Source organism: Tachyglossus aculeatus, chromosome 6 (genome assembly GCF_015852505.1).
Source record: "Tachyglossus aculeatus isolate mTacAcu1 chromosome 6, mTacAcu1.pri, whole genome shotgun sequence".
NCBI lineage: Eukaryota > Metazoa > Chordata > Mammalia > Monotremata > Tachyglossidae > Tachyglossus > Tachyglossus aculeatus.
The window spans coordinates 29,517,476-30,094,191 of record NC_052071.1 but is presented as its reverse complement, the minus strand read 5'-3'; the positions used below and the strand labels follow the sequence as shown (position 1 = coordinate 30,094,191).

General features: G+C 42.1%; 6 protein-coding genes, 1 non-coding gene and 1 pseudogene across 16 annotated transcripts in view; 4 read left to right on the top strand and 4 right to left on the bottom strand.

Moving 5' to 3' along the window:
• The window catches only part of FGF13 (fibroblast growth factor 13), a 359,287-nt gene extending 238,556 nt beyond the window's left edge, over nucleotides 1-120,731 (bottom strand). The window contains exons 1-2 of one of the 5 annotated variants that reach the window (XM_038748477.1): nucleotides 120,651-120,731; nucleotides 118,392-118,597 (exon numbers count right to left, since the gene is read on the bottom strand). In XM_038748477.1, coding sequence (XP_038604405.1) covers nucleotides 118,392-118,440 — 49 coding nt within the window. In that variant the 5' untranslated portion in view covers nucleotides 118,441-118,597; nucleotides 120,651-120,731. Of the gene's footprint in view, nucleotides 1-118,391; nucleotides 118,632-118,906; nucleotides 118,989-120,505; nucleotides 120,601-120,650 lie in introns of those variants that run through there. The other 4 variants (XM_038748475.1, XM_038748480.1, XM_038748476.1 and 1 more) reach the window with 4 other exon arrangements.
• A 27,277-nt stretch (nucleotides 120,732-148,008) lies between these two features.
• Nucleotides 148,009-148,139, top strand: LOC119930250 (annotated as a pseudogene).
• A 66,421-nt stretch (nucleotides 148,140-214,560) lies between these two features.
• Nucleotides 214,561-214,699, bottom strand: LOC119930181. Its single transcript, XR_005451669.1, has one exon. It is a non-coding gene; the product is annotated as a small nucleolar RNA SNORA7 (small nucleolar RNA).
• Nucleotides 214,700-253,740: 39,041 nt separating this feature from the next.
• F9 (coagulation factor IX) lies at nucleotides 253,741-290,724 on the top strand. The gene is made up of 8 exons (XM_038748467.1): nucleotides 253,741-253,842; nucleotides 256,096-256,259; nucleotides 256,475-256,499; nucleotides 261,373-261,486; nucleotides 265,518-265,646; nucleotides 270,087-270,334; nucleotides 284,585-284,699; nucleotides 289,460-290,724. The coding sequence occupies exons 1-8, from the start codon at nucleotides 253,770-253,772 to the stop codon at nucleotides 290,005-290,007; spliced, it is 1,416 nt and encodes a 471-aa protein (XP_038604395.1). The 5' UTR covers nucleotides 253,741-253,769; the 3' UTR covers nucleotides 290,008-290,724.
• Nucleotides 290,725-292,754: 2,030 nt separating this feature from the next.
• MCF2 (MCF.2 cell line derived transforming sequence) lies at nucleotides 292,755-378,351 on the bottom strand. 6 transcript variants are annotated; one of them, XM_038748644.1, is made up of 32 exons: nucleotides 378,163-378,198; nucleotides 376,870-376,926; nucleotides 371,842-372,034; nucleotides 360,337-360,403; nucleotides 358,940-359,054; nucleotides 356,084-356,174; nucleotides 337,739-337,858; nucleotides 336,745-336,861; nucleotides 335,627-335,776; nucleotides 334,713-334,837; nucleotides 334,274-334,388; nucleotides 333,431-333,550; nucleotides 331,610-331,801; nucleotides 330,578-330,769; nucleotides 329,048-329,219; nucleotides 326,968-327,056; nucleotides 324,276-324,364; nucleotides 321,921-321,987; nucleotides 321,051-321,166; nucleotides 320,889-320,958; nucleotides 318,338-318,430; nucleotides 317,503-317,595; nucleotides 316,512-316,637; nucleotides 315,853-316,074; nucleotides 308,274-308,366; nucleotides 306,228-306,306; nucleotides 306,032-306,092; nucleotides 304,055-304,161; nucleotides 303,244-303,356; nucleotides 302,222-302,334; nucleotides 299,016-299,116; nucleotides 292,755-294,567 (listed from the first exon to the last, which is right to left on the bottom strand). In XM_038748644.1, exons 4-32 carry the CDS (start codon nucleotides 360,359-360,361, stop codon nucleotides 294,527-294,529), a joined length of 3,207 nt encoding a protein of 1,068 aa, XP_038604572.1. In that variant the 5' UTR covers nucleotides 360,362-360,403; nucleotides 371,842-372,034; nucleotides 376,870-376,926; nucleotides 378,163-378,198; the 3' UTR covers nucleotides 292,755-294,526. The 6 variants fall into 6 exon arrangements, with proteins under 6 accessions (XP_038604572.1, XP_038604574.1, XP_038604569.1 ...); XM_038748646.1 differs by lacking the exon at nucleotides 376,870-376,926 and having other exon boundaries at nucleotides 378,163-378,351; XM_038748641.1 differs by lacking the exons at nucleotides 371,842-372,034; nucleotides 376,870-376,926; nucleotides 378,163-378,198 and having other exon boundaries at nucleotides 360,337-360,412.
• A 1,721-nt stretch (nucleotides 378,352-380,072) lies between these two features.
• On the top strand, nucleotides 380,073-410,704 carry LOC119929464 (A-kinase anchor protein 17B-like). Its single transcript, XM_038747602.1, has 6 exons — nucleotides 380,073-380,125; nucleotides 400,320-400,408; nucleotides 400,573-401,358; nucleotides 403,658-403,788; nucleotides 405,261-405,495; nucleotides 407,389-410,704. The coding sequence occupies exons 3-6, from the start codon at nucleotides 400,588-400,590 to the stop codon at nucleotides 409,117-409,119; spliced, it is 2,868 nt and encodes a 955-aa protein (XP_038603530.1). The 5' UTR covers nucleotides 380,073-380,125; nucleotides 400,320-400,408; nucleotides 400,573-400,587; the 3' UTR covers nucleotides 409,120-410,704.
• Nucleotides 410,705-415,627: 4,923 nt separating this feature from the next.
• On the bottom strand, nucleotides 415,628-429,388 carry PGRMC1 (progesterone receptor membrane component 1). The gene is made up of 3 exons (XM_038747680.1): nucleotides 428,879-429,388; nucleotides 419,852-420,007; nucleotides 415,628-418,213 (listed from the first exon to the last, which is right to left on the bottom strand). Exons 1-3 carry the CDS (start codon nucleotides 429,189-429,191, stop codon nucleotides 418,110-418,112), a joined length of 573 nt encoding a protein of 190 aa, XP_038603608.1. The 5' UTR covers nucleotides 429,192-429,388; the 3' UTR covers nucleotides 415,628-418,109.
• A 15,629-nt stretch (nucleotides 429,389-445,017) lies between these two features.
• On the top strand, nucleotides 445,018-576,430 carry LOC119929538 (acrosomal protein KIAA1210-like). Its single transcript, XM_038747711.1, has 14 exons — nucleotides 445,018-445,022; nucleotides 446,309-446,493; nucleotides 446,632-446,848; nucleotides 532,474-532,550; nucleotides 539,787-539,955; nucleotides 548,300-548,429; nucleotides 551,987-552,145; nucleotides 556,159-556,224; nucleotides 560,268-560,468; nucleotides 561,848-561,950; nucleotides 564,753-566,291; nucleotides 570,738-570,889; nucleotides 571,997-572,102; nucleotides 574,255-576,430. Exons 1-14 carry the CDS (start codon nucleotides 445,018-445,020, stop codon nucleotides 574,431-574,433), a joined length of 3,288 nt encoding a protein of 1,095 aa, XP_038603639.1. The 3' UTR covers nucleotides 574,434-576,430.
• Nucleotides 576,431-576,716: the final 286 nt, after the last annotated feature.

The following is a 576,716-nucleotide window of genomic DNA, read 5'->3' as shown; positions in this document are numbered from 1 at the left end:
ATCATTGACTGATTGAAATAAGGGGGAAGAAAAACAAGAGGAAGAGAAAAAAGGAGAAAAAGGATCTGAGAAAAATCCCAAAATAAATTAAGAAATTATTTGTCAACTTTATATGATAAATTTAGCTTGCTGGATAACTTCATTCAAAAGTGTTCGTTCCTTTAGCTCTCTTTTCCCTCAAATTTTCAGTCAGTTGCCTACCAACAAATTTTCTCCTCCACATCCTTTCTTTGTTTCTTAGGTAATGCCTGACATTTTTTCTCCATAAAGCATTTTGAAATAGAATGCTGTTCCAGTTCTCTTGCAGGTTGAATCCAATTGCTCCCTGGTAGTGAGTTAGCCGCTTCGAGAAAAACATAAGCTTCTTCAGGATCTTACTGCTGCAATTCATTAAATTACACTCAGCAATCAATTAACTGTATTTATTGAGCACTTTACTTGGGAGCACTTGGGAGAGTACAATAATAATAATAATAATGTTGGCATTTGTTAAGTGCTTACTATGTACAAAGCACTGTTCTAAACTCTGGAGAGGATACAAGGTTATCAGGTTGTCCCACGTGGGGCTCACAGTCTTCATTCCCATTTTACAGATGAGGGAACTGAGGCCAGAGAAGTTAAGTGACTTGCCCAAAGTCACACAGCTGACAAGCGGCGGAGCCAGAATTAGAACCCATAACCTCTGACTCCCAAGCCCGGGCTCTTTCCACTGAGCCATGCTGCTTCCCTGAATAAAACAGAGTTGGTAGGCATTCCCAGAAGAGTTCATGATCTACCAACCTGCCTAATTTTCTACTAGAAATGGGTCCAAGAATTTCTCTAACATATATTGTATATAAAGCTTCCTCTCCTTCTTAGTGAAACATTTGCTTTGGAGGATGATAGATTTTTCTATCTATTCATATTATTAGCAAGAGTGTTATTTATTTTTCTTTGAAAGCAACTTAAATATCATGAATACTATGTTCATTAGTAGCAATTACAGAGTAAATTTTAGGTTGGAAGTTGTTATGGCAGCACTCCAGGTAACAAGCTGGAATTTCAGACAAGAGATAAAACATGATATATAGCTCTTTGGACTGGCTGCTCTTTCACCACCTTTGAGATGGTAGAAAAAGTGACAATGAAGATACATGAAGAAAACAATCCCCTACTACTTTCAGGCAGAGCTCTGAAATGCTCCTTTAATGTTCTCTCTTTAAGGTAAGAGGCAGTCATCTGTCAAGAACTATTTTTCATCATAAACTGAAGTGCCCATGGAATAAACTTCTACTAGCTTAAATGTGCTAAATCACCATCCCCAAGGATAAAGGGAGAAAAGAAAACCTACAAGCCAGATTGGTTTACTTACTGCAGCTGTTTATCAAAACACTTTATAGGAAATCATCTGCATAGTGAATTCTAAATTCCTTCCTTTTCCAATTCAAATTGCAGATGCAAAGGGCATAGAAAAGCCCACGCATTCACGGGGCTTCTTTTAGACTACGTTGACAGCTCTGCCTTGAACCCCCAAAGTGTGTGTCATTAACTTTAAAAGTCGCCTATAGAAAACAATATTGAAAAAGCTTTACTAGAACAACTCTATGCAAGAGATCTTCATCTAAACTATTCTTTGTCAGAATGGAATTAGAATGCCTATGGTATCAGAACTATATTTTTGTAAGAAGGAGGACTTCTATCTAGATGAAAAAAAACACCCCACCGTTTCAGAATAGAAAATGTCACTTTTCTAGTAATTAGGCCCAACTTTCTCTTACACAGCTAAAGCATCATGGAGCCAAGAATAAACAAGTCACTAAACATAAGCCTAGATTACAGGTGCAACTCTCCAAAACCTGCTTCTGAGTAAGAGCATTGCATGCACAAGTCAATGTTGTTTACTAAGAGTTTGCCCCCAATAAAAAGCATCTTATGTCACTTCGAATAGAGAGAAGTGTGTAGGTAAAGGCAAAAGATTAAGTACCTATGCTACTGAATGGAAAATAATTTGAACTTGGTGCAATGCACTGTATTAAGTGCTTGGGGAAGTACAAAAAAAAATTGGACCATGCTCCATTCCCACTGGAGGTAATGGGAACAAACATAAAATAATCCACAAATAGAGCAGTCAAAATAAATGGAATGTACAATTGAATGAAAGATCACAAAAGTGTGGCGAATGAGTATAAATAAAATCATTAATGCTAGAGATTGCCAATGGGCTTCTCTGACCTAGGGTGCTGGAAATTAATCCGGGGTGGCTTGGTGGAAGAGATGGGGTTTTAGTAGGGCTTTAAATATGAGAGGAAGTTGAAGTCTTTAGGATTTGGAAGGGAGTCCCAAGAAGATCTGGACAGCAAAGGACAATAGTGAAAAAGAAAGATGATTTATTTCCACTTTGGGGAACTTAGCCATTATAGCTGATAGCTTTTCCATGTTCCCCTATGTATGTGACAAGATATCTAGATGTTGCTTTATCAGCCACCCAGAAAACATAGCCAACAAGCTCAAGACTGCAAAGACCTCTAGCCGGTGAGATTTTAGTGGGTCACTCACTTTAGACTTCAAGCTATAGTCTAAGCAGCATGTCTAGTGGGTCTGGAAGTCAGAAGGGCCTAGGGTCTAGTCCTGGGCCTGCAACTTGTCTGCTGTGTGACCTTGGACAGATCACTTCATTTCCCTGTGACTCAGTTACTTCACCTGTAAAATGGGGATTAAGACTGTGAGCCTCATGTGAGACATGGGCTGCGTCCTACCTGATTAACTTGTATCTATCCCAGTGGTTAGTACACTGCCTGGAACATAGTAAGAGCTTAACAAATACCATTAAAAAAAAGTAGTCCAAGCTACAGTCTTTTAGGAAGAGGGCTGAAAAACGGAATTACTCTTATCGTGGAAAAATCTCATTTTTTTCTTTTTTCCCAGATTAGGTCAAATGGTGAGGCTGTATCTCTTGACTATGTTCTCTTAAACCTAAATGTCCTCAGGAAAAGAGAAAGCATAAAGTGTGGCAAGAACCCCAGATTAATGCTTTATTCAGAAAAAGCCCCTCCCAATCACTCTAATACCATCTCATAGTTTGGAGCTATTAAAGTTGAACCAGTTCACTGAACCAGTTAAAAGGAAAAAATATCCTGTCTGGAATGGCTTTTTTATGTTTCATATTTATTTTATCATCATTACTATACTCCTAATCTGCAATTAGAGGCAAGACTCAATGTTGTTTTATCTTCATAACATTTCCACCCTGTTGGTTGCCTTTTGCTTATGCTACTCTCAGTGTGCTGCTAGCCTGTGAGCAAAATGTGCTTGCTTATCTCATGGCCTTGAAACTGCTTGTTTTTACACATAAATATCTACTTCAGTGAGTAATTGTAACAGACTTAGTACTATTTAGGGGAAGCTAAGAAAGGTATTCCTCTGAGTGGTCTGACAGCTAGTGAATTTACCTCCACTATACTGGTTATCACACATAAATCATTCAAATGTGGGTGAGAAACGGCCTTGAAGCAGTGTTGACTAGTGGAAAGAGCATGGGTCTGGGAATCAGAGGGTACCTGAGTTCTAATTTTAGCTCTGACATTTGTCTGTTGTGTGGCCTTGAGAAAGTCATTTAACTTTTCTGTGCCTCAGTTCCCTTATCTGTAAAATGGGGATAAAATCATAATAAAATGGGGATTAAATCATAATCCGTCTTAGACTGTGAGCCCCACATGGGACAGAGACCATGTCCAACCTATTTTGTACCTCCCCCAGTGGTTAGTACAGTGCTTGGCACATAGTAAGTGCTTAACAGGTATCGTTAAAAAAATTGTAATTGGTTTTGCAGTTAACTGGGATGAGGCATTACCTATACTACATCTTATTCAAACTGTAAAAGCAGTTGCCTAGAAGCCTAGAGCACAGTTCTGGGAGTCAAAGGGCCTCGGTTCTAATCCAGGTTCTGCCAATTGTCTGCTGTGTGACCTTAGGCAAGTCACTTAACTTATCTGTGCCTTAGTTACCTCATCTGTAAAATGGGAATTAACAGTGTGAGCTCCATTTGAGACATGGACTGTGTCCAATCTGATTAGTTTGTACCTACCCCAGCACTTAGTGAAGTGCCTGGCACATAGTACGCACTTAAGTACTATTAAAAAAAGAAAGAAGAAATTGAATTGAGAGTAAAAGAAGATAAAAGATTCTGAAACCATGGCCCCATCTTTCAAACATATATATCCCTTTGGAGAAATACTGGTACATTTTGAATAAGCAGTTCTCCTCTAGCATAAGGACTGTGTTCTTATGCAACTTCACATTAACGGAAAACCCACGCTGCAGTTAGCATTCATTCATTTCAAAGCCCTGCACATACACACATGCATGCAAACAGTTTTTTCAATAATGCAGCAGTCTGAGTCAAAATAGGCTCACTTAGTTTGCAAGAACATTCTTGAATTTCCTACCCACTTTCTAGTCATAAACATTTATTTGAAACAGACATAAGGCAGAAGTGTATATGTAAGTTGGGGACATGTAGTGCTTTTCCCATGCTCACTAGAAAATAAACAAATCTTCACTTGTAATTCACTTTGGTGGCTTATAAACTTCACTTAGTTTTATGATTAAATTACTGGCCTATTTAATTTCAGTAAACCAATAGATAAAAAAACCCACAATGGTTTTTTTTATATACTCTATACTATGGAGTACCTATATCTATAGTAATCTGTACTGCTATAACAAACCCATTTTAAAATTGATGTCACAAAGAATTTTTGCTGTTTAGTCTAACAAATAATGGTCAACTAATGTCTGTATCAGCAATCTTTTTTAAAAAAATTTTCCCCTGGAAACAATGTGAATGCTAAAGCAATTAATAAACTATATTCATTCATGCAGTTGACTTTTGTTCAGGTGTTTACTATTCATCCTCCTCATTTTTAGTTCTGATAGTATCAGATCCCTAAATAGTGTCAGCAATATACAGATTCAAGCAGAGTATTACTGACTATGATCACAACTTTTCTGTGAGGTAGGGAGGGATAGATACTAGGGATAGATACTATCTCCAAACCTCACAACAAGTAATTGAGGCACAAAGAGGGTAAAATCAATTAGCGAGCCTGTGGGAAAGAGAGGTTTAGAACACAGATCTCTTAGCCTAACTTAGCAAACTAGTGGCAATTGCTAAAGTTCCACAGTTGAACTTTTTGCACCAGTCATCTAAAGAGAGTAAACATCCTAAACTCGATCCTATTTGCCAAGGGAGAGCATTGAAGAGAGGGCTGTCTTGTGGCAACTGGTAAGTTTTGAGGCCCAATTTCCCAAGATATGTCTAAAGAAGCATTTCCCAGTGGTCCTGTGCCAGTAACAGTGACGGATCCCCTTGAATTGTATGGGTTCCATTCTCTAGTTCAGCCATCAGATAACACATTGGTGCCATACAGAAAGTCCTTTTATTATTTAAAAATTGGTCACGCAGGGCAAGATTAACAGAGGGAGGAAGTCTCCAGATTCAAATCTACTGTCTTTTTTGTGGGCAAGATGTTCTGACATCCAAACAGAGGTTTTACCTGCTAGACCCCCACTCCTGGGAGTCAGAGGGAGGAGAAGTGATCTGAAGTGTTTAGGGAAGATGTAACCAAAAATTGCAATATGTGACTGTTTTCAGATAGTGATGGGGAAGCAGCATGGCCTAGGAGGCAGAGGATCTGGGTTCCAATTCCAGTCTGACCCTTGCCTGTTTTGTGACCTTGGGCAAGTCACTTAACTTCTAAGTGTCTCAGTTTCCTCATTTTAAAAATGAGGATTTAATACCTGTTCTTCCTCCCATATAGACTATGAGTCCCATATGGGTCAGAGCCCGTGTCTGATCCAATTTGGTGTCTAACCCAGTGCTTAGTACAGTGCTTGGCATATAGTAATGAATACCACAATTACTATTATGGTATTTCAGCTTTGGTTATCAAAGGTGGTAAAATCTCATATATCTCCTCCTGTCAATGGACTGTAAGGGGACAACAGATTAGTGAAATGGAAAGTTATGAAACTACCAAAACTTTCATTCCTGATTTAATTAGCCCCTCCAAATATTTCTATTCTATGGTAGGATTCCAAAAATAATATCAAAGTAAATATTAACATTATCACACCACCAAAAATAAAAATACACTACCTGTAAGATGTTACTCTTTCCAGGAATTCCAATATTCTTTAAAAGTTCATTTTAGCCTACTTTTATACAAATTTTAAGGCCATTACCACCCTAGTGAAAAATCCTGCAAAGAAACAGTAACATTACTCTCAGAAATAAAAAGTTTTTACACTTGATTGAGAAATAATTCAATTTATACACCCACTTGCAAATTGCTATTTTTTACACTATTTGTTGTGATATTATTATTTTCAAATTTAATGAGCCTCTATGTCGCATCAAACCATTTACTGACATTAAATATATCAGTTATTAGTAAAATCAGTTATATGACAAATTATTAGATATTCTGAATGCATATAATGGTTGTACAGAGTACTTTGCTATAAAACTACCAATTTTTTATTCCCCTAAAAACATACTTTTGAAGAGTCATTTGGTTTAAAATCATACCCAGTATGCTTTAGGAGGATTGTAAATTAGGCAATTCAATCTAATGGAGAATTTACCTATTTTGTACAGCTCTTAATATGTTACAAAATGTCTTCCATAATCCCAGTATTTCACTTAGAAGAGGCTTATGTCAAACTCAAAAGGAAGATTGATTAGGCCACAGAGAACATTAGTGTGCCTTTTTTTAATTTAACAGTAGTTAACCTGTTTTGCATTTAATTTTACTTTATTCTAGAAGTACTGGGAGATTAAAGCTTGTGTTTGAAGCCATCAAAAAGATTTTGAAATCATTTCTGCTTCAATAAGAAAGTGCCAGGAGGCAATGAAGACCTACTGCATAGCCCCACCTGCTGCTGAAAAGGATTTATTTATAGAAGCCGAGATAAAGGTCAGTTAGCTGTGACCTTTTATTAGGTAATGTGACCAATGTGTGAAGTCCTGGACAAAATTTGGTGGGTTTTGTTTGTTGTTAGAAAGGTAGTGCAAATTTAAAAAACCCTGAAAAATCAGAATAGAAAGACCCCTTTATTCCATCAAAATAGGAGCTGACGAGATTGGAATAGTTCACCAAAACTTGTGGCATTTAAGGGATTGAGTACTTACCTCACTTTGCAAAATGGTGAATGAGTATGTGTGGCCAAATAAAATGGACCAAATCCTGCCCTAAAATCTGAATATAGCATTCCAACCCAAACCAAAGTCTACATGGAAAATTGTGGGCTAGGAGGGTTGCTAAGAATGAATGAAACGGCACATCCCAGAGTTACAGACAGATCGCCAACTGGAAAAATACAAAACAAGGAGAAGATGCCAATTACCAATATCAACAGTGTTTACTGAGTCACTGTACTATGTTTCCGGGTGGAACATTTAAGACGTAAATGACATGTCCCCAGCTTAAAATTTTAATGTTTTTTTTTCCAGCCAATTAAAAAACCTAATACAGGTTGTATTGTATTAAACCTTAAAATATTCATAGTATACAGATAGAGCAATGTTTCCCTAATAGATTAATTCATCTGCAAGATGAGACTACAGTTTCTGAATTTTTAGTCTTATTTTACTTTGAGAAGGTTAATTCATTAAGAAAAATGTCCACGTTAATTTGCTCACAACATATCCAAGGTTACCTACTTGAGCAGAAGCTTCAAAAGGATGATTAGGAAACCAACGAAAGATTACTGTAGCTCCAAATGCTGCAAGTCACAAACACAAATGTAAGGCTCCCATGTATGTCCATGTGTGTGTACACATTAGTGGTGAGGACTTTGAAGCTTCTATTGGCCTTATCGGCTGCACTCGCATCTCTGAGTAAACTTTGCCATAAATCAGTCATTCCATTACTTTGAAAATACCTTGGGTCAGTATCAGCTAATAAGTCACCTCTGACCTGAGGTAGTGGACAGAGTATGGGCCTGGGAGTCAGAAGGTCATGTGTTCAATTCCCTGCTCCATTGCTTGCTTGCTGTGTGGCCTTGGGCACGTCACTTAACTTTTCATTAATTCATTCAATCATATTTATTGAGCACTTACTGTGTGCAGAGCACTGTACTAAGCACTTGGGAAGTACAAGTTGGCAACATATAGAGACGGTCCCTACCCAACAGTGGGCTCACAGTCTAGAAGGGGGAGATAGACAACAAAACATATTAACAAAATAAAATAAATAGAATAAATATGTACAAGTAAAATAAATAGAGTAATAAATATGTACAAACATATATACATATATACAAGTGCTGTGGGGAGGGGAAGGAGGCAAGGTGGGGGATGGGGAGGGGGAGGAGGGGAAGAGGAAGGAGGGGGCTCAGTCTGGGAAGGCCTCCTGGAGGAGGTGAGCTCTCAGCAGGGCTTTGAAGGGACGAAGAGAGCTAGCTTGGCGGATGTGTGGAGGGAGGGCATTCCAGGCCAGGGGGAGGATGTGGGCCGGGGGTCAACGACGGGACAGGCGAGAACGAGGCACAGTGAGGAGATTAGCGGCAGAGGAGCGGAGGGTGCAGGCTGGGCTGTAGAAGGAGAGAAGGGAGGTGAGGTAGGAGGGGGTGAGGTGATGGAGAGCCTTGAAGCCGAGAGTGAGGAGTTTTTGCCTGATGCGTAGGTTGATTGGTAGCCACTGGAAATTTTTGAGGAGGGGAGTAACATACCCAGAGCGTTTCTGCACAAAGATGATCCGGGCAGTGGCGTGAAGTATAGATTGAAGTGGGGAGAGACAGGTGGATGGGCGATCAGAGAGGAGGCTGATGCAGTAATCCAGTCGGGATAGGATGAGGATGAGGCAACTTCTCTGTGCCTCAGTTACCTCATCTGTAAAATGGGGATTAAGACTGTGAACCCCATGCAGGACAGGGACTGTGTCCAACCCGATTTGTTTGTATCCACTCCAGTGCTTAGTATAGTGCCTGGCACATTAGTAAGCACTAAACAAATACTATAATTATTTATGTATTTGCTTATACCCACCCGCAGGAATTTTGTGTAAATAAATACTTTGACCTTCACACCTAATTATTTATTTTTATGCCTGCCTCATCCATTAAAGTGTTAGTTCCCTGTGGGCAGAGAACAAGTCCCTCATTTCTATTGTACTTTCCCATGTACTGTGCATTTCATCCAGCAGTGCTCATTAAATACCATTCCTACTATTAATCACTTGGAAAAAAACACTTTCTTGAGTTCCACCCTAGGAAATCATTCTTGGCTAAGAATCCAGTGAAAAATTAAAAGTAGAACTGCTGGGAAAATAAGTGACCCCAAAGTTGCATCAGTGTTGTCCCATTTCTTATTTTTATAGCCTACTTTAAATTACTTGAAACTTATGATACTTATTCAGCCTGGCAAATAGTGTCCTAAATGATTAAGCGCACAGTAACTCTATCCACATTTTCATTTCTACTCCCTCCTATTTTATCCACTCTTATAGGATAACAGCTTCCCATCATTATCATCTAGAAGAGGACTAGATTACCCATTCCAGTTGCATTCAGAATTCTTCCCCAGTTTTTCAAGAGTATTAAATAGTATTCAGTAGTTGCTTGGTAAAAGTATAATCAAAGCAAGACAGAGCCACTGCTCTCAAGGAGCTGCCAACCGAATGGGCAAAACAGACCAACATAAGTTTTATACAGAGTGTGGTAACAGAGGGAAAATATGAATACTACTAATAATCTCCTCCAAGACCCTTCTGTAACTAAACCTTCATCTCCCTGAAACACCCACACTCTCTCCCTCCACCCCCCAACACTTTCGGTTCATCTATGCACTTGATACTTACACCACCCTTAATAAATCATATAAATCAATAAAATGTTTATAGTTAATATCAATCACGACCCCCTCCTTGAAAAAAACCTAAAATTACCAAGTATCCACAGATGCCACTTGTATTAGCTGAAGGTCATTTGTAAAAGAAATTCAACCTCAGGGACTTGAATTCAGTGGTCATAGATGACTAAATGTGCTTCAAACCTCAGTAAAATGAAGCTCTTTTCAGCCGGCCATTTGGAGTTGTTTTCAAGGGTGATAATCTCCGAGTCACTCTTGTGGGTGTGTGAGTAATTTGAGAGAAGCCCAAAATAATTAACAAGTGGCTATCAAAGTACATGGCCAAATTTTAGTAATTTGATTACTACGGGGAAAGTTTGACTCCCAAGATAATGTTTAAATCATCAGTGGAGCAACAACAGCAGGAATGAAAATGTACTGAGTGCCCACTGAGCATATAGCTCCATATTAGGTGTTATGGAGAATTTTTGGAATACAAACTCTTTGGTCTCTGACCTCAAGGAATTACAATTTAGGGGTCAGAAGATGCTTAGGAAGGATGCTTTTATCAACCACTGCAGCTCCTCTTTCGCTACCTGCCGTAACTGGGGGTGCAACCCACTCTCTCAGGAGCAAAAGGAAGGAAGAAGTCACCAGACATTAGGTTGGCCCTGTCTGCTTGGGAACCACTGTTTCACAGAGGAAATTAATCTTTTTTAAAAGACAAAACAAAAAAATCGGTTATATTTTGTTCAATTCAGTCCATTTTCCTTCCCTTTGTGTCTTTCCTTTCCTCTTTTGGACTGTAAGTCCCTATAGAGTGTGCCTGAATCGATGCCAATATATTCCTTCCAGAGTTAACTTGAGTGGTTTTTTTTTACATTTTAGCTGCCTAGTAAACATTACTGATGCATTTTATATATTGAGGGTATTGTAACTTCCCCAACTTTGAGCTGAAGAGGAAGTCCTGAATGATGATGAGGGGATGCCTAGGGTTGGTCTTCTCAGAAGGGTGCTTAACTAGAACCCACCTAAACACAAAAGGATGAAGTTTGGCAAACATTGACACCGAATCATTTTCAGGAAAAAGTTTTCAATTCCATTTTTGGGTTTGTTACAGTTCCCAAGAAATTGCGCATCTCCCTAATTTAAGTTCCAAAGAATAAATGGGTTCTGAGTTATGACAATGTTTTGCAAAAATGTCAGAGCTTCTGTTCCTTTAATACAGATGCCTCTCTTCTTGTCGCCACACTTAGGACAGCTTGTCACAGGTGGCAAATGAAGTCATGAAGTAGTAAAAAAAAAATGGAAACAACTCACTCAGCCATGGTAGAGCTGAGCCCAGGTAATTACAATAATTTCTTCATGCATATAGCAAACTGTTCCCACAGGAAGGAGATCCAACAAGGACAAGCCTCCAATTACAAATGTGCAAAAGTTTTTACATCTGCATAAGCAGGGAGGCCTTGGTAATTATTTTTTTAAGTATACTTTCAAATGACTCATCAGTGAGGGTAAAACAATAGCTTCAAGAGAATGAAGATTTAGTTGGTTAAAGAGACAAAAAATAGGCCCAAGGCACCTATCAGCAAAGAGCACTACCCAACTTCATTTATGCTACCTGCTGGCAACATTTTCTTTTCAGAATAATCTATTTTTACCCTTGGGTTAAAAAGAAAAATTAATTTGAGATTATCTTCCATTTGGAGGGTATTAGTAGTTAATAAATTCAATTTTTCTGGTTATTAATTCAATTGTGCTTTTCAACTGTGCCTCTGCGATTTCTCTGTGTTTGCTTCTTAATCTTCCTTTATTTAGGTTGATATTCCTATTGGTCAAGGATTATAGAGCTGTGTTCTCCCAAGTGCCTATGTCACTGCCTGATTTTCAGTGCTTAAGGAAGTAAGCAAAGAAGCCACTTTAATCACTGGGGAAAATAGAATGTGTAATAGCTAAAGTGGTTTGTAGAGTATGCTGAAACTCAGCAAACATTCTTGGCCTAGTATGTAAACTTGCTGTTTCAAATTAATTGATCCACAGTATTTGCTGAGCACCTACTGGGGACTTGTCCTAAGCACTGTGGACAATTGGAGAGTTCCCTACAGAAGACATAATCCCTGCACTCAAGGAGTTTGTAAACAGTGGTATTCATTAAGTTCCTTCTAAGTGCTAAACAGTGTATTGAAGCACTTGGGGGAATGCAACAGAAGCCCTGACCTCGAGGGTCAAATAATCTAAGGCATTTCAGAGAACCCTTTCAGAGTTTGAGAAACAGCGTGGCCTAGTGGATAGAGCGTGGGCCTGAAAGTCAGAAGGACTTGTATTCTAATCCTGACTTTGCCACTTTTCTGCTGTGTGACTTTGGGCAAGTCACTAAACTTCTCTGTGCCTCAGTTTCCTCATTTGTAAAATTGGGATTAAAACTGTGAGCTCTTGTGGGACATGGACTGTGTCCAACGTGATTACCTCATACCTACCTGGCATATAATAAGCGCTTAAACGAATACCATAAAAAAAGAACTCCAAGGATCATTCAAACAACATTCCGGGAAAGGTGGCCTGGCTCGTGGAGAGAGGGCAGGGAAGTTCTTCATGGCACTGTCCGGTTTTCAGCTAGCTTTTCACCAGCTAGTGATAAGGAATTGGATATTTTTATTTATTATTTTTTTTAAGTCACAATTCTTCTTTTTCTGTAGCTCCAGCTACTGTGTTCTGTGGCTTGGATGTAGATCTAGGACTTATAAGGACCTAGAAGGCAAAGGCCTGGATCTAGAATCAGTGAGAATCTGTCTAAGATTACATAAAATCAGCATCCTTGTACCAAATTGGATATGCAATATCACATTACACACTCTGCCCGATGGACTACATGTGACAACACATGCACCGCCTTGTCTGGTTATTATTAAGGGCCGTCAGCAACCACCTTAGGAAGAGAGAAATTCAGGATACAACTAGGCATTACCAAACATTCAGAACTGAATATAAAAGATGTCTCATTTAATTACAGAAAGAGAGGGAAGCTAAAATATATCACAACCAAATTTCATCACATCCTTGAGTACACTCCTTTAAACACACAAATCAATACTTCTTCAAAGTTCCTTAAATAAACAAAGCTTAAGAGGATATACTCACACACAGGACATGGCGACAGGCAGAATTTTTCTCTAGACTATCATCACTGATGCATCAATAACATTTACAGATCAGCTCACGAGTGTTGGGCACTGTACTAAGCACTTAATAGAGTACAATAATGCTCAACAACATGGCAGGCAGGGAAAGAAAATAGAAACTCCCTCTGGTGAATACATAAAGCTCTGCTCAGTTTGACTGGGCCCACCCTCAGCCCAACAGCACATGTACATATCCATAATTTATTTTAATATCTGATTCCCCCTCTGGACTGTTCACTCCTTGTGGGCAAGGAGTGTGTCTACCAACTCCATTACATTATCCTCTCCTAAGCATTTAGCACAATGCTCTGCACATAGTAAGTACTCAATAAATGTGATTGATTGGATCTTATTCCCAGGATTATTCTAGGAAGTGAAGATTTTCCCTCCAGGAAAATTGAGTTTCCAGTCAGGATTCCCACTTCCTCTCAGCCCCTCCACCTCTAATAGAAGGTTACATTTTCATAAAACCAATCCCTGCTTAAACAATCTTTCCTTTTGGAAAAAGATGTACTCTTTCAAAATATCATAGAGCCATATTATATGTATTCTAACGCACTTTGGCACTTAGGAAAGTACATAATCTGGGACCTACTGTCTTCTAGAATTAATTCACCTCAATAAATCATGTCATTTCTATACTCTAATAGAAAGACAATTATTTAAAAACAATCAGTGGTGTTTATAGAGCTCTTATTATATGTAGTTCACTGTACTAAGTGCTTGGGAAAGTACAAATCAACATAATACACTTAAATCACTACAATTATATTATCACAGAAAGTGTTACAGAAATTACTCCATGCATGAGAGGCTGAGAAAGGTTTCTCTTTTATTTTTGACCACTTCAAAAAGTTTATAAACAAGATTCTGTCAATAAAAATAAAGAATTGAACACTATGTGTTTTACAAACCAAGGAAAATTCATTGTTCCTAAGTTTATTGGAACTTAAAGGCTATTAGACTAATCTAAATCACTTGAATAGGCTGTATAACTGAAAGGTTGAGTTTCACTTCTTCATATATAATTAACCACAGTGCTGTCACATAGCTGTCCCCAGACTCCGGAGTTGTGGGCATTTACTCCACAATCTCCGTAGCAGAAATGAATGAGGGTATGCTAGGTATACATACTTGATTTCCTATCATACTTAGGTACAAATGCTAGGAAATCAGATATATATGCCTTCAAAATGCTACAAGCCCCCTTTTTTAAAAGTTCATGTGTGTATCTGAATGGGCTGGATAGATAAACTTCTGACTTATCACTATCCTCTCCCCATCTCCCCATCCATTAAATGCACAGAAATGAGAAGAACAAAATATGAATCAGGCCATTAGTCTAGAGAACGCAATACTCTGTCTCCAACAGGGACCCTAAAGGAAATTTGGAGGAAGAATCCAATCATTGTCATCTTTAACATTACTTCTCATGATTTGGCTGCACCTAGTAACCCTTTAACTTCTCTCTTGAATTAACTTCTAGAAGCAGGAAACCTTCCTAACCTTCCTCCAAACTTTCCAAATAGTATGCCTGAGCTGTCTAAATCATGAGAGCTGAGTTTATGGATAAAGGTGATTTATGGATAAACATAATCAACTATCACCGAGTGCTTCATCAGGTCCTAATGAGTGCTATGGGGTCTTGGATAATGTGACGATGAAGTCAGTTCCTGAGACGTTAACAGTCTTGGGGAATGTAAGACGAGGTGCACAGACAGTTTACAGGAAAAAAATGCCCAGATAAAGTACATAAACAACTCTATTTTTAGTACTTTCCCAAGTGTTTAGTACAGTACCCTGTACACAGTAAGCACTCAATAATTGAGCACTCACCCCATTCCATCCTAGGCAACATTGTAGGTCAAGGACCATGATCCTAAAATGAAAAGTTCTATATGCCTGGGACATAAGCTTAGCAAAAAACTTGAAGAGTTCAATAATTCTTTAGAGGATCGTAATTATTTTAAAATTGCAATTGGTAGAAGATAAAAGATGGCACTGGATTAGCCTTTTGAAAGTAATTGCTTAGATTTAGCTGTGGCAAGTGATACTAGTGAGATTTGGGAGCAGTCAGAAATCAGAAGATTTAGCTCAAGCTGAGAATATTTCAGAGTTGTGAATGAAATTTCTCCAGTCAAGCTCTTGATGCTATGAACTGCCTTAGAAGTTTGTGCTCCTCTTTTTGTTGAATGTGATCACAAAGAGATTAGTCAACATGAAGGTGCCCCCAAATATTCAAACAGTGGTTTAAAATCATCATAAACCTCACTGGAGCCTTTAATTTCTAGCTGCCAGGTTATCTCATCATAAGTAACAAACAGCATGTGCCAGCCTACATATTAGGAAGAAAACCTGGGTGTGGAAGCATTCATCATAATTCTCTAATCTGATTCACTGTAGTTGCCATGATATCGCCCATGCATGGCCTTGAAATGAAAATTCAAAAGCCAAATGAGAATTGCAGTATTTCAATAAATAAATGAGAGCCTCAAGTAACACCACGGTATCATATAGTTAGGGAGCATTAGAAGTCCAGGACATAGCTCACAGTAGAAGCAACGGCAGTGGGGGCAAGCAGATTGGGTAATGGTGCAGTAAATACTGAAAGGTCACCACTACTATTTCCTCTTCACTTACACCCACGAATAATCACTAGTTTCTGGTAACTGCCAGCACTGATAAAGTTTTTTCTGCCTAGTGGAAAACACATTTGTTCATGTTTCTGTATCATGCATTCACCAGATTATTAAATGACGGCCTGTTAATGAGAGCTCTGTGCACCAGATCTCCATAATTAAAAATAATTCTGAATTCCTAAGGAACATTGTCCCTGAAAATAATTTTAAAATGTTTTAACCAGATTTATTACTCTCCCACCCAGATTTAGTGTTTAGGGTATACAAAAGGCAGCCTTTGAAAAGACATTCTCCATCTGCAAATCAGGTTTCCCTATAATCCTCCTAATTCAACTTTTGTACCCGACACTGTATATACCTCCCACATCCTTTTTGTTTTTAGTAAAGCTGTCATGTTAGGCCTTTGTGTAACATATCAGAATTTTGGTCAACAGATTCTATTAACAACTAATTTTCAGCTACTTTTTTCAGGGGCAAATATATAGAGATAAGATTATTTTGGGATCCTCATTTCTCAGTATCACTCTTCTAAAAGGTTTAGTTTGAAGTCCAAAAGAGTGACATACATTCATGCAAATATAAGCAAAATCATCCAGTGGCAAATCTCTCCTATACCTTCCACTGTTTCTGGTGGTTATGCACACTAAAATGACCAGTCAAATTCTACTTTACTGAAAATCATTCAATATATTTGCTAGACAAAGTTGATATTCCCCTTATGTACTTTGATCACTTATGAGAAAGGAGCCGACTTTATTGCAATGTTTATTCTAGTGAATTACAATGCTTCCTACCCAAAACACATGGTTATAGCAAAGATTATAGGAAGAGATCAAAGGGAAGCCAATCAGCATGGGAGGACCAGGTCCCAGTGCTGGTAAAACTTGCTGAAAGATTCACCCAGCTCCCAAGCCTATTGTCTGCTATAGTTCTACTTTCCTCAGAAACCAGTGTCAGACCATTAAAAGAGAAATATAAAAGAATTGACTGAAAGGGAAACAGGTACTTGATCACTGCTGGAAAAAGCACAAACTCCTAGTCACTAAAAGAGAAAAGGAAAATTCAGCAATGGACATAATGTTTGGGAGTTGTATAGATTTGTAGACCCTATTGTGAAGTGCAACTTTTCTCCAGTTGAGATATCAAAAGCATAACGGAGTGAATTAAAAACAGTGGTTATTTCAGGAAGGCTAAATCTAACATAGTGATATGGCTATGACTATATAGATTTAAAAAAATCATTTTCTCCCAAGCTGACATTTTAAAATTTTGTATTTTGAAGATCAACTCCATATTAACTTCTAGGAGCTATGAATAAACAATTTTCTAGTTTCTGAACTGGATTCTACTGGAAAAAAGATCTAAAGACTCGATTCACTAAATACATAGTTCCTACTCATTAATACAAAGAATCCTGTGACTTCATGATGTTGGACACATTTGCTCCCTATTTCTAGACCAAAAAATGTAAATTCCCCTGTTGTTGCCAACTTTGCCCGAAGAACCCATTTGTCAAAATTTTCTTCATTACTCTTCCAGCCATGCCATTTTCCATACCTACTTATCTCACCCTTTTTTAAACCTGCTTGCCACCATCATGCAGGTCCTTGAAGCCATCCTGGATCTGTACCAGAGAAGGCTAGCCATACCTAAGCAGTCAGAACCAGAATCAGCTGCTTATGTTGCAGATGTTGATAAGTTCAACTTCTAACAGGTAAAATGCACCCAAATATTGGGACCAGAAACCCTATGAAGTTACAGTATCTAATGGCCTTGAGCCAGATGAATTGAGCATGCTGATGCTCTGACAGAGAAGATGTTGGAGTTTGCCTGAGTGTCAACAAGAACTACAGAAGCATAATAAATATTTTATGAAAACCAAAAGGAATGGTATCCATCCTATCCCATTTGCTTTTTGTAAAATATTTATTGACTTGCAAGTAGATTTTTAAGAAGTCAAAGTTTTAAAAGATCTTGTAAAGTTGTATAAAATGTCCAAAGCTGAAACATTAATATATATTACTTAAAAATTGATTAATATTTTACAGGAAACAAAATTAAATGTCATTTGAATAACACACTGAATGGTTAGACTCCAATATTTTGCTATTCAAATCAAGGTAATTACAAATTAACACAATTTTCAAGTCTTAACTGGAGTATTTGAAACTAATTCAATATGTTTAAGTTTCAGTTTTATAAGTTTTGTACATTTTTAAGTAAATTCTAGGAACTCAACTTATCAACGTGTCTAATTTGAAATGGGCTGACTTCTAGAAGTAGTCTAGCTAAGGAATGTAAGACATGGAAGAAAGCTTTATATAATTCATTAGAATTATTGTTACATCCAAGCTGAATGCTGATACTGTATTTAAATATGAAATAAGATTTAATGAAAAGAAAAGCAGAAAGAAAAGGCAGAAATAATGCACTCAAAGATAAAATAGAAAACTGAATCAAGTTAGTCAATGTTTCCCTGGGAGACTAACACAAAGAGCAAGAGGACTTTGGTCACCAAACTTCTAGGGCTTCAGACCAGCCACAGAGCTATTGTAATGTCCAACCTAATATCTAATTTCTTTCATATAGTGGAGAAGCAGCATGGCCTCATGGCAAGAGCACTGGCCTGGGAGTCCAGAGATGTGGGTTCTAATCCTGCCAATTGCCTGCTGTGTGACTTTGTGGAAGTCACTTAATTTCTCTGCACAACTTCCTCATCTGTAAGACAAGGTTTGAATACCTGTTTTCCCTCATGATCCCTGTGAGGGACAGGGACCATGTCCAGTCTGTTCATATTTTATCTACCCCAGTACCTAGTAAAGTGCTTGGCACATAGGTGGCCCTTAACAAATGTCATGATTATGCAGCAGTCATATAATTTCAATTCAGTAATGCCTGTCGAATAAGGAGACAGTGTTGGGATGATGGGTGACAGCAGCGGTAGATAAAAACAGCCTCTCCCTTGAGCAGAAGCTTCAGGAAAATTGCAATAGCAGGAAACAGACAATTTTCAAAAAATGTATACCAGGCAACACAAATAGGAATTCAAATATCAAGTATAATTTATACATGAATTCTGTTTGGAAGTGATTGTCAGTTGTGGTTTGGTCTTTTCAGCAATTCCCACATGAAACATCTTAATCTCAAATCAGCAGCAGAGTTTTTAAACACACACACAAGTGTGCATATGCTTTACTTTGTAAAATTTTGAGGTTGAAAGGTTGGCTAGTGATGCCTGAATGTACCATCAGTGGATGAGATGAAATACATGACCCACATTAAAATGTTGATCAAATATCAAAAACCCCTGGAAAGGAAAAAAGATGGGCATACAGGTAGGGAACTTTACTAGGGATTGACAAATGTGGAAGCCCAAAAGACCTAACGCCCCTCACTACATGTCAAATTTTCCTCATAGGGTGACTCATGCATTGTAGAGAATTGAGCTCATTAATGCTAACTTCCAACCCAAACCTGCCTTCCCCATCACTGTAAATGGCACCACCATCCTTCCTGTCTCATAAACTCATAACCTCAGCATTATTCTTGACTCTTCTTTCTCATTCTACCTATACATTCAATTCATCACTATATCCTGGTGGTTCGACCATCACAATATCTCTAAAATCCACCCTTTCCTTTCCATCCAAACTACCACAAAGTTGATCCAAGCATTTATCCAATCCTGCCTTAATTACTGTATCAGCCTCCTTGATGACCTTCCTGCCTCCTGTCTTTCTCCATTCCAGTCCACACTTCACTTCGCTGCCCAGATCATTTTTCTACTGAAACATTCAGGCCATTCCTCCAGAACCTCCAGTGGTTGTCCATCCTCCTCCACATACTCCTTACCAACAGCTTTAAAGTGCACAATCACCTTGCCCCATCCTACCTCACCTTGCTACTCTCCTACTACAACCCAACTGGCACACTTTTCTCCTCTGATGCTAGCCTTCTCACTGTACTTTGATCTCATTTATCTTTCCACCAACCTCCCACCCACTTCCTGCCTCTGGCCTGGAATGCTCTCCCTCTTCCTATCCCACAGACAATTACTCTCCCCAACTTCAAAGCCTTATTGAGGGCACATCTCCTCCAAAAGGTCTTCCCTGACTAGGCCCTCCTTTCCTCTTCTCCCTCACCCTTTTGCATCACCTTGACTTGCTCCCTTTATTCATTCCCCCTCCCAGCCCCACAGCACTTATAATAAAAATAATATTATTTGTTAAGCACTTCCTACATGCTAGGCATTGAACTAAGTGCTGCGTGGATACAAGCAAATGGGGTCAGGCCCAGTCCCTGTCCCATGTGGGACTCACAGTCTCAATCCTCATTTTAGAGATGAGGTAACTGAGCACAGAGAAGTGACTTGCCCAAGGTCACACAGCAGACAAGTGGTGGAGCTGGGATTAAAACCCATGACCTTCCGACTACCAGGCCCGTACTCTATCCATTATGCCATGCTGCTTCTCTATGTACACATTTGTAATTTTATTTATTTCTATTAATGTCTGTCTCCATCACTGGCCTGTAAGCTCAATGAGGGCAGGAAATGTGTCTTTTATATTTTACTCTCCCAAGTGCTTAGTACAGTGCTCTGCATGCAGTAAGAGCTCGATAAATATGATTGACTAATATATTCCAAAGGTCCACTGACTTCTTCCTTGCATTATTTTCAAAAGAGATGAAAATGAGTACCCATCCTTAGAGTAACCTGATAACATAAATAACAGGGAAGGCTAAAGTGAATCTGGCAAGTCATAGTCATTCATTCCTTCAATTATATTTACTGAGTGCTTACTGTGTGTGTAGAGCATTATACTAAGCACTTAGGAGAGTACAATATAACAATAACAGACACATTCGCTCCCCATAACGAGTTTACAGTTAATGTAACTACTTCTAACTTGCTGAGTGGCTGGCACACATTTGCTGTATTATTCCATAACAGGGGCACTGCAGTGTGTTGCTGTTTCAGCCCATGTGAGCCACACTCACGCCCCACCGGTTCCATCTCTCATTTACTGCTGCCACTCCCCCCCCCCCCCCCGCCCCCACCGCCCCCTCCACCCTTCAGAAATGCCTGCTCTCTGCCACTCGCTATAATAATAATAATAATAGTAATAATAATAATAATAATAATGGCATTTATTAAGCACTTACTTTGTGCAAAGCACTTTTCTAAGTGCTGGGGAGGTTACAAGGTGATCAGGTTGTCTCACAGGGGGCTCACAGTCTTCATATATGATGATGATGATATTTGCTATCATCATTTGTTTATGGGAAGCAGCATGGCTCAGTGGAAAGAGCCTGGGCTTGGGAGTCAGAGGTCATGGGTTCTAATCCTGGCTCCGCAGCTTTTCAGCTGTGTGACTTTGGGCAAGTCATAACTTCTCTGTGCCTCGGTTACCTCATCTGTAAAATGGGGATTAAGACTGTGAGCCCCCCCGTGGGACAGCCTGATTACCTTGTATCCTCCCCAGAGCTTAGAACACTGCTTTGCACATAGTAAGCACTTAACAAATGCCATCATTATTATTATTATTATTATTATCATTATTAAGCACATATTGTGTCAAGCACTAAGTGCTGGGTTAGATACAAGGTTATCAGGTTGGACACAGTCCCTGTCACCCATGGTACTCACAGTCTTAATCCCCATTTTACAGATAACTGAGGCACAGAGAAGTGACTTGCTGTCCCAAGGTGACCTATGCGGACTCCGGGGGAGGGTGGAGATTGGATAAACTGAGGCCGGAAGCTGGAATGGCCCAGGAGCAAAGGTGATAAATACTTGCGGCCTCTGACCTCCCGTGCAGCGGATCAAGACTTGCAAAAGCCAGCTGTGGGTCACCTCTTCCCAGAGCATGAAAAGCCTGCTCTGCCTGCACCAAGCTCTAATATCATTACGTAATAATAATAATAATGATGACATTTATTAGGTGCTTACTATGTGCAAAGCACTGTTCTAAGCGCTGGGGAGGTTACAAGGTGATCAGGTTGTCCCATGGGGGGCTCACTGTCTTAAGCCCCATTTTACAGATAAGGTAACAGGCACAGAGAAGTTAAGTGACTTGCCCAAAGGCACACCACTGACAATTAGCGGAGGCAGAGTTTGAACACATGACCTCTGACTCCAAAGCCCGTGCTCTTTCCATTGGGCCACGCTGCTTCTCAATCATATTCCTCCCGAAAGGGAAGTTCAATTCGCCGCATCCAAAATAATCAAATAATTCAATTCACCTCACAGAATAAGTTTTGTGTAAAACGCCAGCTTTCTGTCCCGGATCTCTCTCGCCACTCCAATTCCCGAAAGAACCCGTCCCCGGGCAACGGGTTACACTTGCCCAGGGTCACACGGCAGGAAAGGGGCGGAGCCAATCAATCAATCAATCAATCGTATTTATTGAGCGCTTACTATGTGCAGAGCACTGTACTAAGCGCTTGGGAAGTACAAATTGGCATCACATAGAGACAGTCCCTACCCAACAGTGGGCTCACAGTCTAAAAGGGGGAGACAGAGAACAGAACCAAACATACCAACAAAATAAAATAAGTAGGATAGAAATGTACAAGTAAAATAAATAAATAAATAGATAAATAGAGTAATAAATATGTACAACCATATATACATATATACAGGTGCTGTGGGGAAGGGAAGGAGGTAAGACGGGAGGATGGAGAGGGGGACGAGGGGGAGAGGAAAGAAGGGGCTCAGTCTGGGAAGGCCTCCTGGAGGAGGTGAGCTCTCAGCAGGGCCTTGAAGGGAGGAAGAGAGCTAGCTTGGCGGATGGGCAGAGGGAGGGCATTCCAGGCCCGGGGGATGACGTGGGCCGGTGGTCGATGGCGGGACAGGCGAGAGCGAGGTACAGTGAGGAGATTAGTGGTGGAGGAGCGGAGGGTGCGGGCTGGGCAGTAGAAGGAGAGAAGGGAGAAGGAGCCAGTATTAGAACCCAGGTCCTTCCAACTCGAGACCCGTGTTCTATCCATTACACCACACTGCTTCTCATCTCCCCACCCCCAGAACACCTGCTCACCATTAATTATAATGCTGGTATTTGTTAAGCACTTACTATGTGCCAAGCAGCACTTACTATGTTCCAAGTCCTGCTAAACTCTTCTGATCTGAAACTCCCATCAGAGAAGCAGTGTAGCTCAGTGGAAAGAGCACAGGCTTGGGAGTCAGAGGTCATGGGTTCTAATCCCAGCTCCGCCACATAATAATAACAATAATAATAATAATAATGGCATTTAAGAGCTTACTGTGTGCAAAACACTGTTCTAAGCCCTGGGGAGGTTACAAGGCGATCAGGATATCCCACAGGGGGCTCACAGTCTTAATCCCCGTTTTACAGATGAGGTAATTGAGGTCCAGAGAAGTCAAGTGACTTGCCCAAAGTCACACAGCTGACAATTGGCAGAGCCGGATTTGAACCCATGACCTCTGACTCCAAAGCCCGGGCTCTTTCCATTGAGCCATGCTGCTTCTCTGGCTTGTCAGCTGTTTGACTTCGGGCAGGTCACTTCACTTATCTTGGCCTCAGTTTCCTCATCTGTAAAATGGGGATTAAGACTGCGAGCCCCTTGTGGGACAACCTGATTACCTTATATCCCCTCCTAGGATTTAGGACAGTATTTTACACATAGTAAGCGCTTAACAAATGCCATCATTATTATTATTTGGTTTGCAGCTCTTCAGTTCATGGGGCTTGGCCACCCAGGGCATAGTCTCATTTTCTCTCTCATCAACCAGCCCAAGCCCTTTTGCAAGTTGTTCATTTTTCATTCACTAATTCAGTTGTATTTACTTAGCGATTACTGTGTGCAAAGCACGGTACAAAGTGCTTGGGAGAGTACAATAAAACAGTAAACAGACATTTCTTGCCCACAGGAATCTTAAAATCTAGATGGGGATTCAATACCTGTTTGGCTCTAAAATGGGGATTCAATTACCTGCTTTCCTTAATAATAATAATAATGTTGGTATTTGTTAAGCCCTTACTATGTACCAAGCACTGCTCTAAGCGCTGGGGTAGATACAGGATAATTGGGTTGTCCCACGTAGGACTCACAGTCTCAATCACCATTTTACAGATAAGGTAACTGAGGCACCGAGAAATTCAGTGACTTGCCCAAAGTCACACAGCTGACAAGTGGTGGAGGCAGGATTAGAACCCATGACCTCTGACTCCTAAGCCCGGGCTTTTCCCACTAAGCCATGCTGCTTCCTTCCCCTATAGACTGTGAGCTCCATCTGGACAATTGCTATATAGGGAGAGCACAGTGCTCTACATAACGTAAGCACTTCTAGACAGCTAGACAGGTTGATCTAACTCTACTGGATAGAGTAGGGGCCTGGGAGTCAGAAGGACCTGGGTTCTAATCCTGATTCTGCCATTTGTCTGCTGTGTGACCTTGGATAAATCACTTCACTATAAAATGGGGATTAAGACTATGAGCACCATAGGGGCATGAACTGTGTCCAAACTGATTAGTTTGCATTTACCCCAGTGCTTAGTACAGCGCTTAACAAATCCCATACCATATATCCCAATGGCTTATTCAAGGTTTTCACATTTGATAAGCCATTCCTTGAGTGTGTTTGGCTCAGAATCACCTGAACTTAAAAACGAAGGGAATGATTAGTTTGTACACAGTAACAGCGTGGCTCAGTGGAAAGAGCATGGGCTTGGGAGTCAGAGGTCATAGGTTCTAATTCCGACTCCACCACATTCATTCATTCATTGTCATATTTATTGAGCGCTTACTGTATGCAGAGCACTGTACTAAGCGCTTGGGAAGTACAAGTTGGCAACATACAGATATGGTCCCTACCCAACAACGGGCTCACAGTCTAGAAGATTTGGGAAGAAGGAGATCACTAGTGACCTTTGATCCTTTTGATTTAGTTGATTTGTCTTCTAGACCGTGAGCCCACTGTTGGGTAGGGACCCTCTCTATATGTTGCCAACTTGTACTTCCCAAGTGCTTAGTACAGTGCTCTGCACACAGTAAGTGCTCAATGAATACGATAGAATTGAATGAATGAATTTCCTTTTATCCCATTATTCACAATGTGAACTTGGTGAAATGACAGAAAATTATTTTCTCAGAAAATCATTTTCTGTCTCAAACCTGCGAAGATCTTCCAAGTCAGAGGTGCTAACGAATTGCATCTGTTAAATCCTCGTATTTAGCTAGCACCCATATGTTGGAATTGGACTGGGACACAGACATTTGGAAGCTTGGTTTGTCCAACTTCGCACATGGCTCAGGGCACTTGATATTTAATAAGGTACAGCTTGTTGGGGGGTGAAATTTTAGAAGAGAAGCACTGCGGCCTCGTGAATACAGTATGGGTCTGGGAGTCAGAAGGACCTGGGTTCTAATCCAACCTGGGCAAGTTACTTAATTTATTTTACTTAACTTTTCTGTACCTCAGTTACCTCATCTGTAAAATGGGTATTGACTGGGAGCCCCTCATGGCACATGGACTGGATCCAACTTGATTGGCTTGTATCTACCCCAAAGTACAGTGCCTAGAACATAGTAAATGCTTTGGACAAAAAGATACAACATTGGATTTAGCTTGGAGGGGATGGTGTGTAAATTTCGGATGTGGGGAGAGTGGGGCCAGGAAAGGCCAAAGAACCCCCAAATCTCTTCCTCCCTTGGCTCTGTCCCCTCCCTCAGCTCACAGTCCCTGAACGAAGCTGGACCCTTGAAACTGAGTGGAGAAATTCGGTGCTCTCAGGCTATCAATAGGCAATCAACAATCAACATAGAAAAGAATGTTGACTGTACGTGGGAATGAGGAAACTGATACTTAACAGATAAGCTCCTGTTTGTAAGGAATTGTTACATTGTCCATTGTTACATTGCCCAGGAATTTGTTACCAAAGCAAGTTGCGGCAAGGTGCATTCATTCATTCAATCGATTTACTGAGCGCTTACTGTGTGCAGAGTACTATAATAAGCGCTTGGGAAGTACAAATCCGCAACATATAGAGAAGGTCCCTACCCAACAATGGGCTCACAGTCTAGTCTGTGCAAAGTGACAGAGCACAGGATTTGGGTTTCAGAGTACATATGGATTTAATCCCTGTTCTGCCAGTTGCCTGTTGTGTGACCTTAGACAGGTCACTAAACTTTTCTGTGCCTCTATGTGACCTTGGGCAAGTCACTTCACTTCTCTGAGCCTCAGTTCCCTCATCTGTAAAATGGGGATCAAGACTTTGAGCCCCACATGGAACAACCTGATCACCTTGTATCCCCCCAGCGCTTAGAACAGTGCTTCGCACATAGTAAGTGCTTAAATGCCTTCATTATTATTATTATTATTATTTAAGAATGTGACAAAGAGAAGGCATAAATTCTCTAAAAAATAAGATCTCTGTGCAAAAGCAAATGTTTCAGCTACTAATAATATTAATCTTGACTGAAAACACATTTAGGGTGTTAAAAGTCCTGAAAACTATTTTAACTTAGGTATAATTTCAAAGATGGGATCAGTTAAAAAACAAATCCATTACTACAATATGCACACAACAGATTGTAATTGGACAGTTCACAGAAAGCAACACAGTACTAATAGTGATCAAATCCAGCAACTCTCAAACTCAAAGTATTAGCTGTAATAAATTATCTTAATTTAAATGAACCGCTTTTTATCTATCATAAGAGTTTAAGCTTTCAAACCACATTAGCGTCTACATTTCATTTGCTATTCATTTCATATTGCTTCAACAAGAGGTTTCATGAACAAAGTACCTGACCTTCCAAATGATCCTACCCGAAATCTAATACCTAATAAAAACTGAAGCCTGTACCAGATTGATAAAGGATGCTGTTCATTTGAAAAGACAGTAATAAAATATTTCTTTGATGCCTCTGAAATCAGCTTTGTCACCATATGTTTTCATCTGAACATAAACAGACCAAAAAATTAGTTTTTTACTCCCACTGCAGTAATGGCTTTGTATAATATTGATCTTTCTCATACCAATAAGACATTTATCCCAATTCTCCCCTTCAAGTTATCTAGGACACAAAAGCACATTCTTGGGAGCTGTCGAGAAAAGACCAACCTCCTTCAAGTCAAGGTGGAAACTCCTCTTGCCATGCTCTGCTTCCGTCCCACTCCCCAACTAGATAGGATGACAACTAGGAGAACTGACAGGGTGGAGGTTGATGAAAAAGGTGACTTCATCTAGCTGAATTGGGGAATTGTAAACACCTTGTTACAGCCCCACCCTCCATACAACTATAGACAGGGAATGTGTCTACCAACTCTGTAATATTGTACTTTCCCAAGCACTTAGTACAGCATTCCCAGTAAGCACTCAATAAATACCATTGATTAATGCTGACATTTCTAAAGACAAAGCTGTGAAAAGTGTGGGGCAGAGTGCATACATATTTTGATCCCACCATTTGGGTTTCCTCCCTGCTAACTGGGAAACAGCATGGCGTACTGGGAAGAATGTGGGAATCAGAAGACCTGGGTTCTACTCCCAGTTTTGCCAGTTGCTTGCTGTGTGACCTTTACAGATTAGGGAGCTAAAGCACAGAGAAGTTAAGGTCACACAGCAGACAAGTGGGATTTGAACCCAGGTCCTTCTCATTCCCAGGCCCATGATCTACCCACTAGTCCATGCTGCTTCTCATTAGGTCACCCTGTTTCTCTTAACTGGGGAAAATGCAAGTACACAGAACAAAGTTTTAAAGATGTTGTTGACCATAGTGTTAAAGAACATGATGCTACAGCCAGCTGTTATGAGGCAAGCGAAGGAAGGCATTAGCTTTATATATGTGATCAGGAGAAGGGTTGATTTCCCCAGGCGGAAGCTCTGTGAAGAGACTGAAACCAAGAGGCAGATTTAAAATGCAATTGATTCTGAAAGGCAAGCCTAGCAGAACAACAGGGGATTATCTTTAGAAGCTTCCCAGACACTGAATGTAGACAAAAGCTCAGTTCCTGCTATATATCTTAAAGGAGATTTGTTTGCCAGATTTGCAAAAATCAACCAAGGAATGATTCTATCACCTTCTAAACTGCCCACCTACTGTACAGCAGTGCCCCTTCACTCTCCTTGGGAAATATTTGTCTGAGGTTTATCTCTACCCAACTGCTCCTTGGAGGTTTTGGACATCCAACAAAAATCCTGCTGAGCTGGTGACATCACCTGCTTGAATGACTCTGGACGCCCAAAGCAAGCTCTATTTTGGTCGTGGAGTATGCTCAAGAGAAGGGCAGAGAAAGCATTTCAAGGATGTTCTCACATATGCTTGATGAAATACAAGCCAGATAGATACCCCTCTTGGGACACTACCGCTTGGGTCAGTTGGATAAGGGATCTGCTACCAGGAATGCAGGGGTTGGAAAGGCAAGATCAACGAGAGGCAGAAAAATGGACTTGGGGAAGCAGCAGGATTCAGAGTGAATGAAAACTAGAAGGAACATCTATTCCATCAAGATGTATGTATTCTAGATAAAATCAAATCTGCTAATTTCCCAACAAAATCATTCTCCAAAGAATCGATTAATTTCACTGAAGGCACTATCCTTGATAAATGACAGACTGAAGGGAGAGGAAAGGCATTCTAGAGAGCACTTTATTATTCACTTTGCTTTCATCCTAAATTATCCTGACGTAGAGAAGCATTTTCCTATTTGATAAAGTCTTATTTAAGTCTTTTCCAAGTTTGAGATCATTGGAAAATAATTATGCCATTTCACCTATACAGTTTCTCCAAACCAACATTCAATGCTATTTATATTTTATGCAGAGTGACATGTACATTACTAGTCCATAACTATGGTTTTAAAAAAAAGAACAGAAAGAAGCCAAATATTAATTGAAGTAAATATATTTCACCCTGAACCGTTGTGATCTCATCATAACTCTAAAATTAATTTAGGTAAATATACTTCACCTTGAACTGTTCTGATCTCAGCATAGCTCTGATATTAATTTAGGTAAATATACTTCAACCTGAACTGTTCTGATTTCACCAGTATTCTTAAAAGAATCCACAGAGAAACCAGGACCACCAAGGATCTAAATCACAAGACTCTGAATAGCCTAGTATACCCAGTTTGCCTATTATGCAAGGGTTGTATTCTTGCAAAAGCAGGATTAAGGAAAAATTGGTGAGTGGGTGAACACAGCTGTACTGAAGTGATCATAGGAGACGGACTATGATCCTGACCTTCAGCGCTTATTCCCTTGTCTTGCCATTTGATTTTGAGTATGGCCCATAAATAACCGTGCTGGAACTGCCGTAGGAGAGAAGCAGCGTGGCTAAGAGAAGCAGCGTGGCTCAGTGGAAAGAGCACGGGCTTGGGAGTCACAGGTCATGGGTTCGAATCCCGCCTCCCCCACATGTCTGCTGTGTGACCTTGGGCAAGTCACTTCACTTCTCTGTGCCTCAGTTCCCTCATCTGTAAAATGGGGATTAAGACTGTGAGCCCCACATGGGACAACCTCATCTCCTTGTATTCCCCCCAGCCCTTAGAACAGTGCCTTGCACATAGTGAGCGCTTAACAAATACCAACATTATTATTATTATGTGAAGCCTGATACATATATGAAAGCATATATGTGGAAAGCATGAGAACGTGAGAAGCACCTGAGTGGTCAGTCCACTGACCCACCTGTCCCAAATAGTAGCCACAAAAGAAACTGGAGGTTTTGCAATGATTGCCTTACTCTGACCTCCGTACTCTTTCGGGGTGCAATGGTTAATTTCTCTCTAGACTGTAGACTTCTTGTGGACAGGGAATATATCTGCCAACTCTTTTGTATTGTACTCTCCCAAGTGCTTAGTACAGTGCTCTGCACATAGGGAGCACTCAGTAAATGCCATTGTTTGATTGATGGATGGCACCAGGGTTTAGCTCAGGCTTCTTGGGGCCAAATTTCAAGATCTGTGTTCAAGGCATAGGAATCACACTTCCCCCCTTCAAAGACCTACTGAAAGCTCACCTCCTCCAGGGGGCCTTCCCAGATTAAGCCCCCCTTTTCCTCTGCTTCCCCCCATTGCCCTGACTCGCTCCCTTTGCTCTCTCTCCCTCCCCCTCACAGCACTTGTGTATATATGTACATATTTATAATTCTATTCATTTATTTTAATGATGTGTATATATCTATAATTCTGTTTATTTATATTGATGCCTGCTTACTTGTTTTGATGCCTGTATCCCCCATTTTAGACTGTGAGCCTGTTGTAGGCACAGACAGTCTCTGTTGCTGAATTGTACTTTCAAGCACTTTGTACAGTGTTCTGTACACAGTAAGTGCTCAATAAATATGATTGAATGAATGAATGAATATCCACCGGAGAGGCCAATGAGGACAACTAACCCCAAACTATTTCTCCAGTAATCTCTAACAGGAGTTTCTTTCTCATAGGCCAGTTTCACTTCCAATGAGAGGTCTGGGTCCACCCCCTTCTCCACCCCCCACCTTGGCTGGAATAGAAGAATTCTAGCTCCTTATCTACTCCCTGCATTCTCATGTGCTATGGCCAGCAGGGAAAAGATTGAGAGGCATTTTTCTACACCCCAGTCCCTAGCTCAGAACAAAGAAAAAACTGATCCTTGTTAACATTCGTAAGTCATCCCTCAACATCCCATCCTAGACCTCCTATCTATGATTCTATCCAAATCATTCTGGAGCCTCAAATAGTCCTAATGGACCCCTCTTCCAAAAATATATCTATGTTCTTCCTGAATCCTTTTAAATTTTCTGCCTACATGGGCTTCTAGTGGAAGTGATACATTACAAACTTTGCTGCTCTAGAAACTGTCAGCCATTCTCCCAAAATGAATAGCTTGTAGTTGTGAGCACTATGTGATCTCCATGCTGGAGGGTAAAATGCATGAGGGAGAACAGTCTGTGACTATAAAGTCCACATCATAATGGTGTCTTACAATGAAGTCTTAGAAGTCCTAAATACAGTATAGTAAAAACAATCTGTTCCAGTGATTTTTAGCAGTAATACATAAAACTTTTCAAATGCAAATGATTCTTCGCATTGAAATAATTAGACTATAGAGTCAATAGTTAATCACAGCTCTGAGTTTGATTTACTCCCTAGTCAGCAAATGAAAGAGAAAAAAGACCTCTCAGCTGTTCCAATTGTCTGGTAATCAGTCATTAGTATTCTATATTGTGTGTTTTGTTTTCAAAAACCTCTAGAGTGACTTGGCCATTAAAGAATAATCTCATCAGACACTTGCTCTTTACTAGAGGGTTAAAATTCCAATTCCAATGATTCTGAACCTCAGAGGTGTGCCAGAATCCACCAGCTGCTCTTCGGTAGACATGACCTGAATGCACATGAAGAAGCAAAGAAAAAAGTCTTCAGGTTGGAATAGTATCACAATCTACTGTTAACTTTTTGGTTTTTTTCCTGCCCTAGAAGGGAAAAAAAATTTATTCATCCTGCAAATATATCATCAAAATAGTTCTACTCTCTGCTACTCATCAGCATTCACTAATAAGGGGCAGTGAAGGGATGGTATTCAACAGCTGGTGTATCTGATTGAAGTTTGCACATCTGATAAGAGGAACCCATGTCACCAAAGGGAAGGCTGCCTTCAAGCCAGATCATTTCTCTCTCAACTGGAAAAACAGAATATAAAATGTTTCCAGTCAGTTCAGCAGCAGGAGAAGCATCTTTTGAGTGCTTACTGTGTGCAGCAAACTCTTTAAAGAGCTTGGAAATATGCCATTTAATGGAAGTAAAAGACAGCCCCTGCCCTCTCAAGCACTTAGGATAGTGCTCTTCAAACAGTAAGCATGAAATAAATACAATTGAGTGACCTCAAGGAACAGTTGTTTTATGGCAAAAGCTAATTGTGAAATTTTAAAATAAAATCAGAGCTGAGAGAATGACAGGCAGTTTGGAACCAGGAATATGAGAAAAGAATAAGGAAGTATTTCTCCTTGGTCAACCATATGGCTAATTTGGCAATATCCCAAAAGTTTCCTAGAAGCGCTATTTGATTCAAAGTTGTTAGCAAATTAGTATTAATTTAATTACATTTCTCTTTCCCCATAGTAGGAAAGGTGAGGGATAGAGAAAGTGAATATTAGGCTAATGTATTTTCCTGGAGGGGAGAAACACTTGGTAGCCAAGGGAAAATGCATGTTCCCTACCAGGAAAGAGAGAATAAAGCTCATTAGCTAATCATTTCCTGGTGTTGATATCAAAGCAAGGGAGGCCAAGGTAGCTTCCTTCAGCCCTTCAAAACAGGACAGAAAGTGGAACAGGGTGTTGGAATAAACCTAATGCTTATTCATTCATTCAATCGTATTTATTGAGCGCTTACTGTGTGCAGAGCACTGTACTAAGTGCATGGGAAGTACAAGTCAGCAATATACAGAGACGGTCCCTACCCAACAACGGGCTCACAGTCTAGAAGGGGGAGACAGACAACGAAACAAAACATGTAGACAGATGTCAAAATCATCAGAACAAATAGAATTAAAGCTATAGATACATCATTAACAAAATGAATAGTAAATATGTACAAGTAAAATAGAGTAATAAATCTGTACAAATATATATACAAGTGCTGTGGGGAGGGGAAGGAGGTAGGGTCGGGGGAGGAGGGCTCAGTCTGGGAAGGCCTCCTGGAGGAGGTGAGCTCTCAGTAGGGCTTTGAAGGGAGGAAGAGAGCTAGCTTGGCGGATGTGTGGAGGGAGGGAATTCCAGGTCGGGGGAAGGACTGGGGCCAGGGGTTGTCAGCGGGACAGGCAAGAACAAGGCACAGTGAGGAGGTTAGTGGCAGAGGAGCAGAAGGTGCGGGCTGGGCTGTAGGAGAGAAGGGAAGTGAGGTAGGAAGAGGCAAGGTGGTGGAGAGCCTTGAAGCCGAGAGTGAGGAGTTTTTGCTTGATTTGTAGGTTGACAGGCAGCCACTGGAGATTTTTGAGGAGGGGAGTAACATGCCCAGAGCATTTCTGTACAAAGATAATCGGGGCAGCAGAGTGAAGTATAGACTGAAGTGGGGAGAGACAGGAGGATGGGAGATCAGGGAGGAGGCTGATGCAGTAATCTAGTCGGGATAGGATGAGAGATTATATAAATGCCTATGATACTGACTCATGTCTTCTTATACATCTTCTCTCAAACAAATTGTTCCGGCAACTTGGGATGCTTTAGGTTACATTACACTATGTGGATGTTTCCAATACCAAGCCACACTTTAAATAACTAGAGGAAAATAAGTGACTATCTCATAGTTACATATGGTGTTTAAGTCTCTGAAAAATGATTACCTGGATCAGTTTCCAGAGACTGAAATGATTGAATTCTATTGGGACTTTCCAAAATGGCACCTGAAAACAGGATGAATCTCTCAATTGTGATCCCAGGGCAAATCACATAGTTTGTGTTGGCCAGGTTTCATATCAAAAAAGAAATTAAGGAACCATGAGGCTGCAAGGCACTCTCAAAGATCTCCTAATATAAAGATAATAACATTTGCTAAGTGCTTCTTATGAGTCAAAGTCTGTACTAAGGGTGGGGTAGATACAAAATAATCAAATCAGAAACAATTCCTGTCCCACATGGGGCTCCCAGCCTAAGTAGGATGGAGAACAGGAATTGAATCCCCATTTTGAAGATGTGGAAACTGAGGCACAGAGATGTTAAGTGACTTGCCCAAGGCCACAGAACAAGCATGTGGCAGAGCTGGGATTAGAACGCAGGTCCCCTGTCTCCCAGGTCCATGTTCTTTCTACTAGGTAACACTACTTTGTACAGATTTTTGCCTCCAGGCCAGGGGTGCCAACTCCCTGGGATCAAATAATTTGCCAACCCCCTAAGACCAGTGCTGTCCCACAGAGCTTTTTAGGGTAAGCAGGTGCTGTCCCAAAGAGCTGGATGATGATCCAAAGTGGAACCAAACACTTAGCTCCAACTTTAGCTACTGTCATGATCTGCAGACAGCCTGACAGGCTTTCTTTCATGCCAAGTTTGGCCCAGAATCCAGTGAGAGTTCTGAAGATTGAGCTGGAGACTGACCCAGACATCCTAGTGGGGGATGGAGTGATGATATCCCACCCCTCAAGAAGCCACTTGAGCCTGGTTTGTAGCATTGGAACAGCCATCCTTGTCACCCCTGCCCATGTGGCAACAACCTTTGCTGAAATGATCTATTCTGATGATTTTTCACTTGGCTAGAGAAGGTTAGTGTGGGCAGAGATGGCATAGAAGCAAAGAGTGAGGACCTTCTCCCCTCCCTCTGTTTTCCCCTCCTCCATTTATCACCTCTCCCTGTTACCATCTATTCCATTTCCTCCTTTTGTTGTTCCCCCTCCTTCTCCTGTCCTGGCCCCTCTCTTACCCCATTTCTTCTCTGTTTCTCTCTCCACCTCAAACAACTAGATTTCTGATCCCTTTAACCCTGCACCTGAGCTGGCCTAATCCCACAGTCTAGCTGGGGCTGCAGAGGTGAGCGAGGGGCTCTGGACCAAGAATGGGAGCATACTTCCCAAGCACTAGGACAGTACTCTGCACACAGCACTTAAAAAATGACTGAATGAATGAATGAATCTTCCATCCCTGGTCTGACCCAGGAGCTTGGTAGAGGCTCTAGGATTGAACAGGGCTCCTTTTATTCCTGTTGAGCTCCTTTTATTCCTGTTGAACTCCTCTTTCGTCAGCCCAATTCCAATTTCAGTGGGAGATCCTGGAGTGGACCTCCTTTCCTCTCCAGGAAAGTTCCTCAGTTCCTCTGGGAGGCTTCCAAACCTTACTGAGCTTTGGCGCCGCCCAAGGGCATCTATTCAATCCCCTGCCAGTCTCTGGACTGGGCCAGAAGTATCCTTTCTCTCTCCCAAAAAAGCTTTGGGAATAACCAGGGGCTTTTAATCCCCCACTAGAGGGCAGGGAGGCTTTTTCTCTAGGAAATTATGCCCTCTGAACACCATTTTTCCTTGAAGTCTTACCCCCAAAGCTCCATTCCAAGTCTGTCCCTGCCCCTAAATGAGGTGACACCTCTGGTCCAAGACAGACTGCCTCTAAGCTATTTAAAAAAAGCCTATAAGGATGGGGTGGTTAAGATTAAAAGAAGAATTGGATTGCTCCCTAGACTGAATTTGGGGCCACCTTGTTATATATCAATGTCAGGATCAATTTATTTAATTATAAGGATCAGGGGAAGGCATGGACTTGGAAATTCCACCTCATGTTCTGTTTATACGGTTGTATAGGCTCCAGTGAGCAGCACCCACAAAAGAGGATTTAATTCAGAAGATAAATAAGAGCAACAAAACAGAATATTACACAGGTGGTTCACAAGGTAATTACCCATAGCTCTTGAACGATTTTCAGACTGGTTAAAAACATCCACCTAGAAATCAGTCCTAATCAGTTCATCATGTTATCTCTAGGGGTAGCTGTTAGGGAGATTTCTGAAAACCCTAGCTTAGACTGAAAGTATCAATCAATTGTATTTAATGAGCACATACTGTGCCCAGGGCACTGTCCTAAGTGTTTGGGAGAGTACACTACAACGGTTTTTAGACACATTCCCTGCCCACAACAATTTTACCCACTAATGATGCTCAAAACCCAGTTCCTCTAGACTAATGATGATGGTATTTGTTAAGCACTTACTAATCTTCATTTGCCCTAGATCTGACCTGGAGAGAGAAATAATTTCCTGCATGCAATGGATCAGGCTTTAGGTCAGGAATCAAAACCCCCTACCTTAGGCCCAGGTCCCATTGAAAGAGTTCCTTCCTACACACCAAACAGAGCTCATCTCTACCGCCGGCACCACCATCACCCTTTTTTTTAAGGTATGTGTTAAGTGCTTACTATGTGCCAGACATTGTACTAAGCACTGAGGTAAATACAGGATAATTGGGTTGGACATAGTCCCTGTTCCACATAGGGGCTCACAGTCTTAATACTTATTTTACAGATGAGATAACTGAGGCAGAGAGAAGTGAAGTGGCTTACCCAAGGCCAAGCAGCAAAGTGGAGGAGCCGGGATTAGAACCCAGGTAGGACATGCTGTTTGCTTCTATGGTGGGGGTAGCAGGGACACTTTTCACCTTATTGGCCAAAAGCCAATTGCTCCCCAGACTATTCTAAACATCCTGGAAAGAAAGCAGAATGGTACATTGGGGTCCAGAGAAGTTTTTTTCCAAGATAGAGGAGACACATGCATGGGGCTATGTAAAAAGAAACATAGAGGATTTGAGTTAAAAAAGCCTCATATCAGAAATTTCCTATGTAAATTCTGAAAGGTGGTAAGGTGTTAGCATTGATTACAAAATATAACTTTAAAAGTCGTTTGCCAAAAATAAATGAAAGGCTAACAAAAATATTCTCAATAGAGCAAGAAGTCCCAGTAACAGTCTAACATTTCAAAAAACAACTCACAACTGTTTCCAAAACTGCATTGCAGGAAACTAGTAGCCTGAAAAAATTTACAAAGAACACACTCTTCTGCCTCAAATATCTCTGAAACATCTCCCTCGTAAAGACTGATTTCTAGAAGGGCCACATCCTTACAATTTTAAATATTCAAAAACTTGTTTGTAGCCAAATAACGATGTGTATCTGTAGGAACGAGTGCAAGTTTGAATTAGTACAAGCTCACTCTTCTTCAAGATTAAGGTTTTGGTACCTGGCTGCAGGCAAAACTTTAGCAAAGCTCAGCACAGAACAAGAGACAGAAATGTTTGTTTCGTTAAGCTATCATGCCATGAGATGCATTTGCTTGTTTTTTCCTCACTTCTCTAGACAAGTGATGAAATTGTCTGTTTTGTCAGTTGGGACCTTGACTCCTAAGGTAATTTCCACCATGATTTTCAGGGACGAGCTTCCAATCAATCAATCAATCAATCAATCGTATTTATTGAGCGCTTACTATGTGCAGAGCACTGTACTAAGCGCTTGGGAAGTACAAATTGGCATCACATAGAGACAGTCCCTACCCAACAGTGGGCTCACAGTCTAAAAGGGGGAGACAGAGAACAGAACCAAACATACCAACAAAATAAAATAAGTAGGATAGAAATGTACAAGTAAAATAAATAAATAAATAGATAGAGTAATAAATATGTACAACCATATATACATATATACAGGTGCTGTGGGGAAGGGAAGGAGGTAAGACGGGGGGATGGAGAGGGGGACGAGGGGGAGAGGAAAGAAGGGGCTCAGTCTGGGAAGGCCTCCTGGAGGAGGTGAGCTCTCAGCAGGGCCTTGAAGGGAGGAAGAGAGCTAGCTTGGCGGATGGGCAGAGGGAGGGCATTCCAGGCCCGGGGGATGACGTGGGCCGGGGGTCGATGGCGGGACAGGCGAGAGCGAGGTACAGTGAGGAGATTAGTGGTGGAGGAGCGGAGGGTGCGGGCTGGGCAGTAGAAGGAGAGAAGGGAGGTGAGGTAGGAGGGGGCGAGGTGATGGAGAGCCTTGAAGCCCAGGGTGAGGAGTTTCTGCCTGATGCGCAGATTGATCGGTAGCCATTGGAGGTTTTTGAGGAGGGGAGTAATATGTCCAGAGCGTTTCTGGACAAAGATAATCCGGGCAGCAGCATGAAGTATGGATTGAAGTGGAGAGAGACACGAGGATGGGAGATCAGAGAGAAGGCTAGTGCAGTAGTCCAGACGGGATAGGATGAGAGCTTGAATTAGCAGGGTAGCGGTTTGGATGGAGAGGAAAGGGCGGATCTTGGCAATGTTGCGGAGCTGAGACCGGCAGGTTTTGGTGACGGCTTGGATGTGAGGGGTGAATGAGAGAGCGGAGTCGAGGATGACACCAAGGTTGCGGGCTTGTGAGACGGGAAGGATGGTAGTGCCGTCAACAGAGATGGGAAAGTCAGGGAGAGGACAAGGTTTGGGAGGGAAGACAAGGAGCTCAGTCTTCGACATGTTGAGCTTTAGGTGGCGGGCGGACATCCAGATGGAGATGTCCTGAAGGCAGGAGGAGATGCAGTCTTCCAGTCACAGGGGAAATGGCCTCAACAGTTGTGGTCAGAAGCAGGGAACGTTGCAGCTGCAATGGAGCAGTGGGGATAGCTTCTCCATGATATCAGTGTTGGCAGCTGAAAGGAGGGGAGACAAACAGCACAGCTCCCCCCAAAACCCACCCATCCCTCCTTCCTCTTCCCAACAGACCACCACTCTACCAACCTGCAAAGCCCTACTAAAATCACATCCCCTCCAAGAGGCCTTCCCCGACTAAATCCTCATTTCCCCTATTCCCTCTACATTCTGCATCACCTAGGATCTGCCCCCTCTAAGCATTTGATCTTCAACCCACACTCAGCCTCACAACACTTATTAACTTGTCCATAATTTATTTCAATGTCTGCCATTTGACTAAAGGCAAAAATGAAAATCAACTGAGCTGTATTCTGCAAGACTTTGATGCACAAAGAGAAGCAGCATGGCCTGATGGATACAGCATGGGCCTGGGAGTCAGAATAACCTGGATTCTAATCCTGGCTCTGGTATTTGTCTGCTGTGAGACCCTGGGCAAGTTACTTAGCTTCTCTGTGCCTCAGGTATCTCAGGTGTAAAACAGGGATTAAGACGGTGAGCCCCATGTGGGACATGAATTATGTCCAACCTGATTAGCTTCTATCTACCCCAGTGTTTAGTACAGTGCCTGGCACATAGTCAGTGCTTAATAAATAACATGAAAAAGCCCCCAAAACTGGAATATATTTTCATAGCATCAGCATTTCAATCTTCCACAATTCCATGATAGTGCATGAGATGACACTTTGAAAGTTGCTTCTAGGTCTGTCACATGATTTTCATGATGAGCTATTTGGGTTGCCCTAATGTCCCCAGAAGAGCTTTTTAACTATTTGCCTTTGACTCATGGGAATTAGTGTACTGAACTGGTTTGTAGAATGAAAAAGCCTGAATGGATCTTCCCAATACACATAGGTGTCACAGAAAAATAATTATTTTCCACATTTGTAGCTGATTTCTTCCCTGATTTATGAGACACACCAAATTCCACCCAAAGACACACAGGATGCCATGTGTTTTAGTCATCACTCTGCCTTTCTTGAAAATATAACATACACAAGATTTTACTAGCATGCATTTTTAACATCCACTTTCAAGGGCACCCACATCTTTGATGGTGCAGCCCTAATCTTTGGCAGCTCTAGATTGGAGGCTGACAATTATATACCCTTCAACACCAAAACAACAAATAGTTTTAAGTAAGATTAAAACTGGAAAGTACAAGAGAAACTAAACAGAGTAGGCTTCACTTGAGTCCCCTGAGAAAAACTGCCATGACAAATATTTATCAAAAGAGATTTTTACAAAAATAGACAGAAATGGAAGAAATTGAAAATTCAACACAACTCAGCCAATTTCCCTTTCAAGTTACAGCCTGTCACATTTATTCTTTGCCTATTTTGATTAACATTTTATTCTTGATGCCTAGCACTGATGCATCTTAAACAGTTATAAAAAGGACAATAAACTCAGTTAATCTTTCACAAGATATGTTTGTTGCCTACGTTTTCATTTTGCAGTAACTTCTAACATGAAATAAAAGAGTACAAATATATTTATTCAAAATTATATCTGCAAACTCTGCATCAAATTTGCATGCCATATATTCAGCTTTCCAAAGCACTTTTATATTAATTATGTCATTGTCATCACAACAGTCTGTGAAGTTCGGAGAGGTGGATATTGTCATTCTCATTTTTCAACTGAGAAAGCTGACGCTGAGGGATGTTAAGAGACTTTATCAAATATTACACAGCAGGTTAGCAGCAGAACATGGACTAAAATTCATGTTTCCTGGCTCCAGTTCCATGCTCTTCCTCCTAGATCCTGCTGTCTCTAAACAATTGATGGTATTTATTGAGAGCTTACTGTGTGCAGAGCACTGTATTAAAAGCTTGGGAGAGTACAACAGAGTTGGTAGATATGTTCCCTGTCCACAACAAGGGATAGAATAATATAGAGGATAATATACTAAAGCAAACATTACCTCATGAAAGAGTTGATTGTCAGAAATCTTTCACTCTATCCTAACACAAAGACCAACTATGTAAATTATTCTGGCATTCAATGTTAAAGTTCCCTCCCTCTAGACAAATAAAATATCAATAAAAAATGGAATAAAGTAAATATTTTATATTCCTAGTTTTACTGTTACTCTTCCTAAACAATTTTCTTGCTTGAAATATTTCTGCATAGCTGAACCAAACAAGAGCAAGAACTGTCGTAGGAGGATCCCTGTCTTTTACAAAGACGCACAGAACTATACTTTGCAAGAATTGCGAAGCAGCCTGAAAACAAAAGCACACTACTTTTATCTAAACCCAAACTTCGGTGTGCAGAGCTGGTTCTACTGCAAGCCTGAACGCTGCTGAACCAAAGACCCAAGCCAACTTTTCAGTACAGCAAAACCCAAGCTCGGTCCCGAAATTGTCGAGAGTCAGAGTAAGAAAAAGAACATACTGCAGAAGACATGCTGACTAGATCCACAGAACAGTCTCTGGAAAGGTAGAGGGAAGAAAAGATAGGGGGAAGGAGGAAAAAAGAAAGAGGGAGAAGAGGAAGAGGGTGATTTAAGGATCCAGACTACTTCACGGTGCAATAGTTCAGTAACAAAAACTACCCTCCCCAGACTCAGCTAAGGATTTCTTATTGCTTGATTGTGCTATATTTTAAGGCAGCCCAACAAATCTCTTATTGGAGTATGTTGCATTTCAAAACAACCCACTAAATCTCATGCCGAGAACAGTTAGTGCTGCCTTACCCAAAAGGCAAAGGATCTGATTTCCCACATTTCCCAGCAGTCACTGGGCATTCTAGGAGGAGCTTGTTTCTTCTGTCAGCTTTAATTTATACCAACTTGTGGGAGTGGAGGCAGACCTTTAAAAGGGGCTGCACAGCCTTCTGAAATTTCTTGTCCTTCTTGTTCTCAGTCAATGAATCAATTGTACTTATTAAGCACTTACTATGTGCAGAGCACCATACTAGTTGGTACCTATTTATCACCCAAACAATATTTATAGGATGATTAGTAATATCAATGAGGAGCTGGGTTTTAGGATTTAAAATCTTTTAGCCTTCCCTCCAAATTCCAAGTAAATAGTCTCCCAGTAAACTATTATGGCTTGCAAATAGTGTCCCTGAGAATTACCTCAAAATGTTATCGAATAATTTTTGGAGATTTCAAAAGGCCTGCCTAGAGTTCCAATTTAAATCTTGGCCTGGTACTTGTCTTTACACTCCTGTTCCTTTTGCATGTTTTGAGGGGCATGGGCTATTTCTTTGGGTGTGAAATGTCTTAACAAGGTAGTCCAAATATCATGTTTTTTTTGATGGGACCCATGATGGACATTCCCCTGATCCAAGCCCCCCTGAAAGCTGGTCTCAGGAGACCCCTTTATCACCCACCCTAAAAGTACTTCTGAGCATTCCTCTATATCTAAGGCACTTCAGCCATGTTACCCTAAGGCAGATGAATTCTGTTCAGAATATCTAAAGGTACAGTTCACTACTGTCAGTCACTATTTTGACTTCCTTCTGAGACAAGGGTGAGGTAAGAAATTAAATGTGCTTCCATTTATGAAAATTGACTGTCTCTCTTTCCAAAGATAAATAGGGTAGCCAAGTCAGTACTGAGAAGAGATTCTGAAGGCAAAACTGCCACATATCTTTAGCTCCTCTCTTTGGCTGTCAAGATAGATCACAAAATCTGGCTTCATTATGCCAAAGGCTACTACAAATTTAGCACACATTACACATATCTGTTGCAACTCTTCCACTGTGATCCTTATTTAAAGTGGTATATGATTGTATTGGAAAAATATTTGCTCCTATGTAAGTTTTTTAGACCTTATAAAATGTGCTGTCACTTATAATCTAACTCAAGATGGTACTTTTACATAACTCCTCACTCTTCTAAACAAATCAAGCACATTAATATATAAAGATGTGAGCAACATTATTTTAAAGGACTAATTCAATGTATTATATAATTTCGGTTCTCTGTTAAACTATAGACTTGAGAGCAAATCTAAAAAAATTGCAAGTAATTGCAATCTAATATCTTGGAACTCAGTAGCCTTTGGGCTTTGCAGAGATATTTCAGTTTCTGAAGTTTTGAGATTTTTAAAAATAGGACAAAGACCAATATCCTAGTCTTCTATATGCACAAGTATAACCTAATTCTTACTTTGCATTTGACAAAAAAATGATGTTTCTAATTATCACACATGAATCAAGGAAGGTTTTTATACATGTTTTACAGAAAAATTAAAAACTACATTATTTTTGGTAAAGACATAAAATGGCTGTGCTAATTTAATATGAAAGGTCATTCATAACCAATATTCTCGAAAGATTAGAAAGTCCTTTTAACACACTGAATAATATGCTGGAGGCCTCTGATTCATTTTTCTATAACCTTATTGAAAGTGACATGAAAGTAAAGAAAAGTGCATGTGCCAGAGAGTAAGAGAGAGAGAGATAGGATAGGGGGATGATTCAAAAAACAAAACAAAACAGAAACAGAAAAATCAAGAAGAAACTCAACTGAAGCCCATCACATAACTAGGTCCTTTCATTTTTCTCTTATGGATTTATTAATAACTGTGATATTTGTTAAGCACTTACTATGTGCCAGTCACTGCACTAAGTACTGGGGTAGACAAGATAATTCAGGTCAGACACAGACCCTATTCTACACAGATCACACAGACTAAGTAGGTGGGAGAACAGGTATGGAATCCCCATCAATCAATCAATAGCATTTATTTAACGCAATGTGCAGAGCACTGTAATGAATGCTTGGGAGCATACATTACAATATAATTAACAAACACTTTTCCTTTCCATAATGACCTTACAGTTTAGAGGATAAACATATATTCTATTTAGCAGTCAGGGAAATAGAGGCACAGGGAAGTTAAGAGATTTGCCCAAGTTCACACAGCAGACAATTGGCAGATCAGGGATTAGAAACCAGGTCCTCTGAGTTTAGCCCATTTTCTTATTCTCTCTTTTCTTATGCTTTTTTCTTCACCCTTATAGGGGTGAGCATCTTGAGGGCTAGGAACAACTTCTACTGTTCCATCAATGTCCACATATTCTTCCCAGTGCCAAATACTGTGCATTGCATATTGTGGGTATCTAACAAGTGCCATTACTGATTAAGGGAGGAGAGTGTCATCCCAACATCAGGAAGGTTATGGTAGTTTGGACCAAAATCAGCTTTGCCTGAGGACAATTCCCTCCCAGCACTAGAGTACTAAGAATAGACTTGTAATTTGGCTGAATTTATCCTGTTCTCTTCTATTCTTTTATGTCTGTCTTTCTTATCTAGATTGTGAGCCAAGCACCCAGTGGACCATAGACTATGTCTGAACTCATAACCTTATGTATTTCTCCAGTATCTGGCTGGTAAAACACTTCACACAGGGCAAGCACTAAAAAGCATCATTATTTCTTATCCACACTTCTCCCAGTAGAGCTCATAATCTTTTTCCCCCTAAACAAAAACTGCTTGTTGTGCATAGCTCAACTCAACTGCTGACCTCTTGCTTATACCTCGCCTCATAATACTCTATTACTCCCCCATCTTTAATTCATAAAAGTGTCTCTCTCTCTCTCTCTAAAGTTAAAGCTTCTTGAGGGCAGGGATCCTGTTTTCTAACTCTTTTATACACTTCCAAGTGTTTAGTTCAGCATTCTACACATAGTAAGCACTCAAATGCTATCAGTCGATTAATTTTTTATCATCACTAAGATAACAATATTCACCAGAAAAGAAACCCTAGTCTATTAAATAACATTCAACCAGGATGCTGAGTTTTGACACTGGAACTGACATGATAAAAAATGAGTTGCCATTGTGATTGTTTGACTATCCTGGATTCTGATGGGGAACTGGATTAGGCAATCAATGCAAACTTTCATTTTTCTGAATGCTAACGAAACCACACAAAAATTACATGCTTGGAATCTTTAACAGTTTTCTTTCAGACAGCAAACACTTTTTTTAGTACCTTCAGCAAAACAAGTGATTAAAAAAAATCACTGTAATATGGGATGTACAAATCTTATACAACAAACTGAGAACCATTACCTGGATATTAGATTACATCGTCATCCCTGGGTCACTAGACTCATTTCACCAGCATTCACTGGTTCACTAGTCCCAGTATTACATTGGGATGTTAGCTGCAGCAAGGAATTCTCCATTCCCTACAGGAGACTAGCACTTGGAAAAATACACCACAAATCACCTGAGCACCATTCAATGGCAACTGCTCAATGCCTAATGTATCACTGACTTGGAGTTTTTGAGTGTCACTCTACCTACCTCTAGAACACTGAGTCTTCAACTCAGCCATCCTTTGTAAACACCCAGTTGATCTAAAACATACTTGAAGTTTAATGCTATCTCTGAACTGTTTATGTCTCAACTCTTTTTTGACTGGTTAGCATACATAAGGCCTTTTTATGTCCATTCAGTGCTATAATCCCACAGCCTTGAGTCCACTAACAGTGAAGACTTAATTGTATAAAGAATAAAACATGCAATTATTTATTCAAATGTTTTATTCTTCCAGTTGCATTACCCCTGGATTGACTTTCTCATTCACCCCTCACATCCAAGCCATCACCAAAACCTGTCGGTCTCACCTCCGCAACATTGCCAAGATCCACCCTTTCCTCTCCATCCAAACCGCTACCCTGCTCATTCAAGCTCTCATCCTATCCCATCTGGACTACTGTATCAGCCTCCTCTCCGATCTCCCATCCTCCTGTCTCTCCCCACTTCAAGCCATACTTCACGCCGCTACCCGGATTGTCTTTGTCCAGAAATGCTCTGGGCATGTTACTCCCCTCCTCAAAAATCTCCAGTGGCTACCAATCAACCTATGCATCAGGCAGAAACTCCTCACCCTCGGCTTCAATGCTCTCCATCACCTTGCCCCCTCCTACCTCACCTCCCTTCTCTCCTTCTACAGCCCAGCCCGCACCCTCCGCTCCTCTGCCGCTAATCTCCTCACCGTGCCTCGTTCTTGCCTGTCCCGCAATCGACCCCTGGCCCACGTCATCCCCCTGGCCTGGAATGCCCTCCCTCCGCACATCCGCCAAGCTAGCTCTCTTCCTCCCTTCAAGGCCCTACTGAGAGCTCACCTCCTCCAGGAGTCCTTCCCAGACTGAGCCCCCTCCTTCCTCTCCCCCTTCTCCCCCTCTTCATCCCCCCTGCCTTACCTCCTTCCCTTCCCCACAGCACCTGTATATATGTATATATGTTTGTACGTACTTATTACTATATTTATTTATTTATTTTACTTGTACATATTCTATTTATTGTATTTTGTTAATATGTTTTGTTTTGTTCTCTGTCTCCCCCTTCTAGACTGTGAGTGCACTGTTGGGTAGGGACCGTCTCTATATGTTGCCAACTTGTACTTCCCAAGTGCTTAGTACAGTGCTCTGAACACAGTAAGCACTCAATAAATACGATTGAATGAATGAATGAATGAATGTCAATATATCTTATGGATTATAAATTTAGAGTGAGAACTCTTCATATCATTTTAATTTTCCTTGTACAGAACATAATAAGAGGATGCTGATGTTGATAATTGATGAGTGAGTAGGTTTTGGTACAAATTCCCCATCTTTGAGTTTGAGAAGTTTGGAAAAATTATGATCAGCCAAGATCTATTTCTATAGAATAAATTCCCATGTATCACAAATATAAATTAACAGCCTTCAGAACTCCATTCTAATCAAGTGAATACCCTCCCTCAAAGAGAAAACTTAGCAGTGTCTCAGATTGTTTCACTGTTCCTTATGTTTTCCTTTATAATCAAATTTTGGCTTCCAGTTATCTCACTTCAACTCTCAAGAGGCAAATTCCATTATTTCAAAGGAGCAGACCATGTAGAATTTTCAGATCTCTATATTCAACAAAATATTTGTTGAATGAAATAGAAATCATGTTTCACAGTTGAAAAATTTCATGTGTATTTTCAGACTTAGTAAGGCCAAAACCAATTTGCTCTTTATAAACTTCAGCTGATATTTACATTCCAATTTTGTGAGATGTGTGGTTCCTCTTCTCCAAAGCTCAAAGGAAAAATCTCTGCTTTCTATTAAGATTACATCAAAGTGGAACAAAATTCTAATCTTCCAGAAGCCATTTCTTTACTTATCAAATCAATTCAATCAAATATGAAAAATTTAATATAAGGCACTGACTTTTCCCTTGTGTGGAAATTGACCAGATATTCCCATTTTGGCAGGATAATGTCCATCACATGCCCTCCTGAATAAATCAATCAATAGTATTTATTGAGACTTACTGTGTGCAGAGCAATGTATTAAGAGCTTGGGGAGTACACTACAACACTTTAACGTATATTCACATGACAAAATGACAAAAATAAATTACTAAATTTCAAATAAGCCATCACAAAAACAGACACAAAGAAATTTGATTTACAACTCAGCAATTCAGGTGAGTTTCCTTTATATTGAAGTATATTAGATCCATCCAAGAACCCAAACACACCACTGTCAGATCCCGGGTAATGCTCCATTCACCTCTGAGCTGAGGAAGCCAATAGCATTTACAGTCTATCAGCCACATCATCTTCAGTACCATACAGATGACAATCTGATCTTGCTCAAGTGAACTCTAAAGCATCAGAAGATTTTACTGTTGTGTGAGCAGAAAATGGTACAAAAATGATGGCTAGTTATAAACTGAATTACCTTTGTCAACAGATCAAGTGTCAACAAAACAGTGAAAATCTGAGTTATAACAAATCACCCTAATGACATTTCTAAATACAACTTAGTTCAGCAGTCGATTTGACTTTTCACAAGACCTGCATTCTTTATGGCTCTTTTGACTGTCTACAGTTCAGCACATCATCAAAAGTACGATGGAAGTGTTAGCACCCTCTGATGACTCCACGTGATCATCAGGTAACCCCGACCTCTCTGTGTCTTTTTATTCTTCTGCTCGATGCCCAAACTACCACTCTAAAGTCCCTTTAAGCTCCCTGAGGAGCAGGATCATCTCTACCAACTCTGTTGCACTCTCCCAAACACTTATTACAATGTGCTGTACAGATTGAGTGCTCAATAATTGATATCCCAAATTGTTTCACGTGGACAAGGTGATTCTGGGAAGGGGAGGAATTCGAGGGGCCAGAGGGGGATAGTGAAGATGGCGGAAGGAGATTCAGAAGTGCAGGGGTTGTGGAGGCATATGGGAGCTGCAGAGAAGTGGGAAAACTACTCTAAAAGCCAAAGTGAGGGGAAGGGAATAAGGGTAAAGTTTAAAGAGGGTCGTCTAGGAGAATTCAGATAGCATCATCAAGAAGGGTGGGCATGTCCATTTTACCTCCTGTCAAGCAAAAGTTATTGTTAAACCTCCTGGTACAATATAAATACAATAGCGTAGCTATCTCAATGTAGCTATTTCGGCTTCAAGGCTCTGCATCACCTCGCCTGCTCCTACCTCACCTCCCTTCTCTCCTTCTACAGCCCAGCCTGCACCCTCCTCTCCACTGCCGCTAATCTCCTCACCGTGCCACGTTCTCGCCTGTCCCGCCGTCGACCCCCAGCCCACATCATCCCCCTGGCCTGGAATGCCCTCCCTCCCCACATCCACCAAGCTAGCTCTCTTCCTCCTTTCAAGGTCCTACTGAGAGCTCACCTCCTCCAGGAGGCCTTCCCAGACTGAGCCCCCTCCTTCCTCTCCCCCTCCCACCCATCGCCCCCGCCTTACCTCCTTCCCTTCCCCACAGCACCTGTATATATGTATATATGTTTGTACGTATTTATTACTCTATTTATTATTTTACTTGTACATATTTATTCTATTTATTTTATTTTGTTAATATGTTTTGTTTTGTCCTCTGTCTCCCCCTTCTAGACTGTGAGCCCACTGTTGGGTAGGGACCGTCTCTATAGGTTGCCAACTTGTAATTCCCAAGTGCTTAGTACAGTGCTCTGCACACAGTAAACGCTCAATAAATACGACAATGAATCTCACATCTTCTACCCTCTCTGAATTGCACCTAAAGAGTTTCCAGTACTCTACCAGTCTCAACTACAGGACAAAGAGTCAAGCAGAAGCATACCCATTCCATTCCTAGCTTGGGCAGTGGCTAGCAAGTGGAAGGCAATCTGCTATGTCAAAACCTAACTCTGCTGGGCAGTTGCGGCATGGGAGAGAGTCGACGGTGGAGATTTGGGTTTACTAGGCAGGAGACAATGGTAAACCACTTCCATATTTTTCCCAAGAATTCTCTATGGATACACTACCATACTGATGGCAGATGGAGGTGGGGCATTCTGGGAAAGATGTGACCACGGAGTCGCTATGGGTTGGAAACAACTGAACAACATAAGACAAGATCTCACATCTACAATTGACTGAATTACCCAATTCTGGGTAATTTTGGTGAAAGTATTGTTTTGGCTCCTTGTTCAAGGACCTATCTCCCATTTTAAAAAATTGTTTCTATGAAAACATTTTCTGGAAACTCTTGTGTCATATGAAGACAACTTGTATTTCCATCAGTTGTATTTATTGAGTGCTGACTGTGTACAGAGCACTGTACTAAGTGCTTGGGAGAGCACAACACAACAACAGACACTGCCCCACAACTGTTACTATTCCATAGCTCACATGTTGTATGAAGCGTCATCACCTAGCTATCTGGCAAACTGGGGGATTTATTATGGTGCATACTCGAAAGTCAAACATTCTAATTAATTAAGAGTCTGAAAATGTCCTGGACATTCCTTTCAAGAAGCCTAAACAGACTCACAAAATTAAGGGAGCTGCTCTAAAAGAGGCTGCTGAAATGAGATCACAGTAAATGCTACAGTCAGAAGAAATGTGTCGAAGACCCCATGACAAAACGCCTAGAACAACAGAGAAGCAGCATGTGGCCTAGGGAAAAGATCAGGGGCCTTGGAGGCCGATGACCTGGGTTCTCATCCTGCTCCGCCACTTGTCTGCTGTGTGACCTTGGGCAACTCACTTCACTTCTCTGTGCCTCAGTTACTTCATTTGGAAAATGGAGATGAAGACTGTGAGGTCCATGTGGGACATTTGCTGTGTCCAACCTGATTAGCTTGTATCTACCCCTGTGCTAAGTACGGTGCCTGGCACATAGTAAGCACTTAACAAATACCATAAAAAATAATAATAAGGCATAGCAATGGACTGTCTTAACACAGGAGCAGAAGACAGATCAGCTTGACCTACAGGATTCAGAAATGGGGTGATTTTTGAAGCAGAGGCTAGGGGAAGATCAGGATATCAAGAGAAACAGCCACTGCCCACAGGCACCCAAATGCAATCCTTAACATGAAAATTATCTGGACAAGATATCCTGTCCTACATTGGTCCAATTATAAACACAATAATAATAATTAGGATATTTGTTAAGTACTTACTGTATACCAAGCACCGTACTAAGAGATCATCAGATCCCACGTGGGACTCATAGTCTATGTAGGAGGGAGATCGGGACTGAATCCCCATTTTGCAGTTGAGCCCCAGAGAAGGTTAGCAACTCACCGAAAGTCACACAGCAGACAAGTGGCAGAGCCGGGATGTGAACCCAGGTCCTCTGACTCCCAAGCCCACGCTCTTTTGAATAAGCTGCACAATGCTTCCCTTACCATTCAAAGTGACCAATAAATCTACCATCTCCTGGTGAGACCATTTTTAAATGAGAAGAACAGTTGCACATACACACCCATGCATATACATGTGCACCGATCCTTGTGGAATAACAGTTACCAGAATCCAGCTCTGAGCATTACAGTAAAAAATAGTCCCTGACGTTACACATCACTATTTAATAGAGCTAAGTATTTTAATATTTCTATTAGTATTCCTTCAACAGAAGTGCTTGCAATCTCTTTGTGAGGACATAGATCAAAGTATTTGAAATAATAGTATTCAAACCAGTACTCTTAGACGATTAAGATAAGTCTGAAATGCAAGGAAAAACTTATACAGTAATATGTCTTGAAGTGACAAGGAAACAAATGATCTCATTAAACCACTCCATAAAATATGAAGAGACCATATCTACACAATTACACGTAACTATGTTGGAATGAATAGAGCAAATAAATCGTGGTAAATGATGTGTCTTTGGAAAAACGGCATACCCCATGACAAAACTGGGGAATGTTCCTTTAAAATACAACTGTCTCAAGGTTTCCCTATTCCCCGAGTTCTACATGCAGTTGGGTTCCATTCCCTCACCAGCCCCAGACATGGAGAGTAGTATTTCAAACAGTGCTGAGCCCATAGTAAGTGCTAAACAAATACCCGAATCACTACCTTACCATAATACTGTAACTCCATAATCAATGCAATAATCAATCAGAAAGAGAATTTGGGAAGAGCAAATAGAGTGAGTAGCTGGTGAAGAAAGCCAGCATACAAAATGAAGAAAGCTGGTGGACAATTCTGAAGCCAACAATTAGGAGTTTCTGCTTGAGGCCAAAGCAATCCAGTAGAGATTTTTGGGTGAGAGATGACACCAAATAATGTTTTAGGGACGTGAACTGTAAGCTCACTGTGGGCAGGGAATGTATCTACTGTTGCATTGTACTTTCCCAAGTACTTAGTACAGTGCTCTGCACACAGTAAGCACCCAACAAATGATGATGATGATGATGAACTGGGCAACAGCGATTTGTGTAGGAGGAAACGGAGAGAGGCTATTGATTGGAAGAACATTGAGTCTGGTGCAGGATTCTAACTGTGATCTGTTTGAATAAGAACAGTGGTTGTTGGGTGGAGAAGAGGCAAATGGAGGAAATTCTGTGAGCCATGAAGGTTAGCTTATCCATGAGGTGGCAGGTACACTTTCTTCTGCACAGAATAAATAATACATTATCATTGCACTGACTAAATACTTAGTACTTGCTAAACACCGGAGTGCATACAAGATAATCAGATAGACCCAAACTGCATCCCTTACAGGGCTGACTATCTTATCCCCATTTTATAGTTGAGGAAACAAAGTCCAACAGAGGTTAAGAGACTCACCCAAAGACAAACAATAGATCAACGGCAGAGTTGGGACTAACATTTCTGACTCCTGACTTTCTGACCCTCACTTTTGTATCCAGAAAATGGACCCACATTACAGTCTACGAATATGAGAGAAAAAGCATTTTAAATTATTTTGCCTTAGCACAGACAAGGACAGCAGCACTATCTCCCAGGCTGAATGTAGCTGAAACCGTGCAGAGACACAATGCAAATTTAACACTCCGTCTTCTAATGTCGTGACTAAATTTCACTATAGTTCTGTTTAGTGTAAAAGGGATTTTCCAGTATATTACTTCATTGTTACAGGCTAGCAATTTCCTCAATCAAGTAAGTGCACCACACTACCTTCAGTTTAAGAAAGAACATTAATAGTCATTAATAGTTTGAAGCAGGTTTGATAAAACACCATGGAGCCTCAAATTTAGCACTATCATTGGCTCCAGCTATTGAAATTGCATTTCCCTAAATGTTAGCTCTATGCTGCTTTTTAGTTTTTAAAAAAATCAATATTGGGGTGACAAGGGCATTATTCTCCACAATGTCCTCAGATAGGCATTCTAATTCTAGGGTAATGAACTGAAAATGAGCATAACCTTCATTACAGCGGAGTTATAATCCTATGTAATCCTCTCTAGGGTAGCTGTAATATTCTCTTAGATAAACCCTAATAGAAAATAAATCTTTTTATTCCATTCCACGAAGCAGGAAACCAAAAGACTTGTACAGATCAGTAGAGAACTGGCTGTATTTGTGTTTTCTTAGAAAAGCTTTATTTAAAATAATTTCAGTTTTCTGTTGTCCAAGGATCTTCTGACATACCAGAAACACTTACTGTGTTTTCTATGATCTCTGATTAGCCTGATTTCAAAATTATGCTTCTGTTGTGTTCAAGTCCTTATTGGGTTACTATCCCCTCCTGACTTTCATTATTAAAAAGCATCCACCTTTATCTTCCAAATCATGATTAAAATGGTTGATGACTTTTCTGCCTCCAATCTTTGAGAATAAGGCTTTCTTGGCCATCACTGACACCACTGGTGTCAGCTCACACTACCCGATCATTGCCAAAGTTGGAGAGTGTTAGTCTTATTTCTTATTCCCATCGCTGGCTAGTCAACTCTTCAGGATAATTCTGAGTCTTTCCAATAAATGGCACTTGTTGTTCAGTGTCATGCCAATGTAGCAGCAGCTGGCCTTTTCTGGGGAAAGTTTCTCCTTAGTTTGCTTAGTTATCTATTTTTGCAGATGGTGCTTATATTTTGTTGACAGAGCTGCTTTACATATTTCAGCTGTGCCTCACACAGCTGTCATTGGTTTTCTGAATCCTGAGGCAATCCTTTCGATCTTTGTGATTACTACTGTTGGATAAGTAAACTCTGAAAGAGAAAGTTGCTCTCAGTCATCTTTGTCTGGGACAGCCTAGTTTGCATTTACTTGACTTCCAAGACTTGAAAAATTTGATCAGCCCTGAATAAATATGGTAAAATGGTTGAAATAGCTACCCTAGTAACTGATAAAATTGTTGTGGGCAGCAAACAGGTCTATTGACTCTGTAGACTCTCCCAAGTGCTTAATGCTGTGGCACAGTGGCAAGAGCCTGGGCTTGGGAGTCAGAGGTTGTGGGTTCTAATCCTGACTCCTCCAATTGTCAGCTGTGTGACCTTGGGCAAGTCACTTCAATTCTCTGGGCCTCAGTTCCCTCATTGGTAAAATGGGGATTAAGACTGTGATCCCCATGTGGTACAACCTGATTACCTTGTATCTAACCCAGCACTTAGAACAGTGCTTGACAAATGGTAGGCACTTAACAAATACCACCATTATTATTATTATTAAACATGATTGATTGATGAGGCTTGATTCATGAGTCTTTTCTGTAAAATGGAGAATAAGGTATCTGCTCCTCTAACCTCTTAGATAATGATGCCTGTTGGAGATGGAGATTGTCTAAATAACTTGCAGCAGCTATCAATACCTAGCACGGGACTTGGCGCCCAATAAACACCATGCCTAAAATTAAACAAGAATATTCTAGCATCATGAATTAGTAAGTGCTTAATAACTGCCATCATTATTATTACATCTAATTCATAACAACAAAACTATTACCAGCCTGTTAGGGGTAGAGCACTAAATTACTGAAATGACAGCAGGCAGGCCCAGTAATGTTATTTTTCTTCCTCTGTCTTGTTTGATTAATTGTTTATTTGTGGCTCTGCCACTTGTCTGCTGTGTGACCTTAGGCAATTCACTTCACTTCTCTGTTCCACGGTTATTTCATCTGTAAAATGGGAACTAAGACTGTGAGCCCCACTTGGGACAGGGACTGTGTCCAACCTGATTACCTTGTATCTACCCCAGTGCTTAGAACAGTGCCTGGCACATAGCAACCACTTAAATACCCCCACAAAAAACTGTTTACAAATATTGGATGCATTTTGTTTAGCTACAGCTAGAGATATCCTCTTGTTTCATAGATCATCCTTTACACATGTGAAATGGACATTATAAAAGTAAATTATTTTAAATAATTAATAAAAATAAATTATTTTTAATAATTATATAAATCTCCAGTGGCTGCCTGTCAACCTATGCATCAAGCAAAAACTCCTCACTCTCAGCTTCAAGGCTCTCCATCACCTCACCCTCTCCTACCTCACCTCCCTTCTTTCCTTCTACAGCCCAGCCCGCACCCTTCGCTCTTCTGCTGTTAACCTCCTCACTGTACCTCGTTTTCACCTGTCCCACCCTCGACCCCCCGGCCCACGTCCTTCCCCTGGCCTGGAATGCCCTCCCTCCACACATCCGCCAAGCTAGCCCTCTTCCTCTCTTCAAAGCCCTACTGAGAGCTCACCTCCCCCAAGAGGCCTTCCCAGACTAAGCCCCCTTTTTCCTCTCCTCCTCCCCATCCCCACCTCCCTACCTCCTTCCCCTCCCCACAGCACTTGTATATGTATTTGTACAGATTTATTACTCTATTTTACTTGTACATACTTACTATTCTATTTATTTTGTTAATGATGTGCATATAGCTTTAATTCTATTTGTTTTGATGAGTTTGACACCTGTCTACATGTTTTGTTTTGTTGTCTGTCTCCCCCTTCTAGACTGTGAGCCCATTTTTGGGTAGGGACCGTCTTTATATGTTGCCAACTTGTACTTCCCAAGTGCTTAGTACAGTGCTCTGCACACAGTAAGCGCTCAGTAAATATGACTGAATGCATGAATTATAAATTCCTACTTTAACATGCAAGTATTTGGAAAACAGATCAACTGCCTTTTACTCTGTGGTGTAGTCTCAAATGCTAATACTGGTCTGCATGCTGTACTGAAAAATATAGAGCCATCCTTCAGTGCAAAGACACTGGTGAGTTTGTAACCTTGAACGTGAGTGTTGTCGAGCAAGGTGCTCTTGCTGTGTCCGCAATGATGATCTGGTGTGCCTTGTCTGGCTCCCTGCCACTCAGTGTTAGATAGCCCAAGCTTGTGTCAGTCATTCATATTTATTTATTGCTCACTGGGTACAGAGCACTGTAATGAGCACTTGGAAGCATACAATACAGCAATGTAACAGACACATTCCCAGCTCCCAAAGAGCTTACAGTCCAGAGGGGGAGATAGTCATTAATATAAATAAATTACAAATATGTTCATAAGTGCTGTGATGCTGGGAGGGGCGAGTGAATAAAAGGAGCAAGTCAGAGTAATGTGAGTTCAAGAAAAGAAAAAGAGGGTTTAGTCAGGAAAGGCCTCTTGGAGGAAATGTGTCCTCAATAAAGCTTTGAAGGGGGAAAAGAAATTATCTGTTGGATATGAGGGAGGGAGGAGTTCCTATCCTTGAATTGCTTTTACCCTAGTGGTCATGGTTTGTGCTGAGCAATCCAATTTTCTCAACCCATCACCCTGTACTCCATGGCAGAAAAAAAAAAGTAAGACAGCTGGCAGGAATAACAGGTGTTGTCTGTGGGCTTCTTGGCTCTTTTGTATCCAGATCCATTCCCAGACAACAGGAGAGTGGCAAACATTTGCTTTAGAGGCGAAGGGTCATCAAGCTGTCACTAATAGCTCTGGGCAAATACAGGAGGCTGGAGATTAAGACTACTTTACTGCAAATTCAACACTGGAGTGATATCATTCTGAACATGGGAGGTCTCTTCAGGAGACAGTGCATTCATTCTGGTTTTGCTCAGTGCCGCACTGACAACTGAAGCTCGTTCACGAAAAATGGGGTCATCCTTTAGGAGGCAACTTTTGCTTCTCATATCATCCAGAACGTTAATCCAAGAGCCAGCTTTTACTCTGCACCTAGCAGGGGCTCATTCTTTCTAATCTTTTCTGTTTAATATGTAATGGCACTATATTACACTTCACCAGGTGAATAGGTCCCAAATTTGGGGAGGAAGGCAATTTTTAGGGCACCTTTTTTAAAAAATAGTATTTGTTAAGCACCTACTATGTGCCAGGCACTGTACTAAGCACTGGGGTAAATACAAGATAATCGGATTGGACAGAAACCTTATCCCATATAGAAGTCTCAGTCTTAATCCTCATTTTGCAGATGAGGTACAAAGTGAAGTGTCCCTCAGGTCATATAGCAGACAAGTGGCAGAGCTGCAATTAGAACCCAGGTCATCTGATTCCCAGGCCTGGGCTTTTTCCATAAGCCATGCTGCTTTTCTTTTTCTAGCCCTTCTCCATTTCAGTGTTCTGAAAAAGGTTTTTTTCTTACACTTGAGATGTCACTGAGCAGTTCTACAATGTTTTCATGACCTAGACAGAAGTGTTTTACATCACTAACAGCCTGGACTCTGGCCAATGCAAAGCAAATATGACTGTTCAGAGAACATTTTTCGAAGTTCCTTGAGTTATTCCATAAAGGTATCACTGACTGAATCAGTTATTCTTCAGATTTTAGGTGTGGACTTCCAGCTTCCTGCATCCCAGACCTCAAACAAAATCCAAGAGCTTTTGAGCAAAGCTTAAAAAGTGGAAAGGTTCAGACAGAGGATGAAAAAACTACAAACAGGGCATTCTGTGTCATTAGTATTCTCAGCTTTACGGCCTTTTCTAAAATATGTCTCATTTGTTCCCATCTGAAAGATTAATCACTCCTTTGAATCCTCAAATTCAAAATGAAAAATTAACATCAGTTATTTTGTGGATTTTAAGCATTAAGAGTCTCTGAATGTTCACAAAAACTTAATCTTCATCTTTCAAGTTCTGAGATTCAAAAGGGGTTTGGGGGTGACTTTCTGCCGCATGAAGGAAATGCTGAAAATTTCCTAAAAGTACTTTTGGAAGTTTTGTGAGATACCCTACTCCTTATCAAATTTCTCCTGAATGGTTTCTGAATCCCACAGTTGTGATTTTTTTTTAATCAGCTTTCTATCAAAAAGTTTTTAATGGAGTGGGTTTAGAAAGCTATTTAAATTCCTTTTAATCACACTTGCAAAAAGAGCCCTTCTAAGATTCAGATTGACTCATCTAACCTCTAGAATCTCTACCCAAAAGAGAGCTTGCTCATAGCACACCTGACTCACTAGTATTAATATAGTGGTTTGTATTCTACTGGGCTTTTATTAGAGAATAAAAAAATTAAATGCTCAGGGGATGACTGGGACAGAAGACTTGCTTTCTTCACTGATTCGGCTTAGTCAGACCCAGATCACTCTATGTATTTAGGATTAAAGAACTACCAAAAATCCTAGGTCTTGAGCTACATGTCAATCATTCCATGGTATTTATTGGAGTTTATGGAATGCAGACCATTGTACTAAGTGCTTGAGAGAGAATCATACAATAACTTTCACAGACACGACCCCTGCCTTTAAGGAACTTAAATCCTATCCCTAACTCCTAATCCTGTCCCGACTGGATTACTGCATCAGCCTCCTCTCTGATCTCCCTTCCTCCTGTCTCTCCCCACTTCAGTCTATACTTCACGCTGCTGCCCGGATCATCTTTGAGCAGAAACGCTCTGGCCATGTTACTCCCCTCCTCAAAAATCTCCAGTGCCTACCAGTCAACCTATGCATCAGGCAAAAACTCCTCACTCTCAGCTTCAAGGCTCTCCATCACCTCGCCCCCTCCTACATCACCTCCCTTCTCTCCTTCTACAGCCCAGCCCGCACCCTCCGCTTCTCTGCCACTAACCTCCTCACTGTGCCTCATTCTCACCTGTCCCGCCGTTGACCCCCGGCCCACATCCTCCCCCTGGCCTGGAATGCCCTCCCTCCAAACATCCCCCAAGCTAGCTCTGTTCCTCCCTTCAAAGCCCTACTAAGAGCTCACCTCCTCCAGGAGGCCTTCCCAGACTGAGCCCCCTCTTTCCTCTCCCCCTCCCCATGCCCCCACCCTACCTCCTTCCCCTCCCCACAGCACCTGTATATATGTTTGTACAGATTTATTACTCTACTTTACTTGCACATATTTACTCCTCTATTTATTTTGTTAATGATGTGCATCTAGCTTTACTTCTATTTATTCTGATGACTTGACACCTGTCCACATGTTTTGTTTTGTTGTCTGTCTCACCCCTCTAGACTGTGAGCCCGTTGTTGGGTAGGGACCATCTCTATATGTTGCCAACTTGTACTTCCCAAGCACTTAGTACAATGCTCTGCACACAGTAAGCGCTCAGTAAATATGATTGAATGAATGAATGAAGGAACTTAGCCTGTACAAGTGTTTGTAAGCACAGAGCCTACATCTAATCTGCACTTCCTCAGAGAAGAATAGGGTGACTTTAAAATCTTACATGACCACCCATCCCTTCATGTGTCTGCATGCAAAACCTGTGAAATTTGAAAGCAGGACAAGCCCCCTTGTTTTCATCAACAGTGGTATTTATGGAGTACAGAACAGTATACTAAGGGCTCGGGAATTTTCAACAGAGTTAGTAAACGTAATCCCTGACCTCAAGGATTTGACAATCTGATAAGCACATTTATGTATATATCTGCAATTTATTTATGTATATTAATGTTTGTCTCCCCCTCTAGACTGTGAGCTCGTTGTGGGCAGATAATTTGTCTGTTTAATGTTATATTGTACTCTCTCAGGTGCTTAATATAGTGCTTTGCACACAGTAAGTGCTCAACAAATACTACTGAATGAATGAATCTAATAGAGAAGTTACTAATCTTTCATTTTCATCTACAGACAGTGAGTACCTTAAAGATGATGGCCAGGGGTTTCTACTTGATGAGGAGAGGAATGGACAATGTTGGAGGTTTTTGAGGAGTGGGGAGAGGTGTGGAGAATGATACTGTAGAAAAACCATCTGGGCACCAGTGTGAAGTACAGACTGGAGAGATGAAATATTGGAGGTCAATGAGGAGGGGATATACACATTTTTATATCCAAGTGCATATTAAGCTATGGTATTTATTGAGAGCTTACTGCGTGCAGAGCACCGTATGCTTACTTAGGTACTTCATACTGATATAGCACTGCTATTACCTGCTATATTCTTATTCCACCTCCTATTCCATTTAGCACTAAAGTCATTTGTGTGATGGGAAAGTCAAGGGTTTGGGTTAGATGGTACAGAATTCTGTTTTGGATGTATTAAGTTTGAGAGGTCTGCAGGACATCCAAGTAGAGATGTCCACAAGGCAGGAGGAGTTAGCAAAGTTGCAACAAAGGAAAGAGATCAGGGCTGGAGATATAGATTTGGAAATCATCCTCCTACAGATGGTAATTGAAGCCATGGGAGCGATTGGGTTCTCCAAGGGAGTAGGTGTTGATGGAGAATAGAAGGGGACCCAAAATTGAGCCTTGAGGAACTCACACATTTAGCAGGTGGGAGGCATAGGAGGAACTGGTGAAAGAGACTGAAAAGCTACCAGAGTTAAGAGAAGGAGAGGGCAGTGTCAGTTAAGTCAAAGTTGGGTAATGTTTCCAGGAGAAAGGGGTGGAAGGCCACTGAGAGGTCAAGGATGATTGGAGGGAATAGAGGTCATTCATTCAATCATATTTATTGAACGCTTACTGTGTGCGGAGCACTGTACTAGCGCTTGGGGAGTACAAGTCAGCAACATATAGAGATGGTACGTACCCAACAACGGGCTCACAGTCTAGAAGATTTGGAAAGAAGGAGATCACTAGTGACCTTTGATCCCTTTGATTTTTTATTTGATTTGATTTTGATTTCCTTTGATCCCATTATTCACAATGTGAACCTGGTGATATGACTGGGAAAATCATTTTCTGTCTCCTCAAACCTGCGACGATCTTCCAAGTCATAGGTGCTAACATACTGCATCTGTTAAATCCTCATATGTGGCTAGGACTGGTATGCTGGAATTGGATTGGGACACAGACATTTGTAAGCTTGGTTTGACCAACTTCGCACGTGGATCAAGGTGCTTGATATTTAATAAGGTAAAGCTTGTTGGGTGGTCAAATTTTAGGAGAGAAGCAGTGCTGCCCAGTGAATAGAATATGGGTCTGGGAGTCAGAAGGACCTGGGTTCTGATCCCACCTGGGCCAGTTACTTTACTTATTTTACTTAACTTTTCTGAACCTCAGTTACCTCATCTGTAAAATGGGGATTGACTGGGAGCCCCTCATGGCACATGGACTGGATCCAACTTGATTGGCTTGTATCTACCCCAAAGCTTAGAACAGTGCTTAGAACATAGTAAATGCTTAACTAATACCACCTAAAAAAAAGTGGGGACAAATCGTTACAAAATTGGATTTAGCTTGGAGGGGATGGCATGTAAGTTTGATATGTGGGGAGAGTGGGGCCAGGAAAGGCCAAAGAACCCCAAACCCTCCCTGGGCTTTGTCCCTTCCCTCACCTCACAGTACCTGAACTAAGCTGGACCCTTGAAGCAGAGTGGAGAAATTCGGTGCTCTCAGGCTATCAATAGGCAATCAACAATCAACATAGAGAAAAATGTTGACTGCAAGTGTGAATGAGGAAACTGATACTTAACAGATAAGCTCCTGTTTGTAAGGAATTGTTACATTGTCCATTGTTACATTGCCCAGGAATTTGTTACCAAAGCAAGTTGCAGCAAGGTGCATTCATTCATTCAATCGTATTTATTGAGTGCTTACTGTGTGCAGAACACTGTAATAAGCGCTTGGGAAGTACAAATCGGCAACATATAGAGAAGGTCCCTACCCAACAATGGGCTCACAGTCTAGTCTGTGCAGTTACAGAGCACGGGATTGGGGTTTCAGAGGGCCTATGGATTTAATCTCTGTTCTGCCAGTTGCGTGACCTTGGGCGGGTCACTAAACTTCACTGTGCCTCAGTTTCATTATCTGTAAAATGGGGATTCAGTACCAGTTCTCCCTCCTACTTAGACAGTGAGGCCCATGTGGGACAGGGACCGTGTCTGACCTGATTAATTTGTATCTATCCCAGCACTTACAGCTTGATGTCTAGTGAGTGCTTAACAAATAACTACAAGGTTTTTTTTTCAGGCCAATGTGAGATTCAAATGGGTTCGATTAAATTAATAAGTGAGAAGTTCATAATAGATTTCAGAGTGGATTTGAGAAGCGTTAAAAAACTGTATTCATGGTGGATTTTTTATTGAGTTATGAAAGGAATAAAATTAGAGATGATCGTTGGGAGATTTTAACCACTAAGACAGACATTGAGGAGGGCAGTCAATCAATCAGTGGTATGTATCCAGCACTTTCTGTGTGAAGAGCCCTGTTCTAAGGGCTTGGGAGAGTACAGTGGAGTTGAAGTCCCCTTTTAGACTGTGAGCCCACTGTTGGGTAGGGACTGTCTCTATATGTTGCCAATTTGTACTTCCCAAGTGCTTAGTACAGTGCTCTGCACATAGTAAGCGCTCAATAAATACGATTGATGATGATGATGATGATGATGGTAGGCAGGGTCCCTGCCCACAAGGAGCTTACAGTCTAGAGAGGGAGACTGACATTAACATAAATAAATGAACAATATATAACATAGATATGTACATAAGTGCTGTGAGGATGAAGGTCGGGAGAACAATGAGGGTCAAAAAATGGCCATATGACAGGCAATGCCCAAGCAGTTACCCCGCAGCAATGGCAGAGCCCCGGCCCAGTCATTCTCAGAAAAGCAGAGCAGCCTAGAGGATAGAACATGGGCCTGGACGTCAGAAGGACCTGGGTTGTAATCCCAGCTCTGCCACTTGACTGCTGTGTGACCTTGGGCAAGTCACTTCACTTCTCTGTGCCTCAGTTACCTCATCTGGAAAATGGGAATTAAGACCGGGAACCCCACGTGGGACATGGACTGTTTCCAACCTGATTATCTTGTATCTACCCCAGCATTTAGAACAGTGCCTGGCACATAGTAAATGCTTAACAAATACTATTTTTAAAAAATGGTGGCTAACCTTGGTGCGCTAAGCACAGGTCCCATTAGCCGCGAGTCTCTCCTTGCTTCTAACCATTCATCTACTTTCTAGAGCAAGAGTTAAGTGACAAATGCTTGTTGGGGGCCAACAGTATCACAGTACTATAAGGAGATAAAACTGAGCTGCCCAGAACCACTTCAAAAAAACATTCCCCTTTAATTCTGTGTATTAAAAAAGAGGAATAAGCACATTACAATTTTACTGACAGGATGTCACTGTTTAGGGAGTATAGGTAGGTTGGTAGGTTTCTGCTGTTCTGTCCTTCAAACCAATGAGACAAAGGTTTAAAAACAATTTGTCCGGTACGTTATAGTTAAGAGAGAGGAAAATCTAACATGTCATGCCTGGAAAAAATTCCATCAGGACTGCTGTCAGGAGAGTGAGCATCCTCCTGCCGCTGAAACAGATTTCTGATGAAAGGGAAGCGGCAGTGAGGCCTAGTGGATAGTGCACTAGGGAGCCAGATGACATGGGTTCTAATCCTGGTTGTGCCACTTATTTGCTGTGTGACCTTGGGTATGTCACTTCACTTATCTGTGCCTCAGTTACATCATCTGTAAAATGGGGATTAAGACTGTGAGCCCTATGTGGGACAGGGACTGTGTCAATCCAATTACCTTGTATCTACCCCAGCACTTAATACAGTGTCTGACACATAGTAAGCTCTTAGCAAATACCATTATTACTGTATTATATATAATAATCAGACACATGTACATGAGGGCTATGGAGGGTGTAAAGCTACAGATGAGTAAAGGGGCAACATAATTTAGGGTGCTGGAAAATTAATGTGGATGGCTTGTTGAAGGTGGAATTTAAGAAGTGATTTGAACGTGAGGAGAAAAAATTACAGAAACGACTTAAGCTTGGGAGGAAGGACATGGGGAGTGAGTTTGGGTCTGCGGAGAAATGGGGCCAGGAAAAGCCAAAAAATCCCAAATCTCTTCCTCCCTGGGCTCTATCCCCTCCTTCAGCTCACAGTCCCTAAGCAAAGCTGGGGCCTCGGAGCAGAAAGTGGGGAAATCCAGGACTCTCAGGCCATCAGTGGGCGATCAAAAGGCTCCCCAGAAGAAAAGAAAGTTGACTGCAGGTGTGAATGAAGCAACTGATACTTAATAAACTCCACCAAAATGGGGTGGGGGTGGGGGGCAGGAATTCATTGTTAAAGGAGTTTCAGGGTTATAAGAATATGGTCTTATATATGCATAAAGATATACCCTAAAGTTTTCTTGAAATCCTGGAAAACAAAAAAATACTTTAGCCTGTTTAGGTGACAGAGTATTTAAAAGGGTTTTGTGACCCTAGCTTCCAGTATCCTAGGCCCATTCTCAAAGATGGTGCCACAGAGTAGGTTGAACAAGATTAGATCTACCACATAGTCCTGTTTGACCACAGTGGAGATGCAAAAAGGGTCAGAAAGGGCACATCTAATGTCATTAAATAGATGACTGATAGCTCGTTGTGAACAGGGAATGGATCTGCCAGCTCTGTTGTACTGTACTCTTGCAAGCACATAGTACAGTGCACTGTACACAGTAAGCATTCAAGAAATACCATTCATTGACATTGATAGAAAGAACAAAAAGGTACCAAACTGGTTGGAAAGAGTGGCTGTAGATTCCAACAGTGCTTAACTTCCAAAGAGAGAATAGATTACACATTGAATAATATCTGCATCAGTGTTGAAGATTGTATTACTTTTTCTATGAAATATTGAAATATACCCTGAGCTATTAAGCATTTGGCTGCTTCTTCATTACAGACTTTGTTTCTTTAGGACAAAATTGAGATAGGCCAGTAGAGTTCAGCCAATTTGTCTTTTAATATCTTTTATTGACTCATTAATGACAAACTCATTTTAACATCCTGCCCCAGAACCTAATGTCCATTTGTTTGCAATGTAAACGAGGCTTCCCTAAAATTCCCATGGTTTCCGAATCCTCAAAAAATCACAAAGGCCTGTTGGGTGCACTGCCAACCAATTACTTCTCGGGGGAAGTAGGGGAGTTGGGGGGAGAAACACAATGTGGGAAGTTTCAGTGGTGAACATTCATTCATTCAATCGTATTTATTTAGTGCTTACTGTGTGCAAAGCATTGTACTAAGCGCTTGGGAAGGTATGATATTAACAATAAACAGATACATTTCTGCCGACAATAAGCTCACAGTCTAGAGAACATGAGGGACTATTCAAAGACCACCGTGCACTTGTTGTGGGCAGGGAATGTAGCTGTCAACTCTGTTATTTTTTACTCCATCAAGCTCTCAGTACAGTGCTCTGCACACAGTAGGGGCTCATCTCAAACATCCCAATCAAATGACCAGAAACATTACTTAACTCTCTCACAACGATAACAAACACCACTTCCTCTTCCCCCATGTTGATAATACTGCTACTACTACTAATAATAATGGTATTTATTAAACCTTGAGGAAGTCACAACTTCTATGCCTCAGTTACCTCATTTGTAAACTGGAGATTAAGGCTATGAGCCTCGTGTGGGACAGGGACTGTGTCCAACCTGATTAGTTTGTATCTACCCCAGCCTTTAGCACAGTGCCTGGAACATAGTAAGCATTTACCAGATGCCATTTAAAAAACACTAACTATGTGTCCAATACCATACTAAACGCTGATGTAGATACAAGATGATCACATCCCACAAGGGGCTCACAGTCCAAATAGGAAGGAGAATGGTATTGCATCCCCATTTTACAGATGAGGGAACTGAAGTATAAAGAAGTGATTTGCCCAAGATGACACAGCAGACAAGTGGCGGAGCCGGGATTATAATCACGTCCTCTAACTCTCAGGACCATGTTCTTTCCACTAAGCCTTGCTGGTTTTGCAAAGACACTTATGCCCATGGCAGTCCATTTCCACCACCTTCATCCAGCTCCAGACCCTCCCCTAACAAGTCCCCGTCACCCCCTTTAAGGCCAATGACCAGCACCCTCCAGGACGGAGGCAAGAGGCAGGATTAAAGCCCAAATCCTCTGACTCCCAGCACTGTGCCCTGCTGTGCTGCTTAGTATGAAGCTAACAATTGAACTAACTTCTCCCTTCACAATGAAAGATGTGGTTCTCTTTATCCTCTTAGTGAACACTATATGCCTCGTTTTCATCTGGTAACTTTGCTACTTTCTAATTTTGGTATTTGGATAACATGAGAAGCAGCATGGCCTAATGGAAAGAGCACAGACCTGAGAGTCAGAGAACAAGAGTCGCATCTTGGCTCCGCCACTTGTCAGCTGTGTGACCTTGGGCAAATCACTTTAATTCTTTAGACTGTAAACTCATTTTTAGACTATAAACTCATTATGAACAGGGAATGTGTCCTCTAATTCTGCTGAATTGTGCTCTCCCAAGTGTGTATTACAGTGCTCTGAACATATTAAGCACTCAATAAGTACTGTTGATTGATTGATTCTTTGTGCCTCAGTTACCTCATCTGTAAAATGGGGATTAAGACTGTGAGCCCTATGTATGGCAGAGACTGTCCAACCTTAACTTGTATCTACCTCAGTGCCTAGTACAGTGTCTGGCACATAATAAGCACTTAAAAACCATTTAAAAAACAAAACACCCACATGCATCAAAAAAGTCAAATCTTTACGGCAGAGAAGAGATCCACAGAATTATCAGAAAGAAATGCTGTGATCTAAAGCATCTAGACTGCAACTCCTTGTGGGCAGGGATCATGGCCACCAACTCTGTTCTATTGTACTCTCCCAAATGCTCAGCACATTGCTGTACACACAATGAATGCTCAAATACCATGGATTGACTGATATGTGAACTAAAGTAATGGATTGGAGAGAGTAGAACTCTTGTTCTAGATTTTCCCCCTTGGAAAGGTATGATAAGGTATCTAAGTCAGATTCCTTCATATTCACATTATTTGCATATTTGATGGAGCCTGTTATGTTGTTTCTTGTTGCTGCTAATCCAAGGATGAAGATTAATTGCTGTTGTGACCATTGCCAAAATATTTCATTTCTGCAAGCTGTGCTTCCAAGATTAAGAGTGAAACATGACTGTCATTCCATCTGTAAGGAACACCCTCAGATAAGTTAGGTATTTGCAATACCCAAAAGTAACTGGAGACATTGGATGGCTCCCAACTGATCTGTCCTCACTAGCGTGCTTTCAGTCTCTTGCACACTACCAATGAAACAGAAATGTGAAATTAATTTTCTCATGTTTATAAAGGAGTCATAAATATTCACATACAGTCTGGAAAATTGACTACAAGATGATCATTGGCCTTTAATGGACAAATCAATACAAACATGTATTGCCTTTATCACAACTTATGTTCTTCCCTTTCATATTAAACCATTTACCATGAAGTTTTAATTATGAATGTTCAAATACACAACTGTCTAATAGAGTGCGTTATTCTACTACAGTATCTGAACTTTTCATCTTCCCTCCTAAACCCTCCTCTCCCCCAACTTGCCCATTTCTATTGATGATGCCACCATCCTTCTAGTTCTAGAGACCCAGTCTTGGCATCGTCCTTAAAACCTCACTGTCTTTAGCCCAGGTTCAGTTATTTTAACCCATCAGCCCCAACAACACTTGGGGATTTTTTACCACTCTCAACAGTTTACACTTAATTGTGTATTCAATTATTCTTATATTTCATCCTGGTATACGCAATCCACTCCCTATCTGATTTGAGCCTTTTTACTACTTCCAACATTTGTAAGTATATTGTAGGTCCAACTCCCCATTAGATTGCCAACTCCTTTCAGGCGGAAAGGTGCCTTTTGCCCTTGAACTTTCCCAGGCTCTGAGTACGGTGTGTTGCAGTCAGCAGATGCTCAATTAATGCCATCACTACTATTATTATTATTATGGTACTGGTTAAGCGCTTTCTACGTGCCACACACTAAACTAAGACGGGTAGATACAAGATAGTCAAGTCAGGGACAAGGACTGATTGTCCTTGTCCCATATGGGGCTCCCAGACTATATTCCAACTATAAGTGACATATAGTGACTATTCAAGGGAGTAAACTAGATTGAAAGGTCCAGATGCTGAGCCACTTTTCATGGCTCTGACTTCTGGGGTGACTTGGAGGACTTGGGACAAAAGGCCAGGTATTCAATCATTGGAAGGTTTTATATGATTTGGAAAGTCTCATCTTCAATAACAGGACGACTGATTAATTTTACCTGCCACCTCTCCAAGAGTCCTTCCTTGTAGTCTGTGATGAGATTGGAGCCATCTTCATTTTTCCAAGGTGCTGGGAAATTCCACAATGTTTAGAAGTTCTTGGCTTTGTGGAAATCTATATATCTTGGGATTTCTTCTAGACTGTAAGCTCTTCAGACTGTAAGCTCATTGTGAGCAGGAAATGTGTCTATTCACTGTTACATTGTACTCTCCTAAGTGCTTAGAACAGTGCTTTGCACACCGTAGGAGCTTAATAAATGCGATTGGATTGAATGAAAGTTTGACATCCCACCACCTGCACACTTGTTCATTACTTTGAATGGCACCTATCTGAGCCCTGGGGTGTTTTTGATTGGCATATGTACATAAAAATATATATCCTTTTTTGCTTGTCTACCCCAGTGCTTAGTAAAGTGCCTGGTATATATGTAAAATCCATTTACATCACAACACTTCCATTTCAAAACAGTTGCAAAGCTACTTAAAATTTTACACTGATGTGGGCTACAAATGTACAATTTCTAGAAACTAAAGGAATGAAGGAGCCTCCACTTCAAATGGCCAAAAGATTACAATAGACTTTCTAAACTAGAAAAGGCAGTGATATTTTGTTATTGCAACTAAAAATTGTGTAAGTTCATAAAGTAAATAGTTTCACATGCAATTTTCTTACTACTTCAGAACCTTTATATCTTTAACTCTTCAAAGAGTCTTCAAATCTTAAAACCTTTGCCAATTTGAATGAGGATTATCTCTTGCTCTCCCTGAGTTGATGTCAACTATGGCATCCCTAGATGTCCAAATTACACTTCAGGAGAGAAATTTTTCAGTTGTGGGCCCATTTCCCTGGGATACCTGGCCTTGTAGATGCTGAACTCACTCATTTTTCAGATTCAATGCAACCAATCTTTTTAAACTTGCCTTCGTTCAAGGTGTGGTAATATGACACACTGCCACTTTTCGCTTCCAATTTCAATTTTTATTGTGGTTAATTTAAATATTGGAATTAATGATTTACTGAACTTGCATCACGAGACTTTGAGGACAGTGAACCATTTTAAAGTGTAATAAAAATTATGGGTCCAATTCCAAATGCCCCGATTAAAATCCATGCAAAATATTTTACACCTACCCTCTAAAGCAAGGGTGATGGCTGGGCTCCACACTCAGTAAAACTATTGTTTAAACTTAAATTTCTTAAATTGATGGTGCTGCACCTTGTTGTAAAGTGTTTACTTTCCTTATAACGTTTTATTTGCCATGGCAGCCTAATCATGAGAAGTCACTCAAAAAGTAAGGGCATCTATATAGCAGAATCGCCACAGATGCAAATCAGTCACTGGTATTTGAGGATTTACTCTGTGCAGAGTGCTGTACAAAAAGCATTTGGGAGAGTCTAATACAGAATCTAGCAGCATGGCCTAGCAGAAAGAGCACTGGCCTGGGTTCACTTAACTTGTCTGTTCCTCTGTTTGCTCATCTGTTAAATGGGGATTCAATTCCCATTCTCTCTCCTATGTAGACTGTGAGCCCCATATGGGATGGGGACTGTGTCCAACCTGATTATCTTTTATCTTTCTCAGTGTTTAGCACACAGGAAATGCTTAATAGAACAACAGTGGCAGCATGGAAGACATTAAAATACATTACAATTAAGGGAAACAATTGAATATAAGAATATGTTCATAAGTGTTACAAAGTAACAGGCAAGACAAATCATTGATTTGTTGTGGCTTAGTGTTATATGCGCCTGGGAGTCAGAAGAACCTGGGTTCTAATTCCAGCTCTGCCACTTATGTGTGTGCTGTGACGTCACATGACTTTTCTGTGCCTCAGTTTTTTCATCTGTAAATTGGGGATTAATACTGTGATCCCCAAGAGGGATATGGACTGTGTCCAACTTGGTTACCTACTATCTACCCCAGCACTTAGTACAGTGCCTGGCACATAGTAAGAGCTTAAAAAAATAGCATTAAAATAGTTATCTAGCATTGTAAGCCAGTACCAGGTGTAGAAAACTAGCATCTTGAACAGTCTCAGGATCTCAAATGTAACTTTAAAGGGTCAGTTACAGTCCAGAAGAGGAGTGACTCCATGTCTTGGATTTCATCAATCACTTTACTTTCAAAAGCTCAAGTGTATGTGAATTCTGAAATTCTTGAAAAATGAAAACATAATTATCTTCAGTCCAAAGGAAAGGAAACTGACTGAGAGATAGGCCTAGCAATAGTAATAAAAATGAATTCATTTTAATCATTAGGAACATAATTTCAAGAAGCTTTGATGTTAGTCATCCTTATGGCTTTTCTTTCAGGTAAGTCTATAGGCATGGGATATTCAGTTTAACAAGTAAGGAAAATAAAACTGAATTGAAAGATAAAGATCTCCAGACCACAGGAATCAGTCAAATACCCACTGTAAAATTTCCAAATAACTGAAAGCCTTACAGGTACTCTAATTATTACCTGAATCTTGCTGCATGAGAATCAAGGTAGCGTGGCTCAGTGGAAAGAGCACGGGCTTTAGAGTCAGAGGTCATGGGTTCAAATCCCAGCTCTGCCAATTGTCAGCTGTGTGACTTTGGGCAAGTCACTTAACTTCTCTGTGCCTCAGTTCCCTCATCTGCAAAATGGGGATGAAGACTGTGAGCCCCCCATGGGACAACCTGATCACCTTGTAACCTCCCCAGCAGTTATAACAGTGCTTTGCACATAGTAAGCGCTTAATGCCATCATTATTATTATTATTATTATTATTATTAAGGTAAACATACCAATAGTTTTGTAATTGTAGTGCTTCGTATTTTAGTCAAAAACATTAAATAACAAAGTAGCCCCTGTGGTCTATGGTTCTCTCTTCAACACGTATTTTTTTGAAATAAATTTCCTGGTAGATGATTCCTTGTTTCTTCCGTATGAATCAGCCACTGAATTATGCCATGTTAACATGATTAACAACTGCATCAAATAGAAACTCCTTCCGGAGGGCTTTCAAGCATTCAATCAGCTCACCCCCTCCTCCCTTATCTCACAAATCTCCTACTATAGCCCAGCCTGCACACTTCCTTCCTCTAGAGCCAACTTGTTCACTGGGTCTCTATCTCATCTATCTCACCACCAGCCCCTTTCCCATGTCCTCTCTCTAACCTGGAACTCCCTCTGCTTCCATGTACACCAAACCATCACTCTCCCCACCTTCAAAGCCTTACTAAGGTCACATCTCCTCCATCATTATGATTTCACTAAAGTCCTGTGTATGAGGCCACAAATTTGGTATCTAAGCAGTGCTATTTAGGAAGTACTGCTCATTTTCATTAACAAGCTAGGAGATACACTTTACTGTTTTTATATGTGTATAGCGGGGAAGAGGCCATAGTCTAAGTGAAGAAAGTACCTCGGTTTTTCCATCTTCATTACCAACCCTCCTCATGTCGCAAGAATTTTGATCAGATCTGGATAATAAGCACTGTGGCCTACAGGATAAAGCACAAGCCTGGGAGTCAGAGGCCTCAGGTTCTAATCCCGGTTCTGCCACTTGTCTGTGTGACCTTGGGCAAATCAGTTCACTTCTATGCCAACACTTAGTGCAATGCCTAGCACACGGTAAGCAATTAAATACCTTTAAAAACAAAACTAAGAAGACCTATCAAAAATTCCTACCTTGATTCAAGGATTTATTGTTGCAATCTAGCCCAAAAGTCACGAGTTCCTCTGAACTCCCCACACAAAAGGAAAACAGGTGGCCTCCGAGCTACATGTAGATTTCAGTCTAATCTAGATTTGAAACAGTGAGGCCAGGGTGGTGGTGGAATGGGTTACCTTGCTCTTGGCCTAGAGTTATTACATCATGTCCTTATGTGGTGTTTCCATTCACAAGGGAGTAAGCAGCATACATTGCTGATGTGCTCAGGGACCCAGAGACAGTATTCTGCACACCCTAAGCACCCAATAAATATCACTGATTGATTGACTGTGTGCTGCTGGCGGAGACGCAACTGCTTCTCTCGCTGCCTGTGACAATCCCTCAATGAGTTTCAAGTACTGCTTAGGGGAGTTGTGGAGCAGGTAACAGCATAACCAGCTGCCTTCAAGGTAGCAATGCTTCACTTAAACAGTCACACAATTACCTGAAATGGAGAAGGGGAGGGTTTTCCCCCCTTCTCTTAGGGATTCTAAGAGGGCCTGGATGTGAAAAGGAGGGGGGAGGGATAGAGGGAGGGAAGGAGGGAGGAAGAAAGAGAGGGAGGGAGGGAGGGAGAGAGGGAGGGAGAAAGAGGGAGGGAGAAAGAGAGAGGGAGAAAGAGAGAGGGAGGGAGAAAGAGAGAGGGAGGGAGAAAGATGGTGAGAGAGAAAGGGGGAGGGAGGGAGGGAGAGAGAGGGAGGGAGAAAGAGCAGGAGGTAGGGAGGGAGCGAGAGAGGAAGAGGGAGGAGAGGAAGGGAAGAAGGAAAAAAAGAATGGAGGAAGAGAGAGAGGTAGGTAGGAAGAGAGGGGAGAAGGGGGAGAAGAGAGAGAGAGACTATGTCTGATATATTGTACTCTACCAAGTGTTTAGTACAGTGCTCCACACACAGGAAGCACTCAAATGTGATTAACTGATTGACAGACAGTGTTTTCCCCTCCAAGGTCCTAAGAAGGCCTGCCTGTGCCTTCTAGTGATGCAGACAGGGAGGGCTAAACCATGATTAGTTTTCCTCAATTAACTGCTCAGCATTTCTTTAAGGATTTTTTTCCTAGCTCCTGAAAAAAATGCTTTATTTTGTACATTTCTGCATTGATCTATAAATTTGATCACTAAATCAAAATTGTACTACTCAGAATAAAAACACTTGAAATTGGTTCATCTGGGGAGAGTTCTGACAGAGCAGACAGTGGATCCCTGGTTTAGGAGTGGTGAAGTATGTCTGGAGGAAAGCGAGTGCAGGAAAAGCCCAGAGGGGCACTTTGTCCAGGAAGCAATGTTCTCCTTATGTACCTGAGGGGACCAGGGTTCTTATCTTACGGTGCTTGGGCCTAGTCAAGGCAAGCAATGGTCCACATTAAGCCCTGTGGTAGAGTGTCCACATAAATTGCTCTGAAGCACACACAAGGTGCAGTTCTTTACTGGTGTTCCTGTAAATCTGACTCCAGCATGCGACTTTGGGCAAGTCATTTAACTTCTCTGTGCCTCGGTTGCCTCATCTGTAAAGTGGGGAACAAGCAAGACTGGTGAGCCCCATGTGGGACAAGGATGGTGCCCAACCTGATTAGCTTGTATCTACCACAGTCCTTAGTACAGTACTGGGTACATAGTGAGAGAGAGAGAGAGAGAGAGAGAGAGAGAGAGAGAGAGAGAAAGGAGAAAAGGGCTTGAATGCATATTTTGACTACTTTCAGTTTAATGGACAAGGCTAAAACAGGTTCAATACGTCAGTAACATTTTATAGGAAGGAAAATTATTAGACTTAAATTTGGCATTCCTAGGTGAAATGATTAATTCTTCAGCTCTTCATGGAGAGCAATATACTATTGCAGAGAAATTAAGTTGTAATTTTGTATTAAAACCACCTTATTAGTTGGAATATACTATTCTTTAATCATTACAAATTGTAATGGAAAAAAAAGAAAAGAACAGGCACAAAATCATGGAAAGTACCGCAAAAGAAAAGTATCAAATTACCTCTATAAAAACTTAACTTTGAGATTGCTCACTGTGGGCAGGAAATGTGTTAGTTTATTATTATATTGTACTCTCCCAAGTGCTTTGTACAGTACTCTACACACTGTAAGCACTCAAATATGATTTAATGAATGAGAGGTTTTAATCAAATCAAAAGTATTTATTGAGCACCTACATGCAGAGCACTGTACTAAGCATTTGTGGAAGTTCAATAGAATTAGTAGGCATGATCCCTGCCCTCAAGGATCTTATGATCCTCCAGGGAAGGCAGACATTAAAATAAACCACAGGAAGGACTAATTGATAGAGTAAAAAGTTCCCACTGAAGTACTATAATGAGAAGCCTCTGAATACCCAAAAACTTGGGTGATTTTTGTTAAGGTGGTTGTTGGTGTTGGGGAGGGGAGATAGAGGAAGGGAAAATGACAGATTAAATGGGGAAGGCCTCTCAGAGGAGATGTGATTTCAAAAGGGTTTTGAAGATCAGGAGAGGGGTTTTGCATTTATTTTGGTTTGGGTTTATTTAATTTCCAAAGTATACAGTTTACATGGTTATATTTATGATAAATTGTCTTATGAGAAAATATTTTCTAAAGATCCTAGTAGTCATTTGAAGTCTCCTATTGCTATTATAGTACAACAGAGACTGAAGTCCCTCAACACCCACTGAACTTGAATAATTCATGGCTTTACAATCTTCATAAAAAAATACAAAGTGACTTAATCATGAAGAATTCATATACTTCCCTTCAAGAAAATATAAAACTCATGAAAAACTAGTGATCTCATTCAAACCTTCAGGTCCTAGGTTCCAAATGGAAGAGGGCTAGAATGCTAATAGAAATTCAGTCACAGATAAGCCAATATTTTTTTCCCCAAGGACTACTGATGTGATAAAAAAAACTTTACCAAGAAATTCTAAATATGAGTATGTTTTCAGCTTGTCACTACATTTCCTAATTTGTTACACAACATGTTTCATCAAATTTTTCACTTTCTTTTAATACACTGTAAACTCTATTACTCTTCCCAGCACTTAGTACAGTGCTCTGCACATAGTAAGCACTCAAATAGGATTGATTGATTTTCACAATGAATTATTAAAGCCAAATATAACCTTTGATCTTTGGCTATTTTTAAAATCTTAAGATGTAATATGTAGAACGCACAAACACCAAAGCTAACCTCAATTAAAAATTTACAACTTCCAAAATAGACTTCAGTTCATATTGTGGTATCATGATGAATTTCTTTAATCTATTTTTCTCACATAATTCACTTTCCTCTTCATTAGTACTTTATTTCAGAATGAAAATATGAAAAATTACCAAAAACTATTTTGGTAATTAATATAAAAAAAATTCTGAAACAATTATATTACAGAATTGCCTGTTGAGCAATTTTATTTCAAAAACGTATTTTCAAGATTCTTGAATAGGACATGACAGCTGAAAACTTGAAAGCCAAATTCTTTTAATGATATCTCAATAGAATAATCTTAAAGTCAACCCAGATGAGTATCTAACCACTAAAGTTACCAAGGTATCAAAAACTAGATAGTGTCTTATTGCACATTTTCCTTTGTTAGCAGAAACATGTATAACCTTTATGGGCAAGAAAAGACTTGAGTTAAAGTATTTAAGAAATATTAAAAGATGACTAATTTTGGATTTTCTAAGAGACCAGTTAGAGTCATTGGTAAGAATGGTACTGATGTAGAAAATAACATTCTGAAATTAAATAGCTCATTCCACAGACCCATCATCATTCTGATTTTTTATCTGGCAACCCTCTTTAATTAACCTTTAAACTAGAAAGTAAAAAAAAAAAATCAACGCAGAACCTCTGCCTCCAAAAACTGGAGATGAACTGCCAGCTTGAAGACTAAAATGAGCAATAACCATAATCAACTATTTACCTACTGACTCATGCTTTGTTTAAAGCATCACATTAGAGAGCACCCTATCCTGCTGTCCTTTGTTTTGGAAGATTATATCACAGATAATGAGATTCTGTCCAAAAGGGCCAACACACTCATCCACTTTGAGTGCCTGCAAAAACATTTCTTTGTGGCGCTGATGTGAATTGTATTTTCAGGTCAAAAGAGGAAGAACACTACCCTGCTTTCCTGCCATGGTGCATAAAGCCAACCTTGCCTTTTCTGTGGTACATACCCAAACCTGCTCCTTAGTTCCTTTGACTTTCATGTCCACTCTCCCGGCACCCTCCCCAATATAACATACATTTAAACTTTAACAACTTCATCACTGCTAAGTTCTATCAGAGACCATAATACCACAGCTGTCTTCCACATCACCCTCACTGCCCTGGCCCCATCCATAGCTTGTCATTTCTATCTTTGAGGGCTGAAAATTCAGGAGGTCCGGGCCAGATGTGGGTATGATGGTAGGAAGGCAGGCAGCATCGGAGAAGAAGGGTTAGTGAGGGTGATCACAGCAGCCCACTCCACCCCATTTCCGCCTCTTGACCAACCATCACATCCACTTCTCCTGCTTCCCAATTTACATCCCATGGAAAGGATCGACCAGGCGATGTGGGTGGCAACAGCAGGGAGGTCCCCAATTTAACCAGCAATATTGGAACTGTTAACAGATGAGGAAATGGAGGAACTGGGGAAGATCAGTCACATTTATTGAGCACTTACTGTAAGCAGAGCACTGTACTAAAGGCTTGGGAGAGTAAACAGAGTTAGTAGACCCATTCCCCACCCACGGTGAGCCTTGTCCCAATGCTGGTGAGCTATTGAATTCCAGGACCTCAAAGTTGGTAACTGTATCTTAACATGACATTGAGTAAGGTTCATGGGCCACATGAGTACAGTTAAGTATTATCTGGGAAATTATTGACTAATGGCTTCATCATGGTCCCTTGCTTTCAGGGAGCTCACAATCTAAGGGGGTTAACAAGCAATTAGGAAAAGAGAACAATTAAAAGTAATAGAGTTAAGCATTAAAATAAATCATGCTGACAGGTCTTTTATGGAGTTTGTATTTACATTTCTCAATGTGTGCTTCTACAGGTTTATTTAGTTTGGTTGCTTTGCAACACCTTAGTGGACCAGAACTTGTCTTTGTGTGGCATTAATTCAATCAATGGTTTTGGCTGAGTGCTTCTTGTGTGCAGAGCACTATACTAAGTACTTGAGAAAGTACAACAGAGTTGATGCCATATAGAAGGACCTGGGTTCTAATTCTGGACAATGCAACTTGCCTGCTATGTGACTTTGGACAAAAATTTCTCTATAAAATGAGGACACAATCCCTTGTCTCCCTCCTACTTAGACTGAATCCTGTATGGCACAGGAACTGTGTCTGACCTGGTTATCTCATATCTAACTCTGCTCTCTCATTCACCCCCAACATCCAATCCGTCACCAAAACCTGCCAGTCCCACCTCCATAACATCGCCAAGAACCGCCTTTTCCTCTCCATCCAAACCGCTACCTTGCTGGTTCAATCTCTCATCCTATCCCGACTGGATTACTGCATCAGCCTCCTTTCTGATCTCCCATCCTCTTGTCTCTCCCTGCTTCAGTCTACACTTCACTCTGCTGCCCAGATTATCTTTGTACAGAAACGCTCTGGCCATGTCACTCCCGTCCTCAAAAAATCTCCAGTGGTTGCCTGTCAACTTATGAATCAAGCAAAAATTCCTCACTCTCGGCTTCAAGGCTTTCCATCCACCACCTCGCCCCCTCCTACCTCACCTCCCTTCTCTCCTTCTACAGCCCAGCCTGCACCCTCCACTCCTCTGCCACTAACCTCCTCACTGGGCCTTGTTCATTCATTCATTCAATCATATTTATTGAGCACTTACTGTGTGTAGAGCACTGTACTAAATGCTTGGGAAGTACTAGTTGGCAACATATAGAGACGGTCCCTACCCAACAGCGGGTTCACAATCTAGAAGGGGGAGACAGACAACAAAACAAAACATATTAACAAAATAAAATAAATAGAATAAATATGTACAAGTAAAATAGAGTAATAAATATGTACAAACATATATACAGGTGCTGTGGGTAGGGGAAGGAGGTAAGGTGGGGGGGATGGGAAGGTGGAAGAGGGGGAGAGGAAGGAGGGGGCTCAGTCTGGGAAGGCCTTCTGGAGGAGGTGAGCTCTCAGTAGGGTTTTGAAGGGAGGAAGAGAGCTAGCTTGGCGGATGTGCAGAGGGAGGGCATTCCAGGCCAGGGGGAGGACGTGGGCTAGAGGTTGACAGCGGGACAGGCGGGAATGAGGCACGGTGAGGAGGTTAGTGGCAGAGGAGCAGAGGGTGTGGGCTGGGCTGTAGAAGGAAAGAAGGGAGGTGAGGTAGGAGGGGGTAAGGTGATGGAGAGCCTTGAAGCCAAGAGTGAGGAGTTTTTGCCTGATGCATAGGTTGATTGGTAGCCACTGGAGATTTTTGAGGAGGGGAGTAACATGCTCACAGTGTTTCTGCACAAAGGTGATCCGGGCAGCATCGTGAAGTATAGATTGAAGTGGGGAGAGACAGGAGGATGGGAGATCAGAGAGGAGGCTGATGCAGTAATCCAGTCGGGATAGGATGAGAGATTGAACCAGCAGGGTAGCAGTTTGGATGGAGAAGAAAGGGCGGATCTTGGTGATGTTGCGGAGGTAGGACCAGAAGGTTTTGGTGATGTATTGGATGTGCGGGGTGAACAAGAGAGCAGAGTTGAGGATGACACCAAGATTGCGGCCTCGTGAGACGGGAAGGATGGCAGTGTCGTCAACAGTGATGGGAAAGTCAGGGAGAGGGCAGGGTTTGGGAGGGAAGATAAGGAGTTCAGTCTTGGACATACTGAGTTTTAGATGGTGGGCAGACATTCAGATGGAGATGTCTTGAAGGCAGGAGACATGAGCCTGAAGGGAGAGAGAGAGAGCAGGGGCAGAGATGTAGATTTGGGTGTCACCAGTGTAGAGATGATAGTTGAAGCCGTGGGAGTGAATGAGTTCACCTAGGGAGTGAGTGTAGATAGGGAACAGAAGGGGACCAAGAACTGACCCTTGAGGAACCCCTACAGTAAGGGGATGGGAAGGGAAGAAGAAGGCTGCAAAAGAAACTGAGAATGAACGGCTGGAGAGATAAGAGGAGAACCAGGAGAGGACAGAGTCTGTGAAGCCAAGGTTGGATAGCATGTTGAGGAGAAGGGGTCCCGCCGTCGACCCCGGCCCACGTCCTTCCCCCAGTCTGGAATGCCCTCCCTCCACACATCCACCAAACTAGCTCTCTTCCTCCCTTCAAAGCCCTACTGAGAGCTCACCTCATCCAAGAGGCTGTCCCAGACTGAGCCCCCTTTTTCCTCTCCTCCTTCCCTCCCCATTGTCTCCCTCCTTGCCCCCTATCCCCTTCCCCTCAGCACTTGTATACATTTGTACATATTTATTACTCTATTTTACTTGTACATATTTACTATTTACATATTTACTACTCAATTTATTTTATTAATGATGTGCATATAGCTATAATTCTATTTATTCTGACGGTTTTGACACCTACTTGTTTTGTTTTGTTGTCTGTCTCCCCCCCTTCTAGACTGTGAGCCCGTTGTTGGGTAGGGACCATCTCTATATGTTGCCGACTTGTACTTCCCAAGCACTTAGTACAGTGCTTTGCACACAGTAAGTGCTCAACAAATGCCACAATGAATGAATAACCCAGGGCTTGGCCCATAGTAAGTACTTAAATACTACAATTAAGATAATTATTGTCCTTCAGAAATGTTTATAGTAGGTTATATTTGCAAAAAAAAAATGGTTTTGGGTGCCAAGGTACTATTCCTTACATCAGTTCCCTTAAAAAATGAAATGTGCTTTTGTGAACATGAAAGTATAAGGCACTTGGGTCTTCATCAGTGCAGAATTATGGGCTACATGGATGTGCCTTCAGTAGAGATGCATAAATCAAAACCTTGAGGGATGTTTTCAGCCAGACACACTAAGGCCAAGGGTTTTAGAGCAAGTACAGAGGCGAAACTGCTTACTGTGCCTGTGAAATGAATTATTAGAACTGTGAAATTGGGCCATGCTCTATAATCATGTATTTGTTCCTTGAGCATGTAGTTAATACAAAATTGATACCCAAAAACATTGTAAGGTCTGAGAAAACACAACTGCTGAAGACGTTTACCTTGAGTCTTCAGCTTCAGTGGCTGGTATTTTTGCTCAGAAATAGCTATTCCATTTCTCATTGCTGCTAGTCATATTGATCTATCTGATGATCTTTTTACCAGCAGCTCATAGATATATGGCATTTGAAATTCAGCTTCATTGCTTCTTCAAAATGTTTTCTTTTGTCCTACCTGCTTGCTGTTGTCCTAATTCTGCTCCCCATTTGGCTGACCTATTTCAGCTCACTAAGATCAGTCCAAAAGAGTTGTAGACTGAATTTCGTTACTGGTGATGGCCTTGACAATTAGGCTACCCTAAAAAAAATTGCTCAGATGTGTCAGAGAGGCTCAATTTGGCCTGAAGCTTGACTTCATTCATTCAGTTATATTTATTGTGTGCTTATTGTGTGCAGAGCACTGGACTAAGCACTTGGGAGAGTAAAATACGACAGACACATTCCCTGCCCAAAAGGTTACTGTCTAGAAGTGGAGAGACAGATATTAACATAAATAATACGTAAGTGCTATTGGGCTGGGATGGGGGATGAACAAAGGGAGCAAGTCAGGGTGGGACAGAGGGGAGTGGGAGAAGAGGAAAGGGGGGCTTAGTCAGGGAAGGCCTCTTGGAGGAGATGTGGGCCTCCTGGAAATGTGATTTCTCATTGGTTCGTATTTTGTGCGTGCTCTAGTGCTGCTGAGGCTACATGGCCTCTAACACGTTTTTCTGTTATTCTCTGAGAGCCGAGTTATCAGCCTATAGAAATCCCCATCTCATGGTCTCTTAGTAGTTGATGTTGGTAGTTGGTTGAGTTTAAGGGGAAAAAAAGGTCCAAAGAGCATTAGAAATGCATTTTTCTTCTGCTACATCCTTATGAAAAGTTATGCAAAGTCAGATGCAAACTTCCCTCATCTGGAGTGTTCTTACAACATGTCTGAAACAGCAAAGTTAGGTGTGATTTTGCTTAATAGCTACTACAGTCACTCTGGATTTCTGATGTGGTTCCACTTCAGCAGGCAAAACTAAAATACTTGTGTGAACTGTCATACCAAAAATAAATTCCCACGTCACTGAATAAAATGACAGCCATTAAACCCAACTGTCAATATAGAAGTTGTCTTCCTAATGTGGGCATAGTGACAGTAATTGATACCTGGCAGGGGGTTGCACTCAAACCAACTTTTTACACAGAAGTTGAAAACAAACTTGGGTTGTTCTGCTAGTTTCCTTGAACTCATACTGAAAAAATGTAGTATTCGTTAAGCAATTACTATGTGCCAGACACTGTTCTAAGCACTGGGGTAGATACAAGGTAATTTGGTTGGAAATAGTACCTGTCTCATATGGGGCTCAGAGTCTTAATCCCCATTTTACAGAGGAGGGAACTGAAGCACAGAGAAGTTAACTGTCTTGCCCAAGGTCACACAGCTGACAAGTGGCAGAGTTGGGATTAGAAACCTACAGGAACCCCAAAATGAGGACGGTCTATCATCCTAACTAAATCCCACTGCTTAGGAAGCAGCATAGCCTAATGGATAAAACACTGGATTGTGAGTTAGAAGACTCAGATTCAAATTTGGACTATGCTATTTGCCTGTTATGTGACCTTGGGCAAGTCACCTATTTTCTCTGTGCCTCATTTTCCTCATATGTAAAATAAGGAATAAATAAATACCTCTTCCTACTCAAAGCTAGACTGCGAGTCTTATGTGAGACAAGCGCTGGGTTTGATGTAGATATCCTGTATCTACCCCAAAAGTCAGTGCTTAACCAGCATCATCATCATCGTCAAGGGTATTTATTGAACATTTGCTCTGTGCAGAGCACTATACTAAGCACTTGAGAGAGTACAATGCAGCAGAGTTGGTACATACATTCCCTGCCCACAGTGAGCTTATAGTCTAGAGGGAGCTTTCAGTCTAGTTGTCTACCACAGTTAGTAGTAGTAGTAGGAATAGTAGTAGTAGTACAAATGGGCCAGGGGGCTGGGCTACATAATAATAATAATAATGGTATTTATTAAGTGCTTACTATGTGCAAAGCACTGTTCTAAGCACTGGGGAGGTTACAGGGTGATCAGGTTGTCCCACGGGGGACTCACAGTCTTAATCCCCATTTTACAGATGAAGTAACTGAGGCACAGAGAAGTTAAGTGACTTGCCCAAAGTCACACAGCTGACAGTTGGCGGAGCTGGAATTTGAACCCATGACCTCTGACTCCAAAGCCCGTGCTCTTTCCACCGAGCCACACTGCTTCTCGAGCTCCTAGGATTGATACTTTTTTCTATGGTTAGTGCTTACTATTTGCCAAACACCGCCCTAAGCGCTGGGGTAGGTAGAAGATAATCATCTTGGACACAGTCCACATCCCATATGAAGCTTAAAGTCTTATTCCCCATTTTCAGATGAGGAAACTGAGGCACAGAAAAGTTAAGTGAATTGCCCAAAGTCATACAGCAGACAAGCGGTGGAGCTGGAATTAGAACACAGGTCCTTCTGACTCGCAGGCCCGTGCTCTATCAACTAGGCAACACTATTTCTCACTGATTCCAGGTTCTCACTGCCCTGTGAGGAATTATGATTGACTGCTTATTGATGCATTGTTTCATCATTAAGATTTTTTCATTTTTATTTCCAGAGATAATTATGTGCCTTTTAGTGTTTCTTGGCAGCAGTTCTGATCAGATTTTTGAGTGGATATTATTCACTAAAAAGTATCCTGAACCTGATAGAGTACCATAGATAAATCATTTCAGTCCCACAAAAGTAGCAATATTTCAAATTTAAAATCAAGTCTAAAGAAGGCATATCAAAAATAAACATGAGGCTTTGATCTGCAGCTCTAACACTGAGTACTAATTTATAGTTAATGCATCATTGCCAAGAAAACATAATAACCATCTACACTACTGAACTACAGCCAAGCACTTTTTACCTAAAACAATAATCAGCAGATGTAATTACCACATGGTATTGATGACCAAATTGTGCATGAATTTAGGACAAACTGGGCATATTTCTATATTTATGCGTATGCTTGCATTCACACATATAAAAAGAATACATAAATTTGTGCTCATCACCCTCCCAACTTATTTGGGAAATTGCTTTTTATTCCCCATCCAAGCAAAGTACAAAAAGAAGAACAATTATCCTAAAAGTCAGGAAAGGAGAGATTAGGGATTTGAATCATCCATTTTGACAGTGCTGAATTCAAGAAGAAATCATTCAGCTCTATTTTACTTCGCAGACAGAGACAAACAAACAATTCCCAAAGTACGTCTGAAAAGTAATAGTTATTATTAACCAGAGTAGAGTGACATCTTGGGATTCATTGTCTGACATAGGGCCGTTAGCAGCTAGCCAAAGCTGGATTATTTGATGTCCTAGAGGGGCAGAAGTAGGCCAGTCAAAACAAGCCAAGTGAATCATGATGAGAAGACAGAATCTTTGAAGGTGGAAGGCCACACAATGACAGATTTCCCTTAGAAACATTTTAGAACCTCACACTTTATCTTTCCAATGAATTACCCAATCTAATTTCTATGGCATCTTTGCTCCCTCTCTCCTGCCCACAAATCCCAGAAACATTTACATTTAGCACCAGAAAGCTTTCTGGTACTAAATTTAACAAATGAGCTGGGTGATTCCTAATAGGGGGGAAAAAAAGGGACATTTTGGTTAATAAAATGATCTTATCAAAAACCTTCCCCATCCACCTTTATCACTGAAATCAATGAAAAACCAACAGTGAGAAAGACAGACAGAAATGTTCTAGGATTTTCTCTGGCATTTATGCTTTGAGAGAAGGCATTCGGCAAGTTTGTCAACTTGCCTTGAATCTGAATCATTAAGCGACAAAAAATAACTTCTCCTGTGGTTCTTTAGAGTTGGTTTTCCAGTGAACATTTCCATTTTTATATCAGCAAATCCTTTACCAATCAATGGTATTTTTTGAGTGCATATTGTGTGCACTGCACTGTACTACATGCTTGGGAAAGTACAATGCAACAGAGTTGGTAGACACAATTCCTGCCTACAAAGAGCTTAGAATTGACAAAAGGAAACCCACATTAAAATAAATTACAGATATGCAAAATATTGTGGGGTGAATATCAAATGCTTAGTAAAAACTCCATTTGTGAGGGTTACCAGGGGCCTGGGCCTAACACCATTCTGTGCAGGATGCCCAAGACTTGGGTCTCTCTGCCCCTGAGGCCCACACCCCCCTAGACCCATACACAGGGTTGTAGGCTGCCATGTCCAGTGGCCTCTTAGACCCGGGCTTTAGCTCCTCGTTAATGACTTGTGTTACTAAGAGGAAGATAGCCCCATAAAGCTGACATGATAAGCCTTTTACCATGGTGGGGTTTCTGCAAAGCAGACCAGGTGAAGACTCAGAAAACAAATTAGGGAAAGAGCATCATGTGAGGTACAGACATGTCTGAGCTGATTATCTACCCCACTAAGCATAGTGCTTAGCACATAGTGAGCTCAAGTGCCACAATTATTATTATTATTATTAATTCCACAGAGATAAATTTGATCTTAAATGGCAATTACCCAATAACCAATATCACTGATTTTTTTGTATTTTTATGGAAATGACAAGTCATTCTCTGATTATTCCAAAACTATATCTACTTCTCCGCAGGCTTCCTTTCTAAGCAGAGAAGAAGCCTGACCAAATAGTGAAGAGAAAAGAGCTTCCTTTTGAGGAAGCTCGGTGAACATTAGGGAAATAAAAATAACAGCACAACTAGATTTTTTGGTATTCTCACATCTCTGCAGAGGCAGGTTAGTTTTGGAATTATTCATATTAGAACTGATCATAAATTTCTCCCATCTGATCCAGATACAATGCTGACATTATCACCTGCGATTTTTGGCAAGAAAAAAATTCATCTGCTTTCCAATTACTGAAATAGTTTGGGTGATATTTCACTTTTTAGCCATTCAAAATAAATCAATTAAGAATGAAAACACTTTGGTATTTAGGAAGCTCCAAATATTTCATTTCCTATGTTGCATTTTGTTTTCCACTTCTCAACCACTGGGTCAAAACTAAACTAAACAAGTCCAAAGTAGGAAAATTCCTTCTTTTTCATACATTTAAAAATAGTTTTAGAAGACTTCCTGCTCTGTGCTTAATGGTACTGTAATCATGTTATCAATAAGCAATCATTTATTGAGTGCCACCTCTGGGCAGAGCACTGTATTAAGCACTTGAGCAAGTACAATATAACAGACTTGGTAGAGATGATCCCTGTCCACAATGTGCTTACAAGGCCTAGAGGAAATAATCAGGTCAAATACTGTCTCTGTCCCACCTGGGGCTCACAGTCTAGGGAAGAGGAAGAAGCAAATTTAGCATCTTGAAAAACTTTTCACTGCAGCCAAAATCTCTCAACAGTTGCCAGAGCCCAAATATTCTGAAGATGATCTGTCCTAAAGACCGCAAAGACATGTTGATGTTTTTCTCCTGATGGTCATTTCCCTTGCACCTGAGGTGCAGCCGAGATCATTTTGCTCTCCCAATTTAGTCTGATGCCACACTAATTTTTTGATGCGATGGTTAGTAAGACGCTTGACACCATCCCCTCCCACCAAACTCCCATCACTTTGCTCTACAGGAGGCTCACAACCTAAGAGGGAAAGAGAACAAATATTTTACCGAAGCAACTGAGGCACAGAGAAGTTAAATTAGTTGCCCAAGATCACAGAGTAGCAAGTGGCAGAGCTGGTACTAAAATCCAGCTTACTTAACTCCCAGTCCCACGATCTTTCCCAGTAGGCCACATTGCTTCCCACTTACACCTATGATATTGTCTGACACTGTCAACAATGTATGTTGAATCCATGCCATTATTATCAGAAGATAAAATCCAGGATTGACTAATGGCACTCCAAATGAGAAGATCAGGTATTCAGGCCCAATGAGGATAAGATAGGAAAAGTCAAGTAGGAAGGTGTGAATATCACCAACAAAAATGAGCCTTAAACTTCAAGTCCTCCTTTTCTAAAAGTATTTAAGCAGAGAAGTCTAAAATCAATCAATGGTATTTATTGAGTGCTTACTGTGTGCAGAGCACTGTAGAAGGCACTTGGGAGAACACAATACAGAGCTGGTAGATACCTTCCTGCCCATAATGACATGGTGATGCTCCAACTTCAGTGACTGCATAAGGATAAGAGAGACCAGATAGTAATCTGGTCAGTAATTAGTCAGTAGACTAATCCACAAATTTAGCTACCATTTAGTGCGCAAGAAGATGTAAACTAGAAAGCCAGGTGTGTTACTTTTAAGTAGAAGATGACCAAGAAATTCTATGCCAGCTGGATTTGCTTAGATTTTAAAATAGATGTGCTCACCAAATGTTTGATGAACCTTTGTCAGCCTCATCTCAAAGACACAATTAACATGTGGATACTATAGTCTGCTAAATGAAGTTATTACACAACCATGATAAAGACAAATAGTAATTCTGCAATTGACCACAAACTGTTAAAGGGTCCTCAAAATGTAATTAGGACTTAACATTGAATGTATTGCTTTGTTTCAATATAAAATGCACCTTGCACAAGAATTGTGGATACTATTATCCATTGAGTCAGATTCTCCCTATGCCTAAAGCATTTCCTCATGTCTTCTTGAAAACCATATTAACTCTTTCCAACCATCAAGCTATCATTTAGCATTTTGAAGCATTCATTTTCTAAATGTTAAGTCTTAGACATTTTAATGATCTCTAATAAAGGGCAGAGGGAGGGAAGGAAAGACAAGAAGAATTCTAACTAACCCTCTTTCAATTCAAGGCAAAACCTTCTGGGTATCCAGACCCCACTGAGCTCATCAAAAGATTCAGGGTATGAGGGCCAAAAGTGAGACTTTAGATGGTTCAAAACCAGTTCTGATGGATTTTCAGACTATAATGAGTTATTGGGGGGGACAAAGTGAGGAGCTCAAGATAGATTCTAAACCCTCTATACCCAGGTTTACAGCTTGATAGCAGCCATCACACTGTTCTTGTAAGCACTCCTGGGTACTACTGAGAGACAGAATACTCAGCTCTTTAGAGCCATTGTGACCCTGCTTACGTTATTACATTTTTGGGAAGCAGTGTGGCCTAGTGGAAAGAGCATGGGCCTGGAGTCAGAAGACCTGGGTTCTAATTCCGGCTCTGCATTTGCTTGCTGTGCAATCCTGGGCAAGTCACAACTTCTCTGGGCCTCAGTTTCCTCATCTGTAAAATGCAAGTTCAGTACCAGTTCCCCTCCTACTTCTGCTGTGAGCCTGGGGTTCACAGTGGAAATATCAGTGGAGATTCAGGGCAATTATTTTCCTTCAGTATACAATTATCTCAGGCCTCCTTGAATTTAAAGTGAGAAATAGTGTTCAGTCATCCAGTTTTACATGAAAAACATTCTTTTGGGAAGGCAAGTGGCATGGTAAGCAGGGGGAGGTTAAGCCATATTTTCAAGATTATAAAAAAAATTTCTCTAAGTGGGTGGTGATTAATCCATTTTCATTTCTCAGTATCTCTGCTTTGGTGGTCCAAAACAAGGACATTTCCTCAAATTACAATGATTCTTTGTATGCATGTTTTCATTTTATTCACAAATAATAGAAACATGAAACAAAGTCCTTATAACTGGCATCGTTGCCTAAAAATCTGTAACTTTGGCAGACTCAGAAAGTGAATTTCTTTTTTTGTAGTGGAAAGATGTAAGCCCAATTATCCCTGTAACGATCTATGCTGAAAACGGTAAAAGAAAGCATCTCATTAAGATCACTGAAAAAAAAATTCTACAAGAATATATGAAGTTTGTGAAAACAAGGCTCTTCAGTGTTTTAGAAAGCAGAATGATTCAGGACCAAATAAATCAATATAAGATGCAATGATTCTCCATGATCAATATTGTTATCAGAATACTAAGAAAAAAAGTTATCAAACCTGTCATTAAGAAACACATGCTTTACTCCAATGGTTTTAAAAGCTGAATTTTTTGACTGGTGGGTTTACTCTCATGATGATAGTTCTAAAATAAAAGAGTTGCAGTATTCAATAGCAGGTTAACAGGTTTTGTAGAATTGAATGAATTACATCAGAAATAGAAACAATAATGTCACTGTATTTGAATTGGATGACAAAAAAAAAACAGAAGCAAACTTTTAGGAACCAAGAAAGAGCTTACACATGAAAATAGATGAGCATGTGAGTATATAGTTTCAAACAATGTCCATTGACTAAAATAACAGCTAAATCTACCTTGGCCTAGTGGAAAGATCTGACTGGGAAGGTTGAGTTTAACAATCCCATCAGCCTCCAAATGCATTTTTTTGTTTATCACCTAATTTGCACTGGGGCGACTACAGTGCAATAGAGTTGACAGGTATGACCCCTGCCCAGAGTTTACAGACTAAAGGGGAGACAGACATTAAAATAAATTACAAAATAAGGAAAATGAGAGAGTATAGGTACATACCTCCATCTTGCATGTCTTGCTGCCAACCCCTGGCCCATGCCCTATCTCTGCCCTGGAATGCCTCCCTCTTCAAATCTGCCAATCACTCTTCCCCCATTCAAAGCCCTACCAAAGGCACACCTCCTCCAAGAGGACTTCCCAGACAAAGCCCCACTTTTCCTCAGCTCCCCCCCCCTTCCGTGTCACCACGACTTGCTCCCTTTGTTCGTCTCCGTCACCCGACCCCAAAGCACTCATGTATATATGTATAATTCTATAATTTTATTTATGTTGATGTCTGTTTACTTGTATTGATGTCTTTCTCCCCACCCATCCCCTGCCCCTGCTAGACTGTGAGCCCATTTTGGACAGGGATTGTCTCTCTCTACTGCGGTATTGTACTTCCCATGTGCTTAATACTGTGCTTTGCACCATTACTATTATTTCTTGATCCAAGAGTCAAATTCAATAAACCAGTACTGATGTTTTCTTCTGGAAGCACCGCCATCTTAAAGCCTACCAGGTTAGGGTGGTCTTTCATCTGATTTTATACAGAACTCAATGGTTTTCAGCTACTCTGTCCCTTCCTCGTACAGATTTGGTAACTGAAGCATTCATGTCCTATAGTTTATATTATGCAGGTGTCTATTTTAAGAATGCGTCTACCAATCCTGTTAAATTGAACTTGCCCAAGATTTAGTAGAGAGCACTGCACCAAATACTCAATAAATACAATTGATTGCTTAAAGGATCTTGCCGAGTTCTGTGGTTTGGAAGCGTTCATTCATTCAATCGTATTTGAGTGCTTACTGTGTGCAGGTTGTCACATTAATCTTTATAAAGTATTTACCGATGTTGTTCCAGTAGAAAGAGCACCACCCTGAGAATCAGGAGGCCTGGATTCTAGTCCTAGCACTGAAGTTGGGGAATGCCTGCTGGACACGTTACCATCAGTGTTGAAGAAGTGTTCTATGAAGCAAACAAGCCCAAAAAGAAATCAAGGGCAACAACTGACTCGCTATGGCTGCAGGACCACAATTAACTGCTGGGTTATGGGACTCCAGAGCTGCTTTCACTTTGGCTAGAAATGAGTCCGGCTCATAAAAGACAGTTTGTGCCCTTTGCAAGGTGCGGCACTCCCGCCCACCTACTTGCTCGTTGCATTGTGCCTCAGCTGAAACATGATGGCCAGGGATTTAGAAGAGCCCGGGCTTAGGAGTCAGAGATCGTGGGTTCTAATCCTGGCTCCACCGCTTGTCAGCTGTGTGACTTTGGGCAAGTTACTTAACTTCTCTGTGCCTCAGTTACCTCATCTGTAAAATGGGGATGAAGACTGTGAGCCTTACGGGGGACAACCTGATTACCTTGTATCTACCCCAGCGCTTAGAATAGTGCTTGGCACATAATAAGTGCTTAACAAATACCAACATTATTATTTAGAAATTGCAAATGGCACTAGCACTGTGCTCAGTGCTTTCACATACTGGTTCTTGGTCCTGGAGCCACCAACCCAATGATGGTGGTCAAAATCATCTATCAAAATTAAACTAAAATTTAAAATAAAGCCACATAACTTTATTTTTAAAATTAAAGTCTGAAACATAACACAATGAAATTCCCATTTCAAATGCAAAAAAGGCTACTTAATAAATGTGCACTAATTCATTTTTTTTTCTTCTTTATGGTTTAATTTAGCAAAATAAAATCATTTTTCCCCAACAGCGCACAGGACTTTCAATTTTAAACATTTAGAACAACTGAAGTAACAAAAACATAGTTGCCACTAAAATGCAATTCTGAATGGATTTGACCTTTTGTGATGTCAGTCTGTGTGGGTGAATGATGTTTCTACAAAACCTTTTTATTTCCCCATGGGTTTTTCCCCTCATATCTTTTCTTCCTTCTATTCTTTCCTTCCCCTTTCATTTTTTGGATATTTGTACTTAGGATATTTAAAACAGCATTAATGTATTGAAAGCAACCATAACAAAATCTAAATATGTTCAAATGTGATTCATTAGTGTAGTGTAAAAGATTATGGAAATAAAAGTTGTTAGCCCATGTGGGTTTATCCTCAAAGGAAGGAATTCTAGGTATTGTTTCTTGAGAATCACACTTCCACAATTCAGTGTCTTTCACCTTGATAGAAATTTGCCAGTATAAAAGTAAAACACATTACAATTGAAAATGCTGAGTCTGAGGAAAAAAATTGAAAATGAAAAACAGTGAAATCTGGAAAGTGGTAAGAATATTAGTTCTGGTACCTAGGTCCAGTTTCCCATTCAGTAAATTATATTTTCAATTAACAAAATGCCCTGTAATTTTAAATTAGCAATTTCTCAAAGCATAGTTGGGTAGTGTTACCTTGTGAATACTGACAGTTGTGGTAAAAATTGTGGGGAAATACTTCTTTAACATAGGGTAAAATGCTAGTTCCACACCCTTACTTACACTGTGAATTTCCCACTGAAAAGGATTTGCCTATGTGGAAAAGATCTAAGGTGACAGAGAAATTTATTCATACTCAAGACATTTTATAAGGCAGTTTGTCAAACTTCTAAATGAAAAAAATGATAGAAATACACATTAGATATTGTTATTTTGATTAAATGTCAATTACTTTTGACAGGGCCACTTTACAGGGCTCAGAGATTGTAAATTAGTCCCTCAATAAAATGTAGAAATCACTGTAGCCACTTTACAGGGCTCAGAGATTGTAAATTAGCCCCTCAATAAAATGTAGAAATCACTGTAGCCATGCTAAATCCCAAGTATTAGACTATTGCCTGATGTGTGCCAAGCTCATACTACTAAGTACTGTACTAAGTATTCAATTAAAATGAGTATCCACAGTTCAAAAATTAGAATCTATTTTCTTCATGTTCAGGTGAATATATTTAACAATAAAGTATATAAATGCATACTATTTCATTTAGACCCCTTATGAGTTGAGCTATTGTTTTTTCATAATAATTCAATCAGGTTAACGAGCCAGTAAATCCAGTCAAGTACACTGTAAATGAAATTTTGACAATAATAATAATAATAATAATGATAAATAGCCCCCCCCTCGAAAAAATAATACAAATTAATCAGGTTGGACATGGGTCCTGTCCCAAATGGGGCACCTAATCTAAACAGAAAGGAAGAGAGACATTGTCTCTCCATTTTACAGATGAATAAACTGAGGCACAGACTAGTTAAGTGACTTGCCCAAAGTCACAAGACAGGCAAGTGGTAAAGCAGGGTATAGAACCCAGGTCCTCTGACTCCCAGATCACACTGCTACTAGCAATACAATCAAATTTGTCAGAAAGCAACGTAAAAAACTTTCAAGAGCTCAAAATGCTTCAAACTCATGGAGAATGAAAACAACCTCAAAGAGCTTTGTGGAAAATGCTATTTGATGTCCAAATTCTGAAACAGAACTTCCAAATTTCCAATAAATTAGGAACTAAAGTCCCAGATTATTTCTATTTCTACGTTTGCACTAGAATCAAATACCCAGCTAAAAACCAAAATAAAATAATGCCATCAATTATTCTTACTTAACACCAGTGACCAAAATGCTGGTTCTTCTGGCTTCCTAATTTGACATATAGTTCATTTGATAATGTTCTGTGGTAATATAACATTCCCTTATTTCTCTTGAGCCATAGTTGCTATTTTAGAATAAATCACCCCTTCAATTACTATTTAACTATATAAAAAAAATGTATTTCCAGTCAATTTTGCTATTAGCCACCACTTTAAAAATGGGTACATCCCCTGCTAGACTGTAAGATCCTTGAGGACAAGGTCATGAGCCCGCTGTGGGTAGGGATTTTCTCTTTGTTGCAGAATTGTACTTTCCAAGCGCTTAGTGCAGTGTTCTGCACACAGGAAGTCCTCAATAAATGCAATTCAATGAATGAATAGCACTCTCCCAAGTGACTAATGCAGTACTATGCACATACTGCATGCTCAATAAATACTACTGATTGATTTGGCTTGCATTTATTTATTGCTTCTTGACTAGCTCTACCTGTCTTGCTTCCAAAAAAAGAAACTAAATAAAAACCCATATAAATGTGCTGATTGGATTTCTCGGAACTCAAACCAGGTCATTCCAGTTTTTCTTAAATAGATATAAATTTATGTCGGTCATTAAACTTAATAGACATCTCAGGGGCACTCTCTCCATAATGATCTCTATATTGATGAGAGATAGACACCAGACAAAAAGTGCATTTAATAGCATGCAGTCAAATCCATTCTGTTTGTATACAGCAAAAGAAAGAAACAATCATCATGGCACAGAATGTGGTAATATCATATTCTTCTTAATAAAAGCATAATGGCTGAGAAGCAATACAAAAATTAAAATTAGCATGTTGCAAATATCTGACCTCAAGACTATAAATAAAATAGAATACTAAACTAAAATGAGTATCTACAGTTCAAACATTAGAATATATTTTCTTCATGTTCAAAATAATATATTTTAAAATAAAGTTTATAAATGTGTACTATTTCATTTAGCCCACTTGTGAGGTAAGCTATTGATTTTTCATAATAATTCAGACTGACAAGTCAGTAAATCCTGGCAAGTACTTTCTAAACAGAGCTCAAGAAATTATGTCAATAAAAATAACCTAATCAAGAAATAGCCCCCCCCCCCCCCCCCCCCCCCCCCCGCCAAAATCATGGTAAAATTTTGGGCCCTACACTCAAAAGATCTATTTGTTTAGAAAATACAAAAATCAATTGCAAACTGAATTCTGCTTTGGAATCTCTTTCCAAGAGATTTTACCACCAGTGAAACTATTTTTTCATATATAATGTAAATGTAACAGATGTTCTCTGTTTTATCTCACATTAGGCAACATATGCACATAACAACTGAAAATTAGTATAATCAATTCTGAATGCTGATGGGAGGTATCAAAAATTTAGAAGGCGGACCCATTCAATATTCCCTGGTATTTTTTCTAAAACGTGTTCATTCTATGAACAGGGAACGTGACTTCTAATTCTGTTATACTGTACTCTACCTAGCGTTTAGTACAGTTCTCTGCACATAGAAAGCACTCAGTGAATGAATGATTGATTTCAATATATTAAGTAGAGCCAAAGGTTCCCTTATTTGATATAATGCAGTGCTCTGCACAAGGTAAATGGTCAATAAATATCACTGATTGATATATTCATTCATTCAATCGTATTTATTGAGCGCTTACTGTGTGCAGAGCACTGTACTAAGCGCTTGGGAAATCCAAGTTGGCAACATATAGAGATGGTCCCTACCCAACAGTGGGCTCACAGTCTAGAAGGAGAAGACAGGGAACAAAACAAAACATATTAACAAAATAAAATAAATAGAATAAATATGTACAAAATAGACTAATTCGTAAAGTTAAAAGTTGACCCTGACTTTTATCTATATGCATAACACAATGGGAGTCACCTCCTTACCCTGTCCTGTTTCTTCCATTATCTTGTTCCAGACCCAGGACACCCCTTGCAACCACAGTAAATATCAATCATATTTATTGAGTGCCTACTGTTTGCTGAGCACTGTACTAAGCACTCTGCTTCCTGACTGGGAGGGGAGGAGAAGGTGGGAAGAGCATCCCCTCTAATTATTCCTTGCATCCCTCAAATGTTCCTGGCCCTTGAGAGAGCTTCCTGAAAGGGAGGGGGAGATTGCCATGGCTGCTGGTAAGGCTAGAATCTTAGGTTCACTAGCAACTAAAACTTTTGGATTAAAAAAAAGAAAAAGTCTAGCATCAATTTTTAAGGAAGCAGATGACCTTTTAACAATGACTGAGGAAGACTGATAGAAAGGGGAGTTCAAAGGTGTGTAAGATTTTTCAGGTCTTAGCCTGCATTTTGGTCTTATCCTGCGTTTTGCATTCTCCTTTTCTCAAGCAAATTCTCTCCAAGAAAAGGAAAGGTTGTTGTTTGCCTTAAAAAAAACAAAAACACAACAGATTTTTCTCTAATGCTGAAAATCCTCCACCCCAGCCAGAAGAACAAGCTTCTACCTCTGTGAAGACTAATAATAATTTTATAATTCCCTATTGAATGTTGTGATGCTATGCTTTGAATTAATAGAGAATAAATAATAGTTCTGAAATGTTTGATGTGAGAGAATGGTGCAGCTAAAGGAATTCTCCAGAGGCTCTGGAACAGATTCTAATTTATAGCATGTAAGTTTATGGGAAAGCATACCCCGTGGTACAGCAGTCCATAATATATCCACATTTTCAAGGACTATATTGAAGCCACAGTGTGGGATATGCCATATTTCCCCTGCCCATTCATGACCTATTCTCTTCCAAGGTGACACAGGGAGTCAGAAATAAAGGAGCAAAGAGAACTCAAATTTTCAGCCTTCAATCCAGAGTCATCAGACCAAGCAGCCTTAATTACCATCATTACCCTGGGCTATGATTTTTAAATGTATATAACAAAATTTTTAATTTTAAAATATATTCAACATTAATAAAATCTGTGCAAATTATAAGACAGCTTGCTGAGTAGGTCAAACAAAAGAATCACATGAAAAAGTCCGACAGGAGTACAGGATAATGGTTTTCTTCACAAAAATAATTTTCTATGAGTGGTTAAAATTTGAATGATCCTGTGAAAGAAAAATAATGAATTACAATTTTTCTTTTGTGATTATGACAGTGCTTTGACATAACCCGATTCATTTTTTTCCCAATGCTAAGGGTATGTACTGTTTTGATCGTTTCCTTTGTAACTACTGTATTCAATCAATTTTCTAGGCTAAATGCAAAATAGACAAATATAACATTATGCAAAATCAGTTTTAGAAGCGTGATTAGAAAGTGGAAACTAGGAAGTAGCTACTTTCTTTCCCCTAACCCTTTCTTTTCTCTCTCTCAGTCGTTTGACAGAATTACATGCATTCTCCCAAAGTGCTGAACTTATTCTTAGTTGTTTTTCCCCCCCAGAGCTATATTTATTCAAAAACAATCCTAGCTCAGTGTTTATTTTATGCACCTGAAACAGATTAACTCCAGAGCCCAAATCATTTCATTAATACAGGCACTCAAGTGAATTAACTCTTTCAGAGAACAGTTACTGTACCAAATTAGGGAAGTGCCAAAGAAAATAGGATAAAGGTGAGAAGACAAGCAAAAGAAAAACGAAATGGGAGGAGAGAACAGAAAAGGGAAAAAATGCTAAGTATTAACCACTAAACCTAAAGCTTGCTTAATAAAAAGCAAAAAATCTGTTCAAGGAATACACTAGTGAATGAACTAGTTGGTTCCTCGTAGCCCAATAGTCTATGCAACTCCAAAAAAACTAAAATTACTCTTAGGTGGCAGACTCTCAGTTAACAAGAGTCTAAAGTGACTAAAAATGAAATGGACAGGGTGGTTATAATAATAATAATAATTATGGCATATGTTAAGTGCTTACTCGATGCCAGGCACTATGCTAAGCACTGGGGTGGCTACAAGCAAATCAGGTTGGACACAGTACCTGTCTCATGTGGGGCTCAAAGTCTCAATCCTCATTTTACAGATCAATCAATCAATCATATTTATTGAGCACTTACTGTGTGCAGAGCACTGTACTAAGCGCTTTGGAAGTACAAACTGGCAACATATAGAGACGGTCCCTACCCAACAGTGGGCTCACAGTTTAGAAGGGGGAGACAGAGAACAAAACAAAACATATTAACAAAATAAAATAAATGTAACTGAAGCACAGAGAAATAAAGTGACTTGCCCAAGGCCACACAAGTAGGTAGACAAGTAGGGGAGCCGGGAAGATTTTCAAGATTCTATCTGGTCTCTCAAAATACTCCAGGTAGAATCCATAACAGTCCTTCCTTCGGGCAGGAGGGGAATTCTGCAACCACAGTCCCAACAACAATGGTGGTGGTAGAATGGTAGCAGAGGAGGAGGGGGAGGAGGTGGACGAGGAGGAGGATGACAAGAATGAAGCTTGTTACCCAAAATTATCTTTCTCCTGCTTTTCATCAAGAGCAACCATCATCAGGGCTGCCACTGTTAATGCCACTCAAGGGCCTTGCATGATGAGAGTTTCTGGCATGTCCAGAATTGCTCATTTTAAGCTATACCACAAAATTCCCTGACTAAACTGAAGTAGTACAGTATGACAATTAATCTATGGTAAGATCTGTGTAATTTCAAAACACCCAGAGTTCCTGTTGTACATGGGTGAGGGAATTGCCAAGAAGAAAAGAGGAAAACTACATTTCTCAGAAGTCAGAGTAACTGATTTACCACATTTCACCCCCATAAAGGGGCTAAATACTGTTGATTGATTGATAAGGTGCTGTCCTGGATGGAGCCAAGCTCTCAAAATTCTCTTGGAAAGTTGTGCAGGAAGCCTTTGGTCTCTTTTCTCTATGACCCTGGGACTGTTGGCTTTCTTTGTGAGAGAGTCTCTTGTTCTGGTGTATAGCATCTATTTGAATTTCCACTTGCCTTTTTTTCCCCATTGTATCTCTGACTAAAATATTATGAGCAGACATGTTTAATCACAGTTTCCTTTGAAGAGGAGGACGCAGGCAGAAGTCCAATCTGGATTCTGGCCAGATTTCCCATCTCTTTCACTTCTTTTGAATTCTTGGACTGATGAAGGGCTACTTCACAATAAAAAATACTTACTATCTACCATATACAGGACACTGTACCATGCAAGAGAATTGGTAGACATGATCAATACCCTAAAGGAGTTTAACATAGCAGATTTTGCTGCTTTCGCTTCTCATTCTGTATACTATATTAAAATGGCACCAGCTGCTTCAATCAAGGGAGTTTAAAACATGCTTGGCTCTAGGTTGGGCCAGAACAACCATGGTGGAATAATTGCTGCTTCAGCTTGGCTAGACTGTAAGCTCATTGTTAATAGGGACTGTGTCTGTCTGGTGTTGTACTGTACTCTCCCAAGTGCTTAGTTCAGTGTTCCGCATACAGTAAGCGCTCAATAAATACAAGTGACTGCCTGCCTTGGTGTGGAGGTGGAGGCCACCTCTGGTTCAACTAGTCTATGCAGGATGGGCCACCACTTCTGCTGGGTGGCAACAGCAGAGAAAAAGAGCCATAGCTACCTTTTCTGTCTGTGCAGGGGAGGCAGCAGCTCTGCCTTGTGCTTTGGCTCAATTTGCCCATCTTAGACCACACCACTAGGCACGCTACTTCTACCACCATCACCACCACTGCCCTTCTCCCACACGCCTAGGGAGGAATAGCAGAGGCAGGTCTCAGGAACACACCTAAGATAGCACAGTTGAGCTGGAGCTACCACCTTCTGCTGTCACCCCTACTCGGAAACAGCCTCAGCTTCAGTCGTCCATCCCAGATGGGGCACTAATGCCAGCACCTCCACTCCACTAGCCACCTCAACAGCTACTGCAAATCAACTGGCCTATTCTGGTCACTGAGGCTGCAGCCACTGAGGAGGTGACTTTGCAAGTGGAAAAGATGGTGGTAACAGAGGAGAGGTAATTACTACTACCCATGTCCCATCTCCCAATCTCCTCCTTCCCCCATACCTTCTCTCCATCCCACTTGCTTGTAGAGGAAAAGGGTGATATAGAGGTTATTGCAACAACTTTCACAGTCCCTAAGACTTGAATTTATAGATCACATAAAATATGGTAGAATCAAGATGGGGAAAAGTTCCCATTTTCTTCTCTTTTGCTTTCACCTCTCCTGCTGTTTTTGATTTTCTATTTTTTATATTCTCTCTTTATACAATGCCTATTTTCTTCATCCTTCCCTCATCTTCTTTGTTTTTCCAAGTAACAGTCTTTTTATTTTCTATTTTTCATCCTTCCCTGATCCCATTTTCTCCTGTGCTAGTAACATAATTACCTACATGTTGGAGCTAGATTTTTCCAGGATTTATGGTTTCAGAAATAGAATATTTGCTTAGAGTTTTTGCATACATCTCTTAAAATTGAAATTTTAGGGGAGAAGCAAAAGAAAATTGCATCAGAATCTCCTATTCTAGAGTCTATTTCAAGTCAGACATCTCTTGCATACAAACTCAACTTCAAATTGATCTTATTACCCACTAGAAATTTGTTCATGGATAAAGCTTTTCTGATCATGAAGTATATTTCACATTTTGCCTCACTGCCACAGTCTTGCAAATTTTTATTACAAATGAGTTTCCATCCATATCCAGGTACTGATAAGCACTTAATCACTAGCTTCAGCAAATAATAAATATAAGAACACTTTTTGAAAAAAAACATACTTCTGAATGGGAACTTTTCATAGCTAAAGTCACACCATTACCACTGACTTTAAACTTCTGTTCAAACACCCTCAAATAATTTAAACATCCTAAAAACACAGATGTCAAGAGCCTATACCATTAATGGTACCCAAATAAATTTTTATGCTTCTACAAATGTTATGCCTATCAAAGCTACAAGTAGAATACAGCCAACATGTATTCTCAGAGATGTGATTTTCTGTCATTAGCACTATTTCAGAGATTTAAATAACGATCAAGTTAAAAAGAGCTAAAAATAAAGTTAAGCTTGCACTAAGGAATCCAGAAACTCAACCAAACATTCATACTGCACATACACAGATAAAAGCTAACACAAAATTCTGTTACCTGGATAATTCATTGACTAGTGATACAAAAAAAAAGTAGAAAACAGTCAAGAATACCAGCACATTCTCTGTGAATTATATGTACTGCTACTCTTCCAAGTGCTTAGAACAGTGCTCTGCACTGAGAAAATGTTCATTAATAATAACAATGACATTTTGTTAAATGCTTACTACTAGTAAAATAATAATGATGATGGCATTTATTAAGTGCTTACTATGTGCAAAGCACTGTTCTAAGCACTGGGCAGGATACAAGGTGATCAGGTTGTCCCATGTGGGGCTCAGTCTTCATTAGAAGTGGCTCAGTGGAAAGAGCACAGGCTTGGGAATCAGAGGTCATGGGTTCAAATCCCAGCTCTGCCACTTGTCAGCTTTGTGACTTTGGGCAAGTCATTTAACTTCTCTGTGCCTCAGTTACCTCATCTGTAAAATGGGGATGAAGACTGTGAGCCCCAAGTGGGGCAACCTGATCATCTTGCATCCTCCCAGCATTTAGAACAGTGCTTTGCACATAGTAAGCACTTAACGAATTCCATTATTATTATCACCATTTTACAAATGAGGTCATTGAGGCACAGAGAAGTGAAGTGACTTACCCAAAGTCACACAGCTGACAATTGGCAGAGCCGGGATTTGAACCCATGACCTCTGACTCCCAAGCCCGTGCTCTTTCCATTGAGCCATGTCAGATACCACTGGCAGTGTGAAAACAGCATGGTATGAGGATCCAGACCAAACAAAGGTCTAGAGAACTGTAGAGCTAACCCACTGTCTCTCTGGCTGAGAGAGCTTATCCTTGACTCATCATTCTCATTCAGCCTACATACTCAATCTGTCACCATATCCTGTTGGTTCTACCTTCACATTGCTAAAATTCAAACTGCTACCATACAGATCCAAGACTTTGTCATATCCCTCCTTTGACTATTACATCAGCCTCCTCACTGACCTCATGCCTCTCTTCATTCCAGACTTCACTGTCTGCCTGATCATCTTATTTTAAAAAATGCTCAGTCTATGTCTCCCCATGCCTCGAGAACTTCCATTGGTTGCCCACCCACTACTGCAAACACTTTACCATAGGCTTCAAAGTCCTCAACCAACTCACCCCTCCTACCTTACCTTGCTGATTTTCTACGGCAACCCAGGCTGCACATGTCACTGCTCTAAAGCCAACCTACCCATTGTACCTCAGTCTCATCTATCTCACCACCATTTCCTTGCCCACATCCTCCCTCTGGCCTGGAACTCCCTCCCAATTCCTATCCTAGAGACCACCACTCTCCCACCTTCAAACCCTACTAAAATCACATTCTAAGAGGCTTTCCCCAACTAAGCTACCATTTCCCCTACTCCCACTTCCTTCTTCATCACTTATGTACTTGGACATATACCCTTTAAACACTCGATACTTACCTTACTCTCAGCCCCATAGCACTTACGTACATATCCCTAAATTATTTTAATGTCAGTCTCCCTCTCTAACCTATAAGCTTCCTGTGGGCAGGGAACAGGTCTAACCAATTCTGTTGTATAATCTACTCTTACAAGTGTTTAACACAATGCTCTGCACACAGTAAGCATTCAATACCATTGATTGATTGATTGAGCTGGATCCCATACAGATGCCCCACCAACTACTTGAGCAAATCCATCAGTATAATTTATAAGCTCGACTAAACATTAAGTGTTTAATACATATCTAAGTTTTAATAGACACTTCATAGATATAGAGAGACAAGTAGGCAAATAATAATTATGGTATTTGTTAAGTGCTTACTATGTGCCAGGCACTGCTGGGGTAAATATAAGATAATTGGGTCGGATACTGTCCCTGTCCCACTTAGGACTCACAGTCAAAAAAACAGCACCAAATGTTGCAAATATCAAATGTGACAACACAAAGGATTGCTTTTTTTATGTATACAATGTGGCCAGGACTGTAGGTTACACATTGACCTTTGGAACTGGTCACACACACTCAAAGGTGAATTTCATTGTCAGAGGCAAATTCTTTGAGTAATAATAATAATACTAATGATGATGGTATTTGTTAAGTGCTTACTACATGCCAAGCACTGTTCTAAGCTCTGGGATAGATACAGGGTAATCAGGTTGGCCCACTGGGGCTCACAGTCTTAGTCCCCATTTACAGATGAGGTAACTGAGGCATGGTGAAGTTAAGGGACTTACCCATGGTCACAGAGCAGACAGGTGGCAGAGCCAGGATTAGAACCCACGTCCTCTGACTCCTAAGCCCGTGCTCTTTACACTAAGCCATGCTGGGTAGAAAGGACAATTCTAATATGTAAAAAAAAGACATAAATTGTTTTATATGGCTTAAATGTATATGATTTGGGCAATAGGATTTCCAATTATAATCCTACAATCCTATACCATTTCTACAATCCTATACCATTTAACAATAATGGCATTTATTAAATGCTTACTATGTGTTAAGTACTGGGGAAGACAGAAGTTGAGATAGGACACAGTTCCTGTCCAATATAGGGTTCACAATCTATTGTGTCTATCAATTATCATTTTGTATTCTCACAAGCCCTTATTACAGTGTTCTGCACAGAAAGAATGTAATTTATTGAGGTATCATGTCCCCATTTTATAGATGAGGACCTTGAGGTTCAGAGAGGTTTATTGACTTGCCCAAGGTTACACATAGGTCAAATTCTCAAATCAGGTCTCCTAAAACTCTCAGTCTCTTGCTTTTTCCACTAGACCAAAATATCACTATGTGTTATCCTGGCCCCACATGTATTGAAAGCCCATGTTATGGCAGAACTGATTGTAGTGACAGCTTGGCAGATCTGAGGCAGAAAAAGAATTTGTTGTGCCCTCTCAGTTTCCTATGGTGTTATATCCTTCAACCTAGCCTTATGGTTAAAAATCAAGGACAGAGTTGAAAAGAATTCCTAAAATATATCAATGCCAGCTCCAAGCCATGTGAAGTGATGGTCTCATTTGATCAAAGGAGTCTGACCTATCTATGTTGGGAGGAAATCCTTTCAAAGCTATATTTTATAAAAAAAGAAAGAAGGAAAGTGTGGGGAGAGGGGGAGAGAGAGAGAGAACGATTGCATTTGTGAGTACTCACCTCAGAATCATTTTCATGTCTTTAATTCTAAGACAATCACTGACATCATAATTCCACTCCTCTCAAACTCAGTCTGTCCTTAGACTTCGTCTCTTACTGTAAACTCCTTGTGGGCAAGGAACCTGTCTACCAAATCTATTAGATTGGTCAGTCAATCTCCCTCTGCAACCTCCAAAGAGTACAAAATCCCCTCAGCTGTGTTCTTTCACTTGTCCTGAGCTAGATAGCTGTACATTTTCCCACTTCCTTCATGAGTCACTTCCAGTCCTGAAGTTAGACAAAAAAAATGAATTAGAATCATTTATGTGTCATTTCAATTGAGGAAATGAGGCAGTGGAATGATTATGCACCAGTATAGATTTAGCCCCGCCTACCCTGCTGCCCACGGCAATGCAAAGTCAAGCAGTCCCAGGTAACATAAGGCTTCAGGATCTCCCAAGGAGGAGGAGGGTGGCATCCTGTTTCCACTTACCCACTTTCAGAATGGACACTGCCTCTCTAGACCTTCCTTTAAAAGCAATTCTGCTTTCCTCAGACTCCCACCCACCACATCCTCTACATCCTATGAGTCCTTTTATTCCATTACTTTTCATTTTTATTCTTCAGTAACTAGACTATAATAATCAAATCACAACAAAAACAATTTTTAAAAAATTTACATGTTTACCTTCCAGACAGTCAAGTAGGTATAATATTTTTCTTCCTTTAACCTAAATGAAATGTTTTCATAAATAGGATCATGTTGTAAAAATACTGTCATAATAAATCATCTAAAATAAGAGGATGAAACTATAAATAAAAACTAGAGAGGGGAAACATATACTTGATATGCCCAGAAAGATTAGCATATGGTGAATAAGATTACTACTCTTTCTCAGCAAGAGGATATTCAAATGGTTCAATGTTGCACCAAGTGTATAGCAATGGTGCTGTGTTGGTTGTAGTGTAGGAAACTACAGGGGTTGTGGAGACAGGGGGAAGTGAGGAAAGATTATCGTCCATCATCAGCCAAAGAAATGTGGTTCCATCAGCAGAACCTGTGTGGCCCAGTGGAAAGAGCACAGCCCAGAATCAGAGGACCTAGGTTCTAACCACATTTCTGCCACTTTCTTGCTGTGTGACCTTAAGCAAATTACTTAACTTCTCCTTGCCTCAATTACCTCATCTGTGTGAATTCACTAGGTGGCAGAATGAACTGGTGGTGGTCTTGACCGCCTGCTCTGGTATCCGAACAAGAGGCAGTGACCCCAAACCCTATCACACCAGTTAAGCCAGGCAGGGGGCCACTCATGCCACACAGGTGCCGTGAGCAACGATGGCAGCAGTGAATGGACTACAGGCAGGGCAGGTAAGCAGCAGGGAGAGAACAAGAACAGCATGCATACCGGGCACCAATTTGATTTATCACGGTTTCCATGGGCACTGGAGAAGAAGATTCACCTCGCCTTACTCCCAGGCATGCCGGGTCCAGAGCCACTGAGTAGAGGTGACACAGAAGGTGTGGGTGGGCATGACCAAAATGGCAGACATGGCGCTTTGGCAATTCTGGCACCCACTCACCCAACTCTCCAAATGAGGGGGAAAAAAAAGAACAAACCCAAACACACAACTTTGTTGTCTACCTCTTCTCTTTCCCCTCAGCTCTTTTTTTCCCCTCTCCTCCCTTTTCCTTCTTCTCCTCTTTTCCTCTCCCTCCCTCAAAAGTCCCATTAGAAAATGGCTGTTCAGGACATTAACTTTAAATTCTTCTACTCTCATAAGTACACTTCCACAGTGAAGTAGACTATGCTAATTTGTCTAAGTTGAACGTTGTGGCTTTTGGAACGTCAACTGTTCAAAAGTTCCATTGTGTTTGGTCCCTCTACCCAAAGGTTGCCGGTTGCCAACCCCTGATATAGTTATTTGTGAAAGCAATGTGGTAAATGGTGCTCTAAGGAACTGTACACTGGAAGAATGGAGCAGATGGTGAGCAGCACTGGAATCTCAAATGAATTTGCTAAATATTTGAAGGAAAGGGTAACCATGACAAGAAACTTTAAAGAACACAAATGAATCAGTGCTTTCTCAAGACAAAGAAAATGAAATGTGAAGCAGCATGGCTTGGTGGATAGAGTACGGGCCTGGGAGTCAGAAGGACCTGGGTTCTAATCCCAGCTCCACCATTTATCTGCTGGGTGACCTTGGGCAAGTTGCTTCATTTCTCTGTGCCTCAGTTACCTCATCTGTAAAATGGGGATTAGCATTGTGAGCCCTATGTGGGACAGGGATATGTCCAATCTGATTAGCTTTTATCTATCCCAGTGTTTGGCACATAATACTTAAATATCATAAAAACTTAAAATGTGCAAATCAGGACAATAGTCAGGCAATGGCTCAATCAGCTACTTGAGAGCAGGGATCATGCCTATCAGTGCTTTGCACACAGTAAGCCCTTCAATGAATGCCTCTGAATGATTTTTTATTAATGTTGAACATTGGGTAAAATTACCCAATATCAGGGAAACAGACATTTCAAGCTATAATGCTGGCAATTTTTTTTCTAAAAGTATGCTGCAGTTATAACTTATGGAAAACTAATGCTCCATTGATGAAAGATTCTCTAGGGTGTAAATTGATAAAGCCTTTCAAAAGAGAGCCCTCAAAAAGCTCCCCTAATTATCTGCCTCTGTTCTATGGCCTCAGTATGTGAAAAAGGGAAATCTGAGGATTCTCATGCAGATGAAGGGAAGGACTGAAGTAGTTGGTAAAGCACAGGATAGACAGTAGGTTACAGAAAAATCAAAGATGAGCCAGTCAGAATGGAATGGCCACAGATTATGTAATTTCTTCTATCCTTATTTTAGTCCCTCTTTGGCCCTGCAGTTATATTCCCTTTAACTTTCTATAACTTTGAATGATATTTTTCTCATTCAGAGAAATGGTTCTTTCATCGTTTCAAGAGACAGACTATTACTCATCTCCTGCAGCAAAAAGTGATGAGTGTCCATTCCTACTCATACATGTTTTTATTCAGTCAGATTTCTTCCTGTGAGCAGAAGGAGGAGAAAAAGCATAAGAGTGAAAAACTAAAGGATTGGGGCTTAGATATGTCTATTCACACAATACAGTTTAAATCCTCTTTGGAACTATAAGCTCCTCAAAGGTAGAGACTCTGTCTTCTACATTTATTATAGTCTCCCCGGCCCTTTCACACAATGCCATGTACAATGGTCAATTCTATTTAGTTACTGGACTAAGATACCCACCTGCAGAAGCACATACTGTTTCGAGAATGGATGCTACTCTGTCTGTTCCACTATGATTTTCTTCTCCTTCCTCCATCCCTGTTTCCCCAATTCCCAGTGTTTTAAATAGTTTTTGTTACCTTCTTGGATCAAGTGGGTGGAAACTGACAAGAGAGTCATGAACAAAGATAAGCAAATGTGAGAACGAGAACCAGTGAAGAAAGGCAGTGAAGTGAGTGGTGGATAAGAGACTGGGAATGGGAAGAAGTGTCAGCAAGGTGTCAGAGAGGACTAAACAGTCCATTTGATAGGAGCTCAAACCTAGGTCTTGCTTTCTAAACAGCCAATGGGATTTTCCCAGGGAAGTCATCTCCAATCTTGACTGGAGTTGGAGCTGCATTTCCACATGACCTGTCATGTCACACTGCCTCACCTCCTGCCTACCCAGCAAACTTTGCCCCACCACCAGAGTCACTGGGCACTTCAAAGACAATAGGAAGATCAATGAAGGACCCTTGGGAAATGTACTCACATCAGGAATCAGGCTATCTCAAGCAGCTCAGAATCGATTGAAGGCATCCAACCAATCATGCATTGAGAAAATGCCAATTGGGCACTTAATACTGCTACAGCTAATGATGTGTATAAGTCACTTTATTTCTCTTTAGACACATTATAGAAATCTGAATTTTCTGGGATGGCAAATCTTTTCACAAATGAAGATCTCTTGGGGAAAAAAAAGCCTCTTCCATATGCTCATATCTAACGAGAGCCCAATTTCAGATAACAGGGAAACAGAGGAAAAAAATGTAAGCAAAGAGCCTGTAAGATATGCTTATTCTTTATATATCAGTCTGTCAGCCTACCTAAATAAGGCAATTGGTATGTGGTATGGCCCAGTAATGAGTCAGATACTCTAAAATTCCATGTAGAGGTACACCTGTCCGGACGAACAAAGCTGCCTCTGGGGTTTGCAAGCTCACCAATGCATGGACAAGCCTCTTTGATTTTGTTTTATGGCAAGGTTCTAACACGGTCTAAGCCCAGCTACCTCTGATGGACAAAGCTCTTGAGATGCACCAGTGAACGCTAATATTAATCCTCCTCCACAATGGAGTAAGAGTTTGAGGAGGGGGAAAAAAAGTCAATTCCTCACACTAAGTCACTCATATGGCATTCACTTCTTCAAAACAGAGAAGGATGTTTTGATTCAAATGAAATCAGATCTGGCAGCAACAATGCTCATATTCCTTAGATTAGGGCCCAGGTTATTTTATCTACAAAGGCCAAAATTCAAAAAACAGCATTCGCATTTAAGGAAATATTTTCTTTTCAGATTGTGAACTTAGGTCATTTAAGTTTTACAGAGATTAAAACTTGGTTTATGCAAATGCTATGAACAAAAAAAAAATCCACATTTTTAAGGATTCAGCTGAACTGACTGTGTGACTTTAAAACACAATTAGAGACTGCACCTGAAAAGCTGCCTGCACACTTACTCTAGGTCTTCATTAATAAAATGATATTTATTAATCACCTTCTGAGTGCAAAAAGTTACACTTAACCCTAGAGAAGAGTAAAATAAAGGATAAGTAAGTCCCTTGCCTTCAGTGGGGCTAAAATCTAGAAGAGGTGCTGGGGGGTTGTTCAGACACACGAGGAAGATTTAAAAGACAAATAACGTATGAATACAAAAACAAAAACAAATACTAAATGAACCCCAGTGACTGAATTTCTCCATGCTTCAGTTTCCACGTGAACAGACTAGAGATTCAAAACCCCTTCTCCCTCCCCTTTGGTCTATGAGCCCCATGTAGGGCAGGGTCCTGGATGGGAGGAGGGGGGAAAGAGATGACAGGTACCCTGGTGTTCTAAGAGCCAAAGCCACATGCTGCTGCAGCTTCAGTCTCTCCTGACCCTGCTTTAACAAGGGAGTGAATAAAATTTCAAGAGCTGAGCATTGGAGCCAGAAATCCAATTGGGGATTCCATGAACCAGGTGACAGCTAGGTCTCCAATTTATTTTTCCCACCAGGCCTGTTGTTTTCTACCAGAAAAATCATTTAAGAAAAACTCTGCTCTAGCCACAGCTCTACTTGATGCTCAGAGGATGGGAAGGGTTTAATATTGTTCAACAGAATGAAACTGTGATTATGTGGCTTCAAAGTAATATTTTTATTATTATAATTTGGGAGTCTGATTTCTTTCTGGTCAACATAGTGAAAGCCTTGGAGAATTCTGGAATTCCAAAATTGTTTTCCCAAAGCAGCTCTAAATGGTATTTCAGAGTTAACAGCACATCTTATTTTAGGTTCCCATTTTGATTTAATAGACCCCTTCTTTTCAAAACTATCAAGATGGCTTTTTGAAATACTTTTCCTATAACAGGTCTTTATTTTAAGTTATTTGGGTGTTTTGCTGTAGAAATAAAGCATACCACAATTGGCCAAATCCTACCACTATTATTTATTTCCATTTAGGTAGGAGATCATTTTTAACCACCAGCAATAAAAGCCAATTATTGGGGGTGAGTTTCTGGATAACATTTCAGATCTATGAAGTCAGTGAAGCTGAGGGGAAGGAAAACTGTAGCCAAATCCATTAGCATAATACCTCCTTACTGTTTATAATGCACTTTCCTTTGAAAGTAGTCAAAAGTGTTTCATTGACATTATCTCACTAATCCTCACCACACAATCAGATAGCTCAAGGTTAAGATTTAACATCTACATTTTACAGATGAAGAAGCCAATGCTTAATACTGGCTGTGTCATACATGTAGTGAAAGCATCTCAGTGGCAGAATTAGAACTAAATTGCAATTTATGAGTCCTGGCCATTAGACTGTGTGCTCTCTCTCCCTCTGGTTTAATGTCCCCTTTTTCTAAGATGTCAGTTTAAGATACTTTCTAAATTATAAGAATGATTTTTCTGGGCTGCGTTTAGGAAGAAAAGGCAAATTATACAAAGAGGAGATGAGGACCAATTAGCCAAGAGAGCAGGACTGAGTCGAGGCATCATTGAATACCACCTTGGGTGGGCGGGGGGGGGGGGGGGTGGGGGGGGGGAAGGCAGTAAGGTAGTGCAGAGATTTGAAAAAAAACCTAACATCTTAAATCATGCAAAATTCACAAATATTCATATGGAGAAAAGAAAACACTCGAAGTCTCAGCATCTGAAAGAACATCACCAGACAAGGATTTGTCTAAAATATAGCTTTAACTTGGATCCAAGAAAACCTTTAGAGCCTTTCTAGTTCTTTGTTCCTATTACTTTTTTTAACCTCTTAGCTTAACTAATACAACCTTATTTCCTGAAAACACAATCCAGCATATTCAAAATATTATGGACACCACATTGTCTTAGTCTTCTTTAGTAGAGAGTAGATTATTGTCTACTATTACTATATTTTATATTTCTTTCATATTACAAATATCCAACACTACTTGCAAAATTAGAATTTTGCTCTCACCTTCATCACCCAGAATTCAAGAGTCAAATCCGCTATTCAGTTTTTAAGAGGGGCAGAAATCCATGATCCTGACTACATTGGTATGGCCCAAGTCCAATTATGTTTCTGCAGCTGCAAACTGAGCTAATCCCAAACTGGAAGTGGGATGGAGTTGTAAGTAAGACTGGTATATTTATGGCTGTGCTAATGTTGGCTTTGACTGCACAGCTCAATTTCTAGTGATCTTAGATTGGGTTAAAGTGACCAGGTTTACTTAAATCAGGCTAGTAAGACCAAGTGCCTAAGTATCAATAGATACTGTTGTTAGAGGGCAGTCACAGTTTGGGCATTAAAACCTCAATTGAATGCAAATTCCTTCATCTGAAATGAAGAAATGCAACCTTTCAGGACACTTGTCTGCAGATTAGTGTGTCGGTGTGAAAAGAGGCAAGCATATCTTCTGGAAAATGTTCGTGGGGGGGGGGGGGGCAAACCCACAAATTAAATTAGTCATGGCAGTTACTGTAAAATATCCTAAGAATACTAATGATACCCAGCCACAAAAATCCCAGATCCATCTAGAATCCTGTAAGTGGAAGTTTGGGTGGATTTATTGCATAATTAGATCTTGCAAGTTAAAGTTATGGATCCCTCAGATAGGCTAAATGCCTATTAATAAATGGTGGAAGGATTCTGATTCCTTCCCACCCCTTGTAAACTGGAATACGGAAAGAGAAAGCCAATTAAATAAAGAATGCTAGCAGTGCAATCAGGAATTTTAAATAAACTTCATATGTACTTCAAGATTAAGAAAACCAAGTAAATTTAACAAATTCACAACTTCAAATACCTAGCACTAAATTCCTTAAGAAAATGAAGGCAGAGAGCCCCTAATACATAATTGCAGTAATTATACCATATGAAAGGCAACAGAGCAAGCTGAGGCACCCCAGGAAAGAACAACATTTAGGCAGAATTTCCCCCAAGGTCAAAATCCTGTCCCTCCATCACTTCTTGAAGTGTCAAATATGCAATTTACACTTAGTAAGGTGAGGAAAATAAGGTGAACATAAGGTGAAAATAAGCACAAAATAAGGTGAGGAAGCTCATTGTCTCCCACCTAAGTTTGTCAGGTCACCAGAGTGAGCACGGTACTCAAAATTTTTCAAGACATTCAGCTTCTGACTCAGGTTGGTAGACAGTGGGCTTAGACTGTGCTTCCACTTGGTGCCTACTTTTCTTGAAGATGTGTTCTCTCCCTCATGGGTCAGATATTTGATTTTGTTTGGTTTATGAAACAGTATAAGAAATATATTTCTTTATTGTTTCTGTCAGGATTTCATAGGCTCTTCGCATAGAAATCAGGTCACCCTCTGTCAAGAATATGTGCACTGTAGAAATGTAATCCCTCTCACTTCTCCCTTTCCCATAGCCAGTTTTAGGGGCAGGCAAAATGGGCAGTGCCTGAGGCTGCCAGTTTGAAGGGGCCACTGTTTCCAGGAGCCCCAAGGCTTCTTCCGACAGAGCCTCTGCAATGTCTCTCTCTCTCTCCCCGGCCCAAACTGTGTATATGATTGAAAGTCCAGGTTGAGGTGGCATTGTGGCCCCAGGGGGAACCAGAGAGGAACAGTTGGAAAAGCAGAGCAACTCATCCATTTCAGTATTCCACTCCTTAAAGGCTCAATAAAAACGGTTTATTGATTAAACAGTCCCCTTCTTGGACCGAAGTCAGGGGATTCAGAAAGATCAAGGTTTGGGAATACTGGCACAGTAGGAAGTTCTGCTCACTGGCCAGCTCTCTTCTCCCCAGACCATCAGGTGCCAGCTTGCCTGTAGCCACAATAAGTGCCCGCTCCAGCCCTGCTCTCTCAAACCCCAAATTGTCACTTGACTGCTGTGTGACCTTGGGCAAGTCACTTCACTTCTATCTCAGTTTCCTCATCTGCAAAACAAGGCTCAATACCTGCTCTCTTTTCTACTTAGACTGTGAGGGACAGGGACCATGTCAGAACTGATTATCTTGTATCTAGCCCAGCACTTAGAACTGTGCTTGATAATAATTATTATTGTACTTGTTAAGTACTTACTATGTGAAAAGCACTGCTTTAAGCATTGGGGTAGATACAAGTGAATCAGGTTGGGCACAGTAAATCCGGTTGGGCACAGTCCCTGTTCCACATGGGGCTCACAGTTTAAGTAGGAGGGAGTAGGATTTAATCTTCATTTTTACAGATTGGGTAACTAAGGCACAGAGAAGTAAAGTGACCTGCCCAAGGTCACTCAGCAGGCATGTGGCAGAGCTGAGATTAGAACCCAGGTCTTCTGACTCCCAAGCCTGTGCTCTTTCCACTAGGCTATGCTGCTTTTAAATGCTTGACACATAACCACCATTTAACATGCCACAATTATTAAATTGGAGTTTTGAGAATTGTTTTCCCCTAAACCCCCTTCCAGATTTTTCAGATCCATTTTTGACTATCCCTGCCTCCACATGCATGGTAGTTTGCAAGGTCATCTTCAGTTTTCCACTCATTCCTAGTCACTTCGTTCCAACTCAGCTGGTCTGTCACTGCTCATCCCCCCAAAAAAGCTCTGCCAGAGAGAACACATTGCCTTGAGTGGGCTGGGCTCTCTAACATTCCAATTTCTGAAAAGCTAAAAGTGGATTAACATACACCAGAATAGAAAGAAAAATATTTTGGTTGGCAAACTACGAGTTCGGGTCCAATTTGAAATATATGTGGGCTTTTAATGTCTTTAATGGGTTGGTTTTAGGTTCAGTTGTGATTTCTTTGGAAGAAGGTATTTCACTGAAAGAAATATGGTGAAAATAGCTGATAAATGGTAACGCTTTTGGAGACCATCTCTGACTGTGATCATGTAGCTAATGTGCCACTCACTATAGCTGTTTAGTGGGTAGCTTAAACAAGTTAATTGTGTCAGCACCTCAACTTTGTCTCAGCACTTTCTGCAATGCCCCTCAAACAAATGCACGTGACAGGGATTAGGGCTCTCTGTTGTTAATTATCCTAAAATACTTATGTCTCATATCTCAGAGCCATTTTAAAAAGAAAGAGAGGCCAGCTGGTTTCATTATGCCTCCCCTGAAGTTATTGCCTGTCTTCCTTCTACATACACTTTGTTGAGAGACCAGGTTATCAATACCTGGTCTGCCATGAAATGTAGCTGAACTAAAATGAAAATTGTTCAGACTTAGAATTGGGCTCCTCTTCGATCTAGCTAAGAGGAACTTTGTTAATGCTTGGCATTGAGTGGTTCCTAACCAAGTTTCACCTTCAGGGTCACATCTTTTCAGCATTTGTTTTTTAAGTAGGATTTACATCATAAGCTTTATAGCACCCTCAGGCCTACGATGAACAACATGTCTGCCAGATAAACGACAGCTAAGTGAAAGGCATTTTTCATCAAATTTTGCAAAGCCAAGCTCTGATCTGCAGCTGTTTGCAAACTGAATACAGTTTTTGATAAGTACAATCCCCAACTATTTTGTTTCAGCAGATCCTTTCATATAGTGAGTCTCAGAAATAACAGAAAAACAATAACAACAAAAAAGATAGAGCTCTTGGAAGAACTAATGTACAGTGCAAACACAAAGAGAAAAGAAAAAAATACACATATATAAAACCAAAGGAAAAATAAGCAGGTCAAAACTCTGTACTTTCAAATAATGGTGGCTGAAAGATAGTTTAGAGGGAAGTCATCTTTAGGCAAAATAAAGCAAAATAATAATAATGGCATCTATTAAGCACTTACTATGTGCAAAGCACTGTTCTAAGCACTGGGGTGGTTACAAGGTGATCAGGTTGTCCCACGGGAAGCTCACAGTCTTCATCCCCATTTTACAAATGAGGGAACTGAGGCACAGAGAAGTTAAGTGACTTACCCAAAGTCACACAGTTGACAATTGGCGGAGCCGGGATTTGAACCCATGAACTCTGACTCCAAAGCCCGTGCTCCTTCCACTGAGCCACACTGCTGTGGTGTTTACTTCATCTCTTAGCAAAAAAATGCTTTAAGAATTCTGTTTACTCATCTACAATTACAGATATGGAAAAATCTGACTGCATTGCTTGACTATGTAAAGAAACTAAGCTCATGTTTGAAATTAAACTCACCTAAATTCATGAAATAGACACTTCATTTTTAATTGGAGCTATTAAACTTAAGTTCTCTGTGACACAGATAAGCACTACATGATACCCAACTTTAAGAACTATAATTAATATGCTTGTTCAAGGAGTGTGTCTGTTAGCATGATATATTTTTGGAAATATTATCTAACTGAAAGCAGCATAGTTTTTTTAAAAAAATAAACCTCATGCTCTTATGTTTCCATTTAAAACAACTTATATAACCAGTTAGCAAAAGACTCCTCCTTGAGGCTAAATTTTTTTTAATGAAAAAAAAATCCTGAGGTTGGTTCTAAAAACAAATTGATTGGGTCAACAAGGACTAAATAATGGACATGCATACCCTTCACTGAATGTACTCTAGCCCTAAGGAACTTCATTATATTTGAGAAGAAACTGATATATGTGTTGACACGTATTATAGAGGAGTGCTATAGAAGAAGAGAAAGAGACAAAGAGATGGAGAAAAAGGGAGGAAAGACAGATAGGTAGGATATGAATGAATGAGAGTATGAACTAGAATGGGAACCAGGTACTGAACTTGGACAATGGGCTTAGGAAATCACTGAAGTTCTACTTAGAAGTGCCCAATCTATAATAGCGTATAAACAGTGTATAAACCGCTTCTGAAAGCAGTCCTGCAGAGGAATCAGATTATACCAAGCTCTACACTAACAAACTTCAAAGCCCCTTTAACTTCAAATGTAGCCTCATGAAGAATACTTTGCAGTGGCCCAATCCACCGAATCCAGACAAATGAGTTTTGGAGACCCTTTCACATTAGGAAACTCTTATAATTTCTAAACCAAAAGGGAATGAAAGGGGGTATCAAAACCCTGTCTCTAATACTGAGAGGCAAGTTTTAATCCTCCACAACACAAGGTGAATTTTGGTTTGTCCCAATACTGCTCAGAGAAGCAGTTATCACCCCATGTGAGGAGGCAGTGTGGCTTAGTGGAAAGACCACAGGCCTGGGAGTCAGAGAACCTGAGTTCTAATTCCAGCTCTTCTGCTTGCCTGCTGTGGACAAGTCACTGAATATCTCTGGGCCTCAGTTTCTTCATCTGTAAAACTGGAATTCAAAACCTATTCTTCCTCCTACTTGGGCTGAGAGACCCTTGTGGGAAAGGGACTGCGTCCAATCTGATTAACTTGTATCTAGCCCAGTACTTGGCACATAGTAAGTGCTTAACAAATACACTAATAATAATAATATCTGTACTAGAAAGCTGATTAGACTCTGTGGCCTGGAGCTTTTAAAGTTGGTGATCATCAGTAAATAATTTGCACTGTAAATCAAAAATAAGCCTCCTCCAACATCCCCAAGCCCTAGTGGCATACCAAATGTCCTAAGGTACAGTGACAAAAATGTCTCATCTAGAGCAGTCTTTGGGGCAAATAAGCACTTTATTCAAACTGTTTCAAGACAGCCCCAGAAGAGTGAACTGCACCAAAGAAGTAAAACCCTGCTCACCCCATACTTGAGTCTGCACATGTCAACAGAAAACTCCTGGCCAACAGCATCCAAACCTGTTGCCAAATAAAATAAAATCATTAAGTACACCTTTAATCTGCTCTGGGGAAGTAGAGAAGGATGAGGTGAAGAAGAGGAAGAGTGATAAATGGCCATTGACATCATCTCTTTTCCATAATTAAACTACCCTAAAAAAATTGAGGCCCATGGAAGCATTAGTTCATGAAAGATGCTTCACAATAATCTTCAATATGACGTAATTAGGATTTGGCTTCTATCTGTTGAAATACTGATAGTTCATTAAAACTCATACCTGATTCTTAATTCATAATATTAAATGTAATATGCCACTTTTCAATAATTAAGGTGGGCACAGTTCCAATCTTAATCCCCACTCTAAACACTATGAATATTGTTGCTTTAAAAGAAAACTTGGCAAGGAACATTTGAGCCTGGGATTTATACAATGATCGCTGGAATGCAATACTTAATCATATTTACCAAATTAATATTACCTATTGAGAGCATAAGGCAAGACAAAGATCTATGCAGAAAACGTATCTTGAAATTGTCTCTTCGACTGGGCATTCAGACTGGGTTTACCCAAAAGCCAAAAAATGGTTTGGAGAGGATTTTAGGACTACAATTAGGTCTTATTTCTTAGCCATTTCTGTCTTATCAAAGACTTCAAAGCACCAGGCTGCTGTCTTCTATACTGTTGAGGTATTTTCCATTAAAAAAAAAAACCCAAACAAAAAAAGGCCTTCCTAATGACCCAGTTTTTGACTAGATTATGAAACAGGTCTTAAAATCCTGCCAACACCCATGAAGAAGTACAATTCAGATGGAGAATCTTGGGCCAAACAAGAATTTTTCAGGAAATCACTTGCCTTATGTAGACACAACCTTAGTACAGTGCTTTGCACACAATACACACTCAATGAATATGACTGAATGAACCTAAATCAGCCTCAACAAGGATTCTGAAAGTGCTGGGAAGTCCAACACATTTCAAGTGAGGAAGGTGAGCTATGCTAAATAAACCCCAGGGAACATAAGAATGAAGTCTACTTTACAAATCGGGAGTGGAAAAACAAACAAAAAACACCCCACCACATTCAAGGTTTTGAAAGGATGTTTGAAAGTCCTTTGGGAAGTGAGCTCTGTAGATGTGTTTACTTTGTACTTAACAAAAACATCACATGATTGATTTTGTGTGTATACAATTTTTCTTCAGATGTTTTAATATTGTATTTCTTTTAAATGTTTAATCTATGAAATATCTTTCAAGTTTTACAACATCAAAAGCAATGGGATCTCTAAAAGTCTTATTGAACTTCTACTTGCAGAACATACACAGTACTACATGTGCTATTTGAATAGTCTCCCTGTGTTAAGTGGAGTGTGAAACATAAGGCACAGTTGTCACATCCTAACGACTACTGCATCAATGTTCTCACAGACTTCCCTGCCTCCAGTCTCTCCAGTCCAAATTTCACTCTGCAACCGGGATAATTTTTTCTAAAACGTCATTTTTTGCCCATCTCCATGCTCCTCAAAAATTTTTAATGGCTGCCTATTCCTCTCCACATCAAGCATGAGCTCCTTACCACTACTTTTAAGGCACTCAATCAAATCTTTTTCCCCTACTTGCCCTCACTCGACACCCATCATTCCCCAACTCACAAGTTTTACTCCTCTCAAATGAACCTACTCTGCCTCCTTCTCTCTCTCTCTCTCTCTCACCATCAATTTCCTTTTAACACTTTACTTCATATCTGAATTTCCCTTCTCCATAATAACCAGCAAACCTGGCCCAACTCTTAGCCCATTTTCAACTCTTCATCTCAGTGTACTGTTCACTTTTGGCATAAGACCCAAACCCACTCTATTCTCACTCTAGGTTGGATGACCGAACCCTACATTCACATTTGTTCCATCTAGTCATAGCTTCCTTACCTCTAGTTACAGCTTCTCTACATATATTTTTACTCAAAGAGGCCATATAGAAATAATTACAAAAAAGTAAGCAGTTTAGGGTCTGTCCTTCAATCAACAAGTATTTCGTGAGCCACCATTAGACACATTGGGCACTTTTCTGGGCCCAAGGGTAATGCTAAAAACTGGACATTCCACTGCCTTAAGGGAGCTTCGAAATAGGGGAGAGAAGACAATGAATAAAGTTATGTTCTTATTTAAAATAACAAGAATGTGTCAAGAGAAGTGAATGGGTTTTAGATTTTTCAGGCTGGTTGGAGACAGGGTGGGATTAACTGGAGAAAATTCCTCTCCATGTATCGGAAATGTTTGTAACTGATTTACATAGTGGTGCTCTGCATTTAGAGCAATTCCACAGAGATGTGGGAGAAAGAAGCAAGTTGTGCAACCACCTCACTAATGCTAATCATTTATGGAGTGCCAGCAGCACTTCAAAAGCAATCCAAAAGAGAGGAGGCGATTCTTACCCAGTTGGCTTACAACGAATCGTTTCTGTAAAAAAGAAACATGATAAATGAAGTGTTAAACACCAAGAAAACAACACTTTCAGTAAAACCACACCAGCCCAAACTGGGCAAGTCTCCCACAGCGCCTAATGTTTCAGAAGCTTTCATTCTCTGAGCAATTTCATCCCCAGAAGTTTTTCTTTGTCAGAGCTACAAAGGATCGCCAAGCTCATGACTTCCTATAAGTCAGGTGCAAGTAAACACCTGCTTCCAGAGTAAATTCACAGGAAGTCAGCGAAACTATTGCAAACCACAGGGTCATCACTACCACATGGTATGTGGATCTGATACCTTGATATGCCTATTCAGTAACCACTAGAGCCATTTTCTTGTGAATGACAGAAAAGCAGTATTTGTTACCCAGTTTGGGTCCCCCAACAACAAGTGCCCAACTTCTTGGAATATGGAAGAATTGCCAGTCAGGCACTCAATACATTGCTCTATGATAGCAACAACCAATTAACTCATAAACCTGCTTGGCGATGAACTGCTCGTCTGAGAAACATCAGAATAAATATTTTGTTTCCTGGGAATTGTCAGGCCATTTCATTTTTATTCAAAAAGAAAATATTGACTGATCTTCTGTTTTCTGGCTTGTCATTTTTTTTCTTAAACAATGAATACAATTTTCTGTAAAGCACAAAGTTTTAGCTCAAGTGAGCCACTAAAACCTCACAGGACAAGGTATAGAGTAGGCCCAGTCCAAATTAACTATTTAAGCATACATTGAGTTTTTTGTGGGGGGTTGAGGCTTAGTTTTTTCCTCTTCAGGAGTTAACTCCATGAGGAGTTCACATCTGCCAGTTTTAAGATTCATGCATAACATAAATACCTAAACAGAGTTTGCTAAAAAAAAAAAAAAAACAACCTCAGTGTCTCAAATGCAGACTATATCCATTTAGTCAACTGTCATCATTAATCACAGGCAAAAAAATTCAACTATTTAATAAAATTTCATTCAACTGGACATGCAGTTGTCCACATTTCCTTGAAGAAAATACATTTTTCACATAAATTTCCTTTTACCTTTGCTTGAAAAGTTCATAGAATTGTATCAATTGATGCATTAGACAATATCAAACTTACCACATTTTTGTGGACTTTGTAGTGCTCTATTAGGATCTAATCTACTATAACAGTAGAATATAGATCATTTTTATAATACAGTACTTAGTTGTTCAAGAAATCAGGGCTATTTTCAGGGTTACTAATAAAACACAATTAATTTGAGTGGCATGATGTTTCGGTTTTAAGCGTTGGGTGAATATGACCTCACATGCCCTTTACCATTTGGAATAAGTATTTGCTTTCTGTCATCAGCTGGCAGTCTTTAGCCTTATACATTATTAGTAGTAAACTAACTACTTAAAGTATCTTTGTACAATCTAGTTGCCATCCAAATTTCTAATTACAGAATATTTATTGTAAGTATTGCTTTCCAAATTATAAAGTGATGATTCAAAGAAAGAAAATGATATATGAATAGCAAAAATCTCCCTATTTGTTTACAGAAACCTGGTGTGCCAAGTCTCGATTTACCAAACCATTCTGGAAAATAGCATATTTCAGACAATGATTTTTTTAAAAAACGTAGTCTGGAGACTTAATGGAAAGCTAAAATGTGACAAAACAAGGTGCAAGACAGAAACTAGGAAATGATTACTTGAAAAAATTTACAATGTAGCCATTCTCAAAGTAAAATTCCCTGGTTTTAGTCAACTTTTACTAGTTTTCCCTCTTGGCATTCATTGGAAAATAAAACCTTCACTATTCCTAGAGCCATTAATACACAGACACATATTAAGAAACACCATATACTCATGAAGAATGTGAATTCAAAGTGTAGTTCATGCTCACAAGCACCTAAACTTTCCAAAGTTTGATTTGCTCCAAGCTTGGAAATCCCAACCAGCAACAAGCTTTAGTACGGCTGCAGGTCTTTTCGACCTGCAGTTTGCAAGGATTTAACCGCAGGAAAACAGTCTTGTCGCTGGCCGGTGTGTAGATTGTTTTGCTTATCCTGTCCCGTGTGGGAAAGGAGCAACTCTATTTAGAAACAGGGACCAAGTCTCCGGGGCCTAAGACTTTGACAAGTCTTTGACAAGTTTTCAAGTAAGGAGTGAGGGCGTGCTGGGACCCCTGGGGGCGGTGGGGGGGGGGGGGGGAGAAAAAAAGAGACAGGCATGACTGAGGGAGGGACAAGAAGCAGCCTCAACCCCGCAGCAAGGCGGAGCAAGCATGCCCAGGGAGAACCCAGAAGCCCCCCAACCCCGCAGACGGCACCCCTACTTCTGTGTTTCGCGGATCCATGTACCTGCAGCCCCTAAACCGGGATGCTAATCTATTTGCAACTCCTCCCCGTCCCCCCACCTCCGTCTCCATGGCAATTGTTACCCGGTTTACACCCAGCGGCCAAACCCAGTCCCCTGCCTGGTAACAGCAGGGTGGGGGGCTGCAGGCAGAACCCCTCCTCTGGTTCCCTCCCACTTCGACCCTCCAGATCCCAGCCCGAAGCTCCAGCTACCCGCCCCCCAGCAGCCGGGGGGCACAGGCCGGGCCCCGAGGCCCCCTCCCCTCTAACCCTCTCCTGGGCTCCGGGGTCGGTCAGAGCCCCCCGCCCCCATCTCCGCAGCACTGCCCGGTGCCCAGGCCGCGCACGGGACTTGGAGGGGCAGAGAGAGGCCTTTGTTCTCCCCCAGGGCGTCCGAGGGGGGCTCAGAGCATCCTGTGCCAGGCAAAAGGGAGCTGGCAGGGGGCGCGGGGAGGATGATTACTTTTTCCACTCCAAGCGTGGGACCGAATAACCTCCCCACAACAATGGGCGAAGGCGGCAGTGTAGAGGAAGGAGGGGGAACGCCACCTTGGGTTTGCTTCTTTGTTTTCATTTAGGGTAGGGGGGTGTTCTGGATGGTGTTCCTGGAATCAAGCAATTCTCTGAGTGTGTCACCAACAGTACATTTGTTGAAACGCAAGCGTACATACACACACACACGCACGCACACACCCCCCCCACACCCCCCACACCCCATCTCAATTCTCTGCGCTCCGGAGCTGCAGTATCCATTCCCCGCATTACTGACAATGAGAGTCCGGACAGAGGGGGAACAGAGCGAGTAGCGTGGGGAGGAGACGGCTCGATGGGGGACAAAAAGGGAAAAAAAAGTGTTTAAGACTTAAGACCCCCCCCCAAAATAAAAATCAACAAGAGGTTCTGGATGCTCATTTCCCCTTTCCCTTGCCCACTTAAGGTCACCCCCGGAGGGGAAGAGGAAGCCTGGAGTGGGGAAGGAGGAGGAGGAGACTTCCACGGACTTACCCTTTGAAGCATCTTTCTCTTCTTTGGTCTTGATCACCTTTCCACTCATAGATCCCAGTTTGATTGTAAAATTTCCCCCAGGAGACTGAAGCCCTCGTAGATCCGGCCGGACTCAGAGTCTTTAGGAAGGCAAATCCTGGCAGCAGAAATTACTCTCTCTTTCACTCCAGTGAGGAATCCGCTTTCCCCACCACCACCGCCGCTGCCTACACAAGAGAAGGGAGGAAAGGAAAAAGGGTGAAGGAGAAGCAGCAAGATCTTGGGCTTCCGCAGGAGGGATCCTCTCGCCTTCCTAAAGAAGTGAGAGGGACTAAACCGGTTTTCCCTCCCTCTGGCGTGGACACTTCCCCCTCCCACCTCGTGCCAGATGAAGGCGAAAAAGCGCAACTCCATAAAACAATGCGCCCACTCCCCCACCTCCTCGGAGCCTGGGGCTGGACGCGAAGAGTGGATTTATCGAGCTATTTTTTTTTTTTTGGCGAATTGGAGGATGGTTTCCCCTGCTTTCCTCTTACCTGTCCTCCTAAATAACGAGGCAGAAACCCCAAAGAACAAAAAAACATTTAAAAATCATCAGCAGCCTGGGATGGGGAATGTTTGAATCATAATAATAAGCGCTTAGTACAGTGCTCTGCACACAGTAAGCGCTCAATACGATTGAATGAATAATGATGGCATTTGTTAAGTGCTTACTGTGTGCCAAGCACTGTTTGAACATGTGCTGAGCAACGTGTGATCGTGTCACCCTGCAGGAGAGCCTTGATTTCTCGCCCCGCCGGGAAGTGGGAGCCAATGCGGGTGGGGAGGAAAGAGAAAGAGTTCATGACAAGATGGATAGCATATTAGGATTGGATAACAAGCCATGAGTGCCAGCTGCCATCCGGGTAGGGGCAGTCCCTGACGCCGGTGTCCCTTACCTGTGTTCTCTCCCTCCACCCAAATCCCGTCCTTCGATCCCCTTCTCCGCCTCGCAATCAGCTGCGAAGCCAGAGGAAGCGGCGCATTATATAGAAACAGAAAGGGGCGGGGGGATGAGAAGGAGGGCGACCCAACCCGGGTAATAATACTAATGATGGTATTTATTAAGCGCTTACTAAGTGCCAGGCACCGTCCTAAGCGTTGGGGGTGGATCCAAGCAAATCCAGTTAGGGACAGTCCCCGTCGTCTCACGGGCTCACGGTCTCCACCTCCTTTTTACAGATGAGGACCAGAGAAGTGAATTGACTTGCCCATGGTCACACAGCAGACCCGTGGCAGAGTCGGGATTAGAACCCATGACCTTCTGATTCCCAGGCCCGTACTCTAGAAAGCAGGTCCTCTGCAAGGGGGGAGGGGGGTCAGACGTCAGGCGGAGGATGGAAATAATAACAACAATAATAATGTTGGTACTTGTTCAGCGCTTACTATGTGCCGGGCACTGTTCTAAGCGCTGGGGTAGATACAAGGGAAGCAGGTTGTCCCACGTGGGGCTCACAGTCTTCATCCCCATTTTACAGATGAGGTTACTGAGGCCTAGAGAAGTTAAGTGACTTGCCCAAGGTCACACAGCTGGCAAGTGGCAGAGCTGAGATTCGAACCCATGACGTCTGACTCCCAAGCCCGGGCTCTTTCCACTAAGCTACGCTACTCTCTTAGCCCTAAGAGACCCGAGAAAGGCGAGGGAAGGGGACAGGGCTGGGGGGCTAGGGGAGGGAGGGGTCTGGTCGCCCTCCAGAGCCCTCGCCCTCCTCCCTACAGTCCTCACCCCAAGCCCACAGGGCACCTGCGTCCCATCCTCCCCAACCCAGCCCACGTTGGGGGCAAAGAACACCATCACCCCCCCACACACACACCACCACCACCAGCCCCTCTCCCCAACCGCCAGGTCTTGCGGCTGCAGGGTTGTGCGAGCACATTGTAATCGACACGTTGTGGCTTCTGCTAGCAACAGCTTTACCCCGGGCGCCCCTGGCACCACATTCAACGAGCCCCCGGAGCCTTAGCTCAGAAAGCTCCAAGTTGAAATGCCTTTTGCCAGCCAAATTCCCCCGGGGAGGAGTTGGGAAAGAGGCAGGGGTCTGTCCTAGTGAGGGACAGGCGAGATCCGCAGCTCCCCGGAGCCCGGGGAATATTACGGTCCTTATCCTTTCTTCCCTTCCGCTGCTGCCGCTCGTCGCTTCCTCCCCGCCTTTTTCCTGCTACCTTTCTTCCTCAAAATGCCGTCAGGGAAAATCGACTTGAGGGGGGCAACCGGCCCGGGACGGTGAAGGAGGATATCACCTTGCCAGGGATTCCGGTCCGGAAACGAAAAGCCGTTATCCGCCCTGGGGAAGTCGGATCCGAGCGTCGCGGGGGGCTACGCTCGTGACCGAGCAGAGAGGGAACGGAAAGGAGGAGGAATCTGGCCATAAAGGTTCAATAATCATTAAAGGGGGTGGGAGGCGAGAAAAGGAGGCGAAAAAGAAAAAAGAGGCCCCAAGCTAGCCGTGCAGAAAGAAGAACGATATGGGGAGGCCGGGGCCTGTTCCCGAGCTACTCGGGGGGCTCCTCTGGGAGATGCAGGATTCTTTGAATTGGGATTGCATGCCAGGGTCCAACCAGCGGAGCGCTTATCACCAGGCCCTGGACAACTGAGGTGATCAGTGGAGACATAACCGCCTCTCCACCCAGGAAACCAGTGTCCCCTGCTCTCGCTAATTCGGTTTGGTTAATGACATCAAGTGGGCGAAGAAACCTTAGAGACGGATTAGTCCTACCGAATACCAGGCAGTAACTTAATTAGACAAGCCTGCTGCAGTTAGCAGGACGAGAAGAAGCAGCTGCCTCCGTCGACAGGGTTAAAGGTCGACAGGCCACTAAACTCAATTTGAAGCCTCTTTCCACAGCCTGGAGGAACTCTGCGTCCGGGTGTCTTGCAAACAATATATAATAATCTGGTTGATGATAAAATGAAATTACGCTGTCCCAATCCTTATTCATTAATGAATATCAGTGCCCTTGGGAAAGAAAAAAACATTTCTCTAAGAGAGTTGGCATGTAACAGGTAGAGAACAGGATGGCGATTGGACGAGGGAGGGAGGAAGAAATCGGGAAAGAACAATTTTAGAAACTTTGTTGCTAAACCAGGACAACTAGCCTTTTCATTAGTGGGCTTGGATCAAATGATGAACAGTTTCTGCAGCTATTCAAAAGCTTCAAGCACCAAATAGGAACCTCTCACCCCTAAATCTACCAGACTACACTGCTTTCTCCCCTCTAAAGCTAGGCAGAAAAACCTGCTGATCACACATTACACAAAAAAGTTGTCCCTTTCACCTCAAAACAGGATAATCAATCTATTTTGTCTTCATACTCAAAGTAGAATAGTCTAGCAGAGAGAAAACTGACCTTTGTCTATGTCAGATTATGTCTAACTGAGGCTTCTTCATCCTCTTGTATTAGAGGCCCTGACCACTTTCCTATACTTGGAAAGATGGGGCAATAAAATGTCTAATCCCACTACCTCCAAGAGCCCCAATTCTGTCTTCTAGATCTGCCTTTCCTCATTTGCACTTGACCCATCCCCCCCCCCCCGCCATCTGAGGTCCTGCCTTTTCCCTTTTTGATTAAGGCACCTCTCAACACTAGCCCTTTAAATCGGCTGTGTGACAGTGGAGCTAGTTCTGCAGGAAAGAAGTATATTCATGTGGCAGCCATTCAACTTAACGGTATGCTGACGTTTTTCCTCAATTGAAAAGCAGAGGGTTTCGGTACAAGCACTGCCTCTGCAACCTGTTACCAACACCGAGTCACCGTGTCAGTGGGGAGACGCTGTTCACCCTGGTTTAGTCGTGGGGGAAACCGATAAATCCCCGGAACATTGGGCATTTAACCAAAGTTGCAACTGTTACAGGAGCCCCACGAAACCGCTACATTGAAAGTTGGAATCAAAGTTTGTCCTAAACTCCGGGGTATTACAAGGATGATACTCTATAGAAAATAGTGGGTGTATCTGCCTCCTAAGCAGGAAAGCATAGAAGTAAACAAGTGTGAAAGGTTATTTTCTCAGTGAAAACTTTTAGCCAGCTTGCAATTAGGCTTGGAGGAGCAGAGAGGAAAACAGTCAGATCAACACTCATCCTGTTAACATTGTTTGGAGCTGGAGCAGCAAACTCTTGGCCCACTCTGCTGCTCTTCAGGTGTGGTAGATCATTATACATGGCACACTGGCAGGTGTGTTTGCTTACACTTTAGATACCTGAACAATTTTGTGCAGTTGAAAACCTTCAAGAGGAGAAGTAGTCTCATTTACTCCAGGCTGGGCATCCACACTCACCCCCTACCAGAGCCAGTTCGGGAAGCTGAGCTATTTCAAGGAAACTGACCCCAAGGGATCTCTGATTTGGGCCCGAATTGACCCATTTTCGTTCACCCCTTCCCCAAATTAAGATGCACACACTTCCCATGCCCCAAGAAAAAACTGGCAAACAGCACAATGCAAACAGACAACAGATGGCCTAGTGGATACAGCACAGACCTGGGAGTCAGAAAGTCATGGGTTCTAGTCTCGGCTATGCCATTTCTCTGCTGTGGGACTTTGGCCAAGTCACTTCACTTCTCTGTGCCTCAGTAACCTGATCTGTAAAATGGGGATCGAGACTGTGAGCCCTATGTGGGACAGGGACTGTGTCCAATCCAGTTTGCTTGTATCCACCCCAGAGCTTAGTACAGTGCCTAGCACATAGTAAGCACTTAAATGCCACAATTAAACTGCATTCCTGGCCAAGGGCTAGGTAAGAGTCCCTGAAGAAACCTATTGAAGAGGGCAGAGGCTAAATGGTTAACTGTTGGATTTAACTGTCGTGGGGGGCAGGGTGGATCTTGAAGTTTGCATTAGCGTTTCTCATCAGCAGCATTAGATCTCGGATGGCAGTGAGGAGAGGGAAGGGTTCTCCGAGTGTTTCTAAGATTTAGGGGTGTGGGAACCAAGGGATTTGGTTTGTATAGGCTGCTTCCTTCTGTTCTGAGAAACGCAGACCCAACTCTGGCCACTGGTAGAGAAACCTGGTGGGTAAATTGTAAAACTGCTCACCACTCCCATAAGGTTTCAAAACGAGTCTGGCTTTACCTACCTTATGCTGGAGACGTACTGTAACTCTGGGAGTAACAAAAAGATCACACCATGGGCCGAAATCATAAAAGGAATCAAGACTTTAAGTGCCAGTGGTCACAGGCAGCCATGGGAAGGAGACTCCTTGATTACGTCCTCATCACATGTCTTTTAGGTTTGCAGGTTTCTGTGGCTGGGAGCAAACAAAACAAAACAAAAAAATGGACCCCAAACTCCTCAAATTCTCCAAAGGCTAGGGGTGAAAACAGTATCTGTAGCAATCACCAGGTTCCCTGGGCTCAAGGCAGCTCAAGTCTGTGTGAGCTGAAAAGTGGTAAGTCACAGGGTCTACATTGCAGCTATTTTTAGTGAAACTGAATTCCTTCCCAAGTTCTTCTACTTTCCAAGTTGCTCTAAGTGCAGACCAGCTGGGGCAGATCATTTTACTGGATCAAGACTGTCAAGGCAAGGAGGCCTAAATGGGGAGGTGGGAGTCCAAGGGAAGGTTACTGGGGTTGGTTTGTTCTGGCTTTGTGCCTGACTTCCGCAAGGTGTGGGATAGTGGTCTTTGCAATACAGTTGAAATGCAATAGCAGGGAGGTGATATGGCCAACAGGTGTTGGGCGGGCCGCGGGCCCCACCCATCCCCATAGTCCTCCCTCAGACCAGTGGAGACAGTGGGCTTGGCTGGGTCTGACCTTGGCACCACTGTGTATGCCTGCATTCTCTTAGCTACAAGGGTCACTCGGGCAAGATTTCAGCATCAAAGAGAAAGTGTCATCATCCAGGATCTGAGCCGGTCCAAAGTGAGAATGGGGAGGATAAGTGTCAAGTGAATCCTCAGCTGCCACTCATTTCTCTTTTTAGAAGTTTTGTTAGTTGGAGATGCTGGGGACAACCACCCAGCAAAGACTTATTTTTGTTTCTGATTTTGACTAGAGAGGGAGGTTTGAATCAGTGGGTTGTCTTGGCCAAACGCTAAGAATCTTCCCCGGATTAATTCAAAATCATTTTCTCAGAAATAACCTTAGGCCAGGGCTTGAAACCACCCCAGAAATTTTGCAAAGGCAATTCCGGTGAACCCCACCATCCCTAGTTCTCCTAGTTGGAGCAGTTTAGAAAAGCAGGCTCCTGATCCCCTTTGTTTCCAGTCACCCCAAGTCTTGGGTTTGTAATGGTTGCACTTTGCACTAAATTCGAAATTTATAGGTAAATTTGTAAAAATGCACATGCCTGTATTGCAAATGTTACAATCTTTCAAGATCTATATGATGATGGTATTTGTTAAGCACTTACTATGTGCAAAGCACTGTTCTAAGCGCTGAGGGGAATACAAGTTGATCAGGTTGTCCTACTTGGGGCTCACAGTCCTAAACAAATGCCATCATTATTAATCTCCATTTTACAGATGAAGTAACAGGCACAGAGAAGTTAAGTGATTTGCCCAAAGTCATACAGCTGACAAGTGGCAGAGCCAGGATTAGAACCCATGACCTCTGACTCCCAAGCCCATGCTCTTTCCACTGAGTGATGCTACTACTACTTGAAAAATGATGTTTAATTTCAAATTAACAGTTGAAATTTAAGCAAGGTAGAATTCACCCTTAAGATCTAATGAGTATCTTATGGACACCAAGGTGTATGGAAGTATAAAATGAGTTGGAATTCAGATTTCAAAGAAAATCCCACTTTGATCTGACATTCCACAGTACCGTTTATGTTCTATACTGAAAACAAATCACTGTGGTGACATTTCCTAAAATATGAGCTGTCAGTTCATTCCCCTTTGAGTTAAAGGAGAATTATATTTCAAAATATTACCCTCTTTTGGGTAGAGAATTCAGAAGAGGCTGAACTTCTGAAAAATGTCTAACTTCACAGGGCTAGCTGTTTCAGATCTGAAATTGAATTTTGAAAAAAAAAACCTTTCGAAGTAGATTGTATGTATTTTTAGAGTCATGCTCATTTTTTAATTTTAATATTGACTGGCCACTCAGGTTTCAGATACCTACAAAGTTGCAGAAAACTGAGAGACTGGATGAACTCTGGAGTGTCAGACTACACAACTATGCAAACTCAACTAGACATAACACCACAGCTCCTAAATATAAGGTTTAAAGTTCACATATTGCAACAGTTTAAATTTGCAGCTTTAAAACTATAATGTAATGTTGTATTGGCATGTAATTTTATTCAATTTTCTGAATGATGAACCTTGACCTGACTAGCTGTTACCTTCCCTGAATAAATACCTGGACAGTTATTAGATCTCTTTAGTTCTTGGGTCTCTGTTCTTAATGCAAAATAACTGTCATAAAAATGTGTGGAATTCTCCTATGAAAAGTACCCCATTATTATTCAACTACATAGACAAACCAATGTTCTCCAATAATGTGGAACTAAGATCTACAGTAAGCACAACTCCAACCTGAAATGCACCAAAACAGCAGCTGAGCTAGTCTTTCAAATTGAAGTTGCCCCCTCCTACCTCACCTCCCTTCTCTCCTTCTACAGCCCAGCCCGCACCCTCCGCTCCTCTGCCACTAATCTCCTCACCGTGCCTCGTTCTCGCCTGTCCCGCCATCGACCCCTGGCCCACGTCATCCCCCTGGCCTGGAATGCCCTCCCTCCCAACATCCACCAAGCTAGCTCTCTTCATCCCTTCAAGGCCCTATTGAGAGCTCACCTCCTCCAGGAGGCCTTCCCAAACTGAGCCCCTTCCTTCCTCTCCCCCTCGTCCCCCTCTCCATCCTCCCCGTCTTACCTCCTTCCCTTCCCCACAGCACCTGTATATATGTATATATGTTTGTACATATTTATTACTCTATTTTACTTGTACATATCTATTCTATTTATTTTATTTTGTTAATATGTTTGGTTTTGTTCTCTGTCTCCCCCTTCTAGACTGTGAGCCCACTGTTGGGTAGGGACTGTCTCTATATGTTGCCAACTTGTACTTCCCAAGCACTTAATACAGTGCTCTGAACACAGTAAGCGTTCAATAAATATGATTGATTGATTGATTGATAGGATCAAAAGTCAACCACCCTAGGGAGCTGCATCCTCCTCTCTTCCTGAACAGGAGCATTGCCTGAAGTTCCTGTGTCCTACTGATAGTTCTATTTTTTCCTCTAATGGAAAAGGATACACTAAACATAATCCTGCAAGTGCAATGTTGCCATTTCTAATGCAGATACTCCAAGTCTCTCCTTCCTATCTCAGGTCGTGAATCAGTACTGATGGAGTTTCTGTACTTCGAGTTGAAAAACTGCAAAAAATTAAATGATTGAGTCTCACCAAATCTTGTCAGATCTTTGTCTATAACATTTGCAAAATCTGCCCCTTCCTCTTAACATCCAGCCACCACACTAGTCCAGGTACATGTCATATTCCAGTCTTTCCCCTCTCCAGACCCTACTTCACTCTCCTGTCCAGATCATTTATCTGAAATGTTATTCTACAAACCTCCCTTGACTCCTCATAAGCCTCCAGTAGTGGTTCATCCCTCTCAGCATCAAACTCCTGACCACCAGCTTCATCATACTTAATAAGGTCCCTTTTATTTATCCATTCTCTTCTCCCACTACACTCCTCTTTTGCATATTCTCTCTCAGGCCAATTTACTGTGCTTCATTCCCATCTTTCCTGCCACTGATCACTTCACATCCTCCCCTTTCGAATTTGACAGACTACAGTTATTTCTATCTTCAAAGCCCTCCTGAAATTTCATCTGCACATAGTGAGTGTTCAGTAAGTATTACTGATTGATTGAGGCCTTGCCTGATTAATTTTTCATTTTCCAATGAATGCTCTAAACTGTGAGCTCATTGTGAGCAGGGAACGGATCTACCCACAATGTTGTATTGTACTCTCCCAAGCACTTAATACAGGGTTGTGCATATGGTAAGCATTCAAATACCACTGATTGATTAATATCCTCCAAACTGCCACTTCAAAGCTTTGGCACCACCTATTTGTTACTCATACCAAACTCTCCCACCATAACACTTAGGGGCACATTTCTCTATACTCTTTCTTTCTCACATCTGTAATTTGATGGTCTTGTCTGCTAGATTTTTTTAATGGTATTTGCTAAGCACTTACTCTGTGCCAGGCACTGTACTAAGCGCTGGGGTAAATACAAGCTAATCAGGTTGAACACAGTTCAAGTCCCACATGGGGCTGTAGTCTTCACCACCATTTTACAGATTGAGGGAACTGAGGCACAGAGAAAGTTAAGTGACTTGCCCAAGGTCACAGAGCAGACAAGTGGCAGAGCTGAGATTAAAACTCAGGTCCTTTTTTTTATAATAGCATTTATTAAGCACTTACTATGTGCAAAGCACTGTTCTAAGCTCTGGGGAGGTTACAAGGTAATCAGGTTGTCCCAAGTGGGGCTCACAGTCTTCATCCCCATTTTACAGATGAGGTCACTGAGGCACAGAGAAGTGAAGTGACTTGCCCAAAGTCACACAGCTGACAATTGGCAGAGCTGGCATTTGAACCCATGACCTCTGACTCCAAAGCCCGGGCTCTTTTCCATTGAGCCACGATGCTTCTCACTTCTCACAGAAGGGAGTCCTTCTGACTCCCAAGTCTATGTTCTATCCATTTGACCCTACTGCTTCTTGTAGAAAAACTCCTTGAGGGCAGGAGTCTTGTCTACTTTTATTGTACTCTCTCAAATAATAATAACTTTGATATTTGTTAAGTGCTTACTATGTGCAAAGCACTATACTAAGCTTTGGGCAAGCATTTAGTGCAGTGCTCTCCACGTGGTATACTATAATTACCATCAACTAATTCTATTTTCCTTTCAATGCCTTTTCTGTAATTAGTGAAATTTAATTCATTATAATTTTTATAGCATTTCATGCATTAAGTTAGTTGTTACAACTTTCTTGGGAGGTAAATAGGTAAGGGATTCATGGGTAAGTAGGTCTCAGTCCCTCCTCAAAAATGAGAAACAGCAATTTAACCAGGTCATACATCAAGCAGGAATAAAATGCAAATCTTCTGACCCTTATATTTTCCATGCAGTTTCTCTGTGTCAAATCGGCAATTGCAGCATCCCATTGCTTATGTAACTAAATTCAAGGTGTTATTTTGGACTTAAGACCTATAGAAGAATAATTGCTTGAACAGGGAGTAAATAATCACAAATATTGGCACTATGGTGAGTTATTTCCAGTTCACCTAATGCTAAACACATACTTCCCTTTAACTTTTCCATCTTCCAGGCTCCAGGTTAGGTGACATTCATTCAGTCGTATATATTGAATGCTTACTGTGTGCAGAGCACTGTACTGGAAGTTTAAGTAGGGAAGAGACACCTGTAAATAAAAGTAAGTTCTTGCTGCTCTTGGAAGAAGAATGAGAGAAAGAGCTAGTCCAGTCTGGGGCCTCCAGATTGTCAGAAGCACCCATAAGCTTCAGTAAGTCATCAGTGATGCTCACAAGTGAAGCTAAGGGAGAGTGGTAGCAAAAGGAACCTGTTTATCTCCACACTTTGGTGTCAGAAAAATTGATCCCAGTTGATGGAGACACACTTCTTCCATTCCCACACACCACTTTTTGACCAATCACTTGATTCACCTCCACACTGAAAATTCACTGACAGTTCTACAAGGGAAGCTAGAGGAGAACTGTTGTAGAACATTACTTAGCCTAGCATATAGTTCCCCCCAAAGAACTTTGGTAATTCTGTCTTTCAACTGCTTAATAGATCACTTTCTCTAGGATTGAATTTTCCATTTACACTTGCTTCTATTCTCTATCTTTTCTTGATTCCCATCCCTACCATGTCTCCATTGCTTTCTTTTTCTTCACATTAAATTGTAGGTGTTCTAAGTTTGTAGGTCTCCAATGGGCCCTTGACCACATTGGAGAAAAGTTACTTTAATACATTTAAAAAAAATAAATGATGAAAACTAATAGAGTGTACGTTATATGTAATAAGGCCAAGATTTTCAGGAAAATAGTGGTATTTGTGAAGCACTTCCTATGTGCCCAGCACTGTGCTAAATACTGGGGTAGATACAAGATAATACAATGGAACACAGTTCATGTTTCACATAAGGCTCAGTCTATGAGATCAGAATTGTCCCCCATTGGGCTGTTTCTGCCACTGGCTCGTGGGTACATTTCCTGAGTTTGAGAGGGCTCAGGGAGGAATTCAAGAGAGATCTCAGGCTCCTCCTCTTTCTTCAATGTTTGCCTTTCTTGCAAATGCCAGAAATCCCCCTCATAGAGTGGAGACTCCACATCAGTGTTGTGCAACAAGGTTGCATTTAAGTTCTCAACACACTAAGAAAGTATACAACATAATGTTTAATGCCATTTATTGATGCCCAAATAATCTTAATTATGACAAAACATGTGAAGTACATTATTATGTAGCTATCTCCAAACAAGAAGGGATGGCCCCATCCTATGGTAGCCTCTGCTGAAATGGGGATAAACTACAGGAAGAGGTCATAATATGGAGTGAGTGAGCAAGCAGAAGAGTGAGAGGTGATCTTTAACCAAGTGCAAAGTAATGGACCAAGGGAAAAGTCATCTGAACTACACCTATACTCTGATGCTCTGAGCTGTCAGCCATGCATCGGGAAAGTTAGCTTGAAATGATTGTTGGCTAATTCTTCAAATCATCTAGCCAACTGGCAACCAGCAGCCAAAAAGATCAACAGTTCTGGCATCACTGGGGAAGTATAGAAAATAAAAGATGTATTTTGCCACTCTATTTAGCCAAGAACCTCTGCCTCGAATTCAGCAGGCAGACCACGCTCCTTTATAAGAAGGACATAATAGAAATGGAGATGAAAGAGAGAATATGAACTAAAATTATCAGGGAAATAAGACAGCTTTCAGATGGGGATGAATTTTTGCGGTTAGGAATCTCTAGTGAACAAAGATGAAGAATGATAGAAAGCTTACCATTTGCAGGGAACACCATAATATTGCTCATCAAATCCCATTAAGCCAAGGTGAGAGAGTCCTTATTGAAGTTTGCAATTGTACATTAGAAAAGAATAAAAGAAATATTTCTTCAGAATGAGTAATAAGCAAATAGAATTAGTTCCCACTTGAAGGGGTACACCCAAAAAATACCTTTAAGGTGCAGATGGGGTTGGATAAATTCCTGGGTGAGTAGTCTGTAATAGGTTATTAAAAGAATGGTCAAGGATGGAGAGAGGGGAGGTTAATAATGTTAGATGGTGCATCCCTAATCATTAGAATGGATTTCAGGGAAACAATCAGATGCCTCCCCCAAGCACTGTGGTCCTACCTCAGAAACAAAATGGTCAGACCAACCGCCTGGCTCAGTCATAGTACTTCTCCCTGTATTTATATGTAGATTGGATGGAACTGTTCTGAGCCCTTACATTCATTCAATCGTATTTATTGAAGGCTTACTGTGTGCAGAGCACTGTACTAAGCGCTTGGGAAGTCCAAGTCAGCAACATATAGCGACAATGGGGGAGACAGACAACAAAAGTAGACAGGTGTCAAAACCGTCAGAATAAATGGAATTATAGCTATATGCAGGAATGGAATTATAGCTACATTACAGGTTCCTACTATGAGAAGCAGCATGTTCTAGTGGATAGAGTACGATCTTGGGAGTCAGAAAGACCTGGGTCCTAATCCTGGCTCTGCCACTTATCTGCTGTGTGACCTTGAGCAAGTTACTTAACTACTCTGTGCCTCAATTACCTCATCTGTAAAGTAGAATTGATTTTGAGGCCCGTATGGGATGTTGGAAACAGTGGTTTGTTTGTATTTACTCCAGCACTTAGTACAGTGCCTGGTACATAGTAAGTGCTTAAATACCAAAAAAAAAATGGATGTTAGGATGTTATCCTACTATATGCATATTCATGGGGACACTAAGTGAACAGCTATATGCAAGGCCAACAAAAGAAAAATACTAGAATACTTAGAAGCACAGTATCACACTACCCACATGACTGGGGCATATGGAAGCTGCTGTTGTACTACAATCAGAAATCAAACATTCCAATTAAGCAAAAATGAGGGCGAGACTATATGAGCCTGAAACCAAACTGTAAACAACCAATCTTGCGAAAAGTGGCCGTGAATGTTAACCAGGAGATAGGGTATCCAAATTCACATTCACCCCACTCCAATAGTTATAATTATTTCACCCCAGATCTGTATAAAGGATAAAATTTCTATGTTTAAGTCCTAGTGGCATTTTAGATTATTCTTGCATTTAATTGAACTTCCTACCCACCTGTGACATTCTGCTCCTGCATCAAAAGTTTCACACTGGTTGGAACTGTTTTGCTACTTTAGAAATGATGGAGCAAACCACACAACCTACCAATCATTATGACCAGATAACCAGAATAAACAAAGGGCAAAGACATTCGCATTTAACAAATGGCTTTGCTTTTAAAAACCAGCTGACTGCCACTAGGGATGATTAGAGTGATTGATTTTTTCTACACATTCAATAACATTGAAATTCACTTGTTCATAGGGCTGGGGGAAAGCAACCAACTGGCAGTTAGCATGTGAAGAAAAGCCTGAACAATTCCTTGTTCCAAGAATTTTTGTAAGCTGTATCAACAGACTATTGTTCAGAACACAGCCTTGGAGAATGATACATTGACGTAGTATGTAGACAGGACAATACACAACACCAGATTATTATCATCACAGTCAAAAGTATTCTTTCAGCTCAGTCTAGGCAGAGAAGATAAATGTAGAATCAAAATTTAATCTTTAACATCTAGAAAGTGTCAATAGGCAAGGTTCCTTAAGGAAACCCAGTGATTCCCCCTTCTGCTTCCCTGCTTGCTCCGCTGACATTCTGATCCTGTGGATGGTGAGGCTTACCCACTGTGATGTCAGGTGATTTATATAGATGTAGTTGCTACTCTGAGGCTCAGGTTTTATACTTGATCTTCCATAGGAAATAGTTTTGCCTACCCACAGGTCAGGTTCTTTACAAGTCCACAGTATCATTGAAATATTAAGCATCCATACAAGAAAAATTGCAGAGTTGAGAGAGACACTTAAGGGAATTTTGCTGGATGGTTTCAATTTTGCTCAAGTGGCTGGCGGGATTATCAGAGGCAAGAGTAGGGGATGGGTCTGGAGACTAGAAGAAAGTTAAAGGTCTGGAATAATTGCTGGGCTAATGGTCATGGGAGTTAAGGGAGGAAAAGTAATGGCAGAGTTATAACAAGTGAGGGTGAATTTAAAGAGGCGGAAGTTAGGTGGATGCCAGGATTTCCGCCAGCCTTGTTCTTAAACATGAGCACAAGATCCAAAAAGGTATCCTGAGAGGGAGAAATCAAGATTGGCAGAGAGGTAGTGGGGGTTAGGAAATTAACTACATGATGAGGGCAGTATTGAGGGAGTGGGTTACAAAATTATTAAATGAAGTCCTGGATATTCGTGGCCTTGTACTGGAAGGAGTTAATAAAAAAATAAAAAAGGACTCACACCAAACAACTTATGACCTAGGAGCAGCAATATTCATTTTTGTGTGTGCGGACAAGCATAGGGAATAGATGTTAATTTAGCACATGTAATCCGACCCCTTTCTTTTCTTTTTTCTTGGTGCTTTGTCCCAGTTCTTGATGGTCAATCATATTTATTGAGCACTTACCACATGCAGAGCACCATACTGCTCGCTTGCAGTGAAAGAATCTTGGACAGAGAAGCTCTGAGGTGGTAACAGGTTTGCACTAGGCACCCACCAAAGCAACCACTGCAGATTGTCCCCATCCCTTGACCCCCGAGCCTCTCTGGCCACGATCTCTCTGTTCTTCCAGCACAATGGTCCAGCCAAGACACCATCCTGGGGCAAAGGAGGCTCAGAGCCAGTCAGAGCTCTGCACAATCCCTCCCAAGCCTCGCACGCTTCCAAGGCAGCTGTGGCGAATGAATGTAGTTCCATCTCTGCCATTCAGGATGGATGTGCCATGCATTCCTCTTGCTGTGCAGACTACACCCTACTATGTCTACCAAGCCCAGCTGCCTAGCAGACTTTGAGCACCATCTCTCACTCAATTACCACAAAGTGAGGCAACAACCCAGAGAGCAAAATCTGGTCACTGGAGAACAAAATCTTGGTTTGCAAAGATGCCACTACAGATGGTGAGAGTGTCTGTGTAGGTGCAAGTGTGACTAAAAAGAAGCATGACCACTCTCCTTCTTTGTGTGTATGTAATGTGCACTGGTGGAAACAGCACGGGCCTGAGAGTCAGAGGACCTGGGTTCTAATCCTGACTCAATTTCTTTCCTATGAGACCTTGGGTAAGTCACTTAACTTCCCTGTACTTCAGTTCCCTCATCTGTAAAATGGGGATTCACTACCTGTTCTTCCTACTTTGACTGTGAGCACCAAGTGGGACCTAATTATCTTGTATCAGCCCCAGCACTTAGTACAATGCTTGGCATATAGTAAGCACCTAAATACCACAATTATTGTTATCTGCTGTGTGACCTTGGCCAAGTCACTTAACTTCTCTGTGCCTCAGTTTCTTCATATGTAAAATGGGGATTAACATTTACTCTCTCCTAGTCTATAAGCCCCAAGTGGGACAAGGATAGTGCTAATATGGTTATCTTGTATCTACCCAAACACTTAGTTCAATGCTTGGCACATAGTAAGGACTAAACAAGTATGATATTATTTCTTGCTGCATTTGTTCCATAAAGGGCCTGTTTCCACGCTTGCCTCTCAGCTCACAGCTCCTCACAAAACCTTTGCTTTAGGAGAGCCCCTTCTACCCTAGAAGGCTAGAGAAGTAGCGTGGTTCAGTGGAAAGAGCACGGGCTTTGGAGTCATAGGTCATGGGTTCAAATCCCGGCTCCGCCAACTGTCAGCCGTGTGACTTTGGGCAAGTCACTTAACTTCTCTGTGCTTCAGTTATGTCATCTGTAAAATGGGGATTAAAACTGTGAGCCCCCAGTGGGACAACCTGATCACCTTGTAACCGCTCCAGTACTTAGAACAGTGCTTTTCACATAGTAAGTGCTTAACAAATACCATTATTATTATTATTACCCTGATTACTGCCTACCAGAATGGACTGTACTTCAGTGATCTTTCAACAGCCCATTGCTGTGGTACATCATTTGAGAGAGTTCTCCATTCTGTCATTAAACAGCTTGTTCTGCTTTGCTGGCTGGAATGTATCTATCCCCTTTCAGTTTGCCATTACAGCATCTGCTTAACTGTCTTGCCCAGACCAGCAAACCTGGGTTGCTGTGAGATTTGCTTCATGCTGATGAGCTGATTGGATTCCACTGTTCATCCTGGCCTGTCATTTGATGTTGCAGGTGGTTTGTAAGTATCAGTAATGAAACTGCTTAAAAAGTTGCTGTGCCTTCTGTAACAAGCCAAGATCTCAGAGCCATATAAGAAGGCTAGACATCCCTGTCCCAAAAACTATACCACCCTTTTAACTTTCTATGGTAATTGTTAAGCATTTATTACGTGCCACACACTGTACTAAGTGCTGGGGTAGTTACAATCTAGTCAGGTTGGACGCATTCCATGTCCTACATGGGGCTCACAGTCTTAATCCCCATTTTACAAATGATGTAACTGAAGCACAGAATCAAGTGACTTGTCCAAGGTCACATGGCAAACAAGTGGCAGAGTCAGGATTAGAACCATGGTCCTTCTGATCCCCAGGTCTGTGATCTATCCCCTAGGCCACACTGTTTCTCAGCAGAATTTCCTAGGAAATTTAATGCTCCACTGCTGCCACATTCTGGGAGTTGCCCAAAATCATGCTGGCCCTTTTTTTTAAAATTCTGTTTTCTATGCCGTTACTACCTGGACATAGCTGAGTAGGTAGCAGAATTCAGTGGTAGCATTAAGTGCTGTGTTGTCAATGAAAATCAAACCCTTACTTAAAAAACAGTGTTGTAAGCTTTCTTCCCACAAGAAAAACCAAATATTTATTTTTTTGAAGTGTTAGAATCTTCTTTCCCCACAAAAAGCAGGTAGCTATCTTGAAACAGTTAAAGTACCTTCCAAATTTGAGCAATTTATTCCACCAGTGAAATGAGACATTTCATTCAAGTATCTTGAAAACTGTGGTTTAAAGGTGCAAAATACTTATCTTATTTTTATCACATCCTCTCAGTTTACAATAATGAACATGAAACAAACTGTGTTAACATATGAGATACTTGGCTTTGTTTCCTTGGCCCAAACTCTTCATCAAAATTCCATTCTTTATATCTGGAACACTTGAGAAATTTAAAACATTACTCGAAGATTTTCAGTAAGCCATTAACATTCAAAAAGATCAAAACAATTACAATTTTATGTCTGTTTAGGATCAGTAGTAATTACTGAGTGCACTGAACTAAGCAATAGAGTTGGTAGATACATTCCCTGTCCACAGGGAGTCCAGAGAGGAAAGCAGGTATTAATAGAAATATATTATAGAGGTGTACACAGGTTACTGTGGGGCTGAAGGTGGGATGAGTATTAAGTGCTTAAAGGGCACAGCTCCAGATGCATAGGTTATGCAGAAGGGAGAGGGAGTATGGGAAAACAAGGAGGCCTCAGAGAAGATGTGAATTTATTAAGGTTTTAAAGATGGGGGAGCAGTGGTGGCCTACCATATTTGGAGGGGGAAGGTATTCCAGGTCAGAGGGAGGGTGCGGACAAAGGGAAAGTGGCAAGAGATGAGATCGAGGTTATAGGGAGTAGGTTGGTGTTAGAGGAGCAAAGCTTGCTGACCGGGCTTGTAGTAGGAAGTCACCGAGGTAAGGTAGGAGAGGGTGAGTTGATTGAGTGCTTTAAAGCTGATGGCAAGGAGTTTATGCTTATCATGGAGATACATGAGTGACCACCGGAGGTTCTTGAGGAATGGGGAAACACAGACTGAAAGGATTTTTGGAAAAATGAACCAGGCTCAGTGAAGTATGAACTGAAGTGGGAGAGAGAGAAAGAGGCAAAGAGGTCAGCGAGGAGGCTGATGTAGTAGTCACATGGGATATAACAAGTGCTCGTATCAGCAAAGCAGCAATTTGGCTGGAGAAGAAAGGTGGATTTTAACGATGATGTGAAGGTAGAATTGAAGGGATTAGGTGACAGATTAAATATGTGGGTTGAATGGAAGAGATTAGTCAAGGATAATGCCATGGTCACATGCTTGTGAGATGGGAAGGACGTTGGAGTGGTCTACACAGTGATGGAAAAGATGGGGGAGAACAGGGTTGGGTGGGAAGATAAGTACTTCTGTTTTGGACATCAATCATGTTTATTGAGGTCTTACTATGTGCAGAACACTGTACTAAGCAATTGGTAGAGTACAACAGACATATTCCCTGCCCAAAATGAGTTTACAGTTTAGAGGGGGAGATAGACATTAATATAAATCAATTACACACATGTACATAAGTGCTGTAGGGTTGGTGGGGGCAGTGAATAAAGGGAGCGGGAAAAGAGAAAATGGGGTCAGTCAGGGAAGGACTCCTGGAGGAGATGTGCCTTCAATACTACTTTGAAAGTAGGGAGAGTAATTGCCTGTTGAATATAAAAAGGGAGAGCATGCCAGGCCAGAGGCAGGATGTGGGTGGGAGGTCAGCAGTAAGATAGATGAGATTGAGGAAAAGTTAAGTAGGTTGGCATTAGAGGAATGAAGTGTGTGGGCTGGATTGCAGTGAGAGAGTAGCAAGGTGAGGTAGGAGGGGGCAAGGTGGTTGAGTGCTTTAAAGTCGATGGTAAGGAGTATTTGTTTTGGACATGTTAAATTTGAGGTGTTGGCAAGATATCCAAGTAGAGATGTCCTGAAGGCAGGAGAAACGGTTAGACCGCAGAGGAGTGAGGTAGATTTGGGAATCAGCCTCATAAAAATGGTAGTTGAAGCCATGGGAGTGAATGAGTTTTCCAAGGAAGTGGGTGTATGTGGAGACTAGAAGGAGATCCAGAACTGAGCCATGAGGGACTCCCACAGTTGGAATTGGAGGTAGAGGAGCAGCCTGTGAGAGAGGGAGAGAAGGAGCATCCAAGGAGAGGCTGTGAAGAGGACTGTGTCAGTGAACTCCAGCTTGGACAATATTTCAAGATGGAAGTGGGCTACAATGTCATTGGCAGTGGAGATCTAATTCTGAGTTCTAATGCTCTTAATATTTACATAAGAATAGGCATATGAAAGGTTCTTGAACAATCTCTTATTTTAAGACTATCCATTCATCCCAAACTTTCAATATGCAGATTTAGCTTGAAATGGGTTGCCCTTTTTCCCCCTCTAGGAAGACAAAGAATTCCAAATGTGACTCATATTTTCTTTAGTATGAATGCACAAGGCATAGATTCTACTCCCATAGAGTAGTTTCTGGTCTGAAATCTAATTGATTATTTAAATTTCCTAATGTAAATTTCTATCTACTGTACCCCAAATAGTTGGTTTGCAAGCAACTTGAAAAGGATTCCCAGGGTAATACAACCTATCGGCTTTAAACCCTGATAAAATTTTCTATCATTATTTTGTATTCCCAGAAAACCAGGGCTTTATCATGAAAACGCTGATGTAATCTTAGCCAGGGTGGTGAGAACATCACCACAATAATAAAAAGAGATTTTTTCCCCCTAGGTAGTACACTGAGATACACTATGTATGAATCAATAAACAGCCCAGCTTGGAGTCCCATGTGATTTAGCTTGGCCCAGATCTATTACCTCTTGGATACAATGACAATTTAGTGTACTGCTCCACTCTGATTGGATGGTTGAGCTGAAGTGGATCAGTGTTTACGTGAACAGAAAACCAGTGTGCAGGCAAACCTGCTTCTTTCCAAAACTATACCGTTAATGTATTTATGCCTTATTTCTCTCCTCCCTCCTTCTAGCCTTTTTGTACCCTTATTCCTTGGTACCAAGTATTTTTAATCAAAGTCCTTTCCTAAAAAATTGGCACTATGCATAACTTCAGAAAATACTTTAATTTCTCTGTACAACATGTGGTGCAGTAACCTACTTTGTTTTTGCTGTATATTCCTAAATATTCTTTATTTCAATCATGGATCATTCATATGAACATTAAGTACATTTCTGGACAAAACTCAGGTATATGGCCTAGGCTCAAGATCTTTTGTTTCTCATAGTTATTTTTGACTCACAGTAGAAATAACAATGAAAACTGTAGCATTTGTTAAGGGCTTACTATGCTCCAAACACTGTGCTAAGTTCTGGGGTAGATACAGTGCAATCAAAGCACAGTCCCTGGCCCAAATGGGGCTCACAGTCTAAGAGGGAAAAAGAAAATATATTTAATCCCTTTTTACAAATAAGGAAACAGACCCAGAAAATTGTCACAGCAGGTAAGTGGCAGAGCCAGGGTTAAAAAACAGGTTTAATACTCCCAGCTCTATGCTCTTTCCACTGAGCCATGTGGCTTCTCTGTTACATCTGGGAAAGATTGCAATGGGAACACAGAAGTGAATGATTTACAATACTTTCGGAATTGCATAGTATCTCTGGAATTAGAGAATTGGCCAGAAATAGAAAAAGGCTCTTGGCTGAAACCCAGAGCGTGCGCTGAGGATGCAGGTGGCATCATTGGCACCAAGGTTCCCCTTCAGTCCTGCTTTCTAGGACTGCAGGGACAGCAAGTACTTTTGAGCTACCCCAAGACGAAACCTTTCTACATAAATGTGCTCCACATCATATGATGCTCGTCCTTGAATATACTTGAATTTTGTGGGTAAAATATGTCCTTTCAACTTTACCATGAAAAAGTGTTTTTATTTTAGTGTATGAATAAATTGATCCACTATGACCTCAATCCCCTAGAACTTCTGTATTATTGTGGGCATCAAGTCCTTTCAATTGCATTGTTTCAACACAACCTTAGACAAAGATCTTAGTTTACCAATCTTGATGATGGAGGGTGAAAGATCCACCCAAATTTTATAGACAAGAATAATAATAAAAAGCAGATTAGAACCAAGTACTTAATAATAATAATAATAATAATGGCATTTATTAAGCACTTACTATGTGCAAAGCACTGCTCTAACCACTGGGGAGGTTAAAAGGTGATCAGGTTGTCCCATGGGAGGCTCACAGTCTTCACCCCCATTTTACAGATGAGGGAACTGAGGCACAGAGAAGTTAAGTGACTTGCCCAAAGTCACACAGCTGACAATTGGCGGAGCCGGGATTTGAACCCATGACCTCTGACTCCAAAGCCACTGCTCTTTTCCATTGAGCCATGCTGCTTCTCTACTACTTCTTTCATGTACTACAAAACATGTACAATTATCATTGAGTGCTGGGAAAATATATAGCTCTTGCAGGTCAAAACAGGAGGATTATTTGAAGATAAAAGAAAATGGTAAATTTGAAAATGTTGAAAGAAAAAAAAGATCACGAACCATTTCTTGCCAACGTTAAATTAATTTTTCAGGTGATTCATCTCAAAATCTTCTGGACAGGTTTTTGGATCATGTAAATTTTAATTCATCTAAAGCTGAAGAAGATTCCTCTGGATTTATTTTAAATATTGCATATGCTTGTTGCATCACCAAGTGTAATGATCATATTTTTCCCCAAGTTCTCTGCAGAATTAGTTATACTTTTTTTAAAAAATAGAAGCCAAATGAGATGCTCTTGACGGCTTTTTGAGCTCTATGAGACTATATTTCTTAGAAAGTCTGATGAGAGTGGAATAAGAAACCCTTCACAGTAGCCATGTCAGCTTTCGGATCTCCACACCCCGCAAAAGGCACAGCACAAATCTATAAAGGGGAACTCTGCTTAGCCTTCCATCCACAGAAATCTTGAGGAGAGTTGCTATCAGCTGTAAGTTCCTGCCCACCTACTATATGTAATTGCTGGGCCCCCACCTCCCTCCACCTTTAATATAGCTTTACTTACAATGAGATGCTACTTATTACCCACAAATGCCCAAGAGGCATCCCTGTATCTCTCCTGAGTTCGGGGCCACATCCAAATAACAACAACTGTGGTATTTGTTAAGTGCTTACTGTGTGCTAGGCACTGTAATAAAGTGCTGAAGTGGATCAAGCAAATCAGGTTGGATACAGTCCCTGTCCCTCATGGGGCTCATAGTCTTAATAGGAAAACCACCTCAATGAGGACCTAATCCTGCAAAGCAAAGATCCAGGTAGACATTTTCCTTGGCTCTGGGTTCCAAAAAATCAGTGGTCTCGGATGTGGGCAGTAGAAGACAGGAAGTGGTGTTTACTCCAATCTGTCCCTTGGAGGCCGTGCCAGGCAGCACTGGAATCAGCAGGCCATGAAAAACCTTATATAGTTTCTTATATAGTGGCACTTACAACCATAAAGCAAAAACAGCAGGATAAACAACAGCTAGAATTGACTACTGTCCTAAATGGGCAGTTTGGGCCCACTTATGCCCAGTTTCACAGTGAAATGGACCACAGTGTAACATTTATTTCTTCATTCTAAAGTTTAGGCTATAAAAGACCTGTCCAAATTCAGTAACAAGAAAAATGACAACAATGTTCATGCCTTATGATAGTTAACCATTTTTGAGATTTGGAGTATGAAACTAACTTTATTTCAACAATGCTTAAGCAGTTGAGTTGAGAACAACTGTTTTACCCATAATGTTACTTTTAAGCTGTTAAATGAGTTACCTAGGAAGTAAAGGAAATTATAATCCTTTATATAAAAAATCAATTTGAAAAATCACAAAAAGATCACACTGAGGTGGGTCAGCATATCGACAACACACCTACAGACAGTGCCGAGGGCAAGAATGAGAAGGGCAGCCCCCATAACGTGGAGGGTAGTTATAATGATATGACTCCAGTGTGCTCAGAATACTAGACAGTCTCAATATAGCTTTGATCCAGTGTCATTCGTGCTATCATAAATGAAAGAAAAATGTATCTATGGAGTTTCAATGGCTGACAGGCTCAGCACAAATCTGACCCATAAACAGCCATATTATAAGGAAGTCACACTTTGATGTAAATGGCTTCTTACTCTCTGATTTATGCTGTGGGGATATTGAGCAGCAAAAGGACATTTAAGAAATCTCCACGGAAATGATTCTGAAGAAAACACACAGGAACCTGTCCCAGTTTTGTCCCTATTTCTCAAGTAGAGACACTTTTTTCATATCGGGAGGAAGCAAACAAGTGGTCCACTTCTTTCACAACCCCTCTCTAAGTAGAGCAAAATGATTGTGTTACCATAGGTAATTGCCTCGAGGAATAAGAGGGAGCTGGGAATTACAGGTGCCAGGTCTTGGGAGATCCCAATAGAGCTCTAAAGTATAAGGTAAGGTATCAGGCTTGCTTAACAATGTAAGGCAAAAGACCAGGTATGCAAAGCAGAATGTATGGAAGAAAGCCAGTTGCTATGGGAAAATACTGACAACATAGGCGGATACAAGCAACCTGTGGGAACCGAGGTCACGTGATGACAACCCCGTGGCAAGGGCTGTGTCCAAATTGATTAGCTTGTATCTACCCCAGCTCTTAGTACAGTGCCTGACACATAGCAAGCTCTTAAATACCGTTAAGAAAAAAAGGATGAGGTAATGGTGCAGAATCAACGTAAGCAGCCATCCAACTACCCCTTAAGTCACCCGCTCAAGTCCCCGAGTGCCCAGTTTCTTCTCTATTTGGAGGTGGCATCTATATCTGGGAAAGAGACAAACTTCTTGAGAAAATCATGATATGCTGCACTATCACGAAAGAGGTGGACTGAGGGCAGAACGTGTATAATTGGCAAAAATCACTCAACTTATATCAAGACTTCTTGCCTGCTGGAAGTCAGGTTGAGGGACTCTTTTCAGAGTGCACCCAAAGTGGGGGGGCCACAATGATAAAAGCATGTGCTTGCAAAAATAGTGTGGCTCTAAATTAGCCTCAGGCCACAAGAAGCAGGGGATCCCATAACAAAACCTTATCTGGGGATATGAAAGACCATAGTAATTACTGAGTGAATGTCTACATATCTAAGTACATAAACAAGCAGCATAGCATAGTGGATAGAGCATGGGCCTTGGAGTCACAAGGACCTGGGTTCTAATCCTACTCTACCATTTTTTTCTGCTGTGTGACCCTGGGCAAGTTACTTAACTTCTCTGTGCCTCAGTTACCTCATCTGTAAAATGGGGATAAAGACTGCAAGCTCCATGAAGGACAGGAACTCTGTCCAACCTGATTTGCTTGTATCCATGCCAATATTTAGTACAGTGTCTGGCCCATAGTAAGCAATTACTACTTACTATGTCATTACTACTACTATTATTTTTGCTACTATTAATAAACCCCAATTTAATCCCATCACTACTGGGGAAAGGAGTCTGCAAGATGATCAGATGGAGGCCTACAGTGTTTTAGCGGTCCTATTCTTTTGTCACGATACTATATTATAAAGGAAGAAAGATACTGTCCATTCTGTTATAATAATGATGGTATTTAAAATGATGGTATTTGTTAAGCGCTTACTATGTGCCAAGCACTGTTCTAAGCACTGGGCTCTGGCCAATAGTTCCAGCACTTCTTTTTGTCTTTATATACTGTCCAAGTGTCTCATTTCCCCTCTCCTTAGATATGTCATCAGTCCCCTCCCTGCACTTTTTATTTTAGATTTTGAGCCTGAGGGCCAGGGACTGTGAATTCCCACCTGTACATTCTTTCCCAGCACTCAAAGTGCTTTACACACAGTAAGCAATAAATACTATTTCCAAATACTTTAGTCAGATCAGAAGCTGTTTTTTCCCAAAAATTCATTCAATTGTATTTACTGAGTGTTAATTGTGTGCCAAGCACTGCACTAAACATCTTGGGAGAGTACAATGCAATACAGTTTGTAGACACATAGCCCACAGGGAGCTTACAATCTGGAAGTGGAGACAGACATAAAAATATGTTACAGATACATTACGGATAAAGGGTAAATAGGGGAGTATAAGGATATGTACATAAGTGCTATGGCTGGGGTGAACATCAAATGCTTAAGGAAACAGATCTACAGATTCAAATGTATAGATGATGCAAAAGGAAGGTTAAACGGGGAATGAGGGCTTAGGAAAAGGCTCTTGGAGGAGATGAGATTTTACAAGGGCTTTGAAGGTGAGGAGAGTTGTGGTCTGTCATATATGAAGAGGAAGGGAGCACCAGGCCAGTTAGAGGACACAGGCAAGGGGTTAGTGAGGAGACTGAATTACAGAGAATAGTTAGCTTTAGAGGAGTGTATGGGTTGGATTGTAATAGATCAGTGAAGTAAGGTATAGAGGGGAGAGCTGATTTAGTGCCTTAAAGCCAGTGGTAAAGTGTTTGATATAGAGGTAAACAACCATTAGTGGCTTTTGAAGAGGAAGGGAGATCCTGACTCCACCACTTGTCAGCTGTGTGACTTTGGGCAAGTCACTTCTCTTCTCTGGGCCTCAGTTCCCTCACCTTTAAAATGGGGTTTAAGACTGTGAGCGCCCCATGGGACAATCTGATCACCTTGTGGCCTCCCCAGCGCTTAGAACAATGCTTTGCACATAGTCAGCACTTAATAAATGCCATTATATATAAAATATAATAATAGTATAAGTATAATACATAATATATACTTAATTTTTTTTAGAAAAATAATTTGGGCATCAGAGTGAAGTATGGATTAGAGTGAAAAGAGATAGGGGGAGAAAGGGCAGCAAGGAGGCTGGGGAGGTAATCAAGGTGGGATATGATAAGTTTTCAGATCAGTGAAATAGCATTTTGGATGGAAAGAAAGGGCAAATTTTAGCAATGTTGTGAAGGAAGAACTGAAAGATTTTAGTGAATCAATTGTATTTATTGAGTGCTTACTGTGTACAGAGCATTCTACTAAGTGCTTGGGAGACTGAATATGTGGGATGAAAGAAAGAGATGAGTCGAGCAGCAGCATAGCCTAGTGGATAGAGCACACACCTGGAAGTCAGAAGGACCTAGGTTCTAATCCCAGCTCTGCCACTTGTCGACTGTGTGACCTTGGGCAAGTCACTTCACTTTTCTGTGCCTCAGTTCTGTCATTTGTAAACTGGGGATTAGGACTTTGAGCCCCACATGGGATACAGATTGTGGCCAACCTGATTATCTTGTATCTACCCCAGTACTTAGAACGGTACTTGGCAGGGAGTAAGCACTCAACGAGCCCCATTAAAGTTAAAAAATGCCAAGGTTACAGGCTTGAGAGACAAGGAAAATGATGGTGTTGTCTATAGTGATGGGAAAGTCAGGGAGAGGACAGGGTTTGGGTGGGAAAATGAGGAGTTCTGTTTTGGATATACTAAGTTTGAGTCATTGGTGGGACATCCAAGTAGAGATATCCTGAAGGAAGGAGGAAATACAAGACTGCAGAGAAGGAGAGGGGGCAGGGCTGGAGAGGTAGATTTGGGAATCATCCACCTGGATATGGAAGTTATATCCATGAGTGAATGAGTTCTACAAGGGAGTGGGTGTAGTTGGAGAATAGAAAGGGACCCAGAACTGAAGTTGGGAGGCAGAGGAGGAGCTTATGAAAGAGACGAGAGCAACTACAGAGGCAGGAGGAGAGCCTGGAGAGGACAGTGTCAGTGAAGCCCCCTTTTTATGGTGTTTGTTTAGCACTTACTATGTGTTAAGCACTGTTCTAAGCACTGAGGTAGAGTTCCTGTCCCACTTGGGCTTCATGGTCTAAGTAGAAGGGAGAATCCCCATTTTGCAGTTGAAGAAACTAAGGCACAGAGAAGCTAAGTGGCTTGCTCCAGGTCACACAGCAGGCAAGTCACAGAGCCAGTATTAGAACCCAGGTCCTCTGGTTCCCAGGCCCATGCTTCATCCACTATACCACACTGCTTGGATAATGTTTCAAGTTCACTTCTAGACTGTGAGCCCGCTGTTGGGTAGGGACCGTCTCTATATGTTGCCAACTTGTACTTCCCAAGCGCTTAGTACAGTGCTCTGCACACAGTAAGTGCTCAATGAATACAATTGAATTAATGAATTGAATCAAAGTAGAAGCGGGGTTTTCCTCAGTAGCAAAGGCAGCAGAGAAGTAGAGGACTAGGAGGGACTAGAGGTCATTGCATTTGGCAAGAAGGAGATCACTGCTGATCTTAAAAGAGGGCACTTTCCATGGAGTGATGGGGAGATTGCAGGGGGTTGAGGAGATAATTTGAGGGAGCTGTGGGGTTGAGAGGATTATTAATATACGGGATACATGGGTATATTTGAAAGCAGTAGGGAGAGAGCCATTGGAGAAAGAGTGGTTGAAGATGGTGGTCAGGGATGTGGCAAGAATTTTAATCAAGTGTGAAGGGGTGGGCCTGGAAGAGGTGGAGGAGGTAGATTTTCTCTTATGAGTGCGTCATCCCAAAAAGTAGGTAAAAATCACGTTCCTACCTCCGTTTCATTTATTGTAAGCTTCTTCAAACAGATGCCTTGAGGAACATTTTAGATTTGGGGGTCTAAAAGTTATTCTGTGCCAGATTATTAACCCTGACTCATATTATCACTTCTGTGCTCCTGTGGAGGAGTGAGGAGGTGAAAGAGGCGGCCTATTTGATATTTACATACTGCCTTACATACACTCTGAGAAACAAATAAAGCAGGATGTGTGGAAGTTTCAGTCATTTTACATAGGGTGATTTTCTTGTTGCTTTGGATACTGGTATAATTATATAATTGCAATTATTAGCCCTGGAAACACACTTTAAACTGCAGGAACCAAAAGGACTATCAACACAGTTCTCTTTTGAAAGTGTGGAAGTAAATTATAGCTCCCATTAGTTGCAAAGGGAAAAATAGCTTGAAGCCAAGATCATCAGAATTTGAGATAGTAGCCAGACAAATGCTCAAACTTGAAGAGTTATCCTTTGTATTTCAACAGTAATAAGCCAGGTGTGTTGAGTTTTCCAGCACTGCCATCCACATTAAGCAAATGGATGGAAACAGTGAAGCCCAGAAGCTAGGTCATTTCCTGAGAGCCAGGTTGGGATTTTATGTAGCAGCATAAGTGGTTGAAGCTAGATTGCTGTTTTAACATAAGCTTCTGCCTGGAAGGGAGGGGCAAATGCTATTCAGTTCCCTGCAAATTGCTGAATGTAGCCCAGAAACACATAATTGCTTGGCAATTGGTGAAATCAGGCTAGAAAATAGGGCCTCCATCTCTTTGAACATGGCTCTAGTGTAAATGATTCTTTTGGGACATGCAAAGGAGTACCATGAGGCTTAGACTAGTGGTGATAGTATTTATGGGGTAGTGTGGTTGGGGAGGGACTAATAATGATTGTGGTACTTGTTAAGTGTTTACTATGTGCTAAGCACTGGAGTAAGCACCAGATAAATACAAGAAAAATCGGGTCAGTCACATGCTTGATCTAGGCACAGTGCACGTGGATTTTGGTAGGGGAAGCAGCAGTTCATCTGCCTGGGGACCAGGTAGTGGGGTGTTGGCATGGGGGAGAATCTTACCTCAGGGCCATAGCCTCTAATCCTCTGCCCTTCCCCCTACAAAAAAATACAAACAACCACCACCTACCCCCCACCCACCAAAACACAAAATTTTGTGCTGTGGATACACCTGCCACTTCCCTGTTTCATAATGTGCACCTTCTGGAAACACAGAAGACCCACAAAGCAGCCTGGCCTAGTGGAAAGAGCATAGGACAGAGTCAGGATGCCTGGGTTCTAATACCAGCACCACCACTTTGCCTACTATGTGAACTTGGATAAGTCATTTAAACTTCTCTGTATCTCCGTTCTCTCATCTGTGAAAAGGGAATTAAATATGTTCTCTCTCTGGGGGTCAGGGAACTTGATCAGATTTTCTTCTATCCCAGCTCCTTAACACAGTACTTGGCACATGGTAAGACATTAACAAATATCACAATTATTATTGTTCTCTAGACTGTAAACTCATCCCCATCAGGGAATATGTCCACCAACTTTGTTGTATTGTACTCTCCCAAGTGCTTCGTACAATGCTCTTCACATAGTAAGTTCTCAATAAATACCATTGATTGATACACAAGGAACATAAGGAAACCAAATCTAATTCCTTAGAGTTGATTTCTGTAATATGTTTTAAAGATATAAACAAACATGCTTCTGTGAAGAGAAAGTTATTGTATATGTAGTTTAAATGCAGCATGCATCATTCTTAATAAATTCAGTTATAACAAATGAGTGAAAAGCTTGTTAATTTTCACACCTGATGAAAAATTTAAACAATCTTATTTTTAATATTTTCAAGCAGCTATATTTAGTACCCTAAATTTATTCAAATTTTAAAAGTGTCAAAGCAATTCACAGGCAGGATTTATTTCTGTGATATAGAAACGGTTATTCTTGTCTATGGAAGCCAAACAAAAAATTACATAGTGAATTATAGGTTTCTATTAACAGAAGACTATTCTAATGCTTAAAAAAAACCAAAAAAACAAATCTGATGTTCCCTCCTGGCAAAGACCCCTCTTGCTCTGTTTTCACTCACACAAATGAAGGCTGGTGAAACAGCCCAAGTTGATGCTACAAACTACAAATATGATAGCTTGGCAAAGGACATAAAAAGTGTGGGTGGACACAGTATCCCTCTCAGGGTTGCACCTGGAGAGTTTCCAGAACTCTACCAGTCTCAGCTAAGGGAGGGAAAGTTAAGCAGAGGCATACTCAATCCATTCCTAACTTGGCTAGTGAGTGGAAGGCAATCTGCTACAAGTCAAAACTCACCCACGCTGGGCAGCAGGGGAGAAAGTCAAGGGTGAAGACTCAAGTTTACTGCATGGAAGGAGGCAGTGGTAAACCACTTCTGTATTTTTACCAAGAAAACTCCATGAATACGCTACTAGAATGATTGCAAATGGAGAGTGGGGTGTTCTGGGAGAGATGTGTCCATGGTGTCGCTATGTGGGTCAGAAACGTCTCGACGACATAAGACAAGACAAGGGCACAGTATGGCCAGGGTTGTGGGGGACATCCTACATTGGCCTTTTCGGCCAGGAATGGACCTGTAGGTGAACTTTACCCTCAGCATTGTGTGTTCTACTCTGAAGGACAATTTATCATGTCCTTACGTCATAGTTGCACTTTTCTACCCTAATTGGTCAATTCCAATTTCCCCTCACTCCTTTCCTTAAACTACAGCAGCAAGAGAATAAAAATGATCCAAAGAACCAAAATGCCCCATCCTAAGTCAGCAAGATTGGCTACATATATGACTTTCCAAAACAAGAACACTGGAAATGAAGGCCAGTAGTACAATGTGCCCAAGAAATGGACATGCTTGTGTCAGATTTCACAGGCCAGGCTCTGGGACAGGACTAACACATACACCATCAGAAAGCCCTGCTCTTGTCAGCTTGGGGCTCTTTCGAGACCATAGTCTTGATATTTGTCCGACACAGATACATGACAGAATCATTATATGCTAAGAAAATCAACACACACACACAAAACCTTGTTCCACCCAGAATGTCAGACAAAAGTACATGTCTCTTGACCTGACTAGATTAAGCTGCCTTCATGTAGAACGAGAGAGAGAGAGAGAGAGAATCTCATCATTTTAAGCTTTATCTTGATGGTTCCTTGAAGGTCACAAAATGAGCTTGAGATGAAATCAAGTTCTCCAAGTCCATATCTTGAACTATCTGGTCATAGAAAAATCATTGACAGATTACTTCAGTAATCTTAGCCTACCAGTACTTTTAAAGCCAGAAGAGATTTAGCGGGTTTAGAAAATACTCAATTCTGCCAAAATTTTCTTCTTAACACCTAGGGTTAGTGTTGACTTGTAAATAAATAAATATGATTGAATCTATCTCAGTGCTTAGAACAGTGCATGGTACATTGTAAGTTCTTAAGTACCATTAGTGAAATGGAGCTCATTAAAATATGTGCTAAATGTATATATGGTAGAAAACCAATTACCTAAAGTGACTGGAATTGAGGTTAGTTCAGCTACCTGAACAAAATGGGGTTTGGTTACCTTCGACAACTTTGTTCAGTTATCTGAGCATTTTTATTCTTTTTGAAGGGGGCGCTACCCAAGTGAACCTTCATTCCCCTTCTAGACTGTAAGCCCATTGTTGGGTAGGACAGTCTCTATATGTTGCCAACTTGTACTACCCAAGCACTTAGTACAGTGCTCTGTACACAGTAAGCGTTCAATAAATATGATTGAATGAATGAATGAATGTTATCCATTTAAGTAACAGACAGATATACGGGGAGTTGGTAAAACAAAATTTAGAAGAAATTGCAGACAACCAAAGGAACTAATTGAAATAAAGTTTTCTCCATTTGAATTCAGAAATGATCTCAGAATTATGACGTTTTTAAAATTCTCGTGATTGTTCAAGCAGTGTGTTTGCAATTTTGTTGAATTAATGTAATTTTGCAAGCATATGACATATTTTTTTTTCCTCCTTTCTTGTCTGGTCTGTCTCTCCTTGGTGTCTTTCCTGTTGCTTGAAAATGTGTGCTTGATAAACTATCAGTATATTTATCATGCAAAATATTATGCTTTTCACTGCATCTACAGATCTGCTCTGACATTGCAATGCAAGCCACAATTTATATTAGAACATCAAACTAAAAAAAATTATAAAGTTTCAACACACTGGGCTAATTATAGTGTCATGAATTTCCATAGAGATCACTGGAAGTTGTGTAAATATGGCTGAGGGACAAATTATTTTGGATTTGCATTTGGTTTATACTCTCAGGATATTGCAAATAAAGAATTTAGCATCAGAATATTTGTTTAGGAATTTTTCTTTCAGCAGATTTGCTCTATCATGTTTGAAAACAAAAAAGAACCAGTTCCCCAAATTGTAACAAACTGATTAACACCTATTATTAACTATATTTATGCAGGATTTCTAAGTGTCTCATACAAACATGAGTCCAATTCTGCTGGTGGAGAGTTGCTCCTCAATAGTAAGTTGGTCACTTTAGGAGAAGCAATTATTCTTTAATGTGACTAGTCATCATGGGCAGGGAACATGTCTATCAACTCTGTCCTCTAGACTGTAAGCTAGAAGGGAAAGGGAATGTGTCTGCTAATTCTGTTGCACTGTACTCTCCCAAATGCTTAGTACAATGCTCTGTACATAGTAAGCATTCAATAAAAACAATTGATAGATAGTGCCTTACAGCATTGGTTGTACAGTGACAGTAGCAATGCAGTACTGATCCCTTAGCTGTCTGAAAGAGTTAATGCTCCCCCTAAGGTGCCCAATTTATTAATCTGTAGTCAATGGGTGAATTGGGATCCTCAAATTTTTAAGTAGACCAACTGACATTTTCTGGCACCAAATTTAGCAGCGTTATATCTTTTGGAAACAAGTCAAGAATTCCCCACTTTCCCACTCTCTCTTTCATACGAAAATGAATTTGTAAGCCAGTCCCATTGCAGCCACCCTGGCTCATACAGCATGAGGAGACCTAAGCAAACTGGGAGCTTTATTATTATTAGTAATAATAATAATAATAGTGGTATTTGTTAAACACTTACTATGTGCCAGGCACTGTACTAAGTGCTGGGTTGGATTCAAGCAAATCTGGTTGGACACAGTCCCTGTCCCACATGGGGCTCACAGTCTCAATCTTCTATTTACAGATGAGGCAATTGAGGCACAGAAGTGAAGTGACTTGCCCAAGGCCACACAGCAGACAAGTGGTGGAGCTGGGATTGGAACCCATGACCTTTTGATTCCCAGGCCCATGTTCTATCCACTACGCCATGCTGCTGTATCAGCTAGCCCAGGGGGCTGTTTCAGTTTTGGCCAAGAAAGTAAAAAAAAAAAAAAAAAATTAAAGGCACTTCATTCCAAAATGGAAGGCATAAAATACCCTGAGCTGTGATTCATTTTCATAGAAATCTACATGACAGTTTGAGACCCTGATGCTTTGACCGTGGTGTGCTGCCATTACTGCATTACTGAGTCTGGTCAGTCATGCATCATCATAATGCTTCCTGACAGAGTCTGCCCAGCTGCTCTGGTTGTGACCATCACAACTGGTCCAAACTGAAAGTTGTTTATATTTAGCAAATATTTACAGCAAAAATATAAAGAATCTCAATCTCTCATTTTCCTATTTGCCATCTTAGGTGTTGACTTTCTAGCCCCAGGATACTACATACTTTTAATCAGAGGTGAGATTCAGCTAGCTACTCTGACCTGCCTCATGGCTTTCCTCTCAAAGGTTATTGATGTGTGGGGAACAAATAACTGTAAAGGCAAGGGGAAAACAACACAGGTTTCCAAAACTTGACCCACGCCACTGGTTTTTAGTGATAGAATCAGGACTAGCTCTCATCTCTCTAGTATGAGAAAGAAACTGGTAAAAGGGTTTTTACGGGTTCAGACTAGAAGTCTCTGTATGTGGAGATATGGATTTTTCAGCTTATGTAAACAGGGATTTTAGAGTATAGAATTGCCATTTCCCATTCATCTTTAAATTGGCCTAATGGTACTACTACTACTAACTACTGTGGTATTTAAGTGCTTACTATGTGCCAAGCACTGTACTAAATTCTGGGGTAGATACAAGGTAATCAGTACCCTCATGAGCCTCACATTTTAAGTAGGAGGGAGAACAGGCAGTGAATCCCCATTTTGCAGATGAAGAAACTGCAGCACAGAGAGGTCAAGTGGCTTGTCCTAGGTCACACAGCAGGTAAGTGGTAGAGCCAGAATTAAACCCAGGTCCTCTGGCATTCTGAGTAGTTCACAGATGCTGTGAATTCCAGGTTGCTTTCAGCCTGAACTCGAAGAAATAATAACTACAGTGGTATTTGTTAAGTGTTTATCATCTGTACTAATGGCAGGAAGTCCATTGTGGAGTGGAGCAGCAGGAGGAGAAAGTAAATAAAGTAATGGCTGAATGCAACAACTACCATCATTGCTGCCACACTCGATACTGACTGCCCAAATTTTGCATTTCCTATGGCTCCTACAGTTCTTCTGTCAGAAATTCTATGGCATCCATGGTGGCTACATTGCTGTCTTTTCATTTAGACATCTTTCAAACTGCAGACATACTCAGTGTTGGGGTGGAGCACTCTCCATAATTATGTCTGTTGCTTAGAGTATCTGAGCATGTGGGTCTAGGTATTCCTCTGTCTCAGCTCACCTGGTATCCTAAAGAAACATCTGCATTTCTCACACAATCATGAAGCTTGGGGCTTTTCAATAGGACCAGATCAATGCTCCAATTATTGATAGTTTTTTTTATTCTGGTTCCAAATATCATTAGATGTTAATGCCTTATTAACTGTATGAATGCAACTATTTGAGCAGCAGTTCTAGGAAACAGAAAACTGGTGCCTGAGGGGAAACTATTAGGGACAGAGATAGCTGGAGACTGGAGAGAAAGAAAAGGGAAAAGGGAAAGTGAGTGCATCTAAGAAAAGGCTGCTCCACTGCAGCACTGCCTTGAGCATTTTATTGTATTTTGTTCACATTGAAATGAAGATTGGATTATCCGAATGTTAAGTAGGACTTAAAGACTTCCAAAACGGGACTATGAGTCCTAACTGTATATTAAGGAAAAAACCTTTAGATTTAGGGTGATGTGCTCATGGATATGATTAAAGAATGGATATGATTAAAGACATCTGCTTATATATAAGTAGATAAGACAGAAGTCTGGAGAATGAAGGATGGGAGGGAGAAGACTGAAGTATACCACCATAAAGGGTATAGATAGAGTCAACAAAATTATTGTTCACCTCAAACCTATGCCACTGTACCAAGCTGACATCCACTGAAATCATTAGATTACGAAAAGAGGGAATAATTGGTGGCCCACCACACAGTAAACATGTATGGTTCATTACCACAGGAAGTTATGTAGGACTAAGACAACTTTCAATAAAAGGCTGGCAAAATTTATGTATGAGGTCCATTATACATCATTAAGGACAATCATCATTTAGCTCCACCAAGCATCCTTTTGGTGCCACTATGAGTAAGAAATTTGGATTGAATGGACTACAGATCTGATCCAAAATGGCACTGTTTATGTTTTTTTAATAAAGAGACGGGACCAAATCTTAACAAACAACACATCTTTTCTGAGTTTACAGATTCTGGATTCAGAAGAGCTTCACAACATTATATAACTCAGTGAATCCCTCTGGCTGGCTCAGATACTGTGATTTATCTGAAAGGGGTGAAGATAACCATGATCCAAGGTCCTTGCAGTCACAGAAAATAAAGACCTTAATGGAAACCTGATTTTGGAAAGCTTGTAGGTAAAAATTCAGGAAATTCAAAGTTGTGCCTTAGGCATTAGGAATTGGATTTGTCAATAGGCGACAAAGGAAAAGTTTACACATCTATAGTGGTAGGAGATCTAACTTGAGCCTATGCATTAGAGCAAGTGGCCAGATAATAATCCCCACATAATGCACAGGAAATATTAGAGCTGTTTAACCATCCACACTAAGTAGTAATTGCTACATGCCAGTGGTGTCACACAGCTTGATTCACTTACATTTCATACTGAGAAATCAGTCTCAGAAAGAGAGATGACAGGTCAGAATGAATAAGTCACTCAACAGATACTGTTTTCTCAGCAAGACTCAAATTGAGAAATGACTGGAACCTAATTGTCCTGTCACACACTGTTTTAAAAATATGATATTTCTAGAAATTAGTAACATCAAATCTCAGGAGGAAGATAATTAAAGGCAGCTTTTATTATTTTTCAACAGGATACTCCTAGAATGAAATAATGATCCTGCTACTTTTCCCCTCTAAAGTGCTCTAGGTATTATAAAAATAAATTAGCTTCCAAAAAAGCACTGTAAAACCAGACAGTGAAAGAGGGAACAGTAGAGGAGAAGTAAAGAAAAGGGGAAAAAAGGAAAGAAGAATGACATAAAACAATAAGAGAAAGAAGTGGATGCCTTGAGAACAGCTGTCAACAGATTACTTTGTACATATTTCACTGTGCTTGTTCATGTGGAGCTCACCGACAGTGGATCAAGAGAGCAATGCACATCATGAGGCTTGCAGAGAATGACATTTGTTTTCTTTTCATAATCAACTCATTAGTAGTCATTACAAATCTGAGACATTCTGTACACTATTGCAAATAGGCCGGAATACCCACTGAGGTGACCTTTAAGAAATGACTGAGAAAATAAATTTATAACCTTTCCTTCTCCTTAGATAGATATTTAGGCCACCTCCTGCAGGGTTTTTACAAGGTACTTAATACAGCCCCATACTCGGTGTGAAATAGCCTATTATCTTGTTAAACTGTTTAGATAAAATTAAAAGCTCTGTGGTGTCTTTCTTGAACCCTTTGAAAACTGTTTTTAAAAAATCTGTTTGAAAAAAGATTACTGGGTTTTTTCAGGAGCCGTTTAAATTACTTCTCAAAGCTTTCATGTGTATCTGGTAAAATATAAGTAGTATTCAGATTTGTCTATATTCTCTTCACCATCTAAGTAACTCTTTATTCTTATGATTCCAACTACCATCTTTATGTGAATGATTCCCAAAACTACCTCTCCAGCCCTGACTGCTCTTCTCTGCAGTCTTGCATTTCCTCTTGCCTTCAGGACATGTCTACTCTGATGTCCTGCCAACACCTCAAACTTAACAGGACCAGAAAATAATGCCCCATCTTCCTACCCATACTCAGTTCCCCCCTTCACTTTAGACAATACCAACACCCTCTGTCTCCCAACCCTGAAACCTTGGTATTGTCCTCGACTCGTCTCATGCAACCCACATGTTCAGTCTGTCACCAAATCCTGTTAGTTCTACCTTCACAATATCATTAATATCCAGTCTTTCCTCTCCATCCAAACTGCTGCTACACAGATCAAAGCACTTTTCCAAGCCAACCCCCTGGCCACATACTCCCTCCTCTTCATCTACAGGGGACCACCTTTAAAGTGCCTGTGCACTTATAGCTGTACTCTTTAAGCACTTGATACCCCAGCCTCAGCCCCACAGCACCTAGGAACATATCCACAATTTGATATCTGTCTCCCCCTCTTGACAGTAACTACCTGGTGGACAGGGAATGTGTTTACCAACTGTTGTAGAGTACTCTTCCAAACTACTCAATAAATAATACAGGTCTGATCCAACATGGCACACTCACCCCACTGAGGAACTGAAATGCATTAAGTCTACCAGCTTTCTGTTACCAACCCTCGAAGAGTGGGTACTGGGAATTTTTCATATGCTCTTATATTCTTAAAGCAATCTTTAAGACCCAGTGCCTGTCCTGCATAGAGCTCACAGCCTGTAATCTTGACAACCTCAGTATGGACATGTGACAAGCAAGGAATGCAGAACAAATATTTTCAACACATACTGAACCTACTTCTCTTCCCTATTTACCTAATTATGGTTGATAACACAACCAGACTCCTGTCTTCTACTTTCCATTTCAGGTTCTAAATTCTAATGAGTTTTATTCCACAATGCTTTGCTCATCTACCCCTTCCTCTCCACCCCTGGTACTTTCCCAATTGAATTTACTTCATCAGCCTCTTTCCCCATCTCTCTGACTCCAGACTCTCTCATCTTCAGTCATACACTCTACTGCCCTGATCACTGTCCTGAAGTGAGATGCAGGATGCCTCAATTCCCCCTATCGACATTTTCTGACTACCCATTTCTTTCTGGGTCAGACAAACTCCTGACCTTTGATTCAGGGCTCATTAACAGTTATCTACTACCTCTATACATTCCAGTTTACACTCTTCAGTCCTGTGAAGCTACTTGCAGATCTCCCATCTCTGAATCACTGCTTATGTCTTTCCCTGTATATGGAACTCTCTCCTGCAAATTCTTTCAATCACATCCCTCCGAAAAAACAATAACAACAAAAAAAATAAAATAACCCTCCTAAAAGACCATCCCCATCTTCCTGGTCAGGACAGCCTATCAGCCTAACACTTGTGTGGATATCAGTAATTTCTTCCAATTATTCCTTGATTTTAGAAAAATCCTTGTGTTACCAGTTGTACCTATGTTTTTCTTCTTGTTACCACTGTGCTTTTATACAAGCTGTTTCTTCCTGTATCTCTCACAAACTGTATTCTGAGGCCAGTGGCTTTGTCTTCTGCTTATTATGTTTCCGAGAACCTAACAGTGTTCTGTATGTAGTAAGCCTTTCATATGATGATGGCCCTGACAATAGAGTCACCTTCAAATATGAATGTCAACTCTTTCCTTATTACACTTCTATCCACCCTAACTACAAATGCATACACATTTTCTAATTGTACTTATTTATTGATTATGGTATTTGTTGAGTGCTTACCATGTTCCAAGGACTGTACTAAGTGCTGAGGCAAATAAAACATAATCAGGACACACACACACATACGAGTCCTTTTCCCTTGTTCCATTTCTCTCCATTTTCACTTGATCTTATTTTACAGATGTGCAGTCACATTGTGAATTGCTACTTAAAATAAAGCTTAAATTATTACTTAAGACATACATGCTTCTTCAAAAATGATACTACTTAGCCAAACTCTTATGCCTGGTTGTAAAATATAAGCTACACTTAAGAGATATAATTGTTAAATGCAGAAATAATGAAGAGATAGAGAATAAACTCAGAAGGTAGATGAGACTTGGAATAAAGAATGAAGGATATTAATAGGTTATATATGGCAGAAATATATGAACCAGCTAATTGCTGCCAGAAGTTATGGATTAAGACTTTAGTTTCTAAATCAAATAGCTGAGGGATGTCTTTAACGTGTACAAATGTTTGTACCATTAGCAATTCTGTTAATGGAGCCGCTGTCAGAGAAGAGACTAATTACCCATTTATACAGGTTTCAGCCAACTTTGCTGTAAAATTAATTATGAGGCATGTACAATATGTTTAATTATCAACTAATAAACTCATTTTCTGAGGGCTCAGTGGGACTCTGATGCTCTAGAATTCTCATGTGAAAACTATGAATTAAAACTGAGGAGATGATTTGGATTTAAGTTTCATCACTTTTTTGCTTAGTATTTGATGAAACATCAAATGCTAATTCTTGTGTCAGGTGAACAGATAATATTTCCTAACAAAAGTGGAAATATGTAGTGTAACCAGGATAGTATCAACATATGAAGTAAAAGCAGTGTGAGAAGCAGTAAGGACAAGTGGAAAGAGCCCAGGCCTGGGAGTCAGAAGACCTGGGTTCGAATGCTGGCTCTGCCACCTATTATGTGGCCTTGGGCAAATCACTTAATTTCTCTGTGCCTCAGTAACCTCATCTGTAAAATGGATTAAAGCTGTTAGTCCTATGTGGGACAGGGACTGGGTACAACCTGCTCATCTTGCATCTATCCCAGCACTTAGGACTGTACCTGATACAGCAAGCACATAAATACCATAAAAAAAATTAAGTCACTCCTTAAGATAAGGGAGATAGATGATCAATCATATTTGTTGAATGTTTACTATGTGCAGAGCACTTTACTAAGTGCTTGGGAGAGTACAATATAACAGTTGGCGGATATGGTTCCTGCCCAAAATGAGTTTATGATTAAGATATACAATAAATCGATGCTATTTGAGTGGTTACTGTATGCAGAACACTATACTATGCTCTTGGGAGAGTACAACACAACAGTCTTGGTAGACATGTTACCTGTCCCCAAGAAGCAGCATGGCCTAGTGTCAAGAGCATGGGCCTGGGACTCAGAAGATATGGGTTTGAGTCCTGGCTCTGCCACTTGTCTGCTGTGTGACCTTGAGCAAGTCATTTAACTTCCCTGTGCCTCAGTTCCCTCATCTGAAAAGTGGGGATTAAGACCATGAGCCCCATGTGGGACAGGGACTGTCTAACAATTACCTTATATCTACCCCAAAGCTTAGAACAGTGCTTGGCACAGTAAGCACACAATAAATACCATACTTACTATTATTAATCTTACATTTTAGAGAAGGTGACAGACACTGAAATAAATTACGTACCTATCCATAAGTATTGTGGGACTGAGTGGGATGAGAAACAGTGTGGCTCAGTGGAAAGAGCACGGGCTTTGGAGTCAGAGGTCATGGGTTCTAATCCCAGCTCTGCCACTTGTCAGCTGTGTGACCTTGGGCAAGTCAGTTAACTTCTCTGAGCCTCAGTTACCTCATCTGTAAAATGGGGATTAAGACTGAGCCCCACGTGGGACAACCTGATCACCTTGTAACCTCCCCTGCACTTAGAACAGTGCTTTGCACATAGTAAGCGCTTAAATACCATTGTTATTATTATTATTATGAACATCAAGTGCTTAAAGGGCTCAGATCCTAGTTCATAAGCGGGGAAAAGCAGGCTTAATTGACTTGAACCTGCCTCAGCACTTAGACACATAGTAAGGGCTTAACAAATATCATAAAGCAAACATACCTATCTGAAAGCCTCTACTCTTGGAAGCCTGTGACATATGGGAATTGGTGGGGCTGGATTTCCAACACCTCACTGCAAAGGCCAGGACCAACCAACTTATTACATCTTTAGATTACTTCCTCTAAAATACTTTCTTCCTTAAATACTTTCTTACTTTCTGTCCCATAAAAAAATATTGATAATTGCAGTATTTGTTAAGTGCTTACTATGTGGCAAGTACCATACTAAGTTCTGGGGTAGATACAAGATAATCAGATCTCACACGGGGCTCACAGTGTAAGCAGGAGGGAGAACAGGTATTTTAATCCCCATTTTAATGGATGGGAAATTGAGGTTCAGAGAAGGTAATAATAATAATAATGATAATAATGGCAAAGCACTGTTCTAAGCGCTGGGGAGGTTGCAAGGTGATCAGGTTGTCCTGCGGGGGGCTCACAGTCTTAATCCCCATTTTACAGAAGAGATAACTGAGGCACAGAGAAGTGAAGTGACTTGCCCAAAGTCACAAAGCTGACAATTGGCAGCGTCGGGATTTGAACCCAGGACCTCTGACTCCAAAGCCCATGCTATTTCCACTGAGCCACGCTGCTTCTCTTAAGGTAAGTGACTTTCCCAAGGTTACACAGTAGACAGGTGGCACAGCTGGGATTAGAACCCAAGCCTGACCTGCCTGGCACATAGTAACATCTTCATTCATTCAATCATATTTATTGAGCGCTTACTGTGTGCAGAGCACTGTACTAAGCGCTTGGGAAGTACAAGTTGGCAACATATAGTCTAAGACTGTGAGCCCACTGTTGGGTAGGGACCGTCTCTATATATTGCCAATTTGTACTTCCCAAGCGCATAGTCCAGTGCTCTGCACACAGTAAGCATTCAATAAATACGATTGATGATGATGATAGAAGGGGGAGACAGAGAACAAAACAAAACATATTAACAAAATAAAATAAATAGAATAAATATGTACAAATAAAATAAATGGAGTAATAAATACGTACAAACATATATACATATATACAGGTGCTGTGGGGAGGGGAAGGAGGTAAGGGGGGGATGGGGAGGAGGGAGAGAGGAAGCATTCATTCATATTTATTGAGCGCTTACTATGTGCAGAGCACTGTACCAAGTACCTGGGAAGTACATCTTCCAACCTGGCTGGTTAGAACAAATTCAGACCTGATACACAGGCCGACTTTGATGTGTTTCCCAATGTCCTTAACACAGACACTCCCAGCTTGGCTGTAACCTGTCATGCTGGGGTGAATCTTCTTGATCATTTTAGGGCAGTCAAATGTTCCAATGACTCTCCAGAGCCCAGATCTACTCACTGGTCTATTAAATGTGTAGTCAGACATTAACTCCACCATCTACTCTATCTGATGTGCTGCTAAAGTGATGTCTCCTGGGTCTTGGGCTACAATTCCAGGAGTTTGTACATAGTTAATGATGTGCTTCCATAGTTGGTCATAGAAATGTTGCCTAGAATCCTGTTGACAGCAGAGAAATGCCACAATAGTTACTGCAGCTTAATTGTTTGTCTTCCCAAGTGATGACAACTGTGCGTCTTTAAGCTCTTGTGACATCTCCAAATGTTGAGGAAAAGCTTGTGTAAATGCCCGAGCACCATATCACTTCCAGGCTTTTCTTCTCACTTGGCATGCCATCAGGTCCAAGTGCGTTGCCATTTTTTTAAGGGTGACTTCACAGATTAGTAGGGCCCCAGCTTTGCAAATGGATGCTTTCAAGGGAATATTGACATAGAGACATCATCTTCACAAGATTAGAGAAGCAGCATGGCTCAGTGGATGGACCATAGGCCTGGGAGCCAGAAGGATCTGAGCTCTGCTTCCAGCTTTGCCACTTTTCTGCTGGGTGACCTTGGGCAAGTCACTTAACTTCTCTTTGCCTCAATTATCTCATCTGTGAAATGGGGATTGAGACTGAGATTGTTACACTGTACTCTTCCAAGCACTTAGTACAGTGCTATGCATACTGTGAGTGTTCAATATGATTGATTAACATGGACTAAAGCCAAGCTGATTTGCTTGTATTTACCCTAGAGGTTAGGACAGGGCCTGGCACTTAGTAAGCACTAAACAAATTCTTAAAAAATAAAATATATATATATATATATAAAATTTCCAGGTTTTTGCACTTGAGGCACTTGAATCATGTAAACAGGGCCATATAGTTTTAGTGATTTGTAGAAGTCTTTGGCCTGGTAGCAGCCTGCTTTGCTCTGGAATCCTATCACTTGATTAGCAGATAGGATAGAGATTTTTGTAAGATTTTCTTTAATCAGGCTCTAAGGTACCACATGGGATTGTTGATGTATTGCAGGTTTGGCTGCTAAAAATAATAATCCTTCAATCATTCATTTTATCAACTTAATTTTAGTGGCTTTGACTACCCATCCTGTGCCTTAATAGCAGTCTAGTAAACAGTATTGGAGGGAAATTCCAAATACTGCTTTTTCTGGAGCCTATATCCAGGATTCTTTGCTCCAGCAAGACTATTGTCATGTTGTCATGTTACTAAGGAACTTCTTGTGGTGTTTTCAATCCAGTAACCCAACCTCCAGCTGTCTTGGTTGTTTGGGAACCTACTTTTTGGTACAAAGGCTATATGCTCTCAGAGCTCAGAGTGAATCAATGTCCAAACTAGCACTTGGATCCTTGGAGCTGCAGTGATCTGTATTTATCAATCAATATTTATCGAGTGCTTACTGTGAGCAAAGCACTGTACTAAAGTACTTTGGAGAGTACACTACAGAGATGGTAGGTACATTCCCTTCCCACAAGGAGCTTACAATCTAAAGTTCCTCTGCCACGCTAGAATACAGCTGACACCAGGCCACCATTTGGATTGCGGATCTATCCAGGAAGTCTCCCTTTTATTTGATAAGCAGAAGAGAGTGTTTGCAAAGTCACTAAAGATTAGACCATTGTTGTTTAGTTTACCAAGTTGGTTTGGTCCAGTGACTTCTACAAATGGGCTTCTCTACCAGCAAGATTTCAGTGCTAATCCAGTTTGTTGGCTGTTAATATATCCACAGTGAGTTTATGCAGATCACTGAAAATGTCTTTTTTCCTTCAACTCATTGTGAGTGCAAAAACATTTTTGTTTCAGGGGCATGTATAACACCAATCATTTTTTACTTTGGGCAGATTTGAGAGGCCTGAGACTAGTGCTTGCCTGATTGCAAGTCCAACATTGGCTAGCTGCCATCCTGGAGAGGGACAACCTGTGCATAAGTTTTATCTGCCATTTGTCTCTGGGAGCTGTCTTTCATCAAGTAATCTAGTTTTGCTTAGTGCTGTGATCCTATCTGACTGGTTCACGTGCAACACATGCTGTTCTTTCTGGGCATTGATTGTTCTCCTCATCATAGTGTCCCGAAGTCCCATAATACTCTGCTATAAAATAACTATTACATCAGCTATCAAATTTTGTACCACAAAACAGTAGTCAACATATACTACAAAGGCTGATTGAGTTGAGATATACTCATTCTAAAAAGTGATTTTATATTCTACATTCTTGTCATGTAATCACGAGAAAGCCAGATATTTTTAGTAGTTGCTAGGGTCAAGGTCTATGGCCGATATTTTTTATTCTGTAGATCCCACAGACACCATGCCTCTTTCCTGTCTTTTCATCTTTAGAATTCTATATCATTCATCTCTTACCTTCTACAGCTCCTCCTTGCTGACTTTGATGCTTTCTTTGCCTTCCTACTCCCTCATCCTTCTCCTCCTGGAATCCTTGATGACTTCACCCTCTCTGTTGAGGATTCTTCTGAGCCCCTAGACATCTGCTTCCCTTCACTACTCAACTCTGTGACTTCTTGCTACACCCCCACCTTTCCCACTCACCAAAGACACATACATGATCTAATTACCTGGAAAAAGAATGCCTCATCTGTAACCTTGCCAACTCTGACCACAACCTTGTAACCTGCTCTGCAACCCACAAATTCTGTTTAAATTTGATCCACTTCTGCTCTTCCTTGAGAAACAGCATGGCATAATGGTTAGAGCACAGGCCCGGGAATCAAAAGTTCATGGGTACTAATCCCAGCCCCACCACTTGCCTGTTGTGTGATTTGGGCAAGTCACTTCACTTCTCTGTGCCTCAGTTACCTCATCTGTAAAATGGGGATTAAGACAATGAGCCCCACATGGGTCATAATAATAATGATAATAATAATAATAATGGAACTTATTAAGCACTTGCTATGTGCGAAGCACTGTTCTAAGCACTGGGGTAGATACAAGGTAATCAAGTTGTCCCACTTGGGGCTCACAGACAATCCCCATTTTATTAACTCATTCAACAGATGAGGTAACTGAGGCCCAGAGAAGTTAAGTGACTTGCCCAAAGTCACACAGCTGATAAGTGGCAGAGTAGGGATTTGAACCCATGACCTCTGACTCCAAAGCCCGTGATCTTTCCACTGAGCCACACTGCTTCTCGTACTGTTGGACATGTACTGTGTCCAACTCGATTTGCTTGTATCCACCCCAAAACTTAGTACAGTGCCTGGCACAAAGCACTTAAATCCCACAATTATTATTATTATTCTAGACCCATTCCACTTATTTCAGGCTCTCCTGGCTATGCCTAAATTTGAAAATACATGCCCTCAACTCCACCTTCTCCAATCTCAACTCTCTTACCCCACCATCCTTTTGCTGCTCTTATACTACTGACACCCAGCGCTGGATCATTGCTAGAGTCTGCTTTCTCCACTTCGGCAGTGAATGAATGCAACAGTTGGAAATCCAGGCTCCAAGATGATTTTTGCCATTACAAATTCACCGTCTTGCTATAACTCAAGCTCTGTTTTCTACCCTACAGCTCTATTATTCCCCCCTCATCGACTTTCCCCACCCATACCTCCTTCCAACTTGCTCCGCAGCACCCGTCCCCTCTACCACCTCTTTCACTTAAACCTTGAAAACCTCCCCAACTATTTTGTTGGTAAAATTGAAACTATCAGGAGTGAAATTCCTATAGTGTCCTATCACCACTGTCCAGCTGCTTCATTATCTTTCTCCTGCTTCCTAGGTGTTTTTTCTCAACTAATTTCCCTCCTGTTCTTTAAATCCACCCCCTTCACCTGGGCCTCTAACCCAATCGCATTTCCTAATCTCAATTGCTCTCAACTCCCTATTTTAAACTTCACACTCTCCTCTTCATCTACTTTCAGACACTCTCAGATCTCTCCCAAACCAGAACTCTCACAATCCCACAACCCTCTCCAATTGTGACTTCTGTTCCTAACCAATACCCTGGAGTGGGTTGTTTACACCCACTGCCTTCAGCACTTAGAACAGTGCTTTGCACATAGTAAGGGCTTAATAAATGCCATCACTATTATTATTCACTTCCTCTCCACCAATTGCATTCTTGAAGCAGTATGGTTTAATAGAAAGAGCCCAGGTCCGGAAGTCAGGAGTCCTGGGCTCTAATCCTGGCTCCATCACTTACCTGCTGTGTGGCCTTGGGTAAGTCATTCCACTTCTCTGCCTCAGTTCTCTCATCTGTAGAATGGGGATTAATACCTGTTCAATCACTCTACACCTGTGAGAAACAGGTGGGATGGAAACTGAGTCCATCCTGATTATCTTGTCTCTGCCCCAGTATTTGGCACATAGTAAGCACAACAATTATTATTGACCCACAACAGGCTTTCAATCCTTCACCGTACTGAGACTGTGCTTACTAAGGTAAGCACTGGCCTTCTTGTATTCAACTCAAATGGGCTATATTCCAACCTGATCCACCTCAACCTTGTAGCTGCTTTTGACACTGTGTCACTCCCTTCTCCTTAAATCATTATTAGACTTTGGTTTTTCAAGCACAGGACAAACCTTTTCCTACCTCACTTCCCACTTCTCAGGTTTGCTTACTGGCCCCTCTCCCACCAATAATGATGATAATCGTATTGATATTTTTAAGAACTCTGTCAAAAAATGTATTAAGTGCTGGTATAGATATAATAAAAATCAGATCAATCACTTTACCACATGGGGAATCACAGTCTAAAGGAAAGGGAGAAAAAGTATTTAATCCCCATTTTATAGATGAAGAAACTGAGGCACAGAGAAAAATGCCTTGTCCAAGTTCACACAACAGTCAGGCAAGTGGAAGAACTGGGATTATGACACAGATCTACTGGCTCCTAGGCCTGTGCTCTTTCCACTAGGGAGCACTGCTTATCTTACTGGGAACATTCTACATAGCTGCATTCTGGGTCTGCCACCTTTCCTTTTTATGTATGTGCTTAAGGAGCCCATCTGTTCACATTGTTTCAACTACCCTCTTCTTGCGGACAACTTCCAAGTCTACCTATATCCGTCCTGACCTCTCATCTCACATCTCCATTTAAATGTCCACCAGCACCTCACCAATGGTATTTGAGTTCTTACAGTGTGCACGGCATTGAAACAATTGTACTTGAGCATTTACCATGTGCAGAGCACTGTACTGAATGCTTGAGAGCGTACAACACAACAATGATAATTATGGTATTTGTTAAGCATTTACTATGTGCCCAGCACTGGGGTAGATACAGGGTGATCAGGTTGTCTCATGTGGGGCTCATGGTCTTAGTCCCCATTTTACAGATGAGGTAAACCCCTGCCCACAACGAGCTTACAGTGTTGGGAAGCTTAAACACTTGGGAGAGTACAATACAACAAAGTTGGCAGATATACTCCCTGCCCGTAAGACCTTACAGTTGAGGAGGAGACACAGACGTTAAAATAAATTATGGATAATAATAATAATGATGGCATTTGTTAAGCACTTACTACGTGCAAAGCACTGTTTTAAGCACTGGGGGGGATAGAAGGTAATCAAGGTTGTCCCACGTGGGGCTCACCGCCTTAATCCCCATTTTACAAATGAGGTAAATGAGGCTAGAGAAGTTCAGTAACTTGCCCAAGGTCACACAGCAGACGTGGTGGAACCGGGATTCAAACCCATGATCTCTGACTCCCAAGCCCACACTCTTTTCACTGAACCAGAGGGTGGGATGAATACCAAGTGTTTAAAGGGTGCAGATCCAAGTGTATAGGAAACACAGAAGGGAAAAGGTGTAGGGTAAGTGAGGACTTCATCAGGGAAGACCTCTTTGGAGATGTAATATTAATAAGGTTGTGTTGTTGGGGGTAGTGGTGGTCTGTTACTGGATAGAGAGTTTACTTTGGAAAGTACAATACAACAGAGTTGGCAGACATTCCCAAGTGGCTGGCACATAGTAAGCCTTTAATGAACACCATAAAAAAAAAGAAAATAAAAAAATTGGCCACACAGTCCCTCCGGCTGCTAGAGGATAGAAGTAAATGTCGGTGGGGTTATCTACGTTCTTAAGAAGTGTTATAAAGAGACACATGAAGCCATATAAACTTGGGGAATGCATATCATTTCTGGGCATGTTTTCTCTTTGTAGCCTTAGCATTCTGCCATATGACCAATTTCTTTATTTGTTCTGTATGTCGCATAATCAGCCAGGGTCAGGAGGAGTTGCACAGTGGTGGTGATAATGCTCTGATTGGCTTCAAAATCAGAGCTCTCATCAAACCAGTCCTGGTGTTTTCTGCTAAACAGTGGTCATAGTCTTAATAATAATGATGGTATTTGTTAAGCGCTTACTATGTGCAAAGCACTATTCCAAGCGCTGGGGAGGTTACAAGGTGATCAGGTTGTCCCACAGGGGGCTCACAGTTTTCATCCCCTTTTTACAGTTGAGGTAACTGAGGCACAGAGAAGTGAAGTGACTTGCCCAAAGTCACACAGCGGACAGTTGATGGAGCAGGATTTGAACCCATGACCTCTGACTTCAAAGCCCGGGCTCTTTCCACTGAGCCATATACATTGTAGAGACTTTTTCATTGGCTGCAATGGTAGCAGCAGATGAGATTTCTTATCGTGGTGGGGTTATTTCGATGTCACAGAACTTTGTGAAGATGCCTTCATTCCACAGGAATTTGACATTCATCTCTATGAATAGTTTGCCTATAATAGTGCCCGTATTTTTTTTAAACCTCAGTGCAAGTTTAGAATGCATTGAAGCAAGGGTAATTCCAGCATTCAGCACCACACAGTGGCTATAACACGAACATCCTTCAGGTCTAACTCATTCAATGATTCTACAACTTGAGTGCCTCTACTTAGATTATGGGTGCACTCAAGGTCACATTTAAATCATGAGACTCTGGGGTGGAAAAGCTATGGGAAATGATATTTGTTCAGAACTGAACTGTTCTCTGGACCGTAAGCTCATAATGGGCAGGCAACGTTTCTGCAAATTCTCTGTACTGTATTCTCCCAAGCACTTAATACAGTGCCTTGTACTGTAAGCATTCAATAAATACTATTGGGTGCTGGGGTAGATAAATCGCTAGGTGTAGTATTACACTTTTCAACTCAAGCTCCTTGTGGGTAGGGAATGTGTATTCTCCCAAGCCCTCAGTACTGTACACAGGAAGTTCTCAATAGATGCAATTGATATTAGTGACTTATTTCATCTAAATATCTTGAATTTCAATAGTACCTGAATTTTGAGTTTTGAAAGCTAAGTTCTTAAATGGATGAAATTAATCAACTTATTGGAATCCCTAATAAAAACAAGCCATGAAATTAGAATTCTGCATATACTGGATGCATTTCACTGCACTACTTTATAACACATAGTACTAATTTTTCAGACATTGACACCACTCTAGGGATTTTATTTTTCCTTTAGTTCTAGGAAAGCTCAGGAATTTTCAGCTGCCTGTGAGAGAACTGTTTGTCCCCACCCACGAAGACCAAGTTCTCACAATCATTAAAAAAAGATAATTAGGAAAGACACTGATTGTGCCTACATACGGAGCTGCCAGCTTTCTTTTTAAGTGTCAGCCCCGATTGGAATGTCTCCATCTACCAGCAAGGTTGGTGTGGGTGACGGACAGCTCTTCGAGTTGGACTATCAAGTTGCACCTATAGGGAAAAACCTCACCACAGGTTGACATGGTTTTATGTGCTCCTGCTGCATTTTAATGGCACTAACAGTAATCAGACAGTCTGCTAATATTAAGATCTGACCTGTACTCCCTGGCAATTCTTCAGAAAAGAACTAAAAGGAGACAAACTGAGGTTGCACAAATAGTATTTTCCCCATACAATTGTATTCCCATGTGCACCTTCTGCCTGGTCCTAGAGCCTGTTTGCTTGTTAGGTGCCTGATGATTGCTTTGGTCTCTCTGGACAACTCCTTAATTCAATCATGAACCTGCTTGGATTTTGGGCAGGCTTAAGGCCCCACTGGTGGTGATGGTGAAAAAGCTAAAAGGCAGCCTGTCAAGCAGGCTGATGGCTTTAAGGGAGAATTGGAGCTGGGTCGCAGGATTCAAGGTTCCAAAGCCACAATATCCTGTCTGCTCAGCACAGTCCCTGCCGCCAAGCAAATCCAGACTGAAAATGGATTTTTCTACCAAGTCAGCTATTGTATTTTTTCAGGCTACTGCCTAATTTAAGAACCCAGGCATGTCACATGTGCAGATGGTAATGACTAACTTTTATAAGGTGAATACTATTTTGAGTGCAATTTTTTTTTCTTGTGGTTCACTCAAAACTTGCATTCCAGATTTTAGTGTATAGGATTGCAGAGCTAAATCATAAGTTTTGATTTGTGTACCCCCTCTCAGTGGGTAAACAAAGAACATATAAGCCATTAAGCTCCAATCACTGTTCCATCTGGCAATTAATGTTAAACTACGTTAATATTCTTCATATCTTAAATTAGTATTGATCTCCCAGAGATGCTGCAAATCATGATTGTGAAGCATCAGTCAAATGAAAACTGTAACATAAATGCTAAACAAGAAGACCTTTTAGAGGCCATATGTTCCTTCAGCTGGAGAGAGGCATATGCTATAACTTTCTGGTACTTCAGTTGATTGGATGCTTGAAGAAAAAAACAAAAAATTGTACTCCTTTGCAGTTAGCAAGCTGACAAATAATGTAGTAAGGAAGGAGCTCATATGATCAGTTGTCCAGAACTACAAAAAACAAGATTTCTGTTGTCAGTCTGTGACTCACCTAGTTCACTAACTTTGATTATAGCCATTTTTCTCAAATGGAATTTCAAATAACCATAGTTGAGCATTCTAGAGGCAGAAATTCTCAATTTTACTTAGTATTTGGTTCAACAGAATGGAATGGAATGGAATTATTTGTGCTTCAACATGCTAGATAACATCTCTGACGTCACCAATATGGCACACTAAGGTATTTCAAAGGCATTTTTTCTTCTGAGGTAGGGAAACTCAGGGAACTCATATTTGGGTTAGCTTGGGTTGACAATGTCAAAAGTGAGAAGGAGCATGGTGTGGTGGAAAGAGGGCCTGGGAGTCAGAGCATTTGGGTTCTAGTCCTGGCTCTACCCCTTGCTTGTGTGACCTTGAGCAAGTCATTTAACTTCCCTATACCTCAATTCCCTCATCTGTAAAATGGGTATTAAAAACCTGTTCTTCCTCCCCATTAGACGGTGGGCCCCTGTTGGACAGGGACTGTTGACCTGATTATCTTGAATCTACCCCAACACTTAGGACAGTATTTTGGCCCACAGTAATTAATTGATATTAATTAATATTAATACATTAATAAAAATGGGGACATTTTTCTTATGCACATGGGCTCTAAAAGTTGATAACCTCTCTTCTGAACCTAGTTTTCAAATACAGAAGCTGAAATTGGATTGATTTCTTATAAATGGAATAAGAATCAAGTTAAATATTTACAACAGAAGTAAGCAAGCCTTGGGCTCAGGAGGATATCTAATCTAGAACTGGCTGGAAAAAAAATTCCTAGATAAACCGAGTAAAATAATCTAATCACAAAATGAACAGCATAACCCATCTTGATCTGGATCACCACCATGCTGCACTATCAGCTGGCTTTATGACATGCCCTTTCCAATCCTGACACCATCTTCCATTTACCTTTTGAAAGGTCCCTTGACACAACAGCTCATCACCACCTAGGTCATTAAAACCATCAAAGGAGAACTGCAACTGAGAACAGTAGCTGGGGAGAAAGTGCATGGTGTCTGAGCCCCAGGCTCAATTAGGTAACCCTTTCTCTTCTCTTCTGACCCCTCCATGGGCTGATATTATCACTTACAACAAACAAAAATGGCTCTCCCTGCCCGGTCCTTTAATTCTTTTTGATGATGAAGCATCTCAGGACCAAAAACTGGATTACAGTATTTTCATCTTTACCTTTCAGTGTCCTTGAGCACACAGGAGTATATACAAGGAAGCAGCCTTTCCAATTGCTTGTGGGCATATGCTGCACAACTTGACATGACATAGCTGGAAATGATCACTGGCAGTAGCCTAGGGTTTCCATCTGGCACAGCTCTGAGTCAGAGCTCACAATGTTTCTGAAAAAGCTGAAAACCGTGATTAAGTAGCTCCCAAAACTTAGGTCAGTTCTGATTATATCTGGGTTCCCATTGATGGAGCCTGGAATTTTCCTGAAGCACTTTCAGAACTCATTGCCCAAGCTATTCCTTCTGGCTTTTTGTACCAACCCTGAGCTGCTCAGATACTTTCTTACTTCCTTTCTTTATGACACCTATGTTGTGGTAAAACAAGCAATGGAAATAAAATAAAATGGTAATTTAGCTTTTGATCATCTCTACGTTCAAGACTAAGCATTAGGATTCAATCAATATTTATTGAGTGCTTACTGTGTGCAGAGCACTGAACTAATACAAACAATAATAATAATAATAATGGCATTTATTAAGTGCTTACTATGTGCAAAGCACTGTTCTAAGCGCTGATAAACAGACACATTCCCTGCCCACATCGAGCATACAGTCTAGAGGGTATGATGTACTTATCACCTTATCAAGTCTCATCCAATTGATTTAAACCCTGGGTCCACGCCAAAAATTCATCACGTGGCTCACTGGAAAGAACACGGGCTTGGGAGTCAGAGGTCATGGGTTCTAAACCCGGTTCCACCACTTGTCAGGTTTGTGATTTGGGGCAAGTCACTTAACTTCTCTGGACCTCATTTACCTCATCTGTAAAACGGGGATTAAAACTGTGAGCCCCACGTAGGACAACCTGATTACCCTACATCCAACCCAGTGCGTAGCACATAGTAAGCGCTTAATAAATGCCATCATTGTTATTATTATCCAAACAAGGAATACTGAGCATTCATAGGCTGCCTAACCATGTTGGGTTCACTGCATATCACACCATATATTATTTTGGCATTTGTTAAGCACTTACTGTGTCGACCTCTGTTCCAAGAACTGGGGTGGATACAAAGTTAATCAGGTCAGACACAGTCCCTAGCCCAAATAGGGCTCATGGTCAAACAGATACAGCTCTTCAAGAAACAAACAATCTCCAATAGATAGGCAAGACGGACATACAATCAAAACTGTGTTGTAAAAATTATGGGAAAGAATATGGAAAAGTTACAATAATAATAATAATGGTGGTATTTGTTAAGCGCTTACTATATGCCAAGCACTGTTCTAAGTGCTAGGGTAGATACAAGGTAATCAGGTTGTCCCACATGGGGCTCACAGTCTTAAGCCTCATTTTACAGTTGACATAATTGAGGCACAGAGAAGTTAAGTGACTTTCCCAAAGTCACACAGCAGACAAGGGGCAGAGATAGGATTAGAACCCATGACCTCTGACTTCAAAGCCCGTGCTCTTTCTACTGAGCCACACTGCTTCTAAAGAATAAGAATAAGGTAGATGAAAAGTGGGTTTCAGACTCAGCTAGTGAGTTGGGCTAGGATTAATACAAAAACGTTTCCATGAGAAGGGAGACCTTGAGTTTAGATTTGAACCCTGGGTGACTGTAAGCTTGTCATGGGCAGGGAACGTCATTTTTTTGTTGTGTTGTACTTTCCCAAGTGCTTAGTATAGTGTTCTGCACACATTAAATGCTCAATAAATACAGTTGAATGAATGAATATATGAAAGGGAAGGGGTCTGGTAAAGAGATGCAGCAGTTCCCTTGTTCATTAGGCATGATTTGGGAAAAGCCTGAGGCAGGAAAAACAGAGGAATGAGTATAAATGATTAAGAGCTGCAGATGAGACTGGGATAGGAAACCTTGAGGATTTGTACCCGATCCCTTCTTTATAGAGACCTTTCCCAATCATGCCTCTTTTCCCCAGATCCCTCTCCCTTCTGTGTCTTCTATGCATCTGGATCTGTGACCTTTGGTCATTTGGTAATTGGCCCCACCCTCAGCACTTAAGTACTTATAATTTATTCATATTAATGGCTCTGTCTCCATCTAGGCTATGAACTTGTTGAGGGCAGGGAACATGTCTACCAACAGAGAAACAGCATGGCATAGTGGATAGAACATGGGCCTGGGAGTCAGAAGATCATGGGTTCTAATCCCTGCTCTGCCACATGTCTGCTGTGTGACCTTGGGCAAGCCATTTAACTTCTCAGTGCCTCAGTTATCTCATCTGTAAAATGGGGATTGAGATTGTGAGCCCCACATGGGGCAGAGACTGTGTCCAATCCAATTTGCTTGTATCCAACCCAGCACTTAGTACAGTGCTTGGCACATAGTGCTTCATGAATGCCCCAATTATTAACTCTGTTGTATTGTACTTTCCCAAAGTATAGTGTTCTACATACAATAAGCACTAAATAAGTACCATTGATTTTAAGATGCTCTGATTCAGTGCTAAACAGAATCTCACAAAACATTAACACTGTATATTAACAAGGCACATTTTATTCATTCTTGTTTTGCTGTATGAAACTTCAATTTTCCTTCCAACCAACCAGGCATTTTACACTTAAACCCAGGATTGCCACAACTTAAATAATTGTGTGAATTTGTAATCATTAAAAAACTTTTTTTGGCTACAGAAAAGAATGGGCAATAAATTTATTTTCCTCATTAAAACTTTGAAATAGCACTTTATGCTTCTCTGTATACTGATAGAGATAATACAACTGACTAGGTTTTCAACCAACTCAAAATTATTTCTAAGTTTCTCAATACCTGTACAATAACAGATTTGGGATGTAGAAATGAGTTACAATTGACTTTAGGGACACCTTAAGATCAGGTAAATGAGCTTGCATGCAAATGTACCTCCCTCCCCCCTCCTCCCCCTCACCCAAATGAAGGTACAATCTCACACTCAAGAAATTCTTCCTTACACTCTCTATTTGGAATACCCTTCCAAACTCTATTTGGAATTCACATCACTTCTCTCTTTTATTTTCAAAATGAAGGGCTGGGGAGTGTCTTCCTTCGCATATACTTTTGTTACATGGTAACAGTTCAGCTTTATCTTCTGGCATTCAATATTGATTATTTCTTCTATTCAGTCTTTTTTCCCCCCACTTTTCTTTAGAGCCACTTGTTTTCCACATGCAGCAGCCCAAACTAAACAATATTCAAATAAGAATCCAATCAACCAAGAGTTTGTCATAGTAAATCACAAACTCTGATACTGATAATACATTCCATCAAATGCCTGTATTGTACAAATTTGTCATAGTACATGAAAGTCTTTGGTTTAAAATGCCAGGCTTGAAACACCCTTCTATACAATAAATCAGCAGTGCCTAACTCGTTCTTAAATTTAAAATTCTATTGGACTGAAATAGAAGCTTTCAGATTTCTTCAGGGTAAACACAGCTTTGTCAATTATCAGCTTTCTCCCACTCCAGATGGTCATTTTAAACACTGGCCAAACTCTACCACTTGTCAGGTGCATTTATTAAGCCTCAGTTTGGGTTCAAAATATGCCACTATGTACGCAAATAAAAAGGCACACACACTTGCATTTCTGGGGGTGAAGTCTGACCCGAAGATTTTACACATGCAGATAGCACAATCTGGCTCACTATCAACTACATTTGCACTTCATAAAAGGGATTTTGCCAATAGTTTCTCATTCATACAATCTGTGCCAATGAAAAGAATTTCTTAGGCACAACTGTCAAATTTATCCAGGATCTTAAAATCACATCCATTAAGTGCTGGGGGAGATACAAGGTAATCAGGTTGGACATAGTCCCTTTTCCATGTAGGAATCACAGTTTTTAACCCCTTTTTACAGATGAGGAAACTGAGGCCCAGAGAAGTTAAGTGACTTGTCCAAGGTCACACAGCAGACAAGTGGTGGAGCTGGGCTTAGAACCCAGGTCCTCTGACTCCCAGGTTCATGCTTTGTCCAGTAGGCCACACTGCTCCTCACAGATTCTCTACAGTAGAGATTTGTGTGTGTGTGTGTGTGTTTACCACGGTGTATTAATGGCTGTGCATCCTGCATCTCCTCCAAGAGGCCTTCCCCAACAAAGCCCCCATTTCCCCTCCCACCCTCCCCTCTGCATCAACCACACATCTAGCTATGTATCTCTGAAACACTTGGCTACTCACCCCAGCCCATAACACTCATGTTGTACATGTTCTTACACTCTAATAGTCCCTCTATATGTAGTTTGTTTTAATGTCTGTCTCCCCCTGTGGACTGTAAATTCTTTGGGGGCAGCAATCATGTCTACCTATTTTATTGTAATTACCAAATTTTGGGAAAGTACAATGATAGTATTTGTTAAGTGCTTACTATGTGCCAAGTACTGATCTAAGCACTGGGGTAGATACAAGGTAATTAGGTTGTCCCACGTAGGGCTCACAGTCTTAATCCCCATTATACAGATGAGGTAACAGGCACAGAGAAGTTAAGTGACTTGCCCAACATCACACAGCTGACAAGTGGAGCAGGAATTAGAACTCACAACCTCTGACTCCCAAGCCCATGCTGTTTTCACTAAGCCACACTTCTGTCTGTGCTTTGCCCACAGTAAGTACTCAGTAAACACAACTGATCAATATTCAGGCAGACACACACCCCCATAAGTAAATCTCACCTAGCTCCAATAAGAATAACAATAATATTAATAATAGTATTTGTTAAGCACTTACTATGTGTCAAGCACTGTTCTAATTGCTGATCTAGATACAAGTTAAACAGGTTGGACACAGTCCCTCTCCCACCCGGGGCTCACAGTCTTAATCACCATTTTACAGATGAGGTAACAGGCACAGAGAAGTTAAGTGACTTGCCCAAGTTCACACAGCAGACAGGTGGCAGCGTCAAGCAGGGTGAAACTGCAATACCCATCTACTGACTCGTTGCTCCCACTAGGTTAGTCACTCAATCCACTTTCTCTTCAAAGGGGCACAGTCCTGGTGTGCCCCAGTTAACCTGGTAAAAAGACAGGTCAGCTTCTTCATGCCAGGTTTGTCAAATCTTTGCAGCAATTTCCTCTCTGCCATTTCAACCAAGTAGTTTTTGTGGTGCAAACCTCAAGCCCAAAACAGGAAATCCAATAGAAATTTGTTATGATAAGGGAATTATGTTTCTCCAGTGTTTTACAAGGGTTTTTGGAAGAAATGCATGTTTCTTTCAGTGCACAGTATATTTCCGAGAGCACAGCGTGAATAGAAATACCACACGTACTATGCTTTTGATAGGGTTCGGTTTCTATACTGAGCACTGGCAACCTCTCTTCTACACTTTCCTGCTTCTCTCACTGCTCTTTCCATGCACCATTATCAACTCCATTGCATAAGATGCCATTCTGTTTTTATTCTGCTGTGGTCGGGTCCCTTCATTACCAGCTCTCCTCCTCCATCCTTGTAACTGCCAAGCGCTTTTCTCGATCACCCAACAAATATAAAAAAAAAAAACCCAGTGATCTGTCCAATGACAACTGCCAAAATATGCAAGGTTATTCAACAATCAAATTTTCCATTCTGGTCATAGACGATTAGCTCATAATCAGTAGTACATGATACATAGAGATTGACTGGCACAACATAAAAAAGTCATCTGATAATTTGAAGTCCTACAAGGTAGGAATTTAAGTCAACAGTCAATGGAATTTACTGAGCACTATATTTGTGCAGAGCACTGTAGTAAGCACTTGGGAGAGTAATAATAATAATGTTGGTATTTGTTAAGTGCTTACTATGTGCCAAGCACTGTTCTAAACGGTGGGGGGGATACAAGGTCATCAAGGTTGTCCCACGTGGAGCTCACAGTCTTACTCCCCATTTTACAGATGAGGGAACTGAGGCACAGAGAAGTTAAGTGACTTGCCCAAAGTCACACAGCTCACCAGTGACAGAATAGGATTAGAACCCATGACCTCTGACTCCCAAACCCATGCTCTTTGCACTGAGCCACGCTGCAAACAGTCCCTGTCCTAAAGAATTTACAGTCTAACAGGTGGGTGGTAAACTACCCATTAAGATAACATTTTTCTTGGGCCTAGTTCTGGCTTAATCCTTGAGTACTTATGATTATCAGAATCTACTTTATTAGGCATTCTCTATTAGCCCCAGTACTAGACTAGCTATGTGAAATCAACAGTGATAAATATAAGGTATTTTGAGTATTACTACTTTATTCAGAGCTGTATTTTTTTTCAAAGAGATATATCCACTATAAAGGTAGAGATAGAAAGGATTAAAGAAATAAGAGTCAAATTAAGTCTGTGATGCAAGAAAACAGGACCATCCTTTGGGGCATTAAGGAATGATGAATGGTAGACCGAAGCCCCTTTTGAAAGTTTATTAGAGGCATGTAAAAAAATAGCTGTTAAATTCCAGTGATGTGTGGCAGAATGTGAGAATTCAACACTGTCTGAGAACAAACAGATCTCTATACTGAAGAACTCTCTATTATTCTACAGTGATTTATAGAGTGGACTTTTAATCAGCATTGAAAACCAAGCATCCAGTCCTTATTGACCCTCAACAACCAAAGTGCAACTGGAACATCCCACAGGAATTTTGATAGACATTGGATTGGACAGATTCCCCATCCTGTGGCTGGTTTATTCTTAGCTCAGTGGTCTCTGAGAATTTATGTAATTGATTGGTGCTGTCTCAGTTCCATTCCCTAGCTATTCCTCAGTCTGATTGAATAAGTTGTTTTGACATCCCCATGCAGTTATGACTTGCACATGTGTAATTTCTGTATCAACTTAACTCCAAATCTTTCTAAGACCAGTCTCTCCAAAATGACCACTATAAAACACATCAGTAGTATTATTAACATTTCAAAAATATACATAGCTGCTTCTCTGTGAGAGGACTACAGTAATAAAAAAAATCAACACAAAAAAATAAATTTCTTTAGTTTCATCAGTAGTGAAATAGAGGTGTCAACCTAAAATATATTCAAGGTCCAATAGAGGTGTCAACCTAAAATATATTCAAGGTCCAATGAAATGTATCAACACCTGCCTCTAGTTCCTTCCTTGGTATCACACCAAACTTTCATCAGTCCACAAAATCATCCAAGTATAAGACTGAAAGACACTTTGAGAGCTATCACTTACCAAACTCCAACCTCTAAACAGATGAATAAATAAACCTCAAGCAAGGCTACACCAAAACGTTTTAGAGACAATACTGTAATCTGCCCTTGCACATTCCTTTACCTTTCTACTCTCGCCATGTGGTAGCAGCAGCAATACATGTGTCCTAGAAAGGCTGACTTCTTCCTCACTTGCTTATTCCTTCTTCCTCAAAGCGTGGTACAACCAATTTCCTTGCCACTGTGCTAGTTATCATTGAAAGGGAACAGCTGAGGAGAATGGGGTAGTGTGCTGACATCAACATGAAAATACCCACCCATAAGTACTTAACAAGCACTTCCCCTTGCTAATATTCATTCATTCAATCGTATTTATTGAGCACTTACTGTGCGCAGAGCACTGTACTAAGCACTTGGGAAGTACAAGTCGACAACATATAGAGAGGGTCCCTACCCAACAATGGGCTCACAGTCTAGAAGGGGAGATGGGTGCAGTTTTATGCCCTTAAGGGATGACCTCTGAATTATTTCAATTTCATTTTTTCATTTCTTGGGCCTCGGGTCAGAGGACCTGGGTTCTAATCCTACCTCCACCATTTTCATGCTGTGTAACCTCAATTTATCTGTGCCTCAGTTCCCTAGTTGCAAAATTGGGATTCAAACCCTGCTGTCCCTCCAACTTGGACTGTGAGCCACACATGGGACAGGGACTGCAAATAACTTGAATCTACTTCTAGGGCTTAGAACAGTCCTTGACAAATAGTAGGTGCTTTAATGATTACTGTTAAAAAAAAAGCATCCCTTTTCCATTTTACCAGTTCACAGAATAATAATAATAATGATGGCATTTATTAAGTACTTACTATGTGCAAAAGCACTGTTCTAAGTGTTGGGGAGGTTACAAGATTATCAGGTTGTCCCTCGTGGGGCTCACAGTCTCAATCCCTATTTTACAGATGAGGTAACTGAGGCACAGAGAAGTTAAGTGACTTGTCCAAAGTCACACAGCTGACAATTAGTGGAACAGGGATTTGAACCCATGACCTCTGACTCCAAAATCCATGCTTTTTCCTACTGAGCCACACAGCTTCTCAGAACACCAGCAGAACATTAATCCTTTTGGATGATTTTCTGGGCAAAAAATAAACATTCTGAAACTTAATTGCTTATAAATAAGCAAAAAGAACTAATGAAAATTAACTTGATAAGGGGGCTTCTAGAAAGCCAGTCACATAGACTGTTTATTAGAATCAAAAAGAAACAGCTGAAGTTGTTCCAGGACTGGGAAGCTTGTGATTAAGCAGGTGGTGCTCGAGCCACTACTTTGCAGGAGAAAAGCTGGCATATACAGCAGTATTTATGTGCTGTTTTCATGCTTTTCTTCTAGGTGCCATTAACTTTTTCCCCACATTATTGCTTTTGCCACAGAAAAGTCACATATACAGGCCATTATATCATTTAGCAAACATGGTCTATGCTCTGTGTAAATTTATAATCTTGAAATTGGAGTGGAAGAGCAGAATTTAGGTGTGTTTTTATTTGATTTGAGAGGTGATGGCTCACTCACTATGTAGTAGGTGGAATTTAACAGTTCTACCTTTTGAGAAGGCATCTGGAAGAATGTAGAATTTGAAGGTAGATACTGACAATGTTAGTGAAGAAGCTTTGTGGATCTATGAAATTGGGGGAAAAATACTTTTTGGAGTTCATAGAAACAAAACTCTTCAGAATGTGACCAAGTTTAATTTTTGCTCTCCAAGAAGGTCACAAAAACAGTTTTAGAAGCAAGTGTTTGAAAATGAAAAACATTGAAATTTGCATCTCACTTTTCCATTTTTGTCTGTTTCTGAGTCTTGCAGATAGCCAACTTGTACTTCCCAAGTGCTTAGTACAGTGCTCTGCACACAGTGAGCACTCAATAAATACAATTGAATGAATGAATGAATAACAATGAGACCTATGCTGAAATGAAGAATGTTTTAATTGCTCTAAAAAGGATTTAGAGATCCTAGATGTCTAGATCCTCCTCTGCACCATTTACATCATTACAATGGAAGATATTTCATTTTTTTGTTGTTTCAAGGGGCTCAAAACTAACAGAAACTTTGCCTTGAATTATTTCTTGGTTCAAAGATGTGGACCAAGAAATAAAAAATTACAACATTAATCTGAGATGGAAATGAGACCACCCTCCTCTTCCAACCAGCTCTTATAGTACTATAAGCATTAACTTCCTATGCAATTGCCTCTATGCCATTTTCTCAATGACCATCTATGAATATCAGTGATTCACCTAATGGTGGCCATTTTAACTTACTAAAATTATGATCTGTTAAAAAAAACTCGCACGATGTTAAAAATATAAATGGGTGGCTTTGAAATAGTGAGAAATATTCATTTACTGCAATTTGAAATATGAAAAGATTTTCAGTTATAAATACCCATATATGTAACTTATTGCTAGTCACACTGATTTATTCTCATCTTTTCTGAATCCATCTCTAGTCTCTGTTTCAATATCGTATGTGAAAGTCAAAAAGTTATCTCTTGATTTTCAACATCAAGAGTTGGACACTTCAGGAGACTAAAAATGAAGTAAACTTCTAAAATCTCTCCTTTAGCATTAATTTCAGATTTTAAAATTTTCATTTGTAAAGGTTGTACATTGTTTCCCATTTCAAACAGGAGATCCTAATTTTTACTACGATTCACAGTCAACTTTCATATGAATTATCATTCAAACACCAAGTATTGCAGGATTCCTGAAATCTCCCTCATTCTACTTTGCAGGCAAAGCTTTACTCACATCTCACCATGGTGAAGGGGTGAAATGGTCACGAAAGGAGAGTTTCTGCTGGAGTTTTGTCATCAATGACCAAAATTTCTCACATGACAACATGACAATACTGATAATAATAATCAAATTGTGGTATTTGTTAGGCCAATATTTAGGTGCTGAGCACTGTATTAAGCACAGGCATAAATACAAGATACAAGCAGATCAGACATAGACTCTGTCCCTAAAAGGGAGGGAAAACAGGGATCTTCGCCTTATTTTTAAAGATGAGGAAACTGAGGCCCAGAACTGTTAAGTGACTTACTCAAGGTTACAAAGCAGGCCAATAAATGGTAGAGCCAGGATTAGAAACCAGGTTCCAGACTCCCAGCCCCATGCTTATCCCATTAGGCCACAGTGTTTCTGAGCCTGGTGGGCAGACTCTGCAGGAATTCCTAAAACAGCTGGCTAACATGTTCAGCAAAGACACCTAGTGACTTCTGAGGCAGCTACTCTGCCAAGTGCCTGCTGGTCTTTGTCATTGTGGCTGCACTGGCAGTGGACTTGTGGGGCCCTGGGCTTTCACTGAGTCTTGTAGGTACAATTCTTGGGTGTTTTTCACCATGTGTTACCTCACTGCTGGTTACTTACTGACTTAACTCACTGGCCCAGAGGGAACATGACTGGCGTGGCTAAAGACTGCAGGTGTTGATGCACAAACCACTGGAATCATAATCATTTCCTTTGTACAAGTTCTCAAATTGTACCTAAATCTTTGCGACTGATCAAAGATCATCAACAGCTTTGTGTTCCGAGCAGTCTAGGTACCACTTTTGAGTTTTCTAAATAATAATGGTGGCATTTGTTAAGCATCCACTCCGTACCAAGCACTGTACTAAGCGCTGAGGTATATACAAGCTCATCAAGCTGGACACAGTCCCTGTCCCACACCGAACTCACAGTCTAAATAGAAGGGAGAGTAGGTATTGAATCCCCATTTTATAGTTGAGGAAACCAAGGCACAGAGAAGTGACTTGCACAAGATTACCCAGCAGGCCAGGTGGTGGAGCTGGGACCAGGACTCAGCTTTTCTGGTTCCCAGGTCTGTGCTCTTTCCACATGGATGTGATTCTAATAAAAGGCCAAAATGCACAGAACTGGAAGCAGCATGGCTTGGTGGAAAAAGCACGGGCTTGGGAGTCAGAGGACATGGTTTCTAATTCCAGCTCCACCAATTGTCTGCTGTGTGACCATGGGCAAGCCACTTAATTTTTCTGTGCCTCAGTTACCTCATCTGTAAAATGGGGATTAAGACTGTGAGCCCCAAGTGGGACAACCTGATTATGTTGTATCTACCCCAGTGCTTAGAAGAGTGCTTGGCACACAGTAAGCTCTTAACAAATGCAATTATTATTATTATTACTTTCAGTAGTAGCTTACATTAGAGGAGCAGCATGACCTAGGGGAAAGAGCACGGGCCTGGGAGTCAGAGGACCTGGGTTCTAATTTGACCTGATGATCTTCCCCAGTGCTTAGAATTGTTCATTCAATCACATTTATTGAGTGCTTACTGTGTGTAGAGCACTGTACTAAGTGCTTGAGAAGTACAAGTCTGTAACATATAGAGACGGTCCCGTTCTTGACACATACTAAGCACTTAACAAATATCACAATTATTATTATTATTAGGCTGTGAGCCCCTTGTGGGGCAGGGGCTGTTTTATTGTCTGTCTCCCCCTTCTAGACTGCGAGCCCATTGTTGGTTAGGGACCGTCTCTATATGTTGCAGACTTGTACTTCCCAAGTGCATAGTATAGTGCTCTGCACACAGTAAGTGTTCAATAAATACGATTGAATGAATGAATGAATAAGCTTGTATCTACAGCGGTGCTTAGACGAGCGCTTGACACGTAATAAGCACTTAACAAATACAATCACCATCATCATCATTACTATTATTAGTTGCTCTACTGATATTGGTGTTAGAGTTACATATGTATTGCCAATGAATGAGTTCTTCAGATTTACCTTTGCTCTTGTTTTTTCTGACAGCCTGACTCAAAACAGTAGAAATCCACACGAACACCATTATTTAGGCCTGAAAGAAAATAAGAATTAAATTACTAAAAAGCAATGTTAGGGATAATATCATGGAGGACAATTTCACATAATATTCCTCTACTCCCTCAGATTATGCTTAAATGTGCTCATTTTAACAAATACTGCCAGCACCTGGTTTCCTGTGAGCTGTTTCTGAGTTTGCACATCACTTTAATTATAGACATGTTCTTGCAGCTTTTAGGGCAGCCTACAGCCACCGTCCATTTCACTAGGAAAGTACATGGCAAAAAGTACAACTCTTCTTTTGCAGAGCTGGGACATTATCCCTGTCAGAGTCTATCTGGAAGCCTAGCCTGGGGCTTCAACCCGGGTTATTTCTTCATGTGCATTTCACCAGGGTTGTGAATTATCTGCTCTGGTTACCATGGAATAGTTTGCCTTCAACCCATGCAAATACTATAAATATGCTATTTGTTAATAGAGCTAATCGCATATGTGGTATTTAAATAGTGTCACACGAACAAACACTAATATTCTGTATTTTTTTTTTAATCTCAGCAGCATATGCTGTCATCAAGTTGCCCAAATCAAACCCCTTTTCCTCCTCTGGCTTAAAATGTGAGGGCTACAGGTATTTTCCTATAAACCTTAAAAGAGACATTGACATCCCAAAGGTTCAACACACATCCTGGCAAGAAAATGAGAGATAGATTGGATACCATGGAAACTGAGACAGACCTAATTTGAGCAGTAACCATTGCTATTATTTATTTAATTCAGATAAGCTATCTAAATGTAGAACGACTAAAGGTTCAGCTGTTCTAAAAATAGCTTGCTTGTGTTATTTTCAACCACTTGTGTTTCCTGAATGCTGGGCCTCTAATATTAAAATGTCCTGCTGCTGGCAATCCCTGCCATATCCTCCTAGCACTGAAACGATGTATTATTACGAATTCCATGATGTTTTGCTCTATAATTTTGTTGCAATCCTTTGGAACTTTCAGCAAGCCTCCCTGCAATTTGGATGTTATTCATTTTTCTGGTTTATCAAAGACCTGGTTTCTTTTTCTCCCTTCTAAATAAATCAGAGGGCAAATGATGCCTTAAAGGCATTTGTCTCCAATTAAAGCCATGGCTAATAAAATGGAATAGCGTGCACGTGTTCTAATGAATCATTTGGCTGGAAACATTCATATATAATTGGCAGATACCCATAACATTGGAGAAGGAGTTCGATTGAGAATTGTTTTCTGGTGAATGGTAAATAACCTAGCCACTTAACTTTCTAATTCTTATTAATTGTATTCACACATCCAAATGATCCAAGATGCGCTGAAACAAATTTGATTACAAAAAAAAACTACAAAGTCTCTCCACGTACATTTAACAAGGGTTTTCCTCCAATTACTCCAGTTCTGTTTTTGTTGCCTTTTTTTGTTCTAACTTGAATCACAGGAGTGACTCAAGGGAAAAGAAATAATGATAATGGGCCTTCAGGTCTGAAGATGAAGAATCTCACCAGTATCTCTGGGACGTAAACAGATCTCATTTGACCTGCACAGAGGCGTTATGCAGGAGATGTGCCATGTCAGGCGATGTGTTGTTTCACTTCATTTCTTAGGAAATGAGATGCCAGACCAAAATATTGCTGAAATCCTAGGGAAGACATCTCGGGGACCTGATTCTGTTAATTCTCACTAAGAAAATCCAGCTGCCCTCATTGTCCACGACTGTGGCCTAGTGGAAAGAGCCCGAGCCTGTGAACAGAGGACCTGAGCTCTAATCCCAGCTCGGCAACTTGCTTGCTATGTGACCTTAGGTGAGATACTTTACTGGTTTGTGCCTCAGTTTCCTCATCTGTGAAATGGGGATTCAGTACCTGATCTCCCTCCTACTTAGACTGTGAGCTCCATGTGGGACTGTGACTGTGTCTGTCCTAATTAACTGAATCTACCCTAGAACTTGGAACAGTGCTTGATGCTTAATAAATATGATTAAATGTGGACAGTGAATGTGGATAATGAGGTGATATCCTGGTGGCCCTGCTATCTGTTTTTAAAGAACAGACTGCAAACATTTACTTTCTAGTGATTCTTATCCTTCTTATTTCCAGACTAGATTATTTCATTTTCTTCTGTTTACTATGCTTGAGAAATCACTGAAGCTCATCTTCCATAGAGTGTAATAGTACTGATATATAAATTAATCTTCCATGCAGTGTAGTAGTCATGGTATTTAAGTTCATTTTCTATGTAGTGTAATACAAATGATTTTAAGCTGTTCTTCCATGTAGTGTAATAGTAATGGTATTTAAGTACTCATAGTAACAGTGGTGTGGAACCAGTGTGGCCTAGGGGAGAGACCACAGGCTTGCAAAAGAACCCAGGCCTGGGAGTCAGAGGACCTGAGACTGCTAGCACATTAATCCAATCACTAATCCTATCAGTCATTCATTCATTCAATTATATTTATTGAGCGCTTACTGTGTGCAGAGCACTGTACTAAGCACTTGGGAAGTACAAGTCAGCAACATATAGAAACGGTCCCTACCCAACAATGGGCTCACAGTCTAGAAGGGGGAGACAGACAACAAAACAAAACATGTAGACAGGTGTCAAAATCGTCAGAACAAATATCCAACTTTACTGTAACAGATTTCTTGCTGACCTCCCAGCCTCCGCCTCTTTCCCACTCCAGTCCATACTTCACTCTACTGCCTGGGTCATTTTTCTACAAAAACATTCAGATCATGTTTCCCCATTCCTCAAGGATCACTAGGGGTTGCCCATCCACCTCTGCATCAAACAGAAACTCCTCACCACTGATTTTAAAGAATTCAATCACCGTGCCCTCTCCTATCTCACCTTGCTACTCTCCTACTACAACCCAGCCCACACACTTTATTCCTCTAACACTAACCTTATCACTGTACCTCAATCTCATCTATCTTGCCGTTGACCTCTCAACCACACCCTGCCTTTGGCCTGGTAGTCCTCCCTCCTCATATCCAATAATTACTCTACCCTACTTCAAAGCCTGATTGAAGGTACATCTTCAAGAGGCCCTCCCTGACTAAGCCCTCTTTTTCTTTTTTTAACTCCCTTCTGCATCGCCTTGACATGTTCCCTTTATTCATCCCCACTCACAACACTTAAGTAAATAGTAATTTATTTATTTATATTAATGTTGTCTCCCACTGTAGACTCTTAGCTCAATGTGGGTAGGGAATAAGTCTGTTACATTGTTATATTGTACTCTTCCAAGTGCTTAGTATAGTGCTCTTAGACTGTGAGCCTCAAGTGGGATGGACTGTTTAACTTGTATCTCACCAGTGCTTAGAACAGTTTGACATATAGTAAGCACTTAATGAATACAATAAAAAAACAGAGCTCATTGAGGCACGAAAGTTGTAGACACAAGACTAACAAAAATCAGTCAATCATTGGCATTTATTGAGCACTTACTATATGTAGAGTACTGTAATAAGTCCTTGGGAGAATACAATACAACAGAATTAGCAGACACATTCCCTTCCCATAACAAGCTTACAGTCCACAGAAAGAAAAACTTCTTTCCTGGGTAGAATATAGTCATATGAGATTTAACACAGGGCACCTTACAGTAGAAAATATCTGTAGATTCAAGAAGAGTAGAGTAAAATCCGTAACTTAGAGGTCCATAATGTGCTATTAGAGAGAAAATTTAAGATTACTGGAAGATTTGACCTTAGCCGTGAGGATGAAGAGTCCTCTGGTGACATTGTTGAAGACAAAATACACCAAATGTCTGAATCATTATGACATTTCTCATAATCCATGTAATGAGGCATGCACCAATCATTAACACCCAGATTCACTTACAGCTCTGCACCCATTGCCCCACCTTGCGCTCAAAATTAGCCCTGAAAATGTAATAAAACTGGGGCTCCTCATTCCTATTTTCTATAGTGCTGCATTGCTTAAAGGCCCAAGGCATACTGGCACATACTTGTTTTTGTAGCTGTCTTGTTGGGTAAAAATCCAGTTAAACACCCAATTTAAATTGTCTCCCCTTCTAAATTTGTTATATGAAAATTACGCCTCTCATGTATGCTGTTAAAATAAATGAAACTATAAACAGTAAAGTACTCTGTATAGCATATTGTTATCGAAGTAGTGAAACAACACACTAAACTCAACTGGAGTGCAATTCCTTTTGATGTAGATCTTGGCATAAACTGGGAAACAGACTTTGTTTCTTTATATTTTCAGTCATACCACTGTATGCTGTGATCCCATTAATTCTCACAAGCTAAGTAGTGCTGTTGGCTCCGTAATTCTGCTTGGTGTTTAGAGGCTTCCTTTCCAGAATGGTAGTGAGGATTCAGTGGGTTGTAGCCATTGAACCAATGCCCTAGAAGTATCTTGCGACTAACGTAATAAACTGAGACCCTGGATATTTGTTCAGCTGATTGTTCAGTCAAATCACTGCTGAAATGGTTTAATTAAATATACATATACATATAAAAATTATTCTGCAATTTCAACTTTACCCCAATTTCACCAAATGTGTATATTATATACAATGATTATGCTCTTAGGCTATAATGCAGAACAGACTATAATAAGATTTAAAGTACACAATTAAAATTGATTTGACATTTAAAAAATAATACTACATCAAGCAGAGGACTGCTTAGGGATCCATCAGTCTGAAAAGGTAGGTTTAGCAACAAGTCCTAGTGAGTAAAAAATAAATTCCATTGTGGTAGAAAACTGGGAAAAATATCCACCTATGATTCTGTGAAGTTCACATTTATGAACTATTAGAAATATCTAACTGTAGCATCAGAGGTCACCTTTTCATTTTGATTTTGATTCACCCCTCTCCTCATAGGATTTATGTACAAATCTTTATACTCAGCTGCTTCACCTATCTGTAATTTATTTTAGTGTCTGCTGCCCCATTAAGGTTGTAAACTGGGATAGATAATAATAATAATAATAATAATAATAATAATAATAATAATGGCATTTATTAAGCACTTACTATGTGCACTACCATCCTTCCCGTTTCACAAGCCCACAACCTTGGTGTCATCCTCGACTCCACTCTCTCATCCACCCCTCACATCCAAGCTGTCACCAAAACCTGCCGGTTTCAGCTCCGCAACATTACCAAGATCAGCCCTTTCCTCTCCATCCATACCGCTCCCCTGCTCGTTCAAGCTCTCATCCTATCCCGTCTGGACTACTGCATCAGCCTTCTCTCTGATCTCCCATCCTCATGTCTCTCCCCACTTCAATCCATACTTCATGCTGCTGCCCGGATTGTCTTTGTCCAGAAACGCTCTAGGCATGTTAGTCCCCTCCTCAAAAATCTCCAGAGGCTACCAATCAATCTGCGCATCAGGCAGAAACTCCTCACCCTGGACTTCAAGGCTCTCCATCACCTCGCCCCCTCCTACCTCACCTCCCTTCTCTCCTTCTACAGCCCACCCCGCACCCTCCGCTCCTCTGCCGCTAATCTCCTCACCATACCTCATTCTCGCCTGTCCTGTCATCGACCCCCGGCCCACGTCATCCCCCAGGTCTGGAATGCCCTCCCTCTGCCCATCCGCCAAGCTAGCTCTCTTCCTCCCTTCAAGGCCCTACTGAGAGCTCACCTCCTCCAGGAGGCCATCCCAGACTGAGCCCCTTCCTTCCTCTCCCCCTTGTCCCCCTCTCCATCCCCCCATCTTACCTCCTTCCCTTCCCCACAGCACCTGTATATATGTATATATGTTTGTACATATTTATTACTCTATTTATTTATTTATTTAACTTGTACATATCTATTCTATTTATTTTATTTTGTTAGTATGTTTGGTTTTGTTCTCCATCTCTCCCTTTTAGACTGTGAGCCCACTGTTGGGTGGGGACTGTCTCTGTACGTTGCCAACTTGTACTTCCCAAGCGCTTAGTACAGTGCTCTGCACACAGTAAGCGCTCAATAAATACAATTGATTGATTGATTGATTGCAAAGCACTGTTCTAAGCACTGCGGAGGTTACAAGGTGATCAGGTTGTCCCACGGGGGGCTCACAGTCTTAATCCCCATTTTACAGATGAGGTAACTGAGGCACAGAGAAGTTAAGTGATTTGCCCAGAGTCACACAGCTGACAATTGGCAGAGCTGGGATTTGAACCCATGACCTTTGATTCCAAAGCCCATGCTCTTTCCACTGCGCCATGCTGCTTCTCTAGATCCAAGATAATCAGGTCATTCATTCATTCAGTCGATTGTATTTATTGAGCACTTACTGTGTGCAAAGCACTGTATGAAGCACTTGGGAGTGTACACTCTAACAATAAACAGACATATTCCCTACCCACAATGAGTTCACAAGCTAGAGGTTGGACATAGTGCCTGTCCCATCTAGGCTCACAGTCTGTGTAGGAGGGGGAACAGGTATTGAACCCTCATTTTATAGATGAGGAAACTGAGACACAGAAATGTTAAGTGACTTGCCCAAAGTCAATCAGCAAGTAAGTGGTGGAGCTGGCATTTCAACCTAGGACCTCTGACTCTCAGGCTCATGGTCTTTCCCCTAGGCCACACTGTTTCTCTACTAACTCTGTGATATTCTCTCAAGTGCTTAGTACAGTGCTCTCCACACAGAGTAAGGGTTCAATAAACATAATTGATTGATTATTAAAACCAGTTCTGACAGTGCTTCTCTGTCCATGGAGTAAAAGCTTTTGTGATATTACAAACCTGATGGTTTTATGTTTGAATAGGGATGTGACTTTATTCAATTTTGCACAGCAATTGGTTAAACTCCATAATCAATCAATCAATCAATCAATCAATCGTATTTATTGAGTGCTTACTGTGTACAGAGCACTGTACTAAGCGCTTGGAAAGTACAAGTTGGCAACATATAGAGACAGTCCCTACCCAACAGTGGGCTCACAGTCTAAAAGGGGGAGACAGAGAACAAAACCAAACATACTAACAAAATAAAATAAATAGAATAGATATGTACAGGTAAAATAAATAAATATATAGAGTAATAAATATGTACAAACATATATACATATATACAGGTGCTGTGGGGAAGGGAAGGAGGTAAGATGGGGGGATGGAGAGGGGAGCGAGGGGGAGAGGAAGGAAGGGGCTCAGTCTGGGAAGGCCTCCTGGAGGAGGTGAGCTCTCAGTTGGGCCTTGAAGGGAGGAAGAGAGCTAGCTTGGCGGATGGGCAGAGGGAGGGCATTTCAGGCCCGGGGGATGACGTGGGCCGGGGGTCGATGGTGGGACAGGCGAGAACGAGGTACGGTGAGGAGATTAGCGGCAGAGGAGCGGAGAGTGCGGGGTGGGCTGTAGAAGGAGAGAAGGGAGGTGAGGTAGAAGGGGGCGAGGTGATGGAGAGCCTTGAAGCCCAGGGTGAGGAGTCTCTGCCTGATGCACAGATTGATTGGTAGCCACCGGAGATTTTTGAGGATTTTTGAGCAGATAAATGGCAGCAAACCTTGTGACTCCCAGGCCCGTACCCTAACCCTATGCAGCAGACAAATGGCTCTGACTCCCAGGCCCGTGCCCTATCCCCATGCAGCAAACAAATGGCAGCAAACCTTGTGACTCCCAGGCCCGTGCCCTAACCCCATGCAGCAGACAAATGGCAGCAAACCTTCTGACTCCCAGGCCCGTGCCCTAACCCTATGCAGCAGACAAATGGCAGCAAACCTTTTGACTCCCAGGCCCGTGCCCTAACCCTATGCAGCAGACAAATGGCAGCAAACCTTCTGACTCCCAGGCCAGTGCTCTACCCTATGCAGCAGACAAATGGCAGCAAACCTTGTGCCTCCCCGGCCCGTGCCCTAACCCCATGCAGCAGGCAAATGGCAGCAAACCTTGCGACTCCCCGGCCCATGTCCTAACCCCATGCAGCAGACAAATGGCAGCAAACTTTGTGACCCCCAGGCCCGTGCCCTAACCCCATGCAGCAGACAAATGGCAGCGAACCTTGTGACTCCCAGGCCTGTGCCCTATCCCTATGCAGCAGACAAATGGCAGCGAACCTTGTGACTCCCAGGCCCATGCCCTAACCCTATGCAGCAGACAAATGGCAGCAAACCCTGTGACTCCCAGGCCCGTGCCCTAACCCTATGCAGCAGACAAATGGCAGCAAGCCTTCTGACTCCCAGGCCCGTGCTCTACCCCATGCAGCAGACAAATGGCAGCAAACTTTGTGACCCCCCAGGCCCTTGCCCTAACCCCATGCAGCAGGCAAATGGCAGCAAACCTTTTGACTCCCAGGCCCGTGCCCTAACCCTATGCAGCAGACAAATGGCAGCAAACCTTCTGACTCCCAGGCCAGTGCTCTACCCTATGCAGCAGACAAATGGCAGCAAACCTTGTGCCTCCCCTGCCCGTGCCCTAACCCCATGCAGCAGGCAAATGGCAGCAAACCTTGTGACTCCCCGGCCCGTGTCCTAACCCCATGCAGCAGACAAATGGCAGCAAACTTTGTGACCCCCAGGCCCGTGCCCTAACCCCATGCAGCAGACAAATGGCAGCGAACCTTGTGACTCCCAGGCCCGTGCCCTATCCCTATGCAGCAGACAAATGGCAGCGAACCTTGTGACTCCCAGGCCCACGCCCTAACCCTATGCAGCAGACAAATGGCAGCAAACCTTGTGACTCCCAGGCCCGTGCCCTAACCCTATGCAGCAGACAAATGGCAGCAAACCTTCTGACTCCCAGGCCCGTGCTCTACCCCATGCAGCAGACAAATGGCAGCAAACTTTGTGACCCCCAGGCCCGTGCCCTAACCCCATGCAGCAGGCAAATGGCAGCAAACCTTGTGACTCCCCGGCCCGTGCCCTAACCCCATGCAGCAGACAAATGGCAGCAAACTTTGTGACCCCCAGGCCCGTGCCCTAACCCCATGCAGCAGACAAATGGCAGCGAACCTTGTGACTCCCAGGCCCGTGCCCTAACCCTATGCAGCAGACAAATGTCAGCAAACCTTGTGACTCCCAGGCCCGTGCCCTAACCCTATGCAGCAGACAAATGGCAGCAAACCTTCTGACTCCCAGGCCCGTGCTCTACCCTATGCAGCAGACAAATGGCAGCGAACCTTGTGCCTCCCAGGCCCGTGCCCTATCCCCATTTCGCAGACAAATGGCAGCAAACCTTGTGACTCCCAGGCCCGTGCCCTAACCCTATGCAGCAGACAAATGGCAGCAAACCTTGTGACTCCCAGGCCCGTGCCCTAACCCCATGAAGTAGACAAATGGCAGCAAACCTTGTGACTCCCAGGTCCGTGCCCTAACCCCATGCAGCAGACAAATGGCTCTGACTCCCAAGCCCGTGCCCTAACCCCATGCAGCAGACAAATGGCAGCAAGCCTTGTGACTCCCAGGCCCGTGCCCTACCCCATGCAGCAGACAAATGGCAGCAAACCTTGTGACTCCCAGGCCCGTGCCCTAACCCTATGCAGCAGAAAAATGGCAGCGAACCTTGTGACGCCCAGGCCCGTGCCCTATCCCGATGCAGCAAACAAATGGCAGCAAACCTTGTGACTCCCAGGCCCGTGCCCTATCCCCATGCAGCAGACAAATGGCAGCGAACCTTGTGACTCCCAGGCCCGTGCCCTAACCCTATAAGGCAGACAAATGGCAGCAAACTTTGTGACTCCCAGGCCCGTGCCCTAACCCTATGCAGCAGACAAATCAATCAATCAATCGTATTTATTGAGTGCTTCCTGTGTGCAGAGCAGAGTACTAAGCGCTTGGGAACTACAAGTTGGCAACATATAGAGACAGTACCTACCCAACAGTGGGCTCACAGTCTAAAAGGGGGAGACAGAGAAAACCAAACATACTAACAAAATAAAATAGAATAGATATGTACAGGTAAAATAAATAAATAAATAGAGTAATGAATATGTACAAACATATATACATATATACAGGTGCTGTAGCAAAGGAAAGGTGGTAAGATGGGGGGGTGGAGAGGGGGACAAGGGGAAGAGGAAGGAAGGGGCTCAGTCTGGGAAGGCCTCCTGAAGGAGGTGAGCTCTCAGTAGGGCCTTGAAGGGAGGAAGAGAGCTAGCTTGGCGGATGGACAGAGGGAGGGCATTCCAGGCCCGGGGGATGACGTGGGCCGGGGGTCGATGGCGGGACAGGTGAAAACGAGGTACGGTGAGGAGATTAGCGGCGGAGGAGTGGAGGGTGCAGGGTGGGCTGTAGAAGGAGAGAAGGGAGCTGAGGTGGGAGGGGGCGAGGTGACGGAGATCCTTGAAGTCCAGGGTGAGGAGTTTCTGCCCTATGCGCAGATTGATTGGTAGCCACCGGAGATTTTTGAGGAGGGGAGTAACATGTCCAGAGCGTTTCTGAACAAAGACAACCCGGGCAGCAGCATGAAGTATGGATTGAAGTGGGGAGAGACATGAGGATGGAAGATCAGAGAGAAGGCTGATGCAGTAGTCCAGATGGCTCTGACTCCCAGGTCCGTGCCCTATCCCCATGCGGCAGACAAATGGCAGCAAACCTTGTGACTCCCAGGCCCGTGCCTAACCCTATGCAGCAGACAAATGGCAGCAAACCTTCTGACTCCCAGGCCTGTACCTTAACCCCATGCAGCAGACAAATGGCAGCAATTGTGACTCCCAGGCCCGTGCCCTATCCCCATGCCATACTGCTTATCTATCGCTGGTTATCGATTGATCTCTGGTATGTACTGAGCGCTCGCTTGCTTTGTGGAGAGCCCCGTACAAAACGCTCGGGAGGGTCCACTCCAACGGAGTTGGTAGATGGGACCCCTGCCCACGAGGAGTTTAGAGGAGGAGTTGGGCGTTAAAAACAGATTATTCGATTGGTTTCATCACACCCACAGACAAACGTTTGAAGTCAGTGCCTGCCAATGACAAAGGAAGAAATCATCTTTAGGAGGCGTGAAGATGGAGCCATCTAGTCTCGGCTTGCTACCGCTTCAGCAGAACACTTTCATTTTGGCCTCATGATAATAATAATAATAATAATAATGATGGCATTTGTTAAGCGCTTGCTATGTGCAAAGCACCGTTCTAAGCACTGGGGGGATACAAGGTGATCACGTTGTCCCACGGGGGGCTCACAGTCTTAATCCTACAAACCTTTCCAAGTTGAAGAAATGTCTGCTGACCCTATGTAATATCTCTTTAAATATTTAAAAGCAAAGAAGCAAAGATAGTCTAAGATTACACTAAATGGATAAGAAATTAGAAACTTTTTAGAATCAGTCATTTTTCAGTAAGATGAATTTATTTTGTTCAAAATATAACTAAATTGATACTGAATACCAGGGATTGCTCCCTTTCCACTATTTTGAGTATTAAATTCAATTACTTTGCATTGGTTAGAAAGACAGTCTGCTTTGTGATTTAGTTGAGCCTATATCTAATTATATAATTATTAATATAATTATTATCTAATTACATATTTTAAGCAGCCTGGCTCAGTGGAAAGAATGCGGGCTTGGGAGTCAGAGGTCATGGGTTCAAATCCCCACTCTGCCACTTGACAGCTGTGTGACTTTGGGCAAGTCACTTCACTTCTCTGGGCCTCAGTTGCCTCATCTGTAAAATGGGGATTAAGACTGTGAGCCCCACGTGGGACAACCTGATCACCTTGTATCCTCCCCAGCGCTTAGAACAGTGCCTTGCACATAGTTATGCTTAACAAATGCCATCATTATTATTATTATTATTATATAGTAGTAAGTGACATGCATACTAATAGAATATTAATGACATTGGTTAACCGCTTACCATATGTGAAAGACACTACTAAGCATTGGGGAAAATACAGAGACAGTGATTCAGAAATGGCTTCCGGCCTGCAGGAGGTTCACAATCTAGAGTAAGGCAAGGAAGAAATATTAATAAAAATAATGACAATAACTGTTAAGCACTTAATAGGTGCTAAGTACTGTACTAAGTCCTGGGTAGATACGAGATAATCAGATCAGACAAGGTCCCTGCCCCATACACTGCTCACAGTCAAAGTAGGAGGGATAGCAAGTATTTAATCCCCACTTTCCAGGTGGGAAAACTAAGGCACAGAGAAGTTAAGTGACTAGCCCAAGGTCACACAATAAGTAAGTAGTGGAGCCGGGACTAGAACCCAGGTGCTAGAACCAGGAACTAGAACAGGCTTGTGCTGTTTTCACTAGGCCACACTGCTTCCCTGGGAAAGAATTGCACAAATTCAGCAAAAATCAATAAATCAACTAACAATCTTTAATGAGTGCTTACTATGTGCCATGCACTGTACTAAACACTTGGAAGAATTCAGTATAACAGAGTTAGTAGACATGTTCCCTACCCACAATGAGTTTACAGTCTAGAGACAAGTTTATAGTCTAGAAAGCTACAATGGAACAAAAATTACAATAAGGAAAGAATAGTTTTGCTGGGAGGGAATAGTTCTCAGGTTCCTTAACACTCTAGGTAGAGAAGCATCGTGGCTCAGTGGAAAGAGCATGGGCTTTGGAGTCGAATGTCATGGGTTCAAATCCCGGCTCTTCCTATTAATAATAATAATGGCATTTATTAAGCACTTACTATGTGCAAAGCACTGTTCTAAGTGCTGATTGTCAGCTGTGTGACTTTGGGCAAGTCACTTAACTTCTCTGTGCCTCAGTTACCTCATCTGTAAAATGGGGATTAAGACTGTGAGCCCCCCATGGGACAACCTGATCACCTTGTAACCTCCCCAGCGCTTAGAACAGTGCTTTGCACATAGTAAACGCTTAATAAATGCCATCATCCTCATCATCACCATTTAGGCAGCACTGTCCTTGTCCAAATTTTATATCCTTTTCTCCCAGTCCTTCTAGAGAGGCAGGTCCATGGTGGGGAAGAGCATGGCCTAGTGGAAAGAGCCCAAGCCTGGGTTCTAATCCCAGTTCTGCCCCTTGTCTGTGGTGTGACCTTGAGCAAGTCATTTAACATCTCTATGTCTCAGTTTCCTCAGTTCTCTCTCTTACTTAGACTGTGAGCCTCTTGTTGGAATGGGTCTGATTCCAACCTGACTATCTTTTATCTTCCCCACTGTTTAGTACAGTGCTTGGCAGCATGGCCTAGTGTATAGAGCATGAATCTGGGAGTCAGAAGGACCAGTGTTCTAATCCCACCTCTGCCACTTGCCTGCCATATGACCTTGGGTAAGTCACTTAACTTATCTGTGCCTCAGTTACCTCACCTGTAAAATGAGGATTAAAGACTATGAGCCCCCCACATGGAGCAGGAACTGTCCCCAACCCAATTTGCTTATGTCTACTCCAGCGCTTAGTACAGTGCTTGGCACAAAGTAAATGCTTTAGAAATACCACTATTATTATTATTATTGGTGCATAATAAGCACTTAAAAATACCAACATTATGCTGAAAGGTAACAATGATAGAGTCTCATGTTAGTAACAGTGGTTGAACTCAGTACTGAAACTTGAGGACTGAGACCTTGCTCAGCAGAGCTGATTATAGTGCTCCTTGTGCTCTCTTGTCCCTATCAGTAACGTTCTTGCTGAGGCACAAAGTGCAATGAACAAGCAGGCAGATAAGGATGCAGCACAGTTTAAAATGCACACAGGTATTTGGTGGATTTTTTCATTATTAATTATTATTGGTGCTGTTAGTGGTCCTGAGGCTCCAGAATCCCTCTAGCAACCTCGGTCTGTAGGCTGGGGATTTAAGCCACTTTCCGCCTTCACTTGCCCTCTACTTACATGGCAGTGGTGTTGTGGGGAAGAAGCCTTGTGGCTCCATAGACCCCTGGAAAGAAACTGAGTTGGAAACCTTGGTTTTTATGCCAAACTCCTTTGGAGATGGCTGAATTAAATCTTTCTGCCTAGGTTTTAAAGACTAAATCTGGGTGACATTGCTTAAAGGCATCCTGTGGAAAATTTGGAAATTTTTAGTCTTTTGCACCTTTTGCAGAATCCTAATGACCTGACTACATCAGTGAGAAGGAAATTGCCCACTCCCTAAAGATGGATCAACTCATTCAACCTACTCGAATTCACTTTCTAAATCACCTCTTTCATGTCCTAACTTGTACATAATAGCCTGAAGGGGTTAATGTCACTCTGAAAAATTGAGCCATTTTCTCTCTCCTCCCCAGTAAGATTAACATTATTTCATGAGTATGGAATGATTTAGCTACAGAATCTTTGTAAAGCATCAGCAAACTAGAATTGCAGTCAAAGTTTACAGATTCCCAGTCTTTCATTGCATGTTCTCTATGGTTCTATTGCCAATATCATGATTTAATATTAGCTATTACTTTAGATTGGAAGGGTTCATTCATCTGTAAAGATTTAATTTTATCTATGATCCAACTATAAATTGGGTGTTATAAAACATGATTTTCACATGTCTAGCAGCAAATGAAATCCAGTTAGGTAGATTCATGATGAATATTTAGAACTAGGTGCTCACTCCAAAGTGACTGTAAGTCTGTTGTGGGCAGGGAATGTATCTATTAGTGTATTGTACTCTCCCAAGCGCTTAGTACTGTGTTCTGCATACAGTAAGCATTCAATTAATACAACTGAATGAATGAAAATGTTGGGTAAGAAAAATTGCAATCTAACTTCACTTGATGCCCACTACCAATTTTATCTGGGGGCATTTCCCCTTATGAAATGGCAAGGAATCAGGAAGCTTTTCAAGGACCTTGTGGAAGAGTTCAGAATAAAATTGTGAATAGAGCTTCAGAAGTGATGGAGAGTCAAAATAAGCATAAGTCTGAAAAGAAATAGCCTTGTAGCCGTGAAAATAGCAAATGGAGAGAAATGAGAGGACCTAAGAATTAAGATGGATGAAATACACAAAAATTTCTACAAGGAACTCCACTCTTCCAAAGTTTCATTCTATCAAGAGGAAACTGGATCTATTCTCTATATTTCTGGGGAGACGTTACCCAATCATTATGCTGGAAATGCCCAAATGTTGATAATAAATGACTGGAATAACTCAAAGCAATTTAAACAGCTGGCACAATGAGTTCACAAACATACCATGGTCAAGCACTCTCCAACTATACAGTAGAAAACAGGGCAGTAGTCATGATGGAAGAAGATTCAGTAGATGTGTAGCAGCAGATGCTGAATTCAAATTCATTCTGGATTCTTAGTAATTGACCACATTCAAGTCCGTATCTGCTAGTAGAAAAATGCCCCAAATTCCAAATGTTATTTTGCTTTTTGTTTATCAAATAAAAAGATGTTTGAGTGGAATTCAAAACTATCTTCAAGGGACTCAACAAAATGGGAATCAGCAAGTATTGTTTACAATCAATCCAGGCCAAACATTGAAATTATGGAGTGATTTGCTAGAATCGGATCAATGCTCTCACATTCAAAAGTCCTACTGCCTCTTCTCTCTGTTGTCTTGGATAGGTTGCTGCTTAGAAAGACTAAAGTTAAGATTGAGTTTGGAGCTGAAGCAACCACTTTTGAGAAAAAAAAAAACAAGCCAAATGCTGGCAAACACATATTGAAAATAGAGATATCACATTCCTTTTTCTTTCCCCTGCCAAACTATCTTGAATCTTGCTTTCTTGAGGACAACCAGTAACCAGTTTTTACCATTTACTCTTTTGTATTTAAAACCCAACAGGACCTTAGCTGATGGCATAAAAATTGTAACAAATATTTCATATTCTCTATTTAGCGTGGTATAACTGGGGGCCACTCCCTTTTCCTTGAAACACCATCTACCCTTGATTTTCCTACCTCTCTAGTCAATATTTCTTAGACTCCTTCATGGATCTTCCTCTGCCTGCTGCTCTCTAACTGAGCATGTCCTTCAAAGTTCAGTTCTATCTCACTTTTTCTTCCCAATCTACGTTCACTCTCTTTGGGAGCTCATCAAAGTATACCACCATTACATGAATCACTGGCAAATCTGCCTTGTCATTCCTGACCTCTCTCCTCCTCCACACCCTTGCATTTCCTCCTGCCCCCAGCATGCCCTGCCATCCCCTCAAGCTCAGCATATCAAAAACCGATCATCTCATCGCTCCAAAATCCTCCCTTTCACCTAACTAACTCTCTCACCCCAGTTAACACCACCACTATTTTCACCATTTCTGAAGCCTGGGACTTGGCCATTATCCTTGATTCCTCTCTTTCTTTCACCCCTCCAATTTGGTCTGTTGCCAAATCCTGTTAGCTCTTCATCCCCAACAGTTCCAGAATCCTCTCCCCTTCATCCAAGCCATTCTGATCCAGGCCCTTTTCATATTTTGGCTTGATTAATGCATCAGCCTCCTTGCTTCCAAGTAATAGAGTCTCCGAGTCTCTCCCCACTCCAGTCCATACTTCACTCTACTGCCTGGATCATGTTTCTAAAACATCATTCTGAGCATGCCTCCCCACTCCTCAAAAACCTCCATTGGTTGCCCATTCTTCTCCATATCCAGCCAAAACACCTGACCGTTGAGTTTAAAGCATTCTGTTAACTTTCTCCCTCTTACTTCTCTGGTCTCTTCTCCACCATTGTCATCTCTACCACTGAAGTCTTGCTCACATCCTTTGTTCTGTCTGGAGTGCCCTACTCATATCAGGTAGACCACTACCCCCCTCTTCTTCAAAGTCCTTCTGAAATCACATTTCCTCCAGGAGGCCTTCCCTGAATGACCTCTCATCTCCTCACCCCATATCTTCCCTGCAACTGCCATTGCAGCACCACCTAAATCCATAATAATAACAATAATGGTAGCATTTATTAGGTGCTTACTATGTGCAAAGCACTGTTCTAAGCACTGGGAGGTTACAAGGTGATCAGGTTTTCCCACGGGGGGCAGTCTTAATCCCTATTTTACAAATGAGGTAACTGAGGCACAGAGAAGTTAAATGGCTTGCCCAAAGTCACACAGCTGGCAATTGGTGGAGCCAGGATTTGAACCCATGACCCCTGACTCCAAAGCCTGTGCTCTTTCCACTGAGCCACGCTGCTTCTTTCAATTGTATTTATTGAGCACTCACTGTATGTAGAGCACTGTACAAAGGGCTTGGGAGAGTATGATATAACAGAGTTGGTAGACACATTCCCTGGCATTTACTCCTCCCCCATAGCAATTAGGTACACATCGTAATCCTCTATTACTTTTAGAAATGAAATTCAAATGAAATACAATTTATAAATGAAATCCCTGTCTCCGCTACTGAAAGGCAGAAGAAGAATCATGTCTGCTGATTTTATCTTACTCTCCCAAATGCTTATAGCAGTGCTTTGCAAACAGTGGGCACATAATAAATATTATCTGTTGATGCCATAAAAGATATTGTATGTGGGCTCCAATATCCAGAAATTTCAGGACTTTTCTGGAACATCCATGCTGGTTATGAAACCCAGATTTTTATTAAGTGTGATTCTGCCTTTCAATAACAATTCTGCAGAAAGCATGAAAGCTTGGTATTGTAAATGAGTGAAAATGGAATCATTAAACAAGGTAAAATAATGGGAAACAGTGTGTCCTAGGAGAAAGAGCACAGGCCTGGGAATTAGAAGACCTAAGTGTTAATCCCAGCTTCACCACTTACCTGATATGTGACCCTGGGCAAGTTACTTAAATTCTCTGTGCCTTAGTTCCCTCATCTGCAAAATGAGTATTCAATACCTGTTCTATCTCCTACTTAGGCTGTGAGCCTCCTGTGGGACTGGATTATCATGTACCATGTATTACCCCAGATCTTCATACAGTGCTTGGGGTATAGTTAGCACTTAATAAATACCACAATTATTATTATTAACATTATTATTACTCTATTCCAAATCTCAGAGATGACATAAAATTTATACCTGGGTACATGGCATCTACAATCAGTGGTGGTAAATATTGCCTAGCCCTTTTTCCAGACACCCCAATTTTAAATGTTATGTTCCCATTTCCTGGGAATTAAAAAAACTGCAATTATGCCGAATATCCAGCTAACCCAGCCATGCTCAGTGAAGTGCATTATGGATAATTGAGTTTTTACTATAATTAATTACCCATTCCTGACTGGGGGAGTCTCTCCTGACAGATAATGAGTAATTGAAGTCTGCAAGCAGTGCTGGAGGGGAAAAAAAGATACAGTTAAGTTGCTTACAGTGTGCACGTTCCCCACCGAGAAATGAAACCACAGCAGCACATGCTTCTCATATTTTCCTACTTTTCCTCTCACTCATTTTTAGTTTTTCAGTCAAACTGTTTCTTTTTTTTTTGCTTTGATTTTGATATTTGTAGACTTAGAAAATCTCTCCATGCAGCTTTCCCACAGCTGCCCTTCCAACAGAGAAGTCCTACTCTAGCTGTGTCCCCCACCACTTCCCTATTGCGACACACTGTTTCCCATTATTTTACCTTGTTTAATGATTCCATTTTCACTCATTTACAGTATCAAGCTTTCATGCTTTTTTCAGAGTTGTTATTGAAAGGCAGAATCACACTTAGTAAATATCTGGGTTACATAACCAGCTTGGATGTTCCAGAGGGATTCAGAGACAAAAAAACTCAGATGGCGACTAAGTGTGAATGGTGCTCCTAAACACACTGACCCACTACCCTGAGAGGCTGCACGCTGGAGTGGATGGCAAGAGTCAGGGCTCATAGTGGAAGAGGTCAGAGCCACGTTGCATTTATCACCTGCTAGACTTGTGTCTTTCTCTTTATTAAATATCCAGCACCACCCAATAAAGCTGATGTCTTAAATCAATCAGTCATATTCATTGAGAAACTTCTTGGTCTAGTGGATAGAGTACGGGCCTGGAAATCAAAAGGATCTGGGTTCTAATCCCAGCTCTGCCACTTGCCAGCTGTCTGACCTTGGCCAAGTCACTTAACTTCTCTGTGCCTCAGTTACCTCATCTGTAAAATGAGGATTAAGATTGTGAGCGTTAGGTGGGACAAAGACTGTGTCCAGCCTGATTTGCTTGTACCTACCCCAGCACTTTAAACAGTACCTGTCACATAGTAAATACTTAGCAAATATTATTATTATTATTATGATGCACTTATTGTACGCAGAGCACTGCAATAAGTGCTAGGGAGAGTATAATATAACAGATTTGGTAGACATATTAAATGTTCATTTTCCAGAAGGTTCACAGACAGCAGGAGGTAGTAGGTACTTGCCAAGGTTGTGGTCAGTGGCTTAGTCAGCCATATGTCCACAGTTCACCAAGCAAAATCTAGGTGCCCCAGCTGGTTTGCCCTGACTCGATCCTGACATGCTGGTGTTCTCCTTCCCCATTCGCACAGATAAGAATCACCTTACACTGCTTTTGTTTTTTCACTCAAGGTAACATAGAAGACAGAACTTAGATTTACTTGGATGTGAATTACTGCCTCTTGATATCTTTATATCTGACAGACTATCACTCTCCCCATCTTCAAAGCCTTATTAAAATCACATTTCCTCCAAGAGGCCTTCCCCAACAAAGCCCTCATTTCCCCTACTCTTTTTCCCTTCTGTGTTGACCTTAAACTTGGATTTGTACCCTTTAATCACTCCACTCTAAGTTCCACAGCACTTACGTATATATCTGTAATTTCCTTTAATGTCTGTCTCCCCTGCTACACTGCACACTCCTTGTGGGTAGGAAACATGTATACCAACTCTGCTAAATTGTACTCTCCCTAGCTCTTAGTAAAATGCTCTCCACATAGTAAGTGCTCAATAAATATGATTGATTGACTGATGTAGGTATCTTGTAGAAGAAGTAGTCTTATTAGAGAACAGCTCGTTTATACTTCTGAATTCCTGGCACTACCCTGTACATTAAGTATGAAAATATTAGTACAATAAAACAGTGATAAACAAAAGCATGGGGGGACTGGATCTTCAATTTTAAAAGTTAGTCACTGAAAGAGTCAATCATTCCTCTTGTATTGTCATTTGTGACTAGCCTTGAGTCAGCCAGTGCCTTCTTCTGAGTCCACTTCTCAAGGATTTAGAGAAATAATAGCTGGATCCTCTCAGTGGAAATTAAAAATTCTTTTTGAAAAAAAAGGTGGAAATCAAATCTTTTGATCTTTTACATTTAAAATTTTAAAAAAGCATTTTAGCTGTCATAAGCTAGGGTAATAATAAGAATTCTAGTAAGGGCAGGAAGTGGTCAGGGCCTGAGTCAAATGTGCATCAGAGCCCCTTCAGCCCCTTCAATCCAGACCAAACTCCCTCAGTGCCATAGGACACAGTATGCCAGGAGACTTACCTTCATAATCTTTAGCTGCTATGCCTAAACACTCTGCCCAAGTAGACACCCAATAATCAGATTGGACGTAGACCCTTTCCCACATGGGCCTCAAAATTTAAAAGGGAGGGAAAGCAGTTGTGCTTACCCATTTCACAGTAGATGAAACAGACTCAGAGAGGTTAAGTGAATTGTCCAAGGAGACCCAATGGGTCAGTGGCAGAGCAGGGACTAGAGCCTGGGTTTTCTGATCCCCAGGCTCACATTCTTTCCATTAGATCTTGCAGCCTTCAGTCCATTTTGCATGCAAAAATATCAAAATAAGATGATCTTATGCATTTGTGGGGACTCCTTGATTATTTGTTGTAGCAGGTTTGGTGCCCACAGCAGCCTTGACCCTCAGCACTGAAGCATTCTGGCTTCTCCAGAATGTATATGGATTGGAGAAGGCATTGGTTTGGATGACTGGAAAGGTATGAAAGTCTGGAGGCAATGATGCAGCCAGGTTAACTTAGACTGCGAGCCCTATTTGGGACAGGGACCATGTCTGATCTGATTATCTTGTACCTACCTCAGGGCCCAGCTTGGCACATAGTGAATATTAAACAAGTACCATCATAATTACAAACCTCCTCCCCTTATCCAAACCACAGAAACCTTGAGAAGCCTGGGATCCTCTCTGAACTATTGTCCCTGCCATGACTTGATGCTGAGTCCCAGGCCTCTGATCTTTCGTTGCTGCATCTCAGTGCCTGTAAGCTCTTGGTTTGGATGTCTTCAGACTTGGTAGCCTACTGTTGCTATACATGAGCCCTATCTTATTCTGAGTCCTGAAACTCAGTGAGAAGTGCTTTTGTTAGGGGGTTAAGGATAACGTGCTTTCATTTGTACAGAGGAGATTGAAGTCCACTAATAGGAGATGCATTAGAACTGCCTTACAGGCACTTTTCAAAAGCCAACGTAATTGCTCTTTGAAACTTGGAAGGAAAGTTAAACACCTTGAGACTCCAAAACGCCTATCCCATTTCTCGCCTGTCCCGCCGTCGACCCCCGGCCCTCGTCATCCCCCTGGCCTGGAATGCCCTCCCTCTGCCCATCTGCCAGCTAGCTCTCTTCCTCCCTTCAAGGCCCTACTGAGAGCTCATCTCTTCCAGGAGGCCTTCCCAGACTGAGCCCCCTCCTTCCTCTCCCCTTCCTCCCCCTCTCCATATCCTCGTCTTACCTCCTTCCCTTCCCCACAGCACCTGTATATATGTATATATGTTTGTACATATTTATTACTCTATTTATTTATTTATTTTACTTGTACATATCTATTCTATTTATTTTATTTTGTTAATATGTTTGGTTTTGTTCTCTGTCTCCCCCTTCTAGACTGTGAGCCCACTGTTGGGTAGGGACTGTCTCTATATGTTGCCAACTTGTACTTCCCAAGCGCTTAGTACAGTGCTCTGCACACAGTAAGCGCTCAGTAAATATGATTGATTGATTTATTGATTGATATCACACTCACTAGACATTTAGAATAAGGAATGTCTTACAATTGTAGATGTGCTCATTTACTGTCTGAGATCTTTTTAGTTTTCCAGTTGCGGGTAATTTAAGTTATTTTGGGATAAATGTTCAATTATAACCAAAATTCAGCTGCACTAAAAAAAGGAGTGAAGACAAATATATGATCTAAAGATTTCTTACAATCTGTCTATAACCACATTGAAAACAGAGTACACAACAACATCCCTACTTCTATCACCCATAAATATTCCTGTCATCTTGGGCTCAAAAAGGAAGAAATGACCAAGTTGGGAGTTCCATATTCCCAAAACTCTATTTGTAAATATAAAACATATCAGAGGTTAATTAAATCACAAGTCATTTTGGAGGGTTTTTATCACTTCTTTTTCTGTCTCAGATTACTTGACATTTTGAAGTTGATTTGGGTGCTCATGGCAATGAGCAGGCCAAAGTCTGACAAAAGGCATTTCAGCACTGATAGGGTCTCCCATCAGGAAACACAAATGAGCCTAGGACCTGGCCTTCAAGAGAGAAAACATTTCATTCATTCAATCGTATTTATTGAGTACTTACTGTGTGCAGAGCACTGTATTAAGCACCTGGGAGAGTACAATATAACAATAAACAGATGCATTCCCTGCCCACAACGAACTCTGCTTAGAGAGCTAGTGGCTTGTGAGAGACCACTCTCATTCTCCCATTCCTGCCAATTTATACGGGGCATGGCATGCAACAACCCAGCCAGCAGGGAAGGGTGCAACACATTGCAAAGGGCATGTGTGGTCTTTCCCCAAATAGCAAGATATAGACAGAAGCTGGATCAGAACACTGACCTTCTGTTTCCCAGAACAGTGCTCTTTCCACTAGACAAAGAGCAGGGCTATGCTCTACAATCATTCAAGTTCCGGAACAAGCCATGCTAAGGTCCCTGAATCCTAATTTAAATCACCCCTGCAATTTCGGCTCTGGGATGCCAAGCAGAGAATTACTTTCATCTGGTGTATGATATAGGGCTTAGAAAGGAAACCGAGACTGTCACTTGGGGTTCAAACTAAAATAATGATCATTATAATGATGGTATTTATTAAGTGCGTACTATGTGCCAAAGTGCTTGGGCAAGTACAAGATAATTGGGTTAGACTATAGGTCTCATAGTCTCAGAAGGAGGGAGAACAGGTATGGAGGGAAGCTTGTTGAGAGCATAGAATATGTCTAAAAACTCTGTTGTATTGTAATTCTCCTAAGCGCATAGTACAGTGTTCTGAACATAGTAACAATAATAATAATAATAATTGTGGTTCTTGTTAAGCTCTTACTATGTGCAGACATTATACTAAGTGCTGGGGTGTATACAAGCAAATCGGGTTGGATGCAGTCCCCTGTCCCACATGGGGCTCACAGTCTCAATCCCCATTTTATAGATGAAGAAACTGAGGCCCAGAGAAATGAAGTGACTAGCCCAAGGTCACACCGCAGACAAGTGGCAGAGTAGAGATTAGAACCCATGACCTCCTGACTCCCAGGCCCATGCTCTATTAACTACACCCTGCTGCTTCTCTACTACACCATGTGCTCAATCAATAAATGCCATTGGTTGATCGATTGATCGAGTGATGGAAACTGAGGCACAGAGAAGTTAAGGGACTTGCCCAAGCTCCCAGAGCAGATAAGTGGCAAAGCCGGGATTAGAACCTAGGTCCTCCGACTCATAGGCCCGAACTCTTTCCGGTAGAAAAGCTGCTTCCCAAAAGATAAATGCAGGCCTACAGGCTGGTAATAGTCATTCCACTACATGTTTAATTTGCTTCTTCCCCACCAAAAGGCTGGGTTCCATTGGGAAAAAATAGAAGCTGAATCTGTGTCAAATTTAGCCAAAGCAACACCTCTTCCATTTATTTACTTCTCCATCTGTGCACAAGTTTCATCAATGAGGGCAGCAGGAATCTGCTCAGCCCTGGAACTCAGATGTGTTGGCTAATTGCTGCTATGGAGCAGCTGGTATAGCACACATTTCCAACTTTAGTGAATTTCACTAAAATAATGACTGTTGTTTGGGGCTTTCCCCCAGTGCAAGTAAGGGATAAATTGGTCTACTACAGCTGGGAAGCAGTGTGGCTTAGTGGGTAGAACACAGGCCTAGTAGTCAGAAGGACCTGGTTCTAATCCCAGCTCCACCACATGTCTGCTGTGTGACCTTGGGCAAGTCACTTAACTTCTCTGGACCTCAGTTACCTCATCTGTAAAATGGGGATTAAGAGTGTGAGCCTGTTTGGGACAGGAACTGTGTCCAACCCCGTTAACTTGTATCTATCCCAGTGCTTAGAACAGTGCTTGGCACATAGTAACATACTTAACAAGTACCGCTATTATTATTATCTGGGGTGAAATTCTTGTGATGCTTTAGGATGTCAAAGGCCACAGTAAAGTGCTATCATTGACAATGGTCCAGTAGTAAAATTAATAATAGTAGTAATGGCTTTATTAAACACTCATTGGGTGCAATGCACTGAGAATAGTGTTTGGGAAAGTACAACAGGTACATGAAACACATTCCTTCATCACAGGGAGATTACACTGTAGCGTGGCAAGTCTAAGAAAGGTCCTTTTTACTTCACAACTCCTAGAGGTTTTCAAATGATAAAATACAACAGGCATTTTGCAACCTGAAAAATGAACCTAGGCATTTTCAAAGCTATCATCAGGGTCAGGCAAGTCTGGGCACCTGACTGGAAGAGGTGGATTTTCAGGGGACCTTTGAAGATGGGGCAAACTGATGCCTGGTAGATTTGAAGGACAAGAAGTTTCAAGTAGAGAGAAGTGTGGGAGCAAGGGTTTGGAGACTGGGGAGTTGAGAGTGTAGTCCGTGAAAAAGATCAGCACTTAGAACAGTGCTTTGCACATAGTTAGCATTTAATAAATGCCATCATCATTATTATTATTATTATCAGCTTGGTGGGAGGGGTTGTCATGGATGAAGAAGAGCCAACATGCTAGAAGGAGAAAAAAGCCAAGCCAATTGTCAGGAATTTCTGCTTGATGCAGAGGACAGTAGACAGTCATTGGAAATTTTTGAGGAGGGAAGGGACACATGCTGGGTGATGTTTTAGACCAATGATCTGGGCAAGGGAGCAAAGCGTGGAAAAATAAAAATAAATTCCATATGTCATAAGCTTCTTTTTGCAGGGATCATGTCTACCAGCTCTATTATATCGTACTTTCCCAATCACTTTGTAGAGTGCTCTGTACACAGCAAACACTCAATAAATACCATTTATTGAATGATTGTGGCATTTGTTAAGCACTTACTATGTATCAAATGCTGGGTTAGACACAAGATAATCAGATTGGATAGTCTGAGGCTCACAGTGGTTCAAAGGTCTAAGAGGAAGTGAAAACAAGTATTTAATCCCCATTTTACAGATGAGGAAACTGAGGGGCAGACAAGTTGCCCAAGGTCACCTAGCAGGCAAGTGGTAGAGCTGGGCTACCCCATAGCCTGAGAGCTTCCCGTGGACAGGGAATGTGTCTGTTTGTTGTTGTACTGTACTCTCCCAAGTGCTTAGTACTATGCTTCGCACACTGTAAGCATTCAATAGATATGGTTGAATGAATTAACCACTTGTATTCTGACTGATGGGCCTGTGTTCTCACCACTAGGCCAGGCTGCTTCTCAGTAGACTGAAGTTCTGTGTCATTCCCTGACAAAACATGTCATGTACAAACCACTGAGGGAGAGACTACAATGGGATACTGTTTTAAAAACCACTGTAATAATAATAATAGTAATAACAGTAATAATTGTGGCATTTGCTAAGCACTTACTATGTGCCAGGCCCTGAACTAAGCTCTGGAATAGATACAAAGTAATTGTATTGGACATAGTGTAACCAACCTTCCAGACACTGATGCCATGTTCAGCTACTGAAAAACCTTGATAACGTGGGATTGGGAACTCTATAAAATGTCAGGCTAGTGGTTTGATATTGCTGTGTTAATAAAAGATTGTGAAAGATTTGTCAGGATTGCTAGAAAAATAGTCACCCAGGTCTAAGCTTAAGCAAATCCATCTCTCTTTCACTGAGGGTTTAGCAGGAATCTGGAAGGAAACACAAATACAATGTTAATGGAGCTTGGTGATGTTGCTGATTCAAAAATGGGGAAGACAGAGAATGTTAGTTTTTTCTTCAGGGCTCTATTTTCCTAAACTCAGTGAGGTTTTTTAAATTTTACAGACCCCAGAGCACTACGTAAACAAAATGCAGTGGTGTATTATTAGTTGCTATAAGTATCACAGTCATATATGGAAGATTAATAACCAGGTATGAGAGAAGCATAGCTATTACTCAAATTGCATAACTAGTTATAAACTCACTTGGGCTTCCTGACTAGTTCTTGAAACTTGATTCTGAGATCACACTACCACATATTTTTATGTGTTCAAGAAGCTCCTTCTTCCAAGAAATAGGTCCTTCTTTCTACAGTCTTCCATAAACTCTTGGGATACACGTAGGGTGGGAGGTGTGGGGGTTGGAATCTAGATTTTAATTATAACTTTGTTCCTGAGAAATTCACTTCATTTCTGTCCCTCGATTTCCTGTGACACTAACACCTCAAAGGCATATTTTGTGGGAGAACTGATAGAGAAAGGGCATTAAAACACCATGTTACCTCAGTACTAAGAATTATTTTGACAACTCCTCCATTGATGGCAATGTTATTATGAAGGTCAAAACTTAGGACTGTTACAGTTGTCATCAGTTTTCCTGCCATCCAACTCCTACAGGAACCCTTAACTAAAGGCAAGAGGATAAATCAGTCAATCAACCAATCATAGTTATTAAGTGCTTACTATGTGCAGTGCACTGTACTAAGCATTTAGGAGAGTACAATGTAACGTAATTGGTAGACATGTTCCCTGCCAACACGAAGCATTTGCAGGTGGGATCCTGCCTCCTGTCTATGCCTGAGTCAACCAATCAATGCTATTTATTGAGTGCTTTCTCTGGGTGGAGCACTGTACTAAGCACTTGAGAGAGTATAATACAACAGAGTTGGTAGACACAATCCTTGCCCAACATTTACTCTGATTCATCTCTTGAAAGCCTTTCCTGTGTGTCCTCTGCTCAGAAGTTCTACTTGAAGTCACATTCTCCAAATGAAGCACCTAAATTGGTGGGATTAGTAGCAACCCAACTAAGAAGCTGATGATTCTTTGAGAATCTTGACCCTGCTTGCAGACCCAATGGGAGTTAAACTGTGGAACAACTCAGGGAAGACATCCTGCTTGAGAGATTCAATTCCACCTTGATTTTCATCTTCTTGCCCCATTCTGTCAACATTCTTTAAGGAATTCAGAACCAGTGTAAATCCTTTTTGTTGACTTTTTCTAAAGGATGATCTGTCTTATCTGTCAATTGCAGCAGAATAACATTAAAATGCAAGTGGCATCCTGTCAAGTGCATCAATGCTAATAAAATATTGCACACAATTTGGTGTTCTTCAACTATGACATTGAGTTGTCTTTAAATTGTTTAATCCTGGGAGAAAAAAGGCTTATGCATCTAAAGCATAGCTTCAGTAAATCAGGGATCTGTCATTTTTAGTAGGTGCACTGCAGTTGTCCAAATATTGACAAGTGCATCAGTGAAAAAAGTAATTCATCTTTGCTTTGTTTTTCTTGTTTCTCTGTTACAACCAAGAACCTGCAAAGCAATGGCATCATGGTCTCTTTACTTGAAATCAAAGTAGGAATAAAGATGATGGCATGGAGACCCTCCGCTCCTCTGCCGCTAATCTCCTCACCGTGCCTCATTCTCGCCTGTCCTGTCATCGACCTCCTGCCCATGTCACCCCCCGGGCCTGGAATGCCCTCCCTCTGCCCATCCGCCAAGCTAGCTCTCTTCCTCCCTTCAAGGCCCTACTGAGAGCTCACCTCCTCCAGGAGGCCTTCCCAGACTGAGCCCCTTCCTTCCTCTCCCCCTCGTTCCCCTCTCCATCCCCCCATCTTATCTCCTTCCCTTCCCCACAGCACCTGTATATATGTATATATGTTTGTACATATTTATTACTCTATGTATTTATTTATCTTACTTGTACATATCTATTCTATTTATTTTATTTTGTTAGTATGTTTGGTTTTGTTCTCTGTCTCCCCCTTCTAGACTGTGAGCCCACTGTTGGGTAGGGACTAGTCTCTATATGTTGCCAACTTGTACTTCCCAAGCGCTTAGTACAGTGCTCTGCACACAGTAGTGCTCAATAAATGCGATTGATTGATTGATTGATTGACTCTGTCTTTTTCCCCCTTGGAAGTTATAGGAGATTAACATCTAAATGATTTTCACTTTTGCGATCAACCATCAGAATTGTACTTTCCAAGCGCTTAGTACAGTGCTCTGCACACAGTAAGTGCTCAATGAATATGATTGAATGAATGAATTAATTAATGTTTAATATTTAATGAGTTAACATCTTTCTGGAAACTTGATGGACATTTTTAGAAGCTGCATTAACTTCTTGTACTCCTTGATCATTGTACATTGTACCTAGGCCTATAGGAAATCCAGGAGGTGATTATGGGTTTGATTTATCAAATCTAAAGACCCTTTTTTCTACCTTCTTCACCTCCAGGGGAAAATTATTCCAATTATTTCAAAGTGCTCAATATATAGGAGTGGCAGAAAAGAAGTATCACAATCACCTTTTAACTCAGATTTTCATTTGCTTGTCAACAATCAATGTTTTTCAGAAAGTATTATTTCTTGAGCAGCTACTGAGTGCTAAATCCTCAACAAGTTTACAGTTTAGAGACTGACATGCCAAAGGTCACACACAGTAGGCAAGTGTTAGAAGTAGGACTAGAAGCTGGGTTTCCTGACTGTCAATACTACTCTCTTTCCACTGGACCTTCAGATATCGTTATAAAATGACAACTGAGGCAAGTCGCTGAGCAGAATATGTGCATGCTAATGAAACCATTCATTCATTCATTCAATCATATTTACTGAGTGCTTACTGTGTATGAAGCACTGTACTAAGCACTTGGGAAGTACAAGTCGGCAACATATAGAGACGGTCCCTACCCAACAACGGGCTCACAGTCTAATCAAAGGAAAAAATTGTGACTTTGACAGATTAACCAAAACAACTTGATTAAACAGCGTTTTTCACAAGGAGGAGGCCTTTATAAATGTGTCACACCACAGGCTAAAACCAAAACAAAACAAAACATAAAACTGGCACCACAAGTCCTGCCACTCTCAGAAGTCTCCATTATTTCTGTGGCACTTCTAATACTTCTTCATCTCAAAAATGGCTTTGCTCTGAGCCACAAAATATTTATCCCATTCACCTCTGAAGTGTAAGGCAGAAATTCTGTAGGGAATGACCTTCTTGCAAGACCCCATAGAAAACCGACTGTAACCAACGGTATAAAAAAAGTCTCACTATTTAAGGTGAGCTTTTTCATATATAGGAGTGCACAGCTTGGAATATAAATGGGAGGTTAAAGAAGTGCTCTGCTGATCAGTTTCAATTCTACCATTTTCTATAAGGTCCTAAAGAGCACCTGGAGGAGATTAGAGTTTAAAGGCATGTTGGATGGTAAAGTCCCTGAGACTGAGCTACTTTCTTGGGAACAAAGGGAGTGTCAGCAGCAGTGAAAAATAAACCGCCGTTTTCAAACTCCTCTCGGCTCCAATGCAGATTCATTTGTAAACGTCCATTTCAGTCCTGCTTTCTCCCCAAGTATGGAAGAGTCCTGTGAGAGCAGGGGGAACATGTTCCCCAGCCCCTCAAATGGCTGTAGCTGTTCTGAGGGAGCCCAGCACAACATGCCATGTGTCTAGAAGCAGATGTCAATCAATCAATCCATTCTCCATCAGTTGTATTTATTGAGCGTTTACTGGGTGCAGAGTGCTGTATTAAGCAGTGCCACGCTGGCAGAGTTAGGATGACTGGATGGTCTGCTGTTGGATCACCTTTCCTCACTTCAAGAGAAACCAAGCCTTTCTCCTGCCACACATTATGTGGCAAAAATACAAGCCTCCAAGGCAGCTTTGGTATTTTCTCCAGGTCACATCCTCCCAACAATCATTTCTGCTCTTTTGTATTCATTCATTCAGTCATTTTATTGAGTTCTTACTGTGTGCAGAGCACTGTACTAAGCACTTGGAAAGTACACCTTCCCTTTGTACTGTTTTACATATCAGTGTATGCACTTCTTCCTCCTACCCTCTAGACTATAAGCCCCCTCGAGACAGTAAGCTTGTCTCTCTAGACTGTAAGCTTAATGGACAGGGAATATGACTGTTTATTGTTATATTGTACAACTACAAGTTACATTGTACTTAGTACTTAATACAGTGCTCTGCACACAATAAGTGCTCAATAAATACAGTTGAATGAATGAATGAATGAACCTATACATAATTATATCTGTCTCTCCCATTAGACTAAAATCTCCTCATGGGTGGAGGTAAAGTCTTCCACATCTATTATACTCTCCCAAGAGTTTGGTACAGGGATCGGTACATAGTAGGCACTCAAAAATGTTACTGATTGACTAATAGATTGCTACTTCAACTATTTTTGAATTACTTTTGGAAACAATTTTTATCTCTGCCCTTCACCAGCATTGATAAGAAATTTCACCCCTTATTATTCCTGAGTTAGAAATCAATCATCATCATCTTCATTTATTTGCAACATATTCATTTACAACTATTATTTAGATTATCATTATCAATAGTATTTATTGAGCACTTATTGAGTGCAGAACCCTTGGGAGCGTACAATACAACAGAGTTGGTAAACACATTCCCTGTCCACAATGAGTTTACAGTCTAGAGATAACAGTTCTCTCCCTCATAATCATACTGCAGTATCATTTTGTGCCTATTATCTACTGACTTTCCCATTAGGTTGTAAGTCCCTGAGGGCAGGAAATCCCTCTTCTACTTTTTTATATTTCCCAGTATTCAAAAGTGCTATGATAACCTAATAGACTATTAGAGGGAGAAATGTTGACAGAGAGGGCAAGATTAAAGATGTTGGATGGTGCATTCCTAAAATTAGGATGAATGTCAAAAAGTCAACCACCATACAGATTTTCCAATCACCCAAGTGCCACTCTCAGAGTAGCCTGCTGGACTCTACAGGCCACTGACATTTCTTACATTTTAATATCCAAACTGGTGCATACCATTAAGATACTATGAATTTTCATTAAAAAGGATACCTAAAAGCCCTTAACTGTGATCTATAGTTATCTTCAGAGACATGGAGGATGAAACCTCCATTAAACCTTGGAGAACAATCTAGAGAATCTTAATTCAATAGGACTTTACAAAAGCAACAAAAAGTCCTTCGTAAAGTAACAGAAGTAAAGTTATTACCCAAGACTGGGTTTGGGGATTAAATTATCTGATTTTATGTTGTCAATTTCTCTTAGGTAGCAATAAAAGCTGGTAAAGAGAACTGCTTGATACAGGTATTTCGGGTGTTTAGGCTTTATATTTAGTCAACATAAAATAGCAATGAAACATCCTATGCTCTTGTTTTCAAGTACTTAATCAGTACAGTTTCTTCCTATGTATCAATGTATCAGCATCAGATTTTTCTCAGGTCAGTAATCCCTGAAAAGGGCATATTTACTAGAACAATCTGGCAGGAAATTAGGGGTGCTATTTCAGGAGCAAAAATACAGCACCAGGATTCCTATTCCTAGAATAGATTTACTTTTCTCACAGTGGGAATGTTGACTAAATAATTAACAGCACTTTTCCCAGTTATTGAGTGCCTATATCTGCAGTGGAAAATGTATTCATTTGTTGTTAACAGGGTTTGGATTTTGGACGCTCACCCTCATGGCACCCAGCCAGCAAAGCAGCATGGCTTAGTGGAAAGAGCACAGGCTTGGGAATCAGAGATCGTGGGTTCTAATCGGCTTCACCACTTCTCAGCTGTGTGACCTTTGGCAAGTCACTTAACTTCTCTGGGCCTCAGTTATCTCATCTGTAAAGGGGGATGAAGACTGTGAGCCCCACGTGGGACAACCTGATTACCTTGTACCTACCCCAGCACTTAGAACAGTGCTTGGTATATAGTAAGCGCTTAACAAATACCAACATTATTATTATTATTATTATTAGAAAAAGCATGGGCTTGGGAGTCAGAGGTCATGGGTTCTAATCCCTGCTCTGCCACTTGTCAGCTATGTGACTTTGGGCAAGTCACTTCACTTCTCTGTTCCTCATTTACCTCATCTGTAAAATGGGGATTAAGACTGTGAACCCTACATGGGACAACCTGATTACCTTATATCTACCCCAGCTTTTAGAACAGTGTTTGGCACATAGTAAGCACTGAACAAAAATCATTATTATTATTTATGTTTTTAAACCCTCACCTGCCCCCAGCCCTGAGAGTCAATACCTGATGGGACCTTGGTTCAGCTTCACTCTGTCCCATTCCCCTTCACCTGTTTCATTCCCTTGTTTAGATCAGGGAGTGGCCTCTCAGCACTGAATATAAAAATGAACTTTCCCCTGCCATCCAACGAATTGCTACCTTTTAACAGGCTGGCTAGGGGCTTATTGTCTTGTCTTATGCCATCGAGTTGTTTCCGACCCAAAGCAACACCATGGACATATCTCTCCCAGAATGCCCTGCTCTCCATTTGCAGTCGTTCTTACCATAGGTTTCTTGGTAAAAATATGGAAGTGGTTTATCATTGTCACCTTCCACACAGTAAACTTGAGTCTCCACCCTCAACTCTCTCCCATGCTGCTGCTGCCCAGTGTGGGTGAGTTTTGACTTGTAGCAGATTGCTTTCCACTCCCTAGCCACAGCCCAAGCTAGGAATGGAATGGGTAGGCCTCTGCTTGACTCTCCCTCCCGTAGCCGTGACTGGTAGAGTACTGGAAATTCTCCAGATTGCAACCCTGAGAGGGGCTAGGGGCTTATAGGAAAGTTTAAAATGAAATTTGGATTTTATTGTCCCCATATTCTAGAAACATTGGCATGTGGAACAGGGACTAAGTCTGACCTGATTATCTTGTATCTATCCCAGTGCTTAGTACAGTGCTTGACACATAGTAGGTGATTAACAAGCACCCACAATTATCATCATTAGTATTATTATTATTATTTCTTTGTTATTATTAGTCTCATAGGCCTGGCCAGCCAACTCATCCATAGATGTAACAATGGGAAATCCTTATATGTTATGTATGGAAGGGACTACTGAATTGTGAGCTAAACACAAGCGCTAACAAACCTCAATATCTCCGTCAAACTGAAAGGAGAGCTATACATTATATCCACTATGAGGCCAAAATGAGATGACAGATGTGAGGTAAAGAAGAAGTAAAAGTGCTCTGTACTTATAAGTTACTTGTCTTGTCTTATGCTGTCTAGTTGTCTCTGACACATAGTGACACCATGGACCCATCTCTCCCAGAATGCCCCATCTCCATCTGCAATCATTCTGGTTGTGTATCCATAGAGTTTTCTTAGTAAAAATACAGAAATGGTTTACTGTTGCCTTCTTCCGTGCAGTAAACTTGAGTATCCGCCCTCGACTCTCTCTCATGCTGCTGCTGCCCAGCACAGGGGAATTTTGACTTGTAGCAGATTGCCTTCCTCTTGCTAGCCACTGGCCAAGTTAGGAATGGAATGGGTCTGCCCCTGCTTGACTCTCTTTCCCATAGTTGAGGACTGGTAAAGTACTAAAAACTCTCCAGCTGCTATCATGAGAGGGGCATAAGGTACTACTGATTATTATGTTTTGGTTTCTCTGATTAATCTGATCTCTACTCATTAGAACAATATAGGCGAATCCAATATAAATCATCAGGCTCACCACATGTATTTGCCTATTCATTAGGGACAAGCTCAGATGAATGCAGTAATCCTATGGGTAATTAGTACACACAGCAATAGAAGGCAGAATGACATTATATTTGAGAAATGAAACAACCAAAACACAGAGTTAAGTGACACCTAAGCAAAAGTAGAGAGTAGCTATCTAAGAGGTCCTATTTCTGTTTTTTGAATTTAATCAACATTTATTGAGCTCTGATAATCATCAATTGCTGAAGTAAAAGTCTCCTGCTTATGTGATAGTCCCCACTAGACTGTAAGTGCCTTGTGGGCAGGGATGGTGTCTACCACCCTACTGTACCATCCTGTCCCAGGTGCTTAGTACAGTGCACTGCCTACAGTAAGTGCTCAATAAATTCCATTGAATGATTAGTTGATGACAGTTATTCAAAAGTACTTTTTTAATGGAAGCCAGCATAAAATGAATTCCCAGGCATCTCAAATATGTAACTTTCATAAATAACTGTAAACACCAAGATTGTTATTGTTATGTTAAAAGTAGGAATTAATCTTCCAAATAAGAGTTGCATAACCTTTGCCAATAATGTAACAATTTAATGGATATGAAGTAATTTTTGTTAAATGTTAGTCTTGTAACTAACTATGCTATATACATTTCTTTTTCACTTCAAGTACCTCAAGTACTGTGCTGCACACAATAAAAGTACTGTAAATACCACTGATTTATGGATTAAGAAGATCTATGCATTTTATACTTAGTATCCATAAATTGGACAACTAGTAAACTGCAGTTTAAGTGAAAATTTTGACATTATTCCAATGTCTTGTTTCAAAATTTCTGCTTCTTACTTTGGTTTTTGAGAACTGCATCTGGGACCCAGACTTCAAGGCTGCAAGAGCAAATGTAATCAAATATAATAATAATGTTTGTTAAGTCCTAAGTACCAAATACTGTGCAAAGCAATGGATTAGAGACAGTACAATCAGATCGGACACCGTCTCTGACAACATGGGGCTCAAAGTCTATGGAGGAGAGAGAACAAATATTTAATCCCCATTTTATAGATGAGAAAAATGAAACCCAGGTAAGTTAAGTGACTTACCCAAGGTCGTACAGCAGCCAAGTGGCAGTGGCAGTGTTAGAACCCAAATCTCCTGATTCCCAGGTGTATGCTCTTTCCACCAAGCCATGCTGTTTCTCCTAACAAGAGAACAAGAGCACTAGCTATTGACCCCATCACCATTTCAAGAAGGACTTTTCTTTGTCCTCTCCCAGCTGCCAATTTTGATTCTTCAGTCAGCCTGGATGTACCATTTGTTTTTATCCAATACAAAAAGGAGAAAGAGCCCAGCCAAAGGCTTTTGTTTTACCCAGCAGAGCATGTTAAACGCATTTTCATTCTCCATGGCTGCAGAGAAAAGTTAATTTGTCCTTAGCACTTGCTTCTTGGAAAGACAAGTCATAAACCCTTCTCTGGTCATGGCCATAATTCATTATTTCTATAATGTTGTTTATCCTTGAAGTATTATCTTCTTAATAGCAAGTGTTGTGGTACCAACCATAGAGTCTAAAGGAATCCCTGCCAAGTAGATAATAATTTCTGATTTGAAACAAAATTTCAAGGACCTTGTAAAAACAGAACCAATTTTGTGTACTTATGACCCTGCAGATTAAAAATTGGCTTCTACATGTTGTTTTGCAATGGCAAATATCCACAGCAGTGCCAACTACCTTTAAGTTGAATTGAAGTCTCTGTTTGTTTATAAACTTCAACTGTTAAGCAGTGCTAGAGTTGTATGCATTGCAATTCATGGGATACAAGGTATGAGTCTGCTGCTATTGCCTGCTTGCTACTGCTACTAAAATTTTGAACAAATTTGGGAAAACTCACAAATAATTTTGTGGCATTTACTCTGTGGGGAAATTCCCAGCATTACTCTCAGGAACTCCCAAAAGATCTGAAGACACGAAAAGAGAGATCTAAAGCCTCAGTTTTGCCAAAGATACAGCCTTTAGAACTGAAGAGGTAAACATAACACTAGTAACTGTGGTATTTGTTAGCACTTACTATGTGCCAGGCACTGTACTAAGCACAGGGATAGATACAAGTTTATCAGGTTGGACACAGTCCCTTCCCACATGGGGCTCACAGTCTCAAATCCATTTTACAGATGAGGTAACTGAGTTACAGAGAAGTGAATGACGCGCCCAAGATCAAATCTGAGTTCAAATCTTCCTACAGTATATTAGTTCTCTAAAAACTATTAGAGTAAAATTAAGTCATAGTAACAGTAGTCTTAGAAAGGTTGTCCATAAGTTCATAGACTATGGCACTGCAAAATAATAATAACAATAATGGCATTTATTAAATGCTTACTATATGCAAAACACTGTTCTAAGCACTGGGGAGGTTACAAGGTGATCAGGTTGTCCCACGGGGGGCTCACAGTCTTAATTCCCATTTTACAGATGAGGTAACTGAGGCACAGAGAAGTTACGTGACTTGCCCAAAGTTACACAGCTGACAGTTGGCAGAACCAGGATTTGAACCCCTGACCTCTGACTCCAAAGCCTGTGCTCTTTCCACTGAGCCACACTGCTTCCAAAAAAATTAAACCTGAGTCAATACATCTGTCAATGAGAGGATGTATCATACACACTTTGTCTTGGAAAAATACAATAATTTATCTTTTCTAGAGACATTGCAGTGAAGAATAACAAGACAACAGTAGTTAGGAGAAAGATTAATTCCCATTGTGTTGTCTTAGTTTTCCTTTTTAGAGAAATGAAAATAATAATTATGTAGGGAGAATTTTTCTATCATTTTTTAAAAAGGGTATAAGTTTTGTTCTATGAACTTGTGAGATGCAAAAGTGTCACTAGTAATTTGAGTGTGTTTACCACAACTCTGTCCTAGGTGAGTGCAGAAAGGATTTGCCCACTCTTCGATATGCGAGAGATCAACTGTCTATACAGAATTTTGCAAGTGGAAAGAATGGGTCCTAAAGATGTAAAAAAAAAGGAGTATATCCTCTGCTAGTGACCTTTCCACCTAGAAAAAAAGGAGCAGGTGTTGTAGTTGTATGTCATTTGCAAAGCCATTTTCATGTAACTAGTGCTAAAATGAAAAAAAACCAATAGAATGAATTGCACAGCAGCTGATGAAATGAGGTTGCTGTGCACACAGACTAAAGTGTGAATAAGCTCCGTGGGGTCATGTTGTTTCCTGCAGAGCAAGCCTGTGAACAACTCTCTCTCTCACTCTTTTTTGCTTTAATTGGGGGAGACGGTGAAGGTAGGGAGTGGGGAGGTGTCCTCATTTGTTTGCATTTTTTAAAACTCTGACTAATTTAACAATGCCTCTCTGCCATTCGGTGACGACAAACCCTGCCGTGAAGACACCTTGATCTAAATAAAATTGTTTTAAGTGACTTGCCTTCGTGTACCCTTCAGGTAAAGGTTTTATTTCATTAACTGAAATATGCTTAGTACAGAACACAGAGGCTTAGAGGCTTAGTACAGTGCTCTGCACAGAGTAAGCGCTCAATAAATACAATTGAATGAATATGGCACCTGGTTATATCCGGAATTTGAGAAGCAGCACGTGAGTTAGTGGAAAGAGCACGGGCGAGTCAGAAGTCTGGAGTCCTAATCCCGCCTCTGCCACATATCAGTTGTGTGACTTCACTTCTCTGTGCCTCAGTTACCTCATCTGTAAAATGGGGATTAAGATTGTGAGCCCCACGTGGGACAACCTGATTACCTTGTATCTACCTCAGTGCTTAAAACAGTGGTTGGCACATAGTAAGCTCTTAACAAATACCATCATTATTATTTAATGATGCCAGCTTTGCTCTAAGTAATGACAAGGCATTTTCACATAAATGTTATTATTGTCACCATGTAACAGCCTGGGAAACTGAGACATGGGTAACTCTTTGCCCAAACTCGTAGAGAAATGGCATCTGACTGATTTGCAGGAATTAGAGAAAGACAAGCCATACTAATTCATCTCATTTTCAGCTCAGTCAATGGGGCATTAGGCATTCGATGGGGCATTATGCATTTGATATGCCAACTTTCCCAAATGCATAATAGTGCTCTGCGAACAGTAAGTGCTCAATAAATACCACTGATTGATTAGTTCCATGAAAATAGTATTAAGAGAAAGGATGTTAAATTAATTTTAATTTTTGTATAAGAATTAAAGGTCAATCAGTCATTTCTTATTGAGCCCCTGCTGGGTGCAGTGAACTGAACTAAGCCCTTAGGAGAGTGCAATGGAATCATACAATGGAACTGAGGCAGCATGGCCTAGTGAATAGACCCGGGCCTATGAGTCAGGAGGACCTGTGTTCTAATTCCGACTCCACCACTTGGCTGATGTGTGACCTTGGGAAAGTCATTTAACTTCTCTGTGCCTCAGTTACCTCATCTGTAAAATAAAGATTAAGACTGTGAGTCCCATGTGGGATATGGACTGTGTCCAACCTGATTAACTTGTATTAACCCAACCCTTAGTACACTACTAGGCACATAGTAAGCATTTAACAAATACTGTTAAAACAAAATGAGTAGACATGATCTCTGCCTTCAGGGAGCTGATGTGGATGCAAAGGAAGGACTGGCTTCTGGAAATGTTGTGGGAGAAGAATGGACAGGATTCGACTGACCGGTTGTGGGGATTGAAAGACAGGAAAGAATCGAGGTTAAGTCAAAGGTAGGGGCATTTGGGAAGGGGGTGATGGTAGTACTGTCAACTGTGATGGGAAATAACATTAAATAACAAAAACAATAAAAATGTATTTAAGGCCAGTGATTAAAAGCATAAATAGTTCCATGCTCAAAAGGAAATGTCAGTATGAACCAATAACGAAAGATTTTGAATTATTTTTGTATACACATAAATACAGTACATAATTTTGCACACTCAAGTAAATGTTGTCAGATCCAATGGCATCTACTCCATCTTAAGGCTTCTTGATCTCTTGACCACCTCTGACACTGTGGGCCACCCCCTTCTCCTGGAAACGTTATGTAACTGTGGCTTCACAGACACTGCCCTCTCCTGGGTCTCCTCCTATCTCTCCAACTGCTCCGTCTCAGTCTCTTTCTTAGGCTCCTTCTCTGCCTCCCACACCAGAACTGTGGAAGTCTTTCGAAGCTCAGTTCTGGGTCTCCTTCTACTCTCCATCTCTACCCACTCCCTCAGTGGATAGAGCACGGGCTTTGGAGTCAGAGGTCATGGGTTCAAATCCTGATTCTGCCAATTGTCAGCTGTGTGACTTTGGGCAAGTCACTTCACTTCTCTGTGCCTCAGTTACCTCATCTGTAAAATGGGGATTAAGACTGTGAGCCCCACGTGGGACAACCTAATCACCTTGTAACCTCCCCAGCACTTACAACAGTGCTTTGCACATAGTAAGCACTTAATAAATGTCATTATTATTATTATTATTATTATTCCCAAATCTATATCTTCAGCCCTGAGCTCAGTCCTTCTCTGCAGTCTCACATTTCCTCCTGCCTACTTGGTTGTGCCACCAACACCTCAAACTTATCATGTTCATTCATTCAATTGTATTTATTGAGTGTTTACTGTGTGCAGAGCGACGTATTAAGCTCTTGGAAAGTACAAGACGGCAACATATAGAGATGGTCCCTACCTAACAACGGGCTCAAAACAGAACTTTGCATCTTCCCACTCAAACCCTGTCCCCCCACCATGACTTTCCCATCACTGTCCTCCTGTCTCACAAACCCATAACTTTGGCATAATGCTTAACACATCTCTGTCATTCAACCCACATATTAAATCTGTCACAAAATCCTGTCAATTCTACCTTCACAGAATCTCTAAAATCCACCCTTCCCTTTCCAGTCAAACAGCTACTACACTATTCCAAGCATTTATCATTTCCTGCCTTGACTACTGCATCTTTCTCAGTCTCTTTTGCAGGCTCCTCCTCCCCCTCCCATCCTCTTACTGTGGGAGTTCCCCAAGGTTCAGTGCTTGGTTCCCTTCTGTTCTCAATATACACTCACTCCCTTGGTGACCTCATTCGCTCCCACGGCTTCAACTATCATCTCTACGCTGATGACACCCAGATCTACATCTCTGCCCCTGCTCTCTCCCCCTCCCTCCAGGCTCGCATCTCCTCCTGCCTTCAGGACATCTCCATCTGGATGTCCGCCCGCCACCTAAAGCTCAACATGTCAAAGACTGAGCTCCTTGTCTTCCCTCCCAAACCTTGTCCTCTCCCTGACTTTCCCATCTCTGTTGACGGCACTACCATCCTTCCCGTCTCACAAGCCCGCAACCTTGGTGTCATCCTCGACTCCGCTCTCTCATTTACCCCTCACATCCAAGCCGTCACCAAAACCTGCCGGTCTCAGTTCCGCAACATTGCCAAGATCCGCCCTTTCCTCTCCATCCAAACCGCTACCCTGCTAATTCAAGCTCTCATCCTATCCCGTCTGGACTACTGCACTAGCCTTCTCTCTGATCCCCCATCCTCGTGTCTCTCTCCACTTCAATCCATACTTCATGCTGCTGCCCGGATTATCTTTGTCCAGAAACGCTCAGGACATATTACTCCCCTCCTCAAAAACCTCCAATGGCTACCGATCAATCTGCGCATCAAGCAGAAACTCCTCACCCTGGGCTTCAAGGCTGTCCATCACCTCGCCCCCTCCTACCTCACCTCCCTTCTCTCCTTCTACTGCCCAGCCCGCACCCTCCGCTCCTCCACCACTAATCTCCTCACTGTACCTCGCTCTCGCCTGTCCCGCCATCGACCCCCGGCCCACGTCATCCCCCGAGCCTGGAATGCCCTCCCTCTGCCCATCCGCCAAGCTAGCTCTCTTCCTCCCTTCAAGGCCCTGCTGAGAGCTCACCTCCTCCAGGAGGCCTTCCCAGACTGAGCCCCTTCTTTCCTCTCCCCCTCGTCCCCCTCTCCATCCCCCCATCTTACCTCCTTCCCTTCCCCACAGCACCTGTATATATGTATATATGGCTGTACATATTTATTACTCTATTTATTTATTTATTTATTTATTTTACTTGTACATTTCTATCCTACTTATTTTATTTTGTTGGTATGTTTGGTTCTGTTCTCTGTCTCCCCCTTTTAGACTGTGAGCCCACTGTTGGGTAGGGACTGTCTCTATGTGATGCCAATTTGTACTTCCCAAGCGCTTAGTACAGTGCTCTGCACATAGTAAGCGCTCAATAAATACGATTGATTGATTGATTGATTGATCAGCCCCTTGACTGACCTCCCTGCATCCTCTCCACTCCAGTCCATACTTTACTTCCTGGATCATTTTTCTAAAAAAATCATTCAGTTTATATTCCCCCACTCCTCAACAACCTCCAGTGGTTACCCATCCATCTCCGCATCAAAAAGAAACTACTTAAACTATTGGCTCTAAAGCTCTCAATCTCCTTGCCCCCTACTCTCTTACCTCTCTGCTTTCCTATTACAACCCAGCCCACTCACTTTGCTCCTCCAATGCCAACCTACCTACTGGATCTCAATCTTGTCTATCTCACTGCCAACCCCTTGCCCACATCCTCCCTCTGGCCTGAAAATCTCTCCCTTTGCAAACCTGAGAGACCACCACTCTCCCCATCTTCAGAGCCTTATTAAAATCATATCTCCTCCAAAAAGCCTTCCCCAATCAAACCCCATTACCCTCTTCCTCTTCCTTCTGCATCGCACTGGCACTTGTATTTGTATCCTTTAAATACTTGATATTCACCCCACCCTCAGCCCCATAGCACATTTGTACATATCCGTAATTTTTTTAGTGTCCATTTCCCCCCTAGACTGTAAGCTCCTTGTGAACTTGTCTACCAACTCTGTTCTACTATACTGTCCCAAATACTTAGTCCAGTGCTCTGCACACAATAAGTGCTCAATGAATACGATTGATTGATCATTAATAACCTATTCAACTAAAAGGTTATACTTTATACTAACTGTATGTTAACAAACTAGGGATCTCCCATTACCTGTGATAAATACATATCATTATCTAATACTAGAGTGCCAGGGTTATAATTACTTTGCTTCAAAGACTCTGAAGGGAAGGAAGTGCTTAAGGTAAGATAAACTTGGCAGTTTTATCACCAAAAAGACCTGTATGGCAGGTATTAAAATTCAATAGCCCTGTGAGAAAGAACTCTAAAAGAAGATCAGCATAATAAGAGTTGACTGTATTTTCCAAAATGGAACCTGTTAGTTTTAAGTGACTCAGACATTCAAGAGAAAACATTTCGCAGATTAGTAGATCTCTTTCTACACTAATATATATTCACTGTGCTTTGCTGGATCTTCCAGAAGGAACATTTTTTAATTTGCTTATTCATTTTATGTGTTGGTGGGTTTTTGAGAGTTTTTTTGTGTGCACATGTGAATAAGACAGAAGAGAGGTTGGAGTATCACAGAGGCTTTTAAAACATATATTTGAATAGTATGGAACTCCAGTTCGCAAATAATTTGGTATTAAGATCCCAGGATTTCTCTTGTTTAATTGAGAAAAGTGCCTTGATATAGATAGTAGAAAACTGGTAAAGAAAACTAAAACATCATCTCAGAAAAACTAAATTTTAAATCTATGTCTTAAATTTAAAAATCCTTAATCAATCAATAGTAACAATCAATTTGTTACTATAAATGCTGTTCATTAGCTATGTGGTAGGTCTTTGTGATTAGAAATTTTCCTCAAAACAATCATTTTTACAATACAGTAAAAATCAATTCATAGACGATAAAGAAAATTTAGTGATCTAACAAATAGAAGACCCAGCAGGGTTAAAGGAGGAATTATTTATACTGGGCATACTGCCCCAGCTGAGTGCTTTTACTTCTGCAGTTCTGAAGCAGTTTTACTTCCAGTTATTCCATCAGTTAATCAAGCAGTGGTATTTATTGAGTACTTATTGGGTACAGACCACTATTAATCACTTGGGAGAGTTCAATAAAATGGAGTTGGTAGACACAAAACCTGCCCACAAGGAGCCTATAGTCTACAGAGGGAGAAAGACATTAAAATGCATTATAGATAGGGGAAATGGCAAGGTATAAAGATAATCAGGTAAGACAAAGTCTCTTGGCCACATAGAGCTCACAGACTAATTAGGAAGGAGAACAGGCATTGAGTTCCTATGTTAAAGATGAGGAAACTGAGGCACAGTAAAGTGTCTTGCTCAAGGTCACACAGCAAGGTAAGAGGGAGGGAAACCAGGCATCTTATCCCCGTTTTACAGTGAGAGAGGGAGGAGAACTGACAACCGTGGTACCCTGAAGGAGGGAGACAGGTTCAGATTAATTCCTCCCAGACCTTGGAGATCTGATGGCCTGGGAATGATGGTAGGGTGGCTGCAGTCTGGCTTGCTTTCTAAAGCCTTGAATTTCAAGTGAAAACAAGGAGAGGCTACAAATGTCATTTATGACCCTGTGTTCAACTTTTCACTTCAGGATCGTAGGTTGAATCTGCTTCAGTAAGCCACTGCCCTTGAAAATTTCAAATTAATTTCAATGTCTTATTTGGGATAATACTGTAAGCTCCTCTAGACTGTAAACTCACTGTGGGCAAGGGAATGTGTCTACCAACTCTGTTGCATTTTACTCTCCCAATTGCCTAATACAGTGCTTTGCATGCAGTGAGTGCTCAATAAATACCATTGACTGATCGGTATTTGGATAGGGACCACCTCTATATGTTGCCAACTTGTACTTCCCAAGTGCTTAGTACAGTGCTCTGCACACAGTAAGCACTCAATAAATAAGATTGAATGAATGAATGAATCAGTCAATACCCATTTTATTGTTCCCATTTTAATTTTCAGTGCTTCATAAAATTCTACATGAGGCCCAACAATTCCATCAACAGAAAGTGATAGGAAATATACAAAAATGATTCTCTAAGTTAAATAAATATTGTATTTGTTAAGTGTTCACTCTGTGTCAAGCACTGTTCTAAGCTCTAAGGTAGATACAAGGTAATCAAATTGGACACAGTCCCTGTCCCACATGGGGATCACAACTCTACGTCAGAGGGAGAGGAATTTAATCCCCATTTTACAGATGAGGTCACTGAGGCACAGAGAAGTTAAGTGACTTTTCCAAGGTCACACAGTAGGCAAGTGGTGAAACAAGGTTTAGAACCCAGGTTTTCTGACTCCCAACCCAGTGCTCTTTCCACTAAGCCATGCTGCTTCCCTGGACGGAGGCAACAAGAAGAAAAGTGTTTGAAGTTTTTTAACAGTGAAAACTATGGCTCAGGAAAAGCAAAGGATGTTAGCACAGATTGTTTTGTAAGTCATTCTGCCATGTTGCCGTGGACACAATCCTCAACAGCCGGCCTTGAATTCTGTTGAAGTTAGGGCTCATGACCTGCTTTCTGTTTTCTAAGAAGCGGAGGTTTCTAGTGGCAGATGTTATTTATCCACAAAGAGACACTGCATTGCTCGGAATAGGTAAGCAGAGTGATTTGGGGACTTTAAAAAAATTATAGATTCTCTCTAAATCTGCAGCCTAAAATCACTAAAGTACAGCTTAAGCATTGTGGAGAGAATTCTCTTGATTACTTAACTAGGAAAATATTAGGAATAATGACAGTGTGTTTCCACGAAACTTTGCTAGTCATTGCTAGCAGACTTGAAGAGTTTGGATGGCAGAGTTGGGGGTTTCCTTGGCTCTTCCCTTCCCACATCATGGAAAGACTCAACATGAAGACATTTGTTTGAGTGAAAAAGGCATTACCTTCCTCTATCCTACAATTACATTCAAAAATGACTGAGAAAAAGTAAATCAGAGTAAAAGCATTCCCACTGTACACATAATCCAGTGAGAAGAAGCTTGGCTTAGTTGAAAGAGCACGGGCTTGGGAGTCAGAGGTCGTGGGTTCTAATCCTGGCTCTGCCACTTGTCAGCTGTGTGACTTTCGGCAAGTCACTTTCATTCATTCAATCATATTTATTGAGCGCTTACTGTGTGCAGAGCACTGTACTAAGCACTTGGGAAGTACAAGTTGGCAACATATAGAGATGATCTCACTTCTCTATGCCTGTTACCTCATCTGTAAAATGGAGATTAAGATTTTGACCCCATGTGGGACAACCTGATTACCTTGAATCTACCCCAGCGCTTAGAACAGTGCTTGGCACATAGTAAGCGCTTAACAAATACCATCATTATTAATCCAGAAACGAGGTCAAAGGAACACCAAATCTCATTTTCACCCTAACGCTACTGCAACAAAACAATGATCAAAATCGTGCCTGCAGAGGTAGTTGAGGAAGGTACTTCTGGTTTCATCACCATCCAAAAGTGGTACTCAGGGAGTCAACAGCTGACAGTGATGAGAGATGCTCTAGGTGTTTAGTGTTTCAGAGAATTGGGGATAAAAAATGTGATGGCCACCGGAATATCATAATGCCGGTCCTCTATTAAAGCAAAATGCATTACATTACAAAGCTGCCTGGGTTCCATCATTGGGGATTCCCTGACACAGCATTCACAGCCAAGTTAAAAGAAACTCAGATGGAAAAGTAGAGGATATCACTGAACTATATATTTGAAGATGACCCTACAGACAACGTTGCCTCCCTCACCTGTCATCCTCCATCAATAGGACTTTAAGTGGTAAGGATAACTTTTTTTTAGTAAGCATTTTTTAAGTGCTTATTAAGTCACAGGCACTGTACTAAATGCTCAGGTTGATGCAAGCTTGGATATAGCCCCACATCAGGCTCCCAATCTGAATTCCCAATTCCTCATTTTACAGATGAGGAAATTTAGGCACAGAGAAGTTCAATGACTTGCCCAAGGTCACACAGCAGACAAGTAGTAGAAGTTGGATTAGAACCCAAGTCCTCTGACTCCCAACCCTGTGCTCTTTGTACTAGGCCCTGCTGCTTACCTGGTATAGATAACTTGCCCTATACCACTCACATTCTGCTATTTTAAGATGAGTATTATCTGCAATTGCTACTCCAGGGAATATGGGCTCGGAGTGTCACATGCCCAATCTTCCCTACAATCCTTCTGCCAGTCTTTTTTTGCAGGCCTGTTTGAGTTTTAAAACACACTGCTTTAGCTGTGACCTTACCATCTAACAAGGACCAAAGAAATTTCTAGTCTCCCTCTATTGTTAGGAATTAGGAAGTGGTACCCTGCTTACTTTAACTCTTGGACATTCAGTTAAAAATACATTTAGTGAACATTTTAAAATGCTGGGCATGTCATTCATGGATCATAAAATTTAGAGATTGAAAAAGGTTAACATTAAACTCTAATGAGCAGAAGCTATATTGATCAAAATGTATATTAAAACTATATGATGTGGTGCTTCAAAAATTTGGGACGCATTTCATGTTTGGACTAGATTCCTGAGCAGGAAGCAAAATTCATTCATTCATGCAATCGTATTTATTGAGCACTTATTGTGTGCAGAGCACTGTACTGAGCACTTGGGAAGTACAAGTCGGCAACATATAGAGATGATCCCTACCCAACAACAGGCTCACAGTCTAGAAGGGGGAAGACCGACAGCAAAATAAAACATGTAGACAGGTTCTTGCAACTTCAATGAAGGACGGCTGCTGAATTCTAAGAATTCAATTTAATCTGCATAGCTATAAATTTGCCTGTGATGGTCATAAGTTCCAAACTTGATCTTCAGTTACCACTAGTTAGGATAAGCAGTGTTGCCTGGTGGAAAGAACACAGGCTTGAGAGTCAGAGGCCCTGGGTTCTAATTCTGGCTTCTCCACCTGCCTGCTATGTGACCTTGAGCAAGTCACTTAACTTCTTTGGGCCTCAGTTCCCTCATGTGCAAAATGGGGATTCAATACCTGTTCTCCTTTCTACTTAGACTGTGAGCCCCATGTGGGACCTGATTATCTTGTATCTCCCCCTGTTTCGTTCAGTGCTTAGCATATAGTAAGGTTTTAACAAAAACACTATTATCATTATCATTATTATTTCAAAGACTATAAACTCCTTGAGGGCAGGAATCATGTCTAAACTCTATTCTCCTAAATGCTTAAGTCAGTCCTCTGCACTCAAATTCCTTGTGGGCAGGAAATGTGTCACTTGTCCATTCTGTACTTCCCAAGCACCTAGTAGAGTGCACTACACCAAGTGGGTGTGTCATAAATACTACTGTGACCATGTCTAATTCCTACCTGTGTATTTTTTCTTAGCGCTTAGTACAGTGCTGTGCACACGGTAGCTACTTAATAAATGATATTACTACTACCACTACTATTACTATTACTACTACTACTACTATTATCACCACTACTAGCAGGCATAGGCTAAATACCACTGCTTCATTGAAAAGTTCATTCAGATTTTGGTCTTTCTCTTAAAGCTACCAACATGAGATTGACAAATGGCTGCATTTATTTCAGGGAAGAAGACTTGTGCAATTGCTGAAAAATGGCATTTAGAAAAGCAAATCCACAAAATTCAGTCATTTCTTCCTAATCCATATTGCATTCACTCTAATTGATTTACTTCCCTTTTCTGGATTCAGAGCCCTCTCAGAAGGACTGGCAGAATTGTATAGATCTTTTCTGTCTTGTATATATTGTTGTGAGAGCCTCATATAATAGAGAGAGGAACAGTGAAAGGATTGTAACAAAAATTCATGTTTTACTGAAAATGTTTTCTGGCTTCTTAGTGGTTTTCATTTAGGGAAGTTGGAGGTTATAGTTTTCTATTATTCTGCAAACACACACAAAAGGGTCCTAGAAGCTTTGTCTTCATTTGCAACTATTTTCATTTCCTACCCTGCCTGCAGCACGAAAGCTGATAGACATAAAAACATTCCTATTCGAAGCAGTTCTTTCTTTCCACTGTTTTCTACCACACAAGGTTAAGTTAGTTTTCAAATGTTCGCTGTTATGCATCATTTATAATACCCTACGGAAGTTCTGAAGAAGGCAAGAATGGAAAATGGAAATACAGTTAGAAACAATAAGGCAAACGTTATGACACAAAAGATGGCCAGTTGTTCTTGAAGGCTGTTTGCAAATTTTGCAGCCTAGAAATGCCTCTGCTGTTTCTGTTGTGAGGTACAGCTGAAAAACCAAAAAGCTAAACCTTTCCGTTGGGTTCAATTTTCATACTGCAGGCTTTTGCTCAGAGCTTTAAAAACCTGCTTGGATTACCAGAATTTTATTAGTGCCAGCCATGAGAAACGTTATCTGCATTTCAGGCTGGAGGGTTCACCAGCAGGAACTTGAAGATTGCAGAAGAATAAAATGAGTTAAGATCCCAAAACTTGCCCCGGTAACTACCTCTAACTTTGAGGAATGCATAGCTAGAACACTACCCTTTACCAAAGTGCAAAAAGGAGCTCAGAACTCGTTGGAATGCAGCTATTCCCCCCGATGAGAATTTGATTATCTACTTGATGTGGGGTAGGGAAGGATTGAGAGAATTTCAAACAGTTCCTAAGCCTCAGTGAAATCCATCCACTTTAGAAGTCATTCCATTTTCCCCAATCTGTAAGAATAAAGATCAAACTCTGAGAAAGTTAAATGTTTGATTCCTGACTGACTGACTTTGATTCTTGTCCCTGTATCAAGACAAGTAAAGAGCAAGATTATGGGAGCATTTCTGTTACTGACTGCCTGGGAATTGATGGCGATGTGGTTTTCACAGTCAGACAATTGTTGGGTTAAACCCTTCTAAAACTGCCGAGAGACGGAAGTCTAATCTTAGAGAAGCAGCCTGGCTCAGTGGAAAGTGCAGGGGCTTGGGAATCAAAGGTCATGGGTTCAAATTCCAGCTCTGCCACTTGTCAGCTGTGTGACTTTGGGCAAGTCACTTAACTTCTCTGTGCCTCAATTATCTCATCTGTAAAAATGGGGATTAAGACTGTGAGCCCCATGTGGGACAACCTGATCACTTTGTATCCTCCCCAGCCCTTAGAACAGTGCTTTGCACATAGTAAGTGCTTAACAAATGCCATTATTATTAGTATTATACTGATGGTCAGCTGTCTCCTAAAGGAGTGGTCCTTGCCTGCATGTGCTTTGCTTCGATATTCCTGCTGTTCTCTAGCTCTGGTCTGTCTAAGGGCTCTATTTACTGTGCTCCAATCTCTTCTCTCCAGTTGTGACCTCTTGCTCCCACACTTTCTCCTTCCTGGGACAACCTCCCTTAACTTTCAGTTTCAAATCTTCCCTCGCAACGGCCACATTTGCACTTTCATGCCACCTAAACACTTGGTTACTCACATCTGCTGCAGCTCTTATGGAGTACCCCTCTTTCTTCCTCCTCTCTCTCTTTCTCGCCGTCAGCCTCTTCTTCATGCCTTCTCTTCTGCCTGGAAGTCCCTCCCCTTGCACATCTGGCAGATCACTGCTCTTCTCATCTTCAAAGCCCTTCTGAAATCACATCTCCATGAGGCCTTCCCTGATTAACCTCTCATCTCTCTATCATATTTCCCTCCTCACCTGACACTTCTAGAATTTCTGATCACCTAAGCCCTTGGGTATTTAGCCCCACCTCCCTAGCTCATAAGACTCATGTAACTATCTTTAAACTCTGTTGCTTGCCCCTACCTGTAATTTCTTTGCATGCATGTTTCCCCTGCTAGGTTATAAGCAAGATAGGCTAGAAGAAAGGTCACAGGCCTGGGAGTCAATTGAACTGAAATCTAATCCTGGCTTTGCCAGTTGCCTGCTGTGTGACCTCAGGTAAACCACTTAACTTCTCTGTGCCCCAGTTACCTCATCAGTAAAATGGAGATAAAGTACCTGTTCTCCCTCCTACTTAATCTGTGAGCCCATGTGGGACAGGACTGTATAAGACCTGTTTAACTTGCATCTACTCCAGTGCTTAGAGCAGTGCTTGACACATCGTAAGCACTTAACAAATACCATAATAAAAATAAGATCGTTGAAGGCAGGGTTTATGCCTTCTCTTGAACTCTCCCAAGGGCTTGGTACATTGCTCTGCCCAGAGTAAGCTCTCAAATACTGTTGATTGTACCTACTTTTATATGCTATTATTTTATACCTGAAATTTATTTTAGCATCTGTCACCCCACTAGATAGTAAGGCCCTTGAGGGCCTGGATAATGCATTTTAAATCTGTTGGAATTTCCTAAGGTCTTAGTGCTCTGAACACAGTAGGTGCTCAATATTGAATGATAAAGAGTTGCTGTGGAGGCCACCTGGGTACTTTTTGTTGCCCTTGTTTTTTTATAATGGCATTTATTAAGTGCTTACTATGTGCAGAGCACTGTTCTAAGCTCTGAGCACTGTTCTAAGTGCTGACTTTGGGGGGGGGATTGCTGCTGTTGTTTCTGGGGGGTTTTCTTTGGCTTTTCCCTTGGTTTTCACATGAAAGTGGGAAAGACTCCCCCAGCCCTTTTTAAGCTACTCTGAATGCCACACTGGATAACGGCTTACCAAATGGGAGTGGTAACTGCTGCTGCTGCTTCTGCCACAGGCTGGGACAACAAACCACACCCATTCTCCCCACCAACTGTCTCACACTGCATGGCACAGGGTGAGAGTGTGGATGTCTCAGCACTAACCATCACCACTCCTGGAAAAATAACTGCTGCCAGCAGTAGGACATAACCTTTCCACTCCTAACCATCGGTGCCTGAGTGATATGTACCCTCAGAGTAAGGGTCCAGAAAAGGCATTCTTGACTGTGCTGAAGAATGACATGTACAGATGTCCAAGAGATGCTCTGTCTAGTGAAAGAGTTAAGGCTGCAGTATCACTGATGGTGGCTTCATCTTCAAACCAAAGGACAACTCCAGTTCACCTCTCCTTCCAGCTGTAGATCTAGTGTGAAACAGTTAAGACTGCAGTATCACTGACAGTGGTATCATCTTCAAACCAAAGAACAACTCCAGTTCACCTCTCCTTCCAACTGTAGATCTTGGCTTGCCAAACTCTCGCCAACTCACATGGGTGGCTTTGGGATTTGATCTTCCTCATAATGATCACCTGTGCCTTCAGATGACACTTTTATTTGGCCCAAAATACATTTCTGTTATCCAAATAGTCCCAATTAGTGATTCACTGTTGTTTTGTTCTTGACCTTTCTGTCACAGTCTAACTCACTGTAGATTCTTGGTGATTTCATTACTTGTTAGAGCAACAACAAAAACATAAATAATGGTTGAAGATTTCCTTTATACAGATTAAACACGCTAATGAAAGGTTATTTGATCCTGGGCAAGATCATTTGTTTCTCTTCAATGTGGTATAGATTTTTCAGAACCCTGCTATCTTTCACTCTGACACACAACTGTATCATTCTTTTGATTGATGTCTTCAGTTCCAAAAGCTCACAGTATGATAGAGTTTTGGATGGGTAAAAAGCCAATTTAAGATCCAACGTTTCATAATCTGTCTCTTCCTCACTAAACCTTTTGTTCTGAACCTGCAATTAATTGCATTTGTAATCGGCCACTTGTAAAATGATTAGCTGATTCATTGTTTAATGCCTACAAGTAATTGCAGGCAAAAATTGCATGAATAAAACTGGGAAATTTATGTCCCTTAATTCCATATGCCAGTACACTGAGAAAGAAATATAACTGTTGGTAAGGACTGAACTGGAAGACCAGAAGATAAATACAGTAAGGTCTAGTATTCTATATTCAAACTAATGGAGGAACTTTTATATTTTTTATATTAATGACTGTCTCCCCCTCTAGACTGAAAGCTCATTGAGGACAGGGAATGTGTCTACCAACTCTCTTGCACCGTACTCTCCCAAGTGCTTAGTACAGTGCTCTGCACACATTGATTAATTGATTGGAAGTCCACAGAACCTAGAGGGGAGGACCCCTGATACCCCTCCCCTCTCATTCCAAAGTCATTGCACTCCCTTTCCAAGTTCCTGTGAATGGGGACACCTCTTCCAAGCTATGTTATCAGGTGGCAGGAGCTGAAGTGCAGGGAAGCTAAGTGTTGAAAACAAAAATAGGCGGTCCAGGGCTGTGTCTGTATTTGACACGAAACAGACCTCTGAAAACCCAACTGTCCAGGTGAGAACTGGACTAATGGGCTCATTCAGCTCCTCTGCAGAGAGTGGCTGTGAACACTGTCAATGTTAGCTCCTCCAAGTCACCGTTGCTTGTACATTCTCCTCTCTACTAGGAGTAGGGTGGTAGGGAGGGGATGAAGAAAGCAAAGGGAAGAAAGAGGAGGAGGAGGGGAGGGAGGAAGAGGAGGAGGGCATAGGGGATACCAAGAGACCCTTATTGTCCTTCCATATCACCCAGTGGATAGTCTTTCTAGTTTTTGCCCTTTTAGACTCAAATGGAAATACAAGGTTGAAATACGTAGCACTTCTAATACATGCTAAAACTCAACAAAGACTAAGAAAGCTCTCTAAACCCTCCTTCTCTGAAATTTTCTATTAAAATTTACTCACTGAGAAACTATCCCAGGCACTTGAAATACACTGCAATGATTAAATGGTATAAATGATGCTAAATGAAAAAGAAAATATTGTGTTTCATTTTTTTTAATTTCAAGATTTTTCTCTTTCAATTTAATTTGCAGAAACATCAGATAACATATAAATTCATCAATCAATCAAGAGTAATTATTGAGTGCTTACTCTCTGCAGACCACTGTGCTTGGGAGAGTACAGAAGAATAAGCAGTCACAATCCCTGTTCTAAGGAATCAGGAGGCTAGTGGAGAAGACAGACATTAACATAAATTACAGGTAAAGGAAGCAACTGAAAATAAGAATAGCTACTTAAGTGATTAAGGGGTAGGACTAAGTGTATACATGAAGCCGTAGAGAGAGAATATAGAGCTGGTGGATGAGAGCTTAGTCAGGGAAATCTTGCTGGAAAAGAGGCTATCTTAATAGGGCTTTGCAGGTGGGGAGAGTGCTAGTCTGTCAGATATGCTTTCTAAGAGCTTAGTATAGTTCTCTGCGTACAGAAGCAGCATGGTTCAGTGGAAAAAGCCCGGGCTTGGGAGTCAGAGGTCATGGATTCTAATTCCAGCTCTTCCACATGTCTACTGTGTGACCTTGGGCAAATCACTTAACTTCTCTGTGCCTCAGTTACCTCATCTGTAAAATAGGGATTAAGACTGTGAACCCCACGTGGGACAGCCTGATCACCTCGCATCCCCCTCCAGCGTTTAGTACAGTGCTTCACACATAGTAAGAACTTAACAAATACCATTATTATTATTAATAATAATAAATACGATTGAATGAATGAATGAATATACAGGGGGAAGTTCCAGGCCAGAGGGAGGGTGTGAGCAATGTGGATATGGCTGTAGAGATGAGAGGGAGAGACAGTGAATATGTGGGCACTCAAGACTATATAGTTCAAAAGCAAGTCCCACTGCACTAACTAATCAATAGTCTATTGTATTTTCTAAAATATATTCTAAAAAAAATGCATTTCCAAACAACAAGACTTCTCCAGTTCCAGGCAAGCCTCAATCCTTTTTCTTAGAAATATTTGCCAAGCACTTACTATGTGTCTGGCACTGCACCAAGTGCCTAAGTGCTGGGTTGATACAAGATAATCAGGTTGGACACAGACCCTGTGACCTCTGACTCCAAAGCCCGGGCTCTTTCCACTGAGCCACGCTGCTTCTCAACCACATCTGTAAAATGGGGATTAAGACTGTGAGCCCCCCATGGGACAACCTGATCACCTTGTAACCTCCCCAGTGCTTAGAACAGTGCTTTGCACATAGTAAGTGCTTAATAAATGCCATTATTATTATTATTAATCCCCATTTTACAGATGAGGGAACTAGGACACATAGAAATTCAGTGATTTGCCCAAGGTGACACAGCAGACAAATGCAGACACCACGATTAGAACCCAGGTCCTCTAACTCCCATGCCCATGCTCTTTCCATTAGGCCACACTGCTTCTCCTTCTTAGCACTGATCTCTCTTTCATGTCTGCAGAGATATACCTACAACTGGGTGATAGTCATTTCTCATTTTTCTATTTTCAAAAAGCTGTATAATGAATTTTGAAGTTTTGTAAACCTGCTAATATACAAAGCAAATTCCCTCGGCTTAGATTTTAAAGCTTTGGAAACGGCATTTTTTAATCATTTTCACCACTGGAGGAAGTTTAAATAGCAAAGGAGCCCTGAAAGTTTCTCATATGAATTTCAGGGATGTTAGGGGTTGTTGAGATTAGAAAGGTTAAAACTGAAAGTGCTTAACAATTTACTAAGGCAGCAGATGTATGGAAAACAAGAGTTGAAAATTGCAAGCTTCCCTGTGGTGCTCTTTGAAGGTTAGAGTTGTCTTTGCATCACTGCACATGGACAGGATATATTTTCACCTTGATGTTATATTTGAAATTTTTACAGTTAGGAATATTTTATACTTCAGCTCAGAGTGCTTACATTAATTGTAAACAAAACTGATAGATAGATTTATATTTGGAAATGGAAAAGAAATGAAATAATCAGAAAATTAGTTTGTGAATGAATCCAAAAGTACAAGATTTTGGATAGCATTCAAATAAGCCCCATTGGACAATTCTACATTCCTTCTATGACAGAGAACTAACAATGATAGAGCAAAGGGAATAATAAGATATGATAGTATAATTTGACTTGAGTAATTTAAGACTTTTAAGATAAATTTAATTTAAGACAAACATTTAAGAATTACAAATCAACCATGGTGGAATGTTCAAAATTATTAGACTGGAATACAACCATTCCAGAAACTCAACCCAACAAATGAGGGGATCACAGTTTGATGCAATGTTTAATGGGATCTTTTCTGAGCCCTGGGTTCCTTAATGTTTCCGCCAGTGACATGAAAGAGAATGTGCTCATTTTCCAATCTAGGTAGTACCAATAAGTAGTACCACTCTAAGCTATGGACAGCCCTTTGAGACTCACTTTTGACACTAACTGACCCTGCCAAATTCAAGAAGAAATCATCTGAATCATATTCACATAAGAAAATCACATGATAGTAATTCTTGGGAAGCAAATCAAACTCTGAAAATAAAAATGGGAAAGAAACATTATGGTCAAGTCTATACCAGAAAATTATTTTACTAATTCAGATGAAACATATATATTTTCATCCTGAATCATCCAGAGAACTATCTAGAGTAGATCTGACTTCATAAAAATAAAGCAAAGAGTTTATGTGGTCAAATGGTAAAAAAAAAATGCAACCTGGTAGTTCAAATGACAAAATTAGTACTGTGTTAATACTGCATGTCAGAACTCTGAGTTAGTCCTCTTATTCTATCAATCAGTCAGTCAACTGAGTGCTTACAATATGCAAAACACTGCACTTAGCACTTGGTAGAGTACAAAACAATGGAGTTTGCAGACCTGTTCCCTGCCCACAACGAGCTTACAGTACAGAGGGGGAGACGGGCATTAGTATAAATAATTTATAATATATAATTTAAAGATGAGGGTTGAGAGTGGGGCAAATATCAAATGTCCAGCGGTAACAGATTGAAGTGCATAGATGACACAGAAGGAAGAGGAAGAGGGAGCTTAGAGGAGATGTGACATTATTACGAGGAATCAGTTGAGGGCTAAGAATAGAGAAAGGTATCCAGTTCCTGGCTCTACCACTAAAGATAATTGTAGGACTAGACAGAAGGGAAGCAGTGTGTCCTAATGGTAACAGCATGGGCCTGGTAGCCAGAGGACCTGAGTTCTGATCCTGGCTCTGCCACTTGCTGTTGTGTAACCTTGGGCAAGTTACATAACTTCTCTGTGCCTCAGTTTCCTCACATGTACAATACTGATTAAATACATGCTTCTCCCTTTTCTCTATGCCGTGAGCCCCTTATGAGCCAGAGACTATGTCAAAAGTTAGAGTCAAAAGTGAGTCTCAAAGGGCTGTCCATGGCTTAGAGTGGTACTACTTATTGGTACTACCTAGATTGGAAAATGAGCATTCTCATTTCATGTCACTGATGGAAACATTAAGGAACCCAGGTCTCAGAAAAGACACCATCAAATATTGCATCAAACTGTGATCCCCTCAGTTGCTGGGTTGAGTTTCTGGAATGGCTGTATTCCAGTCTAATAATTTTGAACATTCCACCACGGTTGATTTGTAATTCTTAAATGTTTGTCTTAAATTAAGAGATCTTGGATCTACCCCAGTGTTGAATACATAGGTGGAGACATATTCATTCATTCATTCAATCGTATTCATTGAGCGCTTACTGTATGCAGAGCACTGTTCTAAGCACTTGGGAAGTACAAGTCGGCAACATATAGAGACGGTCCCTACCCAACAATGGGCTCACAGCTTAGAATGGGGAGAGAGACAACAAAACAAAACATGCAGACATATATAAACAAGTGCTTAACATATGTCACCATTATTATGTAGAGAATTTGGAGAGTGTTTAGAAAAGACCACCTAAACTAATCAAATTAGGAAATAAGATCGAGAGAATTTTACAGTGAGTTCAGTTTATCTTAGATGTAAGAAATAATTTCCCAGGACGGACGTTTGTTGAGGAGGATTACAGAAACAGCTACTGGAACCCTATAAAAATGGGACTGATTCTCTTTTGAGTAGTTAAGCATGATCTTACCTATCAGTCCTTCCATCCCAATAGTCTGTCATTTTACCTCTCTGTGAAAAAGTACTGGGGGATATCTCCCTAAATCCATGTAATTGATTGTTAAATTTAAAATTTTATGATGTTTGTTCTTACAGCAGACACTCAAACACATTCATGAGACAATAAAGAGCCCAAAATAGAAACAAAGGCCTAAATAACTGCCATCAGAATTGGGCCTCAGAGATCTGGCTATGACTTCATTTGCAATCACTCAGGTTTTTTTGTTTTGCTTTGTTTTTTGTTTCTGGTTTTAGGAGCCATAGAAAGTTCCACTTCATTCAGTACGGTGGGCTGATGATTTTATGTTAATTCAGAAGGGCTAGCACTCCATCAGCTCACCAATATTGGAATTTTAAATAGGGCTCAGGGGAGAGGCAGTAAAACACACTTAGCCTTCGCTGAGACCTAGGAGAAAATGTAGCAAGCAATTCAGCAAGATGCGGTAATGAAGGGAAGATACTGGAAAGAGGTAAGGGAGTTTGAGGAAGACTGAATGAGCATTTTTGAGAAATCTTTTGTAACTAAGACCTAAGAAGATTATATTGGAAAGAGAATCACTGTTTCCCTTCTCTGACCACTTGGGTAAATTCTGACCCTGTAAGGTCAATGGCTTCTTTTCAGTCCACACCTACGACAGAGCGATGTACATAATTTAAAAATTCTGAATCCCAAATTGACTTTGCCCCAGTGTCCATCAGCAAGTGAATGTAGTCCACAAGAATTGGTTGGAAATGAAGAAAACATCCTCTAATTGTCCAAAACTCTAACAAAGATCTCCAAACTCTTAACCTCTAGGCATGAAGAGACAGTTGAGGAAAATTGAATTAATACTTTGAAGAAATCTTTGATAACTAAAACCTAGGAAGCCTTTCTAGCTCTAATATTTTAGGGGTTCCTAAAGAACAGAACCTTCCAGCTAACACCTATGCTAGTGCCCACTAATGGACCTCCAGGCTAGGAAGGAACTGCCCATATGGGCCATATGTTAAGTCTGTCTGTAAAACCACACAGTTGAGCTGTATCCCATCCTTTTTTTAAAAAAAATGGCATTTGTGAAGCACTTATTGTGTGCCAAGCGCTGTACAGAGCACTGATGTACACCCAAGATAATCGGGTTTGACAGGGGTAGGGCTCACAGTCTTAATCCTCATTTTACAGATGAGCTAACAGGCACAGAGGTGAAGTGACTTGCCTAAGGTGACAAAGCAGATGAGTAGTGGAGCTGAGATTAGAACCCAGGTCCTCTGACTCCCAGGGCCATGCCCTTTCCACTAGACCATACTGCTTCTTGCTGTCTTACTTTTGCCCACTCACCCCACATCTGACTCACACAAATGCTTCAAGGGGCTGACTTACCCTGAATCCTCCTGGCCAGGTTGCTCCCTAGAAGTCCCCCTAGCTACTCTCCTCAATTTCCCTACCCAGCTACCATAATTTATGGAAAGTGACAAAGTGGATGTTGATTTGACAAATACAACTAATGTAGTATTTTATTTTCCATGAAAAGACAGAACTGAAGGGTAAGTAGTATATTTACAATATTTTCACTAAAACAAGACATGGTAGTTTTTCTACTTGTGCTAAAAAGATCTTTCAAGGATTAATCTTTATAGTACTTGTGAAATCTAACCTAATTGTGAAGAAGATTCTTTTCTGGTGAGATAAGGATATTACACTCTTAGGTGTTTTATTTATATTTTATTAATTCTCCTAGTTTTATCAGACAAATCAACCTTTTCAGTCACTGAAGTAGGAATGAAGTCTCTCACACTGCTCTCCAATTAGTGGCATTTAAAATAAATCAATTGGTTTGGCATCACCTATAAGTTGAAATAACGGTTTATAGATTGACATAAATCTTGAGGAAAACTGTGTAAATTAAAATCCAAAGTTTGACCAAAAGCTAAAGCCAGATCCAGGAATTAGAAGTAACCACAAATAACAGACATGAAGCACTTGTAAAAAGCAATTAATCTAACTAAAAAACAAAGCCTGAAACCCACATTAAATAAATAAGAGCAAATACTTAGGAAGGGAATATATCCTTGTAGTTTTATCAGCACTTCCACTGACAGACTACTAGAAAATCCAACCTAACCTATCCTGTTTAATTTAATCTTTAAATCATCTCTGTGTAGATTATGTAATGGTTCCATAATCAGCTAGGTTCTTAATAAATATTGAATACAATTGTCCAAATGTGAAAGACCTTTGAGTAGCTGCAGAATGTGCATTGGAGACACTTTATCTCTGTCGGGCCCCAGAGCTGAATCTCTGTTCTCTTTTTCCACATTATTCGATGAGGATGAAGGCACCCAATTATGTTTGAGATAGGGATATCACTGAAGTTGCTGTGAGACTAGTCAAATACCCAACACGAAGCTGATTTAAATCAAACTGCTCTGGTAGTGACTCAGTGTAGAGGCAGATCCCTAGGGTGAATAATCTTCTGAAAGTGGGCAGGGAAAAGGGAGTTTTGGGTGATACACAAAGCTTTTCAGACCACTGGGCTGTACCAGCTTAGCTCATTTCTGCTCCAGGCTTAGATCTCGCTTTTGTCTCTCCGGCATTTAGTGTTATAGTTCCAGGTTCTCTGCTAAGCAAGCCCATTTCACGGATGAAAACAAAGAAAGATCAAATGAACTGCCCTAAACTCGACAGCAAAAAAGATTGATTTAACCTTTGGCTCCTTAAATCTCTAATCTGTCTCCAGCTCTGAGTCAAATGCCTCCGTTTTCATAGTGGCTTCATGCACACTGAATATAATGACTGCAAAGTGGGACAGAAGAATCAATTGCCTACTTCATCCTGCCACAGTTTCTCTCTCTGCCTTTTACATGAAGTCATATATATTTCTGGAAAGAAATTTTAAATATAGCTTACCTATCTAATGGCATGATTCATTTCACAAAACTGTGACATCTTTCAATGTAGAATGCATATGCCATCTTTTTCTTCCACAAATTTGACATTTGGGTTTGGAGCTGCACTGCTGTCACGAAGCAACTCCCCTTAAGAAAATTACAATATTATTTGTCACATTCCTATTAGGATAGTACCATACTTAAAACTGTAAAGAATATATTTGGCATCATCATCTGTTCAAAAAGAAAATGTACAATTAAGGAAACTCAAGAAGGTTGCTTATTTTTCTTATGTGCTAAAGGTTCATGGATTTTGAAAAGAACATCCTTATTTTTTAAATAACGTGAAGGAAATAGTAATGTACTCCAACTGGAATACTTGTATGCTCACAGTTCAATTGCCATAATTTAAAATTGGGGTTAATGAGGAGGATGCAGCCAAACCAAGATCTGCTTACAAATTCAATCACTTCTACACTCATTTTGCTTTCATTTTCTCTCATTTCCTTCTTCCTCCTTCCTCCCCCTTCAGTTTTCCTCTGTTTCTCTTCTCTTTCCTGTTTATTGGGAGTTAATTATGGAAGTCATTCGATTCTTTATTTTATTTTGTCTGTCCAAAAAAAGTAAACATAGCTTGCCCTCCTTTCTTCTCCATCAGTTAGTAGTCCTGGGCTGAAAACTGGCTTCAGGTATCTATCAGGAATCAAATCAGCCTCCCTGACCAGTAGTCTTCAAGTGACCAGCCCAGATGAAGTGCATTAGTGCTATTCAGATATATCAGCACCAGGAATAACTCCTGCATCTTTTTCCTGTGTCCAACAAGCTATGTAAGATAGGACTTGATGCTTACTGAGATTTGGCACTAAATTAGTGATTTTCTAAATTGATTCTTACAGTGACATGGAGTGGCAGATTAGTTCAGTAAGGTTAAAATTCAAATAAGGAAACAAAGTTGAGCTGAATCTTTGAGTCATATTCCATTTGCCCTGAAGCAGCATGGCTCAGTGGAAAGAGCACAGGCTTGGGAGCCAGAGGTCATGGGTTCTAATCCCAGCTCTGCCACTTGTCAGCTGTGTGACTTTGGGCAAGTCACTTAACTTCTCCGGGCCTAAGTTACCTCATCTGTAAAATGAAGATTTAAACTGTGAGCCCCACATGGGACAACCTGATCACCATGTATCCCCCTAGCGCTTAGAACAGTGCTTCACACATAGTAAGTGCTTAACAAATGCCATTATTATTATTATACAGAAGAGATTTGTATTTGTCAAGGATAATGCACAAATACTGACTAATCATCTGAGTGTGCCCTGGTGTGGGGATATTCAGAGGGAAGTGTGTTGAATAGGCACTTTTGCCCTTTGTTGCCGTTTGGCCCCAAGTGGCAGGCTGGAGAATGTTGAAGCCAATAGTTAGCATGCAGATTTCCTTTTATGCCTATCATGAAAAGATCCTACCCTAAAGGAAGGTCTAGAGAGCACCCATCTACTAGTCAATCACATTTATTGAGCACTTAGTCTGTGCAAAGCCCTGTACTAAGTACTTGAGAGAGTACATTAAATAGACATGATCCCTGATCTTAAGGAGATTACAATCTAGTGAGGGAAACCTACACTAAAATAAATTACAGGTAGAGGGAAGCCTCAGATTTGAAAGATATATATGTAAGTATAATGGAGGTTGTTTCCCATCCCCCTCTGCCACCAAATTCTTAGATGATGTGCAAGTCCTGAAATGGTGATAATGGAGGAAATAAGGTTGGGAGATGTGAAATTAATCAGGGAAGGCCTCCTGGTGGAGATGCGATTTCACAAGAGCTTTGAAGATGGGGAGAGTGATGTGAAAGGGGTGGGAGTTCAAGACGGGGAGAGCATGAGCAAGGGGACAATGGTGAGAGAGATAATCGATCAATCAAAAAATCATACTTATTTGAGAACTTACTATGTGCAGAGCACTGTACTAAGCACTTGGGGGAGTACAATATAACAGAATTAGTTGACACCTTCCCTGCCCACAACAAGTTCCCAGTCTAGAGGGGGAATAATAATTGTGGTATTTGTTAAGCGCTTATTATGTGCCAAGCAGTGTACTAAGCACTGGGATGCTTTGCAAACAGTAAGAGCTAAATAAATATAATTGAATGAATGAATACAAGATAATCAGGTCCCACAGTCTAAGTGGGAAGGAGAACAGGTATTGAATCCCCATTTTACATATGAGGGAGATGCAAAGAAGTTAAGTGACTAGACCAAGGTCACACAGTAAGTAAGTGGTGGAGCTGGGATGAAAACCCAGAACCTCCTATTTCCAGGCCCTCAGACTGCCAGACCAGTGCTCTTTCCATAAGTCCATGATGCTTATTTAAGTACAAGGCACAACCTTAGTTGATGTAGCACTTAGTACAGTACCTTGCATGTAGGTAAGCAATCAGTAAATACAATTGATTGATTTAGGGACAATCAATCGTATTTATTGAGGGCTTACCATGTGCAGAGCATTCTACTAAGTACTTGGGGGAGTACAATGTAACAGAGTTGGTAGACACGTTCCCTGCCCACTAAAAGCTTATGGTCTAGACAGACCTGTGTCAGAGTCAGGGTGAATGCATCCTCCTGTTGCTTCCCTCCTCCAGCTGCCTGGAGAACTGGAAAAGAATGTCCAATAAAGAGATCCCAAGTTGAGATTGCCTGGGTCAAAGGCAGAGACTCTCTAGCCCATTCACAAAGCTGTTCTGTGACCATCCTTCATCCCAGGCTTGTGAGAGTTAGGAGAGTCCCAGTGTCAACATATGTGACATTTGAGACTTTTCCCATTTGTGAGAGCAGATACCCAAGGTGTCCCCAGCGTTCTAGGTCCCAGGTTTCTTTTTTTTACCTACCCTAAGTTAAAGACACTCTTGGGAGTCCATACTAGTGAGCCTCAAGATTGACTCCATAATATACTGCTACCATTTCAGGACTCCCAAAATCTGAAGTCCCAAACTGAGTGGAGCAACCAGAGTTCAGCTAGCCCGCTCTGATCCCTGGCGTCTGGGGGCTGGGCTTCAGAGGAATGCAAAATAATCAGTGTCCCCCTACAAAAGCCCTCTTGCTGAGTTTTGTGGCTTGGACAATACAAACTACACAGACTCTTCAGTTTTATATAGGTAACCAGTATTACTTAAGGATTCACACACCAGGAGTAGTTGTACAACAGGATTTAAACAAAATGCAGAAAAACTACCTGACCCTGATTTAGAATTTATTATTAATTTTCACGCAGGGTTGGCTCCCTCTTCCTTGAGGCCCTGAGCTTTTTAGACCATGAGCATCTCCTACAATTTCTGCACAATGTGTAAGTCCAACCTGTATATTATTTCCCAGGACTTAGTACAGTGTCCTGAACACAGGAAGCACTTAATAAATACTACTACTATTACTACAACTGGCAGTATTCTTATTTTTATCAGGTCATTTTTCCTGGCAAACCCCAGCTTCCCAGGTCCACTTACTAAATAGCTAAAATAGAGCCCGCTAGCCCTGTTCTTCTACACATATTCTGCAGTTTCTTTCTTAGCTACCTCTCACTACTTTGCCCAAAATTTCCCCTGTAATTGGCTGTGCATCGAGTGATGTCACCAGGTGAGTGACAGATATCCTAGGCAACTAAACTTTCCTTTTGGTGGAGGCTGTTAAGGAATGAGTAACTCCCTTCTCCAGAAACAGCTGAGCTTTCCCTCACTTTACTTTATGCAGGCTTACTTTTATCATGATGATGCTGATGATGATAATGATGAACTTTTCCTGATGCCCAGGGCCTGCAAGAAATCAGGATTGGCTCAAAGTAATTCTGGCAAAAATCCACAAAGAAATATTATGTACTTTTTTTTCTATCTCTTTTTGTTCAGTTTGCATGAAATATCTCCTCGTGAAATTTTCAATTTCCTGAAAACAGACACTATTTGTTTTCTCTAATCCAAGAAGTTCAGATGGATATAGATGGTTGGGAAGGTTCAGAAGTGGATTATATTTAAATATAAGCAGGATCATTGCTGATTTGGGGCTAAGTAGAATTGCAAATCTGGTTTAATGATTAGGTGCTTACATATTAAGTTAGTTATGATTATATCTCAAGTGAAGCAGCAAAGCCTGGTGAATAAAGCATGGGCCTGGGAGCCAGAGGTCCTGGGTTCTATTTATGGCTCTACCACTTTTGTCCTGTGTAGCCTTGGGCAAGTCACTTAACTTCTGTGCCCAGTGCTTAGAAAAGTTCCTGACCCATAGTAAGCACTTAACAAATACCATAAAACAGAGGGTGTTAAAAATATGGGAGACCCGAAAAAATTTTCATTTTGCTATAAAAACTGTTATGGTAAATTACAGGGATAAACAGAATTACCAAGTCAGATTACCTAAAAAAGTCTGATAGTTAACCATTAGTGGAAAAATAGTCACAGTAAGAGAGAAATATGGGCCGAGGAGAAAATGTCATGAAAATAAATATGTTTCTCTTTTTTGTTGTGACTTCTTGCATTTTATTTAACTTTGTCAAATACAGAAGCTAGAGTTGTAAGAAAAAATTTTAAAGAAGTCAAGTACTTCTCAACCTATAATACTGTTATTTTCATTTTAATGTTTGTTTCAAGTGCATACATACATTACAGGGTAGGATTTCTCAGATGAAAGCAGAGTTTTTAGATGATATATTTGCATAAATTCAATTAAAGTGATGAGAAAAGAGAAACAGTTATTTCTCTGGGGTGAATAAAAATATGAGGAATTTTTTTCTTCACTTTGAGTTAAAATTTCACCATGTTTTTCAGTAAAAAATGATGATTTTCTCCCATCCACTTTTCATTCATTCATTCATTCATTCATTCAATCGTACTTACTGAGTGCTTACTGTGTGCAGAGCACTGTACTAAGCTCTTGGAAAAGCACAATGCAGCAGTAAAGAGTGGCATTCGCTCTTGCCCACAACGAGCTCCGTCTAGACGGGGGAAGATAGACATCAGGTCAAATAAACATACATCAATATAAATAAATAAAATTCCAGATATATACAGAAGTTATGTGGGACAGGGATGGGGGGAAGAGCAAAGGGATCAAGTCAGGGTGAAGCAGAAGGGCGTGGGAGCTGAGGAAAAGAGGGCCTTAGTCTGGGAAGGCCTCTTGGAGGAGATGTGCCTTCAGTAAGCTTTGAATGGGGGAGAATAATTGTCTCGCAGATTTGAGAAGGGAGGGTGTTCCAGGCCACAGGTAGGACATAGGCCGGGGGTTGGCGGCAAGACAGGTGAGATTGAGAAACAGTGAGAAGGTTAACACCAGAGGAGTGAAGTGTGGGGGCTGGGTTGTAGAAGGAGAGAAACCAGGTAAGGTAGGAGGGGCAAATTATGGAGTGCTTTAAAGACAATAGTTTTTTTTTGATACAGAAGTGGATGGGCAACCACTGGAGATTTTTGAGGAGGGGGGGGCGACATGTCCTGAACATTTCTGTAGAAAGATGATCCAGGCAGCAGAGTGAAGTATGGACTGGAGTGGGGAGAGGCAGAACCTCAGCCATCTTAACCCTCTTATATTCTCATTTGTTTTTAATGTTCTACTCACTCATCATTTTTACTCTCATATTCTTTTAACTATTGTAGAGTTTATAAGTTCCCTAACGACAAGAATCATGTTTATATTCCTTTGGTTGTATAAGGTGCTCAAATACCTAGCATTGTGTTCTCATCAATCAGTCAATCAATGGTACTTCTTCATCAACATCATCATCATCATCAGTGGTATTTATTGAATGCTTACTTTGTTCAGAGCACTGAACTGTTTGGAAGAATATAGAACTATATAAGTAAATAGACATGTTTCCTGCCCACAGTGAGCTTATGCTCTAGAGAAGCAGCGTTGCTCAGTGGAAAGAGCATTGGCTTTGGAGTCAGTGGTCATGGGTTCAAATCCCAGCTCCACAGTTTGTCAGCTGTGTAACTTTGGGCAAGTCACTTAACTTCTCTGGGCCTCAGTTACCTCATCTGTAAAACAGGGATTGACTGTGAGCCCCCCGTGGGACAACCTGATCACCTTGTAACCACTCCAGCGCTAAGAACAGTGCTTTGCACATAGTAAATGCTTAATAAATGCCATCATTATTATTGTTATAGAGAAGGAGACAGATGTTAATATAAATATATAAATAAATAATGATAGCTCAGTTTGCGCAGGGCACTGTATTAAGCAGATGGGAGAGTACAATACAGTTGGTAGGCATGATCCCTGCCCTCAAAGAGTTTACAGTCTAGTGGAGTGCTTAAAGTCTTTTGGATCACAGCACATGCTCACTAAATGATGCTTCAAATATTGGAACCAGGATTTAAAAATTAATTGTTTTTTGTCTTGAAATATGAAGAGTATATGCATACTCATATAATAAAATGGCAACCTTTCTGACATTAATTTTTCCCTGGAAATATCAATAAGGAAATATCCAGAAACTGTAAATTTGATCAACAAATGATCATGTTCTTCCATCAATGGCAAAAGAAGAAAGTTGATGTGTCACACAATTAATTATTAGACAGAAATGGAACTTCACTCCTCTTAAGATTGGAGTCAACATATTTTTAAGGTGCTCCAAAACTTTAAACACCTTAGTATATATAAAGAATTTTAAAAAGCCTATGCATAAATTTGTTACCCAATATCAAACCCCACGAACAATAAATCTGGTTCATTCTTACTTACTGAGACTCCAGTTATAAGCAATGAGGGAGATTTGCTATGACCCAGCTCTTCAGCTGAGGATGATGCTAATGGGAGACAGCCTTTTTTTAAAAAAGTATTTGTTAAACATTCACTATGTGCCAGGCACTGAGCTAAGCACTGGGGTAGATACAAGGTAAACAGGTTGGATGCAGTCCCTATCACACATGGGCATGGGGCTCTTAGTTTCAATCCTCATTTTACAGATAAGGTAACTGAGACCCAGAAAAGTTAAGTCATACAACAGACATGTGGCAGAGCCAGGATTAAGACTCAGGTCCTTATGATTCCCAGTCTCTTGCTCTATCCACTAGGTGATACTGCATCTCGATTTGGGGCTGGGAAAAACAAAATTGGTACGCAGCAGTAAAGGGAACCTGAAGGGAGGTATCTCTGTGGTCTGTAGATGCTACTGTGGGGAACAAAAAGATCTTTCAACTTGTGAGGGTTTACCTATTCTATCACAGAAATTTTGCAAAATTGCGCTTATATGAGCACTTGCTCATATAACAAAGTCTATATAGCTACAGAGTTCCTTCTTAACTGAAAAACCCCAAGCCAAAAGAGACGAAGTGTACAAAATGTTGGCAACTCACTGGCAGCAACAATTAAAATGATCTCAGAATTATATTAGAAATTTTATTTTATTCCTTATTTAATTAAAGCTTGAGTCTTCCTTAGCACTGGACGCTGGGTTAAGGAATTTTTCCAATTAAGACTCTAGATTGTGTCTTGACCCAAGCGTTCACTCTTTAAATCATTTCCCAACATATTTGATTATACAAAATTTTATTTAATAAAATTTTTGAACAAGATAAGCATGGCTCTGTGTTTCTGGGGAACAAGGAAGAGTGATAGAACTTGTCCAAGGAGTCAATTCTCATTTTTATCCCTTAAGTTTAGACGCTCCTTTCTCCCAAAGAGGCACTCTATCATTTTGTTCTATTTTTCTCCCTTAGAGTTTGTTTTCTGATGATGTAGCTGAAGTTCCTCAAATATTTTACCTGGCTCAGGTCTTAAGAGAGTCCATAAAATTACCATAAAATAAGCTCTGGTTTTCAACTAAACAAGTTCCTAGTTAAAAATTAAGCTAGTTTTACTTTGCTGGGTAAACATAATGTGTAATTTTTCCATAATGGAACATCAAAGTAGTTCAGCTCAAGATCAAATATGCCTGAAGTATCCAGCACTGCTTCTAAAAGGACAGCATTAATTCCTCATGTGTTCTTAAATCAGTATGTCAAAAAAAAAAGACAGTGCAAATAACTATAATACTGATTTTCTTTTATCCCCATGTGGAGGAGAGAGAATGGTCGTGGAATGTTTAAACCCATGGAAGCTACACAATAAACGAGAAGCGGCATGGCCTAGTGGATAAAGGAGGCCTTTCCAGACTGAGCCCCCTTTTTCCTCTCCCCCTCCCCATCCCCCCTGCCCTACCTCCTTCCCCTCCCCACAGCACCTGTATATATGTTTGCACAGATTTATTACTCTATTTATTTTACTTGTACATATTTACTATTCTATTTATTTTGTCAGTGATGTGCATCCAGCTTTACTTCTATTTATTCTGATGACTGGTCATCTGACCACATGTTTTGTTTTGCTGTCTGTCTCCCCCTTCGAGACTGTGAGCCCATTGTTGGGTAGGGACCGTCTCTATATGTTGCCAACTTGTACATCCCAAGCGCTTAGTACAATGCTCTGCACACAGTAAGCGCTCAATAAATACGATTGAATGAATGAATAAAGCACGGGCCTAGGAGTCAGAAGGACCTGGGTTCTGGTCCCGGCTCCACCATTTCTCTGCTGTATGACCTTGGGCAAGTCATTTAACTTCTCTGTGCCTCAGTTCCCACATCTGTAAAATGGGAATTAAGACTGTGAGCCTCATGTGGGACCAGGACTGTGTCCAACCTGATTACCTTGTATCTACCCCAGTGCTTAGAACAGTATCTGGCACATAAAAAGAAAACAAAAGGCAGTGGCAACTATTTTAGGAACCGCCAAGATTCCTTTCCAGACTCCTGCCCTCTCTCCTGTGGTTCTGATCTCCAAATGGGTCCTCAGGTACAGGACTCCAGAAAACAGAGTGGCTCTATTTGAATTTGTGGTTAGTTTTCTGCTTAATTCCCTCAAAACCTATTATGATTTATGTTCATTAGGGTCATGTCTGGGGTAATAAACAAGTTGAGAGGGGCCAAAGGGGATTGAGTGGCTCCAGCTTCCTCCCACCAGGATCGGGAGACTTAGGTGTTCAAAACCATAGCTCGCCTTCTCTGCAGGCATCCAGAAACTTGGTCAGAAGGTTGGTATTTCCATTTTCACTCAATGAGTCTTGATTCCCCATACTCCGGGGAACTTCTTGTTCTGCCTCATTGTTACCATAGCAGGATCCAGGCCTGACTGTTCCTCCCTTGCCCCTTCTAACCCTAATCTGGGAGTAGTGCAAGATAATGTCCCTGTGGCAGAAACCTCCCTTAGGTTTTGACCAAGGACAGTAACATGGACAGGTGCTCTGTAGCAAGAGCAGGTATCTGACAACCACAATGCAAAACTGATTACCTGAAAATCTCCAGCAGCCAGTTATTTGGATAACACATCTCAAAAATTTGAATACACATTCAAACTGCCCAAGAGAGCCAAATTGAGTTTTGTTCAGTTAATGACCTTTCAAACTCACTGAACTAGACTCTATTCCAGTTACTCTGGATAATTAGCTTTCTCTTGCAGCAATATTAGGTAGTGCATTGCTGTAATTAGGAGCGGGAGGAAGGCCACTGCCCCTGTGGTTTAGCATGAAGGAGTGAAGCTTCTGGACAGATGGGCAGATGTATTCCTGCCCCTTGAAGGCTCCACCTCCCAACCCCTTACTGGAGACTGCAGGCCCTGGCGCAGCCCCAGCTCCTGTTCGGATCTCATTGTCCTCACTGGGCCTCGGGGACCAGACCTGAGGGTCTTTCCCCACCAGGGACTGGAACCTGTGAGGACAAGCCTTCTGTAGGCCCTGCAAACACTGTCAGACAAGGCTCTGAATCCCTTTTTCCCTTATATTGTCATTGCCTGCTTCTGCTATCATCAACCAAATGGCAGCCCCTCTGAGGTTGGCTCAGGACAGGCCAACTGAACCAGGTCTACTGCTGCTATTGGTTAGCTGATGACACATCCATTCTTTCCTCTCCATCCAAACTGCTACCAAGTATCCCATCTTGATTGCTCTAGCAGCCTCCTTGCTGACCTCCCTGTCTCCTGTCTCTCCCCACTCCAGTCCATACTTCTGTCTGCTGCCCAGATCATTTTTCTTCAAAAATGTTCAGTCCATGCTTCCCCCAAGAACTTCCATTGGTTGCCCATCCACCTCCGAACTGAACAGAAGCTACTTACAATCGGCTTTAGTCCCACAGCACTTATGTACATACCCCTATTTTGTTCATTTACATTAATGTCTGTCTCCCCCTCTAGAATGTAAGCTCATCGTGGGTAGGGAATGTGTCTACCAACTCCGTTATCTTGTTTTATTGGATCCTCCCAAGAATTTAGTGCAGTGGTCTGCCCACATAAGCGCTCAATAAATATGATGGCCTTCCCAGACTGAGCCCCCTCCTTTCTTTCCCCCAATCCCCCTCCTCATCCCCCCCCACCTTACCTCCTTCCCCTCCCCACAGCACCTGTATATATGTATATATGTTTGTACATATTTATTACTCTATTTATTTATTTATTTTACTTGTACATATTTATTCTATTTATTTTATTTGGTTTATATGTTTTGTTTTGTTGTCTGTCTCCCCCTTCTAGATTGTGATCCCGCTGTTGGGTAGGGACCGTTTCTATATGTTGCAAACTTGTACTTCCCAAGTGCTTAGTACAGTGCTCTGCACACAGTAAGCACTCAATAAATACAATTGAATGAATGAATGAATGAATGAATGATTGACTGATTGGATGGTGAGGGCAGTGATGGATCTGGAAAGGGTTTAGAGACTAATCAACCCCATGGGACTTAGCCTCCCCAGTGACTTCAAATGGTCCATGCTGGTGGTTTTTGGGGCTGGGGGATATGAAGAGCCTCTGCCCTGGCCCTGGAGCCTGCTCAGAAAGAGAGAAGCTGCAACAGCAATGGTGGTGGCAGTAGGGGTGGAGGAAGAGGAAGAGGAGGAGAAAGAGAGGATAGCATGACATGGAGGGTAGGTTGAGCTCATTGTGGGTAGGGAATGTATTGAATTGTACTTTCCCAAGCACTTAGTACAGTGCTCTTCTCACAGTAAGTGCTCAGTAAATGATGATGGTATTTGTTAAGCGCTTACTGTGTGCCAAGCAAATGCTCAATAAATGTGATTGAATGAATGAATCCAGTACCCTCAACACTCCACCCCAAGTTTGCCCCATATTTCAAATGAAAAGGTGGCAACTATGATATCGAATAAAACTTTCTCTTCTTAAGGGCAACAGCCAGGGATGCATCAACTCCTACTGGGGTAAATGCTCAGAATCTGGCCATCATTATCATTATTATTATTATTGTATTTGTTAAGTGCTTACCATTTATCAGCACTGTTCTTTGCGCTGGGGTAGATACTAATAACACAATCATCATTATTAAGTTAATTATTAATATTTAAGTAGTAGTAGTAATAATAGTAATGTATTTAAGTGCTGTGCACATGTAAGTAAATCAGGACAGATGTGGGACTCACAGTCTAAATAGGATAAAAAATATTGAATTCCCATTTTATTCATTCAATCATATTTATTGAATGCTTAAGAAAACTGAGGCACAGAGAATAATAATAATAATAATGGCATTTATTAAGCGCTTACTATGTGCAAAGCACTGTTCTAAGCAGAAGTTAAGTGACTTGACCAAATTCACACAGCAGGCAACTGCCAGAGCTAGGATTAGATTAGATCCTCTGACTTCCAGGTTTGTGCTCTTTCCACTAGGCCACACTGCTCATTTGAGGGCAGCTCTTGCTGGGGACTGCAGTGGTGGCAGTTCAAATGGCTGGATGGCACACTGAGGGGTGCTCAGGGTTCCTTCCTAGCTCTCTGAGCTCCTGAGTTAATCCCGCGGGAACCAGTTCATCATGGAGTTTCCCTGTTGCCATCTTCCCATCTCAGTCAACTGTGAGATTAACTCCCTGCTGCAACTGCTATTTCTTCATCCCCTTGTGTAAAAATGTGTCTTTCATACCAAACTCCCCAGTCCGCAAGAAAACATGATGTTCTCGGATTGCCCCTGGGAAACAACTGAGGTCAACCAGGCTAAAGCACAAACACAATTCCTTCTCGGAATGTAGAAGGGAGCTGCAGAGAACAGCAGCATCTCTGCTGGGTCATACTCTTACCTCAGGAAGATATACTGAAAACAGAGCCACCCACGAGTACAGTGGAGAAAGAAGTGGTGAGGGGAAGGGAAATCTGGGCACAACAGCCTTTCAGCTCTAGACCTCACTGGACTGGGAGGAGAAGATGGCAGTTCAGTGAACTGAGCTGTTCAGAATGTTCTCAGCTGAGTTAACCCTGACCAGGGGCCTCTCGCCCCCAGCCTTCTCCTTACTTAAATTTAACAGATGAATGATGTTTATCACCTCTAGAGAGTCCTGAAATGTTGTGCTACTAATGAGGAGTGACCACAACCCCACAAAATTGTCTCGTTCCGTCCTCTTGGCAAAGCATCAAAAGCAAGAGGGACAATAGTAGCCCCACTCTCCCTAGGCAAAAGACGTGAGGCAAGTGACATCTGAGAGGGGCCGGACCCACCTGGCAGAGACCACTCCCCACTTTCTTCTCTCTTCCCTACTACCTTAACCTATCACCACCCCCACCCTGCCTTACACCATCCTGAGAACTCGTTCAAATAGTCTGACACTGGTTACCAGGCATAAATAAACATGTTTGCCCTTTGGAATCATTGATCAACTTCCTCCGCTTGCACAATTCATTAGCAAGGGTTTGCAGTACATGAAAATGGCAGGAAAATCTGCCATAATTACCATTTGTCTTGTGGGATATCTCTTCAGTGCTGAATGTACAGGTTTGTTCTTTTAAATACCTATTGATTTTGATTATTTGGGGTCACGTAAAGAAGTATATTTTCATTCTATGTTTCAGCAAGGTTTGGCAGCAATGTTTAACAGTCGCTTTGCACAACTGTTGTTTTGCCAATTGTTTCTCTAGTGAATATAGTTATTTCTTTTGAGAAATTATCTCAGAATATTTAGATGTCTTTCAGATTTGACTTTACCATGTTTAAGTTTGCACTTCAAAAACGTAGAAATGTTATTGTATAAAAGCGTCAATCTGGAGAAAAAGTAGAAGCAACAGTATCCTAAGAGACATGACAGTGTGCACCTTGATTCCAAAATGAAAACTACCCGGGGAAAATGCCACTGTTTTCCAATTTTCCAGTCAGATCCAAGTTAGAGTGATATATTACTTCATATTTCTACTCTATGAATGGGACACTTGTAAGTCTGCATTGTTTCATTTTTTCAAATGGTGTTTGTTAAGTGAGAACCATGTGTCAAGCATTGTTTTAAGTGCTGGGGTAGATACACGTTAATCAGGTTAGACCCAGTCACTGTCTCACATGGGTCTCACAGTCTAAACAGGAGGGAGTAGGATTTAATCCTCACTTAAAGTTGAGGAAACTGCTTTCTCTGGAAATGCACAGTTCTGTTTAGTACCATTAACTTTTAAATAAAAAGCAGTGACATCCAACCGCAATTTTGGTCACAGGAAAGGGTCATTTTTATCTTGTGGTGAGTTATGAATCTGACTCCTGTGCCTCTGGACAGTAAAGCTCAGTATGGATTCTTGGCAGGGAGAGCAAGACTTGGTAGTCAACCAAAGAATAAGAACTTGTTTCCCAATTTGTGGTATTTTTTTTATCCTTTAAGTTCTTGCCTAGTGGAAAGAGCACAGGCTTGGGAGTCAGAGGACCTGGGTTCTAATCCCACCTCCACTACTTGTCTGCTGTGTGACTTGGGCAAGTCACTTCACTACTTCATTTCTTTGTGCTTCAGTTACATCATCTGTAAAATGGGGATTAATACTGTGATTAAGACTATGTGGGGTGGGGACTGTGTCTGACACAATTACCTTGTATCTACCCCAAAGCTTAGTACAGTGCCTGGCACTAGTAAACACTTAACAAAGCCCACAATTATTATTATTATTTGCAGGGATGGTGTCTAAGGGGAAAAGGATCATATTGTGGAAAAAAAACAACTTTAAAAGGTGGTAAATAATTCCAGGGACCAAATTTATCTGCAAATAATCCTTGTGGGCAGGGAACAGGTTTACCGACTCTATTATATTGCACTCTCCCAAGTGCTTAGAACAGTGTTCTATGCACACAAGTGCTCAATAAATACAATTGATTGATTGATTGATAATTCCCAAGTCAGAGCATGCAGAGTCATTCCCCAGAAAGGGACAACCCCATTATGACTGGAGGAGTCTTATCTGACAAGCACCTAGAGTTGTTTGTGTGGCATCAGAGCGTCTCTGGACTGGCATGAACATATTCCAACAACTTCTAACATCTCAGAGAACTTCTGTTTCTTGACTCAGATTGCCGTACCCAGGTTGAGAGCCTGAACTTTTTGGAGTTTACAATCCCCTAGACTGTAAGATTGTTGTGGACAGGGAATGTGTCTGTCTACTGTTAGGTTGTACTCTCTCAAGCACTTAGTACAGTGCTCTGCACAAAGTAAGCAATCAATAAATACAATTGAATGGACAGAAATTCAGTTGAATTTAAGGCATTGGATCTTGGGAGTCAAGAGCTTAAGCCAATTTCCAGATGCCACAGGAACACTCTGAACACTATGTCACATAACTTTCTAGGAATGAAGAGTCATTATATTTAAGACAAAGGACCTAAGGGTATTTTTTGAGTTTCAGTCAATCACAGAGAAGGTATCACTGCCACTGAAATTTAACTGGGTGTCCTGACTGTGAAGTTGCTTAGGCAAGTGCATCCTCAAATATGAGAAAGGCAGTACATCACCTCAAAAGAACACCTGCAACTTGGTATTTTCTATTAGTAATTTTGCCTCTCTGGGCCCTTCCTCCAGCAACAACAGAGTCACCTGCCCCTGGATTGCTATGACTGCCCAGACAAAAAAAAAATGAAAGTAAAATTGGGGAGCTCAAATTCAGTATGTGTGATTAAATGGAGTGGTTGTTATTGACAATCAAGTTTTTCCTGGGATAAATCTAAGGCTCGTATGATGACGCATTTCTTTTCTGGGACCACTGAGTATTTCTCTTTAAATTGTAGTTTTTATTAATCGTGAACGTGCCGCCAAAGTCCTTCATCGGATACGGAGGTATAATTCGGGTAAACTCGAAGAGTTTGTTCAAGGAAACCTAGAGAGAGAGTGTATCGAAGAAAAATGCAGCTTTGAGGAAGCACGAGAAGTTTTTGAAAACACAGAGAAAACTGTGAGCATTTCAACAATCTTTCTCATTTGGGTGGGGAAGGGGGATCTGCAGAAAGGACTGCATAGCCAAGAAACTGCTATTTGAACTTCTGAAACACAATTTGTACATTATGTTGTATGTGGGCAACCTGTGCTATACCACACAGTTCTTGAAAGGGAACAAGCAATTTACATATTTTAAAATGTAACTTAATTTTTATCACTTTTTCATTATAGACAGAATTTTGGAAGCAGTATCTTGGTAAGTAATTCATTTCATCTTCTAAAAAATATATAAGACACTAATGAGGTAATCTTTGGATACATAGCTTAAAAATTGGGTCCATCAAAGAGAATATGACAGTGTTTGGTCCTGTAATTATTGGTCCAGGAAAACTATTATCTTTGAAAAACAGCTCATATTTATCTTCAGTAAATATGCCTAGTGGAAAGAGCATGGGGCTGGGAGTCTGAGGGACTGGATTCTAATCCCAACTCTGCCACTTGCCTCCTGTATGACTTGGGCAAGTCACTTAACTTCTTGGTCCCTCAGTTTCCTCATCTGTAAAATGGGGATTAAGACTGTGAGCCCCAGGTGGGACATGGACTGCGTCCAACCCGGTAATCTTGTATCTACCCCAGTGCTTAGTACAGTGCCTGGCACATAGTTAGCAAATAACAAATATCATTAAAAATAAAACACCACCAAAAAAAAGCCAAATAAAAAAACTAGGCACTTCTAAAAGTGTACAAGTTACAATATGGGATGGCCTAGAGGAAAGAGCACGGGCTTGGGAGCCAGAAACCTAGGTTTTAATCCTGCCTTTGCCACTTGTCTGCTGTGTGACCATGAGCAAGTCATTTAATTTATCTGTGCCTCAATTTCCTCATCTATAAAAGGAAGATGAGTCTCCCTAGTCTCCCTCCCCCTTAAACTGTGAACTCCATCTGGGTCAGGGGCTGTGTCCAATCTGATTATCCTATATTTACAACAGTTCTTAGGACAGTGCTTTGTACATAGTAATTATTTTTTAAAATGCCACAATCATTATTATTAGCTGCAAAAAATATGTCACCACTGTGAGCCCCCTTAAGTTTTACCTACCTAACAGAGATTCTTTTCCTATTACCTGCTTGGAACTTGTAAAAAAAAACACAAAGATTTCCCCTAGAAAAGGTCCAGCTTTCATAAGCCCCTAAACCTTTCCTGTTAAAATGTTTCAATCTTTCCATTTTTTAGTGGTCAGTACAGTATTAGCACAAATGTCCCCTGCTGCTTGTCAGATGAAATATTGCCAGTTTTATGAGTTATCTCTGCACATGTGTTGACTAGTTGACTTTGAGGTCCTAGTCCATTGTAGTTAGGTCATATTAGGAGCAGGTAATACAGGTGCCTGCCTGAGCACTGCCATTGGGTGCACTACCAGGCAGTAGAATTTGAAACCAGGGCAAATATGAAGAGGATAGCCGTGGGCCTGGGTCATTACTATCAACACCTGCATACCCCGTGCCTCTCAGCTGGAAGAACTGGTTAAGCAACAGAAGGGTATCTCAACTAGCCATCTCTGATGAGCACAACGTAAATCTCCCTGTCTCTGCCACCTGTTCCCCAGGTAAGCGATTCATATTAATTTTCCCAACATTTGAAAAGGAGTGCGGTCCAGTAGAAAGAGCACGAAACCTGGGAATCAGGGGTCCTGGGTTCTAATCGCAGCTCTGCTCCTTATCTGCTTTGTGACCTTGGTCAGGTCACTTACTTCTTTGTGTCTCAGTTTCCTCCTCTGTAAAATGAGGCTAAAATACCTGTTCTCCTTTCCTCTTAGACTGGGAGCACCTTGCGGGTTAGGAACTGTATCCAATCTACTTATATGGTATCTAAGTCAGTTATTAGTGCAGTACTTGGCACATAGTATGCTCCTTAGAAATACTATAGTTATCGCTTTTATTATTGGTTACCCCATCTACTTTCCAATCTACTAGTCTCACTTTCTCCCCCTCTTCCTCCTCCTCACCATTCATTCATTCAGTCATATTTATTGAGCACTTACTGTGTGCAGAGCACTGTGCAAAGCACTTGGGAAGTACTACCCCCCACTGCCCCTCAATTAGTGTGGGTGAGCTAGGCAGCATAGGTTGCAGGGAACTGTGTGGCAGAGAAGGGGCAAGGTGAGGAGGAAAGGTTAGGTTGGGGGTAGGGGGGAGACCCCTGTTTGAGATTTTGAGGCTTAAGTCTTCCCCAGGTGGGATGGGGGAATGTAAAGAGGTTCTGGATTTTTTCCCCCCAAATCGATGCTTAGAAGAGTGGAGCTAGGGTACAGTGAGGGGAGACAGGCAAAGGTTAACGTCAGGTGGCAGATGGTTTGAGTAAAGAAGAAAGAAACTAAAGCACTTAGAACAGTGCTTTGCACATAGTAAGCACTTAATAAATGCTATTATTATTATTATAAGGCTTTCCTGAGTGACAGCACCAGGCAGAGGAGGCTTGTGCTTGCCAATGACAGCCAATAAAGGTGCTAACAGGCAAGCCAGAAAGGGGAAGACGTGCAAGTTATGTCTTCACTAGCTTCCAGCCCCTCCTTCCAACATGACCCTTCCATCAGAGCAGTGAATAGAATTGAAGGGTGGAGAGAACCCCACAATGCCCATTGAATGCTCAAGGATGGCAGGTTTGGTAGGGACACCAAATGAATGAGAGAGGCTGAAGATATACCCATCCCATGGCTTCACTGGGAATAGCACTGGACTGAACTGCAGGAATATCTCCATCAGTTTTGTGCCAAGCATTTTATATAACAAAGTTGAAGCCTCTACTCTCATAGAAGTTTCCAACTAATAGTGGCTTATTTCCTCGGTGGTATTCTAGAGTCTAAAAATGCTCCCTGGAGGAAGATTGGGCCTCTTGCCTTTGACTCTGTGGGCTTCTCCTTACCCCAAAGTACCTACAAGTGGGCACCCAGAGAAGTTGCAATTGTACAATAAAATGAAACTAGTTTGAAAGATACGTTTCAGCAAATGTGCTGTTTTGTATCTGGCTAAAAGCCCAGACCCTCTCCATGAAACATCTTAAATAATTCAGAATTGTTAATGTAAGTACAAAATGCAAATGTAGCTGATCCTTCTGGCCAATTCTGAGAGTCAGGGAAGATGAATCTGAAAAAAATTTTTCTCCCATATAGCTGAGACAAATTATTCCTACAAAGACATGCTGCCATTAAACAAGTGGATGGAATGTATTTATATTTGTGGCAAACAGACTTCCTTGGGAAAAGGCCATTTTTGTGGAAGGGGGATTAGATTTCAAGGCTGCTAAAGGACAGACAAACAAACAGGCAAGAGTTTGCTGTTGAACTACTGTTTGGGAATTGTGCCTACCAATGCTATTGTACTGTACCCTCCCAAGTACAGTGGTCTGCTATAATAAGCATTCTCGTCATCAACAGTGTTTATGGAGAACGTACTATGTGCAAAGCACTGTACAAAGCACTTGGGAGAATACAACAGAGTTGGCAGTTACATTCCCTGCCTTCAACGAGTTTACAATCCAGGGGACAATTAATATCACTGATTGAATGAAGCAAGTATCAGGAGGAAAAGCTAGATGTGCCTCTAGAGCTGATTAGAAAAGACAAGGCCATGATTGTGGAATTGTACAGTCCTTCTATTCACCTCCTACCCGGGATAAAGAACAGGACACGTAAGAATTATTTGGTGAGATTAATTCCCAGTTCAGAATCTGGACCAAGTTGAGATGCTTCATTCCTCGTTTTGGTGAAAAGCCAAATGAATTTCCTTCTTTCACTGTGAATGACACTCCAGTTTCATATAGACCAACAGAGATCGACATGGTTTTTTTAAATCTAAAACTCTATGCTTGGCAGGGTGAAATGTGCTCCATGGTGGAATAAGCTATGCTTCACTCAAACCTAATTTATATTTAAAATCTGGGAGCAAAATTTGAAATTACAAAAAAAATGAGAGAAGAGAAGCAGTGTGGCCTAGTGGAGACAGCATGGGCCTGTGAGTTAGAAGGACCAGGGTTCTAAGCCTGGCTCCACCATTTATTTGCTGTGTGAACTTGGTCAAGTCTTTTAACTTCTCAGTGCCTCAGTTACCTCATCTGTAAAATGGGGAAGAAAAGGGTGAGCCCCATGTGGGACATGGACTGTATCCAGATGGATTAGTTTGTATCTATCCCAGTGCTTAGTACAGTGCCTGGAATATACAGGCGCTTAACAAATACCATTTTAAAAGAGAGAGAGAGAGAAACTACTTGAGGCCAGGATATCAACTGTTTTGTACTCTCCCTTAAGCCCAATTCTCTGCCATAATAGATACCTCAATAAATGCCAATCATTGATTGGACACATGAAGAAACAAGGACATCTTTTTTCCAATTCATCTTAAACCGTAACATATTTATAACGCTTTTCTATGGCATGCAATTGTTTTTTTCTTTTCTTATGGCAGCATTTCCTTTCCCACATTGACCGAAAAAATCTTTTCCTGCTCCTTAGAGCTTTTTCAACTTTAATTTTCTCAGTTTTTCCATCTGTCCCTATGTGAATATTTTTATTTCTTATTGTCATGTTATCATTTCCTCTTTTGCCTTTCATCTCCCCAAAATCCTGAGGCATGCTAATCTTGCTCCTCCTATTTTTCTTCCTCTTCCTCCTCCATCTCTCGCCTCCCCCTCCTCCATCTCTCGCCTCCCCCTCCTCCATCTCTCGCCTCCCCCTCCTTGGGTGTTCTGCTCCTTCCCTGAAGCTCTTTGTAGTACTGGCTGAGGAGGAACTCTGTGTGAGGAAAGGCTAGGTTTTCAAATGGTTCCTTCTGGTTCCTATCTTTCCTCTTTCCACATTCCTTTTACCTTTCTTGCCTAGACTTGCTTGGGAGGGCATTGAATTTCAAGTAGCCTAATTGTCAGTGGAGAAGTTCCCAGAAATATAAAGAGACTGGGACATTTGTATCCTATGAAACATTTTTTTTCAGTTCCTAGACCAGTGGTTGACACACTACATCTCCAGTAAATACTTTATTTATTCTTTCCAACTTTTTAAAAGCTTGTTTTCATTTGATAGTCAAATAGACCATTATCAGTAACTTATGGACACATTCTTTTTTGATCTGGCTCACAGATGGAAACCAGTGTGATTCCAATCCATGTTTAAATGGAGGCCAATGCAAGGATGACATTAATGCCTATGAATGCTGGTGTCTACCAGGATTTGAAGGAAAAAACTGTGAATTGGGTATGTACTAATAAAATATTTATGATTTAAAGTTTTTCTACTAAAGTGAATGAAAATCTTCTGAAAAAAAGTATATAATTCTTTTACAATGTACATTTCCAAATGTTCAAGCCCAGCCATTGCTTTTACAATTATGTTTTCATATATGATTTATAAAGACTAATTATGTACCTAAATCTTGCCTACACAAACTTGACTCTTGAATTGAGACCCCTTGGGATTTTTCTTCACAGAAGAGATGCTTTTTCACACAAATACTTTGCACATCATCCACAAAATTTTACATCATTTCTGAACGTGGCTCTTTGTCATCATTTAATCAATGACTTTGCTCTATAATGTGAACCTGTAGTTAGTTATATCATTTCAGGCATTCTTGTTACAAAATGGTAGTTTTTGAAACTCTTTAGAGTATCAAAAACTGCTTTGGGATAGCCATCAATCAATCAATCGTATTTATTGAGCACTTACTGTGTGCAGAGCACTGTACTAAGTGCTTGGGAAGTACAAGTTGGCAACATATAGAGATGGTCCCTACCCAACAGTGGGATTACAGTCTAGAAGGGGGAGACAGAGAACAAAACAAAACATATTAACAAAATAAAATAAATAGAATAGATATGTACAAGTAAAATAAATAAATAAATAGAGTAATAAATACATACAAACATATATACATATATACAGGTGCTGTGGGGAAGCGAAGGAGGTAAGGCGGCAGGGATGGAGAGGGGGAATGGGGGAGAGGAAGGAGGGGGCTCAGTGGTTTCAGTTTCAGTGAAACTCATCGTTTCAGTGGTCTGAAAACAATTCAAATAGCTGGTTTCGGCCACATCGGATGAAATTCAAAAATGGTGTGGAAAACAAAAAGAGCTTGTTCCAAGCAATCAGCACTGTCTGACACTCTGACTTGTTCTGTAGTTCACTAGATATCAGCTTGCAAGAGTTAAAAGTTTAGTTAGCAGAAAACAATCATAGCATATTTGCCATTGACTCTTGGAGCTGAGGGACCCTTTGATTCTGCTTGTAATATGTTTTTGAAACAAACATTCCTTCAGGGCTGCACTGGGCCAGAACCTGGCATGAATGCCTGTTTGTTTTTCTCCAACGAAGGAAGTCCTTGGACTTATGACACTGTTTGTCCCTGAAAAGTGAGCCATAAGTTGAATACATCTTGAAACCAATTTTCTCATCAGAACAATGTTATAAAAGGCAGTGAATTTCTGAACCAACCTGCCTCCCCTGTCCTTCCCCATCTCCCTGTACTTCCATGCCCTGCTCTGTGTTCTATTTCTGCTCTTTTTTTGTGAGAGTGTGAGAGATGGCCTCTTCTGGAACTGGGTGGGATAGGGGAAAGGCAGGTGGTGGTGGTGGTAGTGACAGATCAGAAGTGGTCAGCAAGGAAAAAAGTCCAAGGTGATAACCCACTTGGGACCCTATCCTTCTCCATCTCCTGTCATCCCCAGCCCCAGAGAACAGGGACCGAGAGGCTTTGGAGGGGACAGGACTGCCAAATACAATATAGTGCAATATAAAATAACAGAAGCTAAACAGGCAATGGAAAGGTGGGGGATGAGTATGGAGATGGGGGATGGGGCAGGGGGGATGCGGGGGTGGGGGGAGGGAGTGGGAGGGGGAGAACAGAGCATCATGGACCAGCACTGGGGAAGGCTGGATGAGGGATGTTACTTACAGCTTTGTAAGGGATGGTAAAGTCAAAGCCAACATGCTGCAAACCTGAAATAGCGCATAAATTTAGAAAGTTGGAGTGCCTTTCATCATAGCTCAGAAAGTCATAAGTCAAGGTCTTCCAGTAAAATTTCATTTCTCTCCTGAAGGATTCTAATTAAGACACGGGCAAGAGCTACATGTTTATAATCCACTGATAAAGTGTGGATGCTATGCAATTGAAAGGAACACTTTGCTAATAGAAGATTGGTTTTTTACTTTGATTTTAATTATGGCAGGCAAAAATAATTTCTCTACAAAATATCTCCCAACTGCCACTTCAGCCCTACTTCTCTACGTAAGCACTTAAATACTCTATTATTGCCACCCATAAAAAGTATCTGTCTCCCTTACTAGACTGTAAACCCCATGAGGGCAGGGATCAATACACACTATTTTTTCTTGTACTCTCCCAAGGGCTCAGTACAGTACTCTGAACACACTAGGAACCCAGCAAATGCTATTGATTGATGAGGAAAAATATTCAGAGTGCATTCATTCAAAAGTGCAGACTTTTGGAAGAGGGAATGGAGAACACAAATAGCAGTGGAAGTACAAAATTAGAAGCCACATTAAAAGAATAAAATCAAAGTGAATGCAGGCACTTTGTTCCAGCAGGAGGAAACAGGCACCCAGTAGACATTATCTCATCTAGGTCACTGCTTCAGAGGAGTTGGGTAACAATGAAACAAGGAAAGTTTTTATATGGAAACTGACGAAACTGACACCCAATATCTATCAGGTTTTAAGCCTAGAACACATGACATTTGAAAGACAACTCAGTTTATCAATGCCAGACTTGTCGGACTTATTTTGTCCAGCCTGCCTTCTTTCAGGATTTGACCAAGACCCTCACTGGCAGAACATCCTATCCTGGTATTGCTTGCTTTGGAGCCCACCTCTCTGTGGAATGTCAGTTAGTGTAAGAAGATAGCCAAGGATGGCTTTGTCTGGGGAAGGGCTTTCATTTTTAAAATTCTCTTTATATCTATTAACTTTATTTTATAACACAATAGAATGCTGTAATTCTTGAAATACACAATGTTCCCTAGGCCTTTATACACCCCGGATGCTTTGCACTTGTGTCAAAAGAGGTTAAGTTGTGTCCTCCTTGGGTCTACGTAAGACAGGGGAGGCATCCCTAGTGGCCTCCGCAGTCTCCCCAAAAGTGGCTCTTGGTTTTCCAGTCTCGAGTTGCCTATTCTTACAGTGCTGGTTATCAATAAATACCATATTTATCAATAAATGGTATTTATTGAGGGCTTACTGTGTGCAGAGCACTGAACCATGTGCTTGGGAGAAAGCAATACATCAGAGTTGGTAGATGTGCTTCCTACCCACCATGAGGTAACAGTCTATAGGATAATGGGAAGACTTTAATCAATGATATTTATTAAGCACTTACTGTATTCAGAACACAGAGCTAAGCCCTTGGGTTAGTACACTAGAGACAGAAGACACATTCCCTGTCCTCAAGAAGCTTATGGAGTGCCTATGTTGATCATTCCCCCAGGATTCTTTTCTGTCAATTATCTGAATTTTGTCCTTTTACAGTCAAGTTATATGGGACAAGGAGCAAAAATAGGGTATCAATCAATGGTTTTTATTGAGCACTTTCTGTGTACAGAGCATTGTACTAAAGCTCTGAAATTTAAGAAGAGTTTTGGTGGGTTCATGCACAATAACTCCATAATGGACCTCTGGAGACAAAAATGGGGAAAGTCAGAAGATAAATCCCTAACTATAAGGATAATTGCAGGGAGGGTGACTGTTGCGCTTTTTCTTCAATTAATTAATGATTTTGAAAACTACAAGTATTATTTATTGAGCATTTACTCTGAGAAGAGTGCTGTACTAAGCACTTTCTAGATTGCAGCAAAGTAGACATGATCCCTGCCCTCAGGGAGTTTACAATTTAGCATCTTCAGACTTAAAGTCAATTCACCTGCTTAAAGCAAGGAAGCTAATAATTCCAAGGTTATAAAATCCATTGTCTTTACAGGCCAGCAATGTTTGTGCTGCTGTTGTATTTTCCCCAGTGCATAGTACAGTGTATTACACTCAGTGGGTTTCAATAAATATCATCATTACTACTTGAAGTGTCACAGTCAGTGAGAAAACAATGGTTTGTATGGACTGCTGATCTGACCTCTACTGCATTGTTTAGTTCCTTATACTTAATTGGCTAAAAAAGACCCTTAAAACTTAGAAAATGGTAGTGCTGGCTCTCTAGATGGGCAGAATTTATCTTCTTAAGAATATGTTTTCTTTCTTTTTTCAGTTTTTATCTTTTTTTTTCCCAGAGGAATCTTGTAAAATTAATAATGGAAGATGCATGCATTTTTGTGCCAAGAGCCCCGACGATCACCTGACGTGTTCCTGTGCTTCAGGATATCAACTTGGAAAAGACAACAAATCTTGTGAACCAGCAGGTCATATCTATTCTATTCATACCAGTCATCTAGAAAAAATTCCCAGAAGCTATTTTAAACCTTAGAAATGTTTATCAGCTCTTTCCCGCCTATTACACTGCCCTCCTCTACTGAGTGTTTCTAAATGGCTAGGGACACTCAATGAAAGTCAAAGTCTCATTGTGTGATTTTTTTTCATTTACATTATTTGAATATAAATAATTGATTGAGATGGGTCATAGGATTCTAGGAGCATATTAATATGGGAAAATATCTGGAGAACCTTCCATGATCATCTGTACTACACCACAGGAAATACTTCCGATTGTGTAGGGAAAATGCACATAAACGCTTTTAATAGATTTTTAGCAAGAAATGGTTTTCTTTAAATATGCCCCTTCTTTACTTTTCCAAAGTTTGACATTTTATTTGGTCACTAGATTAAGTTCCACAAAGTATTGCAACATGCTAAAAAAAAAAGTGAAACAGAGTTCAGATTGCATTAAGGGAAACTGAAGCAAAAGCCCAAAGTCAGGATTATTTCAGCTGAAATTGAAGTAAAATGCTACTAAACCTGGGGTTCAGCTTTCCTACCCTTCTTGCCATGGACCAAATTCCCTTGAGATTAAAAATTATAGTACGTCTTTAGTGTTGATTATCTGCTGAGCACTGGGGAAAATACAAAATAATCAGAAGAGATACTGGGGTCACAATCAAAGAAGGAAGGCAGCAGACATTTTATCCCCATTTACAGATGAGAAAATGGAGCTCAGAGAGGTTAAATGATTTGCCCAAGGTAACACAGCAGGCCAGTGACAGATCAGGATCTACAACATGGATCTTCTTAGACCTCATCCTGTGATCACCCCACTAGGTTACACTGCCTCCCTTAGTAGACCACTTATAATAATAATGGTACTTGTTAAGCGCTTACTATGTGCAAAGCACTGTTCGAAGTGCTGGGGGGATACAAGGTGATCAGGTTGTCCCACGTGGGGAATAATAATGGTATTTATTAAGCACTTACTATGTGCAAAGCACTGTTCTAAGCACTGGGGAATTTACAAGATGCTCAGGTTGTCCCACGGGGGGCTCACAGTCTTAATCCCCATTTTACATATGGGGTAACTGAGGTACAGAGGCACAGAGAACTGAGGCACAGAGAAGTTAAGTGACTTGCCCAAAGTCACACAGCTGACAATTGGCAGAGCTGGGATTTGAACCCATGACCTCTGACTTCAAAGCCCGTGCTCTTTTTCACTGAGCCATGCTGCTGCACTAAAATTCAGTAGAAATTCTGAATCTTTAGGTCAGAAAAACCAAGCCTCCAACATAGGCTGTAACTTTCATTTGCAAATTCTTAAAATAAAAAGGTGAATCTGAGAGATTCTCCAAGTTTTAATGTCTCTGTCTTCCTTGAGTTTAAATATTTATACTTTAGAGAGTACATCAAGCAAAAAGCTTTCAGTCCTTAAATACAATTTCCCCCTCTTTTCTATTCTTGTTTGTGGACCAAGTACTTACACCTAAATATATGGAATCTAATTTCATGACTTCTCACCATCTAACACTTTGGCACAGCCCATTTCTAAAGGAATGCCTGCTACAATAACTGTGGCAGCAAGAGAAGTGGGACATTTGGCACATCCATTCATTCAATTGTAGTTATTGAGCGCTATAGTAATAGTATTTGCATATAGTAATATACAAAGCACTGTACTGAGCGCATGAGCGAGTACAATATAACAGACATATCCCTGCCCTCAATGAGCTCACAGTCTAGAGGGGGAGACAAATATTAATATAAATACAGAAATAAATAAACAAATTACAGATATATACATACGTGAAGCACCGTGGCTCAGTGGAAAAAGCCCGGGCTTTGGAGTCAGAGGTCATGGGTTCAAATACCGGCTCCACCACTTGTCAACTGTGTGACTTTGGGCAAGTCACTTAACTTCTCTGGGCCTCACTTCCCTCATCTGTAAAATGGGGATGAAGACTGTGAGCCCCACGTGGGACAACCTGATCACCTTGTAAATTCCCCAGCGCTTAGAACAGTGCTCTGCACATAGTAAGCGCTTAATAAATGCCATTATTATTATTATTTGTCCAGAAACGTTCTGGGCATATTACTCCCCTCCTCAAAAATCTCCAGTGGCTACCAATCAATCTGCGCATCAGGCAGAAACTCCTCATCCTCAGCTTCAAGGCTCTCCATCACCTCGCCCCCTCCTACCTCACCTCCCTTCTCTCCTTCTACAGCCCACCCCGCACCCTCCACTCCTCTGCTGCTAATCTCCTCACCGTACCTCGTTCTTGCCTGTTCCGCCATCAACCCCCGGCCCACGTCATCCCCCGGGCCTGGAATGCCCTCCCTCCGCCCATCCGCCAAGCTAGCTCTCTTCCTCCCTTCAAGGCCCTACTGAGAGCTCACCTCCTCCAGGAGGCCTTCCCAGACTGAGCACCTTCCTTCCTCTCCCCCTCGACCCCCTCTCCATCCCCCCATCTTACCTACTTCCCTTCCCCACAGCACCTGTATATATGTATATATGTTTGTACATATTTATTACTCTATTTATTTATTTTACTTGTACATATCTATCCTATTTATTTTATTTTGTTAGTATGTTTGGTTTTGTTCTCTGTCTCCCCCTTTTAGACTGTGAGCCCACTGTTGGGTAGGGACTGTCTCTATATGTTGCCAATTTGTACTTCCCAAGCGCTTAGTACAGTGCTCTGCACATAGTTAGTGCTCAATAAATACGATTGATGATGATGATGATGTGCTGTGGGGATGGGATGCACACGTGTAGTTTAGAAATCCAGGTACTTTTTATCAGTACAAATAGTCATTTTGGGGTCTGAATTATAGCAAATGGACTTCTCCATTCTTTTTGTCATGTATCTGTCGAAGATCCAGTGCCACTAGGGCCTATCGCAGTTAGTGACCCTGTCACGGGTCACTTGGTCCCCACAGTGATGGGCCAACAATCCATGGTGTAAGAGATATATTGTCATTCGAGACCCCCTCCCCTGATGTCATTTGGGACTCAGGATCTTGCTGGAGAACTATCTTTTGAAAAGTGGACTTTATAAAAATCTTGTCAGAACTTCTCATTCTGCAATAGACCTTTAGCAACAATGAAAACTATTACAGAAGAGAATAGGGGAAATATTGTTTAAATAATCAGGGAGTTGTAATTCTGATTTTAAGGTGTACTGCGCCCTCTTGAGACTTTACCAATGAGGTAAGCCAAAAGAGGCTGAGGCTCTGAACTATAATTTTGGGTAAGCTCAATCGGCTGCAAATATTTGCACTACCTGGTCACCTGGCAAAGCCCAACTGGGAACTCAGCTGGAACTCACTGTTCTAACTCTAAGTGAAGAAGTGTGGGAACAGGGGTCTGGGAGTCAGAGGACCTGGGTTCTAATCCCTGCCAAGCCACTTGTCTGCTGTGTGACTTGGGACAAGTCACTCCACTTCTCTGAGCTTCAGTTTCCTCCTCTGTAAAATGGACATTAAATCCTCCTCTCTCCAACTAAGACTGTGAGCCCCATGTTGGACAGGGACTATGTCCAACCTGATTTGTCCTGTACCTACCCCAGTGCTTAGTACAGTGCCTAGCACATAGTAAGCGCTTAACAAGTACTATTGGGTAGGGATTGTCTCTATATGTTGCCAACTTGTACTTCCCAAGTGCTTAGTACAGTGCTCTGCACACAGTAAGTGCTCAATAAATACGATTGATTGATTGATATTAAAAAAACTCAAATGAGGTTGACACTTGCCAAGAACCTCTTATCTCCAGAGACATGGCCTGTGAGTCAATGCTGAAATGAGCATTGTGTGATGTGACCTTATCTTAACATAAAGAATACTAAATGATGCACTAAAGGCCTAGTGTGTGCCAAGCACTGGAGTAGATACAAGATAATCAGATCAGATCAGACAATCCTACATAAGCTCCCAATCTAAACAGGAGGGAGAATGGGTATTGAATCTCCATTTTATTGATGAGGAAACTGAAGCCCAGAGAAGTTGGGATTTGCCCAGGTAGCACAGCAGGCCAGTGGGAGAGCCTGGATTAGAACCCAGGTCCTCTGACTCCCAGGCCCACCCTTTTTCTGGTAGGCCATGCTGCTTCTCATCACTGACCCTCTCCAAAAGAGAAGTCAAAATGCCTAATAAGAGTAATGTTTTACTCTTATTATATGTTTATTTACTGTTTCCTAAATGGACAATTTTTGTAATGAATTTATGGAATTTACAGATATTTCACAAAAAATTTCAAACGTGAATTGTGTTGTTGCAGCCTACATCCATTGACTGGCCTTCAGGCTAATGTGGATAATGTAGAGGCAGATAGATATATTATATCTTACTTTATTCCTTGTAACAAATATATAAGTTTTCGATGAGTGAAGAAACACATAGTAACATTTTCTTGCTTTTAACAGTGCCATTTCCCTGTGGAAGAGCTGTGGTTCCTCTGTCTAATAAAAAGTACACACGTGGTGAAAATATTTTCTTCAACATGGACTTAAATTCTACTGAGGAGGAAGTGACTGTCGATCAAGTCTCTGTAAAGGAAGTCAATCAAACCACCCCTGTGACAGACGAAGTCACTCAGATCACACCAGTGCATAAAAAGCTTACTCGAGTTGTAGGCGGAGAAGATGCTATGAAGGGTGAAATCCCCTGGCAGGTAAGGTTCAGAGGGACAGTCGATCTTCTGCTATATTTGTAAGGTTGAATGAAAAGAATCTTAAGGTGCCTCCATCAAGCCTTATATTGCCTGTTTTCTTCTCCATTTTATTTGCCCTTAATTTTTATGCTTAATGCTGCTTCCATGATTATCGATGACTGATCTATTCAGGAAGCAGTGTTGCCTAGTGGAAAGGGCATAAGCCTGGGAGTCAGAGAACCTGGGTTCTAATCTCAGCTCGGCCACTTGTGGCAAGACAAAACTTCTCTGTGCTTCAGTTTCCTCTTCTGTAAAATGGGGATTAAATCTTACTCCTACTTGGACTGTGAGCCTTATGTGGGACAGTGACTATGTCTAACCTGATTACCTTATATCAAGAGAAGCAGCGTGGCTCAGTGGAAAGAGCATGGGCTTTGAAGTCAGAGGTCATGGGTTCAAATCCCAGCTCCACCACTTGTTAGCTGTGTGACTTTGGGCAAGTTACTTCACTTCTCTGTGCCTCAGTTCCCTCATCTGGAAAATGGGGATTAAGACTGCAAGCCCCATGTGGGACAACCTGATCACCTTGTAACCTTCCCAGCGTTTAGAACAGTGCTTTGAACATAGTAAGCGCTTAATAAATACCATCACTATTGTTATTATTATTACCCAGTGCTTATACTACAGTGTTTGGGACATAGTAAGTGCTTAACAAGTACAGTAATAATAATAATTAATAACATTTTTACATTGACAGACAATGCTTTCATCTGCACAACTTCCTGTGGTCATGAACTCCACTTGCTTACCACCAAATATGTGCAAAAGTGTCTTGGTTTTTTTTTTATGTTTGTCTTGAAGCTACCACATTCGGCTTTCTCCTCAACTTTGTGTTATGGGATTTGGTAAACAATGGCACTCATTACAAAATCATGAGATGTGTGAACAGAACAGTGTAAATTTCAATAGGGTTCCCTAACTGCCTCGGTCTTTTCAGACAGGCGAGCCCTGGTCTTTCCATTCTGTCTTTCTCTAAAAGCATCTCAACCCTCTTGATCACTTTGGCTACTCTATATCGCTGTATCTTCTCCCACTCTATGTTCCCTAGAAATGCCATTCCAAAAATTTATAGACATACAATATAGTATTCCATCTCTGCTTTGTGTTCTGTTTACTTGGGCTTCCCATTGATGCCCAGAAACTTATCAGCAAACGATGAGGCCAGTGGTCACTTTACAGACCTGAGGATGGAACAGCGCCATTAGTTTGAGCTACAATTTTGCCCATGAAACAGACTTCTACATCATCGCAGTGGAAGTAGTAGCAGCAGCAGTAGTTGAGATACAACATCGAGAGTTAGAAGAGAAATGGGAGAAAGGAAGTGAAGATAGGGGATATAAAAGACCCTATCCAGGTGTTTCATATAGGAATAGGAGTAGGGAGTTGGGGAGATAGCTGGAGAGGGCTTGTGTGGGTGAGACCTGAGGGTGAGAGACTGAAGATAGCAGTGGGAGAGAGGAGAAGAGCAGGGCAAGTGCTTTCAGGAGGTGAGAGGAGATAGGGTCAGTGGCACAGACAGATGGAGTGGAGAGAGAATAGGCAGAGAACTCCTCTTGAGAAATAGCAGGGAAGCAGGAAAAAGATTAAGAGGGGGAGAGGAAATAGAAGTTCTCACCTGATGGTATCAATTTTGCCAGTGAAGTAGTTGACAAGATCACCCAGGCCTAGGAGAAGAGGGAATGGAAGCACTGGGGACTTGAAGAGGACAAATGTTGTTGGGGGTTGTGGGCATTGGATTCAGAGAGGGAAGAACTGAAGAGATGTCAAGCAGATCAAGGGAAGTAGTGTCACTGGTGGAAAGGGAACAGACTACCTGGGAGTCAGACTACCTGGGTTCTAATTCTGGATCTGCCTCTTGTCTACTGGGTGATGATGGGCAAGTCTCCTAACTCCTCTGGGCCTCAGTTTCCTCAACTATATAATGAGTATTCAATACCTGTTCTCCTTCCTATTTAGGCTGTGAGACTGTGTCCAACCTGATTAACGTATACCTACCCCAGTGCTTAGAACAGTGCTTGCCACATAGTAAGTGCTTAACAAATACCATAATAAATCAAATAAAAAATCATATGAGGAAAATGAGGCCCAGAGAAGTTAAGTGACGTGCCCAAAGTCACCCAACAGGCAAATGGTGGAACTAGGATTAGAACCTTGGTCCTCTAAACCCCAGGTCAGTGATCTTTCCACTAAGCCTCTCTTTCAGTCTAAGTTGTCCTGTTCTCCTCCATACACAGGGGGTCAACTATGCTCAGAATTTTAATATTGTTCTCTGCCTCAAGTGATTTAAAGAAGAAATCCTCAGCACTGACTGTGTTCTCATGCTGTGTCTGCATGTTCCTTCTGTGTATTATTATTGCAAACGTTTTAATGATGCAGTAGATTTCCTGGAGGAAGATGACAAAGAGTGTGGAACTCAGGCAGTACACTTCCCAGCTAAAAAGGTTGCTGCTTACAGGCTCCATCCCTAGCTGCAGAGTGCCAAAGAAAATCTAAATTGTGATTAGGCTACAAGTTATTTTTGCAAGCAAATCATTTCCCTCTCCAAGTGGCCTGTCTTCTCCTGTCTATGGGAATTATTTTTCCTAAAAAGACCATACCCACTTTCACTGCAGGGAGAATGTGGCCCTTTAGCTGATGGTAATGATTTTTTTCTATAAATGTATTGGTTTTAAATGTGCCAAAAATTTACAGTATTTAACCTCATTTTCTTCTATTTACCTTTACACACACTGTTGTAGCACCTCAGCCAAACATTTTGGAAGAGATTATGTAATAAAGGCTATTTCAATTTCTTTATTAACAGAGGAAAAATAAGGTCTTGACAAAAGGTGACTAGCTAATGAAGCAGGGGTTACAGATGGAGAATAAGCAGACATTCAAATATGAGGCAGAGAAAAAAACAAAGGAAAATGATATGGAAACCATTCCACAATCTGCTGTTAGCTACTTACCAGCCAACTAGCCTCACTGCAGTGTTGTTAAACTGCTGTTTGGAAACATTTAATTTGAATTCATGCCAAGCTGTGCAACAAACAGTCTGCAGTCAGAGCATCAGAAAACAGGCGCTATTGCTGAGTGTCACTGACACAAAAAGAGGTGGCTTAAACCGAAAATACAGCTCCTGTTCTTGCCAGATCAACCAGAGTTATTAACCTTTAAGAGCTAATACTAATTCTTCATTTCAAAAAACAGAGTTTTTAGCTGAGGTGATTCAGTTCCATTTTTCATATTTCAGTGACTAAGCGGGTCATTTGGGTGAAGAAATCTCCCTACACAGCACTGTATTCTACTGTGAAAAATACCTTGTCCTAGAGGATTTAGAGCATACTTTTTTTCCTTATCTCTGTAATTTTGTCTCTCTACTAGCCTATCTTAACACTCCATTGCTTCCTTTTACATGTAATAATAATGATAATGACATTTATTAAGTGCTTACTATGTGCAAAGCACTGTTCTAAGCACTGGGGACGTTACAAGATGATCAGGTTGTCCCACGTGGGGCTCACAGTCTTAATCCCCATTTTACAGATGAAGGAACTGAGGCACAGAGAGTTAAGTGACTTGCCCAAAGTCACACAGCTGGCAGGCAATTGGCAGAGCCGGAATTTGAACCCATGACCTCTGACTCCAAAGCCCGTACTCTTTCCACTGAGCCACGCTGTAATTTATTTTAATGTTTGTCTCACTCAAAAGAGTGTCAGCTTTTTGAGGGCAGGGATCATGTCAACCAATTCCATTGTTTAGTGTGGTGCTCTGTCCACTTGTGAGACAGCTGGGAAGGAAGGGGAATAAGGAAATGGTACCAGAAGAGCACTGCCAGGATAGGAGGATCTTCAGGAATTTCGTAGCTAATGACCTCTATCTTCATTCACTCATTCAATCGTATTTATTGATTAATTAATTAAGGTATTTGTTAAGCACTTACTATGTGCCAAGCATTGTTCTAAGTAATGGGGTAGATATAAGGTAATCAGGTTGTCCCATGTGGGGCTCACAGTTTTAATCCCCATTTTACAGATGAGGTATCTGAGGCACAGAGAAGTGGCTTGCCCAAGCTCACACAGCAGACAAGTGGCGGAGCCAGAATTAGAACCCACTTTCTTTGACTTCCAAGCCCAGACTCTTTCCACTGAGCCACGCTGTTAAGCGCTTAACAAATACCACCACCACCATCATCATCATGTAACAATAAACACACATTGCCTGCCCACAGCAAGCTTACACACCAACATATAAACTAGTGAGCTCAGCAGGGGTTAGAGAAGGATGAAATTGGAACTATGTGGGCTTCAGGGGGTCTGGAATAGTTATCAGGGACAGTGGATGTAGGGATTAATGAAAGGGTATAGTTATGTTGTTGAGTTAAGGGAAAGCACAGGGCTATTTTGTGGTTGGTGTTTGACTTAACAAGGAAGGGGAGGGACATGGCTATGTAGCAAAAAGCAGTATCGCCTAGTGGAAAGAGCCCAGGCCTGGGAGTCGGAGCACTGGTTCTAATCCCACTTCTGACATGAGCCTGGTGTGTTTCCCTGGGGAAGTCACTTGACTTCTTTGAGCCTCAATTTCATCTGCAAAATGGGGATTAAATATCTGTTCTCTTTCCTACTTGGACTGTAGAGTCATATGTGAGACAGCTACTGTTTCTGACCTGATTACCTTGTCTCTACCCTAGCACTTAGTACAGCACTTGATACATAGTAGGTGCCTAATAAATACCAAATACCGCATCCAAGTCCTTCTCTCTTCTTCACATTGAGCTTGTCCAGGGCAGTCCCTGAATTTCTATATCTCAAACAACATTTGACCCCATTCCCTCTCATCTCATGAAATCTCTCGCTCCATCCCTTCTCCCCTCCTTAACTTCCATCTTCAACCGCTCACTCTCCACTGGTTCTTTCCCCTCTGCCTTCAAACATGCCCATGTCTCTCCCATCCTAAAAAAACCCTCTCTTGACCCCACCTCACCTTCTAGTTATCGCCCCATATCCGTCCTACCATTCCTTTCCAAACTCCTTGAACGAGTTGTCTACACGCACTGCCTAGAATTCCTCAACAACAACTCTCTCCTCGATCCCCTCCAGTCTGGCTTCCGTCCCCTACATTCCAAGGAAAGTGCCCTCTCAAAGGTCACCAATGACCTCCTGCTTGCCAAATCCAACGGCTCATACTCTGTCCTAATCCTCCTTGACCTCTCAGCTGCCTTCGACACTGTGGACAACCCCCTTCTCCTCAACACGCTATCTGACCTTGGCTTTACAGACTCCGTCCTCTCCTGGTTCTCCTCTTATCTCTCCGATCGTTCATTCTCAGTCTCTTTTGCAAGCTCCTCATCCCCCTCCCGTCCTCTTACTGTTGGGGTTCCCCAAGGTTCAGTGCTTGGTCCCCTTCTGTTCTCGATCTACACGCAATCCCTTGGTGACCTCATTCGCTCCCACGGCTTCAACTATCATCTCTACGCTGATGACACCCAGATCTACATCTCTGCCCCTGCTCTCTCCCCCTCTCTACAGGCTCGCATCTCCTCCTGCCTTCAGGACATCTCCATCTGGATGTCTGCCCGCCATCTGAAACTCAATATGTCCAAGACTGAACTCCTTGTCTTCCCTCCCAAACCCTGCCCTCTCCCTGACTTTCCCATCTCTGTTGACGGCACTACCATCCTTCCCGTCTCACAAGCCCGCAACCTTGGTGTCATCCTCGACTCCGCTCTCTCATTCACCCCCCCACATCCAAGCCGTCACCTAAACCTGCTGGTTTCAGCTCCGCAACATTGCCAAGATCCACCCTTTCCTCTCCATCCATACCGCTACCCTGCTCATTCAAGCTCTCATCCTATCCCGTCTGGACTACTGCATCAGCCTTCTCTGTGATCTCCCATCCTCGTGTCTCTCCCCACTTCAATCCATACTTCATGCTGCTGCCCAGATTATCTTTGTCCAGAAACGCTCTGGGCATATTACTCCCCTCCTCAAAAATCTCCAGGCTACCAATTAATCTGCGCATCAGGTAGAAACTCCTCACCCTGGGATTCAAGGCTCTCCATCACCTCGCCCCCTCCTACCTCACCTCCCTTCTCTCCTTCTACAGCCCACCCCGCACCCTCCGCTCCTCTGCTGCTAATCTCCTCACCGTACCTCATTCTCGCCTGTCCCGCCATCGACCCCCGGCCCACGTCATCCCCCTGGCCTGGAATGCCCTCCCTCTGCCCATCCGCCAAGCTAGCTCTCTTCCTCCCTTCAAGGCCCTACTGAGAGCTCACCTCCTCCAGGAGGCCTTCCCAGACTGAGCCCCTTCCTTCCTCTCCCCCTTGTCTCCCTCTCCATCCCCCCATCTTACCTCCTTCCCTTCCCCGCAGCACCTGTATATATGTATTTATGTTTGTACATATTTATTACTCTATTTATTTATTTATTTTACTTGTACATATCTATTCTATTTATTTTATTTTGTTAGTATGTTTGGTTTTGTTCTCTGTCTCCCCCTTTTAGACTGTGAGCCCACTATTGGGTAGGGACTGTCTCTATATGTTGCCAACTTGTACTTCCTAAGCGCTTAGTACAGTGCTCTGCACACAGTAAGCGCTCAATAAATATGATTGATGATGATGATAATGATTGGAACAGCAATCCTGCTTATAATATTGTATGCAATCATCTTACAAATGAAAAATTAAGTAGGAAATTCACACCTTCCCCATTCAAATGTCCGAGGTAAAATTCATAAACATAGTTTCTGTTGCAACACATTTGTCTGCTGTTACTGGTTATCAATTCCTCCTCACTCCACATTTCTGTTTCATTTTCTATTTTTCTTGCATTTCCAATGACCTAGTCAGGCATTTCAGTACGGGATCTTCCTGCTGATGGTCACCGCCTTCAGTGGAATCCGAGAGTCAAAAGTAGGAGGAGGGAAATGGATAGAAAAACACCAGAAAAGTGGAAGAAATGAGGCATGGTGAATCAGAGATGATCATCGAAAAAGTGGCTTCCTTTTTTACTCTCAAAAGTAGCCTTCAATGGTCTCAAAAAAAACCGATTTCCAGGCCTGGGACAAGAGAAGGGGTGGCACCTGAGAGAGGGGAAGACGGGAGGGAGGAAGAATGGAGAGTCACTCCAGTCACTCTTGTTAATTATATGATGGAGTCAGAACGTGAAGCAGTGTGGCCTAGTGGAAAAGGCACGGGCCTGGGAGTCAGAGGCCTGGGTTCTAATCCCACATCTGCCAATTTCTTGCTGGGTGACCTTGGGCAAGTCGGTTGACTTCTCTGTGCCTCTGTTTCCTCAACTGTAAAATGGGGATTTTCTCCCTGTTCTCCCTTGTACTCAGACTGTAGCCCCATTTGGGACAGGGACTGTGTCCAACCTAATTAACCTGTCTTATATTCTACTCTCCCAAGCACTTAATTCAGTTCTTTGCACACAGTAAGCGCTCAATAAATATGACTGAATGAATAAATGACTACCTACTCCAGCACTTAGAACAGTGTTTGACACATCGTAAATGCTTAACAAATATCTAAAAACAAAAAAAAAATAAAATAAAGATAACTATCCAACTGCATCGAGTGGAGAGAGGGAAACTGACCCCAAAGATTTTGGCACTGGACTCTCAGCCTCACCGATCCCAGGTCTTTGACAGGACTTGAGAATTTCCAGTCATCATTGAGATGACCCAAAATAGGGGCCTTCTGGACAATTAACTCTTTGAAAACCTATCACTTCTACCTCACCACACCCCCTACACAAAGGAAATCTCTGCCATCCCTGCAACTCCTCATTTAAAAGGAAAATCTGCACCTATATTAGGATTTTGATGGCTAAAACAGAGAATCTCTGAAGCTTCAAAGAACCAAAATCCTGACTCAAACATACAGTTCTTATACTCTAACCTTTTTTAATGGTATTTTTTAAGTGCCTACTATGTGGCAGCCACTGTACTAAGTGCTGGAATAGATACAAGATAATCAGGATGGACACAGTCCACATCCCACGTGAGGCTCTAATCCCCATTTTACAGATGAAATAACCGAGGCACAGAGAAGTTAAATGACTTGCCCAAGATAACACAGCAGACAAGTGGCAGAACTGGGATTAGAATGCTGCTTCCTTATAACCTTCTTTATAAATGCCTTCTCTCTAAGAAGTCTCATACCCTTCTCGCCAAGAAATTTCCCAGTTAACATATTTCAGCAAAGAATGTTCAAAGTTCATTTAGCTTAGGAAACCAAGATAACATACTAGACTTGACGCAAAATATGCACATTTCTTAAGTTATTATTTGAAAGCCCAAATCCTTCTCTCATAGCCCTCATAACATTGAAAAATCTGCCCTCTCTGTCCAAACTGCTACTACACTGATCAAAGCATTTATTATTATCCTGCCTTAATGCCAGCTGACCTCCCTGGCTTCTGTCTCTCCTCACTCTAGTCCATACTTCACTCTATTGCCTGGAATATTTATTTTAATAAATCATTCAGTCCATGTCTCCCCACTCCTCAAGAACCACCAGTAGTTGCCCAACTACCTCCACATCAAGCAGAAATTCATTAACATTGGGTTTAAAGCACTCAATCAGTTCTCCCCCTCCTACCTTATCTCTATGTGACCAGCCTAGAATGCAGAAAACAGTTTTCTTAGCTGAAAAATAGAAAGACTATTATTTAGGCCATTTATAGGTCCTACCACATACACTGGTTGTGTAGAATACTTGTCAAAGTTTCCAGAGTTGCCTGGTTGCTCTTGCCTTTGGTGAAGTATCCTTCAATGGCAGTTAAGAGCTGAAGAGAAAAATAAACTCAGTCTAAGGCACAGACATTTAGTGCCATGAGCAGCCCACAGCAGTTCATTGAAATAATACAAGACCAGTGAATGGATTCCTCACAACCAAGAATGCAGTAAGCTTCTGCAGGAGGATGAAACAGAGATATTCTAGCTTTATCTTGCAGAGAAAGAATGAGTCTCTTCAGAAGATCTTTCTTTAAAGCCAACTTTTAAAAAAGGATTGACCTGGGTCAAGAAAGCTTTTACTACAATAACAGTGATTAACTGAGTTTTCAGTGAAATGTTCCACAACAGAGACAGCTGTGATCATCTCTGCTGTGATGCTCAGTGAACATCTTAACGGATGCCAGTGTATGTCATAAATACCACCAAGAAGTGAATAATACCGTGGCTTTATCACTTTCAGTTCTGATTCTAACCTGCATCATTCTCAAAAAATTGCCTTACAGTAACTTGCCAAGAGGCAAGATGTCCCTCTGAGTATCCAAATGGATATTGGATCTCTCCTCATGTTCTCCAAAGGTCACAATTTCCCCTCTAGATGTAAGCTTGTTGTGGGTAGGGAACATGTCTGCCAACTCTGTTATAGTGTATTCTCCCAAGCGCTCAAAAAATACCATTGAATGATTGATTTTCACTACTAATTTGTATTATTCATTCATTCATTCAATTGGATAACAGAATAGTACATGGCAACACAGGACATGGCTCTATGTAGAATGCTATTGGGGCTCTCCACTTTCTTCCGGGCCCAGGGGGCATCACCCATGGGGCAGCCGGGTGGTCCCGAACCTGAGGCCACCCCCGTGGCTCAGTGGAAAGAGCTCGGGCTTTGGAGTCGGAGGTCATGGGTTCAAATCCTGGCTCCGCCACTTGTCAGCTGCGTGACTTTGGGCAAGTAACTTCACTTCTCTGGGCCTCAGTTACCTCATCTGGAAAATGGGGATTAAGACTGTGAGCCCCCCGCGGGACAACCTGATCACCTTGTAACCTCCCCAGTGCTTAGAACAGTGCTTTGCACATAGTAAGCGCTTAACAAACACCATCATCATCATGAAAATGTGATCCTGGGGTCGTATTGGTGAAAGGGTTGCTATCCTCTCAGGAATGCCTTCAAAACTGTGGAACTTCCCCTTCTCCAGGATTCATTATCTAACTTTGGCTTCACTGACACTGTACTTTCCTGGTTCTCCTACTAGCTCTCTGGTCGCTACTTCTCAGTCTCTTTCACAGGCTCTTCCTCAGCTTCCCACCCCCAAAATATGGGAGTCCTTAAAGGCTCAGTCCTGGATCCCTTTCTATTCTCCATCTACACCCACTTCCTTGGAGAACTCATTCTCTCATACAGCTTCAACTACCATCTTTGTGCAGATGATTCCCAAATTTACCTCACCAGCCCCGACTTCTCTACTCTGCAGTCTCACATTTCCTCCTGCTTTTAGAACAACTCTACTTGGATGTCCAAAACAGAACCCTTCATCTTTTCACCCAAACTCTGTTCCTCCCCACGTCTTCCTCATCACTGTAAACACCACCACCATTATCCCTGTCTCACAAGCTCATAAACTTGGAGTTATCTTCGATTCATCTCTCTCATTCATCCACATATTCAATGTCACTAAATCCTGTCAGTTCGACCTTCATAACATTGAAAAATCTGCCCTCTCTGTCCAAACTGCTACTATGATGATCAAAGCATTTATTATTATCCTGCTTTAATGCCAGCTGACCTCCCTGGCTTCTGTCTCTCCTCACTCTAGTCCATACTTCACTCTGTTGCCTAGAATATTTATTTTAATAAGTCATTCAGTCCATGTCTCCCCACTCCTCAAGAACCACCAGGGGTTGCCCAACTACCTCCACATCAAACAGAAATTCATTAACATTGGGTTTAAAGCACTCAATCAGTTCTCCCCCTCCTACCTTATCTCTCTGATTTGCCCTACAACCCAGTCCACACACCTCACTCCTCTAACACCAATCTAATCCCTGTACCTTGACCACTGTACCTTGATCTCCTCTATCTCACTGATGACCCCTTGCCCTCATCCTGCATCTGGCCTGGAACTCCCTCCCCCTTCGTAACTGAATAGACTATCACTCTCCCCACTTTCTAAGCCTTATTAAAATCACATCTCCTCTAAGAGACCTTCCCTGACTAAAGTCTTATTTCTTCATCTCCCTTTCCCTTCTACATCACCCTTGACCTTGGATTTGGACCCTTTAAATCACCCCTCCCTCAGCCTCACAGCACCTATACACATATACATAATTTATTTTAATGTCCTTCTCCCCCTAAACTGTAAGTTCCTGGTGGGAAAGGAATGTGTCTAAGCAGAGTGGCTAAGTGGAAAGAGCACAGGCTTGGGAGTCAGAGGACATGGATTCTCATCCCAGCTCCACCACTTGTCAGCTGTGTAACTTTAGGCAAGTCATTTAACTTCTCTGTGCCTGTTACCTCATTTGTAAAATGGGGATTAAGACTATGAGCCCCACCTGAGACAACTTAATGGCCTTGTATTTCCCCCAGCGCATAGAACAGTGCTTGGTGCCTATTGAGCACTTAACAAATACCATCATCATCATCAACTCTGTTGTACTCTTCCAAGTGCTTAATACAGTGCTCAGCACACAGCAAGTGTTTAATAACATTGATTGATTCAGTAATAATTCATTTTGATTGGAAAAGAATGAGGTTCAAGTGAACAGTTGACATCCAACTTAAATATCACCACCCATCCTTTGTGAAGTCCAGAATAGTAAACAAAAATCCAACTACTAGGAGCCTTAGACAACATTCATTTATTCATTCAATTGTATTTATTGAGCACTTACTGTGTGCAGAGCACTGTACTAAGTGCTTAGGAAGTACAGATTGGCAACATAAACTGTCTACCTGATAATGGCAGAAGCTGGTCATCTTCAAGATTAGCAATATTTAGAAGATGCTTAAAGAAGATCACAACACCCAGGGATTTCTCTCTGGGCAGCAAATCAATCATATTTATTGCACTCTGGTGAATTATTAATTCAACAGATTCGGGTTACCTGAAATGTTACCTTAAATAGAAGTTACACTGGAAGAATGCAAAAGCCTGTATTGGTCCAAGAGCAGAATGGAATCCAAAGGGCTAAAATAACCCTTCTTCTCTGTGTCCTGAAATTATCTTTGGCATGCAGTTAGTATACTGTTTTAAGTATAAGTATATGGAGAAGCAGCGTGGCTCAGTGCAAAGAGCACGGGCTTGGTAGTCAGCGGTCATGGGTTCTAATCCCAGCTCCACCACTTGTCAGCTGTGTGATTTTGGGCACGTGACTTTTCTGAGCCTCGGTTACCTCATCTGTAAAATGGAGATTAAGACTGTGAGCCTCCCGTGGGACAACCCCATCACCTTGTATCTCCCCTAGCGCTTAAAACAGTGCTTGGCACATAGTAAGCGCTTAACAAATTACATTATTATTATTATTATTATAAATAATTCCGTGTTCACATCTGAGTTAAAATTAAATAAAAGATTTTTTTAAATACCAGTGAAATGAAGAGAACCCCATGACTTGTGCTCAGGATACTGGTTTCTCCTCCTTTCAACTGGGCATTGTGCATTCTTCAGTTGTTAATGTTAAGGTATCGACGACTAATACACATTCGTAGAAAAAACATTCGTTCAGGGTTTCAGTTCAACGCCCCAAGGTTTTTACAGAAGGTTGATGGTGCCCTCTAGTGGCCATTCTTTGCTTTATAAAAATAGGGCGCCAGATTTTGCAATTTAAATGCTTACAAATCAAGTACCGGGCCAATGCGGCTCGCACAACCCAAACCTGGTTGGTCATGCACGACTGCCCAAGGCCTCAAAGTGATGGAAAATGACCTGTCATTTAATTTAATGTCCGTCTCCCCCTTCAGTCTGTAAATTCTTTTGTGGGCAGGGATCATGCATACCTACTCCACTATATAGTACTCTCCAAAGCACTTTATTCAGTGTTCTGCACAAAGTACTCATGCAGTGCCAGTGATTGATTGATTGCCTGAGGTGAGGCTGCAGCCGAGCCCCTCCTGAGCCCTCCCCTTCCCCACCATCCACCCAAGTTTTCCCACCACCCCAAAATATCCATTCCAGAACCTTTTCTTAAACAGGAAGAGAGTTCAGTCCAGTTCCAGCTTGCTTCCAGCACTCAGAAATATCCATATAACCTGGAATTGGACTTCAAAAAAAAAACAAACTGAGTTCCTTTACAGCCAAGTTTCCCAACTCAAAGCTCACATCCCAACCCAGTCTTTCTGCACCACCAGATTTCAGTCTAGTCGAGGGCGAAGTGGAAAGAGCACGGGCTTTGGGGTCAGAGGTCATGGGTTCTAATCCTAGCTCCTCCACTTGTCAGCTGTGTGACTTTGGGAAAGTCATTTCACTTCTCTGTGCCTCAGTTACCTCATCTGTAAAATGGGGATTAAGACTGTGAGGCCCACCTGGGACAACCTAATTACCTTGTATCTACCCCAGCTGTTATAACAGTGCTTGGCACATAGTAAGGGCTAACACCATCATTGTTATTATTAAATCTGAAGCTTAGGGAGACAAAAGAGACAAACTGGGCTTTGGGTGTAGTTAGCTCAGAGAGAGAAAGTTTTATAATAAATTACTCTTGGCCCTGTATACATGTTTCTGCTTCCCTGTTTGAAATTATTGTCTACAAGGGATGACAATTGGTTAATATTTTATTCTATTATAGCTATTGATAATCATTTTTATTATCATTATTGTTACTGGGGTATTTGTTAAGTGCTTACTTTGTGCCAAGTATTATGTTAAGCACTGGGATAGACAGAAGATTATCTGGTCTCACATGGGGCTCACAGTCTAAGTAAAAGGGAGAACAAGTATTGAATCTCCATTGTGCAGATGACAGAAGGGAGGCACAGAAAAGTTAAGTGACTTGTCCAAGATCACACAGCTGGTACTACTGATGATAATAATAATAATAATAATAATGATGGCATTTATTAAGCACTTACTATGTGCAAAGCACTGTTCTAAGCGCTGGGGAGGTTACAAGGTGATCAGGTTGTTCCATGGGGGTCTCACAGTCTTAATCCCCATTTTACAGATGAGGTAACTGAGGCACAGAGAAGTTAGGTGACTTGCCCAAAGTCACACAGCTGACAATTGGCAGAACCGATAATTCCCACTGTACCTTTATAGCTTATCTCTTTTTTCATATTTTGTCCATTCTTCAGATTAGCACTGCTCTAGAGTCCTTTATGATGAAGTAGAAGGACCACTCAGGTCAATTTCAACTCTTTGACTCCTGAATTTCTGAATCTCCTGAGCTAATGGGCTCCTCTTGCAAAATTGTTTAACTTTGGCTTTCAAGTGACCTTTTTGAGTTCACTGCTACAGTAGTTCATCCTGATATGTATTTTTGTTTCCACAGGTTCTTTTGCAGAGTAAAGGTGAAGGATTCTGTGGAGGAGCTATTATTAATGAAAACTGGGTGATAACTGCAGCCCACTGTATTGAACCTGGCGTTGAGATCACTGTTATTGCTGGTAAGGAAAATAAAGCCTGTTGCCATTACTGATTTTCATCAATTAATCTATCAGTGGTATTTATTGTTTACTATGTGCAGAGTACAGACTAAGCGCTTAGGAGAGTAAAATACAGCAGAGTTAGCAGACATGTTCCTTGTCCATAACAAGCTTACTAACCAGAATAATCCACGTATTGCATTAACCCTAATAAAGTTGTTGCTGATGGTATTAGCAATCAATAAACTGGTCAAGTCTGCCTAAAGCAAAACAAGAATTTGTTTGATAAATTTGCAAGATTTGCATCCTGCTATTTATAATAGATCTAACATGTGCTTTTAAAACTAGGTGGATTGCTACTAGTATTTTGTGTCAAATCAACACTGGCAGCTGAATAGCATTAAGTTGAGTTCCTAAAAAGATCTGTGGGGTTTTTTTTCTCTGAAAGATTGCATTCAGAAGCCTGGATTGTGATGGACTCCGTAGTCCTGACAGATAGGCAGGCAGTGGTTGCCTGAGGTGTTGATGCTTCTCTCATCTTCTAAGGATTTATAAGGATTTGCAATTTATATTTAGTCTCCATAGCAACTGGAGTTCAGGTGGAAGTGGGACTTCGTTAAATAAAACAGCAATCTTTGTAACCCTTAATCTGAACGCCAGTGAAAAGAGCAAACACAGAGTAATCACGCAGACAAACAGCCCCAACATTATTTTTCCTCTATCTTGGCAACCAGGAATACAACTATGGCACCACCAGCCTCTCTGAACTCTGGTAACTTTCCTGAATCCAATCAAGGTGGCAGCAAGGAAGGGGATAGAACCAAAGCGCTTAGTGCAGTGCTTTGCATACAGTAAACCCCCATTTCTCTAGTATAACCAGAGCCATCATCTCTTAATCAGACCATAAAATCGTAATGGGAAGAGAACAGTTGTGCTAAATCTGTTGTATTGTACTCTCCCAAGTGCTTACACAGTGCCCTGCACACAGTAAGCACTCAATAAATATGATTGATAGATTGATTAATCAGGCACACGGGACAAGACCATTCTTGAATTTCCAATATATCCATAAATGGATTATTCTCAATTTTATTAGCATGCTAAGAAACAAGAAAATCTTAGGAAATTACTTTTCTGGAAAGGTAGGTACCTGACAGCTATGTGTGCTTCAAGTGAAAGGTGTGTTGTCAAAATGCTAAACAAGATTTGCATCAGCCTATTTTTTTTTCAAAAACATTCTTTTCCCTTCAGGTTGCAAGTGGGTTGCTTTGAACAGGGAAATAGTAGATTTCAAATACATTGGCAATATAAGAATACCTATGTCAAGTCCGCTGGCAAAATTTGATATTCTTTCAATCAATCAATCGTATTTATTGAGCGCTTACTGTGTACAGAGCACTGTACTAAGCGCTTGGGAAGTACAAGTTGGCAACATATAGAGACAGTCCCTACCCAACAGTGGGCTCACAGTCTAAAAGGGGGAGACAGAGAACAAAACCAAACATACTAACAAAATAAAATAAATAGAATAGATATGTACAAGTAAAATAAATAGAGTAATAAATATGTACAAACATATATACATATATACAGGTGCTGTGGGGAAGGGAAGGAGGTAAGATGGGGGGATGGAGAGGGGGACGAGGGGGAGAGGAAGGAAGGGGCTCAGTCTGGGAAGGCCTCCTGGAGGAGGTGAGCTCTCAGTAGGGCCTTGAAGGGAGGAAGAGAGCTAGTTTGGCAGATGGGCAGACGGAGGGCATTCCAGGCCTGGGGGATGACGTGGGCCGGGGGTCGATGGCGGGACAGGCGAGAACGAGGTACGGTGAGGAGATTAGCGGCAGAGGAGCGGAGGGGGCGGGGTGGGCTGTAGAAGGAGAGAAGGGAGGTGAGGTAGGAGGGGGCGAGGTGATGGAGATCCTTGAAGCCAAGGGTGAGGAGTTTCTGCCTGATGCGCAGATTGATTGGTAGCCACTGGAGATTTTTGAGGAGGGGAGTAACATGCCCAGAGAGTTTCTGGACAAAGACAATCCGGGCAGCGGCATGAAGTATGGATTGAAGTGGGGAGAGACACGAGGATGGGAGATCAGAGAGAAGGCTGATGCAGTAGTCCAGACGGGATAGGATGAGAGCTTGAATGAGCAGGGTAGCGGTATGGATGGAGAGGAAAGGACGGATCTTGGCAATGCTGCGGAGCTGAGACCGGCAGGTTTTGGTGCCGGCTTGGATGTGAGGGGTGAATGAGAGAGCGGAGTCGAGGATGACACCAAGGTTGCGGGCTTGTGAGACGGGAAGGATGGTAGTGCCATCAACAGAGATGGGAAAGTCAGGGAGAGGGCAGGGTTTGGGAGGGAAGACGAGGAGTTCAGTCTTTCGTTTTACTATGGTAACAGAATGAATTTACTGCAAGATATCATTCTTCTGCTTCTGTTATGCTCCTTTCAACTTTGAGAAATCATGTGTATGCACTGCTAAAGTTAAAAGGAGCATAACAGAAGCATACCTGAGTACACCCAAGAGTAACACAGGACCCTGATTTTTCACTTGTAATCACTGAACAAATGAACTTTTTCTAGGCCAGTTTTTTCTTAAGGAAAATATCGGAACCTGTCCTGTATCTTTTCATCATTTTTATTGTTCACAACATCCCTAGACTCTGCCCTTTCCACTCCATTCAAATTGCGATCACACATCACCACTCATTCCACCTGAAAAGCTCTTCTAAAATCGCATCTTCTCCAAGAGGCCTTCTAGGCCTAAGCCCTCATTTCCCCTATCTGTGTTCCCCTCTGAGTTGCCTATGCATTTGGGTCTGTAATTCTTAAGCACTTTGATGTTCGTCCCACCCTCAGCTCACAGCATTTATGCACATATCCTTGCGCTCTGCCATTTCCCCTATCTGGAATTTATTTTAATGCACAGTCCTTGTAGGTTGGATTCATAGCTACCAAATTTGTGGAAATGTACTTTTCTAAGCCAGAACAGGGCTCTGCACAAAGCAAGTGCTCAATAAATACCATTGCTTTATTATTATTACTATTACTACTAATAATTACATTTGTTAAGCGCTTACTAAGCACTTACTAAGACTCACAGTCTTGATCTCCATTTTAGAGATGAGGTAACTGAGGCACAGAGAAGATAAGTGACTTGCCCAATGACACACAGCAATGTGGTAGCAGGATTAGAACCCATGTCCTGTGACTCCCAGACCCCTGCTCTTCATCTCCCTTCAGCGCTTACTTAGTACAGTGCCTGGCACCTAGTAAGTGCTAACAAATACCACCATCATAATTAACATTATTAATTTTTTTATGTTGGAGTTTATACATGTTTCTGTGGATGGCACAAATGTTAAGTGAACAGGACTCCTGGATATTAGTTTTTTTAAAAAATCCTACCATTTATTCTTCTCTAATTTCTGTGATTTTCTTATGTTGATAGTTGACATGGGGTACATAAATACTCTGGTCCGGATAATAATTTCCAAATTTTCCAGTCAAATTAAAACAAACTCAATCTAACCCAGATGCAGTTTCTTAGTTTTCACACCCCTGCTTTCAGGACAGTTGATTTCATTAAACACAACACGACAAAGCTGTCGTTAAGGTGATAATCGCCATGATAGAAGCCCTGGAAGAGGGCTAACAGGCAAATTAAGCCTTTCTTAAACTAAGGTCAGCTTCACCACTTTTGATGTCCTCTCAAAAACTAAGGTGTTCCCTAATGGGCTTTTCCAGAACAGAAAGTGCCAACCAATTTTAATACCTTTTGAGGGGTATAGTTTCTCCTTACTGTAAAACCTAATAATGAAAATAATACAGTTTTTTAAAAGGTATTGGGATCTGGCAGAGCCAGTTACCAAAAAATCATCCGATCAAAAAATTTACAAATAAAAAATCTTATTTTGTAACAAGACCCTACTTGATTAAACATACAGAATTGAATCCAGGTACTCACTCGCATGTAATGAAGAGAAAAAAGAGAAGTCAGAACCTGAGGTTTCATTTCCTGTCCTTTCTGCCCTACACCCACTGCTTTCCTTAGAGTAGGTTTTAAAGGCTCAAGAGTCATGAATGAGAAACTTCGTTGCTTTGACATGGAAAGCCTGATTTAGGAAACCAGTGTAGCCTGGGGGAAAGAGAACTTGAGTTTTAATCCAACTTTTCCACTTGTCTACTGTGCAATCTGGATTAATTCAATTGATTTTGCTGGGCCTCAAATTTCCTTCTCTGTAAAATGTAGATGGATTATCCATTCTCCTTAGCCTGTAAGCACCACTTGGGATAAGGCCCATATCTAAGCTGATTTTACCTACCCAAGCACTTGGCACAGGGTTGCTTAACAATCATTTATGGGCCTGGTGGATTTCAATCCATGGTATTTATTTTTATAGTATTTGTTAAGCACTTACTATATGCCAGGCACTGTACTAAACCCTGGGGTAGTTACACGCTAATCAGGTTGGACACAGTCCATGTCCCACTGGGGCTCAGTCTTACTCCCCATTTTACAACTGAGGTAACTGAGGCACAGAGAAGTGAAGTGACTTGTCCAAGGTTACACAGCAAAGTGGCAGAGTCAGAATTAGAACCCAAGTCCTTCTGAATCCCAGTCTATGCTCTACCCACTAGGCCGTGCTGCTTCTCCATTTATTGAGCACGTATTGGGTGAAGAGCACTGTATTATGCACTTGGGAGAATACAAGAGTTGATAGACTGTGAGCTTCTTTGAGGAAGTGCAATCTGATGTTGAACTCTTAATGACAAATTGATTCTCAACAGGTGAACATAATGTTGACGATGATGACAAGACTGAGCAACGGCGTCCTGTGAAGCAAGCTATTCTTCATCCCAATTACGATGCACAAATAAGCAAGTACAATAATGATATTGCACTTCTTGAACTGGAGAATCCCTTAAATTTGAACCGATACATAACTCCCATTTGTATCGCGAATAAAGAGTACACAAACCTCTTCACCAGGAATGGAGTTGGTACAGTGAGTGGCTGGGGTAAGGTTTTCAATAAAGGAAGACCTTCACCAATTCTCCAAACCCTGAGAGTCCCATTTGTAGACAGAGCCACATGCTTGCAGTCTACTAAATTCACCATTTCTAATAACATGTTCTGTGCTGGTTATCGAGACGGAGGTAAAGATTCATGTCAGGGAGACAGTGGAGGGCCTCATACTGTCGAAGTGGGTCAAACCAGATTTCTAACAGGAATAATTAGCTGGGGAGAGGAGTGTGCGGCAAGAGGCAAATACGGAATTTACACCAGGGTTTCCAGATATGTTAAGTGGATCAGAGAAATAACGAAGCAAACTTAAGCAGAGCCAACATTTACTAGGTTAGATAAAATGGGCTTCTAGAGGGGAAAGTATAAATAATCTTAGAATAAATGATAGTGTCAATTCTTGTGATGATTAAAGGGCGGATTGAACAATGGCATTGTCACTGTGATCATATCAGATTGGATGGTGTAGGAACTCCAAACAACTCAAGTACAGGAGAATCAAGAGGTTTTCCTTGCTGACTTGTCCCTGTTTTGAAAGACTCATTTGACTCAGTTATTGAATTACAAGCATTGCTTCTTGTTGTGGCTCCGGCTCCTTGAAGCACCTGTGGGTTTCTCTTCCCTGTTGAGATTTGGTTTCCGCACCTTTGAATTCTGCTGTCTTTAGCCAAGACTACTGAAGGATTTATCAGATTAAAACAATATATTTAACTGAAAGGTGATAGGAAAACCAGTTATGCTTTACATTTGTTTGGTAAACCTCATTTAAAATTTCTTAGATTTCAAAAACAAGTTGTTTAAATTGGCTATGAAAAAGTTGTTGGATGCTAGGCAGCTTTTTTAGATATTATCCATTTGCTTACATTTTTCAGTCCTCAATGTATTTTTAAATTTACCAGCTATTTCTTGTGGAATACTGCCAGAGAAGTATTTGAGGTAGCAATTCTCAAGTGGTATGAAGGACTCTGTATGCATATATCATGTTTGCTGGAAATAGAGTTTTGAATAAACATTAATAGTACCTACTTCATTCAAGAAAATGGCATGTGCTCCATGCTCTGCTATTGTCTGTCTCTCATATTTTGTGGGTTGGGTATCTTCAGTTTACTCCAAATGGAGACCTTCATAAAATGGATTGCTAAAATGCTTAACAACCTTCGGGATAAAAGAATCATATACTGAACACGAGGAATCGCCGCTGCTGATCCTGGGCATGAGGGAAGGCAAGTTATCCCAATCACTTTTCTTAAAATTCTGAAGGATGAAAATTCAGTCATCAAAACATGTTGCTGTAAGTGTGGATGACTAAGTGTCTGTGTCCACGGAGCCTCTGGGGAGCAGAATCGAGGCTCCCCGTTCTGTTGCCATGGAGACCAAGAGTGAGTTCAGAGGACTGCATCAGGGAAGCTGGCAAACAAAGCCCCATGTGGCTTTAGGCTCAGCAAGAGGCTATCAACCACTTCAGGAATGAACCCCCATTGGTGAAAATGGCCTCATAACCATACAAACCACCTGTATGTGGCACCTCTCAATCACTAAAAACATGAGGGGTTTCAAGCAAATCCCAGAGAAACTGCCTCAGGATTGTACTCTTCTTCTGGTTTTTGCCTAGGGCACTTCCAGTCTGGATAAAAAATCATTAACATTTTCAAAATTGCTATATCGCTTAACCTAAATAGATCTAATCATGCTGTTGGATCACTGGAAGCGACAGATTAAATTACAATCTCATGGAAAAATTGTATTATTTGATTGCCATGTCAGGACTAAGGTAAAATATTCTTCGCCCAAAGAGAGATTTTTTTGTTCCCAGTGGGCCAAGATAATCTATTCTACATATAGGCTTATTATTTCTAACCAAGAGAATTTTAAATTTAAAAAAAAATATTAAACAGAGAAGCAATATGGCCTAGTAGAAACTCTGCCATTTGCCTGCCATGGGGAAGCCACAATTTATTTGAACCTCAATTTTCTCACCTGTAAAGTGGCAATTCAATGCCTGTTCTTTCCTCCTTAGACTGTGAGCTCTATATGGGATAGGGATTGTGTCCTGATTGTCCTTTAACCCAGGGTTTAGCACAGTGCTTAATAAATACTAATACTAATAATAATGATGGCATTTATTAAGCACTTACTATGTGCAAAGCACTGTTCTAAGCACTGGGTTGGTTACAAGGTGATAAGGTTGTCCCACAGGGGCTCACAGTCTTAATCCCCATTTTACAGATGAGGTAACGGAGGCCCAGAGAAGTTAAGTGACTTGCCCCAAGTCACACAGCTAAGTGGCAGAACTATTATTACCAAGTGAAATATGAGTAATTCAAATGTGATACCTACAACACTCTTCCAATCCTAAATCCCTTAATTTTTTATATTTATTCTCCTAAATAAGTATTTTAAACCCACTCTCAATTGAGAGTAAAATTATCTGATGAGTCACCTATGGAGGACAGGTTTGCAGAGCACCCACAGATGGGAGAAGAGGGTCTACAGTAACTGAATTTATTAGTACAAAGCACTATGCAAGCTGTGAAAGTCTGTCTGGAAGCAAGAGAGACGTACATATCTAATTTCACTAAAGCTTATTAGCCTGTATGAGGAAATATGAAGTATATCTTTTGAGAGGATTTTTGGTGGAAATATCTGGTTTTGCCTGAAATACACAAAAAATCACTTCAAACTAAGAGTGGCAGAAGATTGGAATCTGAAAATTTGAGTAGCTTTCTACTTTATCAGTGGTTTTTTTAAAACATAAAGATCAGTTTTATGTAAAAAAAAAATACCAGTATTTGCTTCTCTATTGTTTCAAGAATAAGGACTTGAAAACACATTTTAATTTAAAGACAGTTCTCTAGAGACAGATAAATGTCCTTAATTAGTGCACTGGCTCACTGAATTGGATACAGAACTTTTTCTCCATTTTCCTACAGCAGAGAGTGATAAGTATTAATTACAATCATAGCAAAATATAAAAATATTCAAAAGCATACTGCCTTTATGGATTGGATTGCTGAATAAAAATGAATAATTATACAAAATGTAATCAACAATTGGCGAAAATAAAGATTCATGAATGTCATTTATTTAAACAGTTCTTGATTTTTTTAAAATACAGAATGAACACATTTTTACTGGTAGATTTACAACATCACTGAATTTTCAGATTAGCGAAATCCCCTTCATAGTTTACCGTAACATATACATGTATAGCCTAATAAAATTTATACAGAGCAGTTGCATTTTAAAACATATACAAACAAAATATTCATTGTGTGATGTTTTAAAACATTTAAAAGACCCTAGCTGTACACTTGGATCCACCAAACCCATTAGTTTTATAAATGATTGAAGGTCTAAAAGTAATATTGAAAACAAAAATGATTAAACCACTTGACTGAATATGTAATATGAATAAAGAGGAGGAACATTAATTTTCAAGTTCACACCTTCCAAATCTGTGCCAGAATTCCCGAAAGTGGTCTTAACAGTGACTGACTTGGGTTTAATTTGTATTTTTAAACAGGCAAATTGTCTTATTATGCAATTTTTAAAATAGGGAAATATTTCTGAAAAATGAATATTATCTATCAAGAATTCCAACTATTTGACATTTTGAAATCCCCAAATTTCCAGGTAACCTAGATAAAATGCAACTAATCTGTTTTTAAGGAACAGACTTCAAAAAATGCCATAGGCATAATTGTTGTTACTGATCAAAGTATGTACTGAAGTGCCTGACTTGCAGGTTTTTACAATGTCCAACACTCCCTTATACAAAAACTATCACCAAAAACCAGATACCTAATGTAACAGTCTATAATACAACTCAGACTCCTTGATTCAGAAAATCAGTTTGGTTCAAAGCATTCTTCTTCTGCAGTCCACAATATAAAACATATCAGTCAAATCAGACCATAGAAATTCAATTCCACATGCATATGACTGACCCTGTATTTCAAAGTCAAATCACCTGTACATCTGTATTATATACAGAAAAACAAGAACAAAAAACACAAAATAAATTAGGAAAAATATCGATAGAATTGACTCCTTTTCCAAAATTTCAAAAGTAGGCATATCATAAAGATGTTGAAAAGTATGATCTTATAATAAGAACATCTTTAGTGCAAATATGGACATCTAAATTATAATTATGGCACATGTTCCTAAATAACAATGCATAAAATGTAAACTTCAACACTTACTAGATACAAGTTTTTGCCTTGGAAAATTCTGGAACCCTAAGACATACCTGGCAACCATGAGTTGCCAGTCAAAGTGCAAAAAGAGGTACATAAGCATTATTGCAACATTACATTACCCAAACAACACCCTTTTGGTGCACTACATTCACAAAGTTGAAATAGTAAAACATCTATGGACTAGGAAAAAAGAGTGAACTTTCATTTTCTTTTTTTATGGTTTCCAAAAGGTGAACTGGTTCGGTTTCAAATCTACCACAATCTGCCACAAATCTACTTTTGATTTCAAAAGTAGGTATAGATTTCAACCTATGATGCGTAAGTAGAATCAATTTCAAGCTTTCAGATGGAGTTTAGAGATGGGTGCCATGAAAATTGTAGGCATAACCAATACACCACTGTCATTCTCCCTGTGAAATGGAGTGAAGAATGCCTTCTTTAATGACTGAGACAAACAGTTGGGAATCGCAGGCCAGCTCAGTGCAGATGAAGTTAGAAGGTCTGTGAATGTCATGAAAATACAGGGTGATTCCAACTATTGTGCTATTTCTCTGAAATGCCTTTAGAGCAAGGTCTAGTTCGTGACTCCAAAGGAGTAACAAAACATAAATTTTGTTTTTCTCCCTTAATTCAAGGGGAATTTAGATTTCGTGTGTTACTCGGGGCAGCATCTACAAAGTAATGAAGAATGAGGTTAATATTCAAGTGTCATTTAAGGCCAAGAACATGTTTTTCTGAAATGACTTGTGTTACAAGAAAAATCCAGCTGTAAGGATTCAAAAGTCCCTCCAAAAAGTCAGTGTCTTCTGTGTGTTTATTTTATTTTGAAAATCAGTGTCTAGTTTCACAGTTATTCAGCAAAGCCATCTGTATTTTATGAAACAAACACCTGGACACTCTAAAAGGCAAGATGAAACTGCAAAATATATTTTTCTTCTCTTATTAATACCAGATTAATAGACCTGGACAAATAACGTGGTGTGCCTGAAGATAACACTAAAGACCTGATATTAGGTTTGTTAAAGTGCATGAGTGACAGTGCAAACTTTACATTATACTATGTATGCAGAATTAAAACTGGAGATACTTTAAAAGGAGCAAAATTCTAAACACACATTTTATACTGCCATGCACCTGAAGTGGCTTAATTTTTCAGCTTTTCAAAATACTGCAGGATAGTAGGCCTAGTACTTTACAATTTATCAAGCATCTGATTTGTGCATAAACTATAACACTCATATCTATTTTTAGATATTCCATGAGACACAAAGAAGCCTAGCTGGATTAAAGCCACTTGGTTTTCCATCATTTGAATATACTGGAAGTGGCTAACTGGTTATTAATTTTCCTGCCTCCATTAGTACAAAAATAACTCACATTATTTGTAGGTAGTTGTATTTTCTACAGCCTCAAGTAAAAGCACAATGTAGGTTTAAATAGTGTAGCCAGCACCCTAAGTCACTACCCTCCCTCCAGGAGGTGTTTAGACTGTGAATTCCCTGGAGGCCAGGAATCAAGTCTTCTAACTCTACTGTACTCTCCTAAGTACTTGGTATAGTGCTCTGCACACAGTGGTTGTTCAGTACTATTTATTAATTGATAACTAAAATTAAAGGACAAAAAATATCCACCAAATAACTTGAGGGTTTTTTCCAAAGTATAGATTTTAATAAGCATATTGTGTGCAAAATCCATTATTCAAATTGTTGTATGCATCAGATTAAGTGATATGCCCTAAATGCACAAAAATATGCTTTCAATTGACAACAAGGGTCAGGGAGGTTTGTTTCAGGCAATGCTGACAGAAATAAAGTGCTTTATGACCTATAATGCAATTAGGCCCAAAGTGGTTTCAAACTTATTTTGTAAACATGTGAACATAGATGCACTCTAAATGTAAAATGGTTATTTATGATTACAGATGCATTTTAAATCCAAGATAATATACACAATCTCATGTTTTCTGATCTTAAATTAGGATTTCTACTCCCCAATCAATCAATAAGTGGTATTTATTGAGTGCTTCCCGGTGTGCAGAGCACTCCCAGCACTTAGAACAGTGCTTGGCACATAGTAAGCGCTTAACAAATGCCATCATCATCTAATAAGATCTTGGGAGAGTACAATACAACCGAATTTGGTAACTATGTAGTTATTCCAATTGACATGTTCCAAGAACATGTTTTTCTGAAATGACTTGTGTTACAAGAAAAATCCAGCTATAAGGATTCAAAAGTCCCTCCAAAAAGTCAATGTCTTTTGTGTGTTTGTTTGAGTGTGGAAGTCAGTGCCTAGTTTCAGTTATCAAAGCCATCTATATTTTATGAAACAAACACCTCGACACATCTTCGATGATTATCTTCAATACTGGATAATTCTGAACATTGTTTTTAAGAGCTGCATGAGAAGACTCTAACAGCTCCAATTTGTTAAAGCAGAAAATATTTTCTGTTTTCTCCTTCTATTTACACAGACTCCGATGCCCAAGAAAGAAGTTTGGACACATTTATTTTCAAGCCTATCTCTGCCTAATGCTAATACCAACAGTGATTACAGCATAATGTGAACCTGGTATACCTGAAAAGTCATTTCCCTACACTTTATTCTACTACAATATAACTCAGTATTCCTTCGATGAGCAGGCAGAAATTTCAAAATTTTCCTCTTTGAACGATATGTCTCTAGTCGTTGGGTAGGGACCGTCTCTATGTGTTGCCGACTTGTACTTCCCAAGCACTTAGCACAGTGCTCAGCACACAATAAGTGCTCAATAAATACGACTGAATGAATGAATGCATCCAATTTCAGAATTGAATGAATTAAGACAGATCCTTAAGGGCAAGGTAATGCAACAGCATCTGTTAAAAAGTGGGCTTTACATTTAATGGCCTATAAACCTAGGAAACAAAGGGATGGTCCAGTCTAACATAGCGACCTCTCACAGTAAGAAAACTGTTTTTTGAAAGATGAAATATTTGATTGAAACATCATTTAGGATTTGTCTCAAACCTGGGATGGAAGGTTTACGTTTTTGCCTTCCTTTGGGCAGGCCACATCTCAACATTAAATCCCCAGAGCTCTGCAGAGCAGATCAATTTGTTCACACTGATTTTGTCAAATCTACATTCAAGTCATCTTCCATCCTGTGGAAACGCTACAGTAGATTTGACTGCACAATTCATTCTCATTTTACGATACCCCTAAAAATCAGTCACAGCTTTTAAGGAAATTATCGTTTGGATCTGTACATCTTTTTCTGATGAAGGGTGGTTAGCAGATAGCATGTTTATTGGCATACTCTCATGGGCAATGAATCGATGATTTTATTAGACTGCTTAATGTGTACTGAGCACTGAACTAATGCTTGGGAGAGTCCAATACAAGTGAAACACCATAAAAGGGAAATTTGCCACAAACTACCTCTCACAAGCAAAGGCTGTTTGGAACTAATGGATGTGTTCATTGATTCTGAGAAGTATCAATCCTCTGAGATGGCCTAAACAAAAAGGTGAGGAAGGAGAGGATTTTATAAAATCGAATGAATCTAAAAAAACTCAAAGCAGCATCATGAAAAGGAAACAAATTTGCCCTGGGTTCCCACTGCTTGTTTTTATTCCTTGACCTGTAACAAAACAGTATTCATCTCCCATTTTTCCCTCTGGATTGGAAAATATACTGGCTATGCTTTTTCTGACATAAGGAGTGGGCACCAGATCACATCCCTGCAACTACAGAGCTGAACCCTTGAGACAGAAGGGCGTAAGAAACAAAACTGACAGGACTGCCTGGATCCAGCCCTTCCCCACAGTACTTACATACCCATAATTTATTTATATTAATGTCTGTCTCCCCTTCTCAATTGTAAGCTCATTGTGTGCAGGGAATGTATCTACCAACTCTGTTGCAGGGTACTTACCCAAGTGCTTAATGCAGTGCTGTGCACAAACTAGACGTTCAATAAATCTGATTAATTGATTGATCCAGTGATCGCTAGGGCCTGGCCTACATAGATAACACACCCACATTCATTCTGACCTGACTCAGGCATTGGTCTCCCTGTAATGCAATGCATTCTTTTCTGATTTATTCTCTGTGGTAGTTTCTCTGTTTTCCTTGCTTCCCCTCAAGTCCCGGCTCTACTCACCCTTCCACTTCCCACATGAGCTTGCTTTCTAAAGCTGTTGAACAACCCCTGTTTGTTGCAGAAGCAAGCTTGTTGAAGCAACAAGTCCTACTTAAGACCCAAGCACCAGCACTACCTTTCAGAATAGGCCATGAAGACAATCAAAATGGGACTTGAGAAAGATTCCGATACTAAAGAATGAAGGAATGTGTTTGCCATGTCTTCAATTACAGAACAAACCTCCTCCTCCATTTCCTGGTGAATTCCATAGACTCTTTGCAGAGATAATGATGGCCTAGAGTGTCAGGCCAGCCTCCAAACTGCATTAGGACCTGATCAAACTTTTCCGGCTATCTATCCAGGTATGTTAGATGTGCAAAATTCTCTTTCTCTAATTTTGATATCCTGAAAAATAAAATGTCTTTTCATGGAGAAGAAAAGGAAAGCCTAGACGATTTGTATTCCAGAAATGATCTGCGGATGGGTTTCGAAAAGGATGAACATATGCATGGAAAGTGTTCTTCTAGTGGTGTTATATGCACATAAGAAAGCATATCATTTGAAGGTTGCTAAGGCTTTGGCTATATCATTTTTGGTTTGATGACTGATAGGATTACGACTGATTCCAAAATATCCACTACCACTTTTCAGCATCTCTTCTTAAAAGATTTATCTCCAAAATTATATTACAAATTCTCTTTCAATCTTATTAGCCATTTTTGTAAAGACCCTAATTTGCTTTCCTTACCTTCTAAACTTAATCAATTGCATTTATTTGCTTGGGATAGTACAATACAATAGAGTTGGTAGACACATTCCCTGCCCACAAAAAGGTCACAGTCTAAAGGGTGAATAAAGTGAATAAAGCTTAAAACAAGCCAGCAGGTTACTGAAGTGCCACAAGTTTTATCCTGTGCATTTCGGGTGTGCAGTATGGTTTTAAGAGCTCAAGGCATTAAAATAATACCAAAGGGTATACCTTATATTATATTATACCTGCAATTTTGGCATTCCGAAACCTACAGTCACCAATTAAAACTTGTAAACTGTTCCCAGAAATCAGACCTTCTTTTTTTCTGTTAATATTTTTCACCAACCTGTAAACAATAGATGAATTCATTGAAACCAAAAATTCAGTATTCAAGAACATACACATTTTGATATTAACTTTTATAAAGTTACCAAATTTTCAAATGCTCTAATACCTAAAAATTAAGCAGTAACAATTTAATAAATCAGATTTAGTATGTTTTAGGGTATTATATAAAGTAGAATCCATTGAAAAACAGGATTCACATATTGCATTGACACAACCTATTATTTCAACTTTAAGGCATGCTTGTCCCTGTTATTTTTAGTAGTTTGATACTGTAATTCAAACTATTTCCTAAAATAACCTATATATAATAATAATAATGATGGCATTTATTAAGCACTTACTATGTGCAAAGCACTGTTCTAAGAGCTGGGGAAGTTACAAGGTGATCAGGATATCCCCCGGGGGGCTCACAGTCCTAATCCCCATTTTACAGATGAGGTAACTGAGGCACAGAGAAGTTAACTGACTTGCCCAAGGTCACAGCTGACAGTTGGCGGAGTCAGGATTTGAACCCCTGACCTCTGACTCCAAAGCCCATGCTCTTTCCACTGAGCCAAGCTGCTTCTCTATCTTTATATATCTTTAACAGTAACAATATATTCCTGTATCACAGAACATACACGTATGTAGCTACACATATAATGGGCATTAGTAAATAATGACTGACAATTAATTTATATTTTATTCAGCAAGCACCTAAATCACTAGGGAGAGTGATTGTTTTGATGGCACTTTGCATGTTCAATTCTACTATAGTTTAGGAATCTGAGGAACTCTAAACAGTTAATGTAGGATTTCAGTTCAAATTAAAGATGCTAGTTCTTAAAGGATAATTCTCAAGGACATCTAAATGCAATCTACAATACTATTATGGGACTACACCCACATTTTGTTCTCAAAATACAATCAGCACTGCTATAGCACATGTTTTCATTATGTGATTTGGATAAAATAGGATAGAAGAATCAGGGAATCCCCCCCCCCCGCCCCCCCCGCCCCAACAACAAAAGTTTGATCTGGAATACCATGATCCACAAGTTGGGTTACATAAATTTATTATCATTATTAGTAGTAGCGTGGCTTAGTGGAATGAACACTGGCTTGGGAGTCAGAGGCCGTGGGTTCTAATCCCAGCTCTGCCACTTGCCAGCTGGGTAGCTTTGGGCAAGTAACTTAACTTCTCTGTGCCTCAGTTACTTCATCTGTAAAATGGGGATTAAGACTATGAGCCCCAAGTAGAACAACCTGATCATCTTCTATCTACCCCAGAGCTTTGAACAGTGCTTGGCACATAGTAAGCACTTAACAAATACCATCATTATTATTATTATAATAACGGTATTTACTAAGGGCTTACTATGTGCCAAGCACTGAACTAAGTAGTAGGCGAGATACATGATCATCAGGTCACACATGGGACTCCCAGTCTAAGTAGGAGGGAGAACAGGCACTGAATCCCCATTTTGCAGATGAGAGAACTGAGGCACAGTGAAGTTAAGTGACTTGCCCAAGGTCACACAGCAGGTGTGAGTCAGGATTAAAACACAGGAGCTCTAACTTCCAGGTCTGTGCTTTTTCCACAAGACCTCATTGTTGATTTGGCATAAGAACTGTAGTTTTCATGAATGAGGCTCTACCTCAGCTTTACTGTATTGTTCCACACTATACTTTGTGTTTTTGCAACTTTACAGTATTTAATTCCATAAAAGAATGAGAGGCCATGATGTAAATCATTCTAATATTGGAGGGCAGAATAATGCATCAATTTTTAGCAAGAAATGTCCACCAAGGTGGTATCTTTGAACCGAGTGCTCCCTAACTCATCAATTCCCACAGAATTAAAAAATTCAGTACTGTGTTTTAGCAAACATGATTGCATATGGAAGAAACTTTCAGAACCACTCAAAATAATGTTCAGTATTCATTCATTCATTCACTTACTGTGTGCAGAGCACTGTACTAAGCGCTTGGGAGAGTACAATATAACAATAAACAGACACATTCCCTGCCCACATGAGCTCACAGTCTAGAGGTGGGGAGAGACAGACATTAATATAAACGAATACATTACAGATATGTACCTAAGGGCTGTGGGGCTGGGAAGAGGGAAGAACAAAGGGAAAAAGTCAGGGCATTCATTAGGGCCTTCCTCCTTCTCTGCCAATCCTAACATAGAACACTGATTGAAAATACTATGGAAATAGCAAAATAGAAAGTTCACTGAGTTGTGGAGTTGTCAAGCAAAAATTCAAATGAGAAAATGAAATGGGCTACAGGTAGCTCAGAGGTATCACAAAAAAAGCTGGACTGGTAAATGGAAAACAAGGATTCATTCAAACTAGTCAAACTACAGAGTATCTTGCTCTTGTCTGAGTTTCAAACACATGCCTTTAGCTGTTGATGAGGTTTGGCTAATTAAAATGGAACCAATCTGTCATTCCTTTGTGAACGAGAGCCATAAAAAGGTCAGAAAAGGTAAGTTATTATAACTTTTAGGAAACAGTGTGGTCAAGTGGAAAGAGTACGGGCCAGTGAGCCACAGGACCTGGGTTCAGATCCCAATTCTGCTACATAGCTGCTGTGTGACCTTGAGCAAGTCATTTAACTTTTGTGCCTCAGTTCCCTCATTTGCAGAATGGGGATTGATAATAATAATTATTATGATATTTGTTAAGCGCTTACTATGTGCCAAGTACTGTTCTAAGCAATGGGGTAGATACAAGTTAATCCAGTTGGACACAGTCCCTGTCCTATATGGGGCTCACAGTCTCAATCCCCACTTTACAGAGAAGTGAAGTGACTTGCCCAAGGTCACACATTGCAGACAAGAGGCGGAGCTGGGATTAGAAGCTATGTCCTAAGCCTGTACTCTTGCCACTAGGCCACACAAATACCTGTTCCCCCACCTACCTAGACTGTGTCTCTCATATAGGACCTGATTGTCTTGTATCTACCCCAATGCTTAGGACAGTGCTTGGCACATTCTAAGTGTTTCTCAAATACCATTATTATTATTACTACTACTACTATTATATTTTGACAGTTTGATTCCATATCAAATTTTCAGAAAAGACACTCAAAGAATTTCAGGTCCAAAACCTACCATTGACCCTCAGCATCTTCATGTAGAAGTTGAATTACATCTCCATTTTTAACCAGTAGATCTTCTGATCCTCTTGTCTTACAGTCTGCTAATGCTTTATACTTGCCTGGCGACTGTAAAAAATTTTTGAGAAATTATAATACAAACTTTAATTGATAATTTTAACTATTTAATTGAGCCAAGGCTTCTCACCAAATATGGCAACAGGACGTTTGGAGGAACTATGGGCACAGTTGATTGTCAATCAATCAATGGAATTTATTGAGTGCTTTCTGTGTGCCAAGTACTGTACTCATTCATTCAATCATATTTATTGAGCACTTACTGTGTGCAGAGCACTGTACTGTACTAAGCACTTGGGAGAGTACAATACATCAGAGATGGAAGACACCATAATGGCCCACAAGGAGCCTACAGTCTACTGAGGAATGACACTAAAAATGACATATTGTCTTCTAGGAATGACACTAATACTCTAATGTTTAGGGATTTTGCATTCCTCACCTTCCTCCGAGTAGCCAATTATGGCAGCTAATCCTCTAATTTTTAAAGTACATATCAAAAATAAGGATTGAGTGCCACTACATCCTTCTTACGGCTGCATCTTTGCTAAAAATTAAAAAAATATATTGGTAGCCATACTCTGGCTTTACGGAAAGCAAGAAAGCAACAAAATGAAATCAATTTTTTAAAATACATAAGCCTATTCTCTCCTAGGTCAAATATTTGCCTGGATTAAAAAAATAGTATAAAATTCGCCATTAGGTAAAACTAATTGATTCCAGTGAATTTGCCCAATTCACTTATTGAAGCTCTCTTGCACACAGATTTCCCATTAAGGTCTACTGGAACCCCAGGCCTATGACAGTTTGGGAGATCAGACAAAGAAACGTCTTATAAATGCTATGTTTTTTTATGGCAAACTCTCAGGAACTTTAATTATGCTGCTAAGTCACCCCATAAAAGCTGTGCCTGTTGCCCGGGGAAAACCGCCTCAGCCTTTTTTAAATTTCATCACTAACCAGTTGGCTGCCATCTTCTTCTTCTGTGTCTGAACAAGTGGATAAGTAACTACTGGTCGCCCAGTCTTCTAGACCTTCACAGAGCTCCACAGACTGTGACATCCCTGGCCAACCTGGAAGAAAAATGAAAGTGCTTCTTGTGATGCTGATTTCCCCTAAAGAAAAAAATATGATACAAGCACTGTAAACCGCATAGGGCTGGAAAATGGCATTCTCCAACATCCTTGCTGACTGTATAAAAGGGCCTATAACAATTTACAATGGTAAAGAACGTTTGCCTGATTGCATTATAATCCCTGGAGGGAGGGATGGAGAGATGGGGAGAACTACTGAGGTGGGGAGGGAGAGACAGAATGTGTATGTACGTGTATGTGTGTGTTTAGGTTGAGACTCATTCATTCAATCGTATTTATTGAGTGCTTACTGTGTGCAGAGCACAGTACTGTACTAAGCACTTGGGAGAGTACAATACAACAATAAGCAGACATTTCCTGCCCACAATGGCTTACAGTCTCAAGGGAGCTTAGAGTCTGGGGGGCGGGGTGCAGAGAAGAAGGCAAAATTGAGAATTTGGAGGCAAGGAGAAAGAGTGAAGCCAACATTGGTTGGCTGGAATATTTGCCCCTCTACAAGACTTTATTAAATTGAATCCAATAAACTCTATATGTAACAATGCTATTGATGACTACTGTTCTATTTATAGGCATGACTTTTATATTGGTGGACAAATTCTCTAGATGAACACCTTGAAATCTAAGTGCACTTTGCAAATGAATACTAGTTGGGAATTAAAATTGTGATGCATACATACTTTTGTCTGGTTTATGCTGCGGTGAAAGGAGCACACTGTCCAACATTATAGGGCTTGTGCGATCAGACTCATTTTCTTCTGAACTAACGGATACCCTCTGCTGTTTCCTGCAACAAATTTAAAATCAATAGTTTATGCTTATTTATAATAGTAATATAATTTTGCACAATCCTGCAGGAAACTCAACAATACTTTAATGATACAAGCTTTCTTTTAGCCATGTTAACTGAAAGGCAATTCAATCAATATTTGGACATATTGATATCATATGATATCTCATTCAACCCATCACTAAATCCTGTTGGTCCCACTTTCACATCGCTAAAATCGCCCTTTCCTCTCCATCCAAATTGCTACTATGTCAATACACTCACTCATCCTATCCCGCGTGGATTACTACATCAGCTTCCTTGCTGACGTCCCAGCTTCCTCTCTCTCCCCACTCCAGTCGATACTTCACTCTGCTGCCCGGATCATTTTTCTACAAAAGTGTTCAGGACATGTTTTCCCACTCCTCAAAAACTCCAGTGGTGGCCATCCACCTCCGCATCAAACAAAAACTCTGCACCACTGGCTTTAAAGCACTCAATCACCTTGCCCCCTCCTACCTCACCTCACTAACTCTCCTACTACAGCCCAGCCCATACACTTCGTTCCTCTAATGCTAACCATCTCAATGTGCCTCGATTTCATCTATTTTATCACCAATATCTCACCCACATCCTGCCTCAGGCCTGGAACGCCCACCCTCCTCAAAGCCAACAGACAATTACTCTCCCCTCCATCAAAGCCTTATTGAAGGCACATCTTCTCCAAGAGGCCTTCCCTAAGCCCCGCTTTCCTCTTCTCTTACTCCCTTCTGCATCGTCCTGACTGACTCCTTTTGTTCTTCCCCCATCCCAGCCCACTATGTACATATCTGTAATTAATTTATTTATATTCATATTTGTCACCCCCTAGCTTCCTAGGCTGTAAGCTTATTATGTGAAGGGAATGTGTCTGTTTATTGTTGTACTGTACTCTCCCAAGCACTTAGTACAGTGCTCTGTACACAGTAAGTGCTCAACGAATACGATTGAATGAATATGAAGGAATTCATTTTGAACAGCTTTTGAGATGCACTTGTAAATAGGGAAATATATGATAGGCTACAAGAAATAATTTATCAGGCCTCTCAATATTGAAGGAAATAACTGCTACTCTACAGTAAGAATCAAAAGCACTATTTAAGATTTCTATCTCTTCAGGTAATCAAACGAATTAATTTGTTAAGATTTGGGTAAATGAAGATCTTGTTGGTTTTCTATGAGTTGTTACTAAATCAAAGATCACATCTAGAAAGCTTTATTCATACTGCTTATGTAAAAAGGTTGAGCTTTGTGTGCTCAAAAGGAGCGCTGTGTTTTTGACATAGTTTCAGTACAATCAACTGTACTAATTGAACGCTTACTGTGTGAAGAGCACTGCACTAAGCACTTACAGAGAAGAATGTTAACACCTGCTAGTTTAGACAACCTCTGAAAGATCATTTATATTCCAACAGAATCTGTGTTTTCATAAATTACTGGAGGAAGTTGTAGATTCAAATGATGTGAAAACATAAATTTGAAAAATGATTTCTTCGGAAAACTTTGGGCTCAGAAGCTAAGAGTTTTTAGCTCGTTTCTCTCTTCCAAGAAGGTACCCAAATATTCTTGAAGAAAGCCATTCCCTGGCATTCCTGGTTCCTGAACAGAGTGGTGTAACCTCCTAATGCTGGGGGCTATACCAAGGGCTGGCACTGGATGAATTTTACTGAACAAATTTTGTAGCCTTATTGACCATCCCTGCTACAACTGTGATTAAAAAAGGACATAAAGGTAATGCTTCTTAAAGAGCGGGTTATTTCCAGTACTTTTAACATATAGATTTGTTAATATGAGGAAATGCCCCAAATAGCACCTAAATAAAATAGTCATGGCTGGAAGTAGAACTTACCTATCAATCAGCTGAGGGGAAAGCTGGACCTGGTCTGTTAACTGACACTGTTGCTTCTCGACTGTGAATGAAATGGGTGAATAAGATCACTGAACCACCATACTTCCTCATTAACAAAAAGCTCCTAAGATTTTTTTCCTATTATTTTGGGATCTCTAGAGAATAGTGATATTTTAAGTTATGGGGTTTTTTTTACCTTTTATAAGTTCCTGCTGCTTAAATAAAACTTTTCTTATTTCATTTAGCCATGCCATCTTCATCTCTACTGTCTGGGCCTGAAAGATGAAAATTAAGTGAGCTCAGTTTTTGCTTTAAAATCCTGTCTTATAACAAATCAAATATCACTTGAAAATAACTAACAAAATATACTCTCTAGATATACACTCTGGGTCCTCATAATCAATCAATGGTAAGCGCTCGGAAAAGTATCACACAACAGAGTTGGTGTGATCCCTGCCCCACAAGGAGGGAACAGTCTACAGGGGAAGCAGATAGTAAAATAGATTGGGAACATGGGAAATAATAGAGCATAAGAAAACTGACAGAAATATTGTGGGGCTGGGGTGAGTATCTAAATTCTTAAGGGGTTTATCAGCAGTTGTAAAGTCAACACAGAGGGAAGAATAGGAGAAATACAGGGCTTAGTCTGGGAAGGCTTCTTGTAGGAGATGTGATTTTAGGATGTTTTTAAAGGTGGGGAGAAAGTGGTAGACTAAGATATGAAGTGGGACAGAGTTCAAGGCCAAAAGGAGAACATGGGCAAGGGGTCTGTGGCAGGATAGAAGAGACTGAAGCACAGAATAGACAAGCGTTAGAGGAGCAAAGTGTGAAAGTTGGGTTGTTATAAGAGATCTGTGGGCTAGATGGGAGGGGGAGAGCTGACAATGGCTCAAAGTCAATGATAAGGAGTTTCTGTTAGATGCAAAGCTGGAGAGGCAATCAATGGCGGTTTTTGAGGAGTGGGAAATTATGGTATAAACAGATTTTCCAAAAGATGATCTGGGCAACAGAGTCAAGCTCAGACTGGAAAGGAGAGAGATTCAATTGAGAGAGATCCGGGAGGAGACTGATGCAGTACTCAAGATGGGAAATCATGAGTGTATGTGGAAGCAGTATAGCCTAGAGGAAAGAGCATGGGCCTATGAGTCAGAGGACCTGGGTTCTATTCCCAGCTCTGTCACTTCACATCTCTGTCCCTCAATTACCTTAACCGTAAAATGGGGATTAAAGCTGTGAGCCCTATGTGGGACAGGGATTGTGTTCAACCCAATTATCTCTTAACTACCCTAGCAATTAGCACAGTGCTCAGCATATGGTAAGCACTTAAACACCATCAGCATAACAGAAGCAGTTTGGATAGAGAGAAAATGTTGGGTTAAAGAGATTGTGTAATGGATTCATCATGCTCTCTTTATTTTCAAAGTTCCCACAGAGCAAAAGTTCTGACTGTGAACAATTAACTACCAAATTTAACTGAGAACATTTTTTAAAAAAATTCTAAGACATCACAATTAAGCACTGTAGTTTTTAGGTATTTTTTATTGCAAATTTGTTTTTTTTATTTTTAGCTAAAAAGAGCTTTGCCAAATTATTGGAATGACAAATAATTGGGATTTTGAGGGTTTGAAAAGCAGCATGGCCTAGTGAAGAAGGCATGGGCTTGGGAGTCAGAAAAACCTGGGTCCTTATCCCAGCTCCACTTCTTGCCTGAGCAAGTCACTTCACTTATCTGTATCTCAGTTACCTTATCTGGAAAATGGGGATTAAGACTAGGAGCCCTAAATGAGCTATGGACACCATCCAACCTGATTAACCTGTATTTACTCCAGCGCTTAATATAACGCTTAGCATATAATAAGCGCTTAAAAAAAAGGTTCTCCAGCAGATGGTGTTCCACCAGGGACCCATTATGGTTATAGGAGAGGGGGGCTAGGGACAGAGTCTCTCTTTAGAGCCTCCCTTAAAAGAGGGGATAAATGATTCAAGGAGCAAGTGGCTGAGAAGCTCTCTGGTTGCTCGAGGATCCAAATCATGCACAATTATGATTGAAGCCGGAGGTGGCACAGTCTGTTCTCCTGAATCTACTTAAGAAATCTCTAATTCTAGAAATTTAACAGATTACCTGATTAGCCAGCATTTCATCTATCTAAACACCCACTAAAGTTTACAAACAAAAAGTAGGTGACAATCATTTAAATAGCTACTAAATGAAATTTTAAACAAATATATTTTAAGTACTAACCTGTACAACATACACTTCTTCCCGTCCACTGTACCGAATTTCAAACTTGCGATGATCGCCTTTAATATTTTCTGTAATGCCAACTGCATTCATCTGCAAAGGAAGAGTTTATAGGTGTGTTTTACTTTAAAGTTAAATATAATGCCTTTTCAGACAGTCCACCATATAATTTTCACTTCTCTAGGGACCATAAAATAACAGTTGGACCTTACTTAAGCAACTAATGCCACTATATTAGAATACATCTAAAGGGTAAAATGTTTCCAAGAAAGCCCCAACTTTGAAAGTTGTGAAGCTGAAATGCAATATCCATTCTTCCTTAGAAAAGCCGTGGGGAAGCTTTATGTGTGAAGAGAACCAAGTCCTGTGCTTAGGGTAGGTTTAGATACCAGCTGTCTGTAGACCAAGGGATTAGTGAGGGAAAGAAAGGTTTGATACCTCCACCACCTTTTCCCCAATGCTACATTTAGTATAAGACTTGTCCTTGCGGCCACTCCCCAACTGCAGAGATCACAGAGGGACTTGCCTCCAAGTAGAACACTAGATGTCCTGCATCCTCCTAAAGACAATTCACCCTTAAGACATTGCTTAATCACATCAGGTAGGCTGCTGCCCAATTTGTCCGAAAGCTGGGAAGAGAGTCTTGGTCCAAAGTGCCAACAAGACTAAGAAAAAATGGCAGTTCCCCTAAGGACGATGATCACAAAGAGCAGAGCAGGAACTTCTAAAACCTACACAAAATCACAAGGTTAGGAAATAAGGGGAGACCGAGGTGCTTTGGAATAGACGGAATAAACAACGATTACTTTCAAAAACAAAATCTGATGTCGTATGAATAAGGTCTCATTCTGGAAATAGAGAAGTGTTGACAATTAAGAATCTTTTACGTACCATATTTCTCATTTAGCTATTAATCTTGGTACCAGGGAATTCAATTTATTTTCATTAATAACTGCCAAAACAAAATTGTCAAATCAGTTGACCAACTCCTTCTTGCTAAAACCACCTGAATGAAAAGGAAGCAGGACCTTCCCCCAAAGAGGACATTCACAAGAAATCAGGGGGCTAAGGAGTCTATCAAAGAACCAAATGGGAGCTCTTCATGGGCCTTGGAGAAAATGGTCACCAACTAATATTTTATCTTGAAAAGGAAAGTAAAAGAAGACTCAGATGGAAACCTCACCCAGTAATGTCACAAACCACTACTCCTTTGGTCTCCCTTCCAGCAAAGATTGGCTGATTACACGCCAAGAGAGAAATTATCAAGTGTCCTTGGGCCAAGGTTGACAGCAGAATTCTAAGAACCATCTTCCCCTAATAGTCTCAAGAGGCAGACAGCACAAGAGGCAGAGCTTCCTATCCAGCTCTACAAGAAAACTCTGGAAGCCTGGCTCCACTCAAAACTGTCCCTTAGAATTGTGAAATGATGTATTTCAGCCCCTTTGTGTACTGGGAAATGTAATTTCTCCTTCACTTTTCTTCAATTCCCTCACCAACCTCCAAAAGGAGCTGTGATGGGAAGTTTGGGGGTCTTACAGTCAGTCAGTCACATTTATTGATTGCTTACTGTGTGCACAGAACTGTACTAAGCACTTGGGAGAGTACAACATAATAAAACATTCCCTGCCCACAACAAGTTTACAGTCTAGAGAGGGAGACAGACATTAATATAAATAAACTGCAGATTTGTACATATGTGCAGTGGGGCTGGGAGGGGAGATGAATAAAGGGATACATCAAGGCAATGCAAAAGGAAGCTGAAGAAAATGAAATGAGGGCTTAGTCAGGGAAGGCTTCTTGGAGATGTGCACAGTTCCTAGCAACTGCCTGCGACTTGGCACCGTCTAACAGAATGATTTAAGATTTTTAGGGTAGAAGAATAGACCAGTGAGCTCATCTAAGGGGTAAAATTTCCAATGGGAGAGATCATGCAGCAGAAAAAAATCAGTTCTTTCCTGTGATCATAGAATCCTGGGCTATCTTCTTGCATGTTCCTATTGTGTGATAGTTAGACAAGGAGTTTACAATCTAGTGGAGGAGACAAATGCTAAAATTAATTACAGCTATGAAAAGCTAACAAGGTATACAAATATATTCCTAAGTGCAACTGGGTGGAGAGTATCAAAGTGCTTAGGTGGCACCTAAGTGCTGAAATGGCAGTTGGGGATAGTAGGTGGGGAGATTAGAATCGATCAGGGAAGACCTTCTGCAAAAGGTGTGATTTCAGAAGGACTTTGAAGATGGGGAGAGGCAGTGGTATGTAAAATGTGATGAGGGAGGGAGATCCAGGTAGAGGGAGGTATGAGCAACAGGTCAGTAGTGGGAGAGAAGAAAACAAGGCACAGTGAGCCACGTAAAAACACTGAAATAGAAAACTTTTCATACTTTTATACAATCCCCATAAAATAGTATCTTCATGATGTGAATTTCTTAAGATGTGTCCAGAAAAGCTAGCAATGTGCTCATCACATAACCCATCCAAGAAACACATTTTTTTTACTGACAGACCACTTGGCTGAAAAATGCAGCAGTTTAAGTAGGCAAACACCTATTGCTGAGGGCCTCAAGAGAATTTCCATTCTGAATGTTGTAATCATAAGGACTTTAATATTAAACAGATGTTGTCAATCTAACAAAAGACAAAATCACCCCAAAGAAATCTCTCATAATTAGTTTCTCCCAATAGCTACAAAGGCTTACCTAAGCACATCACACTTAATTTCAACACGAGAAAATCAATTAGCTTCTACAATCCAGATGGCCTTTGAAAGAAAATCAGGCGAGTTGTCTGAAGGCTCAGTCTATGAAGCAGTAATGTATGGTGACTAGCACATGGGCACAAGGGGTGGAAAATCAGAGGATTAGAGTCAAGAGCTTAGTATAGTGCTTTGCACTCAGTAAATTGCTCAATAAATTAATAAATTAATAAATTGAATGAATCCTCTGCCTTCTCACAGTGTGAGCAAAGCTCTTGAAACACACTTGCTGTTTTTCACATCAATAAATTGCTGCTTTGTTCTTCCACACAAAAATAACTTTAACTGTAGGATGAAGTCTGGTTGTACAGCTTCGAAATATTCTTCGAAGTAGAATAACTTTGTGTTAACTGAGCCATCACCCAACACTGTAAAGCATTAACAAAGTGGTTAAGTCTGCTTTATGATTTGAAATCCTCTTACTTGCACCTCTTCTCTGAGGAAGAAGAACCCTACTGACACAAGATAGAAAGCAAATTCTAGAGGCTTTACACACCTGAGCCTAAAGAGACAATTCATTCATTCAATCGTATTTATTCATTCATTCATTCAATCATATTTATTGAGCGCTTACTGTGTGCAGAGCACTGTACTAAGCGCTTGGGAAGTACAAGTCCACAACATATAGAGACGGTCCCTACCCAACAATGGGCTCGCACTCTAGAAGGGGGAGACCATAATTGTTGTGGTATTTTTAAGCACTTATTATGTGCCAGGCACTGTACTAAGTGCTGGGGTGGTTAGGAGCAAATCAGGTTGGACACAGTTCCTGTCCCACATGGGGCTCACAGTCTCAATCCCCATTTTAAAGATGAGGGAACTACGGCCCAGAGAAGTGAAGTGACTTGCCCAAGGTCACATAACAGACAAGTGGTGGAGCTGGGATTAGAATCCATGACCTTCTGACTCCCGGGTCGATGCTCTATCCACTATGCCACGCTGCTTCCCATGGGACAATGGGGCTACTGGAGGGCAGGGGTCATACGGGGTCCCGGGCCGCGAGGCCGGCCGGCTACCTAGTGGCCACTCCTAGCCTGGCTCCGGCCAACGGGGTGTCTGCACCTGCTCCCTCCTCCATCACTTGCCACATTGCCCGCTGCTCACTCTATAGCCTTCATTAGACTCGAATCTCCAACCACCAATGTGTCTGGCAGTGTCTGCGGCTCACAGTGCACACAGCCGTGAGGTCCGGCCAATAGGTCTGAATGGAACCTCCAAGCATTAGGCTTCTTGAGATGCCAACGTGGCTGTAGTCTAACCAGTGAGACTATAGAAAGGTGGTACAAGGATCTGGCTAAATTTGTCGGAGAGGTGTGAACATCTACAATAGTGCTTGACACTATAAATGCTTAATGAATACACTAATAATAATGATTGATAGTAATAAGTTGATTCATTCATTCAATCACATTTATTGAGTGCAGAGCACCGCACTAAGCACTTGGGAGAGTACGATACACAATAGAGAAGCAGCATGGCTCAGTGGGAAAAGCGCGGGCTTGGGAGTCAAGGTCACGGGTTTGAATCCCAGCTCAGCCACTTGTCAGCTGTGTGACCTTGGGAAAGTCACTTAACTTCTCTGTGCCTCTGTTACCTCATCTGTAAAATGGGGATTAAGACTCTGAGCCCCATGTGGGACAACCTGATCACCTTGTATCCCCCCCAGCACTTAGAACAGTGCTTTGCACATAGTAAGTGCTTAACAAATACCATCATTATTATTATTATTATTGTTAATAAGTTTATCTTACTGGCAGCAGACTTTTTTTAAAAAAATCATATTTATTAAGCGCTTATAATGTGCCAGGCACTGTACTAAGCACTGGGATAGATACAATGTTGTATTCCCCATTTTGCAGATGAGGTAATTGAGGCACAGAAAAGTGAAATGACTTGCCCACAGTCACACAGCAGACAAGTGGCAGAGCTGGGATTAGAACCCAGTTTCTTCAGACTCCTAGGCTCGTGCCCTCTCCACTAGGTCAGACTGCTTCTCGAGGCAAGATTTTGGCTCGTTGTCATTGGCAGGCCTACTGAAAATCAATGGTACTATCTGATTATCTCATTTCTTGACACATATGAAAGGTAGTCACATTACTGCTGCTGTCCACCAGGTTATGTGCTGCACTGATCACTGCTTTCACTGAGCAAAAGAACCATCAGAAAGTAGCAACCAGAGAATTCTAAAAGGGACACATCAAGCTTCAGGATAATGCAGACAAGGAACTTACTGACAATATCACAGCAGCCCTTTCATTACAAGAAATCCAATCTGAATCTCCCCATCTATATCTCCAGGGCTTCCAGAAGTATGGGCAGGTTAACACATAATTTGATGAGAATTACATTGAGTCCAAAAGGTGCTTTGCAGCAAACCGCATCCCATCAATCATTCAAGTGCTTACTGTGTGGAGAGCACTGTAATGAACAGTTGAGTGAGTACAAGTCAGGAGACATGACCCCTGCCTTGTCTATAAGGGGAGGCAGCAATTAAAAATAAGTTACATATAGGGGAAATGACTGGAGTTTAATAAATAACATTGATCAAGATAAGAATATGTTCAAAAGTGCTGGGGAACTGGTGGTGGGGTGTGAATAGTATCAAGATGCTTTAGGGGTGCAGACCCAAGTGCCTAGGTGATGCAGAGGGAAGGGAGGAAAGGGTGGGGAAATCATGATCCTAATAAAGGGAATGTCTTTGAAGTTGTTTTTTGAAGCATACAAATCAAGTTAAGGAACTGCTGGACAAGTTCGGGGTGGGGGATGTCCAGGATGGAGATGCCTAAGGCTAGGACAAGGTAACAAACTGAAGGGGTTTAATCCATATTGACTACCATGGCACCATGCAAGGATGTTGAGTGAGAAACTTCAAAAGGCTAACAATAATGTCAATAATTAGGACACTTTCCACCCTCAAAGGGGAAGTTCTTCCAAGAAAAGAGAACGTTCTCATGTGATGGCAAGATGTTTGGATGGATCTATGGAGTCTCCTTACAGGAGCTTCGGTCTGGGGTCTTTAGGACCCAAGAGTGTGGCAGAGGAATTGCTTCGATCGCCTTCTCTGATCACCCACCCCACTGTGATGGGGAGTCAACCCAGCAAGAAGGCAGTCGGGGGGTGCTGGTGCAGCATGCTACAGGTGCACATGCCATCTTCACCCACATTAGCCAGCTACAGGCAGAATTGAAACAACTGTCCCAGACAGACCTAGTTGGGTTGCAGCCATGAGGAATGGGATAATTCTTTTAGAGCAGAAGCTTCAAGAAGCTCATGACTCCAGTCATCAACATTTTCAGACACTTCAACATCTGTATTTGAGTGCCTAATACGAAAGGACGCTCTTCAGTTGCAACTGTGACTTCATGGCAAAGAACAATTTTTTCATATTCTGGGTGCAGGAAGGAATATCATCAGAAGTGCACTCAGCTTTGTATGCCATCTGTAGGGTCATTTTCAACATAGCTGGCAATTCAACTGTCTACTGTAAAGGGACATAATCTGAAATCTTTTTGTTTAAACACTTAGCCTTGATAAAAAATTGTACCTGTGAACAGCAACCTCATACCACTAACAAATTTATTTAATCTTTGAGATGAAATAACCTGAGACAGATTCTTATCTAGGACTTCTTTTTTTAGCCTGGAAAGAGAACTACATTCCCATTGAGTGTGCACATATGTGAGTGGGTATGTGAGTGGGTGTGCACACATATCCTTGTGTGACCTTCTATTTTACTGAAGTTATTCCAGCTTGAAATCACAAAGTTATTTATTCGGCTTCATTAGTCTAGGTCCCCATCTCAAAGATTTAATTAGATCTTTTTCTTACCTACTTTCTTTCATCTGAGTTCTACTGCTAGATAGAAACACATAACCTATTTCATGAATTGAGAGCTATCAATGAATTTGGTTTTCTGAGCAATATCGTGGACAAGTGGAAAGTCAAAGCCAAAAGTGAATCAAAAAGGTCAGAATCTTCATGGAGGTTAGCCATGGTATGTCTGACTTTTAAACTTTTTGCCTACAAACCCTTGAATCTACAACTTGATTTTCTTGGGAGGTTTATTCAGCCTTATTCAGGTGAGATCCATATATACCTTTAAATGGCAAGATGGACTCTAGAAGCAGCCCTGCGTAGTGGTAAGGGCATGGGCTTGGGAGTCAGAGGTTGTGGGTTCTAATCTAAGCTCTGCCACTGACCAGCTGTGTGACCTTGGGTAAGTCACTTGACTTCTCTGTGCCTCAGTTCCCTCATCTGTAAAATGGGGATTAAGACTGTGAGCCCCATGTGGGACAACCTGATCTACCCCAGTGCTCAGAACAGTGCTTGGCACATAGTAAGCGCTTAACAAATGCCATTATTATCATTATTATTATTACTACTACCTAGAGTAGTAGACAGCATCTCAGTGACACTGGCTGCAATACAAATCCATAGGTAAATCCTGAGGATTGTTGACAGCAGGATACTGAGCAAAAGGGACTCTAAACCACTCTGGGCAGAAGAAGTACAAAGGCAAACTGAAACCCACAGCTACGAAATAGTCAACATATCTGCCAAAGACCCTCAAAACTTTGGGGAGGCAATCAGAAATGGAATTTTTTTTAAGCCAAAGCTTAACGAGAAGGTAGGCACATAAACACCACCAGGCTTGGCAGAGGGCAACTACGAGTCAAGGGCCAGTCGTCCCATGAATTCTGGTTGAAAATGACTGCACTATGATTTTTACCCAAACTGATATCCATGGACACTGGGAACCATTAAGAGACTTCTCGTGCATAAAAGAATGAGACAGACGTTTATGAAAAATACATTTTTCTTACTTTCAAATAATGTTTAAAACTATATGAGGATGTTTTATCATATCCATCTCCATGCTCCTCTCTCTTCTTACAAAACATGATGGCTTTTTCATATAGAAAAAGGTGCCGCTGCATTGGCTTGAATCTAGCCAAATCTTTCATTTTTGTAGCCCCTTTTCTATGTCCTATCCACACACTGAAAGATCCTTGCATTAATATCTTGCCAAGGTCATTTATGTCACCCTAAAAACAAAACAAAGGATCATTATTGAAAGACAGAAACCAGCTCCAGCTTGGACATCAAAACTCTAAGGTTTGTCAAAGGAGGGAAGGCTAGGTTACAGGCTGTAATAAAGCTGATCAATTTCTGCAGCTTTAGGTAGGGTCAGAAAACAACCCTCCTCACCCCAGTGTTGAAGCACAGCTTTGTAGCCGGTCTTTATGCCTCTATACACACCTTTTCCTCCACCGGTATGGAGATCTGTGTTAGGCGAGAGGGACTGATTATGGCTTCCGCCTCGATTAAGGATTCTGGGACGGACGTATTTTGGGAGGAAACTGAGGGGGCTCTACTCCTTCTACAGCCAAAGTGCAATTTTGCCAACCAAATGGGGGCAATAAACGCGTCATCTTATAAATAGTCTGTGACATTTCACTCTTAATTACTAGAATGTGCTTACGTCATAGCCGGTTATTGAAATCTGATGCATGGAGTCGTTGACTGACTTCAATAAATCCAACATTGCAATGAGAGCTTCCTGCAACTCCTGAACTCCTTCACAGCTGCTGCTGTACTTCAACAATTCCTGTAGTTAAGCAACAAAGCTTACCATCGGACACAGAGTTTTGGTGACTTTGAGAAAACAATGGCATTGGGTTTTGGTTGTCTTAATCAATACAATTTCTACATGAGGCCCCCAAATACATTTTTAAAGGAAAATTTTAATCAAATGTGAATGGTATACTAATATTATAGTCCCATAACACTTTCTAAAATTGAGAAATAGACAGGAATAATCTTTATGTTGCAGGCAAAGTTTGGAAGAAGGCTTTGAATCATGAGGGAAGTGTTTAGAAGAATTTTTAAGGAGTTAATTTAAGAATAAATATTAATTTCTACAACTTTCTGCATAAAAAAAATCAACAGTCCAACATTATTAATGAAGAAAAGTACAAACCTCAACAATGCTGTGGGGTATATTATTTTTTCATCTTAACATGAAGGACAAGCAACTGCTTCTGTGGCTATTTGCAACACTACATGAAAGAACTTGTGAATTCATTTCTCATTCACATTATTAAAGACTGTCAAGACAAATCTTTCATAAAATAGCTGGAAAACTGACCTTTGTCATTAATTTAATTACAAAGAACATTCCAGCTGGTGTTCTATATTAGTGATTTGAAATTTATGTCCATAATGATTTCTCCACCTTGAGGAGTAACATTATAACACTGAATTAAGCATACCCATTATTATCTGGTTCTAAAGTCTAGACGTTTCTACTACTGCCTAGTTATTTACTAATACCTATTCAGCATCTTTAAATGTAATCTATTGTACTCTCCCAAGTACTTGATTCAGTGCTCTTCACACAATAAGCATTCAAAAATACCACTGATTGATTATCCCGGTAATAGGTCATAAATAAGATAGCAACAAGTGAATACCTTCAGAAGTAACTGATACTTAGTTAGACGTTGCACTGGTTTGAGTAAATATGAATCCAGACCAAGTTTGTGTTCCAGTTTTTTTTGGCATTCCTGAATCATGAAAATAAGGAAATGTGAATACTATACACATTGGTAAAATGTTGATCATTTATCTAAATGAATGAATGTTGTACCCTAAAGTCAAGAAATAGAACTAGCTCCAATTAGTGTGGTGTTTCAGTGATTAAGGCCTGGTATTTTAAAAAGAAATGAACTATCTCATGCTGCAGGGAAGGACAGACCCTCAAAAAAATTATGTGAAACTAAAAACAAACAACCAAGGTTTTATGCTCCAAATAAAATAGGGTTCAAAGTTTAGAAGGGGGATGTTAGAGTAGTTTTCAAAAAGGAAAGACAGAGAAGATGAAATAGACTGTCCAGGAGGTAATTATGAATAAGAGAGTCTCTGAGCAGCAGAGACTGTGGACCTTAAGCTTGAGCTAAGCTTCAGTATATAATGTTGAATCCACTGTTATACAAATATTTATAACAAAGGAAAACACAAACAACATTGCTGGAATTTCACTTTTCAACCCTTCAGTGTCCATTTCCAAAAGGCATATTGTCCTCATGATCCTGGACAACTGAGTTTCTGTATGTCCTTTAAATGGGCAGAAAAGATTTGAGCTAGTTGGGGCAATGGTGGGAATGACAGCAAAATGTGAAATAAGGGGGATATTAATTGATTCTGGAATGTATATTTCATTTCCATTTGACCTATACACCAAGTCCACAAAGAACTACAGAATTCACTCCAGAAAAAATATGTTGCATGCAGAATTTTTATTTGTACCTGGAAAAAGGTGCTTTCAGAACACTGTCTCCAAAGTAACTCTGATTTGGGCTTGTTTTGACAGTATTTCTCATACATCTGAAAATCTTCCCGCTACGAGAAAGAGACAATGTGCAAATCATTTATTTAAGGGCTTGCCTTTAGACACCTTGCAGATTTTGATTTATTCTATCAATGAAAATACTTCAGATCTAGGGGTGCCTTTATAAATAAAAAGCTTTAATAATACTTACTATGTATTCAGACAAATACAGAAGAATCAGATTAGACACAATTTCTGTCCCACATGGATTCACATTTTACACAGGGAAAATAGGTATTTAATCACCAGTTGATAGAGGAGGTAACTGAGGCAGTAACTGAGGAGGTAACTGAGGATACAACGTAATGAGGTTGTCCCACATGGGGCTCACAGTCTTAATCCCCATTTTACAGATGAGGTAACTGAAGCCCAGAGAAGTTAAGTGACTTGCCCAAAGTCACACAGCAGACAAGTGGTGGAGTCAGGATTAGAACCCATGACCTCTGACTCCCAAGCCCATGCTCTTTCCACTGAGCCACACTGCTTCTCTGTGGCTATCCAACGGCTTTCCTGCACCTTGATTCAAATCACAGCTGCCCTGGCTCTGCTCCCTCTGGGACCCAGGTTCCTAATCCAACTTCACCACTGACATTCATTCACTCACTCTTTCAATCGCATTTATTGAGTGCTTACTGTTTGCAGAGCACTGACTGTACTTAGCACTTGGAAAGTACAATACAGCAATAAGGAGAGACAATCCCTGCCCACAATGAGCTCACAGTCTAGAGGGGGGGAGACTGACATCAATACAAATAAACATTACAGATATACAGCATAAGTGCTGTGGGTGGGGAGAGGGAGGGAGAGCAAAGGGAGCAAGTCTGGGTGATGCAGAAGGGAGTGGGAGATGAGGAAAATTGGGATTTAGTCTGGGAAGGCCTCTGACAGGCGGCTCTGAACTTCTGGCTCCAGGCCTTGCCATTTCCAGCTGGGCTAGGAGCTCACAATGACTAACAGAAATGGGAAATTCCTCAAAGTGGTCCAGAGCTGAGAAGTCAAGGATAGCTGACAACTCAAGATGCTGTTGGTAATGATGCTGCTAGGAGTTCAGGGAAGCAGCGTGGCTCAGCGGAAAGAGCCTGGGCTTGGGAGTCAGAGGTCATGGGTTCAAATCCCGGCTCCACCACTTGTCAACTGCATGACCTTGGGTAAGTCACTTCACTTCTCTGAGCCTCAGTTACCTCATCTGGAAAATGGGGATTGACTGTGAGCCCCTCGTGGGACTACCTGATCACCTTGTAACCTCCCCAGTGCTTAGAACAGTGCTTTGCACATAGTAAGCGCTTAATACATGCCATTATTATTATTATTATTATTATTATTATTATTATTATTGTGACATTTGTCACTTACTCTAGATGTTGCTTCTATCCCTCCTCTTCCACTCTTCAAAAATCCCCTCAGCAGACCAAACCAGAACAACACAGGCCCAGAGCTCCCAAACTAATTCCAACTGGCTACCTTTCCTCACCCACCAAAAAACAAAACAAACAAACAAAAAGAAACAACTCAACTACTTTCAGCTACCATAATACCCACGTACATATACATTTACTCCCTAAGCTCTCTTTTCCTTTTCAACTACCTTCTGCATTACTGACTTGCTCCCTTTATTCATCCCTCTCCCCGAGCCCTACAGCATTTAAATACATATCTGTAATTTATTTATTAATGTCTATCTCCCTCTCTAGATTGTAAGCTCACTGTGGACAGGGAATGTATCTGTCATAGTGTTGTATTGTACTTTTCTAAGCATTTAGTACAGTGCTCTGCACACAGTAAGTGCTCAATAAATACAACTGACTACACAAATACATCTACACACAGACAGGCGCAGCCATACCTACATACACATTGTTATACACTCATTTACTTTTAAATGGTATAAAAGAGGAGGATTTTATACATTGTTATACACACTCATTTACTTTTAAATGGTACAAAAGAGGAGGATTAGATAGGAAAAAGTAAAGCGTGGAAAAGCAGTTAGATATTGATGAGATCAAGAAATACTTGTGTTGAAAACAATTACAATAGCTGGGGCGGGTTAGGCATCTCATCTGGGTTTCCCACGGGATCAGTTTAAGGTTACACACCTACTTCGACTGCCTACAGGTGAAAGGGGCATAAATTGGGGCAAAGAAGTATGGGAAAGGAGATAAAGCAAGTGCAAAACTAGCAAACTTCAAAGGGCCCCCCAAGTTGTTTCTCAGAGGGATAGGGTTATGTGTGGACATAGAAAGGTTGGTACAGAGCAGATTTAGCTTTTTCGGAGGAAACAAATCCAGAAAAGCTGTTCCAGAAAGTACTCCTAGTAGCCAGAGTGAATCTGTCAACCTGCTCTGAGGAGGCAGCCCAGCCTTGATTCCAACCTTCCGTGCACACTCGGGAAAACACCGCCTCTCCCTCTCTTTTGAATAAACACTAACTGAGACATCTGGGTGAAGCTTTGAAAATGATTTTACAAACCCTCTCCAGGAAACAAAATCCCACTCTTTCTGGCGCTCCAACGCAACTTTCAAGGCTGTGCAGAAAAATGCTGTAAAAAAGTTAGAGAAAATAAAGTAACTGAAGGAAAAACACATACAGGACAGAAAATAAAAAAAAAATATGGAACTCGGTCTCAACTACCTGTTATGGAAGTCGTATATTTCTGGCATATTTCCAAAGAGAATGTCTTGTCTGTTTCTTAGTGCAGGGGGCATAAGAAATAGCATCACTGGATTGTCCATTTCAGCTCTGTAGCCCTACCCAAAACACACAGTTTATCTATATTTCATATAGTATATACATTCTACTCGTCCCCCAAATCCTTTAATGTGGTCGAGACCTCTAACTGGGGTCTAGCGCTAGTGTTTCAGTGGTCCCAAAATGTTAGCTACCTTCCAGTATGAACTAGTTTGCTCCCAGTGAATAGTTGAACAATGATGATCCTACTCATTAATGAGCTGCTCAGTCTATCGATGCACCCTAAAATGCCTAAAATGGCCTCTTCCATTTGGTACATATTCCTTGTAGGCAGGCCACATTAGGCTCTGTTGTGATACAGTGCTGCTGAATAACTTGGGAAAATCCAATTAAGGTCTGCTGCTACCTTCCACAAGAGGATGGACATTCTCCAGACTGACTCGAGTATCAAGTTGAACAATTGCAGGAGAACAATTGCAGATTGAACTTTTTGTATACTTATAGGCCTCCCAAAGTTCTTTCCCACCCTAATCCCTTCCCACATAAAATTAACCCTTATTTTCTGGCCAGGTTGGCAAATTGCAGAAATTGCACAACAAAAAATCATAAATAACAACCATCTACTGAGGGAGTAGTTTGAATTTACACACTTAAAACAGACGGCTCAATTATAGGAAAGTTAACCTAAAAAGCAACTTAATAGCCTCCAATTTTTCTAAAGAGTGTTGTTAAAATGAGTTGCCATGAGTGTGATAAGCAATCCTTCTGAAATTGAATGGGCAAAATAATAGAAATATACTTTATATCACTCACCATCAACACAGTGAACAGTTCCTCTACATACACCCTCTCAGTTTCTATTAGTTCATTTATGACATGGCTAAAATGAAAAGAAAGGGCATAAATACCGGCTCTTTGCATGTATAGATTCATACTCAGTTATAACATTGTGATCTAAGTAAAGCAAACTTCCCACAGTCTAAATAGTAATGAATAAAGTAACACATTTAATCAAAAATATTTAAGTACACACTATCCAGAATGTGACTGTTATACAACTGCTTCATTATCAATATATAAAATATCCTTCAGAAATAAACAACTGCAGTCCCTCGGGTTTAAGAGCTATGTGGTTTTCTAATCTACAGGGGCTTTTTTTAAATATCGTACCATTGGATAAACCAAAGACTTAAAAAATATAAATTACTTCTATAACATGTACTTTCACTATGTGTTTTGGATAGAAAGCTGTTAGGGATTAGAAGCTAGATAGATCAGTAAACAGATAGGTACATAGATAGGTAGGTAATTAGATAGATCTGCCCTGGAACTCCCTTATACAACATCCTTATACAACAGACCACCACTCTCCCCACCTTCTAAGCATGATTAAAACCACATGTCCTTCAAGAGGTCTTCCCGGCCTAAGCCCTCTTTTCCCCTTCTCCCTCTCCCTTCTGTGTCACCCATATACCCTTTAAGCACTTGATATTCACCCCATCCTGCTAGTACTTTTGTATATATCCATAATTTATATTCACATCTGTCTCCTCCTTTAGACTATAAGTTCTTTGTGGGCAGGGATGGTGTCCACCAACTCTGTTGTATTATACTCTCCCAAGCATTCAGTACAGTGCTCTGCACATAGTAAGTGCTCAATAAATACCACTGATTGACTGACAGAACGCACGCAATGCAGGAAGATGCAGTGGCCCAGCTGACCAAGTATTATTGGGGAGCACGGGCCTGGAGTCGGAGGACCTGGGTTCTAACCCCAGCTATGGCACTTTCCTGCTGGGTGACTTTGGCAACTAAGTCACTTCTCTATGCCTTAGTTTCCTCATCTTTAAAATGCTGATTCAATACTTGTTCTTCCTCTTACTTTGAGGATGAGTGCCATATAGGACAGGGACTGTGCCTGACCTTATTAACTTGCATAATAATAACATTAATTGTGGTATTTGTTATGCACTTACTATGTGTCAGGCACTGTACTAAGCACTGGGATGAATACAGACCATATAGGTTCAACTCTGACCCTGTCCCGCATAGGGCTCAAAGCCTTAATTCTCATTTTTCAGATGAGGTAACTGAAGCCCAGAGAAGTGAAGTGACTTGTCCAAGGCCACACAGCAGACAAGCGGCAGAGCTGGGATTAGAACCCATGACCTTCTGATCCCAGGTCCGTGCTCTATCCACTAAGCCATGCTGCTTCTCTTTTTATCTACTCCAGTGTTTAACACAGTTCTTGGCACATAGTGAGGTCTTAAACAACACAATCATAACAGTTATTAGCTATGCACAGGACACATGCAGTTGTGCACAGAATCTAATGTGAGTTTTCTGACACAAATTGGCACAGGAAGAGGGAATATTTGGGTCCTGTTTCGACCTAGGTTTGGTGTCGGAGCAGGTATGTACTTACACCTAGGGTAAAACAAAATCTGCAGTTTACCCAAAAGGAGCCTTGCCATGTGGAAGAAAAATTGGCCTGGGAGTAGGAGACCTGGGTTCTAATTCAGGTATTTCTACTTGCCTACTGTGTGTCCTTGAACAAGTCACTCCACTTTTCTTTGCCTCAGTTTCCTCATCTGTATAATGGAAATTCAACAGCTGTTCTGCCCCCACCCCAGCCGTGAGCCCCATGTGAGACAGGGGCTTTGTCCAACCTTATTATCCTGAATTTACCCCAGTGCTAAGTAAAGTGCTTAGTACAGTGCTCTGCACACAGTAAGTGCTCAATAAATATGATTGAATGAAGTGCTTGGCTCATAGTAAGTGCTCAACAAACACTGCTATTATTGCTATTATTATTCTGAAGAGTAGCCCAAACTATAATTCCAAGTACTCTGGCTATGGCACAGTTGCACTTTGTCTAAGCATCTCTGAAGAATCACAACTTTACAACTGTCCCCCAAATAGTGTTCTCAACACAAGCATCTATACATTCATTATTAGGCTGCATCATTTTAGATCCAGGACACAAAAGTGCATAAGACAAATAAGATAGCAATTATTATTGACATTTATGGGACAGTTTTTTATAGGATGAACTATTCCCCAGGTCCCCTACTGCAAATTTCCCAATCTAAAAGTCTCATTGGGTGCTAAGTTAAATTTTAAAACATCTATGCCTATTCAAAAAGTTTTGAAGGAAAATGAACATACCTTTTTAATACATCCAAGTTATCATCACTCTCTGAGATAAAAGATTGTAAAGAATTTCGTTTTTCTTGATAATCGTGCATTACTTCAATCTGGAATTCAAATGGTACATTTTAGAATGATAAAGATCTTAAGGCATTATTATTGAGGGAGCTGATGCAAATGCAAACCATTTGCATTTTCATCAGTAAGGAAAAAAGGTATGCCATTTTAGCAATCTTCTCCTCTGACACTGTTGTTGCTAAATTGAAAAATGATCCATAACTGCATTCCAGGAATAATTGATAGTGACACATAAAGGAATCACATTTATAAATATACCATTTATGAAGGATATAAAAAATAGTTTAAAAGGACTGCAATGATATTTTATGATACAAATAACCTCATATCAACAGTTGTATGAAGTCATTTCATGTAGCATTTCCAACAGGGAGGCTCTAGAAACCAGGATTTCTAATATTGTCCCAAACCAGAGTTATGCTTCTCAATCTATCTCCTTTGGGGAAGCCTCTACTGAACTCAAAGAGTATATAATGAGGAGGACAAGTTTGAGTCAGCTGTCTTGGACCTAGGTGGGACAGCAAAGTAGCAGGTGTTTCACTAATCTGATTCACAAACAGTTTCAACACGGAGGATTTTCCCCGGGATATTTTTTCCTCATTAGATGACAGTTGTTCGCCGTTTTTGAGACCTTAATGTAGCTTCCCTGCTTGGCAGTGTTTCCCCCAGACAGGCATGTCTCTTCAGGCCTGCCTCTTGTTAAGTGGAATTTTAACAAGTCAGCATCTCCCATTCCCTTCAGCAAGGCTGGATTACTGACTTTGAACTGGTGCTGTGTCATGGCGCTCTTCCCAGTCTCCACTGCTCAATCAATCCTCTCCAGTCATGGAAAGGCCACTCAAGCAGTGGGGAGGAGGAAGACTGGAGACTGGAGAGGTACTTCAAGGACTGAGAACAGCAATTAACCCCAGAAATTACAGACTTCCCTCTCAACTGCAATTACAGGCTTCTTTTATGTAGCTTTTGACCACAACAGCACCACAATATACCTATGTCTCTCACTCCAGCTCAGTTGGCTTCACCACCTTCTGATCACCTACAGCAAGGGCCAGTACCTGCTCTTCTGCCCTCTTGGACTTGCTGATCTGACTCAAACACTTGACATATCCTCTCTTGACTACCCCAAAAGCTGCCTCACTGAACTCCCTGCCTCCAGCCTCTACCATCTCCAGTCCATACTTCTGCTGCCCAAATCAATTTTCTAAAAATAACCTCTTGCACACATCTTCCCACTTCTCAAAAAACTATTCATCTATCTCCGTATCCATGGAAATCCATCTATCTCCGTATCAAGTAGAAGCCCCTCACCATCAGATTCATGGCAGGGAATGTGTCTTCTCACAAAATCTTTCCCTCTGAATAGCCAGAGTGAAATCAGTTTTGGCAGCTTTGGGGTTTGAGGTTGGGAGGTTCTTATTACAACTAATCTGCTACTGAATGTGTTAATTTCTTATTACAATAAAGCCTTGTGTGACGCAGAGAGGAAGAGATCTATATTGGGCTGCATACAGGGAGGAACAGAAGTCAAAGTGTTTCCAAACCTGAATCCATTTACATATACAATCTGTCTCCACAGCCAGGTCTGGTTGGCTTTTTTGGGTGGTGTATTAAATGTCCAAGTAGAGAGAAGAAAATATCTCTATCACAAAGGGAAGTCATTCAATTGCATTGCACAACTTGGCGGATGCATTATGGGAAGATAAGGCAGGGACTTCTGTAATCATCTTTAGCAAACAGTGCTGAAATTAAGTCAGATTTGTTTATGCCTTATATCACTTTTTCCCAACTCTGAATAACTAGACACCTAAACATTTAGAAAGTCCTGTTCTTCTGTCCAGAGCTCCCAAGCAACCTCAAGAACTGTGGTGAAGAAAATAAACTTCAAACTTCCCTAATTCTCTGCTTGACAGGGCTGTTACCAGCTCTTCTCCAAATATTCCTCTTCTAGGCATATGGAGAAAACAAAAGGGGAAGAAGGAAGCTTAGGTGAAAGTGGACATCCCAGGTATTTGTGGGCATCAACCCAACTTTTAATACCACCTCATCCTATGCTTTGTAAGCACACATGGCTGATTTGTGCAGGGAAGGAGAGATTAAGTCTTCTGAACTTTTTATTCTCCCTTCTTGGGCAATAATAATGATGGCATTTATTAAGCGCTTACTATGTGCCAAACACTGTTCTAAGCGCTGGGGGGGATACAAGGTGATCAGGTTGTCCCATGTGGGGTTCACAGTCTTAATCCCCATTTTACAGATGAGGTAACTGAGGCCCAGAGAAGTTAAGTAACTTGCCCAAAGTCACACAGCTGACAAGTGGCAGGGCCAGGATTAAAACCCATGACCTCTAACTCCCAAGCCTGTGGTCTTTCCACTGAGCCACGCTGGGAAAGTAACAAGTATCCAGCAAGCACTTGGTGAATAACTTTGATTTAGTTATCTGAGCCACTAACCAGGCAATTATTCAGTCAGGAGCATTTACAGAGTGTCCCAGAGTATAGGGTATTGTTCTAAGAACAGAAATGCCTAAGTTCTTGCCCTTAAAGGACTTACAGTCATGCTATAGAGACCACAAAACCCCCGCATTCTAAAACGTCATGAATAAAGTCAACCTTCATCATTCATTAATGTTTACCTTGCGAGAGGTTTGACTTTTTCTTGATGTTTTCTTTCCAGGCAGAGAAATATCAAAGGAGAATTTCAAGCTGGAATTAAAATCAACACCTTCCAAATTAAAAGAAAAAAAGGAAAAGGATATTTATGTGCAACAGTAGACTTTTGTTCTCAAAGAGTAAAAATGTTTTAGTGTTCACATTACCATCTGTTTCAAAGAAAGGGAAAACAGCAATCCTCTTAACTAGAAAGCAGTAATGAACAGAAGACCAATACCAAAATCATATTTGAAAGAACATTTCAGTAGATAATTTATTCTCTAAATTGGTATCTTTGAAACCAAATAACATTTGAATTGATCCAATATTTGGTGAAATAAGTAATTTCTGCTAAGTGGGTGAAGTTAATCCCCTTTAACCTAGTCAGTTAACCCCCTGTATCCTCCCCAGCACTTAGAACAGTGCTTTGCAAAGAGTAAATGCTTAACAAATGCCATTACTATTATTAAAGACTATGTTTGGTAATACACGTACCAACATTTCAAATATTAGTACTTTTCTAAGTACAATACTAACCCTCAATTAACAATACATTCAAATAGCACTCAGAAAAATACATATTTGAGGGTACATTCATTTAACAAACTAATATGACTAATCTTTCATCTCTTTTAGTATTTTTCCCTCCTTACTGGGTCACGCATGCACTTGGGACCATAATCCCTAAGCAGTTAGGAATTCCTACTGCTCCATCTGTACCTACCTTTATTTTTGGCTGCTTCCTCAACCTACAATTTATTTTAGTGTCTGTCTCCCCTGCTAGACTGTAAACTCATTAAGAACAGGGGTCATATCCACTTTTTTTTTTTTTGGTATTTGTTAAGCCTTTACTACGTGCCAGGCACTGTACTAAGCGTCGGGGAAGATACAAGCTAATCAGGTAGGACACAGTCCATGTCCCACATGGGGCTCACAGTCTTAATCCCCATTCTACAGATGAGGTAACTGAGGGAAACAGAAGTAACTTTCATTCATTCATTCAACTGTATTTATTAAGCGCTTACTGTATGCAAAGCACTGTACTAAGTGCTAGGTAAAGTACAATACGACAACAATAAATTTGCCAAGGTCACAGAGCAGACAAGAACCCAGGCCCGTTCTCTACCCAACTAGACTACACTGCTACTTTATCATACTCTCTCAACTGCTTAGTATGGTGCTCTGCACACAATAAATACTCAAAAAATACCATTGATGTATTGTTTGATTAGTGGAGTCAGATAAAAGAAGTATTGAGAGGACTGAAAAAAACAGTTTAATCTAACAACAACAGGGAACACATTCTGAATCCCCATTTTACAGATGAGGTACTGAGGCACAGAGAAGTGATGTGACTTGGCCAAGGTCACAAGTGGCAGAACTGGGATTAGATCCCAGGTCCTTTTGACTTCCAGACTAGGCCATGCTGCTTCCCTTTCCAAAATAGACCGATGGCTTCTATACACCCAAGATGTCACCCATGTTTACTTGTATACCTCTCAATGGCCTTTTTAATGAATTTGTGACCTACAGAATTATTAAGGGCATCTTTTCCCCCTAGAATTTCCCTTTTCAAGGCTTTCATGCTCCATAATCAATCACTGGTATTCAGAATGTATCCATTAAAATAAAAAGCAAATGACAAAACTGATTTGCAATAGAATAATGCTTAGTCCTTCACAGCAAAACAGCATGGATAAATTCCTAGCTCATCTCAACTAAGACCACTCTACTTGCCAAAGATATAAATAAAACCTTGGATGGCCAAAACAACAGTCCAATTATAAAGGAATAAGTGACAAAGAATTTAATAATAATGGCATTTATTAAGCGCTTACTATGTGCAAAGCACTATTCTAAGCGCTGGGGAGGTTACAAGTTGATCAGGTTGTCCCATGGGGGACTTACAGTCTTAATCCCTATGTTATAGATAGGGTAACAGGCAGAGAGAAGTTAAGTGAGTTGCCCAAAGTCACACAGCTGACAATTGGCAGAGCTGGGATTTAAGATGAGGCAAAAACTATAAAACAAGAAAACAGAGATAGAAAAGACAAACCATGTTACCATGCTTGGGTGAGAATAATGGAGATCTAGATCTAGATGTGTTTTCAGGTCGAGGTGCTACGAGTTGGACTGGCCTCACTTGCTTATCCGTCAGTTTCTTGAAACAAGCTTGCCGACTTTCAAACATACTTCGAACATTTTCAAGCTTGATCTGTACGGACTGAATCTGAGCCTGGAGATTGCAAAATCAGACTCCTGTGAGATGATCACTGTTCAAAGTAAACCATTACTCCACATAGAAGTGGATTTCTGTGAAGCCGTTCAATATTAGTTGATGTAACTTTTAAAGACAAAATACATCTCATTGAGATGCAAAGGCCTCCAGATTTTGGTCAGAGACAGAATTATCTGTCTAGTAGTTTACATATAGCTATTAGAACTTTTTTTTCAATAGCTGAAATAAATTTGCATCGACCTTTGTGGAAAAAACCTAGATCAATACATTAAGCAAGCATATTATTACATAATATATTTACTGAAATTTTTTTGACATGAAGTGTGGTGATTGCTTCTTTTGGGTTGCTGCTTTAAATCTTCCAGACACTGGTAGTAATGTAAGCAGTAAGTTGGGCTAAGTAGTCTGGAAAAGATAATGCATCTCTTGCTGGTAGAATCTGACAGTCCATTTATAGCAATAACTTTTAAAAAGTGCAATTCAGATATCTTCTCCAAATTTGGCTAGTATTCTTTAAAGGGAAAAAAAATCCAGGTAATGATAGCTAAAGAAAACTTGGGAAAACTAAAGAGAGAGTTGAAGATTAGGATTTTTAAAATGAAAGCAGTCATAGGAGTGAAAGCACTAAATAATTTACCAGAAAAGAATATTCTTCTATCAGAAAATAAGGTATTTTCTGATCCTGCATCATAATTGTTAATAAGTCAGAATTATGCATTTTAAGACAATGCAGCATAAAATAAAAAGTTAATGAAAAGCAGGAAATTAATTATTGTAATTATAGTTCAAACAAATGCAAAGCATTGTCCGATAGTCTCACCTGAAAATTGCATAAATCATTGACCAAGGAACCTACAGTGAATAAGATAACAGGACCATTATACCAGAAATGAATTAGTCAATTTTCTGTTTAATTTCATTTTGAAATGGTATTCCCAATGTCCCATTTGCAGCTTTAGAGAACGGCCAGGGTGAAGTAAGGCAGTACACATGGAGGCATTTCCTGGAATTGCCAAGGATGCACATTTAAGAGAACAGAGGGTTGTGAGGGTTGTTTCCAAATAAGAAAGAAATTGAGTATAAACAGAACAGTCCTACAGCTCAGTGACAAATGACTAGTTCTTCAGTGACCAACACAGGGTCTAGTTCTACTTCTCAACTTTCTGGGCACAGACTTCCCTGTCTAAGGAATGAATAGTAATGATTTCATTTTTTTGCCACATCTGGCAAATTAGGAATTTCATTTTATATTCATTATAATTTTATAATTTCATTTTACCATATCAAGAGAAGTGGAGTTATTGTAATTGGAACTGATTACAACTTTTCTACATTTACATGAAAACACTACCTACCTTAAGTTCAGGAGTTAAAATTGACTCGAAATCATATTGCAGAACTTGAGGATTATAATTTAAGCATGGTAAAGAAGTTTCAAGGAATTTTTCTATATCTTGAAGAGCTTGTTGAGCACCTTCTTTAGACTGACACTTATCCATCTGCTGATTGGCTAAAAGATATGCCCCTTCATCACAGCACGCAAGTGCCTGGTGAAAAATAAGCAAAGAAATGTAATATGAAAACATGCCAGTGTGTCAATGTATTATGAGAAGAAAGAAAATGATCACTTTATGGCAAGCCAGGGCTAAACATTTTCCCAATATTCATGTTTCTTAGTTGTGCTAGATCTTATTTAGTAAGAGAAATGAATGCATAGCATTTTTCAAACGATCAGTTGGTTTATTATGTTACGGGACCATCCCCTAAATTTTGCCACAGAGAATTGTTTCTGTAAACAGTAAACTCTCCACTTAGTGCTTATTCTTGAATACGGGATCAAATCGCACTCTAAGGTATCACACTTCTATCCTATTTTTCTGTATCAGGGATCATAACTGTTGATTGGTCAAGTTTTGAATGAATTTCAAGTTCTGGAAATACCTTAAGAACCTCAAAACAATATGTCTTTTTTTAAAGTACAAGCTGTTTTTAAATCACGTCACACACAAAAAAAGAAAAATAAGAAGCATCACACCAACAGTCCTCAACATTCAAAAATTGGATAGGTATCCTCAACAGACTGGGTGCCAAGAATGAAAATATATGAGCACGTATGTAGGTATATGCATGGGATTTCCATGCAGATACAGAAAATGAGAAACTAGCCATCTTATTAACTAAAAATCAAATTGAGTGCTACAGGCAAATTGTAACATTAGAATACCACTCTGGGTCCTGCCCCATGGCATTTAGAAAAGTGGCTGTCTTTACTGCTTAGTGGAAAAGTAACCACCTCAACTGAAATTTTCAAAACAAAACTTGCCCAGTAAGTGTCATCTAGCTAAAGAGTTAAGAACATATCTTATGTAAATACTATTTATTTCTACCTGTTGCAGTCGGGAATGAAGTTCCAAGGTCTTGCTGAGTTGTACTTGTTTTGCTTTGATCTCATCCGTCAAAACATCAGAAAGGTGCCGTAACTCATTACAACGCTGGCAGATTAAATTAAGTGCATAGTGGTGGTTCGCTGCTAGCTGGTGACCATGTAATATCACAATCTGGGCCTTGCCTATTAATTCCTGTTTTTTTAAAAGTAATACAGTTATTTTATAACTACCCAAATGGTCATTGGACCACGTCTAGCATTTAAAGCCTGTGTTCATCCATGAAAAATAGATCAGTCAAATGGCTTTGCTGAAGAACATATTCTTCCAGTTAGGAATCCCTTTTTTGGGACTCTAAAAAATAAATATCTATGTGACAATAATGGCATTAGTTCAATGTTGCTGTTCTCAGTGCAAAGACTGGTTTGGAAGCAACTGGTTTTATCTAAATGACAATTCTCTTATGCTGTCCATGCCACTGATAACCCAGAGCTCTCTACCTGCCACACTGGGGTATATATTACAATTAAGCCAGCATGGATGCTATGCAGGTCTTTTGTTTGTTTGTTTTTTTCCCTTCCATCTGCACTCTCTTTTAACTAATCCCACCTCTCCTGGAAGATCTACAGGGTCGGAAATCATATTTCTTCATTTTTGTAATTAGATTATGTCTGTCTCCCCCACTAGATTGTAAAGCTCTCTGAGGGCACACATAGTGTCTTCTGACTCTGTTATACTCTTTCAAATACTTAGCACAGTGCTCTAAAAGCAGAGGATGTTTAATAAATACTACTGATCAATTAATTGAAAGCCATGATAGTCGGCTTTGGTAGGAGATGATCTGGAGTTCAATATATGGGAGAAAGTCTCCAGAAACTGAACTTTGAGAAATACCCACAAGTCAAAAAAGCTTACAGAGAATTTTCAGCTAAGAGCTCCACACCTTAAACAGAGGAACCTGATGTGATACTCTGGAGCGAAGTGTCTTAAGGTAAATCCCTGACAAAACACCGAGAAGAGTATCCCTACCTCTCAAATATGACATTCCAGCAGTTTAGCTGCCTGTGCTGGTTTCCCCAAGCATTCACCTACCAGCCTATGAGAGGAGCCCAAAGTGCTTAGTGCAGTGCTTTCACACAGTATGCACTCAATAAATAAGACTGAATGAATAAATGAATTCAAACAACAACCAGTGCAATAAAGAGGTAAAGAACTTTCTATCTGCAGTAACTTTTCATTGTCCGTGATAGAAGTTCCTTCCCCAATTCTAGACTAGATATAAAGCTTCTGGAAGCCCTTAAGGTATTACTATCAATAGATCAATCAATCAATGATATTTATTGAGCACTTACTATGTGCAGAACACTAAACTAAGCACCTGGGAGAATATTATTATAATACATGTATACTACTACATCATTTGACTATTGAGATTGGGAGGAGCCACAGATATTGTCCCCCCACTATTTCCACCATTCTCCTTCCCCAAGCCACAGTGTGAAAATTATATTTTTTTCTCAAGTTAATTTACCAGGTTCAGTATAAGATCATACTGATCTCTAGAGGAAACAAGTCACATGATTCTTACACAACATTCCTTTGAAGGATATATTCCTAAACGCTATTCAACCTATAAAAAGTATGAGTACCACATCTGATTAATGTCCTATACCAGCTTCTGGCTTTAGATACCAAAATTTTAATTTTGCTAATGTCTACTAACAGAGAATGATTACTGTTTGGGAACTAGGCTAAAGCTTAGTCACAAGAAAATGTATTTGTGACATTTCATTGGTAGGACAATAATCTGAAAGAAACTCTTACCTGAGCCATTTCATCCAAATTTCCCAAATCAGTCAGTCTTTGTTTTACTTCTGAGACATTTTCTCCAGTAACAGGCAGTTCCACTTGCTGAGCCATTAAAAACTCAATAGCATTCTTGAGCTTAAAATAGTGGGAGAAAAAATTACAAATTAAAATGCACCACACTATCTTTCAGAAGTTTCCTAATAATCAATGTAGAAGATCATAAATAAGGAGATGTTCTGTATATATGAAAATGTTCCATCATTACATTCACTATAGAAACCAAAGAAATCAAGTAACATTTCTCTGACAATTCAAAATTGTTCTGTATAATTTGATTTGTTATGCAATGTTCTAATTGATGTTAGTGGAGTTTTCAGCATTTCCCTGGAAATGCCAACCCAATCTAAGAGTCATTCCAAGTAGAAAGCATATTGGATGATGGGTATCACAGTTATCCCCAAAATTCCTTATTAGAGGAGTATGTCAATTAATGAAGTGGCTTACTGAGTAAATTTACTAAAGGATTATTTACAGTGGCAACTTCCCTTTTTCTGAGGTGTTTCTGCTAAGAAATCAGTTATATTTGTTCTTGTATTCAGAATGTGACTTTCTTGAAATAATACACATCTTGTAAAACCTTGTCTCTGGAAATTGAGACAGAAGGATCTTCAGCATTGGAAAAAAACCAATTAGACCCAGGATAGTTACTTCACACATTTAATGCTGCCAACTGCAAAACACAGTTATAGGTTCAGCTTAACTAACTGTGGAAAATGTATCAAACCGTAGTTTGAGAGTAGATGCTTGAAAGCCTTACTGAAAGTGAATTCATTTATCTATGGGAAAGTTCTAACCTACCTCTTGAAAGTTTTGCTCAAACTTGCAGAGTTGTAGATATTGCTCCATTTTTAGTTGATGTTTTTCCCAAAATCCATCAAAGGCAGTTTCCATCTCATGTAACTGTGCTAGCAATCTTCACAGATGAGAGAAATGTAAAAATACTGAAGAAAAATACACTTCTAAGACTTTTCACAAGAAATGACAGATTGTTTTGGCCACTAAGACAATGTAGGGGATGTCACAGCCAAGGAATCTGACTTCAGCAGAAAGGAATAATATAAGCCTTAATTCCAAGAGTTTCTCTCATGCTCCAGAATTAATATTTCAGCATTTAGCTTAAAATTCAGAATGGCAAATTGAGTGTTTCACACTCCAAAAACCCTACATATCATATCAAATGAATATGCCTTTATGTTCAAAATCAGAGAACACTTTCATTCTAAAAACAATTCCTCACCTATTAACAGTATCCCAATCTCCAGTCTTCTCCTGAGGAGTTTCTTGACTTGAATTTCTGACGTCAGGCACTTCTAAGTTTCTTAGCAGCATATTTCCTTCATACATTACTGTTGTGATATCTTCCTGTACAAAAGCAAAACAATTATTCATCCGATATTTCCTGTTCATCAAGAACTAAATAATAATAACACCAACACACACCCATGATAGGTACCTCTATCAGTTTTGGAGGCTGCAGCAACAGAACTAGAGTCCTTCTCCTATTTCTCCAGACTTTTGAGAGTGAAGGGAGGAGGGAGAAATGGTCTGGAAAGGCCAAGGGCCACTCAGACTGGGGTGAGTGACAGAAGAGAGGAGAGGATGGCAGGTCACTATTCAGACTTGAGTGGGTTGGGAACAGAGATAATGTTAAGTGAAATTTGCTCTGCAAACCGTGCAGGCTTCAACCCCTTTCCAAAGTGGGGGACTCATTTTTCCCAGAACAATACACTGTGGACTAGATTGCCTGTAACCCATTCTACAGCCCTAGAGGGGTGAAGAAATGGCAGCTGAGTGGGAGTGAAAGAGCCCAAATGTTTACTCAGCTCATCTCCTGTACTATGGCTCCCCTTCGACACTGCTGCAGCTCCGGCTGCTGCCACGGCAGGCATAGTTCTTTTGGGACTCCATATCTTCTACCCAGTGTAATTCCCTAGACTGCTAGTTTAGCATGATCTCTGATCTTTTATCTGAAGATGGGGTGGGAGGTGGGAGGAAAATCCTAGTTTGGGGGCACCATGGCATAGATTTGGAAGTATCTTTTTATTCCAATTGAAATGCCAAATGACATGAGAGAGGCCAGAGACTTCTGAACCACCTTCTAAGAAGAATATGCATTAGCACTGGTGTGCCAGTCTAAGAAATTAGACATACCTTCAACTGATAGTACTTTTCAGTACGCACCGCCAGGATCCGTTCTAATGAGTAAATGTCATCTGGGAGTTCTCTTTCTGCCAGTTCTGTTCCAAAGGACTGTAACATCTGAGCAACTTCCTTCACAGTGAGCGCAAAGCTCTCTATAGCCTGTGGGGGGATATTTACCACTTCAACTACATGTTCGTTATGTCACCTAATCAAAAACTATATTAAAATAGTTCATTTTCCTGCCCATAAGAAATGTATATCCTGCGTACAAAAGATCCTAATTTTATTTGCAATCTTATTTTCCAAATTTATAATAATCTGGTAAATTAAACAGCCTCTAAAAATGTCTTCAATCTTCTTGTTGGGACTTTATATAGAATTTTAGTGCCTTTTGACATGTAAAATACCACTCCAGGTGACATTCTTTAGTCAATTCTTACTGAATCACTTTCAAGACAGAATATGGATATTTCTCTTTTATCTAGACAATAAATTCAATTGCTTAAGTTTATGAAAGAACAAAAATAATCCGGGAGTTATAAATCAGGGTTATGAAAGGAAATCTTTGAAAAACTAACTCTTGCCTGGCAAAATCATTTTCACCAGAACCTAGACATAGATTTGTACCATTTGTTAATTCTGAATCGCCCCACCCCCACCAAAAAAAAAAAAAAAGAATTAAAGGATGTTTTCAGCCAAACTAATTACTCACAGACAGCTAATCACAAAAGAAAATTTGGAAGCATACCCAGTGAAGATCAGTTACTTGACCACCATAACTACCCAGTGAGCTAAATTTCCTTGCATTTTTAAATCTTAGTCATATGTACTTGTACCACCTTCTCTAAAAGTTGAGGATACTGGCAAAATGAAGACCCATCCAGGGCTTCCCCACCACCTAAACAGGAAGACTTGAGTCAGTGTGTCAAACTATAATGGGCATCCTCATCCCTGCATCCTTCGGGTAGATTTTCCAAGAATCAACACTTCAGTTTTAATCACATACACACTAAAGGAAAATCCTTGATATTTTCACAAAGAGCTGATGTAAAGTTAATTATTTCATAATGAGTTTCTAAAGGTTTGATGTTCCTATTTTTCGATAGTAGACAACAAAAGCGACATACAGTTCTGAAGATAACCCATTCGCTATGGCAATATTCCAACGTGCCCCCAAACTCAGGAGTTAACTGCTTCTCATCAATATATGTCAGCAAGTCACTGACTGAACTGAGCATAACCACCTACGGGAATGAGGAAGAAAATGATGTTAGTGTTTTTCTTATGGCATCTTTCAAGCTAACATATGGAACGGAGCTCAGAACATTTTTAGATAGAAGAAAGAACAAATTATCTTCTATCAGTTCCTTGTCAGTACTCCCACACTTTAAATTGGTTTAGGCTAATCCTAGTACTTATCTAATGAAACATTCCTCTGGAAAGTAAGATCATTTCCATGGAGAGCCTATCAAAACACCAAATTCTAACATTACATGGTACATTATCTAGGTTCAGTGAAAAATAAGATGTGTACAAATACACATAAGAAATATTACATATATACATATTATAATTTTTGCAAAATAATAAATTTACCTCAAAGTCACTGTACAACTAAATTGCACAAAGCTCAACCTTTCCCTGTTCCTATTAAAGTACTCTATTTCTTAATAGGGTAAAATTTTTAACTTCTTAAATATTATGATGGGAAAGACAATGGTGTTCTAACAATTTCCTCAAATGCAACCTCAAATTTCTTTCAAAGAGTACTAGTTTTCTTTTTGTAAAAAAAACACACAAAACCCAATAAAATACTCCCCAAACTTTGGCTAGTGCAATTAGAACAGTGCTTGGCGCACAGTAAGTGCTTAACAGATACCATAATAATAATAATAACAATAATTTTGAGAAAATGAAGGCATAAACTAAAATTAATGCACTATTGTACATAACAGGAAATGAACCCCAATCAATTTTCTAGAATCACAGTTGAAAATTTAAAATTATGAGATAACATTTTATGACTATTTAAGTTCAACTTCTGGTGCTAAGGAACTAAAGAAAAAAGTGATGAGGCCACTAAAATCTACAGTTATAAGGTCAAATGACCCTTTGACATACTGGCAATTTGAGTATGAAATCCTCTTGACTAAACCGAAATCCGATGTCGGTGAAAGTGCGCTGGATAAACCCGGTGGGACGGAGAACCATCACTAAGTGCAAGTTCCCGGGGAAAGAAGCCTAATGGAAGAAATCAAAATTAATCAAAACCTGCATTGAATCATCACTCTTCAGAGAAAACTCATTTAAATTAAAATGTCATATCCCAATGTAATTAAAGCCCCAGAAAGCTCCAAATTTAAAGGGGAATAAAACTGATGAAAGTGGAAAGGGAAATGGGAAAAGCCACTTGCAATTTGGTATTGTTCTCCAAAACTCAAGCTATCTGACATTCATTCCATGCACCGTCTATTCCTCTGGAAGAGCATTTCACAATCTAGTCAGATCAATCTTAAGAACACATCTCTGAGTATATTATTATAAACCTTTCTTTCTTCATTTGACTCCCAGGATGACTTGATTCACGTGAAAAACAACCAACAAAATTCTTCATTTAGGAACAGGACTATTCGGAAATATGGGAGGTGTCATAAATACACTGTGGACATTCAAAATTACAATTGAGTTTTACATCCAGAATGCCTCCTCTGCCAAATATATAAAGCATAGGAAGCCTAAGAAGGGAACTTGGAAATTCAACAGCCTCTCTCTGACAATGCTAAACTTATCAGCATATGCTCATAAAGGCCTTGAAAATAATGATAATAATAGTGATGCTGATAATGATGTTCCAACACATCAAACTTAACATGTCCCAAACTTAACTCATCGCTCTCTTCAAACCCACATATTCAATCTGTCACTAAATAATAATAATAATGGTATTTATTAAGTGCTTACTATGTGCAAAGCACTGCTCTAAGCACTGGTGAGGTTACAAGGTGATCAGGTTGTCCCACGGGGGGCTCACACTCTTAATCCCCATTTTACAGATGAGGTAACTGAGGCAGAGAAAAGTTAAGTGACTTGCCCAAAGTCACACAGCTGACAATTGGCGGAGCTGGGATTAGAACCCATGACCTCTGACTCCAAAGCCTGCGTTCTTTCCATTGAGCCACGCTGTTTCTCTAAATACTAAATCTGGTCAGCTTAACCTTCACAACATCCAAACTACCACATTAATCCAAGCACTTATTCTACACTGCCTTGATTACTGCATAAACCTCCTTGTTGATCTCCTTGCCTCCTGTCTCTCCCCTCTTCAGCCTATACTTCATTCTGCTGCCAGATCATTTTTCTACAAAACTGTTCAGTCCATGTTTCCCCACTCCTCAAGAACCTCCAGTGGTTGCCCTCCCACCTCCACATCAAACAGAAACTCCTTATCATAGTCTTTAAAACACTCAGTCGCCTTGCCCCCTCCTACCTTACCTCACTGCTTTCAACCTACAGTCCAGTTCGTATATGTCACTCCTCAATTCCAACTTACTCACTGTACCTCAGTCTTGTCTATCTCACCGCCAACCTTTTACCCACATCTTGCCCCTGGCCTGGAACACGATCCCACTTCATATCTGACCGATGATTACTTTCCTCACCTTCAGTCTTATTAAAAGCATATTTCCAAGCGGCCTTCTCTAAGCCCTCATTTCCTGGTCTCCCACTTGCTTCTGTGCTGCCTTTGTACTTGGATTTGCACCCCTTATTCGATCCTCCCTCAGACCCACAGCACTTGGGTGGACATCCATATTTTATTTATATTAATGTTTGTTGCCTACTTCTAGACTGCAGGGCCCCTATCTGCTAACTCGTACTGAACTCTCCCAAGCACTTAATCTACACAGTAAGTGCTCAATAAATACGATTGATTTACCAAGTGGGGTGAAGGGAGAAAATTAAAAGCAACAATTAACGAGCACGGGCTTTGGAGTCAGAGGTCATGGGTTCAAATCCCAGCTCCGCCAACTGTCAGCTGTGTGACTTTGGGCAAGTCACTTAACTTCTCTGTGCCTCAATTACCTCTTCTGGAAAAAGTGAATTAAAACTGTAAGTCCCCCGTGGGACAACCTGATCACCTTGTAACCTCCCCAGCACTTAGAACAGTGCTTTGCACAAAGTAAGTGCTTAACAAATGCCATCATCATCATCAGGTAAAGCAAAATTGCTGGTGTTGAGTTTTACCTTCTCATCCTTCAACTATACTCTAATGGAGTGATACCACAAGAAACGCTTTGGGGATGTCACCCCCCTCCTCAAAAATCTCCAGTGGTTGCCTATCACCCTTCGAATGAAGCAAAAACTCATAATTGGCTTCAAAGCTCTCCATCACCTTGACCCCTCCTACCTCACCTCCCTTCTCTCCGTGTACAGCCCAGACCTCAAACTCCACTCCTCTGCCGCTAACCTCCTCACTGTACCTCATTCTCACCTGTCCTGCCATCAACCCCTGGCCTACATCCTACCTCTGGCCTGGAATGCCCTCCCTCCTCACATCCACCAAACTACCTCTATTCCCTCCTTCAAAGCCCTACTGAGAGCTCACCTTCTCCAGGCGGCCTTCCCAGACTGAGCCCCCATTTCCCTCTGCTCCTCCTCCCCCGCATCGCCCCTACTCCCTCCCTCTGCTCTACCCCCTTCCCTATCCCACAGCACTTGTGTATATTTGTACATATTTATTATTCCATTTATTTTATTAATGATGTATATATATATCTATAATTCTCTTTATTTTGATGCTATTGATGCCTGTCTACTTATTTTGTTTTGTTGTCTGTCTCCCCCTTCTAGACTGTGAGCCCATTATTGGGTAGGGATTGTCTCTATCTGTTGCTGAATTGTACTTTCCAAGCACTTAGTACAGTGCTCTGCACACAGTAAGCACTCAATAAATACGATTGAATGAATGAATGAATGTAATGTTAAGAAGGTCAGTGGAAAAAAAGAAAAGGATGGAGATCGGATTGGGATGTGAGTACATGTATGAGCATACATGCTTGTTTGCAAGCCTTAATGAACTCATAGATAAATTTTAATGTGCATAACTTACACTAATGGTAATAACTGCAGAATTTTAGTGCTTACTATGCACCAATAATTCTGCTAAGCATTGGAGTAGATAGAATCATAACTGGTATTGAATTTCCATTATAGGTGAGGAAGCTGAGACCCAGAAAAGTTAAATGACTCGCCCAAGGTCACACAGCAGGCAAGCAGCGGAGCTGAGATTAGAACCCAAGTCTCCTGACTTCCTGTCCTGTGCACTTGCCACTATGCCACGCTGTTTCTCTCATACCAATTATATGCGAGCCTTGGTTTTTTGATTTAGAGTGTCAATTCAGACGTTTGGGGCACATTAGACCAGGATGCATTTGTTGACATAAAATAATACTTACACATTTTTAGACACAAAGATACTGTGCCAGTGGTGAGATCACATCACTGAGTGTGAGTGTCTCAGAAAATCTATTGCAAACTTTGTGTGTCAATTAAAAACTAAAAGTGCCTCTTTTCTGGTCCCCTGTCATTGTTCGTTTTATGGTACTTGTTAAGCACTTACTCTGCGTCACACACTGTTCTAAGCTCAGAGACAGGTACAAGGTAATTAGGTTGAACACAGTCCCTGTCCCACATAGGGCTCACTGTCTTAAGTAGGAGGGAGAACAGGTATTGAATCTCCATTTTACAGTTGAGGAAACAGTCACAGAGAAGTTTGGGTTTTTTTAATGGTATTTGTTAAGCACTTATTATGCACCAGGCACTATTCTAAGTGCTGGGGTAGAGACAAGCTAGCAGTTTGGACACAGTCCATGTCCCACCTGGGGCTCAAGGTTTTAATTCCCATTTTACAGATAATGTAACAGGCACAGAGAAATTAAGTGACTTTCCCAAGGTCACAAGGCAGACATGTGGCAGAACTGAGATCCTTCTGACTCCCAAGCCCATTCTCATCCATTAGATCACACTGCTTCTCAATACTCATTCAGGTGAGCATTACTCAGATACCACTATTCAGAGTGCAGAAGCAGTGTGGCTGCAGAAGCAGCATAGATTAGTGGAAAGAGCATGGGCTGGGGGTCAGAGGTCATGAGTTCTAATCCCGGCTCCACCACTTTATCAGCTGTGTGACTTTGGGAAAGTCACTTAACTTCTCTGTGCCTCTGTTCCCTCATCTGTAAAATGGGGATTAAGACTGGGAGCCCCACGTGGCACAACCTGATTACCTTGTATCTACCCCAGCACTTAGAACAGTGCTTGGCACACAGTAAGCACTTAAATACCGTCATCATTATGATTATTATTAAATGAATATTTGATCTGTTCAAAGCAGCGTGGCTCTATTGAAAGAGCACGGGCTTGGGAGTCAGAGGTCATGGGTTCAAATCCCAGCTCTGCCAATTGTCAGCTTTGTGACTTTGAGCAGGTCACTTCACTTCTCTGGGCCTCAGTTACCTCATCTGTAAAATGGGGATTAAGACTGCGAGCCCCACATAGGACAACCTGATCTCCTTGTATCCTCCCCAGCACTTAGAACAGTGCTTTGCACATAGTAAGCGCTTAACAAATGCCATCATCATTATCATTATTATTATTATTTGTAAAACTAAAGTATTTAAATGTGTGCTAAAATAAACAGGATTTTCCACATTAAAGCAATTCCATACCATGTAGCAGATTTGTTTAAAGTTTTGGAAACAAAAATTCTAAAATCTTAAAAGTGATCATTGGAGATCCTCTTACCCATTGAATCAAATGGACATGAAATGCTGAAACTTTAAAAAATTGCAATTTTTCTCAAAATACTGTTTGGTTTTTTTTTTTTCCCCAATAACCGATGATTTTGAGACCTTTACCAAGAAAGCCAAGAGTCCTAGAGAATAGGAGCTTCCCCTTCCTAAATACATGAATTAGAGAAGCAGCGTGGCTCAGTGGAAAGAGCACGGGCTTTGGAGTCAGAGGTCATGGGTTCGAATCCCGGCTCTGCCAACTGTCAGCTGTGTGACTTTGGGCAAGTCACTTAACTTCTCTGTGCCTCAGTTAACCTCATCTGTAAAATGGGGATTAAGACTGCGAGTCCCACGTGGGACAACCTGATCACCTTGTAACCTCCCCAGTGCTTAGAACAGTGATTTGCACATATTCATTCATTTAATCGTATTTATTGAGCGCTTACTGTGTGCAGAGCACTGTACTAAGCGCTTGGCAAGTACAAGTTGGCAACATATCAAGACGGTCCCTATCCAACAGTGGGCTCATAGTAAGCCCTTAATAAATGCTATCATTATTATTATTATGAAAGAGGAAACATCAATACTTTCCTGGCCTTGAAAAATAAAAGGATTTTTTTTTTCAGGTGAATTCTTGGACTGCCAAAAAGGTCTCAGAGAAATGCACCATTCCAGAAACAGATTTTCAAACTGGGCATCTGTGAGGAACCAACTCTTTGAAATGTTCACGTTGATTTGCCCCTTGTAGTTCTTACAACGCACAACAATATGCCTTGATGAGTTGGGAGGGGAAGACACCCTCCTGCACCTCATAATGATAACAGTGTATTCTCCACTCAAGCCAGCTCATTATTGGTTGAAGACTGGAGAAGTACTGTCTGATGGCTGGTAAGTTTCAAGATGAGTGAGCTCCCTTCTTCTTAGAAAGGAGCCAGTATGCCAGTGTTCTTGACAGAATCACAGCACACCAGTGGTTATCTCCCCACTTCAAAGCCTTATTGAAGGCAGCTCTCCTCCAAGAGGCTTTTGCAGATTAAGCCCCACTTTCCTCATCTCCCATCCCTTCTGTTGCCCTGACTTCCTCCCTTTGCTCTTCCTCCCTCCCAGCCTCACAGCACCTATGTTCATAATATGTAATTTTAATTACAATTCTTCTCTTCCCCCCTCGCAGCCCCAAAGCACTTATGTACATGTCTGTAATTGTATTTATTTGTATTGATGTCTGTCTCCCCCACTCTAGACTGTGAGCTTGTAGTAGACAGGGAATGTCACTATTTATTGCTTTATTGTACTTTCCCAAGTTCTTAGTACAGTGCTCTGCATTCAGTAAGTGCTCAATAAATATGATTGATTGAATGAATAACTATGTGCCACCCTGCAACCATCCTATTCACAAATGGGGCTGGGGGTCTCCACAGGAATGTTGTGTCACAATTTTACATTCTGCATAAGGAAACCATGCTCTCCTTCCTCCTCTCACTAAAAGCCAGATTAATTCTCCTATTGGCCCAAAGAGAATGTGTACTTCCTCAGCAAACCCAGTACAATGATCATTGGATGATGGCAGGGTGAAAAGATAAACGTGATGACGATACAAAGCTCCATGGTAAAGAATGTCCAATTTGATATTTGATAACAAATATCAAAATAAAACCATTTAGTACATAGAAGAATTGGAGAACTTGAAAGAAATATGTGATCCAATTTTTCAGGCAGCCCGCACAAGCTAGACCAGAAAGATGAGGATGAGAGAACTTGTTTTAAAAAGATGTCTAAAAGTATGATTTTAAAACCTCTCAGTAATTGACATCAATGTTCCAGTCTCTTTAAACTTACTTGGGCTAAACTGTGAATTACAGTTTGGAAAATTGCTGCAAATTTTAAAAGTTTCTGGACAACGGCTGAGAGTTGAAAACTTGCCACTGAATCAGAGGAACTCAAATCGCAATAGGTTGCAGGATAACCTAAAAGTAAAATTGATCAATTTCCAGTATTTCAAAAAAAGTTACTCTTCAATTCTGTTCAAATACAGCTAGGAATTGTGTCTCTTTGATCTTATGTTGCTGTGTTAGCCAATCTTAATTTCACTAATTTACTGAATTTAGGAAAGTGGATTTTTCTGTTAAATATTTTGAGGGTTTTTTTTTTCCATTAAGAAATAACTGTTTATGTTCCTGAGCATACTTTTCAAAAGTATCACAGAGACTATCCACAAAATCAGCAATAGGGGATGAAAACTAAAAGAAACACTTGAAGATTGACTATAGTTTTTCACTCTCTACTGAAAACAACCAAATATAAAGATGTAGATGTACATAAAATACCAGATATAAAGATGCATAAAAATGTAGATGGGAGGATAAGAATGCATAAAGGACATAACTGCTCAGACATGCTGAGTAGGAATAATGATAGAATTCTTATGCTTTATATAATAGCTAAAATTAGAAAAATGAGTCTGTTATTTTGATCTATGTGGCAGCTATCACAAAGACTACAAGTAGATGCACCTCTATATAGAGACATATATTTTCTGTATCTATAAAATGTAGTTAGACCTGGATCAAACAAGGAATGGTGATCTGATATTTAGGTTTTTATTTTGCCTTTAGTTCTGACTTTATATTTCTTTAGTGTTCTTACAAAACGGAAATAGCTGATTATGAAATTCACCAACATGGACATGCCTACAACTTTCTTCCATGCCAATGGGGAAGCAAATTATTGCAATATGATGAACGATTCACAGGGGACATAAAACTACCATTGCTCAGTCCCACCTGCTCATTTGAAACTGATTTGGAAGCTTTGGATGGATCCTGGCTCTGCTATTTATCTGCTGTGTTATCTCGAGTATGTCACAACTTTTGCATACCTCTGTTTCCTCATTTGTAAAATAAGGGCAAGATACTTGTTCTCCCTCCCCCTTAGACTGTGAGCCCCATGTGGACGGGAGGTCTGTCTAATCTGACAGTATTGTAGCTACTTATGGGTTTATTACAATTTGGCATTTAACAAGTGCTGAACAAATGACCATTATTATTATCATCATGATTATTATGATTTTGAGGCCAGGGTGACTCTACCAAGCTGTAGCTTTAATTTTTTCCTGGAGTACTGCTTCATTTCTGAAACTCTTACTGTGTGCTAAGCACTGCACTAAGTGCTGGGATGGATACGAGATGCAAGTTGAAAGCTATCAAACTAAAAGTGAGAATGGACATGATGGCTTGTGGTAAACTGTTGACTTTACCACTGGCTTTAAAGCACGTAATGAGCTCATCCCATCCTACCCTTACCTAACTGATCTACTACAGCCCTGCCTGGACACCTGGCTCCTCCATCACCAGTTTACTCACTGTGCCCTGATCTCATCTCCCTTGCCATCAAACCCTTTCCCACGTCCTCCCCCTAGCCTGGAACTCCTTCCCACTCCATATACGCCAGACCACTACTCTCTCCAGTTTAAAAGCATTACTAAGGTCACATATCCTCCAAAAGGCCTTTTCCAATTAAGCCCGCTTCTCCTCAGCTCCCTCTCCCTTCTGCATGATCTAGGCACTTGGATCTGTGACCTTTGAGCATTTAAAATTCACCTCACCCTCAACCACCCAGCACTTATTTATATATTACAAATTCCTTATTTACTTCACTGTCTGTCTCCCCATCCAGACAGTAAGCATATTGTGGGCAGGGAACATGGCTAACTCTGTTGTACTGTACTCTCCCAAGGGCTTAGTACAGTGCTCTGCACGTAAGGGCTCAATAAACACCACTGATTGACTGAAACGAACACTAGACTATCCTATGAAGGAAAACAAGGAGGAAAGTCTCCTGTGATGAATGTGACATGAAAAAAAGTTATTATCAGGACTTAGAGATGAACTGTCAGTAAAGCAAGAACAGGAGATATACTAAGTGCTTGAGCACTGTACTAAGTGCTTGGGAATTGGAAATTTTTTTAAGGAAAATGGTTCGACTTCTAAACTGTAAACGATATCTCCTCTGTGAGTCCCATTTGGGTCAGATACTGTATCTGAACTTGTAGCTACCCCAGCATTTAGGTCAGTGTTTAGCACACAGCAAGCACTGAAGAACCCCAACTATACCGTATGATGTCTCCTTCCTAAACTATGCTCAATCTGATTAGCTTGTATCTACTCTCAGTACTTACTACAGTGTTTAGCTTAACAAATATGATAACAATAGTAAAAATATTAATATAGGATGAAGTTGAATTTGAAACTACTTAGAAAGTAAACAGTGTCACTCTGGGGAAGAAAATGGCCAACAAAATATATTACTACTAAACTTTAGATTTACATGTTATTAAAAGCAAGCTTTCACTTTAGGAGAAAAAGAAAGTGATGGTGCTTTAAAGCAGAGGTAAGGAGTTTCTGTCTGATTCAGAGGTGGATGGGCAACTACTGTACGTTCGTGGGAAGTGGGGAAACATGGACTGAATGTTTTTGTAGAAAAATGGTCTGGTCAGCAGAGTGAAGTATGAACTGGAGTGGGAAAGACAGGAGGCAGGGAGGTCGGCAAGGAGGCTGATACAGAAATCAAGGCAGGATTGACTAACATAGTAGCAATTTGGATGGAGAGGAAAAGGCAGATTTTAGCAATGTTGTAAAGGTTGAACCAACAAGATTTAGTAATAGAATGAATGAAAGATGAGTCAAGGATAACTCCAAGGTTAAAGGCTTCTGAGATACTATAGAATGTGTTGCTGCCTGCAGTGATGGGAAAATCACAGGGAGGACAGGATTTGAGTGGGAAGACAAGGAGCTTTGTTTTGGACATGTTAAGTTAGCAAATGAAAAAAGTGCTGCAAGAGGTATTTTTTAAATCCATCTGCCAATACAAGATAATGATTAACATGTCTAAAACAGAACTCCATTCATTCATTCATTCAATGAATGAAAGAAAATGAGTTTACAATCTAGAGGGGGAGACAAACATTAATATAAATAAATTACATTGAGAGAAAAATAGCAAAATGTATAATTCCAAATCTTGCAACCAGTTATTAATCGGTTTATTTACTTCTTTTTATGCCTCAGTTAAATTACAGTAAAGTCAGTTACCTTTCCTCTGATGTTGTTTCCTAATGAATAAACCCCAAATGTTACCTGAAATTACATGTTACACTCTAATTATCTTCATGTTTCCCTTTAAAGTATACAGGAGTAAAGGGTATAACCTTTCCAATTTATCAGAGAAGGAACCAGTGAGATGGGAAAAGTTATTGTTTGTGCTGAACCTTGAAAGAAAAGCAAGTAAATTTTGATTTAAGACAAATCACAATGCAGATTCAAAAGTTGTGGGTTTCTTTTTCCTTGACTTTAAGAAAAAGGATCAACACTCTGTGCCCAATAACAAGCACCTGGAATTCTGGAACTTCAAATTGTGGCCTTAGGCATGAACCAAAAAAAAAAAAATTTTCATCAATTCTTCCAGGATATTTTCCCTTTATTTAGGTACACCCCGGAAAGTGCTACCTTTCCAAATATTTATTTCTCTTTTAGAAAACCTTCATAGAACTCCCTGGTATCTACCCCTTGATGAAACCCTTGGCTGATTCTGTTTTTTAATCATCTCAGGATCTAAGGAAGATTCTGCTTCATGTCCAGAAAATATCACCAATGTGGTTGCTGAGGCATTTGAAATCTAATTATTTAAATGATCCTCTACCTCTTCAAGTTCACTAAATCACCCGTGGACGTTTCATGGTCGGCAGGAGAGATATCACATCAGAGCAATTCATGCAAAAACAAGACTCCATTGTTTCTGGCTGTCCTTAAAAAAAAAAACCCCATACGGCAGTCTGTGCTATAGCACAGCACTCGCCCCCATGCTGCAGCATCTCTGCACTTGAACTTGGGAATATGCTTTACAGGATTGCAGGCAGAGCCCTTACCGCATTCCTTGGGAACCTCATCCTGCCTCTTGGGGGGTTTGCTTCTGCCATGTCTTTTACACAGAGGAAAAGTCGTCTTCTCCAACTGTCAATTCGGCATTGATGAAATAGGATCCACTTCGCATGAGGTATTTAAGAACTGCTGCTGAAAGCCTACATCAAACAAAGCTGCTGCAGCTGCTTCCATTACCGCCGTAGCGGCACTGGAAAAAGACACTGTCCCTGGTTACACGTCCGACAGTCTGATTCCCCTGATGCTCCTCTTTATTTACCGTTGGTTTTTATTTCCATAAATAAGAAGCCTGACAACCTGGTGAATGATCTGGAGCTGGCCTGCTCAAGAAGATCAGGCATATCCGGATAGTCATTTATCCTTCTTGCACTCTCAGAGATTTCAGCAGTATTGGTGGTACAGACTCTGTTTCTAGGATGAGTTCAATTTTTAAGGTGGAATGCTAAAAATCTCGGGGAAGTTACTACCGGCTTCCAGGTTTTTATTCACTCCAACTGTGGTGTCCCTCGCCTTAATTTATTTGTTTAAAAAAATTAAATAATAGATTTTCTTCCATATTTAAATGTCTTCATTTTCAAATATCCTACTGTGTATTGATAGGAATCTCACAGAAAGCTGGATGCAGTTGAAGACAAAGAAATTATATAAATGACAACAAAGCTTAGGGTTCTCTCCCCACTTTAAAATATTTTAAAAAAGAAAAATTAGATATATCTTTGCTACCAATTTTCAAAGGTATCACAACATAAAACATAAAAATTTAAATAATGAATTTGTTTGTAAATGATCTTGTACCTGATTCACCAAAATGCATAAAAGTAATATTCCCATTCATCCTTGTTTATAAATGAGCCCAAATTTTCAACTCATTTTAAAAATGGCTTCCTTTCAAGAGGTGAATTTTGTTCTTATACAAAATTGAAAGACATCGCTTCCCCATACAATAACCTGGAGCTAGAAATACCCTTGGTGATGTGGTAAAACAATGGTGCAGGTATATGCCCGTTGTCAGGTAGGGACCGTCTCAATATATTGCCAACCTGTACTTCCCAAGCACTTAGTACAGTGCTCTGCACACAGTAAGCACTCAATAAATATAAATGAATGGAGTAAATTCTCATCAGTTGAACTGGACACTTTCCAGAGAGCTCCTTTTAAAAAAGGAGCTCTTTGCTTCTCAATAATAATAATAAGAAGAAGAAGAACATAGTGTTATTTGTTAAGCAGTAACTATGTGTCAGGAACTGTGCTGAGTGCTGGAGTAGGTCAATCATATTTATTGAAAGCTTACTGTGTGCAGAGTATTGTGCTAAGCGCTTGGGAGATTATGGTATAACAGAGTTGGTAGACATGTTTCCTGCCCACTGTGAGGTTTCAGACTACAGGAATACCCAATAGTCATGTCAGATACAATACCTACCCCAAGAGGACTCACAATGAATGGAGAACAGCTATTTACCCCCTTTATGCAAATGAGGGACTGAGACACAGAGAAGTGAAGTGATTTGCCCAAAGACACAGAGCAGGCAAGCGACACAGGATTAGAAAACAGGTCCCCTGACTCTTAGACCCGTGCCCTTTCTCCTACGCCATGCTACTGTTCTTGCTTTCCAAGAAAATAAAAACTGAAACCAGTGGATGTGAAATGTCCTTTAAATTTCAGGCTATGAAAATTAAAACGTGACTCACTTCTGAAAGATTAAAAAACCTTAAAGGAACAAAAACTTTAACCCTAAACTGCGTCACCTGAAAAACTAAAGTTAATATAAAACATTTTTTAAATGAGACTTTGAAGTAAAGTCCCTTAGCCTTGTATACTGTCATACGTTAAAATGATCATACTGCTCTTATAATTGTCTACTCACTCCTCAAGAACCTCCGACGACTGCCCACCCACCTCCCCGTCAAATGGAAACTACTTACCCTAGGTTTTAAAGCACTCAGCTCACCCCATACTACCTCATCTCACTGATCTCCTACTACAGCCCACACACTCTGCTCCTCTAGCATCAGCTTACTCGCTGTGCCCCGATCTCATCTGTCTCACCGCCAACCGCTTTCCCACGTCTTCTCCCTGGCCAGAAACTCCCTCCCCTGCAACATATGCCAGACTACTACTCTCACCACCTTCAATGCATTATTAAGATCACATCTCCTCCAAGAGGCCTTCCCGGATTAAGCCCTTTTACCCTTGGCTCACTCTCCCTTCTGCACCATCTATGCACTTGGATCTGTGACCTTTATTCATTCATTCATTCAATCAAATTTCCTGAGCACTTACTGTGTGCAGAGAACTGTACTAAGCGCTTGGGAAGTACAAGTTGGCAACATATAGAGACGGTCCCTACCCAACAGCGGGCTCACAGTCTAGAAGGCAGAGACAGACAACAAAACAAAACATATTAATAAAAAAAAATAAATAGAATAAATATGTACAAATAAAATAGAGTAATAAATATGTACAAACATATATACAAATGTTGTGGGGAGGGGAAGGAGGTAAGGTGGGGGAGATGGGGAAGGGGAGAAGAAGGAGGGGACTCAGTCTGGGAAGGCCTCCTGGAGGAGGTGAGCTCTCAGTAGGGCTTTGAAGGGAGGAAGAGAGCTAGCTTGGCGGATGTGCAGAGGGAGGGCATTCCAGGTCAGGGGGATGACATGGGCAGGGGGTCGACGGCGGGACAGGCGAGAAAGAGGCACAGTGAGGAGATTTGTGGCAGAGGAGCAGAGGGTGCGGGCTGGGCTGTAGGAGAGAAGGGAGTTGAGGTAGGAGGGGGCGAGGTGATGGAGAGTCTTGAAGCCCAGGGTAAGGAGTTTTTGCCTGATGCGTAGGTTGATTGGTAGCCACTGGAGATTTTTGAGGAGGGGAGTAACATGCCCAGAGCGTTTCTGCACAAAGATGATCCGGGCAGCGGCGTGAAGTATGGATTGAAGTGGGGTGAGACAGGAGGATGGGAGATCAGAGAGGAGGCTGATGCAGTAATCCAGTCGGGATAGGATGAGCGATTGAATGAGCAGGGTAGCGGTTTGGATGGAGAGGAAAGGGCGGATCTTGGCAATGTTGCGGAGCTGAGACCGGCAGGTTTTGGTGATGGCTTGGATGTGAGGGGTGAACGAGAGAGCGGAGTCGAGGACGACACCAACGTTGTGGGCTTGTGAGACGGGAAGGATGGAAGTACCGTCAACACTGATGGGAAAGTCAGGGAGAGGGCAGGGTTTGGGAGGGAAGACAAGGAGTTCAGTCTTGGACATGTTGAGTTTTAGGTGGTGGGCAGACATCCAGATGGAGATGTCCTGAAGGCAGGAGGAGATGCGAGCCTGGAGGGAGAGAGAGAGAGAGAGCAGGGGCAGAGATGTAGATTTGGGTGTCATCAGTGTAGAGATGATAGTTGAAGCCGTGGGAGAGAATGAGTTCACCAAGGGAGTGAGTGTAGACTAAGAACAGAAGGGGACCAAGAACTGACCCTGGAGGAACCCCTACAGTAAGGGGATGGGAGGTGGAGGAGGAGGCCACAAAAGGGACAGAGAATGAACGGCCGGAGAGATAAGAGGAGAACCAGGAGAGGACAGAGTCTGTGAAGTCAAGATTGGATAGCGTGTTGAGAAGAAGGAGGTGGTCCAGTGTCGAAGGCAGCTGAGAGATCGAGGAGGATTAGGATAGAGTATGAACCGTTGGATTTGGCAAGCAGGAGGTCATTGGTGACCTTTGAGAGGGCAGTTTCCGTTGAATGTAGGGGATGGAAGCCAGATCGGAGGGGTTCGAGGAGAGAGTTGGCATTGAGGAATTCAAGGCAGCGCGTGTAGATGACTCGTTCAAGGAGTTTGGAAAGGAATGGTAGGAGGCAGATAGTGCAATAACTAGAAGGTGAGGTGGGGTCAAGAGAGGGTTTATTAGTATGGGAGAGACGTGGGCATGTTTGAAGGCAGAGGGGAAGGAACCAGTAGAGAGTGAGCGGTTGAAAATGGAAGTTAAGGAGGGGAGAACAGACGGAGCGAGAGATTTCATAAAATGAGAGGGAATAGGGTCAGAAGCACAGGTGGCCGGAGTAGCACTTGAGAGGAGGGAGGAGATCTCCTCTGAGGATACTGCTGGGAAGGATGGGAGAGTAGCGGAGAGCGTTGAGGGCCGGGGGGTTAGAGAACGGCCGGGGGGGGGAAGGGGTGACTTTGGGGAGCTCAAACCTGATGGATTTAATTTTATTAATGAAGTAGGAGGCCAGATCGTTGGGGTTGAGGGAAGGAGGAGGGGGAGGAACCGGGGGCCTGAGAAGGGAGTTAAATGTATGGAAGAGCTGACAGGGATGATGGGCAGGGGTGTCAATAATGGAGGAGAAATAGTTTCGTCTGGCAGAGGAGAGGGCAGAGTTAAGGCAGGAAAGGATAAACTTGAAGTGAAAGAGGTTGGCATGGTGTTCAGACATTTGATATTTGCCCCACCCCTAACCCCACAACACTTATATACGCTGCCTTAAATTAGATATTATAAACTATTTATATTAATGCCTGACTCTCCCTGTAGACTGTAAGCTCATTATGGGCAGGAGATATGTCTGCTAATTCTGTTGTATTGTACTCTCCCAAGCCTTTAGTATGACTCAATCATATTTACTGAGAGCTTACTATGAATCAATTGTATTTGAGCGCTTACTGCATGCAGAGCACTGTACTAAGAACTCAATACCTATCACTGATTGATAACTGAGGATGACGTTCCAGATAGTGACAATGATTCCAAATGGGCAAGTGTGGCTGAAAATATCTATGAAGGGAACATGTTCACCAACTCTGTTGTACTGTACTCTCTCAAGCACTTAGCACTGTGCTCTGTACACAGGGGGCACTTAATAAATACCACTGACTGACTGATGCTTGGCTATCCTGCTACAATCTCTTCTCCCCACATTTTATCATCAGTGTTTCAAAGCTGTCGAGGTAGATGATTCCAAGCCCTCACTATTGTGATCCAGTCTTGTTATTTGATGCCAAGTGTGGCTCACAGGTAATATGGATGAAACCGCTCCCGATTCTCTGTCATATAGAAGACTGGACACCACCACAGTTTGTTAGATTGTTATGCTACACCCTCTGATACCTCCCAAGGGCCATTCTTAACCTTCTTGATAGGCATTTCCCTAGCCACACATCAGCAGCAAAATTTGATGACAGCATTATCTGAGTGGTCTTTTTGGCCACGCAGAATACATCTTTTTTGGAAGTTCGTATGTCTTGGTTGTCTTCATGTTTTTTGAGCTCTGCTGGCTCTACGAAGCAATTCATAGCCATATTATTCATGGTCCCAAGAGTCCAGATATTAGCATTTAGCAATTTTTGGATGACTGTCTCTAAAGTCCCGTATAATGATCCCTGCAGATTTCCTGAGTTTACAGTGGTGCAAAGAGCATGACCACTTAGCCATTTTCTTAATCCTGATTCAGCTGAATTGAAACAAATGTGTATCATGAAGGCAAAAATAAAATCTTACTGTTAAATAAACTATCTTATGTAAAAGAGTTACTTTTAGTATATGAAAGATTATTATTAATATGCATTAATGGCTGCTAACCTAGTCTGAGTGGATCTTAAAACATATCTTCCTTGACATAGCCCATTTGCTAAGAAATGATTAATAAAGACACCTTATAGAGCAGTTTTACTCCTGTTGGAATGGTTAATATTTTGTTAAATATCAAATTTGATGTAGCATGTACTGGAATACTTTCTCAAACAATGGCATAAATTCATTCATTCATTCAATCGTATTGATTGAGCACTTACTGTGTGCACAGCACTGTACTAAGCACTCGGGAAGTGCAAGTTGGCAACATAAATGCCACCTTTACAATGTCTATAGTAAAACCGTCTTGCAAAAAAGAAAAAAACACTATGTGCTGATTTCATTCACTTTTTATCCAGTGTACCTCTTGGGAAAACTTTAATTCTCCTTTACTAGGCTAAAATAAAACAACAGGTAAATAATTTTAAAGATGTCTAGTCTGGTACATCAAAGAGTGGCAATGGGTAGAATGTACACAAATTTAGCATGTCCAAAACAGAACTTCTTATCTTTCCACCCAAACCCTGTCCTCCCCAAGTTTCCCCATCTCTGTAAACTGCACTACCATCCTTCCTACCTACACTGTACACTAATCATAACAGTAGTGGATTTTTTTTTAAGTACTTGCTATGTACCAAGCATTGCAGTAAGCAGTGGGTTAGACACACAATAACCAGGCCACACACAGTCCCTGTTCCACATGGACTCACAGTCTAAGTAGGAGGGAGAACAGGTATTTCATCCCCATTTTGCAGGTGAGCAAACAGTAAGAGAGGGGTTAAGTGACTTGCCCAAGGTCACACAGCAGGCAAGGAGCAGAGAATTAACCAATGTCATATCAATACAAACACCTGTTTCTTCTGACATCACAGCTGGATGGAAGAATGATTCCTAATTCCCTAACAATGTTCTATCCAAAACAATGATTTTAAAAGGGTATAATTGAAGGACTAAGTGTACTTTGAATCTAACAATGATGCTGATACATCAATAAGATGGAAAAATTGATCTATCTAGATATATCTATTATATGAACATGCAATTATCAATGGTTCAGCGATATACATTTTGAATCAAAATGTTTAACCCTCCATTACTGACAATTTTTCTGAGTGTCGTAGACAATCAGACAGCGTTAACAACAGGAAATTGCTCTGAACACCAACTGTTGTATTCTCCCAAGCACTTAGTACAGTACTCTGCACACAGTAAGTGCTCAATAAATACTACTGATTGGTTATCAAAAACAATAATGTAAGTGAAGGACAGTGAACCCAAGGAAGAAAAAAGAAATGCACAAATATAGATGAAGGGGGACTGGGATGAGCAGAAACAAGAGAAAAATATTCAAAGGTCTAAATGTACAGCAAATTGAAAAGCAAGTGCATTCTGGTGTGCAAAGGGTGAGTAGAAAATGTAGAAATTGTGAAGCAACCCACCAATTATGCACTTAACTCATCTACAAATGCAAAAGGAACGTGGTGACTTGCTGAACCAGAAATACAAGTCTTCACCTAGCTATACAGTGAGAAGTAAACCGAAATTCAACCAGTTGAAAATAAATTTGGAGAGCACATTTAAGCATTAGGTTAGATATAGCATAATCAGATCAAAGTCCCTGTCCCACACAAGGCTCATAGTCTTTAGAATGGCAGAACAAGGTATTTAACCACATTTTATCCATAATTTATATTAATGTCTGTGTCCCCCTCTATGCTGTAAGTACTTTGTGGGCGGGAACATGACTACTAACTCTGCTTTATTGCACTTTCCCAAGAGCTTAGTATAATGCTCTGCGCACAGTGAACACTTAATAAATAAACACTTAATAAATACCACCGTAATGGATTTACAGAAGAGAAAATTGAAATAGAGAAATTAAGTTACTGGCTACAAGTCACACAGGAGGCAGGTGACAGAGCTGGAATTAGGTCTCCTGATTTCCAGCTCTGCAGCCTTTCCACGCAACATCCAGTCACCACCACTTAACTGCATATTTCAAAGTAGGTGGAGCTGTTTATTCCTCTATGCCCATGCTCTTGGTAGGATTCCTTTTCTTCACTGCTTCCTCCACATCATGATATATTTATTCACCCTCACTTAGAGGTATTACAATGCTATATATTATCTCTCCCCAAAAGGCATAAATACATATATAGAAATATACATAAATACAGTAAAAACATTGAATACTTACAGCTATTCGTTGAAGGGTCATTTTGATAGATGCCCATGTATCTAGTCGTCTATCCAGAATAAGGGTAAATTTGATATCAGGTTCATGTTGCCTGCAAATAAGAAAAATTAATGTGCCTTCACTCCCAATCACCAAGATTAACTGGATTCCTACTATGATTCAGATTAGGCACTAGCCTAGTCACTGCATTGACAACTTCTCTGTGCCTCAGTTACCTCATCTGTAAAATATGGATTAAGACTGTAAGCCCCAAGTGGGACAACCTGATTACCTTGTATCTACCCCAGCGCTTAGAACAGTACTTGGAACGTAATAAGCGCTTAACAAATACCATAATTATTAATTATTATTAAGTGCTTAAAGGGTGCAGATCCAAGTGCACAAGCAGAGTGGAAGAGAGAATAGTAGAGGAAATGAGGGCTTAGTCAGGGAAGGGCATTGGAGAAGATATGATTTTAATATGGCTTTGAAGCTGGGCAGAGTGGTAGTCTATCAGATATGAAGGGGGAGGGGGTCCCAGACTAGAGGGAGGATATGTCCAAGCAGTCAGCAGTGAGCTAGATAAGATGAAGGTACAGTAAGAGTGTGGAGGAACATAGTATGTGGGCTGGGTTGTACTAGGAAATCAGTGAGATAAGGTAGGAGGGGGAGAGCTGATTGATTTAAAGAAGAAGGTAAGACGTTTCTGTTGGATGTGGAGGTGGATTGGTAAGGGCTGTGGGGCTGAGGAAGGGTTGAATAAAGAATAAGAAGTTGAGTACAGTGGAGAGGGCAGTGTTGAGGGAATCAATTAGTGTGTCAAGAGAAGGTAGGTTGGGTATGGAGACCAAATGGGGCATGATGACTTTAGGAAGTTAGATGGGGCCAAAAGATCTGTGAGGGAACAAAACAGATTTGTAGGGAGTGGGTATGGGAGAGAAGGCAGGTGAGGGGATGTGGTCAGATAGAGGAATTTCAGAGCTGGTGAAGTTGAAAATTGCACAGTGACAAGACTTTCCAAGCGCTTAGCACAGGGCGCTGCACTCAGTAACTGCTCAATAAATACGACTGAATTGAATGAACGATTGAATGATATGGAGGAGATAGATGGTGTGCCCAAGTTAATAAATGGAGGAGGTGGGGTGGAGCAAGAGGTCTGTGAGGTTCAGGAAAGGAGGAAGCAGGCAGCAAAAGGCCATCAGAAACACCCACATGGATACTGAAAGTCCCCAAGGATCAATGTAGGGATGGAGAAAAAGAGAAGGAATATGAGAAAGGAATCAAAATGATTGAAAAAGTCAGAGGCCGGGCCTGGAGGGTGGTAGATGACCACCATTAACTAGTGGTAGAGGTGGCCGATATGGACCTCAAAAGTAGAGAAAGAGAGGGATAGGGGAGGTGGAATGGTGGAAAAGCTGCATTGGGGAGCAAAAAGGAAGCCAGCTCCTCCCCCTTTCCTAGTGAGTCGTGGGGGGAGGGAGAAGATGAGTTCCCCCCCACCCCTTGGGAGAGAGCAGCAGGTGAGTCAGCTAGTGAGTGCAGATAATTTCAGTCCACTTCTCTTTGCTTGTGTTATTCTTCATGGAAATGGGTAAAGTTACCATTGGCTGAATACTTTTTCCCCTTTGAGCATCTTAGTGTGCTCCTCTCCACACCCACTTCAACGTCTCTCTAAACCCAACCCCCTTGGTCTATTCCCATCTCTCCCCCTCCCTCCAGGCTCACATCTCCTCCTGCCTTCAGGACATCTCCATCTGGATGTCTGCCCGCCACCTAAAACTCAACATGTCCAAGACTGAACTCCTTGTCTTCCCTCCCAAACCCTGCCCTCTCCCTGACTTTCCCATCACTGTTGACGGCACTATCATTCTTCCCGTTTCACAAGCCCGCAACCTTGGTGTCATCCTCGACTCTGCTCTCTCGTTCATCCCTCACATCCAAGCCGCCACCAAAACCTCCCGGTCTCAGCTCCGCAACATTGCCAAGATCCGCCCCTTCCTCTCCATCCAAACCGCTACCCTGCTCGTTCAAGCTCTCATCCTATCCCGTCTGGACTACTGCATCAGCCTCCTCTCCGATCTCCCATCCTCGTCTCTCCCCACTTCAATCCATACTTCACGCCACTGCCCGGATTGTCTTTGTCCAGAAACGCTCTGGGCATGTTACTCCCCTCCTCAAAAATCTCCCGTGGCTACCAATCAACCTACGCATCAGGCAGAAACTCCTCACCCTCGGCTTCAAGGCTCTCCATCACCTCACCCCCTCCTACCTCACCTCCCTTCTCTCCTTCTCCAGCCCACACCTTCTGCTCCTCTGCCGCTAATCTCCTCACCGTGCCTCGTTCTCACCTGTCCTGACGTCGACCCCTGGCCCACGTCATCCCCCTGGCCTGGAATGCCCTCCCTCCCCACATCCGCCAAGCCTGCTCTCTTCCCCCCTTCAAGGCCCTACTGAGAGCTCACCTCCTCCAGGAGGCCTTCCCAGACTGAGCCCCCTCCTTCCTCTCCCCCTCCTCTCCCTCTCCACCCCACCCACCTTACCTCCTTCTCTTCCCCACAGCACCTGTATATATGTATATATGTTTGGATGTATTTATTACTCTATGTATTTATTTATTTTACTTGTACATATCTATTCTATTTATTTTATTTTGTTAATATGTTTTGTTTTGGTCTCTGTCTCCCCCTTCTAGACTGTGAGCCCACTGTTAGGTAGGGACTGTCTCTATATGTTGCCAACTTGTACTTCCCAAGTGCTTAGTACAGTGCTCTGCACACAGTAAGCACTTAATAAATACGATTGATTGATTGATTTCCATAGATCTGGAAAGGTCATTTGGCATGATGGAAAAAACTGAAATGAAGTTTACAGCAATACCTTGGAACAGATGTTAAGTAAGTCAAAACTTTCGTTAAAGCATCCTCAGGCACTTCTCTGAAATGAGCATATTCCGGAAATGTTATGATCCAGTCATTATCCTTCCCTCGACCACCTAAAAGTAGAATAATTACTTCAATTAGTAACTCACAAAACAGATGCATGACTCTAGGCAAGGGCTAAGGAGTCAGGGTACCAAATAATAAAAGACCCCAGAGATGCAGTTCCTTCCCTCTAGGCCTTTGCTATGCAAGAAGATTAAGCAAACTCGATAGCATATTTAAGCATTCCTTGGCTTCATTTGAGCAGGCCATGATCGATAAACAGCAAGACAAGGCTAACAGGTTTTCTTCTACCTGTCCAGAGAAGACTTTGTTGTATGTACAGCATGGTTCTTAAATCTGCTCTTTAGGGAGGTCACTGATTTGGCCTGGCAGAGAGAGGGACAGGTTTGCTATGGGAGGTGGCATTTAATGAAATGCAGGAGACCAGCTAAGCAAGAGTGAGTGGGTGAGGAGTCTAAGAGCAGTAGAATGACTGTTAGCCATTGGGTCTGGTGGAAATGGAAAAATTTGTTTCCTTCTTCTTGTTGTCCTGTCCTGAAAGCAGGCCTGCACTAGAGACTCACCTAATAGGCACGGGTTTCAAAACACATGCCACAACTAGTCAGGCATGCCTGTACTACACCCACGGCTGTGTAATCTTGTAACTACCCTCTCTATATAAGTACCCAATTAATGAGATCTGCTAGGAGGGGAACATGAAAAAAAAAACCTAAAATCACAGAAGCCTCTGGGAGGCAAAAGTGCTTGAGAAAAACCAGGCCAAGAATGAGGATATTCTTCTCGTTTACAACCGTTCTCATACTTGGACATGCAGAAGAAAAAGTTCAGTACTTTAACTTAACACTAGGACACATTTTGGGAATCAGGTTTGATTTCCAACTTCACTAAATTAAACAAATTTTAATCCTTCCCAATACACTGGCAGATTTCATTAATTCATAGTCTGTATTCAGTCTAAAACTGCATAGACTTTTGGATGTTTAGAATTGAATATATATTAAAAAGATTAGCACTGTCAACCAGATGGTGGAAAATGAAAAAAAAAACTTAACTCATATTCATTTCCAAACAAATTAACAAATCAACAGTACCTTCACAAGAAACCTAGGTTTTAGATTTTTTTTCCAAACTGCCCAAATGTTTTATTAACATCATAGCTAATAATAATGATGGCATTTGTTAAGCGCTTAATATGTGCAATGTACTGTTCTGAGCGCTGGAGTGCTAACTAGTAGCACTCATTCTCTCTGAGCCACATTTTGCTAAATAGAGCATGAGTTCATTAGGAGTATTCAATTACCTTACAGGACAGACACCAGGAAGTTCACTCACCAGAAAGAAAAGCAAATTTTTTCATCAAGTGATCATTGATGTCCTTTGCACAGATGGGAACTGCAGTCTTTAACATGAACAAGAGTCACAAAACAAAATTTTAAAATGCATGCTACATGAATGACAATACAAAGTATGGATTATTTTGGTTGCATTTCATTAAACCTGATTTCTATCCCCAAATTATTTATTTAATCATGGCTAAAGGAATTCTAACTTATTTTTAACATTTTCATCAAGAAAATGTAAACTGATTTACAAATCCATCCTAAGTCTGTCATACAGAATACTGAAGTCAATTAAGTACATTTAATTATGGTATTTTAGTGCTCACTATGTGCCAAGCACCATTGTAAGCGCTGGGGTAGATATAAATTAATTAAATTGGACACAGTACCTCTCCCACAGTTTAAGTAGGAGGGAAAAAAGGTGTTAAATCCCCATTTTACAGTTGAGGAAACAGAGATCCACAGAAGTTAGGTGACTTGCCCAAGGGCACACAACAGACAAGTGGCAGAGCCAGGATGAGAACCCAAGTCCTCCGACTCCTACGCCCACAGTCTTTTCATAGGCCATGCTGCTTCTCAGTATATCCACTTGAGTCAATTGTATCAACAAGTTGCTTGGAATGGGTTATCCAGAAGGTTAGACTGTTTTCCTTGAAGGATCTCTGTTCTTTCTACTCTGTAATATTTGAAGTTGCCTTGGACTACTGGTTTTCATGGCCAGTTTGTTTTAGCACTTTTCTCCCTTAATATCCCTTCCTTGCATTTGGATATGCACCCTTTATTCACTCCTCCCTCAGCATTTAGGTACATATCTGTAATTTATTTGGATATATATATATATATATATATATATGTCTGTCTTCCCTCTAGACTGTAAGCTTGTAGTGGGTAGGTAACGTGGTAGTCTGTTCTATTACACTCTCCCAAGTGCTCAGTACAGTGTTTTGCAAACAGTAAGCACTCAAATACTCAAGCACTTCCTAAGCCCTCCCACTCCCTTCTGCGCCACTCTTACTTGCTCCTTCATTCATCCTCCCTCCCATCCCCACAGCACATCTCTAGATATCTATAATTTATTTATCTATTTATATTGTCTGCCTCCCCATATAGACTGTGAGCTCATTGTGGGCAGGAATATGTCTATTTGTTGTTTATGCTGTACTCTCCCAAACACTTAGTACAGTGCTTTGCCCACAATAAGCATTGAATGAATACAATTGAATGAATAAACTATGGTTGATTCCCTCTCTCCCCCTTCATATCCAACATCCGATTATTCCCCCCACCTTCAAAATCTTATTAAAATCACATCTCCTCCAAGAGGCCTTTCCCGACTAAGTCCTCATTTCCCCTACTCCTTCTCCCTTCTGCTTCATCCTTGCACTTGGATTTGAAGCCTTTATTCACCCCCCATCCTCAGTCTCACAGCACTTATTTACATATCGGTAATTTATTTTAATGCCCGTCTCCCCCTCTAGATTGTAAGCTCCTTGTGGGCAGGGAATGTGTCTACCAACTTTGTGATACTATACTCTCCCAAGCACTTAGTACAGTATTCTGCCCAGATTAAGTGTTCAGTAAATATGATGAATTCAATATGGTCCTCCCCTTAAAGCCAAAATGGGGATTAAGACTGAGAACCCCATGTGGGACAGGGACTGTGTCCAATCTGAATACCTTTTATCTACCTACCCCAGCACTTAGTACAGTGCCTTGCACCATAGTAAACATTTAAATGTCATTTTAAAAATGGTGCCGTACCCAACTGCCCTGGATAAAACCAAATGAATGACCACCCTAGTCCCAGGAGGATCTAGGGAGGGAATGAGAGAAGGAAGTGGCAGAAAGGGTTAAGAGAAATAATACCCAAGTAAAGTTTCCCTTAGGAAATAGTGTAAAGTGCATATGTCTTGCCAGGCTCTTAAGTAAATTCTTCACTTGCAAACCAATCCTTCAAATCCTGTTCAACAAAAAGGCACCTGCTATTGTCATTACCTACCTTAATGGCACAGATAGATCTAACATTACCTAATGTTGTGAAGTTAGCTTCAATTACTCTAATCAAGTCATTTAAAATGCTTCAAAAGTATTTTGAAGGGAGGTGATCGAGTCATGGAAAATTTGGCAGCATTCTCTCCAAGTGAGAGTAAGAAACATCCACATTAAAATTCAATTAGTATTTTTATTAGTGTATTTGTTAAGCACTTACTATGTGCCAAACACCGTTCTAAACACTGGGATAGATATCAAGTTACTCAGAAGCAATCATATTTATCAAGCATGTACTGTGTGTGTGCAGCACTGTACTAAGCACATGGAAAACAGTACAACAGAGTGGGTGTACAGGTTACCTGGCCACAATGAGCTTACAGTCTAGACAGACATTAATATAAGTACATAAGTTCCAAATATGTATGTAAATGTGGGGCTGAGGGAGGGATGAATGAGAAGTTCAAATCCAGGTGCAAGAAAGGAATATTAAGACAGAAAAGTGCTAAAACACACTAAGAAAGCCAGTGACCCAAGGGAACTTCAAACATTACAAAGCAGTGTGGCTCAGTAGAAAGAGCACAGGCTTTGGAGTCAGAGGTCATGGGTTCAAATCCCTGCTCTGCCAATTGTCAGCTGTGTGACTTTGGGCAAGTCACTTCACTGCCCTGGGGAGGTTACAAGGTGATCAGGTTGTCCCACAGGGGGGCTCACGGTCTTAATCCCCATTTTACAGATGAGGTAACTGAGGCACAGAGAAGTTGAGTGACTTGCCCAAAGTCACACAGCCGACAATTGGTGGAGCAGGGATTTGAACCCATGACCTCTGGCTCCAAAGTCCATGCTCTTTCCACTGAGCCATGCTGCTTCTCTACTTCTGCTTCTCCTGTACCTTCCCAAGTGCTTAGTACAGTGCTCCGCACACAGTAAGCACTCAATAAATACGATGGAATGAATTGAATGAATTCGTTGTGGGCAGGGAATGTCTATCAACTCCACAATGTTCTATTTTCCCAAGCACTTAGTACAGTGCTCTGCACACAGTAAGCACTCAATAAATACAATTGACTGATTGATTGTTTCTGATCCCGGCTCTGCAACTTACCCATTTTGTGACCTTGAGCAAGTCACAACTTCCTTATGCTTCCGTTTCCTCATCTGAGGAGTCAGTACCCTATCAAGCAGCGTGGCTCAGTGGAAAGAGCACAGGCATGGGAGCCAGAGGTCATGGGTTCTAATCCTGGCTCCGCCACTTGTCAGCTGTGTGATTTTGGTCAAGTCACTTAACTTCTCTGGGCCTCAGTTACCTCATCTGTAAAATGGGGATTAAGACTGTGAGCCCCACGTGGGACAACCTGATCACCTTGTATCCCCACCCCGTGCTTAGAACAGTGCTTCGCACATAGTAAGCACGTAACAAATGCTATCATTATTATTATTTACTTACTTTGGGAAGCCTATGTAGCTGACCCAATAGTAATTCAGCCCCAGGTACTGGACGGGGTGTATAAATTTGGGAATTGAATAGATCACAGGGCAAACCACTTGATTAAATCCTTTTGACTCGTCTTCCACAAGCAAAAGACGAGAAAAGAAAACTTTATCTCAAAGGGGTGTTCAAAAAAACGAATGTGTCTAAACGCTTAGTACAGTGCTCTGCACCTAGTAAGCACTAAATAAATAAGAATGAATGAATGAAGATTATGGCAGGAATTCATAGCCACCCCATTTACACTCTGGACTGATAAGAGTAAAAAATCTGGCCTCTCAAATGGCATCTATCTAAAATAATGCAAACCCAAGAATACAACCATACAGCTACTTAGAAAAAAAACATGAGACATAGCATGGCACAGTAGTGTGTGGGATAGCGGCTCCCTCTACCCACCAAATCAGAGTCCAGGTCAGGATCAGAAAGAGTCTTTATTCTTTCTCATGAGAAAGGGCACTACCCCCGTCGCTCAAACAGCATCAGCCGGGGAGTGCGCTTGTTGATTGTACGAAGCTGATTTTTATAGCCCTAACGCATCCTCTTCCTCCCACCGACTATCCCCTTTCTCCATTGTAGGGCGTACAATCTAATCGCGGCAGCTAGCACCCAACACGCGCTCGGGTACAAGGCTGACAGTGGCCTTGTGGTTTAACCTGCATCCTGTTTTTCGGTTAGCTGCGTCCTGTTTTTTTGTAAACAGGTCCTGCAATGTGGCTGTTTTATTTTCCCTTCATCTCCTTCCGGTTTGTCGTATCTGGTGTAACCCGGCCTGGCCCGGGGAGATAGCTTCTGCCTTCCCTCCTGGGGTCTCATGAGGAAACTTCACTGGGTTCCATCCCTCACAGTAGATAAAGCACAGGCCTGGTAGTCAGAAGGTCATGGGTTCTAATCCAGGCTATGCCACTTGTCTGCTGTGAGACCTTGGATTTACTTCTTTATGCCTCAGTTACCTCATCTGTAAAATGGGAACTGAAACTGAGTCTCATGTGGGACAGGGTCTGTGTCCAATCCAATTTGCTTATATCCACCCCAGTGCTTAGTAGAGTGCCTGGCACACAGTATGCCCTTAACAAATACCATAATTATTATTATTACAAAACACTTGTGAAATTTAAAAAAAAAGAATTCAGAGAAAATTTATTTCCAAAATCTTATATTCTGTTCCACTACTATGCCTACTGATCTTTGAAGGTGCATTAATGTTCATTTAAAGGAAGAGGTGGTATACACTTTACTATACTTTGAAATGTTAATATTGTGCTCTCCATACAATAAACATTCAGTAAATATCATTGATTGATTTACCTAAAGGGTGTGTTTTATTTACTTATCTCTTCCATGGGGAACAAACAGACATGGAAAAACTTGCAAATAAATTCAGAGGAGGTATAGGAGCAGGTTTAACCTGAAAAGTGTACACACTGAAAAACCTGCCTATCACACTGCCTGTCATTATATTTGTATGGATAAACAGGACTTCTTCAGAGTTGAGAAATAAAAGGGGTGTGAGCAGATGAGAACAAGTATACCACCTTCATCTGACTTTTGTAATGAAGGCATTACAATACTGAAATTATATGAAGAGAAGCAGCGTGGCTCAGAGGAAAGAGCATGGGCTTCGGAGTCAAAGGTCATGGGTTCTAATCCCGGCTCCGCCACTTGTCATCTGTGTGACTTCAGGCAAGTCACTTAACTTCTCTGGGCCTGTTACCTCATCTGTAAAATGGGGATTAAGACTGTGAGACTCATGTGGGACAACCTGATCACCTTGTATCCTCCCCAGTGCTTAGAACAGTGCTTTGCACATAGTAAGTGTTTAACAAATGCCATTACTATTATTATTATTATTATTATCAACATCTCACCTCCCTTCTCTCCTTCTACATTGCAACCCATACACTATGCTCCTCTGGTGATAACCTTCTCACTGTGCCTTGATCTCACCTGTCCCGCCGCCAACCTGTGGCCTACCTCTGGCCTGGAAAGGCCACACTCCTCAAATCTGCCAAATAATCACTTTCCCCTCCTTCAAATCCCTACTGAAGGCTCACCTCCTCCAAGAGGCCTTCCCAGACTAAGCCCCACTTTACCTCATCTCCCACTCCCTTCCACGTCACCACAACTCACTCCCTTTGCTCTTCCCCCGTCTCCTCGCCCCACAGCACTTATGTATATATCTATAATTTTATTTATTTATATCGATGCCCATTTACATGTATTGATGCCTGTCTCCCTTCCTCTAGACTGTGAGCTCGTTGCGGGCAGGATTGTCTCTCTTTATTGCTGTATTGTACTTTCCAAGAGTTTAGTAGAGTGCTGTACACAAAGTAAGCGTTCAGTAAGTAAAATTGAATTGACTAAACAATAATAATAATAATAGCATTTGTTAAGCACTTACTATGTGCAAAGCACTGTTCTAAGCACTGGGGAGGAAACAAAGTGATCAGGTTGTCCTACATGGGGCTCACAATCGTAATCCCCATTTTACAGATGAGGGAACTGAGGCACAGAGAAGTTAAGTGACTTGCCCAAAGTCATACAGCTGATAATTAGTGGAGCCAAGATTTGAACCCATGACCTCTGACTCCCAAGCCCGGGCTCTTTCCACTGAGCCATGCTGCTTCTCTGAATCAATGAATGAATGAATTTGTATTCTCATTTTCATGTGTCAAAATCTGTGAAGAAAGATTGTTATAATGGAACCAAGGGGTGTGATACCAGTGAAGTGGTTTAAAATGACTTGGCATCTCTTCTATAACATTTTAAAAATTAACAAAAAAAATAAGCTTTCAACCCTTGACTTTGATTTAGTCTAAATTTAGACCCTAAATTAGGGAAACAAATAATTTTAATAGTAGTTGGCACTCAAGCACTTTCAAAGCAACATTGCCAATTCTCTGGTGAAATCATTAGGATTAAGCTGTGTTTCCTGTGTATTTTTTTCCTTTGTTCCAAGGAATAGAGTCAGTTCATAAACATTCACAACTCTGAAAAAGCTCTTATTAGAACAAAGAATTTAGATCAAAGTTGCTATAGCAACCTAGCGATTTACATTTCTTTAAGATTCTCTGTCTTGCAGTAGTTCTGAGCTCTTTTAGGAAAGTATACTGTGATTTAAACTGGAGTTTTTAAAAGCAGGGAAAATATTTGGAAACAGCATTTCTCACAGTTTCACTGAGAAAACTGAGTAAAGACAAAGGTCATACAGAAATGTAGGGAATGATAAATCATATTACGGGTTAAATATTTATAGATCTGATGAACATTTAACCTTACTTAGAACTAATGACCATGGAGAGTGAAAATGTTGGGAGTACATCGGGGAAAACAGGCTGGGGAAACAGTAGAACAGCATTTACGCAATGGTATAGTAGCAGGTCTCAATCTTTTTGGAGCAACGGACACCAGAGCTTACAGGCTCCCTGTATCCAACTGACTACTTGCTTGAAACTTGTGAGAAAAGGCTGAATCCTCAGTCCCAAGGTCCCAGACCAGCAGAGACCATGACTGCTAATTCTGTTGTACTCTAAGTGCTTAGCACAGGGCTCTGAACATAGTAAGCACTCAATAAATATCACATTGATTGAACCCAATCTCACTCCTTGCCACCCCAGAGCAGCAAAAATATCTTTGTCATTTGAGGCTGGTTGCCAAATTACTGTTTAAGAAAGGCTGCTTGAACAGTTTCTGAAATGACATTTAATAAAAGCCTTCAGACCATACTGTTTCTCAAAATGGCAACATTTAGTCAGTTGGGTTCTGCCCCAAACTCAAAGACTTGGGTAGAAACAGCTCAGTCCAAGGAGCCCAGGGAAGGAAGAGATGAGAAAATGGATTATTAATTTACCCTAAGTCTACTGTGCAGCTATCAAATTGTGATGCCAATCCAGGCCCCAATTTACAATTAGAATGGTGTTTTGTGGCTCTCTTCACCATCTGGTTGAAGATGTGGTAATTTACTAAATGGCTTTCTAGTAGTAGTCTCAAACTACCATATTTCTCTAGAGTCTTATTAAATATGTGTTGTTCGCCAGTCCTGAGAACTGTAAAGATAAAATCCCACTTGGGAACTTTAGTAATTCCCTACACTAGAGCCAAAGCTTCAAGCTTCTGTGCCAGGGGGAGTTTAAAGTTAAGTGCCCAAGGTGAAATATCAACTAGCAACCTCCCACCTGGTTTAAAAAAATCCAACCGTGCGGGCAAATGGAGAAGGGGCAGGGGGAGGGGAAGGGGGTGTGGAAAGATAAAATAATCTCTGCGGTTTGAGCACCTCTTTCAGGATACAGTTCATTATAATGCATTTGCTTGAAATTCAATTACAGCAAAGAGTTGTGGTAAAAATACACCTAAATTTGCCAAATTTAGCAAATACATTCCAAGATCTTCTCTTGCTCACAAAAACCATAAAATCTTCTTAGGAACCAGTCAATTATTTTTAAGGGCAATTTTTCCACAAAAAAAACTTCTGAATCCTCAATCCTCTGGGTTACTATTATTTTTTTCATGAAGTACTAGATGAAATGTCCATCCTTCACCTAAATTAGATAATGTACTTCCCTCCGCAACCCCTTCTATTTTCTCTTTCTCTCTTTTTGTTGCCAGGGTCTAGTGGCAGACCTTCTGGTACTGGTGAGCTCTTCTTGACCAGGTGACCAAAGGGGTCCAGGCCTGAGCAACTACTCCAATCCCCATTTGAGGTTAAAACTACACAACACGTTTATCCCCTCAGGAAAAATGACTTCCTTGCCTAATAAATTCCTGTTCTCTTTAAGACATAATTTACTTTGCTTTACTTTGAGAAGCAGCATAGCCTACTGGATAGAGACCGGGCCTGGGAGTAAGAAGGACCTGGGTTCCAATCTCAGCTCCACCACTTCATACATTCATCCATTCAATCGCATTTTATTGAGCTCCTACTGTGTGCAGAGCACTGTACTAAGTGCTTGGGAGTACAATACAACTGTCAGCTGTGTGACCTCAGATAAGTCACTTAAGTTCTCTGTGTCTTAGTTACCTCATCTGTAAAATGTGATTTAAGACCTTGAGCCCCATCTGAGACATACTGTGTCCAACCTGATAGCCCCTTTATCTACCCCAGAGCTTACAGTGTTCAACACATAGTGAGCATTTAACAAATACCATTATTATTACTAACCATACTGAAACAAGTAAAACTTTCAACTTCCAAAAGAACAACCAGGTTTATTAATTGGTCAGTCAGCAATATTTGAGCACTTATTGTGTGCTGAGCACTAATTAAGATATTGGAAGAGTACAAGAGATTAGTATTCTGGGTGGTGTTGTGAGAGATTAGGTGTTACAAAAGTGCTAAAGTTGCAGGGGATATAGCCTGAGATTAGAAATTAACTGGGGAAGGCCTCCTGGAAAAGATGTGATTTCTGGCCCAGTGTGATGGCTACTTGGAGAAGGAGCAGATTCTGGAAATGTTGAAGAGGAAGGAATAATGGGATTTGGTGATGGCCTATAGGGACTGAAAGAGAAGGAAGAGTCAAAGCTAGATCTAAGATGTCAAGTTTCAGAGATGGGAAAGATTGTGAGGAAAAATAAAGTGGCTGAGAAGATAAAGAGTAGATCAATATTGGACACACTGAATTTGTGGTGCCAGAGAGACATCCAGGTAGAAATGTCCTCAAGGTAAGAGGAAAAGTAAGATTGCAAAGAGACAGGGAGAGACAGAGACCCAGAGAAAAAGACAGGTCCAAACCTACAAAGGGGGAGACCCAGAGTGAGAGCGAAAATGAGGGCGAGAAAGAACGGGAGTGAGAGAGGAACTCAGGAAGATACTGGGAGTCAGCCACATAGACATAGTAGTTGAAGCCATGGGAATGGATGAGTCCATTGAGAGAGTAAGTGTAAAGTGAGAAGAGAAGGGGATCCAGGGCACAACTTTGAGGGACACTCACTGTTAAAGGGGTGGGAGGCAGAGAAAGGAAGAAACCCAGGAGAGCTGTGTCAAGAAACCCAAGTGTTTCAATCAATCAAACCTGTTTATTGAGAGCTTACTGTGTGCATAGCACTGTACTAAGCACTTGGGAGAGTAAAATATAACAGAGTTGGTGGACATGTTCCCTGCCCATAATGAGTTTGCAGGAGAAGCAGTATGGCCTAGTGGATAGAGCACGGGCTTTGGAGTCAGAGGTCGTGGGTTTGAATCCCAGCTCCGCCACATTCATTCATTCATTCATTCATTCATTCAATCAGTCGTATTTATTGAGCGCTTACTGTGTGCAGAGCACTGTAGTAAGCACTTGGGAAGTACAAGTTGGGAACATATAGAGACAGTCCCTACCCAACAGTGGGCTCACAGTCTAGAAGGGGGAGACAGAGAACAAAACAAAACATATTAACAAAATAAAATAAGTAGAATAAATATGTACAAGTAAAATAAATAAATAAATAGGGTAATAAATACGTACGAACATATACAAATATATACACGTGCTGTGGAGAGGGGAAGGAGGTAAAGCGGGAGGGATGGAGAGGGGGAGAAGGGGGAGAGGAAGGGGAGGCCTCAGTTTGGGAAGGCCTCCTGGAGGAGGTGAGCTCTCAGTAGGGCCTTGAAGGGAGGAAGAGAGCCAGCTTGGCGGATGTGTGGAGGGAGGGCATTCCAGGCCAGGGGGATGATGTGGGACGGGGGTCGACGGCGGGACAGGCAAGAATGAGGCACGGTGAGGAGATTAGCGGCAGAGGAGCAGAGGGTGTGGGCTGGGCTGGAGAAAGAGAGAAGGGAGGTGAGGTAGGAGGGAGCGAGGTGACTTTGGGCAAGTAACTTGACTTCTCTGTGCCTCAGTTACGTCATCTGTAAAATGGGGGTGAAGACTGTGAGCCCCACGTGGGACAACCTGATGACCCTGCATCTATCCCAGCGCTTAAAACAGTGCTTGGCACATAGTAAGTGCTTAACAAATGCCATCATTATTATTATTTTTATGCTGTGATCTTGTGCAAGTCATGTAATTTCTCTGAGCCTCAGTTACCTCATCTGTAAAATCAGAATTAAAACTGTGAGCTCCATGTGGGACATGGACTGTGATCAACCTGATTAAGCTTCTATCTATACCAGAGCTTAGTAAAAAGAGAGAGAGAGAGAGAGAGAGAGAGAGAGAGAGAGAGAGAGAAAATATGAATGTGTGTTGAGGGGAATGGTCTCAGTGTCTAAGGCAGTTTAAGAGATCATGGAGGATGAGGATAGAATCCATTAGGTTTGGCAAGGAAGATGCAATTGGTGACCTTGGAGACTGAAGTCTCAGTAAGGAGAATAGAAACCAGATTGTAGAAGCTCAAGACAAGAGTTTGAGGAGAAATGGTAGGTACAAACTGAAGAATCTGTACAGGAATGGGAGGAGAGAGACAGGGCAATAGTTGGTGCAGTGGGATCCAAAGATTTTTTTTTTTGTCTAAGGAACACATGAGCATATTTTAAGTCAGAGGAGAAGGGGCCATAAGAGAGTAAACTGGTGAAGATGGCAGTCCAGAGAAGGAAGAAGAGAGGTTGAGCTTTTGGTAAGTGACAAGGAATGGGATTGGAGGCAGGGGTAGAGGTGGTAGATTTAAAAAATAGATGGAGATATCTTTAGAGATGATTGAGAAGAATGACAGAATATATCCACACAGTGGTGGGAGTGTGTTGGGGAGGTAAGATTTTGGGGAGCTCATACCTGAGGGTTTCAGTTTTGTCAACAAAGTTGTCAAGATTCTTGCAGGGAGGAGAGGGAGAGAGAGGAGAGAGAAGAGAGAGAGCAGAGAGCACAGAGAGAGCAGAGAGAAAGAAAGAGAGAAAGAAAGAGAGAAGGGTGAGGGCACTGGAGACTTTAAAAAGGAGTTAAATGTCTGGATTCAAGCACTTAGTGTAATGTTCTGCTCAAAGTAAATGCTCAATACATTCCACTGATTGTCAGAATAAAAGTGGGAACACTGGGCATGCGAGTCTATGGAGGAGAAATAAAGTTGCTAGGTGGAAGAGAGCAAAGATGTAGTGGCAGGTCAATCTGGTACCTGGATTTCTGGTAATGGTGCTCCAGGATACAAGCACAGGGGTGGAGCAAGCGTTCTGTGGAGGTGATCCAGGGCTGGGGCTGGTGGTGCAAGATGGACAGAAAGGTTTTTCTTTTACTTCTCGGTAACGTCTCCTGGTTCGTTAACCTGTGTAACTCTCCATCTTGTCCTGCAATTGTCACTTCTTGAAATCCTGTTGGGAGAATTGGTTGGACCTTCATTTCTATGGAATTGAGTCACATAAGTCACATTTCTCATAGTTCCCATTCTGAGAGATGATCATCATTCATTCAGTCATATTTACTGAGCACTTACTGTATGCAAAGCACTGTATTAAGTGCTTGGGAGTTTACAATATACCATTATCACAGGCAAAGGACACGTTTATAGTTAATGCAATGTAAAACAACTTGTTACATCTCTATTTGGTACCAGTTTAATTACTGCACACTGATTGCTAGAAAAACAAGATGATAAGCAAAATGGCTGCTCCCTAGATCAAACCCTCAGGGAGAGCAGGCTAATTTTAGCCTCCCTTTTTGCAAAAGCAGGAAACAGGACCTACATCATTTCATCAGCCTGTATCTCAACCCATGCTTTGGTCTAGTCACAAATGTTTGGGGGAAAAGCTGCAGGAAGCAACATGCTGCTCGTGGGCAGAACAGAATTTTTGGCTGGTTGAACCATTCCTTAAAAACAAGAGCAGCTTCAGGAGGAGTGAGTCTGAAGACAGAAGACTGGGTACCTGCTGCCTGTTGTTAAACTGCTAACAGTCTTCTCATTTTTTTTTGGAGGAGTAAATAGCAGAATGTGAAGAAAAACAGTGGGAAATGTTGGCTTGTAAATGTTCTTCCTTTCTTAACTTCAAAAGGCAAGTTGTTCTTTGTTCTAATTTCTAGTAAGTTTACCTTGTAAATTATGTACCACAAACAAATCAGATCTTTGACTTAAATAACATAGATATCAAGAGTCTGATACAGAAAAAACTGGGCACTAGAATCACTGTAGTACCTGTAATGAATATGACTTGTTATATAGTCTTAGAATGAAGAAAAAACAAGACATTTAGGTGCTCCTGAGATACAGCTTTAGTCTCTGAGCAATACAGTCATTATTATGTGTGTATATATTATAATAATAATAATAATAATGGTATTTGTTAAGCACTTACTATGTGCTTAACACTCACTGTCACTGTTCTAAGCGCTGGGGAGGTTACAAGGTGATCAGGTTGTCTCACGGGGGGGCTCACAGTCTTCATCCCCATTTTACAGATGAGGTAACTGAGGCCCAGAGAAGTAAAGTGACTTGCCCAAAGTCACACAGCTGACAATTGGCGGTGCCGGCATTTGAACCCATGACCTCTGACTCCAAAGCCCGGGCTCTTTCCTACTGAGCCACGCTGCTATATCTATAGCTATATATATTCTTGTGAACTGAGAACTTGCTTATTTATAGGTGTCATGAAAAAGGGAAGAAGAGTTACTTAAGGGTAGTGTTGGAGTTGCTCTAATCCAGAAAAGCTGCTGAAATCAGAGAGACAGATGAATAAGATGTTGCTACCACATAGAATAAATTATTGATTTAGAGAATATTATACTGTTATCCTAACAGGAAGAAGGGATGGGATACTAGTAAGAAGAAAAGGTCGTATCAACTCTTAATAGAGTTCATTTATTATGGTACTTGTTAAGCACTTATGTAACAGGCACTGTACTAAGTGCTGTGATAGGTTGGACACGGTCCCAGTCCCACATGAAGCTCACAGCTTAAATCAGAGAGAGAAGAATTTAATCCTCATTTTACAGATGAGGTAATTGAGGGACACAGAAATTAAGTGACTTGCCCAAGGTCACACAGCAGAAAATTTACTATTCCCAAAACTGGAACAAAGAGTTGGAATGAAATAGAGGTAAAACACAGTAGAGTATTTTGGGGTCTTAGGCCCCATCAGGAAGCCCGTTGTTCGGTAGGGGCCACCTATATATGTTGTTGACTTGTACGTCCCAAGCGCTTAGTACAGTGCTCTGCACACAGTAAGCGCTCAATAAATATGATTGAATGAATGAACATATCTGAATGTTGGTTATTTTGTTTATCTTCCATTTTTTCCAGGCTCTTAATGCTATCAGTCTTAAAAACAAAAGTGAGTTTCAAAGCTATAAGCTTTTTAGAACAAATGTGGTTTGGGATGTAGCAGTCACTAGACCACAACATTCTAAGTGGTTTTTTAAAAATTCTTGTTTGATTCTCTTTGAAGTGACTGTGTAAAAATTAATAAAATTATTGAAACAGGTGGTAAGAGAAACATAAATGGCTTAAAAACAGCTAGTAAAAGCAAACCAAATCTCCAAATCAGAAATTATTCATACTGTAATCATTTATGGGGGAAATATATTTTAGAATGCAAGGCAGGAGAGATTGGACAAATCAAAGTGAATTTTACCATAAGTAAGGGACACAGACATGGAACAGACTAACTTTGGAAGAGTTGTTCTTTACAGATTTGTATCTGTGGGTGTGAGGGTCTCATTGAGGATCCCTTGCATGTTGTGCCCTTGAAAATACAGAAGTCCTCTTGCTCTTCAAGATAAGCATTGCTTGGACAGCAGTGGTTAGGAGAGGAAACAGAAGTCCCATGAGCAGTAGAATTTGCATTTGAGTTGGTTTTCGCTGAGCCATCCGCACTCTTCTCATACCCAGCGGCACACATTGCAAGATGGTTGGTAGAGACAACAGCACCTGCACAGCACCTGTATATATGTATATATGTTTGTACATATTTATTACTCTATTTATTTATTTATTTTACTTGTACATATCTATTCTATTTATTTTATTGTGTTAGTATGTTTGGTTTTGTTCTCTGTCTCCTCCTTTTAGACTGTGAGCCCACTGTTGGGTAGGGACTGTCTCTATATGTTGCCAATTTGTACTTCCCAAGCGCTTAGTACAGTGCTCTGCACATAGTAAGCGCTCAATAAATACGATTGATGATGATGATGATGATGATAGAGAGACCAGGTGCATCTGTGGTCCCAGGAGATCTCTGAGACATCAAGAGCAACAGATACCACTGGGCCCTCACCCATTTCATAGTCCATCTTTGAGTAAGATACCCAAAAGGGCTTAGTTAGGGCCAGGGGAGGTTTTTTGGGTTTGTTCTTTTTTAAAAAAAAAAAACAAAACAGTTTCTTTTGAAAACCTGGGGAAAAGTCAGAAAACAAGAAATGATAAACAAAGCAGCTTATAAACCACTTCCAGCTGTTTACTGATAAAATGATTGCAGCAGGATGAGTTTTGCTTTACAGATCGCTAATTACATCTGATTTTTAAGGCACATGGTATTAAGTCAGTTGATTGTCTCAGAAGTTGGTCTACTGCTACGTAAAAAGTCAGTATGATGAAGTTGGTCTACTGCTACGTAAAAAGTCAGTATGATGATCTTTCTCTTTTATCCTACTCAAATCTCTTTATGGGAGAAATAAGCAAAGTCACCAATTCGGTGTTGATTTACTGCTCTTTTGAATTCTCTCAGTATAATGGGAATACACTTGTTTTGGGAATTTTATGTTAGTTTGCCTCAATTCTCTATTTGCTGTACAAAATCGTATCTGAATTCTTCAAGTATATAGACTAGAAACCAGAGCACAGTTTAAGCAACACTAGCTGCAATTCAGGCCACAGTATACAGTTTGAGGAAGAACAAACGAATGGTAATTGGAGGCTTTGGTGACCGTCTTGTAAGTCTGCAGATTAATGGAATCTATACAATATCACAAATTGTGTAAGCAGTAGACTAGCTGATGGTATTAAGTACTTATTATGCACTGGGGTAGATACAAAAGAATCAAAATGATGAGCTGTTACCACAATCCAGTAACACTAGTAACAAAAATAATAATAGTGGTATTTGTTAAACACTATGTGCCAAGCATTGTACTAAGCCTAGGGGGAAATACAAGATCATCAAAATGGATACAGTCTCTGTTCACATGAGGCTCTAAGTAGGGAGTTAGTCTGAGTAGGAGGTAGAATAAGTACTTTATTCCTATATAATGGATGAGGAGACTGAGGCACAGAGACATTAAGTGACTTATCCAAGGTTACACAGCAAGCAAACAGAGTGGGATTAAAACCCAGGTCCTCTGAGTCCCAGGCTCTTTCCTATAAACTGAGCTCACTGTGGGCAGGGAATGTATCTGTTTGTTGTTGTATTGTACTCTCCCAAGGGCTCAGTAAAGTGCTTTGAACTCAGTAAGCCCTTAATAAATACAATTGAATGAAAGAAAGAGTAGGTCACAGAAGTGGAAACTGAGGTCAAAGTCAAACAGAAGTCCATTAGCAGGACTGATCTCCTGGGTCCCAGTGGCAGGCTCTTCCCACATAGGCCATACCCTGAAATGGGTGAGGCTAGGATGGGAGAATGAGGCTGCCTCTGCGGCCAAAAGGTACAGATGATGAAGCAGAGGGAAGCTGGTATTTTATCTACCAGATTGCATGAACCCCAGCCTTAACACTGAGCTTGGTACATAATAAGCGCTTAACAAACAGCACAATAATTTCTGATAGTTATAGTGACAACTTTGCCTCCACAGACATGTAGGCACTAATAGCACATACCATTAGCCGGATCATCATCATCATCATTGGTATTTGTTGAGCGCTTACTATGTGCAGGGCACTGTACTAAGTGCTCGGGAGAGGAGTACAACACAACTGAGTTGGCAGACATGTTCCCTACCCACAACGAGCTTAAAATCTAGAGAGATAATAATGGCATTTATTAAGCGCTTACTATGTGCAAAGCACTGTTCTAAGCAATGCTTCTCTAATGCAGATGTTGCTACTTTATTTCAATTATGCGACACGATTAAACTGTGACATTTCCTGATAACATAAAATAAGGCCCTCATCACCCAACCTCGCACATATCCATTTTCCCCCTTCGCCCTACCTGTACACTGCTTCAGTGTACATTTCCATGACTAGATTGCATGCTTAAAGGCAAGGACCTTGGCTACTTACTCCACCGTACTCTTCCAGTAGCTCAGTACATGCCATTAGTTGCTTAGCCTACAGAGCCTGCAATAAAATGGAGAGTTAGGACGATTCTGTGGGCAGCACTGGCGCTAAACCAATCAATCAATCAATTAATCGTATTTATTGAGCGCTAACTATGTGCAGAGCACTGTACTAAGCGCTTGGGAAGTACAAAGTGGCAACATATAGAGACAGTCCCTACCCAACAGTGGGCTCACAGTTTAAAACCAGACATTCGGATCCCCTCATCTGCGTTTCTGTTGCATAAACATTTCGGGCCGATTCAAAAAAAAGTTTGGTTTCCTTCATTCACTCAATCGTATTTTATTGAGCGCTTACTGTGTGCAGAGCACTGTACTAAGCGCTTGGGAAGTACAAGTCGGCAACACATAGAGACGGTCCCTACCCAACAACAGGCTCACAGTCTAGAAGAGGGAGACAGACAACACCACAAAACATGCAGACAGGTGTCAAAACCGTCAGAATAAATAGAATTATAGCTATATGCACATCGTTAACAAAATAGAGCAGTAAATATGTACAAGTAAAACAAATAGAGTAATAAATCTGTACTAATATATACAAGTGCTTTGGGGAGGGGAAGGAGGTAGGGCGGGGGGATGGGGAGGAGGAGAGGAAAAAGGGGGCTCATTCTGGGAAGGCCTCTCGGAGGAGGTGAGCTCAGTGGGGCTTTGAAGGGAGGAAGATAACTTCAGTCAAGTGGGGTCATCCGCCTGCCAACACTGTACCCGGATCCCGTTGTTGGGTAGGGACCGTCTCTATATGTTGCCAACTTGTACTTCCCAAGGGCTTAGTAATAATAATAATGGCATTTATTAAGCGTTTACTATGTGCAAAGCACTGTTCTAAGCGCTGGGGGACGCGAGGTGATCAATCAATCGTCTTTATTGAGCGCTTACTGTGTGCACAGCACTGTACTAAGCGCTTGGGAAGTCCAAGTTGGCAACATATCGAGACAGTCCCTACCCAACAGTGGGCTCAGGTTGTCCCCCGGAGGGCTCACGGTCTTCATCCCCATTTTACAGATGAGGGAACTGCGGCACCAAGAAGCGACTCGCGCACAGTCACCCGGCTGACAATTAGGAGTCGGGATTTGAACCAAAGACCTCTGACTCCAAAGCCCGGGCTATTTTCCACGGAGCCACGCTGCTTCCCTGTGCTCCTGCTGCTTCTAGCACGGTGCTCTGCACACAGTCAGCGCTCAACAGATACGACTGAATTGAATGAATGGCCCAAACGCCCCCGAACCTGCATTACCTAGTGCGTTCGGCCAGCGGTGGAGACACGAAAGGAGGAAGGTGAGTGCGTGTCCGTGTACATACACGTGCACACGGACCGGCTGGTTAAGCGGCGGGGTAAACGCGCAAAACCCAGGATGCGACCGCGACCGCCGCCGACCGCTCCGAACTGCAGCCGTGCAGCGGACGTCGTCCGCTGGGGGGCGGCGAGCTCCGCCCACCCGTCGTTTGGCGGGCGCTGATTGGCCCCGAGGGAGGGGAGGGGCGGGGCTTGAGGAGGGGCTTCCGGAGCGAGAAGGCGATTGGTCCAGACGCCCGGGAGGTGGGGCGGAGACCGTTGGACGTGGGGGGCCGTGCAGCGGACGTCGTCCACTGGGGGGCGGTGGCGCTCCGCCCACCCGTCATTTGGCGGGCGGTGATTGGCCCCGAGGGAGGGGCGGGGCGGGGCTTTGGGAGGGGCTTCCGGAGCGAGAAGGTGATTGATCCAGACGCCCGGGAGGTGGGGCGAAGACCGTTGGACGGGGGGGCCGTGCAGCAGACGTCGTCCGCTGGGGGGCGGTGGCGCTCCGCCCACCCGTCATTTGGCGGGCGGTGATTGGCCCCGAGGGAGGGGAGGGGCGGGGCTGGAGGCGGGGCTTCCGGAGCGAGAAGGTGATTGGTCCGGACGCCTGGGAGGTGGGGCGAAGACCGTTGGACCTGGGGGGCCGTGCAGCAGACGTCGTCCGCTGGGAGGGGGGGTGGCGCCCCGCCCACCCGTCGTTTGGCGGGCGGCGATTGGCCCCGAGGGAGGGGAGGGGCGGGGCTGGAGGCGGGGCTTCCGGAGCGAGAAGGTGATTGGTCCAGACGCCCGGGAGGTGGGGCGGAGACCGTTGGACGTGGGGGGCCGTGCAGCGGACGTCGTCCGCTGGGGGGCGGTGGCGCTCCGTCCACCCGTCATTTGGCGGGCGGTGATTGGCCCCGAGGGAGGGGAGGGGCGTGGCTTGAGGAGCGGCTTCCGGAGCGAGGAGGTGATTGGTCCAGACGCCCGGGAGGTGGGGCGGAGACCGTTGGACGTGGGGGGCCGTGCAGCGGACGTCGTCCGCTGGGGGGCGGCGAGCTCCGCCTACCCGTCATTTGGCGGGCGGTGATTGGCCCCCAGGGAGGGGAGGGGCGGGGCTGGAGGCGGGGCTTCCGGAGCGAGAAGGTGATTGGTCCGGACGCCTGGGAGGTGGGGCGAAGACCGTTGGACCTGGGGGGCCGTGCAGCAGACGTCGTCCGCTGTGGGGGGGGGGGGGGCGCCCCGCCCACCCGTCGTTTGGCGGGCGGTGATTGGCCCCGAGGGAGGGGCGGGGCGGGGCTTGAGGAGGGGCTTCCGGAGCGAGAAGGTGATTGGTCCGGACGCCTGGGAGGTGGGGCGAAGACCGTTGGACCTGGGGGGCCGTGCAGCAGACGTCGTCCGCTGGGGGGGGGGGGGGTGGCGCCCCGCCCACCCGTCGTTTGGCGGGCGGCGATTGGCCCCGAGGGAGGGGAGGGGCGGGGCTTGAGGCGGGGCTTCCGGAGCGAGAAGGTGATTGGTCCGGACGCCCGGGAGGTGGGGCGAAGACCGTTGGACGTGGGGGGCCCTGCAGCAGCCGTCGTCCGCTGGGGGGCGGTGGCGCTCCGCCCACCCGTCGTTTGGCGGGCGGTGATTGGCCCCGAGGGAGGTGAGGGGCGGGGCTTGAGGAGGGGATTCCGGAGCGAGAAGGCGATTGGTCCGGACGCCCGGGAGGTGGGGCGATGAGGTAACGACGTGCGGCGAGGCCTTGCGGGGTTACGCAGCACGTGGTTGCGCGGTGACGTAGGGCGTCGTGGCGCCCGCCGTGGCCTGTCAGCCGGGGAGCCCGGGCGAGGAGGAGGACGAGGACGAGGAGGAGGAGGAGGGCCATGGCGGTGACGGCGACGGCGGGGTCGGCCGCCCGGGGCCCCGGCGGGGCGGGGAGCGGCGGCCGTCGGGCCTGATGATGGTAATGCGGAGGCTCCGCTGGTTGCGGCGGGATGAGGGGGATGAGGGGCCGCGCCGGACCTGCCCCCGCCGCCTCCTCAGCCGTCCTGAGGAGGAGGGGGAGGAGGAGGATCAATCAATCGATCGTATTTACTGAGCGCTTACTGTGTGCAGAGCACTGGACTAAGCGCTTGGGAAGTCCAAATTGGCAACACACAGAGACAGTCCCTACCCAACAGTGGGCTCACAGTCTAAAAGGGGGAGACAGAGAACAGAACCAAACATACCAACAAAATAAAATAAGTAGGATAGAAATGTACAAGTAAAATAAATAAATAAATAAATAAAGAGTAATAAATATGTCCCAGGCCGGCCCTCACCTGCCCGCAGGTGCCCATCCCCCTTTCACGCAGGCCGGAGTAGTTAGTCAGTACTCACTATGTGCACGGCACTGTATTGGCCGCTTGGGAGAGTACACTCTGCTGCATTCATCCGATCGCGTTTATTCAGCGCTTACAGTGTGCTGGACACCGTATTGAGCGCTTGGGAGAGTACACTCTATTGCATTCATCCGATCGCGTTTATTCAACGCTCACATTGGGCAGGACACTGTATTGAGCGCTTGGGAGAGTACACTCTATTGCATTCATCCGATCGCGTTTATTCAGCAATTACAGTGTGCAGAACACCATTGTTATTATTATTATTATTATTATTATTGCTATTATCAAGCGCTTGGGAGAGTACACTCTACTGCATTCATCCGATCGCGTTTATTCAGCGCTTACAGTGTGCTGAACACTGTATTGAGCGCTTGGGAGAGTACACTCTATTGCATTCATCCGATCGCGTTTATTCAGCGCTTACAGTGTGCAGAACACTATTATTATTATTATTATTATTATTATTACTATTATTAAGCGCTTGGGAGAGTACACTCTACTGCATTCATCCGATCGCGTTTATTCAGCGCTTACAGTGTGCTGAACACTGTATTCAGCGCTTTGGAGAGTACACTCTATTGCATTCATCCGATCGCGTTTATTCAGCGCTTACAGTGTGCAGAACGCTATTATTATTATTATTATTATTATTATTATTATTATTATTACTATTATTAAGCGCTTGGGAGAGTACACTCTACTGCATTCATCCGATCGCGTTTATTCAGCGCTTACGGCGTGCTGAACACTGTATTCAGCGCTTGGGAGAGTACACTCTATTGCATTCATCCGATCGCGTTTATTCAGCGCTTACAGTGTGCAGAACACCATTGTTGTTATTATTACTATTATTATTATTATTATTATTATTATTACTATTACTATTATTAAGCGCTTGGGAGAGTACACTCTACTGCATTCATCCGATCGCGTTTATTCAGCGCTTACAGTGTGCTGAACACTGTATTCAACGCTTGGGAGAGTACAGTCTATTGCATTCATCCGATCGCGTTTATTCAGCGCTTACAGTGTGCAGAATACCATTATTATTATTATTATTACTATTATTAAGCGCTTGGGAGAGTACACTCTACTGCATTCATCCGATCGCGTTTATTCAGCGCTTACAGTGTGCTGAACACTGTATTCAGCCCTTGGGAGAGTACACTCTATTGCATTCATCCGATCGCGTTTATTCAGCGCTTACATTGTGCAGAACACCATTGTTATTATTATTATTATTATTATTATTGTTGTTATTATTATTATTACTATTATTAAGCGCTTGGGAGAGTACACTCTACTGCATTCATCCGATCGCGTTTATTCAGCGCTTACGGTGTGCAGAACACTGTATTCAGCGCTTGGGAGAGTACACTCTATTGCATTCATCCGATCGCGTTTATTCAGCGCTTACAGTGTGCAGAATAACATTATTATTATTATTATTACTATTATTAAGCGCTTGGGAGGGTACACTCTACTGCATTCATCCAATCGCGTTTATTCAGCGCTTACAGTGTGCTGAACACTGTATTCAGCGCTTGGGAGAGTACACTCTATTGCATTCATCCGATCGCGTTTATTCAGCGCTTACAGTGTGCAGAACACCATTGTTGTTCTTATTATTATTATTATTATTACTATTATTAAGCGCTTGGGAGAGTACACTCTACTGCATTCATCCGATCGCGTTTATTCAGCGCTTACGGTGTGCTGAACACTGTATTGAGCGCTTGGGAGAGTACACTCTATTGCATTCATCCGATCGCGTTTATTCAGCGCTTACAGTGTGCAGAACACCATTGTTATTATTATTATTATTATTATTACTATTATTAAGCGCTTGGGAGAGTACACTCTACTGCATTCATCCGATCGCGTTTATTCAGCGCTTACAGTGTGCTGAACACTGTATTGAGCGCTTGGGAGAGTACACTCTATTGCATTCATCCGATCGCGTTTATTCAGCGCTTACAGTGTGCAGAACACCATTGTTATTATTATTATTATCATTATTATTACTATTATTAAGCGCTTGGGAGAGTACACTCTACTGCATTCATCCGATCGCGTTTATTCAGCGCTTACAGTGTGCTGAACACTGTATTGAGCGCTTGGGAGAGTACGCTCTATTGCATTCATCCGATCGCGTTTATTCAGCGCTTACAGTGTGCAGAACACCATTGTTATTATTATTATTATTATTACTATTATTAAGCGCTTGGGAGAGTACACTCTACTGCATTCATCCGATCGTGTTTATTCAGCGCTTACAGTGTGCTGAACACTGTATTGAGCGCTTGGGAGAGTACGCTCTATTGCATTCATCCGATCGCATTTATTCAGCGCTTACAGTGTGCAGAACACCATTATTATTATTATTATTATTATTATTACTATTACTGTTATTAAGCGCTTGGGAGAGTACACTCTACTGCATTCATCCGATCGCGTTTATTCAGCGCTTACAGTGTGCTGAACACTGTAGTCAGCGCTTGGGAGAGTACACTCTATTGCATTCATCCGATCGCGTTTATTCAGCGCTTACATTGTGCAGAACACCATTGTTATTATTATTATTACTATTATTAAGCGCTTGGGAGAGTACACTCTACTGCATTCATCCAATCGCGTTTATTCAGCGCTTACAGTGTGCTGAACACTGTATTCAGCGCTTGGGAGAGTACACTCTATTGCATTCATCCGATCGCGTTTATTCAGCGCTTACAGTGTGCAGAACACTATTATTATTATTATTATTATTATTATTGTTATTGTTATTATTATTACTATTATTAAGCGCTTGGGAGAGTACACTCTACTGCATTCATCCGATCGCGTTTATTCAGTGCTTACAGTGTGCTGAACACTGTATTCAGCGCTTGGGAGAGTACACTCTATTGCATTCATCCGATCACATTTATTCAGCGCTCACAGTGGGCAGGACACTGTATTAAGCGCTTGGGAGAGTACACTCTATTGCATTCATCCGATCATCATCATCATCAATCGTATTTATTGAGCGCTTACTATGTGCAGAGCACTGTACTAAGCGCTTGGGAAGTACAAATTGGCAACATATGGAGACAGTCCCTACCCAACAGCGTTTATTCAGCGCTTACAGTGTGCTGAACACGGTATTCAGCGCTTGGGAGAGTACACTCTATTTTATTCATCCGATCGTGTTTATTCAGCGCTTACAGTGTGCAGAACACCATTATTATTATTATTATTATTATTATTATTATTATTATTAAGCGCTTGGGAGAGTACACTTTATTGCATTCATCCGATCGCATTTATTCAGCGCTTACAGTCTAAAAGGGGGAGACAGAGAACAAAACCAAACATATTAATCAAAATAAAATAAATAGAATAGATATGTACAAATAAAATAGAGTAATAAATATGTACAAACATATATACATATATCCAGGTGCTGTGGGGAAGGGAAGGAGGTAAGATGGGGGGGATGGATAAATCCGATCGCATTTATTCAGCGCTTACAATGTGCAGAACACTGTATTAAGCACTTGGGAAAGTACACTTTATTGCATTCATCCGATCGCGTTTATTCAGCGCTTACAGTGTGCAGGACACCGTATTCAGCGCTTGGGAGAGTACACTCTATTGCATTCATCCGATCGCGTTTATTCAGCGCTTACAGTGGGCAGAACACCATTATTATTATTATTATTATTAAGCGCTTGGGAGAGTACACTTTTTTGCATTCATCGATCGCGTTTATTCAGTGCTTACAGTGTGCAGGACACTGTATTCAGCACTTGGGAGAGTACACTCTATTGTATTCATCCGATCGCATTTATTCAGCGCTCACAGTGGGCAGAACACTGTATTAAGCGCTTGGGAGAGTACACTCTATTGCATTCATCCGATCATCATCATCATCAATCGTATTTATTGAGCGCTTACTATGTGCAGAGCACTGTACTAAGCGCTTGGGAAGTACAAATTGGCAACATATGGAGACAGTCCCTACCCAACAGTGGGCTCACAGTCTAAAAGGGGGAGACAGAGAACAAAACCAAACATACTAACAAAATAAAATGAATAGATATGTACTAATAAAATAAATAAATAAATAGAGTAATAAATATGTACAAACATATATACACATATCCAGGTGCTGTGGGGAAGGGAAGGAGGTAAGATGGGGGGGATGGATAAATCCGATCGCATTTATTCAGCGCTTACAATGTGCAGAACACTGTATTAAGCACTTGGGAAAGTACACTTTATTGCATTCATCCGATCGCGTTTATTCAGCGCTTACAATGTGCAGAACACCGTGTTCAGCGCTTGGGGGAGTACACTCTATTGCATTCATCCGATCGCGTTTATTCAGCGCTTACAGTGTGCAGAACACTGTTATTATTATTATTATTATTATTATTATTATTATCATTATTATTATCATTATTAAGCGCTTGGGAGAGTACACTTTATTGCATTGATCGGATCGCGTTTATTCAGGGCTTACAGTGTGCAGGACACTGTATTCAGTGCTTGGGAGAGTACACTCTATTGCATTCATCCGATCGCGTTTATTCAGCGCTTACAGTGTGCTGAACACTGTATTCAGCACTTGGGAGAGTACACTCTATTGCATTCATCCGATCGCATTTATTCAGCGCTTACAGTGTGCAGAACACTGTATTCAGCGCTTGGGAGAGTACACTCTATTGCATTCATCCGATCGCATTTATTCAGCGCTTACAGTGTGCAGAACACTGTATTAAGCGCTTGGGAAAGTACACTCTATTGCATTCATCCGATCGCGTTTATTCAGCGCTTACAGTGTGCAGAACACTGTATTCAGCGCTTGGGAGAGTACACTATTGCATTCATCTGATCGCGGTTATTCAGCGCTTACAGTGTGCACAACACTGTATTCAGCGCTTGGGAGAGTACACTCTATTGCATTCATCCAATCGCATTTATTCAGCGCTTACAGTGTGCAGAGCACATTAAGCGCTTGGGGGAGTACACTCTATTGCATTCATCCGATCGCATTTATTCAGCGCTTACAGTGTGCAGAACACTGTATTAAGCACTTGGGGGAGTACACTCTATTGCATTCATCCAATCGCATTTATTCAGCGCTTACAGTGTGCAGAACACTGTATTAAGCGCTTGGGGGAGTACGCTCTATTGCATTCATCCAATCGCGTTTATTCAGCGCTTACATTGTGCAGAACACTGTAGTAAGCGCTTGGGAAAGTACACTGTATTGCACCCGTTCCTCCGCCTTACCTCCTTCCCCTCCCCACAGCGCCTGTATATATGTATATATGTTTGTACGTATTTATTACTCTATTTTATTTGTACATGTTTATTCTATTTTATTTTGTTAATATGTTTTGTTTTGTTCTCTGTCTCCCCTTCTAGACTGTGAGCCCACTGTTGGGTAGGGACCAACTCTATATGTTGCCAACTTGTACTTCCCAAGCGCTTAGTACAGTGCTCTGCACACAGTAAACGCTCAATAAATACGTTTGAATGAATGAATGAATTAATCCGATCGCATTTATTCAGCGCTTACAGTGTGCTGAACACTGTATTGAGCGCTTGGGAGAGTACACTCTATTGCATTCATCCGATCGCATTTATTCAGCACTTACAGTGTGTAGAACACTGTATTAAGCGCTTGGGAGAGTACACTCTATTGCATTCATCCGATCGCATTTATTCAGCACTTATAGTGTGCAGAACATTGTATTCAGCGCTTGGGAGAGTACACTGTATTGCATTCATCCGATCGCATTTATTCAGCGCTTACAGTGTGCAGGACACTGTATTAAGCGCTTGGGAGAGTACACTCTATTGCATTCATCCGATCGCGTTTATTCAGTGCTTACAGTGTGCAGAACACTGTATTCAGCGCTTGGGAGAGTACACTGTATTGCATTCATCCGATCGCATTTATTCAGCGCTTAGTGTGCAGGACACTGTATTAAGCGCTTGGGAGAGTACACTCTTGCATTCATCCGATCGCGTTTATTCAGCGCTTACAGTGTGCAGAACACTGTATTAAGCGCTTGGGAGAGTACACTCTATTGCATTCATCCGATCGCGTTTATTCAGCACTTATAGTGTGCAGAACATTGTATTCAGCGCTTGGAAGAGTACACTCTATTGCATTCATCCGATTGCGTTTATTCAGCGCTTACAGTGTGCAGAACACTGTATTCAGCGCTTGGGAGAGTACAGTCTATTGCGTTCATCCGATCACATTTATTCAGCGCTTACAGTGTGCAGAACACTGTTTTAAGCGCTTGGGAGAGTACACTCTGTTGCATTCATCCGATCGCATTTATTCAGCGCTTACGTGTGCAGAACACTGTATTCAGTGCTTGGGAGAGTACACTTTAGTGCATTCATCCGATCGCATTTATTCAGCGCTTACAGTGTGCAGAACACTGTATTAAGCGCTTGGGAGAGTACACTTTATTGCATTCATCTGATCGCATTTATTCAGCGCTTACAATGTGCAGAACACCGTATTAAGCGCTTGGGAGAGTACCCTATATTGCATTGATTCGATCATCATCATAATAATAATAATGATGGCATTTGTTAAGCGCTTACTATGTGCTGTCCTAAGCGCTTAGGAGAGTATACTGTAATTCACTCATTCGATCGTATTTATCGAGCGCTTACTATGTGCGGAGCCCTGGACTATAGCGTTTGGGAGAGTACACTACATTGCATTCATTCGATCGTAATAATAATAGTGATGGCATTTGTTAAGCGCTTACTGTGTGCATAGCACTGTTCTAAGCGCTTGGGAGAGTACACTGTAATTCACTCATTCGAGCGTATTTACCGAACGCGTACTATGTGCAGAGCCCTGGACTATAGCGCTTGGGAGAGTGCACTATAATGCACTCATTTGATTGTATTTACCGAGCGCTTACTATTTGCAGAGCACGGTACTCAGCGCTTGGGAGAGTACACTATGTTACATTCATTCGATCATATTTATTCAGCACTTACTCTGTGCAGAACACTGTATTAAGCGCTTGGGAGAGTGCACTATTTTGCATTCATTCGATCGTAATAATAATAATGGCATTTGTTAAGCCCTTTCTATGTGCAAAGCACTGTTCTAAGCGCTGGGGAGGATACAAGGTGATCAGATTGTCCCACGTGGGGCTCACAGTCTTCATCCCCATTTACTATAATGCATTCATTTGATCGTATTGAGCGCTTACTGTGTGCAGAGCACTGTACTAAGCGCTTGGGAGAGTACACTATCATTCAGTCGTACTGAGCGCTTACTAGGTGCAGAGCACTGTACTAAGTGCTTGGGAGAGTACACTTTAATTCATTCAATCGTATTTATTGAGCATAGGTGCAGAGTACTATACTAAGCGCTTGGGAGAGTACAGTACAACAGTAAACTGACATTCCCTGCCCACAGTGAGCTTACAGTTGCGGGTGGGGTGGGGCGACAGACATCAATACAAATAAATAAAATATAGTAATATAACAGACATGTTCCCTGCTCACAGTGAGCTTTTACCACTCCCCCCAACCCTGGTTGGGGGTGGGATAGGGGAGAGCAAAAAGGATAATAGTAATGATGGCATTTGTTAAGCGTTTACTATGTGCCAGGCACCATTCTAAGCACTGATACCCCCTTACTGCCCTCCAGAAGCGGCAGGGAGGAAACTGTCGCCACTTTGTTCTCCAGCAGCTATTACATACATTTGTACATAGTTTATCTCTCATTCAGTCTCTCACTGTACTTTCCAAGCGCTTAGTACAGTGCTCTGCACACAGTAAGTGCTCAATAAATATGATTGAATGAATTAATTCATCCAATATCGCTCCCATTCTCTCTCTCTCCCCCTCTTTCTCCCCCTTTTCTTTTTTTCTCTCAGAAAGAGCAAGGGTCTGGAAGTGATGATCTGCCAATTGCCTGCTGTGTCACCTTGGGCACACCCTTTAACTTCCCTGGGCCTCAGTTTCTACATCTGTAAAGTGGGAATTTAATACATGTTTTCCTCCCCCACTTAGACTGTGAGCCCCATGTGGGACAGGGATGGTGTCCAATCTGATTAACTTGTATCCACCCCAGCAGTTAGTACAGTGTTTGGCAAGTAGTGAGTGCTTAAGAGAAATGCAATAGTAGTAATAATCAGGGCCAATAATATATTGGATTTAGCCTCGTGGATTTCTTTCCAAAGTGGGTGACTCTCCAATCAGTCAGTGTTATTGAGGATTTACTGTGTGCAGAGTACTGTACCGAGCATTTGGTAAGAGTATAGTACAACAGAGTTGGTAGCTACTCACCCTGCCCAAAAGGCATTTACATCCCATCATCATCATCATCAATCGTATTTACTGAGCGCTTACTATGTGCAGAGCACTGTACTAAGCACCTGGGAAGTACAAATTGGCAACATATAGAGACAGTCCTTACCCAACAGTGGTCTCACAGTCTAAAAGGGGGAGACAGAGAACAAAACCAAACATACTAACAAAATAAAATAAATAGAATAGATATGTACAAGTGAAATAAATAGGAGGAGTTTACAGTCTAGACAAATTATTGACTCGTTGATCTAGGGTAGTATGTGAGAAATTGAAAACACTGACTGAAGCTAGTGACAAAAGGATAAAAAGTGTTTTATAATCCAGGAATGTATGTGGCCAGTTTATATTGTTATGTGGAGAACTTTGGCCTAGGGAGCAGTGTGTTCTAATCATAGTGTCCTGATTCTGATTTTGAATATATCTAGTTTGTGGAATGTCTGTTCATCAGAGATCCACTGTCTGTTAAAAAAAAAAATAGGGCTAATAATCTTAGAGGATTGTGGAATTTTATGAAGGTAATTGTAGGATGATATTAAGAGCTAACCTCCTCCAGGAGGCCTTCCTAGACTGAGCCCCCTCCTTCCTCTCCCCCTTGTCCCCCTCTCCATCCCCCCGTCTTACCTCCTTCCCTTCCCCACAGCACCTGTATATATGTATATATGTTTGTACATATTTATTACTCTATTTATTTCACTTGTACATATCTATTCTACTTATTTTATTTTGTTAATATGTTTGGTTTTGTTCTCTGCCTCCCCCTTCTAGACTGGGAGCCCACTGTTGGGTAGGGACCGTCTCTATATGTTGCCAACTTGTATTTCCCAAGCGCTTAGTACAGTGCTGTGCACACAGTAAGCGCTCAATAAATACGATTGATTGATTGATTGAACCTAATGTAGAGTAGGTGTCTTTTAAGTCTTCTGAAGCACAGTTCTCCAAATTGTAGCCCAGAAACCTTTGGTGGCCTGGGTAAGATTTTGAGTGGTAAAACAATAAAATAACAATCTTAAAAACTATCTGTTAATTGTAATTTGACAGTTGTGGGAATTATTCTTCATGGTCCTCAAGGACCCCCTGCCCCTCCTCACAGCACTTGTGTATATTTGTACATATTTATTACTCTATTTTATTAATGATGGGTATATAACTATAATTCTATTTATTCTGATGGTATTGACACCTGTCTACTTGTTTTGTTTTGTTGTCTGTCTGCCCCTTCTAGACTGTGAGCCCGCTGTTGGGTAGGGACTGTCTCTGAATGTTGCCCACCTGTACTTCCCAAGTGCTTAGTACAGTGCTCTGCACACAATAAGCGCTCAATAAATATGAATGAATGAATGAATTGCTAGGAAGAACTTTTTCAGAGCAACTGTAGTATTTCTGCAAGGAATGCCACCATTTGCAACTGAAAAGAAAATATTAAATGGTGATTGGGGCAAATATGTGTAACATTGAGTCTGCTTAAAAAAGACAGCCCCTTTTGGTCTTGGCCTCACCGCCCCAAAACCATCCTTTTATCCCTCGTCACCCAAACTTTGGATATCACTGGATTGTTTTGGGTATGTTTAAAACACTTAGTACAAGTTTCAAGTGCTTAGTTTCAAGTGCACACAGTAAGTGCTCAATAAATACGATTGAATGAAAGATTAAAATATTATTAGATTATTATTATTATTTATTACTGGATAAAAGTATTATTACGCTTGAAATTGAGGACTTAGGAGTTGTAGCTTCCTACATGACTAAGTAAAATGGTCTTTTCAGTATTTTGGGTCAGTCGGTGGTATTTGAGTGCTTACGGTATGCAGAAAACTGCCCTAAGTGCTTGGCAGAGTACAGTGTAACAGAGTTGATAGGCAATTCCTTTCCCTTAAGGAGCTTACAGTCTAGAGGATCAGTTGAAGGTACTTACTGAGCGCTTACTGTAAGCCAAGCACTGTGCTAGGTGCTTGGGAAGAGAACAATACAGTAGAGTTAGTAAACATATTCCCTGCCCATGAGGAGCTGTAGTCTAGAGCAGGAGACAGACAATAAAATAAATTACTGATGGGGCAGTGGGAAAGTATAATGGTATGTATATAAGTGTCATGGGGCTGGGGGCGAGGTGAATATCAAGTTCTTAAGGGGTACAGCTCCAAGTGCACTGTAGAAGGAGGGGGAGGTGAATGGGATAAAAGAGCCTAGTCAGGGAAGGCCTCTTGGCGGAGGTGTGATTTTAGCAGGGCTTTGAATTGAGCAATAAACCAATCGTATGTATTGAGCACTTAGTGTGTGCAGAGCACTATACTAAGTGCTTGGGAGAGTATAATAGACTCCGTAGTCACATTCTCTGCCCACAGTAAGCATACAGTCTAGAGGGACGAGCTTAAGGTGGGGAGATGTGCGATCTTTCAGATATGATGGCTGCATCCATCTGCCTAGATGTGCCCTGAACTTTCCAAAATATAAGCACCCCCAAGTGATTCCTAGAAGACTAAATATAGGTAAAGGAAGAAGATGGGATTTAAAGATTTTAATACAGTTCATGAAACTATTTTATAACTATGTAGAACTATTTAATAGTTGGTATAAAACTTGCACAAAAGTTTTAGGAAGCATAAATGCCACTAGGTCTGCTGACTAATTTAATTGATTTTAAAATTTGGTTTTTTGGTTTGGGGTTTTTTTTTACATTTCTTCTCCGAAATTGGGTGCTCTGGCTTCCTTGCTGTAACTTTTGAAGGTGTTTTCAAGAGTGACATGTTCTTTAACCAGTTAGCCTGCTAGTGACATTAAATTTCCTTTCCTTTGAATAACTAATGCTAATGGTGAAAAACAACTTAATTTGAAGTTTGCCTTTCTTCTTCAGGTGGCGTTGCAAGGATGATACAACTTCTGTTCAGATTATTAAAAGTGATCCAAAGCAAATATATACTGTACATTTCCTAATGTCTTCCCCACAAAATTAAATCCTGATAATCCCACTAGTAACACCTATTTAAAATGTGTTCACGAGTTAAATCCAGGGAATCTCTCAGAGCAGCATTCCTTTGTGACTTCTTTCAGGAAAACATGATCAGATCAGTGTTTTGGTTAGGGTTTTGCGGCCCAAACATATCAATCAAGATCAGACAGGTATTTTGTACATGCACCCTTAAAGACTCTCTCCACATTGGTAATTGTGAAGCAGAAAATTACTCAACATGTGAGTCCTTAGGGTAGCTAAAGACTTCGGAAATAAAAGATGTGAAGCCTACATACAGAACTTTCTTTGATTATTAAAGAAATCCTACAATATTGTGATTTTGAGGAACACAAAACAAACACGGACACCAAAACACAATGCTCAAAACTGATCTCTTCTTCCCTCTCAGATCTCTTCCTCTACCCAACATAATTTCCCATCCCAGATGCCATGATAATCCTGCCCATCTCTGAAGCCCACAGCCTTGATACTATCTTTGATTCCTTTCTTTCAACCTCCCTATTTTGTCCATTGCTAAATCTTGTCTATCATTCCTCCATAACATTTCTATAATCTGACTCCTTCTCTGAATTTAAATAGCCACTGCACTGATCCAGGCACTTGTCATATGCCAGTCTGACTATTGCTTCACTTTGCTCACTGACCTCGCCGCTTCCTTGTCTCTTCCTTCTCCAGGCCATACTTTGTGCTGTTGTCTATATCGTCTTTCTAAAATGTCTTTTTTCACTTGTCTCCCTACTCTTCAAAAACCTCTGTCAGTCGCCTAGCCCTCTTTGCACCAAGCATGTAACAGTAAAGACTGGGCCCCCATGTGGGATAAAGACCCACATCCAACCTGATAATCTTGTATCTAACCCAGCATTCAGTACAGTGCTTGGCATATAGTAAACTCTGAACAAATTCCATAATCAGCCCTGTTTAAAGGCTGGGGTAGATTCAAGGTAATGAGTTCAGGCAAAGACCCTTTCCCACATTGGACTGTCCATAGGCTTTAAGGCACTCAATAAGCCTTGTATCTAGCCAACTCTCTTCTGCTATTTTCCATCTTGTATTCCCCCCTTTCATGCTAAAAGACCCACTGTGCTGCTTTTCTTATCTCCGTATTCATGCCCTTCCCCTGCCTGAAACTCCCATTTCCTTCAAATCCGACAAACCACAGCTCTCCCCATCCTCAAAGCCCCTTTTGAAAACGTGCTTCCTCCAATTAATTTCGAATCCCCAAATTATGTCTCCCCCTCTTGTCACGTCAGCATTTCTGTCCCACCCAGCCATTAGTGTACTCACTACCAAGTGACTGTAGTACTTGTGTACATAACTTACCTATCCATTACTTAAGCACAGACTCATGTTCACATCCCCTTTTCTTTCATTCTCCTAACTGTAAATAATTTTAATGTCTGTCTTCCTCTCCGCCCCATCCTAGATTGTAAGATCCTAGTGAGCAAGGATCATGTCTACTGAATCTACTGTATTCTCCCAAGCACCCACACACAGTAGGGCCTCAATAAATACTGTTTATTAATTTAATTGATTTCACTTTCAAATCCCAATTTTCCCTAATAATGCTGTGAATTGGTAGAGGTCTTTTTTTTTAGATGGGAAAATTGAGGTCCAGGAAAATGGAATGACTTATTTACTGCTCCCTAGTGGTATACTGAGAGAAACCTTAGTTTGTTTCCTGATTTCTAGCCACTGACCTTTCTAGTAACTGTATTTCAGGGTATTTTCTCTGAAAGAAATAAAATTTTCAAATAAAAGGTGGCGGATTGAGCCTGTACTTAGTAAGACTCATGTTTCATTATCTGAGGCCCACAGACATTGCTGAATGATTTTTTGATCCCAAGTAACTAAAAAAAATTTTCACCTTGCTAATTTCCCAGTTTCTTGAAAACTTTGGGGACACTATACTTAGTACATTTGATTTAAGAGAAAATAAGATGATAAGATTGATTACAATGTGCCAAGCCCTGTACTAAAACTTGGGATAGCTACAGGGTATTGAGACCACACCATACGTGGTCTCTGGTCCACATGGAGGGTCACAGACTCGCCAGCATGTTGGAAATGGGCCAGGTTTATGAGTTGTGAACCACCTGGAAATATCCCAGCTTGTGAACTTTTCAAATTGTACTGTTAATGGCCCAAACAGAATTTTTAGGGGGCACTGCCATCCTTGCTTGTCCCTGAAGGTGGCTGGGAGAATAGTCCTAGCCTCCCAGAGGACAACTGACCAGTCATCCAATGGTATTTATTGGAGAGCAGTGTACTAAGCACTTGGGGGAAATACAGTAGCGTTAGTAGACATTATCCCTGCCCTCAAATTTAAAATGTAGATTTGCAAATCCACTAGTTACTCACAGCAGTGCTCCCCATCTCCCCCTTCACAAAGTGAGGCTCAGGTCACTGCACTGGGCCTTGACTTACTTCCAGTCTGGCAGCCCTTCAACTGATAAACTAGACTTTGCTTCCCTTTCACCCTATGAAACTGGCTGGAGGGGTGCCAGAAGGCCTTCCAAATTTGATCTGCTTCTGTGCCAACTTAACCCTGCTCCACCGCCATAGGCTCATGCCTAGCTCTCCTTTCTGCATTTGGAAGGTCTATTTTTTGTGGCTGAGGCTAATTTTTTCTAGTCAAAACTCACTAAAATTGCATTTCTGGTTTAGCAGAGCAGGTCATACCAGAGAGGGACTGTATGTGCCTTAAGCGTCATCTTAGTTGGTTTTGGGAAAATTTCTGGATTGGCCTCAGTGAGCACCACCTGAGGTAGGCCAGGCATTAAAGGGAAATTGGGCAATAGGCATTTGGCTTAGGGAAGAAGTTTACAGGACAATATACTCATCCAACAGTGGTAAAGAGTAAACTCCATTTCAATACCACATCTCCCTCGTACTTAAATTGTGAACCCTTTTGTGACTGTGTCTGACCTGATTAATTTATATCTCTAGACTGTAAGCTTGTTGTGGGCAGGGAACATATCTGTTTATTGTTTCTCTTCTGAACACTTAGTAGAGTGCTCTCCACACAGTAAGTACACAATAAATACAACTGAATGAGTGACTGAATGAATGAGTGAATTGTAGCTACCCCAGCTCTTAGAATGCATAGTAAGTGCTTTATAAATCCACTAGACCACAGGAGAAGCTATATTGCCTAGTTGTTTATACAGTCCCTACCCAACAGTGGGCTCACAGTCTAGAAGGGGGAGACAAGTGCTTAGTATAGTGCTCTGCACACAGTAAGCACTCAATAAATACAGTTGACTGGCTGAATGACTCAGTTACCCCATCTGTAAAATGGAGATTAAGCCCGTGAGGTCCATGTGGAACATGGACTGTGCCCAACCTGCTTAGCTTGTATCTACCCCAGTGCTTAGTACAGTGCCTGGCACACAGTAAGTGCTTAATGAATACCATAAAAAAAAAAACACACTATGATTATTAGCTACCAAAGTCCAGACTGGTAACAGCCTGGAACTCACAGACTGTCAGAGGATCTAGGTTCTAATCCCAGCTCTACCACTTACCTGCTGTGTGACTTGCTAAAATCTGCCCAAGTCCAATTATTCTATGGTCATGTCACACAATGGCGCCGTGTAAAGGAGTCTAGATAATTGAAGAACTCCAAGGTTATCAAGAACTAAAATTTTAATGGAATTAAAAGCACGTTGAGGAGTGAAATTCCTGAGTGAGACAAGGAACACAAGATACTATTGGAATGCACAAGATACTTTTGGAATGTACTGAGTACCTGCTGGGTGTTGGGTCCTGTACTGGGCGCTTGTTGGGTGCAGGCACTATATGAAATACCGGGCCAGAGGAACTTGAATTTGCCTGTGAAAATATAGTGAAAAGCAAAGTGCCATATGGAAGTTTAGATTATAAAGCTCAAATTAGAAACAAGTATAAATTGCAGTAGAGTTCCGAATGGAATTTTAACTGTAATGTTAGACCACCTTTAGTTGTTTATTTTTTTAAAATGCCAAATCAAAATATTCAGTGAGGTAAATTATTCTTACCTCATCAACATCATCATCATCATCGCTGTTCTACGCAGATAATTGAACTACATGATTGAGAGCAAAATAGATGATACGGTCCTTACCTTTAATGAGTTTTCAGTGTAATTTGGGTCTCTGGCAGAGGGAAAAAGGAGAATTGTCAAATTCTATTGTAACATCAGTGAAGGCCCAGTTATGCATAAAAAAAATCTGAGAATTTGTCTTGATTTTTGAGTGGATACAAACCATTTCTCTGGTAGTTTTTCTTGTACCTGTCTATATTCAGAGTGGAATTATTTGTTTCATGACCCCTCTGAATATGACATCAGTTTAGTACTCAGTAAAGGTGCTGAAAGAGAGCAAACAGCAAAAGCAAATGTTTAGAAAGCTATTTCCAAGAACGGTATTTGGCCAAATATAACTTTTGATTAGTGTGCAGGATTTACATATCCTAGTGTTTGTTGTTAAATAATGATACCATTTATTAAGTTTGGGTCTTCAGAATACAAAATCTGCTTTCAGAATTGGGGTGGAATCTGCTCATTTTAAGCCAGACTGGATTTAATATTCTGCTTGTAATGGGGTAACAATGAAATGTTGTTCTGAAGACTTTTTTATGATATTTGTCAAGCAATGTTCTAAGACCTGGAGTAGCTACAAAATAATCTTGTTGGTCACAGACCCTGTCCACATAGGACTCACAGTCTAAATTGGAGGGAGGAGTATTTAATCCTCATTTTACAAGTGAGGTAACTCAGGCCCAGAAAAGTTAAGTGATTTGCCCAAGGTCACACATCAGGTTCTCTGACACTCAAAGCTGTGCTTTTTCCACTGGGCCATGTTGCTTCTCTTCTGAGACTTTTGGGTTCTGCCTTTTCATGCAAAAATAGATGATGATGATGATGACGATGGTATTTGTTAAGCGCTTACTATGTGCCAGGCATTGTTCTAAGCACTGGGGTAGATACAAGCAAACCAGGTTGGACAGAGTCCCTGTCCCACAAGTGGCTCGTAGTCTTAATCCCCATTTTACAGATGAGGGAACTGAGGCACACAGAAGTTAAGTGACTTGCCCAAGGTCACAGTGCAGACAAGTGGAAGAGCCGGGATTAGCGAAGCAGCGTGGCTCAGTGGAAAGGGGCCGGGCTTTGGAGTCAGAGGTCATGGGTTCAAATCCTGGCTCCGCCAATTGTCAGCTGTGTGACTTTAAGCAAGTCACTTGACTTCTCTGGGCCTCAGTTACCTCATCTGTAAAATGGGGATTAAGACTGTGAGCCCCCGTGGGACAACCTGATCACCTTGTAACCTCCCCAGCACTTAGAACAGTGCTTTGCACATAGTAAGCGCTTAATAAATGCCATAAAAAACCCATGTCCTCTAACTCCCAAACCCGTCTTTTTCCACTAAGCCACACTCTCTCATTCTGCAGATCACATTCTGCTTCTCCTAGGTCTCACTTAAGAATCTTTCTGCAGTCTCCAGTTCTAAGAGACATATACAGAAGAGACATATACAGATATACCTGGGAATTTGGAAAGATGAAAAGAACCAGTAGCATTTTTAAATGGTGGGGGGGGCAGAACTTGAAAAATGTTAGCAATGTGGATGCTGAGATGTTTAGAGGAAGCTAAGAATACTGATGGAATAACAACTTGAGTTTCAAATTGCTAGAGACTTGGAAGCATCTAATGCTGGGAGTATTACCAAGATGGGATTTATCCATATGGGAAAGGAATTAAAGATTTTATGTAATCAAAGGCCACTAGACTTTAAAAATTATGGATCCTAACAATAGAAACATTCTTTGATTCTAAGAGCAGCATGGTTTGTAGGTGGCTGATTTTGTTATAATTAAATATGTGTATATATAAAATTATAGACATAAAGCATTTATCCAAGTTAAGTCATCCCTTCATTTTCCTACGGTACTTGTTTTTACCAAAAGATGATGTCTGTATTGAAACTGCAACTCAGACTTTTAAAAAAAAAGACACATTTACACCCGGACTACAGTATTTTCAGGGTGGTCAATTAGTAACTGTGCTCTTGCTGACTTTCTTGTGGCTCTGTTATTTCTCTTACTGCACTTTTGGTATCTTCATCTCTATGCTCCCTTTGTACTTCCTGTTGTATAGAGTGGGAGATGGGAAGCTTGATAAAATATGCCAGATTTATTTTTTCTGAGTTGCATTCAGAGAGCACTCCACATTATAATTTAGCAGTCAAAGTGCAAAGCATCTGCAGTCCACATGATTGCCATAACTTATGATTACACAGACTACACTGGTGACTGATTTTGGCCTAACAGAGAGGACTGTGTACAAAAGTAGTTTTAGAAAGGAGGTTGAGAAATTTTAGGAATGCAAAACCTTGCTGCCTCAAAGAAAGAAAAAAATTAAGATTTATTTATGAATTCTATGTTAAAACATACATATATGCCTGCCTTCTATTTTCAGCAGCAAAATCAATCATTCAGTGGTATTTATTGAGCACATATTGAAAACAAAGCACTTGAGAGAGGACAATCTGAAGTATGTTCCCTGCCCACCAGCAGTTCACAATTTAATGGGACTGATAAAGCTGAGTATCCCAAACAGGGACAGTTTGGGGCCTGATTAGTTTTTTCTTGGTATCTTTTGATTTGTTTTCTCTTCCTCAGTCTTTGTGGGCTTAGTTCAAGGCTCTTACTTGTAGTATGAATTGCAAAAGACAACTGGGTTTCTTTTCCTTCCAACTCTTCCAGGATTTTCTTTTTCCCCTAATCCCGACCAGCACCTATGTGCTTATAGCCATCCATTGCACATTTATTAGGTCACTTATCTATCTTTCCATGGCCCCTCCCATCCTATCTGTAAATCATTTTCTCCTTTCGATTGTCAGTGTTTTGATGGCAGGGATTGTGTCTTTTTCCTCTGTTGAACTCTCCCAAACACTTAGTACTCTGTCTTGCCATACCACATTTTTTGACTCAGATGTTCTTAGGGAGTCTGACAATGTGAGTCTGTTTGTTTACCACATGCTGTGGTGTTGGAAGAAACGGCAGAGGGGCGGGCGGGAGGTTGTTCCCGCGTGTGTGACGTGCTGCTGTGAAGACTGTGGTGTGAATTTTCCTTATGGAGTGAGAATGAAATGCCCTCAGAACAGTATGTACAGTGTACTGCCCAGAATAGGTGCCCAACAAATACCATCGTTTGATCTTGGCAGTACAAGGGACAAACTTCCCCTGGGTTGTAGGACATAAAGTTATTTGCAAGTCTTTTAATCAAAGTGGATACACTACATGATATGCATTGCCAGGTTTATCTCTTCATTACTCCCAAGACTAATTAAGGTTAAAGGTGACAGGGTGAAGGTTGGATTGTGGTGATTTGAGTGTATAGCAAAGGGCAAAGCTATACCAGTGGCAGAAATATGAGACTGACAGAAGCTGGAAAATACCAGTTTGTATATCCAGATTTAATGTTTTAGGTACTGTTAGTAATAAGAATAAAGAGTTCTAACCATCGTTTTTTCTCTGAGCCTCATTTTATTTTCTTCCACTGTACCTTTCTATTTCATAACCAGTTAAACAAACAATGGTATTTATTGAGTCCCTGCTGACTGCAAAGCATCGTACTGAGCACTTGGGGAGGATACCACAGAAGCAAGATACGTGTTTCCTGCCCTCAATGAGTCTAAGGTCTAATGGGGGAGATAAAAATGATTTCCCAACTCATTTTGTACAGCCGCTTCCAAACCCTTGGTGTTTACATGCTTTTGAGTTAGATTTAACTCTCAGAGATCATTTATTAATCACAGCTTTGCTACAGAAGTTTGTAAATACTTCATTGTCTGAACAGAGAAAAATCAAGAGGCACCAGGCTTTTAAAAATGGCCTGGTATGCTGTTGAATGGTGACTCCTACTAAATATGGCTTTCAGCATTGCTTTGCAGTGAATTTCTGAGACGTTTCAACGTAGCCAAGTGCCAGAACATACTTATGGTTGCCTCTCAGCTGTGGAATGGCCCAAAGAGATTTTTTATATTTGTTTTCAAAGAAACTCTTACAGGAAGATGGGTAGAAATAGAAAATGGCAGCTCCTTTATTGTTCATTACTAACCCATCTCCCCATTGGGTAGACTAGCCAATCTGTCAGTGTGCAGGTTTCCAAGACATTAGACAGACATTTATATAAAGACATATTGCTATTTTCAAAGGACACAGACAATTCACTTGGTCAGTTATTATATGAGACTGTGACACTATCCACTTAATCCAATGTGCAACTGAAATTTGTCCAATCAACAGACTCCAAAAATTACGGTGGATTTCAGGCCCAGTAGTCAAGCTGGTTAAGAACTGCTCATTTAAATTTTAAGGCTACAAATGCCTGTATGAGCTGCTTTTCAGAGTTCATTAAAGCATAATAAAATATAGCCAAAATTTTTCCTTCCTTGCTTAATTCCCCTACTTGTTTTTTTTAGGACTTTCTTCTTGAGTTCAAATGAGCAGTGGATGGAAAGAAATAAGAAGTCCTGGATTCTCAATTTCCTGCCCCATAATTTTTGGCATGGTAATTTAACATCTAGAAATAATGTACATTTTTCTTATTGTCATCTAAATATGGGCATAAGTGAGAGAATTCTGAAAATATCAAGATGGGAGTCTAAATACGAAGCCAAGATTTCTCTCACATTATGTTAAATTTAACATGATTTTCTCTTCTTTTGTCCTAAGGGACAGTAGGACACCATGACAATTACCATAGTATATGATAACTCAGAAGCGATGGAATTGTGTGCTGCTCAGCACCTGTATCTTAAACCAATAGCTAAACTGACAATCAACGTGATGCTACCTGAAGATACAGAACCTGCTCGATCATTTTCCAACTGGGAAGTTCTGGATCAGTTGAAGAACCTGATTTGTCCAGACCAGTTCACCACTGTTCGAGTTTCAAAGAGCACCAAGGACTTCATCCGATTCGAGGGAGAGGCAGAAACGAAAAGTTTGGTTCAGACCCTGAAGGCAAAACTACATGGGAAGCTCATCAAGCTGAATGGCTTGAAGAATGACTTGAAAGTGGTAGCTACTGATGCACAAGTGGACTTTCCATCTCAGCAAGAGTGGGAATCTTTCCTGAGTAAAAACGAGGCAGAAACTGATGAGCTTCCTGAGCACAGCCTTGCTGAGAGTCCAGATTCCATCTACTTTGAGGGGCTGCCTTGCAAGTGGTTTGCCCCTAAGGGGTCCAGTGGTGAAAAACCATGTGAAGATATCCTCCGGGTGGTGTTTGAAAGCTTTGGGAAGATAAAGAACATCGACATTCCTATGCTTGATCCCTACAGAGAAGAGATGACTGGCGGATCCTTTGGGAACTTCAGTTTTGGTGGTCTGCAGACTTTTGAAGCTTTTATCCAATACCAAGAGTATACTGATTTCGTAAAAGCAATGGAATCACTTAGAGGAATGAAATTGATGCTTAAGGGGGATGATGGAAAAGCACTTGCTTGTAACATTAAGGTAAGAAGAAAAATTTTGCAAGTTGGAACTTTGTCCCTACAGTTATCAGGAGGTTAAATAAAAATGTGCACACTATAGTTCTCACTGAAGAACCTAATAGCCCAGGTGTCTTTTCATCCTTTTTTAGAAACTCTAACCCTGCAGTTTCAGAGTTTCATCTGAAGACTATCTTCTACTAGTACCAGCCCCTTCATGTTATCCTCCCTCCCTTATTACTACAATAGACAGTCACTTCATGCAGTTCAGAGAACAAAGAACTACTGCTGATGCCAAAAAGACATCTGCTTACCTGTTTATCTCCAAGCGTTGGTTAGTGAGCCTAGGGCCATTATCTGTCCATGTTCTTCCTGTTTCTGTTGTCTGTGGGCTATGATGATGATGCCTCAGTCGTACTTTGATCTGGTCAGGTGGGTTCCTACCCCAGTGAAAACCACCCCTTATGGAATTCATCCGGCTATACCTTGTCTTTTCTGATGGAAGGTAAATGGAGATCTATGTTAAGATAATTGTGAGGGGGAAAAAAAAATCCTTCCTAAACATTAATTCTATTACCCGATAGAGGAGCCACCAATTTTTAAGGAGTTATGCAAATTGGGAAGGGGGCTTAGGATGTCATGATGTTATTTTCTTGGGCAGGGACTGCAATTTATTCCTTTCCTTCCTTCTGTCCCATCACCAGTGAATCAGTGAATCAATCAGTGGTATTTATTGAGTGCTTACTATGTGCTTGGAGTGCTTGGGAGAGTACAATACAGCAAAATTGGAAGACACGTTCCCTAAATGATTTCTGTTTACTGGACAAAGAGTATTAAGGCGTCTGAGTTTGTAATAACATCTGACCTATAGGTGTGGATTTGGACAGTGATGCTTAAAACACTATTGGGAAGCAAAGTGACTTCTTAAAACACCGCTTGAAAGTGTGGGCTTACATTTCTGACGTCAGTTTTGGTGTTGGTGGAGCTGTTTGTAGAAGGGCAGACTCCAGTACAGAATTGTGAAGCTACTCTGTTGAGGGCTAGGCTGCTAGGAATATTGGCCACATATTATTGCCTTGGGAAAACAAGCAGCATCACTTAAAGATAACTTCTCCATCTCCTTCCAGTGAGTTTTCCTGGAGGTTGAAGATAGTGATACTGAGTAAATTATTAACAGTTGCATCTTGGCTCCTCATATTTGTAAAATGGGATACCAAAATGTTTCCAACTTCAGGAAAGAACAAACTCGTAAAGGCCATTAAAGTGCCACCTACTGTACTAGAAGATGTAATCCACTGAATGGGATTCTAGGATCCTAATTAATGCCCTACCATTAGAAGACTACTTTGCCTGCTTTTCAGTGGTAGGATCAGTTCCATGTATTTTCAGAACCTTCCCAACTTGAAGCTAAAACATTTTAACAAACTGATTCCTCTTCTTCATATCTAAAAAAACTAATCGATCCATTCACCTCAAATTATGGTTACCTGAATATTTTTACCATCTTATCAGAAGGTGTGAACAGAGAAAAGAAAAATCCTTTTTCTATAAATTCTGGTTTCAGTAGCCTGCATATTGGACATCCAGCTTGAATCAGTTTTAAAAAGAATCTATTATTAGTACCTGTCTGACTTAAAATCTGCTTCCAGATCTTTAAGAAGCTAGAAGAGAAATAAACCCGAGAGTCATATAAAAATAAATTATGGTGTTAAGTACTCACTAAGTGCACTTCCCATTTTACAGATGAGGCAGCTGAGGCACAGAGAAGTTAAGTGACTTGCCCAAGGCCCCACAGCAGACAAATGGCAGAGCAGGGATTAGGACCTATGACCCTCTGATTTGCAAGCCCATGCTCAAGCCACTATGCCGAGGTGCTATCTTGTAACTCACTAAGCAAATTTCCTGGCAGCACTATTCTTAACATCACCTCTGGACATTTAAAAGAAAAAACTACTTTGGTATATGTTGGTAATAAGAGACGAAGGGCTTATCACTTTCATGTATTTACATTTGAAATGGCATGCGATATGCCATGATCGCAGACAGCATGGCGTTAAGTGACAGGAGTGAGAAGTGAAGTGACAGGAGTGAGATGTGATGATATTCAACTCCTAATTTTCTCAAGTGGACCTGCCAGGCAGAACTGTGGAGCTTACATTTCAAATAGCAGTAGGTTTGGACAGAAAAGCTTCAAAAAAATGAAGGTGTAGGGTTCTACAAAGAGTTTAGAGCATTCACCATATCCCTGGGGGAATTGCTGTCTAACTGGGGAGATTCCAGGGCTCTCCAAGCAAATTAGCAAATATCTGATTGTATTGTAACAGGTTATGTTTGACACGACCAAACACTTCAGTGAGGGAGCTATAAAGAAGAGAAATCTGGAAAGGTTAAAATTGCAAGAACTGGAGCAAGAGAGGAAAATAGAGAAGAAGAGAGAAGAGGAGGAGACAGAAAGGTGAGAATTTTCTCTTGAATTAAGGAATCATCTCATTTCAAATGAAAGAAAAGTGAGCTTTCAGATCAAAAGCTGGTCATATTGGGGTTGAGACCACTAAGCAGGCATGGCTGAAGTCTGCATGCACGTGGTCTTTCATGGAAGCTGCTGCGCAATATACATTAAAACAGATGAAGATAGCCTCTTCTCAACAGAAGAGTTGAGAGGAGCACCATTCTACGCTTCTCAGAGAAGTGGTCTGCAAGGATAGGTACTTGTAGAGTGAGGACAAAAGTTCTCTAAAAGCCCTTATGGCCCACTACATTTTCAGTCAAGCTTGTAGGCCTGCAAGAAGTTTTCTGCCACAAGGTAGTGTATTAAAAACCAGGGTTGGATTGGTTTACATAACAAGGCACTGACCCAATGAACACCCTCTGGAAGGGACCGTTTCTTCCAGCATAGGGGCCTTTCTTTAGTGATATTTTTGCCGAGGCCCAATTTTTCCTCCTGTTCTTGGCAGGTCTAATTTCTGGGTCATGTTGTTTGGCTCCAGTAGAACTGGGATTATTTCCTAATTTTATGCCTTCTCTGGGGTCTGTACCTTGCTTTCCCACTTGCTCTTAGGATATATAACACCAAACATCTGACCATCAGTTTGTTCTGGAGAAAAATTCTAAGAGACCTGTGGACTACCTACAGATTGGCCAGTGCCAAATTGTTGTTTTTGGTTCTCTTTTTAAAGGTCTTTGCACATATGCCACAATGGAGAAAGGTGAGCTATTAAATAGAATTCCTAAGTCATTTTATTAAGTAAACCACCTAAGTGGACTCTCTTTGTTCTTAGCTCTAAAAACTATACTTTTTGCCAATAAAATTCATCCAAATGTATTTATTGAGCGCTTACTGTGTGCAGAGCACTGTAGTATGTGCTTGGAAAGTACAATACAAGAATAAGGAGAGACAGTCCCTACCTACGCTGGGCTTACAGTCTAGAGATCTGATTTTGTCCCTGAGAAACCCTAAGAGATTGGTATTATATGCTGCATCGGCTTAAATAGCCTCCTGTTCCACAGAAAACAGTTTCTTTTTTTTCCCTAAAGCTATGCCAAGGGGAATTAGTTATTAGGGAAACATGAAATTGTACTGGGGGAGGGAAGACTCCATCCAGACATCCTCCAGACAGATGATCCTAATCTAAAATATGTCTGTCATGTGATTAACAAGGGAAAAGCTGACTTCGTTTGATTGAAAAGACTTTAGCACGATTCAGAAAGTGTCCGAATGAAATTTGAAAACTTCTCTCAGCACCCATCTAATGCATCTGTTTCTCACCCTAGTCTGATGGGGCCAGAAGCTTGGTCGAGACAGTAGGTGTAGACTCCTGGCTCCCAAATCACAGATTTGAGGCAACTGAGAAGCCCCTCCCTCTCTTGAGGTAACGTGCCAAGTGAAACAAACGCCCTGTAAATTGTTCCATCTTAATCGTTACCTAGGAAAAGAAAAGATGATGAGAAAAAATCCCGAGAGAGGAAAAGAAAGGCCAAGCTCAAGAGGAAAGAACAAAAGCAGAAAGAAAGAGAAGAGAAACGCCTGAAAAAGCATCAGAGAGCAAAAGCTGAGGAGCTATGGCCGGGGACCGGGGATGAGTGGGAGGAAAGGAAGTACCTGCTGGCTCAGAGGCGCGTGGAGGCCCTACGACTGCTGAGGGTGCTGCTGAGGAGAGTCACAGTAAGGCGACCGCTGGTTGTTACTTAGGAGGTTCGGCATGACTTCTGTAGTCTGAAGCACTCATGCTCATTAACCCTTGTACTGTACAGGGCCCTACTGAGCATAGGCCCCATTGATAGCTATGCTGCATTCATTGGGGATACCTTCCAATAGGGCAGACACTTAATGAAAACAGGTGAAAGAGAGAGCTCCTGTACCAGAGCTCCCCGTTTGTTTTGACAGGGGAATTGATCCTAACCAGCAGTCTTTCCCCTCCGGAGTTAAATGGCATATAATCCAGAGTTCTTTGTCTAGAACATGTGTTCTTCCAGCAATTCCTCATGGCCAATCAGTAAGGGCTATTTATTGAGCACGTACTCCCTTGAGGGCACTCTACTAAGTGCCTGGGAATTACAGTACAATACAGCCAGTAGACACAAACCCTGACCTTATGGAGCTTGTTTAAAAGGGGAGACGGGCTTTATGATAAATTACAGCTAAGGGAAGCAACTGAGTATAAGGATATTTATCTAAGTGGTAGTGGGGGAGGGGGAGACTGAGTACATGGAGGGGACAGGAGGGAGGGTTGGGGGATGAGATCTTGGGTCAAGAAGGCTTCCTGAAGGAGATAGGATTTCAGTAGGCTTTTAAAGATGGGGAGAGGGCTACCCTTTCAACTACGTAGTGGGAGGGAGTTCCAGGCAGGAGGGAGAGTGTGAAGAAGGGGTGAGAATGAGTGAGCTGAGAGCAAGGGACAGGGAGTAGGTTGATAATAGAGGGGCAAAGTGTACAGGCTGGGTTGGGAGCAAGGATAAGTAATGGGGAGAGCTGATTGAATGTCTTGAATCCCATAGTGAGGTGTTTCTGCTTGATGTGGAGGTGGAAGGTAATTAAGAGGATATCCGGGAACAGGGAAAGAGTCTTCCAATAGCCTTCTTAGCATCTGGTTTTCTTGAGGGGGGAGACACGGAACTGTGCTTCTGTCTCATAACTTTGCTCTAATCTAAAATTATTTGATGAGGAATTACTTGAACTCCAGGACTTTTTTCAAAGATGCATCTCCATATTTGGGATTATGAAAGTATTCAACAAGATCATATTTTCCAGATGCTTTAATTGGATATGCACCTATATAATAATTGTGAATAGTGGTTAAAATTTGAAATACTATATAGTGTTCAAAGAATTGTTACATATAAATAATATAATGATATAATATATATGTTCAAATTCTTTGTAGAAAATTTGGCTCTCATATTTTACCATGCTAGGGTAAAGTCATCTATCACTTAGGATAGATGAGAGAATTCTGTTTTAGGTACATTTTAAATCCTTAATTCCTGATACCTTAGTATCTAGTAACTATTGCAAAGTACGTAGATCATATCCAGGCAGAGCCTAGTAATATAGATCACTCTTTCTGGTAAGTGTCAGACAGCACTGAGTGCAGGAACTATCAAAACTACTACCCACCTTCCGTGTAAGGAAGATGTCCAAAGAGAGGCTGCTTCTTCATCTTCACTGTAGATGGTGAAGTGTAAGAGAGAAAAGCAATAGGCTGGGAGGGAGACTATCCAAAAAACAAGGCTTTTTAGGGTTGGGAAGGAGGAAGGAATGGAGCTGTAGGGGATCACCTTACTGCTTACCCCCATTCCATTTTCAGTGTTGTGTTGCAATTTCTTTAAGGTTGTTGCAAGAAGATCTTGAATTCTGTAAGGTGAGAAGCTTTATAAATTTAATGTTGAACAGACAGTACAGTTAAAAGCAGCCTACATTAGATATGGCTTCTTTTTTTCCCTTGCCATAATCCTGCTAATGTTTAGGGTGATCCTATAAGACCTCACTTATTTCCCATTTTTATTTGAACTGTTTTGACATCTGTTCTGCTTTTTATGTTATATTTTTATTTTGAAGGAATTTGGACAGTTTAACAAACAGAAAGTGGAGAACACATCCATCGAAGCAAGAGAAGGCAGTGCTTCAGAGAGAGAGTTAAAAACTCTGGAGAAAGAACGGTCAAACCCTCATCAACGTGAGCTGGAGGAGACCCGAAAATGTCAGTGTACGAAGTCTGACAACACATCAGTGTACAAGAAAGAGCAGGCTGACCTCCCTGCATCCTCTTATCACATAGTGAAAACATTTTTCAATGATGCAACTAAAGAGGGCTCTGGCCAATTATTAACCAGTCGACACAACCACAGTTATGTCTCAGACTTGAATTCCTTGCAGATTACAATTAATCAAGATTGCAAAATCATTCACTCCCTTAAAAGAAAGGACTGCCACGTTTTGGACATTTCCCACTCGCCTAAATTGCGTGAGGAAGGTTACTGCAGAAAAGAAAAAATTTATGAAACAGAAGAATTTATTCACTACTTGTTGAATTACTATCAGACTCCAAGATATCCTCGGATATGCATAGACCCAATGGACACCATGAGCAGATCTTGGTGGCAAAGGGCCGTCCTGGATAAAGGAAATGGATTTCAAGTCAATTTGAAGAATCAATTTCGGCATCATTTCACCAGAGTGAGAATTGTACAAAACCTGGAGAAGGGAGACTGGACTCCAGAAGATCATTTCAGGTGGAAGATTACCATTAAAGAATCTGAGCCAAAATTGAGAGAGAATGTCAAGCAGGGCAGTATGAAAGGATTTACTAAGGGGGTTAAAATAGATTGGACAGATTCCCTTAGGGAAACTGTTAACGAAACATCCTACGTTAATGTGAATAGCTACCCTTTCAGAAGTATTCAAAGTGGCCATGATGAAGACTTCAGATGCATTAGGAAAAGAAACCTGTCCCCACCCTGCCAGCTAACAGGTTCAGCTTGTGAATTAGAAGACTTACTAGAAGAGATCAGTAGTGATTCTGAGTGCTTCAATGAAGCATTTAGTGGTCCAGACAGAGGAACGGAAAGACGCTACACAGAGTGTGTTCGTTACCCCGAAGGGGCAAACTGCCTGATGAAGGAAAGGGAGGGATTCTGTAACTGTGCTGAAAATGTGGCTTGTGATCAGGGCAGTTGGTTCAGCCACTGTACCACATGTGCAAAGTTGAAACCTGGTGGTTTGACAAAGCATTGTAGACACAGGCTGTGTGAGTCAGGGAAGAGGTCTAAGAATAAACAGAGATGTCCAGGACCAGAAAGGTACACCAGTGAAAATGAGGGCAATCCCAGGAAAAAGCCCAAAAAGCCACCTACAGAATATTTTCCTGATGAAGGAAGTTACTCCGATTCAGACTCTAACAATCCATTCAAATCTCTGAGAGAAAAAAAGAAACGCGGCCACACACTTAACCAGAAAGTGAAATGTAAAGCCTTTCTGGAGCCAAGCTCCAAGAGTAGTGATACCTGTCCTGTTCAGAGATTTCCCCAAAGTACAAGAGGTCTGTGGAGAGCAAAGTACAATAAAAAAGATATAGGGGAACTCAACAGATATGGGGATTGGAAGGATTATTTGCTAACTTCTGGGTATTGTCTAAATAGCTTCAACAAGCAGGGGTTCTCTGGTGCTGAAACTTTCGAAAAAGGAGATCCCAATCCTTTCAATCCAAAATATTTTGATGACTGCTTAGCTCAGGAGTCCTCTTTTCATGACGCCAAACGAAGTGCAAGGAAACTAAAAACTGAAAAGTAATTTTTATTATTTTATGTATTTCATAATTAGAGTGTAAGCATCACCTTTAAAGCAAATGTTACACTCCATATGGTTTGCCTTTTTGCTCAAACATAGCAGGCATCATGATGCCCACAGGTGCTTTGGTAAGTCTTGGACAGACTAAATGTGCAGTTCTAAAGAGCTATAGAACAGTATGCTTACAGCCCTTCTTGTTCCCAGAATGTACAGTACTGCAATGCAGTTGGCTCCAGAGAGTGCATTTTAATAGAGGGGTTTGAGGGCACCTTCCTCTGCAGGTCCTCCACATTATCACTTCACGATTCATTTTTTAAAAGCCCTGTTAAAAATGGATGAGGCTCTTTTCCCGTGTTCTCTGATCTCCCTAACAACCTTGTTTCCCTCTCCCAGGCAAAAAAAGAAGTGAGGGAAATAGAGGCCTCTCAGTTTCTTACTGAAGTAAAAAAAGAGATGCTTAATTGTCTCAGAGGAAATTATGGTTTAGCAATTCCTGAACTGTATCAGAGTGGTTGTTGTAAAATGCGAGAAAGGTCATTACCCTGCAAAAAAACCCCAAAAGTTAATGTCAGTTGAACTTTAAAGCAGACAGTAATGATAGGAGTTGCAATGAAATTATCAGACGGAAGTGTAGGGGGGAAAAAAAATGTGTATGACTGATCCAGAAAATGAATGCAGAGGCTCTAGGTTAGTTGGGTGGATTAAAGTTATTTGGCAGCCACCATAAACTGGGCCAAGTGAGAGAATAGCTGTTTGTTTTCAGTAGCTCAGCTAGTGCTGGGAAATCAATAGGTAAAATCACCTCCCCAAATCATAGTTCAGCAGAAAAGTAGCAAGAGTGCCCACAATTATAATGCTTTGATGTGTTTGGAAAACTGAGAAAGGCCTGTGTCTGTCTTGGGAGTGGGAAAAATAAAAATGGGTAGGTTTTCATTTAATGAGGTCTTCTGAATTTCTAAATGCAGAACACAAGTGTTTTTACCTTTTTATAGGCTTCCTGAAATTAGCAAATAGGAAGCCAATATCCAAACTCTCGACCTGAATTTTGTGTGGTGACACTTCCTGAAAAAGTGACTGCTTTATTCATGCATTCCCTGATTTTTGATTCCAAGGAGGATAGACAGTATTTTTAACAAGTTATAGCTGGCCTCTACCTGGATAATTTAAAGGAAGCTTCATCAGATTAGAACCTACTCATAGAACATGATTACTTTAATGCTAATGGAAATTTTAAAGGTTTTTTGCAACATAATGCATTTTGCATCTGACCACATTTGATTGTTGTTGTTTTTTTAATGGAGCCTGTTGAATGAGTTTTCTGGTGCCATATAACTATTTCTTCTTTACAACCTCAGTTTAAAGCTCTTGCTAGACTCCTAAATTGGATCTACAGGTTGGAAGATTGATTCAGAAATGTATAGTACTGTAACTGGTCTGAACTAGAACCATACAAATGACAGTTTCAGATTTTTTTAATGCTTTATTACATGTCAAAATAACAAAATGAATGTATGTAGCAGTATGTTTTACTTAATGTACCATACATGCTTGTAACCTCTACTCTAATAAAGTGGTAATCAAGAAACAATTTGCTTTTTCTTTCCTGCTAGATTAGGTTTTTCACCAAATGACTCAGCAGAAAACTGCCTTTAAGATTCTAAGCCAGGTATTGCCTCATCTTTGTTGGAAAACAAAATGTTCCATGTGTCGAGTGCCTTTTCTACATTTTCTCTTTGAAGATCACACATAAAGACAAACTGTTAAGGTTCAGACAGAGTGCTGTTTTGCCCATTAGCTCTTTTTAACTGAAGACAACCTGCCATTTGTCAAGTAACTTTCTGCGAACTGAACAGGTGTCATCTGTCCATGCACACTGGGAACCTGCCCTCTTTGGGCTCCTCTCCCAGGTTTTCTTAATGTGTTGTACAGTTGGATGAAAAGTAGTTAGGCTAGAACCAGTATATATGGCAAAAACCTTTCATTTCCATTGAGTTTTTTTTTCTATGCAATGTTTACAGATTTGGAAAAAAAAATTGCTACCCAATGATCCTGAAATGCTTTATTTTATGTAGCAAATACGTTTTCCAATGAAATTTTGTAAGGCAGAACTGGTGCTAAATTTGTTTGTAGCATTTTTCAGTTTTGCTTGGAAAGGACTAAACAAGCTATTTTTGTTTGTCTTCTGCATGCCTCTGAATTTTTTCCTCTCCTAAAGCAACAAATCTTGCTTTTTAGTTTGGCTTACATAGAGCTTAATTTATCTGTGCATCTTAAATGGGGGGAATAGTTCATGTCTGTACTTTTAAGTTTGACCCTACTAAGATGTGAAATAATGCTGAACGTACTTTATCTTGGACATTCTCACTTGATTTCTTTAATCCTTTATGGACTGTTGGTTGAAGAAATCATGTATTTATTTGTACACAATATTTCATTCACTTTTTCCTGTGCATTAAGCGAAGGCCCAGATTCTAGTACAGGCTGTTTAAAAGTTCAGTTAATGTCTTTAATTATGTAAATGTTTTGTGAATTCACCTTTATAGGCTATTCCAAACATTGTTTTTAAAAATGGAAAGAAAAACCTTTAAAGGTATTCTGAATTTGTATATATTGAATTTCTCAGGTAGGGAAAAAGTGTAACAGTAATTGAAAAAACAAATGTATTTTTATTTGGTGTAACTGTTAAATGTTGACATAATAAATGTATTACAATGACTACTTTTTATGAAGTTTCACATCTCTAATAGGGTGCTTATATTACTTCTTAACCTGAGTCTCCAGTTAAATAATAATAATAATGGTGGTATCTGTTAAGCGCTTACTATGTGCCAAGCACTGTCTAAGTGCTGGGAAGGCTACATTGATTGATTAGTGGTTGTAACCAAAATAATTTATTTCACTAAACTTATAAAATCTCTGCAGCAAATTTAAGGACCACTATCTTTACAGTAAATTCTTGATTGTCTATGGCTCTGGAGACCAGAGTACAGAATAAATCAAATTCCATTAATTCAAAAGTTGGTTGTAGCTTTTAACTCTTCCTTTTTTAAATCATTTCACTAGAAATGCTAGAGTTTCTCCCTTACCCTCTATTATTAAACATTTCCTGGCAAGGAATAAGCAGAATAACCAAAGGGAAGACAGTGCTTGGGAGAGTACAATAGTTAGTGGCCATGATTCCTGAGCAAAAGCTGTAAAGGATGATTGTGGAAAATGAACTAAACATAGGTTAAAGGGCAGGTACAAAAAGTTGAAGATTATAGGGACCAAAATGTGGTAAACCTAAGCAAATCTCCTCTGCACCCTAATTTACTGTGTATCACATAACTCCATGTATTTAAGTGTATGTGCCCTTCAGAATGTATGAGGCTTGGTCAACAAAAAAAGTGTTAAGTACATTGAGTCCCAAGTCAGAGCTGTAGTTTAGAATTCTGCATGTACTGTAAGCAAATCCAGGAGCCTTCACTTTGAAGTCTAGTAATGCTTGCTTAATTCCACATTTTAATTAGGCCATGGTGATACCACATTCCTTTGGCCAGGAAAATTGGTCATTTTTCCAAAGTAAACAGAACACAAGTCTTAAATCATTTTGCAGTGAGATCAGGTGGTCAGTGGTCACCCACATGTAAATATTTTTTGGTATATTGAATATTTTACAAGGTCTCTGGGGGAGTGCAAAAAAACAAGACTGGTGGGGCCTAATTTTACAATCTAATGGAGGGCAAATATATGAATAAAAATTGACAAACAAAAACACATACACAGGATAATCCAAAGACTCTAAGTGCTACAGAGTTAATGGAGTGAGAGGAAAAGGAAACTGGTAAGGTTTCTGTCGGAGACTCACGGCAGCAACATTTTACAAATGTTACGTTAGAAGGACATGGTTTGGGGAAAAAATAAGAGCTTTTAAGACAGAAGAAAGGGTATAGGCAATGGCACAGAGACTGAATGGAGGTGAGCCAGTGTGGGAAAGACAGGGATTAATATTAAGATTGTTGAAGAGTTTTCTATGAGCGTAGTGTAATTTGCACATTAAGGAAGGTGGGGAGAGTAGCAGTTGTTGTGGGACTTTAAAATGCCTGGTCTAGATAAGAGATGTTATTAAGCAAGTCAATCAGATCCTGGCCATCTAAAGAACTGTGTGTTCTATCTTAGACTTTGTGTTCCCTTAAACTCAAAATATTTTCAGTTAGATAATCTGCTAAAAATGGGTAATCCTTACATCAGTCTGTGGCTCAATATTCAGTGCCATGAGGTATTTTGGGAAGGGGCAAAAATGATAGTCCTCCTTCAAGCACTGCTTGACCTTGGCAAAGACCATGAATTCAGACATTCAAAAATATTTCCTGTCTGCCTCTTTCAACCTCAACTACATCGAGGTGGAAGGCTCCCCTTTTATCTCCTGCTTCAAGGTTCCAATTGTAATATGTGACAAATGGGGTTTCTGTGGCCGATCTCAGCTTTGTAAGACTTTGTGAGGTGGGAAACAGAGTAGTGCAGTCAGCCCAGATGCATTTCAATCCTCAGAGCCAAAGCAAGAAGGCATAAATTTAGATAACACTAGTGGCTTTGAGCTGGGTCTACATTTGAGATGAGGCTTTCACACTCCCTTGACATCCACATTCATTCAGAAAAAAAGAGACTTACATTTGACCCATACAACAAATGACTCTCTCATTCCCATTCACATTAAATGCTGCACTTTTACAATGACACACATTTTGCTTGACAGCCTGCTAAAGGAACAGAAATGGGACAGTACTGATGGAGCCCCCAGATGGACTTGGTGATAAATACCTCTGAATCCTGGGTGAAGATGGGATGGAGAACTGTAAGAAAAAAAGAACTTGAAACTTGCATGATATGGAATGCCACCAACATTCCCTTATTCTAGATGCATATTATGTAAGCAGTCACATAAGAATATGCCAGTTGGCTTTGAGAAGTCTGGCCTGTTATTTAAGTCTTATATTTTCTTAAAATAACTTACAGATGATAAAAGCAAGACTTACCTTAAATATGTGTGTGTGTGTGTGTGTGTGTGTGTGTGTGTGTGTGTGTGTGTGTGTGTGTGTGTGTATGCTATACCAATCTGTAGTGGACAAAGAGGGGAAAAAAGGCTTAATGCCCACAGTTCTAACAAGGTTACTTGCTTTCTCTTATGGCAATACTCCAGGCCAATTGAAGTATGTGAAAGAACCATTTTAATCCTCTTCCCATTTTAAAAGATTTCAAGCCAAAGACATCACAAGATTGGTCTACATGCTTTTGTTTTCATTCTGTACTCATTTAACCATGAAAGGTTGTATTACATTACATGTTTTATAGGCCGTGCCCTTTCTGCTTTTGTTAAGAATAAGAATTGGACTTCAAATCCTTAGTTCTAGTTTAAGTTCAACTAGAACCTTAAGAGAGGAGAGTGCTACATCAAATTTTAAAGTGCCTGCACTTTTGGGGGAGGAGTAATACATGAAAGCTGTGCAGATTTCTCTAAGCTAAACCTTTAAAAATAAACGTTCTCAACACAACAGACCAATCATAAATATATTCCATTGGAATATGAAGTTCAAGTTTACTCAGTTACGAAGACTGATCAACAGTGTGATCAAATGGCATGGAGAAGCTGAAGCCCTTTTATTTCCTGTCTCTTGTTCCACTAAGGCTTCATTAGCCCATGCTGAAGTTTTGCATTTACTAGCTATATCCGTTTCAAAACTGCTTCAGGAGAAAAAAAATCTAATTCAAAGCAAAATCCATGTGAAATATCGTATTTAAAATATGTGTATTTCCCCCTTTAAAAAGTACTGGGTCTTTCCACAGTACCTTGTTCTCGCCTGTCCTGCCATCGACCCCCGGCCCACGTCCTCCCCCGGGCCTGGAATGCCCTCCCTCCGCCCATCCGCCAAGCTAGCTCTCTTCCTCCCTTCAAGGCCCTACTGAGAGCTCACCTCCTCCAGGAGGCCTTCCCAGACTGAGCCCCTTCCTTCCTCTCCCCCTCATCCCACTCTCTATCCCCCCATCTTACCTCCTTCCCTTCCCCACAGTACCTGTATATATGTATATATGTTTGTACATATTTATTACTCTATTTTACCTGTATATATCTATTCTATTTATTTTATTTTGTTAGTATGTTTGGTTTGGTTCTCTGTCTCCCCCTTTTAGACTGTGAGCCCACTGTTGGGTAGGGACTGTCTCTATATGTTGTCAACTTGTACTTCCCAAGCGCTTAGTACAGTGCTCTGCACACAGTAAGCGCTCAATAAATACGATTGATTGATTGATTTCCACATTAGGTACTAAATCAGGGAGTTATTTACATTTTGAATTGTAAATGGATTAAGAATGGAATCCATAGTAACATGGGAACTTCCACACTGAGTTGCCATTTGTACAAGAATTTTTTTAAAAAAATTCTTCTTGCAGAAGTGGTCATTTGATTGGTAAACATCAGCTTTTAGCTCTTTTAAGGTTTTAAAAACAAACAAAAACCACACAACTGCCACCATACTGTGTAAAACAATTTTATTAACTGTCTAACAAAGCACTTCAACTTTTTCTGATTTGAGGTAAAACCATTAGAAGAAGTTTTCAACAAAATAAAATGGATTTTTAAAAAATCAATAGCTGATTAACAACAATTACAGTAATCTTCAACCCCTTATGGGTTACTCATACAATACTTCGGCCAGTAACCTGTTCACACAACCGTGCTGTCTGCTTAAGGCTTAGTGTTAAAAAGGCCAGTGCCAAACTAAGAATTCCTGTTCTACAGAAGAGTGCGCAATTAGTTAGTTCTCCCCACAGTTGGTCCCAGGCACTTCTTTTGCATGGTGCTGTAGTTCTGTATTGACAAAAAAAAGCTACTGCCACCTCATAAACACATTTCACTTCAAAATAATGTTACTACAGTTACATATATATATACTAGTTTACTACTCTTAAGGATATGTGTAGGAGGACATGTCCTCTTAGAAGCTCAAATTCCCTACCTTGTGCTAAGCGGAAATGATCATCTCCCTGGCAAACTGTTGCATCATTGGAAAGAGACTGCAGCTTCAACTCGAAGTCAACAAGGGCCAAACTCCCTAGAGCTACTAGGAGAGCACCCTTAACCCAAAGGTTGGGCAACAGAAGTAGGCCAAAACCCAATTAAAGAATCAAAGCAACCTCAAACCTATTCATTCTACAAACACTATAGGCACAATTATAGGTTTCTAGTTAAGCTATTAACTATTTTCCATTCTGTACCTTGAAGATGAGTCAGCATTGCTCTGACAACCTGTGACATAACATTTCCGAAGTGGAACATTGATAAATGTAAAATAAATGACACACAAAAGGTGGTGGAGGTCTCAAACCCTAAAGAGATATGAGAAAGGTTCCTGTTATGGAAAGGCTGGAGAGCCTCTCATGAAGAATATTTACTTTAGCCAGAGTCTTGTGAAACCTGAACTCCATAAAATGTCCAGCACACCACCATAAAGCTGGGGAGAAAAACCTCAAGGACTCCCTTTCGGAGACTCACAGCTGATATTAGCATTCGTTGCTGCTCTGGATTAAAAACTATTTGCAAAAACTAGTGTTCTGAACATGCCAACTATATCCCTTTCAAGAGCATCAGTAACTTGAGTTCACGCCTTTCAGATGGGTCAAGGGGAGGGGGATGTCAGTGCCTCCTAAACAATTTACTATTCAGTTCTTCCAGACTACTTGGCAAAGCATCTTCCTGAGACCCAGTATTTCAGATTTCACTAGAGGGGTTTCTCTTAATATTTGGCATAAATTTTCCTTCTCAATCTGTCATTTAAGCCAGTTTTCTCCCTGGGCTCAGCAGTGAAACTGAGGGTGAAAGTTCTTACCTGTGAGGATAGACATTTCTGTAATTCTGAACTGAGTACCTGCACATACTCACACACATATCCTTAGAGTGGCATGCTTTTATTTAGAACTATCAGTAAAGGCATTATACTTCCCCGATTCTAAAGGATAATTTTCCAGGCTGAAAAATAAAGACATAGTGGGGGAGGGGAAGGAATTCACTTCTGAAAAGAAGTTTAGTAAGACATGCCTGCAAATTCAGTGTTCACAACCACAAACTTAATAGGACCAAGAACCTTTCAAATGAGCATTAAAACGATTGTTTTCCTTAATATGCTCATAGACCCGGGTTCCATTGGACTGCATCTTCAAGTTACCACATCAAAAGAGAAGGCTGCTGTCTCATTCCCCTGTCACATCATTTCTGTCGTAAGAACCTGTTCTATGAACTGTGGATCCAGGCCTTTACAACAGACAAATAATACAAATATGAGAAACAACAAAAGAAATTGAACAATTAAGATTGTGTATTTAGTTCATAGAATATAGCCCCTCTTCATTCTGGGGGCAAAAAGTAGGTGAGCATTTTCCCCAGCTTTATTAGGCTTTGACGTTTTATACTGAACAGCCCCTTAAATCGACACTAAAGCCTCTGTAACACTGTGGATTTGCTTTAAAGGCAAAGAAAAGAGAAATCATGCAGTGAGTCCAACTGAAAGAGTATTTCATCTTCCCTGAACAGAATCATGTCTAAAACAGATTGTTCATTCTCTAGACATTCACATTAACACATACTTTGCATAAATTTCTACAAAATATCAGGCTTACCCGACACTAAGGTGAAGTCTTAGCTTGTGCCTGTGCTACACTACATAGATTGAAGAAAAGCAGCAAGAGCATTTTTAGAGTATTGCAGTTCACTTCTGTATGTGAAATGCCCCTAGCTGTATTTGCATTCAGATCATGCAGATTCTAAAGTAGGAGTTGCTCTTATCCAGGTTATCAATGGCCCAAATGGGGTGTGTGTATATATACACATATGTAAGTAATTCACAGCTAGTCCAAAGCTTTTCTAAATATTTTTGGAATCACAATTATTTAGAGACAGACCTGGAACATTACAAATGATTCAGGAATATATAAAAATAGATTTTTCCTCACTGCATCCATTAGTCTTTCTTTCGATCATTAGCATCTTTTGGTCCTTCATCATCTGAGTACACTGTAGGCTCCTCCCCTTCCTTCAGCAGTCTGCCCACATGATGATACTTAACTGGAGCAGAGAAAAATAGCAAAAATGGTCACACATGCCTTCAGACGTTGGCTACATAACCACTATATTAAACATGGAGTAGGGTGGACTCCGTGTTGTGACGATTCATTCTATTCTTTCTTAATAAAGACTGAAAATGGGGATTTAATCAGGCAGCCTGTCCAGGGATGCCAAGTGATATTCATTCAATCATATTTATTGAGTGCTTACTGTGTGCAGAGCACTGCACTAAGCGCTTGGGAAGTACAAGTTGGCAACATATGGAGACGGTCCCTACCCAACAGTGGGCTCACAGTCTAGAAGTGAAATAACGGGAATTGGATCAATGGCAGAAAACTACTGGGATTTATTATGGGTCTCCAGGCTGCCTGGTGTTATCTGAGGGAAATGTGAGCACAAAAAGCAAACTGGACCTTAGGAATGCCTCGAGGTTTTAATACAATGAACAAGTGATTTTGAGACTCTGTGGTTCTAGTAGGTCAAAACCACTAAAACTGCAAATTAAAATAAAGCTCTGGGAAACTTCAGTAACCAACAACAACTTACTATTACTACTCATATGCACATCTTGTTCTACAGGTACTCTGGCGAACCCATGAAAATAATGCCCAGAATGAATTACCTAACTGCACTTACAAAAATGAAACAAACTGCATCATATGAATCAGGTAATTTAAAGGAAAATTAGAGCCAATATTACCCACCCATTGCACTATTCCTGCTTACATCTGTTCTAGTTGCAGAGACTAATGGTATAATTGAAGCCATAATGCAATAAGTTTGAGCACTAGAAGCCACCAGGTTTCCCCAAGTAGCACACTTTTCATGGTGCTGCATGAAAGTAAAATTTAACTGAGCAAATGCAAGATACAGTTTGATCTGTCCCCAGATAACTGAGCTCTTTGAATTCTGCTTCACAAAAGCTCATTCCTCTGAATGAACTTCTGGGAGGGTTCCAATGCTACTCCTTAGTAGTCAAGTTTTGCTGGGGAATTATTATCATAATTACAAGTCTAGATGTGCGGGGAACCAGTTCAGTAATCCTCCAAGATTCAGTTTCATCTTCCCGGCAAATGCCTCAATGCAAACCTTGAGCCACAAAACAATGATCTGCTGTCTGAAGTAACCCTTTAATGCAAATTGCAAATGCTGCAATTTGCAAAACAAAACTATGGAAGACCTCAATATCTTTTGGCCAATGCTTAATTCTCCAACAGAGGTGAATACTGAACAGTCTTTAATTGCAAATTCTTGCACAGAAGAATCTGTGCACTGTACCTCTCGACCAGGGACTAATCCCTAGTCTTTTTCCATAAGGCAGCAGCTATTTCATATAAAATCTGTGGGAATGTCTCATGGCTTGTTTTGGGGTTTTTTTGGCTTTTTGGGTTTTTTTTTGGCTTTTTGGGGTAAAGGCTTCATAAGAAAAACTAAATAAAAGTGAGGAGGCAGCCCCAGCAAATGACTCAGCATTGCTGCAAAAACTTAAGGAAGTTACCTTGATCTAGCCAAGTTTAAAAGAGCCTATCAGTTGGGTTCAAATTCCTGCTTAGTAATAAACAACCACCAACACAATGAACTGCATTGCCCAATAATTACTCAAAGACACTTGATATCCCTGCAAGAGAAAGTGCTTACAAGTGAATTGCGATTCCCAATCTTTCAAGGTCTCTTGCTGCGTATAAGTGAGGTCAGACAAGTCATCATATTCATCTTTCAAGGCTTCTTTATCCAGGCAGAAGGTAGCAAGCCCCCTGGATGCATCTCTTCCAGCAAAAACCCCATATGGCCCCTCTTTTCAGAAAAAAAGAAAAACGTATTATTAGACAGAGACTCTTCCACAGTCCACCTCTGTGGCTCCACGGTAAGAAGAAGAAAATAGCAAGGGGTCCCTCGCACACATCGATTTTCTTAGTCATCCTTAAATTCCAAAGCTGTCTTCTTAAACCATTCAAAGCTGGGCCCACTTGGGTCAAAATTTTACCTAATGGATGAGAAGCTTTTACCTCTAAATCATTAAGACAGTTGTAATATGACCTAGAATTTTCAGTAACTTGTACCTGAAAACAACTTAAATACATCGCATTCCAATGAACATTACTGCTGAGACCAACAAAAGAGGTTAAGTGACTTGTCCAAAGTGATTTAATGACAGTTGGGTGGGCTAGGATGAAATTTCAAAAGTCAGGTTTGCTGGCACCAGGTCAGAACAATAGGCCATTTGCTTCCCATTAGAGTCAGCCCTGGGGAGATGAGCTGTATACTGGCATCAACACAGACAGACATGTGATGAAATGAAATATTAAGGAATGTTAAATGAGAGAGAAAGTAGTTGATGAAAATGATAAGCCAGAGTCCCGGACTGCTTTTGAAAGCTTTCCTACTTAAGCATGCGAAGAGGAAGGCAGTAAGTTTAGAGCAGGTCTGGGGAAAAAAAAAAAAGGAGAACAGAGTAATGGTGAAGAGGACAAGCTAAGTCAGTGAAGGACTGAGGACACAAGATTAATCAATCATAATGCAGACTGAAAGACCAATATAACACATAAGGGAAAGAATTTGGTAAAGAGTCCCAAAGAAAATTACAGACTTCACATTTGTTGAATATTTCTTTACAAATGAGAAGTTTAATAATAACACAATCTAATTTGTGTGTTGTTGGCTTTTTAACAGGTGGGCAAAGGTACCTTATCATGGTGATGTGTTGCAAAACAAACACTGGCACCAACAGCTGAATTTCAGCGCTTCAAATCCAGTGTTTAGAACTGTGCTTGGCATGTAGTAAGTGCTTAAATGCCATTATTATTATAAATTCCTTTATAATAATAATAAAATAGCATTTGTTAAGCACTTACTATGTGCTGAGCACTGTTCTAAGCACTGGGGTACATAAAAGGTGATCAGGTTGTTCCACGTGGGGCTCGCAGTCTTAATCCCCATTTTACAGATGAGGGAACTGTGAGGCGCCGGGAAGTCAAGTGACTTGCCCAAAGTCACACAGCTGGTCAGTGGCGGAGCCGGGATTAGAACCCAGGACCTCTGACTCCCAAGCCCGGGCTCTTTCCACTATGCCACACTGCTTCTCAAATATCAAAAATTGTCTACGTTGGTGGTAATAATGATAGTGATGGTATCTGTTACACACTATGTTTCAAGCACTGTTCTAAGCACTGGGGTAACCTTATTAAAAATCATATCTCCTCCAAGACTAAGCCCTCATTTTCTCTACTCCCTCTCCCTTCTCTGTTGCCCTTTGTTCTTAAGATCTGTACTCTTTTTTCACCTCTTCCTCAGCCCTACCACACTTGTGTACATTAATCTTATTGTCTTTCTCCCCCTCTAGACTGTGAGCTCCTTGTGGGCAGGGAACGTATCTACCAACTTTATTATAGTATACTCTTCCAAGCATTTAGTACAGTACTCGGGGTATACTAAATGCTCAATGAACACGACTGATTGCCTCACTGAAGCAGATGCAAGTTAATGACACAGGACACAGTGCCTGTCCTAATGGGGCTCACAGCCCAAATACTGAATCCCCATTTTACAGATGAGGAAACTGAGGCACAGAGAAGTTAAGTTTCATGCCCAAGGTCACACAGCAGACAAGTGGCAGAGCTAGGATTAGAACCAAGGTCCTCTGACTCAAGGGCCTGTGCTCTTTCCACTAGGCCAAGCTGCTTCCCTGGTTATTGATACTGGTTAATACACCATAATACATACGTGGGTTTAATCATAGTAATAACAGTGGTATTGGTTAAGTGCTTAGTATGTGCCAAGCACTGTATTAAGTGCTGGGGTACAGTCAAGATAATCAGATCGGACCCAATCCAACACAGGGCTCCCAATTTAAATAGGAGGGAGAATGGGTTTTAATCCCCATTTTAGAGATGAGGAAACTGAGGCACAGAGAAGTTACAAGACATTCAAGGTCACATGGCAGGCAAGTAGCAGAGCTGGATTAGAACTCAAGTCCTCTGATTCCCAGGCCCATGCACTTTTTACTAGGCTGCTTCTCTCACGCTGATCAGTTCAAATAGAGGTGATCACACAAAATCTCCAATCCTACATCTCACTGAATCCAACACTGGGATCAGTAAGAGGGCTGGGAAAGAGGTCTAACTGACACAGGTGCAACATTCTTGTTTTTAAACCCTTCTCTAAATTTGAATTTAGCATTTTCAGTATTGGTAAATGAGGTTAAAAAATGTGTTAATTAAGGCTTATTTAAATACTGCACAGGTAGGAAGAAAATGTCCTGGTGCACTTTAAACCACATCTACAGTGCACCATATAGATTAACCAGCAATTGTGAAGTGAAAGTTTGCAGGATAATGCCATGCCATGTATGTGACATGTGTGACATTCAATTCGCTGTAAATTCTGGCCACGTGGTGCTTAAACCACGTTGGTAAAAGAAACTCACATATGCAAATTTTCTGGATCTAAATTGGGGCTATTGCACTCCTGCTTTTTGCAAATTTAATTCCCGAATAGTAAAATGCATATGATGATGTAACTACTTTGGGACCAGCAAAATAACTTCCTTCTACTGTACTTTATCTTGTGCCTGAGTAACCCAGGCTTTAACATTAATTGTGTTTATTGGCTGGGCCTCTGGGCAAACTTACAACTGTAATTTAAAAACCACATCTACACCTAAAAAATTACATTTGTAAAATTTTTGGCAATTATAAACGTAATGAGTTACCCTCACAAACATTCACAGGCAAGAGGGATATCAGTTAAAAGTATCCATTGAGTATCTGCGGGGAGGACACTGTATTAAAAGCACTGGGGAGAACATCAGTAGACCACCCTCCTACCTTCAAGGAGTTTACAAACAAGTGAGAGAGTCAGATGCTAAAATCAAGTACGGACAGGAAGAAGAAAAACAGGACATATGAGTTGGTGCTTAAGTAATGGGAACTAGGGAACTCACCGTAGTGCCCACCTAAATAGCTCACACCCCAATTCTCCGAATCAGAGGATTTGGGGTGGTATGGGACTCAAGAGAAGCAGCGTGGCTTAGTGGAAAGAGCACGGGCTTGGGAGTCAGAGGACACGGGTTCTAATCCCAGCTCTGTCACTTATCTGCTGTGTGACCCTGGGCAAGCCACTTAACTTCTCTGTGCCTCAGTTACCTCCTCTGTAAAATGGAGATTAAGACTGAGAGCCCCACATGGGACTGGATCACCCTGTATCTATTCCCGCCCTTAGAACAGTGCTTGGCACACAGTAAGCACTTAACAAATACTAGGTATTATTATTATTAAGATTTCAAGGCAGGGGTTGGGGGTGAGGGGAGGAGATGGCCTTGTCCTTGTCCTTTCCCCTCCCATCGGAAGAAGTGGGTTCGTATCAATCAATCCCTACTGGCCCGCCTCTTTGCCTATTGCACCCATTGGCAGGGGGAGGAAAATGGGCAGGATGCCAGAGGTCAAGTGCGCTGGTGCAATCCATTCCTTCACACAGCTTCTCAACTCTGAGGCTCCACGATTATCACCACCCACCCAACTCCCACCTAGTTGGGCATACCACACTTACCTCGCCATCCGATAAAACCCTCCCTAGCAGATCCCATCGGACATTCCCATTTACCTGCCCGGGGCTCTGGTCTTAATATGCTAAGCCACATTTGTAGGGCGCCCTTGCCCCCACCCCCGATGACAAACACGGCCAGGGCTCGGCCCTGCCTCTCCCCCTTCCCTCGGCTGCATTCCTCTTTTCCCGTGCCCATGGCAGCCGGCCCGCCCTGGCCTCCCGCTCCCCTCGAACCCGTCCTCTGGCCCCGTCCCATGGCTTAGTGGCAAGAGCCCGGGCTTGGGAGTCAGAGGACGTGGGTTCGAATTCCGACCCTGCCACTTGTGCACTTGTCTAGGCCTCAGTTACCTCCTCTGTAAAATGGGGAGTAGGAGCGTGAGCCCCACCTGGGACTTGATTACCTTCTATCTATCACAGTGCTTGGAACAGTGCTTGACAAGTCGTAAGCGTTTAACAAATACCACAATAATTATTATTATTATACCCCACTTCCCCAGGCCCGGTTTTCCTCCAGCTCCTCTCTCTTGCAGCTGTCTGCTCCTCCCTGCCTGGTTCCTCTTCATCCTGCTTCCACTCTCCGGCCCTCAAGAGGCGCCGCATGGCCTAGTGGCAAGAGCACGGGCTGGGGAGTCAGAGGACGTGGGTTCGAATCCCAACTCCGCCACTAGTCTGCTGTGTGATCTTGGGCTGACCACTTACCTTCTCTGTGCTTCAGTTGCCTCCTCTATAAAATGGGGATAATAATAATAATAATGATGGTAACTGTTAAGCGCTATGTGCCAGGCATTGTTCTTAGCGCTGGGGTAGATACAAAGTAATCAGGTTATCCCACGTGGGGCTCACAGTCTTAATCCCCATTTTACAGAGGAGGTAACTGAGGCCCAGAGAAGTGAAGTGACTTGCCCAAAGTCTCAGAGCTCACAATTGTCAAGGTCGGAATTAGAACCCATGACCTCTGACTCCCAAACCTTTGCTCTTGCCTTAAGGCCTTGCTGCTAATGGATAACTAGGCTCCCAAGCTCGTGGTCTTCCCACTAAGTGAGCCACACTTGGGGCAACTTGATTCCCTTCTATCTACCTCCGTGCTTAGAACAGTGCTTGGCACATAGTAAGCAAATACCATTGCGATGATGATGATGACGGTGTCTGCCCGTCCCCCGCTGTCCTGCAGCCCAAAGCCTTCCCCTTCCCGCTTCCTCGGCAGGCTAGGCCCTTTCTTCCCAAACTTGCCCCTCTTCCACGGCCTCCTCAACGTGGCTCAACGGCAAGAGCCCGGGCTTGGGAGTCAGAGGTCGTGGGTTATAATGCCGGTCAGCTGTGGGACTTTGGGTAAATCACTTCACTTCTCTGGGCCTCAGTTCCTTCATCTGTAAAACGGGGGTGAAGACCGCGAGCCCCAAGTGGGACAATCTGATTACCTTGTATCCCCCCTCCAGCGCTTAAACAGTGCTCGGCACACAGTAGGCGCTCAATAAATATGATTGAATAAACATAGTAAGCGCTTAGAGAAGCAGCGTGGCTCAGTGGAAAGAGCACGGACTTTGTTGTCAGAGGTCATGGGTTCAAATCCCGGCTCCACCACTTGTCAGTTGTGGGACTTTGGTCAATTCACTTCACTTCTCTGCACCTCAGTTCCCTCATCTGTAAAATGGGAATTAAGACTGGGAAACCTGATCACCTTATAATAATAATGGCATTTATTAAGCTCTTACTATGTGTACAGCACTGTTCTAAGCGCTGGGGAGGTTACAAGGCAATCAGGTTGTCCCACGTGGGGCTCACAGTCTTAATCCCCATTTTACAGATGAGGGAACTGAGGCCCAGAGAAGTTACGTGACTTGCCCTAAGTCACACAGCTGACAAGTGGCGGATCCAGGACTTGAACCCATGACCTCTGACTCTTTCCACTGAGCCACGCTGCTTCTCTGTATCCCCCCCCAGAGCTTAGAACAGTGCTTTGCACATAGTAAGCGCTTAAAAAATGCCATCATTATTAGTATTAAATGCCATCATCATGATTGAGCCCACTTCTAGCCTGTGAGCCCACTGTTGGGTAGGAGCCGTCTCTATCAATCGTATTTATTGAGCAGTCTAGAAGGGGGAGACAGAACAAAACCAAACATACTGACAAAATAAAATAAATAGAATAGATATGTACAAGATGGAGTAATAAATCAATCAATCGTATTTACTGAGCGCTTACTGTGTGCACAGCACTGTACTAAGCGCTTGGGAAGTACAAGTTAGCGCTAAATATGTACAAACATATATACAGGTGCTGTGGGGAAGGGAAGGAGGTAAGACGGGGGCGGGGCGGGATGGAGAGGGGGACGAGGGGGAGAGGAAGGAAGGGGCTCAGTGTGGGAAGGCCTCCTGGAGGAGGTGAGCTCTCAGTAGGGCCTTGAAGGGAGGAAGAGAGCTAGCTTGGCGGATGTTGGGAGGGAGGGCATTCCAGGCCTGGGGGAAGACATGGGCCGGGGGTCGACGGCGGGACAGGCGAGAGCGAGGCATAAAGAGCGGATAGACACTATTATGTGCTGGAGTAGGGTGGACCTCTTAATCAATCAATCGTATTTATTGAGCGCTTACTGTGGTCAGAGCACTGTACTAAGCGCTTGGGAAGTCCAAGTTGGCAACATACAGAGACAGTCCCTACCCAACAGTGGGCTCACAGTCTAGAAGGGGGAGACAGAGAACAAATCCAAGCATATTAACAAAATGAAATAAATAGAAGAGATATATACAAGTAAAATAGAGTAATAAATATGTACAACCCTGGGCTTCAAGGCTCTCCGTCCCCTCGCCCCCTCCTACCTCACCTCCCTTCTCTCCTTCTACAGCCCACCCCGCACCCTCCGCTCCTCCGCCGCTAATCTCCTCACCGTACCTCGTTCTCGCCTGTCCCGCCATCGACCCCCGGCCCACGTCCTCCCCCGGGCCTGGAATGCCCTCCCTCTACCCACCCGCCAAGCTAGCTCTCTTCCTCCCTTCAAGGCCCTACTGAGAGCTCACCTCCTCCAGGAGGCCTTTCCAGACTGAGCCCCTTCCTTCCTCTCCCCCTCGTCCTCCTCTCCATACCCATCTCACCTCCTTCCCTTCCCCACAGCGCCTGTATATATGTTTGTACATACTTATTACTCTATTTATTTATTTTACTTGTACATATCTATTTATTTTATTTTGTTAGTATGTTTGGTTTTGTTCTCTGTCTCCCCCTTTTAGACTGTGAGCCCACTGTTGGGCAGGGACTGTCTCTACATGTTGCCAACTTGTACTTCCCAAGCGCTTAGTACAGTGCTCTGCACACAGTAAGCGCTCAATAAATACGATTGATGATAATGATATATCCAGGTGCTGTGGAGAAGGGAAGGAGGTAAGACGGGGGGATGGAGAGGGGGACGGGGGCGGGGGGGGCTTAGTCTGGGAAGGCCTACTGAGAGCTCAGTAGGGCCTTGAAGGCTCTATATGCTGCCAACTTGCACTTCCCAAGCGCTTAATACAGTGCTCTGCACACAGTAAGCGCTCAATAAATACGATTGATGATGATGATATATACAGGTGCTGTGGGGAGGGGAAGGAGATAAGACGGGGGGATGGAGAGGGGGACGAGGGGGCTCAGTCTGGGAAGACCTCCTGGAGGAGGTGAGCTCTCAGTAGGGCCTTGAAGGCTCTATATGTTGCCAACTTGTTCTTCCCAAGCGCTCAGTACAGTGCTCTGCACACAGTAAGCGCTCAATAAAAACGACTGAATGAATGATTGTTTTAGGATTAGTCCCTCGTCTCCCTCCCGCGCGGATCCCCCGGAAGGCCTACTGAGAGCTCAGTAGGGCCTTGAAGGCTCTATATGTTGCCAACTTGTTCTTCCCGAGCGCTTAGCACAGTGCCCTGCACACAGTAAGCGCTCAATAAATACGACTGATGATGATGATATATCCAGGTGCTGTGGGGAAGGGAAGGAGGGAAGACGGAGAGGGGGACGAGGGGGAGGGGGCTCAGTCTGGGAAGGCCTACTGAGAGCTCAGTAGGGCCTTGAAGGCTCTATATGCTGCCAACTTGCACTTCCCAAGCGCTTAATACAGTGCTCTGCACACAGTAAGCTCTCAATAAATACGATTGATGATGATGATATATACAGGTGCTGTGGGGAGGGGAAGGAGATAAGACGGGGGATGGAGAGGGGGACGAGGGGGCTCAGTCTGGGAAGACCTCCTGGAGGAGGTGGGCTCTCAGTAGGGCCTTGAAGGCTCTATATGTTGCCAACTTGTTCTTCCCAAGCGCTCAGTACAGTGCTCTGCACACAGTAAGCGCTCAATAAATACGACTGAATGAATGATTGTTTTAGGGATTAGTCCCTCGTCTCCCTCCCGCGCAGATCCCCCGGAAGGCCTACTGAGAGCTCAGTAGGGCCTTGAAGGCTCTATATGTTGCCAACTTGTTCTTCCCGAGCGCTTAGCACAGTGCTCTGCACACAGAAAGCGCTCAATAAATACGATTGATAATGATGATATTTCCAGGTGCTGTGGGGAAGGTAAGGAGGTAAGACGGGGGGATGGAGAGGGGGACGAGGGGGAGGGGGCTCAGTCCGGGAAGGCCAACTGAGAGCTCAGTAGGGCCTTGAAGGCTCTATATGTTGCCAACTTGCACTTCCCAAGCGCTTAGTACAGTGCTCTGCACACAGTAAGCGCTTAATAAATACTATTGATGATGATGATATATACAGGTGCTGTGGGGAAGGGAAGGAGATAAGACGGGGGGATGGAGAGGGGGACGAGGGGGCTCAGTCCGGGAAGGCCTCCTGGAGGAGGTGAGCTCTCAGTAGGCCTTGAAGGCTCTATAATGTTGCCAAGCGCTTAGTACAGTGCTCTGCACACAGAAAGCGCTCAATAAAGACGACTGAATGAATGATGGTTTTAGGATTAGTCGGTCGTCTCCCTCCCGCGCGGATCGCCCGGAAGGCCTACTGAGAGCTCAGTAGGGCCTTGAAGGCTCTATATGTTGCCAACTTGTACTTCCCGAGCGCTTAGCACAGTGCTCTGCACACAGTAAGCGCTCAATAAAGACGACTGAATGAAGGATGGTTTTAGGATTAGTCGGTCGTCTCCCTCCCGCGCGGATCGCCCGTACCGGGCCCGTAGAACTTCTTCCCGGCGGTGACGTCGAAGACCTTGCCGTTGATGGCCATGAGGATGCGCGGCTCCTGGGTGCCGTCGTAGCGGCGCAGCTGGGCCGGGGTGAAGTCGCGGCGCTTGAGCTTGGGCAGCGGCGCGGGCTCGTCGTCGTCCTGCCCGCCGCCGCCGCCGCCGCCGGCCGGCCGATCGCCGCGCACGATCTTGTACAGCAGGAACAGGCAGAGGCCGAGCAGGAGCAGGTTCAGCGGGGACGTGAAGATCTCCTGAAGGAGGCCGGGGCCCGAGTCGGTCGGCTCCTCGTCGGCCATGATTCCCCCCCGCCCCTTTTAGACTGTTGGGTAGGGACCGTCTCTATATGTTCCCTATTTGTACTTCCCAAGCGCTTAGTACAGTGCTCTGCACACAGTAAGCGCTCAGTAAATACGACTGATGATGATGATGGGAGCTGAGAGGGCGAGACAGCGGCGAGCGCCTCACCTCCACAGCAACCGCCCGCAAATGCGCGGGGCTACGGGCGAGGCGCTGAGGGGGCGTGGCCGGAAGGGGCGGGGCGCCCGTAGTGCGCGTGCGCGCCCCTCGCGGCGGGCCCGCCCCCCCTCACAGAGGGGCGCGCGCCCGGAACCCGGAAGGGGCTCGTGAGGCCGCGCCTTCCCCTCAGGCCGAGGCGGCCGCCATTTTGTGTCCCCACCCGAAACCAAACAGCGAATAAATAATAATAATGACGACGGTGTCTGTGAAGCGCTTACTATCATAATAATAATGATGGTATTTGTTAAGCGCCTACTATGTGCAAAGCCCTGTTCTAAGCGCTGAGGTGGATTAATCAATCAGTCGTATTTATTGAGCGCTTACTGTGTGCAGAGCACTGTGCTAAGCGCTTGGGAAGGACAAGTTGGCAACATCTAGAGACGGTCCCTACCCAACAGCGGGCTCACAGTCTAGAAGGGGGAGACAGAGAACAAAACCAAACATATCAACAGAATAAAATAAATAGAATAGATGTCATCAGTCATCATCAATCGTATTTATTGAGCGCTTACTATGTGCAGAGCACTGTGCTAAGCGCTTGGGAAGGACAAGTTGGCAACATCTAGAGATGGTCCCTACCCAACAGTGGGCTCACAGTCTAGAAGGGGGAGACAGAGAACAAGACCAAACATATTAACAGAATAAAATAAATAGAATAGATGTCATCAGTCATCATCAATCGTATTTATTGAGCGCTTACTATGTGCAGAGCACTGTACTAAGCGCTTGGGAAGTACAAGTTGGCAACATCTAGAGACGATCCCTACCCAACAGCGGGCTCACAGTCTAAAAGGGGGAGACAGAGAACTAAACCAAACATACTAACAAAATAAATAAAATAGATAGGTACAAGTAAAGTAAATAAATGAATAAATAGAGTAATAAATATGTACAAACATATATACATATATACAGGTGATCAGGTTGTCCCACGTGGGGCTCACAGTCTTAATCCCCATTTTACAGACGGGGTGACTGAGGCCCAGAGAAGTGAAGTGACTTGCCCAAAGCCACACAGCTGACAATTGGCAGAGGCGGGATTTGAACCCATGACCTCTAACTCCCAAGCCCGTGCTATTTCCACTGAGCCACGCCGCTTCTCATGTGTCATGTAATCAATCAATCAATCGTATTTATTGAGCACTTACTATGTGCAGAGCACTGTACTAAGCGCTTGGGAAGTACAAGTTGGCAACATATAGATACGGTCCCTACACAACAGTGGGCTCACAGCCTAGAAAGGGGAGACAGAGAACAAAATCAAACATACTAACAAAATAAAATAAATAGATATGTACAAGTAAAATAAATAAATAGAGTAATAAATATGTACAAACATATATACATATATACAGGTGCTGTGGGGAAGGGAAGGAGGTAAGATGGGGGGATGGAGAGGGGGGCGAGGGGGGAGAGGAAGGAAGGTGCTCAGTCTGGGAAGACCTCCTGGAGGAGGTGAGCTCTCAGTAGGGCCTTGAAGAGAGGAAGAGAGCTAGCTTCTCTAGGGATACGAGGTGATAATAATAATAATAATAATAATAATAATGGCATTTGTTAAGTGCTTACTATGTGCAAAGCACTGTCTAAGCACTGGGGGGTTACAAGGTGATCAGGTTGTCCCATGTGGGGCTCACAGTCTTAATCCCCGTTTTACAGATGAGGTAACTGAGGCTCAGAGAAGTTAAGTGACTTGCCCAAGGTCACACAGCAGATGTGGCGGCGCTGGGATTCGAACCCATGACCTCTGACTCCAAAGCCCGTGCTCTTTCCACTGAGCCTCGCTGCTTCTCACGTGATCAGGTGATCAGGTTGCAGTCAATCAATCAATCAATCGTATTTATTGAGCGCTTACTGTGTGCAGAGCACTGTACTGAGCGTTTGGGAAGTACAAGTTGGCAACATATAATTGGCAACAGTTGGCAACAGACTTAATCCCCATTTTACAGACGGGGTAACTGAGGCCCAGAGAAGTGAAGTGACTTGCCCAAAGCCACACAGCTGACAATTGGCAGAGGTGGGATTTGAACCCATGACCTCTAACTCCCAAGCCCGCGCTCTTTCCACTGAGCCACGCCGCTTCTCATGTGTCATGTAATCAATCAATCAATCGTATTGAGCGCTTACTGTGTGCACAGCACTGTACTAAGCGCTTGGGAAGTACAAGCTGGCAACATATAGAGACAGTCCCTACCCAACAGTGGGCTCACAGTCTAGAAGGGGGAGACAGAGAACAAAACCAAACATATTAACAAAATAAAATAAATAGAATAGATAGGTACAAGTAAAATAAATAAATGAATAAATAGAGTAATAAATATGCACAAACGTATATACACATATACAGGTGATCAGGTTGTCCCAGGTGGGGCTCACAGTCTTAATCCCCATTTTACAGATGGGGTAACTGAGACTCAGAGAAGTGAAGTGACTTGCCCAAAGCCACACAGCTGACAATTGGCAGAGGCGGAATTTGAACCCGTGACCTCTAACTCCCAAGCCCGTGCTCTTTCCACTGAGCCACGCTGCTTCTCATGTGTCATCCATCCAATCGTATTTATTGAGCACTTACTGTGTGCAGAGCACTGTACTAAGCGCTTGGGAAGTACAAGTTGGCAACATATAGAGACAGTCCCTACCCAACAGTGGGCTCACAGTCTAGAAGGGGGAGACAGAGAACAAAACCAAACACATTAACAAAATAAAATAAATAGAATAGATATGTACAAGTAAAATAAATAGAGTAATAAATATGTATAAACATATATACATATATACAGGTACTGTGGGGTAGGGGAGGAGGTAAGACAGGGGGATGAGGGGGAGAGGAAGGAGGGGGCTCAGTCTGGGAAGGCCTCCTGGAGGAGGTGAGCTCTCAGTAGGGCCTTGAAGGGAGGAAGAGAGCTAGCTTGGCGGATGGGCAGAGGGAGGGCATTCCAGGCCAGGGGGATGACGTGGGCCAGGGGTCGACGGCGGGACAAGCTGAGAACGAGGCACATGTACTATGTGCCAAGCACTATTCTAAGCACCGGGAGGGGCTGGGGGGGATACAAGGTGATCAGGTTGTCCCACGTGGGGCTCACAATCTTCATCCCAGTCTTAGAGAAGCAACGTGGCTCGGTGGAAAGAGCACAGGCTTTGGAGTCAGAGATCACGGGTTTGAATCCCGGATCTGCCACATGTCTGCTGTGTGACCTTGGGCAAGTCACTTCACTTCTCTGAGCCTCAGTTACCTCATCTGTAAAATGGGGATTAAGACTGTGAGCCCCACGTGGGACAACCTGATCACCTTGTATCCCCCCCAGCGCTTAGAACAGTGCTTTGCACATAGTAAGCGCTTAACAAATGCTATCATTATTATTATAATTCATCCCCATTTCACAGATGAGGGAACTGAGGCACAGAGAAGTGAAGTGATTTGCCCAAAGTCACACAGCTGACAAGTAGTGGAGGTGCAATTAGAACCCATGTGCTCTGCACACAGTAAGCGCTCAATAAATGTGATTCATTCATTCATTCATTCATTCAATCAATCATATTTATTGAGCGCTTACTGTGTGCAGAGCACTGTGCTAAGCGCTTGGGAAGTACAAGTCGGCAACATATAGAGACAGTCCCTACCCAACAAAGGGCTCACAGTCTAGAAGGGGGGAACAGACAACAAAACATGTAGACAGGTGTCAAATCCGTCAGAATAAATAGAATCACAGCTATATACGCATCATTAACAAAATAGAGTAGTAAATATGTACAAGTAAAATAAATAGAGTAATAAATCTACAATTATATACAAGTGCTGTGGGCTGGGGAAGTGGGTAGGACAGAGGGGGGTGATGGGGAGGAGGAGAGGAAAAAGGGAGCTCAGTCTGGGAAGGCCTCGTGGAAGAGGTGAGCTCTCCTGGGAGGTTGTCTCACATGGGGCTCCCAGTCTTCATCCCCATTTCACAGATAATGGAACTGAGGCCCAGAGAAGTGCAGTGACTTGCCCAAAGTCACACAGCAGACAAGCGGTGGAGCCGGGATTAGAACCCATGTGCTCTGCACACAGTAAAGTGCTCAATAAATGTGACAATGAATGAAGCCCCAGTCGCCTTCTTTCGGTTCCCCCAAAATGCAAGATGGGGATTTTTGTCCATCCATATTTCCATGTCAACACTTTAAGACATATAAAGTGTGTGTGTGTGTGTGCGTGTGTGTGTAATAATAATAATTATGGTATTTGTTAAGCGCTTACCATGTGCCAAGCATTGTCCTAAGCTCTGGGGTAGATACAAAGTAATCAGGTTGCCCCACATGGGGCTCACAGTCTTAACTGAGGCACAGAGAAGTTAAGTGGCTTGCCCGAGGTCACACAGCAGACAAGTGGCAGAGCCAGGATTAAAATCCACGTCCTCTGACTCCTAAACCCGGGTTCTTGCCACTGTCACGTACGAACTGTATAGTACAGTAGAGTAAGCGCTCAATAAATTGGTTGATAATTCCTCAAAGACTGTGAGCCCCTCACAATTAGGTGATAATTCCCTTGTGTATATTTGTTCCTAATGCAAAGTGCAGTGTTCTAATCCATCAGTCAAGGGTATTCATTATTATTAATAATAATAATAATAATAATAATAATAATAATAATAATGTATTCGGTTAAGTACTTACTATGTACCAGGCACTGTTCAAAGCACTGGAGTGGAGACAAGCTAATCTGGTTGCACACAGTCCGTCACAGTCTCAATCCCCATTTTAGAGAAGCAGCGTGGCTCAGTGGAAAGAGCAGGGGCTTGGGAGTCAGAGGTCATGGGTTTAAATCCCGGCTCTGTCAATTGTCAGCTGTGTGACTTTAGGCAAGTCACTTTAACTTCTCTGGGCCTCAGTTACCTCATCTGTAAAATGGGGGTTAAGACTGTGAGCCCTCAGTGGGACAACCTGATCACCTTGTAACTTCCCCAGCATTTAGAACAGTGCTTTGCACATAGCAGGCGCTTAATAAATGCCATCTTCATTATCATTTTACAGATGAGGTAACTGAGGCCCAGAGAAGTGAAATGACTTGCCCAACATCACACAGCAGACAAGTGGCAGAACTGGGATTAGAACCCATGACCTTCTGACTCCTGGGCGCTTGCTGTATTCACTATGCCACGCTGTTTCTCCCAAGTGCTCGCTACATACAGAACACTGTACTAAATGTTTGGGTGAACAGAATTCATCAGAGTTGGTAGACACATTCCCTGCTCACGATGAGTTTACAGTCTTAGAGGACTACACATTGCAAGCACTTAAATACTATTATTATTACTACTAATGATAATGCTAATAATAATGTATGCACTTTCATTCAAACATTCATTGAGCTCTTATTGTGTGCAGAGTGCTTGGGAGAGTAAATATAACAATAAGCAGATACATTCCCTACCCACAATGAGCTTACAGTCTAGAGGGAAAGACCGACATTAATATAAATGAATAAATTACGGATTTGTATATAAGTGCTTTGGACTGAGAGGGAATGTGAATAAAGGGACCAAATCAGGGCATCCAGGGAGTGGAAGAAGATGAAATGAAGGCTTAATCAGGGAAGGCCTTTTGGATTAGTGCCTTCAATAAGGCTTTGAAAGTGGGGAAAGTAATTGCCTGTTGATATAAAGAGGGAAGGCATTCCAGGCCAGAAGCAGGATATGGACATGAGGTCGGTGGTGAGATAGATGTGATGCACATACAGTGAGTAGCTTGGCATTAGAGGAGTGAAGTGTGCCGGTTGGGTTGTAGTAGAAAAGCAAGGGTACACTGTATTCGCCCAAGCATTTCATACAGTGCTTTGCACACAGTAAGCACTCGACAAATACCATTGATTGCTTCTGTTCAGGGGACATGGGGACATGGAGGAGCTCACCTCTTCCAGGAGGCCTTCCCAGACTGAGCCCACTTTTTCCTCTTCTTCTCCCCATCACCCCCACCCCGACCCTCCCTCCCTCCCCTCCCCACAACACTTGTATATATTTGTACATATTTATTACTCTATTTCTTAAACTTGTACATATTTACTACTCCATTTTATTAATGATGTGCATATAGCCATACTTCTATTTATTCTAACGGTTTTGACATCTGTCTACATGTTTGTCTTATCTGTCTCCCCCTTCTAGACTTTGTCCAGAAACGCTCTGGGCATGTTACTCCCCTCCTCAAAAATCTCCAGTGGCTACCAATCAATCTGTGCATCAGGCAGAAACTCCTCACCCTCAGCTTCAAGGCTGTCCATCACCTCGCCCCCTCCTACCTTACCTCCCTTCTCTCCTTCTCCAGCCCAGCCTGCACCCTCCGCTCCTTTGCCGCTAATCTCCTCACCGTGCCTCGTTCTGGCCTGTCCCGCCGTCGACCCGCGGCCCACGTCATCCCTCTGGCCTGGAATGCCCTCCCTCTGCCCCTCCGCCAAGCTAGCTCTCTTGCTCCCTTCAAGGCCCTACTGAGAGCTCACCTCCTCCAAGAGGCCTTCCCAGGCTGAGCCCCCTCCTTCCTCTCCCCCTCGTCCCCCTTTCCATCCCCCCATCTTACCTCCTTCCCTTCCCACAGCACCTGTATATATGTATATATGTTTGTACATATTTATTACTCTATTTATTTATTTATTTTACTTGTACGTATCTATTCTATTTATTTTATTTTGTTAATATGTTTGGTTTTGTTCTCTGTCTCCCCCTTCTAGACTGTGAGCCCACTGTTGGGTAGGGATTGTCTCTATACGTTGCCAACTTGTACTTCCCAAGCGCTTAGTACAGTGCTCTGAAAACAGTAGGTGCTCAATAAATACAATTGATTGATTTATTGAGCCTGTTGTTGGGTAGGGACCGTGTCTATCTGTTGCCGACTTGTACTTCCCAAGCGCTTAGTACAGTGCTCTGCACACAGTAAGTGCTCAAAAAATAGGATTGAATGAATGAATTAATGAATAAATGAGAGCCTCTCAAGACCCAGACTTTTATTTGCTTGAACCTGCTGGGAGCCTGGCTGCGTTTGACTTTCTGCTGACCCAGCCTGGCCAAGGATTTTAGATCTTGCCTTCCCCATGTACTTTCCTGAGCCAGAGATTGCCCTGGAGCATTCCAGATCAAGGCATCTTTCCTCTTGGGTCCTGCCTGGTTCATGTTCTCTTTTAGAGAACCAAAAATAGCCATACAGTGCTTGGTAGTAAGACGGAAATATCATTCCTTCCCTCTCCTACGGAATGTACATACCGGTGTAATTGTTCACGGACCACACCCTCTACGTGGGGGGGAAATTGGACAAACCGCCCTAAGCAAAACTCTCAGTGGAATTTATTCTGCTAGCCAAAAGAAGATGTTCATGTGTCCTTGTCTCCTGCTTCCCAAGAATGGGTGAATTTGAATGCTAACGGCTAGGAAAATGCTAGGAAACGGCTAGTTCAAATATCAGTAACTCTCACTAGATGGTGTTGTGAGACAACAGTTTTCTTGAAGGGAAACAATGCTCAGACTAGGAAATGGAATCTTGCTTACAGGTCAACCCGACTATGAAAACCTTCATTAGAATGGTTAAGCAACCATTAGCACTACAGTTTTTTTTTATTACTGAAATGGTATTTCTTAATTGGCAAGCAGTATACCAAGCACTAAGGTAGATCCTCTGGACTATAAACTCTTTGTGGGCAGGGAATGTGTCTGTTTATTGTTTTATTGGACTCACCCAAGCGCTTAGTAAAGTGCTTTGCACACAGTAAGCGCTCAGTAAATATGACTGAGTGAATGAATACAAGTTAGGTTGGACACAGTCCACATCCCACATGGGGCTCACAGTGTTAATTCCTATTTTACAGATGAGGTGATTGAGGCATAAAGAAGTTGTGAGACTTTTCCAAGGTCACACATCAGACTAGTGGCGGAGCCAAGATTAGAACCCCAATCCTTCTGAATCCCAGGCCCGTGCTCTATCCATTAGGCTACGATGCTTCTCCTTGTGATGCCTCATCAGAGACAAGGCAAGAAGATGGACTTTGAAAGTGATGTTGCATTTGAGTCTATACCTCCTACACACTTAAGATAATAATGATGGTATTTGTTAAGTGCTTACTATGTGCCAAGCTACTCACCCCACCCCTCAGCTTCTAATGTACATTACCTTATGCATGGTTGCTTCCCCTACCTGTAATTTACGTTAATGTCGGTCTTCCCCACTAGAATGTTAGCTCCCTGAGAGCAGGGATCTGTCTATTTATTATTTTGTACACTCAAGCAAGTGCTCAATAAATACTTGATTGGTTGATTGAATGACTAGTGACTAATCATGTCTATTAAGTGATCTGCATTAGGAATGAAATGTTTATAATGGTGAATGAAGTTAGTAGCCTCTTTTCTGGGTAGCTAATAAAGCAACATATTCATTTCATCCAATAATTCTGAAATTTTTCACAAACATCTCATGATAATTATCATTTACATTTTAAAGATGGAGAAACTGAGGCCAATGATTAGTACACTCCACTTGTAAATTTCATTACTAAGTACAAAATTTATGTATCAGGATTACTGGTCTAATTTTCTTTTTATTTATTATTATAATTTTACTACTGTATAATAATTATAACAATAGTGATACTTGTTAAGTGCTTATTATGTGTCAAGCACTATACTAAGTACTGGGATAGATATGACATAATCAGGTCCCACATAGGGTTCATAATTTAAGAGGGAGAACAAGGCATTGAATCCCTACTTTCCAGAAGAGGGAACTGAGACACAGAGAAGTTACATGACGTACCCAAGGTCACACAGAGGGTAAGTGGCAAAGCTGTAATTAGAACCCAGGTCCTCTGAATCCAGGCTAATGCTCTTTCCAACAGGTAATGTTGCTTCCATTTTTTAGGCTATTCTATCTCAGCCATCTATTATTAATCTGAAATTCTATATTGCGATATAGAGCAATCACATTTTCCAAAAATAATGCTATCCAAATCAAAGTTGTATTAGTATGTGATGGAAAGAAGCCTGTTACATATCCCAATACCCTCTATTTATTTCTTAATCCATCAGGAGGTAAATTACAGCTGCTTCTATCTCTCTTTCCTTTCTGGTACTACCTCTTAAGTTAGGGGTGGAATCACATTTTCCAAGAAATGGAAACCACCACTACTCCTTTCACTAGGTCAAGAGGCAGTGTTAGAAGGAATATAGTGTTATAGATCCTGATATAATCTGTTGAGAGACACTCCTGGCCAAGAAGAGCTCCAAAATATACATGCTTATCAGCTGTACTACTATATCTGATATGGAGGAATATAATTTCCTTAACTTTAGTATCAAAACCCTGGACTACCACCCCTTTTTTGCTTTAGCAGAAGAGACCAGTCTTAGGTGGAGAAAGCCAAAGACAGCCTTAATGGGTCAATTTTATTATTTATAAAACCTATCACAAAAGTTGCCATAAAACCAACACATTTCTTCCTCTTGGTTAGTTTCTGAGTCATAGTTCAAATTCCCTTAATCCCCGGCTCCTCACTCAAAGTTTAAGAAATCAATCAATCAATCAATCGTATTTATTGAGCGCTTACTGTGTGCAGAGCACTGTACTAAGCACTTGGGAAGTACAAGTTGGCAACATATAGAGATGGTCCCTACCCAACAGTGGGCTCACAGTCTAGAAGAAAGGCATCCTACAAGCAGCCAAGCCAGCCACTTTTATTTCCTGCACCTTTCGAGGGTTCCTGTCTGATCTGTGTTGGAGTCATTTTAGCCCTATTGATTCCCACAGAATTGGTCCTTTCCAGCTACCTTGCTCTGAATTCACCCATTACTGGCCAATCTATTTGCCAGAAGATGATTGTTGTTATTATTAACATTTTCATTTTAGCCTTTGTTTAATGTTCAATATCGTACAAGGTTAATTCTCATTATTTACAATAATCCTTTTCTAAAGTATAGTGTGGGGAAATTCTCCATTCCGATGACAGACCGAAAGCTCTGTAGATTGTAATAATAATAGTATTTGTTCATTGCTTACTATGCACCAGAAATTGTACTAAGCACTGGCATGGATACAAGCAAATCAAGTAGGACACAATCCATGTCCCATGTGGAGCTCACAGTCTCAATCCCCATTTTACATAGAAGGTAACTGAAGCACAGAGAAGTGAAGTGACTTACACAAGGTCAAACAGCAGGCAAGTGTTAGAGCCGGGATTCCTGACTTGCTCACTCCTTGGCCCGTGCTCTATCCACTACACCATGCTGCATTTCAAGCTCGTTGTGGGCAAGGAATGTGTCTGCTTATTGTTCTATTGTACTCTCCCAAGCGCTTAGTACAGTGCTCTGCACATAGTAAGTGCTCAATAAATAAGATTGACTGACTGACTGAATGAATGAACTAATTAATAGTCATGTACCAAGACCTCAAAATGCAACTTAAAAGGAATGTGACTAAAGTTGCTCAGAATCTTTCTGCAGGGGATTTGCAAGGCTTAGCTAGCATAAACTGGGAGGAAGCAATCATCCGCAATCTTCTTGAACATGAAGTGCTCTGAATGATAAGAATCAGTGACAGAGCCCACTGTATAAAACAGGATTTCAGAGGTTAAGGCAACTGAATGAAAGATCTGCTATTCAAGCTAGCGTCAGGGTCATTTACCCAAGTCTGTAGGAGGCCTCTTGCCTGGCAGTTGATTCTTATGCAATTATGTTTCCTCATCCCACCTTGGCTTTTGTATTCTGAGAAAAAGGCACAAAGGACAAGGAAGGTGGTTGTTACAGAGAATACTGAGATAATCAGCTTCACAGAGAACTAGTTCGGTACATCCAATCTTACCGACATCCATTTTAATGCCTAAAGATTTCATGGTTCCATTCTTTTGCTTTCCCTATTTCTAAAATTTTTGCAAAGATGAGATTCAGGAAGCAGAAAATCTGTTCCCCTTTGTCCAAAAAGGCATATGCATTTTCTGTGAATATCTCCTTGAATCAGAAGTCCTTGAGATCAATAGAGAAAAATCAACAAGGAAAAGGAGCTCTGAAATTTATACCAAGATCTGCAGGGCCTCACTGTTCTACAGGTCTGGGGAGTGTGTGAGTGTGTGGGGGTTGAGGGGCGGGAAGGAAGATTTCCTTTGCTCTCCTGGTTATTATAGATGTGTGTAGGTGGGGGGTGGAAGTTGATTTTGTGTTATAAAAATACACAACTCTCAAAAAGGGAGGTAGAACTAAATATCTGCCAGTAGTTAAAGAAATGCATTAACCTTAGTATTGAGCAATGAGTTGACAACAATTCATTCTTATACGATAAAACAGTAGAATAGCCGAGGTCAATGAAACCTTGGGTTATCTGCAATAAAGGTATTAATCAAACATGAATGTTTTGACAGACTTCATTAAACCTTTACTGTACTGTGGAATGAAACAGATAAATCAGAATGCTTTATTCCTGGCATACTGAAAGTGCAGCCTGGTGGAAAGAGCCGGGGCCTAGAAATCAGAGGGCCTGGGCTTTAACCCCGGCTCTGCCACTCATCTGCTGGGTAACTTAACTTCTCTGTGGTCCAGTTTCCCCATCTGCAAAATGTGAATTAAACCTTACTCCCTCCTAGTTAGACGGTAAGCCCCATGTGGCACAGGTACTGAGTCCCACCTAATTACTTTGTATCTACCACAGTGCTTAGCACATTGTAAACACTTAACAATACCATCATTTTTAAAAAAGGAATGTTTGCAAAATACAAATCAATACCCAATAAAATAATATAATGCTTCTTAGCACTGGAAATGCTATGGTATTTGAACAGAGGTGCACAAAATTGCACAGTGGTATAATTATAGTAGAAAAGATTTCTCCCAACTTTGCACAGTCACTTAAGAAAGATATAAAAGTATTTCTAACCTACCCGCGTCCCCACCTGCTGCCTTGCTTGACTGAAGATTGTAAATGTCCTAAGTCATTTCTTGTCCTTCCTGTACACTTTCTTTTAAGCACCTTTTTCATAACAGCTTGCAGACTGCAAACAAAATCCCCATTTGACTATGGTAATAATGGAGTATTCATTCAAGAACAATTAATGAGACTCATGCTGAGACCCAGGACTAAGAAACCAGTGAAGAAATTGATCACAGCGATAGTGGGTTTGGATGGCATCAGTGCTCACTTGAAGTTGTGGCTCGTGCAACTGGATATTGCATGCAGACTGTGGCCAATCAATCAGTGGCATTTATTGAGCGCTTATTGTTATCGACAAGTAGGGGGCAAAATAAGTTAACCGGTGTAAATTGGCCGCAGGGTTCGAGAACCCAAGATGGTGATGCAAATAGAAAAAATGACTGGGAGACATGAGTTCAGATAGAGCAGGAAAGGTAGGAAGATTGACTGCTCGCTCGTTCACTTCCCAAAGGGGGACGAACAGCCCTGATCCCAGCCGCTTCTTCCTTTTTATTTGGTTCCTCATCGGAGCTACACAAAGGATTCCCGCGCGGGGAACGCGCCCTGTTAACAGGAGGTGTTAGTAGGAGACATGGCCCACACAGGATGGGGTCGTCTCAGACAGGGCGTATTCGCCTTGATCACTGTCAGCCCTCCTCGATTTACAGTATCTTCTGCGAGGTGGGCGCCTATTCCTCACACATCCTGTCGTAGAGCCCTGCACACGGTGGAGTCGGTTATGCTAAGCCTTTAGGGAAAATGCAGTCAATGCCGCTTCTGCTGGAGTATGTGGCTAGGGTGGACAACACTTATGCAGAGCAATGTAGTAGGTTCTTGTGAGAGGACAATACATTAGAGTTGGTAAACACATTCCCTGCCCACAACAAGCATGCAAACGTTTTATTTGGCCCCCTGGATTTGCTCAAAGTGCCCTATTGCCCCATCCCTGCTGCCACTAGCCCTGCATGACTGCTGCCCCATTACTTCTTACAATACAATCTAGCTGGGGAGATATGCGTAAAATAGTTTACAAACAGGAAGAAGTGATCAAATAGTCGAGTGTGTAAAATGATATGTGCAAAAGTGCAACAATAAGAATAATGATGGTATTTGTTAAGTGCTCACTATGTGCGAAGCACAAGAAGCATTGAGTGCAAAAAGGCTGAAATGGTAGGGAGGATGTGATCTGAGGAACAAGAAATTGATCGCGGAAAGTCTCCTGGAGGAAGTAGGACTTCAGTCAAAAGGTAATATTGATTACTAGGATAAAGGAAGTCATAAAGCCTTCCTTCCCCAATGACAATAATGAGAAAAAAAAGACAAGTTGCAGAGAGGAAATGTAGATCCAGGAGATGGGAGACTTCAATGGGAAAAGTCACCTTGGAATTCAAACATTACAGAGAAGCTTCTGGGTCATGGCAACTTCTGTGCCCTTTGGTTCCAGTTCTCCAAGCAGAGGCATGCAACAACATCAACTTCACAGACAACCTTGTCTCTTTAAAAGAGAAAAGAGATTAAATGAGGAGCCCAAGGTCATAAGATGCTGAAAAATAAAATTAAGTTCCAGGAAATTTATACCAGTATTCTATACACTGGCCTTCATTGTTTTTTATTTCAGTGCACTTTCTCCCTGGAAAGATTCATTTTCCCCTTCATTTTAGTTTTTGCAATAATTACAATCAATTGGTGCAGTCTAAGGCTGTACCTGCCACAGGTTGAAATATTTAGGGTCTGGTACTTTTGCTGGGGGAAGATCTGCCTTACATGGATTGGCCTCAAAGGAGTGAAGCAGACTCTCCAATATTGACAGAGAAAACATAAACAATGAAAAAGATTTCCCCCATATTTTTGGTGAGATAGCCGGAAAAACAATGGGGTACAGGAACTTTAAAAGGTCTAAAAACTGTTAAGGAGCGTGTGGCAACTGCCAGTGTTTACATCTTTTACCCAGATATGGTCTGGATATGGCCTAAAAGTCACCAAATCCCCCTGCAATGCTGCCCTTTAGGCTTTGGGATCTGAAGACAACTCCCAACTATTCCATGACATAACGATATTGAGTTTCCTCATTTAATCTTTCTACTCAGAGTGTTTTCAAAGTCAGTGGTTTGCCCATGCCAATGCCGACCACTGCTTTAGCAAAACAGATGAGTTTCATAAAAACACAGGCACAACAATCATGAAAACAATCAGGAAAACTCTGAGGCCCGGTGAATAGAGAATGGGCCTGGGGGTCAGAAGGACGTGGGTTCTATTTCCGGCTCTCCCACTTAATAAAAATAATGATTAATAATTATGGTACTTATTAAGTGCTTACTATGTGCCAGGCATTGTACTAAGCGCTGGGGTGGATACATGCGCATCAGGTTGGACCCAATCCGTGTCCCACATGGGGCTCCCAGTCTCAATCCCCATTTGACAGATGAGGTCACTGAGGCACAGAGAAGTGAAGTGATTTACCCAAGGTCACACAGCAAGCAAGCGGCAGAGCTGGGATTAGAATCCATGGCCTTCGGAACCCCAGGCCCATGCTCTATCCACTACATCATGCTGCTTCTTATCTGCTGTGACCTTGGGTGAGTCATTTAACTTCTCTAGGCCTGTTACCTCATCTGTGAAATGGGGATTAAGACTCTGAGCTCCATATGGAATGGGGACTGTGTCCAGCCTGATGATCTTGTATTTATGCCAGTGCTTAGTACGTAGGCTGACACACAGTAAATGCTTACAAGTAGCATTAAAAAAAAAAATGAAAATTATGTGGTATAAAGTAGATAACCAGATAACCTCTAGAGGTCACTTTCAGCTTTCTAATGCTTTATGTCTCCAGCACTGAGGACCGACTACTGGGGTATTCTCAGTTTGGGGCCAACGGCTGGAAAATAAAGAAAAGAGGAGATAATGTAAATAAACTTCTTGGCCTCCTTTCAGAGGCCCTGTGACAGATGAGGAGAAGCTGGGGGGGGGGGGGGGGGGACGGACTAATCTTCTTTTTACCTCAGGTCACAAAAAAGTGTAGTCACATAAATCAGTTCATGTATAATTCTAACAAACCCAGACGCTTTAATATGGACCCTTCATCCCATACCTCAGGGAGTACTTCAGTCTCTCAAGTTCTGGAGTTCCCTTAAGGCTAGGATTTAGCAGAAATGAACCCTGACACTATTTTTCCTAAATTTCTACCATCCTTCTCCCCTTGTTCTTCAAGCTTTTTTGCCCGTCTCTTCTTTCTCCAATGCACCTAAAAAAAGAAAGACAAATAAAAGTCACTTTCCATTTTCGTAAAAGTATGTCGGTACCAATCTGCACCACTCATTCATTCAATCAATAGTATTTATTGAGTGCTTACTATGTGCAGAGCACTGTACTAAACGCTTGGGAGAGTATAAGACGACAATAAACGGACACATTCCCTGCTCACAAGGAGCTTACAGTCTTGGGGGTGGGAAGGAGAGAGACATCAATATACATAAATATATTTATTTATGGAAACCTGACCGTACAAGAAGAAAATCTGTTTATTTTGAGATTTGGGGTGAGGGAATCCAAAAGGGGCAGAAAAGGCTCAAAACAGGGAAATAGGGGCTCCTAGCGAGTGAAATAGAAAGACGAGGCCACGCAGGCCTGGCTTGTGAGATGGGGTCGAGAGGAGAGCCAGGGCTTAGGGCTGAGAAGGGATCAGTGTCCCGGGCCGGGTTGGCCCCGATGCCGTGACAGCCACCGGGCTTTAAACTCCTGGTGCTTCCCCAGCTCCGGGGGCTCGGGCCCTAGGCCCCATCCTCCTCCTCCTCCTGCTCCTCCTTAGGCTACCCCCCAGAGCTCCCCACCCTCCTCCTCCTCCTTCACCGCCCCCCACCAGGCCCCCCACCCCCTTCCTTCTCCTCCTCCCCACCAGACTCCCCACCCTCCTCCTCCTCCCCCCACCAGACCCCCACCCTCCTCCTCCACCCCACCAGACCCCCCACCCTTCTCCTCCTCCGCACCCATTAAAATCCTCCACCCTCCTCCTCCGCCCCTCACCAGACCCCCCACCCTCCGCCTCCTTCTACACCCCCACCAGGCCCCCCACCCTCCTCCTCCGCCCCTCACCAGACCCCCACCCTCCTCCTCCTCCCCACCAGACCCCCCACCCTCCTCCTCCTCCTCCCCCACCAGACCCCCACCCTCCTCCTCCTCTCCACCAGACCCCACCCTCCTCCTCCTCTCCACCAGACCCCCCACCCTTCTCCTCCTCCGCACCCATTAAAATCCTCCACCCCCTACCAGACCCCCCACCCTCCGCCTCCTAAACCCCCCACCAGGCCCCCCACCCTCCTCCTCCGCCCCCCACCAGACCCCCACCCTCCTCCTCCTCCCAACCAGACCCCCCACCCTCCTCCTCCTCCGCCCCCACCAGACCCCCACCCTCCTCCTCCTCCCCACCAGACCCCCACCCTCCTCCTCCTCCCCACCAGACCCCTACCCTCCTCCTCCGCCCCACCAGAACCCCCATCCTTCTCCTCCTCCGCGCCCATCAAATCCTCCACCCTCCTCCTCCGCCCCGCACCAGACCACCCACCCTCCTCCTCCTCCTCCGCCCCGCACCAGGCCCCCCACCCTCCTCCTCCGGCCCCCACCAGACCCCCCACCCTCCTCCTCCGGACCCCACCAGACCCCCCACCCTCCTCCTCCGGCCCCCACCAGACCCCCCACCCTCCTCCTCCGGACCCCACCAGACCTCCCACCCTCCTCCTCCTCCCCACCAGACCCCCACCCTCCTCCTCCGCTCCCCACCAGACCCCCACCCTCCTCCTCCTCCCCACCAGACCCCTACCCTCCTCCTCCGCCCCACCAGACCCCCCCACCCTTCTCCTCCTCCGCGCCCATCAAATCCTCCACCCTCTTCCTCCGCCCCCCACCAGACCCCCACCCTCCTCCTCCTCCCCACCAGATCCCCCAGCCTTCTCCTCCTCCGCGCCCATCAAAGCCTCCACCCTCCTCCTCCGCCCCCCACCAGACCCCCCACCCTCCTCCTTGACCGCCTCCCTCCGGCTGCGACCGAGAGGGCCGGGGGCTGCGGGCGGGGGGCTGCGGGCCGGGGCCAGGGGCTCCCAGCCATCGCCCCTCCCGCTCCTCCTGGGGGGTCCGGGGCGGGGACGGGGAGCGCAGCGCCAGCCGGAGGACCGGAGGGAGGAGGAGGCGGTGGCGGAGGAGGTCCAGGAGGAGGAGGGCGGCAGGAGGAGGAGGAGGGCAGAAGCAGCAGCGGCAGCAGGAGAAGGAGAAGGTCCAGGAGGAAGAGGGCAGCAGGAGGAGGAGGTGCGGGGCTCCACGCTTGAGTAGGTGGCTTGGGGCGGGTGGGAAAGGGAGCCAAGGGAGGGTCCAGCCCCCGGCGCCCCCCGAATGCTGCAAGGCGACAGCTGCCGGCCCTGCCGCCCATCCTCCCCGCTCCTGCCCCCGCACATCGCCTGCCCGAGGCCCCCAGCCCCGGGCTCCCGCTGGACCGCGCATCTCCCCTCACCCGGCCTCGCCCGCAGAACGCCCTTTTGCTCTTGGCCAGGTATGTTCATTAGTCTATGATGACATTTGTTAAGCGTTTACTACTACTAGTACTACTAATAATGGCATTTATTAATTCCTTACTGTGTGCAAACCACTGTTCTAACCGCTGGGGAGGTTACAAGGTGATCAGGTGGTCCCACGGGGGACTCACAGCCTTCATCCCCATTTTACAGATGAGGTAACTGAGGCCTAGGGAGGTGAAGTGACTTGCCCAAAGTCACACAGCCGACAGGTTGCGGAGCCAAGATTTGAACCCATGACCTCTGACTCCAGAGTCCGTGCTCTTTCCACTGACCCACACTGCTTCCATGTGCGAAGCAGTGGTCCAAGCGCTGGGGGGGATACAAGGGGATCAGGTTGTCCCACGCGGGGTTCTCAGTCTTCATCCCCATTTTACAGCTGAGGGAATTGAGGCCCAGAGAAGCGAAGTGACTTGCCCAAAGTCACCCAGTTGACAAGTTCAATCGTATTTATTGAGCGCTTTCTGTATCCAGAGCACTGCACTAAACGCTTGTGGCTTCATCGGGATTAGAACCCATGACCTCTGGCTCCCAAGCCCGTGGTCTTTCCACTTAGCCACACTGTATGTTAATTAATGATGGCATTTGTTAAGCGCTTACTATGTGTGAAGCACTGTTCTAAGCGCTGGAGGGATACAAGAGGATCAGATTGTCCCACACGGGGCTCACAGACTTCATCCCCATTTTACAGATGAGGGAACAGAGGCCCAGAGAACTGAAATGACTTGCCCAAAGTCACACAGCTAAGTCATCGAGGCGGAATTAGAACCCATGACCTCTGGTTCCCAAGCCCGGGCTCTCTCCACTGAGCCACTGTACGTCCTCCACAGAGGACCAGAGACTAAGCGCCCCCTCCCCTAACCCCCTTCCTGCAGCCATCGACCCAGCTGAACCCTGTAGACTTGGGGGCCCAGGGGAAAGTGAGGGTTAACCAGGCCCTTCCTTCTCCTACTCTTGCTGCCCACCTTCTCACCCTTCCACTACTTTTTAAGCCCCCGATCAATCTGTCGGATTTTTTAGACTGTAAACCCGTTGTTGGATTGGGACCGTACCTATATGTTGCCGATTTGCACTTCCCAAGCGCTTAGTACAGTACTCTGCACATAGTAAGCACTCAATAAATATGATTGAATGAATGAATGAATTGATTGAATGCTTACTGTGTGTGCACAGCACTGTCTTAAGTGTTAGTGTGGCATAATACAACAGGGTTGGTAGACATGATCCCTGTCCGCAAGGAGCTTACAATCTCCAACTGAGGAGCGTGGAAGCAGAGGGGGACCATAAGATTTGTAACGATTTTGCTAGACCTGAGCCATCTGGACAAAAGGTTGAAGGAGGAAGAAGTTGAAACAAATGGCTAAAATGTGTCTCGCGGATTATCCATTAATCAGAGGTCTCATTCATTCATTCAGTCGTATTTTTTGAGTGCTTAATGTGTGCAGAGCCCTGTACTAAGCGCTTGGAAAGTACAATTCGACAACAGAACAATCCCTACCCAACAACGGGCTCACATCTCTGCTCTCCATCTCTTTCTCGAATGGTGAGAGGATTTTGTGGAGGACCCGAATGCTGAGTTTGCACAGATCTTGCTGTAACCTAAGGCCTGGCTTGAAAGTGGGGATTGATTAGGGGAAGATGCAGCACTGTGGAAAATGTCTCACTGGTCTTAAAGAGGGACGTGCTTGGGGTGCTTTGCTCACCAAATCCTGAATTGATGGGTATAGGTCTAGACCAAGAAGGCCTAGACTGTAAGCTAAATAGACCATAGCTTGTCTTCTAGACTATAAACTCATTGTGGGCAGGGAATGTGTCTGTCATACTGTGGTGTTGTATTCTCCCAAGTACTTAATATTGTGCCCTGCACACAGTAAGTGCTCAGTCAGTATGATTGATTGATTGATTGACAAGGCCTAGGATAGCCAATTTCACAAAACAGAAATGAACATGCACCCCTTCTAGGCTTCTAGACTGTGAGACCGTCGTTGGGTAGGGACCATCTCTATAGGTTTATATTAATGTCTGTATTGCCCTCTAGACTGTAAACTTGCAGGTGGGGAGCATGTCTACCAACTCTGTTGTAGTATACTCTCCCAAGCACTTAGTACAGTGCTCTGCACATAGTAAGAGCTCAATAAATATGATTGATTGATTGATTGATTGATAGTGGGCATTTAACAAATTTTGTTATTATTTTGATGATGATTGGGTTTCCTGTCATAACTGATGAGCCTCGGTTTAGTCACAAATACTTGGGACTAAGAACCCATGGGAAGAAATTGAGTGTAGTGCTAGTGTTTTGTTTTGCACAGCACACTCACACTCTTTCATCCCTTCCAGTCATGTTCCCTCTGGGGCAATGGGTACAGCAAGTGACTAGCCAGGCAGTGGTGTGGCATACTATGAAATGCATATGATAATTTTACATTCTAAACTCATTTCCAGCCAAAATGACTGCAAGCATGATGTCAAAGCTGTACTGTGGTGTCTAGACAAGCAGGCAGTTGCTAGGGTAACCCACATTGGTCCTGCTGTCCACTGCGCTCTCCGTTCTACATCTTCTCAAGAGTGGCCATTTTCACACTGGTTTCACAACTGAGAGTCTGGATTTCAGCTGATCTGTCTTCCATTTGATAATAATAATAACGGTAGTATTTGGTAAGTACTTACTATGTGCCACGTACTGTACTAAGTGCTGGGATGGTTACAAGCAAATCAAGTTGGACACAGTCCCTGTTCCATGTGGGGCTCACAGTCTCAATCCCCATTTTACAGATGAGGTAACAGGCAGAGAAGTAAAGTGATTTGCCCAAGGTCATACAGCAGACAAGAGGCAGAGTGGAATTAGAACCCATGACTTTCTGACTCCTTGGCCCATTCTCTATCCACTACGCCATGCTGCCTCTCTGTGTCTTGATGTGAATATGGTGCCAGACTTACAGGCAGTTTTTTCACAATGACCTTTCACAAACTTTCTAGGCTCAGGTGAATTTGGCTGGAATCTGTCCGTGTTTGGTCACGTGTGCCTCGGAGTCCCCTTTTATCAGTGTCATCACTGGCCAATCCTATACCTTCTTTTCCCTACAGTTGGAAATTGGAATAGTCAGTTTCTAGACTGTAAGCTTCTTTTGGGCAGGGAATGTGTCTACCTACTCTGTTATATTGTTATGTTGTACTCTCCCAAGCCCTTAGTACAGTGGTCTGCACACAGTAAGCGCTCAATAGATTGATTGACTGGAAATTGTATGAGTTTGCAAATGACCTCCAGGTCTCCCCTCTTCATACCCCTTCCCCCCTCCTTAGCAGCACATCCACTAGAGACCTCTTTCCAGGCCCAAGGAAAATCCCAGGATTATTTAACAATACAATTACTCAACTATTTCAGTACCTACATTCTAGAAGTCTTGATGCAAAAGAGAAACAGAATTTTAACTTCACAAAAGCTAGATGCAACTGTGGCAACTAGCCTAAGAATGCTCTCCCCCCCCCCATTATCTCTCTCCCTCTCTCTCACACACACACACACACACACACACACACACACTCACATGCACACCTCCCCACCCAACCATCACATTAATGGAGCAGCTTTCTCAAAGACAATTCCACCCCTGGCTGACTTTAAAGTCATCTTCATGGCACATATATTGTTTTCATTAGCAAGTCAATCAAGGATTTTACTTAACATAGGACTATTCCACTGTTCTTCTGAATGGCATATTGACTGTGTATATTACTTCCTTCCTTGACAGTTTCATTGCTTGCAGTATCAGAGTCATTGTAAATACTTCTAGTCAATCTCACTGGCCAGTTCCTCTGTCCCCTCAGCCTCTTGAGTTGTGTCCACTAAGGTAAAAGCTTCAGGCTCAGGGCTTCGTATTTGATGGGGTGGTCTTTCTGCCTGGGAGAAAACCCCTTCACAAAATTCCTCCCTCCTCCCCCAGATACCCCTGCAACTCTCTGCTGGAAAATGCTTGTTTACTTACTCTTCGGTGGAGTGCTGCCTCAGAGTTAGAATCCCCTGTTGGTCAGCCAAGACTGATGACTTAAAGGACCCTAATAGAGTCAGTTCACTGGTCAGGGGAGGTGGTGGTTCACAGCTGGGCACAGGCACATAGAGAGAGAGAGAATGACCATTTTGCATAATCAGCATTTTTCATGTTGTCACAGAAGTTCTGATGTTTCTTCAGCACACTTAATTAGGATGTTGGTAATTTTCCTCTTATATTGGGCTGTATTCTTGCATACTTTACCATATGAAATTCAGGGGCTTAAATATAATGCGATTGAAAGCTGCAGTATCAACAAAGTATATGAATCTCGTTCAAAATTACATGAATGTTGAAGGTATTTTAATGGTATGCAACTTCACATGTGGTTTTTTTTTTTTCGTTTGTTTTTTTTCCGCCTCCTCTTTTGAAACAGCCTGGCCTAGTGGAAAAACCACAGGCTTGGGAGTCATAGGACCTAGGTTCAAAGCCTGACTTTGCCACTTGTCAGTTGTGTGACCTTGGGCAAGTCACTTCACTTCTCTGTGCCTCAGTTCCCTCATCTGCAAAATGGGGATTCAATTCCTGTTTTCCCTCCTGCTTAGGCTGTGAGCCCCATTGCGGACCTGATTAACTTGTATCTACCCCAGCACTTAGTAAGGTGCTTGATGCATAGTAAGCATTTAACAAATACCACAGTGATTATTATTAATATTATTGAAGCAAGTGGGACATTTTGGAATTACAGGAAAGCAGCATGGTCTGGTGGTTAGAGCACAGTCCTGGGAGTCAGAGCTCTGCTACTTGTCTGCTGTGTGACCTTGGGCAATTCATTTAGCTTCTCTGTGCCTCAGTTACTTCGTCTGTAAAATGAGGATTAGGACTGTGGTCCCCAAATAGGACAGGGACTTTGCCCAACCTGATTAGCTTGTATCTACCTCAGTGCTTAGAATAGTGCTTGACATATAAAAGTGCTTAACAAATACTATTATTATTATTATTCATTCATTCAATTGTATTTATTGAGGTCTTACTGTGGGCAGAGTACTGTACTACACGCTTAGGAAAGTACAACACAACAATAAGCAGTGACATTCCCTGCCCACAGTGAGCTTACCTCTGGAGGTGAGAAGACAGACATCAATACAAATAAATAAAATTACAGACCTGTACATAGAGAAGCAGCATGGCTCAGTGGAAAGAGCCCAGGCTTGGGAGTCAGGGGTCATGGGTTCAAATCCTGGCTCAGCCGCTTGTCAGCTGTGTGACTCTGGGCAAGTCACTTAACTTCTCTGTGCCTCAGTTACCTCATATGTAAAATGGGGATTGAGACTGTGAGCCCCACGTGGGACAACCTGATCACCTTGTAGCCTCCCCAGAGCTTAGAACAGTGCTTTACACATAGTAAGCGCTTAACACATTTCATCATTATTATAAGTACTGTGGGGCTGGGAGGGGAGAAGAGCAAAGGGAACAAGTCAGGGAGACACAGAAGGGAGTAAGAGATGAGGAAAAGTGGAGCTTGGCCTGGGAAGGCCTCTTGGAGAAGATTTGCCATCAATAAGGTTTTGAAGTTGGGGAGAGTAATTTTCTGTTGGATTTGAGGAGGGAGGTCATTCCGGGCCAGAGCAGGATATGGGCTATGGCTTGGTGGTAAGACAGACGAAATCAAGGCAAAATGAGAATTATTATTATGGTATTCTTTCACAGCTCAGGGCTCTAGGGTCAAGCTCCTGCCTCAAGAAACTCATAATCTTTTCATTCATTCATTCAATCATATTTATTGAGTGCTTACTGTGTGCAGAGCACTGTACTAAGCACTTGGGAAGTACAAGTTGGCAATATATAGAGACGGTCCCTACCCAACAGCGGGCTCACAGTCTAGAATGGGGAGACAGACAACAAAACAAAACATATTAACAAAATAAAGTAAATAGAATAGTAAACATGTACAAGTAAAATAAATAGAGTAATAAATATGTACAAACATATATACAGGTGCTGTGGGGAGGGGAAGGAGGTAAGGCAGGGGGGATGGGGAGGGAGAGGAGAGGGAGAGGAAGGAGGGGGCTCAGTCTGGGAAGGCCCCCTGGAGGAGATGAGCTCTCAGTAGGGCTTTGAAGGGAGGAAGAGAGCTAGCTTGGCAGATGTGCGGAGGGAGGGCATTCCAGGCCAGGGGGAGGACGTGGGCCGGGGGTCGACGGCAGGACAGGCGAGAATGAGGCAAAGTGAGGAGGTTAGCGGCAGAGGAGCAGAGGGTGAGGGCTGGGCTGTAGAAGGAAAGAAGGGAGGTGAGGTAGGAGGGGGCGAGGTGATGGAGAGCCTTGAAGCCGAGGGTGAGGAGTTTTTGCCTGATGTGTAGGTTGATTGGTAGCCACTGGAGACTTCTAAGGAGGGGAGTAACATGCCCAGAGCATTTCTGCACAGAGATGATCCAGGCAGCAGCGTGAAGTATAGATTGAAGTGGGGAGAGACAGGGGGATAGGAGATCAGAGAGGGGGCTGATGCAGTAATCCAGTTGGGATAGGATGAGAGATTGAACCAGCAGGGTAGCAGTTTGTATGGAGAGGAAAGGGCAGATCTTGGCGATGTTGCGGAGGTGAGACCGGCAGGTTTTGGTGACAGATTGGATGTGAGTGGTGAACGAGAGATCAGAGTCAAGGATGACACCAAGGTTGCGGGCTTGTGAGATGGGAAGGATGGTATGCGGTCAACAGTGATGGGAAAGTCAGGGAGAGGGCAGGGTTTGGGAGGGAAGATAAGGAGTTCAGTCTTGTACATATGTGTGCAAGACATCTGACAAATAGGTAGTGTGATCTTAGATTGAAAGTTCAGAAAAGGGAGAGGGAGACCTTGTTGTATCAGAGCAGATAACGTAGAGGCTACAATTACTATTTAACTAGACCAGAGACTTGGGTTAAATCTGTCATCTGACTTGTCAGTACTCCAGCATGGATCAGAATCTGTGTTCATTGTTAGGAAGGACAAAATGCAGGTCTTTCAGATACCAGTTTCTACCTCTGGCGGTTTTAAGTCCTAAGATCTGAGTAAGTATGAAAGACCGTTTGGGGTGTTCCAGTGTCTGAGCACTGACAATCTTTCGGATCATAACACAGAATGTTTCCTTTGTCTCCTTAGCACAGGTACTGGGGCCATTCATGATTAGTATTTGTGGTGTGAACAATCTTCCCTCAGCTGCCTTCACTTAACAGTCCTTAATCTTCAGGTCAAAACTTCAGCCCCACAAATGAAAAGACTTTTTGAAACTGAAGAAAATGGATCACCGCCCATCCAGCAGGGAAGGCTGTGTTCTGAGGATTTGCCTTAGTCTTTGTTTTTAAAGTACAGCCTCTGTATGCCTGTGGCTCAGCTCAAAATGCTTAGTTATGTAACAGGAACTTTGCCCTGTGTGATGACAAATCAAACAAAGGACTCCAGTGCAGTGTTATTGGATTCCAAATCGCATGTCAGATGATATGTCCTGAAGAACTGTATTGACTTGGAAAAGATAGACCTGCTATTAATGTACTGAATGGAAGAAGCCTTTTCTACCTGGAATGTTGTTTTAATGCCCAGTCAAAACTTCTTAATAATGACTGTAGATCAATCACTTGGAGGTATTTATTGAGTGCTTTTTGTGTGCAGAGAACTCTGGTAAGCACTTGGGAGAATATCATACAATAGAGTTGATAGACATAATTCCCCACCCTCAAGGAGCTTACAAGCTAGTGAGGGAGACAGATATTGAAGGTAAACTACAGATAAAAGAAGGAGAATATATGTATTTGTGTTCTGTGGGGCTGGGAGTCGGATGAGTAACCAGGTGTTCAATGGGTACAGACCCAAGTGTATCGGCAATGCAGAAGGGAAGGAAGTTAGGAGGGGGAAATGAGAGGTTAATCAGGATGGGCTTCAGGGAGGAGATAGAATGTAAATAGTTTGAAACATCCACCTCCTCATCAAACAGAAACTGCTACCATCGGCTTTAAAGCACTCAGTCACCTCAGCCCCTCCTACCTCACCTTGCTACTCTCCTACTACAACCCCAGCCCGCACAATTCACTCCTCTAACGCCAACCTACTCACTATACCTCTATCTCGTCTACCTCTCCGCTGATCTCTCACCCACATCCTGCCTGTGGCCTGAAATGCCTTCACTTTTCATATCTGACAATGACTCTGCCTACCTGCAAAGCTCTACTGAGGGCACATCTCTTCCAAGAGACCTTCTCTGACTAAGCCCTCATTACCTCTTTTCCCACTCCCTTCTGCATCACCCTGACTTGCCCTCTTTATTTACCCCCCCGCCCAACCCCACAGAACTTATGTATGTATCCGTAATTTATTTATTTATATTAATATCTGTCTCTCCCTCTAGACTATAAGTTTGTTGTAACCAGAGAATTTGTCTGTTATATTGTTGTGTGGTACTCTCCCAACGGCTTAGTACAGTGCCCTTTACACAGTAGGCGCTCACTAGATAAGATTGATTGAGTGAGTGATTGAAACTAGGATTTGTTGCATAAGGTTTTCTGCCTATTATATCCATTGGAAAATGCTTTTTTTCCTAGTAACATTTTCAGAAAATGAATATTCTTTCCATTTGTCATTTTTGCCTTGCCTGAATGGAGCTTTAAGCCCAGACACAAATTAAAGTAGGGATTAGCCCTACACCTTGGCCTCCGCACACTGCCTTTCATCAGCCTTTAGTGCTGCTTGTTGCAACTGGAGCCCTTTTAGCTACAAGACCTGTGGCGGCGGCAGGGGAAGATTTGAAGTTAATTATGACTAGGAATCCATTGTAAATGGCTTTTTGAGGACTCTAGGGACTTGGGTTTACAGTCAAAAAAATCTGCTACTCTCTGCACGGACCTCTCTTGAAAGATAATTCCCAACAGGACAAAAGAGAAACCAGTCAAAAGTGCAAGGTGTCCTATCTCCTGGGTCTGTGACTGGGACAGGGCATACCTGTTGAGTGGTAACTCTACAGATTTGACTCCTGTATTCTTACAACCCATTGTATTGTCACCATTCCTAACTTTCTGGGACTCTCAAGTCTTCAAACACAGAATGGATTCATCAGATGCAATTTTACTGAGCAGTTTGGATTTATTTTCTTCATCCTAAATTCAGTGGTTTCAGAAAATGTTTTTCCAAAGAGTTTCCAGAAATTAAGGAGATTTAAGCAAATAATCACTTGAAATCAAGTAATCAATAAATGTTATTTATTCAGCACTTACGGTGTGAAGAGAGTAGTGTTCTAAGAACTCGAGAGTACAGTACAAGAAGAGTTGGTAGATGGTTTGTTTTCATTCAATCGTATTTACTGAGTGCTTTCTGTGTGCAGAGCACTGTACTAAATTTTAATATTGGGATCTTAGAATCTAGATTTTTTTCTTAATCCCCTGCTTAATCCCAGAAAATATGTACAAGATAATGTTAGTCCATCGTCTTCTTCTGAAACTATTTTTCCATCATTTTTGGATTTTCATATCTGCCTTTAATTTCTCTGTATTTTAGAGTGGGCCTTTGACTGTTAATTAAAACATTAAGCTCAGCATTCATGAATACAATATGCAAGTTGGGAGCCTGTTATGTTGGGAAACTTCCCCAGAATCTCCAAAGCCAGGCATTTAGGCCCTGGGAAACTCACAATTGCCGAATGGCATTTGAAAATATTTCCTGCAGTTAGTTTCAACTGGCTTTTCGAGGTCTAGTCCTTTATCGGTGTACATCTTGTTGATTGACTGAAAAGTTGTAAAATTCATCCGGTTGTGATTTGAGAAAATTTTTAAAAGGTCTCTTGACCAGTGAAAACAATCTTGTTTGGGTTTTCGGGGGGCAATGGGGAAGGGGAACATCATATCAGTACGGAAAGATGGATCTGGCTCTGCCACTTTATCTTCTGTGTGAACTTGGGCAAGTCAGTTCACTTGTCTGTGCCTCAGTTACCTCATCTGTAAAATGGGGATTGAAACTGTGAGCCCCACCTGGGACAAGGACTGTGTCCAAATCTATTTCCTTGTATCCATCCCAGTGCTTAGTACAGTGCCTGGCACATAGTAAGTGTGTAACAAATACCATCATTTTTATTATATGAAGCTCTTCTTGAAAAGACCGTCAGTCTAGAAGGCGAACCTCTAAGAACACCACCAATCGAAAACTAGAGACTGATCACAGAAGCTGTTTTACCTCCTTTCGTCTAGAATTTCTTGTTGACAACACTACCGTGAAGGAAAAGACTAATTTCCTCTTGCGTCAGGCCCATTCTTGTGTATTATCAGCAGACTGAAGGTGACCTTGTAAGGTCCACTTTATGTTAGTCACCTAGTAGTGTACTTGTACAGGTGCACCAGTACCTGTATCTTGGCAAACTTTCAGTAAAGAAAGGCTAATTGTTTGTATAGACCAGTACTGGCTCCACCACTTGTCTGCTCCGTGACCTTGGGTAAGTCACTTATCTTCTCTGGGCCTGTTTCCTCATCTGTAAAATATGGATTCTTAATTCAGACTGTGTCCGACCTGATTATCTTCTACGTACTCCCTCTTGCTACATAGTAAGCACTTATTATTATTATTATTATTCCTTTTCCACTTCACAATTCATTTTGCTGCCTGAATTACTTCTTTAAAAACACCATTTTTGCACCAGTTTGCACCATTTGCACCATTTTGTGCACACTTCCCTTCTCCTTAAAAGCTACCAACAGTTGCCAATTTCAGTCTACATCAAGTAGAAACTTCTGACCCATTGGCTTCAAGCACTCATTCAGCTCTCTCCTTCCTGCTTTTCACTGTTCCCTCTCCCTCTGCACCCTGCCTTGCACACTTCAGTCCTCCCAAACCAAACCACTGCCCTTGTCCCTTTTGTACTTCTCTCATTACTGACATCTTTCTAACGCCCTCCCTTCTGTGAGTTCCCTCCCCATAGCAGACCATAGCTCTCTCCACCTTCAAAGCCCTTCTAAAATCACATCTCTTCCTGAAGGTCTTCCCTGATTAATCCCTCATCTCCCCCTATTTCTCCTCTCCTGCTACTTTATAATTTATGCTCCCTCCTTTCCCTGATTCCCTGAGGACAGAGATGATGCTAACAACCCAACTGAACTCTCCTGTGCACTTAATAGAGTGTTTGGCACAGTTTAAGCACTCAATAAATATGACTGGCTGATTGAGTGATAATAATAATAATAATTGTGGTATTTTGTTAAGCCCCTACTGCATGCCAGGAACTGTACTAAGTGCTGGAGTGGATACAAGCAAATTGGGTTGGACATAGTCCCTGTCCCATGTAGGGCTCAGAATAATATAATAATAATAATAATAATAATAATAATAATAATAATAATAGTATTTGTTAAGCACTTACTGTGTGCCAAGCACTGTTCTTCATTCTAGGAAATCCACTTTGTAAGGCCAAATGGGTCTAGCAGAATTGCCTGGGGATCTTATTAGATCTTAATCGGGGTGAAGAGTTACTTCAATAATAATTGATAATTGTGGTATTTGTTAATAATAATGGCATTTATTAAGTGCCTACTATGTGCAAAGCACTGTTCTAAGTGCCAACTATGCACCAAGCACTGTTCTAAGCCCAGGGGTAGATACAAGGTAATCAGGTTGGACATAGGTCCCTGTTCCACATGGGGCTCACAGTCTTAATCCCCATTTTACAGATGAGGTAACTGAGGCACAGAGAAGTGAAGTGACTTGCCCAAGGTCACACAGCAGGCACGTGGCAGAGCCGGGATTAGAAGCCAGGTCCTCTGACTCCTAGGCCCGTGCTGTTTCCACTGCCCTTTGCAAAGCTCCACCCAACTGTCAGGGTGAGGGGGAGGCAGAATTTAGCAACGTGGGCACACCAAGGCCCGGAGAGCCATAAGACATATGGCTAGTGCCCAGGCAGGAGGCGCCACGCTCTCTCCCCTGCAAGGTTGGCAAGCTGAGTTCAGCCTGCAGGCCATATTTTGCCCACCCCTGACTAAATAATGAAACAACGTTTGCAGACAGGTGCATTGCTAGGCAGCAAGGAACGCATTAGTCATGCTTTAATAAGGGCATTATTAGTTTACAGCCTGTATTCATGAATGAGAGCCATTAAAAATTCATAACTTCTTTAGGGCATATAGAGTGTGAGTCATCCTTTACTGGAATGTGGTACTATTCATAGCATGAAAAGCATTTTCTTTGTCATTTATACCAAGGAGTACCAAGCAGAGGAGTTCTAGAAAAGTAACTTCTTTTACATAAAGTAAGGTAATTGCTCAACTCACCTTGAAACTGCATGACAAAAGTAGTGGATCTGTTTGTTTGGGGCCTTTAGAAATTACCCCCAGAAAACAGTAAAAAGCCACTGCTCCTAAATCAGAGTGAAGCAGAGATTGAAGCAATTACCCAGAAGAGTTCAGGTCCAGCATTCCTTTTGGCTGCTGGGAAGAGGTACGGTGTGCAAAACCAACAAGGTATTCAGAGTTACATTTACCTGTTATTTTTACAAGAGCTGGTCAGAAAACAAAACCACTCAGTTCTTATCCTTTTGAAACCCAGTCCTTGAACATCCTTTTGCCCCTATAGCAAAGGGATTCCATTCAAAATCCCTTTCCATTACTCAGCAGCCCCCATCCCATACCATGCACAGACACACAAGCGTCTGAGCTGTCGGAAGAAGCTTATCTGATTCTTTGGTGGTGTAGACAAAACATGTATTGTGGTAGAATCAAGTTAAGTGACTTGTCCAAGGTCACACAGCAGACAAGTGGCAGAGCTGGGATTAAAACTCAGATCCTCTGACTGCCAGGCCCATACTCTTTCCAGTAGGCCATGTTGCTTTTCTGGGGCTTTTCTGCAGAGCACTTAGATACTCACTCCCCTCCTTCCCTCTCCAGCACCTATGTACATGTTCATGCACTCCCTCTAGACTAAACTCACTGTGGGCAGAGGATGGGAAGCAGCATGGCGTAGTGGATAGAGCACGGGCCTAGGAGTCAGAAGGTCATGGGTTTTAATCCTGACTCCACCACTTGTCTTCTTGAGGCCTTGGGCAAGTCACTTCACTTCTCTGTGCCTCAGTTACCTCATCTGTAATATAGGGATTGAGACGGTAAATCCCACATGGGACAGGGACTATGTCCAACCCAATTTGCTTATATTTACCTCAGCACTTAGTACAGTGCCTGGCACGTAGTACAGTAAGCGCTCAATAAATACGATTGAATGAATGAATGAATGAATGAATGAATAGTAAGTGCTTAACAAATACCATAATTACTATTATTACCAACTCTGCTGTATTGTTATAGTATACTCACCTAAGTGCTGGGAAGCAGCATGGTGTACTGGATAGAGCACAATCCTGGAAGTCAGAAGGTCATGGGTTCTAATCCCAGTTCTGCCACTTGTCTGCTGTGTGACCTTGGGCAAATCACTTCACTTCTCTGGGCCTCAGTTACCTCATCTGTAAAATGGGGGGTTAAGACTGTGACCCCCTTTAGGGACAGGGACTTGCCCGATTTGCTGAATCTACCCCAGCGTTTAGTACAGTGCTTGGCACATAGCAGCATTCAACAAATACCACAATTATTATTATCATTGCTCTGCACCTAGTAAATGCTCAATAGATACAATTGATTGATTGATGATCAACTCTGTGACTGGTGGGAGCACAGCAGTAGTTGTGTAGGATGGTGCCCAATGAGGAGAATGGTGCCCTATCCAGAATGCCAGGTTCTCCTTTCTGGGCATCATAAGCATCTTCTGCCAAACCACTGCCAGATTTGCCATCCCCAGAGGAGTCACTAGTCACCATCTTCAAGGAATAGCTAGTCATCATCCTCGCTTGTTTCATGAAAGTCAGTAGGGCTTTGGCTTCGCTCCGGGGGTTACCTTTTACCTCATCTGTCCATTTCCCTTGGGAACCATATTGGGCCACAGCTGCAGATCTCAGTGTGTTTTAGGGGACTGGCATTTCGAATGTCTCCCTGGAATTCTATGGCTGGCATCAGATGGTTTTCTGCCAAAACTGGGAAGCCTCAATTTCTGAGTGACTCATACTAGGTCTGTAGTTACATAGCTTCTTAAAACGTTCACAGATTTAAATGGAAGAGACCAGACCTGCCATTAGAACTTTCCATGTCACCTTTCACATGCATGGAAGCCATCAGTCACTTACTGTCACTCAGACATGGAAGCCATTTCCCAAAGGTGATTGGCAGCAGTTGACAGTGGGGCAGAGGGCAGGTCTCACCTTTCCTGCTCTTCCAGCTTGATGCACTATAGACCAGGCAGGCAAAGCAAGTTGAGAGAAAAGGAAGAGAATTCTGCTTTTCATGGTGTCCCAAAGCACTTAACATGAGAGTAGATTTCACTGATGAATCTATTGCCCAGATTATTCCCTGAATAATAATAATAGTAATAATAACTGTGGTACTTCTTAGCACTTACTATGTGCCAAGAACTGTTCTAAGTGCTGGGGTAGATACAAATTTATCAGATTGGACACCATCCCTGTCCCACTAGGGGCTCACTCTCTGAATCCCCATTTTACAGTTGAGGTAACTGAGGCACTGATAAGTGAAGTGATTTGCCCAAGGTCACACAGCAGATATGTGGCAGAGCCGGTATTAGAACCCAGGTCCTTCTGACTTCCGGGCCTATACTCAATCCACTAAGCCGTGCTGTTTCTCTGGATCACCACCCATGTTCTACAGGGCCAGTTGCTTCCTTTCTTGGATCTGTTTTCTCTCCTCCCCACTAGAGGAAGTTCATTGGAGGAATAGGCTAACCCAACCTATAGTCCCTAGCCCTTCTTTTAGAAAGACAAGGATATTAATCTACCTGGCCACTTGATTTCTTGGCTCACAAGATTCCCAAGATAGTTGCCACTAGGTTGTAAACTCTTTGAGGGCAGGAAGTGTGTCTAGCAACTCAATTGTATTGTAATAATGATAATAATGGCATTTGTTAAGTGCTTACTATGTGTGAAGCACTGTTCTAAGCGCTGGGGCACTGTTCTAAGCACTTGTACTGTCCCAAGCATTTTACAGTGCTCTGTTTACAGTAGGTGCTCAATAAATACCTTTGGAAAAGAAAAACAGCTTTTCTGGCACAGTTCCTTTTGCTCTTGTCTTCATTATGTGTTGCTTGAGATAATCTCCATTCATTAATGTCCTTTCTCCTCCTCACTTTTGAGATATATTATCACCTTGCCTGCTGTGGGAACTGTTCCATTTGCTCCAGGCTGCAAATTTCTATCTCCTGTCTATTTTCTGAAGGATTTGCGACCATATTTTCTCTTTTCAAATCCTTTCTCTCCTTTGCAAGTAAATTCTGGACTCCTTAACCAGTACAGATGTGTGTTTTTTAATCATTGAAAAATGTTTCCACTGCTCCTTCCCCCCACTTTTATCTAAAACAACAGAATATATTTAGAGATGTGAAACGGAAATGTTTTCTTACCCAGTTGGTTTAGTGCCTGCATACACAGTGGAGGACTGGGCTCAAGGCCCTGGAATATTTTTTTTCTTATTTTTTCAATAAAATGTTTGTTTGAAAGATAAGAACGACTCTCAAAATTACTGTTGCAGTGCAAATTTGTGAAAGGAAAAAAGGATGTTGAATTTTAGGAATTTACTCTGCTCTTTAGTTGTGGCTACATTTCTCAGGGAGACTTAATCTCAGGTTTCCACCTTAGAACCCTTCCGTGAGTAAACAAAAAGAACATTATTTGTTCTGTGAGAAAAGAAGTCCCTCAGAGGAGCAAATCCCCCCAAGGCAAGAGTCCTGTGTAATTCCCTGACATAATTGACCTTATCCATCCTCCTTCCCCATTCTCAGAGATAAGTGCAGTTCTAGTTACATTAGTTCTGTCTTAGGCCTGTGGGTTTGGTGAATTCAAGGGCTCTGGCAACATTGGATCTTTGTTTGGCCATAATAATAATAATAATGATGACATTTGTTAAGCGCTTATTATGTGCCAAGCACTGTTCTAAGCGCTGGGGTAAATACAAGGTAATCAGGTTGTCCCACATGAGGCTCACAGTCTTAATCCCCATTTTACAGATGAGGGAACTGAGGCACAGAGAAGTGAAGTGACTTGCCCAAGGTCACACAGCTGATACGTGGTGGAGTCAGGATTAGAACCCATGACCTCTGACTCCCAAGCCCGGGCTCTTTCCACTAAGCCACGCTCCTGAGGTGGCCCTGAGAGGGTTTGATCCATCAATCAATGGATTGATTGACTGATCCCCCCCCCTTCTAGACTGTGAGCCCACTGTTGGGTAGGGACTGTCTCTATGTGTTGCCAACTTGTACTTCCCAAGTGCTTAGTACAGTGCTCTGCACACAGTAAGCGCTCAATAAATACGTTTGATTGATTGATTGATTGCAGAGCACTGTATTAAATGTTTGGGAGAATACAATACAACAGAGTCAGTAAACATATGCCCTGCCACAAAGGAGTGTAGCCTGGAGAGAGAGACGGACCCTTATATGCATAATTAATGGATCTGTATATAGGTGCTGTGGGGCGAATTGGATTTTGTCTAGCTTGATCAGGCTAGAGTCCAAATCCCCCATCTAAATTGACCTATAACATTCAGCCCCGTCTGACTTTCTCAAGAACCACTGTGAACCCTCCCAGATCCCTGTTAACACTGTTGGTCCTTCCGACTCTGGCCAGGGGCTTTTGAATTTCTGGCTGCTGCTTCAGCCCCTCCACTACTACCTGTCGGGCCCTGGGATGGGTTGTCTACCCAAATTACCACCCAAAGCCAGCCCTGCAAACTATTTAACCAAGAATGATAAAAACACATGGAATATTGCATAGGGATGGCCAAAGAATTGCCTTATTCATTCAACCAAAAGGATCCCACTAAAGCAGGGGCAGAGAGACAGACTTTATTTACCAGTGAAGGGTTAAGAGCAACTTTGGCCATGCCTCTGAGTGGCCTGGAAGAGATGGCTAGTAGCAATAGTATTTGTTAAAGTGCTTACTAGGGGAAGAACACTGTACTAGGTGCTGGGAAAGAGTGGGATTTATACATGGACCTTGCCTCTCGAGGGGCTTACAATTTATAGGGCCAGAACTGATTCTGATCCAGGGATTGTCCTCTCAGGGCCTCCCTGCCCTGAATATCTAGGACCAGACCCATTTTGGGGAAGTGATCTCAATCCTCTGTGGGACTTTCATAAGAGGAAGTAACGGTCAAGAGATGCCATGTACAGTTTAGGATAATTAGGGTTTACCGGGTTATTTTAGGACACATGAAACCAAGGCACCATTACAGGTCCTACTTAAGTGTGGCAGCAATCACGTCAAGCTTTTCCCCCTTGTTGAAGCAGTTGAAGGAATCATAATTAAAAAGACAGTAAACGAAGTCTCTTTCCGGATCCTATTTTTTGCCATTCTAAAGAAATGCTGTTTGCACATGGGTGGGCTTGTTCTCCCTTTGCCACAGCTGGCAAGGGAAGCAGAAGTTTTATTTCCATCACGTGGACATCATGTGTACATCAGCAGGGAACACAGGCAAAGCTTAGTCCCAGCCCCAATTAGGGTAAAATAGGGAATTTCCACCATCAAAGATTAGCAGCACAATTCAAAAGAGAATATTTCCACACAAGTACCACTCTTTCCACTTTCAAAGTCTTATTAAAATCACATCTCCTCCAAGAGACCTCCCCCGACTAAGCCTTCTTTTCCCCTACTCCTCTCTCTTCTGCATTTCCTATGCACTTGGATCTGTACCCTTTAAGCACTTGGTATTCACCCCATCCTCAGCCCCATAGCACTTACGTACATTTTCATAATTTAATTTTATTTTGTCTCCCCCACTAAACTGTAAGCTCTTCAAGGGCAGGGGATGTGTCTACCAGTTCTGTTGCATTGTACTCTCCCAGAAATGTAGTTCAGTGCTCTGCACATGGTAATAAACATCATCGATTGATTGATGCACCAACTCTGTGTCAGGGATGGCAAATCTTATCCCAAAAGTGTGTAAATATAGGTCTGGGATGCACCTCTCTTCCTTACTTCCCCCTTCCTCACCCTGAAAATCAGTCCTATTACCCCCCGCCCCCCACCCCCCCACCCCCACCCCCAAATCTTCTGGAAGGGTTGGGAACTCCAGCAAAGAAGATTCCAGTTCCGGAAACTGAGCTGACTCACTTATCCCACTCATTTTCTAACCTATCGATTAATCATACTATTTATATTATACTCTCCCAAGCGTTTAGAACAGTGTTCTGAACATAGTAAATGCTCATTAAATACATCAATAATACCATTGATGGTGGTGCAGTCACCAATGCCATTGCTACTGCCAGTAAACTCTTTCCCTCAAATTGTCACTCAGTATATTTCCAGCCCAGGAATTCTTAAAGTACTACACTGTACAGGCAAAAGTGTGGTTTTCTCACTCTCAGCTGATGCTCATACTTTCACTTGCAAATAGCCACTTTACCACTTGACCAAAGTGAATAACAGTTTGCACCAGGTAAACAGAAAAGCTGCCTGTGTATCTTTTGGGTACTCAGAAAATGTGTGTGCGTGTGTGTGTGTGTGTGTGTGTGTGTGTGTGTGTGTGTCTCCGTGTCCTTTTTGACATTACGTATGCATTGATTTCCTTATCGTATTATGCACTCTTGAAGTATTAGAACCTGCCTTTAGATTAGGCCGATGGATTAATTCTGCAAGAAAATATTTGGGAATTTGAAAACAATTACTTCTTTACTCCTAAATGTGGGATTATTTTCAGGAGAAATCAGGGGCGTCCTGCCCCCAAGACAAATAAATTGAAATGCATAATGCAGAGAGTCATGGAAATTCCCTTGAAAATTAATTACAGATTTTTTATGTGGGTGGTAACCACTTCTCAATTTAATTGAGTAGTTTCCCCTTTTTTATGTACTTTTATATATAGCTAGGCTTACTCAGCACACATTTATGGCCCTTGTACAGGAACACCATTCTATCTTCTCTATCTTCAACAACAATCAACAGAGATTCTGAAGAGAAGCAATGCATTTTCCAAATACATTGGAGGATAAAATAATCAAAGCTTTTAAATTGCAAAGCAAAGTGATGTTTTTGATCTCAGGCAAAAAGTACACATTTTCAGGTGTGTCCTCTCTTGAAGCATAGCAATCAATCAATCAATGGTATTTATCTTATGCTTACTGTGTGCAGAACACTGTACTACTACTACTACTACTAATAGCATTTGTTAAGTACTTACTATGTGTCAAGTACTGTAGTAAGTGCTGGGGAAGGTACAAATTAATTAGGTTCCACATGGGGCTGACAGTCTAAGTAGGAGGGAAAATAGGTATTGAATCCCCATTTTGCAGATGAGGGAACTGAAGCATAGAGAAGTTAAGTGACTTTCCCAAGGTCACACAGTAGGTACAGAGCTGAGATCAGAATCCAGGTCCTCTGACTCCCAGGCCTGTGCTCTTTCCACTAGTCCACCCTGCTTCCCTAAGCACTTGAAAGAGTATATTACAGTAGAGTTAGTAGACATGTTCTCTATCCACAAAGAGCATACAGGCTAGAAGGGGAGATGGACATTAATATGAATGAATAAATTACACGTTTGTACATAAGCACTGTGGGGGATGGGGTGAATATCAAGTGCCTAAAGCATACAAATCCAAATGCTAGGTTTGTGCAGAAGGGAGAGGGAGAGGGGACAATGAGGGCTTAGTTGGGGAAGGCCTTCTGGAGGAGATGTGATTTAAGTAAGTCTTTAGTACCCTGATCCTCGCTCCCTCCTACCTCACCTCCCTTCTCTCCTTCTGCAGCCCAGCCCACACCCTCCGCTCCTGCACTGCTAACCTCCTCACTGTACCTCGTTCTCACCTGTCCCGCCGTTGACCCCCAGCCCACGTCCTCCCCCTGTCCTGGAATGTCCTCCCTCCGCACATCCGCCAAGCTAGCTTTCTTCCTCCCTTCAAGGCCCTACCGAGAGCTCACTTCCTCCAGGAGGCCTTCCCAGACTGAGCCCCCTTTTTCCTCTCCACCTCCCCATCCCCCCCCACCTCCTTCCCTTCCCCACAGCACCTGTATATATGTTTGTACAGATTTATTACTCTATTTATTTTACTTGTACCTATTTACTGTTCTATTTATTTTGTTAATGATGCACATCTAGCTTTATTTCTGTTTATTCTTATGACTTGACACCTGTCCACATGTTTTGTTTTGTTGTCTGTTTCCCCCTTCTAGACTGTGAGCCCGTTGTTGAGTAGGGACCATCTCCATATGTTGCCAACTTGTACTTCCCAAGCGCTTAGTACAGTGCTCTACACACAGTAAGCACTTAATAAATACAATTGAATGAATGAATGAATGAATTCCAACATTCTTTGCCATAGCAAGGCCAGGTGCTGAGACTCTATCCAGTGCATTGCCTATGATTCACGTAAAACAGCAATGACGCATGCAGTGTCAGGTGGCTTAGGAACCCACTGCCTTTAGAAAAGACCATTTGCTCCGTGTCAAATAGTTGGCTGTCACTTGTCCTTTCAGGCATTTCCCTGGTGTCTCAATCTGCATGAGTTTCTTGACTTTAAAAGTTCCATTTTCACAGACACTGACAGCAATGTTTCTAATGGAGAGGCAAAAATCCTCTGGGATACGATAACTAGGATGGGTCTACAAAGAGAGACCCCTCAAGGGACCCAGCCTCAGCCTGGACAACACGCTATTTAGATAAACAACAAGATCCAGAAGGTCCCATTTCCCCACGAGGAGTTGAAGTTGGGTGGGTCACAGGGAGATGGATTAGAACAGTGATAAACAGATAGCATGCTGGTTCCGTCTGTGTGATTTCACTTGATGGGGGTGTTGGGGATCAACTTTGGGGAAATCAAGAGCAGGCCTTGGAATTTGCTGAGTTAGCATGACACTGCATGGTTTTTGCTGCCTGAATGGATCTGGATTCTGACCCCATAGGTTCCCTGAGCCACCCAGGGCTTGTAAACCCACAACCCCCTCTGAGAAGGGGGAGCAGGCCCAACCATGGGTAAGGCTTCAGTTCCAACATGGGTGGCATCGGGGGGGTAGTAAGCACCTGATATATACCATTGATTGATTGATAGGGTGGCAGCCAATGGTGTTAAATAATTCTAGTCCTGTCGTTGTGCAAGCAACAGATGTATGTTACTCTATTTACTTTACGGCCTGTAAATAATTCATTCATTCAATCGTATTTACTGAGCACTTAGTACGGTGCTCTGCACACTGTGACATTCCCAGCCCGCAACGAGTGTACAGTGAAGAAAGGACTCCATAAGAACAAACAAGAAAAAGTTCTTTGTGGAAATTTGCAGAATTGGAATAGTCGCAGAGCACATTGTCATAACCCAAACCGTAGCTCTGACCGATGCTGTCCACGGTCCACGGTCCACGGCCACTGCATTTCCCTCCTTCATTCCTTTAGGCCCAAGCTTTGAATCCCAGGGACTGGACCTGAAAGCTTTAACCACGGCTGAAGGAACCTGGGCTTTCCCGATGGCAAAAGACATCTGGTGCCGTAACTGTGCCGGGCAGTGGACAGACCAGGTGAAAACTAGACAAGTGGCCACCCTATCCCTAGAGGGAAAAGCTGATTGTTGGCAGCCCCCTTGTGATTTAGCTCCACCAAGGGACTGGCAAATGCTTATGAGAGTCCAAGCTGAACTGCCAACCTCTCTCTGTCCATCTTATCTGATATTGACTCATACTCACTGGCTTAGAAATCTCGTCAAACGTGGGGTACATATCGCTTCATTGCCTCTCTCAGAAAGGTAGGGAAGAAGGGATCTGTCCACTGAGTAGTCGAGATTGAGTGTTCAATGAAGTCGCTTGCCCAAGAAGTAAACCATGCCCGTGACAACTTGGCCCTTGCCAGCATAGTGAAGGGGACAAGTGAACCGAGCTTGGTAAAGCAGTTGGAAATAAGCCCGATATGCCCATGCTGAATCCAAACCGGTTTCTTGGCCTGCAGCCTCTTGTCTATAAATAGGTCACTGAGAGCAGGACAAATCAAGGCTGCCTGCCTGGCAACAGAAGTTAATTTTCAGTCCCCTGTCAGATGTGAGCTTATTTTAGGATAGTGGTGTGTCCCAAATGGGAAGAGTTCCCTCTCGGACTGGGTTTCCTTATGTTCAGGAAGTCTTGGAGGTTACTTCAGCTGTTGCTAAATAGTCTCTCATTGCCCTGGAGCGTCAGGTTTTTTCCAGGTACCGAGATGGCTGACCAGGGTATTTGATCCTTTGCTTGATGGGTATGGGGTGTCATTTTCAGGAGTGGCAGGGGGTGTCATTGAGCTCCACCTCTGGCCCTTTCTTGCATCAGTTCACCCAAAGTGAAATGGCCTGTCCCCAGAAGTCCCACCCCAGGCAACTCTGCCTTCTTGGTTAGTGTCCCACGAATTCCCCCCATCCTGGGGTTGGACCCCCAGGCTGCAGGGTCTTATATCTAGTCAGACAGCACAGACGCTTGGATGCCATGAGGTGTTTGTGGTCAAGGCTTAGAGGGGCGAATTTGGTTGGGTCAGCATCTCCTTTGCCGACTCTGGGGAGAGACACTTTCATGAATTTTCCCTCATGGGATCTCGTCCCATTTCCCACTCCTTACATTGCCAAAACTTGCAGCTTTACATACACTGTTCAATAACAGTAATAATAATGGTATTTGTTAAGCGCTTACTATATGCCAGGCACTGTTCTAAGCCCTAGGGTAGATACAAGATAGTTGGGTTGGACACAGTCCCTGTCCCATTTGGGGCTCACAGTCTTAATCCCCATTTTACAGAAGGGGGAACTGAGGCACAGAGAAGTGAAGTGACTTCCCTGTGGTCACGCAGCAGACAAGTGACAGAGCTGGGATTAGAACCCATGACCTTCTGATTCCCAGGTTCATGCTTTATTCACTAGGCCACACTGCTTCACACTGCTCAAATCATCCAGCCGCTTTGGTAGAACTCTGGGTTGTGCACTGATCGTCCATTCTGCACATTCCGGTTTTTCACTTGCATCTGGACTGGGGACCTTTCCCAGAGTGCTTGCTTGTTTCTGCCGCAGTACATTCGGCTATCAGAAGAAAGCCACCTGGAAGACCTGCAGGTGTTACATGCAACTGTAACACAAACATACATTGCTATTATTCCAGATGGGTCAGTCACATGGGTCAGGATTTGGGCGTGGATATAGGTTTTACAGTCCAAACCACTGAAAGCCCAGTGTGTGCAAATGTAAACTTCATCGCAGGGTAGAACAATGAGATGAGTGTAATGCAGAAAGGCTGTTGTTAATCTGAAATATTCATGCGTTGCATGTGCTTCTGAACACACACAATTCGCTACTTATTTGCTCCGGTCACCAGCTACTGACATATCTGTTTGCAGACATGGACCATTGGGCTGTAGAGGGCCATTCTTTTCCCCCTCATTGTGGAGATTGTTGTGCTGTTGTGTTGCTTAATGCACAGTGGTTACTTTTTTTCATTAGGCATTTCATTAGGTGTACTCAGGAAGTTGGTCTTTATCCAAGAGACACTTGAAATTCTATTTAGGGGAGGAGTTCTTTCACCTTTTACTTACAATTTGATTTTTTTCATTTTTTGGTTTATTATTAATAATGATAATAATAGTGGTATTTGTTTAGGGCTTATTCTGTGCCAAGCACAGTACTAAGCTGGGACAAGATAATCAAGTCAGACACAGTGCTTGTCCCACATGGGGCTCAATATAAGTAGGAGGGAGAACAGGTAATGAATCCCTATTTAACAGGTAAGGAAACTGAGGCCCAGAGAAATTAAGTGTTTACCTAAGATCACACAGCAAGCAAATGGGCAGAGCTGGGACTAGAACCCAGGTCCGTTGACTGCCATGCCCATGCTCTTACCACTAGGCTACATGCCTTCTCAGTTTGTTAACAGGCATATTTGAAGTGCTTCTCGGGGAAAATCAAAATAAGGTTAGTGTTTAGAAGCAGTTGTGTGCTGCTCTGGATGTCTATATGTTATAGGTGGACTTTTGGAAACATGATAATAATAATAATTGTGGTATTCATTAAGCATTTGCAATGTGCCAAACACTGCACTCAGTGCTGGTGTAGATACAACACAGTTAGATCAGTCTGTTCCATATTGCACTCACAGTCTAATGAGGAGGGAGAACAGGATTTAATCCCCATTTTACAGATCAGTTCACTGAGGCACAGAGAAGTCAAGTGATTTGCCCAAGGTCACACGGCAGACAAGTGGCAGAGATCTGGGATTAGAATACAGGTCTCCTGACTTCCCAACCCTTTGCTCTTTCCACTCAGTCATGTTGTTCCCACCTTTGGCAGCAATTCCAATTGAAAAAGGTTGTGTTCTCACTTGGGCAGGGGCGATGGAGTCAATTTGAAGAGAAGGAAATCTCTTCTCAACTCGGTAATATGATGTGAGGATGAAGTCTTCCTTTAGATTTTAGATTTAGATTTTGAGGCCCAGCAAAGGAAATGACCTTCTGGTGAATATTACATGAATAAATCATCATGGCTCCTGTGAACTGTGCTCAATTAGTGCATTGGGAGAATTATTAAATTTGATTAACTATATTTTAATTACGTAGTGTGACTGCTCGATTAGGTAAGGTCTCATAAAGCTGGGCTTTTAGTGCAGTGATTTGCATTTGTGCAGGAGGTTCTGCCTAAGGGTATGTGGTAATACCGACTTTGTTCCCTGCCCCATTTAAAAACCATAGTTAATGATTAAGATTTCTGGGGAAAGCATGAAAATCACGTTAATTAATCGGGTCATTAATTGCTAGTTTGGGGAGCTGTTTCTTTTAAAATCTGTCTAAGGAATTCTTCTTTCAAACCTGTTCTTTGGCATTTAGCATGAGTTTGTAGTAGCAGAAGAGCAAGACTAGATGTGTTGCTATCGGGTGGGACCCTTAATTTGGGGAGTGGATTGGTTGCTCCTTATAAAATGTTTTGAACAATAATTATGCTGCTAACTATGATAATGTTGATTGTTAACAATATTGGATTACCATGTGATTAGAAGACGCTTTCCTTCTGCTTCAGTGTTAGAAGGCATGTCGTTTTTATGACGTTCCGTTGAAGTTCACTCCGTGTGGTTACTGTCCTCTTATTGGAGTGCCACCACTGACGGTTAGTTGGCCTGCTCCAGGTTTAGGGTGGGTCACAGGCTGGCCTTGGGCCACTCCACCATGCTGCTTCAGGCAAAGGGGATGCTCTCATGCCCTTGTCTTGGTCAGGACTGGGAGCCAGTCATGCTCGGCATTCTGTTGCAGCTCCTGTTTCTATGGGGTTGGCTGACATTTTCAGTGATCTGCCATTTGTAGTTTGCAATTTGGAAAGGTAGGGGCAGGAGGCTGTGCTGTCCATCTTGAGTCTTCTGTTCCCAACTTCGAAAACCCGGAATTGGCCACAGACTCGTGTGCCTGGGCTGGGCCAGCACACATCTGATAATAGCCGTTGTACATAAGTATTTGGCAGATAGTCAGCCTGCTTAGAGCATTGCCTATATTTAATACAGACAGATAGTGATTCATCATTGGCTTTTGGTAACACTTTTCCTCCAAAGAGCTCAAAGTACTTTCACATCACACCCACCTTCCTGATGTCCCTGTGATGTAGGTGCAGATGGCAGATTTTACTGTTGAACAGATGGAGAAATTGAAGCCAAGAGAAGGGTAAGTGATCCTCGTCCTGGGTCATACCCTAAAAAGATGATGAGCTGAGGAGCTGCCTCTGTGACCTAGCAAACCAGGGATACGTCTCTGGGTTGGAACTTTCTTGGGTTAGAGAGGTAAATAACCCAACTGATATCCATTTTTTAACTATAAGATGTAGCTTCATGACCCTCATTGGCAGGCTATGGACTTGAAATGGAAGTTTAAATGTTTCCAACTTGTACCAAAACTGTTCATATTTGGCGGGGGACCTCTGAAAGGGAAAGGGTAGAATATCAACATTAAATCTGTATAGCCTATAGGGCCAGAGGAAGCCGAGAGTGGATCTGGGCAACTGCCCTGGGCTTCCCACCAAGAGAGGGTCTCATCCTGCCCTGGGTGAAGGTCACACTATGGCATGGAGCCTTCCCCGGCCCAGAGGTCTGGAAGTCTTCTTCACTTTCCCTAGGCACAGAGTACTCTTGTCTCTGGTCAGGAAGGGCAAAAGCAACATGGAAACTCCATTAGATTGTAAGCTCCCTGGTGGCAGGGATTGGGTCTATCAAGTCTATTTTATTGTGATCGGGTCTACCAAGTCTATTGTATTGTAATTAATTAATTGTGATATTTGTTAAGTGCTATGTGCCAGGCACTGTACTAAGTGCTGAGGTGGATACAAGAAAATCTGTTGGACAGAGTCCCTGTCCCAAGAGGAGCTCACAGTCTCAATCTCCATTTTACAGATAAGGTAAAACTGAGGCCCAGAGAAGTGATGTGACTTGCCCAAGGTCACACAGCAGACAAATGGCAGAGCGGGCAGTAGAACCCATGACCTTCTGACTTTCAGGCCCATGCTCTATCCACTACATGGAGTGCATAGGACAGTGCTCTGCACAGAGTAAGCACTCCATAAATACTATTGATTGACTGGTCAGCAGGAGCAACGAAAGCATGGAGCTCTCTCCGGCCCAGCATGGCATTTCCCCTGCTGTGTACCATCTTGGCCTCGGCAGACTTTTGTGGCCAGGGTCAGTGTCTCTGTCTCGGCTGCCCCTTGCCCAGCTGCGGATGATGCTCACGCCAGGCTGGCCTGAGTCCTTGGTTGGGGACGGTGGTGGGACGGGGAGATGTGAGAGTGTCAAGCTGGAGCCCGGACTTACCTCGCTCCGGAGCACGTGGCAGCGCAATGTGGGGATGCTGTGATGTCACCCCCAACCACGCACCAAGCTCCAGCTGGCTCTGTATGCATCTCAAAGCTTTTTGTAGCAGTCTAATTCAGGAGAAAGAAAACGGGATGTTCACTAAAGCTATTGTTCAGTTTAATCATCACTTGGTTCATGGAAGGCAGCTGGGGAAAATGCTAGACTTTTCCTCAGCATCTTATATTTAGCCTTATAGGTTAACTTGAGGCCCATGAAAATGTTAGCCTTGGCATCCTATCTCCTCTTTATAGCTGGATCTGCATTTGCAAATCATCCTATTAATTCGTATTTTGGACTGCAGCCAGATATTTCAAGCAGTTTTTTTTAAATTGGACTGGGAGAGGGGAGAGGAAAGAAGAGGATCTAAATGTCTGGATATTCAGGCAAGGGTGTATTTTGAGGCTTCATTTATTTGTCAAATTCAGTGTATTTACCCATACTATAGCAATTGGAATTTTTGTGATTTATATGAATATCTTCATGTGAGGTGGTGAATCCCAGGGACTGATCGTCAGTCCAACTGGCTGGAATCAGGGGGTCTGGATTCTAGGATTCAAGCTCTGTCACTGACCCACTGTCACTGGTGGATTGGGCAAATTCACCAAACTCTCTCCTTCTCACCTTCCACACCTGAAGAATGAGAAGACTAATACCTGTCCCTATCCTCCTAATATGGTTATTACCTGGTTAGCACTAACATTGAGAAGCAATGTGGCTGAGTGGATAGAACACGGGCCTGGGGATCAGAAGGACCTGGGTTCTAATCCAAGCTCCTCCACTTATCTGCTGTGTGACCTTGGGCAAGTCACTTCACTTCTCTGGGCCTCAATTACCTCATCTGTAAAATGGGGATAAGAGTGTGTCTGACCTCATTAACTTGTATCTACCCCAGAGCTTAGAACAGTGCTTGGCGCTTAGTAAGCACTTAACTACCATAATAATAATTATTATTATTTTGGTGGCCTGTAAAAGCTGGCAGTTTATGGTCCCTATTCTGGAGAGGGTTTCAGGAGTTTGACCAGAGCTTTTGAATGTCTGTCCTACTGGAGTAGGGATGAGACAGCCAGATAGGACACTCTGCTGCTTACAGAGCCCTAACTTTTGTGGCTCCCAGAGGACTTTAGAGTGCTAGCCAGTCTGGATCAGATTAAGCACCAGATGTCTTTATGTCCAGCATTTTATTTTAAGCCCCCAGCCTGTCTCTGCCTTAAGTCCTGCCATCAAGTCTTGTGGCTTGGAGTGGTGCTTATAGGGTCCTGGAAAAGGACATCAGAGTCTCTGGAGTAAGCCAGGGGCTGGGGGGCTTCCCCGGGGAAAGAGTTTAGATTCAGAAGGAATTGGGTGATGTACAGCATCATTAACTAGGTGGTGTGCCAGGCTTAGCAAATGCCTTCATTCAGTCGTATCTATTGAGCGCTTACTGTGTGCAGAGCACTGTACTAAGTTCTTGGGAAGTACAAATCGACAAAGTATAGAGACGGTTCCTACCCAACAATGGGCTCATTGTCTAGAAGGGGGAGACAGACAACAAAACAAAACAAGGTAACAGGTGTCAATACCATCAGAATAAATAGAAGTATAGCTATATACACATACAACTTTACAGCCTCCTAGGTATCTTGTAGCTGCAAGTGCTATTAGTGGCCACCTCCAGTGACTGCCCCTTTGACCATCCTTAAAGTGGCTCTGAAGGTATTGTGAGGGCAAATAAAAATGTTTTTAGACTCTTCGGGAAGGAATCGAAAAGCAAACAAATTTGAACAGTGTTTCAATCGTAGGCTTTGAGAAAATCTTCACAAAAAATGGAAGGGACCCTGAGGAATCTTCCAGTCTAAGCACTCTAGCCTCCGGGTTGGTGAGAAACTAAACAATCCAAGGCCACGGAAGCCTCTGCCGGTGATCGGTCACCTTGAGAGTCAAGAACTGCTTCCTTCAGTCCACCAGAAATCACTGCAACTTTGATTCAAATCCATGTCTCTGGTTCCATCCTGCATGGGCATGGAGCATCCCGGCCATAAAAATTTTAGTATTCTTTTCTCTAGGCTAAACACCAATCCTCTCATCTTTCCTCATTTTCTATCCCCTTAGGCATTTTTGTCTCTATTCTATGGACCCTCTCCAGTTTATCTACATTTTCTTTAGGTCAGAGCCCAGGCAAGATCCAATCTCTAATATTGGCCTGACTAGGAAGGCAGGATGAAAGGATTACTTGCATGTCTCACCCCGTCGTCACGTACCAGGTGTCATATTGGCCTTCTAAATACACTCAGTTCTGACGTAGTAGGCATTTTCAGTAAGTCTTTTGGCTTGGATGTGATGAGAGAATTAGGGAACATTCTTTCATCAAAGCAAGGCAGCTTGGGCCTGGTGTCCTGCATTATTGAAGAAATTGCTCATGTGCAGGCATGTGCTACTGGAACGGGTGAGCACTGTAGTGTGAGCTTTCATCAGAGTGAGGTTTCACAAGTGCACATTCTAGGAGAACTGGGCAGACAAGCAGTCCTTCAGTTACAACTCAATTGGTCCTTGAAAACTGAGTTGGAATGTAAATTGGAACCAGTCAATTTCCAGCATCAATGGGAGAAATCCATGAACCATGGTTCGATAATCTATTGAACCAAATTGTCCAGAATTGCGAATTCAGTCAATTATAGAGGAATAATAGGGTGACATGACTGGGTTTATATTGTCAGAGATGTCCCACATTAATATAGCTGGCTTTTGTTTCATCCAAAGTTAAAATGGGTCATATCTACACTCTGCCCACTCACCAAGTTCTCTCGCTCCAATCCCTACTTTCCTTGCCATTGTCCTCCCAAAATTACTTCCCCATTTCCCTGGGGCTCCTGTGCACATTTTCTCCCCATCCTCCCTACCACCAATACCACTCATCACCCTCATCCCCAGAGCTAATGCCACAAAGAAGGCAAGGGGTATAAAGTAGAACCTGATGTGTTATAAAGCTGAAACAGGGTGTAAATTTAAAAATATATTCGTACATGCTGTTAATTGTAGCTTGAAACATTGTAATTAGAGGACTCTTGCTCTTAATTCTGCCACCTCCATTCCCTCACTTACACTGATACCCCAGCTTGGAATGTCTTCCCTCTCCACGTCAGTCAGACCTCACCTCACCCAACTCTCAAAACCATCCTAAAATCTCATCTCCTCCAGTAAGTTTTATCTGAGTAAATCCCCAGCTCCCTAAGATCATATAAACCTACCAGCTAACTTTAGCATTTTTGAACTTTAGTTATACTTCTCCTCTGCACTTTTGTATGTATACATATTCACTATACATTCTGTTATTTATTTTGACTGCTCTAGTAGTAAATACTTTTATGCCCATCTCCCCCATTACCATACAATCTTGTAGCAAGGAACATGTTATTTCTTTGTAATTCCCAAGAACCTAGTACAGTGCACTGTACTAAGTGAATGTTCAATAAATATTACTCTTATTACAACTGCATTATAGTGCTTATTGATTGTTGCCCTCAGATCTTTTTCTGATGTTCGTGGACATAATCTGCCTTTCTGCATCCTATATTTCAGTTTCTTTTTCATGCCAAAGTGTACTATCCTACACTTGTCCTTGTTGAATTTCATCCTAGTTTTGAATTTTATTCCTGTCTTCCAAAGTGTTGGCATTCCTATTTCAGTTCAACAGTATCAGCAGTGCGTTTTAAGATTTCCTTCCATTGGTTTATCCTACAAGTGCTCTAAGTGGTTTCAACTTTTTCTTAAGGTACAGATTTCGTATCCCGTTACCTTCTTTTAGAATCTTATACAGTCATTTTGTGATCTCTTCCATCCACCTTTAGATTCTTCTCTGTGTTGAAATAATAGTAATAATAATGATGATGGTATTTGTTAAGTGCTTACTATGTGTGAAGCACTGTTCTAAGCACTGGCGGGGGGATACAAGGTAATCATGATGTCCCACGTGGGGCTCACAGTCTTAATCCCCATTTCACAGTTGAGGTAACTGAGGCATAGAGAAGTTAAGTGACTTGCCCATAGTCACACAGCTGACAAGTGGCAGAACCAGGATTGGAACCCATGACCTCTGATTCCCAAACCCATGCTCTTTCCACTGAAGTCCCTCTACCTAATTTCTAATTTTGTATTCTACTTTTTGTATTTTTTTTGCACTCCTTTTTTTCCAGAAGTGAACCTCCAAGGAGAGGAAAGAAGACTTTCTCTGATTTTCATCAGGCTCAGTTGGGAAATTAGAAGGATGGACAATATTGCCTGGGTTTGTTCCAAGTGAGCAATTTTAGAACCATCTGTTACTAGTTCTGTTTTTTAAACTCTTCCCACTTCCTCCATTTGGACACCTCTGTTTTCCACCATACAGGCCAATGAGATACAATTTTGTACTTCACATTGTACTAGAAGCCTACAAAATCTTAATCTGGTGGCCTGAAAGGATTACCACGTTAGTGCATTAAGGTTGTCAGTTCTTCTATAAAATAGGGGTTGTGTACCTGAAGAACCTTGAGTTACACAAACTTGTGTTAGAGTATTCATGCCATTTGATGGGTAATTTGAAAACCAGACAGCATGCTATAAATACACGTCTCACCACCCTAATCCAGATCGATTTTTGTTGTTGGAAACCCACTCCTGTATTCTCTAACAGTGACCTATGCAAAATGAGTAGTGAAAACAATTGCTGGGGCAGGACTAAGTGTGTTGAAGGGTTTTTGTTTGTTTGTGTCATTTTCTCCAGAATCCCACAGCCAAAAGAGTTCTCTAGACTGTAAGATCACTGTGGGCCAGGAACATATCTGTTTATTGTTGTATTGTACTCTTCCAAGTACTTAGTTCAGTGCTCTGCACACAGTAAGCGCTCAATAAATATGATTGAATGAATCTCAGTAGGTTGATTGATCTAGTCCCCGCCTCAGATTCCTTGACAATGAGGATCAGAAAACAAAAAAATGTTAGGATCTTTCCAAAGCTGCCACGCTGGAAAATCCACAGGGGATTTAGAACATTCCTACTCCAAAGTATTGTCTGGGTGTGTCTTAGGGAGTTCACCAAGCACATAACTTAAATTTCCGCAGGGCTCAAAGCCGTGCTAAGCCTAAAACACCCTTACCTGGATAGGCTCAGACTAAGTTTTTATAAAGCAAGGTCAGTAAGTTACCGCAATTGCTGACTGGAATGGCAAGTGCAGGAACCCATCTGATTGGCCTGGTAGGATCTTGGCTCCGCTGGGCTTGAATTACCTAGGAGTGTCTTGAGTAAGTCCACTTCTGTAAGGCAAAGTTGGGACTGGACCTCAGTTTTTTGTTTGTTTGTTTCTGTTTTTTCATCCATAAATTTTCCAGCATAGTCTCCTTTTCCTTGTCCTTGGAACAGTACCCACCTCGTTAAGAGAGAATTGAGGAGAAAGTGTTGATATTTCAGGATTTCCAGAAAGTCTAACCAGCTCAATTCTTCAGTAGGTTAGTATGTTGAGGTTCCTTTTGAGAAATGGTGGATTTTCTTCCAAGTAAGGGGCATTAATTTCATCCCGCAGTGATATTCGGTTTTCGAACATCCAGATCAACATTTAGGATACATGGCCTAGCCTTAGTCAGATGTTTGACAATATTTCATATACATTTTCTATTGGAGCAGTAATACTAATGATAACTATGGTATTTGGTAATCACTTACTATGTACCAAGTACTGTATTGAGAACTGGGTAGATATAAATTGGATAAAAGACTGTCTAACATGAGACTCACAGACTAAGGGGGTGGGAGAAAGGTATCTTATCCCCATTTTTACAGAAGAGGAAATTGAGACAGAGAAATTAAGTGACATGCCCAAGGTCACACAGCAGACAAGCAGCAGAGCCAGGATTAGACTCCCAGTCCTATACTCTTCTCACTCGACCACACTGCTTCTCAAGAAGTAATGATTTGCATATATATAAAATATGGTATTTATTAAGCACTTACTATGTGCCGGGCACTGTACTAAGTGGTGGGATAGATACAAGCTAATCAGGTTGGGCACAGTCCCTGTCCTACATGGGACTCACAGTCTTAATCCGCATTTTACAGATGAGGTAACTGAGCTACAGAGAAATGAAGTGACTTGCCCAGGGTCAAACAGCAGACAAGTGGTGGAGCTGGGATTAGAACCCTGGTCCTTCTAACTCCCGTGCAAAGCACTGTTCTAAGCGCTGACTGTGTCATAATAATAATGATAATAATGATGGCATTTGTTAAACGGTTGCTATATGCAGGGCACTGTTCTAGGTGCTGGGGGGATACAGGGTGGTCAGGGTTGTCCCACGTTGGGCTCACGGTCTTCATCCCCATTTTGCAGTTGAGGGAACTGAGACACAGAGGGGTGAAGTGACTTGCCTGGGGTCACACAGCTGACAAGTGGCGGAGCTAGGATGTGAATCTCCCTTCTAGACTGTGAGCCCGCTGTTGGGTAGGGACCGTCTCTAGATGTTGCCAACTTGTACTTCCCAAGCGCTTAGTACGGTGCTCTGCACACAGTAAGCGCTCAGTAAATACAGTTGAATGAATGAATGAATCCATGACCTCTGGCTCCAAAGCCTGGGCTCTTTCCACTGAGCCACACTGCTTCTCATATGGGCAGAGAACGTGTCTGCCAATTCTGTTGTATCATAGTCTCCCAGGTGCTTAGTACAGTACACACATTTAAGCACTTAATACAGGTGATTGCTTGAGAGAGGGAGGGAGCCAGGTTTCGGTGGAGGTGACGAGGAGCAGTGACTGGGTGAGGAAGGAGAGTTTGCCCTCAAGAGAGCAGTGATTTTGTTGACCTCATTGTGCAGGGGATGGGTTGAGATTGTGTGGGCCTGAGTTGACTGGGAGTGAAGTGACAGGGTGTGTTGCTGGGAATGGGTGGTTTGACGTAGCAGTGAGAGAGGAGAATTGCTGAGGCCAAAGCTGGCGAGGTCATGATAAAGGCCCAGGTCCTCAAAGCTCACCTCCTCCAGGAAGCCTTCCTAGACTGAATCCCCCTTTCCTTTGCTCCTCCTCCCCTCCCCATCACCCCTACTCCCCCCCCCCCCCCGGCTATACCGCCCTCCCCGCCCCACAGCACATACGTTTGTATAGATGGACATACTTATTATTCTATTTATTTTATTTATGATGTGTATATATTGATAATTTTATTGATTTATTTTTATGCTATTGATGCCTGTCTACCTGTTTTGTGTTGTCTGTCTCCCCCCCCTTCTAGACTGTGAGCCCATTGTTGGGTAGGGATTTTCTCTATCTGTTGTCGAATTGTACTTTCCAAGCGCTTAATACAGTGCTTTGCACACAGTAAGCGCTCAATAAATACAATTGAATGAATTAACTCCCAGACCCATGCTTTATCCACTAGGCCACACTGCTTCTCAAAGTAAGCTCCTACTTTATATTAAGCACTGGGAAAAATAAACAGACGGGAATCAGACATAGTCCATGGGCCCCTAGGGGCTCTCAATCTAGCATCTAGACTGTGAGCCCACTGTTGGGTAGGGACCATCTCTATGTGTTGCCAACTTGTACTTCCCAAGCGCTTAGTACAGTGCTCTGCACACAGTAAGCGCTCAATAAATACGATTGAATGAACTAAGGAAGTGGAGAGTGGACTGGTAACAGTCAGGGAAGAATGAAACAGAAATATAAAAGCACTATAACAGACAAAGACAAGAAGAAGAACAGCAAGAGGGACTAGAGGAGCAGAGGTGTTGGGGGTAGGGGGATGGTGGCGGTGTATGTATGTGTGTGTACATCGGGGGTTGTGCAAACTCCTTCACGTGCAACAGGTCCCCACGGCCCAGTATCAGAAGATGTACAGGAGCCTCGTGCTAACCCTGCATTAAAATTAGAAAGGCAGGAAATCTCCTGGAGTCAGCCATGATGCTTTGACAGCTAGAGATCATTTTGCATTTAACCTTGGACATTGTAGCTTAGCTGGAGCCAGACAGCAAGTGTCCAGAAATGCATTGCTTTTCCAAGTTATTGCTGAAGTCAAGTAAACCTTACCCATTATTGAGCTGCCTTGGAGAAGCAAATTACTGAGAGAATGTAGGCCTTTGAATAGAGCAATTTATCCTCTCTTAGTCTATCCCAGGGAGGTTAGTTCCAGGATACTCATTTTAGAAATGGGAAAAACTGAAGAATGTGAAGATTAAGAGAATTGACCATAGTCACAAAGGGAGTGAGGAATGGAGCTGGGATGCGATATCAGGAATCCTGACTCATGGTACATTTGTTTAAGCTCCTTGTGGACAGGGAACATGTCATTTCATTATTCTAGACTTCCCCAGTATCTAATACAGTGCATCACACCAAGTAGGCACTCAATAAATGCTGCTACTACTATTACTAAATAGTTGCTTAAATATTTTTAAATTTTCTTTCGGTGTAAAAGCACATACAATATAATGATAATGATATTTAGTAAAGCACTTTGTTAAACCCTAAAGTAGATACAGCATATTCAGAATGGACATAGTATTTGTTGCACAAAGGGAGCACAGTCTGAGAGAGAGGGAGGACAAGTAATTTATCCGCATTTTACAAATGACACATAGGCTAGGCGACCTACCAGAAGTCACACAGCAGGCAAGGGGCAGAGCCAGGATTAGGAGTCAGGTCTCGTGCTCTTTCCACTAGGCTATGTTGCCTCTCAGAGTAGCTAATAATAATTATAGTATTTATTAAGCACCTACTATGTGTAAACACTGTTCTAAGTGCTGGGGTAGATACAAGTTAATTAGGTTGGATATAGTCTCTGTCCTGCAAGGAGCTCACAGTCTAAGTAGGAGACGGAACAGGAATTGAATCCCCATTTTACAGATGAGGAAACAGGCAAAGAGAAGTTAAGTGACTTGCTCAAGGTCATGCAGCAGACAGTTGCCAGAGTCTGAATTAGAACCCAAGGCCTCTGACTCTACGGTCTGTGGTCTTTCCACTAGGCTACACTGCTTTTTGCATTTGACGGACAGAAAGTCAGGTAGAGAGCTTTGAGGGCAAAGCGGTATCCTTGCAGTATCGTGTGTCTGATACTCCGTTCCTCACTTGGAACTGTCGATCTGCACACCATTTCTGTGGGGCTACGTGGGAAGTAGATTAATTTTGACACTGTGTAAAGACTGGTATTTCCTACCAAAGTTCTTGAGCAGCCGGTGTACATGTTGATATACTATAAACCAAAAAAATGAATGGCTCGCTGACATAAAACTTTGAATTGTTTTTCCCCTCCTATATATAACTGGCCCATTAATGGCAGAAATGGAATTGAAAAAGAATAAAACATGCCCAATTACACCTTTGGTTTAGCAGAATTTAGAACCCTTTGTTCTGACTTGATTTAGAAGTACCCTGGCTCTTTCTGTGTCTCCATGGACTTAGGGAGATTTTCTGTACTTGACTGGGTTGAATGAGGGAAATGTCAATACCTACTGGTGTCTTAAAGCTGTATTTATCTAGCACAGCATAGTGCCTCTATAGAAATAAAGCGTCTTTATTCAGACCTTGCCTTACATAGCTTTGAACAAAAGAACTATAGATTCCTCATGTATAAACTACTGGCTGCTCAGGCACTTTGGCAGGAAATACCAATCTTTTACATGGTGTCAAAATTAATCTGCTTCCCATCTAGCCCCACAAAAATGTTGGTGTGCAGATCAGCAGTCCCAAGTGCGGAACTGGGTATCAGAAATGTGATACTGCGTGGACCCCTTTTTCCCCTCCGGAGATCCCTGCCTCTGGGGAGGGTGGCCCTCACTGTCTGCCAGTCAAATATGTAGTGCCAATGCACCGCATTAGGCTCATTAATCTCTGCAAAGGAATGAACCTCACAGTTTAGGGAGGTTTGTTTCCTCCGTAACTCCCGGCTTGCCCGGGAGTTCTTTGAAAGTCACCTTGGAGCCTGTGAGTCACACAATCATTCTGAAGAGCCCCTCCCTGAGGACCTTCCATAATCCCCCCCCACTCCAGGGATGGGAGCTGTTGAAAGTGGACGTATTACTCTCTTCCTCAGCTCTTGCTCAGTCCCACCAATCCCTAGTTTGCAGATTGCAAATGCCACTGTAAACAGTGGCAGAAGAAAAGAGTGGCCCTATTTCTAGCAGTGGGAGACACTCTTGACCCCCTGAAAAGCTATTTGACATTTGACGTGCACTTATCCATATATTCAGCTTCTTTGTGGTCCTTTTCAGGAGACCAAAAGATGCAGGGTTTTGGAAACGCACCCTAAGAGCGGTACACTCATATTTCCAATGGAAAAATCTCTGTTCTTGTCTTTCGTATGTGTGATTTTATAGGTCAGGAAATATATCAAATCCCAGGTCAGGATTTGATACCATTCCTCACCATTAAATATACACGACACCATCAAAAATAAAAGGGATGTATATATTTTATAGTCAATATTTCTATTGTACTCTCCCAAGTGTTTAATACAGTGCTCTGCACACAGTGAGTACTCTATAAATAGGATTGATTCATTCATTCAATATGCTCTCTCTATATAGGGTTAATGTTAGGGGTTAGCATACTGGGGTTGAGCATATTGAAATATCATAAGGTATAATACAGAATAATAATAATAATAATAATAATAGTACTTGTTCAGTGCTTATTATGTGCCAAACAGTGTTCTTTGCACTGGGGCAGATAAACATGCTTTCCTCGTTTTTGCTATTCTGTTTTGCTTTATCCCATTATAGTCATATCTTGAAACCCTTCTGGGAACATGGCACATGATGGCATGCAGTGTGTGTCTTTCCGATAATAGTAGTACGGGGGTTTCCCTGAAAATGTCATGCATCTCTTCCATTACTTCACTGCATCTATTTCTGCTTAAAGGTAATGCTACCTGGCTGTCCTTCCCAGGAGTTCTCCTCTAATATCCCTGACCCCTAAGCACAGAAGGAGAGCAGGGGCACAATTCATGGTTAATTGATTCTTAAGATTTGTGGCTCAGAAATTGGAAAGGGTGGGCTGAGTTCACTGTAACATGTAACAGTTTCTCCCCGCAGCTCTTCCCCTTACCTACCAACCAAGAACAGGGGGGTAGATTGTACGTAAAACTATGTTCCAGTCTCCCTGCTGCTCAGGGAAAGAGTTGATTGAGTGAGTAAGGGTTGCCTACTCAGCAATAATTTAACTCTGCTGACTAGGTTTCTAGAAAGGCAAACCATGGTCCTGAATAAATATCAAACTGTGAGTATAAAAATGATCAGGGTCAGCGTCAGGTGAGGCATCAGTGGTCAACTAAGGCTAGCGCAGTTCAGCAAAGAGGCCGATGGGTGTGAAAAACCTAAGTGTGAAGCTCATCACCAGCGAGAACAGCCAGCCTCTGACTTTTTCTCAGGCAAAGGCTGTTCCCTCATAGTTAAAAGTCTTGAGAGCACTTGGCCCACTGTAAGTGCTTAATAAATGCTATTACTACTATTACTGTTCTGTGGAGTAGGAAGCCCCTCCAGCACTGTGAAGCCAGGGCTCTTGGAACAGTACTTCTGATCCACAAGCAGTAGAGGCCTGAAATTACTTTGGAAGTCAATACATATTCTGTTGGTTTCATTGTTTAGAACCCTCTCTCTTAGAGCCCATAACACTGTTAACGCTAGGTTCCAAGACTGGCATCAAAAGGGGGGTGGATAGAAAAAACTCTTTGCCCAATCTCAACATTTAGGATCTATCTCAACTCACGTTAAATGACTTTAACCTTAAGGATTCCCATTTATGTCATTCTGATTGGATTAGAAACAGAATTAAGCAGTGTGGCTCAGTGGAAAGAGCCCAGGCTTTGGAGTCAGAGGTCATGGGTTCAAATCCTGCCTCCGCCAATTGTCAGCTGTGTGACTTTGGGCAAGTCACTTAACTTCTCTGTGCCTCAGTTACCTTATCTGTATAATGGGGATGAAGACTGTGAGCCCCCTGTGGGACAACCTGATCACCTTGTAACCTCCCCAGTGCTTAGAACAGTGATATGCACATAGTAAGCACTTAATAAATGCCATTATTATTATTATTATTAGAACTCTATTTGCCCGGTGCCCACCTGGATGTCAGTGCTGAAATGAAACTGGAATAAGACCTGGTCCTTGACTCATAGGAGCCTCTAGTTAAAATAGTTGTGCCTGCTCAGAGAAAATGGAAAAATTTCCCAGATCCTAGGGCTAGCGATAGCTGGCTTTTAGGGGGAATTGTTACTGGGATCCTGGTTTAGGGTGGGAGAGCACATGTCTTTCTAACTCTAAACAATTCATTCAGGCAGGTCCCTGGTCCTTAAGTCTAGGGACCAAGGCCCTTCCCACACTCTTGATGGATGACTCCATTAGCAGCAGCAACAACGTAGTCAGGCATGAAATGGCTTCCCATGATTCCCAGTGGCAACATGGTTCTCAGCACGGCTCCTTTGGAGATCCACACGAGGAATACTTGGATGAGTCAGGAGGCGGAAACTCGCCTAGGTCGATTCGCTTCTGTGATCTCTTTGCCGCTTTTTTTTTCCATTTTTATCTTTCCTCTTCAGAAGATCATTTGGCACATGAGAAAATGCATTTAAAAATCTTTCTTCATCCTTGTACTAACGGAGAAGGATGGGCTGGGGAGCTCTCAGCTGTGCCTGGACATGCCCTCCCAGTGTGTGCTGGATTTGAGCAGAAGTGAGGAAACTCCTCTCCAGGATCATAAACTCTTCTATGTGTTCCCTTCAATACAAATGCCAATGACTATCCGTTGGGTTGCCCCTCCCTGCTAATGAGCCAGGCTCTTCCGGGTTTGTCATTTGGATTCCAGCTGCAAGGAGATAATAAACTTATACTGTGCTAGAGCTACCTCTGCTTGACTTTGGCCTTGTCTGAATGGGAAGACTCCCAGATTACTGTAATCCATGCATTGTCTCTTGTTCTGCATACCTGGCACCAACTGCTTGAAAACCTTTGGAAGATAGGAACTACATAAACACTGTAAAATTCCCATTAACCACAATGCCCAGGACTGAGGTGGGTCTGGAAATTCCTGCTAATAGAATTTTTAAATTTTGAACCCAGGTCTCTGCTCCCTTGGGGAATCAGGCACCTCGGGGTCACTTGGGGTCAGATCTCAACTCCCCCACGCCCCTCCTACCCCCATGGGGTGACTCCATTTCAAAATCAGCCCTGTGGTATAGACATTATCCTGGGGGCCTTACCTGCACCTTTAAATAAAATGTTCTAGAAAATTATACTGTATTCTCCCAAGCACTTAGTACAGTGCTCTGCACACAGTAAGCACTCAAGAAATGTGATTGATTGATTGATTGATTGAAAAGTCCTTTCTGAGAATTTCTTATCCCCTGCCCCTTCCTCCCCCGCAGTGTGGCCTAGTGGATAGAACACAGGCCTGGGAATCAGAAGGACCTGGGTTCTAATTCAGGATCTGCCACTTGTTGGCTTCGTGACTCTGGGTAAGTCACTCAACTTCTCTGTGCCTCAGTTACCTCAACTGTAAAATGGGGATTAGATTGTGAGCCCCATGTGGGAAAGAGACTGTGTCCAACCTGATTTATCTTGTATCTATCCCACTGCTTAGTACAGTGCCTTTAGTACAGTGACCGACACATAGCAAGTGCTTCACAAATTGGCCACGCTTCTCTTCATCAGTCTCTCTCTTCAGAACTAAAACCTGTCCGTGGTCATGGGACAAGTGTGCCAGGCGAAGACTTCTAGCTACCACTGATTAGGTCAGAGTTTGACTCTTGATGCTCAGGTGGCAAGTTTGTGAGTCATTCAGAGTCTTGATGTTTCTTTTTCCAGCCTAGTCCATAGCTTGTTATTAGGGATTGCAGCAGAAAGGAAGTCTTAAATTCTTCAGGATCTCTCAGCTGTTCAGATCCCATAGCTAATTTTGGGCAAGGAGATGGAACAAGGAGGGAGAAACTAACACTTTTTTTATTAAACCATTAAAATTGTGTCATTAAGAAACCCATATTTCAGGATTTTGTTTGTCTTATGCAGATCTGGCCTTTCTATCTTGGCAACCCAGTCTCTGTCCACTCAATCATCCTGTGTCATTTTTGAAACCAAATGTGAATTTCCAATTTGTAAAGATTGGAATTGGCTGCTTTTGCTGGGTCTAATGCAAAATGTGCAGATTTTTGGATGAAGCATTAGTTTCAAAGGGCTTAGTAATCTGTGGGAACCATTTTTTTTTACTGCTACTCTACAACTTAAGTTTGATTTAAACATTATTTTGTGGGTTTGCAAGTAAATTTACCCCACTTCTGGGTGGAGACCAAATGTTTCTAGCCAGGAATTCTATTTGTCTTTCGAGTTCAACATCAAGTCATCTTGATGAAGCCAACAAGTCAGTGCTACAGCTGAATTCAGTGGGATGGAAATGTAAAAGCACTGTTTGCATGTTGATCCAATAAATGTCCATGTGTGTATATACCGATTTTCACTACTAAAGCTCTTTGAAAAAATATAGGTGCATATGTCATCAGTCCATTCTTGAGCTTTGTGCAGGTCACAGTAAAGTGAAAGCATCAGCTCCTTATGGGCAGGGAACATGTCTGCTAATTCTGTGGCGTTGCACTTTCCCAAGCTCTTAGTACAGTGCTCTGTACATAATAGAGAAGCAGCGTGGCTCAGTGGAAAGAGCACGGGCTTGGGAGTCAGAGATCACGGGTTCAAATTCCGACTCCGCCACTGTCAGCTGTGTGACTCTGGGCAAGTTACTTCTCTGTGCCTCAGTTACCTCGTCTGTAAAATGGGGATTAAGATTGTGAACTTCCAGATGGGGGATTTTCTCTCATCATCATCATTATCACCACCCAGTTGATGATGGACAAAGTATTGGTAAGGGCTTCTTCAGTTCTGATATTGACAGCCTTACCATCATGGAGTAATCTTAGGATCTTGACCAATTAAGGCAGCCAAACGTTTTACTCATTGCAAGAGTCTAGCAAGCCAGTGTTGCCTAGTGGATAGAGCATAGGCCTAGGAGTCAGAAGGACCTGGCTTCTAATCCTGGATCTGCCATTTGTCTACTGTGTGACCTTGGGCAAGTCACTTAACCTCCGTGGCTTTGTTCCCTCATCTGTAAAATGGGGGTGAAGACTGTGAGCCCTATGTGGGGCAGGGACTATGTCCAACCCAATGAGCATGTATCTACCCCAAGGCTTAAAACAGTGCCTGGCACATAGTAAGCATTTAACAAATACCTTTATTATCATTATTATTATTATTATTATTAGAGTTGCTACAGATGTCAACCGCTTCTGTCAAGTCCTCTCATGTATCTGAAACGCTGCAACAATCAGATTTACCACTGTCCCACTTTATTCTGAAGCTGCATTTTGATTATTCCTCTCCAGAAGGAAGGGCCTCCTGTTTATGGCCCCTGTTGACAAGCTCACTCTAGTCTGATTCCATTTTCTTTCCAGTCTGAGGTGGCATGGCTTTCCAGATCACATCCTGGACAGTTACCGAAGAGATACGAAGTCTTGACCCCCTCAAACTTTCTTTGTAGTTGGGGGCTAATGATGTTTGCCACCAGTCTCACTGGGCCAGTTGTGAGGTTGAAAGCTGAAAACTCATACAAGCTGGTATTTGTTATCCCATCCTTCTGTTCTAATGAGACGTCACTCTATATTGGATCACATGATTTCATATATAAAACCACTTTGTTTATGGAAACCCCCTTCCCTCCTCCTGTTCCCTTTGGAGTTTATGCAACCTGACTCCTGTATGATGCCTGAGTAGGAAGACTAGAGCAAACATTTAGGAAAATGGTAGCTGAAGCATGTTTCTTCAGGGTCAGAGTTTCAAAGGGACAAATGAACTTTCTAAACCAGTCCTGGTGGTTTTGGGTTTAATGTTTCACATGGAAAGGGGTAATTTGTGGGTGCCAGCAAAGGCATTTTCAGGGAATGGAGGCTGCTTTGAAAATCTGGGCCATATCCAACATACTCTGCTAGCTGTGTGGAAGTTCAGAAAAAGTAGCAGTCCACAAATTGTGGTTTTTTCAAACCTGTTCTCCCATCAAGTCCCCCACCCACCAGACTACCATAATATTTCCTTTTACTGGTACTGGCCTCAGACATGTGAGCATGTTAGTATCAACACTGAAAACCCATGCCCGAATATTGTCTGCTGAGAGCTTTAAAGGAAACGTGTCTTCTGCGTGACATTGAGCCTCGGTTTCCTCATCTGAGCCTCAGTTTCCTCATCTGTAAAATGGGGATAAGTATGCCTACTTTTCCTGACCTCACAGGGATGTTATGAGGCTAAGATCATTTTTGTGAAGTGCTTTGGAAAAATAAAAGCGCTATTCCAAAAACAAGGTATCAGTATTATTAGGCAGCTTGGCACCCCTGACTTTCTGGCATAGGATTTTCTCCATTTTGTCCTTGCTTCTGGTAAGAGGGTGTCTCCACATTCTGGGTCTGTCTTCTCTAAGAAACAGCAACTTGCTTTGTTTGGATTCATTAACAATAAAACTCCATTATTAACCTCTGACTTCATCTTGGCACTCTACTTGCCATTCAGGATGGCCTTTAGAATCGTCTGGGCCTAGGTCTCTTCATTCATTCATTCAGTGGTATTTATTGAGCTCTTACTGTATGCAGAGCACTGTGCTAAGCACTTAGGAGAGTACAGTACAACAAAAAGCAGACACATTCCCTGATCACAGCAAGCTTACAGTCTAGAGGGGGAGACAGACATTAACATAAATAAATAAATAAATTACAGATACATACATAAGTGGTGTGGGACTGTGGGGTTCTCTCGCTGCCCACGGAGACCGAGGAATATTGCAATTTAGAAGCCTGAGTTCTCCCATCGTTGGGGCCCTCATGGATCCCATAAAATGGAGGCGGCCCATTCCCTCCTGCCTGTAACCCTCAGGAGAAGTTTTGCTCACTGCAGGAGAGGACAACTGGAAACCTGAAGTCATTTTAGTTTGAATGTTGGTTAGGCTGTGTCAGCTTTGACCACCGCTGGGCCTGCCTGGAGTGGTGAAGTGTGGAGAACGGTCTCCTCCAATCAGTCAATCAATCAGTGGTATTAATTGAGCAATCGCTATGTGCAGAGCACTGTACTAAGCATTTGAGAGAGTGTGGGAGTCAGAGGTCATGGGTTCGCATCCCGGCTCTGCCACTTGTCAGCTGTGTGACCTTGGGCAAGCCCCTTAACTTCTCTGTGCCTCAGTTACCTCATCTCTAAAATGGGGATTAAGACTGTGAGCCCCACGTGGGACAACCTATTCACCTTGTATCCCCCCCAGTGCCTAGAACAGTGCTTTGCACATAGTAAGTGCTTAACAAATGCCATTATTATTATTATTATTATTATTATGGTATAACGGAATTAGCAATCACGTTCCGTACCCAGAACGAGCTTACAGTCTAGAGGGGGGGCAGTGAATCAGCAATGTACATTTCTTACCATTGTAAAATTAAATTATTATAACTAGCCTGTTTTTCTTGGAGTCCTAGTTGCTTTTTCTTTATGATGTGCCTGTGTTTCCTGCTTTAGAGCATGGAGTCCCTTGTGGGAACAGAAACCTTGTCTTAATTAATTTCAATGTGTTCACTTCAGTGTCCAGTACAGTACCTCAGGCAATGTAAGTGCTAATGACTGTTTGGGATTAATCATAAAGTGATAGAAAAATGAAGACAAAGGAAAGGAGAAATCTGCCCAGCTAACATACTTCCCCAAACAAAAAACAGCCATCCTGATCAGAGGCTTTATTTTCATTTGAGGAATAACATTAAACAGGCATTCCAAAGAAACCTAGCAAGGTAGTTAATAATGTCAAAAATGCTTGCTGAGGTGACACTATCAACTCAGCATCACCTCGTTTTCTTACGACTAAACCATAAAATCACCAAAGCTTCATTTTCGTCACTCTGCTTTACATACGCTCTACATCGTATTTCCAAAATCCAAATGTGGAAACTGGCCGTGGCTGGCACTCGATAAGTACTTTCATCTCGAAGGAAGGAACCAGGTAAAAGCTTCAAGTAAACTTTTTGTTGTTGTTGTTGTTTCTCTCTATGGGGGGTTTTATTGAGCACTGCATCTCCGAAGGACTGAAAGAACCGATTGAGGCCGAAACATTCCTGTGGTGTCTTGCCCTGTAAAACCGTTTCCTATTTTCAAGTGTCCTGCCCATTTTGTGAAATGCCCGAGTGACTGATTTACTTCTTATTTTTTTTTATTATCGCTGCTCCTAAGTTGTTGACAGCGTTCTCTCCCTGCTGCCTCCCTCTGATAAAAAGCCACTGGTATCTCCCCGGGGCTGCTCCTTGTAATTACTACCGAGACACTCATTAGCCCTGCGGGGAGATCGGGAGTCAAATAGCATCTGGTATTTGGCACTTAGGATGCGGTGGGTTCCCGCGAGCTGGAGAGAAAGGAAAAAGGGGAGTTAACCATTCCTAGCCATTTAAGGAAGGAGGACGGCCCTCCTTGGACCCGGTTCAACGGAGATCGAGGGCCTCGGAAGAAGGAACTTTATCTGGCCGGTAATTGTCTCGGCATGCTAGCCTGGCTCTGTTCTGGGGCACCCGGCGAGCGAGGATCAGGCCGAGGAAAATCCCTCTCGAGGTGCAGGCGTCGGGCTCCCCCCGACCAAATGGCCGGGGGCTTCCTTTGAAGGACCATGGCTGGATTTTACAGTTGCCTCCGAAGTAAAGAGTAAGTGGCGATGTACTAGACTCCCCCTTTCCCCCCCTCCCTCCCCACTTCCTGGGGAACCGGAGCCCAGCAGGGGAGAGCTAAGCGATGCAACCTCCAACCTGAAATAATAATAATAATAATAAAAGGTTCGAGGGCCGAGGGTGGGTGTTTTGGGTATTTTTTTTTAAATGGTATTGTGTTAAGCGCTTACTGTGTGTCAGGCACAGGAATGGCTGTCAGAAACTGTTCGTTGTGGGCAGGGAATGCGTCTGTTGCCGTATTGCCCTCTCCCAAGCGCTTAGTACAGTGCTTTGCACACGGTGAACGCTCACTAAATACGATTGATCTGCCCTCTCCCAAGCGCTTAGTGCAGTGCCTTTCACACGGTAAGGGTTCACTAAATACGATTGAATGAACTGCCCTCTCCCAAGCGCTTAGTACAGTGCTTTGCACAAGGTAAACGCTTACTAAATACGATTGAATGACTTGCCCTCTCCCAAGCGCTTAGTGCGGTGCTTTGCACACGGTAAGCGCTTACTAAATACAACTGAATGAACTGCCCACTCCCAAGCGCTTAGCGCAGTGCTTTGCACGCGGTAAGCGCTCACTAAATACGATTGAATGAATTGCCTTCTCCCAGGCGCCTAGCACAGTGCTTTGCACACGGTAAGCGCTCACTAAATATGTAAATAGGTTTTTCTTCGGGAGACAACGTGCTATGGCCGGGGTCGAAAGAGGGGGAGCATTTCATTCATTCAGTCATCATCCTATCTCCCCCTCTAGACCGTCAGCTCGTGGGCAGGACTGTACCTCTTTGTTGTTATAGTGTACTCTCCCAAGCGCTTAGTGCAGTGCTTTGCGTACGGTGCACGCTCAATAAATACGATCGAATGAGTGTAGAATGATTGTAGAGTGGGGAGCGTTCAAACCGACGACCTTCCGAGGGGGGACGGATTTGGCGGCTCTGTTGACTTTTAAATGAATGGAGCTAGTTTGCCAGTGTTCGTGGAGCCGAGCTCTTTGCAGTGGCTTTCGAACCTGGCTTTTAAAATGCGCTTTTCCAACTCTGCATGCGGCAACGACTTCTCCGGCCTGGAGGAGAGGGGCGAGGATTAGCCTCATTCATCCACGTTTGTGCCTGTCCTGTTGCCAGTTGGAAACCCCGGAGGCCCCGCTTTGGATCCTGCTTTTCTTCTGATCTTCCTCACCGTGGTTGCTGAGGCTTAGGAGAAAAAAGGGTTTAGGGCATATTGTGAAAGTTGGGCGTATTAAGTGCATTTTGGGGGCGGTCGGAAAGCTCGCTTTTAATGGCCCAGCAGAGGTAGAAAAGAATGAGGAAGAGTGAGGCTTTTTGTGATCTACACCAAGTTACAACTTGTGACTTACCTTGAAATGCGAATCTGCTTCCATTAGTTCGCATCCGTTTATGATTTTCCTCTGGCGTTTCGAACAGGACCTGGTTTAATTCTCGTTCAGTCATATTTATTGAGCTCTTACTGTGTGCAGATCATTGGACTAGGCGCTTGGAAAGTACAATTCTGCAACAGGGACAATCCCTACCCAACAATGGGCTCACAGTCTAGAAGGGGGAGACAAAGCACAAAACAGAACAAAAAAACAAGTAGGCAGGCATCAATAGCATCAATATAAATAAATAGAATTATATACACACATCGTTAATAAAATAAATAGAGTAATAAATATGTACATATATACACAAGTGCTGTGAGGCAGAGAGGGGGGTAGAGCAGAGGGAGGGAGTCCGGGCGATGGGGAGGGGAGGAGGAGCAGAGGAAAAGGGGGGCCTCAGTCTGGGAAGGTTTAATGAGGCTATTGACCCCAGCTACCAAAATCTTGTAAAAAGTATTTTTTTAATCCGAAAAAAAGGGAGCCCCGCGGGAGGAGGGTGTTTATATAACGAACAGAGGAGGTTGAGTTAAAAAGAAATAGGTTCCAACTTGCATGAGTTAGGCAACCAAGTCAACACTGTCTTAAATAAGGCAGCAGATAAAACCAGGCTTTAACAAGAACAATTTCTTGTACCACTATTAGCACAACTTTCCCGGCAATAATTCAATCAAATAATTTTATTTCAGTTACACACTGAATTGTTTTGTTTTGGCATCAACCAGCCTGATTGAGGAGAAACGGGTCTTAAGATAGAAAGAGGGAAAGGAAACAGGAGAGAAGAAAAAGGTAGAGGAGAAATAAGAATGGAAAGGCAGATAAAAAGCGAGAAATGGAGGGAGAAAAAAGGTAAAAAAAACACATTTCAAAAAAATCAGATTACTGTCACTGTAATGTTTTGCTAACATATGTAAATTTCTCAATTGTATTTCCAAGTATTGTGCAGTTGGTTCAGAACAATCAATAGATACTATAAACTAACACAGACACACATACACACATTCTACCCCCCCCCCCCCCCCCCCCCCCCGACAAACAATGCAACCAGGAAGAGATTATTTCAGAAACCGTGTTTAGTCATGTAGTTAATTAACGGGTGGGAGGGCATACATAATTATGTTCTGTCTTGTGAATTTACCATTTTACTGTGGGCTCTGCTTTTCCAAATCGGAATCATGGTCAATAAAACTATCACAACCATTTTATAGCTTCAGCAATTGTCGGTTCTTGTGGTTTTGCAAGTACCCTACAATTCTTCCTGAAAAAAGTTGTATCTTTCCAAAATTTGTGTGATATGGGCACCCTTTCCTATAGTTTTCTATTATTTTTTTGAGGTGTTGAGTAGCAGTGCTAAAGTAGCCATTACATAGAGCTCTGCTTCTATATTCCTGGTCATGTATACTCCAGTCTCAGTGTACTTATCTGTGAAGTGGGAATAATAATGTCTGCTGCTGTGGAGTATGGAGAGATGGTAATGATATTATTATTAGTATTGTTGCTATTGTTGTTTTTAATAATATTATCTTCCCACACTTGTCAAAAAGGAAATCCCTTCAACAAGGCTAAAGTCATTTTATGAAACCATTGCCCCAGGGAATTTTGTGAGAAGGGAGAAATAGGTATTAGCCACAAAGTGAAGGGCTACTGGCAGCCAGGGTAGGTTGCATTCCTTTTTGCCCTACCTTGCTGTTTTGCCTAGTTAACTGATGGCCAGGATTGGGGAAAGTCACTTTGTGCCTGGGGGGCAGCGGGGCAGGATGGTCTGGCATGGTTTCAGCAGTGACTAGATTCCAGGATGCTGCAGAGAAATTTAAGCAGTGGGGACAGAGTAGAAGCAGAAGAGCAGTAAAGCCACCCCTGCCTCCCTTAGCATGTGTTTATCTACCATCTCCCCAGGCACCTCTAGGGAAGTTGCCACCTGCACCTGAACCGTGTCTTCCCTCCCTCTCCCCCACCAACTGATTGGGTGAGCTCCCACCACCGAGGTTGGTTCTGGCCCAGCCATGAGGGTGCAGAGCAGATTAGGATGCCCCTGGCCCGGAAAAGCCCGAGAAGAACTATCCCACAGTGCCATGGGTCACCCTGTAAACTAGACTGGGGTCCAAGCTTTTCCTAGCATGTCCCAGAGTCCCTGGTCTTGGGGGATCCTCAGGTCAAGGATGACCTGGATGGACCTCATAGGACCACTCAAACAATAATCAATCAATCAATGGTATTTATTGAGCGCTTACTGTGTGCAGAGTACTGTACTAAGCTCTTGGGAGAATACAATATAACAAAGTTGGTAGACATGATCCCTGCCCACTTTGAGCTCTGAACTGGAGCCGACTTTCCTGTGCTCGCTCTAGTCCTGGCGCCTGTTCTACCTCCAGTTCATTCAATCATTCATTCATTCAATTTTATTTCTTGAGGGTTTACTGTGTGTAGAGCACTATACTAAGTGCTTGGGAGAGTACAGCAATAAACAGATGCATTCCCTGACCACAACGAGCTCACAGTCCAGTTAGAATTGAATCAGCCTCCAGGGCCCTGGGAGTAGAGCGTTCACCTACTCTGGTTAGCAGAAAGGAGTCTGTGCATGTCTCTGAAATGGCTGGCCAGGAATCCAGATGAGGAAAGTCAGGGCAAACTTGACTCTGGATCCCTGATTGCAAGCAAAATAGTTGCCACGTTCTCCCAGTTGCTATGTTCTCTCCCTCAGAGCCACCTCCATTCTAAGCTCAAATTCCAAAGTTAATTAGTTTACTTAACCTTCTATGTGCCAAGCACTGGGATAGGTACAGCCGAGATACTCCTCACTCTCGGCTTCAAGGCTGTCCATCACCTCACCCCCTCCTACCTCACCTCCCTTCTCTCCTTCTACAGCCCAGCCCGCACTCTCCGCTCCTCTGCCACTAACCTCCTCACTGTGCCTTGTTCTCACCTGTCCTGCCGCCGACCCCCGGCCCACGTCCTTCCCCTGGCCTGGAATGCCTTCCCTCCACACATCTGCCAAGTTAGCTCTCTTCGTCCCTTCAAAGCCCTACTGAGAGCTCACCTCCTCCAGGAGGCCTTCCCAGACTGAGCCCCCTTTTTCCTCTCCTCCTCCCCCCCGCCCTACCTCCTTCCCCTCCCCACAGCACTTGTATATATTTGTACAGATTTATTACTCTATTTATTTTACTTGTACATATTAACTATTCTATTTATTTTGTTAATGATGTGCATATACCTATAATTCTATTTGTTCTGACGATTTTGACACCTGTCTACATGTTTTGTTTTGTTATCTGTCTCCCCCTTCTAGACTGTGAGCCCGTTGTTGGGTAGGGACCATCTCTATACTTTGCTGACTTGTACTTCCCAAGTGCTTAGTACAGTGCTCTGCACACAGTAGGCGCTCAATAAATAAAATTGAATGAATACGGGATAATTAGATCAGCCGTGCCCCTGATGCACACCATCTAAGCAAGGGTAAGGAGATACAAAGAAAAATAGAAATGAATTACAAACAACAAGTTAACAAAATCATCAAACCAATCCAGCAATCAATATCATTATTATTATTATTATTGTTGTTGTTATTATGGGATTTGTTAAGAGTTTACTATGTGTCAAGCATTGTTTTAAGCACTGATGAAGATACAAATTAATCGAAGTAATGAGAAGCTGCATCTAGTGGATACAGCACAGGTCTGGGAGTCAGAAGGAACTGGGTTCTGACCTGGCTCTGCCACTTCCTTGCTGTGTGACCTCATCCAAGTCATTTAACTTCTTTTCTTCAGTTTCCTCGGCTGTAAAATGGGGATTAAGACTGTGAGACCCATGGAAGACATGGACTATGTCCAATCTGATTTGCTTGTACCTACCCCAATGCTTAGTACAGTGCCTTGTATTTGGAAGCACTTAACAAATACCATAAAATAAATAAATAAAAAATCAAGTTGTATACAGTCTCTGTCCCCCATCGGGCTTAGAGTTTAAGTATTTATTGTCTACTGAGTACAGAGCACTGAACTAAATACTTAAGAGGGTTCAGTAGAAGATGAAGACATGCTCGCCGATCAATCAGTGGTAGCTATTGAGCACTTACTGTGTGCGGAACACTGTACTATATCCGTGGGAGAGTACCATGCAGTAGAGTTGGTCCACATGATCTCTGCTTTCATTGAAACTGAGAAACCAAATCAAATTTATTAATTCACTTGTATTTATTGAACACCTACCGTGTGCAGAGCACTGTACTAAGTGCTTGGAAGAGTACAATATAACAATAAACATCCATGGCATCACCTGGGGAACACCCACGTGGGGAGAGAGGCAACACCGCACATGATCTGGGAGAAGGCTTAAAGGCTTGGCAGGACACGGACAGGACCCCTCACTCACAGGGGCCTCGGACAGAGCTAAGAAACAATAAACAGAGTTAATAGTCATTGGCTGGAGAAGTCTTCATACTTCTCACTGTTCCAGGCCAACAGTCCTTAGTTACAGATGCTTCCCCAGCCTCTCCAGTTTCCCAGCCTCCCAGCATCCTCAGCACTCTAAGGCTTCCAACAGTAGGGGAGAGAACTTTTGGCACGCAGTGGTCTGGGCTGGTCCGGATATGGTGTGGTGCCAGGCCAGGCCCTCAAGCTTCCAGCCATAAAAGGTCTTGTGCATCTGAGTCCCCAACCACCCTCTGCCCCTTCAAAGACTGGGGCTTCCGGCGCATGAGGATCTGTGGCCCTGGGGTTGGCTGGTGTGGGTAGAGAGATAACAGAAGTCCCTGAGGCCATGGGCCTGTCTTTAATTGTTCGTGAGATCCTGAGAGCAGTAGGCAAGTTGAAATGGGGCTTGAAAAGTCAGTCTCCTGCCAACTCTGCCAGCCATTGGGCTGTTACCTATAATGGTTGGATTGGCTTTAAGATAGAGGCGGTGGTTTCTATGGGAGGAAGTTAATTTATCAGATTGAAAACTCCTCAGCCGGGGTTTGGCCTACTAAAACTTTCTCTTGCACACTTCAGGAGTTACTGAATTATGCCTTTGTGGTTAATTTCATTGTGAAACAGGTGACAGTGTTGGTGGCAGGGTTTTAGCTGATGAAGAGAACTTTGAGATCCTGTAATTTAATCTACTTTTATTGCCCTCTCTTTAGTCCCCAGTTGCTTGTCCGACTCGCCTCCTTCTTTTCAGCCTCATAAAAGTTTCCAGAGACACGGTCTCATAAAAGATCTAAATTATACAGCTCTTTTCATGGCCAAACTCAGGTCAACTTCAGGAGAGGCCCTCCTTTTTATCAGTCTATCAGTGGTATTTAAATCGAGGACCTACTGTACAGAACACTGTATTATCAATCAATCAATCAATCAATCGTATTTATTGAGCGCTTACTATGTGCAGAGCACTGTACTAAGCGCTTGGGAAGTACAAATTGGCATCACATAGAGACAGTCCCTACCCAACAGTGGGCTCACAGTCTAAAAGGGGGAGACAGAGAACAGAACCAAACATACCAACAAAATAAAATAAGTAGGATAGAAATAAAATAGAAATAGGATAGAAATAAAATAAGTAGGATAGAATGTATTATGTATGTATGTATGTATGTATGTATGCATGTATTATGTACAATGTATTATGTACATTGTACTAAGTGCCTGGGAGAGTACTAGAAAACAAACACAACCCCTGTCGCTGTTATTTATTTTGACCACTCTACTTTTTGTTTTTTTCCCCTTGGTATTTGGTAAGCACTTACTGTGTGCCTGGAACTGTACTAAGCACTGGGTAGATACAAAATAATCAGGTTGGGCCCAGTCGTTATCCCACACGGGGCTCATTACTTTAATCCTCATTTTACAGAGGAAGTAATTGAGGCATAGATAAGTGACATTCCTCAGGTCACACAGTTGTTTATGTTTATCTTCCTTGTTAGAAGTATAAATTCATTGTGGACAGGGAATGCACCACTTACTGATTTTGTACTTCCCAGGCCCCTAGTACACTGCATTACACCAAGTAGATGCTTAATAAATGTTGCTACTAATACTATTGCCCTCAGGTTACTTACAGTGTAAAGTAAGGAACCAGTACATACAAATACTTAAGGGGCAGAAGGAAAAACAAAGAAACTGATACTAGATTGCTAGAGTTCATATACTGATAGATACAGAAGTGCTAAAGTGTCTGTTAAAATGATCTCACTTGGGGGAAGAAGGAAATGTCAACACCCCCGAGGGAGAAGGACCATGTTTAATTCCCAACTGTGAATTCTTTCCCAGCACATAGGACATTGTTCTGCACACTGTAAGCACTCAGTAAGTACAGTTACTATCAAGGGGCCTCATTTGGAAGGGCTATCTATTGTATACAGCAGATCTGTATTTTCCTGCCAAATTTCTGATCCCTGAGAACACCCTTTTTAAGATAATATTTTACATTTTTGTGCTTAAGCTCCACATGGACTGGTGTTGGATTTGCTAATGTAGAACAATGACAGATGGAAGATCAGACCCTCAGGAGGAATGGTTGGACATGCTTAATGTGTTGGATTTCTGGAGGGGACATAATTAGAATGACTCAAATTTATGAAGTACCTTCCTTTCAGAGAGCTAAGGGACCTTCAACATCTGACCTCATTTCCTCACAACATCCTGGTTTTAAAATCAGAAGGCAGGTTTTATCTTCACATTACAGATGGGAAAACTGAAGCTTCTAGAGGTTTGATGATTTTTCAGGGGACCCTGTAAGGTCAGATTTCCTTTAGCAAAATAATATGGAAAACTGGGGCAATTATGTGCATAATTCAGGTCACGACCCTTCCCAAACTCAAAAATAAACAAACTGTAGTGGGTTTTTGCCCTGTTCTATCCAGAAAATTGCTTCAGTTCGCCAGTTCATTTTGGGGGGAGACCAGCAATAGTGGTGGGAGACAAGCATGGGCCTCTCACAACCCAGCCTGGAGTCATGTGGCCTGGGGAATGGTTGGACTGGAGTCGGTCACTCAGTCAGGCATACTTATTGAGCGCTCTCTGTGTGCAGAGCATTGTACTAAGTGCTTGAGAAAGTACAGTGTAACAATATAACAGATTCATTCCCTGCCCACAATGAGGTTACAGTCTACAGGAGCAAACCCATTAACTGTGGGACATCACAGACCTACCTGATGCCTGAAGTGAGATGAATGGGCTGCTTCCTGCAGCTCCAAACCAAGAGAAGTGCTAAGGCTGCCTGGCTGGCGGTCTGTTCGGCCCCACTGCAGAGTTTGGTGCATTTCCTCTAGGGGATTTGGAGTCAGGGAACCTGCCCGGACACTCAGTGCCACTGCTGTTTTCTACCCACCAATTACCTCTCTGGAAACAGCAGTAATCATTCACCTCCTTATTTCTTCTTCCTGGGCTGAGTTTCTGCCGCCTGAACTAGTTGGAGGCCACCTGGCTTCTGCGAGGGCCCGGTTACATCCCACAGAGCTCTCCTCATTTCAGGATGGGGATGCCATGTGAAATTCGGCTGCAGGCCCAAACCTGGTGGTGATCTCCGCTGGCTCATCTTTCCCTCTGGAACTCCCCGAACACACTGAAAAGAGGCCATTCTGCATGAAGGAAGATAGGGAGCTATTAAAGTGACCTGGAAGAGGAAGGTTGGCTATATCACGCTCCATGCAAACTGCCAATTTCTGAAGACAAATATAGTGTGTCAGAAGTTACCAGAAACTTTTGGCTGCAGCTTTTTCTTCCTGCTAGCTCAGACGTAACCTGGTGAACACATTGTAATTAGGTGGGCTTAATGTGGTCATTAAACAAGCCCAGGGACACTTTTCCCCCTTCTTTTTTTTGTGTTGTTTCTTTTTTCCTGAAAGAAAGATGGCAAACCCACTCCTCTGGCTATATCCTATATCCTAGTTAGAATGCTGCATTCTTTAAGTCTACCTTCTCCCTGGGCCTTCTGTTCAATGTCCTTTTCCACTGGGGTAACTATCATATTAGTACCAGGAGAATTACATGATCGTTAGAGGGACAGGTGCACAGTAAAGGCAAAATATCCCTGTTATCTTGTCCAGCTATATGAGATACACTCAGCTCAGGACAGAATAACTTGGCATTGGATTGATATATGATTGGTTGGTATATGACAACAGTATTTAGGGTACTGTCAACTGTAGCCTTTTCCTGTCCAAACCTAGCTCTTTAGAGACAGGAGGTAAGCTTCTGCCAGGAGAGCCTTTCTCTGATTCTGCTAAGTATTGTTGTCCCAAGCAATAGGCTCCAGGTGGACAGCTGGAAAGTAGTAATTTGACTGATTCTGCAGTTTTGAAGTGAGCCTTGCTTTGACATCAAATGCAGATTTTGGAAAGCCTTTATTGCTTCAACTAAATACCTTATTTGTGCTGAATCTAGGGTGGGACAGAGACTGCTTATCTGATTGCATTGAATTTACCCCAGCATTTAACACAGTCCGTGGTCCTGGGTAAGCGTTTAACATGGACCACAGTTATCATGATTATTTGGCTGTTTAATGGTATTTGTTAACTGCTTACTATGTGCCAGGGACTGTATTAAGCTCTGGATTAGGTGCAAGCTAATTAGGTTAGACACAGTCCATGTCCCTTATGGGGTTCATAATCTTAATCTCCATTTTACAGGTGAGGTTACTGAGGCTCAGACAAGTGAAGTGACTTGCCCGTGGTGTCACAACAGACAAATGGCAGAGCCTGGATGAGATTCCAAGACTTTTTGACTCCCAGGCCCATGCTCTATCCACTAGGCCATACTGTTTCTCTTTATTTGCAAAACAAAAGAAAAGACTATTATAAGTGGAGGCTGAGGAAGCTAAACTAATAATAATTATAATAATAAAAATAACAATTGTGAGATTTATTAAGTGCTACTGTGGCCCAGCACTGTATTACACTCTAGGGTAGATGCAGGATAATCAGACTGGACACAATCCTGTTCCACACAGTACAATGATAATAATAAGGCTCCTAGTCAAAGAGAGACAGAGAGCAGGTATTTAATCCCATTTGACAGTTGAGGAAATGGAAGTGACTTGCCCAAGGTCACACAGCAGATACTTGATGGAGCCAGGATTAGAACCCCAGGTCTCCTGGCTCCCAGGCCCATGATCTTAGCACTAGGCCACGTTGTTTTGCCCCCATGTAACTGAAGTCCAGCAGGTAGGAAGCACACCTGACTCTGGGAAGAACTCCTATATCGAAAGGAAATGGTGAGTCTCTTCATTGCTCAGTCCTGAGTTGGAATGGGGAAAAGATAACATCTGATATATACGTACTCTAAGACAGGAGAAGCAGCATGGCCTGGTGGGAAAAGCCTGAGTCTGGGAGTCAGAAGACCTGGGCTCTAATCCTGACTCTGCCACTTGCCTGCTGTGAAGCCTTGGGCAAGTCACTTCCCTTCTCTTTGCCTCAGTTTCTTCATCTGTAAAATGGGAATTAAATCCCATGTCTCCCTCCCACTTAGACTAGGGGACAGGAATTGTGTGTGCTCAATTATCTTGTATCTTGTACCTACCCCAGCACTTAGTACAGTGCTTGGCACATACCACAATTATTATTATTACTAAAATAAATGTCAGCTACTCAGTGGAGGAAGGCAAGGAATGAAACTTAATAAAAGGGTAGCAGTAGGAAGAGTCTAAAGAAAAGCCAGCATGAATTAGAGAATTAGAATTAGAGAAGCAGCGCGGCTCAGTGGAAAGAGCACGGGCTTTGGAGTCAGAGGTCATGGGTTCGAATCCCGGCTCCACCACAAGTCTGCTGTGTGACCTTGGGCAAGTCACTTAACTTCTCTGAGCCTCAGTTACCTCATCTGTAAAAATGGGGATTAAGACTGTGAGCCCCACGTGGGACAACTTGATCACATTGTATCCCCCCCAGCGCTTAGAACAGTGCTTTGCACATAGTAAGCGCTTAACAAATGCCATCATCATTTTTTTAGACTGTTAGCCCACTGTTGGGTAGGGACTGTCTCTATATGTTGCCAATTTGTACTTCCCAAGCGCTTAGTACAGTGCTCTGCACATAGTAAGCGCTCAATAAATACGATTGATGATGATGATGATGAATTGAAAGTGAAGGCCATAGTGTAGAGCAGAATGGATTATGGCATGATTTTTGGGATGAAAAATAAAGCCAGTTATACTGAACCTGTACTGACCAAGAATGTATTTCACAGTTCCATTTCCTGTATCCCTTTAGATTTCAAAGTTCCTGGAACTCGTGCCCATATCTGTGCCTTAATGATCTAAGGGTAATTGCACCAGTGCTAGTGAAATGTTTTTCACATTGCAGTCATTTAATAAATACAGCAGTAGTAATAATAATAATCTCCCTATTTGAGATCTGGTTGCAGAAGATCAGTAGTTGAGCTCAAAATGAGTTTGGTCTGAAAAATTTCCAAGTACCTAACACAGCAGCATGAGCCCAGCACAAATGAGTAGGCTTATAAATTTCGAGCAGAGTAGGAAGGCTATTGGTATACAGTAGAAGGCAAAACTGGTATTTTCTTCCCCACATTATTTTCTTGAGCAGTTCAGCAGGGGTCATCAGTGATCATTGTGCCAGGCGTGGGGGATATTAGTAAAGAACACGGGATCCTGGTCATGAGAAGGAGAAGAAAATCATCCAATGTTCAGAGAGGAAGTCATGCTTAACTCCTCAAATACCAGCCTACTCACTGTGCCTTGCTCTTACCACGCACACCACAGACCCTTTGCTCATCCCTCTTTTCTGCCTAGAACTCCATCTGGAACATCACATCCTACAGGTCATTCTTCTCATCATCAAAGCCTACCCTGACTGATCTCTCATCTCCCCACCTTTTCTTTGAAAAAAAAAAAGGCATTTTTTAAGTGTTTACTATGTGTCAGGTACTGTCCTAAGTGCTGAGGTAGATACAAGCTTATCCATTTGGACACAGTCCATGTCCTAAATGGGGCTCACAGTCTTAATCCCCATTTTACGGATGAGATAACAGAGGTGCAGAGGTGCATTTTTTCATTCATTCATTCAATCATATTTAGCGCTTACTGTGTGCACAGCACTGTACTAAGTACTTGGAAAATACAATAAAGCAATAGAGACAATCCCTGCCTACAATGGGCTTACAGTTTTGTGGGGGGAGTGTCTTGCCCAAGGTCATACAGCAGACACATGGCAGAGCTGGGATGAGAACCCAGGTCCTTCTGACTCCAGACCCATGCTCTGTCTACTAGGCCACGCTGTTTCTCTATTTTCCCCCTGGACTGCATCACCTATACTCTTGAGACTGGAACCCCCTAAGCACTTGGCCACTTATTTCACCTTCACTCCGACAGCATTTATGTACAGTTGATTGACTGATGGATTGAGGTAGATACAAAATAGGGACAATGCTATGTATAGATTGTAGAATGACTGTTTTTTTTCACTGCTTATGACCAGAATGACTAAGGGAGAGAGATGGAAGGGAGACAATAAAGAAGAGAAGCAGCAATGACCTAGTGGCAGGAGAATGGACCTGAGAGTCAGAGGGCCTGGGTTCCAAGTGTGGCTTTATCACTTACTTGCTTGACCTCAGGCAAGTCATTTCATTTCTCTGTGCCTCAGTTTCCTTACCTGTAAAATAGGGATTAAACATCTGTTCTCCCTCCAACTTAGTCTATGAGTCCCATGTGCGACAGGGACTGTATTCTACCCTGATTAATTAGTATTTACCCCTGTGCTTAGCATCGTGCTTGACACATAGTAAGCGCTTAACAAATACAATGATGATAATAATAATGACAATAGTAATAAAGCAAACCACAAAGTAATGTGCCATCACTTAGGACTAAACCCCACAAAGGAAAACTTGTAGTTCATTCAGGTTCTATGAATTGAAAACTCTTCTTGGGAGCTGCTGAAACTCAAGCCAACATGTTGTTAAATATTAAAACTTAGAAATGTGTGATGAAGGTAAATCACAAATCAGGTGCCATATGAGTAGACAGAAGTCTTGAACCCAAAGAGGAAAAGCTCCTTGTAGGGCAGATCTGATTCCATCCTGAGGAGAAAAGAGAAAAATAGACCTCTTTGTTCTGCACCTGAAGGGCATGATTGTGATTCTGTGGATTTTCCTCATTGCTTTATGGGATGTTTGTTTCTTTTGTTCCTGCAGTTCCAGAAGTCTAGTACTAAAATGCCACAGCAGGCTGGGACCCTCTTTCATGGAGCTTTGGTGTATGTGTACTTTATTCTCACTAAGAGGAAGACAGCCAGCAGAGCCTTGCTTGTAGGGCACTACTTGGAGATAGGGTGTGTGTGTGTGTGTGTGTGTGTGTGTGTGTGTGGGAACACCCATGATTTGCAAATGAATCAAAATAGATTATGTTTTCAAAGATAGTTTGTAGGCTATAAACCAGATATCCAGAATTTAACTCCATAGGTCCAGGGGGAACATCATTTTTGAATTAAAAACTATTTGTAAATAGGAGGTAATTTATAAAAGGTTGGCACATTTCAGAAACACTGGAAAAACAGTGGCTTATAGAAGCTCCGAAGGGCTTTCCTTGGGCAGACTTGCAGGCATGGAGCACGAACACGACTTTCAAAATTGGCCTTTTTCCCCAACAGGAGCAAGTATAGTTTCAATTTCTCCTCTGTAAAATGTGACAAGTTACTCCAGGCCCCCTGGCCTCTGCAGGAATGCTGCAAAAGGCCCACGACTGAAAGAAATATGTTTCAAAAGCACACCCACCCCTGCTTCCCTGGGGTTCATCACACTCTGCAGATGACATTCTGTTAGTCTTCCTTCACTTTCTGGCAGGCAATCCATGATGTCTTTTGTGGCCAAAGTGGCATCCTGGTTTCATTTGTTTATACTGCCAGTTTAAGGTAGGTATCGGCAAATATCAAACTGCAGTTCAGGCTGCAGCCCTAGAGGGAAAGGCCAGAAATCATGTTATTTTGAACTGGCTTGAAACAGATTTAAACAGTAGGGTCTGACTGAGACTTGGTTGGGTGACGGGGGGAACTCATGAAGAGTAGAGAGGTGAAAGGAGAGAGGAGGTGAGTAGAAAAGGAGAGAGACATAGGGAAACAAGGAAAGAAAGGGAAAAGGGAAGACAGTTGGCCACAAGTTCAACCAAGAGCAGCAGCTATGGCATGTACCCAATCCAGGTTAGGCCAGCTGAGTGCTAACAGGCAGGGAAAGTGTCTGTTTATTGTTATGCTGTACTCTCCCAAGCACTTAGTACAGTGCTCTGCACACAGTAAGCATTCAATAAATTCTGCTGACTGACTGAATGACTGGCAGAGGCAAAGGACAGCAGCCTCAGTGTCCAAAGGAGCACAGAGACTTGGCGCACCGGCCCTGAGGGGATAACAGAGTGTCTGTAGTGGCTTCTGGGCCTAGACTTCTGCCTTAATGACAGAGAAGCCAATGGGATAGCTGGATGAACCAGGGAGAGGTGAGCTTACCCTCATTCAGGAAGCAAAAATGCATCCACCATATTGACCTCCCCCTTACTTGTACATATCTATTCTATTTATTTTATTTTGTTAGTATGTTTGGTTTTGTCTCCCCCTTTTAGACTGTGAGCCCACTGTTGGGTAGGGAATGTCTCTATATGTTGCCAATTTGTACTTCCCAAGCGCTTAGTACAGTGCTCTGCACACAGTAAGTGCTCAATAAATATGATTGATTGATGATTGATTGATAGAAGGGGAAGGAAGCATTCTATAAACTCCTCTAGACTGTAAGGTAGTTGTGGGCAGGGAATAAGTCTGTTTATTGTCATATTGTATTCTCCCAAGTGCTTAGTACAGTGCTGTGCAAACAGTAAGTGCCCAATAAATACGATTGAATGATACTCATCCCACCTCTAGCCCCACAGCACATTCTTACCTTATTCTTATATGAGAAGCAGCATGTGTTAGTGGAAAGAGCACGGCCTTGGGAGTCAGAGGACGTGCATTCTAATCCCAGCTCCGCCACTTGTCTGCTCGGTGACCTTGGGCAAGCCACTTAACTTCTCTGTGCCTCAGTTACCTCAACTGTAAAATGGAGATTAAGACTGTGAACCCCATGTGGGACAACTTGACTACCTATCAAGGACACTTGTTCCCTGAGGGACTTCTCACCTTAATCCAGGCCTGGTGTTTAGCTTGTATGTAAGCCATTCTCGTCTTGCCTCCCTCACATTCTGGAGTCGGAGAGGAAGGGAGGAAGTTAGCTACATTATGGAGTATAAAACCCTTCTAAGCACAGGCAGGGTGTTCCCTCAGCATTGTATCTCAAAAGGGTTTTCCGAGTCATTTCTGCGCAGCCAAAACAGCACCTAGGGTGAGGGTATATCAGCTTCCAAGCATCTTCATTTTGAAACCCCCTCATTGAAAGCCCATCTGCCGATGGGGTGATCCCCAGACTCCACATTCCAGTCTTCTGTTGGCATCGATTTGCATTGAACCCCAGAGAGCTCTACAGTCTGTGCTGTGGCTTTCACCTCCCCTGGTACAAACCTATTTTGTCTGGTTGAGGCCTGACTGTAAAATCCCGATAAAGGGCTGTTAATCAAGCTTATATATTTAACATTCCTGAATGTATTTGCCACAAAGATTAACAGTCCAGGAACAGCCACTCTATTTCTTGTCCTTCCTTTTTTTTCACTCCTCCCACCCTCCCATCCTTCCACTTACACAGACACTCCCTCCCCCCAACCACACACACTTGCTTCTTGCTCTTATAAAAACCTCTCTTTTGTTGACAAGTATCTGGGACTTAACAGATCAAATCTCTTCCTCATCCTTACAAAGGTTCATCTGTGTCTACCAGCCAGCTGACGTGCGGGTTTACCTCAGACGCTGCTCAAACTAAGCAGCTCTCACTTGGCAGAGGTCAGATTTAGGTGCTGGTTGATTCAAAATAACAAGGATGAAAAGAATACATTGCAGGGCCAGGAAGTCTGAGCCACAAGGTCCCCTGAGCCCTAAGTGGCTGATCATACCCGTCATCCTGGAGATTAGCAGTTGTGGCTGACTCATTGGACTGGACCCGTGAAACCATTGATAAAGCAATTTATTTCCTGCACTGACAAGGAAAGGGCAAGGAATGGAACTCTGCGAGTCGGTGATGTGCCCTGCAGCAGTGGTGTTCTGAGGGTGGAGGTTTCAGAGGGCCAGATCGCCCTTTGGGTGCCCTTCGTGTCTCACTCACCCACATTCGTGGGAGTATCCTTTAGCTAGGAAGCAACATGGCCTAGTAGAGAGAGCGCAGGTCCAGGAGTCAGAAAACCTACTGTGTGACTTTGGGCAAGTCATCTAACTTCTCAGCTCCTCAGTTTCCTTGTCTGTAAAATAGAGATTCGACAACTGTTCTCCCTCCTAATTAGACTGGAAACCCCATGTGAGATAGGGACCATGTCCAACCTGATGATCTTCTATCTACCCCAGTGCTTAGTACAGTGCTTGGCACATAATAGGGCCTTAACAAACGCCACAATTATTGTTTTATGGTATGTGTTATGCACTGAATATGTTCCAAGCACTGTTCTAAGCACTGGGGTAGATACAAGCTAATTAGGTTGGACACAGTCCCTGTTCCACTTGAGGCTCACAGTCTTAATACCCATTTTACAGATGAGGTCACTGAGATACAGAGAAGTTAAGTGAGTTGCACAGGGTCGCACAGCAGACAAGTGGCAGAGCCAGGATTAGAATCCAGGCCCTTCTGACTCCCAGGCCCATGCTCTATCCACCTGGCCACGTTACTGTTAGGGATGTCTCAGACACTGTTAACTCCTTGGGAATCTGCTTCCCGCTTTTCCACTTGCTTTCTACTCCTGATTGCCTGCTCCATTTACTGAATTAAGGCAGGTGGTGCTTCTTAATAATAATTAATAAATGAGTTATTTGTTAAGCACATCCTATGTGCCAGGCACTGTACTAAGCGCTGGGGTGGATACAAGCAAATTGGGTTGGATACAGTCCTGTCCCACATGGGGCTCACAGTCTTATCCCCATTTTACAGAAGAGGTAACTGAGGCACCAAGAAGTGAAGTGACTTGCCCAAGGTCACACAGCAGACAAGTAGTGGAGCCAGGATTAGAACTCAGGTCCTTCTGACTCCCAAGCCAGTGCTTTATCCACTAGATGACGCTGCTTCTTAGCCTGGAGGGTTTTGATCAAGTCCAGAAAACCCGAGACTATAAATGCTCTCAGATGCGGCCTTTATTATGCCAAAGTAGGACTTGAGGGTTTCCCTCTGGAGAAATTCTGAAGTTTTTTCGGTGTCTGCCTTGTCCGATACTCCTCACCCCTCCAAAGAGATGTTTGGAGCTTAGAAACACCTCTTCGGTGACTTTTGTGGACTGGGGCTTGAACCTCATACTCCTGCAAAGGCCAAGACCTCTTGAGTTCAAGAGGAAATGGGACCCTTTTCAGCTCCATAGGGCTGCACCACTCGGCTGCACCTTGCAGCCACCAAAACAGGAAAACTTGCATTGGTTCTGCCCCAATAGCTCTCAATTTGTCTGCTGAACACTGCAGATTCAGTCAACTTCTTTCCCTTCCTCGGTGCCCGTCAGAATCTAAGCCCAAGAAATACCTATCAGAGTCAGAGGAATCCAGCCAGCCAAGCAAAATTCAATCTTGTCTTTTTTCCTCTCTCTTTTTCTTTTACCCACGTATTATTCAACCCGTCAATGGAGGGATAAAGGGCTGGTTGGAGAGGTTATAAAAAAACCTCAGTCACACCCTATGTGCAGTATGCTTCAGAACTTTTGTTCTAGTGGAATCTTGTGTACACTCACACACACACACACAAACACACACACTCACTTGATTGGACTGAAGTTTCATTGCACTCTGTTTTTTTTTAGAATAATAATAATAATTGTGGTATTTGTTAAGTGCGTACCATGTGCCAGGCACGGTTCTAAGTGCCGGGGTAGATACAAGCAAATCAGGTTGGACACAGTGCCTGTCCCACATGGGGCTCACAGTCTCAAGCCCCATTTTACAGATGAGGTAACTGAGGCCCAGAGAAGTGAAGTGACTTGCCCAAGGTCACAGAGCAGACAAGTGGTGTAACCAGGATTAGAATTAGAACCCATGACCTTCTGACTCCCAGGCCTGTGCTCTATCTATCTGTGCTGTATCTATGAGAAGCAGCATGGTATAGTGGATACAGCATGGGCCCGGGGGTCAGAAGGTTATGGGTTCTAATCCCAGCTCTGCCACTTGAGCCCCACGTGGGATAGTAACTGTATCCAACCTGATTTACTTGTATCTGCCCCAGCACTTAGTACAGTGCCTGGCACATAGTAAGTGCTTACAAATTCTAGAATTATTATTATTATTATTATTATCATTATCCACTACGCCATGCTGCTTTTCACAGAACCTCTTTTCGTGGACTTTCATTTTGCGGGGGATTTTTTATTCATTCATTCATTCATTCATTCATTCAATCGTACTTACTGAGTGCTTACTGTGTGCAGAGCACTGTACTAAGTGCTTGGAAAGTACAATTTGGCAACAGATAGAGACAATCGCTACCCAACAACGGGCTCACAGTCTAGAAGGGGGAGACAGACAACAAAACAAAACAAGTAGACAGGCATCAATAGCATCAAAAATAGATAAATAGAATTATAGATATATACACATTAATAAAATAGAGTAATAAATATGTACAAATATACACAAGTGCTATGGGGTAGGGAAGGGGGTAGAGCAGAAGGAGGGAGTAGGGGCGATGGGGAGGGGAGGAGGAGAAGAGCAAAAGGGGGGCTCAGTCTGGAGGAGGTGAGCTCTCAGTAGGGCTTTGAAGGGAGGAAGAGAGCTAGTTTGGTGGATGTGTGGAGGGAGAGCGTTTCAGGCCAGAGGTAGGACATGGACGAGAGGTCGACGGCAGGACAAGCGAGAACGAGGCACAGTGAAGAGGTTAGCGGCAGAAGAGTAGAATGTGCGGGCTGGGCTGTAGAAGGAGAGAAGGGAGGTGAGGTAGGAAGGGGTGAGGTGATGGAGAGCTTTGAAGCCAAGAGTGAGGAGTTTTTGCTTGATTCGCAGGTTGATAGGCAACCACTGGAGATTTTTGAGGAGGTGAGTGACATGCCCGGAGCGTTTCTATACAAAGATAATCCAGGCAGCAGAGTGAAGTATAGACTGAAGTGGGGAGAGACAGGAGGATGGGAGATCAGAAAGGAGGCTGATGCAGTAATACAGTCAGGATGGGATTTAGCCAGAAGCAGATTGTTAGTGTCCACAATGAAAGGCTAGGCGATCCACTGATGTGACAGGAGACTGGGGGCCAGTTGGACATAATTATTCCACTTTTAAAAGCTCACATGGAGAATCCAAGGCCAGCTTGAGTTTTGCCTGCATAACATCTCTGGCATTTCTCCCCGAGGATGAGGACTGTCTGCTGCTCAAAGATAGTAATTTGCCATTTCCTGTTGTTTGCCTCTGACAGCAGTTGAACTTGCTGAGGGTGCGTCAGGGGTGCAGTGGGGGAGGCCTGCATTAGGGAATATCTCTGCCGTTTTGGCAGGTTCTGTTTACAGAGCAAGTGCAAACAACCTCAAGATTAGCCTAGGTCACATTACTGAAAAGGGAGCTGAGGAGCGTTCCTGGCAAGTGAAGTTTGCCCTTGTTTTCTGGTGACCCGACCTATGGTGGCAGATCAGGATTACTCCACTGACCAGCCAAATTAAGCCTTCTTTCCCACCCACCGACCAATTACGGCACTAACCCCTAACCCTTGAGCAGTACTCTGGGCATTGTGGCTGCATGGGTTTGTGCATTTGTGGCTCTGCTGTTTCTTGGCATATTTCTCCCATTTGTCTTTTATGCTTCTTCACTTGCTCGACTTGTGCTTGGCCCGACTTCCCCATTAGACTGTCAGCTTCTTGAGCAGGCTTTGTGCTTTGGAAAACTCCCCTTAGGGCCAGGCCGGGGCATAAAGTGTGTGCTCAGTAAGTGATGTGGATGACTGTTCTTCAGTGCCCATCTAGAGGTGTGTTGAGATTAGACATTTCAGATGTCTTACTCCAGCACTCCTACATGACCTAAGCACTTGGGTACACGCCTAAACCCCAAAGCACTTATGTACACATCTCTAAACTCTTTTGCTTCTCCCTACCTATAATTTATTTTAATGTGTCTCCCCCACTAGATTGTAAGCTTCTGGAGGGCAGGGATCATATCTACCAACTGTATTGTACTCTTCCAAGTGCTCAGTACAGAGCTTGGCACAGAGTAAATGCTCAATACGTGATTGAGTGATTCAGATAATGTTCAGTGAAACAACCAATTAGTGGTATTTATTGAGTGCTTACTGTGCAGAGTACCACACTAGGTATTTGGGAGAGTTACAGTTTAGGTAAAAGACAGGTTCCTCATGCTTAAGAAACTTTCCTTCTAATGGAGAATACAGGCAGGCCCACATTATTTAAAATTAGTAAGAGCAGGAGGAAAAGCAATGATACAAGTGGTAGTAAGATTAAGGAATGATAGATGGGTTAATAAATAAGTTGAGCAAATAGATGGATATACACCCAGTCCTCCCTCCTCCAAGAGGCCTTCCTGGATAAGCCCTCATTTCCCCTATTAGCCCTTCCTTCTGTGCCTCCTACTCACTTGGGTCCGTACCCTTTAAACACTTTGATTCTCACTACTCCCTCAGCATTTATGTACATATCCATTGGTAATTTACTTTAAATCTGTCTCCTCCTCTAGTCTGTAAATTCCCCGTGGGCAGGCATCGACTCACCTCTTTCATTCAACCCACAAATTAAATCGGTCACCAAACCCTGTTGGTTCAACATTCACAACATTCCTAAAATCTACCCTTTCCTCTGTGTCTAAACTACTACCACGTTAATCCAAACACTTATTGTTTCCCGCCTTGATTACTGCATCAGCCTCCTTGCTCTCTGTCCCCGTCTCTCCTGTCCATAACTCACTCTGTTGCCCAGATCGTTTTTCTACAAAATCATTCGGTCCATGTTTCCCCACTCCTCAAGAACTTACTGTGGTTGTCCATTCACCTCTGCATTAAACAGAAATTTCTTACCATCAGTTTTACAGCACTCAATCACCTTGCCTTTTCCTACCTCACCTCCCTGATTTCTTACTACAGCCCAGCCTTTGACTCCTCTAATGCTAACCTACTCACTGTACCTCGATCTCTTCCATCTCACCACGAACCCCTCGCTCACATCCTGCCTCTGGCCTGGAATGTCCTCCCTCTTCTTATCTTGCCTCCTTCAAAGCCTCATTAAAAGCACATATCCGCAGAAGATCTTCCCCGACTCAGCCTTCATCTCTTCTCCCACTCCCTTGTGCGTGAGTCACCTTTGCAGTTGTATTTTCACCCTTCATTTACCAACACCCTCAGCCCCACAGCACTTATGTACATATACAAAATTTATTTATTTACATTAATGTCTGTTTCCTCCTCTAGACTGTAATCTCATTGTTATTTTGAACTCTCCTAAGCAGTTAGTAGTGTTCTGCACAAAGTAGGAGCTCAATAAATACCACTTATTGATTGATATTTTTATGGGTTTTATGGCTTATAGTAATAAATAATAATCATAGCACTTATTAAATGCTATTTACAAATGCTAAAATGTAAATGTAAAATGTAAATGTGAAATGTAAATGTAAAATGTAAATGTAAAATGTAAATGTAAATGCTATTTACAAATGCTATTATTATTATTATTATTAAGCACTTACTATGTGCAAAGCACTGTTCTAAGCACTGGGGAGGTTACAAGGTGATCAGGTTGTCCCATGGGGGGCTCACAGTCTTAATCCCTACTTTACAGATGAGGTAACTGAGGCACAGAGAAATTAAGTGATTTGCCCAAAGTCACACAGCTGACAGTTGGAGGAGCTGGGATTTGAATCCATGACCTCTGACTCCAAAGCCCGTGCTCTTTCCACTGAGCCACACTGCTTCTCCATTTAATCGATTGGTCCTATAACATGGGGCTGGCGTTCTTGTCATGCACTAAGAAAAACTTAACCCAGAAGTGTAGTGGAAAACCTCCATTGTAGAAGAACCTGGGGGATATGTAAGTGCTTAGGATGGATGTTGGTACCAATGAGATATCTTCAGCTTTGGTCAGTATCAACCTGGGTTTGGCAGCTGAACCTGTGAGCAGAACTTGGAGAATGGGCAGAAGGAAGCAGCCCCATCACCATGTCTGTGCGAACCACAGTGTCAGAAGTTGATCGAAGAAGCAATGTGGCTTAGCAGATAGAGCACAGGCTTGGGAGTCAGAAGGGCCTGGGTTCTAATCCTGGTTCTGCCATATGCCTGCTGTGTGACCTTGGGCAAATCACTTAACCTCTCTGGGCCTCAGTTACCTCCTCTGTAAAATGAGGATTAAGAGTGTGAGGCCCAAGTGGGTTAGATGTCCAACCTTCTTAACTTGTATCTACCCCAGCACTTAGAACAGTGCTTGGCATATAGCAAGCACTAAACAAGTACCCTAATAATAATTATTATTATTATTATCGTATCCCTCTTCTCACACTCCCCTCTGGGACTGAGAGAGGCGCCCTTCTGGGGAAGCTTGATAGCCTCAGCCCCAGCAGCAGTTGGTGTGGGGGAAGCCAGAGTCAGCGGCCAGCTCACTTCTTCAAGGTGTGGTGCTGCCAGCCAGTTAGGTGACCTGAACTACAACATGACTGGGAAACGGGCCAGAGCAGGACAAAGGGGTGGGGCCTACACGGGTGGCTGCTAATGAGAGTATTTCATGCTGCCCTACCCAGTCCCCCAGCCTGTTTCTTGTCCCCCAATTTGACTTGAAAGCCAATTGAGTCTGTCTCCTTGTTCCCATTGCCCTTTTGGGATGGTCTTGTGCAGGAAAACACAACAGAAGGGTGGAACCAGGCACCACAATGTGTATTTTATTCTATTTGGGGCTTCCTTTGGCTGGGATAGAGAGGCCAGTAGTCTGAGAGGACTGAAACTGTGGTGGGCAGAGAATAGGTCTATTTTTTTAAAAAAAATGATATTTATTAAGCGCTTACTATGTTCCAGGAACTGAACGAAGTGCTAGGGTAGATACAAGATAATCAGGTTGGTTGCAGTCCTTGTCCCACATGGGGCTCACAACCATTCATTCATTCAGTCGTATTTATTGAGCGCTTCTTAATTGCTTTCTACAGATGAAGTAGCTGAGGCCCAGAGAAATGAAGTGACGTGCCCAAGGTCACAAAGCCAACAAACAGCGGAGCTGGGATTAGAGCCCAACCTTTCATTCATTCACTCATTCAATTGTATTTATTGAGCACTTTTTGTATGCAAAGCACTGTACTAAGGCTTGGGAGCATACAATATAACAATAAGCAGACACATTCCCTGCCCAAAATGAGCTTACAGTCTAGCGGGGGAGACAGACATTAATGTAAATAAATAAATAGTAGACCTGACTCCCAGGTTTACCAACTCAGTTATATTGTACTCTCCCAAGTGTTTAGTACGGTGCTCTACACACAGTAAGCACTTAGTAAATATGATTGATTGATTGAGAAGCTCCTCGTCAAATCTGGCCCTGCCCCTGGGCTAGTCACGGTCCTTGGGCTAGTCATGTATAGTTCTTGGACTTCAACATGGTCAACAGCTCTTTATTAATCTTCTGTGTGTAGTGATTTCCTCAATGTGATTATCAAATTCTTTGGTGTCAACCAAGTGCTGTGTCAGTGCTGTGTCATCCCCCAGGATGGCAGGTAGGGAAGGCTGGAGGAGTGTACACACTGGTCTTTCTCCTGAGGGAAAAACACCTCAGAGCAGCTGAGCAAAGGACCTTTTGTACTGGGGCGGCTTGCGGAGACATTTTCAACGGTAGAATGCCTCCAGCCGATGATTAGCTCCAGAGAGCGGCAACCCCGTTCCCTCATAAAGAGGCATTTGTTGGGGAGTTCGAATATTACCAACGTGTGTTTCCACATGGAGTTTACGCGGCAGCCAAAGCACATCTCAGCCCGGCTTTGGCTTCTGCCCCAATTAGAGCCCGAGTCCCTTTGAATCTATGAAAGGCATTTCCGCCTTTCTATGAATGGGGGCTGGGGGCATGAAAAAAAAAACAGTGGTCCAGCTGCTTTCTATTAGACTCCCTTATGCTTATGCTGGGAAGGCTGCGGAGCTGTCAGGAAAAGTTGTCCGAGTTCTTGAACCTCAGCGCAGCTCATCAGGAAAGCATTCCAACAGCCTCATTCTCCAGGAAGCTCCTTTTTCCGGAGCTCTGGCTCATACAGTTCTCAAGGCCTGTGCTGTAGGAGAAGCAACAGGCACCAGGGACTGAGGGGGCTGGGTTCCCCAGAGAGAGAGTATCTGAATGGCTACTTGCTGACGAAATTGAATATCTCTGCGGTCCAGACTTCCTGATGGGCATTAAAACATTACCGAAGGAGTTCTTGGAAACAATTCTTGTGTTTCTCTAACTGAAGGCTATATTCATCTTCTTTAGACTTCATTCTCCAGATTCAGTACAGGGCTTTGCACAGGGACACCAAGGACACCAGGGTCCTTCTCTGCTCCTGTCCTGTCCTTAGTGTGCAGGGAATGAGGCAGTGTTGTCCTTGTCTCAAAGGATTGTTTACAACCATCTAGTCCATGCTTCAGTCCTGTTAAAGAATCATCAGGCTTCTTGGCTCCGATTGCTGATTAACACCTCGCTGTGTATAATTGGCCTGTTGTGTTCTGCAGGCGGAGCTCCAAATGAGGGAAGGAACAAATGGTTGCAGCCTCTGCCCTGGTCTAAAATCCCAGGTTCAGGGAGCTGTGCCCATGAAATCTGGTGTATCTCAACCTATTTTAGGAGAAATTGGAATAATCCATCAATCCATCAATCTTATTTTTTGTTTTCTTACTGCGTGAATGTGTGAAGAGCACTGTACTAAGCGCTTTAGAGAGTATAACATAACAGAGTCAGGAGACACGTTCCCTGCCCACAATAAGCTTACAGTGTAGAGGAATACAGTTGGACATCATTGCTCACCAACTCTTGCCGGGTTGGACAAGAGAGTGTCTTGCCTTACCCAGGCTGGCAGGATGACTGCCAAGATTCTACCTGGTGAACCTCATCTCAGCTGTAGGATTTGGCTAAATATAACCTGGTTTTTGATGACCTTACTGTGACCGTGTAATGCATGACGTGACACACATTTGGTTCCAGTTCACCCTCACTCAGTCCATGAATTAGGAAAGCAGTGTTTATTCATTGAGTGCCTACTGTGTGCAAAGCACTTTTCTGAGTGCATAGGAGAGTACAATAGAATTAGAAGACATGATTTTTGCCTTCAAGGAGCCTACCCTGAAGAATGATGGGTTTCCCAGCTTTCTTTATGAATTGGAAATCAGGAGAACAGATCCATTTTCTTTTGGACAAAAACAGTTACTTTTTTTTTCTGATTCCCTAGTCCTTTTCCTGGCCAGAAGGAAATGAAAGGAATTGGACTGTTTTCAGCTTAACTAGAAATGCAGGGGAATTTGGTGAGTATTAATCATGCAGAACAAGAGACAACACTGGAATGTGTAAAAGGAGAAATGCAGTCTGAGGGAGGAAACAAATTTGATTTTGGTGCCTCAGTGGGGCTCTGGTCCAATGATCAGCGGAAGAAGATGATAATGAAAACACAGATTCCCACTGTATTTTTATGTTTCCCCTACCTACCCCCAAGAATTACGTAGAGTACTTGAACTAGGTTTTTGCTGAGGACTGACAGACTTGCTTCCCAATCATTTTCCTTTTCCAACAGGTACCAAGTACCAATTTCAAAGGAAAACAATTAGGGAATATGTTTCCTAGGCTACATCAGCCTTCTCCCGATTAGCAGATAGAGGTTCTTCTTTCTTTCCCTTTGCTGCAGGGTATGAGAGGTTCCTCTTCAAAAAAATAACCATTTTAACTTGCACTTAAAGAGGTCTTGGAATCTAGTCCCTACCATGTTCTGGTGAAGTCCAAAGGGTAGGGGTCCCTGCCCTCGGCACTGGCTCTGGTTGCTGGTTCTCATCCCAGGGAAGCAGCACAGTGATCTAGAGGAGGCAGAGAAGGAAAGAGTGAATTATTTCAGAAAAAAATGCAAACAGATGGGATGCCCATTTGGGGACTTGTGCAAAACTGGTGCCCACACACTTCATTACTCTAATGCTAACCTTTTCACTGTTCCTAGATCTCGTCTGTCTCACCGCCGACCCCTCGCCCATGTCCTGACTCTGGCCTGAAACACCCTCCCTCCTCAAATCTGACTGACAGTTTACTCTTTCCCCCTTCAGTAAGAAGGCACATCTCCTCCAAGAGGCCATCCCTGACTAGGCCCTCATTTCCTCTTTTCCCACTCTCTTCTGCATCACCCTGACCTGCTCCCTTTATTCATCCCCCCCTCCCAGCCCCACAGCACTTTTGTACATATCTGTAATTTATAGTAATGTCTGTCTGTTCCCTCCCCCTGTAAGCTTATTGTGGGCAGGGAACGTGCCTGTTTATTCTTGTACTGTACTCTCCCAAGAGTTTACTACAGTGCTCCACACACAGTAAGCATTCTATAAACACAATTGAATGAATGAATGCTGGTTCCCCCAAGATCACTGTGGGCTATTAAATACAGAGTTGTGGCATTCTTTCACTTTCTTTCACCCTCTTGCTCATTTTCTCCTCCTGCTTTTACCAGCTGACCTCTTCTCTCCCCTCTCTCCAGACTAATTGTCACTGGGCAAGAGCCCAAACTCGGGTAAGTTGCTTTGATGAGGTTCTCAATGGGCCCAAATGTCAGATTGTGGTTTCTTGGGCTGCAGGGTAGTGAACTCAGCAGACCAGTTTAGTTCACTAAGAGAAGCAGCGTGGCCTAGTGGAAAGAGCACAGGCCTGGGTGTCAGAGGACTTGGGTTCTAATCCCGGCCCTGCTACTCATCTGATGTGGGACCTTGGGCAAGTCCAGTTAATTTCTCTGTGCCTTAATTACCTCACCTGTAAAATGGCAATTAAGACTGTGAGGCCCATGTGGGACATGGACTGTGTCCAACCTGATTATCTTGTATCGACTCCGGTGCTTTGTACATTGCCTGGCACATAGAAAGCACTTAACAACTACCATTTAAAAAAAAAGGTTGGCCTAATGAAGTGGGTTTATTTATGAGTATGTAAATTGGCATCTGAGGACCTTATTATTACTGCTGTTAACTGAATTCAGCAATTAGAAACAAAACACTGGCTAGCAGTCAGGCACACAGGTCTGTGCATGTTAGTTGTGGGAAGAGATGAGTGTGAGGAAGCGAATACTTGGGAACAAAGCTCCAGAATAAGAGCCCCATTTGTGTGCAAATGAACTAACACCATGTGAATTATTATTATCTACAATAATTTTGGGGTTTTTTAACAGTATTTACTAAGCACTTACTATATGCCAGGCACTGTTCTAAGCACTGGGTTAGATACAGAATAATCAGGTTGGACATAGTCCATGTCCCCTGTGGGATCACAGTCTTAATCTCCATTTTATAGATGAGATAACGGAGGCACAGAGAAGTGAAGTGACTTGCCCAAGGTCACACAGCAGATAAGCAGTGGACCTGGGATTAGAACCTAGGTTCTCTTACTCCCAGGCCTATGCTTTATCCATTAGGACACACTCCTTCTCAATCCCTGTTTCATCCCCACTTGATTTAACAGCCCAAGAGTCTAGTATTCCTGAAAAAACAATGTTTCCATTCCTGCCATTATAGTGGTTCTGGGATCCACAAATGAGTCCCCAGGTCAGTCATGGCTCAGGCATGGGTCTTTGGGGTGGAACCTGCCATCTGAGAACGGGCAAGAACTAGAAAGGAGGGAAAGGAGTGGCGGCCCCGTGCTGGGTGAGATATCCCATGAGCAATGGAACCAGGGCTGGAAGTGATCAGTTCAGAGAGGAAAAAATCAGGCAGGAGGTGATATTGTGGGGAGAAAGAAGCACTGATTGAATCTGGGCCTATGAATTAAAAATGAAAACAGGGCTTAAAAAAGTGAGTACAGTAGCATCATGACAATTTCCCTCCATCCCAATGTTGCCCTCCTCCCATCCATGTCAGCAGTCTTAGCTATTTGATAATGACTTTTCTATTTTTCTTATTATTTATGTGTGATCTCACTCTTAACCAATTTATATTTGTCAATTTATTTCTGTGTATCTTCCCCATTACCCTATAAGCTCCATGAGGGCAGGGGTCACATCTTGAACTCCTTTTGTATGTTCTCCAAGCATCTGGTACAGTGCTTTGCACCCAGTAGGTGTTCAATAAATAGCTTCCTCTGTGAGAAGCGGACAAATCTAAGGTCTGTTATGAGGTTTTCAAATGTTTATCAGCTCTTGTCCCTTAAATATGTCAATCGATTTTTCAGTCTCTGATTGTAGTTGTGATGCTGACAGTAACTATGCCCACATTGTACATCTGTTACCTTTCTAGTTCATAAAGACAAATATTACAGGGGAGGTTACTGAATAGTCAGGACACAACATACATCACAACATAAGAGAAGCAGCGTGGCGCAGTGGAAAGAGCTCGGGCTTTGGAGTCAGAGGTCATGGGTTCAAATCCCGGCTCCACCAATTGTCAGCTGTGTGACTTTGGGCAAGTCACTTCACTGCTCTGGGCCTCAGTTACCGCATCTGTAAAATGGGGATTAAGACTGTGAGCCCCCACATGGGACAACCTGATGACCTTGTAACCTCCCCAGCGCTTAGTACAGTGCTTTGCACATAGTAAGCGCTTAATAAATGCCATCATTATTATTATTATTATCACACACACATGCGCACACACACTTCTCCTTTCCTTTCCAACTCTCGTTCTCGCCATCACTCCAGCACATACGTGCAGGCACGATAAAAGGAACAACTGCAAATATGGCATTCTTGCTATACACTTAAGCTGGAAAGAAGGTAGAAATGAAAAAGAGAAAGTTTGTAAATGTATAGCATGTGCTCTTGGCTCAGACCAGGAGCAGCAGCTGCAACTCCCTGGAACAGCCTCATTAAGGTTGAAGAATTCCACCCACCACCAAAAGAAAAGTTGGACCGATGAGTCTGTGTGAAAAATTGCTCCAGTAAGTCTATTTTAGGTCTGAAGAGAAATTCATGAAGAAAGAGAAGTAGTGTGGCCTAGTGGAAGGAGTCCGGGCCTGAGAGTCAGAGGATCTGAGTTCTAATCTGCCTCTGCCACTTGTTTGCTGGGTGACTTTGGGAAAGTCATTTAACTTCTCTGTGCCTCAGTTTCCTCATCTGTAAAATGGAGATTAAGACTGTGAGCTCCACATGGGACAGGAACTATGTCCAACTTGATTAGCTTGTATCTATCCCAGGGCTTAGTACAGTGCCTGGCACATATAGTAAGTGCTTAACAAATACCACAAATAAAGAGACTTTGCCTTCTCTGTGATAAGTTTGGCTGATAGGATTCCATATTTTTATCAGTCAATCAGTTATATTTATTGAGCACTTACTGTGTGCAGAGCACTATACTAAGCGTTTGGGAGACTACAGTATAGAAAGACACATTCCCTGCCCACAATGAGCTTACAGTCTAGAGGGGTTCTCAGTGTTTGCTTAGCTCATCTAAATCCACACTACTGTCATCTTACTGTATGAAGGGAATGGTGTTCCATTTTGCTTTTTATTTTTGCACATGTGCCAAGCACATGTATAGCTGGTAGACACCAACATCTTTTTCTCCTGTTAGCTAACAATGGAGGCTAATTGTTGAAAGAAGAGAAGAAAAAAGAGTCAACAAAAGTTTGCTGTCCTTTGAGATATCTGCTTCAACAACAAGAAGTTCAGAGTTGGTGAAAGAATGATTCTCTTCTATAAGCCCCTTGGAGGTAGCATCCAATCCCTAGCTGGGGCCCATTTAGAAGATTCAGTGTTTTTTAGATGCAAGAAATGAAATAGCAGGCATGGTAGTAAATCTTCCAAATCTTCTTCAAATATGCAATCAAGGATCTTAGTCTTCATAAATATGCAACTAAGGATCTTAGTCTGCCTGGAATGTTTTCATTTGGTATAGAGGCTGAAGCCATTTCAAGCGGAGCCACACAGTGCCATAAAAACAAATGTTTTTCCGAGTCATAAGTAACTGTTAAACGCTGGTCCCATTGCTGAAATCATTTCTGTTTTATTCAGAGACCCATTCTGGTTTTCACAGTGTGATTGATGAGATCCCTGCCTTCCCGCCTCCCCCTCCCATGCGCGCACACACACACACACACACAATCTCTCTCTCTCTCTCTCTCTCTCCCCCCCCCCCAAACTAAAGTTAGGAAGAGGTCACATATCTCTTTGGGGGATCATTTTTAATTAGCCAAGATCGATTTTGACATTTAGACAGCTTTCAAAAGCACGTCTGCTGGTGAAGTGCAAGGGAAAAGAACTCATGGTCAGACATGTGGCTGGACAGCTGATGGAGTGACCAGGCTCTATAGGCAGAATTGACATGGGCATCCTGTCAATGCTCATTACCATTTGGAAAGTTTTGCTCTCCAGTCTCCATGCCCACGTTCTCCCACTTGTCACTGCCACAGGGCTTGTCATTCCTTCTCCTCCCTGAACAGTAAAGGTTCATGGTTGAGTTGCCCACCAGGATGTGAGTTGAGCTGACACAAGCACTGTCTCCCCACTAACCCTGGAGCAGTCTGGGAAAGAGTATGTTGCCGACTTGTATTTCCCAAGCACTTAGTACAGTGCTCTGCACACAGTAAGTGCTCAATAAATACGATTGAATGAATGAATGCGTACATATAGCTGTGAAAATATCACATCATTTCTTTGAGTCATGGGTGTCTGGCCCTGCAAAATGGGGCTAAACTGTATCCTAGGAGCCAACAGATGAATTAGTAAAGGCTGGTGACATGCCTTTGTTAGGCTTGAATCCTAACCCCTTTTGACACAAGGATGCCGGAAGGGTCTGCTCCAGTGTTGGTTAACTGCTCCAGTGTTGGTTAAGTGTCTCTGGGGTCTCCAGGATGGGCACCCCAGCCTCCCAGGCAACATCATAGAATCGATAGTACCATTTCCCAGTTATCTAATTTCAGATCTCTGTCCAGGGAGGAGGGCTTTTTGGCATCTGGTGATGGTTTGAGATGTAATGTTACTTTTGCTTTTATAGTACACGTTAAGCACTTACTATATGTCAGGCCCTGTTCTAAGTGCGGAGATAGATACAAGTTAATCAGGCTGGATAAAGTCCGTGTCCCACATGGGGCTCCCGGTCTTAAGCCCCATTTTACAGATGAGGTAATTGAAACACTGAGAAGTTAACTGATTTGCTCAAGGTCACACAGCAGGTATATGGCAGAACTAGGATTAGAACCCAGATCCTTCTGACTCCCAGGCCTGTGCACTATCCACTAGGCCATGCTGCTTCTCTTCCTAATGGTCCCTAATGTTTGTTGCCACTTCTGCAGCCCAGACCCTGAGTTAAGTGCAAACCTCCCACAGTTAGCACAGGTTTGGAAACTGTAACCATGGTAACATTCTCAAAAGTGGATTTAAAACTATATCTGACTCTGGGCCGTGCTGCTTGCTGGATGGACTGACGTTGTCCCCCTCACAAGGGAAAAGCAGAGTGGCCTGTGGAAGGAGTATAGGACTGGGAGTCAGGAGACCTGGATTCTAATCCCAGTTTTATTACTTGTCTGCTGTGTGACCTTTGGCAAGTAAGTTGAATTCTCTGTGCCTCAGTTTCCTCATCTTTAAATAGGGTTCTCCCTCCCCCTAGACTGAGACCCCATGAGAGCTGTGTCTGATCTATTTTCATCTACCCTAGTACTTAGAACATAGTAATTGTGGTATTTGTTAAGTGCTTACTATGTACCAAGCACTGTACTATGTTCTGGGGTAGATACAAGATGATCAGGTCCCACAAGAGGCTCACAGTCTAAGTAGGAGGGAGAACAGGTATTGAATCTCCATTTTGCAGACCAAGGAACTGAGTCACAGAGAAGTTAATTGAATTGCACAAGGTCACACAGCAGGTGGATAGGATTATAACCCAGGTCTTCTGATTCCCAGTCCCATGCTCTTTCCACTAGGCCATGCTGCTTCTCTAATATTGGCATGAAAATGAGGGGCTTTCTGAAGCCAACTGGCTGATGGCTCGGTTCACTGTGATTTAGCCAAACCCCTGGGCAATGAACTATTTAAATGCATACAGTATAGGCTGAATATTCTCCTCTTTGATAAAGAATCTTAGCCTACCTTGAGTGTTTTACCCATCGTTAGACTGTGAGGCTTTAGCCACAGACTTACATGAGGAGCTAAAGGACCTGCAGTGTTAGCTGGTCTGTTGTAGGTATTGGATTAGGATCAAAAGGGAAATTCCTGGTCCTGCTTCACATTCTCACATGAAAGAGATTCTCCAAGGTTATAGCCCAATGGTCTAGAGGCAGACAAAAAAAAGGGAATTAATGGTCCCGTCTTCTGACCTGAAAGCCCCTTGATTCAGGGATTCTGGGACTGGGAGGAAGCAAGCCTTTAGGCTTCTGGGAAATATTGTTTCCCAAACGAGGTTTTTCTGCTACCTTTATTTTCTTCCCCTCAGTCCCTTAGCTCCAACTCCAAGAAAGTCTGGATGCCTTTTTTTTGGTATTAAGCACTTACTATGTGCCAGGCACTGTACTAAGTGCTGGGGTAGATACAAGCTAATCATATTGGACACAGCTCAGGTCCTACAAGGGGATCACAATCTTAATCCCCACTTTACAAATGAGGTAACTGAAGCACAGAAAAGTTAAGTGACTTGCGCAAATCACATAGAAGACAAGTGGCAGAGCCGGGATTAGTCCCCTAGGGTGTAAACTCGTTATGGGCAGGGGACATGTCTGCTAATTCTGTTGTATTGTACTCTTCCAAGCACTTAGTACAGTGTTCTTGCACATAGTAAGCACTCAATAAATATAACTATTTGATTGATTAGAACTCAGGTCCTTTGACTCCCAAGCCCGTATTCTTTCCACTAAGCCACACTACTTCCCACGCTGCTCTGACAACCAGCCTTGCCATCATCCGCAGCATTGTTACTGGGAAGTGGCTCTCTTCAGTACCTCCAGTATACATTCTTACTCTATGCTGCCGTTTGAAATGTTACAACAAAGATTTCTCAAGGGGGAATCTCATTTTTTTCTGCAAATAGATCTGGCTCTAAGGTTTGCCATGTTTTTCCAGAGCCCTGATGGATATGCAGGAAACAAGAAGTATGTCTACTATGGGAGGCTTTAATTCACTGATTCATCCATGGCCTACATAAAAGTTTCTTGACCTCTGGTTGGCTCAACTGATTCAGCTGTGAAACTGGGCAGATTTGCAAGTTTCGAGTAGTTGAGGGATAAAAACAGAAAGAAAGACTATAATGCAAACTGATTGAAGAGAGAATTTTTAAATCTTAGGGAGAAGAGTTCATTCAAGATTTATTCCTGTAGCAAGGGTGAAGGGTAGACCAATGTAGCCTAGTTTTAAATGGGGTTGCCAAGGAATTCAAAGGGAGAATAATTGCCTCTTCTGAGAATGAAACTTCAGGGAGATTGGCCTGTTGACATGAGGAGGGGAGCCCCTGTGGGCAAGACTAGGTTTATGTATTTTGTTCCATCTCTAACTTCCCTGTAATCCTGAACAAGTCACTGGACTGCCCAGTGGGTCAGATCATTTCTTTCTAGGGGCACTGTGTAACAATTTCTATTTTTGTTGACGCTTCTATGCGTTGCACATAGTAAGCGCTTAATAAATGCCATTATTATTATTATTATCCTTTTACCACTATGGAATATGGGATAGTTAATATGTTGTATAGTTCTTCCTGTTACAAATAATATGATTTTTGGAAAATGATAGAACTGAGCTGTCAATTTGCCATTGACATTCCCTTGTTGTGAGGGATTTTACAATAGTTTCTCTGATATAAAAGTAGATGTTTGGTTAGAGAATTAGCTTCCCCTTCAATTACATTCTTGAAAAAATGTCTGCACTCTGAACACCTTCCAAAAAGAATCTGGATAGTGTTAGCTACTTGAGGGCCAAAGGTGTTAGGTCAACTGGCTTGGAGTTCACTGAATGAATAATAATTGCTATATATCATTAATTGCCCTTCTTCCCTGATGGGAATAGTTTAGGTTTAGCTCTTAATATCCTAGACCTGTTCTGTCTCGTTAAGTATCAGATGTCCATATTTTTGCCAGGCTCTGAATATTTCTGTGATTAAGAACAGCCAAAAGTTGATTAAATAAGCCCAGTGAAGTCCACAGAGACAGCAAGCATGTTTCTCTTGTATAATAGGGTGCCCAGAGTCTGACCCCTTTATTAGACCCAGAAAGCATAGGGTAGTACAGCAGATTTCCCGAATGGATTCCTGTTTCATCTGTCTGCTTTTCTGGGATAAGTAAGTTCTATGCCTGGACGTGTCTGAAGCCTTCTGCAACATGTGGAAGGTGTCATTCGATCGCCTTGCTTTTTAACAGTCATTTGGAACCTCACCCAGTGAGCTAGGAGAGGAATTGTTTGTTTTATTTCATCTGGAAACGGTTCCTATTGCTCATGGAAGAGCTTAAAAGGAAAGGGGGATGAGTTGTCTACCTGCAGATCTGGGAGAAGTTAAGCATTAAAAAGTAAAGGGTGCTTGTGACCCTCTCCCACACAAGTCTGGCTAATGGCTCAGCCGAAGGGGAGAAAGTCAGCAGTGGAAGATTCTTTAGCCAGGATAAAGTTCACTTAAGAGAACAGTAAAAAAACAAAGTGGGGCACTTTGCCACTCCTTTAAGTCAATCAGTCCTATTTATTGAGCGCTTAGTTTGTGCAGAGCACTGTACAAAGTGTTTGGGAGAGTGCAGCAGAGCCGAGTTGGTAGACACATTTCCCAGCTTAAGTGGATTTCTTTCTTGGGTGATATTGACTGACTAGAGCCCAGACAGCATAGATGTGGTTAGAAATCTCATCCTTGGTTAAATATAAACCCCTATTTTGATCTGCCACTTTAAAAGTCATTTAAGTTTCAATGACACTTGTAGACTGATTTTGCTGTTTATTTGTTCTAAAGATCTACAACGGGAATACATTTCCTATGTGCAGAACTGTTGGTTGAATATAGTAACTAGGATCACATCATGCATAGATTCTGTTGTTCACATGGTTTTCCATCCATAATGAGTGAGTTCATCCAGTACTCTTTTCAGGTAGATCAGTTATTACAGAGAGAGAAAATAAGGCCCTAGCTTCATGGCAGCATAAATCTTGTCAGTGCAACTGGGGGCAGCTCCAACCAGTTCTTGTCCATACACGCCAAATGAATTTTTTTTCATTTTCATTGGATAACCACATTCCTTATAACCTAATTGGACTTGACTGGTCAACTTGTTTTAAGAAGTAATAACGATTTAGAAACCTGGAACTGCCTCAGTTGCATATTCCCTGGACTGGCTGAAACTGTTTCCAGAGAATATTTCCATGGGGTAGCTTCCCTCACCTTATTAATCTTTCAGCAATTCTAGGAAGAGTTTAGCCTCTCAGAACCCAGTTTATTGTCTTGCAATCCTATCTGATTAGCCATCATGCCCAATCAATCAATTGTATTTATCAAGCGCTTATGGTGTGCAGATCACTGTAATAAATGCTTGGGAAAGTACAGTATAATAATTTAACAGAGTTGTTAGACAAGTTCCCTGCCCACAATGAGCTTACAGTCAAGCAGGGAGCTTACATGAATCTCACTGACACTGCTGTATCTGGATTTCACTTCTCCAATTTTTCATAGCCAGGTAAAAGGGAAGAGGGATAAAGCGGTCAGATGGTGGGAGATTTTCAAACGGTCAGTTTTCTGTTGGGGGATATCCCTCTAACAACCTGGACAACTGTACTGAGAATGGTTTTCCAAGCAGAAACATCAAGGAAAGTATCACATAGTTCCGCAAGCATCCTTTGCTACTGTTAGAGGTCGAATACTCAGGTGGATAGATTTTAGTCTGACCCAGAAATGGTATTGTTTATTTTTTATGTTGCTAAAAGAAGTGACTTGTCCAAGGCTCTCAACTACTAATCTGAGATCTCCAAATCTCCAAAATTACTAACTACTAGTTAGTAATTACAAAATTACTAATCTCCAAAATTACATTGGAATCTATTAAATGTCTGTCTTTCTAGCTACGCTGCAAGCCCCATGAGGGCAGGGATTGTACCTTCTGACTCTTTTGTACTCTCTCAACTGCTTAGTGTAGTGCTCTGCGCAAAGTAGGCACTCAGTAAATGTTATTGATTGATTGATTAATTGGCTAAAAATGTTAAAAATTTCTGACAATGAAATCTTATGAAACACCAAGAAAGTTTATGTAAAACAAACTCATTATCAAAATTTCCACTTATTTGTTGTTGCCATTTCAGGGGACTGGAGATGAATACAGAGTAATAATAATAATAACAATAATAACTGTAGTTTTTGTTAATATGTCAATCAATGTACTAAGTGCTGGGGTAGATACAATACCATCAGGTCAGACACAGTCCCTGTCCCATGTGGGGCTCACAGATGGTAAAACTGAGGCACGGAGGTATTATATGACCAGCACCACGTCACACAACAGGCAATGACAGAGCTGGTATTAGAACCCACTTCTCCTGTTTCCCAGGCCTGTCATCTTTCCACTAGGTCACATTGCTTCTCAAAGCTCTTAGGTGTCATTTTTTGCCCACGGCATGTCCCGGCCTCACCCTCAGGTTCAGGGTGTCAATTGTCACCACTCCCAACAGAGATAAGAACAAGAGCTTTCCATTGGGGCTTCTCCCTATTTTGGCTACATGATCTACCCTAAGGACTTACTGCAGAATAGCCGTAGTTGCATGACTCCAGCATTTCTTGGAGATAATTTTTTGCTAAGAACACCTAAAATTTGCCTAGTGTTTTCCTTTTTTGCTATTGCTTTTTCGTTGCGCACCTCATTTTTCCCACACAGCATCCTTTTGAGTTAAGGAGAGGTTGTAATAGTATCCCTATTTTACAGATGAAAAAACTGAAAGGTGACACAGAAAGGTGATGTGACGTACCCAAGGTCCCCAGGAATCTAGTAGCAGAGCTGGGACTAGAGTCCGTGTCTCCTGACTCTCAGAGTGGTGTTCTTTCTACTAGACCCTGCTGCCTCCTTAGAAAAATCTGTTTGGGGACAGAAGGTGCCATTCATTTCACTGAGCCAATTGTAGGAACCCTGGGTTACACACCTTCCGAATCACAGACTGCATTTTAGATTTCTCCGGCCTTGGGCCCAGGCCATCAGGGCACTTCCCAGATTCCAGGCTGCCTGGCAATGGACAAGGAAGGGTGCACTGACAGATCAACAGCACCCTCTGACAGCCCTATCATTCTCTCAAACTCTAATCCTGGCTCCACTGCTTGTCTGCTGTATGACCTTGGGCAAGTTACTTATCTGTGCCTCAGTTCCCTCATCTGCAAAATAGGAATTTAATCAATCAGTCAATGAGTCAATCAGTCATATTTATTGAATGATTATTTTGTGCAGAGCACTGTATTAAGTGTTTGGGAGAGTACCATGTCTCAGAGTTAGTAGATATGGTTCCTGCCCACAGTGAGCTTACAGTGTAAAGGATCCAAAAACTGTTTTCACTCCTGCTTAAACTGTGAGCCCCATGTGGGACCTGATGATCTTGTATCTATCCCGGTGCTTAATACAGTGCCTGACACATAGTAAGTGCTTAACAAAAAAACAAACAAACAAAAATCAGGCTCAAACTCCATCTTATGGAGATCGAACCCTATCTGAATGTCCCCAAGCAATTGTTTTGCTCTTGTGGACATAGAAAGCACTAGTTGAAAATTTCCATACCTTGCAACTGGCTAACCTATCAGATACCTTTAGTTACCATTAAAACGCACACAAAATTTGAAATCGTCTCAGACTTCATCAGCTTTCTCTTTTGTAGACAAGACCATTGGTCCTTTAGGGTTGTAGCCCATGGTCACTGTTCTTGGTCCATAAAGAAGGAGGCTGGTTACAAATTGGGTATTTGAATCTTGTCTGACCTTATCCTCTGAACCTGGGAATTTTTTTCCTTTGAGTTACATTTTCCGTTTCCTAAAGCTAGTCATTGAAACTTAGAGAAGTGGCAGTGGGAACCAGAAAACCGGGGGTTTTTAATGCTCGATTTAGCTTTGAGTTTTAATGCCAGGGGACTATTGTATAATCAGTGGCCAGAAGGTGACATGATGCTCTAAGGCCTGGAGCTACAAACTCATTTCAGCAAATCAAAAATGAATTAGGTCCACTGGCTTCATTCAGTTGTCACATGTTGAGTGTAGCCCTTCACCATTGTTCAACTATGACAGATTTTCTATTTTTTATTGAACTTAATAAAACTGGTAGGATTTGTCTTAAAGGGTGACTTTATCGTGCTTTCCGTTTGGTATTTTTCTGATCTGTTTGCATTAGCTGCGGTAGGATTATCATGTGAAAAGCATCTGTGGGCATGTGAAACTTGAACTCCTAAATTTTTGGTGAAGAGCACTGTCCCAGTGCTTGGTAGTATCCTGGGAACAGTATATCTAAAGAGGCTTCTTCACCATCCTGGGTCTCAGTTTCTTAAGCTGTGAAAAGGGGATTAAACTTCTGTTTTCCCTCTCCCTTAGACCGTGAGCCCTGAGCGAGACAGGGACTATGTCCAATCTGATTACTTTGTATCTATCCCAGTGTTAAACACAGTGTTTGGCACATAATGTGTACTTAATAAGTACCATCACCATCATTATTATAAACCAGAGAAGCAATGTGGCCTAGAGGATAGAGTACGGGCCTGAGACCTGGGTTCTAATCCCGGCTCTGCCACTTTTATTCAGTCATATTTTTTGAGCACTTACTGTGTGCAGAGCGCTGTTCTAAGCACTTAGCACTGTACTAAGTGCTTAACACTTGTCTGCTGTGTGATTTTGGGCAAGTCATTTCACTTCTCTTTGCCTCAGTTACCTCATCTGTAAAATGGGGATTAAGACTGTGAGCCCCCTGTGGGACATGGATCATGTCCAACCTGATTATCTTGTACCTACCCCAGTGCTTAGTACAGTGCCTGGCACAAAGTAAGTGCTAAACAAATACCATAAAAATATACTGTCATTATTATTATTTGATTTTGGTGTAGAGTGGGTGAGGCTAGGTCCAAACAATCGCTTAGGAAGCAGAAACCATGAGTCCACTACACACCCAAGTACTTAGTACACTGCTGTGCACACAGTAAGCACTAGGTAAGTACTTTTGATTGATCGGCTGACTGATCAATGGGTCAGCAGGTGAGAGTGCTAGCCAATTGCACCCCAGATTGGGGGCTGAATTGTCTTTGTTTCACTTCCACTCCTGCTGCTGGGGCAGGAAGGTCTGGGCAAGGAAGAATAGAGATGAACAGAGTTCTTGGTCTCCTCAACCCCAGGAACCCTCTTTGGCCTTGCTCTAGGTCTTCTGTGAGGCAAGCCCAGGAACTCAGACTACACCTTCCTTTCTTCCTTATCACCAAGTCTATTGCAAAGTAGCAGACTAAGTTGTCTCTATTTTTAGATTTGAAAAGTAAGACTATTTGGCTTCAGTCAAACATATTTGAAACAAATCCTTTCTTCAGTCATCAGAAAGTGTCTTGGAATCTCCACTCAAAGGGAAAATGAGTGGGGTCAGTTGACTGGCGTGTTCAGAGAAAGCAAAATGACTTCTGACCTTTTGTATCTTTATTTCAGTGACTATATCATGGCAACAGGACCGGCAGATGTCACCCGAGGCTCTGGTGCAGAGGAAACAAGTGAAGAGGGCTCAGGTAAGCGAACCTTCTTGGGAAAGCTGTTCTCCTCAGGATGCTGACATTTAACATTGAGAAGGATCCACTGTGCTGTTTGTGGCTGAATTTATAGGAAGAATAGGAATAGAAGAGTGTTTTTGTATTTGATTTTGTGCCAAGAAACCAGGGCAGAAGAAGGAGGCTGAGGGATGGGCAGGAGATGGAAGAGCTTCTGACTGTAAGCTCGGTGTGGGCAGGGAATGTATTTGTTATATTGTTATTTTGTACCCTCCCAAGCGCTTAGTACAGTGCTCTGCACACAGTAAGCCCTCAATAAATACGACTGATGGCTGAAGAGCCTTCTACCAGTCCCTCGTCCTGAAGATTGGTGAGAGTGATGTTTCTGGAGCTCTTGAGGAGAGAGAGGGACTGTGGTGGGAAACTCAGTATGAATTGAGAACAGGACAAGAGCATGGACAGAACAGGGCAAGGAAGGAAGGGGGAATTTATTTCTGCTTCTAATATGTGGTATTAGAAGCAGGCCCGTCATCCCCTGGGCCTGGAATGCCCTCCCTCTGCCCATCCGCCAAGCTAGCTCTCTTCCTCCCTTCAAGGCCCTACTGAGAGCTCACCTACTCCAGGAGGCCTTCCCAGACGGAGCCCCTTCCTTCCTCTCCCCCTCGTTCCCCTCTCCATCCCCCCCATCTTACCTCCTGCCCTTCCCCACAGCACCTGTATATATGTATATATGTTTGTACATATTTATTACTCTACTTATTTATTTATTTATTTTACTTGTACATATCTATTCTATTTATTTTATTTTGTTAATATGTTTGGTTTTGTTCTCTGTCTCCCCCTTTTAGACTGTGAGCCCACTGTTGGGTAGGGACTGTCTCTATGTGTTGCCAACTTGTACTTCCCAAGCGCTTAGTACAGTGCTCTGCACACAGTAAGCGCTCAATAAATACGATTGATGATGATGATGATGATGGTAAGCTCGAGGGATAATAATAATAATGATGGTATTTATTAAGTGCTTACTTTGTTCCGAGCGCTGATGGCTGCTCCTCCCTGCCCTTCCCCTTCTGTTCCCTCCATCCCTCTCCGTGGTTTGTTGGATCAAAAGCTCACAGTTGGGGGAAATGGGGACATAGAGTGAGTCTCTGAATCGCTCCTCCGGCTGCTGCCTTCCCATAGGTTTTCTCTTCACTGCACTCATGGCCCTGAATCTGGACTAGGAGAAACTCCTTTTGGCCTTGTGTAAAACACTAAGTAAATTTTAGCAGCAGCAGAAAATGGCTCAGATCATCACCCCGATAGTAAAGGAGAGGTTTGAACCTATATCACTTTTCAACTGCTAGCCAAATGACTGCTATCGAACTGCTGCAGCTGCAGTTGATTCTCTGCAGAACTCAAATGTACCGTGGAAAGGGGCACCAAGGGAGGGTCAACAGAGTGGCAGAGTAATGAATAAGTAAATTAATGATGATAGAAATGCTAAACACAATACTTAGTGGTTCTGGAGGCATAAAGCAAGTCAAGACCCTGGAACTGTGTCAACTGGAATGGAATATATGGCAAACAATGCAAATTGGGCCCCTTCTTTAAGCTGTCTCCCTCTCTCTTGTTCTCCCCTCATGGACATATTTAATTCAGGCTCCTTTTTTTCACCCAAGGTGATGCGAAGGACCAGCTTAGGAAAGGAATGTGATATGGAAAGTCTGAGTAGCTGTAGTCTCTCCCCAAGGTACTAGTATTCCCTGTGACACTAATGCTTATGGATACAGCCTTGCCGTCAGCAGCGTCATCTTCAACCCAATAACTCTGTAGTAACCACTGCTGATTGGCACTGAGCACAAGGTGTTTTATTTTAAATGCTCCAATGGAGCAGAGTCAGTCAAAGCCACCTCCTAGCTCTCTAATTGGGTTCACTTGGCCTTGAAGCCCTTGAGACAAATACTCTGGAACTTCCATTTTAGAATATTGGATTATTTCAAGCAATTTCCTTTTTGTCGATGCCTGTTTTCGGCCCCTGCTTCCTAGCCCCAGTCCCACTCTGGTGGGCAACAAGCCCTTTTAGAATCGTGTTTAAACATGATCTGATCTAGTTTTTCATTGTCCCTGGGTCATGTCTCTGGATTTCCCTTTTAATATGTAACTCTAAATGAATGGAAAAATTGAATGACTATTTAGACTGTAGACTGCAGGTTCCTTGAGGGCAGGGATCACATCTCCAATTCTGTTATAGTTTAGTTTCCCAAGCACTTAGTACAGTTCTCTGCACACAGTAAATGCTCAATAAATACCATTCTAACCCTGGCTCTGCCACTTCTTTACTCGGTGATCTTGGGCAAGCCACATAAATTCTCTGTGCCTCAGGTTTCTCACCTGTAAAAGAGGGATTAAATCCTACTCCCTGTTACCTAGACTGTGAGCTCTATTTGGGACACTGACTGTGTCCAGTCTTGCATCTACCAGAGCTCAGTGCAGTGCTTGGCATGTACTATTCATTCAGTCATTCAATTGTATTTATTGAGTGCTTACTGTGTGCAGAGCACTGTACTAAGCGCTTGGGAAGTACAAATCGGCAACACGTAGAGATGGTCCCTACCCAACAACGGGCTCACAGTCTAGAAGGAGGAGTCAGACAACAAAACAAGTAGACAGGTGTCAATACCATCAAAATAAATAGAATTATAGCTATTTACACATCATTAATAAAATAGAGTAATACATATGTACAAATATACACAAGTGCTTTGGGGAGAGGAAGGGGGTAGGGCAGAGGGAGGGAGGGGGGCGATGGGGAGGGGAGGAGGAGAGGAAAAGGGGGGGCTCAGTCTGGGAGGGTCTCCTGGAGGAGGTGAGCTCTCAGTAGGGCTTTGAAGGGAGGAAGGGAGGAAGAGAGATGGTTTGGCAGATGTGTGGAGGGAGGGTATTCCAGGCCAGAGGTAGGACATGGACCAGGGATTGATGGCAGGACAGGCACAGTGCAGAGGCTAGTGGCAGAGGAGCAGAGTGTGTAGGCTGGGCTGTAGAAGGAGAGAACGGAGGTGAGGTAGGAGAGGGTGAGGTGATGGAGAGCCTTGAAGCAGAGAGTGAGGAGTTTTTGCTTGATTTGAAGGTTGATAGGTAACCACTGGAGATTTTTGAGGAGGGGAGTGACATGCCCAGAGCATTTCTGTACAAAGATAATCCAGGCAGCAGAGCGAAGTATAGACTGAAGCGGGGAGAGACAGGAGGATGGGAGTTTAGAAAGGAGGCTGATGCAGTAATCTAGTCGGGATAGGATGAGAGATTGAACCAGCAAGGTAGCGGTTTGGGTGGAGAGGAAAGGGTGGATCTTGGCAATGTTGTGGCGATGAGACCGGCAGGTTTTGGTGACGGATTGGATGTGTGGGGTGAAAGAGAGAGTGGAGTAAAGGATGACACCAAAGTTGCGGGCTCGTGAGACGGGAAGGATGGTAGGAATGTAACAAGTATTATTATTATTATTCAGTTAGCATTGGTGAAAAGACTTCCAGATTTCTTTCATGTTGTGGATGCCACAGGTTGTAAAGTGTTTTTGGTTTGATTTCTTTACTGCTCTCTACATTTTGGCACCTAATTGATCAAGGGCAGTATGTGAGTTTTGTGTGAGTAGTTGTGTAGTATGTATATATCTGTATAAATATGGAATTTATTTATTTATATTAATGTCTGTCTCCCCCTCTACACTGATCTCGTTGTGGGCAGGGAATGTGTCTGTTGTTATATTGAACTCTCTCAAGTGCTTATTACAGTGCTTTGTGCATAGTAAGTGCTCAATAAATACAGTCAAATGAATGAAGTTACTCATGACTCACATGCACCTGAGACTGCATTTTTCAGTGTCCTCTTTTAATGAAAATGGAGTAGACTAATACACCCTGAAAATACAGCTTCCTGTTTGCAGTTAAGCTGCAGTCTTTTCTTTGTCTAATGAAAGTTCACCCATGAAATCATGAAGAAATTTATTGAGAGTAAACAGAAGCAATTATAAATGTCAGAAGACTTTGAAAGTCTTTATTTCTTTGAAAGAAAGATAAAGTATTTTTCCCTGCGTCTTGCTCTCATTACCCTCTATGCAGATGTACCCCAATGGGGGGAATAACATTCCTGTTGAAGTTACGGAGATTATCATCATCATCATCCGTGATATTTATTGAGCACATACTGTGTGCAGAGCACTATACTACGCACTTGGGACAGTATAGTACAGTAGAGTTAGTAGCTCATCCCGCTAGACTGTAAATTCATTAGGGGCGGTGTATGTGCCTACAAATTCTGTGGTATTGTACTCTCCCAAGTGCTTTGTTCAGTGCTCTGCACATAGTAAGTGTTCAGTGAAGACCACTGATTGATTGACTGACGCACTCCCTACACGCAACAAGCTTTCAGTCTAGGGGATAATTTCTCATTTGAAATTGAGAGCTTTGAATACTGCCTGCCAACCTGCAGCCAGGAGAAAATAAAAACTGGCAAAGTTAAAATCATAAAATGGTTAAGAAGGAGTGGGCCTAGGAATAATAATAATGATAATGATGGTATTTGTTAAGCACTTACTATGCGCCAAGCACTGTTCTAAGCCCTGGGGTAGATACAAGGTAATCAGGTTGGACACAGGTCCCTGTTTCACATGGGGCTCACAGCCTTAATCCCCATTTTCACAGATGGAATAACTGGGGCACAGAGAAGTGAAGTGATGTGCCCAAGGTCACACAGCAGACAAGTGGCAGAGCTGGGATTAGTATTTAGGTCCTTCTGACTCCCAGGCTCATCTACTAGGCCGTGCTGCTTCCCCACAGAATCTACACCCAGAATTATGTGGGTAGGAACTGATTGTCCCTATGCCCCTATGGGAACAGTGGGGTTAGTGACAATGAATTACCTTAAAGATAGAATAGGGTGTTGCAGTTTCACCCTTTGGAAGTACTTTGCCAACGCAAAGGGCCAGATGAAGTGACATGGCTATATCACAGGCTGGGCACCAAGGAAGTGCTCTTCAGAGGACTCGAGATCTGTCCTCTGAATGTTTCTCCCCTGGAAATGAGTAAACACTGAGTCAGGTGCTCCTGGGTCTGTGTTGTGGAGCCAAGTTCTGCTCATGTCTTTGGCCAGGGAATCACCCAGAGTGTCTTGTTGTCTGGGAGTTCCTCTGCCTTCCCAAAGCAGGTTAGGCATGGCAGGAGCATAGTTAACAGTCCTTATTAGCTTCTCTCAATGGTGACTGGCTGACGTCAGGATGATGCAGCTGGGGCATGGATGGCCCCTGTCTGGATAAGGCCCTGAGTATCAGTTCCCAGCCAAGTAGGGAACAGGCTGAGACAAAGCTGCACTGTGCAAAGCCCTGTGAGAAGAGGTCTGTCTAAACTGAAGGATTTAGAGTCTGGGCTGAGCGTTTCTCTATTGGCCCCCTCTGAAACCCCCTTTCCCTTAAAATCCAAGCAAGGCCATGGGTAGGCCTAATCCAGCCCGCTACTCAGGCAAAGTGCTGGTACTAGTGGCAGATGGAAGCCTTTGCCTTCTGGAATAATTCAAATTCCACTTGCATCTCTCCAGTGATTTTACTTCTTCAGTGTTCAATTTATTGTTGTTGCAAAACCAAGTGTTATCTGCAGAGTCCAGCAGGCATGTGTTTGCATAAAGTATTTTCTAATGCCTAAAATATGCAAGCCGGAGGTATATTCCTGTAGCTTAATTATATGAAAACAACTACAAATGATCGACTGACCCAACGGTCCCTTTGGGGAGGGGAGAGGTTTGGGTTTTCATTTGGTTTCCTTTTCCTAACATAAGAGCTTCGGTTGCAGTGAAAGCAGGGTTTTCGGAAACAGCTGAAGATTTGGGGCAGGAGATAAGGCGAAAATGTTTCCAGGAGGCAATTCCAAAGTCTTAACCTGGAAGTCTCTTTAAGAGACATGCCTGGGAATGTTCAAGAAAACAAGGAATGTGGAAACGTGGCATCTACATTGGAGGAAATGGAGTAGGTCCGTTGAAGGCTCCCATGGTTTGTCGGTCAGTCAGTCATATTTATTAAGGGCTTTCTGTGTGGAGAGCACTGTACTAAGCGCTTGGGTGAATACACTACACCAATATAACAGACATATTCCCTGACCATAACGAACTTGTCTCTGCCAGCTCCACACACTGGGGCTGATAATAAGAATAGGACCTGTGAGGATGGGGGTTTTCACCCAGTGTATAGAATCAGTAGTTCACATCTGACTCTTAAAGCCTTGCTTAGTGACTGAATTAGGACAATTCCTTTCTTATGAAGAATGCACAACTACCTCACCTCCCCCACGGAGGGCTCACTGCGAGACTTAGAAAACAAATACACTGTATTTTGGAGTATTTAGCTTACGTAGCAAGCACTGTATAGACTCACCCAGAGAAAAGTCAGCAAGTCAGGGGGTCAGCCGTAACCTGGGCTATATCCCGGGCGGACAGAACTGAAGGGAAAGGAAAGCTAAGCAAAATGACTTCCCATTACAATAAATCAGTGATGCAAGAAGTAGGCCAAGTTTTTTTGTTTGTTTGTTTATGGTAATTTGTTAAGTGCTGACTCCAAGATTTATTAGGGGATCGAAGAAATCCTTGCATTACCTTCCTCCCTGTCTAATAAACTCAGCTCTCTAAACTAAGGATGGAAATCCTTCACAAGTTAATGGGGAACATTTTTTTAACTGCATACTATGCATTACTCTACTAAACACTTCTAAGTAGAGCAAATGCTCTACTTAGTGCTGGCGTAAATACAAGATAATCAGGTTGGACACAGACCCTGTCCCACATAGGGCTCTCAGTCTTAATCCCCATTTTACAGTAGAGGTAACTGAGGCCCAGAGAAGTGATGTGACTTGCCCAAGGTCACGTACCAGACCAGGTAGAACCAGGATTAGAACCCAGGCCCTCCTGACTCCCAGGCCTATGCTCTATCCACTAGGTCATGCTGTGTTTTTAACAGGAGGTTACTGGGTAGGATGTGTTAATAATTGAAACCTGAAGGAGCATGAATTATCGGTGTGCTGGTTTGAACAGTGCCCACAAGCTTAGAGCTGAAGCTTCTATTTTCCCTGAGTGGTAATGCGTTCCTTTACTGAATTATTAAGAGGGAATCTGATAAAAGTCAGTGGTGCTGTAAGCCCAATGCAGACATCCCCGGGAAAGCTTGGATCCTATTCCACCCTTCTGTATGAATGTCACGTCTCCTGCTTCTAATCCTTTCTCACTTTGTTTTCTAACATCTAGGAAAGAAGAAGTCCAGATTTCAGACTTTCAAGAACTTTTTTGCCAAAAAGAAGAGGAAAGAGCCTCTTGTTCCCCACGGGGAGAGTAATTTAAAACCCAGCCAGTCCAGCAGCGATGTTAACAACCCGCCTCTCAATACTATTGCGTTTCATTCGCCGGCTGAGCCTGGGTAAGCTGAAGGCGTTGTCACACAGCTGGGGTCACTTGGGCATCTTTTAGCCTTGTTACGGAGGTAGTGGGGACTCCTGGGGACCCCCCTCATCCATTTTCCTTCCCTGTCCCGCTCTGCCTGGGCAAAGACACACTAAAAGCGGATGCTGACATTGCAGTCTCAGTTATTTCCATTTTCTGGTGCTCCAGGTTTAGTCTAGGGTTAATTTGGCTCGTACTCTCCAGCCCTTGAAGAATGTCCAGGACTGTGATCATCGGGGGAATCACAATCTGCCCTGAAACTCTTCTAGGGTTTTAGGGGTTATTCTATACACGATGAGGTATGAGCTGGAGAGATTTGGTTTTCATAGTTCAAAGGAACTCATTCACTGACTTTTTTATGAAATCAGGAAAAAGAATTCAAACAGACCAGACTGTGATGTGTTACTGAGGGGACAGTCTTCCCTCTACCGTTTTTTTTTTAAATGGTAGTGTTAGGCACTTATTATATGCCAGGCATTGTACTAATCGCTGGAGTAGATACAAGCTTATCAGGTTGGACTGAGTCCCTATTCTAGATGGACCTCATGGTCTTAATCCCCACTTATAGATGAAGTAACTGAGGCACAGAGAAGTGAAGTGACTTGCCCAAGGTCACAAAGCAGACAAGTGGCAGAGTTCAGGGTTAGAACCCAGGTCCTTCTGACTCCTAGGCCCGTGCTCTATCCACTAGGCCATGCTGCTTCTCTACTCATACTTTCCTCCTGTTTAACCCAAAACAAAGGAAGAAACTTTGCCATACATACCACAATAAAGGAAACTGCCAAGGTGATATAAGGCAGAAGACCCGGGGCACTGAAAAAGAGAATGAGTTGTCCTTCTCCAGGAACAGTTTCCAGTTAATCAATAGCATTTATTGAGCACCTACTGTGTGCAGAGCACTGATTGGAAGTGCTTGGAAGAGCATAAAAGAATTAGTTTACATGATCCCTGCCCTCAAGGACCCTACACTGTAGCAGATGGCCCTTCCTTCCCCACATTCAAAGTGTCTCTGGAGATCTGAATATTAAGCTTGATGATTATTACATTTACTTTACGCACGTGGAGTTAAGGCTTTGTGAATATGACACGGACTTATATGTCAACAAACCTTTCTTAACAAATGGCAGGTATGTAAGTGTCCATGGATTAACTGAAAAACCACTGGCCATTTCTCATTGAAATAGGAACCCTGTAAAGTTCCATTTCCCTGTGCTTCTGCAGGATGTGGGATTCCAGGGCCAGAAGTGGGTGTAAGGTAAGATGGGTGGGGATTGGAGAGTACAGAAGCCACCTCAATCCATCAAGAGAGGATTCTTCAGCTAAGCTTCATCCTCTGCCCTTCCCCTCCTGTTAAAACCCTGTATTAGCGGGGTTTGGAGGCCCAAACTGACTTGGTCCACACCCAGCAGTCTTAGTAAAATCTGGGGGCCAGACCATGCATACTCCAAATATTTTGAAAAATTAGTGAGACTACCAACATCCCTTTGAATGGCTACCCATGCAGTACCCGGATCTAGATCACAGGCCTGGGAGTCAGAAGGACCTGGATTCTAATCCTGGCTCTGCCACTTTTCTGCTGTGTGACCTTGGGCAAGTCATTTCACTTCTCTGTGCCTCAGTTACCTCATCTGGAAAATGGGGATTAAGACTTTGAGCCCTATGTGGGACAGGGACTGAGTCCAAACAAATTATCTTGTATCTACCTCAGTGCTTAGTATAGTGCCTGGCACAGCGCTTAACAAATAGCACTATTAAGTACCACAGTTCATCTGTCGTTGAGTTCCATTTGCGGGGTCTCAAAACCTGCTCACTATTCAGCATGCCTGGGGAGAGAAGGCTGGAACATGTTTGGAACAGCTTACCCCAGGCAAAGCAGATTCTGGGTTCTTTGTCATCTTTTTTATGTTTTAAGCAGTTTAATCAGTATCAGAATGTTACCAGGTTGCCTGCTCCAAAAGGACACACTCAGTGAAATGAATGAAATCTGAGTGGTCATTCGCTTTACATTTATTATTATGGTATTGGTTAAGTGCTTGCTATGTGCCAAGCACTGTTTTAAGCACTCAGGTATGTATAAGTTAATTAGGTTAAACTCAGTCACTGTCCTACATGGGACTCACAGTTTAAGTAGGAGGGAGGACAGACTTTGAATTCCCATTTTGCAGATGAGGAAACCGAGGCCCAGAGAAGTTAAGTGAGTTGTCCAAGGCCACACGGCAGCCAACTGGCAGAACCGGGATTAGAACCTCAGTCCTCTGACTCCCAAGGCTGTGCTCTTTCCACTAGGCCACACTGCTCCTAGGTGAATAACTTCCAAAATTGCACCAAAGACAAGTCTAGTGCAAGGGATAAACCCCATTCTTGCCTGTAATTTTTAAACACTGCAGAGGAGGAGAGGAGGGGAGCAGTTGGAATGTGCAAAATTGCATCCGGAGTGAAATTTTCCTTTGGTGGGGAGCAGATTAATATGCAGACACACTCAGTTCTGCTAGAACTCGTGTTTTCACTGTGTGCTTTGGACAGAAAGCCACTGCAGAATTAGAAATGTTCTTCAGATCTAGAATCAGCGCTCTGCAGTGCCAGAAGAAACGGGTGTGGGCATACACGTGACATTGGACATGGGGGAAGCACTCTAGCACAAGTTTTCCTTAACACAAGGGTATGCAAGAATGTTCTGCCAGAACTCATGTTTTCACTGCGTGCTTTGGGTAGAAAGCCATAGCAGAATTAGAAATGTTCTTTAAATCTAGAATAAGCGCTTTGCTGTGCCAGAAAAAATGGGGATGGGCAGACACGTAACATTGGACATGGGGAAGCACTCTAGCACAAATTTTTCTTAACACAAGGATATGCAAGAATGCACTTTTTGCATTATAGGAGAGTTGGGCATATATGAATTTAGTGTCCAGACAACCTTAGACTGATACTTAGCTAATACTTTTATTAGGGAAAATGTAGAGCTAATTAAGAGACAGGAAACAGATGTTGAAATGATACCATACTTGCATTTAGTCAGAAAGCCAAGGAGAAGCATGAAAGAAAAAGCGTGAGGAGGTGCAGATGTGGGGGAATGGGTGTTTATATATGAAACTGTTCCTCTCTCAACGCCATATCTATCATGCACACCCAGAAAATGAATAGCAAAGGAATTAAGTCAACATACACATTCTCTGTGTGAATGCTGTTTTAGGCAATGGATTGTTAAGTACAATATGGTTGATGGATGCATGGGAGTGGCTATTACAGTTAAGAAGGGAAAATGGGTTAGGAGTTAAACATCTGCTTTCTCTTCTCTCTCTCTTTGGCCACCAATCCATCATTGTTTGAAGGCAAGAATAATCTGCTTCATATGTAACTTCCCTCCCTGTATGGAGTACACTGCAAAAATCCAAATATGCACATATGCTCTATATTGTCATATATCCCCTTCTTAGAACAGGAAAGGCTAATTCCACACTGCACCTTCTAGCTTATAGTTGTCACCACTTTTAGAAAATAGTTTAGGGAAATCATCAGTCTCCATCAATTAAGGGATCTTTTGCCTTTCTCTTTTTTTTTCTTTAATTTCTCGATTTGTTTTACAATGCAAGTATTGCCTCCCATACTCCCTTCAAATGCAAGGGCCATTTCCATTATGCTCTTAAAGAGGGCAGAGAGTCTGAAAACTCTTCAGTCATATTTATTTGCATGATTACTGAGTGCAAAGCAATGTACTAAGTGCTAGGGAGAGTACAGTGTAACAATAAACAGACATATTCCCTGTGCACAATGAGAACAGGTGGCATGTCAGAGGGCAAAATAAGTGAAACATTAAAAAAGGGAGGGATGCTTAGTGGGACTGGAAGCCAGGAAACTCTAGTTCTAGTTCCAGCTCTGCCATTTTTCTGTTGCGAGGCAGTGGGCAAGTCAGTTTCCTCATCTGTGAAATGGGGCACGATATCTGCTCTCCCTACTTCTTAACTGTGAGCTCCCTATGAGACAATGACTGTGTCTGATCTGATTATCTAACCCAGCATATAGACAACTGCTTCCTAGTGCCCCTAGTAAATTCTTAATCCCAAAATAACACATTACATTATTATATCCAAAACCTAGTGTGAATTTGTGTGTGTGTGTGTGTGTGTGTGTGTGTGTGTGTGTGTGTGTGTGTGTTTATAGAGGGAAGGATGAAGAGGAAGTGTTTTGTGAATTTCACCATAGCAATTTGCTGGATACCCATTTATCCAGGAACCAGCCGATTACTCCCAATCTGCCCAAGACCAGTGCTAATCTGACACATTTTGGCCATTTTTGGTGTGGTAGAGGAGATGTAATAGATTGTCTGCCCCAACCTACCTGGTTGGTCTCATTACCTCTCATTACAGTGTAGGGAAGCTGGGGGCAGTTAGTTAGGGACAGTCAGTGTGCTAGTAAATAGCCCAGCTTCCAGAGGGAGCCCTGGTTTACTTCCAGACTCAAGCTGTAGCAGCAGCAGCAGCAGTATGGCTGTGGTTCTACCTCAGTTGCTGCCTCGATTTCTGGGTGTTGTAGCCTGGCAGCCCAAATTCTGCAGCCTAGAGAGCCTTGGGTTAGTTTTTTTTTTTAAATGGTATTTGTTAAAGCACTTTCTATGTGCCAAGCATTGTACTAAGAGCTAGGGTAGTTACGATATAACCAAGTTGGGACAAGGTCCGTGTCCCACATGGGGCTCACAGTCTTAATCCCCATTTTACAGACAGTGTAACTGAGGCACAGAGAAGTTAAGTGACTTGACCATGGTCTCATCGCAGACAAGTGGTGGAGCCAGGATTAGAACCCAGGTCCTCTGAATCCCCGGCCCATGCACTCTCCACTAGGCCCTCCTGCCTTTCATCCCCTTTCTCCTTTCTCCATTCTTATCCCCAGGAAGTAAGTAGTATTTGTAAGTACTTATTGTTTGCAAAGCATACTGGGCAACAATACAAAGGTGAGAATTAGACATGGCCCCTGTGTCTTGGGGGTACTTTGGGAAAAAAAAAACACTGTGTGCTGAACAGGGTGCAAGTCCATAATAATAATAATAATGATAATAACAATAATGATAATAGTACTTGTTAAGAACTTACCATGTTCTAAACACCATTCTAAGCACTGGGGTAGAATCAGATTAATCAGATTGGACACAGTACCTCTCCCACTTGGGGCTCACAGTCTAAGTAGGAGGAAGAAGGAATTAATCCCCATTTTACAGATAGGTAACTGAGGCACAGAGAACTTAAGTAGCCCGCCCAAGGTTATACAGCCGACATATGGCAAGCAGGATTAGAACCCAGGTCCTCAGCCTCCTAGACCCATGCTGTTTCCGTGAGGCCATGGGCCTTCAGGGGAAGGCCGGGAACTTGAGAAGTTATGGGCTCAAATTGCTCTGTGCCTTCCACTCTAGGCAAGAAGGACTTTCTGGGGGTCAAGGGAAGAGTGTAGGCTAGAGAGAGAGAGAGAAAATAATGGGACCTCCCATCAAGAATGATGGCTGAGAACCTGCTCAAGAGAAGTGAACACTTAGTACAGTGCCTTAGTGCTTAGTACAGTGCCTGGCACATAGTAAGCACTTAACAAATACCATTATTATTATTATTATTATGTATAAGTGATAGAGGCTTGGGCAGCACTCATTCACACTGTCTCATCCCTGCCAGTTGTGTTCCCCTGAGGTATGCAATGCAACGGATGAATCATGGGCAAGGTTCTGGACCATTGCAAAGGGCATTTGCAGTCTTGGCCCAAGTGAGCCAGCTAGAACCCAAGCCTCCTGATCCCAGAGCAGTGTCATTGCCACTGGGCCAACAGCAGGACTATGGGGAGGCTAAGGAGAAGGAAAAGAACAGCATGGGAAAGGATGAAAAAGCAGGGAGAAAAGGTGATTGGACAGGAACGGAGAAAAGCAGACAGGAGGCAAGAAAAAGGCAAAAGGAGGAAAGCAAACAACAATATGGGTGATCATGAGGAAAAAAAACCTCCATCCAAACAGAACATAAAGAAGAAAGATTCAGCTCCCTCTATCGTATTATTTCATTTTATAAATTTCACAGTCAGTTTTTAATCCTCTAAACTTATCCCTGCTCCCTGAAAATTCTGTTGGGAAGATTGCAGGTTTTGAAATGGTAGGATTTTTTTTAACTTACACTGAACTTAGTGAGAATACTGGTTTCTCTTTTTTTTTTCCTGATACTTCAGGAGTGAAGGAGCTGCTTTCCCAAAGTCCTTCTAGACTGCAAGCTCCCCTCTAGACTGTAAGCTCACTGTGGGCAAGGCATATGTCTGCCAACTCTGTTGTATTATACTCTCCCAAGCACTTAGTGCAGTGCTCTGCCCATGGTAAGTGCTCAATAAATACCATTGATTGACTGACAGTAAAGCTAGGATCTATAGACAAGGAGGGGATAAGTGTAATCTAGACAGACTCAGGCCTAGGAAGCCTATCTAGCTAAACTGCTCCTATTATAATATCAAATGTCTCTTGGTTCTCTTCCAAGAGTCCTTTGTTTTCCTGGACACATTCTGGTATGTTGATAGTGTTGATTGGGGTGGGGAGGAATTGCCGGGGGGAGGGGTGTCTGTGTGCACGTGTGCTTGCACGCACACACATGTACACTTTGTCATCACAGAGGTATCACCATTTCAGTATATACTCTGGATACTGGTTTGATTTCTTCCCCTTACATTTTGCCAAGTGTTCACTGGGTGGGATGATTCTTGAATGCTTTGGGCAAAGATCTCAGAAATCATCCTGAAAATGTCCTGGGGAAGAAAATGAACTGGATCAAAAATCAGTCCCTTGCCCAAGGAACATACTGGAAGTGTGAAATAGTTACCCCTCTTGTTGGCCCCCCCAAAGCCTATATAACAGCATAATCTTACAGCATAAGACAAACCTACTCTTTTCAAAGGGAATGAAGACAAAGCAGCATTTCTCCATCAATTCAAAGCTTAAAAATTCCTAGTGGCTCCTGGTCTGTAGTCATTCTGACACAGGACTGTGCAGATGGGGTGCAGTGTTAAAGCTGGGGGAAGGGGCAGTGTTCCAAACAATGCTAGTATTATAGCAAGCCGCACAAAGCTCTTTTCCATTATCCAATTTCTTTCTTCTTCTTCCTTTTTGTTATTTTATAAATAAAAACTCAGCCCAGATGTTGCGGTGACTTGCTTTTGCCTCTTTCACACAATGAATTCCCTACATAGCTGCGTGCTGTATTTCCCACTCTTCTCACGGCCCAGATTTCACACAACCCAACTTCTAAACCCCTTGGAGTTGTTCCTACCTTTCCGTCCCGCTACCTACCCCCAACTCCAGGGAGGGCTGCTGGCAACACTTACATGTTAGGACAAATAAGGAGCCCCAGGGATGCACGGGCTGAGGGCCTATTGGAACGGCTTGCGAACTCATGGAAGTCAAATTCCCAATCTCAGGGGGAATGGGCAGACTGCCTATAGAATACTGGTGCTCTCCTGACATAAGGGTTTCCCTAACCCTCCCCACCCTCTTAAAAAAAAGAATAGATCTTCTTCTATGCCTCGTCTGCTGAGTGACACAGTCATTCTTCTTAAACAGACCTGTTCTTGAGGAGCTCCAGTGGACTGTAACTTCATACCCACAACTATGTCATACCTAAAAGATATTCCTTCAAGCCGCATGGCTGAATACAGTGGCTTTTGTTATGAAAAGGCTTTGATGGGCTGGGGGAGAGGACAGATTCTTTAGCAGAATTCTGGAATAGAAATGCAAGGTCCAATGCTATTGTTCTGACAAAACAAAAACATGGCTCAGGAAGAGACTGGGAGTTAGGAGACCTGGGTCCAAGTCCCAGCTCCAATACTGACATGCTGTGTGACTTTGGGCAAGCCATTTAACCTCTGTAAGGGCTCAGTTTTTCCTTATCTATAAAATGGGGATGAACTAGGTTGTGAGCCTCTGGAGGCACAGGGACTGTGTACAAACTGATTATCTTGTACCTACCCCAGTGTGTAACACATAGTAAGCACTTAATAAGTGTCACAAGTCTAAAAAGGAAGAAAAAGACTAAGCCCTGGCAATTAGGATAATCATGATTTCAAGAGTGATTTCCTATTTCCTTTCCCTAATGGTGTTGATTATGTATTCTAGGCAAAACGAATAACTGAGGGCCAGAACAGCTAAAAATATGCAAATTAATGGCTGCCTTGAGGGGAGGAAAGTCCAACACATTCCTGGTCTAGTCAGGGAAAGGTTCTAAGAGAGCCCACACTAGAGTGTCTCCATCTCACCCTTCTTGGGAGAGAAGAGTGTGGAGTGATGGGGTATTTAAAGACCTTTTCTATTTTTCCAGGTCCAAAGCCATCATGGGGAACAAAGCGCTGTCACATGACAGCGTCTTCATTTTGGAATCTGGCTCAGAAAACCTTGCTGGTGACCAGACCTCTCAAGAAAATCTTTCTGGAAAAGTGAAAGCTTTACAGGTATGATGAGATGTCGGACTCTAGCTCTGCTCAATTATGCTTCCCCCCCGACACTTTTAAGCTTCTTTTGTTGGGCTAGACTTTCTGTGTTCTCAACTGTAAAATGGTGGTAAAATGGCTGTTCTCCCTTCTCTTTATCAATCAATCAATCGTATTTATTGAGCGCTTACTGTGTGCAGAGCCCTGTACTAAGCACTTGGGAAGTACAAGTTGGCAACATATAGAGACAGTCCCTACCCAACAGTGGGCTCACAGTCTAGAAGGGGCAGACAGAGAACAAAACCAAACATATTAACAAAATAAAATAAATAGAATAGATATATACAAGTAAAATAGAGTAATAAATATGTACAAACATATATACGTATATACAGGTGCTGTGGGGAAGGGAAGGAGGTAAGACGAGGGGATGGAGAGGGGGACAAGGGGGAGAGGAAGGAGGGTGCTCAGTCTGGGAAGGCCTCCTGGAGGAGGTGAGCTCTCAGTAGGGCCTTGAAGGGAGGAAGAGAGCTAGCTTGGTGGATGGGCAGAGGGAGGGCATTCCAGGCCAGGGGGATGATGTGGGCCGGGGGTCGACGGTGGGACAGGCGAGAACAAGGGATGGTGAGGAGGTTAGCGGCGGCAGAGGAGCGGAGGGTGCGGGCTGGGCTGTAGAAGGAGAGAAGGGAGATGAGGTAGGAGGGGGAGAGGTGATGGACAGCCTTGAAGCCGAGGGTGAGGAGTTTCTGCCTGATGCGCAGATTGATTGGTAGCCAGTGGAGATTTTTGAGGAGGGGAGTAACATGCCCAGAGCGTTTCTGGACAAAGACAAGGCTTAGGCTGTATGTTGAAGAATAACAATATTCTTTAGGCTGTAAACCCCATTTAGGACAGGGATTATGCCTAATCTGACTCTTTTATATGTGGCCCAGCATTTAACACAGTGCTTATTCCCATATTAAGAGCTTAACACATACCTTTATTATCACTAGGTTCACAGCTGATGTGATAAGACAGTATGTTTAGGTTAGAGTTTCCTCCATTGTGAGATGGGAACAATAATAATAACCTATCCATTAGGGATGTGAAAGAAGTAATAAATTGACATGGCAGTTGGGCCTTTTTAAGCACTATGTGCTGTAGAAACACTGAATTCTGATAATAAATAATAGCGACTACAGTTCTCCACCAGCAACTCTGGCCTCAGAGTAAAACAGCTTGTATCCCAAGAGGCCTAGAAAGCCTCCAGTGTTTACATTCTCCACTTCCTTCTTTTACATTCAGAGGATTTTTAATTCAACCGTGAATATAATTTACACCTAAAGTAGACATCTTATAATCATGGTATTTTTAATTATTTTTTAATTTTTAGCCTTTGTCAGTTTCCTTCCATTCTTAATAGATTACCTAGGTAAAATGGTTAATTAGAAAGAAATAAAATAAAAGCCCCATCCTCCTCTCTTTCGGGCCACTTCATTTGTCTCTAGATCTGCTACCCTATGAGATTCCATTAAATTTAAACCACATCATTTCCCCCACCCATAGCTATGGACTATTTTTTAAACTTTAGGTTCTAAAGTTAAGTCCCAAAGAAATGTTTTTGGCAGTGGCACCTAGAGCATTGTCAGCTTTAGTTTGGAAACAGGAGAGCAGAGAGAGAAAGGTCAGAAAAAAGGTCAAACATTTTGTCCTGTCCCATCTAAATCAGGATATTTGCTTTCACTCATCAGCCCAGTACTTGGTGAGGCCAAATCCCAGACCTGTGTTTTCATTTACCCACTTTACTATCTCAGATATCAAATGTGTTCTTATTTTTTGACCAGTGCATTTTTACCTTCCAAAAGAAGTCTTAGAACCATAAACTTGTTGTTCTGAGCCTGTCTGGGGGGATCTGAAGGGTGGAGAAGGGGTGAGAGTCTTCAGCAATATTGATTCTGGAGATAAGCAAGAGTTTGGGGCTCTGGACAGCTGTTTGGTGGCAGGGTGGGCCAGCTCATTTTCAAATAATTTTCCTTCTTCCATTGATCTGTTTCTATCTTAGGATACCTTTTGGGTCCATTCACATTTGTTTATTTATTTATTGGGCATAGTGTGTATCACCTGCCTAGTCAGAGGTGGGATTCTCCTTCTGCGGATTCTTAGAGAAAAAAAAGGCCCCATTTTGGATAGAAGTATTTAAATATCAATCAATCAATTGTATTTACTGAGTGCTTACTTTGTGCAGAGCACTATACTAAGCATTTGGGAGAATACAATGTAACAGAGTTGGTAGGTACGTTCCCTGCCCACAACAAGCTTACCTGAATGCATGTGTTGAAAACTACAGTTGGTAAAAACCCAAATCAACCATGCAACCTCCGATGTCCCAAAAAACCTGGATAACTGAGTTTTTCAGACACATAGCTCAGGCCTGAAGTTTTACTGTGAGTGTCATATGCTCCCAAGTTGAATTTCTGCTGAGATTTCACCAGTGTACCGGTTGGTTGAGAAAACAAAACTGCTGGATCACTGTTGAGAACTCACAATTGCTAGCACAAGATCTAGGTCATCAGAAAAAGTCCCTGCTCCAGGTAGAATCTAATTAAGTTTCTACATTTAATGAACAGGAGAAATATTTTTGTAAAGCAGAGTTGATGCAGGAAAATCTCCCCCCGTTGATCCTGATCTCCAGTTTTTGTCATCTACATCAGTTTTCATTTTCCTTCTCATCTATGCCCTGTGCTGCCCCCTAACCAAGTGCCACTGAGATTCAAAGAGAGGAAGTATGCTTCCTGGACTCTCAGTCTCACGTAGACCAAATAACAACCCTTGCAAGACCAATCTGACAGTTTTCTCAGGAACACTAGAGTAATTTATCCTGAAAGTGCAAGCGAGGGGGCTTTCTAGCAGCTTCTCTCAAAACAAGGGGAGAAAAAAATCAATTCATGGAGGATTTGCTACCACAGAGCTCTCCCACCTTGGTAGAATTGGTGAAGTTTACCTTAATCTTCCTCTCACTCTTCTTAGGTGAACTGCTTTCATTCTTTCTGCATTTAGTCCCACCCAGGGGGTTAAGACGTTTTTGAGGCTGACACCTGCTTCTTTTTTCACTGGGACAAGTTGTATTATCTGGTTGAGAAAAGGTCAAACATATCATTCAAACCTTTTTAAGGAATAAACTCCTCAACACACACACACACACAGACTCATGCACGCACATATTTAGTACAGCCGTCAAATCATCTTCATATCCTCTTGTGCGAAACAGAATTTCTTTACCTTTTTTCTGGAGATTAGAAACAAATTGAGGTCTATTATAACGCTGCCAAACATGTCTAAACAATCGTTTCACCTTCCTGGTGCATGTCAGGTTGCCTGACATAAGTGCAACATAGGTGACAATGTAACCCAGTCACCTTGTGATCATGACAGGTAAATATTATTCCCTCTGTGAATATTATTTACCAAGGACTTTTTCCCTTCAGATTCTTTTGTGCCCAGAGTAACTGAGAGGAAATGGGCAGGATGCTGGGAAATAGTGGTGTTTCTTTCCTTAGAGTCTGTGCATTACTCTTCCTTCTCCCCTACCCTCCTCACAGCTCCAGCTCCAGCAGAACATCCGACTTGGGTCCCCCCCGCTGGTCATCACTGGCAGGAGATCAGAGGATACAGGAGCAGTTTCAGAGGATGATGGGTTACCCAGAAGTCCTCCCGAAATCTCCACCCTTCATGAAGTCTTAACTTGCTCATCAAGTAAGGTATGTGGGACACAAACACTAAGGGCAGGGGATGTTTGTTATGGCCCATATCCAGCAAAATCAATCAACCAGTATATTTCTTTGAACCCCTGTAGTATGCAATGTAATGCGCTAAGCACTTTGGAGAGTACAACAGTATTAGTAGACAGGGCCCCTGTCCTCAAGGAGCTTATAATCCATGTGGGGAGACAGACACTGAACTAATTTACGGATTGGAGGAAAGAAAATAAAGGGGATCTATGCATGTGATAGTGCATCAATAATGAGATATGTTCATCAGTACAGTGGAGGTTGTGAATATTCAAGTGCTCAGTTGAAGCATAAGTCCTGAGGGAGCAGTTGGGTGACTATAACCAAGGGAGAGTAGAAATTTACTGGGGAAGGCGTCTTGGATGTAATGTGACTGTAGGAAGGCTTTGAAGATGAAGGTATCTATGGTCTGAAGTGGGAGGGAGTTCCAAGAATGAGGAAGGGTATGGACAGTGGGTGGGTGGAAAGCAGAAATGTGTCAGGGAAACCAAAGTTAGCTAGGGGAAACTAAAACCAGAGAGTGTGTTTGAAAAAATAGAGTGGGCCACAGTGTCAAAGGCAGCTGAGAGGTCGAGGATGAATTAGGAGAGAGTAGAGGAGGTCATTGGTCACTGGACCTTGGCGACAGTGGTCTTGGTGGAGGGGAATGCAAATCAGACCGTAAAGGGTCAAGGAGGGAGTTGGAGGAGAAGTGGAGGCTGCAGTTGTACATAATCCATTTGAGGAGTTTGGACACAAATGGAAAGAAGGAGATAGGGCCAAAGAAGGAAGGTATGGTGGGATCCAGAGAAGGCATTTTTATGCGGGAAAGATATTTGAAACATGTTTGAAGGCAGAGGGGAAGGAGCCATCAGAAAGTAAGGAGTTGAAGATGTTGGTCAAGGAGGGAAGGATAGTGGACACAGTGATTTTTAGAAGGTGAGAAGGGTTCAGAGGTTCAAGTAGAGAAGGTAGACTTTGAAAACAGGCTGTAGATCTCTTCAGAGATGGCTGGGAAGTGTGAGAGAGTGAAAGTGAAGCAGAGAAGGAGTTGAGGTCAATGAGGGGAAATTTGGGGGAGCTTGCATCTAAGGGTTTCAACTTTGTCCACAAAATCATTGGCAAAGTCATCAGGGAAAGAAAGGGGGGGTGTTGGGGCACTGTGGACTTCAGGAGAGAGTTAGTCTGGAATAGTTGGCAGAAGAGTTCCTTCATACATTGAAACTTCTCTTTTATATTGCCTTTCCTGGTGGGTGTTCGGATATAGAACTGCAGTCCTCTGCTTTTGATTTGCATCGTGGTTAGCATTTTAAATCCAATGCCACAAACCAAATACAGTAATCAGTTCTTTAATTTACAAGCAAATAGAGAAAAGTATTAGGGAAAAATGGCTTGCAGATGTTTTCATTTATTTTGGGAAGAAAAGAAAATAGCAATTTGTATGAAAATTGAATTCAGTTCAGTTTTAATCCAAAATTCTCAAGGTTTCAGTGAATGGGAATATCAATTTATATAAATATGTATGTATGCTCATATAGGTGCCTATAAGGAACTGTGCACACATGCACATACACACACAACACACTCAGACAAGTGACAGTTCCTCCCATTGAGAACAATGGATTGGGCCTTAGGCATCAGAATCGATAACCTAAGAAATAGGTGATAGTGCCTAGTGGCTTGCACTGGGTGATTCCCACTCTCTCATTCTTGACAGTCATGTTCCTGATGAAGCATTTGAAGATGACAGGTGTATAATAGTAATAATAATAATAATAATGGTATTTGTTAAGTGCCTACTATGTGCCAAGCACTGTTCTAAGTACTGGGGGTGGATGCAAAGTAATCAGGTTGTCCCACGTGGGGCTCACAGTCTTAAGCCCCATTTTACAGTTAAGGTAACAGACTCCGAGAAATTAATTGACTTGGCCAGAGTCACACAGCTGATATGTGGCGGAGCCAGGATTAGAACCCATTACCCCTGACTCCTAAGCCCATGCTCTTTCCACAGAGCCATGCTGCTTCTGTAGACAGGCAGGGCTGTGGCACATTGAGAAGCATATGCAGAGGTTTCTTACATGCAGTCCCCGTTCATTCCTGCCGCATAGTGTCAGTGCAGTGTGGTATAGTGCCAGTGCAGTAAATAGCACCATAATCCAGCAGGCGATTGGTTCAGTAGCTGCTGTGTTCACCACTGCTTGTCTGAGCCAGCTATTTTTCCAAATTCCCACTGGGCTTGTCCACTTCACAGAGCTTCCCTAGGTGGCTCTTCAGTTAGAAACCTTCACCCACTGATGGCATTGCCCTAGTGGGTATTCTCCCACTTGTAGCACACAGTGACCTGTAGTGATCCGATTCCTAGAACGTGTACTTTCCACAGGATCAACATCAGGATCACACTTACCCCAAGTACTCCCTCTCTCTCAAGGTGGAACTCCTCCTCTCTGCAGCTCTAGACTTTTGCCCGAGGCAGTGTGCAGGCATAGAGAAGCCAAAGCCCTGGGTCTACCAGGGTCAGAAGACTCCAGTCCAGTTCCAGTATGTCAGGAAGGGGAGAGACCCCCCCCCCCAATCCTGCAGGGAGAGAAGCAGGAGAAGAGGATCATCCCCTTACCTGTCCTCTTCCTCTTCCCTTGCCCCCAGAACCCAAGAACGTGAGGAAACTGACCTGGGTGTGGGTAGAGATGCAGTAGCTGCAGAGGTAACGGTGCTAACGTGCTATTAGCCCCAGTAGTTAATGAGCAGTAATTGATGGGGGATTAGTAATTGTTAATGGGAGTGATGTTGAGGGAATCAGTTCCGGCCGGGCAGGAGAATGTGGTGCATCGTGACGCTAGGAGAGTGATACCAGTGGGAGCTAGAATGGGGGTGGGGGAGACTTTTCATCAGGCGCTAATTATTAAGCCAGGCAGATAACTCCAGTGATGTCACGGGCAGCATGCTATAATGACAACATGTCTCAGGCAGGCATTTTTCCAAATCCATTAGCGCCTGGCCTTGTGGTTGTTAGCACACCCCTGACAACATCAGCGCCATCCATTTCCTATTTGTCTAAACGCCAACCCCCCTAGAGAACCCTGACCCCTTCCGTCTCCCCATTCCTTATCCCTTATACTGATTAAAATGAACCCAGTGCCCTGCTGGGTGTTGGTACCCAGTTGTGTCTCCTTGGTGACTCCGTACATTGCTCAGTTTAGGGCAGTGTGACCTTAGATAGGGTAACCAAAGAGGAACTCTCCTACTTCCTGCTACCCTAATCTAACCATGGTCGTGTGCAAGCACTGAGATTAAGATGTCTTTCCTGAAAAGGGTTCTAAGTTCTCATGGCAAAATGAGATGGTCTTCTGATATGGGAAGCAGAGAGCTTAGAGTAATGTGAACACAGCCCCTTTAAGCAGGCTTAACAGGCTTAGAGACTAAAGAATCTGTAAAATCCAGAGGTACACTCTCCCAGGGGCATATTCAAGAAGTGCCCTTTGTCGTGCAGTTGTTCCTACACCTCTTGATTTTGCTCCTTGCCACACTTTTTTTCTCTTGGTAATTGTTAAGAACCTACTATGTGTCAAGTGTTGTTCTAAGCACTAGGGTAGATACTAGTTAATAATCAAGTTAGATACAGTCCCTGTTCTACAAAGGGCTCACAGTATAAGTAGGAGATACAGCAGGTATTTAATCCCCATTTTACAATTGAAGAAGCTAGGCACAGGGAAGTTAAGTGATTTGCCCAAGATCACACACAGCAAATATTTGGCAGAGCCATGGCACTTGGTAATTGGCACTCCTTAAGGTTTGACAGGAAGTTATGCATTCTCTAAAAGGCAGAGTCCTTATTCTTATAGAGTGTTGGTGAGGAGATGAAAGAGCTTTTGCTCCACTGCTACCTGACCTGGGTTTTCCTTCTTTATTTCTTCAGGTGAAGAGCTTCCTTTAAAATTTTCAGACTCAAAGAACTGTTTGTGATGCTCCTTCCTGTGACTTACCCTTCTCCTTATTTTATCCTACAGTCCTCCAACCCTGTTCAGCGCCATAGCTCTTTGAGTTTAGGTGGAACAGACAGTGAAGATGAACAGGTAAATATATCTACGTAATGTCTAGTGCAAAGAGTCATAGCCTGGCCTCTAGCTGGGCTCAGGTTTCTCCAGAGAGAAGGCCAGGCTCACTGATTCCTCTGGTCTTCTACTTAGCAATTCTTAGCTGATCTCTTTCAATTAGTTTGCTTGGGTATTACTCCTCTCCTCAGACACCAACAGCGTCCCCTAACATGTTCTAAAGCACAATCCCTTCTGCTTCAACGTTTTTCTTCCATGTCTCTAGGATATGAAAAAGAATGGGAAGTCGAAGACATGTATACACACAGTAGTTCTGGGCTTTAGGTGTTACAGTATTAAGAAAAATGCGTAATTAAACAGTTGGAATGCGTACAAATGGGACGTTATCTGTTTTCTGACAACTGCCTCAGTTCCAACAATGGAGGCTTGAAATTGATCTGTAAGTCCATTTGCGATGTAGAGGATCATTTGGGTTAGTTAGAGCCCTAACACCTGGCTTTGCAAGTTATATTGAACAACTGTCTCTTCTAGGTTCCCAAACTTTTTTAAGACATGGGTCTCTATTTTCATCTGAGTGACCACATTTTCAATTTACCTTTTTCCTGAAATAAACATATACATAGATTTCATTTACATAAGTGGCAGGGTAGAATGCCGGCAACTCTTAAGGAAAAACTTTATTCTCTGAGCAGTACGAATCCAGTCATGTGCCAGATGAGTGGACCTAAGTACAACTAACTTGCTCTGTGGTTGAGTCAGTTGATTCAGGACAGAGTAACCTAAATTTGATCTTTTCTCGAGGACTAAAACTCCCCTTTCTCCCCCGAGTCCTCAAGACTGCATTTCTAAGCAGGGTTTAATTTGGCCATGCAGCTGAGTTTTAAGAGAGCAGTACGAATCCAGTCATGTGCCAGATGAGTGGACCTAAGTACAACTAACTTGCTCTGTGGTTGAGTCAGTTGATTCAGGACAGAGTAACCTAAATTTGATCTTTTCTCAGGGACTAAAACTCCCCTTTCTCCCCCGAGTCCTCAAGACTGCATTTCTAAGCAGGTTTTAATTTGGCCACGCAGCTGAGTTTTAAGATTCAGCTCCAGGTAAAAGCACATCTGAGAATGAAAGGCAGTGAAACCCACCTTGCGTCATTTCTGCAGTGCTAGGGGATGTCACTCTGAAGCAACAGAGGACATTTTCAAAACGGAGGCTCCGCAGAGTGTAGGTCCTGGAGCCTCCCATCCAGAGTGCGGGACGGATCCTGTTCCTTGTGAGCTACAGTCGGGGATCAGCTAGACCAGCCAAGACATGTTCTTGTAACAATACAGCAAGTAGTCGACGCCCCAGCCCGCCACATGTGGGCCTCACACCTGAGCCATACACATGGGCCCCAGGCATCATAGCTACCAAGGCTGAAGAATGCCGCCCTCTGGTCTGAGCCCAACGTTATATTCCTTGCCCCCCAGCCCCCCACGAAGGTTCAGGGTTTTAGTCATCAATCAGGTCCAGCCTGTTTCTCAGGTGTTTGAGGCGGGGAGAGTAAGGAATTTAACCGTAGCCGCTAACTGGAGAAAATCCCACTCCTGAACAAAGGAGGAAGGAATGAAAACATCTCTTCCTTCCTTGATCCCTCTATCAGTATATTCAGGAAATGTTGGCTTCGATAAAGAATGAGGAAGGAGGCAGTGGTCTCTGGTCATTAACCTGCTGGGAAGGGATGGCCTCTGCTTTTCCAAGCTTTTATACAGGGCAGCTAATAAAGTCCTTGGTCCATCCCCTAGTTAATCTTTCCTCTTCTGCTCCAAACAGTGATAGGGAACAGGGATCTCCCCTCCAATTCCTGGGAACCATCTGACTTCTGAGTAAGTGGAAAGATACACTGGTATTCAGAAATCATCGTCTGCTCGCTATATAACAAGACATTTTCTTTTCAGTTCTCTCTTGGACTCAAGGCATAGGAAGGAAAGTATAAAATCATTTTAGCAAATTCATTGGTAAGCTTCAAGGAAGTTGTAAAAAACCCTGCCAAAAATAACAACCAAAAAAGGCCCTGAGGCTTATTTGATTCACAGGCTCGCACTAATGTAGTATATCTGATGGGAAATGGGCTTGATAGTGGCTCTCCAATTCTTTAACCGGGTTTAAGACCAAATGAAGAGTGATGGCTTGCTCCCAGAGCCAGTGTGCAAAGATTGTTTAACATGCTTTAGGCAAGCAGATGGAGGCTGATGGTTTTTATTAAGTTTGATGGGCTCTTGGCGTGGGCCATGATTGAGAACAGATATGTTCTCTGCACACTGGGCTAAAAACTGTTAGGTTTAGAGAGCCTGATTTCTTTGTAATGCTAAAGGGTGCATTTCACCAGGGTAGGCAAGGCTTTTATCTGGAGTCTTCATACCATAAGGTTTTTTGAGCCTACTAAATTTAAAATATTTCTTTATTAAATCCATATATGCCTGATGTTGAGCTTAAGGAATTGAATTTTCTTGCAAACAAAAGATTGCCTGTCACCACAGGTCTCTTCCCTCCCTTTTTCTATTTCCTTCCAGCTTCTGGCAGTTCTACAATAAGAACTAAGGATCACCACCACCCCACCTTACTATATACTGCCTCATCCCTGGAGGAAACATATTTGGACTAAAAATAAGATTATTATTGGTGTAAAGCCTGAGGATATTAATGAAGTGAGGCTGGTGATTGGGGGTGGGAAGACAGAAAACCTGAATAATGAACTAAGACATTGCAGTGGGTAATGAGAGGAATGATGACATCAATAATGTCTCGCTGACTTCCCTGTTACTTTTCCATTGATCCAACCGGGCGTCAGATACCACATCACTTAAATGTCTTAAGTACCTTCTGCAAACACAAGACTGTGCTATGTGCCTGGCTCTTAATAGTAAGGGTAACCCGGGGATATCTCCTGAGCCAGGGTAAAGCTCGGCAGAGGAGCCAGGAGGAAATTCCATAGTCTCTCACGTAGGTGCAGTTCAAAAGTCCCCATGGATAACACCACCCTTGACCCGTGAGTGATGTCTGCCGTGTGACTGGAAGTGGTTGGATTGGCCCTGGACTGACCCCATGCCAAATAATAATAATGATAACAATAATGGTACTTGTTAAGTGCTTACTGTGTGCAAGGCATTGTATTAAGAACTGGGGTGAATACAAATAATTCGGGTTGGACACAGTCCCTGTCCCACATGGGGCTCCCAGTCTTAATCCCCATTATACAGCTGAGGGAACTGAGGCCCAGAGAAGTGAAGTAACTTGTCTGAGGTCACACAGCAGACAAGTGGCAGGGCTGGGATATGATCCTAGGACCTTCTGATTCTCAAGTCATGCTCTATCCACTAGACCACGTCCCCTCCACTCCCAGCTTGTCCCTGGGCCCTGATGCTTTACTACCTCAGGAGCAAGGGGAAGGGGAGGCAATGGGAACAGCATTCTAGCTGCCACTACTTCCAGATTGGCATTCATTGCAACTTCCTCATCCTAATGTACTCCCCCAGTCCTCCTTGCTTACTCAAGGCTGAACAGGGCCACCTGCCTTTTGGGCACTAAAGTGATGAGATCTATGCCACCATTGCTATAACTGCCTCCTCCCACGCCACCCAACTAAGTATAGCTTAAGGGGGTCATTGCAAGGAATGAGGCACAACCGAAACTATTGCCTCTGACCCCGTCCCACCCTCAGGTAAGGAGGCATGTGAGTAACAAACAAATTGTACCCACACATTTTCCCAGTACCACTGGGAGGGAAGCAAATGTGAAAACATGACACTAGACATCATCTCTAGGAAAGAAATCCCAGCATTCTACCATCACTTCTTCTACTCAGCTGAAGGAGGGATAATTAAATTCTACTCCCTTGAAAGAGGGACAAAATGGAATTTTCTTTCTGTCTTTTGCCGAGTTTTATCCAAGCTAGGCAAAGAGATTATGTGGTCTTCTCTTCTTTCATAAGGGAAAGTGGGAATGAGTGATTCAACATTCCAAACTATAGGAGAATGGTGTGGTGGGCAGGGCAGTGTATGGTAATAAGGAGATTTCTCACTTCCCTTCCCCAGATTTCCTCTGACACTTCCTCCAGGCCAATCAGCCCTTTGTCCGCACCCGGGATGCCTGCATCTCCTGCCAGTTTGCTTGCAGTAGATTTCAACACTCCGGCCAGCCCATTCGCCTGCTTGGATACCTCAGCCGCTCGGCACAAGATCGCATTAAACCCTCGGAAACAAAGATCCTTGGCCAGTAGGAGTCAACAAATGTCTGTAAGCGTCAATGGACTCCAGGGACTCCTGTCCTTTGTTGGGAGCTGTGGAGCCTCAAGGCACAGTCCAGGAATGGGAAGCAGCAGCTTAGCAGCAAGGGATGCATGGGGAGAGGGAAGAACATGGAGAGAGTGTCAGTCTTTGAGAAAGAGCTAGACTGTGTGGACTGCTGTATGAACTGGGTCCCATATTGGCAGGATAAGTGGGTAGAGTTTTATCTTCTAGACTGTGAGCCTGTTGTGGGCAGGGAGTGTCTCTATTTGTTGCTTAATTGTACTTCCCAAGCGCTAAGTACAAGTGCTTTGTACACAGTAAGCACTCAATAAATACGATTGAATGAATGAATGAATTACACTTATTATGCTGTGTCTTAGGAAGCATTTATAAACATGATTTTTATTACTGGTAGTAGTGGTGGTAGTAGTAGTAATAGTAGTAGTAATAGAAATATTGGTAGAGTAGTAGTAGTAGTTGTATGGTGTACAGGTGAGTGTGGTGCAAAATAACATTATCATTTAGTACTAAACTCTGTTACAAGATTTCTTTCTTTGTGGGTGAGTACATTTATTATGAGATCAAGAAAAAACCCCTCCTCTTCTTCAAATACGTGGAGCAAATATTTCTATTTCTGCACAGGAGACAAAAGAACTTTTCCTATGCTTGCTTCTCTGATGTTTAAGGTTATATTCTAATTACCTAGAAATATTTATTCTGAACCAGTTTCAACCAATTAGTTCTTTAAAGGTTGAACTTTTCTTCCTTCCACCCTTTGAAACAGAAATTTCCTTTTTCCTTCAGATATGCCCTGGAAAACTATAGTTCGTATTTTGAACTACATTCTCTGAAACAAAGCCAGACAAAATTTGGTGCTGGCTCTTAAGCCAATAAATAGATGGAAGTACAAAATTAAGCTATTTTGCCCATGGCAACCTTTTGTCAAATCTACTGCTGACATTTTCAGATTCATTGCATTTTGTGAAACATCAGAGTTTTCTGATGTGATATTAGAAAGGCTTGCAGTATATCATTCATTCAATTGTATTTACTGAGCGCTTACTGTGCGCAAAGCACTGTACTAAGCACTTGGGAGAGTACAACAGGGTTGGTAGATACATTTCCTGCCCACCACAAGCTTATAGTCTAGAGGGGGAGACCAGAAACTGAAATCTTGACTTAACAATTTAAAACCAAAATAAATTACAAAGTGTCTATTATATTATTTGATGCCTTAAAAATCAAATTCTAATAGTATTTTTTTCAGTTTTTAATATAGGCATGGTTCTTGGTCCTGTCACTTGGTGAGATTTTTCATCATGGAAAACACAGGACTGGATGGTAAAAAACTTGGAATTTTGAACAAATCTCTTCCATTGTTTTAGGTGGATCCACAGGAAAAGGAACCAAGTCTTCCTGTGATTGCAGAAGGAGAGAACATCACAACTAAACTACTGGGCTCTGACCAAAGTATCCAAGACTTGGAAGGTAAGCCCCTATTAGATGTTTTACTACCTGACCAAGTCAGTTGAAACTGCAAACTCATTTGGGAAACAAATTTTACTGGGATTCTTCTAAAGCAGTTTTCATGTTTTTCCGGCAACTCTGTAAATATATTCTGAGTTAACTTAGAAGCTCATAAATTCTTAGAAATATTTCTGGTTTTTTTAGTGCAACCAGAAAGAAAAGCAGAATAGTTTTCAAATCCAAATCTAAACTAAATTCTAAATCTCTTTGCTTGGGGTGAGAACCTCATTAGAAAGAGAGGTAACAAACGCATCATTGTAATACATGACTATATGACTATCTTTGGCTATAATGTGCATTTGTAGTTTTTTTTTGAATTTTATAAACTTACTAGATCAAGGTTTTATTTGTAGTCCAATAGGGAGAAATCATCTAATGATTTGAAAATGTAAATGATTCATTTTTTATATTCATTCATTCAGTGGTGTTTAGTGAGCACCTACTGTATGCAAAGCACTGTAAGTCCTGGGAAAGAGTCTGAACTAACTTGGTCCATGGACCTCAGGGTGTTCACATGCTAACGTTTCAGGATTTCCTCTCTCTAAAATAATCATGGAATTTTCTAAAGAGAAAAAACCCCATCAAATCAGAGGTTTAGCCACAGTACCGTGCCCTGTTTGATTTAAAACAGTCCAAAAATTAGATCTCTTAATTTGTATTCCAGATTAGTAAAATAACCCAGTTTACTGCAGGTTAGGGAATTGTGGATAGAGGCCCCTGTACTCATACTCAGTGACCCGTTTCACTGGCCTTCATACCTATCCTCCCCCACTCCTTTACTGACCTGTAGGCCACAATAACTATAGCATTTATTAAGTGCTCACAGTGTACGAAACACTGTATTGGAAGTCAAGAAAGACACATGCACAGTCATTCAAGCATGGTCCTTGGCCTTCGAGCGAAGCACGAGTCCAAAAGCCAGGAGGATGGGCAGATACACGTGAAAAAAGAACTAAATTCAGCAGTTCAAAAACAAAACCAGTACAAATACCAGTTCCTTGCTGGTTAGAGAGGACAGGCCCCATCTCCTTGGGCTTCTCACAGCTCCAGTCAGAGCAGAACCACTCTGTCCTTCCCAAGAGGTCATGCATGCACTGTCGCCTACACTGAGAGATAAACATAGATGAAGAGAAGTATGTAAGCAGGAAAGAAGATTGTGGGTGGGAGGAATAAGGAGACAGGAAAGACCTTAAGCGGGGGAAGGAGGGAAGGAGGGAAGTGGGGAGTCTCACACACTTTCCTTGATTGTCCTGTGAACTGATCAGGGCTCCACCCAGAGCCTTATGCATTTTTGTGTATGCATAAAAGTAAGGTGAGCGAACTTTAGGAAGCAGAAGCCATCATCAAATGGAGTATTCAACTGCTGTTGTTCAAGGAACCCAACATACAAAATGTCAGGCAAGATTTTTTTTGTTATAATCTAGGAAAAAGTCATAAAGTGCTGTTTTAGTCTAAATAATGCAAAGGCACTTAACTTGGTAAATGGTAATAGAATCCATAAATAATTAAAATTACAATCATGATTTTTTCCATAAAAATCAATCAACTTGCTAGATCAGAAGCAAAACGGGCAGTGAAATTATGCATGCTACATTAAATTTAAGCTCGATAGAATAGTTGAGTACAAGTGAAACACCTGCTTATCTATGGTTTAGATATCAGGGGGCAGACTTCTCTGAAATGAGAAATTCAGTAAGTTATGGACAATGTAGTAATAAAGCCCTTTCATAAGTTTTGGGCCACCTTGTCATTTTCTCTAGTCATTAGCCATGCAATTACTCCATTAAGCATACAAAATTTGGGTTGAACTCATCCATATTTGCTATCCCCACTCCTGCGTAGCCTTCCTCAACGCCTCACTAGGCTAAGAATGCAAGGATCGGCTGACAACTAAGTACAGAAGACCGTAGAAATAAAACCGTAAAGGACTAAAAGAAGAGACAAATAATTTGCACTTATCTGAGACTTTGGAGATTGGTTTGTATTAGGCCTCTAGGCACAAGAACCCATGCCCAACCTTTGTTGCTGCCCCAGAATATTTTGATGCTTAGTTTGAAATCCCAACCAAGCCAGTTAGTGAAGTAGCTCAACCTCTAGATAAGGCAGGTGATCATCAGGCACAGGAATACCATATTGACAAGGAATGGGTTTCTCATTCAGTTATTTGTTAAAGGTTAGTCAGCCATCGAGGACTCAAGCTTACCAAGAAAGTCTGTCCTACTGTCCCTGCCCTGCCACACTATCTCCATGTTGGGACCTCACCGTTTTCATGTCCCAAGCGCTCTAGGGATGAGAAGATGATTGATGTTCCTGCAATCAATCAATTGTATTTATTGAGCACTTACTGTGTGCAGAGCCCTGTACTAAGCACTTGGGAGAGTACAATATAACAGAGTTGGTAGACATGTTCCCTGCCCACAGTGAGCTTACAGTTGCCATTCTGTCGCCACTATGTTTTGGAAGCCGCAGGGGGTGAATGGAGATGACCAACTGACTTGACACTGGATAATGAAAAACCATCTCAGTCACCTCCAGCCCATGATAAACCTAGCCTAGCAGCATAGAAGCAAGACCAACCCACAGGGATATCAGCTCCTACCCTACTTCAAATGGTCTTTGTCACCCTTTTATACCACACAAATCTCTGCCTCTAATTCTGGGAAATTCAGGCACAGATGGCTGAAGAATGAGCCATAGTTTAGCAGGGTGTAATTACTGGAAGAAATCTGAGCACAAATGTTTTTTTCTCCCCACTCGACATAGGTTCGTCAGTCCAGGAACATAGCAGTGTAACCGAGATTCGTGCTGAGAAGACGTCAGGCCCAGATAATAACATGGATGCAACAGCAAGCCAGGGCAACCAGGCTTCTGCTACTTGGGAAGCTGACTGTGTACTAGGGGAAGCCAATGTTTCAAGGACAGATGATGCAGACAGTGAAACTGCCCCCTGTCCAAAGAGGCAGAGGGACCAAGCAGCTTGTTCTCCTTCTGAAATGGCCAGGGAATGCAAACTCCAACCTCCGAGCCCTACGCAAAAAGATGTTGAGCTTCTCATGTCTCCACAAATGGAAATAGATGGGTCCGGGGAGACGTCATCACATTGGCTTAGTGTGGAGAAGGGGGATGCAGATAGTTCTTTAGAAGCTGGTTGGGTGTTGTTATCCAAACCCAGGGCTGGAGCCCTGAAGGAGCCCATTGGCAGTACCAGGGTACCATTAAAGGTGGGACTATCTTTAGGTCACAAAAACAGCTGCAACCCCGCTCTTCCAGGCATCTCACAGGTTGTGTTGCCACATTCGGAGATTGCGCCTCGGGCAGAGAAACCGGCAGCAGAATGTGCCGCCTGGAGACAGCCTGGAAATCCACGGGTCACCAGGGAAGATGCGGAAGTGTCAGCAGTGTTGGAGGCACAGGTGATGGGAAGCACCTCGACCCAGCAAAAAGGCCCAACCCCTCCACCCCCCGGGGTGAGTGGCCGGCTCCCTTCCAGGAGACTGTCCGAAGAGCTGCGCCACAAAAGGGAATTGCCACGCCTATTCCCCAAACCCGGCCGGGAGGACCTGCCTCTCGCCTCCACTCCCGAGTCCTCGGACAAGCCTGTGATGAGGTGCCAGATCTCCTCACGTTCGGCAGATGCTGCTTCAGAGCAGCTTGTTGGGGCAGGCGATGAGGGCCCATCTCCATCAGATTGTCTGGTCTCTCAGGTGCAAGCCAGGAAACTCGACCAGGGTCCCGAAGATCCTACCAAGAGCCCCCTGCCATCAGCTACGAAGCCAGTGAGATTCACCATTGCCCCTGCCTGGCAGAGGACCATTTCGGGGGGCACTGCCTCGAAGGAAGAATCCTGCATTGGAAACTGCCCATCTCCTATAAAACCAGAATCATTTGAAGGAACAGCCCGGGAAAATGCCCCGCTCGACAGTTCAACGAGTGAACCTGCTAAAACCAACCCGGAAGGTTCTGGGGGTGGTGAAAGAAATAATGGCAGCTGCCCCAGTTCCCCCACTGAGTGGGCTGATTTTGAAAACCCGTTTGGTGTCAAACTGAGAAGAACCTCTTCCTCAAGGACGTATGGTGGTGAAAAACACAGAGACTCTCCTAAGCTGGTGTCGTTCCCCATCTCCCCAGCTTCCTCGGCCTCAGTGAGGGAGGATCCGAATCCCAGTGGGACTGGAAGAACCCCGCAGAGACTCCCAGCCAGCACCAAATGCCTCTCTAAAAAGTCAGACTCAGAGGAGGAAACCAACTCTACAACTAAAGCTGGGGACATGACAAAGAAGCAAGACATCAGCAAGCCCTCAGGTATGTGTACACTTCTGATGAAGTGGCTGCCTGTAGCCTGGCCTCAATCAGGCACATTTCCCCTGCCACCCATGCAAGAGGCGGGTTTGGCTTCCATGCGTCCATATGGATCCAGAGGCACTTGAAGAACAAATGTCCAGTGAGGTGTGTTGCCAAGTAGGAATGCACTGGAGAGCTATTTGCCCCAGATCGCAAATACAAGCCCTTTTCTCTACCACTGGAAATTAATGGCATTTATTGAGCGCTTACTGTTGTAAGTGCTTGCTCGCAAATAAAAGCCTATATTTAATGCTCCCTTCTCTACCCCAGACACTCTTCTCACCCTCCTGCTTGGGTTTACTTACCTTCAATCAATCAATCAATGGTATTTACCGAGCGCTTACTGTTTACAGAGCACTGTACTAAGTGCTTGGGAGAGTATGATGCAGTGGAGTTGGTAGACACAATCCCTGCCCCTAAGGAGCTAACAAACTAGTCTCAAGCAGTAAACAGGCTTCTTGCCAAGCTCCAACAGCTTTTCTTGAGTGGCCCTGTAACCTTGGGCAAGTGGCCCTGTAGCTTTGAGCAGGTCTGTGGGTCCACTTTGCTGGTCCTGTGTATGTCTGTATCCTCCTCCCTTACTCGGTGTGTCTGTCAGCATGTGGAATGCTCCAGTTCATGCATCTGCCTGCGTGTCCACTGCCCTAGACCTGGCCCATGCCTATGGCCCATCCACTTCCCCAGCCCTGATTGTGTCTGTGTCTTTCTTCTCCACCGTCCCTTCCTTCCCACCCACTCCAGGACCCCTGTGTGAAATACACCCAGTGCTCAAAACGAAGAGTTGGCGCCTTTGTCAGAGGCTTGGCTAGTCTTCTGAGTGCTGATTACCCTATCACATCATCTCTTCCCCTGTTCTGCCACCTTGTGGGGGCAGCCTAGGCAAATCAGAGGTTCCTCACCCTCTACCGTGAGACCAAATCCCTATAGGGTGTTCTTGGAAAGTTCAGGAATGCAGCCCTCCTCTGTCCAAGTAAGGCTTTCTTGAGCATGCTGCCTCACGATTGTCTAAGCCTGTTTGCCTGCCTTCTGTTCCAGGGGAAGACGGTTTCTCAAAGCAGAGTAAATCTATTACAGGCTTCCCTCCCCACCCAGGGTGAGGGGCTGATGACATTCTACCACACGCCTCCAGAGTCCAGAGCTCTGCAGAGGTGACCTTCTGCAGGAAGGGGACATAGAATGTCCAGAAAAGTCCCTCTCTCCCATCGCCCCCACACAGAGAGGACTCCATTTAGACCCCAGGCTCATTTGGAATTAGCAAATTTGTCATTGACTCAATCTCTTCTCCCTTTTCAGTGTTGGCTCTTCATGCAAAGTGATCTTTTTCCAACAGGTCTTTCCAACTCCCCACTATTCAGAACTCATCTGAAAAGTTGGAAAATTGGGCCGCAGTGATTTAAGTATTGATTTTAACTGAGTTAGTCATTGAAGGCTCTCTTTTAAATCGGAATTATCAGCTGAAATCCCTGGCAAGTCCTCTTGCATTCTCTGCAAATATTGCAGCCGTGCAATTCTCATTGACATTCAGGAAAGCTCCATCTCTCCAGCCTGCCTCTGACTAGGCAACGAATAAAGTCCATACAGAGCCATTTCTCTTTTAGCAAGATTCTAAGTTCTTGCTCTTTTTTTTGGCTATATACCCAAAATGTAATTTATCTCATGAATTAAATATTGTGGTTTAGGCCAGGGCTTTTCATCATTTTTTTTGAGGGTATAACTCCGGGGCTACTTGGATTTCATTGTATTCTTCCAGAGGCTCTGCAATCAATCATTCGTATTTATTGAGCACTTACTGTGTGCAGAGCACTGTACTAAGCACTTGGGAAAGTACACTATACTAGAGTTGGTAGACAGATTCCCTGCCCACAACAAGCTCACAGTCTAGAGGGGAATCCCCAGTAGACCCTCTAGTAGATGTTGGGAAGGAGGGAATCACTTATTTAGAATGGAGAACTAATCATGGCTTAGCTAACTTTCACAATAAAACAACTCCTTATGTTAGAGACCCACCAGGCCCGTTAAGCAAATAGGAAGCAGCAGACTGTTTTCATCCTCCCTTGGTGAAACACTTACTCTGTTTTTAGTTATTTACCCCAGGGACTTGCATCAGGTAAGACCCAGGATACTAGTTCTGGCACCCAATCAATCAGCAGTATTTACTGAATGCTTGCTTTGTGCAAAACACTATACTGAGTACTTGGGAGAGTACAGTAGAGCAAGTTGTCACGATCCTGGCCCTCCAGGAGTTTACAGTCTAACTTACAATCAACCCCTAGTTGAAAAAGTTTGGCTCAAATTAAAATATGATTCTAAGGATATCCCTCATATTGTAAACTAAAGGACTATCTTCAATACATGTTAAGTTTGTATATTCCCAAGTGTCCAGTACAGTGTGCTAAATAAAATAAGTACTGAACAACAAATATAACTACAACAACAATAATAATAACAATCTCACTCTATAAAGGAATAAGGTAGTTCCAGTGAAAGCCAACTGTAACACCACCGTCAAGAGTCATGAACAGGGTCCAATCATCAAGGAGCCATAGATCTCCACAAGCCCTACTGATTCCAGCCTTCAGTGGCAAATTGGGGGATTGAGGAGGCTGAGGGTGGCAGCAAGCTTTCAGGGAAAAAGCCCTAAGGAAACTATTTTTTCACTTGCAAGCCACACACTGTCTGAGACATGGCTGCAGCTCAGGACCCACTGTAGAGGCATTCCTTATATGGCCACGGTGGCTCAGAAATGAGCTTGCCGCAGAAGTGGTGCAGTCATAGTCATGGGGGAATACTTTTATTTAACATAATGGGTGACAATGAGATTAGTGCCCAGGAGCCTATGACCCCTGCATGGATCCTGGATGTGGCTCCTAAAAGCACCAAGCAGTTGCCTCAGGTTCTCTAGGGAGAGTCTTGAGTAAGGGGGTCCTTCGCGGATCTTCCCATGGTCCCTGCCATGGTGATCCTGAAGCCTGTGTCTTCAGAGAAACTCCCAGTTCTTTTGGGACGGGGAGGCGGAGGGGCAGGTTGAAACCTAACATGTGGAGGGTCCAGATCTTCTGTGAAATGAGCCACACTATAATAATAATAATGATGATGGTACTTGTTAAGTGCTTACTATGTGCAAAGCACTGTTCTAAGCACTGGGGGGATACAAAGTGATCAGGTTGTCCCACGTGGGGCTCACAGTCTTAATCCTCATTTTACTGATGAAGGAACTGAGGCACAGAGAAGTGACTTGCCCAAAGTCACACAGCTGACAATTGGCGGAGCTGGGATTTGAACCCATGGCCTCTGACTCCAAAGCCCATGCTCTTTCCACTGAGCCACACTGCTTCTCACTATAGCTTTTGCAGTGTTTGTTTTCTGGGGTTGCTGCTGTGCTAGGAGATCACCTACTGCCATTGATTGATTGATTGATTGTCCTGGGGTTGCTGCAACTGAAGGATATTATGTTAACACTCAAAGAAGCTGCTCTGGCTTGTGCATAGCAAATACTCTAGGCCAGGATGAAGTTTAAGTCTCTGGTTTTATCTGCGGAAGCGAAAAAAGCTTGCAGTTTTGGGTTGTGCCCTTACAAAATGTAATTGTTTTGTGACTTAATTAAGCCTGCCTCCTTCCTTCACCTAGCTCTTTCTGTTTCTCCCCTTGTGTTAACTGACTGCAGTGCTCTTCTCAGTAGTGACACTTGAAGTTCATACAGAGAAGCAGCACGGTGTAGTGGATAGAGCACAAGCCTGGGTGTCAGAAGGTCAGGAGTTCTAATTCCGCCTCCGCCATGTGTCTGCTGTGTGACTTTGGTCGTCACTTCACTTCTCTGTGCCTCAGTTACCTCATCTGTAAAATGGGGATTGAGACTATGAGCCCCACGTGGGACAGGGACTGTGGCTAACCCGATTTGCTTATATCCATCCCAGCACTTAGTACAGTGTCTGACATATAGTAAGCACTTACCAAATACCACAGATATTAGAATAAACCAATGTAAATGATTAAACCCTGAGTACTGTTGGAGGCTTTTGATTGACATGTTCTGGGGAAACAGTAGTGAAACCCATGTACATGTTCTCTCCCCCTTCAAATTGATTTGGGCCTTAAACTGGGGGTCTATTTTTGGTACCAGCTAACCATGCTGTTACCAGTGCAAAAGCAGTAATGAAAAGCAGTTACTTTAGAAGCTTTAATGGCAGGATAACCCCTCTTGGGCTGAGAAAGGTTAGGGCAGGAGAGTTATTGCTTCAAATTGTATTAGGCTTAAAAGGGTTTAGAAGTTATGGAGCAATGAAGTACTTAATGGAGGTGGAAACCAACGTGAGGCAGGAGACAGGGCCATCTAGTGCTAAGCTTCCTAGACAATGTCTGTCTACACCTTCCTCCAGATCTAAAATCCTGTAAATCCTTATTTCTTAGAAAAGGTTCCTAATCCTCCTTGGGAAATGGCATCCTCTGAACCTGCTTGGATCACTGTGGCAAAGCTAAAGCAGAAAGGTTTCCAGGGCCGTCCTCTTGCTAAAGGGCATCACCCCGAGGACAGAGCTGTGCCGGACACTGAGAATGAGGAGGTACGACAGCACTGAGGGGAGGACTTGTGTGATCTGCCAGACCAGGGGGATGAGTGACCAATAGTCCCAGGCCCTGGGAGCCCCACACAGTATGTCCCCCAACCCCCACACGGACATCCATCTTAGAGGTGAGCAGGTGGTCGAGTGGAAAGTGTGATAGACTGGTTCCTCCCGCCCGCCCTCAGTGGCTTTTAAAACAGGAACAAATGGGATGAAATGTAACTGGGTGGAAACTCCCCATGACTGGGAGTTGGGAACCTGAGGATCTTGTATCAGTCCTACCTCAGAATCACTGATTGGGTCTGCACCACGTTTGGACCCATGCTTCTTTCCAATCAATGAATCAATCAATCAATGGGATATGTTGAGAGCTTACTGTGTGCGGAGCACTGTACTAAGCACTTGGGAGAGTACTGTACAACAGAGTTGGTAGGCACGTTCTCCGCCTACAACGTTTTCACAAAGGAGTAACCACACCAAATCCAGGTGTTCTTAATGGCCCTAAGGAACCAACCTCCAAGAGAATGCCACCCGAAGGGAGACCAGAAAAGCACATTATTTGGGGTTTGGGCTAAAGCCTTTGGGTTCAGCCTGTGCAGACAGGGATGGTTGGTCAGGTAGGTAGGTACTCCTGCCTGTCACTCAGTTAAACCAAAAGAACCCAAGAGAAACAAACCCCAGATCAATTTCAATATTAGGGAGTATTTTATACTTTCACCTGCTTGTCATGTTTGTATATTTTGTCAGAAGAGACAATATCAGGGCATGAGAGGCTCTTTATAGGAAGTTTTCTCTTCATCAGAGTTTAGGCAGAGCAGAATTTCCAAAGGTATTCAGTTCTGCTCCTGGATGGGCTTTTTTGGGGTGGTTGGGGGTGACGTGGAGTTTGGTCTTTTCAAACACGTCCCTTTTTGGGTGGGCACAGGAAAAAGAACTCTGGGAAGTGGCCCCTTTTGGTCCTGGAGAGGAGATTATACCAATGCCTTGTATTTCCTAAAGGGTGCATAATATCCAGGATAGATTGCTCGGTAATTATTTGTGATCTGACAGCATTTTATGACTTCATCTCTTTTCCTGCATGCCTTTGATCCACATTTGGTATCCAAGACAGTAAACTATGCAAGTGAAAACCAATCAAGAAAGAACTCAGTGTCCAGCTTATGTAAGGAGGACAAGACAGCCCACATGAAGATTGCCATTTCCTCCATAACAGGTAAAAAAACAGAAAAGGGAGAACATTGCTATGAAAAAGAGAAAGTGTACAAGAAGTCCCCAATTCGGCATCCCAACTTCATGAATGTGTGATGGGTGCAAAATAGCAAACAGTCCTCTAAATTGATTTCAAAAATGGCCACTGTAAAACAAATACAGTAGTTACAGGGACTCCTAATTGATAGCAAGATGTTAGCATGATATCATGCCAGTTGAACGAAGGTTCAACCAGCTGGTGTTGGGAATAAGGAAGTCTCAACGAACATTTTCTGATATGGATATGACTGATGTTAAGCCTGTGTTTTCCTGTTCTGGAGCTCTTACATTTCATGTAATTACTGCACAAATTGATGCTTGGAGATTACAGATTCCCAGTTGAAGATTTGTTCATCAGTCAATCAATGATATTTACTGAGCGCTTCCTATGTGCAAAGCACTGTTCTAAGCGCTTGGGAGAGTACAGTACAACAGAATTAGTGAACACGTCCCCTGGTCATAACGAGCTTACGGTCTAGAGGGGACTGTAACAACTTGTTTCTCGGCCTAACTTTAATATCTGCAGATTCCCTTTCTACAAAAAAGGAGAACTGGCCCTGCCATTAGAATTGAGCAGATATTGGGAGAGATTCCCCATGAAGATCTGCTGATGTTATTGTGTTCAGCATGTATTGAGTATGGTATTTATTAAGCGCTTGCTATGTGCCAAGCACTGCTGTAAGTGCTGGAGTAGATACAAGGTTATCAGCTTGGACACAGTTCCTGTTCCATACACACTAAATAGGAGGGGGTAGAATTTAATCCCCATTTTACAGATGAGGAAGCACAGAGAGATTAAGGTGACTTGCCCAAGGTTACCCAGCAGATAAGTGGTGGAGCTGGAATTAGAACCCAGGTCCTCTGACTCCCAGTCCCGTGCTCCTCCAGTAGGCAACGCTGCTTTTCGTTTTGGACTTAGAGCGAAATTTAGGTGCGTTTACAGGCTGAGGGTTTTATGAAAGGCATTAAGTCTGAGTAATGGGGGTGAAGAATGTAATAGAGATCAATTAAGTCCGTAGGGGTAATATTTGCATTTTCCATTTTTGAGGCTAGTCAGTTTCCAAAATGGAAGCTAGAGGGCTTGGAGTGTGTGAAGGCAGCCCGGGTTCCGTGTTGACCTGGCTGCCGTGGCTGCTGCAACTTCTCCGCATGGCAGTTCAGGAGGGAAGTTTAAATGCTTTGCGTGGATCTGGGAAGGATTCCCTAACAGACCCATTCTTTCCAAGCTGAGCAAAAATGGCCAAGTCTCGTAACCGTAGAATAGCTGAGCAGCTGAGCAGTGGGGAGACTTCCTTGGAAAGAGTCAGATTTGGAGAGGATTCTCAGAACCTCCCTCTGGGCTTAATGTCCAAGAGCTCTTGAAAAGCTTGCATTTTGGAAGGCCTGCTTCCAATTTTCAAAACAAGATGTGATTCTTGATGCAGATTCTAGGCATACTCCATCCCCCAACCCATGAAGGAAGGGGATTCTAGTTTTTGGTAAGAATGGGGAAAAATGGAAAGAGAAGGGGCCTGGGAGTCGGAGGACCTGGGTTCTAATCCCGGCCCTGCAAATTGCTTGTTGTGTGACCTGGGCAAGTCACTTAACTTCTCTTTGCCTCAGAGTTCTGCCTCCTACTTAGATGGTGAGCCCCATGTGGGGCAGGGACTGTGTCTAACCGAATTAATTTGAATCTACCCCAGTGCTTAGAATGGTGTTTGGCACATAGTAAGCTCTTAATAACATTAAAAAAAGTGAAATAACTTTTTCTGACTTGGGTCTTGTCTGCACTGACCACATTTTAAACAAGACTGCTTAATCTAGTTACTTATTTTTGACATTTGGATGGTGTCTGTGAACATAGTGGCGGTACTCTATATTCTTGCTTTGCTTATCTAAGTTAGAGTTGAACCTTGACTGCCAAAATAACCTTACATCTTAAGTCTGTTAAGCATCCTTTACCCTTCACGCAAAGCCTAGTCTTCATCTTAAATGCTAACTAACCTCTCTCTGAAGTGGGGGAACAGACCAAAAAAGTTAGGTTCCAGTCACGTAACAGTGAAAGAAAGCGCAAGAGTACTGTGTAAATGTCATACTGAAGTTCTGATGTGTTCTGTCTCCATATGTATTATTTTTAGTCATTCCAGTTGAGCCTGGAGTTCAGGAGATATCATCTCAGGCTTCGGCCATTGAAAAGGAAATGAGACAATCCTCAGCTCTTCCGGTCTTGCCACGTGGTCCCATGGAACCGCCCTGGCTCTCCCTGGCCAAGAAAAAAGCCAAAGCTTGGAGTGAGATGCCTCAGATTGTGCAGTAACTGATCAGCCGAGGGACTGGTTTTTGTATTGCCAAGTGCTGTATTAATTCCGTGTAGTGGTTTCTTTTCTGTGATCATTCTGTGCAATGACAGAGCCTTCGAAACATTGGAAAAACAGAAAAACGGAATGCCACCGAATGTTAAACTGGAGTAAAAGCCAGCACCCAGACTCAGCATTTCACCTATAAAATGATAGAAAAACCTATTTTGTCTGATAGAGACTTTCTAAACTTTTGATTTAGGACAACTGTGCTTTAGAAGACGGAAGAAGTTTTTGGAACAAAACTAGGGGAAACAAAAGTCCATTATTTATCTTCCCGGACTGCAGTGCAGTATTTCAGTTAAGATTTTCCAGGTGACTTGGTTTCTGGCAATGGCATTATTGCTTGTGAGCCACGTGAAGCTCAGCATAGCTTTCACAGCTCTCCCAAATTGGTAAGGGGGCCTGAGAATTATTCTCATTTTATTGCTATAAGTCCCACCTCATGGTAGTAGTTATACGCAGCAAACACGACATTTCTTGGGGAATATCGTACTCCTTGGATAATTAGTCCATCAGCCTTTGGCCTTGGGCCCGAAGTCATCACCTGAGACCTTTTGTAATAGCCGAGAAATGCACTGCCCGTCATATCCTGTTGTTTCAGTAGTTAGGATCTTGTGAAAAATTGAGGTTACAGAGATGCCAAAAGCTATACTTTCGATTTCTGAAGAACGACAAGTTCCTTTCTCCTCCTCTCTCCCTGGAACATAAAGAAATAGCTTGTGTGGTTTGAAAAATTTTGTTGACACTGAGAAGGAAGTCAATGTCAACAGAAAGCCAAATCCCCCGACCCCAACCCCCATCCTGGCCTTTTTCTGTCTTTTAATAATGAAGAACACTCTGGTGCTCAGGCTTGAAACCCAGTAGCTCTTCTATTCCTGCTCCCTTTCTTTTAGCAACACTTGCTAAAATGTTTGGCTCCAACATTGTTATGAAAACCATAGGCAAAAAAATTTGCCTGCAGCCTACTCTGTTGATCTCTGCCTACTTCTTTATTGCCCATGGATGGGTATTCATATGAGAAACAATTTTTCTCACTAATGAGCTAGGTTTGTTACTGGGAAATTTTTATTTTAGAGAAATAACCCAAATGAACCAACTCTCCTCCTGTCTCTGACCCATTCCATTCTCTGCTCCCCCAAATAAAACACATACGCACAAATTTGGACTGAGTTGACATCCTTTTATGATGTTGAGTGTTTCCTCACATACTAGTGAAAAATTCCCTTTGGTTTGCTAAAAAGCAGAGCTAAATAAATAACTTCAGGGGACCAGTATTAATTTACTGGCTTAAGTATCCACCACGCAGGTCTATGGTGTTTTTAAAGAACATATATGTCCATAGTGGTACTAAATACTGACTAAGCACATGGAATCTCATATATGAGGTATTCATTCCTTTGAGTCTTGATTTCAGATCGGGATTCCTCACAGATAGGGATAGGACTGCTTTATTACCATTTATTTGGTAATGAAGACTGAGTTTCACTAATTCATTAGTCTGTTGGAGGAGATTACTAAAATGATCTGTACAGCAGTTTGGGGCTTTGCTTGAAAATCATTTATGTGACAATATATAAAGATGTGAAAACTGGTCCTTCTCCATGTAAAATCTGCACTTTTCATATACACTGCAACTTAACCTTTTTTCTTGTTTTGTTTAGTTTCCGATACCTTTCCTGGCTACTCAGATCTGTGTTTTGGTTTAGGTGTTTTGGCCCCTACCTTTACTTTTTCATTCCATTTGTATATATTGTGAATGTGATTCTAGCTTTGGAGAATCTGTTTACATTTACTTTCCCACAGTTTGTTTACTATTCAATGTTGTGCTGATGATGAGGGAGTCACAGAGTTTCCTGGAGGTCTGAAAATGTCTAACACCAGCTTCCGGGTCCCTTATTGCATCCTCAAAAAATGCTGTGTAAAATAGATCTAATAAAACCGAGCTTCTCGTGTAGTCCTTCTTCATTGTATTAATGATGGGAAGTGAGTCAGACAAGACACTACTGTCTCTGGCTTGACTGGTCAGAACGCTTTGAGTACTCATAGGATTTGGGTGAGTTTCTCATCGTATTAAAATTAAAGCAGTGCAAAGGATAGGACACTGTTTTTTATGGTACTTGTTAAGTACTTACTGTGTGCCAAGCACTAAGTTCCAGAGTAGATACAAGATAATCAGGTTGGACATAGTCCCAGGCCCACTTGGGGCTCACAGTCTTAATCCCCATTTTACAGATGAGGTA

Bases quoted from the DNA above. Each gene is read 5' to 3' on its own strand.
- LOC119929538 (XM_038747711.1), top strand. The intron at 532,551-539,786 runs GTAAGCGAACCT...TCTAACATCTAG, and splicing joins AACAAGTGAAGAGGGCTCAG to GAAAGAAGAAGTCCAGATTT. The intron at 539,956-548,299 runs GTAAGCTGAAGG...CTATTTTTCCAG, and splicing joins CATTCGCCGGCTGAGCCTGG to GTCCAAAGCCATCATGGGGA.
- LOC119929464 (XM_038747602.1), top strand. From the start codon at position 400,588: ATGACAATTACCATAGTATATGATAACTCAGAAGCGATGGAATTGTGT. The intron at 403,789-405,260 runs GTGAGAATTTTC...ATCGTTACCTAG, and splicing joins GAAGAGGAGGAGACAGAAAG to GAAAAGAAAAGATGATGAGA. The intron at 405,496-407,388 runs GTAAGGCGACCG...TTTATTTTGAAG, and splicing joins TGCTGCTGAGGAGAGTCACA to GAATTTGGACAGTTTAACAA.
- F9 (XM_038748467.1), top strand. From the start codon at position 253,770: ATGAAAATGGCAGGAAAATCTGCCATAATTACCATTTGTCTTGTGGGA. The intron at 256,500-261,372 runs GTAAGTAATTCA...TCTGGCTCACAG, and splicing joins ATTTTGGAAGCAGTATCTTG to ATGGAAACCAGTGTGATTCC. The intron at 270,335-284,584 runs GTAAGGTTCAGA...TTGTTTCCACAG, and splicing joins AGGGTGAAATCCCCTGGCAG to GTTCTTTTGCAGAGTAAAGG.
- MCF2 (XM_038748641.1), bottom strand. From the start codon at position 360,412: ATGTTAAAGACTGCAGTTCCCATCTGTGCAAAGGACATCAATGATCAC. The intron at 334,389-334,712 runs GTGAGGAATTGT...TCATCTGTGAAG, and splicing joins GATTGGGATACTGTTAATAG to ATTGCTAGCACAGTTACATG. The intron at 331,802-333,430 runs GTAAGAGTTTCT...TTAAAAAAACAG, and splicing joins ATTTGGATGAAATGGCTCAG to GAATTAATAGGCAAGGCCCA.
- PGRMC1 (XM_038747680.1), bottom strand. From the start codon at position 429,191: ATGGCCGACGAGGAGCCGACCGACTCGGGCCCCGGCCTCCTTCAGGAG. The intron at 420,008-428,878 runs GTACGGGCGATC...TTTTCTGAAAAG, and splicing joins GAAGAAGTTCTACGGGCCCG to AGGGGCCATATGGGGTTTTT. The intron at 418,214-419,851 runs GTAAGCACTTTC...TCTCTGCTCCAG, and splicing joins TTGGGAATCGCAATTCACTT to TTAAGTATCATCATGTGGGC.